The 567,583-nt window shown below is 46.4% G+C and overlaps 7 protein-coding genes, 1 long non-coding RNA gene and 1 pseudogene across 34 annotated transcripts; 6 read left to right on the top strand and 3 right to left on the bottom strand.

Moving 5' to 3' along the window:
* The first annotated feature begins 49,468 nt into the window (after nucleotides 1-49,468).
* MYH9 (myosin heavy chain 9) lies at nucleotides 49,469-137,627 on the top strand. Its single transcript, XM_016222709.2, has 41 exons — nucleotides 49,469-49,574; nucleotides 79,281-79,632; nucleotides 83,884-84,040; nucleotides 97,870-97,897; nucleotides 98,643-98,736; nucleotides 102,727-102,819; nucleotides 103,333-103,396; nucleotides 103,947-104,045; nucleotides 104,429-104,572; nucleotides 105,399-105,494; nucleotides 106,301-106,419; nucleotides 107,844-107,996; nucleotides 108,919-109,092; nucleotides 110,434-110,607; nucleotides 112,496-112,610; nucleotides 114,905-115,098; nucleotides 115,453-115,574; nucleotides 116,313-116,382; nucleotides 118,185-118,345; nucleotides 119,186-119,294; nucleotides 120,356-120,487; nucleotides 120,911-121,117; nucleotides 121,636-121,773; nucleotides 122,787-122,910; nucleotides 123,883-124,054; nucleotides 124,865-125,077; nucleotides 125,485-125,629; nucleotides 126,924-127,130; nucleotides 127,361-127,465; nucleotides 127,739-127,891; nucleotides 129,008-129,256; nucleotides 130,336-130,548; nucleotides 130,665-130,877; nucleotides 131,195-131,356; nucleotides 132,419-132,547; nucleotides 133,459-133,547; nucleotides 133,636-133,759; nucleotides 133,993-134,201; nucleotides 134,800-134,908; nucleotides 135,015-135,187; nucleotides 136,095-137,627. The coding sequence occupies exons 2-41, from the start codon at nucleotides 79,300-79,302 to the stop codon at nucleotides 136,210-136,212; spliced, it is 5,883 nt and encodes a 1,960-aa protein (XP_016078195.1). The 5' UTR covers nucleotides 49,469-49,574; nucleotides 79,281-79,299; the 3' UTR covers nucleotides 136,213-137,627.
* A 5,227-nt stretch (nucleotides 137,628-142,854) lies between these two features.
* Nucleotides 142,855-152,057, top strand: APOL2 (apolipoprotein L2). 2 transcript variants are annotated; one of them, XM_087813983.1, is made up of 4 exons: nucleotides 147,543-147,722; nucleotides 147,915-148,026; nucleotides 149,929-150,049; nucleotides 151,199-152,057. In XM_087813983.1, exons 2-4 carry the CDS (start codon nucleotides 147,993-147,995, stop codon nucleotides 152,055-152,057), a joined length of 1,014 nt encoding a protein of 337 aa, XP_087670109.1. In that variant the 5' UTR covers nucleotides 147,543-147,722; nucleotides 147,915-147,992. The 2 variants fall into 2 exon arrangements, 1 of the variants encoding a protein (XP_087670109.1); XR_015714009.1 differs by lacking the exons at nucleotides 147,543-147,722; nucleotides 149,929-150,049; nucleotides 151,199-152,057 and adding an exon at nucleotides 142,855-143,071 and having other exon boundaries at nucleotides 147,915-148,017.
* Nucleotides 152,058-193,396: 41,339 nt separating this feature from the next.
* Nucleotides 193,397-193,636, top strand: LOC107545136 (cytochrome c oxidase subunit 7B2, mitochondrial-like; annotated as a pseudogene).
* Nucleotides 193,637-201,712: 8,076 nt separating this feature from the next.
* On the top strand, nucleotides 201,713-451,073 carry RBFOX2 (RNA binding fox-1 homolog 2). 26 transcript variants are annotated; one of them, XM_087814898.1, is made up of 15 exons: nucleotides 201,792-201,995; nucleotides 283,373-283,423; nucleotides 397,811-397,957; nucleotides 411,768-411,914; nucleotides 414,557-414,610; nucleotides 423,909-424,001; nucleotides 426,702-426,762; nucleotides 429,742-429,795; nucleotides 429,916-430,010; nucleotides 430,899-431,041; nucleotides 434,764-434,803; nucleotides 439,629-439,660; nucleotides 443,516-443,604; nucleotides 443,950-444,022; nucleotides 445,697-451,073. In XM_087814898.1, the coding sequence occupies exons 1-15, from the start codon at nucleotides 201,807-201,809 to the stop codon at nucleotides 445,749-445,751; spliced, it is 1,323 nt and encodes a 440-aa protein (XP_087671024.1). In that variant the 5' UTR covers nucleotides 201,792-201,806; the 3' UTR covers nucleotides 445,752-451,073. The 26 variants fall into 26 exon arrangements, with proteins under 26 accessions (XP_087671035.1, XP_087671026.1, XP_087671027.1 ...); XM_087814891.1 differs by having other exon boundaries at nucleotides 397,733-397,957; nucleotides 411,771-411,914; nucleotides 429,916-430,008; nucleotides 430,909-431,041; XM_087814889.1 differs by having other exon boundaries at nucleotides 397,733-397,957; nucleotides 411,771-411,914.
* A 3,636-nt stretch (nucleotides 451,074-454,709) lies between these two features.
* Nucleotides 454,710-455,464, bottom strand: APOL5 (apolipoprotein L5). Its single transcript, XM_016222854.2, is given in 5 exon segments — nucleotides 454,710-454,837; nucleotides 454,840-454,993; nucleotides 454,996-455,153; nucleotides 455,156-455,284; nucleotides 455,287-455,464. Coding segments are annotated over 5 exon segments (747 nt in total).
* A 990-nt stretch (nucleotides 455,465-456,454) lies between these two features.
* Nucleotides 456,455-472,755, top strand: LOC107544920 (uncharacterized). Its single transcript, XR_001603961.2, has 4 exons — nucleotides 456,455-456,846; nucleotides 461,417-461,563; nucleotides 464,170-464,303; nucleotides 472,683-472,755. It is a non-coding gene; the product is annotated as an uncharacterized LOC107544920 (long non-coding RNA).
* On the bottom strand, nucleotides 466,092-472,697 carry APOL6 (apolipoprotein L6). Its single transcript, XM_087815020.1, has 5 exons — nucleotides 472,613-472,697; nucleotides 470,318-470,435; nucleotides 467,332-468,166; nucleotides 466,372-466,535; nucleotides 466,092-466,131 (listed from the first exon to the last, which is right to left on the bottom strand). Exons 1-5 carry the CDS (start codon nucleotides 472,674-472,676, stop codon nucleotides 466,092-466,094), a joined length of 1,221 nt encoding a protein of 406 aa, XP_087671146.1. The 5' UTR covers nucleotides 472,677-472,697.
* A 28,398-nt stretch (nucleotides 472,756-501,153) lies between the features above and the next one.
* On the top strand, nucleotides 501,154-510,391 carry MB (myoglobin). The gene is made up of 3 exons (XM_016223452.2): nucleotides 501,154-501,248; nucleotides 506,211-506,433; nucleotides 510,245-510,391. Exons 1-3 carry the CDS (start codon nucleotides 501,154-501,156, stop codon nucleotides 510,389-510,391), a joined length of 465 nt encoding a protein of 154 aa, XP_016078938.1.
* Nucleotides 510,392-547,774: 37,383 nt separating this feature from the next.
* Nucleotides 547,775-557,934, bottom strand: RASD2 (RASD family member 2). Its single transcript, XM_016223463.2, has 3 exons — nucleotides 557,917-557,934; nucleotides 551,877-552,156; nucleotides 547,775-548,458 (listed from the first exon to the last, which is right to left on the bottom strand). The coding sequence occupies exons 2-3, from the start codon at nucleotides 552,145-552,147 to the stop codon at nucleotides 547,929-547,931; spliced, it is 801 nt and encodes a 266-aa protein (XP_016078949.1). The 5' UTR covers nucleotides 552,148-552,156; nucleotides 557,917-557,934; the 3' UTR covers nucleotides 547,775-547,928.
* Between the last annotated feature and the right edge of the window lie 9,649 nt (nucleotides 557,935-567,583).

Raw genomic sequence — 567,583 nt, 5'->3', positions numbered from 1 at the left:
CCCATAGCCACCCTCTAGTCTATCCCAGTCCGGGGTGGAGGGTGGGGGGTGTCACTCAGCTAGGGTCATACCCTTAACCTTCACCCCATTCTCCAATATTTAGGTATTTTTTCAGTTAATACTTTTCTCCATTATAAATGAAGTTGGAATGACCATATGTGGACATAGAGCTTATTTTTTTCTTTTGAATTTTATAGATTGGGATCTCCAGGGCAAAGGGAGCATTTTATTTTCCCTGAGAGCCTGGGAGGAGTGACCCCAAGTGTGAAATTGGAGCTGGGTTCCCTGCAAGCACCTACACCTCCCACTTGCTGGTTTACTTTGGGTGAGGGGAGGCTGGAGGCTGAGCAGCAGGAATGTCATCAGACCTGCCCCACCTCCAGCCTTAGAAAGTTCCAGGCCCCAAATATGTGTGTTTCTGAGACCCTGCGTCCAAAGCAACCCTTCATATAAGAATCTGCTTATGGTTATGGGTTTGGGGTGGGACCTGGGAGTGTGCATTCTCAAAGCCCTAGTGATTCCAATGCAGGGGATCCTGAATTACGCTTTGGGAAATGCAGCTCCCAAGACCAAAGCCCTTTCCAAGCCCATCCTATTACACCTCTTCCTTGCGTATCCTTCCACGCCCCTACCCTACCCATGGGGCCAGGAATCTGCAAGAGAGATGGGCAAATGAATGAATGAAGTGTGTAACTTTACCAAGGAGTTGTTTTGTGTCAGGCCCTGTTACAAAGGCCCCTCTCTTCTCACCAAGGCGGCCTGGCTGGGCCCCAGCCACTGTGTGCCCTCCCTCCCCGTGAAACAGGCATATTTGTTTTTCCCATATCATTTCCTGTATTAGTCATTCCATCTCACAGGGTCCCTATGACACTGAGATAAGGGAGGGAGGCTACCAAGCCTGGGAGAGGAGAGAAAAATGGAAGTCCAGAGAGGGCAGAAGTCTTGCTGGCGGTCAACCAGCAAACGAGGAAAGAATCCAGAGGTGGCTCTGGGTTCCCACTACCAGCCTTGGGGTTGCTCTTGATTGAGGCTGGCAGGGAGGTTGAGGGGGAGAGATTATTTCTGAACGAGGGGAGGGGCCAGGAGCTAGTTCCCCATGGCTCCCATCTCCCTGCCAGGTCCCTGGACCTGGAAAAGGGCCTCCTTTCCATGCCTGCTCTTGCTCTCCCAGCTGAGCACCCCACGCAGCCCAGGAATGACTCTCCAGTGGCCAGAGATGGGGGCTGGCTGTCCATGGACCTAGTGTTTACTTAGCACTTGGCCCTGACCATTGAGCCACAGCCAGGCCAATGCCAGGGCTGCAGCTCTCAGACCAGAAGAGCAGAGTTTCCTCCTTGGCCAAGGGTCTGCCCGGCCAGGCCCAGGCCCTTCCTGTCCTGGCACTGGCCTCATGGGCTCCAGGAACAGGCAGAGAGGCCTGCTTCCCTGGACAGCGGCCCAAGAGGAGGAGAGCTGGGTCTACTCAGGCCTGGGAAGCCCGGCAAGATGAGGCTGTTTGTGCACATGAGGCCTGGGTGGGTGTGCTTGGCCTCCAATGTGTCCCCTCCAGAGGCCGCAGTTCCCAGAACTCTGCTCTCCCCACGTCATGAACCTCAGGGCAGGAAGGCCTCAGAGACCAGCTCCCGCTGCTGGGTTTACAGAGGAAATCGGGCCAGGGAGGGGAGGGGAGGGGGAGGGGACAATGAGCCTGCAGCCAGCTAGGGAGTGGCTAAGTCAGGAGGTGGCTCTTCAGAAACCCCCTTGTCCACCTCCAGCTGTCCATCAACCAGACTGGTGCCAAGTGTCCACACATTTGTCTCCTGAGCCAGGCACAGAGCCCTAGGGGGTGAGGCTGGCTTCTTCTTTAGAACAGGAATGACCCAGGAGTCTGTGTCAAAGTGAACTGAACTCCTAGCCCCAGGCTTGTGTCCTTCGGACGCTCCTGTCCCTCACCCCACCCCTACCCCCACTGCGCCGTGAATCTGATTTTTCTAGAGTAAGAGAGAGAGTGACATGTTAGATACCCAGACCCTCTGGGCTGGAGAGCATTGTCTCCTCTTAAGGAAACTCACTAAAAAGCTCGGGGGCAATGGCACAGCCCAGGTAAGGGTCCTCAGAGACTAGGAACTCGATCTAAGGTCACCAACCATCCTACTTTGCCTGAGACTTAAGAGGGTTTCTGGAATGCTAAAAGTGGGACAAGTCCTTTTTTTTTTTTTTTTTTTTAATATGTCTTTATTGATTTCAGAGAGAGAAAGGGAGAGGGAGGGGGAGAGAAACATCAATGATGAGAGTCATTGGTCATCTACCTCCTGCACGCCCCTTACTGGGGATCGAGCCTGAAACCCAGGCATGTGCCCTGACCCAGAATCGAAGCACAACCGCCTGGATCCTAGGTTGATGCTCAACTGCTGAGCCACAGTGGCTGGGCAAAAATGGAACAAGTCTCGACTCTGTCACTCATTGTCTAACTGTGGGTAAGTAGCTTCACATCTCCATGTCTCAGAGGTTTCCCAGGAAAATAGGGTTAATATCTATCTTATGTCCCCCAGGTTATCCTGAAGCTCTTAGGAGACGGTGAACAGAACGTTAGAACGTGGTACCTCCTAGCAGATGTCACTGAGGTTTATTTTCTATTAGTGGTGGACGTCCTAGTGAAAGACCTTTATCTCCTTTGGTCCCTCCTACTGCCTGAAATTCATTAATTCACCAACACTATCAGCACCTACTATGTGCCAGGCACTGGATACGCACCAGCAGAGAAGGAAGAGCCTTCATTGAACTCAGGGTGTGTGCATGCGTAGTCAGAGCAGAGAGTAAGATGAATTTGTTCAACAACATTTTCATGAGCAGCTACTATGTGCCAACCACTGTCTTGCGCATTGTACAGATATGAACTCATTGGACCCTCGGTGAGGTAGGGGTTATTTTATTTCCATTTTGCAGATGAAGACATTGAGGTTCGGAAAGGTTAAATAATCATTTGAGAAGTCAGGGAGAGAACACTACGTGGTATCTTTTTGAAATATGAGTTATATGTCTGAGTGTATACAGGGAAGGGCTTTCTAGGAGGGAGCGGCAGGTGCAAAGGTTGCGAAGGAACGTGGAACAGCATGATGCCTCCAGGGAACTGCAGATTCACGGAGGTGAGTGAACTGAGCTGAGAGTTCCTGGAAGCAACGGGGAGGCTGTGAAGAGCTTTAAGGAGTAGGGCGGAGGTTGAAGGAAGGCAGGTGGACAGGTGAGGGTTTTGAAAGGATCTCAGAAGAGCTTGGAGGGAGAAGCCTGGAGGCCAGGTGACCCACGGCGGACCGGTCCCTTGCTGACCACTTCCTCTTAGGTTTAAAGTCTCGTCTCACCAGGAGGGGTTTGGTAAACTGAGCACTGCCGAGGGACCCGCGGCTGACGTTCGCCAGGCCCTGCCCGACCCGGGGTGACGGAGACGCCCCAGGGCCAGTGAGAAAAAGGGCCCGAGAAACGCGCGCCGTCAGGCTCAGCCCCTGCAGGGCGCGGCCAGGGGGAGAAGTTCCGGGGACTCGGGGCAGAAGGGGGCGACCCTGCCCTGGCGGAGGAGCCCCGCCGGGTTTCCGCGGGCCCCGGGGCGGGGCCGGCGGGGCGGGAGGCCCCGGGCACTCGGCCCCACCCCTGCCCGCGGCGCCGGCCCTTATAAGGTGCGCGCCGCGGCCCCGCGCCCGCCGGGGCGGCTGGCGTCACCTGAGTCCGCCCATCCCCGCGCCCGCCCGCGGGGGGCACCCTTCCAAGGCCGCGCCCCGCGCCTGCCTGCGGGCGAGCGCCGCCCCGCCCCGCCCCGCCCCGCCGCGCCCCGCCCCGCCCCGCCCCGCCGTCCCTGAGGCTGCCCCGGACGCGGGGTGTGGGCTGCCGTCGGGGCGCCCGACCTTGACCGCGCCCGGGCTCGGCGGGGTCGCGTATCCGCGCCCCCTCCCATCCCCGCGGCCCGCCCGCCGGGGGCACCTTCCAAGGCCGCGCCCCGCGCCTGCCTGCGGGCGAGCGCCGCCCCGCCCCGCCCCGCCGCGCCCCGCCCCGCCCCGCCCCGCCGTCCCTGAGGCTGCCCCCGACGCGGGGTGTGGGCTGCCGTCGGGGCGCCCGACCTTGACCGCGCCCGGGCTCGGCCGGGTCCCGCGTATCCGCGCCGCCTCCCATCCCGCGGCTCGGGAGTCTTGGACCTGGGGCTCCAGAGGGGGTCGTTGGCCCTGAAAATGAGGGTGTGGGGAGCCCTGGGATACCCGAAAGCCAGGGGTGGGGGCGGAAAATCAGCCTCCCTCCAGGATGTCCCAGCCCACCCGGCGCCTGCAGAATGCCTGGCATTGAACCCAATTTTTAAAATGTTAATCGCCTATGCCAGCCTGCCGAGGTATGGTTTAGTGAGAGCCAACCCTCGAGCCAGGCCGCCTGGGTTGCTTACTGGCTTTGTGAACTCTGGGCAAGTTCGGGTGTGTTTCCGAGCCTGTGTCCTCATCTGTAAAATGGGGATGCTGATGGCTCATTCCTCAGGGTTATGGTGAGCGTCTTGCTACCTGGTTAGCATTTTTCAGAAATTTTTGGTGGAGTTGTTTGCAAGGCCTTGATAGATGGCTCACCCTTAAGGGTTTCATCCTAAGGGTCAGAGGGTCAGAGGTGAGACCCAGCCCCCAGTGTGTGACTCTGAATTCAGCTTTGGTCCCTGGTCTTGTTTGCCAGTGTTGGTGGTTTACATGCAGTTTTGAACAACAGTGAGGTATTTATTTTCACGTTCCGGTAAATCCTGCTTAAGGTCAAGGAGACCGGCTGTGCTAGAACATCTCTAACACCTCCCTAGCAGTATCCCTTTTTGGCAAAGGAAAGACAGGCCTCAGACAGGAGCGAGGTAAATTCAATAATACGACTCGCTTTTGATGACTTAGAGTCTCCATGGAGAGTTTAGAATTACTATTTATGGCACTTGGCCCTCCATATATGGTCATGACATAGCATTTATTTAATGTTTTTAGTATGAAAATGTTCGGACACACAAGGGCATGGAAGATAATAGTACAATGATCCTTCGTGTATCCATCTAATGTTCACTTTTAAAAGATATAAATGTGTTAAAATGTGAGCTGGTTTTTTTAAGAGAAGAATAAAAGTACAGGGAGGGTGAGGGTCTACCTGGGCGGAGGGGCTGCACTGGCCTGGCCCCCTGCCCGGGGCGGGAGGAGGGGAGACCTGAGCGGCCATCCGCCCCCGGGCCTGGCCTGGCCTTAGCTGCGACATGCACATTCCTCCCGTGCCTCACCAGAAAGAGGTCTCGGGTTCGATTCCTGGTCAAGGGCACATGCCTGGGTTGCAGGTTTCATCCGGCTGGGGTGCGCGAGGAGGCAACCAATTGATACGTCTCTCACATAGATGATTCTCTTTCCGGCCACCCCCCTTAAAAATCAATGGAAAAATACATCCTGGGGGGGGGGAATTAACGAAAAAAGAAAAAAGATGGTGCTCAGCAGTGGTGCGCAGAACACAGGCATGGTCCTTGCCTTCTCCCCTGGGGTTTACTGGCCAGTGTGGGGGTTAAATAACTAAGTGTAAAATAATTTTTAAAAGCATAGGTTATAACTGACCAAGAGAGTTTTTGCCTTTCGCCTGGAAGACCCCGCTCCACCCTGCCCTGCAGTCCTTAGGCTCACGGCTCTCATCCTCTGAGATCCCAGTCCCCTGTCATTAGCTCCGCAGGGTCCCCTTGCATCTGTCTTTTATTGAGGCTATTATCACACTGGGGGCTTGATTTACATGCCTGTCTCTCACACTGGACCATGAATTCCTCAAGGAGAGTGGCCGGTTATTCTAGTGTCCCCAGAAGCTTGTGGGGTGCAAGGCGCCTAGTAGGTGCACAGCAATTGTTGGATTATTATTAAAGCAGCAAGCTTCCGAAACTGCCTGGCCCCCCAAAAAGCATTTCAACCTTCAGTCAATCATTTATTCACTCATTTTAAATGAACGATTTCATTCAGCTCCCCTGATAGGAACCAGCTAATTCACAGCCGGTGAGTGCTGTGCTGTGGCAGATCCCGGGGCTGCCAACAGTGAAGGGGTCCTCCAGCCTGACCCCTGGGGGATGATTGTCGTTTGAATGGGACCTCCTTGGGTGAAGGCAGGATTGGCACTGGGCTGAGAGAAAGGGGGATTTGAAGGGAGCAGAGGCGGGCCTGTGTGCAGCGCTGAGGTGGGGCCCCAGCTGGGTGTGGCCGGAACCTGCGGTTGCTGTGGGGGCCAGGGGCTGAGCCGGGCAGGTTGGGGCCCTTCGGGAAGGGTCTTGTAGGCCAGCTCACTTCCCCCACTGCTACACAAAGGGCGAGGTGCGTAATCTAAGGCAGTGGCTCCTCAAGGCTTTTTGACTGTGACTAGGCGTGAGATCTACGTTACATCACAGCCAGCACAACACACAAAATTGAAACAAGAGTTTCATGAGACAGTTTACTCTTACTACCCAAGACGCACGCTGATATTTTCTCTTCTATTTCATCATCATCATTATTAAATTCTGAGTATGAATTTCAAGATCCATCAGTGGGTTGTGAACTGCAATTTGAAAAACATTGATCCAAGAGTCATTCTAGCCCCAAGGCTCTGAGCCTGAGCTGCCCTGCCCTCTCCTGTGTGTGTGTGTGTGTGTGTGTGTGTGTGTGTGTGTGTGTGTGTGTGTGTGTGTTGGGGTGTTGGGGAGCCCTCCGACCCCACCCCAAGATAGGAGGAGCCCCTCTCTTCCTCCTCTCCCCAAGCCTGAGCACCTGGAGGAGTGACATGGAGCATGAAGCCTGTGGGAACTTGTTTTCTCCGTGGAACTTGTTGCTTCCCCGGGGCCTCAGGATTAGGGTGCTGGCTTCTAGTCCTTTCTTTCTGGAGACACTGGATATGGCCTGAAATCCGACAGAGGGGCCCTCCCCCTCCCAGAGTCTTCTGGCTCCTTGGGCCCTCCCTGCACACTTTGCCTTCTCAGTTCTCTTTCCTTTTGCTTCTGTGTGTTTCCTTTCCAGTTTCCCCACAGCTGGTTGGGGCAAAGTCTGAGACCCTATATGTGCAATCAGGGAATCTTAGAGCTGGGAGGGATTTGGGCTTCTTCCCAGGGGAGGCAGCATGAGTCCTGGTTAAGATCTGGGGTACAAGCCCCCTGCTGACCTGCTGGTGACCTTGAGGGGTTCAAGCCCCAGCCCCTGCTGGCCTGCTGGATGGCCTTGGGGATAGTTTATCTAACTTCTCTGTGACTCAGAGCCCTCATCTGTGGATTGAAGATGGTTGTCCCCACTTTGGATATTAAATGAAGGAACATAGGTAGTTCTTAGCGCTGTGGCTGGCACACAGCAGGCGCTCGCTCACAATGTGCTGCGTGGGCATATTGATGGAGTGTTACACCATGTGATGCAAGCACCCTGGAGCAGAGAGAAGCCTGAGCCGTGCTGAGTGCTTCACCTGCCCTGTCCCCATGTGCCTTGGAGGGACCCTGAGAGAAACACACTGACTGCCTCCTTTCAGACACTGAGGCTCAGAGAGCGCAGGGACTGGCCCAGGTCCAACAGCAAGAAGGGAGGGACTCTAACCCTTGCCTCGCTGGCCACAGGGGTCTTGACCCTCCCTCCAGTTCCCCAACTGATTTGACACTATTCCCACCAGATGGCCCCCAGTCCCTGTGTCTTAGTCAGTGCAGCCACTATAACAGAACTCCACAGCCTGGGCGGCTTAGACAACAGACAGTCAGTCCTCACAGTGCCGGAGGCTGGACGTCCCGGGTCAGGGCGTCAGTGTGGCCAGGTGCTTAGGGAAGGTCCTCTTCCAGGCACAGATGGCTGTCCCCTCACTGTGCCCTCCCTGGGAGGGAGAGAGAGAAGGCTTAGCTCTCTCCCTCTCCTTCGAAGGACTGTAATCCATCATGGAGTACCCCTCCCAAAGGGCGCCCACCAAATACCATCCCACCTGAGCCTCAACATAAGGATTTGAGGGACACAGACATTCAGTTCACAGCACCCTCTTTTCTTAAGTCCCCGACTAAAGCTATTTTCCCAAAGTTGAGCAGCTCTGATTGTTGGCCGGCTCCTCCTTCTAGAGAGACTATAATATTGATTGGGGTTCTTTGGTTCCAAGCCATGGAAACTGACTCTGAATAACTGAGCAGAATTCAAGTGGAGGTGGATGTGTTTATGGGAACCCCACCTGCAGAGATGCTGGAATACAGGAAAAGCCAGGTGGCTGGACCTCTCGGCTCACTTTTTTTTTTTTTTAATATATCTTTATTGATTTTAGAGAGAGGAAAGGAGAGGGAGAGAGAGACAGAAACATCAATGATGCGAGAGTCATTGATCGGCTGCAGCCCACAACCCGGGCATGTGCCCTGGCCGGGTATCGAACCCCTGTCACCTAGATCCCAGGTTGACGCTCAACCGCTGAGCCACACCCGGCTGGGCCCGGCTCACTTCTTCCCCCGTGGTCTCCGTGCCGTGGGCTGTTTGGTGATCCTGAAAGAGGTGACTTTAAGGTTAGGAGGCTCTGAGTTCTGTCTCAGGAGGCCCACGGGCCTGGGTTCCACTTAGCTCCACCACTTCCTCTCCCGATGCTGCGCTTGTGGACCACCTCTACAGGATGTGGCCATCAGACGCTCTCCCTGTGAGTGCAGGTTCTGTGAGACAGAGTGGGGTTGCCTGGCTTGAGTCACAGACCTGCCCCTGGATAGGAGGGACAGGACCTTATGATTGGCCGTCAGGCTATAACCAAATGGAATGGGGGGTGGGGTGGGGGGTGCAGGTGGGGAGTGGGGGGTAGATCACCAAAGGAAGGGACTGCTGGGATCAGAGCTAGGAGTTAAGAGATGCTGGGGAAGCAAATCAGAAGCTCCACCCTCGAATTTTACCCATTGGCCCTAGTCCTGGCCTCGCTGAAAACAAGTTTCTCTTTCCCTGCTCTCCCTCTCCTTTCCTTCCTCTTTTCCTCCCTCCCTCAAACATTTATTGAGTGCTTGCTCTGTTTCAGGCACGCTGCTAGACCCTGGGAATAAAACGATGAGTCGAACCCAGGGCCAGCCCCGAGGAGCTTATCTAATCCATATCAGGATACACACGGGCGGCTGTTCAGCCACGGCCAGGCCGCGGCCAGCGTCGCCAGGCAGTCCCGGCCGCTTGCCCTGGGAGCCTGCGCTCAGCCCAAGATCCTGCTCTGCACAGAGCTGCAGGCAGCCAGTCTCATCAGCTGGAGTTGGTCCAATATGTGGAAACTCTTCGCTGGGCCTAGCCAAAAAATCCCTCTTTCCCATAACAATTCTTCTGACATGAACAAATAGAATTCGTCTGTGCTTACCCCCCAAGGTCAGGTCTTCACCGCAGGGAAATGGCCTTGGTGCCTTCAACTCCTAAACCTGGTTGTCTGTTGAGTCAGCCTTGTGGTTAGGTGTCTGAGCATAGTTCCTTCAGACAGAAAGACTGTACCCAAGTCCTATCCCTCCCACTGCATCTTTCTGAGCCTTGGGTTCTGAATGAATTTTCTATGTCTCCTGTAGCAAATTACCATATGCTGAGTGGCTTAAAATAAGACAAATTTATTATCTTACAATTCTGGAGGTCAGAAGTCCAAAATGACTTGCAGGTCTAAAATCAAGGTGTCACCAGGGTTGTGCTCTTTCTGGAGGTTCCAGGCGAGAATCTGTTTCCTTCCCTTTTCTGGCTTCTAGAACCTGCCCATACTCCTTGGCCCATGGCCCCACCCTCCCCCTTCGAAGCACATCACTCCAACTTCTGCTGCCTTCGTCACATCTCCTCTCTGACTGCTATGGCCTGAATGTTTGTGTCTCCCCAAATTAGTATGTTGAAATCCTAAACCCCAAAATGATGGTAGGAGGAGGTGGGGCCTTTGGGAGGTGCTTAAGTCTGAGGGTAGAGCCCTCATGTTTGAGATTAGTGACCTTATAAAAGAGTCTCCCGAGAGATCCCTGGCCCCTTCTACCTTGTGAGGACAGTGAGAAGGTGTCAGCTATGAACCAGGAAGAGGACCCTTACCAGAAAGAAACCATGGTTGCTTTTATCACAATAATGGCACCTTGATCTTGGATTTAGCCTCCAGAACTGTGAGAAATAAATTTGTCTTTTATAAGCCACCCTGTTACTCGGGCCTTTCTGATTACATCAGGACCACCTGGATAATTCATGATAACTTCCCCACCTCAAGACTCTAATCAAAATCATATCTGCAAAGTCCTTTTTGCCCTATAAAGTAACATCCATAGGTTCCAGGGGTTGAAGCAGGGATATCTTTTGGGGCCGTTATTCTGTCTGCTGCAGATTCTTTACCTATAAATTAGGGGCGCTAATAACCTACTTCACAGCTTGTGGGGAAGATGATAGGAGACAATTCGTGTGAAGCCCTGAGCGAGTGCCTGGCATACACAGAAGCATTCGCCACTGTGCATTTAGGGGGAGACTCCTGCATCCACGGGAGCAGTTACTGGGGGGAGCTCAGAGCCCTGGCCTCCAGGCCCTGAATGCCACCTCTCCTCCTCCTTCTGGGCACCATCTGTCCAACCCTGGGGATGGGGGTGCAAAATCGAATCACTGCAAAATGTCAGGTTTGTACTTAGTGTCTTTCTAGGCTCTACCCCCCCCCAAACACACCAGATTGCCCAGCTTTTATAGAACCCCATGATCTGTGCATAGGAGAGGTCCCAGCACAAGCAGCACCAGGAACACCCGGGAACTTGTTGGAGCGCATAGTCAGTCAGGCCCCTCACCAGGCAACTAAAGCAGACACTCCGGGGCGGGAGCTTACGGCTTTCGGGAGCCCTCCAGGGGATTCTAACGCTCCCTCAAGTTTGAGGACCCATGGATGGAGCGACTTCGCAAGCCCCCCTCCTGTAAGGTAGGCACAGTAGTAGTTCCACCCCCATGGCACAGGTGAGGTCGTAAAGCTCAGGGAGGTGAGTGGCTCCTGTAAGGCAGTGCAGGTAGGAGGGGGGAGAGCCCAGGCTGGAAACTGAGCAAAGTTGGTGCTCTTCCCACATGGTGGTGTAGCTCCTCCCTTGGGCACTTGCCTTCACAGTGCCACCTGGACACAGGGCCCAGGGCCCAGGCCATCCACAGGAAGCTCCACCCAGCCACTCCCAGGGCAGAGCCCTGCCCAGGGACATCTCCCTCCTCATTTTGGACAGGACTCTGCATTCAGCTCCATTCTCAGGGTCTGATAACTAATTTACACTCAAGTGTAAGTGGCTGATAATGACTTGAAGGGTTACCTGTTCCTGAAGGGGGTGTTTGTGGTATAACTAGGCAGGAAGAGTTCATGGTGGGGTTTCAGGCACTTGTCAGGAATGTCCAGCGGAAACACTTGTATGTTTTGATGAAAAGGCTATGGTCCTCCGAGTACAGGCAGAATTGTCTCATGGATACAGCACAGGGCACTGCTATGCCTGGACGGCACTGCTAGGGACCTTGGGCAAGCCGCTTCACTTCCCTCAGCCTTCATTCGCTTACCTGTAAAAGGGTGTGATTTCTACATTAGGTTCCATGGGGAGGATTACATGAGAGAGCCTTTATCTGGTAGCCCTCTCCTCCCGAATCGCCCTGAAAGCTACTGTGTGCTGAGCCCAACCAGTGCACAATAACCCCAGGTTACAAAGTAGGTAGGTCCCTTCCTGGGACAGCGCCTTGTGCCACTTATCTGCACCACCTGCCAGAGGGACTGCTCAGGGTCAGAGTGCCTGGCTATCCCTGCTTCTGGAAGCCGTCCCTGATGCCAGCCTGAGCTCCAGCCACGTGGGAGGCAGAGGGTGGGGGACTATGTAAAGAGCCCTGGGCTGGGAGCCAGGGGCCTGGGGTCTGGTCCTGGCTTTGCCACTGGTTCACTCTGTGACCTGGACAATTCCCTGTCCTTCTCTGAGCCTGAAGCCTCACCTGAAAAATGAGAGTGAGACGAAAAGATGTATAAGGGCCTTTCTACATGGGCTTGGTACCCATTCCTGGACCCCTTAGCCCTGCCACCCTGAATACGGTAAGGAAGCATGTCCTGCTGGACTTGTCCCCATAGCCTTCCCTGAGACTCGCTCTTTTCTCCCTGCATGACTGAGTTCCGCCAGGGAAGGCCCTGGCGGGCTCCGTGTTTTGTCTGCAGCCTTGCACTTAGCACTGAACTCTCCACATCACTGTGCTCAATAAGGAGCCATTGATTAATTCCCAAAGACCCTGGCTTTGCTCAGGAAAGCACTTTTCTTCCACGGTACCACCTCCTCCAGGAAGCCTTCCCAGATGCTTCCTCCCTGCAGGCACATATACAGAATTACTCCCCCACTCACCCCACACTTCTCCTCTTGCTCTGGTAATTCCTCCATTCAGATCTGTCGGGAGGTTTTCGATGTTCCTAGAACACTGCCTGGCACACTCAATAAATGGGGGTTGAATTCACTTGAATTACGTGGTTAGGGGAGAGCAGGGAAGAGAGAGGGAGAGCTGAGTGAGAGAGAAAGGGCATCAGAGCCTTTGCGGAGATGGGGCCACAACTAGAAGGGGGTCTTCCCCAGGAAGTCCTGCAGGTGGCAAACAGCTGGTGGGGCGTGTGTGTGTGTGTGTGTGTGTGTGTGTGTGTGTGTGTGTGTGTGTGTGTGAGGGGGGGGACTGTGTGACTGTGACTCATCCCACTCCTGCAGGCTGGGGGATGCTGCAGACAGGATGAGACAGGAGTAGAAGGCTAAAGGAATTTTGATAAGGATAACACAAGCCCTGGAGTATTTCTAGAATGCAGGAGGTTAAGGGTGTGGGGAGCTGGGTCAGAGCAAAACTGCCTGATTGTGTTACTTATTTATTTTTTTGCCTGGATAAAACATTCACGTGGTACAAAACTCAAAAGGTGCAAAGAGGGCACCGTGAAAAGTCTTCCACCCTCCGGTTGCTGTCACCAGGCCCGTCCCCAGGAGCAGCCCTGTTTCTAGCTGCTTCTGCATACACCCTTCCTGGCCTCTTCCCTCCCCTTTAATTCAGGGAAGCACGTTATCCACACTTTCTTCACTTTGCTGTTTCCCTTCCATGTTAGCAGCACCTCAAGAGCTTTCTCGTGTCTTTTTCTTTGGCTGCATTTAGGTTGCCAGATGGAAATCCAGAACTCCCAGTTAAATTTGAATTATTTGAACCTCAGAAAAAGAACAAATAACTTTTTAGTATAAGTTTGTCCCATGCAATATTTGGGACATACTTATACTAAAAAAACGATTCATTACTTATCTGAAATTCAAATTTAACTGGGCACCTCGTATTTTTCTTGTTAAATCTGACCCCCTTGCTGAAGTACACGGGCCTCTTTATAATTGTTTGGAGGCTTCAGGAGTTGGGCACATGGACCTGAGCGGTGGGCATCCACTCCCTAGCCTCATGCCGAATTGGACCTGCGGGCTCCAGGGTTTGGGCCCAGTGCTGGACTTCCATCTCCTGGCCCCAGCTGCTGAGATGAGAAATGCAAGGCTCTTAGGGTCGTTCGCTCCACCTCCCTGTTTGAGGCCCAGAGACAGGAATGGCTCGCTCAAGATCACACAGCAAGTCAGGAGCCAGGGCAGAGCTGGGACTTAGGCCTTGGTCTCCTGTCTCCCAGCCAGTTTGTTTTTCCCATGTTGCTCAGTTTGAAATACTCATGGGGGTCAACAGGACTATTCTAAGCTTGAGATTTTGGAAAATGCGCACACACTCAGGCAGCTAGAAGTAATGGGCTCCAAGTTCTGTGGGGAGAGGCGGACCCCCAGAACAGCAGGGAGCCCTGCTCCCCAGCGCAGGGGTGGGGGGAATTCAATGCTGGGTCTGACCTCCACAAGACCCAGCTAATGGGAACAATAATAATAATAATAATAATGTATTAATAATAGTAATAGCAGCTACCACTGTGCTTATACTGTGCTGGTCTTTAGGCAACTTGTCCCTTTGGTGCTCACAAGGGCCCTCACGGTGAGTGTGATCAGGCCCATTGCTCGCAGGTGGCCATGGAGGCGCAGAGAAGGTGAATGTCTCATCATTTGCCAGGAGTCCCCCAGCCATGGGTGGCAGTGCTAGGATTTTAACCAGGTTCATTTCACTCCAAGGCCCAAGCCTTGGGATTATGAACACATGCCAATATATTTGTGCCATGTTTCAAGTAAGAAAGCTGAGTACTTGTGAGAAGCCATCCACCTGAGACCACTTTAGTTTTACAACGGCCCAAAGCAGGAACAAAATTCCAGTCTCTGTGGCCCACAGGATGAAGGCCAAGCCTCACTGGCCCATCACCTGACCTTGGATGATCCTGGTGACCCTGCCCCAGCCCATTTCCCAGCAGCTCATGGCCTCCTGTTCTGGCCATCTCCCCAACAGGCCACCCCCTTTCCTTCCTCCACACATCTACACTTTGGGTCAAGTTGAAAAACTCTGGTAGAATAACTAGGTTCAAATATTGAATTAGTCAGTTACTTGCTGTGTGGCCTTGGGCAAGTCACTTCACCTCTCTGAGTCTCCCTTTCCTCGGCCATAAAGAAAGGTATGTTTAAGTTTCAGCCTAGCACCTGCCCTCCATGTTGTAGACTGATTAACATGGGCTGTTGGAGGAAGGAAGGAAGGAAGGAAGGAAGGAAGGAAGGAAGGAAGGAAGGAAGGAAGGAAGGAAGGAAGGAAGGAATCTATTGTGCCTCTACCATGTGCCAGGCTCTGACAGATGCTGGGGACTGGTGAACAGGCAGGCACAGTGCTGCTTTTGTGGTTGGTTATGGCAGGAGGTGAAGTGCCTGGGGCTTTGTAACTGTCACAGGGCAGGAATTCTGTGTCCATGGCCTTCAGCCAGGAATGAAGGTGGGGAATTACCCTAATCTAACATGAAAGAAAGGAGCCTTGCTCTGGGTCACTCAGCTTTCAGTGCTTGGAGTCTGAATTTGAACCCGGGGTCTGTTTTTATAGCCACCCTGGTTCTCTCTCCGGTCCCTAGCACTTAGCAGTTGTAGGAAGCCTGTGAAAGAGAGATTGGGGACCCTAAGATAAGGACAGGTGACAGGACAGGCCTTCATAGGCCCTCAGCCACACAGCCAGGCCCAGCCCAGCAGCCCTAGGCAGAGCCTCACCCTCAGGTGTGCCCTTCGCAGGAGCACCTGGCTGGGCCTTTTTCCCATCACCTTCTGCAGGATGAATGACTGAGCGAATGCACCCCAGTCTGTCCAGTTCAGCCCGAGAGAGCTCTCCTCCCCACCAGTGTTCCTCAAACATCCCAGTGCCTAATTGTAAAAGGAGCTGGTGGGGAATTCGAAGGGGTGGGGAGTGGGAAGGTGGGTCAGGGAACTGAACCAGAGGCCTACTCAATAGCTCCTTTAGGTCTTCATTGTTTTCTTAAGAGACCTTGTGAATTTTGCATTCCACTGCCCAGCAGATCTGTGTTTGTTTTAATATAACACATTCCCTCTCCTCCTGCCATAAAGGTTTGGAATAAACCTGACTGCAGAGAGCAGACCTTTTCTAGCTGTGGCTTCTCTCAAACCCCAGCACAGCCCGTTTCCCCACAGACCAGAGGTGAGGGTCCCTAGGACAAGAGAGGGCTCACACGGCCCTCTCTTCCCTCCACACAACTAGTCTTTCCTTCCTCTCTTCTCAGATCTTACCCCCATCATATCACCGAAGTCTTTTGAAACTCGGCTGCCACCATGTCACTTGTCTTTCTGTATTACAACCATCTGTTTCTGTGGCCGCCTCGCCACTTGACAGTGGATTCTCTCCATGGCAGGGTCGCAGGTTACCTCACTCAGGCCTAGCCCAGGTAGGTGAGCCAAGCTCAGAAAAATGAATGAATGAATGAATGAATGAATGAATGAATGAATGAATGAATGAATAAATGGGGAGGGGTGCTGGAGCTGGTGGGGGCTGTGGTAGGCAGGATAATGACCTCCCAACATGCTCACTTCCTAATCCCCGAAACCTGTGGATACCTTACCTTATATGGCAAAAGGAAGTGTGATTAAGTTAAGGATCTGGGATGAGAGTCCAGCCTGCCCTTCCTGACAGCCCGCCTTGCAGATTTCAGACTCACCCAGCCAGCCCCCACTCTTGCATAAGCAATTTTCTATAATCAGTCAACCAATCAATCACTCGGTAACATATCCTCCTGGTTCTGGGTCTCTGGTGGAAGCCTCAATGGTACAGGAGCCCAGGGAAATTGGCCTCCAGGTCTGTATTTGGGAGACCACGCAGACTAGGGTGGTGGAAGGCAGAGGAGAGCCAGCTCAGGAATAATCTGGAAGGTCTGTTGCCTCCCTGTTGGGGCCTAGTTCTCCAGGGAGGCTGGTCCACTGACCTTGGCTGTGGGTGGGGTGGAGGTGGAGTGTAGGCCCCACTGGCAGCTGAGCAAACACAGGAGTGGGGGAAGGGAGATTGGGAACTGGAGGGAGGAGGGGGGACGGGGTAAGGCCTGCAGCACTGAACTCAGGGTGAGGGCTCTGGAAAAGCCCTGCCAAGCTGTGCCTAAGCCTGCTCATCAGTCCAGCTGTGGGCTGGACCCTGGGGACACAGCAGGAGAGAAGGCACAGCCCCTGCCCTCATGGGGCACACCATTCCCTCCCCAGGTTGCCTGGGAAATGCAGGGCATGGCACATAATAAATAATTACTGAACGAATTATCTGAGACTAGGCCCAATAGGGGCCCTGGGATGAGGCATTTGACAAGGTCTGGGAGAGAGAAGGGGATGGCTTTGGAGACTCTGGAGTAGGGAGCTGAGATAAGAAGGGGCCTGGGCTGGAAGAGGGGGTGCCTGGAGGGGGAGGACCAGCCTCCCAGGGCCCTCTCTTTGGGAGCCAGCCTACTGTGTGGGAGGGAATGTTCTCTTCCTGCCTCCCCTCCACCGGTCCATCCCAGGATGACTTTCCTTTTAAAGGGCAGGCCCCTCTCCCCTCACAGGGTAATCAGAGCCAGCCAGCACCTCTGCCCCAAGCCCCAGACCTCCATTCCTCTCAGACCTCTCCTGGCCTGTGGTTTTAGCAAACAATTTGGATCCTTCTGGAGCTGGGAGAGGAGGCCTGGCCCCTTCCTTAGTGGTGGTGAGAATGCTCTGCATTCCGGAGTCAGGAGGCTCCGGGCCATTCTTCTTGCTCAGCACAGGGCAGCCCCAGAGGAGCAAAATTAAGTCTGAATTCAGACACCCTGCCCGGGCTCCTTGCTCCTTCGACTGCCAGTGCCCACCCGGTGTGCTGGCGAAGAGCCCCTTGTGTCTTCATGGGGCCACCTGGGGGCTGGCAGGTTGAGGCCTCACCTCTGCAGTTCCTGAGGTAGGAGGCCCCAGGGAGCCCTAGAATGTTAGAGAGTGAGTGAGTTCTGGGACTTCCCACCCTGGAGGCTGGGCTCCTATCTTCAGAACTGCCCAGAGGAGGGCCCTGCCTGCTTCCTGAGGGTCTCCCCATTATGCCCAGCCTAGCCTGGCACTGAGGAGTTTCTCCATAGGAGTTTGTTGAGTGGGTTATTGAGGGCAGGACAGGGGAGTGAGATGGGGGTTGTCAGAGAAGGCCTGTGTGAGGGGTTACCCCTGGGCTTCTGCCTCAGCTTATGTAAAGTGGATAGTGAACTTGGTGAGTGTACCCTGGGGGCCAGGTGTTGCTCCCAACCCTACAGTGGTACTGGATCACATACCCATATCGCAGATGGGACAGTTGATGCCAGAGAGGGGATGTAACTTACCCAAGGGTGCCCAACAGATAAGTACAGGGGCCAGTAGTGGGACTTCCGACCACCTTCCCCCATTTCAGCACTAGGGGCTGCCTCGGGGGAGGGAGCAGGAAAGGTGAAGTCCTGGAAAGGGGCGTGAACAAGGTGGGCTTGAGGAAAACAGGGTCTTTGTGGGCATGGGGTGGGGAACAGGAAGACACAAGGCTGGACAGGTCCACAGGCCCCAGGTCAGGAGGGGCCTAGGAGGCCCCAGGGACGAGCTTCCCCTTTCAAGTCCCGTCCATTGGGCTTCTAGGCAGGTGTCCTTTGGAGAACCGGCTCCCTAGTAGTAGATACATTGACCAACCACAGGATAGCCGACCCCTAAACCCCCCTGGGGTAAGGTTTTAGAATGACCCACATCAGGCCCGCTCCAGGATGGCTCCATGGCCCCTGACGGGGGATGGGGCAGGTGGAGAGGCAGGATGCTGGGTCAGGGAGTCCCGCCTCAGACCCTGAACCCCTCTCTGCAAACGCATCACCCAAACTCTCCAGTTCTCAGCTAACACCCCTGTGCAGTCGGAGGGTGGCTGGGGCCGGGTCACCATAACTGTTTCCCAGCACTTGCCAGAGCTGGAGCGTTACTTCAGCGCCTCATCCCAGAGATTCCCTGGCCGCCCATCGTGCGGGTGGCTCCTGGGGAAATGGTGCGACGCGCTCTGCCATCTCGGTGGCTCTTTACAACCCGCACAGCGCACTCAGGCCCAACGCGGGAGCCTCACAAACCCGGAGGCCCGCGGGCTTATCACACCAGTTTCGCGATGAAGGAACCGAGGCGCTGAGTAAAGAAGTCCCTTGCTCGCGACCCCTCAGTCACAGGAGAGCAGCCAAGAGCTCCAGCCGTGGTCTTTTGACTCCCTGCTCAGTGCTCTTTTTACCTCTCCACAGAGTGCATTTGCAACCCTCCAGCGCCATTTCTCTTTCTGTCTGACCCCTGAATCCTGAGCAGAATCGTGATGGTAATAATGGCAACAGCTGCTTTTACTGAGTTCATCAGGCACCTGCTTAATGCTTTACAAACAGTATCTTAGTCCTCATGACAATTCTATTTATGAAATAGTGAATAGGGTTGATCCCGTTTTACAGATGAGAAAAACAGAGGCTCACTTGCTCTAGGATGCACACTGAGCAAACAGCAGAGCTGGACTTTGAGCCCAAACCAGCCTTCCCACGCCAGGGTCCGAATCAGCAGCCAAGAGGCCGTTCCTCTCATCCCCCTCGCCCTCTCTCCCCCTGTCTCCTCTCTGCATTTGGGAATGTCACCTCCTCCTCTCAACAGATTAGAAAGTCCTCTGGAGTTGAGGTCCCCTTCTTCATCCTCTGAGCAGCCCTCCAGAGCGTTCGGCATTTTGCTCTGCACGTCGTAAGGTCTCCACAAACTTGTTAAATGAATGAAAGAACTTTTCTTCTACAGCATCTTGGGGTTTTGAAAGGATTGCAATGAGGCCGAAGAGTGTGGGCCGTGAGGTCAGACAGACCTGGATGTGAAGTTCAGCTCCACCACTTAATGGTGGGGTGACCTTCCCTCTTTGCAGGATGTGGGGAGCAGAAAAGTGGTCCCTCAAAGATGGTCCTGCCCTCATCCCTGGAACCTGTGAATAATCCCTGGGTTATATGGCAAAGAGGGTTTAAAGTTGCAGATGGAATTAAGGTTGCATTTTCGTTGACCTTAAAATAGGGAGATTAGCCCTGGCTGGGTGGCTCGGTTGGTTGGAGCGTTGTCCCAATGCCCCCGCACCGGGGTTGTGGTTTCAATACCGGGTCGGGGTGCTTGCAGGAGTCAGCCAGTGGATGCGTAACGGGTGGAGCAGCAAATCAGTGTTTCTCTTTCTCTCTCCCTTCCTCTCTCCCCTTTCCTCTCTCTCTCTCTAGAAGCCAATAAAATATTTTAAATGGGGAGATTAGCACGGTGACTGTAGTTAACAACACTGTATTATATATTTGAAAGTTTCTAAGAGAGTAGAGCTTAAAAGTTCTCATCTCAAGGAAAAACATGTAGCTGTGAGATGGTAAATGTTAACTAGACTTACGGTGGGCATCATTCTGCAATATACGCATACATCAAATCATATGTTATACACCTGAAACTAATAAAATGCTACACGTCAATTACATCTCAAGAAAAAAAATAGGGAGATTATCCTGGGTTACCTGGCTGGGCCCGATGTAATCACAAGGATCCTTAAGTGGGGAGAAGGGAGGCGGGAGAAAAGTCAGAAGGAGACGTGACCGTGGAAGAATGCTCAGAGAGGGACAACGCTGCCACCGGCATTGAAGGTGGAGGAAGGGCCCTGAGCCAGTGAATGTGGACGCCGCCAGCCGCTGGAAAGGACACAGACATGGACTGTCCCCAGAGCTTCCCCACGCAGCCCCGCTTGCACCTTAGCTTAAAACCAGGCAAGCCCGTGTTGGACGTCAGACCTCCAGAACCGTAAGATAATGAACCTGTGTGGTTCAAGCCAAGTTTACGGTCATTTGTTACCGCGGCCAAAAGGTTTCCTTTCCTGTCTCTGGCTCCTTTAATCCCCTCCTCTCTCTAGGTAGCACCACAGTAAGCAGGGCGTTTACACCCGCTTCAGACCTGAAGAAACAGGCGGGGGGAGGTGGGGTGCCTTGGCCACGGTCGTGCACAGAGCAAGGTGGAAATGGAACTGGAACCCAGACCTCTGACTGACCCCTGGACGCTGTCCAACATGCCAGCCACACTGCCCGTCTTAATGCTCGCCCAGTAAACGTTCACATATATTACGAGTCAAAAAAATATTAAGAGCCCTGGAAATGTGTGGGGGTGGTTATCCCCCTGGATGGCCCAGAGGCCCCCCCGCCTCCGCCTCCGCAGAGACCTCTCTGGCCTCCTCCGCTTCAGTTCTTGCCACCCCCTCCTCCAGCTCCTTGCCCTTACATGTCCTTCTGTCTTCTGGGAAAGAGACTCTGGCTTTTGACAGCCCACCCTTCAGACCTGGTCCAGGGCCAACACCCAGGAGGAGCTCAGTGAAAGTGGGGTTCTCTGCCTCTGCTCACGTGACCACCACCAGCCCCTCACTCTCTGAGCCCCTCAAATGTGAGACTCTATCCTGAGCCCCAGGGAGCCTGCGTATCCTGCCTGAGTGACCAGCGGTGGGAGGAAGGCCGCATCCCCAGGGCCAGCTGACGGGGTCAGAGGGGAGCCTGCACTTCCTGCTGGGCCCCGGGGGAGCCTGGTCTCTCAGAGAGGCCACCGGGTCCCTGTGCTTGAGCTCCAGAGGGGGGAGGCCAGGGAACGGGGGAGGGAGGAGGGAGGGAGAGGAGTGGGAGAGAGGACGGGGGAGAGAGGAAGGGGGCAGGGAGCAGAGGGAGGACAGGGCAAGGGGAAGGAGTCAGAGGGACAGAGACAAGAAGGAAACGAAAGGCAGAGGACAGAACCAGAGCCGGAGGTAGTGAGAACAGAGAGGATCATGTCCAGAAGGAGTGGCTCGGTTGGTTGGGCTTCATCCTGTGTACCAAAAGGTTGCGGGTTCGATTCCAGTCGGGGTGCACACCTGGGTTGCAGGTTTGATCCCCTGTTGGGGCAGGGTGTTTCTCTCTCTCTCTCACCAGCCCCTAAGCATGCCCTTGGGTAAGAATTTAAAAAAAAAAAAAAATGCAAGAGGGAAAAAAAATTAAAAAAAAAAAAGAATCAGATGCATAGAGGAAGAGGCAAGGGTCAGAGAAACAAGAGGGAACTCAAGTTCGAACAGAGGCAAAATGCTAAGAGAGTGCAAGAAAAAGAGAGAGAGAGAGGCATTGACGGGCAGAAACAGAGACAGGCTGGCAGGTGAGGAGGCCCAGAGAAAACACCTGAGCTTCCCGGACCTTGCAGATTTTCTTTTCGGTTTTCTATGTGTCTGTGCTGTGAGGCCTGCAGGCCTGGGGTCAGCACCACGTCAAATTGACTAGAAATTATTACCATCATGGCCACTGGTTGGTGTCAGCCTGGCCAATAGAGCCTGGAGGAAGCTGGCTGTGCCCAGGGGGAGGGTGGACACTTCCCCGAAGCCATAGGGACAGGTCCCCTAGGGCCTTGACTTGCGACAGACTCTTGAAAAAACCCCTCCTTGCTTTCCCCTAATCAATCCAGAAATTCTTTTTTTCCTTTTTTCCTTTTTTCCTTTTTTCTTTCTTTCTTTTTCTTTCTTTCTTTCTTTCTTTCTTTCTTTCTTTCTTTATTTATTTATTTTTAAAATATATCTTTATTGATCTCAGAGAGAGGAAAGGAGAGGGAGAGAGGGAGACAGAAACATCAATGATGAGAGAGTCATTGATCGAGCCCGCAACCCGGGCATGTGCCCTGACTGGGAATCGAACCCCGATCGCCTGGATCCTAGGTCAACGCTCAACCGCTGAGCCACGCCCAGTCGGGCCAATCCAGAATTCTTAAGGGTTTCAATTTATGCCTCTGGAACAGGGAAATTTCTCAAGGAGGCATGAGAGACTTTAAACCAACCATTCAGGCTTTGTTGTGGAAAGAGCCTGGGCTTTGACAGTAGGCCAACCCAATTCAAATCTAGACTCGAATGAATATCTACTTGCTGGGTGACCTCAGGCAGATGACCTCTCCTCTCTGAGCTTTGTGTCTCCCAGATGTGACTGAGCTCCCTGAAATAGCTTTGCTCTCATCCCTGCACTCTCCTGGAAGGAGCTCTCAGAGGTTTGAGGCCAGAAGTGACGACATCAGACTTGGGTTGCAGATGAGGGTGTGGGGCACACCGAACCCATTTTCTAACAAGAGCGATGAATGGCGGAGGGGTAGGTGCCCAGCACCTGAGGTGGCCACCTTAAGGTGGTTCTTCTCCCCTTGAGCTGTCCCATAGTGTGGCTTGGGGTTGCTTCCTGCTGTTAACCTCCACGCTTGACTCTCGGTTTCACTTACTGGTTCTATAATGATCTTAATATTATTTAATGATCTATAATGATCTTAATATTATTTAATCCAGTGGTTCTCAAAGTGTGGCCCCTGGACCTGCAGTTAGAAACTTGTTAGCAATACTGGGAACTTGTTAGAAATACAAATTCTTGGGCCAATCTGAGATCTACTGAATCAGAAACTGTGGGGTGGAGCACAGCTATCTGTGTTTAATAAGCTCTCCAGGGATTCTGATGCTCACTCAAGTTTAAGAACTACTGTTCTAGTAAGTTCCCTTTTTAGTTTAAAGACAGTATGGTTTCCACTGTTTGCATCTGATCCCTTAGCCAAACTGCTACCTCTATAACTCTGGGGAGTTACTAGGACAACCTATTTGAAAGTTCCTGAACCCCCCCTCCCCCCCCCCCCCAGTGCTTGGTGCAGTGTCATGAACGTCCTTTCTTCCAGCCACCTCTTTTACAACATTGCATTTTGACTCAAAAGGTATTTTTTGGTTTGGTTTGGTTTTGTTACCTACTATGTGCCTGGCATAAGAGAAAGGTCTTTAAAAATGCTTCAGATCTTGCTGGGGTGTCACAACGCACTCTAGGTGCTGAAAAACAACAGGAGAGTATAAAATGAAATGCTGAGTGGGGACAGTGCTGTAGTAGGAAAAGCCACTGGGGGTGTTCAAATGAGTGTGTAAATCAGGACTTTCTCTTTTGCAAGTGACAGAAACCAGATTCAGCTGGCTTAAAGAAACAATGGAATTTATTGACTCACATCAGCAGAATGTCCAGAGGTGGATGTCTAGGTTCAGGCATAGCTGGATCCAGGTGCTCAAGTGAGTAGCATCATAAAGGCTTTGTCTTTATCATAACTCATCTCTGTTTTCCTACAATTGGCCCCACTTCAAAGTGGGTCCTCTCTGCACAGTGGCACAAATGGCCCCTAGAGCTGTAGTATTATATTCCATCAGTTTAGCAAACTCAGAAAAAGTCCAGCATTAATGCTGATGCACCAGTTCAGGCCACATGCTCATCTCTGAACCTATTGCTGATGGCCAGATGAATGGAGATTTCTGATTGGCTGAATCCAGGGCGACATGTGAACCCTGGAGCCAGAGGGTGGAGTCATCCCACAGGAAAGAAAAAGACCAATAGTGGGAGGGAGGTGGCTCTTCCCATGAAAACTGGGTTGTGTTACCTGAGGGAGTAGAATGGGATTCTGGGAAGGCAAAAAGCAGCATGTGCCTACTCCAAAGAAGACTGGCCAGCTGGTACACAGGGACAAGGGCATTTTAGGGGAAAAGAAGGATGTATTAGTCAGCTACTGCTGCGTAACAAATTACCACAAACTCAGAGACTTAAACAAATATTCTGATCTCACCATCTTTGTGGGTCAGGAATATGCATGTGGCTTAGTTCAATCCTCTGCTCAGGGTCTCACAAGGTGAAAAACTGTTGGCTGGGGTTGCAGTCTCATCTGAGGCTTGACTGTGGAAGCATCCACTTCCAAGCTCACACAGTTGTGGGCAGAATTCAGTTCCTTGCTGTTGTCAGTGAGTGGGCTCTCAGTTCCTTGCCACATGGGCTCCCGAGCATGGCTGCCTGCCTCATCAACACCAGCAAGGGAGACCGAGCCTCCTCACAAGAATGTCACAATTTCTGTAATGGAGTCACATACACGTAATCATATATATTCCCATCACCTTTGCCACATTTGGTTGGTTAGAGGCAAATTGTGGCCCTTCCCCACACTCAAGGAGAGGGGAATACACAAGGGTGTCCACACCAGGAGGTGGGATCATGGGGTCGCCCTAGAGTTCAGCCACCATAGCCAGGCTGAGCAGTGACCTGGAGTTGAGATTCAAGTTGGATGAGCTGAGGATACCCAGGGGTAGGTACACAGGCTTCGAAAGGAGGCTGTTCCCCAATTAGGCCATAAGCTCTTGAGGGTAAGAAATCTCTTCTTTTTAAAATCAAACCTTCTGAATATCTTTTTAAATATATATATTTATTGATTTCAGAGAGAGGAAGGGAGAGGGACAGAGAGAGAGAGAGAGAGAGAGAGAAACATCTACAATGAAGAGTCATCATTGATCAGCTGCCTCCTGCACGCCTCTGGCTGGGGATCGAGCCCGCAACCTGGGCATGTGCCCTGACTGGGAATTGAACCTCGATCTCCAGGATCCTAGGTCCATGCTCAACCGCTGAGCTACGCCGGCTGGGCCTGAATATCTTTTTTCATCCTTGCCCAAGGAAAAAAGACTATCCTCTCTTTTAGAAAGAGAGGAAAGGAGAGAGAGCGACACTGATGTGAGAGGGAAACATTGATCAGCTGCCCCTGGTACTCGCCCTGACTGCGGATGAGCCCTTGATGTAGGCATGCGCCCTGACTGGGAATCAAACCCGCCACCTTTCAGTGCCCGGGATGATGCTCTCACCAGCTGAGCCACCGGCCAGGGCAAACGCTCATCTTCTTCCTTGTGATTTTCCTCAGTGCCCAGCCCGGCTCCCAGCACATAGGAAGCCCTTAGTATACACACTTTGTTGGATTGAATTGTTGAACTAGATAACATATCCCAACTCTCATTCATTCATTCCCTCGTTCATTAGTCAACCATTCACTGAGCCCCTCCCGCGCGTCAGGCCCTGTGCAGGTTCTGGGACACAGTGGAATGAGGGCAGGGCTTTGCTCTCATTGGAATGACAGCTTACAGCTGAACAGTGCAACTGTTGATGGTTTGTGGTTTATGAAGCCCTTTCACGTGTCCTGTCCCGTGATCCTGGTATGTGGATGCTGTTGAAGAGAAAGAAGTTCAGAAGGGTAAAGACTCTTGTGCAAGGCCACTCTACAGTGGGCAGCTGCACTCCCTCCCCAGTGCTCTCTCCGACCTCTCCGAGGACCGCACTGCGCGGTGTGCGTTAGGCTCTAACCTCAGGACGCTGCCTGGGGCTCCTTCGTCTGGCTCAGAGTTTGGGAGGTTCCCTGCAGTGGCCCCCGTGGGGCTTGGGTGTCCTCACTAGAGAAGTCGCTTGAGGCTGTGGGAGCTGGGGAAAGGGCCTGATGTGTGTCTCCACCACAGGCCTGATAAGAAAGTGACCACAGTCCTTTTTGGGTCACTCTCTTGGTCAAAGAGGAACCTGGTCCTCAGTGAAAAGGAAAGATATGGAAAGAACTGCCACCGAGTGACTTGGTCAGCACAGAGGATAGAGACAGAAAAACATCGCCTCAGGGTCCTACCTCCTGGTGTCATGGCTCCTGAGGCCCCCTCTCCAGTTTTGCCTTCCAATTTATCCCTCTTTTCAAAATCGACTTGTTGCTCAAGGTTTGTGCCCCGCCCTACCCCTCCAGGAAGGTTCCCTCCGCCGCAGGGCTCTCACTGACCCCCCTGGGGCCACAGCTGTTATTTGCTCTGCATTTGCCGATTCTAACTGGGTTGGAAGCAGAAGCAGATTCTTAGACAAGGATCTGATAATAAGTCGTTTATTTGGATTGTGTTCCCAGGCAACTTAGGTAAGGGGCTGGGTGAGTGAGACAGGGAGGAAAGGCAAGGGATAAAGCATGTGCTAGCAGGCCAGTTTCACTGCTTAAATGCACTATCGCCATGAAACAATCCTTTACAGCCAACCCCTGCTTCTCATTCGTAACCCCTGGCAACCTCTATGTTCCATCTGTATAAAGAAGTTCATTCACAGGTATTATATAAATGGAACCATGCAGCATGTATCCTCTTGAAATTGCCTTTTTTTCACTCAGAATAATTTTCTTGAGGTTTAACCAAGTTGTGTGTATCCATAATTCATTTCTTTTTATTGCTGAGTAGTATTCCATGGTATGGAAATAGCACAGTTTAACCATTCATCCAAGGAAGGACAGTTAGCCAGGTTTTGGCTATTGTGAATAAAGCTGCTATGAACATTCATGTACAAGCTTCTGCATTGTGGCAGGTGGAATAATAACCCCAAAGGTGTCTCTGTCCTAAAATCCCTGGAACCTGTCACTGTGTTGCCTTACATAGCAAAAGGGACTTTGCAGATGTGATTAAGTTAAGGACCTTAAAGTTTTAGCTGGGCACCAAGCTGTCCAACTAAAGACTACATTTCCCAGACTCCCTTGCAGCTACACAAGGCCAGGTGACTGACTGTGAGTGAAAATGTGTGCCTGCTGAGTGGTTACCTGTATTAGTTTTCTATTAATGAATAACAAATTTCCCCAAAACTTAGTAGCTTAAAACAATAGACATTTGTTGGCTCACAGGGTTCTAGTGGGTCAGGAATTTAGTAACGGCTTAGCTGAGTGGTTCTGACTCAGCATCTCTTACGAAGCTGAGAAAAGCGAGGTTCGACACAGCTGGTAGGTAAGGGGCAGCTTGTGGTATTTTTCCCTTATCAGAGCCTCATCGCCCTGCTCAGTGTCTGTGTCACCCACAGGCCCACAGGTGGAGGGTGGAGCTTGCTCTGGTTCGTCCCTGTGTCCTCTGTGCTCCTGGAGGAGTTTGTTGACTGAATGAATGAGGATATGTGGGTACCTAAGTGATAAGATGACCCCACAGGAACCAGAAAAGGAAGGTCACAGGACGAGGAAGCCAATATTTCCCGCCTGAGGAAGGCCAGGCTGCCTGCCCCTTACCATACTCCTGGTCCTCATTGCTGCCAGGCCTGTGAGAAAGCCTTTCAAAGCCAGTGTTCACTGAGTGCTTACTACATGCTGGCTGATGAGGTGGGCACCGTTACTGTCCCCATTTTACAGCTGAGAAAACTGAGACCTCTAGCAGAAAAGCATCTCCTAGACCCTTGACAGTCAGTGGTTCTGTGCAAGGCTCACTCGGAGTCTTGGTCTGAATAGTTCAGACATATGTGGCTTCTGTTTTAGCCCCAATTTTAATAATTATAGTAATAATAATAACAACATGTGAGGAAAGTCCCTTTGGTCCAACCACCCAGCAGCAGCTGTTTTGTTCCCCTTCGCTATTCAAGTCTGTCTGTGGGGATTCTGCCTGGTGGCTCCTGCCAGTCTCCCCTGATCTACGCAGAGCCTGGGTTTCCTAGATGAGCACAGACGCCAGTCTCCCAGTGGCTTTTCTTTGGCTCTGTGGGAACATCCCCTCCCCTCCATTCTCTCCAGCTGCGTCTGGGAATCCCTCAGGAATTTCCTCTTGGCCAGCAGCTCTCCGACCGTTCAGGGGAACAGCTCTTCCTGTTTGCTCTCTCCTGCTGCGGCTGCCTTCCCGGGAGTCAAGGGTGAGCTCGGGAAGGGGCTGGCTCGTCCCTCGGCAGCATGAATTGAGGCACCTAGTACTTGGTGGCACTGAGCACAATGCGAAGGACTCTGATGTACCACGGACTCAGTCCAGCGGGGAAGACAGACATCAAGTTAACGATGACAGCAGTGAGATACTACTTCACACTCACCACAAATTAGAAAGGTCAGTACTCTCAAGTGTTGGTGACACTGTGGGGAGATGGGAGGCCCCGAGCACTGCTGTGGCCCTGCAACTTGGCACAGCCATTCTGGAAAGCGAGCAGGTGGGATATGGCAACGTTAACTCTGGGCACGCCTTGTGACCCAGCAATCCCACTGCGGGGTAATCACCCCAGAGAATCTCTCATAAAAATCCCCGAGAGGCCTTGGGCGGGGATGTTCATGGCACCGTGGCTGGTGGCCAAACGTAGCAGGTCCGTGCTCGGGAAGTTGGAGCAGCAGCAAGAAACAAATGAGATGCACATGCAGCAACGAGGACAGGTAGATCTCAACATGGTAAACAGAGCAAGACTTCGTCTTTGAAAAGGAAAACACATGTAAGAAATCCTTAAAAGAAAATTGACAAGATTCATGCACGTCTGGGAGGTGAACGGGAGTGGGTACCAAGGGAGAAGAAAAACATAAAATAAATAAGAAAGGGACCTTGCATAAACTACCAAAGATGGATTGCTACGTAATGAAAGTATGTCAGCTCAACTTATGTAGCTGGAAGTTCTTAGAAGCTGAATAAAAATATACAGCTACACTCACAAACAAATGACTAAGCCTAGTGGAGGTAATCTGAGGGTCATACCCCAGGCTGCTCTGCTCTGTGTTCATAATACTCCCTTCTGGCCTTGGCCCAGTGGCCTCAAATCAACCTTTTATGTTTGGGCTCTCCTTTACCTTCTGGTGATTTCTTTCCTAGAAATCTCCCCAACCCCATGCCGATAGGCCCAGGCTTAGCTGAATCACAGGTGAACACTGCTTACGTCTCAAGAGGAGACTCCAGCTGCACCTACATCACTGACCCTTCCATTGCTCCATTTGTAATCATTTATTGAGCACCTGCCTCTTACTTTCAGGCACTGGGAGCATAAAGAGGAATGACAATGGTAAAACCCTTCTGTTCTGTGTACTCAATTCTATGCTTGACTTATATCAACCCACTTAAGTCCACTTAAACTCACAGAGACTTGCGACATTGGCTAGTTGATCATGGGGACCCTAGAAAAAAAAGTGGATAGGAAGTCTACTAAATTCTTACTTGATCTGCTAAGTGGAAGAATTCTAGGGCAAGTAAACAGAGACTAATCTGAGTTACCAAAACAGAGTCACCACCCACAGTCCATTCCCAGACTTGAACTGGTTTATAGACCCAGACACCTTGAATGAAGGGGAGGCTGGTTGCCCTGGAGAAGAGACCCGGCTCCACTGCCAAAAAGTTATCTGCTTAATCTTTCTCCCAGCTTTCCCCAAAGGGACTTCCAGCCATTTACCAGGGGACTGCATTATGGAAAGGGAAGTGATTGGACATTCATGGCCTGAACTAACACTAATTCCAGGAGATCGAAAACTGCGACTATGGTCCACCAGTCAGAGTATGGGCTAATGGAGGTCGGGTGATCAATGGAGTTTTAGCTCAGGTCTGTCTCACACCTGGCTAAGTGGAGTCCCTGAAACCATCCTGTGGTTTTATTTCCCCAGTTCCAGAATATATGATTGGAGAAACATACACAGCAACTGGCAGATGCTGTTATTATGATGATCTGCATTTTACAGAGAGAGATATTGAAGCATAAGAGATCCATTAACTTACCCAAGGTCACACAGCTGGGAAGCCAAGAGTCAGACCTTGGCAGTTTCGCTCCAAAGTCCATGGTCCTCCACCATCACACGATTCTGTCCTCAAGAGCTTGCAGTTACTAGGGGAGGGAAGCTGGTGCCCAGCAATCTCAATGCATTGTCGAATTGCAGTGATGGGGATGAACGCGGAGTGTGGGAATCTGGGGGGCCTGGTGGGGTGAGCAATGGGTTGCCGGCAGAGAGGGTGTCTAAACACAGTGGAGTGGATGAGCCTAAGGTGGGCGGCCTGGCCAAAGGTGCCGCGGGTGGGCAGAGGGGCCCAACAGAGAAGGGCAGAGGCAGAACAGTGAGTGGGGAGGGCGCGACATGGGTGGCTCTGGCTGTGTGAGGTGGGGTGTGATTGGTCACGGACTCCGAGACCCGAAGGTGCCAGGGTGCCCAGAGGGCTCCGTGGGTGGAGTCCTGGTCCTGCCTCCAGGGCCCAGCCCAGCCCAAGAAGCTTTTTCTTACCATTGCAGTTTGTGACATTCCAGAGAATCCCCAACATGTGGTTTCTGTCCACAAGTCCTTGCAGTGCACTTTCATGTCAGAGTAAACACTGTTTTGGTTTTATTTTTGCTCCCTCTTTATTTATCGCCCTGGGCATCTTCCTGGCCCCCATCTGAGGCCCTGAAAGGAAGGCAAAGGCTCTTCCGCAAACCTTGGAGGGTGGGTGGCCTTTTGTTAAAGGCCCTCATCCTGGTCACATGGACTGAAGCAGTAGTCCTTGGAGGCAACATTTCTCTGGCCTTTTAGAAACCAGCAAGAGCTTCGGAAGTGAGGGAACACCCTGCCCGGCCTCTGGCCATGGTTTCATGGAAGACGAGAGGGATGGGTGTGTGTGTGTGTGTGTGTGTGTGTGTGTGTTGGGGAGGGGCAGACCCTTGTACTTCTGTTCTTTCTCTCTCTCTTTTTTTTTAACCCTCACCCGAGGATATTTTTTCCATTGCTTTTCAGAGAGAGTGGAAGAGGGAGAGAGAGAGAGAGAAACATCGATGTGAGAGAGACACATCAATTGGCTGCCTCCAGCACTCACCCGACCAAGGGTTGGGGATGAGCTTGCAACCGAGGCCGAATCAAACCCAGGACCCTTCAGTCGGACAGCCGATGCTCTAACCACTGAGAAAACCGGCCAGGGCCTGTTTTTTTCTCTTAATCCACACTTCACCTGTAAGATAGGCAGTTTACCCATTTTTTGGATGAGGGAAATCTGGCAAAGAGAGGTGAATGAACTGGCCCAAAGTGGCACAGCAGCACTTGAAGTGGCTGGGTTCGAGCTCCCCACCGGCTGGCTGTGACACTTATCTTTCCGCTAGCCCTCCCATGGCTTGAAGCATGGACAGTCCAGTGTCTTTAGGTCAGTAGGACTTAGGGAAAGAGGCTGAGAACCCAGAGAAGAAAGAATTACTATTTTCCTTCCCATCCAGTCTCACTCTGAAGTAACCAGTAAGAAAATAATAGCTAAGTTTATTATTGAGTGATTACTTTGATCTGAGCATTTCATTGGCATGAAGTCACTCAAACCCCACTGCAACCGTGTTGACTTAGGTGTTATTACTATCCTCCTCGAATAAGTGAAGACACAGGTACAGGATGACGCTGTCAGGACCGGCTCCCTGTCCCTTAGCTCTGCCTTCCCCCATTCGGGGCTTATTTTCAGGTAGGCTCTCCCTATATGATAGCAGAGACAGCCAGCTGCTCCAGGCTGGCATCAAACCAATTAGCAGCCTCACTGGAAAGAGAGTTTCTTTCTCTACATAGTTCCAGCAAATGTCCTGGGGCTGCCTCCCACCTGCCAGACTTGGTTTCAAGAACTGCTCCCAACATATCCTAGGATGAGGTCTGAGTCATGTGCCCACTCCAGACTTGGGAAGTGAGTCAGCCCCACTTGACCATGGGGACTGAGGATTGAGGACTGGTGGGTCCCCAAAGGAGAAGTGAGGTGCTGTTATTAGAAGTCGCAGCAGGCAGAAACTACAGGTGACAACTGTAGGTGTTAAGAGCCCTGGCTAGAAAGCCTAGCTTCTGGTCCAAGTCTGTCATTCACTCCCTGTGTGGCCTTAAGAAAGTCACTGTCCCTTTCTGAGCATCAGTCTCCTCATTGGTAAAAGGGGATTTGACTTTGTATGTCCCCAACCTGGCTACTGCTGGCATCTTCTGGTGAGCTTCTAAAAATACAGATTCCCTGCCCCCATTCTAGATTGTTCTGATTCAGTAGGTCTGGGGTACAACCAAGGACTCTGCATTTTTCTTTCTTTTCTGTTATTATTTTAAATTAAATTAAAGTTTTCAAATTTATTTTTTATTGAATTTATTGGAGTTACATTGGTTGATAAAATTATGTAGGTTTAAGATGTACAATTCTTTAATACATCACCTGTACATTGTGTATTTGCCACCCCATTTTAATTTTTATTTATTGATTTGAGAGAGAGAGAAACATCTATTTGTTGTTTCACTTATTTATGCATTTATTGGTTGATTCTTGTATGTGCCCTGACCGGAGATCAAACCCACAACCTTGGTGTATGGAGACGATGCTCTAACCAACTAAGCTATCCCACCAGGGCCAAGGACTCTGCATTTTTTACAACAACCTCAGGGGATCCCAATGTGTTTTTGCTTCTAAAATTCACTGGATGAGATGAATCCTGAGCTCCTTCCACTCTAATGTCCTCTGATCGTAGAGTCAGTGAATGTTGGCTGGAAGCCTGAGGAGAAAGATTCTGGCAGACGCAGCAATGCTCACCAAATGTGCCATCCACGCCCCAGCACTGTCCTGCACCCTTTCACTTGGGTGAGCCCGTGATTAGTTCTGGCCAGTGAGATGTGTGAAAGTGACATGTGTCACTTCCAGGATGAGGCAGTTAAAAGTCTATGTCCCAAACGTCAGTCTCTCTTGCCTGCCTTGATCATTTGTGAAGCAGAACCTGATCTTCCAGGTCACTGCCACATGCAGCAAAGGTCTGACAGTAACCAGGAGAGAAAGTGGACTTGGGTCTTGATGTTCTTCCTTCCCTCCTTCTCCAGCTAAATGGGACCCTCCAGTGCAGGGTGGTTGGGGGCAGTTCAGACTGTGCCCCCAGGGGAGGCAGCCTAGGACAGTGGGACAAGTCGGTATGGATTGGCTGGCTGGCTGGCTCAGGGCTAGATGATACCCATGTAAGGCCCTGGGGTGCAGGAGAGCTACTGCTCCTAAATGAGGTATTCATCCTTGATGGGGGTTGAGGGCAAGTGGGGGGGGGACTGAGTCACTCAGAGTCCTGGGTACCTCTGATGCTGAGGGAAATCCATCCCAAGGATTTCTAAACTGAGGTCATATCCTTTCATAGAACATGACTTCAGAGTGGCTTGGAGAATGTTTACCAATGAACGGTCACTCCTTTCAGAGGCTGGGAGTTGGAAATTTTCCCCATGGATCTTAGAAGAAAATACTACTTTGCCTTCCTAAGGTAGATTCTGGCACGTGCGGACACCGAGTTCCGCTTTGCGCTTGGGCTCCTTGCCCTGACAAGCCCTCTACCCATGAGATTAAATATTAGTTTTAAATTTTCATTCACTATGCTTTTCATTTTTATTTGCTATATTTACATAATTTGTTTCCCTTTTAAATTTAATTTTTTTTAAAGTGTTCCCATAATACAAGTCGAAAGATACAGAAGGAACTACAGTGAGAAGCCAGATTTGCTCTGCCCTGCCTCATTCTCCAAGCCCCTCAGTTCCGGAAACAGAATCCATGGAAATTTAAAGAAAAACTTGCTGGTAATAACAGGTACCATTTATTAAAATTTGTTGTGTGCTGGATGTATAGTAGGTAATTTCAACACACCATCTTCCAGGGGGCCTATAAAGGTAGTATATTACAGGAGAGGAAGCTGACCCCTCCCCTCGACAGGTGAAATAATTGTCCAAGGTCACACAGAGAATAAAAGGCAGGGCCAGGGCTAACATCATGCTTTTTCCTGCTCCCTGGCTGCCTCACAGTGTCACTAATCAACATTGATGTAATGTTTTTCTGTTTATAAACTGTGTCACAAGACATTTAAGGCTCATGACGCCCGTGCGAGGCATGCAGGGAAAATGTTATCATTGTGTCCAGAAGACAGATGATGAAACTGAGGTCCCCGGACTTCCCTTGGTTCTAGCCACCAAACATGACTTGGCCGTGTGCCAAGTTCCTTATAAACCTGACTTTGTTAACAACAGCCCATGGGATTTTTTACTATAGAGTTAAAGCAAGTGAGAGTCAGAGAGGTAAAGGTGACTTGTCTAAGTTACATATCTCAAGTAACTGGGAAAACCAGGATTTGAACCCTGGCCTATCTAACCTCAAAGCGATGCTCTTTTAATTATCGAGCACTCTGGTTTGCAGAGATAAACATCCCTTGTTTTCCATTTGACTGGGCCCATCAATCCACATAAGAGCAAGGAGGCTAGTGGTGTGATTACTCCCACTTTTCAGGTGAGGAAACTGAGGCTTAGAACGTTGACATGAATCACCCAAAGTCGGCTTCTGATTCCCTGGGTCTTTCCCCATCACACTCAGCAGCCAGACCTTGGACCTGCTCCTTCTGATGAAGCTGTGTCCTATCGTGCCAGCTGGGCCAGGCCTGCAGGTAGTGATTTCACCAGGCTATGTGAGCACCTGGCAGGAATGACCCGGGGGGAGGGGCGGGGTCAAGGTCAGCCCGGAGGTCAGGCAAATGAGGTCGAGCAGCCCTTCAAGCCTCGGGTTTGGAGATCCAGCGCCGTCAGTCTCGGCTTCGCTCTTGGGCCCGTCCCCGTTTCTCCAGCTCCCGACGCTTGCCCGGTTCTTTGTGCCCAGGGCAGAGGCTTTACGGATCTCTGGGCTCAGCCTCGGTGGGAACCGGGGTGACTCGCTGCAGCTCCGCGAGCGTCGCCCCGCGCAGGGAGCCGGGAATTAAGTTAATTTGCATTAATGGACCCCATTGGCTCCTGCGACAGAAGTGGGCGGGCTCAATAAAATCTACCTGCCGGCGGGTGGGGCGCCCGGGACCTGGAGGTAGGAGGCGGGGAAGGGCCTCTGGCGGGCGGGGTGAGGGGGCCGGGCCTCCTGTTGCGGGGCCGAGGCGTGAGCGGTCCGCACGCCAGTCACATCCCCCGGCTGCGCGGCCTCGCTGCGAGTGTGCATCTGCTGAGCAAGCCCCACAACACGGTAACGTTGCTTACTTCTGTGGGAGGGCACATTTTCTGGGGGGCCGGGGTGTTGGGGAGGGCAGCGGGGGGGAGGGGGGGGGGAGATTTTCATCACAGAACCTTCTGTGCCCAAACTGTGAACCTTGGGAGCCTATTAAAACATAAATTTAAAATACATATTATTTTAAATTTTGTTTAATTTTGAATTTTACATATATTTTTTAAATGAATAGGTTCCCATGATGTATGTATATATATGTGTGTTCCACATATGTGTGTAGATAGATATAGATATAGATAGATGATATAGATCTTCTTGGGACACTATCAGATACTTATAAATGTCAAACTTAGCCTGGCATTCAGAGCCCTCTGCAATCTGCCCTAGTCTTCCTCCCAGCTGCCTATCAACCGGAACCCAAAGCTACAGCCCCGCAGGTTGGTCTCCGCACCCAACCCACCTTTCTAGCCCTGTGATTTTGCCCTTAGTTTGCCCTTGCCTTTCCCTCCACAAGGATGCTCCCTCTACTTACAGCTTTATTTTTGAAGTTCCACCCCGCCTTCAGATCACTCGGAGGCCTTCTCCCTGACCCGTCAGAACTGATTTTGGACTCCTCTGTGCTTCCAGGCCACTTGGTTTGCACTTGGCTGAGTGTGCTCGTCGAAATGTCCACCAGCACGGCCCTTCACATCCCCACTGGTTCATTAGCCCAGCTCCACAGCCTTGGCCCAGTGTCATTTATTGATTCAACATTTACTGAATGCCTTACTCTATGCCAGGCACTGTTCTAGGCACTGGGGATAGAGCAGGGAACCAACCCCATAAGTTTCTGGATTCCTGGAGTTTACATTTTAATAAAGACATAAAGAGTATTGGCTAAACCAGCACAGTGTATACTTTGTGAAGTGGAGACAAACTCATAAAGAAAACTAAAGCAGGGCAAAGGGGCTACCCTAGAGAGGATGGGTCTTTAGGATAGTAGCAGCTGAACTAACCAGATGTTGGTTCTTATTTGGATTAGGGTTTGAGGGATGATTGTGGGGAGGTGACATTTTGGGAGTGATCTGCCTGCGGTAAGGAGGGCACCATGTAATACGTGGAGTGCTCCAGCTTGAGGGAAAGGGAATGACCATGTGTGCAGCTGGTGCCCAGCAAGTGGACACTGAATTAAGTTGAACAGTGGAGAGGGGGAGAGAGGAGATGGTTACTAGTCAGGAGAAAGTGAGGACAGCTTCTTATATTCTCCAGGACTGGTGACCTGGCCTCTACCCAGGTGACTGAGCTGTAACCAGTAGCGCAACCTTTGGAAGCCACACCCAACAAGTCAGGCTTCTCTAGGGAGAACATAATTTCAGAGAAGAGAATCTGATTCTGGGTTCAGTCCTGGTTTGAGCCCTTGTCTGTGTGATCTTAGGAGCCATTTCTTCTCCCTGAGCCTCAGTTTCTACCACATCAACAAGCAATGCTCCGAACGCCATCTCGGTGCCCTACAATTCAGCTCATTTCTGACTATCTGCAGGTAGTGTCAGATCCCACAGGTTAAGGTCTTAGTACTACAAGACTGACCCTCCCACCGCTTCAGACTTCAGTCAAAACTCCAGGGCAGCACCTGTGCTTCCGACACACCAGCTATAGATCGGAGGTTCCACCCCCCCCTCCTCAGGTTTGGTTGATTTGCTAGAGCAGCTCACAGAATTCAGGAAACCCATTTATTTATTAGGTTACTAGTTTATTATAGAATGCCCTAACTCAGAAACAGATGGAAGAGATGCATAGGGCAAGGCATGGGGAAAGGGGCATAGCTTCCATGCCCTCTCTGAGAAGCCACTTCTCTAAATCTCCTTGTGCTTGTTTCCCAACACAGAAGCTCTCTGAACCCCATCCTTTTGGGTTTTTATGAAAGTTGTGTGTTTTTTTTTTTTACAAAGGCACAATTGATTAAACCATTGGCCATTAGTGATTGATTCAACCGGCAGCTTCTCCCCTCCCCAGCAGTCAGGGAGTGGGACTGAAAGTGCCCACCCTCTAATCACCTGGGTGGCTCCACTGGCAACCAGTCCCCATCCTTAGGAAGGGGGTCCAAAAGTGGCCTCATTAACATAGCCGAAGACTCCTTTGTTGTTCTCATCACTTAGGAAATTCCAAAGGTTTTGGGAACTGTGATCCAGGAAGCTCAAATATATATGAGAAATATGTTTTGGTTATGTAAATGACAAAATATATATTTCTTATAAATCACAATATCACAACACTCTGGGGGGGTATTGATAATAGGGAGGGTATGCATGGGGGGGGCAGGGGATAAATGGGAAATCTCTGCAACTTCCCCTCAATTTTTCCATGAACTTAATGCTGCTCTGAAAGTCTTAGTGTTTTTTTTTAGTTTTTTTTTTTAAAGCAGTATGAGTTGCTAAGAAGGGGGCCCTAGAGCCAGCTGTCTTGGGCTTGAAGCTGGCTCTGTGATACTGGGCAAGTCACTAACCTCTCTGGGCTTCAGTGGCCTCACTTGCAACATAGGAATCTAAAGAGACCTACTTCATAGGCCCTTGTGAGGATGGCAGTTGAGGATATATGGAAATGTTCTCAGAAACTGCCTGGCACTGCTTGAGTGCTGGATAAATGTCAGCTGCTCCTGTCCTACAGGCCATGGGAAACCACTGATGGGGAGACTGAGCAGAGGGGGAGTTTCCAGACCCTCTGGAAACCACCTCAAAGCTAGACATTGGCATTTGCATAAGGGCTGCCTCTGTCCCCTGCACTCATGCTTCCAACAGCTTGACACCTGTGCCCTCAGTTTACAAGGAGCCATCCAGCTGAGCCTCCACCTCCGGCTTGTTGGCACCCTCTTATCCTGCCCAACAGCACTTTGCAGTTTTGTCACTATTTCCTTTGGTTAAATGACTTCTAGGTGGAGGGGCTTCTCTTGGGCAAGAGCAGGGCTTCCTCAGTCACTCCACTTGCCAGAGTCTTTGCCCCTGGTGTCTGAAGCCTTAGCATTGCTCTTATCTCCAAAACCCTGCAAGTCACTATCTCCACATTGGCCAAGATAACCGGGTACACATGTAGGCCTCTTGCATTTGTAATTCACTTTCTCACACATTTTATCAGATGAGCCTATCAAACCAATCTTCTACAGAAACACAGAGGCCCAGAATGGTTAAGTGACTACCTGAGATCACACAGCCAGGAAGTGACAGAATTGGGACCCCAATTCAGCCCTCTTTCTATGTAACAGTTAAACACCATAACATCCATGCGTGTGGCACCTACCTTGTGGCAGGCACTGGGCCAGGTTTTCACCTTCATAATCTCAATTCAGTCTCACCAGTGCATCTCCAACTTTACTGTGCATATGAATCCCCTGAGCATGATGTTAAGAGATAAACTCTGATTCTGCAGGTCAAGGGTGGGGCCTGAGATCCCGCTTTTCTACCAAGCTCCCAGGGGATGCTGCTGCTGCTGGGCTGAATGGACTAGTTTGAATGCCCAGGATCCTCTCACTGCCTGTAAGGTAGGAATCATCACCCTCGTTTGTTCAGGTGAGTAAATAGAGGCTCCAGGGATTTAAGAGACTGCTTCGGACCACCGGCTAGTAGGTGGTGGAGTTGAGATTCAAGTTCAGATGTCTGGTGGCAGAGCCAGGGTGCTTGCCTTTATATCCCAGCTGCTTTGCACTAGGGGTCCAAGTTGCATTTGCTCCAAATTGCTGTAATCCTGCAATGTCACCCTGACTCCATCACCACCCAGCTGGGCTGGGCTGGGCTGCTAAGATGGCTTCCCCATCTTGGAACAAATTTCACACCACATGGCCTGACCTCCCAGCAAAGGATACATTATGACCATAAAGTCCTTTGATACACAGAAGTAATATGAGGCCAAATGTTAAAAATGCACCCTTGAAAGGAGAGGCTGAGAGACACTCCCACACCAAGTTAAACATGCCAAGCGGGTGCTGTGCTGGGCAAGGTCCCTGTCACAGGGTGGGTGAGGGGCCTCCCGTGGGCTGGCAGTTGTCACCTTCAAATACCTGTTTCCACGGAACTGGGAAAGGCAAAGTACATTCCACTTTTTTTTTTTAATATATCTTTATTGATTTCAGAGAGAGGACGGGAGAGAGATAGAAACATCAGTGATGAGTCATTGATCGGCTGTCTCCTGCACGCCCCACACTGGGGATCGAGCCCGCAACCCGGGCATGTGCTCTGACCCGGAATCAAACCTCGATCTCCTGGATCCTAGGTAAATGCTCAACCGCTGAGTCACGCCGGCTGGGCTATAACAGCTTTCTTAATGTGTAATTCATATACCATAAAATTCACCCTTTTAAAGTATACAACTCAGTGGTTTTTATTATAGTCAGAGAGTTGTGTAACCATCACCACTATCTAATTCCAGAATATTTTCATCTTCCCCCACAGAAGCCCCATACCCATTAGCAATCTCTCCCCATTCCCTCCTTTCCTCAGCCCCTGGCAACACTGGTCTACCTTCTGTCTCCATAGATTCGCCTATTCTAGACATCTCATGTCAATGGAATCATGTAACATGTGGCCTTTTGTGACCAGCTTCTTTCATTTAGCGTAATGTTTTCAAGGTTCATCCATGCGGCAACATGCATTGGAACTTCATTCCTTTTTACGTATCTCCCATTTATGGGTATGCCACTTTTTTAAATTCATTCATCAGTTTATGGACATCTTAGCTGTCTCCATTGGAGGGGGCATTATGAATAATGCTGCTGCGAACATTTACGTAAATTCACATGCAAGTTTTTGCGGACACATGTTTTCATTTCTCTTGGGTAAATACCTAGAGGTGGGGTTGCTGGATCAGATGGTCACCATGTTTGGTACTTTGAGGAACTGCCACACTGGTTTCCAAAGCAGCTTCCCCTTTCACAATCCCACCAGCAATATATGAGGATTACAATTTCTCCACTGTTTGTATGCATTCATTCCCTTTGTAAGCTTTTCAGTGGAAACCGAGACTTCCACCTGAGCAATGCAAAGTACAATAAATATGCAGTGGCTTTGGTATACCGAAGCAAGCCTGCCCTTGGAAACGAGCAGGCCTGGCCTTGAGCTGTGTGTTTTTGTTAGTCACTCAGACTCTCTGAGCTGTTTTTCTCTCTTGAGACCTGAAGTGGGAACTAACAGTAGAGATCAGAGGCTAGTGGACCTTGAAAAGCTTTGGACAATCTTGGCCTTTTTTTTTTTTTAACTGTTTACTATACCTGATCCTAAATTCACTTGTCCTAAGAGGGGCCCACCTGTGGTGAAAAGCAGCATACTGGGAAATAAATAGGTCTCTAGATTTAAATCCAGCTCTGTCTCTTACTGCCTATGAGGCCTTGGGCTTGTAAGTATTACCTTTCTGAGTTTCCAATTCTTCTTCTGTGAAAAGGAGACTAGACATCACATCGCAGGGGTATTGTCAGGATTAAATATTTTGTGCTAAGCATGCAATAGACAGTAGGCATTACTATTAACACCCAGAAAGACCCATTCATTCTACCAATATTGACCTAGTTCCTATTCAGTGTCAGTTCCTGTGATACTAAAATGATTAAGATCCTTCACTTCTGTGGCTCAAAGGCTGGGGGAGCAGCCTTGTAAACAAATAATTGTGTCTCAGTGGATGAGTGCTATAAAGAAGTGTGTTAAAGTTCTCTGTGGTTGAAGAGGAAAGGGTGTGGCAAGTAGAAGGGAATGGGCACAGATAGATCTAGGTGGGCCCCTAGGCAAGTGGGAGAGGCCCCTTTTCTGCAAGGTGGACAGCAAAGTCATGGACTCAGCCACCCTCATCCAGGACTCAGAAAAGGCCTGTCTGCATGAGGCTAGAACTAGGGCAGACCTTTGGCTCATAAACCAGATAAGATAAAAACTGAACACCCTCCCTGAGCATACACTCAAACCTGTGGTGGCCATAAGGCCCTGTGGATGCCATGGAGAATGGGTTTATGAGGGAAAAAGAGACATGTAACATAAATGGGATTGGGGAAGGAGGCAGAATGGTGCAGAGGAAAGGGCTCTGAGTTATGACTCTGCCATTTAATAGCTTGTGACCTCTGGCAAGTCACAGCCACTTACCCTAGCCTCCACTTACTCATCTGCAAAATGGGGAAAAACATACTCCTCACACAGCAAATGTCAGGGTGAAGTGAGATGGCATGCAGATGCTGTTGCAAAGCTAAATGCTGCATAGCTGCAGGAAGATGGGCAATTGTCGCCTGATGAATGGATGAATAAAATGTGGTATATCCATACAACGGAATGTCCTTCAGCAACGGAAATGGGTGAAGTACATGCTACGGCAGAGATGGACCTCGAAATCTCTTGCTAAGAAGCCAGACACGACACAAAAGACCACCTATTACATAATTCCATTAATATGAAATGTCCGGAATAGGCAAATCTATAGAGACAAACAGTAGATCCGTGGTTGCCAGGTGGAGGAGGTTGGGAGGGAACGGGGAGTGACTGCCAATGGATATGGTTCCTCTGGAGTGATAAAAATGTTCTAGGATTAGATCGCAGTGATGGAAGCACAAATCTGTGAATATACTGAAAACCACTGACTTGTCTACTTTCAGTGGGTGACATGTATGATATGTCAATTATATTTCTTTATTGATCTCAGAGAGAGGGAAGGAGAGGGAGAGAGGGAGATAGAAACATCAATGATGAGTCATTGATCGAGCCTGCAACCCGGGCATGTGCCCTGACCGGGAATCGAACCTTGCTCGCCTGGATCCCAGGTCGAAGCTCAACCGCTGAGCCACGCCCGGCTGGGCCTGTAAATTATATTTCGATAAAGTTCTTTAAAAAAACACCCCAGAAAGCCTGGCCAGTGTGGTTCAGTGGTTGAACATCAACCCATGCACCAGGAGGTCCCAGGTTCCATTCCCAGTCAGGGCACATGCCGGGGTTGATACATCAGTGCTTCTCTCTCTGTCTCTGTCTCTCTTCCTCTCCCTCTAAAATCAATAAGAACATAAGAAGAAGACAAAAGAAAACCAGAAACATAGCTATTTATTCTCTAGGACCTGCCTTTGGTAAGACACCGTGGGGCAAGCACAATGAATGATGGTGTTATCTAGCTCGGGCATAGTACTTTATTAGCTTATTTACTTGTTTACTCACTCTGCAAACCTTTAACCAGGCCAGGTCCTGGGGATACAAGCACAAACAAAGCAGTGATCTGTCCAGAGGCAGGCCAGCAGAGGCAGGCCAGCAGAGGCAGGCCAGCAGACGGCGGGCGTGGGGGTGCTATGGAGCGCGGAAGGCACATGCCCCGTGGGAGACCCGAGAGGCCTCCTGAAGGCCCTGCCACACTCCAAGACTCAGGGGCAGGAGGAAGTGCGGATGTCTGAGTGACGGCGGCGAGGCGACCAGGGTGGGCCCTAGACAGAAAATGTAAATCAGGCCCAGAGCCATTGCACCAGATTCATGAGTAATGAATAGTGTTTGTTGACTGATGCTAAGAGAGGGGCCCTGAGTGCCATTCCAGGGAAGGAGAAGACATGGTCCTCCAGCTCAGTAATCATTTGCTGAATGAATGACAAATTTATAAAATAGGGCTGCTCAGGACCCAGCCCTGAGATACTGATTTAATGAAATCTCCCCAGGGATTCTAATGCACACAGAGTGGAAATTCCTCAGCAGGACACTTCCTGATTAAGCCCAGGGTTTGTGACACTTTAAGATGATGGGAACCACCTGGGGTGCTTGTTAACACACAGATTTGGATTCATTGGGCCTGAGCTGGGTCCTGAGACCCTGCATTTCTAACGAGCTCCCAGGTGAGGCTGAGGCTGCACTCTCTGCAGCATGCCCTTGCCCCTCCGCACCCCTCCTGTCTCCTTGACACTTCCCACGGGGCACCCAGCTGCTCAGAGCCCTGCACAGTCTGTGTCTTCTCTCTGCTGGGCCCCACACCCCACTTTCCTGCCTGAATGAGCTCCTCCTCCACCTTCACCTAGATGCCCCCTTCTCCCTCTACAGCATCCCCAGCACTTATGTCTTTGCAGCACTTACCAGCTGTCCTGTCTGGTGATGTCCTATGTCCTGGGTGGACATTATCAGAGCAGAGACTGCAGATTGCCACTGGATACCAGTACCGGCACAGGGTCTGGCAACTAATGGGCCCTCAGGAAGTATTTGAGGAATAAAAAAAATAAAGTCTTCTAGAGGAGATAAGATAGGAAGATGCAGAATCACCATCATGATAGCAAACACTTTTGCTATCTCTGTTCTTGGAGCTTCATGTACACTGAGCCATTTCGTTTGCACAACAATCCAGTTTTGCAAGGACCATTATCCCATTTTACAAAGGAGGACACTGAGGCACAGGCAGGTTCAATGAGAGGCAGAGCCTGGATTCTGACCAGGTAGCACAAGACAGATGCCACAGTGCTGTCAGAGCCATGCAAACGTGCTGTAGGTCAGGCGGTGAGAAGTCACTTTCTGTGGGGGATTGGGTCTTGAAAGATGGGCAGGGGTCCAGGGGGCAGAATCCTCAGAGAAGATCTGAAAGCAGTGGTGCGACTGGCCAGTTGGTGGACTGGTAGGTTCAGAGTGCACTTAGGTCCCTGCACTCAGTGTATGGCTCAGAGGATGAGGGCGAGACAGGGCTTCCCAGGAGGTTGGAGGCACTTGCTTGGGGCCCAGGATACCAGGCTAGGAGTTTGGGATTCACACATAAAGATCTAGAAATATTCTTGGGCAGGAGAACAGCAGGATGTACTCTAGGGTCTTTCGGGGCCAGGGCTGAGTCCTGAGACAGTGCTGAGGAATAGGTTTTGGTTTTTGCGCAGGCAGCCTATCTGGGTTCAAATCCCAGCCTCACCATCTATTAGCCAAACAACGTGGATCGAGTTACTTAACATTCTGTGCTTCCGTTTTCTCCTCTGTAAAATGAGGAGGAAACAGTGACGGTAACAACAGGCTTGTTGAAGGTAATGGAGCGATACTAATCCGAATGCCATTTGGAACCCGAGAGATCAAGGACGGGCTTGAGGAAATTACTTACTCCTCTGAGCCTCAGTTTCCTCATCTGTGAAATGGGGGATAATAATAGTACCCACATCAAAGGATGGAGATGAGGATATAATGAGGCAGCGCGTGCTCTGGGTGCTTCGCACCGGGCCTGGCACGTAACAAGAGCTCAGCCTCCCTCCTCTCACCACCACCTCACCAGCCTTCCTTTCCTGCGCTGAGCCCATGCTCACAGCCGGGCTTCAGGACCATCAATCCGAGGCAGGAAATATGGGTGGAAGTGGGAAGAGACGAGGTTGGGGGGGTGTTTGGGAAGCTAAAGTGGGAAGAGACGAGGTTGGGGGGTGTTTGGGAAGCTAAGGTCGTGGCCTAGAGTGAGGGTAGGGAGGGCAAGTGCCAGAACTGGGTGAGAGGCCCTGGAGAAGGGCAGAAGGGCTGGGTGAGGTGGTGGGAGGAGTGAAGGGAATGGGACCAGGAAAGAGGAAGGACTAGAGAGGCCTCTGGGCTTGAGTCTGGTTGGCATGGAGAGGCCAGAAACACGAGCAGAGCGGCAAGTCAGGCGCGCAGACAGGTTTGGCAAGAACTGGATGGTGGGAGCTCATTACTAGACACCGAACAATAGGGAGACACACTAAGAATCTTCAGTAATAGAGCTAGAGGTGACTAGGTGTTTTTCTTCATGCTTTTAATTTTGTAACTTAAAAAAATAAATATGCATTATTTTATATCTACATTTTAATTTGTAGCCTGTGTTTTCATATTTAAATTTGATTTATCTAAATATATAATATATTTATGAGTCTAAATTTAAGAGATATAAGGGTTGAGTTTTTTTCAGTGAAAATTGCTCCTCTTCTGCTATTTCCCAGCCACCCATTCTTATAAAAACAGCCAATGTTACTCACTTCTTGTATAGCCTTCCAAAGATATTCTATGTCTAGTCTAGGATGTATTATTTTAGCATAAAAAAATAAAACAGACTGAAGGTCACATGCAACAAAAGAAAAAACAGGCAAATTGGACTTCATGAAAATTAAAAACTTTTGCACATCAGGATATAGAATCGATAGAGTAAAAATGCAACCACCGAATGGGAGAAATATGATTGTGGGGTGGGGGCTGGGAGAGGGCATAGAGGGGAAAATGGTGATGGGGAAAAAAGAATGGGAGAAATGCTTGCCAGTCATATATCTGATAAGAGATTAATATCCAGAGTATACAGAGAGCTCCTAAAGTTCAATAACAAAAAGCAAAAACCAAAACCAAACAACTCAATTCAAAAAATGGGCAAAGGACTTGCATAATTTCTCCGAAGAAGATAGACAAATGGCCAATATGCATGTGAAAAGATGCTCAACATCACTAGTCATTAGGGAAATGCAAATCAAAGCCACAGTGAGAAACCCCTTCCTACCAGTTAGGATGGCTACTATCAAAAACAGGACAAAACCAAAGCCCGGAACACAAGCGTTGGTGGGGCTGTGGAGAAACTGGAACCCTGTGCACTGCTAGTGGGAAGGTAAAATGGTGCAGCTGCTGTGGAAAACAATATGGCAGTTCCTCAAAAAAGTAAAAATAGAATTACTGTGTGATCCAGCAATTCCACCTGTTGGTATACATCCAAAAGAACTGAAAGCAGCCCTGGCCCGTGTGGCTCAGTGGTAGAGCCTCGACCTTTGGCTCCTGAGCATTGAAAGGTCACAAGTTTGATTCCAGGTCAAGGGCACATACCTGGCTTGCAGGTTATATCCTGCTCCCCCCTCGCCCTGTTGGGGAGGCACCCCAACCAATCGATGTCACTCTCTCTCTCTCTCCCCCTCCCTCCTTTCCACTCTCTCTAAAAAATCAATGGAAAAAATATCCTCGGGTAAGGATTAACAACAAAAAAGAATTGAAAGCAGAATCTCAAAGAGATATTTGTACACCCATGCTCATAGTGGTATGACTCACAGTAGCTCAAATATAAAATCAACATGAGTGTCCATCATGGATGAGTGGTTAAGCAAAATGTGCTGTATCATACAATGAAATATTATTCAGCATTAAAAAAAGAAAGAAATTCTGACATATGCTACAACATGCATGAATCTTGAGACCAATATGCTAAGTGAAATAAGCCGGTCAGAAAAAGACACTGTATGATTTCACTTATGAGGAACCTGGAGTGGTCAAATGCATAGAGACTGAAAGCAGACCCGCGGTTTTCCAGAGGCTGGGGCGGGGCGGGCTTGGGGAAGTAGAAAGTTCGTGTTCAGTGGGTATAGGGTTTCAGTTTTGCAAGATGAAAAGAGTTTTGGAGATGAGTGTATTTAATGTGACTGAACTGCAAACTTAAAAATGGTTAAAGATGGTAAATTTTATATGTGTGCCTTTCCACAATTAAAAAAAATACTGAATGTCAGGATGAGGCTGGGGTTGGAAACATGGATTTGGAAGTCGCTCACATGGATAATAATAGTTGAAAGCAGGGGAGTAGATTGGAGCCCAAGAAGAGGGTAGAGACTGAAGGGGGGAGAAAAGCAGAGAGCTGAGAAGCGGGGCACCGTGGTGTAGTCGTAGCACCTGGGCTCTGAAGTTCCACACACGTGGCTGACTCTGGCTCTGCCACTTAGTAGATGCATGAATTTGGCAAATCACTTAACTTCCCTGAACTTCAGCTTCCTCATCTGTAAAACGGAGGATAATATTCGTATCTAACCTCACAGGGTGATTGTGAGGGTTAAATGGGATCATGCTTAAACAAAGCACTTAGCGCCTTGCCTGCCACCTGGTAAAACACTCAAAAATGTGTGCCTCTGGTAAGGTGATATTTAACAACAGATATAACGCGTGGACCAACCAATGAGAAGAAACACCGCCTTGAATAAACCTGTGCATTCCAGGTGGACATCCACCCTGGCCACGGGCTGGCGAGCGATCCTGGAGGGGAGAACGGGATGGTGACCAGACCCCTGGGAGTTTTGAGAGAGCCTGTGTTGGGGGAGGGAATGTCAAGCAGTTTCAAATGCTGTCTAGGAAGGCAAGGCCTGAGTGGGGCATTCAACCTGCTGACCTCTAAGGAGCAGTGTCTGGAGAGTTAGGGCCGAAGGCGAGTGAGAACAAGGGGAGGTCCCCGAGGGCCTGATGCGGACTTCTCACTCCCTGGAGAAATCAGGCTATGGGAGGCAGGGAGAATGTGGAATGTATCCACCAGGAGAGCCCCATACCCGGTAGTTTCACTGCCTTAAAAATCCTCTGTGCCCTACCTCTTCCCCCATCCCTCCCCTCAACCCCTGGCAACCACTGATTTTTTTACTGTCTCCATGGCTTTGCCTTTTCCAGAATGTCATACAGTTGGAAACATACAGTATATAGCATTTTCAGACTGGCTTCTTTCACTTAGTAATACACAGTTAAGGTTCCCCTATGTCTTCATGGCTTGATAGCTCATTTCCCTTTCGCACTGAATAATATGCCATTGTCTGGATCGCCCACAGTTTATTTAACCATTCACCTACTGAAGGACATCTTGGTTGCTTCCAAGTTTTGGCAATTATGAATAAAGCTGCTATAAACATCCTTGTGCAGGTTTTGTGTGGACATAAGTTTTCAACTCCTTTGGGTAATTACCAAAAAGCCCAATTGCTGGATCATATGGTTAAGAATATGTATAGTTTTGTAAGAAACTACTAAACTGTCTTCCTTAGTGGCTGTACCATTTGGCACCCCCATTAGTGTTCCTGTTGCTCCACATCCTTGCCAGCATTTGATGTTGTCAGTGTTCTGGATTTTGACCATTCTAAGAGGTGTCTTGTTATTATTATTTTTTTAAATATAGTTTATTGATTTCAGAGAGAGGAAGGGAGAGGAAGAGATAGAAACATCAATGATGAGAGTCATCGATCGGCTGCCTCCTGCACGCCCCCGACTGGGGATCGAGCCCGCAACCCGGGCATGTGCCCTGACTGGGACTCAAACCGCAATCTCCTGGATCCTAGGTTGATGCTTAACTGCTAAGCCACCCCAGCCAGACTTACATGTGTTTTAAAATAAAGTTCAACTTAATAATCTTCTCTTATGGTATATCCTTTTTGGTTATGTTTAAGAAATTTTTGTCTACTTTAAGGTCATGAAAAGAATCTGCTACATTTTCTTCTAGAAGTTTTGTTATTTGCTTTCCACACTTATGTCTCTGATCCATCCTAAACTATTTCTGTCAAAGGTGTGAGGGTGGGGGTCAAGATTCATGTTTCCACATGTGCATCTATCCCTAACCCTAACCCTAACCATTGATCTCGTACCATTTATTAAAAAGACCATCTTTTCCTTATTCATGGTGGCAACTTTGTAATAAATCAGGTGACCATGTATATGTGGATCTTTCAATTTTATTTTAAATATGTGTGTATAGCCCTAGCCAGTTTGGCTCAGTGGTTAGAGTGTCAGCTCGAGGACTGAAGGGTCCTGGGTTTGATACAAAGAATTTCCAAAAGGATAGAGTAATGAGAAAGTTGCCCTCTTAGATACAAAATGTATTACAAAGCTACCTTCATTAAAGTATTGTGGAACTGGCACAGGAACACACAGAAAGATCAGTAGATACAATTCAGAAGCAGATCCAAGCCCATGAGTTTGACAGGTGATGAAGGTGGTACCTGAAATCCGTGGAGAAAATGGTGTGTGGACAACTGGCTGTTCCAAAAATTATATTAGGTTTCTTCCTCCAAAATCAACATAAATCCCGGATAGATTAAAAGATAAGTGTAAAAATACTTTTAAAAATTAAAAAAAAAAAAATTCTTGTGGTGGGCAGTAACAACAAAAAAGTTGCTCTTTGCCTAAAAAAAAAAAAACAAAAACAAAAAATCCAAGAAAACGTTTTGTAACAAATACCTAAAGGGGAAGTTTGCGAGGTAACATGTGCAGATAAAGAAAGGATTGGAAGGTCATTCCGGGCAGTGGGAACCCGTCTGGGCAAAGGTCCGGAGGCTGAAAGGAGGCAGGCGTGCCCAGTCTATAGAGCGGGTCAGCACTGGAACTCAGGGCGCCCACACCGACGCGGGGCTGAGTCCTGTCCGCCCCCCAGGCCATCATAATTATGTAAAATAGCACTTTTTCCATATATGGTACTTAATATCTGTTCTTTTGGTGGGATGACATGAGACCGGGAAAACAGCTCGCAGGGCGGGGACCTTCCCAGCCTGTTCCCGCCCAGCCTCGCCCCCGCCCAGGCAACTCACCAACCTCCCGGCTCGCAAGCGAGAGCCTCCTCCTCCTCCAGATTGGACGCTCTCCGTGTCAATCCTCCCCTTGGAACCTGGCTGTCCGCTGAACCCGCCCCCTAGTAGGCGGAGCTCCCGCCTAGAAAGCGTGGGGGAAGGTGGAGAGAGGGTAGAGGTTGGAGCGGAGAAAGCCCCGCCCCTCTGGGCCCAGAGGCTCCGCCCCACACATTCCCATAGGCCAATGTGTCCGTCCATCAAGACCGGGAGCGGGCTGGAGTGGGTGAGACCGTCAGGAGGGCGGGATCGCTCCCCCAGGCTCCGCCTCGGAGCGGGTGCCGGGCGGGGAATGGGCTAGCGGCTGAGAGGGGGGCCGGCTGAGAGGACGGGGCGGGGCGGGAGAGCGGCGGGGAACGGAGCTCGCTGGGTGCCGTGAGGCGCGCAGATCACCGCGGTTCCTGGGCAGGGCACGGAAGCAGAGCCAGGCTGACCTGCTGCAGCTCCCGCCTCGCGCGCTCGCCCCACCCCGCCGTCGCCCGAGCGCTCGAGAAAGCCTTCTCGGGAGAAGCAGCGCCTGTTCCCCGGGGCAGATCCAGGTTCAGGTGAGGAGTCCCACCAGTCGGTCCCGCCCCGGGCAGGCGGGCGCGGACGGCGGTGACGGGACGCGCGGCTCCTGCGGCGAGCGGGCCGACGCGTGGGGCTCGGCCCCGGCGCGGCCGCCGGGCGCGAACGCCGCGGGGCTCGGCGGGTGCACCGCATCCCTCCCTGAGGGGCAGCGGGACCCCTGCGCGGATGCTCCGGGAAGGCGCCGCTGGAAGCGCGGCCTCGGGGAGCGGAGGAAGGCTTCGTGGCCACCGCTCCCCGGAAACCCTTCATCTCCCCCCACCCCCACCCCCGCCTGGCTCCCTCGCGGGCTGGGCACCGGGGAGCCTCGACCTCCCCCCGCTGCCCGGCGCGGGCCCCGCCCTCGCCTCGCCTCGCCTCGCCTCGCCCAGTGCCCAAGTTGGGCAAACTTTTTAACCCCTTCCGGGGAGCCGCCGCTGTCCCTGGGACCCAAACGGGTGAGGACGCGGCGGTGGGCTCGCGGCTGCGGTCCTTCGGAAGTCTCTCAGGCCTTTTGGAAACGGCGGTAACGGGCAGGCGGGGACCGTTGGGCAGCTGTCAGGGCGTCCTCCTGAGTCAGAATCGGACGGGCCGCCGCAGACCTTGCGCTCGGCTCGGTTTCCGTCCGCTGCGCCCGACTTCCTCATTCGCCGGCGGCGCGCGGGCGGGCGGAGGAGGGGGCGGAGAGGTGCGGCGGGCGCCCGCGGCCGGGCGGGACGCGGCCCCGCTGCCTCCAGCCTCAGCCTTCGGCTTCTGACTTCTGTCCCGGGGCAGCAGGCCCGCGAACGCCCGCAGCCATCTGTGCCTCGCAGGCGTGCACCTGATTCCGCTGCACCTGGGGCCGCCCCACCCGGGCTGGGGGCGGAGGGACGGGGTCCTGTGCCTTCAGGGCTGGCCGGGGCTATTGCATCGTTCCTGTTTGGGCCAGATCCCTGGTTCTCTACCCCCTCCAGCCCCCACGTCCCTGTGCAAGGGTCCTCACCCCATCCTGTCCTGGGGCCACGCCCAGAGCAGGACTGCACCCCTCTCCCGCCCCTCGAAACGGAGTACCCTCCAGGACAAGGTTGCCGGCTGTCTTGAGGCGGCGGCAGGGCGAGCGCCAGGGCTACTGTCTGCGGCCCCACCCAGCCCCCACCCAGCCGCGTTGGGAGAAAGGTTCCTGCGAGGTCCCAGGCCCAGCCGCTTCTGGGTTCACTGCACTCTTTTCTGGGTTTGACCGGATTTCAAAGTAACTGTTGAGTAACTGGAAGGGGAAGAAAGCCTGAGCTCCTTCCTGCAGCACTGTGGCCATGTCTGACTCCACCGTTTGAGCCCCTCCCTGTAACTCACCTGGTGGATTATTCCCTTTTTGGTAAGGAGAGAGGTTGCTTTAAGGCTTATTGAGACAATCACTCCGGTAATATTAGTTAGTTTATATACTAGGCTGCTGGGGGTGGGGGGGAGGTACACAGATGTGTAATTGAGCAAATATTTAACTGGCTTCTCTGTGCCAGGTGGTGGGGGATGTGAGGTTGAGTAACTGGCCCCTGCCCTTGGGCACTTAGGGGAGAGCGGAGACAAATCTGTAGATGACTCTAATGTGAGGCAAAGATGACAGAAGACCCCAGAAAGGTACTGTGAGTCATGGGGATTGGGAGAAGGGAGCCAGCCCATCCTGTGGAGACCCGTAGGCATCTGCCTTGGAGGAGTTCACAGTCCTCAAGGGGAAATAGTGGCCCAGTGACTGAAATACAAAGGCAGCCTCTGATGAGTGCCCCAAGCATACCATAGACAAAGGACTCGAGGAATTCCAAGAGGGGCCACTTCTGTCTAAGGCCAAGAGGGAAGCTGCCTTGAGGAAGGAGCACGTTGCAGGTTTGCAAACTGAGGGCAAGCACTGGGTGTTGGAGAGTGAGGACTCATTTAGTGGGTAATTGAGGGGTAATTAAAAGCGTCAAGAGATTGCTCAGTGTAATTTGAGAGCCGCTGTGCCCCCCAGATGGCTGCGGGGTGACACCAAAGAGCTCTACTCTTCACACTCAGCAAGTCCTGGCAGTGTCTGTGGGCAGATCCAGGTGCTGGCAGATCCAGGTTCCCAGATTGGCACGCTCTGCTTGGGGAAGGGCAGCCTGAGCGGTGCATTCTGAGGGGCTGCTTGTCTGAAGGGCATATGAGGGAAGAGGAAAGAGGGGGTCAGGGCCCTGGCATTCAGTTTTTTATTTTTATTTATTTTATTTTAATCCTCACCCGAGGATATTTTTTCCATTGCTTTATAGAGAGTGGAAGAGGGGAGAGAGAGAGAGAGATAGAAACATACATGCGAGAGAGACACATTGATTGGTTGCCTCCTGCTCTTGTGCTGCCTGGGGCCAGGGATTGAGCTTGCAATTGAGGTATGTGCCCTTGGCCAGAATCAAACCCGGGACCCTTCAGTCCGAGGGTCAGTGCTCTAACCACTGAGCCAAACTGGCTAGGGCCTGTTTTTTATTTTTAAACTTTTTAACCTAAGGGGTTGGAGATGGGACAACTTTCCTCTTGCAGGATGAAGGATGCATGCTAATCACAGCCTGCCTTTCGCCTGTTCTTGCTCCAGAAAAAACAAAACAAGGATCTGTTAGCTTTTTAAAAGGAGAAAAGCACACTTGAAAAATGCAGCATTGTTGTGTAGCGTGGTAGGGTATTGCTAGAAACCAGGCTAGCTGTGCTTTCTTCACTTCCTCTTGTAGCTAATCCTTCAGTAAAGTACTTAGGACAGCCCTTACCAGCTTGACATCTTTATTTCAAAAGGAGAGGAGGGGTTGACTGTTGTTTTCCTCAGAGGCGAGCCCTACCCTTCTCTTGGGGGAGAAAGAGAAGCCCAAAGCAAAGGAAAAAAAAAATCCAAGCCCTAACAGCTTCCTCTCAAGCATCATGTTCCAGAAATATTTAGAATAACAAAATCTGTGTGTCGTCTTAATTAAACAAACGTCCTAATTTGCTGAGCATAAAAGAGCATCTCTGCCTCAGGGGCAGGAAGTGCATTTTCTCTTTGTGCAGCCCAGAGAATCACTGCCTCTCGGCCTTAACCCTTGGTGCGCTGAGCTCCTGCACTCAGGTCCTCTGGTGACTAGTGAATGGAGCCCTGGCTGCCCCCTGGGAAGTGTTGCTCCTGTGACTTACAGAATCCTATTCTTAGAGCTGGGAATGGTGGGGTCTTGAGCTTTGGAACAAGGCTCCAATCCTGACCCTGCTACTTACTTAGCTTTATGACCTTAGGCAAGTCACATAACCCATTGTGGGAATCATGGCAGCTACCCTGCAGGGCCAGATGTGAGAACTAAAAGAAATAAGGTATGTGAAGGGCCTATGTAAGGTACGTAAAGTGGCTTTGTAAGTTTTTAAGACAGTATATAAATATTCAGTCTTAGTTCCCTGGGTTGTCAGGGGAGGAAACAGACGAGGAGGGTTAGATGGTTTTCCTGGCTCCTGGCTCAGTGCCCTTTCTACTGCTAAAAAGGTGTGCTTGTGCATGTGCATGTGTGTGTGCAGCACTTGTGGATCTGAAGCCTAAGTGGTAAAAACACAAGTGGTTCTGGGGCCCATCTGCTGATGCTTTTGGATGCGCCTGGTGATGAGCTCGTGCTGAGCAGCCTCATTTCAGAGCCCTGGCCTGGGCAGAGGGTGCACAAACTAACTGCACTGTTAGTTCTAAAATATGGTTTCCTATGATCTAGCACATAGCCAAGGAAAGAGCATGGAAAGAGCCTTGAGTGTTTAGAGACCTGGCTTCTAGCTCTAGCTGGGGGAACATTTGATTTTTGTGGAAAGCACCATTACTGCCTACAAAGACATCACACAGTTTATGAGCCCACTAATTATGCACGAGAGGGCTGGGGAAACTGACAAATTCAGTCATTTTAATTTCTCTAAGATACCCCAGTTTCTCAGGTACTCTCCTGCCCTATTGATAGGAGTATGAGTTGTAACAGTTTTTCTTTTTGAAGGTAGCTTGGCGGCAGTATCTGTCAAAGCATAACCCTTCTGTCTGAATTCTAGGAATGCATCCCACAGATAAACTCAAATGTGCAAGAGGAAATGTCTGAGGATATTGTTTGCAGCATTGTCATAGACAAAGACAGGAAACAAGCTCACTGTCCATCAGAAGGGTCGCATAAATCGTGGCTGAGCTGTGCAGTGGCAATCCTCACAGCCCTTTAAAAAATGAGGCCAATCTATAGGTACTGATAGGGCATGCTCTCAGGGTATGCTGTAGGTGGAAAAAAGTAGATGTAAGGTAGTATAGATGGTGGTCCCTTTGTGTGAAACATGCTTTGTCACCTTGGCTCTGGGCCTAGAAAGATACTGAGACTCTGGTAATAGTGGTTGCCTATTGAAAGGGCTCAGGACGCAGAAATGCGGGGTGAGCATTACTTTTTAAATGCCTTTTTATATGTATTGCCCTTAAATCATCAAAAACTTAAATTTTCTTATTTTTATTATCCATAAAAATAAGGGGGTCTGCTGGCCAATCTCGTAGGTCTCAGCTTTAAAATGCATCGCTCTAGATTCCAAGTTTCATATTGAGTGCATGCCTACTGTGTGCAAAGGAGGAAGAAAGGGTTTAAAACTGGACTGACTTACTCTTGTGGTTGGAACATTTTTGGGTACTGTTTTCTTCCCCATGATGTCATATTATCGCCCGAGTAACCCCTTAAACAAATGTCTACTCTGATCCACTCCCTCATATTCTGGAAAATGGTAGATGATTGCCTTTTCTTTGCTGTATGAGAAAAGGAGCCCCGCAGTATGTGTCTGGAAAGTATTCCAGGATAACCTCTTGCCAGGTTTCCCACAATTCCCCTGCCTCCAAATCACCCGGGTCCTTTCCTGGGGAGTCTACCCTGACCAGAAGTCTACACCAGGCTTTTATTCTCTTGGGTCCTCTACACTTGGGGTCATTGCAACCACTAGTGTTCCCCTTCGCATTCCACCCCCAGTTATCCCTCAGACATCTGGCCTGTGGTTCTTATGTATTAGCAGTGGAAAAGCCCAAAGTTCCTGAGAAAATGTGATTAGAAGAGTGTTTTGAATTGGAGAGCCCCCATTCCCTTCTCCAGGAAGCCCATCTTAGTCTTGCATGGTGTGGGTACTGGAGAAGCTGCCAGCTCTGCTCACTGCTGAGTTGGCTCTTTTCTGTGGCAAAGGCAGTAGAAGACCCCTTCATGGTCTCTGCCAGGCCTGTGTCCCTGCCAGGCAGCCTCTGGCCTCCTGGAGGAATGGCATGAGTCACACACATGAGTATACAGAATGAGCCCAGGTCTAAAACGGTCCTGCCACCACATGGGCTTGAAGACTGGATGCTGGCCTGCACCCCCCACCCCCCCGCCCCACCTGCCCCTAGTGTTCTGATGGTACCAAATATTTGGGAAGCAGGAGGGGAGCTGCCCTCCGTGTCTGATGCATGCCTCTTTAAAAAGTAACTTAGGCTGGCTGCTCTGTTGCAATTTCTCAGGCCCCCATTCTGCTGACTAGTTTCTCAGGCCCGAGGTGATTCAGCACCCAGAATGAGACACAACATCCGAGCCCCTGGGCAGGTGGGCCCAGAAAGGACTTTTGGCTGGCCTTTGGCTGAGGGCAGGGCCTTCTTGGGAGCTTCTCCCCAGCCCGACCGTCCATCGGTAGCTACCTTCTTCAGCCCGTTGGCTACTCCACGAGGAACCGTCCTGCTGAGGCTGGAGGGAACCTTGCAAGGCCTTCCGGAAGTTGCCACTGAAGGGTGTGGCTTCCTGCCTGGGCAGGTTGGGCAGGGCCCGTGGAGAAATTGAAGGTGGAGCTGATCTCCCCCCCCCCCCCCCCCGCCCCCGCCCCCGCCCTCAAGTCATCGCCTTGGTGCCTCTCAGAGGTCCTTGTCCTTAGGGTCCTACAGTGCTATCCAGAGGAACAAGGGGCCTCTGAGGGAGGTCCCTCTCTCACACTCACTTCAATGGACATTTATATTTTGGGAACTTGTCTTAGGTTTCTTTTCCCTTCGTTTTAACTCTAATTCTAAATGATGCCCTGCTTAAAAGAAAAATCAGCTTAACAATAAAATCTCCCTAGTGAATTTACTGAGAATCAGAATGCCTGAGCTGGAAGGATCTTTAATCTTTCTCCCCCATTAGAGGAGTGGTTTGCCCAAGCTCACCTGTGAGTTGGTAGAAGAAAGCTTTGGCCCCTGGTTTCACTCCCCCCCAGTGCCCTTCTTTCAAAGTCATGCGTCCTCATTTAAAAGTGTCTTTGAACTGTTATCATCCGTTCTGTGCACAGTTTAGCCAAGCAACACATACTTAGCTCCTTTAATCTCTCCTCAAGAGTCTATTCTTCCACACCCTTAATCTTTTCCCTTTTGGAGGTGGGCACTAGAGTTCACAAATGGGGTAGGAGGTGTTTCTCTGAACTTCTTCCAGTGGGATGGCCATTTAGGCTGAAAGTTCCCACAGCTCAAAAATCAATATTTCACATGGGGAAGTGCCAGGCAGCAGGGTGGGCCCTTCTGAGAGCCACACTGGCTTCCCGTGGCCAGCCCTCATTCCTAGTCACTTAATGTCTTGCATGATCGATTTGTTGTGTTTTCAACATGAAACCCACAGTCAAGGGAACAAAAGCAAGGGCTTTGGGGTCGGGCGGGAGTGGGACTGGACCCCGCCTTTTCCCGTTACCCACGATCCTCAGTTTCCTCATGTGTGACATGGAGACCCCTGGCTTTTTAGCCTTGTTGTAACTCACGTAAAAATACGTGTATAGTGGTGCAGTTCCTCTCCTTCCTTCTTTTTCTTATGTTATCACCAACATCATCAGGTGGTAGAAAATAGATGTTCAGGTTTTAAAGATTTCAAATATGTCCAACCAGCCTGTCCCTTGGTAACAAGGTGTGATGACTAAGATGACTGAGGAACCTGCCAGATTTCCTGGGCTAGATGCTGAGGTTTCAAGGCCTGCTACCTTTGCGTTCTTACCACACAATACAATCCAAGTTGTTACGTCTGCGCTGGTCATGAGCTGGCTTAAGCATTTTAAAAAGCTTATAACAAAGCAGTAGAGGTACCTTTATTTAGAGTTGTCTGTGTTCAAAAGCCGCCGCATTTCCTGTGTTTTGCATTAAGTCACTGGGCTGGAGAAGGCAGCTTCCTGTCTGATAAACATAAAGACGAGGCATTTAGAACAGTTTGGGTGACTTAATCTAACTGGGCTGGAAGGGGAAGAAGGTCTTAGAACCCACTGGACTGTGAGGACCTGGAGGTCAGCGGCGGGCTCTTTTTTGCTCTCTGGATCCCAGGTTCTCGCCCAGTGCTTGGCTTAGAGTCAGCCTGTAGTCCTTGTTGCAGGAGTGGAGTTTAGGTCTCACTGGTACCTTTGCCTGTAAGCCTGGGGACATGGAGGCCCAGGCAGCCAAAGCTTTAGAATGCCATTTGGTTAGCGATCTTTCCATTTTACAAAATGAGGATGGAAGGGACTTGTGTGAAAATCTCTGGGGTGAGAAAGGTGGTGGCATGGAGCCATTTTAAAGTTTTTGTGTATTTCTTGTTGAAGAGCCAACTATTGGGTATTGAGGGTGTTGACCTCAAATTTTTTTTGTCAAGTCAATAACAGAAGCTCCTTGGGCTCCTGCTGCATGGCCTGCTCTGTGCCAGGCTTGCTGTGGCTGCAGTGGGGGTGGAGGGCAGGGAGCCCCTCCTTGACCTCAGGAGCCTTTCCCTCTAGTAGTGGGTAGGGACACTGGGAGAGACATTTGCCACCATGAGGCAGGCCCGTGCTACACTGAGTGGCTGGGATTTCTGAGCCTCTTGAGGGAGCTTCCTGGACGAGAATTGCCTGGAAGGAGGAGGGAAGGTGGGGATGGTGGGCAGGGAAAGAAGAGGCTCTGGTGGAAGGGCACTGGCCTGGGAGTCAGGATGTCTGGGTTGAAGTCCTCCCAGCTCTACTAATAATAGTAATAGTAATAATAATAGTTAAATTTTATTGAGCACTGTGCTAGTGCTTTCACATGAATTATCTCATTTCTTACCTCATTCTCATGAGGTAGGGAATTATCCCCATTTTATAGATGAAAAGACTGAGCAGGGATTCAGACACAGGCGCTCTGTCTCCAGACCCCAGTGTGACCTTGTAGGTGCCCTTCACTCCTGAGCTTGATAGTGAGGGGATGGACTGGTCCCTGGGGCCTCCTCCCTCACCAGTGACTGAGAATTAACGAAAGGAGCAGAGCTTTGGGCTGTGGCAGAATGGGGCCTCCCGTTTTATAGTGCAAGTTGGCTACTCAGAGCGAGGTTGCCAGTTCAATAGTGTTGCCTTGGCTACGGACTTCACCTTTAACCTCAGCTGGTCATTTTTCAAATGTGTGTGGCTGGTCCTAAGGGAGGGCAGGTGAAAAGACTGCAGCCGGGCAGTGTAAATCCTGGCTGCTGTGCCTGCCTGCTGGTGGCAGGGCCCTGGCTGGTCTTCACCGGGGAGCCAGCCAGCCAGCCAGCCAGCCAGCGGCCCTGCCACCATCTTGACCAGTGGGCTCTTCTTGACCTCAGCCCACTTGCATCCTACAAACTGGCATTCCTTTCTGTCTTCATTCATTCATCTGTCCATCATCATTCAGTACCCACTCTTCAGAGCTTCTTTATGTGCTAGGCTCTGGGCTGGGTGCTTAGAACATGGAGGTGAAGGAAGCAGTTTCCAGGAGCTGATGGTGTGCTGCCAGCTACAGAGTCCGAGAAGGCTTCCTGGAGGAGGCAGCATCTGAGCTGATTGTAAGATGGGGACTTGGCACAGTACATCCAGGGAGCAGAGCTGGGACCTTGTTCAGTTGCTCAGAATCTGGCCGTGCTTTGTTCAAAGGTGATTTAGGTTGCCAAGGCCCTCTGAGTCACTGGGGCTGGAAAAAGATTTCTTCCCCTTAGGAGCTCCAGGCCCAGCCCCAGCCCCAGCTCTAGTCTTTTACAGAGCCCAAATGGCCCATTAAGTCCTCCTTCCCAGGGTCATTTCCTGGGAAATGTGGGAGTGCAGGATTCCACTCCCAGGTCTTTAACCCCTGAGTGGCTGCTGGGAATTGCCTGTGCCCTCTGGGTGTGTGGTCAGCATGCTGTTCCCAGCTGAAGGACCTGGGATGAGATTTTTCATGGAGTGTTGAGAGAGACATAATTGTTACTAGAATCAGTTCCCTTTTTAGAGTTGTGTATAGCACATACAATAATAACAAAGCTGGCAAGAAGATTTGCCCCTCACCCCACCCACAGTTCGCATCCTTCTGGGCTTCCTGTCCATATTGCCACAATTATTAGTTTAATGGCTATGTTATGATCCATGGAGGGCAAGGACCATTATTTACATTGCCAGAAAGTTCCATAGGTTTTATTAATTCTTTTGGAAATTTACTCATTCAGCAAATAAATAGATCCTGAGCATTTGTTCTAGGGCAGAAACTGCTAGATGTTTAGGATGTAGATCAATGAGATATCACAGGCCCTGTCCTCAAGGGGTTCACCCTCTAGACCCAGGGAAAAATCACTTCACTCTGCTGTTGTGGGTTGTGATAGAGGTGAGCCCAGGAGAAAGTGGCAGCTTGGATGCCCAATTTGAGTTGATGGAAAACAGATAAAACCACTTTGTCATTTGTGGTGAGAAAACTTAGGAACGTGGACCTAGGAAATCTTTCTAGGCTCAGTGGAGGAAGATCTCCAATCATCTGTTCCTCACCAAGTGGTTCCTGTTCAGGCCTTGGCCAGAAAATACCCTGGGAGGAAGTGAGGGCATAGAGGCTCCCAGGGCTCTTGTCAACAGGGAGGCTGGGGAAATAGCCCCTGGCCCTACTGGGAGGGACCCCTGAGTGACCATGGGTAGGAGGCAGCTGAGGGTGGGGGCAGTAGGAGGTGGGATGGGGTGGTCTCCAAAGTGTCCAAAAGTTACTGGCAGGCCAGTTAGGCTGTGCTGTGGCTCCTGCCTCCTGGATTGTAGCAAGAAGTTGCAACAGTTTAGTTTTGTTGTAAAGGAAGTTTCAGAATCCTAGTGGCTGCTTTTGAACAGAGAGATAGATGTTAACAATATTAAGGGAGTTATTTGGGGGTGGGCTGGGCAGCACATGAGGGGAGAAGATGGTTGGTCAGGGGTCTAGAAACTGGAATGTAATGTCTTTGCCCTGGAATTTTCTTTCCTTCCAGATACATGGCTTCCTTGCTGGTATCCTTTCCCTTTTCCAGCCCCCAGTGTCCCTGTTTCCCAGCTCCTGGCTCTAGGGAGCCTGACCTGAATTCCACTGTCTTCCTGGAGAGCAGGAGAGGAGTCACTTGTTCGGAAAGGAACCAAAGGCTTATTGTCGCCCAGCCACCCACCTAGAGAATGAGAGGGTGGGGGGTGGCCCTAGACATGGTCACTGGGACACTTCCACAGTCTTGTTTGTATTTCAAGTTTTGCCAACCTCTGATTTCCCTTTCCAGCCTGCAGTGGGGATTTGGCTCAGTACCAGCTGCCCGGGTTTGTGGTTTGACTAGTAGAGCTCTGTCATGGTCCTCCATGCCCCCCATTCAGAACACACCCAAAAAACCCCAAACAAACCCTACATCTTAACCTAACTTTATTTTTTACGTATTGACTTAAAATTAGTAATAAGATGAAACATAGGCTGGGGATTTCAGCCCTTCATAGATGTTTCCTGATGGTTGAGGTGAGGTCCATTGTATATCGTTTTTATTTATTCCCTATCATCTTGTTTATACTATTATTTGGTGATGATTATAGGCTAGAGATTATCTTTGAGTTTATACTGTTTTTAATTATTGACCAGCTATACTATTGGAGGAGGAGAAGTGGGCACAAGGAATAGAGAATTAGATGCTGCAGGGTGTGGGAAGGGAGTGGGTGACTTCAGAAGCAGCAGCTGGGTTTAAGTCCCATTTTTACTCAGTTTATTAGCTGATCAAATACTCATCAGTGCTGGCAATTGCTGATGGATTTAATCAACCAAAGTCTCTGCTGTTTACATTCTGTCAGTCAGACAAGCTCACCATGGCCTGTCAGACTGGTAGGTGCTACAGAGGAGACAGGTGAGGGCGTTGTACAAAGTACCACAGGCCGGGCGACTTAAACACAGAAACTTATTCTCACAGTCTGGAGGCCAGAAGTCCACGATCAAGGTGCTGGCAGAGTTGGCTTCCTCTGAGTCCTCTCTCCTTGGCTTGCGGATGGCTGCGCCCATGCTGCCTCTTTGCATGGTCTTCCCTTTGTGCATGAGCATCCTGCTGTCCCCCAGGTGTCCAGATTTCCTCCTCTTGTAAGGACAGTAGTTGGATTGGATTGGGGCCCACCCTAATGGCTCATTTTAACTTAATTACCTCTTTAAAAACCCTATCTCCAAATACAATCATATTCTGAGATTCTGGGGTTAAGGCCTCAACATAAAGTTTTTGGGTGTTGGGGAGGAACACAATTTACACCACAACAGGGGAGAAAGGGTGTGTGTGTGTGTGTGTGTGTGTGTGTGTGTGTCAGTAAAGGCCTCTCTAATTCAAGCACACTACTAAGTAGCTCATAACCCCTTGCTAGTTTGTTAGAGTAGCCTAGCGGTTGTGTCAGGTGTGAGGGATGAGCCCTCCAGGACTTGGTCTACTTTACCAGTTTATTTAACTGCTTTGAGCTCCAGTTTTCTCACCTGTAAAATATGGTCAATAAAAACCATATCTTGGTGTCCTCTGGGAAGCTAAAGTATGGAAAGCACTAAGCCTTTCATCAGCTCAGTTCATGGTGGGCCCCCAGTAAATGTCAGCCCCCATACGCTCTCCTCTGCCCCCCACCTGCTCCTGGCTCACCAGCACCTTTTCTTCTGTCCCTGTTTCATCCTTTCTGCTCCTGAATTCCACTTCTGATCAGGGTGCTTTAGTCACTGGGCCTGCAGAATGGACCCTGACTGGTGCTGCCCCAGCTGTTCCCAGCTCACAGGTGGCTCTGCCTTCCTCACAGGGGTGATGGCATCACCACCCAGTCCTTGTGAACCACGTGTTCTTGGAGGTGGCTCCTCCCTTCCGAGGAGCCGTAAACACTGTTTTTACATGAGCAAAGAGTGACACTTGGAGAAAACTGGTGCAGGACTGTAAACATAAAATACCAGTTGCTGGCCAAAGTGTGGGATGGCTGCCAGGGAAAGAGCTTCCCTTGCTGTGTCAATGCTCACCATGCAGGTGACGTCTTCCACTTCCCTGTGCTGGTCTCGCTTCCCTCATTAGAGGTGTTGCCACTGGGGCCCTGTGCATGCCTGGCCTGTGGGAGGCACTTACTATACGCTTGAGAAATGGGTGCATATATTCATACGTGAGTCTGGGTCAAACCGACCCTGGTTCAGTATCAGTGCTGTCCCTCAGCTCTGTGTGACTGAGTAGAAGGCTGTATTTCTTTGGGTTCTGAGGCTTAACCACCATGATGTGTATGTGTCTAGTATTTATGTAAGTAGGCGGCGCCTCTGCAGTCAGACCCTCTGTCTGCATTCTGGGTCTCCCATTTGCCAGCTCTCTGACCTCAGGTGAGTCACGCATCCTTTCTGTCCTGTTTTCTTTGTCTGTGGAGTGAGGAAAATGAGAATTTTGTTGGAGGGTTTTTGGTACTCAGTTAAGTTTAGCTTTATTGTTTATATCTATTTTTTTAAAAATCTATTTTGTTCTATTTCTATCACTATGAAGTTTGAAGTCAAACTCAGGTTATTGCAGTGAGTATCCCAGTGCCATGAGTGTGGCAGTGTGAATGTTCCCATTTTATAGCTGGGAAAAATTGAGGCTCGAAGAACCTAAGTGCCTAGCCCCAGTTCACAAGTTAGAGATCTCAGATCCTCTCCTCGCTCCTCTAATTTTCAGGCCAATTATTTTCAATAACTGTCTCATCCCACTTCACCCATCATATGGGTAATGTTTGTGAACCTGGGGTTTGCAGACTGCTTGCTTTTGTACACAACATTGAAGCAGTGGTTGTTGGGAGCCAGTGCCTCACTGCTTATGGTATCAGGTGTAAAACACAGCCCTCCCTGTTCCATCCTACACAAGTCAGTGGTTAGCATTGTGGGGGTGGGTGGCCAGATGTGTGAGATCTATCAGCCTGGCTCCTGCAGCCGACTTGGGCTGTCTCCCCTCAGGCTCCTAGCCCACCAGCATGCCCTTCTCAGCCTGCCTTCTGCCCAGAGCCAGGCCTGCCGCCCACCAACTGGTTCCTGCATTTGCCAGGGTGAGGAGGAGGTGGCTGTGTTGCTCCAAGTGCTCATGAAAAATGCCTCATTATAGGATTAATTACCCGCTGCTGAGCACTGTGGAATTCACAGGGCTCCATCAGCGCTGTGACTTCTCACCTCCAATTGTCTCTGCTCCTTCCTCCAAACCTACCTGAGTTCTGCCCACTTCTGGCCAGCACGTTAAACCTCATGTCAGAGTAAAGAATAGACAGTGGCCTCCAAGGCTGCGGCTGAAGGTCTGGCAGTGGCCCTCCCTGCCCCTTACTAGCTGACTGCCCTGGAGTTTTGGTATTCTCAAAGCGGGGACACTCGGGACACTGGGCCAGGGACACTTCCAAGTTGTAAAGCCCCTGTGGCAGACCTTCATAGTGACACATCTTGGGCCACCAGCGTATTAGAGGCTGAAAAAGGATGGCCTTCTTTTCCTGTGAGTAAAACAAGTCCCTGCTTTAATTATCCTTAGGTTGAAATAGTGGGCTCCCCCTCCCCCCACCCCCTTTTGGCTTTCAGACAAGAATCTGAAGAATGTGGTACTCGGTGGTGGACCTGAGCAGGGCTGGGGCCGGATTCAAGCTCTTCCGGGCCTTTTATCAGGCAGCCTTTAGTGCTCCTGGACCCGAGACATTCCAAATTGGTCATGGGCAGGACTCCCTGATGATTATGGGCTCATTACATTCCTGCCTTTTCCTGGCTCGGTGGCTCAGTTGGTTAGAGCTTCGTTCCGATATGCCAAGGATGCGGGTTCGATATCTGGTCAGGGCACATACAAGAATTAACCAATGAATGCATAAATGAATGGAATAGCGAATCCATGTTTGTTTTTTCTCTCTCTTCCTCCCTTCTTCTCTCTCTCTAAAAATCAATTAAAAAATCCTTGCTCTTCAGTGGGATCCGCAGGGGACAGCTGGGAGGGGTGGGGAGATAAACACTCCCCACCCCGACACTCTTTATCTTAGTGAACTCAGGTTAAAAAGAGTTTGCAGGGGAAACATGGTTGCTGAGGGGCTTGGTATCAGCCAGGAGGACCACTACTACTGCTTTGGTTTGGTTGACAGGGAAAACTGTGGGTCCCCTTACCCCTTAGGTTCCTTCCCCTTCCTGATCTGAGGCTGCCCGCTGTTTACCCATCCTAGCTTGTCCTCCATGCGGGTCCTCCTTGCAGGACCTCCTTGCTGGATGCTGTTTGCTGCCTCCCTGCATTTGCTCTGAGACTGTGGGCCAGGTACACTGGCACAAAGACCCTAGAGCCTGATGAGACCTCTAGGGCATAGACTCCAACAGTCAGTCCCCCTGTGCCCTGGAGTAAGTCATTTAAGCATTCTGGGCTTTAGTTTCCTCAGCTGCAAAACAGGATACAAATAGAACCTACCACACGGGGCTGTTGTGTGGGTTAGTGTGTGGGTTAGTGAGATCTTGGGTGAAAAGCACCTGGGACTAAGTATTAGTGGTTTTCAGCACAGTCCTGTGATGAGGGCTTTGTGATTCCCATTTTCCAGATGAAGAAAGGGAGGTTCAGAACATTTAAATAATATACCCAGATTCCCTCAGCCAGTGAGTGGAGCCCACAGCACTCACATCCAGGTCTGCCTGACTTGTGTCACATTCTGCCCTGACCTCGCACCCTCGGGGGCGTGTGTGCACGGCTGTGTGTGCTCATGCCTGTGTGTGTGCATATATCTTGCGGGGTAGGGAGGGTTCTGCCCCCCCAGGACAGGATGGCGTGGCCTGAATCCGGAAGCTCTCTAGGGCAGGGGCTGCTGCTGCTTCCTTCTCTCACCTGCAGCTTCAGCCGTGGCCCCTTTGGAACCAGACTATGGCTCTGGCAAAGGAGTGATTCTTGGCGGGTGGTAAAATAAGCAGCGGCCAGGTTCCTGGTGAAGGATGTGTGAGGTCATCCCTGTGGCCAGGCACCCTGTTCAAGGACAGTGGGGTCGCCGGTTTTTCAGATCAGGGTGCTCCAACCGCCTGCTCTAGGAAACTGCAATTGAATTTTTTATAAAGTGTGAAGTAAGTGGGTTTTACTTTCACTCAGTGGCGTGTATGGGGGTCATTTTCCCCAGGGAGGCTGATGGCTCTGGAATGCTGCTGGTCCACCCCGGCTTCTCTGGAGGAGAGCTCGTTCGCCTGTTCAGTTTTGGATTTCTTGTTCCCGCAATCCTGGGTAATTCAGAGCTGCCCTGGGGAAGTGACCTCTTCTTCCCACGCAAAGTCATTATTGGGTTGTCCTGACTGCAGCTTTGCTCTCAGACCTCTTTTGTGAGATTCTGCTTAACCCTCTGGAGGGTAACGAAGGAAGAGAATCTTCTCGTCTTTGTTCACGTTGCCTTGGTGGAGAGGAGGCAACTCCAATGCTCCTTTGCCTTTGAGCTTGTAACCAGGAGCTCCTACAAGTCCTTAGGCTGAACTTGAGGGTCTCTGTGAGCCCCTTAAGGGGTCACAGCCTTCAAAGGAGCCCTCGGAGGCTGAAAGTGTTAAGAACCGCTGATCCAGAGAGATGGGAACTTTGGGTTTCCTGTTTATAGAGCAAGTGTGTGTGTGTGTGTGTGTGTGTGTGTGTGTGTGTGTGTGTGTGTGTGTGTGTAAACAGATAGGCAGGCTATTATTGGGTACAAGGGTTTGTTCATTATGGAGTTAAGTTATGCTGCCCAAAGCAGATAAAAATGGGGAGCACCTTCCACAATCTCATCTCTGTACAGTAGCTTTCTTCTCCCACCTGATTTTTTTAAAATTGAATTTATTGGGGTGACATTGGTTAGTAAAATTATACAGGTTTCAGGTGTACAATTCTATAACACACCATCTGTACATTGCATTATTTTGTGTTCACCACCCCAGGTCAAGTGTCCTTCCATCTCCATTTGTCTCCCCTTTACCCTCTTCTTCCTCCCCCACCCCCTTCCCTCTGGCAGTCACCATACTTGTCTGTGTCCATGAGTCTTTCTGTTTTTCTTTGCTTAATCCCTTCACCCTTCACACCCAGCCCCCCATCTGATCTTTCTTGCATTAAACTTTAATACATCACTTCTGGGTGTCTCTGCAGCAGGGGCTGGGGCTGGTGCTTTGAGTGGTGATGTTTTGACTGGAGATGTGACCTGTTGCTATTCTGGATGCTAAGGAAACTGGGCCCTTTCTTTCTGTCCTTGTGACCTTCCACCTGGACTCCAGGTGCTCAAGGATGTTTCCTCAGCCATATCCGGGCAGGTGGCTTCACACCCGCCCCCACCTCTGAGTCTCTTTCTTAAGGGGGAGGGTGGGGAGCAGGGAAAGAGGGCTGTGCGGAGGATACCTGCCATGGCTTTTTTGAAGTGGTCGTGATCAAATTTTGGGAGCAGTGGGAGAGGAATGTGTTCCCTACAGAGCCTGGCTTTGGCTTCGGCTTTGAGCTTCTGCTTGGCCTTAACTCCCTGTGTGATCCTGGGGGAGTCGCTGGACCAGTCTGAGCCTCATCTCCCCAGTGCTGGTTGAGTCAGATTGATGTTTTTCAGTCTGTCAGTTGAGACTCATTGGTGAGTCGTGAAATTTAGTGGGTGGCAACCAGCATTTTTAGAAATTAAATAAAATAGATTCAAATGGAAAATATCAGAGTGCATAGGATATATTTGTGAATTTTATTTTGTTTGACATGTTTGTGTGTATTTGTGACGAAAAGTTCTTACTTTTTTTTTTTTTTTTTTTTTTTACTGTGGTTTGAGATGAAGAAAACATTGGTACCCCCAGGATGAGATTCTCTGGGGAGGGTCTCTTTCAGCCCCAACTTTGTGTGGTTCCCACCTACTGGTCTGATCTGAGCTAGGTCTCCTTCTCCCACTCCAGCTGAGCCTGTAAATGGAGCCCCTTGCAAATCACAGTCTTTAAAGTTCTTTACAAAATTCTGGGAAATGAGCTACATTCCTGGGGTGGAATAAATCATGTTGAGTTAGGCTAGGCAGGATGTGACTTCAAACCCCTGAAGTGGGCTGTGTGAGGGCAGCGCCTGTGACTGACTCATTATGAGCTCAGTGGCGACACAGACTTCTTGAGAGAAGAGGCAAGGATTGTGGGGGAGGGGAGCTGGCAGGCCAGGGCGCCACCAAGTACCACTCCTCCGTTAGCTCATTTTGATCCTCACAATAGTTCTGTGAGTTGAGCAGCGCTCTGACCCTGTTGCAGAGACGATGTTGGTGCTCTGTACTGCTCTGTGGGGTGGCTGGTAGCACCTCCGTTTTACAAATGGAGAAACTGAGGCCTGGGGGCCACGTCAGCCCGACAGAGTTTGTTCTCTTAGTTAAGTGATGGGTCTGGAATTCCACAGCCAGCCCGGCTGCCTGTTGAGTCCCGTTCTTTCTCAGATGCCTGCTGTAAAGGTTATGAATAAGTTTATCACCAGGTGGAAAGTTTCTCTCCTCTCTGATGAAGCTCATTATCGGAGTGACTTGAATGACCCACTTGCTCAATTCAGGAAGATTGTTCTTGACCCCTGACCAGTCTCTTGCCTCTCAGAAACAAAGTAAAGATCAATGAACATCAGATTGAGCTGGAAGCGTGCTGAGAAGACTAGGACAGTGATGTCCTGAATGGTCACGGGGAGCCTTGGCACATCCCAGCCCTTTGCTGCCTTGTCTGCTAAAGGGGAGACGAGCAACACGAGAATCACTTGTTTTTGAAAAATAAGGTGTGGAGTTATTTGGCTTAACATTAGGCACTTTAAGAGTGGGTGGCAGAGAGTCTGTGAAGTTTGGTCCTTTTGGGAGACTCCATGGCTTCAGTTCATCAGGCATTCAGCCCCTACATGTTGGGCAGGGAAGACCCAGTGGGACTGGCACCCATCATGGCCTTAGAGCTCTCAGCCCATCCTAGGGTTAGGATGGCTATTGGTGCAAGGGGCAACACTATTCTCTCTCTCTTTTTTAAGTATTATTTAAACGTCACTCAGAAGAGCAGGCCGCTCAGGGCCTGGTAGGTTCTGGTCTGAGTAGTTTTCGGAAATTGTCTTTAGTTTCTGACGTTGCGTTGGGTTTCTCAGCCGTTATGGTGTGGGTGCAGGAAGCCAGCACTTTCCCATTGCAAAATTCTTCGCAGTGTGGTTATTTTTCTCATTGAGTTTCAGCAAACCAGTCGCATGCGTGAGGATAGAAAAACCATGCTATCAGCAGAACCAGAGGGAAGGAATAATTTTGCTGCAGAACCTGAAAGGTTCACGTTGCCCTGGTGCACATGTGGGAAGCTCGGGAGGTGCTGTCTGCCGGACAGCAGGCTCCGTGTGTTCAGTGAACATTCATTCCCAAGAGGCAGGCAGCCAAACAGTTGTCATCCTTGTCAAACGGGGGGCCAGTCTAAGGGCAGAATCTGTGCTGCTCAGGAGGGGACATCGCTCCCTCTTTGCAGTTTCTCCTGGACTGCTGAGTGCAAGTTCATTACCAGGTAGGTGAGGCAGAGGTGTGACCTCACTACCCAAATATTGAGCCACTTTAAAAGTAGAGTCAGGGGTCCAGTGCAGATGACTTCCCTGCAGATTCACAGATCAGCGGCGGCCTGGCCTGTTCCCATTGAGTGATACCTGCTTAACCTGTTGCTAATGTACCTGCCTGCCCTCTCCTCTCCTTGGACATTAGACACGTGGGGTGAGGAGGGGTTACCTTTGGCATGGTGATCTCTTGGACAGCCAGGTTCCCAGATGACACAATGTAAGTGCAAACCCAGCACTTGGAGCAGTTCACTTTGCTTCAGCAAGCACTGAGTGAGGGGCCCTTTCTATGCAGTGCCCGAGGCTCAGTCAGCACCTGAGTTAGGAGCTGGGAACAGTCCCTTTCTTCAAGGAGTCCTAGGGATGATGCTAAGACAGGCAGAAAAGCTGTGGCTCTGGTATAAGGCAGATTGTACTGTAGACTGCCTGGGGGGGGGGGGGTACAATACAGAGATGAATGATATACTAGGGTGTTAGGAAAGGCTGCTCCAGGCTATCTGGGAGCAGAGACATCCTCTGGGAGCCATGACTACAATGGAGGTGTCTGCAGGTGACAAGAGAGGTTGGGCTGGAAAGATAGTTGGGATTTGAAGGCCATGGTGGTCTTTCTCTCCAGGTAGGAAGGGCTGTCATTCTGAATGGGGCTGCCTTCAAGCCCTGCTTGCTTTGTGCCCTGACAGATTAGTTGATTGATTCATTGATTAAGAAAGTTTCTGTGTCCAAAGCCATGTATCTGTGGCCCTGAGGACAGGAGTAATATCTTAGTGGAGGCGTCTCAGTGGGTACTTTGGTCTGCATGACACATGATGCCTGAGATCAGTGGCAGGAGAGTTCCTGAGATACTGGGGCCCTTCTCACTGAGGAGGAAATACCTCTGGTGGGACAGTGACCCCTGGAGTCTCCCTGAGCCAGGCTGCTTGGAGTAGTCGATCAGAGGGTGAAATCTGTGCCTCATTTGTCCCTTTCTTGTGGCATTTGATCACTTTCTCCCCAGCCTCCTCATAGAACTCTCTCCCCTACTCTCTTAGATTAGAAGCCCCTCCTGGCTCGTCCATGGTACTTTCCAACTGCTGACCTTGCCCCCTTAAATTGAGGTAAGGGAGGGTGATCTTTTTAAAATACAAATCTGATGATGTCACCCTCCCAACCTCCCACCTCCTGTGGTGGCCTCTCCTTGTCCCTAGAATAAAATCTGCATTCCTCCACATGGCTGATTAGATCCTGGGTAAGCTGCCCTGCTTATCCCCTCCAGCCTCATCTCTAGCTACTCCCTGCTTCCCAATCCTTATTCCTTACACACAGAGGGGGAGGGGAATCTATGCACCAAATTCCCGTGTCATTTCAACTGCAGGCCTCGCCTTCTTCACTCAGGCAAACATGAACATTTCTCAGTGTTCCCTTGGACTCTCAGGACTTCTGGGAAGTCCCTCCATGGACCTCTGAGGAGGGAAGGGCAAAGGGGATGGGTTTGGGGGCTCTGGTGCTAAATTCCTCTCTGCCCCCTCTCTGGTCTGGTTTTCTTATCTGCTAAGCATCAGCACAGGCTGAGGTTGGAATACTGCTAAGGGAAACAAGTCCCAGCTTCTTCTGTAAGCAAACAACATTCCTGAGGTTGGGAGGGAGGGGGCCCTCCATAGCCCTCCCAGGCCTCAGCAGCCTCTGGCCTCAGGGCAGCTGGGAGGGTCCTCCCGCCTTTATAGCTTGGGGAGAATGAGCACCTTAGGGTGGGGGGCTGCTCTAATGTTGGCCCTGGGTGGAGAGTGGCTGACCCCTTCCCTGTAGATAACTTCTAATAGCTGTGCGTACGTCTTTTACCCTGTTTGAGCCTGATAGCATCATCTGAGTGCTGCACAGGGTCGCACAGCTGGTCAGTGCCAAGGCAGACTCAAATCCAGCTCTTCTGCCACTGGCCTCATGCACATCCCACCAGACCTGCGTTTCCTACAGAATATTCCTGGGCGCTAAGCCCGACAAAGTGAAGCGGGCCCCCTTACCGCAGGCCTCTCAGAACCTGTGGTATGTATTATGACGGGGAGGCCCGCGGGGTGGCAGTGTGCTCTACCTTCCTGGGCCATGAGACCCCCTTTCCTCATGCAAAATCACTGTGTTTGGGAATCACCATACTGTGCCATGTCATTCTCTGGACTGATGTCACCTGGAGAGTCACCAAACTTCTAGAAGCTTTTCATAGCCCCCAAGTGTCATTCTAGGAAGGACTGAGAGTAATTAAGTCAGGAGGACAAGAGAGAGGAGTTGGGAGGGGGTTTCTTATTAAGTGTTGGATTCTTTGCTGGGAACTTGAATTTTACAACCACTTTGATGGCAGGCATTTTTTTCTCATTCTAGAGCTAGTTGATTGAGGTGTTAACAGCTTTGAGATCATAGGAATTGTGAGCATGAGAATCAGACCCAAGTATGTCTGACTCCAAATTCAACTCCATTCCATCCTCTTACAGTACGTTATAAACATCTGTCTTGGGATTTGAAGAATCGGTGCCTCATAGGGTAGTGGTTTTTCCAAGTTCTGTCACTCTCTTTTGAGTTGGCACCAAAGATTGGTGTCTGTAGCTCTTGCTTGGTATTTGCAGACCTAGTGCTCCAGGAAAGGCAGGATGGGCAGCCTGAGGCCTTTCCATGGGCCCCAAGGAGGGCAGAGGCCCTCTCCACTAGCCCATGACAGCTGAGGCTCTATCTGGTATGTCTGGTAGTAGATAGTAGGGGCCTCTACATGGTTAGTCAGGGGATGCTAGAAGTTTCCAGAAAACAGATTTTTTTTTCAACCTGATGAAAAGTTTCTTGGGGACCAATAAATTACTTTTACTCCCCTTTCTCTTTGTGGATTGAAAGCTCCAATGTGCTTTTTTTCCCTTCTCGTTTTGGGGATATAAAAATTAGTCCTTAAAAAAAAAAATTAGTCCATAAGTGGATTGGGTTTTGTTTTTTTTGTTTTTCTAATTCTTACCCGAGGATATTTTTTCCATTGCTTTTCAGAGACAGTGGAAGGGAGATAGAGAAAGAGAAACATCGATGTGAGAGAGACACATTGATTGGTTGCCTCCTGCACACACCCCGACTGCAACCGAGGTATGTGCCCTTGGCTAGAATCGAACGGGGACCCTTGAGTCCGTGGGCCGACCCTCTTAACTACTGAGCCAAACAGGCCAGGGCAGTGGCTTGGGTTTTGTAACAGTAGGTGGCTGTGACCTGTGCATGCTTTCACCTTGGGTCTCCTTGTTCACGTCAGCTCTCCAACTCTCCGTCCCTCTGTACAGCTCAAGGGTATTTTCTAGCTTCTTAGAAACCTCACCACTCCTTCATTTTTGCCTTGTTTCTCACGCATTCATTCGGGACACTTTAACTGAGTCTTGCTCTGGGTCAGATATTATGCTAGACATTTGAAATAAAAATGAGACCCTGTTCCTGTCCTCCGATAAAACTTCAAATAATGACAATTAAGCTATTTGGTTACAGCAGTGTGGAGCACAGAGGGGAGGGACACGAAGAGGAGGGAAGTATTTTTGCAGCAATCTGGGAGGGCCTTAAAGAGGAGGGAGCGTGTGAGCTGGGGTTTGAGAGAGGGTTCCTGGTACAGGGCGCACCAGCCTCTTCCAAGGCCTGGCGGCACGAGCGGAGAGGGATGTGAGCAGGGGTCGATCAAGCGACAGAGAAGAGGGCAGAGGGAGGGGAAGGGCTGGGAGCAACGGAGGAGATTAATGGGCAGCGTCACAAAGGGCCTTCTCACCGGGCAAGGATGGTTAGATTTTGTTCTGGAGATGAGATGAAAAGCCATTCAACTGTTTTGAACTGGTGGTGATATCAGTAAAATAGGAAGTAGCAGGAATAGAAATGGAGCTATCAAGTCATCCTGAAGGCAGCGAGGGGAACGGATTTGAAGGGTGTGGAAACCTCAAGGGGAGGGCAGTAAGGAGGCAGCTGTGCAGCTTAGAAAGAAGGGGACACAGGCCTGGGCCGCAGCTGGGCCCCAGCGATGGGGTTGGCACAGCCCTTCTAATCCACCAGGGAGATGTTTACAGTGACTGTCTTGGTTGACTAGATGACCAGTCTTAGAGATAACCAGAAGAGAGTGTAGGTTTGGGGAGAGGAGGGTAGGGGATAGTTCAGATGTGATGGTGCTTGTGGGTCCTTCAGGGTGGAGACATCCGTCTGGTCGGTGCTTGAGATCTTGGAGGCAAGTTCCGGGTCGGAAACACTCATCTGGGTATCATCCCTGGGATTAACCCTGTTTTGCTGATACTATTAAAAAATAGCATTTGATGGCATTCCCAGGATGCTGGGGTGAGCCGGCAGAGCATGGGAGCCACACGCAGTGTGGCTGCTGCCTGCCGTCTTCCATGAATCACCTGACCTCTGGGAGCTGGTGAACTTTGCTTATGAGTCACTGACTGAGCTGCTGTGTTGGAGGCTCTGGAGACTCAGGCCCTGCCTCGGGAGGTACATCCGCCGCCTTTGCTGATTCTTTTTTAAAAAACTGGGCACTTAGGAGTCTTTAAAGTATAGTTCAGTAGTGGCTTCTGGGCAGATCCCTTAAAACACAGTGTATTACAAGGGGCAGTCACTCCTTGGTGATGGTGTCATCCATAATGGTCATTGTTTGGGCCCTGGGAATCATTTTGCTCTGAGGACTTCTCTGTTTTAAAAAGATTAGGCTTGTGTACTTCACAGTTGGGAGAGTCTTTTCTAACCTGAAGTCTGGCTTCTGTTTAACATTTCCTCATACTAACCTTTAAATCAGTGGTTCTCAACCGGGGGTGATTTTGCCCCCCCTTCCCCAGAGCCCACCTTTGGCAATGTCTGGAGACATTTTGGGTTGTTACATCCAGGGCCGGGTGCTAGTGTCTACTAGTGAGTACAAGCCAGAAATACTGCTAGATATCTTACAATTCACAGGACAGTCCTTCACAACAAAAACTTATTTGGCCCCAAATGTTCATAGTGTTGAGAAACCCTGCCTTATCTGATCACATCATTTTATGGTTCATGAAAAACTGCACCCTCTCCTCTCTTGGCCTGGAATCCTTATCTACCATTCCCCCACCGCCATCAATGTTCCATCCATCTTTCAGGACCCAGCTTAAATGTCATCTCCATGAAACTACCTCGAGCTTCCAAGTTTTCCTACAGCAAGCTGCTCATTCCTGTATTCCTGCAGATTCTTGTGTTAGAGCTGGTTGTTGACATGGTCTCTCCTCTGCAGTGAATGTTCCACAAAGACAAGTGTCCTGTCTCATTGTTACCTACATTTAATGTTGAATTAAATAGCCTTGTGAGGTAGAGGTGGCACAAAATATCTGCATTTACAGTTGAGCCAGAGAGGTGGCACATGCCCAGGGTCACAAGCAAGTACTTCTTAATCCATATGACATCTGTCTATTGAGCGCCCGCCATACTTGGTGTTGGGTGCAGCAGTTAACAGGGCAGAAAACCAAGGAGCTTGCTCTGTCCACTCTGAACTCTGTAATAAAGTCCCAGATTGGCACCTCAGCGGTATGTGTCATCTAGTACATTATAAACTCCTTGGATCCTTTATACCTTTGTCACAGTATTTTTGCACATAGATCCTCAGTATGATTTGGTTGATTGAATAAGGAAATCCAATGGGTTTGCAGTAGCTGTTTTCACAGAACCTTCCTTAATAGTTCGTTGAACTCAAAAGCAATGGCTGCAAGTAGAAAGAGAAGGGGCATGTTCACCTGTGCGCCCTGGGATGAGGGTAGGATGAAAAACAGTCAGGGCTTACTCGCGTACATCGATGGTTAAGCTGGAACAGGGCTCCAGTGTCTGGGTTGAAGCCGCCTGGGGCCTCTGGACTGGAACCTTGGCTCAGAGAACTTAAATGGCTTGTTCAAGGCTATGCCCCACATCCTCTTACTTTCTGCGTAGTGATTTGAGGTGGAAGTGTCCCTGGTACAATCCAGCACAAGGAGAATATGGGGTTTGCAGCTTTAAATTGGTAAATTAATGTCTGTTTTACTGATTTGAGTAACCAGGGGCTCTCTGTTTAAGTGAAAACTGAGCAGAGCATTAGGTCTGAGTTTGAACCTGGGTTTTGGGATCTGTCTGAGCCTCATTTCCCTCACCTGTAAAATGAATGTGATGATATATAACTTATGAAATGATTGCAAGGCTTGACTGAGAAAACAGCTTAGTTGCAGGCCCTCCGTACTTGGTATCTTTAAGATGAGTTGGGCTGACTTAAAAGCTGCAAGCCTAGAACTTGGCCCATGGAAAGCTTTACATAATCTTCGTTGTCTAGGAATGGAAACGCTCAGTCTTTGGACCAGTGATTTGTCCTAGCAGAATAAATTCTGTCTTTAAGGGGCTAGTGGTTTCTTTTCCAGACAAGCACACAAATAAGTACAAGGAGAACCAGAGGGAGGGAGAGGGAGGGGATTCTTTGGGAAAATAGGAAGGAGTAAAAGGTCCAAGTATATGTTGGGGGGGAAAGGGAGAAGGCAAATAATCGAGGAATTACATTTTGGGTTGAAAGCAGAGGTTTTTGGTTAACCTATTTACTTTCAGTTTCATCATTTCCTGAGCGTCCTAATTTAGCCTCTGGTTGTGTCCTCTCGATTATAGCCTAAAAAGGCAACTACTTGGGTTTCTTGGAGTTGGAATGGCACCCACAGGAAGCCGCATGGGAAGGGCTGGAAGGGCCTGCCTCATCAGCCTGATCTGGTCTCCAATGGGAGAGAGCTGCCTTCTTTCTCTTTAACTCTTTGCTGGCTGGCCCAGCCCCCTGATTCCCAGGGCTTCCGGAGCGCCCCTAATATGAGCTACCAAGCTCTTTCCTGCAAACAGTTTTCCAAGTGCTGGTGTGGTTGCTGCCACATGAATACCCTGCTCAAGTGGCTGTGCACACCAGTCAATCCCTTTGGCAAACATTTTGATAACACATCTCAGGGCCATAAAAGTGTCCTGATTATTTTGGTCCAGTAACTCCACTTCTGGCAATTTCTCTCATAGATAAGAAGAAAAAACCTAGTTAGTGAGTTTTTAAAGAAATCACTTTGGAATATTATGTAGCCATTAAAAGTGGCCAATAACCAGGCGTTTGGAGTTAGGAGTCCTGGGTTTGAGTTTTTGCTCTCCCAGCTCTGTGACTGAGTGGAGGTACTTCCCTCGCAGAGCCTCTGCATCATCACATGTAAAGTGAAGTGTTTGGATAAAAATGGTCAACAAGCAAACTATGGCCCTCTGGGGAAATAGTCATAAAAAGTAGGAAAATACAAAATATGAAACTCCACTCTTTGCCTAAGGTAGCTAAAAATCAAGTGTTTCTATGAACTGGGACTAGAAGGGACCATTGAAAAAGGGAAAACTGATTTGGGGGAGGAGAAGGTCAGGAGTTTAGGGGGATATTTTTCTTTTATTTTGAAGACCTTTGTATTGCGTTCAGTTTTTTTTAAGTTTCAAAGGAGCGATTTAGCAGGGTCCCAGGACGGGATCGGGAAAGTGGCCTCATGTTGGCTGCTGCACTGAGTAGATTGCCTCCTTAGTACCCTTTCTCTAATGCCCCTCATTTCATTTCCAACATCTCTTGACAGTGGCAGCTTACTCCACCTGCATCCGTAGAGGTGAGCCCTAACTTGTCTGCACCCCTGGCTTCACCATGGGCACACACAGCTCAGCAGCTGCTGGAGCCTGGGAGCCTCTTTGCCTTGCACAGGTGAAGCTCAGCTTCAGCCCTGTGGTGTCCAAATCCTTGAATGTGGATGTTCCTGGCCGGGCTGGGTGGGAGCTTTAATAGCAACCCCACTGCATCATGACCTCTGTGGTTCTCCCCATCAGTCCAGCCCGTGTATTGATCTTGGCACTGCTGCTCTCCCGCGTCATTCCAGCAGAATTGCTGAAACCAGATAGCTCTGTCCTTGGTCTGGCTCAGCACGGCCCAGCCACATTTAATGAAAAGTTCTTCCCGGAGAGAGGCACTGAGGCAAGTGGGCACTCCTAAAGCCCACCGTCCTTGGTGCCTTGGCACCATAGCCCTCTGTCGGTCCAGTTCTGAGGGAACGCTGTGTGTCCCTTTCTGTTACAGGAAGTATGGCTTGGCCCCCAGGTCTCTTGCTAGGTGTTAGAGGTAGACAACACTGGCCTGTAATTGCCCCTTATCTCCTTCCGAGGCCTGAAGGTAGGGCAGTGGGTTGGGTGGATCATCTCCCCCCCCCCCCCCCCCCCCCATTTGCTATGCATTGTTTGTGGCTCTGTAGCACTGACCCACCAATGACGGGACTGGGCAGTCTACCTGATTTCCAGGGTGGGCCCAGAGCCTGCAGCCTGAAGGGAGCCCAGGTGCTGCTGTGATGCCAGGCCTTCAGGCCAGGGGAGTGAGAATATTGAGTTTTAACGCACTCTGCTTTTTGACAGGTCACATGGTCCACACCAGGAAGGCTCATTCTCAGCCTCCCTGCCTGCTTGCTCAGTAAATATTTGTTGAATGCTGTGGAATGCCTGCCTCTGCACTCCCCATGTCCCACTCAACTTATCAACAGTTTCGGCCTAACTTTTTTTGTGAGACCCCTGGCACAAATGTGCTGGGAAGAGCCCAGGCCTGGGGGTGAGGCAGATCTGGGTTAGGATCCTATGTCATGACTGGGCTGGGAGACTGGGCAAATGACTTGCTGTCTCTGAGGCTCATTTATAAATTGGGGATAATAAAAGCTCTTTTCCAGGGTGATTGATGGTTAAGTGAGGTTAGGAATAAACAGAACTTGATGTTGGCAGTATCTACACTCTGAATGACCATCCCTTTCCCTCCTTCTCTTGGAGGGATCTTGTAAAGGGCGTGGGATATCCTCAGTGTTTTCACTGGGTTGCGTCAGTGGAACTTTCAACCAGCAGCAGATTTAGGATTTGGGAAGACAGGGTTCAGGTGAATCCCTTTTTGTATATTGATGGGAGATTATTCTTGTCGTTTATGGGTTTGAAGTTTGCAAAAAGATTGAGAACCCAGCCCGTCTAGGCGTGGCTCAGCAGTTGAGCATTGACCTAAGATCCAGTCAATCGGGGTTTGATCCCCAGTCAGGGCACATGCCCAGGTTGTGGGCTCGAACCCTAGTCGGGAGCATGCAGGAGGCAGCTCGTCAATGACTCTCTCATCATTGATGTTTCTATCTCTCTCTCCCCCTCTCCTTTCTTCTCTCTGAAATCAATAAAGATATATTTAAAAAAAAAAAAAGATTGAGAACCCAGCAGCCTTTGAGGTCCTGTGCTCTGCGATCATTGCAAGGTCTTGATTGCCATGGGGAGACTGGTTTTGGGAGCCAGGGTACTGAGACTTTGGAGAAGCTGACTGACCAGTGGTCAGATAAACAGCAGACAGGCAGAGGACAACTGGTATTTACGCTGGCAGAGGGAAGTCTTCGATTGCTTGAATGGACTGGCCAGTGTGGGAACAAGGACAACTGGAAGTAAGCTGGCGGTGCTCTGGGTGCTGCCACCTCCTTAGACCCCAGTCCCACACAAAAGACTAGAGCTGACCAGGTGGTTTCTAGCTGTCCTGTTCATACCTTGTTTGCTGCTACCTAACTTTGGGCCCTGCCTTCTCTTGGGGGGTGGTCCTTGCAGGTGGATGGTGCCCTTGGTCCCCTGAAAGGGGCTGCCAGGGTTTATTTGTGCTGGGAATGTAAACCAAGTCATCGGCTGGGGGAGCTGGAGAGGCTGCCAGGCTCTGCTCCTTGGACTTGCCTTCCCTCATGTGGGGGGAGCGAGCAGATTTCCTGGAAAACAGCCTCTCGTGGAGTGAGTCCAGGGGAGCCCCTTCTCCTTGATCTGGAAACCATTTAATGAGCCCAGATAAGAAGGCCTCGGCAGCCAGACTTTTCCTTTTATTTTCTCCCTCCCAAGCCTCCAGCTTCCTTGGCATACAAGTCCCTTTTGGTATCTGGAAGCATGAAAGCCTGTGTGACTCTGGGTTTGGATCTGGGTCCTGGCTTCCTGCGCCTGGGCTGGGGGCCTTGATCTCGCAAGGGAAAAACCTGCCTATGCTGTGAGCCAGGGAGTGAGCTTCTGGGCTATTTCTCCAGTGGCATGGGCAGGCTCTTAGTCTAGGGTTTCTGTGTCCTGCTTTTGGTTCACTCAGAGCAGCTGTCCTCTGAGCTGATCCGAGCCTGAGCCTTTGAATAGGACTCAGTTCTATGGATACACTGTGAAAAGGCAGCAGGACCAGGAGTCTGGAGTTCTTCCTGGGCAACTCTGCACAAGCCCCTTACCTCTGGGAGCTTCTATTTCCTCATCTGTAAAATGGGATAACACATACCTTACCCCTCTTACAGGGTTGTTATGACAAGGATCTTTCCAGATGGTGAAATGTGTGTGAAAGCATTTTATGAACAATAAAACCACACAGGTGTGAGGGATTATTATTTCATCACCTTTGTTTTGCAAATAAGTTTAGGAAAAAAGCAAATGCACATGTGCTTGCATTCTCCTGGCCTGTAATTGTGAGGGCTGCCTTTGCACGTCCGTGCCCCAGAAAGGGCAGCACTCTCGTTCTATGAGGTTCCTAGAGCCTGACTTCTCTCTTCTTGCCTTATTTCTTTGGGCTGTATTATCAAGATGGAATTAAAGTCTATTGGCAACATGTTGGTGTTTTCTTTTGGTTGACTTTGTGAAATAAGAAAAAGTTTTTTAAACTGGAAGCTCCCACCAGGTGTGATTGTAGCCATTTTTTGGCTGTTTAGGAACCTGTCTTTGTTGGAAGTTCTCTTAAATCGTGTGGTCACTTTTGTGCCTTTGCAGGCGTGACAGTGCCTATAATTGCATCTATCTTTGAGACCCTTAATGCTCATCACTGGGTATAATAGTTGTTTAGAGGTAGTTTAATTGTGTATTGATCCTGGGATATACCTTACCATTAGTTTCCTACAGCATCCCTGATACCAACTTGTTTTCTCAGTGATGTATATCTTTCTCCTAAAAGTAGAAGCAAGAAGAGTCTGGCAGATTGTGCAGCCTGGTTATGTAGACTTTTACTGCACTAGACTGCTCTGTAGTTGGCACTTCTGGTATGCCTGATGTAGTCAGTGTGTCTAATGTTTGTCCTTTCTCCCTCAGGTCCTGGCTGTGAGTCACCATGGCGCAGCAAGCGGCTGATAAGTATCTCTATGTGGATAAGAACTTCATCAATAACCCCTTGGCCCAGGCCGACTGGGCTGCCAAGAAGCTGGTCTGGGTGCCGTCTGACAAGAGTGGCTTTGAGCCTGCCAGCCTCAAGGAAGAGGTGGGCGATGAGGCCGTGGTGGAGCTGGTGGAGAACGGGAAGAAGGTGAAGGTGAACAAGGATGACATCCAGAAGATGAACCCACCCAAGTTCTCCAAGGTGGAGGACATGGCGGAGCTCACGTGCCTCAACGAAGCCTCGGTGTTGCACAACCTCAAGGAGCGCTACTACTCAGGGCTCATCTATGTAAGTGGGCCCGGGCTCTGAGGCGGGGGGGCTCTACATCTGTCCCCCCCTCAGGTCCTGGGAGAGAAGAGGGCTTGTAAGAATGCTGGGGCGACAGCCTTGAACTGTAGCGTCTGAGCATCCTAATGGAGTGCTCTCACAGCATGACTTTGGTCTCCTCTCTATATAGCTAAAACCACAACAGGAAGCCTGTTTCAGGTCAGGTGTAGGCAGAGCATGACATGCGTGAGGTATGCTCACGTACTGGCCTTGGTCCTCAGTCTTGCTGGAGATAGGAAGGGCCAGGCCAGTGTGATCAGTTCCTCATCAAGGACGGGACTGCCGTGTTCTGCTTTCCCACCTTGCTCCTCCTGCGCCACTTGTTCCCCTCCTCCCTTGCCCCTCACATCTGTCAGTATGGCCTCCTTCCCTGAGGAGTGTGCTTTGAGCAGAGCAAGCTACCAAGAGGAAGGCTTGGAGTCCTAGTTCATCCAACACTTTAGGCTGGCTCCATGCCAGGCTTAGAGTGCAGAAAACTGCATGTACAAAGGCCCAAAGCATGCAAAAGATAGGGGCAGTCTTTTGTCTTTTTTATCTTTTCTAGTTAGCAGGGCTACGGTTGCAGAAAGACAGCTCATCACTGCTGTAGAAAATGTGAAGAGATGGGCATTTACCCATTCCCTTGGCAAGAGGCTCCAAGCTCTTATGGCCCTAGGGTCACAAAGTTCTTTCTAATATCCATCCCAGTTTCCTCTGTTCAGTTTAAAGATATTTCCTTCTGGTTTTGTCCTCAGTAGAGAAGAAATATTTGGTTCTTATTCCTAAAATAGCTCTTTATTTAATTATGCTGTTATATTCACCTTGGCCTTCTTGGTCTTGGAGCTGGATAAAACAGTTTTCAACATTTTTTTGAATTGGAGGAAGAAAACATTTCAATCATTACAAGCCTCTCATTTTATAGATGGGAAGACTAAGTCTCAGCCCCAGGGGTTTGCCCATGATCACGTATGTCACAAAAGGAGGCGCTGAGCTCGTCCTGTTACAGGGAGGGTGAAAGGCTCCCAAAGAGCCAGCCATTTTCTTTTCTATACAATTTCAGGGTGACTTCAGCACACGTTTCCCCAGTGCACTACCCTAACCCCACTGGACTGATACTTCTGGGTACCCTGCAATGTGCTGGGCCATTTTGTATTGCCCAGAAGTCCTGACCGGGCTAGACTGTGCCAGGACTGTATTACCTTGCCAATTGGTCTGTTGTAATGAGGTCCTCGTTTCCTGCTCTTCATGAGCTTGATTAGTCAGGGGCCTATCAGTAAGGAGATACACAGAACTGTCTGCTTGCAAAAGTCCTCTATATAGACCAGCTTAGCCCAACCTTCTAATATGGCAGGTGGGAAGAATTAAGGCCCAGAGAGGGCAAGGGGCTTATGCAGAGTCACATAGGGAGGTGTTGGCAGGCCTGAGATTGGAACTTCGGTTTCCTGACTCTCCACCCACTTATCTGTTTCTTGGTGAGAATATTGTTTGGACCAAATTAAAAGCCCCTGTCCTTGAAATTCAGAACTAGTGACCTACAAAAACAAAGGCACTTTAAGGAAACATCACCTGTCTCCCTCTGCTCAGTCTTTTACTGGTGTCACTGTTCAACTTGGGTCCTGTTAGAGATTTGCTGAGTGTGAAACAAGCCGGAGCCTGCAGTTGCCTATGTCAGCCGACTGCACATAGTCCGTCCCTGCCACAGATGGGGGGTATTAGTTATTAAAGTGCATTCAGTGTAGTTGCTTCGTCTTTCCTCTGAAGTGTGGGTTTACTCAGTAGGCGGGCATGGTGGTTAGGACCTGAGCTTTTTCTCTAGAACTCTTTGGCTGGAGGCACAAATGCCCAATTTTGTTTCTATGCTGTCACCTCCTGTGTGCAGTCCTCTTGCCTCAGACCAGCCTCCTCCTAAGTGTCGTCACCAGAAGGGAAATTGATTGTCTTTGCAGTTGCCCTAATGAAGACCCCAGCAGGTGCAGAGCTGTGGCAAGATCAAAGCCACTTGGCAGGGCTGCCTGGGTAGGGGGTGGTCCCCCCTCCCCCCATTCACAGTCCACCTCTCTGCATACGACATTCCAAATTTCGATACCGGGAGCCTTTGTGTGCAGCATGTTTGCCTGGCCTTGTGGGCGGTGTGGCTAATTCTGCACCACAGCTGCTCTGTCTGTTTCTTCAGGGGGTGAGGCACTGGGATAGGGGGCGGTCAGGCACAAAGAGCCTCTGTGGCCCGTGAATGGAGCAGCTTCCTGGCGTGGCCCATGTGGGAGCAAAGCCACTTGCTCAATGTCTGCGCCTCCATGAGCATCCAGAGAGAGTGGCTCGCAGTCAAACCTCCTTCCTCCCACCTGAGCTATTGCACTCACTCCCCAGGGCTCAGCGTGATCAAATCCACTGACTTGATGGGATTATCCCAGAGAACTTTGAGGCCCTATAGAAGTCTCGAAGGACCATCTGCCCACCCAGCTGTCAGAAAGACTTGTCCTAGTAACCCCCAGCCCCTTCTGCTATCACCACCAGCTGTTCCTAAACATCTGGCTCCATGGCACGCCCTAAATGTGTGGCCATGTGTCCTTCACTTTTCATCAGGCTGGTTTCCTAGAGTGTGGGTTTTCTCAAACCCTGGGAACAAAGCTCAATTGTTTCTGAGCTCCTGGGATGACCTCGCTGCTCCCTGGCCTTCTATCTCATACCCACCCGCCAGTCACAGGGAAAATAGTAGTCCTGGCTGCCCTCCTGTCTTCCTGTAATACCCAAGCCTCAGGTTGCCAACACCACATTCAGACATCTTTGCTTCAGCACTTTCCTGGTCCCTTGTGAAAAGAGTAGTTGGAGGGAAAACAAGTGACTGATTATCCCAGGAAAAAAGGAAATTGAGGGCTCTGTGTACCCTCCTCCAAACAGAAGAGGCAGGCAGACCCGCATGTTCATGTCCAAACTCAGCTGCTCTTTTGCATGCAGACCAGTGTATGGTTGGTGGGTCCCTCTGGAGTTCTGCTTTCAGCCTAACTTCTGCTTGGAACATCCAAGTGCCGTAGCCCCTGGCCAACGCTAGGTAGAGACTCTGTCCTCTGACTGGTTCCTGGGTAGACCCTGCCTGGGTTCAGCCACAAGATCCATCATCAGTTTTGGCAGATTAGAGAGGGCAGGGGTGCAAGGGGCTGGGTTGACCCATAGTGCAGCCCCTCAGATGTTGGCTGCTGTTGGATCAAGGAGCTAAACCATGGACAGTGAGTGAGGGTGGAGGCCACTTCTAACGAGAACAACCGAAAGATGTGAGGAGCTCAGAGAACTGGCCTCCATGATCAGTTCTGGAGGTCTGAACTGGAGAGTATGAGACTGGGTCTGCTCTGAGTTCTGTTAACTGCCTAGGGCTGCAGGTGTGTGTGAATCATGGCACCTGGGCGTCACTTCACCTGCCTTCTTCCATCCCCCTTTTAAGGATTGAGATGTGGAGGGAGAGAGAGGTTAAGAAACTTGCCCTTGTTGGGATTTGAATTCAGGACACTTGACTCCAGGGTCTGATTTTAACATGGTCAAGTCAGACTTGGAGTAGTGAGTGTATTTTTGGGTGCCTCTCATTAAGGGTATTGACTAATTGGATTTCCCTTAACAAAAGACTTGAGTCTTGGAGAAGGCTCACAGGGGACATGAAAGTGGTCTGAGTTTTTGAGAGATTTTCATGTGAATGTCTCTAGAAGATTTCAGGGAGTATCTGTCAGTGATCTCCTAGCCCACAAAAGATATAATTGGTTGAGGAACACAGTGAGTTCTCCCCAGTGCTAGGCAAGCTTAGACTTGAATATCTCAGAGTCCTTCAGGGTAGAATAATTTGTGTTTCTATACAGTTTGCTTGCTGCAGCTGAATCCTTTTCTCTTTGTGCATCTTGCGATGACAGACACATCTCTTTTTGTCCTTGGAAGTGAGTTTTGTAACTGGACTTTTGCTCTCCACGGTCCCTGCCATGTATCTCGCCCGATGCACATGATCATCGACGTGCAAAGCCTGCAGCCGTCATCCCATTGAGGGAGGAACCTCACCGAAAGGGCAGAGATGGTGCTGGTGCCCCCACATGTGCAGCAGGGCTGCTGAGCATGGCCCAGAGAGCAAGGCGCTCTAAGGAGCACCTTCAAGTCAGGCTGACGTGGGGCCTCAGAGGCAGATCTTTGCCACAATGTTTGCACGCCGCTGAGAATGAGACTTCCTAACCCATTCCTATTTGCTGCTCTTTTCTTTAGACCTATTCAGGCCTGTTCTGTGTGGTCATCAATCCTTATAAGAACCTGCCCATCTACTCTGAAGAGATTGTGGAAATGTATAAAGGCAAGAAGAGGCATGAGATGCCCCCTCACATCTATGCCATCACAGACTCCGCCTACAGGAGCATGATGCAAGGTGAGTGCCCTGCCTCCCCAGTGGCCGTTTCTACCTGCAGCCTTGTTGACCAGCCTTTGCAGGAGCTCACTCACTAGTCACAGTGATCTAGTAGCTGGATCAGTGGCTGATGAACTGGTGATGGGGCTGTGCATTGTCGAGGTCTGAAAACCAGCGTGTGAGAGTCAAGACCAATGGCTGTCGAAGGACATGTTTATCTTTTGATAGAAAGTTCTAGAAGTTTTAGTTATTTTCCCAGTTTCTCATTCTTGTCATAAGCTCCTACATCAGTCCTTCACTTCTGTACCCCTTCTTCTACTGGTTACTTCCTTTCTTCCTTGTTTCACCTCTTTCTTGCATCCCCACAGTCTGTAAATATGCTGAGTTTTTCCCATTTAAGAACACAGACACAGAGTCTCTCCTGAATTCTCTAACTTGTATCTGCTCTCTCTGTCCCATCACAGCGGAGTTGGTTTTATTTTCAGTCCTCACCCGAGGCTATATATATATTTTAGATATTTTTATTGATTTTTAGAGAGAGGAAGGGAGAAAGAGAGAGAGAGAGAGAGAGAGAGAGAGAAACATTGATGTGAGAGAGAAACATTAATCGGTTGCCTCCCATTTGTGCCCTGACTGGAGATCAAACCTGCAACCTGGGTATGTGCCCTGACCGGGAACTAAACCCACAACCTTTTGGTGCATGGGAAAACACTCCAACCAACTGAGCCACCTGGCCAGGGCCACAGCAGTTTTTTAGAGGAAGTATCTGTGCATGTCTGGCCCTACCACTTCTCAGAGACTGTCCCACAAAGGTCATCTTTACTTCTGTGTTGAAAAACCCATTGTACTCATGAATTCTTATTTTACTTACCCTCTGCCCAGCATTGGACAATCTTGACCACCCCCTTTCGAAAGCCCTTCCTTCCTGTGACCCTCTCTCTAGTTCCCCTTATCTTTGCCCTCCCCATCTGCGTAGTTTTTTTTTTTTTTAAATGTATCTTTATTGATTTCAGAGAGAGGAAGGGACAGGGAGAGAGAGAGCTAGAAATATCAATGATGAGAGAGTCATTGATCGGCTGCCTCCTGCACGCCCTCGCCTGGGGATGAAGCCCACAACCCGGGAACGTGCCCCTACCAGGAATCAAACCCCGATTGCCTGGATCCTAGGTCGATGCTCAACCACTGAGCCACACCCGCCCAGGCTCCATCTGTGTAGTTATTTCCTGTTACTCCCCCTTCCCCACACATTGATGCTCCTCAAGGTCTTGTCCGCTCACTTCGCATATTCCTTTAGATGATGGCCCCATTCACTCAAGTAGCTTCTCCATCACTTCCTGGCTGAGGACTGGCCCTGTCATCTGATCCCACTTGCTCCCAGCTGCCATTTTTCTATTCAGTCTTAAACCTGGCTCATCTTACACTCTCCTCTCTCTTTCTCACTTCTTTTCCAAGTCATTCAGCACTTTCTATAGACTATCTCTTGTCATGTTTTGACCTCCTACCCCCTCTTATCCACGTGGCCATGGCTTTAATTCAGGCCCCCCTCAAATCATTTGTCTGCATGCTTTGCTATGGACTCTTAACTTTCACTCTAATAGGGCCCTCTCTTTGTGTTTCCAACAGAGGTCATCTTTCTAGAATGCAAATCTGATCAAATCTTAACTCAAAGTCTTGAAAAGGCTCCTCGTTGCCCCCAGGATAACACTCAAACCCTCTAGCAGGACACAGTGCCCTCTGTGATTGGCCTTCTGCCCATCTTTTCAGCTTCCCAGCTACATGGAACTCCTTTTTCAAATCACCATATCTGTTCCCTCTGCCTGCAATACTTGGCAAGTCCCTGTTCTTTTGTTAAAGACACGACTGAAGCGTTATTACCCTTCAGGGAGGCTATCTGGGCTAGATTTGCATAAGGGCCCTGGTTATACTTTATTTGAATTAGATGTTTACATATTTGTTTTTCTCTCCTAGACATAGACAGGTCTCACCTTGCCTTTCTATTCTCAGAGCTTAGCCAGGTACCTGGCATATGGTTGCATTTATTGTAATTTGGAGTCAAGCCCAACTTTCAGGCAGGACTGTATTTACTGTAATTTGGAGTCAAGCCCAGTTTTTAGGCAGGGCTATATTCTCATATTTATATATATGTTTTCTCATATCTCATATTGATAGTGGTTTTTCATGTCCTATTACATGTGCATTCTTTATTTCTTTAAACTTTGTAATCAGTTCAGGCAGTGATAGTCATGATTTTGTTATGTTAACCACATTGTCTCTGGTTTAGTGGTTTAAAAGGCAGCATGTCTGTCTGTCTGTCTGTACTATACACACACTGCTGTAGAGACGGTGTTTCGTTGCCAAGCTGGGTGAGTTATGGATGAGGTACAAGTTTGGCCTGCCCTTTGGCTTAAGTGCACGTCTATCAAAATTCCTTAAGGATTCCAGCCCTTTAGTTTTAAGGTAATATGTCTGTTTCAAAGTGCTAACTAAAGCAGTCTGGTGGAAGAACATTCTATGAGATTCCAGAAGAGCCTTCATCCTGTCTCTAGAGGTTATGAGTCAGTTTTTTCCTGGCTCCTTTAATTGGCCAAGTACAAGAATTGCATCCTGGACCCTTCTTGAGCTCTGCCCTACTGAGTCAGGAGTGCTCCGGCACTTGGATGCTGGACTTGAACCGTGTCCTGTCAAGCAGGCTGTATTCATTTTCAGACAGACTCTTATGACAAGAATAATGTAACTGTGCAAAGCGTGGCACCAGGAGTTGGCATTCTTGGAACTGGACTTCCTGACAACCTGTGGGATTCCTTCCCAAATTCATGGTTTATTTGTTCAATGACAGCAACAAAATTGAGGGACAAAAGTCAGCTCTACAGGTTGGAGATAATTCTAAAAAAAAAAAAGACTGTGCAGAGAGCTGGAGCTTTCCTTTCTTGGCCATAATGGAATGGCCTTGATAGGAACCTAGGAGCTGCCCCAAATTATAAGGGCAGGTGGGTGTGTGTTTTTTTCTTGTGGAGACCAGGGATGGGAAATTCATTTGTGGGCACGGGGAGCTAAGGTCTCAATGCCTCTTTTTAACGGTGTGTACCGGTGCTGGGTTCACATACTCTCTAACCTCATTCTGAGAGGTTTTCACTCACCTTCAGATTAAGTTTGGACTTGCTGTAGTTCTTTTTTTTTTTTTTTTAATACATGTATTTTAAAGATTTTATTTTATTTTTTCAGAGAGAGTAGAAGGGAGAGAGAGAAACATTGATGTGAGAGAGACACATCAAGTGGTTGCTTCTCGCTCGAGCCCTCACCAGGGCCAAGCCTGCAACCAAGGTACGTGCCCTTGGCCAGAATTGAACCTGGGACCCTTTGGTCTGCGGGCTGACACTCCAGCCACTGAGCCGAACTGGCCAGGGCCTTGCTGTATTTCTTAAGCTCCCATGTTGACCGAGTGAGGACATTTCCAACTTCCTCTTGTACACAGTTGACCTGCAAAGCAATTAGCAATAGGCCTCTTGTCCTTGGGGCAAGGAGGAACTTAATTAACAGAAGTTGCCCCTGTTATGACAAGATGGTTCATTAGTAAAGAAACTTCCTGAGAGTAGCCTTTGGTTCTCACCCCAAGTTGGGTGTCAGCAGGGAGCCTCAGGGTCAGCAGGCTATTAGAATGAGCTCCTCTCTTTTGGAGAGCATGTCTTAGCACATGCTGCCCCCTTGGCTTTAGAGGGAACAGGTTTGTTCTCTGCCACTCACATCTTAAAAGGCACGTCGAGGCAGTTCCCTTTCTGTTTTTTCTTTAAACAAGAAGTAGAAAAGATTTACATTCTGCTGGATATGGCTTATGGCATACTAGTATTTATTCTGGCAAGTAGGGTAGTTCGTGGCTTTGTCTGGGGACTCTTATGAGATGAGCTGTTTGACCCTTCCAAGGGACTTCCCTCTGTCTTTCATCTCTTAAATGCTCTGGTTAGTCTGTACGCCCTGATTCGTGCCTGTTGTCCTGGAGTTAGTATTAATATAGTGCCCCCTTTCACTTTCAGAAGCATTCCCAGTTTAGGTGATAAGTTATATGGTTCCTCTACCTAAGTCAGTGTTTCTCACATTTGGCACATGGGGTCAGATAATTCTCTTTTGGGGCTGGGATACCTGTCCTGCATTGTAGGCTGGTTAGCATCATCTTGGCCTCTACCCACTATGTGCCAGTACTACTCTCTCTCTCTAGTTGTGACAACCAAAAATGTTCCCAGACATTGCTACCAAATGTTCTCTGGGGGGCAAAATTGCCCCCTTTGGAGAACCATTGGACTAAGCATTGCAGATTGGTTTTACTCTGTCAACTCCTATCAATGAGTACTGGCTTGCCCGGCCCCGAGTTGGCAGGGACCTGAGATTCAATGCCAGAGAATGCTGGGATAGATTATTGCTGTCTGCCATGGGCACAGGATGGGGCATGGCAGCATATGGTGTCCACATTAGGCCATAGAGATAAGAGATAGAAAGTACTAGAATATCAACAGGTTTAATACCTTATCCTGGCCCTAGAGGCCCTGGCAGTCTAAGTGGAGAGGTGAGCCATGTTTGTACACATGACTGTAGCTCTATAACAAGGCAAGTTGCTACCTACACCTGGTGCCAACACAACTGCAGCAGGTGTCTCGGGAGTTCAGAGGAAGGTGTGGGCGTTGAGGCCTGGGGTGGCCGGAAAGGCACCGTGGTGGTCGGATCCTGCGGAGAGGCTGGCAGGTGTGTGCCAATGAGTGGTTATAGTGCAGCCCAGACGTGCCTGGCGGAGCTTTGTTTGTTGTTTTAATCCTCAGCTTTGAGTTTAATTAAAGTTGTGGTGACATAGTTCGTTAACCTTCCCAACCTTGGCTTTCACGTTTGGTTCATTTGTTGTCGAGGCTGTGGATGGGCCTTCCTGTCTTAGGGATTGAACCAATCCTCAGGACTCTAAAGTGTGGACTGCCTGAGCCTGGGAGGATGAGAGCGGAAACTCCGTGTAGCTGTGCCCCCTGCTAGGCAGCCTTCAGCCCTAGGGGGGAACAGGAACCTGTCCGGGGCATGTACAAGGGACTGCCTGGGGAATTCTGCAGGAGCAGCGCCTGGTCTGTAAAAGGTGTGCCTGGGTTGGGAAGTGGTGCTCCTGGCTTTCTTTGGGGCCAGGCCTTCTGCGTCTCCGTCTGCGGATAAAGAGTATGTATGTTCTTACTGAACTGGCTAGTTAAAGAATTTGACTTGAGCCTAGTTATCTCCCCAGTAAGAGTAGGAAAAACACCTTCTTCTATGTTAATTAGTTAGAATGTAGCTCACCTCCAGTGACTTTATGGTATTTTAATGAGCTCCCAGCATTTCTGGGGAGAGTGGCAGCAGGGTCTGCTTTCATTCCAGGCCTAAACTAATCCAAGAGCTATTTATTTAACCCTTTGCTCTGCTTCTCAGCGGAAGCTGCACCAGAAGTGGTTGGTCACCAAGCAGTTGCTCAAAGTGCCCGGTGAGTGTCCACATTCCTCTCAGCAGTTGCCTAACCTTTTGGGGTAAACAATGAAGGGTAGAATTTTAGTGGTATCTTTATATCTGAGCATGACCCTTCTAATTCACAGGAAAAGGGACAGGCCCAGAAATGTTAACTGACTTGTCCAGAGGCCCAAAGGTAGTCAGCTCCAGAAACCGGGGTCTCTTGACTCTGTCCTGTTGCCCACCCCCAAGGACACGATTGCCTTTCATTTCTCTGGCTGGTGTTTGGAGGAATTCTCTCTGGCCCTCCTTCCCCTCTCTCTGCATTCTTTCTGCCCTGGTGGTAGTTGCTCCTGAGGAGTTGTCTGCTTTCCAAGGAAAAGCACCGTTGGTGAGAGGCTGGGCAATGCTTCGAAGGTACAGTAAAGCATGACTTTGAGCCTACTCAATGAGGAAGCCACAGATGTGATGATTCCACTTAAGCAGGAATGTGCCGACCAGGGGCTTGGCCCTGCCAGCCCTGCAAGCCAGTGGCACACAAAGGCCTGCTGTCTGCAGGGAGGTCTGAGCCGGGCCGTTCGCCTGCGTGTGCTGTGGAGGCAGCATTGGTTTACCCAATGCTGTGCTGTGGATGCAGCATTGGTGTGCTCTATGCCCGCACATGGTTCCCTGTGTTAGCTGAGCACCTACTGTGTGCTAGTCATGGTTCTGCCTGGAGGAGGTCAAGGTCCAGTCCAGAGAGGCAAGTAAATAAACTTCATGAGAGTGAGAGTCTAGCACAGACGGGGCGCCCCACTTAGCTTTGAGGGTGCTGGGGTAGCGAGGGGCTTTGATAATGACAGAGCCTTCTGTGGTAGGTCACCAAAAAGGATCTGCTGGGCCTTAGTGTTAGGGAGCAGCTTGCCTTGTGAACAGGAAGTGTGGTGTGGAGAAGAGCATGTGGGGCTTGGACTGGGTTTGAGTCAGAATCTGACTTTGTCACTTCCCGATTGTGTCACTCTGACTGGGTCTTATTTTCTCATCTACCTCTTGGTGTAAATAAAATGGCAAGGTTATTGTAGAAATTAAAGAAGGCTTCAGGCCTGCAGTAAGTACCCCTTAGAGGGTAGCAAGAGGAGTCTGGCAATGCAGTTTTTGGACTGAACTGTCCCTTCCTACAAGTCCCACGTGTTCCTTCAGTCCACGCTCCTGCTGCTTAATGAAGGTGATAGCCAGATGCTTCCTCCTGGCAGGCGTTTTACTCTCCTCAAAGAGTTCAGGCTCTGGGTAGCAGCACGCACAGGAAGTGGCTTGTCAAGCTACCTTCCCTGCAGTGACCGCATGACACACAGGCGGCGCCGGCAGACAGGACCTCCAACTTGTCTGATCTAGTCCGTGGGCCCAGAGTGGGCCTTTGGGTTGATGTGGCCTCTGTGGGAGAGTGTGGTGGGGCTTTTGGAGAATGTCATGTGTGCTCTAGAGATGGTTCTTCAGCATCAATGGAGTGATGTACTGGTGGGGACCGAGAGGGGTTCTGTGACAAGCCTCCCTGGGCCTACCCCCAAGTACTTAGCCTGGATCCGGAGGCACTTTCCTGGGGCCACCCTAGGAGGCAGCTTGTCATGCCCCCCAGAAGGAAAACCCAGACCCTGGAATGAGGCTGCTTAATTATAACATGGTCATGCCTGTCAGTCTCATTTCTATAAGATGTTCTTTTTAGAAGAGGGATCTGTGGTTAATGGGTCCTTTTCAGCAATTCATCTTTGGGCTTGCATTTTTGTTTTGTTTTTAATCCAAGCCAACAGGCCCACTGTGCTTTGCTCTGTGCAACTGAAGTGGGAGAAGAAAGAAGGGCCCTCTTGGAACCTGAAACTTTGGGGGTGGTTGAAAACTTGGCTCAATGTCTCTGTTACTGCTCCCCCAAAACAAACAACAAAAACTCACCTGCAAAGTCTCTGATGGCTAAGCCGCTTTGGGCTTTCAGGCCTCCTGGATGCTGCATAGTGAACACTGCTTACCAGCCCGTTTTTCCTGTTCTCTCAAGTGCTGCCTCCGAGACTCCAGGAGGGCCGTGTTGCACAATGTTAGGGCTGAACAGTGATGCATTTGGAGAAGAGGGTTGCTTTCCTTCCCTGCCTGATTTCTGGAATTAAGCTATCAGATGAGAAAAAGAATTCCCTAAAACTAAAGAGAGAGAAGAGAGCTGAAAGTTGCAGGGATAAGAGTAAGGATTCTGTAAGTGGCTTCTGTAAAATTCCTGTAGTCTTGACCAAGGCGTTGGCCCAGTGTCCACCTTTGTAATAAACTCTGAGGACCCGCGGTGTTCTTTTGGCAAACAAACAGTGCTGATTGGGGCTCAGGATGTCTTTCCAACTGGGCTTCGTGACTCTTGATGAAGATACTGTTTCTCCAACATGAACTGGCCCACAAGTACAATAGGGCAGAGGTCTAAACTGAAAGCCAAGGAAGGAAGCCATGCTCTGGGAGCACATTCTGGTCTTTCATTTCATCTGACTGCCCTTTCTCCAAGGCGACCAGAGCCCCTGGTTTCTTCAGGAAGCATCTTCATGTGCCCTATTGTTCATCTCCTAGTGTTCAAGTTCCTGGCATTCTCCAGCAAGTTCTACCCAACTCATCAAGAGGGTGTTTCGCAAAGCCCTTTGTTCTCTTTGCAGGGCTGTTTATGCTCCAGTGTTGCGTCAAGTTTGTCCTGAGCTTTGCCTGGCAGTGTGTGTCTCGTTCCCTGTTCGTGGCAGTGTTGTCCTTCTCTCCTGTCCTCCTTTTTCTCCCACACTGAGAACCCAGCCCTCTGCATACCTGTGACCCGTAGCTTAGTCCTCTCTGCACAGGACTCAGACAGGGTCTCTTCTGCCTGTCTTTCCTTTTCCCTGAGGGGAGTGTTGTTGAAGAGCGGAGCAGAACTGACGTAAGGTGTCAGTGACCTCCCAGTGTCCTGGTGGCGTTTGCTGTGGGCCATCAGCACTCACATGTGGCTTTCGAATTTCCCTCCACCCTGATGAACGTATAGGAGCTGCCTCAGCAGCCACCCCACAGAACGTTCTCGCCCCTGGCCCCGCCCATGGGAAAGGTAGATAAACAACCAGCAGTGGTTTCTGGCAGGTTTGCCTGTGCACTGGGAGCTCACCTATAAGAGCTGCTGGATGCGTTTTGACCTAGAGAAGGCTTGTTTGGGGCCCTGCCCTCTGACGTAATGAAAGCTAAGAGCAGTCCCTTGGGCTTCTTTCTAATTATCATGGGTGCCTGGTGGGGAGGGCTGCCTGTTCTTTGCTTCCTATAACTGGGGACTGGGGCCTCCTCAGCAGGGTTCACACCACAGCCCCACCTGGGGAGCGTGTGGGCGGGGGCACTGGGCCAAGTCCAGCTGGCTTCTGGCTTGGGTTGCTGCTGACCAAGCGTCAGTCTGGTGGGGGCCTACCTTTATGCCTTGGAGAGAACATTGTCGGGGACCATGTTGTGTGCTTGGAAGCTACGAGCAGGGCCTGCCTTCTCACTGGCTGCCTGCTAGAGGCTCCACAACACAGGCCTCTGAGGCCTGCTGCCTACCTGCAGCCTCAGCTAACATGAAGCATCATTTTGCACCTGCTTTTTCTCACCTCTCTGCTTCCCAAGTGCTTGTAACCCAAGCTCATGAATTGGGCTGGCTTTGGAGACAGTAGCAGACAGCTTGCAAGGCCCCGTGTGACACTGTGAGTGGGCAGCACTGAGGCAGGACTGCTGGTGCGCAGTGCCCTGCCCTGTAGGAACTCTCTCGGGAAGCACTAGGCATCCAGAGACCTGGGTTCTTAGCCCAGCTTGTGTGACTTTGGTCAAGTCATTGGGTATCTTGGGACTCGGTGTCCTGACCTCTAGATACAGGTGGTAGAACCAGGTGCCCTCTAGGGCCTTCCCAGTCTCCAGGCTCTGAGCTCAAACCCACAGGTCTCTACATGCTTTATACTGGTTTTGCCCCAAGTGTACTTGCACTTTGGCCCATTGAGACCCTGATGCTGTTCGCAAGAGGCTCTCAGGGGAAGGAACACTGGAGCCCAGGAGTTTGCCTTGGGCAGCATGAGACGTCTCATCCCAGGTGACGTGGAGCAGGGTTCAAACAATGAGTGACCCAGGCATCTGCTCTGCAGTTTTCATGAAAGACAGATCCCTTGGTGGTAGAGGGTTGCAGGCCCACTTGTCATGGATTATCCCATTGGTCTCACCCTATGCAGGCCCATCGCCCAACCTGAAACTGCCCTTTGTGTCATTTTTCCTTGTTCTCAAGAAACCTGGTTGACCTGAAGATGGGTCTTGGGGATAGGGTGCTCTTCCAGGTGTACCCCTGAGAGAGCAGCTCTGGCCGAACCTCAGGAGGCATTATCTTAGTGAGCGTTCCAATGAGTCGGCCCCGGGCCCCGGGCCCCGGCTGTTGGTGAACCAGGCTGTTCTCTTCCTTCTGTACTTCCTGTCGGGGCTGATGTCACTGCTGTGTGAGCCCCATGGCCTTTTATGGACAAGTATCGGCAGCTCCTCTCACAGAGGAAGTGAGCGATAAGGCCCCTAGCATATGTCTGAACCTGGTGTGAAATACCTGTGGTCAGATGTCCCCTCCGCCCACCTGAACAGGGGACTTCTAAGCTGCCTGGAAACTTACCCATTTGGATATGTGCTTCAGCTCCAAAAGGCCTTGGGGCAGTTGGGGTTTAAAATAAAATCAGGAGAGGAAATGGCCTCATCACGAATGTATATCTTAAAACCTTTCCTGTTGTTCTGAGGAAGGTACACAGTGGAGGCCTGGGAGGCACAGAGGGCTCAGGTGGTTAAGGACAGTGCTTCTGAGCACTTGTGCTGTGCTGCACCCACTCCATTCAGTCCTCAGAGCGTCCTGCCAGTGAGGCCCCTGCCCTCTGATTCCCCAAGAGGTCTGGGGCAGGCATCACGACGGGGGAGTGCAGAGTGAGGATTGGAACCAGGGCTCTGGAGCACACGGCTGATGGCTTTCTCCTTGATGTCACTGCCCCAGACATGCGGAGCAGTGGTTGTTAAAGTGTGCTCTGAGGAACCCTGTTTTCACCTCCCAGGCAGCTCTGGATTTTATTACCTGTTCTTCATATTGAGGATTTGGGAAGATTTTATCTGAGGAAAGACCGCTGTTTTTTTAAAAGCATGGAAAACCACTGCAGAGAGTCATAGTTGTGTCTCTACCCCACCCTCACCGAGGTAGGGCTCAGCAAGAGGGATTCAGGCTCTGAAGTCAGGTTAAGGGTCTTCATCCCAGCAGGGAGTCTGTTTTCCAGAAGAGGGTTGTCTCTCAGTGCATCCCCCTGGTCTGGGCCACAGGGTTCCCGTCTGTTTGTCTGTCTCTTTTGGTGTGGAGGAAGGAAGGGCGTTTTCAAATAAGCCATTAGTCCATATCGGCCCAAATAAGGACTTGAGCCAAAGCAACTGAGTGGGCTGGACTCTGGGATGTCCCCATCCCATGAGATGACCCTGTGGGAAGGGCTTATAGAGTGTTAAGGTGGGTCCTCACTGGAATGCACCAGGGGTCTGGCAGAGTAAACTGAGTAGGTGGAGAGCCCGCTGGTTGCTAAGAATTCTAACCATTCCACTGCCCAGAAGAGATGCTTCTGAGCTCAGAACAAAACAGAAGCAGTGCTGGGAGAGGAGGCTTATGCAAAACAGGGACAAAGCCTGCCTTATCTACCTCCTGAGGTTGTTGTAAGGCCACAAGATAACAGAGCCAAAACTACTGTAAGAATTGAAAAGACCTTTTGGGATGTTAGGGGCCAGGATGTCATTCATTGTGGGCAGGTGGACCAAGTGGTAGAGACAAGAGTTAAGGAAATGAGATAGGCCTCCTGTCAGTTTTCCTCTGCCTAAGCATTTGCCTAAATGAATGCCCTTGGCAAAGTGAATTAAGACTTCTTTAAAGTGAAAAAGGAAAGTTTCAGAGTCTTTCCTTTTAGGCTGCGTTGATGATGCTAACTTGGCTTCAGGAATTGGAGGTGAAAGGTCAGAGGAGAGGAAGAGCTGTGGTGGGGTGCGTGGTGTAGAGTTAGAAGTTGAGTGTGTGCAGGAATCTGTGTGCATGTGCCTCTGTGTGTGTGCATCTCTTATACATGTACTTGTGTGTGCACATGTGATTGCATATGCATATGTGTCCATGTGCAGCTTGTCCACATGCCTGTGTGTGCATGTGTGTCTGTGTGTGCATGTGCGCCTATGTATGCACCGACATGTGGGGGGGCTCTGCTTCCTGTTGTTCAGCAACTCAGCATCTGACTCCTCACACAATTAGAGGAATTTCAGCCATCCCAGGGACCTGGCCTAGACAGTTCTGGGAAAACGTTTTTTTCTGGAAGGGATGGGAATGTTTCCTTTTATGGTAGTGTCAGCTGCTACCGTCTCACGACTTGCCAGCATGTGCAGGTACAGTCTTGCCCGCTTGTGAGCGGTGACTAAACATGCCTGCAGCTGGGGCTGGCCCAGGAAGATGTGGTGAGGGAGCTGGGGCCCCAGATCACAACTGTGTTTGTCCCAGATTCTTCTCAGTCTCCACACTGTTCTTATGGGCAGGCAGTGGAAACTGCGTGTCTTCCCCAACCTTTAGCTCCCAGCCTCCTTCCCTCTGCCTTCCTGCCTGTCTTATGGAGATTGCCTCAGCCCTGGCTGCGGCCTTGAAGGACTCTGTTTTGTGGGAAAGTTCAGATGGGGGCAGCAAGGTTGCCCCTGTGGAGTCTGCTCTGAGCGGCTCCATAGTGCAGAGCAGGATGGGGTGGGGCAGCTGAGTTCTTTCCGTAACCCCCACCCTGTTATTTTCTGGTGGGGGTGGAGGTAGGCTGAAGAGGTGGGTGGGCAACTGCTGTTTGTGTTGGGTATGAGGTTAAGTTTTCCTCCTTTCTGTCCTGACTGCCTCTTTCCCTCCTGAGTGACCCACAGACCAGAGAAGAGATGGTAGAAAGAGCCCAGGCGTGTGTGCTGTAAGATCAGGTACACTGGAGGCTCACCTTGCCAAGAGCAGGAGACCTCGCTGTGTCTGCAAATCTGTCTCCTGAGGCCATGCACACAGGAAGCTATGAGTCACCTTCGCAAGGCCACATGCTGCCGGCCCCTGGCCGGCCCACGAGGGGCCAGTGAGTGTGTCCTTCTAGATGGCTGTCGGCTTCTGTCCAGCACCTGTGCTAACAACTATAAGTACTCCCACTGCCCTGACAATGCCACTACCCCCCACATCAGGGCAGCTTCCTGAGGGGGAAGTAAACAGGCAGCAGACCTTTGTGGAGTGCATCCTATTTATAGGGTGCTGCATGAGCCCGTTTCATGTGTTGTTTCTGTTCATCAAACTAATTCTCCTAGGGATTTGGGAGCATATTTACTTTATGGATAAGGAAACAGACTGGAGTTAAATACCTCTCCACAGCTCAAATATTAGTAACTAGCCTGGTCCTGGATTCAGGCAGATTGACTTCAAGTGGGTTGGGGGTGTTCCGTGGTGCGGAGTGAAGAGGGAGAAAAATGAGCTTGTGTTTTCAGCCACTGCTTAAAACTGGACACCCAGCACTGGCACAGGTCAACCGGAGGTCTTAAAGCATTTCCGTCAAACTTAGCTTCAAAATGTGGGTGTTACTGCTTCTCCTGCACCCAAGGGGAGTGAGTTGTTTAGATCCTTAATTGCCGAGAGGCTCACAGAGCTGGAGAGAGTTGCTGAAAGTTCCTGACAGCCAGGCCTGGAAACTGGTCAGAAGCTGTGATTCTGATGAGCTTCTGTTTTTTCCGAGCTGTCTCTAAGCTAACATCATTGAGCATTTACCATGTGACAGACACCACACTGGTGCTTTTGTGCATGTTATTTACATGTATACCATTATCACCATCTCAGGAGGAGGCCAGGGCTCTGAGAGGCTGTGCATGTGACCAGGGCAGCATCTTGCCCCAAGCCTGTCCCATTGCAAAGCCAGCCTTGTCAGTACCACACCCCTCACCCAGCCTCTTAACCGATGCTCCTTACCTAAATGGGGACAATATTTAAAACACCTGCCACAGGCCTGATTTCTGACAGCCTAAACTCTCGGTTATAAACACAGGGAATGCCCCCCCCCCCAGCACTCAGAAAAGTAGACTTCTGGGGAGCTTTTCATATTTTGCCTTTCTCAGAAGTGAGAGAGACAGAACTATTTCTGGTGTCACAGGGGCAGGGAGGGCAGTGAGCGTGGGCAGTTGGAGCCCCTGGAGGACGAGTGGCTGCCCAGTGGTGCTGCCACCTAGGAATATCCCTCCTCTGAGTGAGGCATGGGTGAGCACATACCAGCTGGTGTGGAGGGCCCCCTGTAAGGGCAGCATTCGAGGCTCTCTTTCCTGGGAGTGGGCAGCTCTTCAGAAGCCAGAGGGGGAGGCTTTCACATCAGGCAGAAGTTAACCCAATGTCTTCTTTGTTTCAGACCGAGAGGACCAGTCCATTTTGTGCACGTAAGTGTTTCTGTCAGGGTGGCAGGGCCATGTGTCATCTGATCTGCCCTTACGCTTAAGGACTCCTACCAAAACCTGGGCTGATGAGTTCTATTCCCAACTTAAACCCTGCCTCTTCCCCAAGGGACTGGCTGCTCAGTGGTCCCACAGCATGGATGAGCTTTATTTCTTGGGCAAAGATCTAGCCTCCTTCCTCATAGGAGCTGATGATCAGTGGGGTGGGTTTATAGCAGAGAGGAAAAGCAAGAGTCTTCTCAGCAGAGCAGGCTGGCAACTGTTGGCCCCTCTGGCACACATTCCTTCTGGCTCTGAGCAGTGGCTTCCTTTACCTGGATTGAAGTGGACACTGCACATCTCACCCTCATCCTCTGAACTTGACAAGCAGATAATTAAGCCCTGCTGCTGAGGGAGTTAGTGGTACAGAATATTCCTTCAGGTGCAGTTTTGAAGGAACATGTATGAGTGCCTTTGACCCCTGAGTCAACAGCTGCCTCAGACTGATTCCAAAGACATTTGGATGCAAAGGCTGCCAAGTGACCAGGGCAGGCAGTGGGCCATGGGAAATGGCCTGAGTGAGGATTCCAGAACAAGCATTATTTTGCATGTCCCCCTTTTTGCCACTAGGTGCTGGGTCCCTCAGCAGCTCCCAGCAGAATGGTAGGCAGTAGAGCATGCAGTGGGGAAGGGACAGACTTCAAGGATTTGGCCACCTCCCCCCTGAGAACTTCCTTGACTCTCTTGGCAGGGGTGAGTCTGGAGCCGGCAAGACAGAGAACACCAAGAAAGTCATTCAGTATCTGGCTCACGTGGCCTCCTCACATAAGAGCAAGAAGGACCAGGTGAGTGGGGCCTTCCTCTCCGTGAGGAAGATCATTTAATGCTTCCTGGCTTGGATTAAAATGAAAGCGTTTGGGGAACGAAGCAGAGGCTGCTCCCGCTTTCATCAAAGCTGCAGCGTGTCTATCTTGGGAGTGGGCCCATTGGTAGCCAGCTTATTTCTCCCCTGGCCTCCTAACTTTCTGCGTTGCTATGGAAACTGGAACCCACCAGTGGTTGACAGCTAATTGCTGTGTGGCCTCCACCTCTGAGGTTGGAAGAGAGATTCCAAAACTTGGTTCTCAAGCTGATGGAGACTTGCAGGATCTCGGGCACACCTGCATTTGACTCCCTGCTTCTTCTCGCTGCTGTTGAAATGCCTCTGGGTGGACAGCCCCCCAGCGGAGAGAGAAAGGGCAATCGGAAAGTCTTCTTACTTCCTTTTTTTCCCTCTCCCTCTTGGTGGATTATGGTCGAACTCAACAGTGTCCTCGCTAGGTGAGCTGCACGTTTACTGCACGTTCTGCACCAGGAATGCGTGTTCTGATCATCGTGTGCCCTTGAATTATGTATTTTTTCCTAAGCAGCTTTTCACTTCACACTGTTGTCACTTTCTGCAGCTAGAACTATTCTCATAGGCTCGGTTCACTGACTGTCTGAGGAGGGGTGGGTGCTGGGTGTGACACATGGTGGCCTCCTGTGCACTCTGAAATGACAGCCTCCAGAATGCTTATGGGCCTCATCACCTAGCTGCTCTCAGAAGTTCCAGTCTTGCCCGAATTCCCGCAGGCACGATAGCTCTAACACCCTGTGCAGAGCCCTGACCGAGGCACAGTGGGACGGGAATCTGCCCCCCTGGATCCCCACGTGCTCAGTGTTTCAGACCAGATGGTGATGGCTGGGCCCTCACCTGCCACCTCTGTGCTGGTCAGAAGCAGTACTTGGAAGACCCACATTGGACTTGCCCAAGTTGGGGGGATCAGTCTCAGCATGCCTGTGTGGTGCTCTCTCTTCCTCTCAAGCACACACTCTTAAACTTCCCTGTCAAATCTAAGTGTCCATGGTGTCCCCTCAAGCTGCGGGGGAACTGCGCCGCCTGCGTGGCCCCCCCTTACAGGGGTGCTGTGTGCAGCACATATAAGTAAGTAGGGGTGTGTGTCTCTTTGCATGCAGACTTGGGTGTGTCCTGCAGAATGTCCTAATGAGTACAGTCTTCTGGAATGGAACCAAAAGTAACTTTTCATGTGCCAAGCTTCCCAAGACATTCTGAATCTTTTTCCATGGGGCGTCAGGAGTTATATTTAGAAACTAATAAAGTTTCTTTTGCTCCCTCTCTTCACCCCCCATTTTCCATTCTTTTTAGGAGGCCTATTTTTAAAACAGGGCTGTGAGGTTAGGAGTTCTCTAGCTGTGGTTTTCCATCTTCGAATTTGCTGTAAAATCCATTTCCCAACTATTTATTGAATGCCTAGTATGCTCCTGGGTCTCTGGAGGGTGACCTTGGAGTCCCTGTTAATGAGCAGGAATGTAGACCCGTTTGCATTCTTCTGGGACTCCAGCTGCAGAGGGGCAGGCAGGCCCCCAGCCCTGAGATAGGATGGCATGTGGAGGAGGGTGTGATAAGTGGGAGCAAACTTGTCACGTCTTCTTTCTCAGGCTTCAGTGTGTGATAGGCACCCTGTCCCTGACTCCAGGTCCAGCCACAGTGATTGAGTAGGTTGCCTCTGGTTTTGCTCACTGCTCATGCCCTCAGTTGTAAAGGCCATTGACCAGTTTGGTTGATTTCCTTGCCTGAAGCTGTATACTCTGATTTTCCATACAGCTGGGCCATGAGACTCTTGAACTTGGTTTACCGCTCTTGTGCTCTGAGGCCTGTCGTGGCATGCTCTGGCAGAGCTCTCTCCCCCTTGCAGTGAGTGACTCAGTTGCTCATCCCAAGACCACCCACCAGTATGTCCCAAACCTCACCTTGCTGTGGGAAGGCTGGGCTTTGGCAGGGCTGCAGGTTGGCAAAGTAGAGCTTGAGCGAAGGGACTTCCACAAAGGTCTGAACAGTGACCTTTGTCCCCCATTCCTCTTCTTCCCTCTGTTTTTTGTGCACTAGTTGTAGCCCACTGCCAGAAACACCACCCAGTAAAGCCCTTCAGACACCAGATGGGGAATTTCAAACCCAATGAGCATACGCTGCCTCCAGTACCTCTTAATTTCATTGAAAAAATAAGTCTCCTCTGTGCTCAATTAGGTATCCATAAAGAAAAACCCCTCGGTTAGCCATCACCACTGTCAGCAGGGAGCTGGCTTCTAGAATCTCAAATGGTTGCTCCCAAGCTTGGTCTGGCAGTCCTGCGTTCCATGGCAATGGCCTATGACAGAGGCCTTAGGTTTACCTCTAAGCTGAGGCAGGGGCAGGCTCCAGTTGGGGCCACAGTTCCATCTGTCTGTGGGAATGGTGGTAGCTCGGCCAGCCTGGCCGCCTGGCCCCCTGGCCCCCTGGCCTGTTTTGAGATGAGCATTTTAATGGGTAGGGGAGCAGCACTCATCCAATCCTGGCCCTGTGGGCTGCCTCGCTGACTTTCCAGGCCTGCCCAAGCCCCAGGAGGGGCAATCCAGTGCGTTGTGACCACTGGTGCCAGACACACACGGAGAGCCTTCTCTATGGGTGTTTGACCTCTGCCCTTTGACCTGGCTGCTCCAACCCACCTTCACTTCCCTGTATGGTCTGAGAATAGAAGACTCCCCCAGGCCTGGTAGGAGAGGTGGGTCTGCTGGGCCCCTTCCAGTCTCTGGTGGGCTTCTTACATCTTCAGTGCTCTGCATACAGGTCTTGTCTGTGGCAGGTGTGCCTGGAAAGCTGTAGTTTACGACTCTCCAAGGAGCTCCTGCTACTACCAGGCTTCCTTTTCATCATTCACAGGCAGCCTTTATTCCTATAAAATCCTGGCTTGGCTCCAGCCCTGCTAATAAATACAGAACCCCTGCCCAGCCCTTGCAAGATCTTCTTTCCCCCTAGAGGGTACCCAGGTATTAAGGTGAAGGAGATCTGTATTTTCCCAGCCAGTGTCAGTTATTATCTGGCCTGCTGGGAGGACAGTGGCTGCTTCCAATGTTGATCTGACCTGACAGGTAGAGTCCCGAAGGGCAGGATAATGGCAGTGACTGCCAGTTGTTGGTAGAAGACTCGGATTCCAATACCTGCTTTGCTAGTTGATAGCTGCATAACCTCAGACAGATCATTCTCCTTCCCTCAGCCTTGATTTTCTCTTCTGCGAAATGGGACTACTCTGTTTTTCCTACCCTGGGTATCATGAGAATCCAAGGATAAGAAGGCATAAGGGCGATTTTTGTCAACCACAAAGCATCATGAAACCATAATTAGAGTTCACTGGTGTTGATAAACAGTTTAGAACCCTTCTCAGTTCCATACTCATATACCTAATGTGCTGGGAGCAGGTTTGGGGGGGTGGTAGGACAGAGGACCTGCAAGGAAATGAAATGTTTATTAAGACATGGATGAGATGAGCTTGTGTCTTTCGTAGATCTGGCCTATGAAGTGGAAAAAAATGTGGCATGTTGGGTGGAGATTTAGGCAAGGAGGGCAGAGGGAAGCCAGGGTACCTGGAATGGAGCCTGTCCCAGAGAAAGAACAGTGCTCCGCATCTCCTTTTGGTTCGTATGCTGCCCTCCAACGCATCTTCCGGGGTTGATCTGGGTCCTTGTTTGTACCAGGTTCCTGGACCTGAGGGAGCTGCCACTTTCCCTTTCTAGGGCCACTGGTCAGTCAGTCAGAGAACTAAGTTCAAACCACTCAAGGTCTCCAGAGCTCTGGTGGGAAGGTTGCTCTTGAGTGACACGGAGACCAGGCCAAGGCTGGCATGGAGGGCCACCGGAAGCCTCCCTTCCAGCATGTTAGGCGTGTATACATGGCTCTGCCACCATCTCCTCTGCCTGGCAGAGCAGGTTTGGCAGCCCAAGCCTCTGCCTGGCCTTCACTGCACCTCTGGGTTCCTTTCCAGGGCGAGCTGGAACGGCAGCTGCTGCAGGCCAACCCCATCCTGGAGGCCTTTGGGAACGCCAAGACAGTGAAGAATGACAACTCCTCACGATTTGTGAGTAGTGGCCGGCCTCGTCCCAGCTTGCGGGGCAGGGGCTCCTACTCAGCTTTGGCACATGTCACCTCCCAATTGGGTGCTCTCTCTTTAAAAGTGAGCAACGTTCAGACTTGGTGCTTCTGGGCTGGCTACATGGAGTAGGCTGGGTCATACTCCAGTTGGTGTGCACCTGCTTAAGTAGCTTCTTCAACCTAGGTGGCAAAAAGCCAGCTAGGGAAGGGGAAATCACTGCTGGTCCCCCTGATTGTCCCATGGTAGCCAGTTAGGACTCAGCGCCAGGTCAGGCAGCTAGGACACTTTTTCCCCTGTGCGGAGGAACTTGGGCACCACTGGACCTCCTCTTGGTTCCAAGCTTGAAGCAGTGTGGCATTTCTGAGGCCCGAGTGCATGTGCAATGTGGGTGCAGGGCCCCTGGCTGCTGTACACATTGGCTTTCTCCCTCTGGGCTTTACCAGCTGGAGGTAGGGACCAGAGGATGGGGCCTCTAATTTCTTCATTGTCTTTCCTTAGGGCAAATTCATTCGCATCAACTTTGATGTCAATGGCTACATCGTGGGAGCCAATATTGAGACTTGTATCCTTGTGGTTAATTGTAGCAAGAGTGCCACGTCTAGAGGGGGGGAAGTTACCTTGATGGAGAAGAAGCTGCTACCTGATTCCAGCAGTTTCCCTTTTGTGGGCCTATTGTGACACCTCATCTGTGGCATCAGAGTACCAGGAGCAGTTCATTGAGAACCCAGCTCCCAGCTAGGCTTTTCTTATTGGCAGTATAAGGCTCAGCCTAGAATGGGACGGGACTATGGAAGATCACCCAGTGCTGAGGGGTGGAGTTGGGGGTGAATGCTAATTTATTTCTCTCCTACACCAGCATTACAATCTTTGCTGGTGGGAGTCTCTGATCTCCATTGGCTCTCGAGAAGGGGGCCCTTGAAATAGACAAGGCTCCCAGGTGTGAGCGCTGCTCTTTGGACAGGCTAGAGAGCCAAGAGAGTTTGCTTGTATTTTATTCGGCCATTTTGTGCCATTCTTTGCACCTGGTGAAGTTCAGTGGCTTTTGATGGGAATAGAGGAAAGGGGAGGGTTGCCTTCCTTCCAGCTTGCACAATTCCTCAATGTTTGCAAAGATCTTTTGGAGAAATCTCGTGCTATTCGTCAAGCCAAGGACGAGAGGACCTTCCACATCTTCTACTATCTCCTGTCTGGGGCTGGAGAGCACCTGAAGAGTGAGTGGTGGGCCCACTGCCTGACATGGGGGCTCCTGCTGCGGTCAGACCACACACTTCAGTTGGGAATGAAAACTCTGGCCTTAGGTTGGGGACGAGATGCCAGATGAGTTCTGTTTTCCGGGCCATCCTGAGGACTTGGCCTCTGTTTCTGACCACACCAGAGAAAAACCAGGGCCAGTCGCAGGTGCAGCTGTGAATCATGGGCCTCATGGGCTCCATGCATGTCAGTCTCATGCTGAGGAAAGTTAGCATCCTGGCTATTCTGCAGTTGCTGGGGTCTCTCGGGGCTTTGGGGTGTTTCCCAGTCTGATGTTTCAACGTTGACTAGAACCCCTGGTGTCAGCACCTCACTGACTGCCCTTGCCCTCCATCCCTTACAGCTGACCTCCTGTTGGAGCCATACAACAAATACCGCTTCCTGTCCAATGGGCATGTCACCATTCCTGGTCAGCAGGACAAGGACCTGTTCCAGGAGACCATGGAGGCCATGAGGATTATGAGCATCCCAGAGGAGGAGCAAGTTGGTAAGGGCTGGTCCCCTTTGGGGTGAGGAAGGGAAGGCCAGAGGCTGGTTCACGTTCTTATGGGCATCAGAGCAGCTGATGGGCCTGGAGAGGGCTTCCTGCTGGCTCTGACTCTTTGGGAGCCCTGTAGAGGCCAGAAGGAAGGCCTTGAGTGTGTGGGAGATGGTACCTTGAGTTTGAGTTTCAGGGTTATTTGTTCCCTGTGATACCACAGGCATTTATGCAGAGGGGAACCAAGTACAGGTGCTCAGCTGCCCAGGGTCTGGGTCCACCGCTGCAGTCCTTTTCATTTGCTGAAAGTAGACTATTCCTACCTTGTCTCAGCAGAGTGTGGAAGGGGCTGGGGCTGGGAGCTTTACATTGGTGAGGCTTAGAATGAATAGCGGTATGGAACCTGCCTGCGTCTTCTCATTTCCCTAGAGGGGGGGTGAAGAGGCTTTGAGGCTTTATTTTAGAAAGTTGTGGAGAGTGCACCCATTCCCTAGCAATAAGATTGGAACCACCTTTGCTCAGCCACAGATAATATGTAATTGGATGGGCCTGACTATGTTCCAATAAAACTTTATTTATAAAAACACAGTGGCTCCTGGGCTAGAGGCTTATTCTTGGTCCAGATTTCAAAGTGTTGGGAAGATTAACACCCCGTAACTAAGTACAGGGTTGCTCAAGTTGAGGTCTGGCAGAGGCCCTGAAGACAGAGCCACACTGGCAGGGAGGCAGTGAGCCCTCCAGGGTGCTGAGCCCTCCATGTGGACTAGACCACAGCTTACTAGGGGCTTATTCCACCCCCTGCTGGATTCTAAGCTGCCTTTGATTGCAACCCAAGGTTTGCTGCGGGTCATCTCGGGGGTTCTTCAGCTTGGCAACATCGCCTTCAAGAAGGAGCGTAACACTGACCAGGCATCCATGCCCGACAACACAGGTAACACTGTTGTCCTCCCACTGAAATATGGGGAGGTGCCTGGGCATGGATCAGCTCAGGAGAAAACCTTGTAGGAATTCCACACCCCACTCTTTTTAATTTTATGTATGTTATTGGCTGGCTTTCACTGTACTTTTTGTGAAACACACCTGAGCATGGCCCTTCTTCATAGAGCCAGCATCAGAGTGAGGTAGAAAGCCTGTATCACATGAACCAGGGTTTCTGTCATTCATCCCTGAGACCAAACCAGGTGTCTCAGTAAGACAGTGATTTCTGCTGCTGCTCCAGGCACGCTTTACCCATGCATGCATTAGACCTCGAAACACTGGTTACGTATCTGCCTCAGCAACTTCTATTCCTTTGGGTCACTGCATGTGACCCCATTTAAGTTTTCAACCTTAATGTGTCCTTCTTAGGGGCATTTGAAAAATTGTACGTGTGGGTGCTGGATTAAAAGATATTTCTGTGGGCCATGTGCTATTTGGTCCCCTCACCAGGTCCTGGTGGGCTGCCTCCTCTCAGCCCTGTTTGTGGGTAGGACCCGCTTGCACACTTGGCAGATGAGGCCGAGAGTGTGCAGAGGAACCGAGGCTGGGCCCCGGTTGGGACGCCTTCCTCTCTGCCATGCCCGCTGGGTGGAAGGGGAGAGCTGGTGCCTGCCCTGCTGAGGAAGGCTCCAGAGTCAGTAGTGATAGCTCAGTTAGCACCACAGCATTCTTCTTCGCTACTAGGGGAAGCAGAGAAACTGGTTCTCTTGGGTTTAATTAAAACTTTTTACTCTTCCCCTCCTCTTTGAAAAATATTAGCTGCCCAAAAAGTGTCCCACCTCTTGGGTATCAATGTGACTGATTTCACCAGAGGAATCCTCACCCCTCGAATCAAGGTGGGACGGGATTACGTCCAGAAGGCACAGACAAAGGAACAGGTATGCATGCCCGCTGGGGGCGAGGTTGGGCTGCCTCCTTAATGGGGCCCTGGCAGTGGCCAATTGGAGGGCTGCTGTGAGCCATCGGCACTGCCGCGTGGGTTCCCTCATTCAGTCCTCAAACCAGCTCTGAGAGCAGGGTGGTGTTCACTTCATTAAAAACATGAGGAAGCTGACCCTGAGAAGTTCATAACATGCCCAAGGCCACTGGCCCAGAAAGGGCCATCCTTAGGTAGGGCCCTTTAGATTGCGTTGTGCCTCTTTGCATCAAGCTGATGTTTAGACTGATTGGTCAGTGAAGACATAGGCCTGTCCTCTTCTGGTCTAAAGCGAGAACTTGATGTTTCTGGTGCTAGGGGAGCGGAGGCATCCACCATCCCTGAGGCCCATGCCAGTGGCTGTTTCTCTACCACCTGCTGTCTGCTGCCTGTGGTGAGAGACGAGCAGGAGCCTTTTCCTCAGCTGCATCTCACAAATGTGTCCACCTTTCCCGGGAGCTGAGGTCCCTCCCAGTCAGGACCACTTTTTTCCTCTGTTGGCGTTTCTAGTTTCTGTAGTGGCAATAGGCGTTTTTAAGGTGCTATTCTCATCTCTCAAAAATATTTTGAAGTTCAAGTTGATTAGTCCTTTTGCCCAAGGGTGCCACCCTCTGTTCCTCACACTGGTGGCCAGCAGCCTGCGGGAGATTCTGTGCAGAGCCATCCCACCAGAGCCAAGAACATTGTTTTCCAGACAGCATGCATAATTATTACCAACTGTTCATTTCCCTAATAGTTAGGACCTTTACTTTTTCATTACGAGAGTGATACACAAATGCTGAAGATTCGGGAAATACAGAAAAGTCTAGAGAAGGAAAAAAATTGCCCTAGTCCTGCCCACTGACAGTTATTGGCAGCTTTTTATTTCCTTCAAGGCCTTTTCGTTCTTTTTATTTTAAACTTAGTTGTCACCTTGGCTTTTGATTACAGAACTTTTTGAACATTTGCAGATAGAGAGGATACTGTAACGAGCCCCAGGTGCCCATCACACAGGCAGCTTCAAGAGTGACTAACTCACAGCCAGTCTTGGCTCATCATTAATCTTTCATGCCCCCACCCGCGACCGCATTATTTGAAGCAAATCTCAGATGTCTTGTCATTTCTTCTGTAGATACTTCTGTATATCCCCATTTATTGTAAAAAGGTCTTTGCAAATATGACTTTCTAAGTCTGCCATGTCCGAATTGTTGGATAGTTAGGTTGTTTCAACTTTTCGTCACTGTAAATAACATTGCAGTGAACATATTTGTGCAAGAAGCTTTCCCCTCATATTTAGGTCTGTTTCTCTCGGAGAGGGCCCTGCAGGTGAAATTACTGGGGCAAAGGGTACAGGTTTAAAGGCTCCTTGTATCTGACACTCTGTCCCCTGCATGTTCTTCCCCACAGGCTGACTTTGCCATCGAGGCTTTGGCCAAGGCCACCTACGAGCGCATGTTCCGCTGGCTGGTGCTGCGCATCAACAAGGCCCTGGACAAGACCAAGCGGCAGGGCGCCTCGTTCATCGGGATCCTGGACATTGCTGGCTTCGAGATCTTTGATGTGAGCATCTCCCTCTTGCCCTTATGTCCTTGCTGCCTCCTTAGCCTCTTGGCTCCTTCTCCTTGTCTGTGAATCTTCTTTCTGGTGGTTCCACAGCAACCTGAGTTGGCCATCTCCTTCCTTGCATGGAGACAAGAGCTAGCAGTTCAGTGTATTTTAAGCTGAAACAGGTGTGCCTGTTGCTAACCAGAAGTGCGGGAGAGAATGGTGTTCTGGGGGTCATCGTGGCAGGCCTTTCTGTGGATTTATTCTTCCAGCAAATAATTATTGAGTGTTCAGACAAGACATTGCTTCTGCCCATAAAGACTTTGAGCTGTCATAGGAAAAACCTGATAATTGTGGTAAATCAGAGGGTCTTAACCTGGGGGTCCGTGGTAGATTCCAGAGGAACCATGAACTTGGGGGGTAAACATTGCCTCTTTATTTTTCACTGGCCTCTTATAGAAATGACACTTTTTTTCTCACTGTGAATTGAGCACAGTGCACAAACCACAGCTGCACTAGCAGTAGGTTTCATATGTTGCAGTTGTCACTGAGATGTTGTAATATCTTTTATGTTCATCTCTACTTCAAAATTTTAGAAGTTACTAAGCCCATGGCTAGTGCTTGTTGAAGAAGCACAAGGTATTACTATGTCGCAGTATTTTGATAATTATATTTTAACATAACTTTTTTCTTTTTGTAATTTATCTATTTTATGCATTGTAAAACATTCTTAGAAGGGCTTTACCAGGCTGATGGAGAGTTCCATGGGCTTCAGAAAGTGCAGAAGCCCTGCTGCCCATGTGATAAGGGAACGCCCCTAATCCTTTAGGCTCCAGCAGGGGGCAGCAGGGCCTCCCTGAGTCGCTGTCCCACTCCTTCCCAAGGGGCTCTGGGCTCATGGTGGGCAGCTCCCTGACGTTGCTCTCCCTCCTTACAGCTGAACTCCTTCGAGCAGCTCTGCATCAACTACACCAACGAGAAGCTGCAGCAGCTCTTCAACCACACCATGTTCATCCTGGAGCAGGAGGAGTACCAGCGCGAGGGCATCGAGTGGAACTTCATCGACTTTGGGCTTGACCTGCAGCCCTGCATTGACCTCATTGAGAAGCCAGTAAGAGCCAACCCTGCTCAGATCTCACACCTGGCCTGGCCCTGTTCGTTCCCTCTGGGGACCCTGTTCTCACCTCCCACTCTATGTTGGTTGGGGTGTTTAGTTCCTCTACTGCCAGTGCCACCTGGAGGAATAAGCTCTGGGACTTGGATCTGGTGCCTGGGAGCCTCAGGCAGCTGCTGACCAGGTGGGGATGTGGCTGGTGCCTGGGTTTCCTGTCTTTAGTCCCAGAAGACCACCCAGCATCTACTTGAGGGGTGGGCTCAACAAGCCTTTCTTTGTCCTAAAGAAATAGGCATGCTTTTATGTAGCAGGTGCCTAGCCCCAGATGCTTTCACTGTAGTGCGGGACTGTGTGGACCCAGGGTGCCGAATGCTGTTTCCAGTGCACGTGTTGAAGTTCTGTCTGTCCTCTCTTAGGGCTAACGTGGCACCTGGCTTCTGCCCCACAATGACTGTTGGTGGATGTGGTAGCTAGAAAGCCCTTCCCCTTTGTTGTCAGTTTCTGTTGAAAGCTCTTGCCTGGTGCAGTCTGGGTTAGGTTTGAGCGCTGTGCTCTTTTGGAGCCCAGGCTATTCCTGTTTGTGGGTTGTCTTGATTAGAGTTAAACACACTGAACTCACGTTTTCCCCGAATCCTGAGCTGCTTGAGAATGTGTACACCCCAGAGTGACACTGAAATGTTAAGTGATCAGAAGGCCTAGGAAGAAGTTTGTGCATTTTGAGAGTATTAGCCAAAGGTGGGGTTTGAGACTCTGTAATCCTAACCTGAAAGTTTACTTTTGTGATGAGTTTGTGGTAATCAGTTTTTTCCAGTGAACAAGAACCTGGCTTAGTCCTGCCACCCAGTCTCTACAGTGTCTGTACCTGCTTTCTGTATGGAAAGCTCTGGGGCTCTGCCACACTTTCTCTTCCTCAAGGGGTTTGTCCTAAACATCATGTCTCACCACATAATTGTGCAGACACAAAGTGTGTGGGGTGATGTTGCAGAGTGACTCCAAGGGCACCAGTTGAGGGCAAACTCTGGGCACCTAGATTAGGGGGTCTGCACAGTCCATCAAGCCCACCAGGTGATTTTCAGAGCTGTAACGTGATGGATCATTGGATTAAGGTGTGTTGGCCACAGCCTAGACCTCTGAAGTTTCTCTTCAAACTAGAATTCTTAAATTGAGTAATACTCCTTATTTCTTTACCCCTATGGGAGAAGTGCTGCCCACCTTCTGGTGAGATTCTGGGGGTTCTGATAACTCCCAGGAACCCCCAGGCTTTGGCCTCTTGTTTGGGCAGGGTTGGGGTGGGGTTCCCAGGTCACATTCACCTGTGTGATGCTATGCTTCCTCCAGGCAGGTCCCCCTGGCATCCTCGCCCTGCTGGATGAGGAGTGCTGGTTCCCCAAAGCCACTGACAAGAGCTTCGTGGAGAAGGTGGTACAGGAGCAGGGCACCCACCCCAAGTTCCAGAAGCCCAAGCAGCTGAAGGACAAAGCTGATTTCTGCATCATCCACTATGCTGGCAAGGTGAGCAGAGCGCACATAGGAAGGGGGTGGCTGGATCTCCTCAGGAGAGGTGGGAATGATTCTAAGACCATGAGCTGGGCAGCCCCCGGCAGGGGACAGGGCCACAGTGTTCTTGTCCAGTGACTCATCGATAAGGTGCCTGGTGGCAGTAATCAACACTCACACAGCTGCGCACCTCGCAAAGAAAGCCCGTCACATGTTACATTTCGTAGGAGCTTTCAGCACTCCTGGAAGCTACTCAGGTATAATGTTATTTGTATTATCACTAGGTGAATTTTCCCAGTGCAGAAATGAGATCTGTGCCAAAGGCATAGGCTCTGGAGTTTGAATTAGAACTCTGCCATTGTGACTTTTGGCTGTTTAACCTCTCTGAGCCTTGATTGCCTCATCTGGAAAATGGGGGTGACCATCACCTTACAGGGTTACATTATTAAGTGAGCTTGTGAAGCCCAGCGCTGGGCACAGGTCAGTACTCTAGGGCAGGGCCTCTCAACCTCTGCACTACCAGCATCATGGGCTGGACCAGTCGTTATTGTTGGGGACTGTCTTGTGTTTTGTAGGATGTTTAGCAGCATCCCTGGCTTCTTCCCACCAGAGGTCAGTAGTACCCTCCCTAACCAGAAATGTCCCCAGACCTTGCCAAATAGTTATTATGGTGGAGGTGGGGGTGTGGCCCAGTCGCCCTGGTAGAGAGCCTCCACTGGCAGAGATAGTTTGGTTATTGCCAAAGCGACCCAGTGAGGAGAGCCGGGAGCTTTCCTGTTACTACTCCTGAGCCACATGTGTCCTCGCCCGCTGCTCCTACATGTGGCCCTGCACTGCCCAGCCTCTCCAACTTCGCTCCTTGGATTCCAAAGGCTGCCGAAGCAACTCTTGATTTTAAACTACCCATTAAAAAAACAAGAAAACTGTTTCTATAGTCACCTAAGGCAGTGCCCCCTGAATGTGCACCTTTCCTTACCCCTCTGTTAGAAATACACATGCACAGAGGCTTCACAGGAGGCTTTTATTGCAGTGTTGTTTATAATGCAAAAAAATGGCATACCTGAAGCCCAGGTTGAGGCGGGGCGGGGCTGGACAATGACAAATCTGGCTGTGCACATCCACACCTGGGCACCTGGGCACCTGGGCTGCGCTGCGGCAGCTAAAAGGACCAGGAGGCTGGCTGTGTCCAGGTAGCCAAGACACTGGCTCTGGGGCTTGTCATCTCCCAGGATGTAACTGTGCTCCTAGGAAAAAAAAGCAACATCGTGCATGTTGACAGGAGTGCACATGAGGACCACTGGGCAGAGCACAGCAGTCACCTCTGGCCCTGGTGTGGGCTAGATAGAGAGGCCAGGGTGGCCTGTTGCTCCATTCATATTGTTCTGGGGTCTTTGCAATGAAGATACAATATGTACAGTTTTAAGGACATATTTCAGAAAAGATAAGAATAATACATACTCATTACAGAAAACTTGGATATCCTGAAAAGACAAAAAGTAAAAATTATTTGTCCTATTACTAAAAAGAAATATTATAACATTTTGGCATATGCCTTTCTAGGATATTTCTTTATTGTTGTATTACCTAAAAATAGAATAATGAAAACCAACCCAGAATATTCTATTGTGTAGCTGAAGCACAGTTTTCTTAGTCTGGTTTGCTGGGTACTTGTGTTGTTTTAAATTATTTGCTGTCTGCATAACACCGCAGAGAAAATCTTGTTGCTACTCCATTGCCCTTGTCATTCATCATTTCCTTAGAGATAGAAACACCAGGTCAGGAGTGTTCGTGTAAACATTTAAAAAGTTAAAACTTTTCCACATGGGGTCCGCTTGTCCTCCCAGAGGCTGTGAGTTCTCATGTCCCCAGAGCAGCCTGTGATTTGGGACTCTGGCTCTTGCAGGTGGATTACAAAGCTGATGAGTGGCTGATGAAGAACATGGACCCCCTGAACGACAACATCGCCACACTTCTGCACCAGTCCTCCGACAAGTTCGTCTCAGAGCTGTGGAAGGATGGTATGCCCTTTGCCCTCCACTCCTGTCCCCCTGTGGCTGCAGCTGGGCTCTCCCAATCTTTGTAGTGGCTGAGCCACAAAACAAGCAGCACATCTCCACCTGACACAGGCTGCGGGGTGGGGTGGGGTTCAGGTTCATGTGCCATAGCTGCCACAACAGTGTCTCCTCAAACTGAAGGGGTGAGGCTGCCCTTGAGTGCCCTTGAGTGCCCTTGAGCTTACTGCATAGCCATTTCCTCTAGGGCTTTGCTGTCCACAGACAAGCCACAGCACTTTCCACATGTGGGAAGTCACAGGTGGCTCAAAGCCTGGCCACGCAGGTTCCTATCCCATGGCTCACTGTGCTGCCGCCTCTCCTGGGTAGACTGGTGGCTTTGGAGTTGTGCTTTCTCACGGTTTCTATCGGTTTCCTCTCCCTTCTGCCTGGGTTTTGCTTTAACCTCTCTGTTGCAGAGATGCAGAGCACCCAGAGAGCCTATTTCTATCAACGCTTTCCCATTCTCCACCTAGAACCAGGTGACTGGCCACCCAGAGTGGCGTCCCTTGTGTGTGGTGCATCCAGGGCTGTGCGGCAAATGCTTCTGCTGAATCGTCCCACTGTTGGCTCTTCTTGCTTGACTGCCCCCACCCTGGTCTGACCGGGCTTGTGGGAAGGCTCCTCCCCATCGGACCCATCCCAAGCCTCTGGTAGAAAACCAGCCAAATCAGGAGACTTCACGTTGTAGATCTTAAAGGAAAACAAGTTGTTTAAAAACCCACATGCTCTTCAGATTTCCACTTGGTGAAGGTGGCGTCCTACTGCTTGAATGGCTGCTGGTGTCTCAGCATGAGCGTCAGGTGTGATGCTGCCGTGTGCATGTGCCTCTGAGATCAAGTGGCATTTGTGTGTTCATTCACTAAGCACGCCACAAGCACGGGCTCCTTGCTGGGTGGGCTTCCTGGGGGCAGGACGGGCCTACATGAAATGACCAGTTATTATGGGGCATATTTGATCTTCCTCTGGGCAAGCCAAGTGGCCTTGACAAGCCTGCCACTCCCAGGAAACTTCTGGTCGCCAGTAAAATGAGCCCTGGGTGCAGAAGGTCAAACATGCCTCCTGTTTTAATTGGTTCATCTGGTCCATCCTCACTCCGGGTTTCTGTCTTGAGTTTCTGTCCTTTTTGCTGTCTTCAGATAAATAGTTGAGATCTAGCCGTAAAGGAATATGAAACAGACTGTCACAGAATTCTTAACTTTTGCATCTAGCAACAGAAGGCTTCAGATTTAATATTGGCTCTTGCTTAACTGACCTCAAGTCGCTGGGTTCGTTTGTTGTTTTGTTTATGCCTTGGAGGAAGCAGTTCATTTTATTGCGCTGGGCATGAGTCACGGTGACAAGGGCAACTTCTTGGAGTCTTGGTTCAAATGATAAAGACCTGTGAGCTGGGAGACAAAGCAGGTTGTAGAGCGTGAGGAATCCTAGCTCTGGAGTAGTCACTGTTGGTAGTGGCTCTGTGGAGCACTCCACTTCTGACACCACCCATGCTGCTCCAGGTCCCTGGTGTAGAGAGCAGTGCCTAGGTGGATCCCAGATGGGGAATCATCAGAGTTCTGTAGACAATGGCAGAGTAGCTCTAGTGCTCCCACCTTCTGACTCCTAGCCCCATGCTCTAGGTAAAGGGCAGTGGGAATTCAGGATACTGATTTTTTTTTTCCTCCAACTATAGGATTCTGTAAGACAGGTTTGTTGTTTTTTTTTAAAATATATCTTTATTGATTTCAGAGAGAGGAAAGGAGAGGGAGAGAGAGAGATAGAAGCATCAATGATGAGAGTCATTGATCGAGCCCGCAACCCGGGCATGTGCCCTGACCGGAAATCGAACCCCGATGGCCTAGATCCTAGGTCGACGCTCAACTGCTGAGCCACGCCCGGCTGGGCTCTAAGACAGGTTTTAACACTGCCTCAGAGCCAGGCTGGCAAAACAGCTAGTCTCTAGGCTCACTGTTCCAAAATACATTGTTAGCTTTATTGTGTCTCTGTGGGAATAGGAGCTTCTGAAGTGGGCTGAAGATAGGTAATGTGAACGTAGCTTATGGACTGCTTCCCAGGGGAGACCAGCCCTGGTGGCTGTGCAGTCTTTCCCCTTTTCCTGCTTCCTGCTCAGAAGGTCAAGTATGTTGGAGATGACTATGGACTCTAAGCAGAAAGGGTCCTGCTGCTCTGTAGTCTCACGTCTTTCTCTGTCCAGATGTCTGTCTCTTTACCGCCCTACTGGGACCACTGGGTGTTCACGTGCTTTTGCATGGTCTCTGCAGTGGACCGCATCATTGGCCTGGACCAGGTAGCTGGCATGTCGGAGACGGCGCTGCCCGGGGCCTTCAAGACGAGGAAGGGCATGTTCCGCACCGTGGGACAGCTCTACAAGGAGCAGCTGGCCAAGCTGATGGCCACACTGAGAAATACCAACCCCAACTTCGTCCGCTGCATCATCCCCAACCATGAGAAGAAGGTGTGGCCACTCAGCAGGGTGTGGGCAGGGCACTTGAGGGTGTCCCACTCTGTCTGTCTCCCCAGCAGCAATGGTTCCTTCCCCACAGCACACAGAGCGCCCTCAGTGGTCTGTCCATCTGCAGACTGACTCGAGGCTCCCCAGGAGGCAGGCTACATTTGTGGCATGCGTTTCCGCTTGGTTACGCTGTCTCATAGCCTCTCCAGGACTTGCATCATGTAACTTAGCATCAAAGGCTGTGGGCTGCTGTGACTCCTGAGGCTTTTGCCCTGTTGAGTCCAGAGGGGCCCAGCCCACCTCTCTCCATGAATTCCTGGGCACAGAAGCAAGACCACACGCATGTGTTTTCTTTAGGCTGGCAAACTGGATCCCCATCTGGTGCTGGACCAGCTGCGCTGCAACGGGGTTCTTGAGGGCATTCGGATCTGCCGCCAGGGCTTCCCCAACCGGGTGGTCTTTCAGGAGTTCCGGCAGAGGTGAGCCGGGGCCTGCAGCCGCCTCTCCCGCAGGGACCACCAGCAAGGAAGCATTTTCCTCAGCCACCCAGAGCTGAGGTCTGGCCAGCTCCTCACACCTTCTCTACTCCACCCCCTACATGAAAAAGGATTTCCCTCCTTTTATTACTGAAATGAACGGAATCTTGTTGGCTTTCATGCCTAGTGACTGCGGGGCCTGGCACTGTTTGCTCCAGTTAGAGGAGCTGTGAAATGTACCAAGATCAGCCAGAGACTTGAGTATTAAAGGAACTTTAGGAAATGGAAGTCCTAGAACACTGCAGCTTCTTGTCATGTGTGCACTGTCCTGTTTGCCTAATGATTGTGTTTAGTGCCGGTTGCTATCACGACACAGTCCTCTATTTCTTGGACCATCCTATTTATTAGCAGTGCCCGGCATCATCTCAGGAAGACATGAGTGGCCGTCTGGGGTTACAGACGCGGATACTGTAATTAGCAGTTATAATCCCAACCTAAAGCTTCAGTGAGTTAAATAGTTCAACGTGAGTTTCCATTCACTTTCCAGAAAATTCAGAGCCTGCCTTGTACCATTCAGCCTAAGAAAAAGGCGGGGGGGGAGGGGGTTGCCAAGTGTATTCTTGACATGAAAGGGATTCTGCATCTGCTACACTGTTGGCATGGTCCTCTCTCACGTACATTTCAGGCCACATGGCTTTGAAGCAAGGGAGGAATTGACCCAGCTTCTTTTTTCTGCCTTAGATATGAAATCCTGACACCAAACTCCATCCCTAAGGGCTTCATGGATGGGAAGCAGGCGTGTGTGCTTATGGTGAGTTGAGCTTCCTGGGGTTGGAAGGACCTTTGGCTGGTGCATGCCCACATGACCAGTGCCTGTCTGACTGGATGGGTGCCCAATGGGTCAGGTGGCGCCCATGCTCTATTGCTGTCCAATGCTCCAGGTCTGATTCTGCCAGGTTCCCTGAGCGGCAGCCCCCTTGGCCCTTGGATAGTCAGGGATGGCGCATGGGGCCAGGGTGGTGTGGAGACTAGAGCTGTGGCATGGCAGGGCTTTGACGTTAGACGGTCCCTTCCTTTTGGGACACATGCTTGTGCTTTCTTACTCACGTCTCCAATATTCATGCCCAGTGTGGTCAGGAAGGCAGCTCACAGCCAGGGCAGTGGGGCTGGAGCACTGAGACTGGCCCAGAATTCCTAGATGCCATGCTTTTGGACCTTTCCTCTCTCTTCCTCCACTCCTACAGCAGAGCTGGATGGGCAGTGGGTACTCTGAACTCTGCTGAATGAGTGAAGGCTTTGTGGTGACTGAGTGGCCAAGCTGGGGCTGTATCCCGTGGGTAATTTTTTCTGCTTTGCCAGTGTCCTGTTTCTGATGTGTCCAGGGTTCTCAGCCACTCCCTTTGCTTTTCTTTGCTTTTCTTTGCTTTGCATTCTTTCCAAAGAGTCTGAAGGGAGGGCTGGTGGGAGGAAAGAGAAAAGGGAAGGAAAACTCAGCTCCTACTATGTGCAAAGCACTACAATAAGTGATAGGGAGATTGATGCCAGGAAAACGGGGGGAAGACCCAGCTCTCTGCTCTCTGATGCTTACCAGCTGATGGGAAAGAAGGTACGAAGGATGGGGGTGCCTCCAACTGTTGTCTGGGCCACCCTTCCTCAAGAAGACTTGGTTGATTGCTGGTCAGGTAAGGGATGTCCCTCCTTAAGACACAGGCAGTTCCCCTTCCCACCCTGCTCTACAGGGAAGATGGAACCTGTCTCCTGAGGCTCATTGTGCAGGGAGGGGAGATGCCCATGTTGGGCCCACCTCTCCTGATCTTGCCTTCTCCCAGGGCCTCATCCAGGACTGCCAGGGCCATGAGGGTCTCTAGATCCACTTATCCCATTCAAAGCTCTGCCTTTTTGGAGCTCTAAATCCCTCTCTCCCAAGCAGACAGACCCTTGCCAGTAGGCTTCAGAGAGAGCCTCGTTACGGTACTAAAACTGCTCAGTAATAAGGACAGCTGAATGTATTAAGCATTCACTACATGCTTGAGCCTGTGCTCAGCGCTTTCTGCATTCTCTTATTTAATTCCCACAGTTTTGCTGTGAAGAGGGTATGATTATTTGCTCTGTTCATTAACTTTTTTTTTTTTAATTAAAGCATTCCTATTTTATAGCTTAGGGAACATAGGCTCATAGAGGTTAAGGCCCAGGATCACCCAATATTTGAACCTGGGCCTGGCCTCTTCTGAAGTGTGTGCTACTCTTACTGACCATGACGATGGCACTTGGTTGGAGGGTAGCAGCCTGGGCATTTGAAGAGCGAGACTGCAGTATGCAGAAGCAGGAGGGTGGAGGAAGAGAGGACCTTCAAGTTCCCTTTAATGCTGAGGTTCTGTGCTTCTCCTCAAATCTGACTTGTCACCCTGCCCTATCCCGGAACCTACCTGCCCCTCTTCCCAGCGTCCCCCTGGGCCCCAGGAGACAGAGTTAGGCTGCACAACAGAGAAGCAGGAGCTCCAGGACTGACCCTGTCTTGTTCCCCCCAACCTCCACCCCCGGGCAGGTTCTCAGCATTCATTGTTCCAGGGTTCTGGGTGGCATGCAGTAAATAGCATGATCTCCCCTGTCTAGATCAAAGCCTTGGAGCTCGACAGCAACCTGTACCGCATCGGCCAGAGCAAGGTCTTCTTCCGGGCCGGCGTGTTGGCCCACCTGGAGGAGGAGAGGGACCTGAAGATCACCGATGTCATCATTGGGTTCCAGGCCTGCTGCAGGGGCTACCTGGCCAGAAAGTGAGTTCTAGAGATACCGGTCTCCACCTAGCCTGTCCCACACTCAAGACCCTTCAAGCTCTCCTGGTGCAGAAGGGCGCTTTAGGAAGCTGTTGCCTTGGGACCCCTAATGCCAGTCAGGTGTCTGCCTAAGGGAGGCCCGTGTGGCTCTTCCTGATCCCCTGCTTTCTGGATTTCCACCTGATGTTTAAAGTGACAGGTTTAGGTGGTGACTGTGCTTGGATTTGCCTGCTCTGAAGGCCTTCCGCTCACTGGTATTTCTTTCTGTGTCCCTTGTGTGGGGATGACACCCAGAGCCTGGTTGCCCCCAGAGTACCCTGAGTTCCAAGGGGAGGAGGCTGCCCTTGAGTCCCAAGCAGCTTCTTTAGGAGTCAGGGACTCACTTGCTGCGGGACATTGGTCTCCTGAGCCCGTGTCTATGTTCAGGGACATACACTACAGCCCAAGCTCTGAGTGCTGGGAGCCAGAGCCTTGTTTATCCAGAAGCCCTGCTAGTGGGTGTCTTGAGGGTGGGAAGCTGAAGTCAGTAGATCGGCTGAATGACCAGCCATCACACTTGACTTGGATCTATAGTTAGTGCACAAGGCTCTTTCACCTCATGAACTCACTTACCCCTTAGTGAAAAAGAGTGGTCCTGTGACCTAGGCCCTTGCCACCCTCTGCAAGGTCACCCATAGGACTCAACCCCAAAGCCAGCCTATTTCCCTATACTTCTGTCTTGAGGTGCCCCGGGCAGGGGTCATCCCTCCAGAAAAGCTACCTGGAGCAAGGTCAGGGCTGACAGATTAGAGTTCTGTTGTCCCCCTGCCCTGAGGTGCTGACCGTGTCCCTCACTCACAGGGCCTTTGCCAAGCGGCAGCAGCAGCTGACAGCCATGAAGGTCCTACAGAGGAACTGCGCTGCCTACCTCAAGCTGAGGAACTGGCAGTGGTGGCGGCTTTTCACCAAGGTAGGTCCTGGAAGGGCCATCCCTTACTGCAGCCCAGCTCATGCCTTGCCAGCTTCCCTTGTGGACAGGGGACAAGCAGACCTTACGTTGGCCTCCATGCAGGGCTCATGTCCCTGGGAGGGGTGCTTTCCCTGTGCCTCCCCTGTGTCTGGCAACATGACTCCGGGCTGTCCTGCCCATGGGGTCTAGGGGCAAGTGAACTGTGGCATGTGTCTGGTATGGATGGCCATGGCCTGCTGATAGGCTAGGATAGAGTGGCTCAAACAGCAGCTTCCAAGATGTAAAGGCCCACCTGCCACGGCCACATGTGTCTTGGGTGCTGCCCTCCTGGGAAGCCATGGACAGAATCTTTGTACACAGCTAGGCGGGTCCTCCTAGCCTATAAAAAATCCCTCTTAAAAAAATAAGTTGTTCATTCTGCTTTTATTTATAATAACTAATTTGTAGTAATTGTGAAAAGTTAAGCTAACAAAATGCATAAAGAAGAAAATAAAAATTCATTCATAATCCCTTCAATGCCAAGCCAATGTCAACGTTGAATAGATGTTTCAGTATTTATTCCTGCTTTTTTTTTTTTACTCCCTGAAGTCTCTGCTCTGTAAACCATGTACATTCTTACATAGCAGAGCTCTGGCTTGTATAAAGTTTTGTGTTTTACATTTTTTATTTAAAATTCCTTCATGAGCATCATTTTGTTTTTTTTATCTGCATCCGTTTTAAAAAGTCAGCACATGGTTCCCTAGAGACATTCATAATTTATCTGGCTACTTTTCCAGTGATGGGTCTTGATCTAATTCCTAATTTTTTATTACTCTAAATAATGCTGTCGTGAAATCTTCTTGCATACAGAGGGACGGTTTCCCCAAATGTAATTAGCAGGTGAGAAGCCTGTGGCACACAGCACCAAATTAATTTCCAGAAGGCTCGCTCTCAAATCCCATAGCATGCCTAGTTACCCCTCACCCTCAGGAGCTTGCGTTTCCACAGGTGAGGGGAAAGCCTCGTGGCTGTTGTCCAGGACAGCCGCCTTCAGCTGAGCGTGTCCTCACCTTCTCTCCCAGGTCAAGCCGCTGCTGCAGGTGAGCCGCCAGGAAGAGGAGATGATGGCCAAGGAGGAGGAGCTGGTGAAGGTCCGAGAGAAGCAGCTGGCTGCAGAGAACAGGCTCACGGAGATGGAGACCCTCCAGTCCCAGGTGAGTGCCTGTGGACTCTGCCCACAGCGCAGCTGATCCCGGCGTTGCCACCTGCTGGCCACCTGCAGGCGAGGCAAGAGATGCTTCACTAGAGAAATGGTTAATCTCTCTGTAGACTTCATTCAGGGTTATGTGATGTAGGGAGGCCGCCCGATGGGATGGAAAGCTGAGTGTCAGGTTGATGCCCAGCTCCAGCACGTAACCTCTCTGAGCCTGTTTCCTAGAGAGATTGTATACTATGGCATAGTGGTAAAGGGTAAGAGGACATGATATTTAGAAAGTGCCTGGAGCTTAGCACTCCCAAGAGGGACACTGCTCTTGTCAGCATGGTTCTCCCTTTGGAAGCCGGACCTAGAGAACATGTTTCCTTGGGTGGCTTGAGGAGGTTGCAAGGAACTTGCATTTTGCACATGTTGTTTGCAGCTCATGGCAGAGAAGTTGCAGCTGCAGGAGCAGCTCCAGGCGGAAACAGAACTGTGTGCTGAAGCCGAGGAGCTCCGGGCCCGCCTGACTGCCAAGAAGCAGGAGCTGGAGGAGATTTGCCATGACCTTGAGGCCAGGGTGGAGGAAGAGGAGGAGCGCTGCCAGCACCTGCAGGCAGAGAAGAAGAAAATGCAGCAAAACATCCAGGTAGCCCAGCTTTGCCCCTCTGGAGAAAGGGGTGGGCTGGACACCAGACATGGGGAGGAGGGGACAGGGTGCCGTGAGGAGCAGTGACACAGGAACTGGAAAGGACACAGAAACGGAAGTGCCATGGAAGGCCAGCTCCTCCCCCTTCTGTCCACTTGGGGCAATCTTTGAGGGGCTTTCTCTTTGAGGAAGCTGTTTCTCAAGCCTGTGCCTCAGCTCTCCACGTGCACTGTCCAGCGGAGCATCAAAGTCAGTTTCATGTCCCTCCCTTGGTCTTGCTCTGGCCAGTCTGAGGAGGAGGGGGTGATCTGCTCTGCTCACTGCCCACGTCATTACTGGTGGGAAACTTGCTAAAGGAAGCTCCTTGGAACAAGCCACCACATGATTGGACCAGGGTTCTTGTCCCTATAACCCAGTTTTAAACATGGGACCCCACATGTGGGGGTTGGGCCACGTCTTGGCCATACCACTGGGCTTGTGTGGCCTGCGCTCCTCACAGTCCCTCTGCTTTGTGATAGGAACTGGAGGAGCAGCTGGAGGAGGAGGAGAGTGCCCGCCAGAAGCTGCAGCTGGAGAAGGTGACCACTGAGGCCAAGCTGAAGAAGCTGGAGGAAGACCAGATCATCTTGGAAGATCAGAACTGCAAGCTGGCCAAGGTGAGGCCCTCGGCGCGCAGAGATGTGGGCTGTGGAGAGTGAGCCAGGACCCAGGCTCTTGGCTGTGCCTTCTCACCTCTGTGTCTGCAGCACTGCGGCTTCTGCTCAGGAGCAGATTCTCCTTCCTGGGTGTCCCTCCTGGTGTCCCATGGCCTCTGGGAGCCAGGGTCACCTTTGAAGGGATGTTTCTCTTAAGTGAGTGGGGCCCAAGGGAAAGGTTTGACATTTCTTCTCAGTAAAGCTCTTCGTAAGCTCTTGAGAACCAAGACTTGGCAGAGCTGAACCATCTGTGTGGCGCTGCATGTTTGTCACCAGTGGGGTTTGGGCACCTCAGTTCCTTGGTATTGAGGTGTGGGTGCTTCTCCTTCGGCTTTCTCCAAGGTGGTGGCTGTGTCTTCTGAGAACCAAGTTGGGTCCCTGTCAGCTAAGTGAGCAGATAGAAACTGGAAAGTGTGTTAGAGGAGAAGGAAGGACACAGTCAGAACCCCGAGGGCTGGGGGCTGAGATGGTGGGATGCCTGCCTGGGAGCTCTGTGATGCAGGTAGTGAGGTGCTCATACTGAGTGACGGTGTGTATTTATTATGGTGGCTCTGTTGTTGTGGGGAGACCTACTGAATTAAGACTCCAGTGGTGGCCACACAATGCAGACAAGGAAGGGAGCAGCCTAGGGTACTTCGGGGGCGTGAGGAGGTGGGAGGTCATAGCCCACCCAGTGGATAAGCACGGGGCCACCAACACTAGCTGCCACCTGGAAACCTTTCTTACCTGAGCCCAAAGGGATAGTCTTGGATGCCCACATTTGTAGATCCAGGAAGCTTATCCAGCTCTTTAAAGGGAGTCAGTGGCTTTAAAAATGACCCCTTTGATCTAGGAAGTCCTAATGAATCAAGTATTTAAGTCTCCTTATTCCTCCACTCAGTCCTCAATTTCTGGACGATTCATACCTTGGAGAGAGCTAAATGTCTGTGGTCAACTAATGCTAAGCTCTGATCCCCCCTCCACACACCCTCCAGGAGAAGAAGCTGTTGGAAGACAGAATAGCCGAGTTCACCACCAACCTCACGGAAGAGGAGGAGAAGTCGAAGAGCCTCGCCAAGCTCAAGAACAAACACGAGGCCATGATCACTGACCTGGAGGGTAAGAGGGTGATGGGCGGGAGCTGCCTGACTCGGGAGCCTGAAGCATTCACTGCTCAGGGCCAATCTGGGCACCACTGCCAGGAGCCGGAGCGCCAGGCTAGTGTCACGCTCACTCTGCATGGGCGAGGCTCACGGTCCGCAGCAACCAGCACTGCCCTGAAAACCTAGGGTTCAACATCCAGTCCCTATGGGACTCTGGGCCACCAGGCACCGGCTCTGTGTGATTGGGAGGGAGCTTCCTCTAAGCGAAGAGCGTTCAGAGTAAAGCCCTGGCGTTTCTCTGTTGTGCACCATGGACAGTGGGTTTCACAAGCTTTCGAGAATCCCTAAGATGTTCTAGGTTGACCCCCCTGCCCCCCAGCTCTGCTGCTTACTAGCTGTGTCATCTTGTGTCTGTTCATCTCCATGAGCTTTAGTTTTACTTTTACCTCTGAGAGGACACAGTGAAAGCGCATTTGTGAGGACTAAACTACCTAATGCTTGTGGACATGCTGCATGTACAGTAAAATGCTAGACCGATATTGCAACGTCATTGCTTGTCTTGGGGCAGGTGACAGATCATGTCTTCATCTCCCGGTGCTCTGGGTTCTGTGGTGAGGAGAATGGGGTAGATGTGCAGGCCTGTGGCTGTCTGTGGACCCCTTGCCCCTGCCCCTTGAGAGGAGTGGACATAGGTGATGGGGAAATCTGGAACCCAGAGTTCATGCCAGAACCTATTGTACCCTCTGCGGGACCAGTGGCATCCCGGTGGGTCCAGGGCAGTGGGTGGGATTGGGCAGACACAGGACCTGGCAGCTCATGGTGATGTTCTTTTCCTTCATCCAGAAGTTGGTATCTGTGTATTGTGACCCTTTAACCTTCATATATATTTTATAATATGCAGTGTTTATGTAAGAATTAAGAACAAAGACAGCAAAGCCTATGGGCACTAAGGGCTCTCTGATAGCTTCTCCCTGTCCTTCCTTCTCAGAGCGCCTCCGAAGAGAGGAGAAGCAGCGTCAGGAGCTGGAGAAGACCCGCCGGAAGCTGGAGGGAGACTCCACGGACCTCAATGACCAGATCGCTGAGCTCCAGGCTCAGATTGCCGAGCTCAAGATGCAGCTGGCCAAGAAAGAGGAGGAGGTCCAGGCTGCCCTGGCCAGGTGAGAGCCAGAGCATTAGCCCGCAGCCACGTAGCCAGAGCTGGCACTTCCCTCCGGCTTCCTGCTGTGGTTCTTGTTGCATCAGTGAGCTGTGAGCATTCGCTGTTGTCTTGGAAACCATTTCACAGCAAAACATTTCCCGTCATTTGTTTGTTTGTAATCCCAAAAAAGTCACCCACAGTATCATTTAACCACTATAGTCCTTTCATTTCTTTAACTTTTAAACATTTATTAGCTACAGGCATGCTTTTTTTTTTTTTTTTTTTAACTAGACCATTTTTTTAGAGCAGTTTTAGGTTCACAGCAAAGTTGAGCCCCAGCATGGGGAATTTTGATAACCCTTCTTCCCCTACACACACAGCCTCCTCCGGTACCAGCACCCTGCACTAAAGTGGTATACATTTGTTACAATTGATGAACCTACATACATCATCACCCAAAGTCTGTGATGCATTTGTATTTTTATTTTGTTGCAGTCTTCATGGACTATAGTGTTTTATTTCCTTTTTATTTTTTTATAGAACATTTGAACTTTTTATGTTTAAAGCACTGAATTTTAATTTGGAAAATGAAATGATTTCTGTATGAGGTTTTCCAATTCTCGTATGAGGTTTTCCAATTTTCAAAGTGGTTTTGCCCTTAACTCTTAGATATGGTGTGCCTCAGATGTTACTTTTGCTGAGTGAAGCTTCTAAGGGCCATGCCTCGGACTGCCAGACATGGCTTTGGCTGACTCTCTCAAAACCTTTTCTGCAAACTCTGCTCCCTGAAAGCGAAATGGCCTCATCTTGATGTCGGTTTCTTTGGCAGAGTGGAGGAGGAAGCCACCCAGAAAAACATGGCCCTAAAGAAGATCCGTGAGCTGGAATCTCAGATCTCTGAACTTCAGGAAGACCTGGAGTCTGAGCGTGCTTCTCGGAATAAAGCTGAGAAGCAGAAACGGGACCTTGGGGAAGAGCTAGAGGCTCTAAAAACAGAGTTGGAGGACACCCTGGATTCTACGGCTGCCCAGCAGGAGCTCAGGTGTGCCATGGGGCAGCCTAGCCAAGTCAGACAGGGGAAAGGAGGCCGTGGCCTGACAGGGGTGGGTCCCAGGCCTCTGAATACACACAGTGGCCTTATTGTCATATGCCACAGAGTGTGGAAGCTGAAGGTTCCTCAGTATCTTCCCTCTACCAAAAAGACCTATTTGAGAACCTGGCTTGCAGTTTGGGTGAGACAGGATGGGCTTTAAGGCTGGAAAGGTATGCAAGCCTCTGCAGTGTCTGAGCCTATAGAGGATGGACAGCTGAGGAAGCCCCCTCAGCAGAAAAGCTGCCTGAGGTGGCCAGTGCACCTCGCTGGTCTCTGCAGCCAGGGAAGAGCCCCGGGGGCAGCGTCGCCCATCGCTCCAGGTCCCTGGGCTCCATCCTGAGGGTATTTCTCTCCAGGTCCAAACGTGAACAGGAAGTGAATATCCTGAAGAAGACCCTCGAGGATGAGGCCAAGACTCACGAGGCCCAGATCCAGGAGATGAGGCAGAAGCACTCACAGGCTGTGGAGGAGCTGGCTGAGCAGCTGGAGCAGACAAAGCGGGTGCGTGGGCTTCCCCCAGGGACTTGGTCCATGACTTCATGTGGGGGGGGGTCTTGCTCCTTTCAGGGGCGGGCCCTCCTGGAGACTAGCTATCACTCTGGGCCATTCCTGTAGAACAGAGCAGCTCCAGAGCCAGACTGCCTGGGTCAGGGTTCAGCTCCAGCCCTAGGTGGCTGTGTGACTTGGGCAGATAGTTACCTCTGTGCCTCAGTTTCCCCATCTGGAAAGGAGGCTCATGATAGGTCTGTCTAATATCTTTATGTGAGTTGGAGTTGATGACATGTAAAGCACTTAATAAGGGCTCAGGAAGTTGTTCAAATACAGTTATCGTTATTTTATTCAACAACTTGCCAGACCAGAAAGCTTCAAGGAATTGGAGCGACCCTGAAACTGAGTTTCACAGGGCCTTGGGGTCCCTTTTCTGAAACCTGGGTCCTCTCTAGAACACCCCCAACAGGTGGTCAGCTGGAGTCGTCTTGGGAAAGCCCTGGGGATATTAATCCCAGCTGGTTTCTCTGCCAGGCCTCTGATGGCCTGGCAGTTCCTTCACAGGACAAATCCTGCCTCTTGTGGCTCCCAGCTCCCAGCCACTCTCAGTGGCAGCTTGAGAGGTCAAAGGCTCTTCTGTGTGGCAACCTATAAAATATTTTAGAAACAAGCCCTGTCCACCTGTCTCCCTTCAACTTCCACCCGGTTCTTTCTTTGTCCTTTAGCTGTTTACCCAGCATTCCTTTGCACTCACGGTTTACCCTTGAACTTGCCCTTGACCCTGTGGCCAGCTTGGTGCAGACTAGAATGGGATTGTCGTATTAATTCCATAAACTCCACTTTATTTTTTTGGAAGAACATTACATCATTACTTTGAACATCACATTTGAAAGAGGCTTTACTGGATGTCTGACTGTGAACGATTATAATTTCCTTCATCCTGTAATATCATTACTGAAGTCATCATATGAGCAGTGACAACGTCTTACCCTTGAATGTTCCCTCTACCTGTGAGGGAGGCTGGGCAGGGGTTGTTTTAGAGGTGGGAAGCTGAGGCTCTCAGACAGGGACACGTGCTGGGTGTCGCGTGCTGGTTGAGTGATGAGCACTGATCAGGTGTGAGCCTTCCACGTCCAGCGCTCTGGCGAGCAGGCCACCTCCCAGACTTACCCAACATCATTTTTGCTGCAGAGGCAGCGGTTTCTGGATCTGAATCCTGCAGTTCTTCCAATGACACTAGAAAGACCAGCCTCATGACAGGGTGTGATGATGCCTCTTTTCACACCTTTGCTTCCTTCCCTACCAGGTAAAAGCCAACCTTGAGAAGGCCAAGCAGACCCTGGAGAATGAGCGAGGTGAGCTGGCCAACGAGGTGAAGGCCCTGCTGCAGGGCAAAGGGGACTCAGAGCACAAGCGGAAGAAAGTGGAGGCCCAGCTCCAGGAGCTGCAGGTGAAGTTCAACGAGGGAGAGCGAGTGCGCACGGAGCTGGCCGACAAGGTCACCAAGCTGCAGGTGAGGCCTCCGCTGGGACCCAGGCCTGGGCAGTGGTCCCTTTAGCAGCTCCTCGATCATGGCCCAGTTCTCCAGGGCTCCTGTTCCTTTTCTTGCTTCAAACTGGGTCCTCAGCGAGGTTTCTGGGTTCAGTCTGTGATTCAGGTTCAGCTTAGTCTAAAAGCACCGAGATGGGGTCAGAGCAGTTATGGTCGAGCTCATGAGCCTTTGTCCTTCCTGTCCCTGTGTAGGTCGAGCTGGACAATGTGACAGGTCTTCTCACCCAGTCTGACAGCAAGTCCAGCAAGCTCACCAAGGACTTCTCCACTCTGGAGTCCCAGCTGCAGGACACACAGGTAAGGGTGGCAGCAGATATCTGCAGCTGGACTTTTCCTGGGAGGATGCGGTGCCCATGTGGCATCGCCTGCCACACCTCTGGGACTTCCGTCCCAGAGCTCCTCTGATTACCTGTCCTCCCCTGTGTCCACGGAGACCCTGGGTCCTCCCCACCAGGCCTTTACCAGCTGTCCCCTGAATCAGAGGGTGGGTTCTCCCTCCAAGGGTGTGGGGACTGCGAGCCTCTGATGCGGTGCCTTCTGGGCCCTGGGCCCCTCTTGTCCTTGGAGTAGGAGCTGCTGCAGGAGGAGAACCGGCAGAAGCTGAGCCTGAGCACCAAGCTGAAGCAGGTGGAAGACGAGAAGAACTCCCTCAAGGAGCAGCTGGAGGAGGAGGAGGAGGCCAAGAGGAACCTGGAAAAGCAGATTTCCACCCTCCACGCCCAGGTTCGGGCCTAGCTTCCTGACAGGACACCCAGAGGGCCCCGTGGTGCAGGGAAATGGGCTGGACTCTGCAGACTGGGGAGGCACAGCCCTGTGTGCTGGGTCCACGCAGGCCTGCCTGAGCTGGGTGCCCTTCCTCAGGGAGCTCCTGTCCTCTCCAGCCCAGGGCTCTTAGCCTGGGGTCCCCAGGTAGAATTAGGGGATCTGTGAACTTTGTGGGAAGAGACTGAACATCTTTATTTTCACCAGCCTCTAGCTGACATCTAGCATTTCCTTATGAATGTAGACAACAGGCCATAGCAGCCCCAGTGCCTGTGGCCTTGTTCACTAGAAACCCCCAGTCATGTGTCCAGGCCACGGTGGGGCTTTGGGGACTTCATGTGCTCCTTGCAGGTCAGGAGGCTGCTATTTGATATGCTAAAAAAGAAGCACATGTGTCACTGAACCAGTTTTTAAAATATCTGACAACCGCATTTTCCTATAATGGCATTCTTGATAACTCCATATATTTTATGAATACCAAAATGTTATGATGAGGAGTCCACAGTCTGCTCTAGAGTATCAAAGCATTCACGGCCAAAAACAGACCAAGAGCCCTGATCTAGATCCCGTCTTGGGACTTAAATGCGCCAGGCCAGAAGATCTGTCCTAAACCCAGGATGAGCTCACAGTCCGCTCCATGGTCTGGGTAGAAGTAGCCAGCACATGGGCGTGATGGCAGCTTTATGTCCAGGAGGAGCCTGCAGGACAGGTACCTGGAGTCCTCCTGCCTCCAGCAGCCCAATTCCCCAGAGGGCACCGGCCCTGCTGTATGGGGCAAGGTGACTGGAGGAGGCTCCCCTCCGGGCCTCCGTCTTTGTAAACAAATGAGAAGCCTGGAAGAGGTCACATGGAGAGGACCTCCTGAGCTGACCTGCGCTAGGCTTCATGTACTAGGCAGACACCCTCTGCAGAAAGTCCGTTTCTCTTGCCCCAGTGGAAGAGGGAAGTCTCCATAACTGGGCTGGCTCCCTGGCCTCTGCTAATGAGGTAGCAGGCCAGCTCCCAGCTGTCTCAGGCACGTGTGTTACCTGAACAGGTGCCGTCTTGCGTGTTTCCTTACACTTTGCTCCTGCCCAGGTGACCGACATGAAGAAGAAGATGGAGGATGGCGTGGGTTGCCTGGAGACTGCCGAGGAAGCCAAGAGGAAACTCCAGAAGGACCTGGAGGGACTGAGCCAGCGCTACGAGGAGAAGGTGGCCGCCTACGACAAGCTAGAGAAGACCAAGACGCGGCTACAGCAGGAGCTGGACGACCTGCTCGTGGACCTGGACCACCAGCGGCAGAGTGTCTCCAACCTGGAGAAGAAGCAGAAGAAGTTTGACCAGGTGTGTGCCGTCAGTGTCCTCCTCATTTCCTCTCTTCTGCAAATGCCATGGCCTCAGGCCAAGGCTGCTGACAGCCAGCGAATCCTGATTTCCTGTCACTACCAGCAGGCGCTCAGAGGTCCTGCTGGGTTTCCCCCTTGTTGAGGGGCCTGGCAAGAAAGTGCTTGGAACCGGGCATCTTCATAGGATAGGTTTAGAGTGACTTTTCTGCTTTCTGGTTTCTTGTGTTTCACATTTTCTATAATGAACCAATTTTTCTTCAGAATTTTTATTCAGGTGATCATACCCCTTCCTCATTCCAAACAACCTGAGGGAGTGTTCAGAGGTGCAGACAGTGGGTTGAGATAGAAAAATGGAATGAATCGGGGCTCAGCTCCCTGGGCTTGGGCCACCCGCTGCATTGTCGTGTGGCTGAAGGCGTACTGGGCTCAACCATGCTGCTTCCTGTCTGCCGTCTAGCTGCTTTCACACTGTCAGAACAGTCAGGTAGTGCCTACGTAGACACAGCCTGCAAAGTCTAACGTGTTTGCTCTCTGGTCCTTTAAGAAATAGGTCCATGGGATAAATGAGGGATTGGGGCAAAGGGAATGGGAATGTGGGAAAAGAAGGCCTAGCGAGGGTAGGTAGGCCCACACAGAGAGTGGACACGGGGATTTAAACTCATCCTTAGATGAGGCCACAGCAGCCGGAGTCACACTCTTCAAGGTAAACGCCAAGCAGCGGTGGAGGAAAACCAGAGCCTTTCCAGGTTCTGAGCTGTAGCATGTCCTGTGGGTTCTCACGGAAGGGGCACTGTGGGACAAAGTCGTAGTAAGTGATGAAAGTGACAGACTTGAAGCATGGTGGCAGAGGCGATCTCTACCCTCATCCGGTTACAAGGACACACTGGATGGTGCATGTCACCCTGGGAGCCAGATGAGTTCCCCAAGCAGCAGCTGGTGCTCGCTTTCTTGGTGCTCCTCCCCTCAGAGCCAGCATCGGCCTTTCCTGCCTCAGGCGTGTTTAGCCTGCCTGGGGTCAGCAGGTTCAGGGCTCTAAGTGCTGTTGCTCGAGTCTCATGGCGCCCATGTCTTTCCCAGCTCCTGGCTGAGGAGAAAACCGTCTCTGCCAAGTATGCGGAGGAGCGCGACCGGGCTGAGGCGGAGGCCCGTGAGAAGGAGACCAAGGCGCTTTCGCTGGCCCGGGCCCTGGAGGAGGCCATGGAGCAGAAGGCTGAGCTGGAACGGCTCAACAAGCAGTTCCGCACCGAGATGGAGGACCTCATGAGCTCCAAGGACGACGTAGGCAAGAGCGTGAGTACATGGAGCCGAGGGGGCAGCACAGAGGGGGAGGGGGCGTGGATGCTGGTCCAGGGCCCTCGGGGACCTCTTGGCCCTCTGCTCCTGACTGGGGTTCCCTCTGGTGGCAGGTCCACGAGCTGGAGAAGTCTAAGCGGGCCCTGGAGCAGCAGGTGGAGGAGATGAAGACCCAGCTTGAGGAGCTGGAGGATGAGCTTCAGGCCACTGAAGATGCCAAGCTGCGGCTGGAGGTGAACCTGCAGGCCATGAAGGCCCAGTTCGAGCGGGACCTGCAGGGCCGGGACGAGCAGAGCGAGGAGAAGAAGAAGCAGCTGGTCAGACAGGTGCGCATGGCTCTCCTGCTCCCCTGGACAGGCCGTCTCCGCCTCGGCAGGGGGCAGGGACCCCCAGGTTTCCAGCAGGCTCTCTCACTCCTTTCTCTACCTGGATGGTGGAAGGCTCCCTAGGCATTTCTTCCAGTCCCCTGTCCCGGGGAAGTACGGGGGATCAGTGACAATATCAGGATTTTTCTGTTCAGTAATTTTCATTGGCCCTGGAGTCCCCATGGATCCCACAGAATTGAGCCAAACCCACCTGGGCTCAGAGCTGGGGTAGGGTCTGTGTGTGGTTCTGGGCTGCAAGCTGTTTGCATCTCCCTCAGGTGCGGGAGATGGAGGCAGAGCTGGAAGACGAGAGGAAGCAGCGCTCACTGGCAGTGGCCGCTCGGAAGAAGCTGGAGATGGACCTGAAGGACCTAGAGGCCCACATCGACTCTGCCAACAAGAACCGCGATGAAGCCATCAAACAGCTGCGGAAGCTGCAGGTGAGGTCAGGCCGGACCAAACCAGATCTGGACGCACATGGTGGCGCTGGGCTCAGTGAGGGGCTGGGACTCTAGACAGGTGTCCAGTGAACACTGGGAATTGCCACCTTCCCCTATCCAAGGAAGGTCTGATGTTCTTAGCCTGTCTCATAGATGGAGACTCAGGCCCAGAGGCTGAGTGTGAAAATGTAGTCCAAACGCAAACTTGCAATGGAGTTAGGGAACATAGTCACTTAGTGGCACATTTTCAGAATAAACCTGATATGACCCACGTGTGACCCAGTGCAGCCTAACGGACAAGGATGGGAAGTGGTGCTGAAGGTTGAGGGAGCAGCCGGAGCAGGGACACACATTTGGGAAATTTTCCCCTGACCTTTAATTAAAGAGTAACAAATTGAAAAAGCTCTGAGATGCCACATCCTACCTAGCAAACCTTCTGCAACAAGAATAAATTTCAACATCCGTGGCAGGTGAAGTCAAAGGGCACAGATGCCCTGCTGGCTGGCAGCATCCTCCCAGTACCACGTGGCTGAACCCAACAAGAGTCTTCTTACCCTTTGACATGGGAAGGCCAAATTTGGAATTTCCTGCAAAAAAAAAAAAAAAAAAGCTACTTGACAAAGATCTTTAGAATTAAAACATTTCGCAGGAGAATGGCATAGGAAATGTGCTCCTGAGTGTGTGTGGTTGGGATAACCTGGCAGAGCAGCGGGTGTGTGGGGGCGTGGTGCCTGTGCACTGGGTTCGAGCCAACAGGGAGTTGTACAAAGTAAAACACTACGCCACGTGGGCTAATGTGTACACGGCGACTAACACTGCCCAGAGTAGCTTTGTAGATCCTAATGGTCAGAAAGTGTAAAATGCTGTAGGGTAGAGACACTTGGTCCTTAGTTACTGTTTTGTCCTTGTAGTTATGCTGGTTAATTGTGCTATGAAGGTGAAAAGTAGCCAAAAGCACCAGTTGGTGTTTGTCCCTGGGAGCAGGTGGATGGTGGGGCAGGTGGGACATGCGTGGCCCCTGGGGTTGCAGTAATGGTACCAAGCTTCTCCTCCTGCCCCCAGGCCCAGATGAAGGACTATATGCGGGAGCTGGATGACACGCGCGCCTCCCGCGAGGAGATCCTGGCACAGGCCAAGGAGAACGAGAAGAAGCTGAAGAGCATGGAGGCCGAGATGATTCAGCTGCAGGAGGTGGTCCGGGGCCATGGGGGCACTCAGGATCTCTGTGCTCTGGCCAGTAGGGGGCAGCACAGGGCCTCCACTGGGCCAGCTTTGGGCAGGGCTGAAACAAGCTAGGGGAACTGCACGAATGAGGTGGGGGTGGTTCTTGCTGAAAGAATTCCCTGCAGGGCTTCAGTAAGCAGCAAGTCTCCCTGGTGTGAAATGAGACTTCGTGTAATCTCCACTCCTGCTGTGAATTGCCTCCTGAGCAGGAGAGGTCCCTCCCAGATCTGTGTGCTGAGTGTCCCCTAATCTGTGACACGTGAGGCACATATGGAAACATTCCCCAGGATCTAGGCCATCTTTTAGGTGTGGGGTTAGGGCTACTGAGTTCTGCTTCTCACTGGGCCAGACACCCAGGCATGTCCTCACCTACTGTGGCCTAAGTGACTGTGCTCTCCTGCCTGGGTGTGGGTGGCATCCTTTCCTCCATGGCCACACTTGGGGCCACGGCCCCTTACACTGGGGATGAAGCCCTTCTCCTCTACCTGGCTTTCAGAGACCTCACGCCCAGGTCCTAACTAATTTCTAGCTTATCCCTCCTAATATCTCGTCTACCTGGGAGAGAGGGACCAGCACAACCCATTAGGCCAGGACAATTTCTTAATCATCTCTACATCCCTGGCACTAGGCCTGGCCTGGCCCCAAGCTCTTAGATGTGGGGGCTTTGTCAACATGTGGTGCCTCAGAGGGAGGAATCAGTCCTGTAAGCCAGAGGGGCTCATGAGAAAGGACTTCATGGAGGAGGCAGGCCCAGGAAGGGGTTTGAGGAAGGGCCAGGGGCCTGGGGAGGACAGGGTTCCAGAGGACCAGGAATGGAAGAAGTGGCCTTTCAGGGCCGTGGGCGCCCCAGTGGGTCACACTCTGGGTTCTCATGGCAGGAACTGGCAGCTGCCGAGCGTGCCAAGCGTCAGGCCCAGCAGGAGCGGGACGAGCTGGCAGACGAGATTGCCAACAGCAGCGGCAAAGGGTGAGTGAGCCACTAAGTAAAGGTGGGTGCTGAGGGGGACCCCAGCTCTGGGACTGGCCCCCTCTCACTCCTCCTTGGCTTCCCGCAGAGCCCTGGCGTTGGAGGAGAAGCGGCGCCTGGAGGCTCGCATTGCCCAGCTGGAGGAGGAGCTGGAAGAAGAGCAGGGCAACACAGAGCTGGTGAACGACCGGCTCAAGAAGGCCAACCTGCAGGTGGGCAGGCTGGCATCCTGGGCACTCCCTCGGCACCATGCTTGGGGCTGCAGGTCCTGAGAGCGACCTTGGGAAAGCCAGCAGCTTCCTGGTCACTTAGGGGAGGATGTCCTGGCCCCTGTTAAGTTTTGGGGACCTGGTATTATGAGGGGCTCTGCAGGATTCTGCTGTCCCACCTCTGTCCCCAGCAGGTCCCCAGCCTTCCCCAAGGTCACCAGCCCCTCTTTCCACAGATCGACCAGATCAACACTGACCTGAACCTCGAGCGCAGCCACGCGCAGAAGAACGAGAATGCCAGGCAGCAGATGGAGCGCCAGAACAAGGAGCTCAAGGTCAAGCTGCAGGAGATGGAGGGCACTGTCAAGTCCAAGTACAAGGCCTCCATCACTGCCCTGGAGGCCAAGATCGCGCAGCTGGAGGAGCAGCTGGACAATGAGACTAAGTAGGCATCCCTCTCCTGTTGCCTGGGACAGTCTTCTATCCCATCTGTGATCCTGTCCCTGAGTCCAGTCAGGAACCAGCTCGCTGTCCCCCAGTCCCAGAGTCTGTTTTCCCTCAGCACCCAATGGGCTCTTCTGCTCTCCTCAGTTTCACTGGGGTCCTGTAGAGTCTGAGTAGGAGCCCATGGCCCACCTCTCAAGTTGGGGGTTTTGGTGACCTGTCTCTGAGGCTGCAGCAGAGAAGATAGGGGTCATAACCATCTGGGCAGACAGTCTGGGCTCAGCATGACAGAATTGTGGGGAGCTAATGAGGGTCACACTGGGCCCCCAATCTCCATTTTCCCTTTTCCTAGGGCCATATATGCTCTGAGATGTGTCTCTTCCCTTCTCTGAGCCCCCATTTCCCCATCTGTGAAATGGAGCCAATTAAAGTGCCTCCCAGAAGAGACAAAGCTCATAGTGGGTGTTCATTAACGAGGGGCAAGGCTTCCCTTTCGGGGGAATAGCAGTGAGGCCCTGGGAATGGATGGTCCAGCTAGGGGTTTGTGGGCCAGCCTCTCTGAAGGAGGTGTCCCCTGAGCTGCTTTGTCTGCCCGGCAGGGAGCGCCAGGCGGCCTGCAAGCAGGTGCGTCGGGCAGAGAAGAAGCTGAAGGACGTGTTGCTGCAGGTGGATGATGAGCGCAGGAATGCCGAGCAGTTCAAGGACCAGGTGTGTTTGCAGGCAGAGCAGCGGTGCCCCCAGGCCAGCCAGGTGCCAGGCAGGCCACCCTCTCCCAGAGCGACTAACCAGGGCCACTGGCCACACATCCCCACAGGCTGACAAGGCGTCCACCCGCCTGAAGCAGCTCAAGCGGCAGCTGGAGGAGGCCGAGGAGGAGGCCCAGCGGGCCAACGCCTCCCGTCGGAAACTGCAGCGCGAGCTGGAGGATGCCACCGAGACCGCCGACGCCATGAACCGGGAGGTCAGCTCGCTCAAGAACAAGCTCAGGTGAGCCCTGCCTCTGCCTGGCCCCTTCCCAGTTATTTCTCCTTCGCAAGTAAGTTGGCTCTAGACACCAGTGAGCAGAGCGCCGGAGGACGGGAAAGTGCAGTCAGGGCCCGGGGCCCCTGGAAGTTCTTGCCTCCCAGGCTCTAGCCCAGCCTGCGAATAAACTGTCAGCTCAAGGGCACCTGCTCTTTCCTAGCTGGAAGGTCTGCTCAGGTGGCTGCTCCCCCCCCCGATGGGAACAGTCCCATGCTGAGCATTTGGAACTGGAAGGCACAGGGCAGCCTGGCAGGTCCCGGCCCCTCCTAGGTGCCTAGTGAGCTTGCTGAGCAGCTGCTGTCCTCTGACCACGCCTGCAGGACAGAGGGCCTCTTGCATTTCTCAAGGAAGGGTTAACATTCAAGAGTACAGTGGCTGAGGCACAGGGTCTTCCCCCCAGATTCTCGTTTCTTACCTTCTTTTTGGGACAGTCCTCTTTTAAAGCATGAAATCAACAACAGCAGGCATTCTCTCAGTATTTAACGCTAATTTTCTGACGTGTGATGGGAGGAAGGTGCCGGGCTTCGTACGCTGTGTAAACAGTCCTCCCTGTATCTCAGTTTCCCCTGCTTTCTACTGTTTGAGCAAAGGGTGGGATTTTGCAGAAGGCGACTCCATCTATTCTTGTGCTTTCCCCCTTTTCATCAGTCCTGATTTCCTTGTGGGTTTTGCTAGTGTTTCTGGTTAAAGCAGAAGCTTCGATCGCCTGGTCTCTTGGAGCCTGTCTGTCCTGTGTGGAGGCTGTGACTCCAGAGGCCCTGCATTGCTTCTCCTACGGGATGTTAGGCGCCCATATGCCCTCTAGAGGTCGCTGTGGAACGTGTGAGCTGTGCTTGGGCCACCCTGCCTGACCCTCTGCATCTGCCCGCAGGCGTGGGGACCTGCCATTTGTTGTGCCCCGCCGAATGGCTCGCAAAGGCACTGGCGAGTGCTCTGATGACGAGGTGGATGGCAAGGCCGACGGGGCAGAGGCCAAAGCTGCCGAATAACCTCTCTGCTTCCTGCGCCAGAAGGACAGACAGACCGATTGACCAATGGATGACTCCGCCTCCCCTTCCTCACCTGGGCAGCACTCCCTTCACCTCCTTGGGACTGCTGTGACCGTGACCCCCACCCCTCCCGCCAGGCCAGGGGGCCTTGGGCCTGCACCTCCCCCTAACCCCCAGGCCTTGCGTCGGCCCTTCGGCTTGTCTGCTGCTCCCCTCCCATCCTTCAGAATCTAATACCAAAGAGTCAGGGTCCTGGGCCCCTTGTTGGGGACTGAGTGACCTGCAAGATCTTTGGCCTCCTCTTGCCAAAAGGGCAAGGTGGTGAGGCCCGAGTGGCAGCAGCTGGGGATGGGCTAGACTTTTCTACGTGTCTATTTTTCTTCAGACTAAGGCTTTTTGATAGCCCAACACCCCAGGAGAATTGTCACCTTCCCCCCTCTGCCACCAGCTCTTCCCCCACCTACTTCTTTGCTGTTGGCAATCACACGCGGTGACCTCACACCTTCTGCCCCATCACCCTCCCCCCCTTGGGCTCTGGGTCGTCCCGCAGAGCAGACCCCAGGGCTACCACCTCTGTGCAGGGCACAGAATGCTGGGGGTGGGGAGGAAGGAGTTCCTCCCCACTCCCACTGGGCAGCGCCACTGTCCCTTCCTGATTCTAGAAGGTCTCAAGTGCAATGATGACCCCTTTCCCTTTGCGGAGGGCAGCCTGCCCCGCCACAGTAAGGCCCTTGGGCGGAGCAGACAGGGCCTTGGGGCCAAGCTGGAAAGGCCAGCAGTGGCCTCTCCCGACACTCTTGGGGACCAAATGTATTTAATGGTTAAGGGACTTGTCCCAACTCTGACAAGAGCATCAGACGGGGCCCATGACCCTCCCACATGACCTTGTACCTGCTCCAGGACTGGGGCTCGTGGTGGTTTATCTGAACCGTTGACTCAGTATAGTCGAAAACCGCCATCTGCACAGATGTTTTGGAAAAGAGAAAAATGAAAGGTTTTCTTTTCCCCCCGTAATAAATGGTAAAGTCCCCAGTTTTGATCACTGCCTTTCCTTTGGAACCATGTTTAGAAGAGAGTAGCGTGTCCTACACTGGTCTACACTGGTTGCTGAATTTACCTGTATTCCTAACTGTTTTGTATATGCTGCATTTAGACTTACTTATGGCAAAGAAGGCATTTTTTTATAAAAGGAAACAAACTCAACAAATCATGAAGCTGTGTTAAAGCTACGTCTGCCTCCAGAGCTCTGAATTCAGGCCCCAGTTGCTGTCACAAAGGAGTGAATGGACCTCGCACCCCAACCCTTTTTTATAGAATAAAAGTGCCTTAGCATGTGCTGCAGCTGTCACCACTACAGGAAGCTGGTTTACAGGTGTTCCCACTGAGCGTCACAATAAAGAATCCATGTGCTATGAGCATGTGTCTTGGTGTCTGTGGGCCTGGGAGGGGGCCTGGGAGGGGCTGTGCTTTGTCTGTGCAGCAGGCACCTGCTTTGTGCATCCTGGAAGCTTCCAGGAGTGCAGCGTGGTGGACACAGGCCTGGATGGGGCAGCATCGTGCAGAAAAGGTGAGAGAAAGGCAGCTGGGTCAGGCTCAAGGGAGCTGAGAGCGTCTCCTGTGAGCCTTAGTTCATTAGTTATTGAGCACCTACTGTGTGCTTGACACTGAGCTGGCACAAGGTAGAGACACCAGGCGCAGGCCTGAGTTCCATGGGCTTCCTTAGTCACCAGACTGCACAGTCTGCCCTAAGGAGGGTTGTCCCAAGGGCAGTAGAGGCAGGAATGGGGGACTTGGTGAGCCTGCCTGTAGGAATGGGAGCAGGAGGCTCTTCATAGGACTGTCAAAGCTTGATTCATTCATTTTTGAACCAGGCCCCTTGCTTACCAGGAGCATAAGGGCAATGGAGGAAGACGGATGTTCCTGCACTTGCAATAGGAGGGGAGGGAAGACAGGTTTTCCGCAGAGAAGGGAGATGGCACCCACTTGACCTCAGGTGTGGACTTAAGCAGCAAGCCCTGGGCCACTGTTGGGCCAGCTCGGTGGCTAAGGAGAGCCACGTGCCTCTGGGCAGGACATTTTCCAGGCCTCGGATCACTGACCCATCCAGCCTCAGCGGGCGCACTTTCTCCCCTGGGGAGGGAGCAGGAGGAGACACCATGAGAGGGAGGTAGGGCCAGGCCCTGGAGGGCTTGGGGGGCTGCTCCTTCCTTTCAGTAACATTGGGATTCCCGAGCTGCAAAATTAATCCACATTCGTTGTCACATCAGATGCTCTGGGTTGGATTTCAGCTTCACCACCTCATTGCAACCTGGAACCAGGGGTGTGGAAGTTTCCCTTCTTTTTTATTTATTTTATTTTAGAGAGAGGAAGGGAGAGAGCGAGAGAGAAACATCGATTTGTTCCACTAATTCATGCTCTCATTGGTCGATTCTTACATGTGCCCTGACCGGGCATCAGACCAGCAACGTATCGGGGACGCTCTGACCAACTGAGCTACCTGGCCAGGGCTGAGGCGTGGAAATTTTCTGACACACCTGGAGCCAACAGGGACTTAGGGAAGAAAGTACCCTGTTAGCATACTTGGGGGTTTTAAGGATTCTTTTCCTGTGGGCAAACGGCATGGTCCAGAAAACAACGAGGCAGGCACCAGCGCCCGCCTCCTCCCTTTGGGGCAAGTCATTGCACCCCATCTGAACCTTAGTTTTCTGTTTGGAAATGTGTCATAAATGTTTTCATCACAGGGCCGTTGTAAGAGTTGAGATAATGTGTGAAAATGCTTCGCAACATGCAAAGGACTCAGGTGCTGTTATTTTTCCCCCATAAAGATTGAGCTTCTTTAGGATTTATTCAAAATTTTTTTAAACCATGATACGAAACAGCAAAACTTACCATCTGAACCATTTTCAAGGGTACAGTTTCGCGGCATTAAGCTCATTCACCACCATCCATCTGCAGAATATTTTTGTTTTGTAAAAGTAGAAATCCGCCCCCACTGAACACTAACTCTCCGTGTCCCCTCCCCTCCCAGCCCCTGGCACCTTTCCGCCAATGAATTTGACTACTCCAGGCACCTCTAACGAACCGCACAGCGTTTGTCTTCTTTGATGGCTTATTAGACTTAAGCACATTGTCCTCAAGGTTCGTCCGCGCTGTAGCATGTGTCGGAATTGCCTTCGTAGTGTGAGTAATATTCCCTTGTGTGGATCCACCCACAGCGTTCTTGCCCGGTCGTCCACTGATGGCCGCGTGGGTAGCTCCCACCTTTAAGCTGCTGTGAGTGATGCTGCTTTGAACATGCGTGTCCAGGTGTCTCGTTGAGACCCTGCTCTCAGTTGTGGAAGGTGTATACCCAGAAGTGTGCTTGCTGGATTGTTGGATTGTAATGTAATTCTATGTTTAATTTTTTTAGGAACTGCCATACTGATTTATTCAGTGACTAGATGCTGTTTCTTCTTAAATCCTCCCTGGAAGATATATTTTTTTCCCATTGATTTTTAAGAGAGAGTGGAAGGAAGGGAGGGTAGGGGGGAGAGAGAGAGAAACACGGATGTGAGGGAGATACATTGATTGGCTGCCTCCTGCAGGCACCCTGACCGCGACCGGGGAGCGAACCTGCAACCCAAGCACATGCCCTTGACCGGGAATCGAACCTGTGACCCTTAGGTCTGCAGGCCGGCACTCTAACCATTGAGCCACGCTGGCTAGGGCTGGATGCTATTATTATTTTTTAAAGTTTTATTTTTATTCCACTTATGATTCTTCTTATTTTTTTTTAATCCTCAGCTGAGGACATCTTTTCCATTGCTTTTCAAAGAGAGTGAAAGGGAGAGACAGAAATCAATGTGAGAGACACACATCGATTGATTGCCTCCCACGTGCCCCTGGACCGGGGCCAGGGATCGGGGATTGAGCCTGCAACCAAGGTATGTGCCCTTGGCTGGAATCGAACCCGGAACCCAACAGTCTGTGGGCCGACGCTCTAACCACAGCCCAACAGCTAGGGCATGGATGCTATTTTTTTTTTTTTAATTTATGTTTTGTTACTGATTTTAGAGAGGAGGGAGAGGGAGAAACATAGATGTGAAAGAGACACATCTATACGCACAGAGGGAGGGAGAAACCACCCGGCTGCCTCCTGTACTCAGCCCGACAAGGGAACGGACCCACACCCTGGCCGTGAATCGAACCCACGGCCTTTCGGTGCACGGGATGGTGCTCCAACCAACTGAGCCACAGCAGCCAGGGCAGGCTGCTCTTATCTTTAAGGCCCGCCAGGAGCAGAGGGCTTGGTGGCGCTCCCTACGCGTGCTCGGGGGGCGGAGGCGGAGGCGTCGCCTGGTGTGGCTTTCACAGCCCCCCACTCCCCGCCACTCCTCACCCCTCCCGGTTGGGATCTGTGGGCCCGAGGCTGCTTCCTCCTGTCCTCGGTACTGGGCAGAGTGCCTTTCCACGTAACAACCCTTAATCTAGATAAATTACTCAATCGCCTGTTTTAAATTGGACCCAAAGGTTGTTAACCCTGAGAATGCGCCCAGTTCTCTTCGACGTTACACGGGCACTGAAACTGAACGCAGTGTTTGTTTTGATTTCACCATGAAAATACTAACATCGTGGGGTTGAGTTTTGTCACTTTTATACTTAGTCCGAACCTTCCTGAGTCGACAGTTGTTACTCACCCGGGGCCCAATTTCAGGACATGAGGAAAGACGCGGAGGATTGTCCCCTGCTCGGTGCTGGCAGCCTGGCGACGAGGGGCTCAGACCAGTGGCCGCTTCCCGTGAGGTCGGCTGGCGCCGTTGGCGTGGAGTGCAGGCCCCTGTGCTCTGCAGCCCGAGGGGCCCGTCTCTGAGCCAGGGCACTCTGATGCCTGCACAGGACCCTTGGTTACATGCTCGGTTTGAAGCTCCCTGCCCACTCCCATTGTCCCTGTAAAAAACAGGACGACAGGGACATAGGGTCCCTGTTCTACACACAAAACTCATAATGTCCAGCGTGTCTGAGCCGAGCATAGCTCCCCATGTGCTGGAGAGCCTGGGGGGGTGTGGTGAGGGTGCTGGCTGTGTGCCTCTGGCTGGTGACTCCTCCAGGTGATGCTGGTGGCACATGCCAGACACCTTTCTAAGTGATTTTGGGTCACATTTCCACTGAACTGGGATTTTCCTCGCACTGGGACATCCATGTTCGTTGAGGCCAGGGATGTCCGTCTGGGGTCCATTCTGCACGCTCATCAGAGGATCCTTATGACCACTGGGCCAAGGCTCATGCCGGTATCGAGTTAGTTCTGCATCTCACAGTGGCGGTGTTTGGATGTCAAGCTGAAGTCATGCAAGTGAAATCAGGAAGAAGGGAGGTGACAGGAAAAACATGACGAGAAATAACTTTAAACAAGTCTAAGGTGAAATGTGACACTTGCTTGGAGTCTTGGCTCCTCCCTCGAGTTGCCTGGAGAAAGCAGGGCCTCTCTCCTCGCCTTGGCTTCCTCTTCTGGGAATCAGGCCTTTGCAGGGTGACTGTAAGCCCAAGCTCTCTGTGTGGCCTTTATGCAATATTATCCATCACTCTGCTGTCCCTCCCTGAAAAGCTGGGGGGGGGTGTGGCCACGGTGCCCCATGGGCATTTGCCAGGATGAACAGGCCCAGATGGAGGCGTCCATTTCCAGCCCCTCCTGCCTGGGGGAAGCCAAAAAGCCCAACCGCTGCTGGGATTACAGGCTGTGGGACATTTTCCTCCCAGTTTCTTTATCTGTAACATCGAGTTAATAATTCCCAGAGCTGATGTGAGGATGAAATACAAAGGCAAAGAGGTGCCGGCACGGTGCCTGACACCCACTCTGCCCTTTGTCCATGGTGGCTGCTCTGCTCAAATGCCTGGCGGTGCTTTTGGAGGTGTTTTTTCTGTTTTCAGACTTTCCAGTGTCACCATGACACTGGGCTTCCTATAAAAAGGTCTGTCGTCAAGAGGAAGGGAGCCAGGAGGGACAGCAGCAGGGTTCTCTGTGCCAAGTCGACAACCTCTGTGTCCACACAAATGGCATTGACCACCATGGATGGGCCTCCTCAGGCAGGTCACTGTGATCTGAAGGCACTGTCCCTGCCACCAGGGACAAGTCTGGAGAGAGACCTGATCACAAGAGATCAGGGGAGACGTGAACACGGTGGCCTAGCGGTGGGCTCCCTGGTGCCATGGGAGCAGAGCCAGCAGGGGACAGTAGACTGTGGGGGAAGATGCTGGAGGGCTTCTCAAAGGAGGTGATACCTGATTTGGGCTTTGAAGGATGAGCATGATTTTTCCAGGTGGTAGAAGCAGGTGCTCCTGGCAGAAGGACGTACGTAAGCATCCGCAGCCTTCAATAGCAGCAGGTACGCAATGAACACAAGTGCGCAAGGAGCCTTGGTATGTTCAGGGACTGTGCTAGTTGCTGGTGGCAGAAAGGTGTACAAGGCAGGCATTTGGGGAATTGTGGGAGAGCATGAGAGAGGAGGAGTCTGGCAACAAGCCCGTGGGGCGGAGGGCTTTGTAATTTGCTCAGGATCCCTCAGTCCATCAGTGGCAGGTCTTCCTCCTAGAAGCTGGAGGCAGGATGGGTTGAGCCCAGGAGGACCTGGGATGTCAGATCCAGGGTTGCTCCGCTCAGCGGCCAGCAGGCAGGGTGGGGCTAGCCTGGGGCGCCGGTTGTGTAATGTGTTTGATCATGCGCTTCTCTGAACTTCGACAGGCTCTTTCACTTTTGTTTCCCCGGCACCTCTGAGCACAGAAGCGTCTGGTTTTATGCAGACACAGCTGCCGAGTGGATCTGCGCAGCTAAGGATAACTGGATCTTGTTCCAAACCAGCCGGAGGGAGATTCTTGGTAAGCTGGGGTGAGTAGGAGCCCCCCACCCATCTTCTCATCCTCAGAGCTCTTTCTTTTTTAAAATATATCTTTATTGATTTCAGAGAGAGGAAAGGAGAGGGGGAGAGAGAGATAGAAACATCAGTGATGGGAAAGTCATTGATCGGCTGCAGCCCGCAGCCCCGGCATGTGCCCTGACCTAGAATTGAACCCTGATCACCTGGATCCTAGGTCGACGCTCAACCGCTGAGCCACGCCTGGCTGGGCCTCACAGCTCTTTCTAAGACAAGGATTAGTGTCACTAGTTTACAGATGAGGGAAAACTGAAGCTCAGGGGTCTAGGTAATGGGCCCAAGGGCACACGGAAACAGAGGCAGAGGCAGGATTGGAACCCAGGTCTGTCTGATGCCTTCCTCCCTCATCCTGCGGCCTAAACAGTGGAGGGGGAACTGCTCAGATGGGTTCTCAAGCCCTGCTCCCAGTGCAGCTCAGTCCTGGGCTACCCGAGGCATGAGCCAGTGACCCCAGAGGAAGGTGGATGTTGGGCCATTCGGAGGAAGCAGGGGAGGTGGAGGAGGGCAGGTGACCCCGAGCCTGTGGTCCCTGTGGCCGGCGCCCTGAGGCTGCCCCCGGGGCTGCTGCCGAGGCTGATGGGGGCACAGGATTTCTTTTGAGATTTCAAAAATCGAGAGGTTGTTTCACCCACACGGTCAGCTTAGTGCCAGGCCCTGTGGGGAAGCTGAAGCCCTGAGTGGGCAGTGACTTGTCCCGGGTGCCAAGATGGAAGATGGAGGCCGAGAGGGACAGTGGTTGGGCTCTCCCCGCTCCTGGCTGGCCCTCGGTTCAGGGCCGGGGCTGACGGGAGGAGGAAGAGGTGGTCCTGTGTGTCCAGGATCGAAAGGAAGGCCCAGACGTAGGGAGTGCGACGGGCGTGGTGCATGACCCCAGCTGTCACCTTCAGAAACCAGCTGTGGACGTGGGTACAGCAGGCGTCTGAGCTTAGACCTAGGCGTCTACACAGGCAGAGCCTAGGCGTCTGTCTACACAGGCAGAGCCACACCTGGAAACGGCGCCATCATTCAAGCTGCGCTCCCTCCTTAAACACCCGCATCAGAAGGGGCTGCCTCCGCGATGCCCTCCAAGAGCTGGTGACGCGGGGCAGCCGCTGCCCGGAAGGGATTTGCTCGCACGTCCCGCCCATTTGTAAGAGTTTGGCTTCAGCCCTTGGTGCTGAGCTGCGTGCCTGGTGCCCGGTGCCTGGTGCCCGGTGCCTGGTGCCCGGTGCCCGGTGCCCGGTGCGGAGCGGCCGCCTCTGGTCCACAGGCCGACGGCCCCCCGGCGGCCCCCGGCCTCTCGCGCTCGGGCCCGTTATGGCAGCGCCTGCGGTTTTCCATTTTTACGAGATCCAATCAATCACACTTTTCCTTTATGGCTTCTGGGATTTGTGTCTTGATTAGCAATGTTTCCACAACAACATTAGTTTTAACATTTCTTTCCAGCACATTTATGGTTTTTTCTTTCTGACTTACACTTCGATTCCTTTAGGATTGATTGATTGATTTTGTAGAAGCTTTCGTGCCTTCTTCCTCTCCTCCTCCTCTTCTGCGTCTTCATCTTCCATGTCTTCCTTCTGCACGGCAAATGGGCACCTACAGCAGCCACAAAGGGACACAGCTGTCCCTGAGCCTTCAAAGGAGCCTCCCATCGATGCTGTGAGAAAAGCGCCCGGCGGCAGTGAGCGGAGTGGGAGGGGCAGGAGGGAGCTGGGCCCGGCCCGCGGGGGGCGGGGGGCTCCGGCAGGTCCTGCTCAGGGCCCAGCATCTGTATCAGATTATAACGGGAACCCATATTTTTCACATTCTTCTCTTCCTCTCTGTCATCATATTAAGAAATTATGGCTGCAGGAAGGAGACGGGGAAATCAATGGAACTCTGAAACCTGACAGAACTGTCAAAAGTCCATTAACTCAGTGGGCGTAATTTGTGTGAAATCTGAGTCATAGTTTTATTTGTTTTCTGCCAGAAAGAGCTTTTCACCAAGATCAACAAGAAATGCAAATGGAATGACTCCGTTTCCAGTGAAACGGTTGTCCTGTGTCCTCACCATTGTCGGACATACCCCAGGATTTAGCCAGCGGCGCGGGGAGGGTGGAGGGTGCCCGGGGATAGGAGGGGCAGCGGAGAATAGATACAGATACAAATGATACACAGTTCAAAAATTATTGGAAGAACATGAGTCATTACTTGCAAAGCCTTAGAGCACTCTGGGGCAGAGCAAACACCACACAGGTCAGCCACCTTATCATTAGCAATTATTATACCAAGTCCTTTGTTCTGGTTTCAGGCGGGTCTCAGGAGGGGTAGTTGATAAATGCTGGTTTACCTTCTTAAAATAACCCCTAATCACAATCAACATTTGCTTACTTCCTTTGTCTCCCAAGGCAAGATAGTCACAGACAGAACTGAGAGAAATTCTCTCTCTGGGAAGATCTGTTTAGATCATGATAGTTCATCAAATAGAATTGATCCAGAGTGTTTATTTACTCTTATTGACCTGAGAGGGGGAGAGAGAAACATCAGTCGCTCCACACTGTTGGGCATGGCTGACTCCTGTTTGTGCCACACGTACATGCCTTATCTTATCCAACCCGCAACCTTGGCAAACTGGGCGAGGCTCTAGCCAGCTGAGCTACCTGGCAGGGCCAGAGCATTTGCTCACAGTGAAGGCCATAAGACCTGACTGCCTTCCATGTACCTGCCCTTCCCATTTGGGGAAAATCTGGCCTCAACTCAGACCCCATGATTACAGCACTCCCCCACCCCCAATGGTCAACAAGCGGCTTCAACACAGAGACTTCCGAGGGACGCGCCTTCCTAGCGCTCGGAGACCACACTGTCACCCACGCATCCTTCAAATTGGTTTATGATCAAAAGGGAGACTGTGGATGAAAAAAACCGGTGTTCTACAGAATGTAACCTCACAGTGTTATCTGATCATAAAATCCTAACCGGGCGGTTCCCGGTGGGTGGTCACAGCCCAGGCATATAACTTTTAGTAAAAGGTTTATGTTTGCCGTCAGCAAGCCCTGTCCTTTGTTTCTGTGCGTCATGGTTAACACACCTTTGAAATAACCTCCCTCAAGAGAGCACAGTCTTGTTAACATTCCTGCGATGCACTCCCCACCTGCTTGCTCCCAGTTTCCTGCAACCTTCCTTACACGGCCTCCTTCAGTTCCGATGCACGGGAGAAACTGAGAAACGTATTCCCCAGCGCATATGAGGTCTTGCTCAGTTTGACTCAAATAAACTCCTCTAGAAATTATCAAAACAAAATGTATTATTGCCTTGAAATGAAGGGGATTCTGGCCCAGGCTACAACATTCATGAAGCTTGACGACATTATTCTAAGATAAGCCAGTCTCCAAAGGATGAAGACTGTGTGATTCACTTCTAGGAGGCACTCAGATCCGGAGACACAGAAAATAGAACTGCAGTTTCCAGGGCCTGGGAAGAGGGGGTGGGGAGTTTCTGTTTCGTGGGTACAGAGTTTCTGTTCTGCAAGATGAAAAGAGTTCTGGAGGCTGGTTGCACAACAACATGAATGTATTTAACAGTGAAGAACTGTACACTTAAAAATGGTTAAGTGTAAATTTTATGTTGTGCAAATTTTTTAGTATAATGAAAATTTTTTTTAAATGAAAGACATGTTTCTTTAAAAAAATTACTGAACACTGGAAGATGGAAGAGTTGGACAGCTCATATACTGTGAGTATAAATGTAAATTGGTGCAATTTGCTTGCATACAGTGTAGCTCGAGGTATGAAGGAATTTTTATATGTAGATTCCTTCTGACCCAATCATTCTACTTCCAGAAATATCTGAGGGAAACAATCTCAAATGCGGGTAAAGTTCTATGCAAGAAGAGTGTTTCTGCACTCTTCGTAAAGAATTAGAAACAAGCTAAGGTCCAATGGTTGGGAGAGGACAGCAGAGAGGACCTGGCACTGTCAGGAGGGCTGGGCAGCCCCAGCAGGGCTGCAGGGATGGGGCCAGGACCCCGGGCCCTTAGGGGAAGAGGGTCTTACAGAAGCAAGAAGGGCACAGGCTTTGGGAAACTACAGCCCCAGGAATTTCTCAAGACAGACTTGGGCATAGGGTTCAAGACATCCTTTTCGAACAAGAAGAGTCATTTACAAGTAAACAAATACACATTAATAAACATTATTTTTTTATATTACAGAGAGTAGAGCATAGTCCTCACAAACATGGGATTTGGATCGGAATGACTTGGGTTTGGGTCCTGGCCACAGTACTATTGTGGAAACTTGGGCTGGCCTGAGTTTTGGTGAAAACCTCGACTGGGTGATGGTTTCCTCCACTGTCAAAGGGGAGCCACAACAGCGCTCATGACGTGAAATGTGCACGCGTGCTGATGAGGGACCAGGCAAGGACCCTACCGTAGACACAATCAATATTAGCTCCAGCAAGTAGTACACACAAATGCTCCCATCCTCAAGTAATTTCCAGAGCATTCCTCACCATCTTCTCTTCTGTGTGTGGTTTTATTGCCTCTTTGGTTCTGTTGCTCCTCAGCTGTCTGTCTCCTTGTCTGATGGTCTCCTCCTTGTGCCCCAACAGGACAACAGGACTGTCACTTGGCTGGGAGTGGGCTGGAGTGAGGTGAGCAACTTCTCTTAAGTAGCAGCCAGCAGAGCCCAGCAGCCAGAGAAACACATTGGATTGAGTCCATCTTTGGACTGATGGCATTTGTGACCGTCCCAGAGGGAAGCGCCAGAGACCCGGCCCCTCGCTGCTCCCTGGTGCCACAGCTGGCTCATATTCGACCCCATAATTTGTTTTCTCTCTCCTAAGGGTGAAGCAACACCTCCTTCCAGCCAGGCACAGGCTGGTGAGCTGAAGGGGAAACTCTGAGATCCCACTGCTGACACCATGACCTCAGGAGCCGACGGGATGGCCCCAGGTAGTCACCTTCCTCCTCTGGCCGGTTCCTACTTATGACCTAGAATTGAGGGTGCTGCCTCCAGACTGGGTTAAACTACACAGGAATCAAGAACCTCCAAGGGAATTAATGTGTCCTCAAGCCCCCAAGAGGAGCCAAGGGGAGTCTCCTCAACCCAGAGTCTATGGGGGGACCTCCTTCATGGTTCTCTCCTCAGGGTGCTCACTGCACTCCTTCCACTGCCATGCATGCAGTGGCTCCAAAGAGGCCAGGACAGCCCGCGGAGGTGGGCACTGCTTGTCCCCTGTACCCAGAAACTGCTAGTTCCAGGTGGAAACCTTCCCCCTCCATTGCACCTCCAGCCCCACAGATGAGTTAGGGCCCTGACCTGTGCTCCCAGTTACAAACACCGGCCTACCGGGTGGACTGTCTCAGGCAGGAACTTCTGTTGGTCTCAAAGGCCACTACAGAGGCTGGCTTTGTTATTTCCCCACCACATCCAAGAAATACACAGATTTGGTACTCGGGGTTCCATGGAAGCCCTGGCTTCCTTTTTCCCTCAATGAATGAAGCCAGAAAAAGAAAAACAACCCTCCACCCACACAGATCTACAGCGCATTGCCAGGCAACCAAATCGCCCTTCCAGGAGAGGAAAACACTTGTTCATGTTGCAGAATCAGGGAGGAGAGGACAGATCAGAGGCCAGCTGCTCCTGAGCAGGCTCTGGGGTCCTTGAGGGAGGGCTGGAGCTGGTGGATTTCTGAGGATAAACAAGATGATCTCTTGTTTAAGAAATGGGCCAGCTTGGGGTCAGAGGTGCCAACGGGGAGCTGTGGCCCCTGAGACCAGCCTGGAGGGGACAGAGGTGATCCTGAGTGATCACAGAGTTAGAGCTGAGGGTTCAACTCCCCACCCACCTGAAGACACCTCCTCCGTTGCCCATCTTGGGGCATCTGTGAGAAGCAGGAGGAGTCCTCTTTGTTGGGTAGTTTTCCTCAATCAATGGTGTGTGGTCTGAAACATTATTTTTAAACAAAATAAGCCATAGGTAAACTACAGGGTAGAATGCAGAAATCACATGAATTTTTGAAACATATGGAGGCTTCAAACTAATGTAAGGAAATGTCTGAGGGTTGGCCTTGGATTCAACCTTGAGCTTTCTGCTTGTTGGCTTTGGACCTTCCCTTGTCCTGAGTTTCGCTTCCTTTTTCTGAGAAATAAGAACAATTCCCAGCGAGTGTATATAGCAGGAAACACATTAATGTCATGTCTCTGCACACACAAAACACACACTAGTCCAAGTGCCTTATCTGCAATTCCATGGTCTCTAAATTCCTGAGAGTCACATATTATTTTTAAAGATTTTTTTTTAATTTTAAAAATAACATTGAGCCCGGCCGGGCGTGGCTCAGTGGTTGAACGTTGACCTAGGATCCAGGAGATCAGGGTTCGACTCCCGGTCAGGACATGCCCGGGTTGCGGGCTGCAGCCAATCAATGACTCTCATCATTGATGTTTCTACCTCTCTCTCTTCATCTCCTTTCCTCTCTCTGAAATCAATAAAGATATATATTTTAAAAATAAAAAATAAAAAAAAATTAAAATAACATTGATTTTTAGGGAGAGAAGGGGAGGGGAGAAATCTGGTATCTCTCCTTCTGCTCATACTCATAAGGACACCAGTCATATTGGATTAGGATCCCACACTTATGACCTCACTTAATCACAAAATTCCATCATGTGGGGGTTCAGGGCTTCAACATGTGAATTTTGGGCGACACAGTCTAGTCCATAACATCAGGTGACTGCATCAAATGTACCCCAGGTGACATCTGCTCAGGAAGAGGAGCACCTGCCCACGTATTTATACTCAACACATTTATGTTCTGCCACAATTTCTTCTTTTACTTTTTTCTTTCCGTCTAGATGGCAAAGACTTTGAGGATGTCATTGAGTATATAATGGACCCATTGAGCACAGAGAAACTGCAACTCCTGCTGAGTGATGCAGCCTGGGAGAGATTTGTGATGGCGGCCAATGTGTCCCGGTAACCTCCAGGGGATGCCTGTATTGTCACCCAAATGTCCCCCTGATCTAGTTTCCTCTGGCAGGCACACCTCCTCCAGGCAGGATCCTGTGGTTGGGGTTGAATATGTTCCTTCTCAACAGTCCATGAGGAATATTCCCTTCATATCATTCATTGATAGACAATAGCCTCAGGTTGAGAAGAGATGAAACCTGCAGGGGGAAGGCGACATGAACTTGGGCAGGTTACGTGACCACTGTCCCACAAGGCGACCCTTCAGTGTTTCTCTCCCACACCAATGTCTCTTTCTCTCCCTTCCTCTCCCTACGCATGGCCTCGGGTGATGATTTAAAAAAAAAAAAAGTGTGAGCCTCGCTCAACTGACTTAGCAGGATTCTTGCTAAGACAGGAAGATACAGGCTGTCAAGGACAGAACATAGAAGGCCAAGATCAAGGCCTAGTCGAGAAGAGGGCTCGGAGGAGCCTCATGTCAATTTGGCAGTGACTCAGTGTACAGAGGTTAACTGGGGCTCGACTGCACGCTGTCCGCACAGCTGACCTGTAGCCTGCAGCCCCCCCGGAGGGCCAACGAGTGCCTTTTGCTGCTAGTTCCTTCATAGGCCAGAACTGATACCATCACACATCACCTTGTCAGACTGTTCCCTGGCCAAATATTTGCCAGGCAAACAATGACACTCCTATCAATCAGCACATTCTAGGATCCCAGAGATCATTTCCCAAGGGCAAAGGGCAGACCTCTTCGTGGTCAGGTGAAGTCTTCACCACACTCTAAGATTCTCTGAATGAAGGTTTTCCTGCTCCAACCCCACTTTTCCTTGTTCGTCCCTGGAGTTCCCACTCTACAAACACTTTGAGGGCGAGGGGGTCGACCTCCCTTGAGTGAGAAGCCATCTCTATCAAACACTTACCGGTTAAGAGCATCCTAAGAGGACTTTTCCACGTTTATTCCCCGATTGAGTAAGTCCTATGGAGCAGCTACAAGGTACAACATGTGGGTTTAACGTTGAAAGAAAAATTCCTTACATTTGTCAAATTCTTTTCCATATGATTTATAGTCAAAGCTCTGTGATTATGCAGAATGGATCTTACGGAGCCCATATTACAGATAAGCAAGCTGCCTTTGTTAATCGCCTGACCTTATGATTCCAGGGATGAGGCAGATGCACTATATGAAGACTTGAGTGAGCTGAAAACTCTCATGGCCGCGGAGACCGAAGACATGCCCTCGAAAGAAGAGCTGCACAGGAAGAGGTTTATGGATGAGTTTCCTCTGGTGAAACAGGAGCTTGAGGAGCACATAAGAGAGCTCCATGCGCTTGCAGAGGAGGTTGACAAGGTACACAGGGACTGTACCATCTCCAAAGTGGTGGCCAATTCGACCGGTGTTGTGTCTGGCATTCTGACCATCGTTGGCCTGGCTCTGGCACCTGTGACAGCAGGGGCTAGTCTGGCGCTTCTTGGAACTGGGATAGGACTTGGGGTAGCAGCCTCTGTGACCAGTGTGTCCTCCAGCATCGTGGAACACTCAAAGAATGTGTCCGCAAAAGCCAAAGCCAGTCGGCTAGTGTCAGCTGCCATCAAGGAGGAGGAGGTAGTTTTGAAGGTTCTACGTAGCAGTGCACCCAAAATTGCTTCTGTAGCAGAAAAGTGCATCAGATCCCTGATAAACCTTGTAAAGCATGGCCGCGCCTTCAAGCTGGTCAAGTCCAACCCTTCCTTAGCAGCACAGGCCACACGCTTCATGACCACCGGGGTGACCTCGGTCCGAAGCAGCAGGCGGGTGCAGAAAGCTTTTGGAGGCACCGCTCTGGCGATGACCAAAGGAGCCAGGATCTTTGGTGCAGCCACTGCAGCTGTGTTTCTTCTGATAGATGCGATCGAACTTGCAAAGGAGTCAAAGCACTTGCTTGAGGGGCCAAAGACACAGTCGGCGGAAGAGTTGAGGCAGCAGGCCCAGGAGCTGGAGGCAAAGCTGCAGAAACTCATCTCCATTCACGAAATGCTATGAGAGGGCCCGACTGATCCCCAGGCAGTGCAGGTAACAGTGGCGTATGTGGGACAAAGGCGTGGAGGGACCCGTTAGGAGGGAAAAGAGGCTGAGATAAAATTGATGGAACTGGGCGTTAAGGAGTCTGGTGTTTCTATAGCTGAGCACAGCAAGAGAGGGGTTCATGCGGATGGCAGGAATCTTGAAAAAGGGGAGAGAGGGGGCAAGAGGGGAGGGCTTGGGGAGAAACTTCATTTTGGACTAAGAAAGACATTGGGGTCATGAATAAAGAGAGATGTGGAGGAATAAGCCCCAAGAAGGCCAGAACTCCTGAAGAGCTGACAACGGGAGAAAGCGGGAGTCTGAGTTGTTGCCATATGGAAGTAACGGTGGCTCCTCTCCTGGCCCCCCCATGGTTTGCTGTCCCAGCAGAAAGGGAGTCTTTCGCTGGTCGTGGTCTCCAGCCCTGCCTTCCAGGTCCTCCTCACCACTGTCTTCCAGCAGGTTTGTCTTAGATCAGCAGTGACCTCTTTTTTTTAAAAAACATTCTATTATTTTATTTTTCAATTACAGTTGCAAGTCGCCTTTGTCTTCTAGCAGGTTTATCTTAGGTAGTGACTTCTTTTTATAAAAACGTTCTATCTTTGTATTTTTAAATTTCTCAATCACAGTTGGCATACAAAATTACATTAGTTTTAGGTATATAATATAGTGATTGGAATGATCAACTGATAAGCCCAGTAGCCACGCGGCACCATTCACAGTTATTACAATATCGACTGTGGGCAGTGGCTTCTTGACCGTGGTGGTGGTGATGTTGGCGGTGGCGGTGATAGCAGCAGAGTGGGTGGAACATTTGACAAGTTGCTGGTGCTCCTTGGGGCCAGGGTGCTCCCAGAGACCAATGAAATGCCAGTGAAACTCCAAATGCTGCCTTGAACTAGTGGTTGATTTGAAAAAAGTAAAGTGAAACCAGATGTGCACAGATCTACCAGAGTGGGGCCACGAGACACAGCCTCTCCATCCGGTTGGAGGGGTGGAGGTGCTGGACAAGGTGATATTTTAGATCTGTCTGTTTTCCCCCATCTTGTGTTCTAGAGACTTTGGTTCAATAAACATGGGCTGTGGACTGATACACTGAGCCTTTGTTGTGTGGATTAGTGGCCTCATCTGGGCTCTGGGTGTCCGCTTCCCTTCCCCATGAGCCTGTCCTCCAGGATCCCAGGAAGCAAATCTTCCATTGCTCCTCCTGCTCGCTCGCTCACTGGGCTCCCACTCCCCCCCCGCCCCAGTCTTGTCCCTGAGACGTGGTGCCCTGTAAGCTCCACTGGGACACCAGAGGGGAAGCTTGTGCACATCTGGCTTGGGCTGAGCACAGGTGTGTTCCTCCCCCAGCAGCTGGGACCCCAGATCGACTGTGGCACACGAGGCTGATTAAGATCAGAAGGGCTTGTTTGCAGGTGTGCGAGAGGGTCACGGATAAATTGAGGGACAGAGAGAGACGGCCAGACAGCAAACGTCCTCTCCCAAGCTGCCCTCACATTTCACCTCCTTCAAGAGCTTCCAGAATGGTCTGTGTCTCCCCTCGTGGCACTGCCCCTGCCCCCAGCCCATTCTCCACGCTGAGCCAGAACAGCCCTTAGGAATACAGATCTTACCAAGCGCCTGCTCCCAGCTTTTCAGTGGCTTCCCTTTCCCCTGCACAAAAGCTGGAAACCTCCACCCGGCCTGAAGGAACCTGTTGTAGCCTGGGGTCCCCCGAGCACAGAGCTGGAGGCCAGGCTCCCTGAGGGTTTATTTGGGAAGTGATGTCCCACAGCGGGACTGAGGGACACCGCCCCACCTGGAGCACTCATGGCCTTTGCCTCCCGCGGCCCACAGCGAGGACCAGGCCCAGCCTGGCAAGGAAATGCCGGCTCTCCTCCGTATGAGCAGGTGAGCCAACCGTGGGAAGCAGCACGGAGGAGGTTCCTTTCCCAGCCACTCAGGTCGGCACGACCTTGACCCGCGTGAGTTTAGTGGGGCAAACTAGAAACGCACAGAGGCTTTCTCACCAAGGCCGACGTGTGTGACAGGCCCTCTGAAGAGCACAAGGGCCGTGTGAGCAGCTTGCCGGGCGAGGTACCAATTCCCACGAGGAACAGGGAGAGTTTGTTCGCTGTTTGGAAATGCTTTGACCAGTGGGTATCTCTTCTTCTGGATCCCCCATCACTACCTCCCAGCCCAACATTAAGGAGAGAGATCTTATATTGGGGGGCTTGGCTTAGTTTGAGAAGTCATGGGAGGCTTCCCTGAAGAAGGGGCACTTGAGCCCACATTTGAAGGTTGCCCAAAGGTTGAGGAGGATGGGTCAGAAAGGACGCTGATGGAACTGCAGTGTGGCCACCCAGGCTTCCCCGCCAGGGCCCATGCTGAGTTCTCCAGCAAGGACAGTGGTCGGAAATCTGGGGCATTGGGGCACTAGACTTTGCCAGCAGGCTCTGCAGGGACGGGAGGTGGCACTGTCGGCACAGATATCACTGCTGTTGGATCTGTGCACCTGCAGCTCGGGACCTTGAGGACAATGCCACAGAGCTGCCACTTTTGACGTCAGCAGTAACAGGAGACCCAGGAGCCAGAGCAGGGAGGGGCCGATGGCTGCATCAGGAAAGGGCAGGGTGAGAGCACTGGGCACATTCCCCGGGGGCTCCTGAAACTTAGAAGAATCCAATAGGTCTGGGAAACCAGCAGAGCAGGAGGGATGGAGCCAGAGAAATACTGCTGTGTGAGGCTGCTTGGCCCGGCAGCTGGGGGGCCAGGGAAGCGGGCCACATCCACCTTCACCATCCATATTGAGAGCGGGGCCTCCCACCTCCTCTGCTTGCCTGCAGAACACAGTGGGCCAGATGAGTTTGGGTCAGGTCCAGATGAGAAAGGTGCAGAGGGCTCCCCCAGCCTCGGCCCTGCACACTGACTTAGGACGGCACTCCATTCGGGCCCCTCTGTGTCCTCCTGGACCCCCTCTGCCTCCTGCCACCCTCCTATTGTCTACCCTATCCCTCTGGGCTGGGCAGTGGCTCACAAAAGCATATGCTAGTCACTAGGGCTGTTGGTGACGTGTTCCTGGTTTTCCCCCTTCTAGACACGTGGTAGGATTATATTCCTGTCCTTCTGGTTGGGTGGGAATGTGTAACCAGAGCTCTGACCACTGACTTTTGAATGGAAATAATATATGTCAAACCTAAGCCATAGCATTTAATGTTGATATAAGACCTTTTTCCTCTGCCAACAACATTCCAGAGACTGGCTGCTCCATTGTCCTGGGTCCGGGAGAGAGGACTACAGGAGCAGACTGCAGGTAACCTTTGTTGCTGTAAACCACTGAGATTTGGTGGGTGTTTGTTACTGCAGCAAATCCTAGACTATCCCGACTGATACAAGCAAAACCCCTAGAAACCACGGTACTATTTGTAGAGCACCGTGTGAAAGGTGCATATCTTTAATTTCTCATATAAGCTAGAACAATTGTTAATAATAATAAACATCACTTATTGATTGCTTGCATCATACTATGTTCTTTGGCAAATGTTTTCTCGTTAATCCCCACCACAGCCCTGTGTGTTTGGTATTACTGACCTGTGTAGTATAATTAGTCTCATCGACGGAGATGAAGGGACAGAGGCTAAGGGACACTAAAGATCAAGCCCATAGCTAGTAAGTGGTAGAATTGAGATTCAAATACAGGGTCCTCTGAGCCCCAAATCCTCACTCTTTCCACCACTAAGCTGCTGTTATACATAAAGATAGAAACATCAATGTGAGAGAGAAACACCAATCGGTCGCTTCCTGTGTGCGCCTCAACCAGGGATCAAACTTGGAGCCTTTTGATGTATGGGACGAAGCTCCAACCAACTGAGCCACCCGGCCAGGGCCCTCGTGTGGCCCTTTCATAGACACGCCTTCTCCCCTCCTGCCTCCACCCCTCCTTAGCCCATGGCATGACTCATCTATCTTCATTTCTATAAACTTGTTCCGTCAAGGATGTGTTATGCATGGAATGAGGCGGTAGGAAACTTTTGCAATTGTCTTTTTACACTCGGCATAATTCTCAGGAGCGTTCGTTCATTTTCGTTGCTGAGCAGTACCCCACGGTGTGGATGGGCCACAGTATGCTAAGCATGCCCCTGTGGGCAGCCTCACTCATTTTTTCATCACCAGCACCTCGTAGACAGATGCTTGCATGCAAAGTAAGTCCTGAAGAGCAGCATTAGTTGCGATGAGGAGTGTGGGCTCTGGAGCTTCAGAGCTTCTATCCATGGGCGTATGAGCAAGCTGCTTCACCTCTGTCTGCCTCAGTTTTCTCATTTGTAAAATGGGGATATGGCTGTATGAAAATGAAATGAGTCAATACCTGTTATGTGCTTAGCTCAAAGCCCAGCTGATGGTAAAAACTCAATTAAAAATTAACGGTATAGTAATTAATAATGAATATCAACTGAACTGAATTGAAAATTCAAATTTGAAAATAAGAAAATTCAAGTTTGTGTTCCAAAGCATTTGAGACCTTGCTTCCCATCACATCATCAGGGTAGCTCAAACAAACTCTTATAAAAATTCTCGAAAAAAGAAAATTCAAACTTGCCAACTGTTGAAATGGGGGCGGAGCACACTGCAAAAGGAGTCCTCTTTCTTCCTGGAGCCCTCACACAGGTTCAAGCTTCCCTGGCCCTGAGACACGGTTATTTGAAAATAACCAAGTGGAACCCATGGGTGATGCTGTCCTTTCGGACAGTCCACAGCCCGTCTCTGGGACAAAGGGAAACCGATTCACTCAGGCCAGACTTATTGAGCTCCTACTGCTTGGGTGCCAGGCACAACCGGGTGCCAGGGATGCAGCAGGGAACAAAACAGACAACCCCTGTCCCCACGGCAGCTAATACGGTAAAAGAGGAAGCCCTTCTCTCTGTCACCCGAGTGGGAGGCATGAAGGTGACTGACACAGAAAGAGGGAGCGGAGCCGGGCAGTGGGCACCCTGGAGAGGGCGGGCGCACCCTCTGCTTTAGCCTGACAGACGTGGGATTGGGTGCCGTCTCCCTGCGCCTGATAAACCATCTGGTCTTCTCCCTGCCCCAGCCCCACATACTTCTTGAGTCCCCCTGCTTTTCGAGCGACACGGGGACACACTGCAGCCACAAAGGGTTACTGGGGCCAGGCTGCGAGCGGCTCCTCCTGGAAGTGATGACCTGCAGGAGCCGGCTTTGCTCTTTTCACCCTCCTGGGGTCCGCCTGTGCTAAGCCGGGTGACTGGGGGGGAGGCGCAGTCCGGCTGCAAAGCCACGTTTCCTCCGAGAGCCGCTAACTGGCCCATGACCTTGGCCTCATTAGCTTGGTGCTCTCCACCTGAGCTGCCTGGATTGGGGCCAGCCAGGGAAATTAGCTCAGGCCCACAGGCCCCTGGGAGAGGTAGCAGGCAAAAATAGACCAGAAGGAGCCGAAGACTCCTTGAGCAAGAGGGCCGTGGAGGTCATCGGCTCCAGGGCTGTTCCGGCTCCACAGATGGAGGCTGAGCCAGGGAGGGGAAGGGGCCTGGCCAAGGTCATGCTGCAATTCATGCAGAGCTGAGATAAGCATGAGCGCCATTGGATTCCCAAAGTCATGTTCTTCCCATCTGTGCCTTCCATCAATCTGTGGTCATGGAGGGATGGAACCAACCAACAGACAATAAGAATTACAGGTAATGGAGCAATTCATTGTAGGCCATTTGTTGTTTCTGTTTTTAAAAAAGCATATAAAGAAGTTTTTTTAAAAATGACCTGTAATAGAAAACTGCTGTAAGTTATTTAAATAGATAAAAAACCAGTACATTAAGAGATAGTGTCAGTGGGTAAAAATGGAAACTATGGAACTCCATTGCCTGCGTCTAAATCCCAGCTCCACTACTTGCTGTGTGTCTTTAAACAAATTACTTAGTCTCTCTGTGCCTTATTTTCCTCACCTATAAAATGGGGATAACATCGGAGCCTGCTGCACAGTGGTGGGTGAGGTGCAGCTCATCCATAAAAAGCACTGTGACCTAGGGCACCACAGGACTGCACTGACTCGGTAATAGCAGGGAATGTCAACTGCACAGAAAAAGTAAAAAGCAAAGCAAAAGCCTACCTGCTCCACTGGGCCCTTTCCCATGAGGGAATCTGTGTTGACAGCTCCGGGTGGATCCTTACAGAAGATCACCCATGCAGACACCAGCACGTGTGTGTTGAGCAATATCCTTACAATATATCACTGAAGCATCCTACTTTGCACAGGTTCCTTAGCTTGTCTCATAATAACATTTTGGGCATTTTTTTTTTTTTTTTTTTAAAGAATAGTTTATTGATTTTTAGAGAGAGAAGAAGGGAAAGGGAGAGAGAGAAACATGGATGTGAGAGTACAACCTCAATCGGCTGCCTCTTGCACACCTCCTACTGGGGATGGAGTCCACAGTCTGGGCACGTGCCCTTGACTGGGAATTGAACTGGCAGCCTTTGGTGCACTGGATGAAGCCCAACCAACTGAGCCACACTGGCCAGGGTGCTGGGCATCTTTTTTAATCAGCTGTGTTCAAATGTACCCCTTTCTTTTTAATGGCTATGTGGTATTCCATCCTATGGCTGGGCCATAATGTACTTAACCAGACCCCCAGAGCAGATGGTCGAGCACGCAGGAGTGCTTCCGTGTGGCGGGAATGGATGGAGTCGCAGAAAATCAGGCCACAGACACAGGTGGTGGGAAAATTGTCATGGGCTTCTTTAGCAGCTTCCTGCAAATGACAAATTTCATTAACATATTGAGCACCATCTGTTTGCCTCATTACCTCAACAGTCCTCATTGGTCAACATTTTGCCACATTTGCTTTGTCACTCTTTATTATTAATTTTATTATTACCATTAATATTTTTGCTGAACCATTTAAGAGTAAATCACAGGCATTTTGACCCTTTACCCCTTAATGCTTCTATGTGTGTCTTCTAGGAAGATGGACATTCTCCTGGATAACTCCAGTACTATTATCCAAGAGTGTACATTATGTAGTAATGTTAGAAGGTTGCTTGATTTAGTAAATTAAACTATAAGACACCCAGTTAAATGTGGCTTCCAGAAAAACAACAAATAAATTATTGGTGTAAATATGTCCCAAATATTACATGGGCTATATTATATTAAGAAATTATGTGTTGCTTATCTGAAATCCACATTTTACTGGGCGTCCTGTATTTTATCTGGCAACCCTATATTATTACCTAATGCACAGTCCATATTTGAGTTTTGCTGTTTGACCCACATAATGACATTTAAGCACCTTTCCTCCAACCCAGCGTTGTGTTCAGTTGTGGTGTTGCTCCCAAGCCGGCCTTTGGTCCCTGGCACTGACCATTTGCTGTTGCTGCCCCACAGACTCCTATTTCTAGAATTACGCAGACCCAGCCACAGCTGCCTGAGATTGTGCCTGGGCAGGACGGCCGGAGAGCCACCGCAGTGACCGTGCCAGCGGGGCAGTGAGAAGGGCCATCTTCCAAGGCACCATTCGAGGGACAGCAAGAAACTGTCCCTTCAAAGTGGGTAAACACCCCTCTGGACCCACTCAGGAGCCGATTCCAGCTCATTGTCAGAGAACAGAGCATCCCCCTGGAGTCTGCGTGGGTTTTCAGTCCTTACCGGAGGACACGTCTTTGTTGATTTTAGGGAGAGAGGGAGAGAGAGGAACGCCGATTGGTTGCTCCCTGTATGCGCCCCGAGCGGGCATAGAACCCACAACCTTTTTGGTGTACGGGACAATGCTGCAACCAACTGAGCCACCCGGCCAGGGCAGGATTTCTTTTTTTTTTTTTTTATGTTCTCAGCTCAGATTTGCAGCAGAGCAGACATCAAGGTTAGCAGGGGTGTGCTTCTCCCACAGATAATTCTGCGTCAGTTGTGTGTCGCCGCGTAACATACCACCCGAAGCTGAGTGGCTTAAAGCGACAAAGATTTATATGCTCTCATGATGTTGTGGGTAGGAGCTGAGCAGAGCTCAGCGGCACTCAGCTGGAGATCGGGCTGGGCTGGGCTGGAAGGTCCCAGAAGGTCCCAGAAGGTCTCTCAACATTGATGCTGGCAGTGGCTGGGGTGTCTCGCCTCTTCCCCACGTGGCCCCCCTCCCTCCGCACGTGGTGCCCTTTCCTCCAGGGCTCTCTCTCCATTCTTCATGTGTCCTCGCTCTTCATCAGGGCAGCCGGGTTCCAAGAGGGAAAACCAAAAATCGCCAGGCCCTCTGAGGGCCAGGCCTGCAACTCACAAAGCAACACTCCTGCTGCATTTGACCGGTCAGATCAAGTCCCACGGCCAGACCCAGACTTGGCCGCTGCTTTTGACGGGAGGAGCAGCATGCACCTGCGGGGGGGGCAAGCTGTTGGTGGGCGCGTTTGGAGACCTCACCAGACCTCCCCTCCCAGACATCTCAGGAAGCGAAAGGCAAGGAAGGGAACCGGAGTACAGACCCAAGTTGTCATGAGAGGCTTTTGCTCCCTTGACACATGGAACCTGGGTGTTCACTGGGCCTTTCTCCTTAAAGTCGCTTTGATCTTCAGCTTAAACCTGAGCACATGATACCTGCACGTTCATTGAGAACCTGTGAAGACACAGGAAACTGATAAGGTGTTGTCTCTGGGGAGGGAAACTGAGGGCTTGGTGAGCAGATTTATTAATACTTTATATACTTTTGAATTCTGTAACATGGACTTTTTAATTGTTTTTTTTTTTTTAATTTATTGATTGATTTTAGAGGGGTGAAGAGAGAGAGAGAGATTGATTGATTGATTTGCTGTTCCACTTATTTATGCATTCATTCTCTGATTCTTATATGTGCCCTGACCAGGGATCAAACCCGCAACCTTGGCTTATCGGGACGACACTCTAACCAGCTGAGCTACCTGGCCAGAGCCAAAGCATGGACTTTTATTACTTGGTCAAAAATATGTAGTTTAGAATTGACCTAACCAAGGTCACTCAGTACAAGGAGGCAGAGAAGGGACTCATACCCAGATCTGCAACCCTGAGCCTGAGCTCATTCCCAGTGTCACAAGAGGTCACATAAATCCACTGTTTTAACCTAAATCCATTCACTTGGGCACTGCTGGGACATGAAAGAGTAGCTTAAATCCAAGGGAAGACACAGATGGCTGCACCTGCAACACAGAAATGACAGTCTCAGGGGCCTGCTGGGATTTGAGCTGCTTTCAAAAGGAGCAAAATCTCCAAGTTTGGAGCATGGTGACATACCCCAGAGAGAGCCCTGAGCTAGTGGGATGAACTCGGTCCCTGGGGCGAAAGGATCTGGGTCCCTGTAAACTACAGCTGTGACCTTGAAGAGGTCACCCAGCCTCTCTGAGCCTTGATTCCTTCATCGGGGAAATGGGGAAGATAATATTCCCTATGCTATGGGTCCACCGTGAGTCTAGCAAACTCCCAACGGTGAGGTGTCAGATCCCAGTAAGCCCCTGGGGTCTGCTGAGGGACGTGGCAGGTGGCTGGCTCTCTCTGTGCCCCCGTGGAACACATTAGTGAGCTCAGCTCTTTCTGGGGACTCTTGTATTTGTGGTAGAGTGTGTGGCCTAGGACAGTCTTTCCCCCTTCCTAGTCTGTAAAGTGCATGGGCGGGGGAGGGTGCTCTTGGGTCCCTCCCCACCCTAGGGTTCCAGGATTCAGGGCCCTTCTCTGCTGAGTATTCACATGTGAGCGACTCCTCAGTGCCCCAGCATGATCCTCGCCAGCGTGCTCAGTGAGAGGAGGGGTGGCCGGAGCAGGGCCCCAGGGAGGGCGCCACGCTGGGCAGGGGCGTCTGGCATATCCATCTCTGCCTCAGCCCCTGGCCTGCTCCCCACTTCCCAGTGGAAACTGTGCAGTCTGTCTGCCTCCCCTGCATCTGTTTCAGGAATGTTGGTAACTGGACGTTCTTAACATTGAACCTGGCTCCACCAACACCCGCAAGCAGAAAAATTCCAGGCCAGAGCGATTTGCCAATGGGCAGGAAGCAGCCTTCTGGGCAGAGTGGGTGGCAGTTTGGGCCCAGAGATAGGTTCACAGTCTCTCCAACACGTGGGGCCCTGACCCCCTCCCCCTCCCTCTGGGCCAGCCCTACCTTCCCCCTCCCAAACCTTCTCTTGGGCTCCCAGCCACTAGGGGGAGGGCGCTTGTTGGCTTAGCCCTTCCCTGCCCCCCCTCCGCATCTCGGCCCTCCTCTCTGCACCGCCGCCTCCCCAGGCCTCAGTCCAGCTTTCCTCCCCAGCTCCAGCTTTCTGCTCTGAGCAGTGACGACAATGGTCTCCACTGGTCCGTACCCAGCTGTCCTGTCTGGTCCCTATGGTGCCGCTTCTCCTCTCAACAGCCCTGCAAGGTGAGCGTCACCACAGTTCCCTTTTCACAACGGGGGAACCGAGACCTAAAGAAGTAGTCAAATCACTTGTCTGGGGTCACAGCTAGGAGGCTGCCCAGCCGTGAGTCCAGTCCTGGCCAACAGCAGAAGTCTCCTGAAGCGGGGCCCTAGCTCCCTGAGCCCCACAGGCCCCTGGGAGCCCCTGCTTCACGCATGTGGCCAGATTAGAGGCGTGAGACACACGTGCAGCTCCCTCGTCAACGGCAAAGTCCTTGAGAATGAGGGCCAGGCGTTACTCATCTCCTCCCTAGGGCCCAGCAAGCGCTGGACACTGAAGGGACCTTCCAGTGTAGTCAGAAGGGACATGGGACAGGGAAACTTCTTGGCACCCTAGGGGCTGGCTCAGGAAGCGATGCCCCCCCCCCCCCCCCGGCCGTGGACAGCCAACCTTTACCGGGTCCTTGCCCCACAGCCCAGAGGGGAAACAGGGTGCCCTCTGGGGCTGGCTTTCTGGCTCCAGGGGACTGGGCTGCAGGTCACTATTTGTGTTTCCAGCAAAATCTTTGTGAAACACATAAGCCTCCTGCGGTGTGCTCAGAGCTGTCAAGGTGGGCCCTTGCCTTCCTTCCCCCGCACCGCTCCCTCCTCCCCCCAGCCCCCCCGAACCCGCCAGGTAATTAGAAAAAGATGTAGAGCATCTTAAAAACGTCTGATGAAGTGCAGTGGAAGTCACTCCTGCGTCATGGAAAATACTAGCTCTCCAAAGGCCGCCTGTTTCCTGCTCCACCCGCCGGCCCGCCCCAGCCCGGGCTCCGTCCCTGACTGTGGTGCGCAGGGAGGCGGGCAGCTGGTGGGCCCTGGGCATTCCACTGAAATTCTCCCCAGTGGAGCCCTAACCAAAAATACAGCTGGTCTGTTTCCAGAAGGCACACAGTGGGCATATTAATAGAAACGTCATGTTTGTGACTGCAGAGAGCCCGTTAGCGAATCGTGCCTAAGCCCTGACTGCTGCTTGGAATCTCCACTCAGCACCTTGTGCTCCAGTTATTTGCGCCTGGAGTCAGGTAGCTCCAGTGTTCAAGGGGCTGCTCTGCCATTTCCTGGCCGTGTAACCTTGAGCAAGTCACTTAACCTCTCTGAGCATCAGACTGCTCATCTGTAAAATGTCAGGAGCAGCAATTCCTTCCAGTCCTTTCTCTAAGTATTGCCATCAGGACCAAGTGAAGTCAACCAGCCACCCTGATGGTGACCCCAAGGCCTTTAAATCCATTGCCTCTGATTTGGAAAACTCCCAGAAAACCTTCCACTATCCACAGCCTTCCCCTTCTGCACATGTTTTGGGCTGTGGTTCCTCCCACAAATTGATTCTGTATGCTTTCTGTCCTGAGATGCCTCAACATTACTAGTCCACCAATGCCGCTCAGCTTTCCAGCTCTATTTGGATCTATTGATTTTAAGTATTTCTTTTCTGTCGTGGCTGGGGATTGAGGATGAAAGTATTAGTGAAAGCATGTGCTCAGTCTAGCATCTTGATTCGACTCCCAAGAAAGATAATTTTAAAAAGTGTTGCTGAGTAGTATAAAATTAACTCCCCCCACCACTGCCCAGCCTTGACATTTTAAGAGCCCACAGTATGGATTTGGATATCAGGCTCATGTTTCCTTTTAATGTGACATGCTGACAAGATGTGTTGAGGCAGGTTTTCCTCCAACAATGGCTCTGCCATCTGCACCCTTTATGTAACCTAACAACCCTCCCATTGAGTGGACCCATGTCTTCCCCCCTGAGCTGGGGCAGACCCTTGTGACTACCTCATGGCAGAATTCACTGTGTAACTTCTGAGGCTAGATTGTTAAAATGCTGTGTTCTGCCACTTTGCTCTCTTAGGACACTGACTCTTGAAACCCAGCCACCATGCTAGGAGGAAGCCCAAATTAACCCAAAGAAGAAACACCTGGAGAGGCCACGTGCAGCCCAGCTGACAGGCATGTGAGTGAAGACAGATGATTGCAGGCCTCACCTGCCAAGTCACCCCAAGGCTTTGAGTCTTCCCAGCTGAGACCCCAAACATTATGGGACAGAGACAATCTGTCCCTGCTGTGCCCTGTCCAAATTCCTGACCCATAGAATCCATAAACACAAACACTTTTAAAATATATATATATATATATATATATATATATATATATATATATATATCTTTATTGATTTCAGAGAGAGGAAAGGAGAGAGGGAGAGAGAGAAACAGCAATGATGAGAGTGTCGTTGATCGGCTGCCTCCTGCACGCCCCTGACTGGGGATCGAGCCCGCAGCCCGGGCACGTGGCCGGACCCGGAATCGAACCCCGATCTCCTGGATCCTAGGCTGACGCTCAACCACTGAGCCACACCGGCCGGGCACAATTAAGCACTTCCTAATTCTGAGATAAAGCAACCTAAAATCGTAACTGGAACTTGAGCTACAGAGGCTCAGCTTCATGAAGACCATCCTCACATTGCCCTCCCTGCCGGGAATGCCCTTTACTTTCTTCTTTACCTGGATAATTCTCCCTCATTCTTTAAGAATCAGCTCCAGCTCCAGCTCCAGCTCCAGCAAGTCTTCCTTGACCAGTCCAGCCCATGGGGATCGAATCCCCCTTTGGACTCTGCTGACCATCTTTCTAGTTTTCTAGAGAGAGGTAACATGGAATGGGGATGATGGAAATAGATGTGGAAATCTAGTGTGGGCATCGGAAACATCTGGGAATGTTCACCGCAATGGTGTTTGTGGTCATACACAACCAGAGCAACCTGAACGTCCATCAGGAGAAGAGGGATTAAATAAATTAAGGTACCTCTAAACGATGGAACAGTATGGAGATATTTAAAAAGATTGAGGAGCCCAGCCAGTGTGGCTCAGTGGTTGAGCGTTGTCCCCATGCATTGAGAGGTCGCAGGTTCAATTCCTGGTCAGGGCACATGTCCGGGCCGTGGGCTCGATCCCCAGTAGGAGGCGTGCAGGAGGCAGCTGATCCATGTTTCTCTCTTATCTATGTTTCTATCTCTCTCTCCTACTCCCTTCCTCTCTCTCTAAAATCAATAAAAACATATTTTAAAAAATATATAAGAATAAGGAGACTGTGTACTTATAAGGAAGGACCAGCAGAGTCAGCAGACATATGTCAATATGTCCTCAATATGTTGTTGTGAAAACAAAGCAGGTTACAGAATGCTGTATTGTTATAAAACAAAGAGATTTCTGTGTATACATACAGGTGTTTTTATTTTATCTCTGTATATTTATGTCTCATTCCAGCTTAGTTTTAGTTCTGTCTACAATCTATCTATCATCTGTCTGTCTATCTGGAAGGTTACTGTAGTGGACACTGATTGTTTCTACCTGTCCAGAGATGCTCATTCTGTCTTCTCCTGGAAATAGTAGCCAGGTCTCCTTTGGGGAACTGTTTCTTCCCACATCTGTCCCTGTGGTTTGGTAAGACTCTGTTCCTCCCACCACCCCCAGGGCTGGAGCAAGGGGCTCAGACATGGCCAATCGGAGCACCAACTTTCTCAGCCACAGTGACGGGTTTGGACAACTGCGCCCCTCCAATCACAAGTCAGGCCTTGAGTGGGCATCACAAAGAAGGCTCCTCTCCCGGGAGCTCTGACTCTCAGTGATTGAGGAGAAATGATTGGAGCTGCCTCTCCCAACAGCAGTGCCCTGGTGAGCCTGCAGGTCAGCTTCTGGGTTGTCAGAACTGAGCAAACTCACGTCCTTCCAATGAGTTCCATCATTGCTCACATTCCCCAGGGCTGGTATCTGTGCGTGAAACCAAAATGCCCTGATAGATAGAGAGACTCTCAATATTCTAACAGTGGTTACCTCTGAGGAGTGAGAGTTGCAAGACCTTCAAGTTATCTCTCTATATTATTTATAATTTTTTATTAACATATTCTACTTTTATAACGTAAAAAGATATTGGACTGCAGATGTCTTTTTTGGCTTCTACCCATCCTTTCATTACCCACCTTCCTAACTTCCTTTAAATAGGTCTCTTTGGTTATAAGTGATGTAAAGCACACCAAGGGGGGCTATATGTATATGTATTTTAACAGCTTTATTGAGATATATTTCACATACCATAAAATTTTCCCTTTAAAAGTATACACTTCAGTGGGTTTCCATATAGTCACGGAGCTGTGCAACCATCACCACTAGCTAACTCCAAAACATTTCATCACCCCAAAGGAGCCCTGTACACAATAGCACTCTCTCCCCATTTCCCTCTCCCCCAGCCCCTGGCAACCTCCAATCTGTTTTTTGTTCCTGTGGATTTGCCTACTCTGGCTGTTTCATAGAAATAGAATTATATAATATGTAATCCTTTGTGACTGGCTTCTTTCACTTAGCGTAATGTTTTTAAGGTTCTAATGGCTGATTAATAGATGAGTGAATGAGTTTAGAATGAGTGTCACTGAGCTGGCAGGTGGCAGAGCAGAACTTGAATCTGTCTTGCACCCTAGATTCAGTGCTCTGTCCACTGCTGTGCCCCAGGAGTGTCCAGAATCACCTGACAGCCCACCTGGCTGGGATGGTTTGTGTGCAACTTCTGATTGGTTCAATTCATCCATCAAATCAGGGCAATGGGCCGCTCCCCGGTGATGCAGCCATCAAGGCCAGAGAGGAGCAACATATACCAGCCTCCCTCACTGAAGACCATCAAGATTCACTGGAATTTAAACTTGTCTAAAGGTAACTAAAGGCCACCCTGCCCTTACTTCTCACTGTGACTCTGCTTTAAGACCAAAGCTTTTTCCGTAAATCACACCAAATGTTTCTGGGATGGGAATCTAAATTCTGAGGAGGGATCCACCAAGAAGATCAGAAAACATGGAATCCGCTGGAAAGCAATTTCTGGTTAAAAAAAATCACGGCTCATTAAATATCAAAATACCTTTAGCTCTCAACAGGAGGACTCTTGTGCGGCACAGGCCCTTCATGGAGATGCGATCACATGGCCACGTTGAACTTCCTCTGAGTAAACAAGGCCTTTGGCCAGATTTATCAAAAACTAAACCAAACTAAAAGGAAACAATGAAAACCCACGATGCACAGTTAAATTTGAATTTCCAATAAACAACACATAACTCTTCAGTATTACTATGTCTGATGCAGTACTTAGGACATATTATTTAATTGCTTATTCGCTTAATTATTTAATGTGTCTTAAATATTGCATTGGATATATTAGTACTAAAATTATTTGTTGTTTATCTGAAAATGAAAGCTAACTGGGCATCCTGTATTTTATCTGGCAACCCTATCATGAAGAGAAAAGAGGTGTGTGGCTGTTCTGATAGCTCAAGGGCCAATGATGTCCTTGGTAGAGGCCCTCTTTGTCAGGCTTCTGCCTTGTTCATTCGAAGAAAGATTGCCAGTAGGTCCCCAGAAACTAGCACCTGGCCCAGAGAGGGAAACCGTAAATATTTATCAGGCTGCACATCCTACTGGGGGCCAGGCCCTGTGCCCGAGGGAGATCAGAGTCTACTGGGGGTGGAGTCAAGGGCTGTGACAGGGGAGAGCGTGGGTGAGGGGGCCCATGCTACCTGGAGTCTGGGTGGAGGGGTCAGGAAAGGTTTCTAGAGTTAGATGAGACCTGACATGAGTGGAATGGAAGCAGAGGTTCCCTTAAGCAGCGGCAGGGAGGCCCGAGAAAGCTTGTGAACTGCATGTAGTGGGGCTGGAAGGAGCCAGCAGGCCCGGGGAAGGTGGGGAAGGGATGTCCCTGTCGGAGGTGGGCGCAGCAGAGGAGAGGAACACAGGTTCACGGGAGCTGGTTCAGAGGAGGGTGAAGTAATAGAGATAGGGGTGCGGGGTTATTGCTTCATGTGCCCCTCATTCCCAGAGTAACCCTTGAGATTTCTGTGCACACATCCTTATGGTTTACCAAGGAGGGGAGGTAAATGCCCAGTGCGATAGCGGCTGCCACCTCGTGGTGATGTTTATAAAGACACCCTCGGGGGGAACCGCCTCGGCCCACCCGCGTCAGTTCTGTTCCAGCCGCGGTGGTGGTGATTAGATATCGTTTACCGAGCTCCTACAACGTGTAGCATACATCACTTCACTGAATTCTGGCAATAATCCTTCAAGGTAGGTATTTTTGTCCCCATTTTGCAGATGACAAAGCCAAGCCAAAGAGAAGTCGAGAAACTTGCTCAAGGTCACACAGCTAGGAAGACAAGGATCCAACATTTGAACCCAGGTCTTTCTGGCCACAAAGCTCATGTATTTGCCACTGCACAATGGTGCCAAATCTATTAATATGCTGCCTTGCACTTAAAATGATATAAGTATATAATAATATATACAAACAGGATAATATGGTTTGTGACAGGCACGGTCTCTCTTTCTCCCACTGGCCCGATGGTGAAGCAGCGTCCACGTCGTAGGCCGCCCATGGAGAAGCCCACATGGCAAGGAGCTGAGGCCCTCGGTCCAACTGAATCCTAACACTGAATGAGCTTGATAGTGGATCCTGTCCCAGTTGGATTTTGGGGTAACTGTGGTCTCCCGCCTGTCACCTTGACTGAGACCCTGAGCTGGAGGGCCCAGCTAAGCTGCACCCAGCTTCCTGACGCACAGAAACTGTGGTGTCTGCTGTTTTAGAGTACTTTGTTAGGCAGCAAGAGAGAGCTAGTACACTGTTCTTGGCATGTCTTCCTCCCAAATCTCATTAGTCAAATTAGGTGGCGTTTATGAAGGTACTGGGAAATGTTGGGCATGACAGAGGGACAAAGAGTGACGTTAGAAGAGGCGGTGCCATCTCATGATTTAGAGCCCAGACTTCGGAGCCAGACTGCTTGGGCTTGTTTCCAGGCTCTGCCACTTCCCAGCTGTGTGACTTTGGGCAGGCTGCTGTCTCTCTGTGCTTCAGATTCCTCTAGACCAGGGGTGGGGAACGTCTGGCAAAATCATTTGGTCTGACCCTGCCAAGGCAACCGCAAGCAGGACTCGAAATTCAATAAATCTAGGAGCTTTTTTCATGGCAATGATAATTTCCTATGGCCCTCAAATGATGTTATAAATACCCAAATGGCCCTTGGCAGAAAAAAGGTCCCCCACCCCTGCTCTATAACATGGAAATAATAAGCACCTTCCTTAGAGGATCAGGTATCAGAGAAGAGAATAAATATCAACTCTCGCCCAGCTGGTGTTGCTCAGCGGTTGAGCATCAGCCCAGGAACCCAGAGGTCACTGGTTGGATTCCCAGTCAGGGCCCGGGCCCGGATTGCTGGCTCGATCCCCAGCAGGGGGCGTGCAGGAGGCAGCTGATCAATGATGTTTCTCTCTCACCGATGTTTCTCTCTCTCTCTCTCCCCCTCTCCCTTTTTCTCTCTCTAAAAAAATCAATAAAAACATATTTAAAAAACTTTTCTAAGCCCGGCAGGGCGTGGCTCAGCAGTTGAGCATCGACCTAGGATAAAGGCGATCGGGGTTCGATTCCCTGTCAGGGCACATACCCAGGTTGCGGGCTCAATCAATGACCCTCTCATCATTGATGTTTCTCTCTCTCTCTCTCTCCCCCTCTCTCCTTTCCTCTCTCTGAAATCAATAAAGATATATTTTAAAAAAGAAACAAAAAAAACTTTTTTAAAATATCAGCTCTGGTGAGAATCCCAGTGACCTTCCCCTCTTTCCCACATCTTCCCCAGAATCCAAAACACAAGGAAAGAAGCGCCCCGGAGCAATCTCATTAGCTAAACTCGAGGAGCCCGTGCCAGGCGCGGCCCCAGGCGCTGTCTGGCAAGCTCCGCCCTTCTGCGCCACCCCGTGAGAAAGGCACTGAGGTCCCATCCGGGGTCACCGCAGCAGGAGGGGACGTGGGTATGGCCGGAAAGATGGCTATGGACAGAGAGAAAGGACTTGGAGGCCGGGGGGCTGCAGGAGCATGCGAACCCAGTAGGGGGGCGGTTCTGACTGCACCCCACCCTGGTGTCGCAGGGAGGGGTGCCTGGGAGCTCTCTGCCTCCGGCCACCCAGGGCAGGAGCTGAAGGGGACCAGGGGGCGTCTAGCAGGTGGGTATATGGGTGCTCCCTGTAAAACTGATTCCATTTTGCTGCTTGTTTGAAAATTTTCATAATAAGATGTTGGAAAATTATTAGCCAAGGGGGAGATAGAGCGAGAATAAAAGCATGATGGGACAGGAATGAGAGAGAACAAAAAAGGGGGGGATGAAAAGGATCAGGGTCCGAGGGAGAGCGTGGAGACTGTCCACGGACTCAGGAGTTTCAGACGATTTAGAGCAACTAAGTCACTTGGATGTCACATAGGTGGCCCTTCCTGCTTTCCAGACGAGGAAACCTCTGTCGGCTCAAGGTCACCCAGCCAGGACAGTGGCACCGCTCCCGTCACAGCACCCAGCTGCCTCGTGTTTTGGATACAAAGCAGCCGAGGGCTTTCCCCGCGGCGTGGGCCTGGCGCAGGACGTCCCCCGAGTCTCTGACTGGGCCAGAGGGGGAGCCGAGGCAGGCCGTGGGAGCTGTGGGGGGCCCCACGGGAGGAGGGGTGCTCAAAAAGCCTAAGAGGGCCGCGGGCCACAGGGACGGGCCTGCCCTGTTCTGAACAGCCTGGTGTGTGAAAACCCCGCCCCGTGTCCCTTGCAGAAGTATTTTATTAGAAAGCCTCTCCAGAAGTGTGGAAGTCCGCTTTTGTCGCCGTGTCATATTTCAGCCCACATTTCACTCTCTCAGAATCCCCCTCCCCACCAAGGGGCCCCCTGCGATGAAAAGGAACCAGTGTGACGAAACAGCCGCAGCACCAGGGCCCCGGACACCCCGGGCTTCCCATTAGCTGGTGACATGGGACGCGGCACTTGGGTTCCCCGCCCCTCAGTTTTCTCACCTGTGAAATGGTGAGTTACCTCCCCAGGCCCTGGGAAACGAGCTCAGATAAGATACACACCAGGCTTAATGCAGCATCTTGCCTGTAGAACACACAGTGCGTGGTAAGTAATGCTGCTGTTTTTGTTGTGGTTGGGTGTGATTTTATTTATTCAGTCTTAAAGACTCATCCACTTAGCAGCTTTCACAAGAGGCAAGTAGCATCCCCTCCAAACCGCCGCTTCCTTCTCTGCAAAGTAAGGTGAGTAAGTCCTGCTCCAAAGCTCGTGGAAACTTGGGACAAAAATGCAAATTGCCTGGCTCGTGGCCAGAACCCCAGGCCCCCCACGCCCAGGGCGGACGTCACCACCGAGTCTGGGGGCTGCCTCCTGTCAACGCGTGAGTGAAGCTGAGGGTGCAGGTGAATTTTATTTTCTGTCCTTGGCAGGTACTCAATGAACCTGAATTCCCATGACCCTCTCTACCACCTTTCCTTCCCAAATAACTACCCCCCAGGTGCTGACCTGCAACTTGGAAGAGGCTGTGCTCAGATTGCAGGGCCCATGAATTATACAGTGCTCCAGAGACATGTTGCTACTGTGTCCCCTGCCATCTAGAAACCCTTGGGTTTCCCAGAAAGGGCTTCTGGTGAGAGAAAGGCCCCCCGGGGGGGGGGGGATTGAGGTTCCAGGAGCTCTGAGACCCCACATCCAAAATCAGCAGCTGAAATTTCTTCTTCAGAGCTGTATTCCTTGGCTTTTACATATTTTGAAAATGAAAACACACCAGGAAGAATAACTCCATTAGCTATTTCGGTGATTTATTATATTATTAGGAACCAAGAGATGGCTTTGAAAGTCCTGAGTACACCAAGGATTGGGGAAAACTATGAGGAATGAAATTAGTTCTGAAAATAAAATTTGACTATAGATTTCTAGAACAGTGCTGAGCTTGAAGGTAGGCAGAACTGAGTTCAAATTCAAGCCAAACAACAATTAGCTGTGTGACTTTGGCCAAGTCCCTTAACCCCTTTGAGCCCAAATTTTCTTCTATGTAAAACTGGGATAATGATATTCATTATTTTTTTATTATTATTAAGGCTCTCTAAAATCCACTCTCAAATGAGAGAATGGACAGAAAAGTGCTTCCTAATAAATTTCCCACTAGAGAGTTATGAGAGAAATCCAACTCCAATTAGCTAATGCTGTATAAAGGAACTTATTGGCTCATGTAATAAAAAACCAGAGATGAAGTACCTTCAGGCATAGCTGGATCCAGGAGATGGAACCATACTTTTCTGGCTGTCTCACCATCTCTCATCTTTCTAAGCTGACCTAATTTTCTACTGCGTATAGTTTCTTCCAAGTGGCCAGGGAAGATGGCCACCAACTGCAATAAATAAATTTCCTCCTAGTTTAACAACTCCAAGGCAAAAGAGAGGCCCCTTCCCAATCCCCCCCATACTTCATCATATCAATCCCAGGGAAAATTCTATTTATTTATTTTTATATCTTTATTGATTTCAGAGAGGAAAGGAGAGGGAGAGAGAGATAGAAACATCAATGATGAGAGAGTCATTGATCGGCTGCCTCCTGCACGTCCCTGACTGGGGATCAAGCCCACAACCCGGGCATGTGCCCTGACCAGGAATCGAACCCCGATCGCCTGGATCCTAGGTCGATGCTCAACCGCTGAGCCACGCCGGCTGGGCCAGGCGGGAAAATTCTAAATGGCCCTCTTTTGATCATGGGTCCTATGGACTGATCACTGTTGTTGGGAAACCATCCAATCTGAGTTACTGACCTACCTCCTAACTAGAGGTGGGTAGGTGGATGGACTTTATGATTGACAGCCCCAGGAGACCTACATGTCTGGGGGAGGGGCGGGGCAGGGGTAAAGTTCTGGACCATCAAAAACCAGAGCCGCCAGGCGGGGTCTCTGTTTGCAGGAGGCCCAAGTTGCCTCATGAGAGAGACAATGTCAAATGAGCTGGGGCTGCCATATGGAGGAATAAAAAATGCTCCCTCTGGCCCAGCCGGAGTGGCTCAGTTGGTAGAGCGTCATCATGTGCACCAAGAGGTTGCTGGTTCGGTTCTGGGTCAGGGCACATACCTGGGTTTCAGGTATGATCCCTGGTTGGGGGCGTATGGAAGGCAACCTATTGTGTCTCTCTCACATCCATGTTTCTCTCCCTCCCTCCTTCCCTCCCTTCTTCTCTAAAAATCAATGGAAAAAATATCCTTGGGTGATGATTTAAGCAATCTGCGATGCTTACCCTATGCGGACTGCATTTTCAACACCTTGCAGCTGTTGAGAAACTGCCGGCCTCACGAGCCCCATTCTCCCCACCGCAGGCCACTGGCTTCCCAGCCTTCCGGCCGCTAAGACTCCGGCAGGTGTCCCCCATCCACAATCAGACTCGCCCGGGGACACTTGGAAAAGGAAGGGAGAGCTTGGAGGAAGAGGCTCTGTCCGTGAGGGTGGCTGCTGCGCTCAGTTTAGGGTGAAACTCGTACAGAAATGTCCTAGTGGAGCAGCAGGAGCGGTGGCCTTTTCTCATCCAGCTGTTCCTGTGGCCACCTCGGGGCACTGGTCCTGGAAGCTTAGCCTCGAGCCAAGCCCGCCAGTGCCTCAACCGATTCCGTGAGTTCATATCCTTCCAATAAGCTCCTTTTCTGCTTAATCAGCCAGAGTGTGTTTCTGTTACTTGCAACGAAAAGCTCTGATTAGTAAGATATTCTAATCCTCCGGGGCAGGTACTGGATGCGAGAGGTCCCCTGGAGGGGCAGAGCTCCCCACTTGCCTGGGAAGACCCAGGGGGGACCGGAAAGGCAGGGGAACTTAAGGCAGACCAGAGCAATGCTGCCAAATTGCCTGCTAGCCCAGCGCCAGCCCCGGGACCTTACAGCAAGTTCCTAGAGAGAGGGTGGCTGACAGGAAGACAGAATGCAGTCAGATGAAAACGCACTAGGAGTGGATGACACCGGTGACCTAGCATTATTTATTTATGCATTTGTTTTTATTGAGGCAAATTCCCATAACATAAATTTACATTTTAAAATGTACAGTTCAGTGGCATTTAGTACATTCACAGTGCTGTGCAACCATCATCTCTATCTAGTTCCAAAACATTTCACCACCCCTCAAAGGACACCCCATTCCCATGAAGCAGCTACTTCCCATTTCCCCCATAGCCCTCGTCCCTAGCAACCATTAGTAAGCTTTCTTTGTCTTTAGATTTACCTATTCTGGTTATTTCATATAAATGGAACCATATAATATGTGACATTTTGCGTCTGGCTTCTATCACTTAGCATAATGTTTTTGGGGTTCATCCATGTTGTAGCATGTATCAATATTTCATTTTTTATGGCTGAATAATATTGCCTTGTGTGGATATACCACATTTATCAGTTGATGAACATTTGAATTGTCTGCACCTTTTGGCTATTGTAAACAGTGCTGCTGGCCCAGAAAAGCAGGGTAGGACTGGTGGAGTCTAGAGGGGGAGCATCAGTGACCCGGCCCTGAGGCAGTGACACTAGCAACATCTTCAGCCTGGAGCAGAGATACTGACAGAATCTGGGAGCTTCCTAGTGAATCCTGAGCTGATCAAAGGACACGAGACAAACGCCAGGAGGAAGGAGAAAGGGTCTCTTGTGGTAGCTGAGGAGCAAATGTGAAATTCTCTGGGAAATTTGAAGGAGAACTGGTGGGCCTGAGGGGGAATTTCAGTAGTTTTGATAGAGATTGGGATAGCATAGTCATTAAAGTACTGCTCTGGAGGCAAACAGGGCAGGTCTTGAATCCTGACTCTCACTCCCCAGCCATGGAACAATGGGGCAATTCTTTTATCTTCCCAGGTCTCCGTTCCTCTTTTGTAAAGGGGCTAATAACCATCCGTCCACCCCAAGGTTGCTGTTAGGTAATGGAAGTGAGGTTCAGTAAGGAACACCTGATCATCTCTTACAATCAGATAATACATTCATTATTATGGTGTGGCTAGTTATTGTATCTGTTTTCTGTTGCACCTGAAGTAGGTGTAGGGTGCTAACAGGGTATAATAGATGTGTCTCTGCTTAGCCCATGAACTTGGGAGTGCAAAAATATCTTCATTTTTTGATATCTGAACTAGATTTCTTTATTGAGTCTCCATTCCCTTCGATGATGGTAACTTATCAGTCCATTTGGGATTTGCCAACTCTCCCCAGGGTGGCAGCTAGTCACCGAAGACAACTCCCATTGAACGGAATCCTAGGCAGTGATGTCATCGCCCCCCTCACAGGCATCTGTCTGGTCTTTGGTCATTGTATCAGTCAAGGTTCAGCTGGAGAAACAGAACCAGCGGGATATATTAGGAGATTTATTGCAAGGAACTGGTTTATGCAGTTGTGGGAGTTGGAAGGCAAGTTCGACATCTTCGGGCAGGTTGTCAAGGGAGGCGGAACCTGGTCTGCAGGCGGAATGTCCTCTTCAGCAGGCTCTCAGTTCTGCTCCCAAAGCCTTGGAATGGATTGAATCCAACACACCCAGATGATCTAATAGGGTAATCTCTCTGAGTGAAACGGATTACACAGACCAATCATGGCTACAAATACCTTCACAGCAGCACCTAACGTTTGATTGAGTAACCGGGGACTCGAGCCTACCCAAAGTGACACATAAAACTGACCATCACAGTCATCAACCCCAATCTCTGTGGTCCTCCCCCGCCAGCCCCCTGGGCTGTCTCAGGCCAGTGGGCCTCCTCACAACTGGCACAGGGCCGCAGGAAGGAGCCTGGCCTGTGGGGCCCGGCGGCCTGGGTTTGAATCCTGCTCTGCCATTTGCAGCTGTGGGCCAGTGGGCGAATTACTTCACCTCCCTAAGCCAGACTATGAAGTGGGGTAATAATAGTATCTGCCTCCTGTGGTGGTTGTGAGGATTGAGTGGGCAAAAAAACATATAAAAAGGGCTTAGAACAGCGACTGACACAAATATTCTCTCCTCCTGCTCCCGCCCCATGCTGGGTGCAGGAAGGCTGAAGTCTTGCAGCGTCCTTCCGACAGCTGCTCTCAGATCTCCAACCTTAGGAGGGGTCTGTGTCACCAGGCGAGTGCAGAGGGGTCTGTGTCACCGGGCAAGTGCAGAGGGGTCTGTGTCACCAGGGGAGTCCAGAGGGGTCTGTGTCACCAGGCGAGTGCAGAGGGGTCTGTGTCACCGGGCGAGTGCAGAAGGGTCTGTGTCACCGGGCGAGTGCAGAGGGGTCTGTGTTGCGAAGCGAGTGCGGAGGGGTCTGTGTCACAGGGCAGGTCCAGAGGGGTCTGTGTCACTGGGCGAGTCCACAGGGTTCTGTGTCAGGAGGTGAGTCCACAGGGGTCTGTGTCACCGGGCGAGTCCACAGGGGTCTGTGTCGCAAGGCGAGTCCAGAGGGGTCTGTGTCACCGGGCGAGTCCAGAGGGGTCTGTGTCACCAGGGGAGTCCAGAGGGGTCTGTGTCACCGGGCGAGTCCAGAGGGGTCTGTGTCGCAGGGCGAGTCCAGAGGGGTCTGTGTCACCGGGCGAGTCCAGAGGGGTCTGTGTCACAGGGCGAGTCCAGGGGCCGGGAGAAAACACAGTTAAGCGCCTGGACAGCCCTCCCCAAACGGGTCCTGGCGGTGCGTGTGCGCCCCCCAGAGGAAACGCGGGGAGATGATGGGAAATCATCGCTTAGGACCTGGGCATTTGGCCGTGCAACAGAGGGTAACACGAAGGGAAGGGGGTTTCTTCTCCTTCTCACTTCCAAAGATGCCTTTGAAGGCGCTTCCTGGGCCAGCACGCGCTCCAACAGAGGTGGAGCGAGGCCCCGCAGGTCTTCCCGCGGAGAGGCGCCAGCAACGGACTCGCCTCCAGGGGGCGCGACTGAGCTTCGCTGCCGCTGCGGGCGGCGCGGGGACTGGGGCGGGAGCCCGCGGGAAGCCGGAGAGGAGCGGGGCGCTGCCTGTGACGCCGCGGGTGGGGAGCTCGAGAGTTCGTGTGCAGGGCTTCACCGTGGCTCTGACGTCATTTGCCCTGCCAGCCTGGGGACAGCAGTCCTGGGACCCTATCTGTGTTCCCAGAGGGCTGAGTTCCTTGGAGCCAGGCAGGCTTGTGATACTTCTACCCCCCCACCCCCCAGCCCCCGAATACGCGCCTCTAGATGTGGTGGTGCCTGTCTCGCTTTTCCCCGACGTCCCCGAGGGCGTGCCAATGGCCCCTGCAGACCACTCGGAGATGCTGACTGGAAGGCAGGCCTTGGGAGTGGGCAGGGTCCCATGGTTGAAGGACCTGCTGCTGAATTCCCCGGGGGTCCCCCGGCTTGGCCTCTCTGTTAATGAAACTTATGTTCAGGTGACTGACGCTGGCCAGAGCAGGCTGCAGGGAAAGGAGAGGATTAGGTTAAAAAGTGACCCATCGTGGGGCTTTGTTAAAATGCTCCCCTCCATTCTTCACTAACTCTCCAGCCAGGGTTTCTGCACCCAGCCGGTGCCCTGGGTTCCAGCCCAGCCTGGGAGGTCAGGAGGCAGTTCCCTGTCCTGACCCTCCAGGCCTCTCAATGCGTTCATCAGGACCTCAGGCAAATCCGTCCCCACAGGCCCCCTCCGCTGCTTGAAGAGCAGCAGGTTGGGGTCAGGGAAGAAGCTTGAGTTTTGAAAACAAGCAGACCTGAGACCAGGGCTGGAATCTTATTTCCGCTCATAACACCATGACCTCGGTTAGGTCATAAGTTCTATGCACCTCAGTTTTCTCATCTATAAGATGGGCATCATCGTACCTATCTCTTAGGATTAAAGAAGATCTATATGAAATGCCTAGTATAGAACCTGACATGTAGCATGCAGCCAATAAATATTTGTTGCATAAGTGAATAATTTATTCATATATAAATATATACTTAATTTAGAATATATATTTATTTATGTATAAATTAAGTAATCAATTAATATTGTAGATAAGTAGACTCTCAACATCATAGACCCAAAGAACTAGGAGCACCTCAGAGATCATGGCCCAACCCCTTCGTAACATGTTTAGGGTCTTCCCAGATCCATTTATCTTAGCAGAGTAGTTAAGATGTGGACTATAGGGCCAAACCACTTGTCTCAAACTCTTGCTGAGACACTAACTAGCTGTGTGATCTTGGGCAAGTTACTTAATCTCTCTTTGCCTGTTTCCCCACCTGTAAAATAGACAATGGCATCTGCTTCACTGGTTGCTGAAAAGATTAATGAAAGAATACTTGAAAAGCCCTGTCCAGTGTGGCTCGGTTGGTTGGAGCATCTTCCCGTAAACCAAAAGGTCTCGGGTTTGATTTCCAGTTGGGGCACATACCCAGGTTGCCAGTTCAATCCCCCGTCAGGGTCAGTGTGCATCTGGGAGGCCACCAATTGATATTTCTCTCTCACATCGATGTTCCTCTCTCTCCCTCCCTCTCTCTCTAAAATCAATAAAAATATATCCTTGGGTGAGGAAGGAAGGCTGGCTGCCTGAAAAACATTTAGGGCAGTTTATAGTAAGGGCTCAGAGACTGTTCAGGGATTGTGTCAGACACAGATGATCTCATCCAGAGATTAGTGGTTTCCAAGTTTTTTGTTGTTTTTCCCCAAACAAAAACTTACGTAGATGTCAAATCATGCATTCATCCATTTGTTTAGCAAATAAATATTGAGTGTCTACTCTGGGCAGGCGTCATCTAGGTGTTGGGGATACAAAATTCAAGCATCTCTGCTATCGAAGAGCATACATGCTACTGAAGGGAAGAATATAATATACAAAAAAACCCCCCACCAAAATAAATTCATAACAGGTGGTGATAAAGACTAAACAGAGGAGTAAGGCTGAATAAGGGGTTTACGGAGAGATGTGGGAAGGAAACTTGTCTATGGGAAGGCCTCTCTGATAAGGAGACATTGGAGCAGAGATTTGAAGCAAGTAGAAAAGTGAGCCATTTGGATACCTGGGGGAAGAGCAATCCAGACAGAGGGAAGAGCCAGTGCGATGGCCCTGAGGTAGGAGTGTGCTTAGCAGGGTCAGTGGTCAGCATGGAGGCCACCTGACTGGGGACGAATGGTCAAGGTGGGGGTGGAACAGGAACTCAGAGAGGTAGCCGAGGATGGTGGGAGGTGGTTGGATTATGGAAATATTTTTAATGTGTTTCTGATAGAATTTGCTGCTGGATTTAAGGGTTCCAAGGTATTTGGCCTAAGCAACTGGAGGAATGGAGTTGTTTATTAAGATGGGGAAGACTGGAAGGAGCAGGTTTTGGTTGGGGAAGTCAGGGGTCTGTTTGGGGACACATTAAACTTGATGTGCACTAGAAAGGTGAGCTAAGAGTAAGAGGAATGTAGGTGAAATGCTTGCTGTGGTAGGAGCCATGGGTGGGGCCAGGGTGGGCCAAGAGCCAACAGTCTTGACTTTTCTACTCCTGGAATGTTCCTTGCGAAAGTCCTATCCTCTCCCCTTGCCATTTCCATTCTCTCCTCGTCACTCCTCACTCCCTCACTGGGACGCCTGTCTGCAACCAGGTTCCGCTCTAGTCTGGCTTGCACACTGCTTTTCGAAGGGTCTTTCTAGAACAAAATCTCTGCTCTTGTTCAAATCTGCGACAGACTTCTTGCTTGCAGCAAAGATTCTCAAACCTTTTGGTCACAGGACTTCTTTGAAATCTTAAAAGTTATCAAGAACCCCAAGAACTTTTCTTTATATGGGTTATATCTATCAACATTTATCTGGTTAAAAATTGGAAGTAAGAATGTTTTAAATGTCTATTTATTAATTAAAAAATAAAAATAGGTCCTGGCCGGGCAGCTCAGTTGGTTAGAGCATCATCCCGATATACCAAGGTTGTGGTTTCGATCACCCATCAGGGAACATATAAAAAAACAACCAGTGGCTGTGGCTGGGGTGGCTCAGTGGATAGAGTGCCGGCCGGGCACCGAAGGGTCTCGGGTTTGATTCCAGATCAGGGGCACGTACCTCAGTCCCCTGTCAGGGTGTGTTTGGGAAGCAACCAATGTTTCTCTCTCTCTCTCCCTTCCACTCTCTCTGAAAAGCAATGGAAAAAATATCCTCCTTTATTTTTTATTAAAAAATAAAAATAAAAAACTGCACGTGCCTAGTGGGGAAGCATAAAATGACTGCCTACCTGTACTTACTCAGCATTGCTTTTGCATTGTTGCACATGTCAACAGAGTTTTTAAAAAGCAAATACATAATGTGATAATGCTTCTGCCCTCCTGGACTCCTTGAAAGAGTTTGGGGACCACACTTTGAGAAATGCTGTCGTACAGGGTGAGGTCCAAACTTCTTGGTGTGGCCCAGGCAGCTGTCTGTGACCTGCCCTTGCCAGCCTCCGCACCCCATCTGTCACACCATTCCATCCCTACTGAAGTTCATGCTTTAGCTGGAAAGAGTGGGCTCACCCTGTGGGGAGACCTGGCTCTAGAACCCAAATCAAGCTGCCTAGCTGCTCACTGTTCTCCAGGAGCAGGAGAACATCTTTCCTGCTTCAAACCTCTGGGCCTTTGCTTGAGCTGTTCGCTCTGAACGTATTTTTGACCTTGAGGACTCCCTGGAACTCACTTTTCTTTCTGGTGAGCTCCTATTCACTCTTCAAAGTCTAGCTCAAATATCACCTCCTCTATGAAGCCTTCCAGTCTCTACCCACAGGACTTCGTACAAACTTCATCTATAGAACTTAATGTATTGTAGAGGGTCACAGGGCCTAATCAACAACTCAGAATCCCCAAGCTGAAACTGGACTTGGTTTGTTAAATCGTTTGGTTTTAAAACTTGCCCTGAATGGACGCTAGGCTATTTATAGTCTTTTTTTTTTTAGCCTACTTACTGTTTCACTGCAGCAATATAAATGTGTTTCATTCCCATGTGTTGCTGCAGGCCCTGTGGGTGTGCTATGAGAATAATGGTATGTGTCCCGTATTATCTTTCTACAATCGGATAAATTCTGAAATCCAAGACCCACTTGACCCTCAAGGATTGTGGACCTGTATTCCGTTCCCTTGAATATGTCCATCTCTTCTGCTTAACGGATATCCGTGAGGATGGGCACCACGTCCCAAACACATCTGCATTCCCAGATTCCAGCAGAGCAGCTGGAATTTCAGAAGCAGATTGGATCTCAGAATTTTAGGGTAGTATTCAGCTTATAGTGACAGATTAAATATATGTGTCTAATTTTGCTCCTCCCTGAAACCGCAAAAACTTCTGGAAGAGGGCTTTTTGAAAAACATAATAAACCCACAATGTTGAGAAAACAGGATGGGAAACCACAGCCACAGGAGGAGAATGACGGGGTAGCTCAGTGGGCGGGCCTGGGAAAGCTGCGTCCGAGGCAGCCAGGGAAGGGCTGAGCACACGCGGGATTTACAGCCCGCGCGGCCAGGACAAAGAGCTCACAGCCCGGGCCTCGGGGAGTGAAGGGCGCAGGGGGTGCTAAGCTAGAACCATGGCCGAGCTGTTAGGAAGCAACAGGCCCTAGATCCCCTCTCCCACTCCGCACTCCCCACTCGCCCTTGCAACTGATCCTCCCCGAGCAGGGAGAAGTCTGGAAGGTTCTCCGAGAGGGTGACGCGGAGCTTCTCTGGGTGGGGGATGCCAAGCACAGCTGAGGACGTGGGCATTGCACAGGAGACGGGCATAAAGGAACCATATGTGTTTTAATGCCGAATGTGGGAGCACCGCCCCTCCACTCCTCCTACCCCACCCCGCAGCCCGGTTCCTGGAGCTCTGGCAACCAAACCCTGCCTTCCAGGGAGGGGCTTAGAAGACGTCTGGCTTCAAGGAAAGATTTAAAAACACTGACAGCCTGGGCTTCCCAAGTAGGCCCCCAGACAACCCTATTTGGAAGCTCCAAGCGGACAGCCCCCCAGGCTCTAAAAGCTTCCAGTTAGCTTTTTAGTTTTTCGTTGTCCGTAGAGCCAAGGAACACCTCATATCTGAGGAAAACCTTGACCGTAGAAGAGAGACCAAAACAAACAGGGTAAAAGCAACCTGGAGGACACAGATACCACGCAGGAAGCTTTTAAAAACGCATTGTCTTCAGAGAGATAAGAAAAGAGCAGTGCATGTCTAAACTGAAACGAAAACAGAATACCACTAGAAAACATTCGAAGATTTAGAAATGAAAGATATGATAGTTGAAATAAAAATAATCAGTCAAAAAGTTGGAAGATCCTGTTGAGGAAACATCTTAATCACAAAAAGACACTCAGCTGGCGTGGCTCAGTGGTTGAGCATCGACCTATGAACCAGGAGATCGAGGTTCGATTCCCGGTCAGGGCGCATGCCGGGGTTTCTGGGGTTTCAGGGCTCGATCCCCAGTGAGGGGTGTGCAGGAGGCAACTGATCAATGACTCTCTCATCATTGATGTTTTTTTCTCTCTCTCTCTCTCCTTCCTTTCTCTGAAATCAATAAAAACATTTTTTTAAAAATCACAAAAAGACAAAGCAATTTAAAGTAGGAAAAAAGAATAAATGGGAGCCCAGATCAGGAGCTCAAACATCAGAATAATAGGGGCTCCAGAAGAAAACAGAGAAAAGGGAGGGGAGGCTATCACTGATGGGAAACTCAAGAGGTTCTGCAGAACACACTGAAAGGGCCAAGTGCCAGCGTGATGGATAAAAATAGACCCAAATCAAGGCACCTTACTGAAATATTAGAACACTGAGGAAAAGAAGGAAGATCCTACAATATTCCAGAAAGAGAAAAAAAATCGGAACAGCTTCAGACTTCTCATAGCAACACCGCGGGCCAGAAGATGTCCCAGTGCATTTAAAAGTCAATGAAAATAATCTTGAATCTAGAATTCTACTCTCAGTGAAGGTATCAGATGGCTATGAAGGTTTGACAAAAACATTTTTAGACATCCAAGATCCCAAAATACTTTCCTGCGCAGCCTCCCTCAGCCAGCCACTGGAGGACAAGTTCCACCTAAACAAAGAGGGTAAATCACTAAACCGGAGAGAGTGACAGTCGTGCCCCAGACTCAGGGTAACCAGTTCCAACGGTTCAGAGGGCGACCTGGGACTTGGCATAGAGACAGACAGACATGTTTTTGGCATTATCGCCAGCACCCTGGCTCTAGGAAGAGAGTGCCCAGATAAGTGGAGCTCTGATTCTTCCCTAGATCTGACTCACCTTGACCAGGTGCCCATGGAGCTCCTGCTCTCCCCAGGATGCCCTGCATTTGTTTCAGCTCTTGATGTGTTCAGCTTTGACCCACTCCCAAGACCTAGAGATGGGTCATGCGCTGGAAGGCAAAACGGAAAACAAGCAAAGACAATACAGAATAGCCTTCTCCCCATGAAGGTATTTCTGCCCCCCTTTCAGATGCCCTGATAATGCCACTGACTTCCAGGGAAGCAGCTCTTGTAAACAGACTAGGAGCCCCCAGTCTGTCCAGTTCATTTTCTACTGGGAGAGAAAAATCTATTAAGAGCAATATTGCCCCTTTCTTACAATGGTTTGAGCGTGTTTCTTGCTTATTCAAAACTAACCAATATATCATTTATGTATACACACGTATGTATTTGCAGATGGTAAACTGCAAAAAGGTGCAAAGGAAAACTTAACTCAGAAATCAGAATAGGGCTTATGTTTGTGAGAAGAGTGCTGCTTTGGAGGGGCTCACAGTGCAATTTTAAAGCTACCAGAAATATTCTTTTTTCTTAACTAATTTTTAAAAATGGTAACACATAATGATAGATTCTTATATATTTAGGATTTACAATAAAACATTTAAATTTAGGATAAATGAGGGCATGTTAAATGGCAACTCAGAGATATATTTGATCTGTTGGTTTATTTCTCAATTAGGCCAACTCGTACACAAGCTGTTCAACAATAAAGATAAATTTTTTAAAAAAGCAAGCTGCCCCCACCCCCACCCCCGGCTTACCCCCCCATCACCTGCTTCCCTGCCTCAGGCCCTTCAGCTCCCCCTACCCTGCTCTGCTCTTTCTTTTTTCATAGTATAGTATTTATTAGCTTCTTATATCCTCAGAATAGTGGATCTCAAAATTTTTTATTTCAAGACCCCTTTCGTGCTTTTAAATATTGTTGAAGACTTCAAAAAAACTCTTATGTGGGTTGTCTCTATTGATGTTTACCATATTTGAAATTAAAACTGGGAAATTGTCAAAACACAAGAATCACAAACACACATTCTCTAAGCTATCATGTCATGTAGCCCCCGGAAAACTCCAGTGTATACTCACGAGAGGGGGAGCGCGAAAAAGGTAAATAACAGTATTGTTGCAAACACATTTTTAACCCTCTGAAAGGGCCTTGGGGGGCCCCAGGAGTACCCGGGATTCTGCTTTGAGATCCGCTGTTTGGAACAATGCCCAACACACGGTGCCCACTGCTCAACAAATACGGACTGCGATAGAAACCCCCTGCCAGCTGCCATTGGTGGCGCAAAGGCGGGGAGGAACCCGCTGCCTCCCTTTGGCTCACGGCTCCCAGCCGCCCTCTGCGCCTCCCAGGACCCCTCATGGCAGCCGTCCTGGTGTTAGCCCGAGGAGAGTCCCTGGCCGGCCGCGCTGTGAACCGGCCTGCAGGGCTTCGGGACACATTTGGGTGTTTGTCACAAAGATTGGGCACGGCCTTAGACATGGTGCGAGATGAGGACCTGTGGCTCCCTTCTGAGCAGAGCCGAAGAAAGCAGTGAGGAGAGAAGACTCGGCCCGAGGATCAGGTGACCCTGGGCGGGTCACTTTCCAAGTCCTTTCTTCCTCTGCTAGTTGGGGCTGTGGGACTGCAGGCTGAGTGCTTCTAGTGCTAATGTTGGTGCAGCATTTCTGGATTCTGAGCAATTAGTCATAAGAGGTTTGTCTGATTAGCGTGTGAGCCCAGCTGAGCCACCTGTGGAAATTGGCCTGCTTTGGAGCCACTTGATCTTCTGCCCAGACAACCCCAGGGCCATGGGAGTCATTTGGGATAGTGGAGCAATAAAGAAAACAAACTGGAATGCCACTGCGTGACGTGACGAAGGAAACCGAGTCCACCCTACATGTCACTGGGGATCCAATTCTGGCTACGCCAAATGATGACAACAGTCTAAGGCCTAGGTGGACTTCGAAGAGAAGAGGTGATCTAATTAATTCCATAGCGTTTGTTTCATTTATTCAACAAGTGCCTGTTGAGCAAGTGTAATTTGTGGTTTCTTGTGTGAGATACTGAGAATACCCTTAGGAACAAAATGAGATCGCTACCCTTGAGGGCTGATTTAGCTTTTCCAAACAATTAACTGTTAGCATGTAAACATCTGAAGATTTCACACAGAAATCCAAATTTCCAGCGTGACATGAAAATTAGTTTGCCATCGGCGTCCCGTTGCCTTGGCCGCCCGGGCCGGTGGGCGTTGGGTTTGCCGCCCTGGACGGCCGCTGGAGGGGAGGCAGGTAACGAGGCCCAGCGGTCGGTCCCGGGCGTGGCTGGGCTGCTGGCAGCTGGGGTGCACGCTGGGGGCCGGAGGACGGCGGCATGGGGAAGGTGTCACCCAGCGAGGTTCATGTGCCCAGGGGCCTGGAAGGGGTTCTTCACTTAGCGTTTCTGACACACCTACTGTGTGCTCTGTGCCTTCCTGAAGGCTGGAGAGGGGGCGGTGAGGGGAAGAGACAGAGACAGAGACAGACAGAGGTAGAGATAGAGATAGAGATAGATAGATATAGAGATAGAGAGACAGAGACAGAGACAGAGATAGAGATAGATAGAGAGACAGGCAGGTAGATAGAGAGTCCAGCCCCCACGGAGCTCCTGGTGCCGGAGGGAGGCAGAGAGCTGACGGAGTCCCAGGGCCACGCGGCCTGGATGTGCTGCGATGGGGTCCTGGAGGAGCAGTTCATTTCACCGCGGTTGGGGGGGGGGATTCCAGATTCCAAGCAGCGCTGAGAGAGAATAAGCTGCAATGGTGAGGGAGTGAGGAGGGGCTGTGGCGGAAATCAAGCCCGGAGCCCACCCCCCTCCTACTGACTCCTCCAAGCGCAGGACCCCAGGGTGGCCGGCCTCCCCGGAGCGCCCCGGGGCAGCGTCCTTACTAGGGCCCTCTAGGCTCGCCTCAGGCCAGTGCTCCCTGAGGCCCCTCCCGTAGGCTGCTCTCTCTGGGGGATGCTCTTTCCCCACATCTTTCCGGGGCTGGCGTCTTCTTGTCGTTCAGCGCTTAGCTCGAAAGTGACCCTCGCCGAGCCCTGGCCGGTTTGGCCCGGTGGTTAGAGAGTCGGCCCGTGGACTGGAGGGCCCCAGATTCGATTCCGACCAAGGGCACGAACCTCGGATGCAGGCTCAGCCCAGGCCTTGGTTGGGGTGCGTGCAGAGACAACCAATCCATGTGCCTCTCTCACATCCATGTTTCTCTCTCTCTCTCTCTCTCTCTCTCCCTTCTCTTTCTGAAAAGCAATGGAAAAAATATCCTCTTGTGAGGATTAAAAATAAATAAAAGTGACCCTCTCAGAGAAGAAGCCTTTCCTGGTCTCCCAATGAAAAATAGCACCCCCAACCAAACAAAAACAACAAACAAAAAAGAAAGAAAACCAAAACAATGAAAAAAACAGAAGTCGCCACCGGCTGCTCCTCAAACCCACCACGGCCTCCTGACCCCGAGCAGCACTTGCCACTATCAGGCGCTCGTTCCCCTCCTCACCCGGCAGCAAGCTCCGTGAGTGCCCACCTCAATCCTGCTTCTTAGGAGTCGCCCTGCATTTGTTGAATGTGAGTGAGCTGTGGATGAGGCATGACAATGCGTACAAGGGGACAGTTACAAATCCTAAATTACAGGCTGGGAAGAAAGAGGCACCAAGATGTCTACGGCAGCGACCGGCTAACACCAGCTGAGATGGCCCAAAGTCAAGGTGGTTTGACCGGAAGCCAGAAGCCTCCCCACAAGTGCTAGGGGGGCCGGCACTGGATGGCCAGAGTCGGTGCCTGGAGAAGACTCCTCTCGGGGCCTCAGTTTGCTCATCCAAGAGATGGGGATGATAGTGATACCAACCTCACATGGTTAGTTGGAGAATTAAAGTGAGATTCAGTATAAGAAGGTGCTTAGTATATAAATGTTAGCTATTTTATTTACTTTTCTTTTTTAAAGCCAGAGGTCATTCATTCATTCATTCATTCATTCATTTTTATCCCTATGATTCCAGGAATTACCAGGGAACGGGTCCCAGGGGCTCAAAGTCCTTTCCGTTGGTTCTCACAAAGTGTGCTTCTCTGGGTTAAGCAAGCTTGCGCCTCAGTTGAACCCAAGTGCCTTTCTCTTTGGCTTTCTTCTTTTTCCGACCCTTGTCCTCCATACATTTCAGGGAGCTATCTCAGCTCTTAGGGTTCTTAAATATGCCCCATGTATACATCTCATCTCTTGGCAAGAATCTTGCCCTTAAATTGTTTGTTTAGTACAACGTCAACGGTGTGCTGGGCAACCTTGGGGACTCTTCCCAGTTTGCCATGGGAATATTTGGAGGACGTTCCTTTTGAATAGGGCCCATTCCCTTGATGTTGACAACATCGCCTGTCTTGTAGGTTTGCGTGTATGTGGCCAAAGGAGCAACTTCATGTTTTCTAAAAGGCCTAGAGAGCACATAGCAGTGCCTCTGCTCCTGCCATTTGTGTTGGTCATTTAGGCAGATTACTAAGAGATGCCAGTTTCAGCCGGAAGGAAGGTGTTAGTGATTGTTTAAGATGAATTTTGCACCCACACTGTCTGTTCTGTGCTGTGGGCCTGAGTAGGCAGAAGAAAGGTTGCTGGAGGGTGAGGAGGGCCCAGGAAGCAGGTCTTTGACAGGAGAGGCTTCATCCCGTTGTAGTTGGGTTTCTTCAAAACAGACCCTGGCCTGGCTGGCGTGGCTCAGCAGTTGAGCATGGACCTAGGATCCAGGAGATCGCAGTTCAATTCCCGGTCAGGGCACATGCCCAAGTTTCGGGGTCGATCCCCAGCAGGGGGCATGCAGGAGGCAGCCGATCAATGACTCTCTCATCATTGATGTTTCTCTCTCTTTCTCCCTCTCCCTTCCTCTCTCTGAAATCAATAAAGATATATTTTAAAAAAAACAAACAAAATAAAACAGACCCTGACCCAGGGATTTGAGCGCAGTGTTTTATTTGGGTTGTGATCCCAGGAAGCATAGTGGGGGAGGAAGAAAAGAAAAGAAATGGTACATTTATGAGCCAGTTACCATTGTGGGCAACTGGGGCTCACTCCCATTGGGGGTCCTCTGAGAGACTGTGTAGAAATATCTCAAAGCTGTTCTACTGAGAGGTGAGGAAGGTGGGGGATTTATACAGCAACTTCTGGCCCTCCTTGGTCAAGGGATGCCCCTGGGGGTGTTCCTGAAACCCTTGGCTCTATGGTCAAGCATGCTTCTGCAGCCAAAGAAAGTCCTCTGGCCGGTGTCCAAGTTAGGAAACAGGTGACATGTGTGGAATGTGTGGGAATTGTCTGCAGAATGCATGAATGACTTCCACAATAGGCCAAGGGGATTTTCATGTGGCAACAGCAGCACCTGCTACTTCTGGGTACAGATGGGGAAACGTGAATCCCGTGTTTTTATTTTCCCCTTGGGAGAAGGACTGTAGTAGATTGTATTATTACATCCGTTGCCTCTCCCTTCAGGAGGATTAAACATCTCCACCCCATTGAGGGCAGGCTTGGACATGTAACTTGTTTTGGCCCATGGAATAAGAGGAGTATACAGGTGTGTCTCTTCCATTATGTGGTCCATCACCCTCCCTCTTTTCCTTCTGCCACAAACCGGCCCAGACATACCTCAGAGATAATGCAGGTTCGTTGCAGACCAATGCAATAAAGTGAATTTCACAATAAAGCAAGTCATACAAATTTTTTGGTTTCCCAGTATATATAAAGTTATGTTTACGCTATACTGAAGTCTACTAAGTGTACAAAAGCATTATGTCTAAAAAATGTACATATCTTAATTTAAAATGCTTTTTTGCTAAAAGAAAATCTAACCATCATCTGAGCCTTCAACGAGTCAACTTTTTTTGCTGGTAGGGGGTGTTGCCTCCATGTTGATGGCTGCTGACTGATCAGGGTGGTATTTGCTAAAGGCTGGGTTGGCTTAAAACGAGACAGCCATGAAGTTTGCTGCATTGATAGACCCTTCCTTTCTTGAACAACTACTCTGTAGTATGCAATGCTATTTGATAGCATTTTACCCAAAGCAGAACTTCTTTCAGAACTGAGTCAATCCTATCAAAACCTGCCACTGCTTTCTCAACTAAGTTTATGTAATATTTTAAATCCTTTGTTGCTATTTCAACAACTTTCACAGATCTTTACTAGCAGTAGATTTTATCTCAAGAAACCACTTTCTGCCTTGCCAGTGTGGCTCAGTGGTTGAGCATCAACCCATGAACCAGGAGGTCACTAGTTTGATTCCAGTCAGGGCACATGCCGGGGTTTCAGGCTCGATCCCCAGTAGGGGGCATGCAGGAGGCAGCCGATTAATGACTCTCTCATCACTGATGTTTCTATTTCTCTCTCCCTTGTCCTTCCTCTCTCTGAAATCAATAAAAACATATTTAAAAACAGAAAGAAACAACTTTATTTGCTCATCCATAAGAAACTTCTTATCCATTAAAGTTTTATAAGATTGCAGCAATTCAGTCACATCTCCAGGCTCCACTTATAATTCTAGTTCTTTTGCTATTTTCACCTTTGATGTTACTTCCATCACTGAAGTCCTGAAGCCCTCAAAGTCATCCATAAGGGCTTCTTCCAAATTGTTAATGTTGATATTTTGACTTCTTTTCATGAATCACAAATGTTCTTAATGGTATCTACATGGTGAATCCTTTCCAGAGTTTTTCAATTCACTTTGCCCAGATCCAACTATGGCAGCTTTAGCCTTATGAAATGACTTTCTTTAATATTAAGACTTGGAAGTTGAAATTACTCCTTGATCCATGGACAGTAGAATGAATGCTGTGTCAGCAAACATGAGAACGACATCAATCTTGTACATCTCCCTCAGAGCTCTTGGATGACCAGGTGCATTGTCCATGAGCAGTAATACTTTGAAAGGAATGTTTTTTCCTGAGCCATAGGTCTCAACAGTGGGCTTAATATATTTAGTAAACCATGAGCTGTTATCCAGACTTTGTTGTTCCATTTATAGAGCACAGGCAGAGCAGCTTTTAGTTCTTAAGGGCTCTAGGGTTTTCAGAATGGTAAATGAACATTGGCTTCAACTTAAAGTCACCAGCTGTATTAGCTTCTGAAAAGAGAGTCAGCCTGTCTTCTGAAAATGAAGCCAGACATTGACTTCTCCTCTCTAGCTGTGAAAGTTCTAGATGGCATCTTCTTCCAATATAAGGCTACTTCACCTAATTAAAAAACTGTTGTTTAGTGCAGCCACCTTCATTAATTATCTTAGCCAGGTCTTCTGGAGAACCCGATGCACCTTTTACATCAGCACTCGCTGCTTCTTCACCTTGCACTTTTATGGTATGGAGGCGGCTTCTTTTCTTGAGCCTTTGTTAGCTTCAAACTTTTCTTTTGCAGTTTCCCTTAGCCTTCATAGATTTTAAGAGTTAAGGCCTTGCCCGGCCGGGCGTGGCTCAGCGGTTAAGCATCGACCTAGGATCCAAGCGATCAGGGTTCGATTCCCGGTCAGGGCACATGCCCGGGTTGTGGGCTGCAGCCAATCAATGACTCTCTCATCATTGATGTTTCTAGCTCTCTCTCTCCCTCGCCTTTCCTCTCTCTGAAATCAATAAAGATATATTAAAAAAAAAAGAGTTAAGGCCTTGCTGTGGATTAGGCTTTGGCTTAAGAGAATAGTGTGGCTAATGGATCTGCTATCCAGACCACTAAAGCTTTCTCCATATCGGCAATAAGGCTTGTTTTGCTTTCTTATCATTTGTGTGTTCACTGGATTAGCACTTTTAATTTCCTTTAAGAACTTTTCCTTTGCATTCACAACTTGGCTGTTTGGCTCAAGAGGCCTAGCTTTTGGTTTTCAACGTACCTTCTTGGTTTTCAACATACCTCCCTCATTAAACTTAATTAGTTCTAGCTTTTGATTTAAAGTTTGAGATGTGCGATTCTTCCTTTCACTTGAATGCTTAGAGACCATGTCGGGTTATTAATTGGCCTAATCTCAATATTATTGTGTCTCATGGAATATGGAGGCCAGAGTGAGAGAGAGAGGGACAGGGGAATGAATGGCTCGTCATCAGAGCAGTCAGAATATACACAACATTTATGAATTAAGTTCACTGTCATATGGGCTTGGTTCATGTGCTCCAAAACAATTACAGTAGTAATATCAGAGATCACTGATCACAGATCACCATAACACATATAATAATAATGAGAAAGTTTGAAATGTTGTGAGAATTACCAAAATGTGACACGAAGACACAAAGCGAGCAAATGCTGTTGGAAAAATGGCACCTTAGATTTGCTTGGTGCAGGGTTGGCACAAACCTTCAATTTGTAAAAAAATATAGCATCTGTGAAGCACAATAAAGCGAAGCGCAATAAAATGAGGTATGCATGTAGCGACCAAGTTATAAACCAGCCCATCTGCCTGGGTCCCAGAGTGAAGGCGACATATACCAACCCACACTGGATACGTAAACAAGAAGTCTTTGTGGCTGATAGCCACTGAGAATTTGCAGGTGTTTGCTTTTGCCACATACCTTAGCTCATGGTTAGAACAGGCGATTTATCTGATTGGTGGTTTGGGAAGAAGAACTGGATGTGAGTTGGCTTCGTTCCTTTCTCACTCTTTCTCCACCTCTGCTTGACTCTGAGAGGGGCATTTCTAGAGAGCTCTCTGCCATGTAGTACCAAGCTTGTCTGTGTTGGGGGCAATCGGCAGTTTTCTAGCTAGGCTAGCGCCTTGGCAGTTGAGTTGGTCAATTCAAGAGTGGAGCCTCATAGCCTATCCAATTGGTTTCACACTCAACCTAGTGTTTATCAGTAATAAATCAAACATTTTGATTTCCTCTCTCTGTCTCTCTTTTTTTGTTTTTTTAACCCTCACCCGGGGATAGTTTTTCCCTTGCTTTTCAGAGAGAGTGAAAGGTGGAGAGAGAGAAAGAGAGAAACATTGATGCAAGAGAGACACATCAGTTGGCTGCCTCCCACTCACAAGCCAACTGGGGCTGGGCATTGAGCCCCCAACCGAGGTACCTGCCCTTGGCCAGAACTGAACCCAGGACCCTTCAGTCCACCAGCCGACACTCTAACCACTGAGCCAAACCAGCTAGGGCTCTTTGTCTCTTTTTTTAGAAAAATGTTTTTATTGATTTCAGAGAAAAGAAGGGAGAGGGAGAGAGCTAGAAACATGAATGATGAGAGTCATTGATCAGCTGCCTCCTGCACGCCCCCTACTGAGGATCTAGCCTGCAACCCGGGCATGTGCCCTGACGTAACTGAACGGTGACCTACTGGTTCATAGGTCAACCCTCAACCTTTGAGCCACTCCAGCCAGGCTCCCTGTTTCTTGTGTCTGTCTTTAAATCGGTTCCTGACTTGATAGGAAAGAAAAGTGGTATTTATTGAGCTCCTTCAAACCCCACAAGTCTTTTTGCATGATTACAAGTCTTAGGGATAAAAAGGCTTTTTCCAACTTATTAGCTTCCACCTGCCTCTCATTGTGGCATTTTCTGTGCTCAGCTTCATTTTGTGTGTTACTATCAATAATAAACAGGAATTGTAATCTTACTTTTGTATGCTGTGAGCATGTAAAAAGCAAAATTACTGAGGGCTCTGGCTGATAAGCCCTGTTTTACGTCACAGAAGTGGGCATGGGTAAAGGTAAATGCTTCTGGAAAATCATTTCCACCTTGCCTTTGCACTTGTCCCTACTTTCTTTCTCTTCTCTCTCTTTTTAAAAATTTTTATCTCTACCTCCTTTGCTCCTCCCCATAAAACCTAAAATAGTAAATATCCTCCCCTCCCCTCCCCTTCTCTCCTCTTCTCTCCCTTTCTCTCTGACATGTGAGGACACAGTGAGGAGGCAGTAGTCTCAAGCCAGGAACAGGGCTCTCATCAGCACCTAGTTCTTGGCCTTTCCAGCCTCTAGAACTGTCTCTTTACAAGGAAATAGATCAGCAACTGCAATCAACTGCAATTTCATAACACCTTCATGATGCTCCCCTCGGCTAGAAATATACTAAGAAGCCTCAAGATTCAAAGCATTCAGCAAATTAGGGCAAGGCAGAGCTACAGAAGCTCCCAGATTTTCATGACAAATATGGTAATGCTGTACTAGCCAGTAGAACCACTTTCTGTGTTGTTCATGGATATTTACAACCAAACAGACTGGAATCGAATGAAACTGTCCCCTTTTGGCAGAGTCACCCAAAAAGAATGGAATGATGAATAACCATCACAATTGCTATAATGCAGAATTATTTCAAAATCAATTTGTCATTTAAGCAATTTGCTGCTCATTTAAATATAGCATAATTAAACATTAAGATACATTGGAAATCTTTAAAAAGTTATTGAAAGTAGGTATTTAATATCTGGAAACAAGGCTGTAACAGTGAGTATAGATTAGAGGGGATTATGAATAACAAATATTTGAAAGTAGAATTAAAAAAAAAAGTAAATGTCCTGGGTTTAACCAGAGTTGATGGGTTAATGGATTTTCATACAGTCAGTCATTACTTATTAAGCATCTCGATATGCCAGGTATTGTGCCAGGCTGGCTGGAAGAAGGGATTTGGGGTATCATTCCTGCTTTCCCCCTATCCCTCTCCTTCAGCGTCAGGCTTTGAATATTGTCCAAAGGTAATCCTTAGTATTTTCTTGGAATTGCTATCATTCTATACACCTTCGATTTTACTCAAATTGAATTTTAATTAAATGGTCAAGCTTCTGGTTCCCAATCTCTGATCTTTTGTGCATTGATTATGAGGGGGAACAATATTTAGGTATTTTATCAGTCAGAATAAGTAATATAAACTGCGGTAACGACATTCCCCGCCCCCCCCCCCAAACCTCAGTGACTTAACACAATGAAGTTTCATTTCCTGATCACATCATAGTCTGTCCAGAGGAGGGGCGGCTTTTCATGCAGCTTCTACTACAGCTCTCCAATGGATGACTTGGGCATCCTGGCTCCCTTCCTCTTGTGATGTTACTGTCTTTAGCTCATGGTCTCCATAGCTGCTTTGGGGTGGCAGGGGTGGTGCGGAGGGGTGGAGGGTGGTGAGAGAGCTGGAAGATTGGCAGGGACATTTTGGGAGCCAGGCCTGTAAGTGATCTCTATCACTTTTACCTACATCCCATTGCTAGAATGTTGTCACACATCCCCATTCTGACTGCCAAGGAGGCTGAGAACTGTCCCCCTGTATTTGCAGGAGGAGGAAATGGTACAGAGATAATCTTTGCCACAGAATATTAATTTATGTTCTGTCTTCCCCCTCTCCCAGGTGTCTTCCACTCTCCCACTCTCCCTTCCTTTCAGGATTAAAGCTGTTACAGTGGAAATATAGGGAGAAGAGTGGGCTTGAGCTTTTGAATGACCAAGTAGACTTTGAAACATATGGCTTGAGAGGAAAGTCTCTGTGTTTCAAAACCCTGGTTTTTTAACTACCAAGGGCTCAACCCTGCATGACTCTGGTCACCATATCCATGCCCTACAAAATTTAGAGATTTTTGCCAAAATCAGTATCAGTTAGGACCAGTCTTGCCCCCTCCCCCCAGATGAGGCAAATGTGGCAAGTGGCAAGAGGTGGAGAGAGAGAGAGAGAGAGAGAATGAGAGAGAGAGAGAGAGAGAGAGAGAGAGATAATGAGAGAGAGAAAGCAAGAGCTGGAGCCTCATGGGGGCTCTCATGGGGCCTCTGGCAGACCCCTGTCCCCTGCCTCCTTCTAGATGGAGACTTTGGGGGAGAGGGAGAAACAGTTGCAGGAAGGTATGGTATCTGGAAAGAGGAGATCTGTGCTCACCTCCCACTGGAGGTCCTGGCAGGGGGGACATTTACAGTGTTCCCCTCCAGCAAGGGTTTGAGGAGTAGGGAGGCCTCTTTAGTGTATCTGCATAGCAGGGGTCGGAGACTGCCTCTCAGAGATTCATAAGGCCCTTGAGTAGTGTGGGAGCAGCCAGAGTTTTCCCAGGCCCTTGACAGAGTTGTGAAGTCCATAAGACAGAGTCTTTCCTGGAGGGGCCCTGGGCAAGCTGTACTATGCATGAATCAATGACTTAGGAGCAGACTGGACAGCTTAGTGGAGGCCAATTGGGATCGATACGACAACCAGACTGGCACCCAGAGGAAGACACCTGAGCAGGTGCTGGCTGGGATAATGAAGACCCAATGCCATGATACAACAAAGGTCCAGGAGCTTAGGCCCCAGATGAATGCAGGATCAGGGTAGTTAAATTGCTTCAGAGAACAAGAAATTTAACTTGTTTTGTTCCCTCTTTCTTAGGAGACTTGTACCCACCCAAACTAAAACACCCTAAAAAGTCCACAGAGCATGGTGAAGCATGGAAGAGGCAGTGGACTTGGAGTGGGGGATAGGAGTTCCTTTGTTAGTAACCATTCTGTGTGACCTTGAGTCTGTCGTTTCACCTCTCCAGGGCTCAGTTTTCTAATATGTAAAATGAGATGTAACACTGCCTACCTCAAGGATGTGCTGTGGGGAATAAGTGCAAAAAAAGCACCTAGTTCAGGGCCTGGTTCATATTAGGGGCTCCGTGAACATCTGAACCTCGCTGGCCAGCAGGCTTCCCTCGCTGGCTTCCCTCTGCAGTCATTTCCAACTTCAAAACACAGTAATTCTTTGCAGAAAAGATGAATACATGAGCTTATGTATGCCAAGACCCTGAAAATAAAATAAAATAATTAAAATAAAATGCCTCCCCCACTCTGTAAGGAAACAATAAAAACCTAGGAGGAGGCACAAAACAGACAATGAAAACTCGACTTGAGAGCAGGGTGGGGTAGGGGATAGGGTGAGGGCGGTAACTGCACTAAATGAAACACAACAACTCAATACCCTGCTATCATCCTTCATCAAACGACAGAAATAGAAACCAGACAAACACATTATGTGAAGGGCAAAAGGCTTGGCAAGGTTCTGGCCCATAGGAAAAAGCCAGGTTCAATAATGCCATGAGCAGAGGGAGGTAGGGGAGTGTGGTCAAGCCAATAGCGGGTCTGTGCGGAGAGGCTGGCTTCATAGCACTAATGAGGCTTAAACATCACGTGGGCCCCGTTTGCTGAACTCAGTTTCTCATTAGGCTTTGTATCGGCTCCTGGATCGGCCAGCCGCGTGGCAGGAACTGCGACCACTTTCTCTGGCTCATGAATTATCAGGGGTATCCTCTGCCTTTCTTTTTGGGAAAAGAAAGCTTTGGAGTAGAAAATGCTGTCTTCTGTTTATATCTACTCTTCTCTCTCTCTCACTAGAGGGATGATAAATTTGGGCGAAGGGCCCTCGCCCTGAGCACTCTGCCTTCTTTGTTTAGAGGAGTGCATGGTGAAGAGAGCATGCTAAGCTCATCTGCTCCGCTCTGGGTCTTTATCTGTTGGTCCAGGGGGGGTGTGAGGTCTCAGGCTGCGTTTTTGAATATTTTTAGGGTTGTTGGAATTACCACATATTTTGTGTCAAGCTCTGTGCTCGGTTCTAGGGACACAAAAATCAAGTAAGGGATTAAGAAAGCGTTCATGTTCTGAAAGAGCTTATAAAATACGGAGATTTCACCTGTGCCCTGTTGTTGCGCATCAACCCATGAACGAGGAGATCACGGTTCTGTTCCAGGTCAGGACACGTGCCTGGGTTGCCGGCTCCACCCCCAGTAGGGGGTGTGCAGGAGGCAGCTGATCAATGATTCTCATTATTGATGTTTCTATTTCTCTCTTCCCCTTCCTATCTCTGAAATCAATAAAAAATGTATAAAATATATTAAAAAATAAAACTAAAAAGACTGGTTAAAAACACACAGAGATTTACACCACCAGGTTGTCTGATGGCTGTCAGGTAACCAGAGTACTGGGTTAACAATACATGGTGTATGAATAGATCTTTCATAAGATCTGTTATCTCCTATGACCCCACAATAACCCTGTGGCTAGGTGCTCAGACACCCACTTACCTCTCTGCCTCAATTTGAGGACCACAGCTGGTCCTAACTCCATTCCTGATCCTTTGACCCCAAGGCCAGTGCTGTATCTTTTCTCCTGGTGAACAGTGCTGGTGCTGAACTCCTCCCAAGCGCTTGCAGGCACACAAGAATTAGCTCACTGTTCAGTAGAAACCATATCCTGGGAAACTCTTCTTCATTTTTAAAGACCCAGATCAAACATAACATTCTCAGTGAAGCCTGTCCTGTCTTCCCCAGGCAGGGGGAGTGACGTCTTCCTATATGCTCCTATAGCTTTTGGCACATATAATAATCTTATTAATAAGGATAATAAGAGTGATAACAGTAGTAAAAAGGTCTATGTTACCATATTGAGTGTGTCTATGAGCCAGGTGTTATGCTAAGTGCTCTACATGCATTATTTAATGCTCAAGAGAACCCTAGGGGGAGATACTATTATTGTCCTCAGTTTACAGATTTTATCAGCTAAGAGTTCAGTTTGGCTGCATGTAGAAACCTGTCCATGGTGACTTAACCAAATGGAACTTATTTTGCTCAAACAACAATAAATTTGAGGTAGAGGCGCTAAGGCTGGTATGGTGGCTGCATAATAGCATTCTTAGTGTGTAGCTTTTGTTACTGTGGAGACAAGATAGATGCTGTTTTTCCAATCTGCATTCTAGGCAGGAGGAAGGGTGAAGATCAAAGGGCAATGGATGAAGGGCAAAGACTCTTTTCTTTTTGTGGTTTTGTCTTATGATTGGGAAGTGATGCTATCCCCTACCTACATCTCGCTAGCCAGAACCGTGTTCTGTGGCCACCCTTAGCTGTCAGGGAGCCTGAGAATTCTTTTTCCCCCTCTCTCTTTAAAGCTATGTAGAGTTCTGCCCTGAACAAAATTGTGGGTCTGCTGGTAAGGACTAAGAGGACAGTAGATATTGGGTTGGGAATTACCAGTGTTTGCCACACAAGTGAAGCACTGGGCCTTCGAGATGCTAAGGATTTTGTCCAAGGTCAAATATAAGGCCAAGTCAGACTCAAACCCATGTCTGTGTGACACCAGAGTCCCCGTTCTTGACCACTGTGAGCGATGACCTCACCAGGATGCACTGTAATTGTCTTTTTATTTGTTCATCCTTTCTTCCCCAGGCTGAGAACTCCTTAGTATCAGGAATTAATTTCATTCTTCTTGGTATCCCAGACTCTTGCTCATAGTTGGTCGAATAGATAAATGATACATGTTAGAACTTCAGTAGTTTCTGCAGCTGAAATTCTTTCTAGGAAAATATTCTTTAATTGTCTTCTTCCCCTGTAATATTTTATAACCATCTGTTCTCACAGAGGTAACTGCAGATGCACATGAAAGAAATGGTCCTAATCTTTGTGCCGCCACGGGCACAATTTGGCTTCTTCAACTATTTATAGGCTTCTCTTCTGTCCCCTTTCCCCCAAATGCTTAACGTTTGTTTACAGGCTAAGATCCAATTTCTCTTTGTTCTGCCTGGTTAGTCAAACATTTCTATACCTCACTGCTCTATTTCTTAGGGAAATACTTGAATAAACAATAATTTGAGTCACAACCAGACCTGATCCCAAATCTCATTTCTTGCTGGGTCATGGAGCAGTTCAGGAAGGACCTAGCATCATTTAGATTCCAGTATTTTGGCAAAGCAGGTAGAGAGAGGAGAAGAATTCTTCAGATATCAGTTTATTTAAGTAAATTTTTCAGACAATCAACCACTGATGTCCCTAGGTTAAAAAAAAAAAGTCGTTGTTCCACAGGCCACCAGAAAAATCTGATTTCTCTTCAAAGTCATAATGCTTGTGCTCAGTTGCCCAGGATTAAGCCCCATCTGCTATGGGGTACTCCCAACTGGAGAGCCCTGATTGAGACTGTCTAATTCAGCTCAAGAACAAGCTTGCAGGCACTTGGACTTCCAACTTGATGGCCCAAGTAGCAGTATTAGATAATAAATATTGACTTAATCACTTATGAAGCAGTTACTATATGTTAGGCGCTAAGTGCTTTACTTTATTTCATTTAATTTTTGAAACAACACTGTGACCATTATTATTTTACAAGCAAGGAATGTAAGGCTTAGTGAAAATAAAAGACTTGCCCAACATAGTGGCTGCATCAAAGGGTGACTTGGGGAACTTTGTCTGCCCATCTTAATCAGTAGTGGCCCCACCCAAGCTACCTTATGTAATTAAAAAAATCCAATAGTAGTGATGATATTCTTTGATCTTAACAATGAACATTTTTCTCTCTCATTTAAAATGTGAATAAAATGATAATGGTAAAAATAATAATAGCTAACATTTATTGACTGTGTATCATAGGCCAATCTGTTCAAAGTTCTTAATATGTGATGACTCATTGAATCCTCACAATAGTCCTTTCAGGAAGGTACTATTATTATCCTAATTTTCAGATGAAGAAACTGAGGCATAGAAAGGCTAAGTAAATTCACAAGGCATCATGACTTGTAAGTGGCAGAGCTAAAATTTGGCTATTTTCATTGATCTATGACACAGCCCAAGTAAAAAATATGCGCTTGTTATGAAAATTAGCCTTCAAGACAAGTCCTTCAGTCTTCCCTTCTAATCAGTCTGCAGGCCCTAAACTCCTTCTGTATAGAAATTCTTAAGTGATCACTGGTATGACATCACATGGGCAATAGGTGCTAAGGCCTGGATTCAAACCTGGGTTGGTCTGACTCCAAAGCAAGGATCTTTATCATTGTACTGTTCCAGCGCTAGCCAGATTAAATCCAAGTCCCAAGGTCAAATCACAGACCCATCTGAAAATAATTGTATAAATCATCTAACTCAGGGTTTCTTAACCTTAGCACTATTGATATTTTTGGCTGGACAACTGTTGTGAGGACTGTCCTGTTCACCACAGGATGGTGAACAACATACCTGGCCTCTACCCACTAGATGCCAGCCAGCAGCACCTCCTGTTGTAACAACAAAAAATGTCTCCAGATGTCCTGGGGGAGTGGGGAAGGGGCAAAATTGCCCCTGGTTGCAAACCACTGATCTAAACCATCTCCTCACTTTACAAATGATGGATCATGCGCCCAAAGAGAGATGAAGTAACTTGTTTAAGTAAAATCCAGTCCGTTCATGCAACATCATTGTATCCCTGCAACACATAGGCCACAATAGGGAACCCAGAGAAAATAGATGCCCTCTTGGTCCTTACAGTCTCTTAGGAGAAAGAAGGTATTGCACAAATATCTCTAATTGCACAAACTTGATAAGAAATAAAGTGTTACACAGGCAGCAAGGTATAGAAAAAGAGAATATGATCTGGTCCCCTGAGATCAGGTTCTGACACTTTTTAGCATCAGTGTGAAGTGGTTCCTGGTATATGCTCTGTCTATACCATCAGCTTCAAAACGGGTCTGTGAACGCACTGTGCAAACTAGAAAGGACACCAGCTAGTAAGATGATCAGGGATGTGATAATAATTATGATGACGATTAGAGTAAAAGCTTTCAGCATTGGGGAGAGCCATGAAGTGATTGCTTTCCTAGACCTTCCGTCTGGAGACGGATCCCCGTTCTTCGGCGGGAGAGGGAGCAGGCAAAGCGCCCTTCCCTCGCCTGGAACTAACCCAGCCCTTGGGCCTCTCAAGCTCCGCCCACCCCAGGCTGTGGCCCCGCCCTTAAGGGAAGCAGACTCCGCCCCCTCTGCGCTGGCTGGAATTCCAGCCTCGCAGTTCCTCCAGGACCATCCCTCGCCGGTGCCGAAGATTCCCGAACTTTCCCGACCTCTTCCCGGCCTCCCTCGGACACCCGGAGAGGAGGAGGCGGAGATTGCCGAGGGGCGTTGGCCCCGCCCCCTCCGCAGGCTCCGTCGCCACCACCGCCCCGCCCTCTCCGCCCCACCCCCGCCACAGCCTCCCGCGCGGGCTGGAGTCCCAGATCCCGGTCCCTCCCTCCTCCTTTCTCTCTCCCCGCCTTCCCGGTGCTGCCACAGTGGCGGGTCGGAGGATCCCGGCCAGTCAGCTCGTTCCTGCCTCGAGCCACTCCTCCCCCAAATAAACACCCCTCCCCACACCTCGGGAGCCCGGACCGCCCCCTTCCTCCCTCGGCCCGGCGTGTTGTGAGGGACAGTGTGAGGCAGCGGGCGCGGGCCGGCGGGCGAGCTCCGTGAGCGCGAGAGGCGGGGCGCGCGGCGGGCCAGGCCAGGCCGGAGGTCGCGTGTGCGCGTCAGGGCGCGAGCGAGTGTCGGTCGCGACTCGCCAGCCGCGCGGAGCCGAGGACCCGGCGAGCGCCGAGCGCCAGTGGCCGAGGGGCGCTGGGCCCGCGCGCGCGCGCACGCACGCACGCACGCGGGGGCGGGGGCAGGCGCGCGCCCGCCTGTCGCGACTGTCGGGGGCCGAGGCCCAGGGGGAGGTGGCCTGTCGCGGGTCGCCCGGCTCCCGAAGGCGAGGGGGGCGCGGGCGGATGGCGGAAGGCGCCCAGCCGCAGCAGCCGCTTCAGCTCGGGCCCGGCGCCGCTGCCCGGGGGATGAAGCGGGAGTCGGAGCTGGAGCTGCCGGTGCCCGGAGGGGGAGGAGACGGAGCCGAGCCCGGCCTCAGCAAGCGGCCGCGCACCGAGGAGGCGGCGGCCGACGACGACGGCGGCGGGATGCAGGTGACGGCGCGGGACGGGCGCCCCGTTACGGCGGGGGTGCGGCGCGGGGCCGGGAGGGCGGCCCGGGCTTGGCGCGGGGAGGACTCCAGGGATCCTGGTTTGGAAGTGGGAGGGGCCGGTCGGGGCCTGGTTGAAAGGTAGGGCGAGCTCCGGCTTGGAGGCGAAGGGGACAGGAGGACCCTGGTGTGTCCACGAGGGTCCTGATTCCTGAGGGGACACGGCACGTCCATAGTTTCTTTTGGGGGAATCGAACATGGTTGAGATGGATTCCATTTCTTCAGACCTCTCCTCAGTTCCTTGGTGTGGAGTGGAAGCCAGGAGATCCTGGGTCTGCTGCCCAGAGAGCCACTGGACTGAGTCGAGGACGAGGGGACAGTGGCGGGAACCATCCCATGAAGGCTACCTTTTGGGCAGTCCTTGACACACTGGGATGGGGAAGGGAGTGGCATATAAAGGAGTGGACTGGAAAGCGAGAAAACTCCTCGAGAGCCTCAAGGGGATGTGGCTTCGATTGTGGGTTAAATCACAAGGAGCGTGAGAAGTACGAGGACTTTGGCAGTGTTGTGGGGACAGCGTGGTGCTCAGTCACATTAACTTTGTGGCGCTTGCTAATGGGTCTGAAGAGAGACCTGGACATGTCCCTCCTGTACTTTTCCAGTTGCATCTTATGTAGCTAGGGTATTGACTAGCTCTTTAGTGTTCTGGGATATAAAAGAAAATGTGCAGGGCTGTTAGAAGGCTGGATTCTGAGTTGTGGACTCAGGATAAGCTGGTTGAATTGGGTAGGGAATGGGAAATGTAGTGATGTCAGTTGACCGTAATTTGTGGAAGAACATGAAACCTTCATAGGTTTTAGGATTTGGTGTCTGTTCAGAAATTACTTGCTCTGAAGTGGTGGGGGGCTTACATCCCAGCAATTGTTTAGACATCTGCCTAATTCTCTTAGAATCAGAATGTTAGAAGGGACCAGAGACATCTTTTCCAGGGGTTCTTAACCAGGATAGACTTGGAAGATTCTTATGCAAAATAGTTTACGTGCACTTTTTGGTGGGAGAGAGTCAATAGTTATTATTTTTTTGGAGTGGATTCAAGACCCCAAATGTTTAACCACCTCATTTTATAGATGGAGGAATCAAAAGTCCAGAGAAGACTGGTGACTTGCCTAAGGCCACCCAGTTAGCTGGTAGTAAAAGTAGAACTGAAAGCCTAGTTTTCTATCCTATTCCTGTGCTCTCTCCATTACACCACTCTTAGAAATCTCTGCAGTGCCAAAAACTTCCTGTGCTCTGCTCCTGCTTTTCAAGGCTCTGCCTGACTTCCTGTGTTAAAGATGGAGCTGTATATAAGCCTGGCATGTTTGCTGTGTGCTTCTGGGTCTCCTTTGCAGACGCCACTCTGTTACTTCTGTCTATTTGGGTAAAGTGATCCTCTTGGTGTTTATTTTTAAATTCTTTTGTTTGCCTGCTTTTGTTCTCCATTAGAACTCTTTTAGGCAGAGGGATCGTGAGAAGTAAAAGCTCCGGGCCATGGAAAAAATATGGAGGAATATGGGGAGACTTTAGGTGAGGGGTTTAATATTGGATGGTAAGGAGGGAAGACTGGATTTAGTGCTGGTGTGATTTGCTTGGTGTGTGCATCTGTATGTCTATATTCATTTATTGTTTTTGTCAATCATAGTTAACAGTGAGACTCCTCCCTTTCCTCCTGGGGCCCATTATTTGCTGGTTGCCTTCAAATGGGCTAAGGACAGTAGCATTTGGAAGTGAGGAGTGTATAGGGACTTTGGGGTATAAAGAGGAAGGAGTGGATTAGGTCCTTTGGGTACAAATGGGCAACTTAGAACTATCCCACAGAGAATCTTTTTTTCATTCTTTGTATTTGTGGATGTTTATTTTTCACTGTATGCATCTTCATTGTTGTAGTTCTAACACACCATGCTACACAGGTATTCATATCATCATTGATTTAGTCCCCTGTCTTCAACTAGCTGTATGGTTTTGGGAAATCCCTCGTTTTGAGGCCTCTGTTTCGTTAGTTGTAAAATAAAGTGTTTATACAGGATGATTTCTAAGTTACCTTCTAAAAAATATGTCAAGTTCCCTTATCTTAATGTACTTGGTGCTTACAATTCAGGTGGGGAGACAACATGGGTGAAAAGTTTAAAAAAGTGTATATGTAAATGACATTTTTTTTGTAAGTTCAGTGGAACTGGAGTGGAGATACCACAGGATAGGTGTATGTCAAAAGGCATTGCATAACTTAGAGCCAAAGTATGCAGAGGATTTGTGCCACTGGGTCCTGAAGATGGACATTCCCGCTGAAGTGGCCAAGGAAAGCTTTATGGGAAGGTTGCAATTTGTCTCCTTTATGTCTTTATTTATTTTAAATATGTTTTTGTTCATTTTAGAGAGAAAGAGGAAGGAAGAGGGAGAGAGAGAGAAACATCAATGTGAGGGAAACATTGATTGGCTGTCTCCTTCACACACACCACCAGAGATCGAGCCTGCAGTCTGGGCATGTGTCCTGACTGGGAATAGAACCCATGACCTTTTGGTGCACAGGATAATGCTCTACCAACTGAGCCATGCAGGCCAGGGCACTCTCTTGTCTCCTTTTTATTGATATTTACTTATGCATCACATAGTCCCTTCGTTGTGGTGTTATTTCCTTAGTGAGACTGTAAGCTTCTAGAAGATGGGAATGATATTTTCTTTGTATTTATTATTAATACCTAACACTTTTGGGTACATAGCAAGTGCTCAGTGCCTGTAGGGTTGAAGTTGAAATTCACTTTTTAAAAACAAATAATTAAGGGATAGAAAAAAATGGAATTCAGGGGTGAGAGTACCTTCATGAAACTCCCCAATATTTTGATTGTCAAAAGATTCATCCTTTTTTACAGAAGAAAGTTATTTACTGGGGTTAATTTCTCAAGGTTGCTTATGAAATGGAGCTGCACCTCTAAGCTGCAGATTCTAAAGCTGAACCCTGTTGAGTTACAGCCACTAAGCTTTTGGAGTAAATTATTACTTCCAAAGTGGACCATAGAGAACATGAGAGTATTGGTGTTACTTACATTGTAATCCTTAGGCTCACAAGGGCAGAGAGAAAGGGTTGGTCCTTTCAAGGGCAGGATCCAGAAGGTGTATGTGGATGGAAGAGGAGTCAGCACAACCCTGGAAATAGTATAGCAACAGAACCCTGAACCATGGAGCCAGGACGGAAGAGACAGTTTTCAACTTGAAAACTGGGATATGATTTGAGAAATGAAGTTACTTGTTAAAGGGAGTATACTTGACAATATTGTACTCTAACCTGGTGGAAGGTTAACTGTATAGATTTCAGAGGTTCATTTCACTTTACACAAGTTTTGATATGTATGAAGATTGGGCTTTCTAGAACATACTGGTGAATGAATTCTTCCGGTTATCTGTTCCGGTGAATAAAAACAACTTAACAAAAATTCAGTTTTTGTGCAACTTTCCAGGAACTTAGCTGCTTTATAAGGCAAGGTGCACCTTAACTATTACTTATAGCTTTCAGCAAAATTCTTTATAGCAGTGAAATGTTGGCATGTAGTTACTATATGGCTTAATAACTGCTTCTGACCATAGACTCATAAGTCCAGTTTAGCTAAATGGGGTGAGCAGTTCATATTAGTTGTTGATTCTAGTAGTAGGAAGACTTTCACCTGGTCTCAGGGAAGGGGTTCCAGGTAGCCTATAATTGCTATGTGTATGCTGTATTTCTTGAAATAGTTTATCTTCCCATTTGCTTGTTTCTGATTTTCTTTTCTCCTAGGTGGATGTCTCTTGGGGCCCTCATTTGGGTATTTGGTGCTGAAACTAAACATGGTGCTACCATTTGAGTAGAGTATAAAAGTAATGTGCTTTCCTGCCCTAGCCGGGTAGCTCATTTAGTTGGTGCATCGTTCAGTACACCGAAAGGTTGCAGGTTTGATTCCTGGTCAGCGCACATACCCAGGTTGTGGGTTTGATCCCTGGTTGGGGTGTGTACAGGAGGCAACTGATCAATGTTTCTCTCTCCCTTCCTTTCTCTCTAAAATCAATAAAGGACATATCCTTGGGTGAGTGTTAAAAAAAAAGTAATATGCTTTCCTTCCAATTAATAATCATGAACAATTTCACTAAAATTGTTGAATTTTTTCACCTCTACCTGTCTTAGTCTGCTCGGGCTGCTGTAACAAAATACTGTAGATATGATGGCTGAAAAAACAAATTTATTTCTCACAGTTATGGAGGCTGGAAGTCCAAGATCAGGGTGCTGGCAGACTCATTGTGTGGTGAGGGTTGTCTTCCTGGCTTATAGTCAGCTGCCTTGTTGCTGTGTGCTCACATGGCCTTTCCTTGGTGTGAGTTCCTGGAGAGAGAGAGAGATATATCTCCTCCTCTTCTTACAAGGGCACTAATCCCATCATGAGGGTCCTATCCTTATAATCTAATCTAAATCTAACTATCTCCCAGAGTCCCTATACCATCACATTATGGGCTAGGGCTTCAACATAGTAATTTTGGGGCAACACAGACTTTCAGCCCATAACACTACCAGAGTGGTATTGCAGATGCAGAAACTGAGGCACAGTCGCATCAACATTACTAATTTTTTAAAAACCTCACAAAGGACTGCGAATGTAAAACTGGGACTGTCTTTGAGAAGAAATTCAGGTCTGAATTCAAAGTAGAATTGTTCTTCAGGGTGACTCAAGAAATTAGCCTGAGTTGAATTTGTTTCCCAACTCTCTCTCCCATTTTCTAGCCACCTTGTCATTTTTCCCCCCCTAACACACTGACATATGAACACAGCAGAAGCTAACTAGAGATTTAGCTTTCATTTTGATATAAAGCAGACTGGTGCGGACAGGCCTGAAGATTACAGGACTGTGGAAAAAGAAATTCACTATACTACTTAATGTAAACAAGAATGTTGCACTAGTGAATTACTAGTTTGATATCTTTTAGGCTGTCAGTTTGATGTCAGGCTTTAATTGTAGAAGTAAGACAGTCATTTTAGTGAGTGGATTTGTTTGAATTTTTGTTGATATATTTGTAAAGCATAGTAATATTATTTTGGGGCAGATGTGCACTTCCTTCAGAGACAAGAGGGAAGAGCATTAGAGATGATGGGAAGGAAATGGAAGTAATTGGAGCATGGGCAAACAGATGGAGTGAGGGATGACGGCTGCATTTGGTGTTTTATGCGGCCCCTAGGAGTATTGGGTTTCTTATTCTTCTCCCCTGCAGCCCCAGTACAAGCAGGCAGCTTACATGGTTAAGGTTTCATTATCTAATCCATCACAGATCAGCTTGAATAAACCTATTGGCTGGCGCTGATCTAGTTAGGAGGGTAATGCAGAAAGCTACTTGACTAGGATTGGGACAAATCGGATCAGAAAGGCCAAGTGAATCCTGGACATCTTTCTGTAATTTGGGTGGGGAAAATAGTTTGGGAAATAACGAGAGAGGGGGCGGAGGGGGGAGGGAGGACACAAAAGTGAGCTATTGGCCACACATTTGTCCAAATGTCTTAGAGACTGAGGAAAGTGCATGGAGGATTTGATACATTTTTTGGAGTAGAGTCAAGTTGCTCTGATTATTTGAGTCCGAACATTTTTTGGTCACTAATGCTCAGGAATGACCTTTTTTAGTAGCATTCGGAGATTCCAGTTGTGATTACTCAGTTATGACTTCTCTGAGTGATCCCTTAATCCAAGGTGATATGATGTGGGTTCCCTCTCAGTTTTTAAAGGGGAGATATTGTTATTACTGTTATTATCACCAACCTTAATATATAATTACATTTGTTATCCATGTATACTTGAAGTTTGGTATAGTGAAAGAAGCACTATTTCAAATTTCTCATATTTGGGTTTGTATTCCGACTCCTCCACTTGCCAACTGAATGACCTTTGGCGAGATATTTAACATCTGTACTCCTGTTTATACATCTGTGAACTGGGATAACTAATACATACTCTAACGAGCTGCTATTATGAGTAACTGAGATTATTTAAAGTGCCTGTCATAGAATCCAGCAGTGAATGTTTATTTCTTGCCTCCCTTCTAACCTGCTGTACAGCACTCTGAGTTCCTGCTTACTGCTATATCAGCCTGGAGTGGTTCATGCACTTTCGATTAAGTGCCAGAGTTGGGAACTACTAGAGATGAGCAGTGCGTTAAACTGGGAAACCTCATTTGCAGGTAGTCAGGGTGGAGGAGGAAAATGGATCTGGCCATGTGGTCTCTCTAGTTAGAGGAGGAGACACTAAGTAAGGACTGAAAGGACTTCTGAAATATCACAGTATCTGCATCAGGCATGTGGACGTTTCATGGAAACTGTGGGATCTCTACTGGGAGTGTGGGTGACGGTTGTACACTGGCTGTTTTGGTGGTACATGTATATGTTTCAAATTTTATAAGGTTTGTTGGTTAAACACGTTGCACCACGTAGATGGTACTTTTTGTCCTCATTTTGGTTTGTGGAAATGGAGCTGAGATGCCTTTGTCTCTTGAGGTATTATTCCAGGCTCTTTAAGCCCACCCTCTAGACCGTTAACAGATTCATCCGTCTGAAAGAGCTTGAAATCATGTGATAGGTTGTCTTTGACTTCAGGATAATGTCTATTCTCTTGTTTGGCCTACCAGGTCCTCCTGTCTTGATTTCTGCCTGACCTTCTATCCTCATCTCTGTCTAGCCTCATCTCTTTGTAGTTTCCTGAGCACGCTGCCACCCCTGATAATTCATACCTCTTGTTTCTGTTCCTTCAACCTGCAATTCCTGCCTCATATCTCTTCATTTGTAAGGCTTAATCTTCAAGAATAAGTTGGGATATTGATTCCTCCTGGATGCCTTTTGTATTGCCTCCCATCCCTCCCACATTCCTGCTGGTTTCCAAAACATAGTAATGTCCATAGCTCTGTGTTAGGACTTTTAGATTAGCATTTGCTCAAATGTCTGCCCTTCTACCCCTACACAGACTGTGAGGTCAAGGGATCCTTTAGGGTTCATAGGATTTAGCACTGTGCCTGGGGCTATGATGCTTGTTGAACTGAACTTTTGCTTTTCAGTTGGGGCCTGCAGATGTCTTTACTTGTTTCTCCAGATTTTCCCTGGGGGTCTGGCCCTTGTTCTGCTTTCCAGCTCAAGTGAGGACTGGGTGTTGTGGGATTTGTGAATGGTACCTGATCTTTTCATTGATTTTGGGTTAAAGGTGAGGGGGAGGTCTTTGAAAACAGAAGCTGGGGTAGAATTTAACTGCTGAATGTGCTGGGTGGTCATGGCAACCAGATGTTTAGTTTCCTGTGCTCAGATATTAATTGCGTGCATGTGTGTATGTCTAAAAAGTGCCTTTGTGATGGTGTGATTAAGGAAAATAGAGGACTCACACGAGGAAGGGGCAATTAGAGCTAAACTGTTCCAGTTCATTGGAGCAGTCTGTTGATCTGCCTTCTACAGTGCTGCTGAGAGATTCTGGAGTGTTGCAGTTGGCTATCTTACCACTATTTGGGACTAAGCCCATTTGATCAACTATGGACCTTAACCTTTCCCTTATCAATCAGTGAATTTCATAAGCTGTTACAGCTTGTTTTTATGGATGCAGAAAAAATACCAAGCTGAGACACCTGACAAAAATACAAGCTATTTTTCAGATTACTCATTGGTTATGTTTGAAAATGAGGACGCTTGATACAGTTCTTTTAAATCTCACCTTTGGACATAGATTCATAAAATAATTTTACAGAAATTGTCTTTCATTGGTCGTTGTTCTCCCTGCATCCTTCCCTTTAAGCCTCTGATTTGTGCTCCTGTATAGTTCTTGCCTGTTCTCCAGCCTCAAGACTTCCCTTGCTAATTTAGTTGAGGCTTCTTTAAAAGCAAAGGGGTATACTCTGTAGTGCCTCTGGCTTTTTGGATTTTGAATGAATAAAGCTGGTTCTGAGAAGGGAAAGAGAAGGGCAGGGGGAGGGAGAAGCCTGCAATATCACTTCCTTCTGACGTGTCCTGCACATACATGCGTGGCATCTAGAAATTTCAGCTGAGGATTCAAGGCACAGGACACATGATAAATACCACTTATGAAGTAGATGACAATTTTGAATTGCCAAATGATAATGGTTGAGTAAGTGCTTAAAAACCTATTTTCCCAAGGGTAGGAAAGGAGCCTTTGAAGTTTAGATTTCCACATGGGTGTGTTCAACCATAATACTCGTTTTTTTTAGGGACCTAAGTCCCTAGATAATACCCTGGTATATGGGATTTTTCCCATGTAAAGTCTGGTTCCTTGGTTTCTCCTTTCCTGAGGAAAAGAGATTTTGCAGAGTATTGGATATTTTATTCCAGGCATGTGGTTTTTGAGGAGGCATACTGTTTATTTTTCTTTTTGGCCACATCGATTTTGTCAGATCCTAATTGTGACTATCACAAGCAAAGCATGACTTATCGGGAGGGAGGGGTAGAGGGTAGCTGTGGGAGTCTCTCAGCTCTGGGGCTTCGGGTGGGGCAGAAGCTACACATTAGCAGAATTAAAGGAACTGTGGACATTATCTGGGGGTGTTGTGGAGTCTGAATGTGAGCTCCAGCTACTGCTTGGGTTGGAATGCTTTTGGGAAAGAGGCTCATGGGGAGTTCTTCCAAATGCTTTATTTGAGCAGCTTTTTCCTCTGCAAATTGGAGCTGTTTGGAGGAGGGGGCATTAATTGCTGACAGCCAGATGATTTCCAAAGCAGACCTATGTGAATTTCATTTAGGGATCTATTTCAGGGGTGTGTGGCTTGTTCTGAGTCAAGAGGACTTTGGTTCCATTTTCCTGGAAGTTGGTGGGCTTCTATGAGCCTGCTCTGTTTATCTTGGACTGTTAGGCAAGTAGAAAAGCAGCTGCATAGTTAGCCCTTGTTGCATGGAGCTTAGTTTCATAGGTCATCCTGTCTTGGGGATTTTTATACAGTCACAGTCACGGCCTTAAATTTTCTTTTTCTTTTTTTCCCCCTGTGCAGTTTAGTGCTCCACAAAAATTCTGAGGAGAGGAGGTAATAATTTTGGGTAGAAAGCAGGAATTGTTTGGCTCCTTCCTCTACTTTCTTCCTCAACTCCCCTACCCTGCCACCTCCAGTCCTTTGCAAAAAGAATCTGCAAATGAGGTTGCTTATCCTCTCATCAGACTGGCTTGTCCCCTAATCAGTCTGAATATGTATGTGGCTTTGACAGCTTTCACCTGCTGTTTCTTGGTTTCTAGGGGATGGGGTAGTAGGACTGTGTAATTTCAAAACAAGAACTGGCAAAATTGGAAGATGTTTTGTGGTGGCTCCCAGTACCCACAAAGCTTAACTCATTGGTTTGCACCTCATACAAACTTCCAGGAACACTGTCACTGTCAGTGGCTGGCACAGTGGGTTTGAGGACTTTGTTTGAACTTCAGGAAGTCTGCACAATGGCTGCCTCTCACAGTGGGAGCTTTGGCAAAGCTTACAGGGAGGTGGTAGTACTTGCTTTGAAAGTCTGTGGTTTTATGCTGGACATCTCTGTGAGAGAGTCAGAGGCAGACTTGCTTAAAGGATGGAGAATAGTGTTATACAGCTGTCACATATGTGGTCCATTACATAAATGTCTGTGTTTGCTATCCTCATGTACAAATTTTATTGCATGGTTTGTATGTTGTAGTCATAGTTTGACTCATGACTTTAAATAAGCTGATTTGGCTAATTTTGATATCATCCTAGACTTTGAAGTGATGCTTCATATTTAGAAGGTCTGTGTTGAGCTTAGAGGTTAATATTTTTGTTGGCTACCTTCTCCCCATACCCAGCTGCTACTCATTATGCATTATAAACACATCCTTTGTCCCCCTACTTTCTGTTCTAGGTCTTTAGCTGCTTGTTGTTTTACTAGATAGATCTTTTTGCAGCAACATTTTGGCTTTGAACTGGCTGTGTTTTACAGTGTTGGAGATCAGTTGGTTATTGTTGGCATGTTACGAAGCCTTCAGAAAGGTGCTTATTAGGGACCATTAGTGATTCTTGTCAGCTGTATAAAAATGCTGTGATTAACAGATACCCATGTGTCTGTGTGTATGTGCAGTTTTACTTTACGCTTACCTTGTATTTCTCTCTCTATGAGTAGTTTGGAGTGTTACCCTGTAGATTTTGCTTTTTAATTCTGGGAAGCCTGTTTCAAGAATCCTTTATATTTGATTTTCTTGGGAGTGGTGTAGGGATTATTTATCCTTTCAGGATTTTTGCTTTACCATGAATTGTTTTCTGCTGTGTTAGTTTTAGGCAAATAGTAAATACTTGTTTGGTTTACGAGTATCTTAAAGTTTGAAGAAACCTAAAAAATTTGACTGGTCCAGCATCCTGTTTTAAGCAAGGAAATTGTCTAATTCAGGGTATCCCAACCTGTTTTCATTAATTATTTGAGAAATAATAGTTATCATTTTGGGGGGAAAAAAAGTCAAGCAAAATTTTCTTAACTATTGCATTTTACTTGTCATAAGCAGATGCTGTGACTCTAAATTCCTGAAAAGGTATTTATGAAGAGTCTCCCTCTCATCACTGTTTCTTATCTGCCTGGTGCCCATTCACAGAACGAGTACCATTGTTGTTTCTTCCGTTACTTCTCCTTTCTTATTACACAAATAGTAGCATACTTACCACATTCTCTTCCACTTTGTTTTTTTAATTTACTATATCAGAGGTTAATTTTCCTTTTTAATGTGACTAGGTCAGTTAATGTTCACATTATAGTTTCACATTATAGTTTCTGTTCGTTGGTGTTATGCTTAGAAAAGTTTTTTCCATCGGCAAGAATGGGCTTGCAGAAAGACCTGAGTTGGAGTCCCAGCTTTACCACGTCATAGCTGTGTGATCTTGGTTAAGGTACTTGGTTAAGTAACTAAGCCTCAGGTTCTTACCTTGTAAAATGAGTTGTAGGATTAGTGTAAGGATGAAGAGATAAGGTATGTAATGTGCTTAGCTCCAGGCCTGACACATAGTGTACAGGGTGGGGCAAAAGTAGGTTTACTGAGGTTTGTATGGGAAATAATACAATAATTAACAAATAATAATAGAAGAATAAACTTTTTCATGTACTTAAAACTGTAAGCCTACATTTGTCGCACCCGTATAATAGCCGTTTTATTATTATTACCCAATGCTATATATTTGTACCCTTGTGCTTTTTGAATTCCTTAAAGGCAGGAACAGTTTCTTAATTTTTATATCCTTGGCTCCTCCTTCAGTGCCAGGGATATATTATAATAAGAACCAAGTAAATATTGAAAAAAGACATCAGCGTCTTAATAATTTTTGTTGCTTTTCCTGTAATCACCATCTCTGGATTTGAAGCATGGTGAATAAAATTGCACATACCACTCAGTTATTAAATTTATATTATACTTTGCAGTTTATAAAAGCCTTTGATGCAGGTCTTATTTATTCCCTACAACAGGGGATAAATTCCTGAAAGACAGGTGATTCTTCAGATAGTGAACGTAGAACTTTATAAGCCTCATGACTAGGAAGAGGCAATGCTGATGCTTCTGCCCTAATCCTGTGGCTTTCCTCTGGGCCTCAGGCCCCTCAGACTGAATAGTATGATTGCTGAGGAGTGGAGTGAATATGTACTTTCTTGTCTTCGCATGCTATGTGTTTAATATTGAAAACATTTTACCCATTATCTGAAAGCTGACTTGTGTAGAACTTGAAGTGAACATTGAACCCCAGTTTCTTCAATAATTTGGATCTAGCCAGCATTTTGGATTGGGATTTTGCTAAAATTTATTGTATACTTGCATGTGCCAAGCATTGTATTAGGAACTTTATGTGTTTGTTTCAGTTTTCTGTAGTTCATATTCACAGGAATTTAAATGGGATAATTGTATGTATTGTGGTTTGTTGTTGTTGTGTACTTGTTCTTTTGCCTCAAAGTTATTTCATCTCTGATTTGAGCAAATTGTAGATCAACAGGAGATAAGTCAGTGGTTGATAATGGTGGGTAGTATGAAATTGTAAGAGCTGAAGGGACCAGTTCCATGCTTCACTCCGGAAAAGTAGATGATGAACTCATTTTAATGGACAAGTTATCTCAGGCTTGGAGTGAGTATGTGAGAGCAAACAATATGCTCAAACTTTTGGCTTTAGGGCTAAATAGAATCTTTCATTTCTTAGGTTTTTTTACTATTCTGGTGCGATTTCTCTGAGAGTTTCGTGTATGGAGTTTTTCCCCGTTATTTTTACAGCCTATAATATGTTCACATGGTTGTGATTCATAATATGCAAAAGACTGAAGAGTAAAGTCTGCTTTCTGCCCACTACCTAGTCTCTCTCCTTGCAGGTGATCAGTATGGTTAATTATCTGGGTATCCTTCCAGAGATAGTACCTGCATAACATTTTCTATTCTTTGCTTTGGTTTTCTATGTATTTGGAGATCAGTTTTATGTCGGTTTAGATTTTTTTCTCTATTTGCTAGGTTTCTGGGATTGGGATTATTCTGTTTTGGTCTACTGAAATAACTAGGTCTAAATGTCTCTGGTAAGGATGACTATGTTCAATACAGGGTCTCACAAAGTTTGAGTCTCACAAAGTTTGATCTCTGTGGGTTTTTTTTTGTTTTTTTAAACAATCGTGGAATCACCCAATGGGAGATCTAATTTGCATTTCCATTCTTTCACTTGAATACCTTACAAATCCCTGACTGGTGATTCCTTTTAAAGATAGGCTTTAAAATATAGTAACACTATTTTGAAGGTAGGAGCAAAATATAGGCTTCCTCAGCTCTCTACCTTCCCCAGTCAGCTGCTCCTCGGCCTTTTTGCCCTAGTGGGTCCCATTTTGGGGCAGATACCTTGTTTGTCACTGAGTTAGTAATGACACCCAGTCATTGCACATAGAGCCTAACTGCAGATTTTATTCAGTATGTGATTTTATTCAGTATGACATCCTTCATACCAGATATATCCAAAATGCCAAGGTTTATCCTGATTGAATATCAGTACTGTCAGGAGGCTGTTCAGTGAACCAGGTTTTGTGTTGAGTTGTGAGAAAGAAAGGTTTAGGTCCTAATAGATGTTTGCATCTTGGCAGCCATAATTGACGTTGGTTTTCCTTAGCCCCTGTGTTTGTGGAAAGTCCCAGGATTGAGTGAGTGCTTTTCATCCCTGGGATATGCCCACCCTGCCACTGAGACTTGATGGGAAAGAAGTAGATATGGTACAACAAACGGAATATTTTTCTTTTGCTTACTGAACATAGTGGATTCTGAATTAGACACAGAATTAAGAGTTTCAAGCTTAGGCTTTTCTCTGGCTCTATTATCCTTTACAGACGTCCACAATTAAAGATAGGAAGTAAAATTGTGCTTTTCAGAGTTGGCTTCTGCAGTGGACCTTTGTCTCCACAAGAATATTACAGAGGAGGTAGCATTCCAACTGTTTGGAGAATGACTGTCAGTGAGGCTATGTCTTGCACTCTGGATGAATGCTGACCTCTATTGTATGGTACTGTTAATCTCACCCACCATGCAATCTTTATGGTCCCAAGGCCTCACTGGAGTGAATTAGGTCTAGTTGATCTTTATGGCCCCAAGCAGTGAATGGAAGCAGGCAGGGCACCAGATGCTGTGTTGTTTCCCCTATTGCTTCTTCCTTCACACCCAGTATAAGGTTTCCAGGCATTTGTGCAACCTGATAGCAGAAAGCGCCTGTCTTAGCAGTTGAGAGATGGGTTGGCAGGTGGCTCAAATTACTCCATCTTCCTGATAAGAGCCACTGATCCAGGCTGCCGGCTGCTGGGGGTGGGAGCTGTACTGCCAGCGCCCTACCCAGCAGGAATGGTGGTGTGGGTCTTGGTGTTTCAGGACTGCAAGAATGTACCCAAGGCAGTTTGAGAGGTCTGGCCAGCATCACTAGTAAGCAGCACAGTTTGAGGAGCAGACCTTATCTTACAGGAGATGGGTCTTAGAAAATGGTAGCACACAGGAGTAGAAGCATCAACATTGCAAACATGAAGTGCAAACTCAAGGAATAGAAATAGAATTCTCTTAACCTAAAAACCAGTTGAAGAATTTATGTCAGGTAGTGCTAGGTGCAGTGATGACTAAGACTTGAACTTGCAATAGGAAGTGGATATGTACACAGATAATTTTAATACAGTGTGGTAATTGCTCTGATAGAGGTAAACACAAAGCGTAAGTCAAAGCCTAGTGTTTTGGTAACATGCCCTTTGTGTACAACTTCATCATAGTAGTTATCACATTGTACTAAAATATTGGGTGAAGAGGACCCATTCTGGTACGAGACTGCCTAGATTAAAATTCTTTTATCTATACTTACGTAATTCTGACCTTTGGGCAAGTTACCTCCTCTGTGCTTCATTTTTTAAAAAAAATATATCTTTTTTGATTTCATAGAGGAAGGGAGAGAGAGAGAGAGAAACATCAATGATGAAAGTCATTGATTGGCTGCCTCCTGCACACCCCCCAACTGGGGATCGATCCCACACCCTGCATGTGCTTTGACTGGGAATTGAACCGAGGTCTCCTGGATCCTAGGTCGATGTTCAACCGCTGAGCCACGCCCGGCTGGGCTGTGCTTCACTTTTTTATCTGTAAAATGGGAATAATAATAGTTTCTACCTCACAAGATTGTTGTATTAAATGCGTTAATATAATAAATATGATGTGCCTGGAAGAGTGCTTGGTCCCTGATAACACTATGTAAGTATTATCTGTTGTTAGGATAGTTGTTATAGCACCAAGGAGGGGCACCAGAGACCATGGCAAACACATGCTGACCAAGGGCTGTGCAGAGTTCAGTATTTATTGTAGTCACAGAGAGATTTTTAATATTAATTATGTCAGGCACTATACAGAAGCAAATCAATTAAATGTTAACCAACTATGTGATTATTTACGATACATAAGAGTCAGTCTTTTTGAAAGTCATGTAAAAAGATATTGATTTGACAAACTTTGGTATCCCATGGCATTTGAGAGAAGGACCCTTGCTCCTCCTTTGGGAGTTACATTAAAGGCCCTTGAGTTTTCTGAAAAAAGGCTATGTACTTTACTTTAAGGTAGGACAGTACTTATTAGTTCAGACAGGTATGAATCTCCTGATTTTTTAAAATCTCTAGGAGAAACCACTTCAGATCAGAATCACTTCATCCATCTGCCCTCTCTAAAAGGGAAAAAGTGCTAATATTTAAATTAGTTTCATTGTTCTTTATATTAAAAGTAAACCTCTCATTGTGCAAAAGCCCTTACTCTTTTGCTCGGTCATTCATTCTTTTAACAACATTTGAATGCTTAGGACATGTTAGATCCCAGGTTACAGAGTTAGAATATTTTTATGGAACCTGTGAGATTTATGGGCTGGTTTCTGGAACATCTATACATTAGAATAAAAATTTGATCACACAATGTATTGGTAAGGGTGTAGGTAAAGAAGTAGGTACTCATATTGCTGGCAGGGTAAAAAGTCCCATAACCTCCATGAAAAGAGCGTTACTTAACAGTATCTGTTAAAATGTAATAGGCATATATTCTTTGACTCAGCAGTTCCATCTTTAGGATTTTATCCTACAGATACTCTTGCATCTGTGTGTAATGTGATATATATTACAGCATTATTTGAAATAGCAAAAAATTGAAGAACCAAAATGCTGCTTGACAGGAAATCTGTGAACTAAAATGTTACATTCATAAAATGGAATACCATGCCACCATTAAAAAGAATTATCTCTAGCCCGGCCAGCTTGGCTCAGCCATTGAGCATTGACCTATGATCCAGGAGATTGAGGCTCGATTCCTGGTCAGGGCACATGTCCGGGTTGCGGGCTTGATCCCCAGTAGAGGGCATGCAGGAGGCAGCCGATCAATGACTCTCATCATTGATGTTTCTCTCTCTCTCTTTCCCTCTCCCTTCCTCTCTCTGAAATCAATAAAAACATTAAAAAAAAAAGAATTAGCTCTATATGAGTGGACATAGAAGATTCTAAAATACATCAAGTGTGAAAAGTCAAGATGCAGATAAGTGTATAGTTTGCTACTGTTTGTGTAATGAAAAAAAGTGTATATTGATATGCACATAGACTCTCTGCCAGGAAATGCAAGACTGTAAAAGCGGTTGGCTCTGGGTAGAAGTACTGAGTGACAGGAATAGGGGTATAGGTGAAGACTTAATTTTCATGGTATACCTTTTGTGCTTTTGATTTTTATATTACATGCACATAGTGTTTTAAAAATAATTTAAAAAAATTCCATAGGAATAAATACAGGAGCTCTGTGCTTATCGTTATTGAACTTGCTAATTTTCATGGAATAATGAATAAAGTTATGTGCTGGAGCAAAAGTGTGCCAATTCTTTATACCACAAAGACAAAATGGTGCTAGTGGTGGCATAGGTTATTTTAATTTTGTCTGTCACATTGTTTATTGGTGTGTAGGGTGTTTACAGTGCCTGTATGATATTATTAACTATGTTTTACTATTAACCGTCTTATTCACTAAGGGAAAAAGCCTCTAATTATAATGAAAATGCTGATACAAAGGCTGGATAAATGTAGAGGTGATTATAAGTGGAAACAGTGTTGAGTATGAATGATTCAACCACATAGACAATTATGAAGGTTCAAGTGCAAATCATAGTGAGTTGAGAAGAAACAAAACAAGTCAGAACCAATTCCACAAGCTTCTGTGGTTTTCTTAAGACATGTTCTTTCACTAGATGTGCACCCACGGGCAACTTGCTTTTTTTCACATTGGAATTTATGAACTAATGGACTTAGGAGCTGTCTTTCATTCCAGACCTAACCTGATGGCAAATGAGAGGAGTACCTGAGAGGAGTGAGGGCAGTATTTCTATGGGAGCATAATAATAGAAGGGTTCTTACCAAGCTGGGGTAGGATGGGCACAGGGAGAACATTCTGCAGGAGCCGTTGCTGAGTATTGAGTGAGTGAGTAGGGGTAAGGCAGGCAAAGGAGAGTGAGGGGCAGGCTGTTCCAGGAGGAAGAAGTAGTCTGTACAGGGACAGGCATGGGAGGAATTGCAGGTGGGTCAGTAGGCCTGGAATGGAGCCATGAGGGCAGGGGATTTCCCAGTGTCTTTGGTAGGTAGTTCATCCAGTGACTGCCATCTCCTTGCAGTCATGTACCATTCTTCTCAAGCTGACTGGATGATGGTGATTCGTTATCCTACCACTCAAGGAGCATAGCCTTGTAGTGGTAGGTGGAGTAGTAACACTGCCTTTGTTTATCCAAAGAAAAGAGAGAGGAAGAGAAAACAAGGAAAACCTGTATTTGGTTACATTGCATATATGTAGTTGTGCAGCCTTCTAGCAGAACTACTTTTTTCCCCCAGCTGTCTCTTGCCCCCTCTTTGGAATCACAGTTTGAATGCTGCATGGAAATAACTTGAACCTTATGTTCTATTTCACTGTATTCATGTGAAGTCCTTTCTACCACGCAGACAGACATTTTGTTCTTCATAGCAGGAATGCTGTAACAGCAATGTTTTGTCCATCAGAGGCTTTCACAAACTTTCTGAACGTTTAAGTGCTTGATCTCCAGTCTCCCAGGGTAGGTGGCAGGGAGGCGAGTGACACTTCTTCACCTGTGTTGTATATTAGCACATTCTGGTTGTTCACGCCTCTTATGGACAAAGTTTCTCCTTTGCAGCCGAAATGTTCTGTGCTTTAAATCGCCTCAAAGGTAAATTATTTTGGAAAGCTTGAACAAACCTGGTCAGATGCTTCTGAGTTACGAGAGAGGGATTGAAATACATTTTGTCAGCTAAAAATAATTTTCCTCACAAGTTACCAAAAATGGCTGACTACAAATGCTTTTAAGATACTTGTCTGAGCTCCCATAAGCTGAAGGTCAAGAAAAAAAGTTTAGAACACTTTGAGAAACGATTGGCTCTATTTTGCCAAAGTTTTGCCAAGCATCTCATTCCATAATTGCTTCACGAGACAAAAGCTGGGGGGAGCGTTATGCCTTAGATTCGGTAGGAGCCTAGAGATACTTTAAGTAGAACATATGTAGATGCTGCCTATTTCTGTGACAGTAAACTTGTATCTGGGAGGCGTTAGTGTTAGGTGAACATGCGACATTTAATTCTGAGATATTGTACCATTGCCTATGCTCATTAATTAAGGCCCTTATTTCCTGTTGCAGAGCAATTTTTACTGTCACGGAATATTTATTAGTCTTGACAGAGAGACAAGTGACCAGTCTTCATGTGGAATTGCCAGCATGTAGAATTGCCACTGATACTGTGTCATCCTGTTAAGGCACCTCTGCATTTCATTGAATTGTGGATTTAAGAATCACTCAGTTACAGGAAGCACTTTTTATTTGCAGTATAGTCAGTTTGATTGGAGTTTATATTTTATACTAATTCTGAAACCTCCCTGTGCTTTAGTATTACCCAGAGGGTTCATTTGTGGTAGCAGTTTGTACCATTGTTCCATGGTGGTTGCCTTGAGAAACTGCAGAGGCATGTGGACTTTCCTTAAGGTTGCTTAGTATTGTAGAATAACATTTTTGAATCAGGATAAAATTTAGAGCGTTTTTCCCCTCATAAAAATCACTCTTTAAAATATAACCAATATAAAGCCATGATGTTTTTACCTTCACGAATATAAGACATATTTATTGAGCACCTAATGTGTATGAGGTAATGAGAAGCAAAGTTGATGGGGCCCATGTCAGAGGCCTTCAGGAGGACCTCTGTCTTCCTTCCATTAGGGAGGGGAATGGTAGCCTGTAGGCAGGGGTGGTATTGACACTTTGAGGAGAGTTTAGAAGTAGGGGCTGTTCCAGTGTAATAAAGATTCATCAAAAAGAAGAATAAAAGGATTGCTAAATCTTGTTAAGTGCCAGCTTGGATTGAGGTAGTCCTGGAGGTTTTCTGGCTTTATCAAAGGGTAATCAGAGGCCCATAAGTGTGCCTAGGTGCACTGTCCCCTGGGCTGAGCATTGGTAAATTGGGACTAACAGGACCAGGTGGAAGAAGGGGGTGGAAGAAGCCAGAGGACAGGCTTTTGTGATATGAGTTTGAGATTTTGATGGTTAGAAGAGTTTGGATTGTGATGATTCCTGAAGAGTAGCTATTTAATGGATGATTGTGGTGGAGATAAAGCCCCTGGAAATCAGTGAGTTGAAGAGCTTGGAGGCTTTGGAAGGGTCACCAACTGGAGTGTTGAAATAATTGAGGACTAAGTATTGAAATCATTGGGTAAGTTGGGAGAAAGTCATAGTGGTTGAGAAAGTGGAGAGGCTGATGTGTAAGCATTACCAAATGATTCTCAATTGGGGGAGGTTTTGTCCCCCAAGGGACATTTGGCAATGTTTGGAGACATTTTTGATTCCCATAACTGTAGAGGTGCTGCTGGCCTCTATTGCGGAGAGGCTAGGCCTGCTGCTTTAACATTCTAAAATGCGTAGGGCAGCTCCCTACAATGAAGAGTTATCAGCCCAAAATGTCAGTAGTGCCGAGGATGAGAAACCCTGCATTAACTTTCTTTTCTTTTCCCCCCTGCATTAATTTTAAAAGAGCAGTTGTTGGGAAAGGCAATAGGATGATTGTTTCTCTCCCCTTCCACTCTGCTCTCCAGAACTCTGCACATCCATTTAGTCTTCATTTAGTGATCATTATGGAGGTCCATTTATGTGCCAGGCATTAGTAATATAAAGATTCGTTAGCCATTATCTTCTTGAAGTTTATGTTTAAATTATGTTAATAATAAACTACATGGAAATATATTCTTAGAGATACAAAACCAAAAGCTCAAACACATAAAGCCAATGGCCACTTTGACACCTCCATTCTCTGTTCTTCCCCAGCGGTCCCCAGAGCCACCAGTTTGGTATGTGTAGCTGAACAGTAGAAAGGTGCTGCCTCTACATCTAGTTTCTTTCCCTCTCTTTTATACTATGCTGAGGTTTAATTTAGAAAGTTTGTCCTAAGGTGCTAGTTTATTAAAACAGGGACGAGGTCTCCTGGCTGGCATGGCTTAGTGGTTGAGCACTGACCTATGATCCAGGAGGTCACGGTTCGATTCCCAAGTCAGGGCACATGCCCGGGTTGCAGGCTCGATTCCCAGTGGGGGTTGTGCAGGAGGCAGCTGATCAATGACTCCCATCATTGTTTCTCTCTTTCTCCCTCTTCCTTCCTCTCTCTGAAATCAATAAAGATATATTAAAAAAAACAAAAACCAGGGACCAGGTTTGGTTTCTCTTTTTGACTTCCTCGTATAATACGTGTTATACAGATGTCACCCAATACATGTTTGCGGAATAATGAATGAAATGAATTGATAGGAAAGCAGCAATGGGAGCAAAAGAATGCCAACTCCTAGTGATGGCCTTCAGGCTTTGTTTGGAAGGCTGTGAGGCATGTTTATGGAAAAGTGAGAGTTAATATTAGGATGTAGAAGTATTGAAAGAGTGAAGAAAAATTAAAGCTGTAGAAGTGTAGAAAGGGGACCAAGGGATCCAGTTGATGATCTGGCAGACAGGTGAAGAAGGGGCTGAGAAGGAACAGAGATCTTCATCATATAGGGCTCAAAGAGTTCAAGGAGAGCTAGTAGAGGATGAGTCTTGAAGGTTATTGCAGGTTAGCAGTGGGGAAGAACTTACTAATTTAGCAGTTTTAGAGCTGGAAGAGTCCTGAAGATCCTTTTGAAGTGTTAGTGTGATAGAAACCTTAGTAGTTTCTGTTACATCCTGGAGACATTCTATACGTGCATGTATGTGTAGATGTATACACCTTTATCCCCAAAGGCTCCTTACTGTTTTTCACTGAACATGCTGTTTCAGTCTGTGCAGGTCAACCTCATTCTTTTGACATGACAACATATTATTCATAGTAAGGTTTTTAAAAAAAATTATGATTTGTTTACACAATTCCTATTGCTAGACATTTTGATTGTTTCTAGTCTTTTGCTACTATAAGCATGCTGCTTGTATGCTCTCATGTACAGAGGTAAGTATACAAGGGTATGTACGTTTAAACTTTTGATAGGTATTGCCAAGCAGCCTCCAAAATTGTGCAGTACTATGAACAGCGAGGTGGTGTGACTTTTCCCTGCCATCTTGGCCACCTGTGTTACCATACTTTGATTTTCAGCAGCCTGATAAGTGAAAAATGTTATCTTGATCTTTTGTATTTCTGTACTATAAGGAGATCTTTTTTTGTGTAAAAGTAATTTGTATTTTTTTGTCATGAACTCAGGTTTGAAAGAATTGTTTTTTTCTGATTAGTAAGAACTTATATAAGTAAATTAGCTTTTGTCATTCATGTTGCAAAATTTCCCGTTCAGTTATTTCTCTTTTGAATTTGTTTAGTGTGTGTAAGTGTATATGTGTTCATGTGTGTTTTGGGACCAGACAAAAACATTTTAATGTAATGAAATATATAAGGTATTTATTTTAAACTTTTGGATCTTTTTTCTCAGAAAGATCTTCTCAACTTAGACTTAACTTTCTGCACTTTCTTTTAGTACTTTAATGGGGAAACCTGGATTTCAGTTTTGGTTTCATCATTTATTTTGTGACAATGGACAAATTATGTAATCTCTGAGAGCCTCAGTTTCTTAAACTGGAGGGATTAGATCAGATGATTTAACATTGTAAAGAGCTTGCAGTTCTAAAATTTTTGTGTTTGCTTTTGAGTGGGATTTACTTTCGTGTAGTGTGGCGATGTGGTGTTGGAGGCAGGTAAGGGGAAAGCTGTAAAGAGGCAGGCTGGTGGATGTGGAAGGAAGACAGGAAGAAGCACCAAGGGTAATGGAGAGAAAAACCAGGACTGTGAGCAGAAAGCAACAAACAAAAATCCAGAGAGAACAGAGGAAAACAAAAGAAAGCCAGACACAGGGAAGGTAGATAAACCGAGTTGGGTGCATTTTTTTCATATTACAGGAGGCAGGAAACATTTTGGGTATCTTTGTTCACCCTCCTTCCCTCCCTTTTTTCCTGTCTTCCTTCTATCCCTCCTTGCTTTCCTTCCTTCATTTCTTTTTCTTAGAATAAAGTTAAGTGTAATACATAGATTGTGAATTAGCACAAATTATAAAGTGTAAAAGTTAAAAGTGTAAAGTTTAAAGTCTTACTCATGCTGCATATATATGGTACTTAAAGCCAAGTGCTTTGAACTCTTTGGATACAAGTGTGGTTAGAATTGTAATTATATTGATTTATTGTCTAGCCATCCCTTCCAGCTATAAAATTTTGTTTAAATATAGTGCAGGTGTTTTAGCGTTGTTATAAGAACTATAACATTTACATTTCCTGTTTTTAGATTAAATGTGTAAAATTAACAATGCATTCCTGTATGTTTTGTATTTCATGTCTAAGACAGAATTTCTCCCCATACATTACGCCTTTAGAAATTCGGTTTCTGTCTTTGGATACCTTCTTTCTTCTGTGAAACCCTGAGCTGAGATGTTGAACTTCCCTGTTTCTTTGCCTGCTAAGTATGGATAGTAGTACCTGTCCAACAATATATAGTTAACCAAACTTTTAAAAACCAGTTTCTGCTTTTAAAAATCAGATCCTAATTGTGATTCTTTTTTGTTGTTGCCTTAGTTGGGGGGAAAAGAACATAAAAAAATCCTGTGGTTTTTATCATATACACATTTGAGTTGAATACACTTTGACCTTTTAGCTAATGATAATTTCCTCTCACAAACCCCCTTTTACCTTTGTAGCCTCACAGACCCTCCTTGAGCTGGCTTGGACATTCTTATCTGTTGGTTTCCTGAAGTTGCCCTTGAAAACACATGACAACTTATTAAAATCATTGCTGGTTTTCATGGCAGTGGCTGTCACTGTGGGCTAATTGGAAAGGAAGTTATTGTGGTTATCAGAAATACATAGTGAAGGAGAAGGGATGAAAGTGTAAGTGGCAGTGGCTGCTTAGCCTTGCTCACTATCTGTTGTGGGGAGATGTGGAGGCCTTAGATGGTATCCTCTCCTGAAATTTGATCAAAAGCTTTCTTTTTCAGTGCTGGGGATGGCTTCTTCTGGAAAGAATCACCTTTGTTGCTTCCCTCATTTTGTGCATTTTAGATCTGGTCTTATCTTACCCCTGCACTCATTTTATATAAAGTAAAACATGAAGAGGTGGTGTTTGAGGCTCTGCTCTGTGTGAGGTGTGGGTAGGAAGGGTAAGAGCCACAGGATGTTCTGTAAAGGCTTAAAAAAAAAGTTTTTATTGATTTTTAGAGAGAGAGAAGAAGGGAGAGGGATAGAGAGACAGAAACATCAATGATAGGGAAACATCTTGTATCGGCTGCTTCCTGCATGCCCCCTACTGGGGACTGAGCATGTAACCTTGGGCATGTGCCCTGACCTGGAATCGAACTGTGACCTCTTGGTTCCTGGGTCTACATTCAACTTCTGAGCCACACTGATTTATTTGGGTTATGATATATAAACTGAGCCAGAATTAAATAACAATTCAAGTTGGTGGTATAAAATATGGTAAAGGATCATCTACCCTGCTGATTTGTTGACGAGAAAGACTATTACAAAATTGTACCACAATTGTTTTTGTAGATTTGCTGTATGCTTGGAAAGGTGAAACATAACTGAGGGGGAAAAAAGGGGATTCAGAATGTAAGCTACAGCAACTGAAAAATTTTTTATGACTTTATATTCTTTTTAACAAAGTTGACATTATTTTAATCTTAAACTTGGGGGGCCAAGGGAAACTTTCCTCTGGCCCTGGAAGCTGACTCAGACTTTCCTCTATACTCTCTCCTCACCTTAGTTCCTTCCAGGATCTCCAGCAGGCTGGCTTAGGAAATTAGTTGGAAGAGGTCCGATACATGAAGTAATAGAGTAAATACTTAAATTTTTTGTGTGTGGAAGAAATAACTAAAGTTCTGCAGTGAAAGAGAAGGGAATGTATAGGGATATTTTGAATCTTTGTATCTTACTTTAGGAACAGTGTTACTCATATCAGCTGGGCACCTGGGAGGGTTGAAGGGGCTTTTCATTGGCTTAGAAAATCTCTCTAGACCTCTTCTGAAGACAGCAGTTCTTCTGTTTTCAAGGATGGGTTGACTGATGAATTTGAAGGATATGGGCTATACTTCTACCATGTGAGTGTCTAAAATGACAGAAGAATCCAAGACTGCCCACCCAGGAGTGTGTGGTGCTCAAAGCCATTTGAGCTGTAGGCACAGGGGTTTGAAGGGTGGCTGTCTGGGTGGACTGGGACCAGGTAGAAAAGAATACCAGCATTTTTAGATTACCCATATCTTAGATTACCAGAACCCATTGCTACTAGTTTGTGCCAGATGCCAATAAATCCCTGAGAAGTTCTTGTTTAGGACAGGTAGGTACCTGTTGTCACATTGCTCATTTTAGTATGCTCTCTGAACCAGGGGTTAGCCACCTTTTTCTTCAGGACCTCAAGGACTGGTATGTGAAGGTCTGCATCCTTTTGGCTAGTGGGAAAGTGCATTAGAAATCTAGAGGCTGAGGGCTTTCTAGTTGTGCAGAGAAACACTCTCTGGCACTTCTTTTCCTTAATCAGCAGTGTTTATAACATCATCATGTGAGGAATGAGAGTGGAACCCCTCTTTCCCTGTGGCTGTTCTGGATTTCAGCAGTCTCATATTTCCTGGTGAGTTTTTCAAAAAGAGTTTTATTCAAGTCATAGATGTCTTGCCTTCACAACTACTTTTAAAGAGTCCTTTTACTTACCCTGGTGGATTCTTATTGCTCTGTGTTGTGAGAGACACTGTGGGAGTGGTATCCCCCGTTGGATAATGGTCTCAGCAGGGCTTTAGTGGTGAATCACTTGTTGTAACCTTCATTAGGAGAAGAGTCTTAAGTAAGAAGGGAGAAGAAACTTTCTGTTTGGGAGAGAAAATAAAAACCAGCTTTTCTGAGGCCAGAATGAGACCATGTGTAATAAATGATGAATTCACTCTCTTTCCTTCTTCCCTCCCAGTTGCAGTTGATCTCACAGCAGCTGTTTCCAGCTGTCCTCTGGATTTTACCCAGGCCCCTTGGGATGGCTGCAGTGACTCACACAACTGGGCTCTTTTCCATTTTGGTCTGAATCTAGCTTCTCAAGAAGCAGGAGCGGGAGGAGGAAGAGGGTCCTGGTGGTGCTGGAGTGGCTATCTTGTTGAGGCCCCCGTCTGCTGAGGGCTCCGGGCTTGATTTGTCCTCTTGTAAAGCAGTGATCCTGGAAGTTAACATTGCTGGGGGGTAGGCAGATGTGTTAGTGGAAGAGGTGTTTTTGGAGAAAGCAAATGTTCTTTTGCTTTTTTCCCCTCATTTCCTTCCAAACCTTCCATTTCAGAACAAACTGCTTCTTTCCTTTTGAAATGGGTGTAGAGTTGTGTGTGAAATGGGTAGGTAAGTGAATGCTGAGGGAAATGTCAGTTAAAAGTGGGGATAATGTTCTTTGTACTCACTCTGATTCTTGGTGTTGATGTTTTGTAGGTAGAATTCGTTGTTGTTGTTGTGTGTATGTGTGTGTATGTCCCCAGTTTTTCAAAGTGGTCTCTCTTCCTAACATTAAGCACTTCCCTTTCCCTCCCTCTTTCCTCCATGAGGGCCACTTCTTCCCAGCTTGGGAACCTAAACAAATGAGATATCTCAGTAAAGAAAATATAAAGGATCTTTTAGGTATTAAAAAAATTCTTCAATTTTACCACTTTGGGCTCTACACTCAAGTTTCTAAAAGGGTAACACACCGCAGAAGAAATCCTCTAGACCTGCTCTAATACAGTAGCCATTAGCAACATGTGTTGTCCAGGACCTGAAATATGGCTGGTACAAACTGAGATGTTCTAAAGTGTAAAATACACACTAAATTTCAAAGACTTAGGACAGAAACAGATTTCATTGAGATTTATAAAATATAGGCTATGTTTTTGTATTGGTATGTTGAAATGCTAATATTTTGGATATGTTAGATTCAATGAAGTGTATTATTAAAATTAATCTCATTCATTTCTTTTTATCCTTTTTTGTGGCTACTAGAAAAATTTTAAATTACATAAATGGCTCATATTCCTGGCTCTTGTTATATTTCTGTTAGATATTGCTGCTCTAAACAGAAGTGAAAGTTACTGAAGTACTGGTGTGCTGCTCTCTGGTAGTATCTGTTTCCAGAACCGTAAGGGACCTTTGGATAGTTTGGAATTCACAACCCAGTGTACTACAACACACCCTGTATATTTATTGCTGCGTAACAAATTACCCCTGTACTTAACTTTACTGATTTAAAACAACAAACATTTATTATCTCACACTTTCTGTGGGGCAGAAATTTGGAAGCACCTTAGCAGTGTGGTTCTGGCTCAGGATCTCTCCTCTCTCATAAGGTTTCAGTCAAGCTCTTGGCTATGGCTGCACTGGGGCTGGAGCATTCACTTCAAATATGGCTCATTTCATGGCTGTTGGCATGTTGTCAGTGCTCACTGATTGTTGGCAAGAGGCCTTCCTTCCCTCATGGACCTCTCCTTAGGCTCCTTGAATGTCTTCCTTAATGATAAAGTGAAGAGGAAGTTGTAGTGCCTCTTATGATCTAGCCTCTGAAGTATAGTCATTTCTACTGTATTATATTGGTCAGAGGCAAGTCTAGCTCCCTCCAAGGGAGAATGCAGTGTTGGTGTATTGGGATGATGCTCTAACCAGCTGAGCTACCTGGCCTCTTTGGTTTCTATTCCACAAGTAGGGAAATGGAGATGACTTCATTTACAGGTGAGGCTGAGCGAAGGTGTTGTGAGGGATATAGAGGTGTATTGGACAGAGACATAGATGGTGCTCTCAGGTAGCCATAAGTGTAGTATGGGAGCTAAGGTTCTATTTGAATAACTGTGTAAAGCACACTGCTGAGTTTCCAAAGGTGGATTCATCCTTGCCTTCTTGTGTAGCTGTTTTGTTTTTGACTCAGCTTCAGAATTCTGCAGTTTAGCTTTAGGCAATAGCCAAGACCTATAGGATAAATGGCCCAGTAGACATAATTAATGAGGGTCAGTTTTTGTCTGCTCTGGGTCAAAATGGAGCTTTAGTACAAGGAAACTAGGTATACTAGGTAAACTAGGGGAAAGTGGCTGGATTAAGATGCAGTTCAAGACTCAGGAGAGCAGGTATTCATTTCAAACCACTTGACTTCATTTTTTTAAAAACATGTTTTTATTGATTTCAGAGAGAGGGAAGGAGAGGGGGAGAGAGAGAAACATCAAGGAGGAGAGAGTCATTGATCGGCTGCCTCCTGCACACCCTCTGCTAGGGATTGGGCCTGCAACCTGGGCATGTGCCCTGACTGGGAATTGAACCACAATCTCCTGGATCATAAGTTGATGCTCAACTGCTGAGCAATTCGGGCTGGGCTGACTTCTTTTTTTCTCTCCCTGGTGTCTTGGTATGATTTACTCAGATATTTCCTGAGGAATTTAACATTATCTCCTCCATTTTAGAAGTCTGAAAACTTAGCTGAATGGCTTGTTAGAAAGTTGATTGCCTTGGAAAGAGAATTAAAAGTCTGTTGAGTCTTTTAAATCCTTGTTACTGTTATTATAATCTTGGTACAGTATGTCCTTACTTAACGTTGTCGATAGGTTCTGTGACTTTAAGAGAAATGATGTCTAATGAAACCAGTTTTACCACAGGCTAATTGATGTAAACAAGAGTTAAGTTCCTACTGCATGCTATCAGCATTATAAGGAAACAACACTGAACGAGAAGACATCCTGGGACCTGCTTCACTTGAGTATAGTTTTGAATTGTTGCTTTTTGTGTGTGTGTGGTTATCTCTCGTCTCTCTAGCGAGACTTAATTTTCTTAAGGACCATGCCTTTTATTTCTTTATGTTCTCCCCAATAATGACTATATTTTGAGTTGTATATTCAAGAGGATGTGTACTTAGATATTTTGTCAATGTTTACGGTGTGGTGAGTCAGGCACAGAGCACAGCGGTTAAAAGTTTGGGGTTTAGAGCCCTGTTGTCTCTGCTGCTTAATAAGTTTATAACCTTGAGCAAATTTCTTAATTTCTCTGAGGCTTAGTTCCTTCATCTATAAAATATTAATAATAGTTTTCATCTCACAGAGTTGTGAAAACTAATGAGATGTTACAAGTAAAGCTCTTCACACAGGAGCAGTTACTTAGATTTGTAAAAAGTTGTTTAGCTTTTTATTAGAGGCATTGAAATTCTTGAATCATGAACCTCTCAATATTTATTTGACATTATTTTATGGTTGATCAAGCATTGTTATTGGAGGTACCAACCGAAAGCTCAAATGTGGTGTCTGATCTTGTCAGCCCAAATGGGTCCGTATTAAAACTGACTTCATCCAGAGAGTTTTCTTGTATGCTGTGACAAAATAGATATTCTAGGGCTAGGCCATGGTTTCTTACTTGCAGAGCCTGAGGGCACCCCCTGTCTCCAGTGATAGAGGCCATCATTGGTTTTTATACATAGTAGGTCACGTGGGATTTAAATTACCCTGTTTTGGTCTTCAGCTTAGACTTTGACTCCTCCAGAAGCTCACTTAAACCTGGCTAATGCTGTCTCTTATCAAAAGGCCCAAGTCCTTCTGTACCCCTCCAATTTTCTATTAAGGAATTGTTGGAACTCTCTCTCTCTCTCTTTTTTAATTTAAAGAAACCTAGCAACAGCCAAACAGATCATTGCATTTAACTCTGTACTCTGGTCAGCATCCAGAATGTAAGCAGCTATGGCCATCTGTATATTCCTGTGACCTGACCTGATGTTTTTTCTCTCCTGCCTTGATCTTCCAGTGGTTCCTTCCCTCATAGACTATCCCCCTTTCCCTCTTGCCTAGTAAACAAACTTCTTTATTGTCAGCCTTTTAACTGCACGTTATTTCTACCCCTTTCTCTTAACTAAGTTGGGTTTCTTTCTGAGGATATCACGTTCTCCTCCTAGTGGGTGTTATTTGTTCACCTACATTAGGGAGGTCAGTATCATGACCTCTCTCCTTTTTCTTTTCTTTTTTTTTCTTTTTTTAAATATATCTTTATTGACTTCAGAGAGAGGAAAGGAGAGGGAGAGAGAGAGATAGGAACATCAGTGATGAGGGAGTCATTGATCTAGCCCGCAGCCCGGGCATGTGCCCTGACTGGGAATTGAACCCCGATCGCCTGGATCCCAGGTCGATGCTCAACTGCTGAGCCGCGCCCAGCCGGGCACTCTCTCCTTTTTCTAATACTCCTATCCAATATTCTACCCTTGGACAAAATTCTCTGCTCTTTTTAAAAAAATTCATTGATTTATAGAGAGAGGAGAAGGGAGGGAGAGAGAAACATCGATTTCTTGTTTCACCTATCCATGCATTCAATTCAGTGGTTGACACCTGTATGTACCTCTACTGGAGATCGAACCCGTAACCTTGGCACATCAGGACAACACTCCAACCAACTGAACTACCCAGCCAGGGCCAATTCCTTGCTCTTTTAAAGCTTTTGTAATCTGCCTCATCTACCATTTTCCCTTACTCAGTGCTGTCATTTATTGATTGCTTTGCCTTTCTTCCTCATTAAAAACAACAACAAACGTTTCCACTTGGATCATGGATTTTCTTTCTACCTTAAGTATTGTCATCGTTGTAGGAGACTCTGCTGTCTACATAGATGACTAATTCAGCACCTTAGCTGTTCCCATCTCTCAGTTCTTTAGTTAATCTGCTTCCCTGACTCTAGTCACACTTTCACCCTTTGTTCTAAGGACATACCCTGGCTCTTGGGAGTCTGGAACTGCTTCTTTTCTGAAAACTTGAAGACTAGCATCTTGTTTTCTCATTAAGACTTCCAGTTCTCTCATTCATTTTCTCCCACTATCTCTTTTCTCCAGTGTTATCGAGAAACCCACTGCAGTGGCTCTCTTACGCTCTCTCCGTTTTTGTTGATTCCTGTCTTTGCTTTCTTCCCTGTCTTGTTTAGACTTCATGGTTCTTGGCTTAAACAGCTCTTTGGCCAGTATCTTCTATTTCTTTTTATTTTGTTTTAGCTACCTAGCAAAACCCCAGGCCTAGATCAGTACAACTAACTGTCTGCCTTCTTGGTTTCCAGTCTTTCCTGGATCCTTGACTCTTGCCTTGGTGAGTTGCCACAATGGCTGGTCAGACATTCCTCATTGCCCTACATTCACTTACCCTTCACTTTCAGCAAGAAATCTTGCCTCTTAATTTATAGATGGAATAGGAGCCATCAGATTGGAACTCTTTTAACTTCCTGCCACCAGACCTATAATCTTTATCTGTTACAGTGAAAGATGTATCTTTTTTCTTTTCTGTGGTGAATACTACTTGTATCTCTTTCCTAGATTTTTATTCATTCATTCATTCATTCATTCATTCATTCATTCATTCATTCATTCATTCAAATTATATAGATTTCAGGTGTATGATTCTATAACATATCATCAGTTTATTGTTCACCATCCCAAGTCAAGTCTCCTTCCATCACCATTTTTTCATCCTATAACCTCTTCTACCTCCCCCCACTCCCCTTCCCCTCTGGTAATCACCACGAGGTTGTCTGTGTCTATTAATTCCCCACCCTTAATTCCTTCACCTTTTTCACCTAGTCCCATAACCCCCTTCTCCTCTGACAGCTGTCCGTCTGTTCTCTATCTATGAGTCTGTTTCTATTTTGTTTGTTTATTTTGTTCATTAGATTCCATATATAAGTGAAATCATGTGGATTAAATTTCTCTGACTGGCTTATTTCACTTAGCATAATGTTCTCCAGGTTCATCCATGCTGTCACAGGATAAGATTTCCTTCTTTTTTTTTTTTTTTTTTACTGCCAAGTAGTATTCCATTGTGTAAATGTACCACAGCTTCTTTATCCATTCATCTGCTGGTGAACACTTGGGCTACTTCCAAATCTTGGCTATTGTAAATAATGTTGCAATGAACACAGGGGTGCATATATTCTTTGAATTAGTGTCTCGAGGCTCTTTGGATATTTTCTGAGAACTGGAGTCACTGGGTCATAGGGCAGTCCTATTTTTAATTATTTGAGGTAACTCCATACTGCTTACCACAGTGGCTGCACCAATCTGTATTCCCACCAACAGTGCACAAGGGTTCCCTTTTCTCCATATCCTCACCAACACTTGTTGTTTGTTGATTTATTGATGATAGCCATTCTGAAGGTATGAGGTAGTATCTCATTGTGGTTTTAATTTGTATTTCTCTGATGATTAGTGATGTTGAGCGTCTTTTCATATGCCTATTGGCCATCTGCCTGTCCTCTTTGGAAAAGTGTCTATTCAGGTCCTTTGCCCATTTTTAAATTGGATTGTTCATTTTTTTGGTGTTGAGTTTTTTTAAGGTTCTTTATAAATTTTGGATATTAACCCCTTATCCAGATGTATCATTGGTGAATATGTTCTCCTGTTCAGTGGGTTGTCTTTTCATTTTGTTGATGGTTTTCTTTGCTGTGCAAAAACTTTTTAGTTTGAAGTAGTCCCATTTGTTTATTTTATATACTTTTTAATTTTTAAAAATTATTCTTTATTTTTAAAATAGGTTTTTATTGATTTTAGGAAGGAAGGGAGAGTTAGAGAAAGAGGTAGAAACACTGATGAGAAAGAAACATTGATAGGCTGCCTTCTTCCTACCCAGTACCGTTGGGGAATGAGCCTACAACCTGGGCATGTGCCCGGAACAGGACTTGAACCATTGACCTCTTGGTGCATGGGCTCAACCACTGAGACACACCAGCTGGGCTGTTTATTTTTTCTTGTGTTTCCCTTGCCCGAGGAGATATATCAGAAAAAATATTGCTATAAGGAATATCTGAGATTTTATTGCCCATATTTCCTTGTAGAATTTTTATAATTTTGAGTCTAACATTTAAGTCTTCAGTCCATTTTGAGTTTATTCTTGTATATGGTGTAAGAAGGTGGTCTAGTTTCGTTTTCTTTTTTTTCATGTATATGTCCAGTTTTCCTAGCACCATTTATTGAATAGACTATCTTTACTCCATTTCTTGCCACCTTTGTCAAATATTAATTGACCATAAAGGTGTAGGTTTATTTCTGGGCTCTCTATGCTGTTCCATGATCTACACGTATGTTTTAATGCCAGTACCGTGCTGTGGTTTGGTGTTTTTTTTTACATATGTCTTTACTGATTTTAGAGAGAGGAAGGAAGAGGGAGAGAGAGAAAAATCAATGATGAGAGAGTCATTGATCGGCTGCCTCCTGCACACCCTCAACTTGGGATCGAGCCCGCAGCCCGGGCATGTGCCCTGACCAGGAATTGAACTGTGATCTGCTGGATCCTAGGTCGATGCTCAACCGCTGAGTCACACCTGGCTGGGCAGTACCATGCTGTTTTGATTACTATGGCCTTGTAGTATAGTTTAACATCAGGTAGCATGATTCCTCTAGCTTTGTTATCCCTTTTCAAGATTGCTATAGCTATTTGGGGTCTTCTGTGGTTCCATATAAATTTTTGGAATTTTTGTTCCAGTTCTGTGAAATATGTCATTGGTATCTTGATAGGAATTATTTTGAATCTATTGATTGCTTTGGGTAGTATGGACATTTTAACAATGTTAATACTTCCTCTCAATGAACATGGTATATGCCTCCAGTTATTTGTATTTTTTTCAGTTTCTTTCTTTAGTATCTCTTGAATAGGTTTTTAAATCTGCCTCTCTCTATCCTTTATCAACTTTATGCGCACTTACTGCATTGAAAGTGAGCTCTGGCACAGTCCTTCGTCCGCCAGCTCCTTTTCATTCATCTCCGTTCTACAAGCCAACTTTTTGAAATAATTGTCTGTACCCTTTGAACCCATTGCAAGTCTGGTTCTTCCTCAACTACAGTACTGAAACTCTTTTCCCCAGTAGCACCAGTAAACCCTTGGTGGATAAATCTAATGAATATCCTTTTCTGTCTTCTATAACCTTAAAAAACTTGTCTTTCCCTGGCTTCTCTGGCACCATCCTTTAAAAAATTTTTCCTCTTTCTGCCAGTACCCTTTCTTAGTCCCTTTTCTTAATGACTTAAAAGTTGATGTTATTCAGGATTCTGCTCTAGGTCCTTTTCTCTCTTTATTTTTTAATTTATTTTTATTTACTTATTTTTTAATCATTTTTTCTCTCTCTTTATTATACATGCTCTTCTCGGGCAAGGTCATCCATAGCTAAGGCCTTATTTATCATCTGTATGCCAAACTGCTGTCTCTAGCCTAGATCTCTTTCCTGCACTTCAGATATCTGTGTCCAGCTGTTCAGTGTGCATCTCCCTTTGGTTTTGCCACTCCCATTCCCCATTACTGCGTTGCAGTGATCTTTGTTAGAGTGATCCTTCTGAAACAGCTCTCATCATATTGTTGCCCTTTAGTCCCATTAAAAAAGATTGATGATCCCGCTCCTACCTTTTCTCCCAAATCCTGGACCCACTCATACACAGACCATGCAGCTGTACCTGAAGTTACCTCTATAATATTTCTCCTCCCACCTTTTGCTGCTCTGCCCCTCATATTTGTGATTTCGGTTTTGGGTTTGTTTTCTTTGGAAACGTTTGTGGAGCATCTAAGATGGGGTTAGGAACTCTCCTAACTGCTGTCATACATGTTGTACTTATCCCTTTCTAGCACTTAACTTTGCTGAATTATAAGTATCTATTTACTTTGATCTTCAAAACTATAAGTTCCTAGAGGGGAGGGACTATGCTTTGATCTTTTTTCTTTTAAAATTCCCGTTATCTAGCACAGTGCCTGATACATGTATAGTAGGCCAATATTTATTGGGTGTGTAATGGTTGGATAGGTTATAGGACTTTAGAACTGAAACAGCATTATCTATACAGAATAGAGAACCCACATTTTCCTGGTGAGTGATTACAGAGTGGCATTTGGTTCTTTTGTTAGAGAGAATCATTTGAAACAAAGTAGTATTCAAAGACCAAAACCTCCTTTTAACGTATTACCCTTGATTTCAATGTTTAGACCAATGTTTCTGGCTGCCCATTAGTATCATCTGGGGAGCTTAAAAAATCCCATTGCCCAACCTGACCAAATAAGAGAATAACTTTTATTCTTATTCTGGGAAGCCATCCATTTCCAGCTTGTTAAAATTGATCAACAGTAGCCTGATTGCTCTTTGACAAAAGAAATGGCAGGTAAGAGTTTATGTTATCTAATTTCTAGAAGCATCAGTCATTAAGGATTTGGAAATTAGGAGCCCTTTTCTCTCTGTGACCCTTGGGAACATGCCTTATGAACCCTGGGATCATGATCTGTAATAGAGAATGTGAGCAGAAGGTTTCTGTCTGGTGTAGTCACTGTCTCTTCTAATAGTGTGTCTGGTTTGAGTCACTGCTGTTGTATCACAAGCCTCTTCATGATGGGTGGACAGATTAATTTCCTATGAGCCAACTTTATGTAAATAAGAAAATTTGGTGTTTTCACCAGAAGGAGCAGGTTGTTATTTAATTAGTTTTTTTAAAAAAGCTATTTTTTCTTTACTTTTAGGGCTGAAACATCCCTTTCAACCATTTGAATTTTGGGGAAGTTGTTTGTTGCTTTTGGTAATTTTAAGAAATTAGGTTAATTTTTAAAACGGTTTTTAAAAGTATGAGCTCATTCTTGAGTGTACTTATTTGTGGTAGTAATTGCTTGATGAAATCTGTTTTCTGCTACTCAATTAGTATAATATTTAGGATCTGTTTATTGCATAGAGATCGTCTCTTCGTAGCCTTAGGAGGTTTTCAGGAGCACCTTAAATTTGTTCTCTTGCCTTGATTTTTGTACCAGCACAATTTGAGTACTGTAGTCTTCAGAAGTTAATACATTCTTGGTGTTGTGTTTACAGTTACATTTCACAAATACAAGACTGAAGGAATTACTTGCATCAGTAAGTATCATAGATTTGAGATATTTAAATGCTGAATGATTACAAATATTTTAGTCTTGTCATTAAAAGAAACAAAAGTGGAAGATAAAACACCAAACCTAGTATAGACACACAAGAAAACAGGTTGGACTGTTTACCTTTCTTTTTTTTTGGGTCATTTATGTAGCAGCTTTTTAAAAATCTTTATAAGATACCCACGTTTCCACCAAACTAAGAGTTTATGATGACTGATAAATGTTCAGGATAGATGTAGATCTGTTTTCAGAATTGCCTATGTCTAAAAATCATGTGAACTTAGCTTAAGCAATTGGTGAATAGTTCATAAATTGGTCATGATTGCTTGTTTAAAGGTAATGCATGCTGGTAACTTTCTTCAGCTTTGGAAGTAGGACACTGGGGGTTGGGAAGATGTCGGTATACTTTTAGCAGTTCTGGCTGATACTCTTCTTTTGCCTCCCTCATTATCTTGTTTGCTTTGGCTTTAAAGTCTAATGCAGACCTTCTTAAAGAGGGTGGGCATAAATAAAATATGCATGTTCTTTTTCCTTTGCTAATGACAGTATGAAAACATTGTCTGCTTTCAAGTTTGATCTTTTATGGTGAATTGGCTCTCAGACTTACTCTAGGTGTGGGTTTGTCATTTCTCCCATCTCCCACCTTTAGAGTAGGCACAGTTGGTTTTCCATTCAACAGTGAGCTGGTATTGCTTTTCAGCTGAGGGAGCTCAGCCTGCAAACCATGGATCTCAGCTTGTGCTTGACAGAACTTTGTTAAGTGAATCGGGGAGTCTGAATTATTCATTCTTCTTCCTCATCCTGCTGTTCATATCAAATTTCTGCCGTGTCTTTGGGGCATTGTGCCAGTCTTCAGTGTAATTGATTTCCTTGCTTAGCGAGGTACGTGTGTATGTCTGTCTGTGTCTGTCAGCTTGTGTGCCCATGAGCTGTGCCCCTGTTTAAGCATCCCTCATTGCCTAGGATAAGAATATTTATTAAGTACCTTTTGGCCATAGCACAATAGTTCAGCTTCAAACCACTGAAAATGTAGTGGACTTGCTGCTTTTATAATGTAAAGGAGGAGAGGTTGGATTGGTCTTTCTTTGTCCAGGGTACATAATTTTCTTTCCAGGTAACAAGAATTTACGACCTGAGAAGTTAGGAAGAAGACTCTCCTGTGGCATGCCTGGAATGCTGGAGGAGACCATTCTTTTCTCTTTTTGTTCTCTAATCATGTTGTGTCTTCTTCATTAAGAATCTTCTTTAAGAAGATTTCATTTTAGAGCCCTGGGCTGCTAGAAGTCGAAGGACTTGAGGTGATCCAGTCCAGAGGTTGCAAACTGTAGGCCTATGGTCTGGCCCTTACAAAGTGGGTTTTGTTTGGCTAACACAGTATTTTAAAGACATTTGGATTTAACATTTAAACACTGGGAGAACTCACATGAATCCAGCGTTTTGGTTTCTCTTGGAAACACTGGGCCTGCATTCCTGCATGGTACACTCTGGGAGCTGAATAGTGGCTGTTCCCTTTAGGAGTGGCCTGTTTGCTCTAGTACTACACAGTCTCTACCTGCACACTTAATTTAAAAAAAAAAAAAAAAATCTTTATTGATTTTAGAGAGAGGAGGGGAGGGGGGAGAGAGAGTTAGAAACATCAATGATGAGAGTTGTCATTAATTGGCTGCCTCTTGCACACCCCCGACTGGGGATTGAGCCTGCAACCCTGGGCATGTGCCCTGACCAGGAATCGAACTGCAATCTCCTGGTTCATAGGTCGATGCTCAGCCACTGAGCCACGCCCAGCTGGGCCACACTTCATTTTTGATGTGACTTCTGGTGACATTGCAACCCTATTCTAATCCATTCTACTTATTTTACAGAAAAGAGGAAGGGATTTGACCAGAATCTTGTAGACAGTGGGAAACCTTAGGTGAGGATTCATGTCTTTTCACTATTAGTTAATTATGATGATGATTCTTTGTTTTTACTTCTACCTTTTTTCTTACCTTTGTTTTTTAATTGATTAAAAATATTCATTGCATGTATACTAAGAGTAAATACTGGGAGTGTAGGGAGGAATATGTTAAAGGCTCCTGTTCTTGATTTGGGCTTGAGGGACCGAATGAGTCTGCTTTTGGGAATAGTCACCACCCACTGTTACTGTGTCATGTCATGTTGTTGCATTTTCTTCATTTTACCTAACCATTATCTGGAATTATTTTGTCTCGTTGTTTACTACCTGGCTTCCCAAGTAGAATGTAAGCATTGTGAGACCAGAGACTATGTCTTATTCAGTGTTGTGTCTCCAGTGCCTAGAACAATGCCTGTCACTTAATAGATTCTCAGTATTTGTTGAATGGATGGCTAATGGAGGCATTTGAATTGGACTTTGAAGGACGAGTAGGAGTTTTTCATATAGAAAGATATTGGTTGGAGCAGTCATGGAGGCATGAAAATACATGGCATATTCTTGTGCTTATTTGGGGTTGGTCACAAAAAGCTATTTTTGATACAGAAAGACCATCTGGATCTGAAGGACTCTGAGTCCTTGGTAAAAAAAAAAAAATCAGAAACTAAATATGTTTCTGAGTTAGAAAACTCCAGCATAGAAAACTATACTGGAAAAAATTCCCCCTCTGAAGTCTTTTAGAAGGCTGTTGCCATTCATTATCATTAATTTTTTAGACAGCTTCCCCGACCTATTTACCAAAGTGTTATTAAATGACAGATGTGAAGCAAGGGTGTGGTTATAATGTGCCTTTAGTCTAGCAACACTTGTGCCTTGGTGCAGAGCAGCATATTTTGCAAGTCCAGAACAAATGGCAGTAGTTATTTTTAGAGTATATAATGGACCTAGCAGTGAATTCCTGAGGGTGTAGGGCAAAGGTTCTCAGTGTTAGCTAGTTGTGCATTAGCATCACCAGGGAGTTTTTTTGTTTAAATTTACCTTTATTGTTGAAAGTATTATAGATGCCCTCTTGGAGTTTTAAAAAATTTCATTCCTTGGCTATACCCCACACAGACCACAATTAAATCATGAACTCTGGGGGTAGTACCCAGGAATCAGTATTCTTAAAAAACATGCCCGGGTGATTCCAGTGTGCAGCCAAGGTTAAGAACTGTTGGCTTAGGGCAGTACAGACAAGGGAAGGAAGGTAGGTTATTGTAAGTTGAGGTGTAAGGAGTCATCCTAAAGACATTAAGAAGGAATTTAAAAGAATTATTAAAATAGCATCTGGTAGAAGAGGAGGAGTATTTTAGGAAATCAGTCTAGAATTGTATGATTTAGAGCAGTTGGAACATAGGGGTTGGAAATCTTATAGATGGTGTCAGAAATAAAAGGAATGTACCTAGTTGATGAGGGAGAGAGCCTGAATTCCATACGGTCTGCTTTACACATCAATTACTATCCATAGACTCTAGCTTTCTAGTCACATGTGATGAAAAAACACTGTACTTGAAGTGAAACATCATGGGTCATAGTGCTAGATTTCCTGCTGATTAGCTGTGTTCATTTAGTTCAGTTTACCAACCATTTACCAAGTGCTGAACACAGTACTGGACCCTGGGGATGAATTATATACAAGTCTTGCCATTTAGGATCTAACATTCTAAGGAATTCTTTCTGTAACCTTAGTTAGGCAGCTCTTAACTTCTTTGGGCCTTTCTCCATGCGTTAAATAAATGTGGGGATATGATGAGGTTGTTTTCAGCTTTGGCATTCTTATTACAATGATCCCAAGTAAAATCTAGTAAAAATCAGCACCTCTCCAAAGTAATTATTATAGTTTTCTTCAGTGGAAAAAAAAAAATTCAAGAAAAAGTATGGCCAAAAGGGTTTAAATGGAAACAATGCCAGGACCATACCAAACCCTTTCCCATCTTATCTTTCTATCAGGTTCTGTTTGCTTTTGACATGTAGAGATTTTGACATGTAGAGTTGGTAAAGAAGATTCCAGAGTAGATCTCCCTTGGGGAGGAAGTAGCCAGTGGATTAGAGCAAGAGAAGAGTCTGGGAAAAGCCTCACTGTTAGAGTTGCAGGCAGTTAGGAAATGCTGCTGCCAAAGTTTGTTTTTGAGATCTTGCATTGTTCCCAGCACCATGTTGAGGAGCTGTTGACTCCATTCATTATCCAGATGAAGTTTACTATAACTGGGAACAAATTGCTTATCTTGCCAGCGGCTTTCAAGATAAACTTAGGACAGCTGGGGAGATGTGTCTTGCTCAGAATTCTTGGATATTGCAATACATTTATTGTTTTCTTTGGCAGGCTTTGGGGAGAGGGGAGAATGCAGAGGGTAAAGGGAAGTCAGTGGGCAAAAAAGCTTCCCCCCAAAAAAAGGAGCCCTGAAAAGATGTTTGTGTTGGGACGTGGAGATGGGTGGTAAGGCTGTAAAAGTTTTGTAGACTGTTCTTTTGTTGCTGTTTTGCTTTTGGGGACATAACACTAATAATTATGGTTAGTTTTTTTAAAAATGATACTCTTAGCTTTATCTTTTGTTTTGAACTTATTAGGGACTATTAAAGGGCGATATTCTTGTGTAAATGTTGCAGTGAACATGTTGTTCCAGTGTAGAGACTATACCTTGATTTCAGTTCTGATATGCTGGACCTTCAGACCTCAGATTACTGTCCAACCATTTTCTTTGCCTCTGAGCACTTCTCTTTTATCCAGCAGTTTTTGTATTCACCCAGTGAACCTTAATTCAACACCTGTATGCCCAACTGTATGCCAGCCGTTAAGGATGTATGGAGGGAGGTGGATTGTGAGACAGGCCCTGTTCTCAATACTCTCTCAGTATAGTTGGGAGACTGATTAGTACCAAGCAGGTGTGGTAAATGCCACGGGAGAGGCGAGTAAATGTGGAGATGGGGGACAAGGTACCTGATCTAGCTGGGGCAGGGTAGATGTAAGGGAAATGGAGCTGGGGAGGTAACAGGAGCTACATTTCTGTGTGTTTTAAACAGAAGAAAAAATAGGGAGACACTGGGTTAATGGGTAGAACATGGGGTGGGGAGTTAGGACCCTTCTTTTTTGGTGTTTTGTGTTGAAAGTACAGCAGCTTTCTTTGCTTCCCACTCCTGGCAGCAGATTTTCTGTTCCTCTGGAATTCTGTGGGCTGGAAAAGAATGGAAAGGAATTGGCCTACCTGCATGGGGGGAGAGGGAGGCATTAGGGATGTGGGTGTTTAAAAGCTCTTGGCATGACTGGCTCTCAGTACAGATGGTTATTTGCATTACCATTATTGTAGCTGTTATGCCTGCAATCCCTTTGGTGTGCCTTTCTACAGGGATAATTGTGGGGTCCTAACTAACTCTTCCTGCTGCCAGATAAAATAGATGCTGATGTGTTGTGCATTACTGAGTATACAAGGAATTCTGTGTGAGCTGCCTTCTTACTGCTGCCTTAAGCTTTTGGGGGCCTCTGTAGTAAGGGAAAAATGTTTTGTTTTGTTTTTGTATTGAAATTCACATTGGCAAAAACATAAAAATGAGTATACTAGATCTTACTGAGGGATTGACCCCTAAATGGAGCTAAAATTAACTTTGGTGACTGCTTGGATTTTGAAAGTGTTAAACAAGATTTCAATATCCAGGAAACAGATGATTTTTCTGGGAATCCAAGAAACTAGTATTCTGGGTAAAACTCTAAGGTGGGTGAAATAGAAGCAGGATGGGCTTTATAGCCGACCTGCCACTTATTTGTTTGACCTTGTCCAATTGTTTTAACTTTTCTCAAGCCTCAGTTTTGTCACTAGTAAATCAAAGTTAATAACTACCATAGAATGGTTGTAATGATCAGATGTTAATTTTCTACTAAAAGCCGTTGACAGGCTTCTTTCTTAGTATGTGTGTCTCAGCAAGATGGAATCACTAGCTCTTTCTCCCCCACTTTGCTTTTTTTTTTTTTTTTTAAGATATGTCTATTGATTTTAGAGAGAGGATGGAAGAGGAAGAGAGAAAGACAGAAACAACAACGATGAGAGAGTCATTGATAGGCGTCCTCCTGCACACACCCTTACTGGGGATAGAGCCCACAATCCCAGGCATGTGCCCTGACTGGGAATCGAACCACAATCTCCTGGATCCTAGGTTGATGCTCAACCACTAAGCCATGCCTGCCGGGCCCCCTCTTTGCTTTTATACATGTTTTTTTTGGTATTGATTTTTACCTGCCCGCTCAGAAAATTCTCCACCAAACAAAATACACAAACCTGGTATTTTTAGGCTTACGTTCTCTTGTTCTTTGGATCTGAGCTAAATGGTGATCCCTTTTCAAGGAAGCCTTTCCTCACCCTGGTTCCACCACAGTCTAGAAGGTGTCCTTACTAGATGTTCCATAATAATCTTTTTATTTATCTGTCTAGAAGTTTTTGGTGGACAGTGACTGTCATGTCTGCTATTGTATTATCAGTGTGTAGCCTGGATCTTCCTCCTTCATTTAAATGATGTATGGTGCCTGGCTGGCATGACTTAGAGGTTGAGTATTGACCTGTGATCCAGGAGATTACGGTTCGATTAGCGGTCAGGGCACATGCCTAGGTTGCAGGCTTGATCCCCAGTGGAGGGTGTGTAGGAGGCAGATAGTCAATGACTCTCTCATCATTGATGTTTCACTCTCTCTCCCTTTCCTGTCCTCTCTCTGAAATCGACAAAGACATTTAAAAATAAATAAATAAATTAATAATGTATGGTGTGTGATTGGAACCAACCTAATTGCAAAACTCAGGACAATCCCTCTTGTTTTATAACCAGAAGAAAACCACTGAATTTGCACATAATTGATGGTAAAGTCCACTTCCTCTGGGGGTAAATTTGGCTTTCAGAGTCATTGGAGCAGGGAGCCTAGTAAACCTGATTCTCGGTGCTGTGGTAGAGATTCATTTTGCTTTCTTTCATACACAGGAGTTACTTTTTTGCTTGGAGTAGTAAACGGGTATGACTTCTGGCAGTAATGCAGTCTAGAATTGGGCCAAATAGTTGTAATCCCATCATATCCACTACTTTTTAGAAAAGGCCCCTTTAAAACAAAACACAGAATACCTCTGGGTGTGATGAAAACCTCAGGAGAAGTGTAGTTTTTAGACTTCTCAAATATACTTGTATATTCCTCCGTCCTCTTGTTTTCTTAAGGGTAGTTCAAACCTTAGAGGGTGTGTGTGTGTGAGAGATGGGGACCTCTTACTTACATGACCTAAGCACGTTCCATTGTAGCCATTGGTCTATTTGTCCTGTATGTCTCAGAGCCCGATCTTCCACCTTCTAATGGACTATCCTGACTTTGTTGTAGAGTAAGGGCCAAATTCCCTGTGAAGTAAAGGCAAACTGTAGCACCTACAACTTTTTACAGGTTACACGTCTGTGTGACTCTGTTAGACTGAATTCCTGAGGGCAGGGGCGTTCTGATTCACTTTACATCCTTGTGATCAGTCCAGATGTTGGCATATCCTTAAATAAATGATTGTCTCTTTGTTGAATGAGGCGGCAAGGTGTTGTAGAAGATTGAAAGTTTTAGAGTTTGACAGACCTCAGTTTGATGGGTTCTGCACTTGGTAACTAGAGGACCTTTAGCTTGGTCAGAGTTTTAACCTTCTTCTTCTTTAATATGTTTTTATTGATGTTAGAGAGAGGAAGGGAGAGGGAGAGAGAGAACATCAATTGGCGCCTCCTGCATGCTCCCCACAAGGGATCAAGCCTGCAATTCCAGCATGTGCCCTGTCCGGGAATTGAACCCAGCTACCTCTTGGTGCACTGGACCACACTCAACCAACTGAGCCACACTGGCCAGGGCCTAACCTTCTGAGCCTTAAGGATAAAAGATACTGTGCTCTGCATAATTTCTGGCAGTAGATGGCTATTATTTCCCCCCCAGTAATTTATTTTGAAATAATTTTACAAGTTGAGTAAGGTTCGCAGAACAACTAAAAACATAAAACCCCTTAAAAATCTTATATACTCCTCATTCACATTCCCCAGTTGTTAATATTTTATTGCATTTTCTCCATACCCACTCTGTGTGTGTGTGTGTGTGTGTGTATACACATACATACCATTTATGATTATTTCTTTTCTGAACTTTTTTGAGAGCAAACACTCCAGTGTGTATTCCCCCAAATAGGGCTTTCCTATATAACCAGTATACAACTCTCCAAGTCAAGAACAGGAAATCAGTATTGGTACAACATTACCATCCATCCGCAGACCCCATTGACATTTTACCAGTTGTCCCTGTGATGTCTCTTTTTCCTTTTTTTGGTCCAGAATCCTCTCTAGGAATATGTGTTAACGTTTAGTTGCATGTCTGCTCAGACTCCTTCAGTCTGTAACAGTTCCTCAGTCTTTGCCTTTCTTCGTGTCCTTGACATTTTTGATCTGCTGAGGTCTGTGTCTGTCCCTCACCAGCTCTGCCTGACATCCATTGGCATCTTCTTCCTGAACCAGCCACTTCTGCGATAGTTGCCGCCTGGTGATTCTCTGTTCCTATTAGTCTGTCTATATTTGTTAGACTCTATTTATGCCATTGACTCTATGCCATTCTCCTATAAGGAAGAGTTTTTCCTTCTCATTTGTTTGTTCATGACAATAGTCTTGTCTTGACAGGAGTATCACAGAGATGTTGCTGCTCTCTTCTCAATACGTATTAGACGTGAAGGCAAGTGATTTCTGTCTCCCCCACTATTAGTGATGATAACCTTTATCACCTGCTTTATTTGGTGTTTGCCAGATTTCTGCACATTAAATTCACCATTTTCCTTTTATAATTATTATTATCTTGTGGAAAGATATTCTGAGGTGATACCTCTAGTCTGTTCCTCACGAGCTCTGCCTGACATCCATTGGCATCTTCCTGAACCTGCCACTTCTGCAATAGTTGCCGCGTGGTGATTGTTTCTGTTAGTCTGTCTATATTTGTTAGTTGCCATTTTCCTATAAGGAAGAGTTTTTCCTTCTCATTTATTTATTTCTGTCAGTGGGGTCTCATGAATTCTTGTTTTATTCCGTGGTTTGGAATTCATTTCTATAATTATTCTGATCCTCAAGCTGTCCCCAATGTGGCCAGGGGGACCTGCTTTATTCTGGCTTCTTTGTACTGTTGACCTTCCCTCTCATTCATGGGATGTTTCTTCGTTTCTTGACTTTCTAGCACAGATTTTCTAAGCTTCCCTTGTTCTTTTCCTGCCCTAGCCCTGGAATCAGCCATTTCTAAGGAGACCTGGTTCTTTTAAATGGAGGATAGTAACTAGAAACCAAAACCTGGGTGCTAGACATGCACATTGCTATTGGGGTATCATTGCCTCTAGGCTATGTCAGGAGACAGAAGATATATGTAAGTATATATGTATACACAGCACACACACACACATATGCATAGATACACCATACATGTACACTTGTAACTTTCTGTATTTCTGTATGTATATAAGTGTGTACAAATATGTGCATGATGTTTGCATGTGTATAGGTTAGATATTTTATATTATGAAACCTGAGTTTATGCCATTGGCTCTTTTTTTTTTCTAAATATATCTTTATTGATATCAAAGAGAGGAAGGGAGAGGGAGAGAGGAAGATAGAAACATCAATGATGGGAGAGTCATCATTGATCGGCTGCCTCCTGCACGCCCCCTACTGGGGATTGAGCCCACAACCCGGCATGTGCCCTGATGGGGAATCGAATCACGATCTCCTGGATCCTAGATCGATGCTCAACTGCTGAGCTACATCCGGCTGGGCCATTGACTCCATCTTAAATCCAGCCAGTCTCTTTCCATTTTTGTAAACATATTCTCAACTAGGGAGAGACTTGGCTCCTCTTATTGTCAGTATATTTAATTATTTCATTTTAAGTATTTGCTTAATGTAACCAATTTCCCAACCACAGTGTCTCTCTCCTCTACCTCTGTACCCCACTCTTCATGGCCTGGAATCAGCCAATGGGCCCTCTGGCCCGTTCTTCCATAGGGCCTCCCAACCTCCCCACAGTTCCCCATCTTCCTCATAGTCCTCAGCTCCCCTGCCACTTTGTGTGCTTGGCCTCTGGGCCTGCTGGCCTGTGCCTCCTTACAATTCCTCAACTCCTAACCCTGTATTCTTAGCTATTGTGCTGACCTCCTCTATGATGGAAGGGGAAGGAGGCTGTTATTGTCATCATCATCATTATTATTAAATTTATCTTTATTGTTGAAAGTATTACAAATGTCCCCCGTTTCCCCCATTGATCCCCTCCACCTGTCCTCCCCCCAGGCCTTCCCCACACTGCTGCCTGTTGTCATGGGTTATGTGTATATGCATGTAAGTTCTTAGGTTTTTACCTCCCCCTATGCCCCTACCCCCCGCCTTCCCTCTGAGTTTCATCAGTCTGTTCCATGAGGCCATTATTATTTGAGGAAGGTTATATATTTTTTGTTTGTTTATTGAAGTATAATTTACATGCAGTAAAATTTGTTCTTTTAAAGGTATACATTTTTATGAATTTTGGCAAATGTAAGTCATGTAACCACTGCTGCAATGATGATATAGAATACTTTTATTACCATAGAAAGTTCCCTTGGGAACTTTTTTCCTAGTCTGCCCTTCTGCCAGTCCCTAGCTGCTGGCTATCACTGATCTGATTTCTGTTCCTATGGTTTTGCCTTTTCTAAAATGTCATATAAATAGAATCATATACTCTGTAGCTTTTTTAAGTCTGGCTTCTTTCACTTTGTGTTCTTTTGAGCCTCATCTTTGCTATTTTATGCATTAATAATTTGTTCCTTTTTATTGTTGAGTAGTTATTTAGTTATGCCTGTACCACAATTTAATTTTCCATTCACCAGTTGATGGATACTTGGGTTGTTTCCAGCTTTTGACAATTACAAATAAGGCTGCAATAAATATTTGTGTTTTGTGTTGTCATAAGTCTTTGTTTCTCTTGGGTAAATACTCAGGGGTGGGATTGCTAGGTCATATCTTATACATATATTTAACTTTATAAGAAACTGCCAAACTGTCTTCCAAAGTGACTTAGAATTTTTGCATTCCCATCAGCAATGAGTGTATGAGGGTTACAGTTCCATATCCTTTTACTATCTGGTATTGTCGGGGTTTTTTTCCTTCTTTTTAAAAATTGAGTCATTCCAATAGGTATGTAGTAGTATCTCTTTGTGGTTTTAATTGCTCTTTTCCTAAATCCTAATGATGTTGAGCAGCTTTTTATTTGCATATTTGCCATCCATTTCTCTTTAATGGTGGGTCTGTTAAATCTTTTCCTCTTTTTAAAAATTGGATTGTTCATGTTCTTAATGAGTTCTGTATATATTCCTTTTACCAGTCCACTATCAGATATGTGCTTGCAGGTATTTTCTTCCATTCCGTTTTAAATTATAAACATAGCTTCTTTAGTATATAAAAATGCTGGATTGGATTTTCTGGGGCTTTCCATATAGCCTTTATGCTGTGAATACAGCCTTTATGCTATGACTACCCAAGAGAAATATTTGTAAGAGGGTGAATCTCAGCTTGAGGGGAGGTGGTGATCTTGGAGGATCAGGTGGAGTTGCCTCTTTGCTTTGACTGAAGGGTATTGTTGAGAAAAGGAAGGAAGGACTGAGGGAAAAATAAGAGGAGTGGTGATGGTAGCCATCCTTTGGTGAGAGAATTCAGTATAGCCAATTCTGGGGTAGGAGGATGGCTGCTAGAGCTGTCCAAAATAGAAAGATAAGGTGCTGGGGGCAAGGGTGGGGAAGGGAGTGGGTTTAACATGGTGTGTGTTGAAAGTGTTGAACCTAGATGAAGTCAAACAGGGAGCTTCATTTGGTATGTAAGAGAGGAGATATGATTTACTGAGGATTACGTGGGTCACAAAATGGCAGAGCTGGGGCTTAAATTAAGATCTTTTAGAACAGTTGTAAAGAAGGGTCTTAGCAGCATATGGGGGGGAGGGAAAGGCAAATTCTAAGTGGAGTGATACATGTTTCTGTTATTCTTTATATCCTTTAGGCAATTCATAAATATTCTTGTATCTGTTCATTATGTAGTAAAACAAAACAGCAAAGCTGGAATGACAGCAGAATTGGTGATAGAACTGGTAAGAGTTTAACTGTAAATCAAATTGGAATATATTTTGGGTTAAACAGAAAATACTAGAAATCAGAGGGAATGCATTTTGGCACAAAGAAGAATGTTTGGCTTTTCCTGACTTAGAAAAGGAAAGGATACTAAAGATAGTAAGAGATCATAGGTCTGGCTTTTGATAATTATCATTAGCCATGAAAATACTAATTTCTAAGGTGAGGATTTACTGGAATCGGAATTGCCTTTGATTAAAAGAGAATGATGAAAGGAAATATCTGGAAAAACCTTATAGCAATAGTTATTATTTTATTGGATTCTTAGTCTCATTTAGGCACTGTGCTAGGCGTCTTGCCATTGTTTTCCTAATTGTTCCATAACCCTGCAAAGTATTTGGTGATAGTACGTTTCTATTTTAGAAATGCAGAAATTGAGATTCAGGAAAATTAAATGATATAGCCACCAATAAATGCAATAAAAAATTAAGAAAAATAAATGATTTGGCCAAAGTCATATAACTGGTAAGTGATTAAGCTGCGATTCGTCCCTATGACTGTGTAGTGTCAAAAGGTTGTTCTCTTTAATTGTACTGAGAATAAATAATTGCAATGTCTGTCATTAGTAGGCTGCTTGGTATTGGTTCACTAACTGTTCACTATAAGATAGGTACAGAAATTGATTGTTAGTGTTTAGAGACTTTTATAACAATATGATAGAGTAATTTTGAGTGTTGAATCTAATAATAAAGTTTATATTATGTATGCCTTTTAAAAATTTATTTTTTCCAGAAATTCATTTTACTGCATTTTATAGAAGTATCATTCTATGATGGATTGGAAATTTAAAAAGGAGAGGGTTGCTACAGTTAGTGTGAGAAGCCCTGCGCTGACCATGCTGCCTCTCTGCTGTGGAGCTACTGGCAGTAATATGCAGTTTACTCCAGCCCTCCAGCAGACTCTGAGTTTTGAATGGCAGGGGAGACCGAGTCAGAAAGCCAAAGAGGTGATCGGGAGAGGTGAGGGTCTAGGGGAAGACACTTTAGGAAAAGTCTCTAAACTGCCCTCAAGTGGTAGCAGCAAGGGTGAGTCCCAGTTCCCTCCTAAGAGAGGAGGGAGGAACACCCTTCCTCCTTGGGTCAAATGTAGTGTTTGGATTGTGGTGGCCTTTCTGTAGATTCCTAGCCTGCTTTTATTACACTCTGCGGCAATGCTGGTGTTGAGAGAACAAGTACAAGAAAAGGAATTTATGGAAGCAAAGTTACCTGAAGTTGGAATTCAGAAAGTCCCAAAATGCCTCTCCTCACAACTGCACACAGGAATATTTACCTCGAAGGGTTTTCCCTTTAAGGAAAAGGCTGCAGTTCTTTGGCAGGGCCGAAAGTTTTGATTGGCCCCTCTACTGTTGTTTGCCACGATGATTCCTGACCAGTCCAGTTTTGTTCAGAGCTGGTTTGAGAGTCAGCTGAGCTGCCAAGTTCAATGTACCTAATCTGAAATGTGTTCATGTTTAGGGAGAGTGCCCAGTCCTTCAGTACGCCTCCTACAGTTCAGCTCTCCACATTCCAAAGGGAATGTGACCCTGCTGTTCCTGGAACCCCATGTCATAGATTCTTACTTCTCTCTCATGGTTTGAAGTCTTGCCAGTTTAGGGAGAGGAGTTTAACTTACTGAAGGGAAGATGTTTTTAGGGAGCGTACCCAGAATGGGGTACCCAATGCAGTGGCCCAGGAAGAGGAGCCCACTCAGCCTTCAGGTTACCTAGGGTAGGAGATTGAGAAAAGAGGTGTCAGTTTTATAGGATTATTATTTTTTCTACTTCCAGGTATGAAATGGAAAACAGGCCCTTTAAGAACTAGACCCTTGTTTGACCATTTTACTTAGGGGAAACATTGATCACAGACCTGTGATAAAGGCAGGTGTTTCGAGGTATGTACTTCTAGCCCCAAACCCTACTAGTGGTTTACAGTAATGCCTGGCATTCTGGTTGTGGCTGAGGGCAAGGCTGCACACTAAAGACAGTTCTAATCCAGTTTGAATCAGCAAATCTCTTACTTGCTTAACTGGTCTTTTTCTTTTTTATAAAGACGTTTTAAAAAAATTATTGATTTTTAGAGAGAAACATTGATTTTTGTTGTTCCACTTATATGCATTCATTGGTCTATTCTTGTTAAACTGAGCACAAATGACAGAGTTATATTTCAGTAGTTTATTTGTGAATTTAATTCTCTAGGTCTTTGTGCTGTGCTTCTCTGATTATGTGGCTGGGCCTGGTACTTAAACATTTTACCCTCGCCTTGGCTATGATATTCCTAAGCAATATGAAGACAGAAAACGTGGCGGCGTAGAGAAGCCACATACCAGCTGCCAGGCTCTGCCCGTTCTTCCCCGCCCTATACCTAACTCCTTTCTGTATGGTCTTGGGGGCAATAAGAAAATTGCCTTAAAATGGTGATTCTTAGGTGAAGTTGGAGGCTGGTTGTGTATGTACTCCTGTTAGGTGTGTGGAAATTGAGGGGGTGGTGGTGCTGGAAATAATCGTAGAGAATCTGTTTGACCCCCACATTCTATGCCTGAAAAACAGATTCAGAAAGATGAAATAGTTTATTCCTAGCCACATGGCTAATTAAGGACCATATTCTCTAGGTTTCTGGAGTCTTAGTTCTAAGCATTTACCGTGCTACCAGAGAAGTTCTGTTTTCTTTATAGAAAGCATCAGTAAAAATTTATTTTCTGCAGAAACGATTATTGGCAATTTAACTGAGGAATGTGAGTGGAAAATATTTTTTCCTGTTGAATGCTAGGAGAACTATTCCAGAGTGTCTCTTTATCTACTTTTTGTATGATTTAGAAGACATAAGAAAGTGAACAAAATTTCATGAAGAATATGCTTCATTTAGATGCTTAAAGAACAAAGTAGGCCACTTCAGATTTCTAAAAATAACATTTAAAGCATCCCCAAACTATGTGAAAGGGATTTTAGTTGCACGAATGCTGTAATTTTCTAGGGGTTTCTGGGCCTGGGTGCTAGCTTTCTGAATGCTTCATGTTCTTAATGTGACTCTTGTGTATGGTGACCCTAGAATAGGAGATGGAGAAATGTGCTCTGAAGGGTGATTTAGGGGGAAGGGATGAGAAGGTTGCAAGCCAGAAAAGCTCAGCCTGGAAAGCTCAGCCTAGTGCTTTTAGAGAGTTTTTTATGTCCCCCCTAAAAGGAAAGGCCCGCTTGGAGCCTGGTGCTAACTGATTCCAGATGGGCCTGCTACACTACAAAGGTTTTCAGTGTGTTTGGGATGGGGCTGACCGAGGGCCCCGAGCACTTCCTGCACAGCTCTGCGATTGTACTCACCTAATCAGAAACAGCCCTCACTGCTGCAGCTCCAGGCAGCCATCTCCGGCTCTTCTCTTCGGGCCTCGCTCTGTGACTGCCCAGTTTACCTCCCCATTTTAGTCTCCTTTCCTCTCTCATCTCTTCTGTTGTTTTCAGGGAACATTAAAGAATAAATATGAATGTGAAAAATATATATATTATATATATTTCCCTATTCCTTGTTGGGGTGGGAGCCAAGAGGAGGGGGAGGAATGGCTAAATTAAAGGCAGATGCTGAAAGGCTTTTTTTCCTGAACCTGGCAGATGTTTGCTGGAAGTCGGTATTGGGAACATGAGAATGTGAAGCCAACTTGGAAAACCAAGCCATTTTTAATTTTTTTATTTTTCAATCCTGGCACCCTTTCCAAAGGCTTCAGAATGTTGCATGGGAATGGTTTGTTTACATTATACACTGAGTCTCACTGGTCCTTTCTGGCTTTGTGTCAAAGCGCAAATTTGACAGTGACTTTAAACCCAGTAGAGGCAGAAGGGTATTTTGCAGTCAGATTCCATGTAGCACTGTTGCCAAGGGAGCATACCTTCTGTTCTCTGATGTAGGCTTGAACTTGGCCCACTTCTCTACTGCACAACATCCCAGGCGCTCCGCTAAGGTTACAAGAGGATTTTGTGGTAAGGCTAGGCTGCAGGGACTGAGTCGTTCTTATGGGCCTTCCAGACTCTACCAGGGGTATACTTTGTGTATAAACTTGATTTTCTGTTTGGTCCAGATGCCTGTGAAGCTGAGGGTATGCTTGGTATTCAAATCTCAGTCCTCTCGAGCTAGCTGATGACCGCAGAAACTCTGCATTCCCGGGCTCCCCTGGGTCTGTGCAGTTTCATTCTCATCCATTTGAGTATTCATGTTGTTGCATAAATGTGATCTTTTTAGGATAGACTGTAAAAATATACTACGTAGTCAAAGTTCTCAATAGCATTTGTTTGCTTCCCTGACCTGTCTCCTTTTGGTGTCCCTTTTATCCTAATGATCACGTTTCTTGAGTCAAATGTGGAATTTGTTATTTGATGAGAAACTTTTGTGCTGTTCTTAGGTAATGAGATTGTCCGGGAAATATATATTGGAAATGGAAATATTTGAATTTCTGGGATATTTTAATGTTAGTAGGAATAATGGGTCAGAGTATTTGAGATTGAGATTTCTTAAGACAGGTCAGATGGTCCCCCTTTTTATGAGTGATTATAGCAATGTAGCATTGAAGCTAATGCAGAATTACCTGATATTTTTAATCATCAGCTGCTTATGATAATGTTCTCAATTTACCAGTAGGATCTTCTTTCTTACATTAATTAATTAATTAATTATTGAATTTATTTGGGTGACATTGGTTAATAAAATTACATAGGTTTCAGGGGTACAGTTTTATAACACAGCATCTGTATTGTGTGTCCACCACCCTAAGTCAAGCCTCTCCATCACCATTTATCCCCACTTTACCCTCTCTTATCTCTCCCCCACCTTTATTTTTTAAGATTCCCCTTTAGGTGTGAAGAGAAGGCAGCTAAAGTGTGTGTATGTGTATGATTGTTTGCTTGTTTGATTTTTTTCAGTGGCTATTATTTGCCAAGTTTCAGACTCATATTATCTCACTTAATATGAGGTGGCCTTACTTTCATTTGCACATGAGGAAACTGTACTTGCCCAGTGCCACACAGCTAGTAAGTGTCAGAGAGATAGGTTCAACCTGTTATGTTCTGGATCCAAAGGTGATATATGTTCTTCTACATCGTGGGTTATAAGTCCTAAATTCCTCTCAGGAGAAATTCTTTTCTAAGGGAAATGTAGTGCCTAAAAGTTTACTTACAGGTCATTTAAAGCTGCTTCTTATTATTTTATTTATCGATTTGAGGGGGGGAGAGAGAGAGAGAGAAACATCCATTTCTTGTTCCACTTTATTTGTGCATTCATTGGTTGATTCTTGTATGTGCCCTGACTGGGGATAGAACCCGCAACCTTGGTGAACTGGGATGATGCTCCAACTAACTGAGTCACATGGCAAGGGCTGCAAAAGCTGCTTTTTTAATTGAAATTTTTATTGGGGTAATTGTAGATTCACATACAGTTGCACAAAAGCTGCTTTTGAAATGGCAGGAAGGCAGAGGTTCTGATTTAGAGGCAGACCAACACCTTTACTCTTCTTCTAAGGCAGTGTGGAAGGAGGTTGTATGTGGGGTTCTTGAGACCTTGCTTAACCTTAGCAGCTCTCTGCTGTCTTTGGGATGTGCACTTATCAAATACTGTTAAGTGCCATACCATGAGAGACACCCAGTTGCAATTCCTAGTTCAAGCAGGCCCTACCATGGAATCTTGATTTGCTAGAGCAGAGACAACACTCAGAATATAGGGTTCATTTGGGGGTGGAGACAGTAGCAGACCTTGGGAAAAATGAGTTGGAATTGGTAGGGGCGGATCAACCAGACATCTTTGGTTATGATCACTCTGAAGATTCCTTTCATTGTTTTCCCATTAGCTTAGATGTCACCTTCCTAAGGAGGCCTTTATTTTTAACCTAAAGTATATTTATTTCCACTTTCTTTCTTTATCGTGACTTGTAAGTAAATATTTGCTTACTTACCTGGAGTAATGTCTTCTCTCCAGTTTGACTGAACTTCATTAGGGCAGGTACTGTGTTTTTTTCACACTGTGTACATGGTGCCTAGACCTTGGGACCATAGTAGGTATACATGATCATGAAAGTTTGTTGAATGAATGAATACCATGGGAAATTATGGTTCCTGTTGAAGAGCTTAATTCTTAACTGGTCTTGCCTTTGCCTATTATTTTGGATCAGGGTACTGACTTTGAAAATTTTCCTGATTAAAGAGTTTTACTTTCATAGGCTTCTTTTCTTTTTTCCTTATAACAAGGTAGTAAACTACCCTAGTTTGAGGTCATCCCTTAAGCTCTGCTAACGGATTCTTGCTTCATTTCAGAAAACGTGCTTAAGGCCTAGAAGGCCAGGCTATGAAGCATCTGGTCCACCTTCACCTCTAAAAATAGCAGACTGGTTCTTTCTCCTCCTGTTCTACATGTTTGGAAGAGTGGCACAGTTCTATTTTGAGGCTTGTTACAAAATAGGAGAATGAAGAAAACTCAGTGACTGGTTTAAAATTCTCTGCTCATGTAAATTGGTTTAATGCATATTCTTTCATTTAACCCCTTTCAACTTCTCATCCTAGAATTGACCTTCCCTAAATCAATCTTTTATAAAAGGGTTATATATATATTTGATCCTTAACTCACTAAGACTTTCTTAAGCTTTTTTTTAGGTAACCTTTCTCCCCAGGACCAGGAAGAACAGATAATATGGGCAAGATAATTGGAAAACATGGAAAAAATGTAGGGTTGTGTGGGTGTGTGAGAGTGTGTGTGTGTGTACAGAAATATTTTTTCTTTTCTGGGAAAAATTGCATAATTTTTAGATTCAGCTATTTCTTTTAGGTTGTTGGGCTATAATACTGAATTTGTAGTTGTTATCTTATTATAAATCTATGATATACTTTTATGAAAGTTGATAAATGGTTTTAAGATGTGCGTATTAAAGAAGCAGTAGCAGTAATAAAAGTAATGCCTTTGTCCTACTGTTCCTTATTGAAGTAAAAATTTGCTTGGAGAGCTGAGGATGTGGAGGATTATTTATGATTTTTGAGCTCTGATATAAAAATCTTCAGTGAGTTTTGCCTAAACACTAGACACAACTAATATTTGTCATACTTTCAGGTAAGGTTAATATTTGCTTAAGTCAGGGATCACCTCTTACATATCCCCTTCATCTTTTGTAGCACCTAACACAGTCTGGCCTTTAAGAGACACTTAATGAATTTCATTTAGTGTGATCTTGCTCAAATCACAGATTGTTTGAGTTGGCTTATCTACTCGGTAGAAGAAAACTTCCATATGTACATTCTGTATACGTATACATGCCGTGCCTGGGAATTGTAAAAATAGTGCATTTTCAATGATACTTTATTGGAGTTTCCAGAAGAAAACATGTGAGAATATCTTCATGATAAGCCTTTACTTGAACTAGGACATAAATACTGACTCTAAAGGAAAAAATGATAGACCAGCTACATTAAAGTTAGTAATATCTGTTCATTAAAAGACACCATTAAGAAAGTAAAAAAGGCAAGAAACAGAATAGATGATATTGGCGATATAGGTATTTGGCTGGTATCCAGAATATGTACATAACTCCTACAAATCATTATATAAAAGAAGTCCTATAAATCAACCTTTGAACAACCCAGTGAAAAAATAGACAAAAGAGCCCGGCCGGGCGTGGCTCAGCAGTTGAGCGTCGACTTAGGATCCAGGCGATCGGGGTTCGATTCCTGGTCAGGGCACATGCCCGGGTTGCGGGCTGCAGCCGATCAATGACTCATCATTGATATTTCTCTCTCTCTCTCTCCCCCTCCTTTCCTCTCTCTGAAATCAATAAAGATATATTTAAAAAAAAAATAGACAAAAGATTTAATAGGTATTTCACAAAAGATGAGATCCAAATGCCCACAAAGTGATCAACATTATTAATCATCAGGGTAAAGCAAATAACCGCAGTGAGATACTGCTACACTAACTCTAGAATGACTAAAATGAAAAAGGCAGACATTAGCAAATGTTGGTGAGATTGTTCAGCATCAGAAACCCTCAATGCACTGCTAGTGGGAATGTAAATTTGTACAACTTTTGGGAAACTGGCAGTTGATAGTAACTCCCAAAGCTGAACATCAGGGTACACTATAACCAGCAATTCCACTCCTGGGTATACCCAACAGAATGTGCACATATGTGCACCAAAAGACAAGTACAAGAATGTATGTAGCAGCTTTTTTAGTAATTGCCCCAAGCTGGAAATAACAGAATGCCTTTCAACGTTACTGAAATGTTTTTAAATTAACTGATATTTTTATAAAATAGAATATTTTATTTTATGGTAATGTCAATGAATGAATTATTGCTATACTAAACAAATGTATCAGTTTCACAAATACAATCTGGAGTGAGTAAAGCCAGTACAAAAAGTACATAATGTGTGCTCCATGTATAAGTTCCCAGCAGGCAGAGCAAGTCTGTGGTGGTCAAGCCATTGCTGTGGCTTGGTAGGAGTGACTTTGCAGAGGCATGAGATGGGCTTCTGGAGTTCCATTTCTTTTTTAACCTAGTTACTGGTTACGTGGGTGAGTCACTTTGTGGAAATTCATTGAATTGTACACTTATGATTTTTGCCCATTTCTGTATATATAGTCACTTCATTGAAAAGTTTACTTAAGAATTTGATTCTACTTTTGTCCTGTGATTGCTGCAGTTTATACATGAGCTAATCCGTTGCCTGTCAAAGCTGGTGGGATGTGGGTATGCGTGCACTTTGTGTTTATATATTAGGGTTGTTGTGTGGCCTGTCAAAGCTGATGGGATGTGGGTATGTGTGCACTTTGTGTTTATATATTAGGGTTGTTGTGTGGGCATGAAGGTGCTTTTATTAATATAAATTTGCTTTTCAAGTATTCAGCACACTGAGTTTCAAACAGCTGTGGGAAAGGAGGCTGGTGAGTAAACTCCACTGATCCTTACTCTATTCTCTGAATAGAGTAAGGAGACTTCCATTCTGTCTCACAGGGCAGCACACTTGGATTTTGCTCTACAGACTGAATATCGTCTTAACTAAAGGATTCTCAGCCACTGAAACTTTATTCTCAGAAGAATACACCTCATTTTGACCTTTATTCTTCTTTTAAAATTGAGATATAATTGATATGTAACAGTGTATTAGTTTCAGGGATGATGATTCTATATATGTGTATTGTGAAATGGTCACCTTAATATGTCTGGGTAACATCCATCACTTCACATAGTTATGGATTTTTTCTTGTGATGAGAGCTTTTAAGATCTACTTTCTTAGTAACTTTCAAATTTACAATACAGTATTAACTGTAGTCACCATGCTGTGTATTACATCTCCATCTCTTATTTATTTTATAACTGGAAGTTTGTATTTCTTTACCCTCTCACCCATTTCTTCCACTCTCTCCCTCTGGCAACCACAGTCTGTTCTCTGTGTAAGTTTATTATTTATTTTTTTAGATTCTACATATAAGTGAGATCTTAATGGTATTGTCTTTCTCTGTCTGACTTACTCATTTAGCATAATGCCTGCAAGGTCCATCCATATTGTCGTAAATGGCAGGATTTTCTTCCTTTTTATGACTGAATAATATTCTATTGTGTATATATATACACACACATACACATATACATACACACACACACCATATTTCTTTTTTCTAGTCATCTGTTGATGGACACTTAGGTTGTTTCTACATCTTGGCTGTTGTCAAAATGCTGCAGTGAACATGGGGGTCTGCATGTTCCTTTTCTATTTAGTGCTTTTGTTTCCTTTGGATAAAGACCAGGAAGTAGAATTGCTGGATTATATGGTAGTTCTGTATTTAGTTTTTAAAGGAACCGCCATACTCTTTTTCGTAGTGGTTTTACCAGTTTACATTCCCACCAGTAGTGCACTAGGGTTCCTTTTTCTCTATATCCTGGCTAACACTTGTTTTTTCTTGTCTTTTTGAGAATAGCCTTTCTAACAGGTGTGAGGTGATAACTCATTGTGGTTTTGATTTGCATTTCCTTCATGATTGGTGATTTTTGAACATTTTTTCATGCACCTGTTGACTATCTGTATGTCTTCTTTGGAAAAATGCCTATTCAGATCCTCTGCCTATTTTATAGTCAGGTTGTTGTTTTTCTGTTGAGTTGTTACATATTTTGGATAGCTATCTCTTATCTGATATGTGATTTGCAAGTATTTTCTTCCATTCCGTAGGTTGCCTTTCCATATTGTTGATGATCTCTTTTGCTGTGCAGAAGCTTTTTATTGACATTTATTCTTATCATGGAAACTATAAAGAGAAGAAATCTCCACATGGTATTAATATTTTTTCCCCTTACTCTATGGAAATGTAACTCACAGTAAGTAAGGCATTTTAGGAAAACTTAACCTGGTTGAGGTAAAAAGTCTAAAAGATGTCTTGCCTTCTCTCAGCTGGTCATACCTCTCAATTCTCAACCTGGCCTTAGTGAAATACTTGGAAGCTGTCTTAAGTTTGCCATGTTGCCTGATGAGCACACCTCTGTAAATTTTCATTCTCTCTCTGAAGTCCCTGACTTGCCTCATTTACTTTAGTGAACTCCTGGAGCTCGTTCTGCATGACACTTCTAGAGTTAACCCTGTTGTATACTTCACTGCACCAATACACACCCCTGCTATATCACTTATTACATACAAGTGTGATTGTCCTCCAGGGCTACCTTTTGAGGCTATCAGATGGCATGTGGTAGGTTTTCAGTCAATACTGAAGGAAAGGATGAATGATGGGCATATTTTCTGAAAGACAATAGTTATTATTTAAAGAATAAAAGCCAGTTATAATATTTGACATCAGTAGATATATGTTTAAAATCTTTTTTTGAAAAAAAGTGATGCTTTGCATTAATTTTTAGTAAAACGGGGGTGTAATTTTACAGCAGGGTGTATGTCGTGGTAGTAGAAGAGAGTGATGCTAACTGGTTCATATAGGTATCCGACACGTGACCTTGGCCTCTTTAGCATTGCCCTCTAATCAGCTGATTTAATTTTAGTGGAATCCCTGGAGAAATACTTTGAAATGCTCTGGTTCTGTATGCAGAATTTAGAAATCATAAATCTAATGTATAGATCCTGACTGCATTAGGGTTTATAGATTAAAACCAGCAGATGAGACTCTGTAGGCATTAGGACATTATGACCGGGCCATTGTAGGCATTATGACAGCATTTATTTTGTTCATCTCAAATATTATAAATTCCAGAATATGTTATCTGAAGTTTTGTCATTTCACTTCAGCATGTAATTTCTTTCTCAAGTCAGTTGTAATTTAAAAAGATCTGAGTAGAATCATTGCCGTTTGTTCAGAAGTTTAGACTAATAGGATTAGAATAATTAATACATATTGAGTGCTGCTTAGGGTTTAATACTTGTTAGTAATATGTAAAAAGTATGACTTTGACCTTGATGTCAGGCAACCTGTATTTTATTGATGACATAGAAACCATAGATACAAAATGAATTCTAAATCATTCTTTCTAGCTCCAACAGTCTGTAAACAGGAGGCCAGTAAGAAAAAGCACAGAATTTGGCATCCAAGCAGATCTGGGTTAGAATCGTAGCTTTTAAAATATTAAATGAGTTATGTAACCTTGGTCACATTGACATCTCTGGAACTCGTTTCTTCTTTTGTAAAGTGAGGTAAGAATATATACAACTTGAGGTTTTTGGTTTTATTTTTGAGAAACCCATATAAAACCCATACGACAACCCATATAAAACCCCTGGCCCATGATAAATGAATCTAATGCACATTTGAATGAAAGGAATGGATAAATATAACTTTATTTGCAGCAGTTCACTTAGTCCAGACTACTGTTGATAGATTTCATAATGATAGCTAACAGAAATCAAACTCAGTAATAAAACTGCTTCAGCTTTCCCATTGTAGAATAAGGGGACTGGTCTTCTGTTAGTTTTTAAGTATTAGGAAGGTCTTTCAGAAGAGTGCTCATCTTGATTAGCCTGTGGAGCTATCTGACCAGTGGTGTACCCAGGAAAGGTTTCACACAAGAAATGGCTTGTTAGGAGTCCACAGGGGTGAGATAAAAAGAACATATCTCAGAGATGGGCTAATCAGACTGAGTCCCTTCCTCCCCTCTTTACTCCTAGAATGTTTCATCCATTTATTAGCAAATGCTGCATCCTTTGCTGTTTTCCACAGCACTTGTGAAGCTTATTCTGGATGCCTGTGTGTTAACTAGTGGGACATTTTGCCTTTGCTAAATGTTTCAGATTGTTTAAGTTCTGTTTGGGGTAAATGACTATTTTTTTTATTGTACTAAGTCATTTTCCTTTCATGTCTATATTTTTCACTGGGGAGTTGGTGTCCTGGAGTTGAGTCTTTGCCCTGCAAACCAAAAATACAGTTTTCCCGGGTGTGTCTTATTTTAATCCACTCCCTTTCATACAAGGCTCTGACCTCCTTGGAGCCTTTCCTACTTGGTTACAATTGATGCTTTGTCCTTTAGAATCATATAGGACATAGCCACTGGGTTGATTCAGTGTTCAGCTGTCACATATGGTTCTGAGAAAAAATTCCTTCCCTAGAATGGGAAGTGGGCAGCTGAGCTGGAAAATGAAGCCCTGGTTCATATTCAGTCATCATTTAGGGAGAGTGAGTAGCAATGTCAAGTTAGAGTTAGGGCTAAGCAAAGAGAAAATAGGGCCAGATCCAAAATTGACTACTAGTCAAAATTTGGCTGGTATGTGAGGTGACTATAGCTGGGTTTACTAGAAGTAGATACCTTTTAAGAAATTGTCTATGGTTCAAGAAGTTGTGCATGTTTTATGGTATATCTATGCTTATAAAAGGATACTTTTCTAGAAATTCATGTTCTTCCTTTGAGAATTATTAATTTCTGTTAATATACATAGGAACTTTAATGATGTCAGTTTCCTCTATTCAGTCCCTTTGGCACAGGGACTTAAACTACATTAGTTTGTCAGAAATTCTTATGCCACCTATGAATGGGAGCTGCTTTTCAGGTGAGGGATGTGAGAAGCTGCTCCAATTACATAGCAGGTCATCCCCTGGGATGGAAAGTTGGACCCTGGATTTGTGGTTCGAGGCTTCGCGTATTTGGTCACTGAAGTATGCTTTCTTTCTCCCTCACTTCCTCCCCCTTTCCTCCTCCTCTTTCCCTCTGGTGGAAGAAATAATACCAAGCAAGCAGCAAGAGAATCTGGTCTTTTAAGAGGTTAGAGACGATTGTGCCTTTAGGCATGGAGTCCCAATCCTTGGCTTGGGATGGAGGGAAGCAGCAGAAGACTGATGCTCAGCACACACAGTGTTTTTGACTGCTGCTTACTTTTATTTTTGCCCTCTTTTCCCCTCTCTCTTGTTGGGAGGAAGGTGAGAATTTCGTGTGTGCCAGCCCTCTGTGGGGAGCAGTCCAGCTCTTCTAACACTCAGCAGATATTGCCACTTGCTTTTAGGTTGGGGGCCTGAGAGAAGGAGATGAAGCCGCCGCTTTGGGGTGGGATTGAGAGGAGGGTGGAACGCAAGGAGGAGGTCGTTTCTCTGTTGTTTTCTTAGTCATAGGGCTCTGAATCCCAGGTAGCTAAATTTAGCTCAGGTTCCTGTTGAAAGCATCGTTTTTTTGGGGGCGGGAGGTGGTGGGGAAACGGAAAACCTTTTTGTGTATCCTGCTCTATGAAGCCAATAGGGAAGCAGGAGGAGGTGAGGTTGCCATGGAGATGGTAGCTGTGTGCAAGGGGAGAGCAGCAGGGTTTAGAATTCCAGGAAGGAAGGGAGAGTGATGTCATCAGATTCCATGGACCAGCCCAGGAACCCCTGTGAGGTTGGTGGGGAGTTGGGTGTGTGTGGGGGGTGGTGGAGTGGGAGTTTGTGCAGGGGAATTTGTGGCTTCAGTAAGGTGTGGAGAGTCCAGTTCAAGCAGAGAGGTTGGTTGTGTGGAATTGTGCTGATCTGCATTAATGCCTGCTTTTTAAAAAATCTGTTAATCATTCTGAATTTGCAGAATGCTTTCTTTGTTGAAAAAGGACGTATTCATTTAACAAAGGAACTAATCTTGATGTAGAATATAATATCTTTTTATAGTTATACTCCCTGTAGTATTTGTGTGTGCCTTTATCCCTTGAATGTGAGGGTATTTGTGCACACATTTCGGATATATAGTTGCCTTTGTGTGATGCCTTTTACTGTGCTGCATGCAGTTAAATGCTTCATTAATGCCTTATTATCGTATTTATTTTTCTATGGATGGATGTGTGTAAGTGAAATACACTTTTTATTAGACAATTCTGAAAGAAAATCAAAGCATTTCCTTTTGCGGCAGAAAGGAAAGCTGCATGCTTCAAGACAGTCGTTCTGAACAGATAGATGCGTGTGTGTTTGTACTGATCGTGAAGGGCAGATGTAGTTCTTTTAGAATGACCAAGAGGCTAAATTTCTTTTTAAACAAATATTACAGTTCTGTGCACCCAAATGAGCACTGCCCTTCAAAATAGTCACTTTGGCTCTAGTGATGCAGCCATTGCGCAAAAACATAAAGACTTCTCATTGGAATCAGCTTCAGAGATGAGTGATGAGGAAAACATTTTCAATACCCAGCACTGAATTTTTTAATTAAAAAATACCTAACTTGATCAGACAGCAGGTTTTTTTGAACAGGCTTTTCCTAATTTTGGGTTGTCAAAAATCAAATCTATGCTCAAATGATGAGCTTTTATCCCAGTTAAAGATATTTAAAGTCATAGGTTTTGGTTCTGAAGGCATTTTCACTTTTAGATCAAGAACTCTTAGATTATTTAGTTTAGCAGTGGCAATGTTCTGAATGATGGCGGCATCTGAGGAATAAGAACATAACCTTCCCAGGGCGACATCTTCTGAGGTGACCCATTTGGATGTGTTTGTTCAAGTGTGTCTGTTAAAATCAGTGGCATTGCTATTGGGTAATGTGGGAAGCAGCATTATGTAGTGTGTGCGGGAGTATAGACTCCTTGGAGTCAGATTGGCTCAAGTCTGAACCCCTGTCCTGCTACTCCCTGACTGACCTTGGACAAGTAGCTGTCCTTTGCGCCTTGATTTCCTCATGTGTAAAATAGAATGATAGTGCTGTAAGCACCAGCCGTATAGTGTAGTGGGGAGGGGTACGCGAGCTGATGTGGGAAGCACTTGGACATTTGGTATGTCCTCAGTCACTGCTTGCTTTTATTATTGTCATTAATAATTATACAGTTCTTTGAATTACAGAATTATGAGGTAGAAGGTCCCAGACACCACTGAATGTCCTGGAAGGAGAGACTCAAGAATTTATTGTTTTTAAGTGATTCCTGGATGATTTTGATGATCAGCCAGGTTTGGGAAACACTGAGTATAATCTATTTTTAGTATGGCCCAAGTACTGGGAGCTTGATCCGCTCCTGGGAGCTTGTTAGAAATGCAGAATCTCAGCTGTTACCCCAAACCCACTGAATCAGAATCTGCATTTTAAACAAGATACCCTACAATGACCTCTATGCATGTTAAAATGTGAGAAACACTGCTTTTATTCTAGTAGGAGAGACTGGGCAATGACTACAGGGTTAAAGTGAGTTATCTCAAATTGTTCCCATGGTGGAAGAGAAACAGTCTGGCTAAGCCAGTGCATAGATGAGCATGTACTTACCTCTCTGGTGCTTAACCTAGGCCTAAATGCTTCTCTGGACTAAGTCACTGTGCACTGTGGAATGGAAAGAGCAGTTAAGATTGTGGCTCTGGCTTCACTGTTTACTAGCTATTTGGCCTTGGTTCAGTCATTTCACCTCTCTGAGTCTCATTCTCCTCACCGGACAATGGAACTAATACCTAGACTGTGAAATAATGTGTATAAAGTATATAGCACATTGTGGTCCCTGCATATGTTAGTGCCTTTCCCCTCCCCTTCCCTTCAACCTTTCAGTGATAATCTTAGTGGTTCTCTCCCTCAGAAATGACTGCCCGTGGAGACCCAATGCCATCCTGTCTGTGTAGGCCCCTTGCCTCTTGCCCTTCTCCCAGCTGTCTTGAGCATCTAATTGTACTGCAGAGAACTGTATGTGTAGTTTTCTTTGCCATCTTTTTCTGCAAAGTGCCTTTTACTTACTGGAGACTATTATCCAGGAAGGCTGGAAGAAGAACATAGGAGTTGAATAGTTGAGCTGGTGCAGGAATTAAGGTGTGATGAGATCTGATGGAGGCGGCTGTGTTATAAATTCTTAATAGTTGACCATATGTTTAAGACAATTAAGTTTGTTTTTTTAAAAAAACTGGTATTAGAAAAAAAAGAGAACCATAAATTCAGATAGTTTTATTTGAATTCTTTTAGACAGTCCCAAGCAAGAATTAGCATAACATATCGGAAAATCATTGAGTTAAGTAATTAGCATTTTTTTTTTTCTGTCTAGGGAATTAATACAATAAAAACAAGTTCAGGGACTTGCTGTGGAGACATCAGAAGTAGGTGGCAGAGAGTTTAGGTTAGTGGATTGGCAGTTGTAGCCAGTAGGGTATTGGAAGTAATGGCAGGAGTAGGAAATAGAAAGGTCTCTTTTCACTAAATCATGCAGATCTTAGGGGACTGAGGGATAAGACAGGATTGTAAACTCTAAGCATGTAATAATAATTGTTATAATAGCTTTCTTCTTTAGGTACGCACTTAGGTGCTTTGTATACATACATCATGCCTAATCTTACTTAACATCCCTGCAAGGTATAGGCATAATTCCATGTTTTACAGATCAGAAAGGTTGAGTACTTGCCCTAAGTCACTTTGCTAATAAGCACCAGAGTTGTTTTGACGTCACGTTGAATATCAGTGTGAGTGATGAGACTGTTTAAATTGAAACAGCTATAATATATGCCAGTTAAAATTTATTTTGTCTATATTGACCTTTTTGGTGAAAGTGTTAAAGTAAGACTGATAACTCAGTGTGTTAGTTTATCTCAGAGGGATTTTTTTGAACATTGCAGAATTATCTTTTTGGAATGTATATTTCCTTTATATTCTGAGGGTAGTAAAGAAGTATTTTTCTTTATTTTTTATTCATTTTTATTTTTTAAAGCAAATCCTCCCATTTTCATTTCTTTTTTGAAAAAAATATCTTTATTGATTTCAGAGAGAGGAAGGGAGAGGGAGAGAGAGATAGAAACATCAATGATGAGAGAGTCCTCATTGATCAGCTGCTTCCTGCAAGCCCTCCCCTGGGGACTGAGCCCGCAACCCAGACATGTGCTCTGACTGGGAATCGAACCTTGATCTCTTGGATCCCAGGTTGATGCTCAGCTGCTGAGCCATGCCTGGCCAGGCGAAGTATTTCTTTTTAAATGCCAAAGCTTGTGAAGTTCAGTGAAACAGCGGTTTGAATTGAATATCACAACATAAAATGAACTTGGTGGTTATCAGTTGGCATATTTAGTCAGAATAAGTTTACATAATCATGTCAGTTCTTCTATTCAGATCTAAATGCAGATAATTGTCAATGATGACACAAAGTGAATTTTATATTCTTTGATAGCTTCTAAGTTATAGTTGGAAGAACTCTAGACTTGTGGTGAGACTTGGGTTCCACGACCTTTTTGTTATTTGCTGTCTATGAGGCCTTGTACATGTCGCTTAACCTCAGTAAGTCTGACCCTGAGTTTCTCTATCAATCAAAAAGGAATAATGTTAGCAGAATTGTTATGAATAAGAGGATGTGTTTGACACCCGGTTCTGGTCCTCACTGGCTCTGTAACTATGAGAAAGACATTTAAAACCTTGTGCTGCTTTGGTTTTCTTATCTGTAAGGGGTGTGTGTGTGTGTGTGTGTGTGTGTGTGTGTGTGTTTGTGTATGGGGCAAGGTGAGGAGAATGCAGGTAAAGGAGCTGGATTAGAATTAGATGACCTATGTGGTGCCCTCAGAATCTGTGACCCTATAATTGTTGGGCCTGCCTGTGTTTTGTATATAGTGAAGTGTTTTGTATGACTAAGACATTGTTTCTGGTTATCATTGTTCTTCAGTAGTGCCACCCCATTAGGAACAGGCACTGTGCAGGTCACTTAGCCTGCATTACCTCACTCAGTCCTTGGAACAACCCAAGGAGGTAGGTGGGGTTCTCATTTAGAAGGTGAAGAATTTGAGGCTTAGAGATGAAGTACCGTTCCATGATTGTGGAGCTAATAAGTGGCAAGGACATAACTCAGGTCAGTGCAATACCAATGACTGTACTTTCCCCTCTGTACCTCACTGTGCATGGAATTATTCGTGACATGTCAGAACTAGGAAGTTTTTGTGGGCTTAGTATGCAACGGACAGATTTGCTTTTTAGGCTCATTATATGCTAATAAGGAAATGCAACACAATTTTTTTTGAGACTATGATATATTTAGTGTCATTGAGGGAAATATATACAAAGATGTATAAGATGTAGTTTGGGAATTTATGACCTCTTTGGAAATAGGAGGCATAGGCATGTACATAATACATTTAGAAATTAGTCTGTGGTGGAATAAACTCAAGTACTCAGTAAATGCTATAGTAGTTTTAAGAAGGGAGTAATTGCTGTGGGCTAGAGGAGTGTTTTGCAAGCTCTTTTGACCCATGTTAAGAGATCCACTTTATGTAACAACCTAGTATATAGTTAAATATTTGTCTGTATATATGCGACTAAAACACATTTCTTGAAATAATGCTTTTACTAAATGTGAGGTACTTGATTTTTAGAAAAAATTTTATTGTAGTCTAGTACAGTGATTCTTAAAGTGGACCCCTCAAGGTACATAAGACCCATTTAGGGGGTCTTCAAGGTCAAAACTTTTTTATAATAACACTAAGATGTTATTTTCCTTTCCCACTGTGTTGGCATTTGCACTGATGTTTTAGGAGCAGTGATGGGTAAAACTGCTGACACCCTAGCATGAATCAAGTCACACTGCTGCACCAAGTCGTACTAGTAGTCATGTTCACCGCCATGCACTTGCAGTAAAAAAAGAAAAAAGGGCCATTTTCACTTAAAATGTTGTTGATGAAGTAGTAAAAATGATTAGTATTATTAAATCTTTACTCTGATTACTCATCTTTTTAATATTCTGTGTCACAAAATAGGTAATATACATAAGGCATTTCTGCATACTGAATAGGATGGTTATCTCAAGGGAAAACACTTGCGATTATTTGTTTCCAGCTGAGCTAGCCACTCTTCTCAGGGAACACTGTTTTTTTCCTTGAAAAACAAACTTTGAGACTATGGTTATTCAGTCTTGGGTATTTTGCAGACATTTTATTAAAAATGAAGGATGTGAACCTCTCACTTCAAGGAAAACAATGACAATATTTGTTCCCAATGGTAAAATTTGAGCTCTCAAGCAAAATTAGAATTTTGCAAAACTTGTGTTCTGGGCAGTGGGCTTGACAGCTCCAATAAGAAAAGACTTTTCTGATGAGATAGATGGTGATTTATGTCATTTCCTCCCCTCTATTATATAATGAAATGTGTCAAGATTTAGAAGATCTTAATAACTTAGTGAGCCAGTATTTTATAAATGAACAATGTATAATGTAACATAATCATGATAGGTAAAAATTCCTTCAAAATGCAAGACAGACCAATAGATTTAACATAACAGGGTATATGGAAAATTTATTGCTGTGGTTTCAGATGCCACATTGCAACTATTAAGAAACTGCCAGTTTTCAAGTTTTGGTACAATATTAAGGAATATTATCCATAGACACTTGAAAAGACTATTAAAATACTCTTTCCTTTTCTAAATACATGTCTGTGGAAAGCCAAATTTTCTTCATTTATTTCAACCAAAATATCACAGCAGATTGAATGTAGAAGCTGATAGGAGAATCTAGCCATCTTTTATTAAGTTGGATATGAAAGGTATTTGTAAAAATATCAGACAGTAAAACTATTTTTTACTGAATTTGGTTTTTGTTTTATAAAATATAGTTAATTTTCATCAAGTATTTTTTATGTTAGCAAATACTTTAAAATATTTTTAAAAATTACTCAGTTTTAGTTTCTAATAGGCAAATATCAATACTTATAACCCACATAAAAGTTTTAGGGAATCTTTAATAATTTTTAATTTGTAAAGGGATTCTAAGACCAAAAAGTTTGAGAGCTACTACTATAACTTTTTTTTTTTTTTTTAATATATCATTATTGGTTTCAGAGAGAGGAAGAGAGAGGGAGAGATAGAAACATCATCAATGAGAGAGTCATTGATCAGCTGCCTCCTGCATGCCCCCTGCTGGGGATCGAGCCCGAAGCCCAGGCATATGCCCTGACCAGGAATGGAACTGTGATCTCCTGGATCCTAGGTCGATGCTCAACCTCTGAGCCACGCCCGACCGGGCTGCTCTAATTTTTTTTTAATAATAGTTGAGACCTCTTAAATAAGTCATGAGTGGGTTTTGACCCATAGTTTGAAAAAAATACTGAGCTTTAGTCTCTCTTATAGACTATGAGTTTCTTTAAGAGAAGAACTAATACCTATTTGCCTGTTTCTACCATCGTACCAGGCACATGGGAAGTCCATCAGTAAATGTTTGTTGGAGACATAAATAAGTGGGATGAAAAGGGAATGACCAGGCGAGACCCAATTTTACAATGTTTGCAACTTGGTCATATAAGTAATGGAGGGCCATTTGAATGGGAGTGATGTGAGTGGTGTTTTACAGAATTACCCCTGGCCTTGGTAAGGAAATTGTGAAGAGGTGGATAGATGCTGCTAGACCAGCTAAGAAATTATATTATAGCAGTGTAGGCTCACTGGGGTGACACAGGCCTGGGTTATGTGAAGGCCTTTGCCATTGATAATGAAAGACATGTATCTTGAGGATCAGTTACAAAAACATAAACATAATAATATCCATACTACGTAACATTTATTGTGTACATACGATATCCTGAAAGCTGCTAAGAGCTTTGTTTGTTTTACCTCATTTACTCTTCACGGCATCCTTGAGGAGGTACTGTTATTGTCTCCATGTTTTTGATAGTTAAATAAAAATAATACATGTTCAGTGTTGAAAAACTAGGAAATACAGAGAGGGAAGATAAAAAAAATGTGTATCACTCATATACCCAAACTCAATGTCAGGACATACAATCACTAAACATTTTGGGATACATTCTTCTAGCCTTAAAAAACAAAACAGTATGTATATATGCCATATATGTCTGAATATAAAGGCTTTATGCTGTGTTTTTTCCATTGAAAGGATGGGCCAGCCTAAATGTAGAAACTTTTAGGGATGTTTATGAAATGGACAAATGTCTTTAAAATATTGATTTTATTTATTTATGTATGCATATTCAAAACCACATACAAAATGATATAACTTAGAAATATGTGTGTGTTTTTTTATGATTTTGGAAGAACTGCATCTCTTCTGTATTATTGTTTAGAACCACTTTGAATCTTCATTTTTCCAGGATATATACTAAGATACAGCACTTTTCTTGAATATGTATCTACTGCAGTCACTGATGATTTTATTTCGTGCTATAAGTACTAATTCAGATAGTATCAAGAAGGTTTAGTTTTCTTCATTTACGCCATAGTGTATATGCCGCATTGCTTTTCAAAATTTTTTTTTATCAAGATGAAACTTATGTAGCATAAAAATCAGACTTTTTTAAGTGAACAGTTTGGTTGTATTTAGTATATTTAGTGTTGTGCAGCCACCACCCCTATCTAATTCCAAACATTTCATCACCCCCAAAAGAACCGCTCATACCCATTAAGCAGTCACCCTCCATTTCCCCTTTCCTCCAGCCCCTGACAACCACCAGTTTGCTTTCTGTCTCTGTGAACTTACCTGTTCTGAATATATCACTTAAAGGGAATCATACAATGTGTGACCTTTTACATCTGGCTTCTTTCACTCAGCGTAATGTTTTCAAGGTTTATCTGTTGTAGAATATACCAGTACATTGTTGTTTGTTTGTTTATTTATTTTTTAAATATATCTTTATTGATTTGAGAGAGAGGAAAGGAGAGAGAGAGAGAGAGAGAGAGAGAAAGAAACATCAATGATGAGAGAGTCATTGATCGGCTGCCTCCTGCGTGCTCCCGACTGGAGATCGAGCCCTGACCAGGAATCGAACCACGATCACCTGGATCCTAGGCTGACGCTCAACCTCTGAGCCACGCCCGGCTGGGCATTGTTTTTTTATAGCTGAATAATATTTCTTTGTATGTATATACCACAGTTGATCAGTTTATTTGTTGATAGATATTTGTGTTGTTTGCATCTTTTGACTGTTGTGTCTAGTGCTGCTACGAACATGTGTGTACAAGTATTTGTTTGAGTACTTGTTTTTATTTGGGGGATATACCTAGGAGTAGAATTATGGGGCCATATGGTAGTTTGATATTTAACTTTGAGGAGCTACCGAACTGTTTTTTGTAGCAGCTCCATCATTTTATATTCCCACCAGCAATGTACAAGGGTTTGTCAATTTATTTTTAATGAGGAGCACAGTAAGATGGGGAAAGTAAAGAGAAAGTAATGTGTGGCCTTTGAGTTTATTAGAGCTTTGTAGCTCAGCTTTTGCCTGATGGACTTATTAAATATTTAGCATCACTTCAGCACTAAGAATGAACTTTAGCTCAGGGAAATGTATCTAATCTATTTTAAGTGGTGAACAGACTAAGAAGTGGAGATCAGAGAAATGAAAGAACGGACATATAAATAGACTGTCAAATTCCTTGAGGGCAAAGGCCCTATTCGCCTTTGTGTCCTCCTCATTTAATAAAATGCTTGGCTTGTCATAGGTTGTGTTGGGGCTCCCCAAGACTCCCTGAGGTCCAGTGATTCAGTAGGATTTATAGAACTCAGCATATAGTCATCTCATGGCAATGATTTATAATAGTATACAGACATAACACAAAATCAGGAGGAGAAAATGTGTGTAGGGTGAAGTCCAGAAGAAAGCAGGGTCAAGCTGCCGAGGCTGCTCTCCTAGTGGAGTCTCAGAGGTTGTGCTTCCTTCCTTCAGCAGCAAGTTGTGACAGTTGTTGTCTACCAGAGAAGTCATTAGAGAGAGCGCTGAAATTTTTTGTTGTTGGGGGTGGGTAGGAAGGGTTGTTCACAGAGCCACCCTCTAACTGGCACACACCAAAATTCCAGACTCCCAGTAGGAAAGTAGGTGTTCAGCACAGATGATAATGTTTGCACAGTTTAGGCACAGTGAAGCTGCTCTCAACAGTTCTGGGAATAGAACCATCCCGAAATCTAAGTTTCCAGGCACCCGCCACTTTCTAAAGATGGCAGTCAGGCCTGCTTTGTTCATTCTTTCCCTGTACATAGGTGTTGAATTCCTTAAAAAGTATCCTGGGTTTTGTGAAGAAAAATAAATGCCATAGCAGAGAATCAGCAGGGACTTCAGTGTCAGACAGTCCTGAATTTGTGTTGTTGTAGGCAAATTGCATAGGTTTATGAGCCTCAGTTTTCTTACTATAGAGAGATATGTCACGAGAGTTTTAGTGAGAATGCAAAGTGATAATGTATAGAAAACACTAAGCATAATATATGTCCTGTATATAGTAAGTGGCTCTTAATATTTTGTTTCAGCTCACCTGTGTCAGTCTGGGTTGAATCAGGAGAGAGGCTACAAGTAATTTGGACCCAGAATGTAACATAAAGAATTATTTACTACAACAGAAGATTGAAGTAATGAGGGACTGGCTTGTAAGAAGTAAAGAGAGCTCTAAAGAGGAGCAAATGTAATATAGAAGATATAGTATAATATAATCTAATAATGTGATTGATATATGATAAAATACCAATAATATAATTAGCATGTAATTATTCATTGCCCCAGGGTTGAGATAAAGCACCCAAAAGAGAGGTAGCTCCACTGTTTCCTATCCTCTGCACTAGGGGCTGAAATCTAGACCTTGTTGGAGAGGGCATGGCTATGGCTCTCTGAGTAGCAGAGAAGTGAGTCCCTGAGATACCAGACCTGAAGAACTTGTTGGAAATCTGCCTTTTTAAAATTGCCAGAAATCTACCCTACTGGGGAAAGCTGTTCATAGGGATTACTGTAGTCTTACCAGAGGCACTCTGCTGTATAACAGCCCAAACAGGGTTACTAGGGGAAAGTGGCTCCGGGGTGCTGCTGGCTGCTATGCATTGCAGGAGCCGGGAAGGAGGAAACTGCTGAGAAAGCTCACTGAGACCAGGAAGCAAAACCTCTTTCTACTAAAATGTTTTTCCTGTGCTCTAATGAGGAAGCTTGACATCATGGCTGGCAAAGGAAAAATATTTAAAGGGCCCAGATTCATTTTCACAGAGCAAGCAGGCAAAAAGGGTGAATTCGGAGCTGAGTCAATTCATTGATAACCAGCATATGGATAGAATGGATATTTAATTCTAGATAATCAGAAACCAGGAAGAAGATGGCAAACAGAGATCTAAGGAACTTCAAATATAAGTAAGAAACGTGCAGAAAAGAAAAAATGAAGTTGGACCCTTACACCATATACAAAATCAACTCAATGGATCAAAAGTCAAAACATCAAAGCTAAAAGTATAAAATTCTTAGAAGAAAACATAGGGGTAAAACATGACTTTGAATTTGGCAATAGATTCTTGGATATGACACCAAAAGCACACATAACAAAAGAAAAAATAGATAAATTGAACTTTCTGAAAATTACAGACTTTGTGGACGAAAGGACATTACCAACAGAGTGAAAAGGTAGCCCATGTATGGGATAACATATTTACAAATCATTACAAATTATATATCTGATAAGGGATTAATATTCAAAATATAAAAAGGACTTCTACAGCTCAACAACAGCAAACAGCCCATTTAAAAAATGGTGTAGGACTTGAAGAGACATTTCTTCAGAGAAGATATACAAATGGCCGATAAACACATGACATCAACAATCATAGGGGAAATGCAAATCAAAACCACAATGAGAAAACACTTCACACCCATTAGAATGCCTGTGGTAAAAAAAACCAAACAGAAAACAAAATAACAAATGTTATTTGGGGAGGCTGTAGGAATACTGGAACTCTTGTGCGTTGCGGGTGGGAATGTAAAACGGGCAGCTGCTGTGGAAAAGGGTGTGGAGACTCTTCAAAGTATTAAACCTGGGTTACCAGTAATCCAGTAATTCTGCTTCTAGGTATATACCTCAAAGAGTTGAAAGCAGGGATTCCGATAGGTATTTCTACACCCATATTCATTGCAGTATAATTCACAGGAACCAAAAGGTGGAAACAACTCAAGTGTCCATGAACAGATGAATGGATAAAAAATGCAGTGCCTATATACAATGGAATATTATTATTCAGCCTTAAAAAGAAGGAAATTCTGACTCATGCTAAATGTGGATGAACCATGAAGCATGGTAAATAAACTAAGCCAGTATTTCAAAAGGACAAGTATTGTATGATTGCACTTATATGGGGTTTTTAGAGTAGTCAAATTCATAGAGACAGAAAGTAGAATGGTGGTTGCCAGGGCCTAGGGGGAGGGTATATTGGGGGGTTAAATGGGTGTGGAGTTCCAGTTGGAGAAAGTTCTAGAGATGGATGGTGTTGATGTTTGCCCAATAATGTGAATGTACTTAATGCTACAGAACTGTACACTTAAAGGAGATTGATATGGTAACTTTTATGCTATTTATATGTAATCACAATTTTTTTTAAAAAAAGGAAATTGCTGAAGAATATTTATAGTATGATCTCAAACCTTAGTATTTGAAGGGTTATATTGAAGGAGAGATTTATTATTTATATACTTCAAAATATAATTTTGTTATCATGATTGAATTTTAATTTAAAATATAAGAACAGAATGGATTTGTAAAGGAAATTTAAAGAACTGAGAATGCTAGCCAATAGGAATTGATCCAGCAGGATGGACTGCTTAGCTGTTTGAAGCATATATGTCACAAAGGGCAAAGTTGCTTTGATCGCCTTAGAGGCATTCATTCTCTTGTTGAATGCTGGAATCGGTTTCCAACATCACTAATTTTTATCTAGTTTTGAACATCTTCAGTGAAGCTGGATGGCCAATTGGCACACATTCCTAAAGAACTGACTTTAGGATAAGCTAAGAACAGTTGAAGTTCAGTTATTTGGAAATCAGTTAACTTTTTGAAAATGAGTCCCGTAGATGGCTTCAGTTTATCTCTCAAGTAATTTGCAACTGATAAACATAGGGGTGGGGAAGGAATTCTTATGGAGCTTCTCCTGTATGTTAAATACTGTGCCAGATAAACTTCACCTGAATTCTCATTTAATCCTCACTTTAAGCTTCATGAGGTAGAGATTATCTGTTACACAGTTGAGAAAATTGAGGGTCAGAGAGATTAAGTAATTTGACCAGAGTCACATAGTTAGAAGTGACAGTCAGTATTTGAATCTACATCTCTTTGGCTCCCATTTGAATCTACATCACTTTGGCTCCCAAAGTCCATGCTTTCTCTATAGCATCATGAAAGGAGCTGGCTGTATCTGCAATTAGCAGAGCCTGAAGCATGAATAGTTTGCATGATTTGAGAGTCCAGAGTTCTAAGTTCTTGGTCCTTTCTAATGTCTGTTTAGATGACTGTGGACAGAACACTTCTTTCAGTCTTAGTTTCCTCACCTATAAAGAAAAGGGGTTCGATTGGTTATCTCTTAGAAATCTGTGACTGTTACTGAAAAGGAGAATTTTAGTATGTTCCAAAGATGGGCTTTGAAGACCCGATAAATTCCTGTGTCAGATGTGAAAAATGCTTACATTAGGGCATTTTTAACTTAAGGGAGAAAAGAGAAACAGGGTATTTGGGATGGGGTGGTGTCTCAAAGAACTATCATCATTTGTCTTGATGGGTAAGTAGAATGAATTATGTTTTATTTTTTTGGAGCATGAAAGCTCAGCTTACCAGTTACCAAGTGGACCTTATATTGAGACTATGTTTTTAGGTACCACCAGATTCATATCCCTTAGAAGCTTTTATCTTTATTGAACCCTACATGGATTGGAAGCAGTGATGCCCTGGTCTGTTAGCAATCATCTTCCTGAGCTGAAGGTACTTGTTGCTGGGATTGGTTTTTGTGTGGAATAGCATAAGGAATTTAGGTACGTCTTCAGTTCCTGTTGTGTTCCCTTCCCTGTCCCAATTCAAAAATAGGTTTACTACTTGGAATCCAGTAACTTTGGCTGCAAAACAGGGTAGTGAAATATCCTGGAAAATGTGATTTGCTTTTTTTCCCAGCCAGTATGGTCTAAAGCAATCTTTCCTTCCATTGTTAAAAAATGTGTGTAAGGTAATGTGAAATTCAGTTTCAGTCAGGTTTAAGTCAGTGAAAAATCTGGGCTTGTACCACTGCCCAAATGTTGTTTATAAAGGACAGCTTTATTTCTTACTTTCCTTTGCTTCCTTTTACCTTCTTCCCCCTAAAGTGCATGGTGGCAAGAATTTATTTTGTTTCATTTTACAGTGTTTTTCTTCCCCTTCCATTTTGTGAAATGGTTTTGATTTTGTTAGACACCAAAGACAACAGGGTAGGTTTTTAAATTTTTTTAAATCACCTGGAGTAACTTCGTTGTGTGTGTCCAGTTTTCTGTACCCTCCTCTTAGTGATAGAAGCCAGTAAGACATATTCTTGTAACCAAACGAAGCAGGGCTTTTTAATTTTAATTTTATTTTTTGTTGATCCTTACCCGAGGATATTTTTTCCATTGATTTTTAGAGAGCATGGAAGGGGGAGGGGAGAGAGATAGAAAGAAACATTGGTCTGAGAGAGACACGTCAATTGGTTGCCTCCAACCAGTGAGCCCCTTCCAGGGCTGAGAATTGAACCTGCAACCCAGTTACGTGCCCTTGACCGGGAAGTGAACCCGAGACCCTTCAGTGCACCAACCACATTGGCCAGGACTAAGCAGGGCTTTTTTGATCTTCAGTGTTGTTAAGTCCTCTTAGCACTTTTAACTAGTTTTTAAAAATTCTTAAGGAAACAGCAATTTTGTTTTCCTGTCAGGCACAGTATTGGGCCAAGTATATTGGCTAATTATTTAGAAAGGATATTGATGATTTTCAGAATGCATTTAGAAAAGTGGCTTTGGAAATGGTCTTTTCAGTATGCATCATCCATCACAGTATTGGAAATCTTGTCCTCCAATAAGAAGTTAGAGGTTATTGCACTCCCCCCCCCCGCCTTTTTAAAAAGATCTGGTGTTTTCTGGAGTCCTGTAGTATTTTTTTTTTAGACTTTAGTTATGGCATAATTACCTTGTAATTATTATGACTTTGAGCTCCTCAAGGGCAAGTATACCAGCCCAGTGCTTGTAGTAAAACAATTGTTCAATGAAGAATTCTTCTGCTTAAATGGATTTTTCAAACACAGGTGCATATGGAAACTTCTAAGGAGCCAGTGAAGAATACAATGGCAGGTGATGCTTTCCTTCACTTCTCTGTCTGCACTGTACATGCACAGTCCATCGCAGTTGCCATATTGGACAGTTACTTAAGGATCCTTCCGTTACTCTTTCACATGCTCACTAACAAAGCTTCTAAACTGGTTTAATTGCTGTCCTCTGTAGTCAGCAAGGATTCTTGTGGTTGGTATTTTTATTTCTTATATATTTTATTTATTTATTTATTTAGAATCCTCACTTGAGTATGTTTTTAGTGATTTTTAGAGAGAAAGGGAGAGAGCAAGAAACATTGATGTGAGAGAGAAACATCAATTGGTTGTCTCCTGTACATGCCCCAACTGGGGATCGAACCTGCAACCTAGATATGTGCCCAGACTAGGAATTGAACCCACAGTCTTTTGGTGTGTGAGATGATGCTTCAACAAACTGAGCCACTGGACCAGGGCCATTTTGTTTTTGAGCAGTCTCTGTGCCTAGGTAGAGTCAGTTTCTAACTCAGTCTTACTAGCGAGTAGCTCTTAGAGTTTAACACCTCTGATTTCTATCCCATCTGTTTCATTAGCTTGTCTTGTGATTCCATTTCTGCTTTAAATGTCAGTTATTATTTTTATACTGATTAAAAACCCAGATCTACATGTCTTCAGGTAATCATGATCATCCCTACATGGACCAGGGGAATTTTTTTTTTACTAGTTGTCATGAAGCAGCAGAAGTACTGGGTATAGAGTTAAGACCTAAGTTTGAAGGCAGCTCAGCCACTATCATTAACTATTTTTCCTTGAGTAAATCACTTTAATCTTCCTGAAATTTAGTTTTGTCATCTGTAAAATGAGTATAAGACCTGTTTTCTGCATTGTGAGGATTATATAAGATGATGTGAAGGTGTTTTTATAAATTTTAAAACATGAAACACTGGTAGTAGTGACTTTTTGGGTTCTTTTTAGTATTCTAAGTAATACATGAATTTCACATTTTGTAAAATTCAAACAATTCAGATAAAGTATGCCCTCTCATCCTTCCAATCTTACTCTTTTCCCTAGACGTAACCACTGTTAGAAGTAATAGGTTTGTTATATATTTATTCGTCTGTATCTTTGTGCACTTATTCTTTAAAAAAATTTTTTTAAAAACATTTTTATTGATTTCAAAGAGAGGAAGGGAGAGGGAGAGAGAGAGAGAAACATCAATGATGAGCCGTTGATCGGCTGCCTCCTGCAGCTCCCTGCTGGGGATTGAGTCCACAACCTGGGCATGTGCCCTGACCTGGAATCGAACCACAATCTCCTGGATCCTACCTAGATCAGTGCTTAACCGCTGAGCCGCGCCGGCCAGCCGGGCTATTTACTTCTTTATATGCATGTTGAAATGCCTCTTTTTGTATTGTAATTAAAAAAATAACACTGGTTTGCTATCATTTAACATGACTTCGGTAATTCATAGAGATTTTACCTTTTTAAAAACTTATACAGAGGATATTGAAATAATACAATAGTTAATGATACTGTTTTCCTGTTATTAATGGAGACTTGTAGTTCTTTCTAGTTTTTCATGATTACAAACTATTGATCATTTTTGCACATGCTTCTTTGATCCACATGTGCAAGTGATTCTCTAGATCAAAGATGTGAAATTTACAAGAAGATAACGTGCATTTGATATTTTAATAATTATTGTCAAATTGCTTTCCAGAACAGTGGTCCTAATATACTTAAATTCCTAGTATTAGGTGTGAAGATATCTATTTATTTTTCGTACTAATTTGTGATATTATTTTCACCAGTCTCATGAGTAAAAATATCTCAAATCTAAAAGCATGTTCATAGACAGCATTGTTTGTGAGTGCAAACAAAAAGAACTGGGAACAATTTAAATATATAGTGACATGCCCATAAATTAGAATACTAAACAGTAGTCAGAATTAGTGAAATTAATCTGATAGTATTGAGTAAAAAAAGGAAATTACTAAAGAATACATACAATAGGATCCTTTTTTAATAAGCTTCAAAAACATGCAAAGTTAGTGTATTTTGAAGGGAAAGATATATGCATGGAAATGTTAAAAAGGGAAGCAAGCTTTTGTCATTAAGCATAGGCCACTTGCAGAGGGTCAGGGAATTTCTGAGGGCCAGAGAATTCCAAATAGCCTATTTGAGAGATGGAGACATGGAAGAGTACTGCTTTGCTAAGGCAAGTGGAGGAATAAATAATTTCCTCTGGCACATCTCTGTGCTGTTATGTCTGTCTTTGCTATTCAAGTTTTTGACAATAATGGCTTGTAGGCATGTGACTTTTTTCCTTATAAAACGTTTTCTGAATCGTTGAACCCAAGAATGTCGTTTAAACATGGATATTTTCTGGGAGTGACGAATCTCTGTTAATTATGTCGTTGGATGTTTTCGATTACTTTCTTAATCATACAATTCCTTTTTCGGACAACCTTGAACTATTCATGGGAAAAGAATGCTGCGCGATGGTTATTAGAGAAGAGAACTTGATAAAATGGAAAGAGTGGGGGCTTTGGAGTCCAACAGACCTGGGTTGAAAGTTTGACTTTCCCACTTACTGGCTATACTTTATCATCTCCTCTTTGCAACTTTCTCTTCCTCCTCTCCATCCAGTTGCTCAGTATCTAGTGTTATCATCTTTATCATCATCGTTAAAATCTGTAGGGAATGGTGTTGAAATACATTTTTGGAATTCAGAACAAACAAGGCACTTGTGGATTTCAGAAGGAGCCCTGTTCTTTGGTTACAGTTTAAGCTATCTATGTCTCCCCTGTAAAACTTTGTGTGAAAATAGTCAACATTACCGGTAATTATCATTTTAAAATAATAGGTGTATTGACATATAATTCACAGACCATAAATCTCACCCTTTTAAAGTATTTTTAGTGTTTTGGTGGATTTTAGTATATAATCATAGCGTTGTGCATCCATCACCACTAATTCCAGAATATTTTCATCACCAAAAATAAACCTAGTACCCATTAGCAGTCACTCCCCATTCCTCTCCTTTAGCTTCTAGAACGACTAGACTAATTTACTTTCTTTCTCCATGGATTTGCCCATTCTGGATATTTCATATAAATGGAATTATATAATTTGTAGCCTTTTTTCTCTAGGTTTTTTTAAACTTAGCATTGGTCTTTTCAAGATTCACCCATGTTGTATCAGTACTGCATCCCTTTTTATTGCTGAATAATACTCAATTATGGATATGTACCGCATTGTCCATTTATCAGTTGGTGGACATTTGGATTGTTTTTACTTTTTGGCTATTGTGAAATAATGCTGCTGTGAACATTTGTGTACAAGATTTTGGGTGAACATGTTTTCACTTTTTTGGTTATACCTGGGTGTGGAATTGCTGGGTCAGATGGTAACTCTGTTTTAACATTTTGAGGGGCTATCAAACTGTTTCCAAAGTGTCTGTATCATTTTACATTTCTACCAGCAAATATGAAATTTCAGTTTCTCCATATCCTTTTCAATACTTGTTATATTCGCCAACTTTTTTATTATTATAGCCATCCTAGTGAGTGTGAAATGTTATCTCACTGTGGTTTTGATTTGCATTTCCCTAATGACTAATGCTGTTGAGCATCTTTTCATGTGCTTGCCGTTTGTGTATCTTCTTTGGAGAACTTCCTGTTCAAACCCTTTGCTCATTTTAAAATTTGGGCTTTTTGTTGTTGAGTTGTAAGAGTTCTTTATACGATATTCTGAATACCGGTCCTTTCTCAGACATATGATTTACAAATATTTTCTCTCATTCTGTGGGCTTTCTTTTCACTTGGTGGTGTCTTCCCCCCCCACCCAACTTTATCCGGTTATAATTGATGTATAACATCGTGTAAGTTTAAGGTGTACAATGTGTTGATTTGATACATAATATTTGATATATAATTGCAAAATGATTATCATCACAGCCTTAGCTAACACCTGCATTATGCCATATAATTAACATTTTTTTTTTTTCTGAGAACATTTAAGATCTCCTTTCTTAGCAACTTTCAAGTATATAATATAGTATTATTAACTATAATCACTATGCTGAACATTAGATCCTCAGAACTGGTAGTGTGTCCTTTGAAGAACAAAAGTTTTTAAATTTTGATAAAGTCCAATTTATCTATTTTTTTTCCTTTGTTACTTCTGTTTTTGGTGTCATATTGAAGAAACTATTATCTAGTCACAGGACGTGGAGATTTACTCCTGTGTTTCTCCTAAGAGTTCTGTGGTTTAGTCTGTGATGTATTTTGAGTTAATTTTGTGTACGTTGTGAGGAGTTCCAACTTCTTTTGTATGTGGATACCCAGCTGTCCTAGCACCATTCGTTGAAAAGGCTCCTTTGTCCCCCATTAATTTTTGGCACCCTTTCACAGATCAAGTTTCATAACTGTAAAGGTTTATTTTGAGACTTTTCAGTAGTGTGTCATTGGTCTCTATTTTTGTCCTTATGCCAGTATTGCACTACCTTGATTACTGAACTTTGTAGTAAACTTTGAAATCAGGAAGTATGAGTCCTTTGAACTTTGCTCTTCTTTCTCAAGATTGTTTTGGCACCTGTGCTTCTTAAGGCAGTTATCTTTGCCATGTTTTCTTTGGAGAGACTTAATTTATAAATGTCCAAATACTTAGGAATAAAAAAAGGAGAACCGGATTGTCTATGATTGAATCAGTGACTGAATGTCTAAAAAATTCTGGTCATCGAACTACATTTATTTATTTACACGTTCTTTTGGGTGTTCACCATGTGTTAGACACTGTTAGATTGCAGGAAAACTGTGAACAAGACATGGGGTCTCTGCATGTGAGCTTAAGTTGAATCCTGGCTTTCATGTTTCTGAAAGAAGTGTGAACTTTAGATTATAAAAGCTATGGATATTATCAAAGCAGATGTACCATTAGTAGAAAGTTTACACTCTTGTCATATATGAAAGCCCTATTAATGAAAATTCTTGTTATTCTGCTGGTAGGAATGAAAGTACAAATGGATATAAAAGGATGAGGGTCTTTTCATGTAGCTGTAGTGAGCACTTTGAAGAAGAAATTGCAAAAGCATCGTATGTTCTTATTTACACCTTTGTGTGCATATGTATCTCCTCCCATTTAAAAGTTCTCTTGAAGGCAAGACTTGTTTTTTTCATCTTTCTTACTCTCAGTCGCCTAACAGTATTTTGAAAATACTAGGTATTCAATATATGGTGACTGAATGGTTGAATGGGTCAGGTAAGCCATAAATGATATTGTATGGCCTTATACTAAATTAGGGTTTGTATAGCTTTTATTAGTTATCATTCTTGCTCTCAAAGATCTAGATTTAACAATTAATGTGAATATGAGACACTGAATGTGATACACCTTTACAAAAATAAGAGTTATTGAGTCATAAGTAAATTGTGTAAGTAACCTAAACAAATTTTAGCATGTATACATGTTAGGAGTTACTTGAGTCCGTAAGCTGATATAAGGTGGTAGGGGAAGTCTGGAACAGAGGTAGAATTTCTTCTAGGTTTAAAAGAACTGAAGGAAAGCAGATTGGTAGAGGGAGGGGCTAAAACTTCAGGTCAAGAGGTAGTTCTCAGTAGGGGTAGTACTGTCCCCTTTCCAACCAGGGGGCTTTTGGAAATTTGTGGATGTTTTGGTTGTCCTGGTGTTCAGGACTGCTACTGGCTTTTAGTGGTTAGGGGTCAGGGATGCTAAAGTTCCACAGTGTGAGGTTAGGGATGGTTTGGCCCCAAATCCCACTACCTCCCTGGTTGGTATATACTGGGAAGGAAATAGATTTAGCTGTACAGGGAGGAAAATAGTGTTTATGATAGTGTTTGTAAGAAGATACTGGTTTTCTTGTGCGTTTGATTTTGTTTATTTGCAATTGTGAAGGCTAAACTGGGAAATGTTTGTAGTTGGGTAGAGTGGAATATAGCAACAGAACACTTTAGGATCTGGTGCAGGAATTTATACTTGATTAATTTGGATGATTTTTGATTATTCTTAACATTTTCTTTCATCTTATAGTTTTCTTTTATTTCTTTTAGAACGAGCCTCTGACCCCAGGTTATCATGGATTCCCAGCACGGGACAGCCAGGTTGGTATTTGTTATTTATAACTCAGATGGGGGTGGGGTGGGGGGGGGTGGTGTGTGTGTGTGTGTGTGTGTGTGTGTGTGTGTGTGTGTGTCTAAGGATGCTATGATAGCGAGCATGTCCTGAAATTATTTATTTTGGAGAGTGATATGGTTAATTTCAGCAATGAATTTATACTTAGAGATATAAATAAAATATACAGGGGGGGAGCAAAAAGGTTTACAGTCGTGAATATGTGAAATAGTTTATGTTATTTGTTAATTATTGTACTATTTTCCATATGAACAACTGTAAGCCTACTTTTGCCCCACCCTTTATTTCTTAATCCTAAAAGCATGTAATCGCCTTATTGAAATTGTGGATTTTATAGGGGGAAAAAATCACTCAAATGCAATCACAGTTGCTTTTGTTTTTCTTCTCCAGGCTAATAATTCTAAATCAGGTTTCCTTGATGCCTCATAATTCTAAATACTGGACTTGTCTCTTTATTCTCTGTCACTTAGCCCCTGCTTGCACAAATTTTTTGAACCCTGCAATAATCTGTAACAAGAAAATTCCATTCTCCTCCCTGGGGGATTCAGCCTTATGGTTTTAATCAGGGAAGGCTTGTTTGAGAGAGGGAAGTTTCTGCTGTCTTTCTTTGTTAGATAGGGAGGATGACTGGAAAAAGCCAAGGCCCTATTGTGGGTTAGAGCAGAACTGCATCCTATGAGACATCCTCTGTATGGTTTAGGTGAGTGTATAAAATGCCTTCCCTGTCTTTTGCTATTTGAAGCTTTAAGCAGATGAGGCCAGAGCAGAGTTAGGGTGGAAGAACAGGTAAGGCTACTTCAAAGAGATGATGTGGTTTAAGACACCTAGTGTCTGAAATTTACCTCCTTGCTGTTTGGGGATATTGACATTCTTTTTTTAAAAAAAAATCTTATTTATTGATTGGTTTGAGAGAGAGGAAAGAGGCAGGGGAGAGAGAGAGAAAAAAAAAGAAAGAAAGAGAAACATTGATTTGTTGTTTTACTTACTTATGCATTCATTGGGTGATTCTTGTATGTGCCCTGACTGAGGATTGAATCCACAACCTTGGTGTATCAGGATGATGCTCTAACCAACTGAGCTACCTGGCCAGGGCAGGATATTGACATTCTTCAGGAGATTTGAAAGGGCAGCTCCTAGAAATATCTTTGAATGCTTATCTACCATTCCTTGTAGGGTTGTCAAAAAAAAAAAAAAAAAAAAAAAGGTGCCACCGTTCCGTTACTAGGCTTGTCCAAGGAATAGGTGTCATCAGAGCGTCAATCCAAAGTTGACATTGTTCCCCTTCCAGGAATTAGTTGAATCTCATCAAAGCCCCTGAAGCTGATTTTAACAACTAGGATGGCCCCATAATCAATAGTCACCTCTTTGCGGGGGGGCCTCCAGATTTGAGACTATTTGCCCAGTTCTTGTACTCTTGGTGCTGAGTTGACATCAGAATGGCCCTAAGTAGGATACAGAGAACAAGGAAGAGAAAACAGGTTTTTCATACTGTGTACATTTCCCTGTGCGATCATTACCCTTGGAATTTAAGATTGTCTCTGTGGAAGTTTTTGGTGAAAGATACGGTCATTTACCCCAAATCTGAAGAGAACATAGAGGGTTTTTTTTTTTTTCCTTTCTTTTTGGTTTGGGTTTGCCCTAGATCTTCTGTAAGCTGTAAAATATATACCCTTGATAGTACGAGCACATCAAAATATATGCCCTTTGATGTATTTCGTGTGCATGCATCAGAAAAATATTGTTGCCTGGAAATCTGGCCCTCAAGATTCTGATTGAATAGATCTAAGATTGGGCTTTGTCATTCAGATATTTAGCAATTCCTATAGGTGAGTCTGTTGTGCAGTCAGGTTTGTGGGCTGCTTTCAAGGAGTGATCTTTTCTGTTTCTGTACTTTTCACCTGTGACTCTTAAAGTATAAGGGATCACTCCTTAATCTAATCATGTGTACTAAAACAAGTATTTAATTATTTATGTTGCTTATAGGCTGATTTTGCATATAGGCTGATTTTAAATATAGAAAGATAAAACAAATTGAAGTGTAAAGTATGGGAATAGACTTGCTGAGTTTAAAAGAATCTGACAGGGTTCTGTATAATGCTCTGTTCTTGCTGTGGGCATTACTAATCAATAAGGAGGCAAGCAAAAGACATTAAGAGGAGTTTGTTAAAGCATAAAAAGTAGAGTCTTTGCCTGGAACTACTTATTTTTCCTTTCTTTTGCAGCAGGGACCCAGCTCTGTAACCTGTAACTCACTCTACCTCTACTGTAGGCCCGTGTAGACCCTTTGCCGTGCTTTAAAGCTGCTTCATTTGCTTTGAGGCACATTCTGATGGCGACAGGTTTATTTTAGTTCATTTTCCTGGGTGTTATTTTGTTCTCTGGCTGAATCCTTGAATTTGAGATCTTAGAGTAGTATGAATAGGCAAATATTGAATAGCTGCTTGTTTTATTTGATGACCACAGAATCCAAACGAGTACTGCTAATTAATGCGCCTAACCTTCCTAACTCTCACTTTGTGCTCTGAGATTCAGGAGTCATTTATCAGTGTGAAACATAGGCCATTGAGCAGCCTAAGCTGGGCAGAGACCAAATTTCTGATCTTTACATCTCTCCCCAGCGTGGTTTGGCTCAGCAAATCCAGGAGCTGGGAAGTGGGGTGAAGGTGAATTTTAATTGTGTGTTATTATTTGCAGTTTTAAAGTCTTTTACTTCCTTTCTAAATAGATAGGAGCCATCCCCAGGCAGGAGTTTTATAAGCATCTACTAGTGATTTTAAAGATATAAAAATTGCAGTTTTTTGATTGGTGCAGAGCATTTTCATCAACATTGTCTCATCTCATCCTCATAACCACCTTTTGAAGTAGATAAAACAAATATTCCCTTTGGAAAGATGAGGAAACTGAGGCACAGAGAGATTAAAATGATTTACCCAAGGTAACAATGCAAGTTAGTAGCTGAGTAAGAACTAAAATTTGTCTTCTGTTGAGGGCCTTTTCCTCTACACTGGGGTTTGTCGATTCATCCAAGGAGAAATAGTTACGTGCATGTGTGTCTGCTCACTCAGTAGTACTTTATTTACCATTTGGGGGCTTCATAGACCCTTTGAAGCTCAACTATAGATCTCTAGGAGTCCATGACCGTTGGTTAAAGATTATTACAACCAAGTTCCCTAGCAGGAAGTGGGCGGACATTTCACTGTTTTAATGACCCTTTTCATCTGTTATAAAGTCCTGGCAACACACTTGAATTAAAAACCTGTGAAGGAAAGGAGGGGAAAGAAGTACCTGCGATGTTGCAGAGGTTTTGCTTTTTTATGCATGGTCACCTTAGTCTTCTTTCCCAATCAGTTAACAGGCTTAATGGGATGGCAGTCCATTGCTTTTATACAGCACTTCAAGTACTTTACTGTGCTTGCTAATGTGTTCTCTTTATGAAAATGGAGGAGACAAACATTGTTTCAGACTTACAGGGGTGAAAATCAGCTCAGAAGGCTGATTGTTTTATCTGAGGCTCTGCAGAATTTTCTGTTGATGATATGGTGCAGTGGTTTAAATTCCTAGTTGACTGTTTCTTTGTGATTGATGTGTGTGTGCATGTGTGTACATGAGTTCTCAAGTGTTTACTAAGGCTGGAATATTTTGTGGGTTTGTAATATGTTTTAAATGAAAGAGTATTTGTGTGCATTAGCTCCAGAGATTTTATATAGGAGGGTCTATATAGGAGGAGCAGCAATCTGACTAGGCTTAGTTCTGCATAGCAAGCTTACTGTTATTTGCTAACATTGTTTGTTTATTTGTGATGGCTTTTAGGGAGCTCCTGGAACATACAGTGGGAATCCTAAGGTCAGCCCCTTGTCACCTTTTGGTGCTACAACTTTATGTCTGATATAATTAGGGTGACCTTAACATTTATTATTCAAGTTGGGGCACTTTTGAGAGTGGAAAGGCATGCTAATGTTGAGATAGTCCTAGGCAAACCTGGATGAATGGGATGTATGGTCACTCTAGCTATAAAGAAAGAAATATAGTGAACTCTGAAGTAAAGTAATTGGATTTAGGATTATGACACAGTGCCTAACACTGTGGGAATGCAACATTGCTATTCACATTTGGGGTGAGAGGTGATAGCACAGACTCTTGGTTGGGTTCAGGTGTTGAGTCAGCTATATGGAAACGGGAATATTAGTAAATTATAAAAACAAATGTTTGTAAAGTGCTTTATAGTTTATAATGTGTGCTTCCATGTATGTTTTGATCTTTACAATAGCTCTTTCCAGGTAGGTTGGGCTTTCTTACCCAGATTTTATAGATAAGAAAACCAAAGCAGAGATTTTTAATTGAATTTCCCAGTGTCACATAGATAGTAGTTTTCTTTCTTATTTGTCAGAATAGCTTATGGTTCACAATTTATCTTTTTTGTATTTTAAATATAAAGAAATAATGTCATGGTAATTAAGCCCTTTATCTGATTTTTTAAATGCTAAGTCAGTGGCTCCTTAAAATTTTTTCCCTTCAATTTTCTAAAGTTCTGTTGAAAAGCCACAGTATGGGCATATTCAGATGATTCACGGAAACAAAGTGGGAATAGGGAATATCAAAGGAGATGTTTAAGTTTACAGATGTGACTTAAACAATTAGAGATTTAAATTCAGAGTGGCAGCCTTTTAATTTAGAGGATAAATTTAAATGACAGGGAATATTTTTTTTTCCAAAGTATTTTCCTCTCAAGAATTTTTTATTTCCTTTTTTATAACCAGTTCTCTACTTTATCCCTGGAATGGACTTTATTTTAGTCTGATTTTTTGTAAATGAACTTCTGGGGATTTTAGTTATTTTGATTGGGAGCCATAGACAATGGCAAATGCATTTTCTTTCATACTCATTTGGTTTGGTGGCAAAGAAATGATGGATACTTTTCTTCCCTTGGGGAGAGTTAGAATGGAAGACATAGTGAGGATGTTCAAGTTTTTTCTTCCAATCTGGAAAAAAAAAAAGACGGCAACGACTAGTAAGCAATAGCTTTTACATTGTGATCCATTGTGTGCACGCAGGCACACACACACACACACACACACACACACACACACACACATCTGTGTGAATATAACTTAGAATTAGTCTTACCAAGTAATACTTTTTTTTAAAAAATATATCTTCTTGTTTTTGTTTTTTTAATTGACTTCAGAGAGAGGAAGGGAGGGAGAGAGAGAGACAGAGAGAGAGGGAGAGAGAACATCAGTGATGAGAGAATCATCATTGATCAGCTGCGTCCTGCACGCCCCCTGCTGGGGATCGAGCCCACAACCCGGGCATGTGCCCTGACTGGGAATTGAACATCGATCTCCTGGATCCTAGGTCGATGCTCAGCTGCTGAGCCACATGTGGCTGGGCGGCAATACTTATTCTTACTATGTTCTAAGCACTGTGATATTTTCCATTCTGTTTTATTCCATTAAAAAAATTGTTGATGTGACCAACAATTGATTGACCAAAGTTGATTTCCTTCCCGGACCCACTAATAAATTGCAGTGTGTAGTTTTGCAAACAAAATTCTCATAATTGTTGTCCTTAAAATTGTACCCGTGAAGAAACCTCGTGCCCTTGTCCTGTTCCTCATCCCCTCACCCCAGCTCTAGGAACCATTAATCTTTCTGTCTCTGGATTTGCTTATTCTAGATACTTCATATAACTGGAATCATACAATAGCTGGTCTTTTGTGACTGGCTTCTTTCACTTGACATAGCGTTTTCAAGGTTCATCATGTAGTAGCATGAGTCAGTACTTCATTCCTTTTCTGTGGGCAGAATATTACCCCATCATATGGGTTGGTATAGGAGCACTCTAGGGGAGCCGACTGCCTACCTCTGTAATTCCTGCTCCTGCAGCTCTTACAATTGGCTTCAGCCTCATAGGCCATTCTTTTCATTCTTGAACTCATCAAGCTTGATCCCAGCTGTAGGCCTGTGGAATCACTGTCTCCTCCACCTTCAGATCTGCAGTGTCCTTTGCCCAGATCCTTACCTCCTCCTCATCCAGGTCACAGATACAAAGTTTACCCCTGAGAGAAGCTTCTCTGACTGCACTAGTCTAAAGTTGTCTACATACATTACTAACTCTTCAGCCTCATTTTCCTCAAATTTCTAATCATTATCTGAAATTACCTAGTGCGGGTACTTTATTGTCTGTCTCTCCCACTAAAATAGAAGTCTGTGCAAGCTGTGACTTTGCTTAGAGCAGAGCCTGGCATTTAGAAAAAGATCAATCAATATTTGTTGAATGAATAAATTGAGTAGTGTCCTCAATTTAATGCTAAGCCTTTAAAGGTTTTAAGGAAGGAAGTGACATGATCTATTTTACATTAAAAAAGCAAAGCATTCTGGTTGCTGTGAAGAATGAATTTTAGGAAGGCCCCCCCACCAAATGCAACCTTAAACTGTCTAGGCAGTACATTTATCATTTTCTGTGTTTAATATTGATTCCAGCTAGAACTTATTTGTTGAGTGAGAAATTTTATTTTACCCCGCTGTCCCAGGTGGAGACTGGATTAAAATGACTGGTTTAGAAGCAAAATGTTTCATGCCCCTTTTGTACTTCACATTCTATAATAATTTTCTTACTGGTTCCCTATTTAACTAAAAACACTTTTGCTTTGCTTTTCAATTACAGAAAGTATGAACCCACTTTCTTTTCTTTCTACTTAGTTGTCTGGAACCCCACTTTCAATCTTTATGCAAAGGTGTATTCAAATAATTGCTTCTCTTCAGTATCTGACATCAATGGGTTGAGGTTCTTCTGAGGTGTTGCCTTGTGCCCTCTAGTGGATGAAGGGCTGGTAAATGTATCGAGTGTTCTCGAACGCTTTTCTCAAACCATGAAATCAGCTCAGGCTTACGATTGCCTTCTGCAGATAGTTTATAAGCTTTTCCCTCCTGGGAAAGACCATTTTATTTCTTCTGCTGCTTGCTGCTGTGTATTTAAATAACAAGCTTATTTTGCTATTTCTTGATTTATCAACTTTAGACACTACTCTACCCTTTTGCTTCCTGCTGTTGAAGATGAGAAATTAAGGTTTACGGAAACACTCTCCTTTCAAATAAGGCCTCCCCTTTTTCTTTTTGTTAAATTAGGGTTCATTATTGATTTATGATTGCATGATAATTATTATGACTATGTAAATATTTTTTATAGTTGAACCATAAAATATTATGATTACATTCCCTTATATACTTTTTTGTTTCTCCCAGAGTTACTAAATAGATACATAAATATATAGGAATAAATATATATTTAGTAATTACTTTTTTAAATGGCACTATATGAATTCCATACCATAAAGTTCACTCATTGTAAGTATATTTATTCAGTGATTTTATTAAATTTAGAGTTGTGCCACCATTACTACAGTCCAGTTTTCGAACATTTCCATTATCGCCCCCCCCCCCCCCCCCCCAAATTCTTGAATTCTTTTATAGTCAATCTCCAACTCCAGCCCTTAGGCAATCACTGATCTGCTTTCTGACTCCATAAAATTGTCTTTTCTGGACATTTCATGTAAATGGAATCGTATGATATGTATGTAGTCTTGTGTGTGACTTCTTTCATTTAGCATAATGTTTTTCAAGTTTGTCCATGTTGTTGTAAGTATCACTACATCATTACTTTTTATTGCTGAATGGTATTCCCTTATATAGATGTACCACATTTTATTAATCCATTTACCAGATGATGGATATTCAGACTGTTTTCAGTTTGGCTATTATGAATAATGCTGTTATGAACATTTGCATACAGTCTTATGTGGATATATGTTTTAATTTCTCTTGAGTAGATTTCTAGGAGTGGAATTGCTGGGGTTTATGGTAAGCTCATGCTGCACTTTTAAAGAACTTGCCAACTATTTTCCAAAGTTTCTTGGTATTAGTGACCTTTTTTATTGTAGTGAGTGTGTAGTGCTGTCTCATTGTGGCTTTAATTTTTTTTAATCCTCACCCGAGGATATGTTTTTACTGATTTTAGAGAGAGAGGAAGAGAGAAACATCAATCGGTTCCCTCCTTTACACTCCTGACCGGGGATTGAACCCACAACCTAGGTATATGCTGTGACTGGGAATTGAACCCACAGCCTTTTGGTGTACTGGACAACGCTCCAACCAACCTGAGCCACCTGGCCAGGGTTCAGCGTGGGTTAAATTTTGTTTTTCCCTAATAATTAACAATTTGGAGTACCTTGCATGTGCTTATTATTAGCCATTTATATTTCTTTGTTGAGACGCCTGTTCAAGTCTTTTTATTTGGTTTGTCGTCTTATTATTGAGTTGTAAGAGTTTTTTAGATGCAGGTTCTTTGTCAGGTTTACAATTTGTAAATATTTTTTCTGTTGTCAGATTTTGCAAGACAAGTTTTTCCTCCTTGCCCCAATAAAACAAAACTATGTGCTAAGTTTGGATAAACTCTGCATAACTATCATATGAAAGAGAATGTGAAAACAGGCATTGACTGTCTCTGTTCAGGCCTAGTGATTGCTCCAAGGAAGACTGACAGGTTTATAGTGGCTTTGTCTTTGGCTGACACAGCCTTCTCCAGATACTTAGTGACAGGCATGTTTGGGCAAGAAAGCTCTTCATGTAGTTAAGACACCACTGTATGCTGCTTTCTGCATGTCCTAAGGGATGTGGTATGGTAGAGGATCAGCCATGTTCATTGGCTTATTTTTTCCACTTAAGACACTGTAGCTTCTATGTAAGCCATTTCATGGAAATTTCTCAATCCCCCCCTCCCCCCCCCCGCCTTTGGGTTTAAGTGTCCGCTCTGCCCTTGCAGGCTGTATAATCCTGGGCAAGTTTTCCTTCTCTATGCCGCAGTCCCTTCATCTGTAAAACAGGAGTAGTATCTACTCTGAAAAGTTGTCGTAGGATTGGAGATAACATATGGAAATTTGCAGGCATGGAATGGGGTCAGATAAATCATTCTTCTCATTTATTGTACAGAAAAGAGGCCTTCGGGAAGCTTCGTGGGGGATGATTGGCTCTTACAGTCTGTCTGTCTGCCTAATCTTCTCTTTTTGGTTCTTAGTTATTCACCTTGTGAAACGAGTTATATCTGTAGGGCTGAAATTTCCAGCTCAGGAACATAGCTTTGCCATATTTTCAAGAAAAATATGTCTGTGTGAGGGAAATGAAATATGTGTAAGTTTATTTACCTAACTCTTTACAGGTCCTGGCAGTGTCAGCAGAAAAAGAGAGTACTTTTTGAGGCCTTTATGACTTGAGCAGAATCAGGTCCAAACTCAGCCAGACATTTTCAGGTGTCTCCAAACTTGTCTGGCTCATTGTTACCCTGTTCGTATATTTCTTCTGCTCTGTGTGTCTCCTCACAGTCCTTCAAATATCTGTCTTGGATATTTATTTCTTCCTACTGCCTTTTGCTTGAAATATTTCTCCATTTCCCAGCAGAATTCTAAGCATCCCTGGCTACAAACTTAACCTCCTTTATGAGCTGTTTCCTAATTGGCTCTAATTATTTGAACTCATTTAACATGTTGTCTGTAGTATGAACATTCCCATAGGGTTCAGAGCAAGTGAGTTTGGGACATACTGTTAAGACCATGAGCAAATCATTTAATTTCTTGAAGACTCAGTTTTCTCATCTGTGAAAGTGAGGATAATGGTACTATTGTAAGGCAGTTATAAGGATTAAATTTTTAAAAAGTTCCTAGGTCTGCAGTGACTTACAGGTCGATGCTGTGATGCCACACTAACCTCTGCCTTTAGCTTTCCATGTAATCTAGAAGGTCTCTTCTCATCACTGGGCCTGAGTTCCTTTTTCTGTAAGAGCTCTCTTGGGTCTAATGGGTTTGATTTTGTGGTTCTTGGGAGTGTCCCACTTCGTTGTGGAAACGAAAGGAGCCTTTATCACTTACCCTCTTACCTCTGAACCTCGCAGGACTGCTGCGGGTCTGTGGACAGAGCGCCTTGGGCCAGAAGCATGGAAGCGTGTTTGGCTTTGCTTCTCATCTCTCCGGCACTTGATTCCTCCGTCACACCCTCTCTTACACCACAGTTTGAGTGCTTTCCCTCTTTTTGCTCAGTTTGGGGTTGCTGTGATTTTTAGGCTGTCAGAGTAATTTGTATTCGACTCTTGAAACAATTTTGCTTAAGTATTTTGTACATGGATGGATCATAACTTCACTGCTTGGCTTTCTAGTAGATTGACCTAATGCTTTGTATACAGGCAACTGATTTATATTATAATGAGAGGTTTTACAGTGGCCATCAAAAAGAATTATCTGACTAAAGTTTGTTAATCACTGGGACTATTTACAAAGGAAAATTATAGAATTTCCTTTATTAGCAATTTTCAAAGTTAGGAACTTTATCTGTCTACAATTGCTTAGGCAGCAAAGTAGTTAGTAGGCTATATTCTTGCTGTAGTGGTTAGTACCAGCAAACAACAGATGGTCTTCCCACAACCAACCCTGACTACCATTTTGTGAGCTACTTTTAAGAAGCTTGATATGTCTCCTCAACCCTTTGTTCTTCAGCAGACAGCCATCTAAATCGTTCAACATGAATCTAAGTCATTCAACAGGTGATTTAGAATGAAACTAGGTAGGTAAGTAAAAGATAAGGCAAAAGGTCTCATAGTTAGCAGACAATATAGTTATGTGTTTTAATTATAGATTAAATATTTTATTAGTAGCATTAGCTGTATGCCATTATACTGAGCTGATTTAGGGTTGAGTTAGAGAGACAAAGGAATACAACAGATGACTTAAGGTCTTTGTTAGAAAATTTGGTGCCACCAGAAAATAATTTCAGCAAGTTCTATGTAATCATGCATTTATTTATTTATTTATTTAAAATATATCTTTATTGATTTCAGGGAGAGGGGGAGAGAGAGATAGAAACATCAGTGATGGGAGAGTCATTGACCGGCTGCCTCCTGCACACCCCCACTGGGGATCGAGCCCGAAACCCAGGCATGTGCCCTGACTGGGAATCAAACTGCCATCTCCTGGATCCTAGGTCATGCTCAACTGCTGAGCCACGCCTGGCCGGGCTGTAATCATGCATTTAAACAAAGGCACAGCTCTGATCTCACTGGGGTCTCATTACTCTGCTTAGCTTTTATCTGCTGAAAACTCTAGGCTTTCCATGATCTGGCCCCAGACTTTTTCCTTCTGTGTCATAAAAGGTATTCTGTGTTCTAGACACACTCTGGGGCAGGGCAGTATAGCTTTGAAATCAAATAATGGGTTTTAATTCTAATTTCTTTACTTATGATATTTTCCACGTTTAATACAGTCTGTCCTTTGAATCCCACTTTAAGTGCTACTTTCTCCATAAAGCCTTGCCTGGTGCACTTATTTGGGAATAGACTTATAATGTCCACTGAACTCCCAAGCACATGCTTTTGTCTCTGCGGCGACACTTTGTGCATGTTAGCTTATGGTGAGCAGGTGGGATGACCCGTGCAGTTCTCTGAGAACAAGGACCCTGCCATACTTCTTCATATTCTTTTATACTCTGCACAAAGCAAATGCCCAGTAAGAATTTGGTAAAGGGATAAATTTAAAAGTAAACTTATCTTCAGCCTTCTTGAATTGGAGAGCCTACTCTGTTGGGATTTTTTTCCTATGGACAAAGGAAATAAACTTTGTTCAGACTTTTGCTAGGTTTTTATTACCTTTGCTTTTCTAGAGTGGTATGAAAAATTAATACTTAAGCTACATATCTGATCTTCATTCAGCAAGAGAGGACCTCTTACAAGTTTAATGGGTTGGTCAAGTGGATATTAAATGTAAATCTGTCATTTTATGGAGCCATAGAAGGCTCTTAAAACACTCAATAAATATCCTTATTGAATTAGCAGGATATTTCAACGGGCCTGCCTGTGTATCTCCCACTATTAGGCTCTTTCATTGTTCCTCTAGGGCGCCATTAGCCTATGCTTTCACAGGCTTTGTGGTGCCATGTGGACCACAGAGTCATGTTGGCTGAAGATGCTTCTAGCTTCTTAGTTCTGTTATTTCGTTACAGGTACAGGGAACTCGTACATTAATTCGAGCAGGTGTGTCTTAATTTCAGAGTAACAAGTAGGGGGTCCCCATGAAAAGAGTGCTAACATGAACTAAACACTGATTATGTGCCAGGCCTTGTATAAAGCATTTAGTTAGTAGTAGTTTATTTCATCCCATTTGCAGGTGAGGAAACCAAGCTCAAGGAGATTTAAGCTATTGCCCTAGGCTATATAGCTATTAATTGGGAAGCTGGGTTTTAAATCTAAATGTGTTAGATTTCAAAGTTTACTGTTATTTTTAAAATAATTTTTAAGATTTTCAGTTACAGTTGACATACCATATTATATTAGTTTCAGGTATACAATGTAGTGATTAGACATTTATATAATTTATGAAGTCACCGTCCCAGTAAGTGTAGGACCCATCTGACACCATGCATAGTTATAGTACTACTCCCTGTCATCCCTGTGCCATGCTTTCCCCACCCCGTGACTGCAGTTGTAACTGACAGTTTGTGTCTTAATCTCTTTCCATTTTTGCCCATCCTCCTCACTCCTGTCCTGTCTGGCAACCATCAAGATTTCAAAGTTTATGATATTTCTACTTTGTACATGTCTTTTACTTACTTATTTTTAATTGCATACTTATTTTTTTTACATTTTACTTGTATGTTTGATTTTTCTTTGGTTAGCAACAAATATTTCCCTATTTTCTCCCCTCTCCAGCACTTTACTGAGGTGATAATTCTGTATTATATTTCTATAATCCTGTGTAACAGTTTCATATTCATTCTCATTTGATCTTACTGAGACCCCAGTGTGGTCTGTGTGCAGGGGGTCAGAGTTCTAATCTCCATTGGTAGATGAGGACATTAAGCTTTGCAGTTTTGTGAGAAATTTGTCAAAGGTGCTAATAAGTGGCATAGAGCTTAGCTTTTGAGGAGTTACACTGTCAAACTAAATTTTCAAACAGCAAATTCTCTTTTTCAAACAAATTATATAGACACAATATATAAAAAATATAGGTGGGGTGGTCCTAGTAGAAAAGTTATGGAAGACCTGAGCCCCGCCCTCTGGACTTCCCTTTGCCTGTGAAGCTGCCCAGCTGACTGAACACAGTTTAAAAACCACTGGGGAATGCTCAGAGAACTTTGGTATCAGACAGGTCCAGACTCAATTTCTAGTTTGGGCCTGATATTTAACCTCTTATGTCTTAGGCTTGGTTCCTCATTTATAAAATGGGAATGCTTTTATAGGATTGCTGATAAATAGCAACTGAAAACCATGTGAAAACCTAGCACAGTGCCCTCTGCATTTCTGGAGCAGAGATCAGGTTGTCAGGCAGTATAGGTCATCCACTCACCCTGTGCAGGACTCCTGCTAAATTTGTAGGGAGCTCACTGCTGAGACTGGGCCTCTATAGAACTTATAACCCAGTACTTTGACTTGATGACCGAAGGTTCACACCTCACATTTATTAATAATTTAGAACAGGAATGGGCAAAGATTTTCTGCAAAGGATCAGAGAGAAATATTTTAGGCTTTTTGGGCCATACAGTCTCTGGTGCAGCTACTCAGCTCTGCTGATGTAGCAGGTAAGCAGCCATAGATAATATGTAAAGGAATGAGGATTGCTTTGTGTTCTAATAAAACTTTATTTGTGGACATTGGAGTTTGAATTTCATAAAAATTTTACATATCATGAAATATTATGTTTCTTTTGATCCCCCCCCCCCATTAAAAAATGTAAAACCCATCTTAGCTTATGGTATGTACATTGTACGTGGATAGTATAAAAAGAAGCCACGGGCTGGATTTGGCCCATGGACCATAGTCTGACTACTTCTGATTTAGACATTGCTTGATAACCAGTGTAGTTTTTGACCCTGTGAAGATTAACTTAATTAAAAAATGATTGCTATTAAGGAAGTATTGATACAGGAAAGGCTTAATTTCCACAATAGAAAAAGGTAACATTTTTTTTCTCCCTCTCTCAAGAATAGTTACATGTTCATTAGTTTCTTTACCCTCTATGAAGTGGTTAAAATGAAGTTATCCTTGTCTTGGTAATGACTAAATGAAAACGGTCTCTAAATAAAGACTGTGTAGTATAGTGGAAAGAACATGAGTCATGCAGGAGTCAGGAAACGGCTTTGTTACCGAGTCTGTGACTTTGTGTATGCCACTTTACTTCCTTGGGTTCTTCAGTTTCCCCATATCAATGAGGAAGTTGGAGATGATAATAGTAGAGGTCTTTGCGAGACAATTTTCTCAGTCTACTTTTAGTTGTCCGGAATGGTGCTATGAAACAGTTTTCATTTATAGAAAGTGTAAATGCTTCACCAGTTAGTATCTTCTTTTTTTTTTTAATGCCAGCAGGGTTTCACATTGGAGATTGTTTCTAAAGGGAATTCTTCCCACTGTGCTAAATGGTAGCCATTTCTGAAGTGAAGCGCAGTTGCGATTTAAATTCCTCATGCAGTACCTTTACAATAAATGCTGTTTACTTCTTGTTCTGCCATCCTGACTCAGTTAAACTGTTTGGAGATAAGCTGCAGGAGCAAAGAGAAGGGGACTGGGGAAACTGGCAGAAGAAAAGGTCTATCCCTGCTGTGTATGGGCTTAGGAAAATTTCGTCACTGGAAACCTTTCCTCAAGTCTGAGTCACACTCAAGGACTCTTGGCTCTCCTGGGAGGGGAGAAGAGGGAGGGGGAGAAGAGGGAGGGAGCAGTGGAGCAAGTGGCTATGTCTGTTTTCATCAGCAGAGGGCACCCAGAGCAAAGCAAGTGCTCTGACACTGGGGACTGCTCTGCTCTCAAAACACGGACTCACCGTGGGGCTGTCTCTTGCATTTTGTTCTGTGTCTACTTTCTCAGATACTTTGTCCCATGCTGAAGTCTGATATGCTAAATATGTCCTAATAATTGTTTTTTGCTTCCAACGTAAGTGGAAAGCCAATCCCCTCAATGTCTTGGAGTGAATTACCCCATATTGTGAAGTCTGGGATTTTAGGTGAATGAGCAACATTAGGCTCTAATTTAATTCAGTATCCACTAAGCAAATATTCCTGAAATATTATTGTTCTGAAAGAGCACTTAATTAATATCTGCATAGCATATTATACGAAGACGTCTCTTATTACCTACAGCAGTGATCCTCAAAAGTGTTTTCCAGACCAGCAGCATCAGCATCACCTTGGAACTTATGCATATTCATATTCATATGCTCCTCCCCACAGACCTGCTGAATCAGAAACCAGCCATCTCATTCAGCAGGCTCTCCGGGTGATTCTGATGCATGATCAAGTGGAGAACCACTGCCAGAGAGCAGGACACTGAGACTTGCTGAAGACCATGTGCCAGGCATTCCACTAGGATGTTCACCTTCATCTGTGTTTTCCAGATGAGAACACCAAGCCTAAAAGGGTTCCGTAACTGCTGAAGTCATACATATAATAGGTGCTGGAGTAGAGATTTGAATCCTGGTCTTTTTGACTCCAGAGCCATGCTATAGTGTCTGCTAAGAAAATGATAAGAAACATTGTATTATTTAAATTCATTTTTTAAACGTCCATAAACTCTTTTTCTTAAAAGCAATATACATTCATAAAAAAACTTAGAAAATACAGCAGACCAAAGAATAAAATAAAAATTTCTTTAACATGTTTAACTTTGTCCTTTTATTGTTTGTTGGTCTAATCTTGTTTCTATGCAGCTGTATTTGCATATATGCACATTTTAAAATTTCTTACAAAATGTCATCACACTGTACATACTTCTGTAATGTGCGCCCAGCTCTTTCCTATTCCACCATAAACATATTTTTATGCCATTAACTATTTCTATAGTATCACTTTTATGGTTGCTTAGTATTCTATTCTAAGATTCTGTCATAACTCTTTCTAAAGTCTGTCTTGTTTTGATTCCATGGTAGGCGTTTAGGAGGAATAGGGTGTTGAGTGCTGTGCTGCTCTGCGTAAACAGTTTACCCACAGTGGCTTTAAGTATTCTGATTAAAGTGATACATGCAGGTTATGGCTGAGGAGGGAACATGGAGCTGGAGAGACAGTACTAAGCCTAATGTTTGAGGTTAAAGTGAATCTAGAAGCGAAAATAATTGAAGTAAAAATTCCAAACGTATTAGGAATGGACTAGGGGTGTGTGAGAGAGATAGGTTAAAGCAAATAGTCAGAAGAATGATTATAAACAATTTGGTGGTGCCACCGGCTTGCTTTTATTGCTGCCTTTTTAACATAGAGGCTGATCTGCTGGGTGACAGTATGAAAAGACTGGGCATAAGGCTTCTATAAATAATGGTTATTATTTACTGAGTACCTTCTGTGTGCCAGGCATCACAGTAATCATTGCATAGATTTTCCCACTTAATTTGTATACTAACTACGTGCTTTAGGTGCATTAGGTAGTGTTTTCCCCATCTCATGAAAGTGGAAAACGAGAGCGAGACTTTAACTTGGTCAAGTGCTTTGATTGGAGCCCAGATTTGTTGAAACTACCAAACCTGTGCTTTTTTTCCTTTTCTGTTTTTTAAATATATCTTTATTGATTTCAGAGAGAGGAATGGAGAGAGAGAGAAAAACATCAATGATGAGAGATTCATTGATAGGCTGCCTCCTGCATTCCCCCTACTGGGGATTGAGCCCGCAACCTGGGCATGTGCCCTGACCGGGAATCGAACCTCGATCTCCTGGATCATAGGTTAATGCTCAACTACTGAGCCATGCTGGTTGGTCCCAAACCTGTGCTTTTATAATATCATTTATCTTCATTCCTTTTTCATTGTGTAGCAGGTCAGTAGCTTCTGCTGGGGAGGATGGTTTTGGGGTGATTTTACTATCTCTTCAGGGACAGAGGGAAACTATATGTAAAAGGAGGGACACTAAAGTCAAGATAGAGCAGGGGTAGACTTTAAGACCCAAGCAGTGCTACCGTCCAGCCCAGTTATCTTGGGAAAATCGTAAGCCTGAGCTGGAGACTGCGGTGGAGCAGGGGATGGAAATAGCAAAATGAGTAGTTGCTAGGAAGGAACGAGGGCAGGCCTTTAGAAACAAGGGATGGCCAAAAGAGTCAGACCTCTCTCATTAAATTTCCCTTTCTAGAGGAGGTTGTCATTCCTTTGAGGCATTCTTTAACAGCTTTATTGAGATATAAGTTGATACTATACAGTTTACCCATTTAAAGTATACAGTTCACTTATTTAAAGTGTAAGTTCATTGGCTTTTAGTATGTTCAGTTGTTATGTTCACAGTTGTTCAACTGTCACCACAACCAATTTTAGAACATTTTGATCACTCCAAAAACAAACCACGTACCCCTTAGTCATCATTTTCCAATTCCACTACCCTTCCTGTACCCCAATCCCTAAGCAACCAGTAATCTACTTTTTGTCTTTACAGATTTACCTTTTCTGGATATTTCATATAAATGGACTCAATGTAATATGTGGTCCTTTATGTCTGGCTTCTTTCATTGAGTGTAATGTTCTCAAGTTTCCTCCATGTTGTAGCATGCATCAGTACTACTTTCTTTTTTATTGCCAAATCATATTCCATTTTATGGACACATCACATCTTATTTAGGTTTTTATTTTAGTTTGACAAAGGTAAGGGGTATGAATGGCACAATAGATAAGACTTCTTCTTAACTTAAAATGGACAAGAATGGGCAACTTCTGTGAAAAATAAACCTATCAGACTCTCTTGAAGAATTGTAACTAAAGGCAAAGATAGGTAAATAGGACTCTTGGCATCTGCTGCTTATGAGGCGTTTGTAGCATAGCGGCAGCTCTTCTGACCTGAACACGTGCAGCCTTCAGGGAGCTTATTGTGTAAATCTTGTGTTGGCCAGTGCCACTGCCCCCTACAATACCCCATGTGGAACCAGAGAGGCCTTTGCTGATCTAATCTGGGTACATTTCCCTTGGTTACTGCAGCTCTGGGTCCCCAGAGAGTTCTCTCTAAAGAGCTGCCAGTTTGTTGAGTGCTGGCAGTTGCAAGATTGTTTCTGACTATATGATTTGTTCAGTGGAGATTACACCCACCTTTCAGGTCCTGACCTGTTGGCCAGAAATAGCTACTGTCATTCCCGTATTTTTGGAATGAATGCTTACTCTAAGGCCCCAGCATGTCCTTCTCAGTGTAGTGTTAGGAAGGCTCCTTTAGCAAGCAAATGATGTGCCCGGTCCTTTACTGTTGTCCCATTGCTTTCTGGTGCTTTCTTACCTGGTTTACTGTCCAAGGAAGAGAGAATCCTGACCTTCATAAAATGAATGGTCTAGGCCAGGACTGTAAGTCCCAAAACCTTTTAGTTTGTATTCCAGAAATGTTGTGGCTGGCTTTCTGCCTGAACGTTCATCTAGGTTGGAGAGTGAATTATAATTACTCATCTTAATACCCTTACTCTTCCGTGGAATATCTGCCCTAACATTGAAACAAGAACAGGGTAGGGAACATCAACTTGGCCCTCAGGTCCTAAATCATTGAATGTCAGAGCTGGATTTCATCACATTGCCCTTGTTCTGCAGGTGGGGAACTGAGTCCCAGGGAGGTTAGGTGACTTTCCCAAGGCTCTCGTCCTATATTCTTAGAACTCTTGGTAGTGGCAGAGCTGGGTCTGTGATATAGAGCCTGCATTCTCAGTTCAGTGCTTTCCCACAGTGTTTTGCTGTTACCTGACAGTTGTGTGCTCTCATGACCAAGGACTGGCCTAACCCTGCTCCACTCCATCAACAGTGCAGGCCTTAAGGTGTGTGTGTGAGTTCACCAGGTTGGAATTGTGGTGATGAAAATTTTAAGAGAGCGAGAGCACTGATACGAGTTTGGGTGCCACTAACTAGTAGAACCCAGCCCTTCTGGTCTTCCCCAGTGCACGGTTTCCGGGGAGTATGTGTGTTTTTTATTACACTATTGTCAATTCCTTGAGAGCTCCACATCTATTTGCTAAAAAATGTATGTGCTGCTGCACTAAGCCAGTGAGCAGTAATCGTGTAGTGCCTGCCTGAGAATGTTTGGTCATGGTTGCCAACTCCATGCTTGGTATCATTTTTGCCCAGTATAATGTGAAGAGAAAAGACCAAAATCCTCCCACTGTACATATTCCCACTCTCCCCTCGAATCACACTTAGTGTATAGAGCTGCAGATGGGCCTTGCTTTCCAGCACTCCCCTGCCCCATGACCTTAGTAGATCTATGAACATGACCCAGACTGCTGGGACTAGACTTACAAACAACCCTCCCACATGGAACACATACACCGAGTAGTGGTTCCCTACTGAGACCCCCACCCCCTCTGTATATGACTTCCTCCTCGTGACTGCCTTTCTGTGGTGCCTGCCCTCTGCATGAGCTGCTCTGCAGGGAGAGGTTGTGTCCTTTACTCTTCCCTGGCACCTAGCATATTGCTCAAAAGAGAGTCATTAAATAATCTTTACCAGTCTTCTGCTAATGGGATGGCTAAGGTGCAGGAATGCTAATGCAGTTGTCAGCTGACAGTATTATTTCTTTATAGGAGTTGTTTTATAGTCCTCAGTAATAATGTATAGTGACAGCTCCCATTTATTGAACGCTTAGTATGCATCAAGCAGTAGGTTAAATACACACACACACACACACACACACACACCCTCAGTTCCTCATTATTATTAACAACTCTCCATATAAGGTAGACGGTAGCAGCCGTATTTGACAGACGAAGGAACTGAGCTTTGGAGAGGCTTGAGTCAGAGCTAGGAAGTGGTGGAACAGGTATTTAAAACCTAGGCCTGTCTGACACTGAAGCCTGTGTGTTTAATGACCACGTGGAACCTGCTTGAATAGTTAATTTGCTGAACATTCCTGTGAAAGAGAGCTGAGTCACTTATGTTCCCTGAGATTTATAAATGAGACATCAGTGTTAGCAAGGGCATTAGTAGCATAGTTTGGATTAAATCTGGCATTGGGATTACAGAGCAGAAACAAAGGGGAGATGTAGGAGCCTCTGCCACTTCCTGAAGCCTGTTTGCCTTGTTCTGCCCAGTGTTGAGGAACCTTTGCTTTTTGAGTCCACCGTGGTTTCAGGTCATTCCTGGTCTGCATAATCCTGAGAGATGGGTCTGCTCAGCAATTTCGGACTGTTTGGTTCCTGAAGCCACACTAAGGTGGACTCAAGTTGGTCCCGGCACTGACTTGGTTTCTTTTTTTTAAAAAATTGTTTTCCTTTAATCCTCACCCAAGGATATTTTTTCCCATTGCTTTTTAGAGAGAGTGGAAGGGAGGGAGGAATTGAGGGTGGGGGGGAGAAACCTGTAACCAAGGTACATGCCATTGACTGGGAATCGAACCTGTGACCCTTTGGGCATGCAGGCTGATGCTCTAACCACTGAGCCACACCGGCCAGGGCTTACTTGGTTTCTTAAAGGTCGCCCTGGTTTAGTCATTCAGTAGGAGGCGTTCTCTTCAGTTTGACTTTAGCTCTCCTCTAGACCCTGTGTTTCAGTTACTGGGACTTTCGAATCGAGTTGTGTTCCAAAGTAAGGACAAAGGGATTGCAGTTTTGGGGGCTCTTCAGTGATCAGTCTGTGGAGTCCCTGAAGTGCATTAGAGATGAGGGGCTGCCTCTCTCACTCTCAGTTCAGAACTGAAATATTTTGTATATACCCTTGAAGTGGGAGAGAGAAACTTCCAAGGAGAGGGAGAATTGTTGGGAATAATAAGATTTTGATATGGGCCTTTCCTGCATTCTCCACTGGGGGAAAGAATGTAGCCAGGATTGAAGGGCATTGCCTCAGCCAATTCAGTTAAGTGGCCCCAGCCTGGATTAATAACTTGGGCAGACTTCCCAATGGATTTGGCAAGGTATTGGGTTTCTCTCTCCCCAAACCCTCTCTTCTCTCTGCTTTGCACATGTGTGCTAACATAATTACAGAGAAGTTGCATCTTGCAATAAGATACCCTTTTTTAAAAGGAGGGGGCTTCTCTTAGAAAGGATGGAGAGAAATTCAGAGGAGGGGATGTGATTGTGCTGCCTTGTCATGTTTTGGAAATGGCAGGGTTTGAAAAACATGGTAGAGTAGAAGCGAGCACGCTGGTTCCTCTGTAACAGCAAGGGGCTTAGGAGGGATGATGCCCGTGTTGATTTCAAGCACCTAGAGCACGAGAGGGTTGAGTACTAATTTTGTGCTAGAGAAATATTAAACTGTCCTTTTGCATTTGTTCATCCGGATTGTATTACTAAGAATCTGGTCATTACAGAACAAGGGCTCTCTTGTTTGTGAAGGTCAGAGGTTATAGTATTACGAGTTTGGTGGTCAAGTGTTCAGAAATATTTTACAGATTTAGTTGAAAACCGAGCAGATGCTCCCGCTGTTGTGTACCCCTGGGATCGGGTGACATTCTTCTCCCTTTTCTTCCCCCCTTCCCCCTTTTGGGAACCAACCAATCACACTGAAGAATGGATTTCCGTGCCTCCCTGGCCTCCTCCCATAAGGAGTCTGCCCAACCGCAGCTCTGCAGTTTTTGGAGCCTTGGCTGAGGCTGAGCGTTTAACTCTTGGGTGTCTGAATCACAGGGAGCTGCTGACATTGCAGCTGGTTTGTTCTGTTGTTCACATTGACTCTCTGAGCCCATGTAATACTAAGCTAAGCTTGCTGTGTCCCCAAGGGAATGTCACAAACCAGGCAAGGTGCAATGCACTGAGCTTGAAGAAACTGATTTTAAGCCCTAATTCTGCCACCAAGCAGCAGTGTAACCTTGGGAAAGACACTTTCCATCCTTGGACTTGATTTAATTCCCTTTCTGCTAAGTTAGCAGGAAAGGAAAGGGAGAGAATGAATGTTTATAATCGCGCTGGATGTGGCAGCCACCCGTGTTCTCTGTGTGGCGAGCCTGGGGCTTGGGGAGAGCATTTAACCTGTATTGAACCCCTGTTTTGAAACAGTTTGCTTTTTACAGTTTGTCCTCCGCAGGCAAATGCTGTTCAACCAATTTTGTAGACGAAAAGAGGGAAGGCTAGAGAGGCTGTCCAACTTCCCCTAGGTAAATTCCTAGGGAGGCCCATCTGGCTCTAATGCCCACTCTTTCATTCCACTGGGCTGCCTAGAAAAGCCCTGAAGTCGGTCCAGAATTTTCATTATAACACTGAAAGCTTTAACTCCTTCACCGTTTTCCCATCCTGCCTTGTATATAGAAAGACCAAAAGCTACTATCTCCCCTTTCACAGCCCTGTTACTAGAGCAGGTGAGTGATGTAAACATCCCTGCCATCTCCTGAAAGCAGCAGCAGCAGCAGCAGAAGACAGCACAGCCACCAGTGTTCTCTTTCCTCCATAGCAAAGTTCCCTTCCTGGGTACCAGCATCTCTCACTTCCTCAGCAGCCCCCTTTCTCACACAGCCTCAGGGACTTCCTCCTCTTTGCCTTGTGTTTATGGTTGTCAGGTAAGTATCTCTGGTTTAAGGGAGAATTTTGAGGAGATTTAAAAAAAAACATCCTTTACTCAAAGCTTTTCAGTGACACAGATACTGCAATATTGGGTTTACCCTTACCCGAGTCTCTATAGTAGCTATCTCCCATTAGATGCCTGCCCCCTCCTCACCTCTAAGAGCTTAGTTTTCACTAAGGTCCTTATAAATTACCCTACAATCTGGTTTAATAAGGACATCTTACCCATGGAACACTTTGTGTTTCTCTTCCTGCAGTTTTTAACTTAAAAAGTATATATTTTTATTGATTTTTAGAGAGGAAGGGAGAGGGAGAGAGAGGGAGAGACATTGATGTGAGAGCACAATATTTATTGCAGCTACTGCCTCTCCTGCATGCCGCACTTCAGGGATTGAGCCCACAACCACATGACTGGGGGTCCAACTGGCAACTTTTTGGTGCACAGGACAACCCCCAGCCACCTGAGCCACACCAGCCAGGGCATGCAGATTCAGAGAAAATAGCTTTCCTCGGGTGGGTCTTACTGATATTCTCTTGCTACCAATTTAAAATAAATTATGCTAGTAGCCCTAAAATGTCTGATTTTCCAAGGATTCATTTTCTGCTGTTTATTGTGGGCTAAGAAAAGTGACAATAAGCAAATCTATTAACAATTGTAATTTATTGAGCCAGCCACTTACCTAGGTGCTTTAAGTACATTATTTCTTATTTTCATAATAACCCTGCATTTATAGATGAAGAACAGATTTATTTGAAAACAAGGGTTAAGAGAGATCAAAGTACTTGCTCAAAGTCTCAGTTAGAGAGTGGTGATTTGGCAGTTTGATTCCTGGTCTGTCTTACTTCCAAACCTAAGTTCTTTCTTCAGTACTTTACATGCTGATCTGGAAAATGATCTTGAGAGGTCATTTAATCATTCACACCCGTGCCTCAACTCTGATCACCCCAGAAAAAACCATACGTCTTCTTTGAAAAAGGGAGCATCGTCCTGTACACCCAAAGGTAGTGGGTTTGATTCCAGGTCAGGGCACCATACATGGTCTCTAGTCCAGGAGCTTATGGGAAGCAACCAATTGATGTTTCTTTCTCACACTTCTCTCTCAGAGGTCTCTCTCTCCCCCTCTCCCTCCCCCCCCTCCCCCTCCCTCTCCCGTCCCCTCCCCTCTCCCTCCAATTGATTTTTTTCTCACACCTCTCCCTCCCTCTCCCTTCTCCCTCCCTCTCCCCTCCTTCCCCTCCCCTTCCCTCTTCCTCTCCTTCCCCCTCTCCCCCTCTCCCTCCCTCTCCCCTCTCCCTCCCCTCCCCTCTCCCCTCTCCCTCCCCTCTGCCTCCTCCTCCCCTCCCTCCCCATTCCCCTTCCCTCCCCTTCTCCCTCTCCCCTCCCCTCCTCCTCCCTCTCCTCCTCCTCCCCCCTCCCTCTTCCTCTTTCCAATTAATGTTTTTTTCTCACACCTATCCCTCTCTCTCTCTCTTTCTTTCTCTCTCTCCCCCGTTCCCCAATTGTTGTTTCTTTCTCACACCTCTCTCTCCCCAATTGATGTTTTTTTCTCACACCTCTCTCTACCTCCCCTTCGCGTGCTAGTGTGCTCTCTGGCTCCGGCTCCCTCCCTCCCTCTCTCTAAATCAATTTTTTAGAAAAAGGGAAATAACATTTTATAAACTTCACAGTTGAAAAACTTTTAAAGAAGTATTTTCTGGTGCTTGCTAACATTTATTTAATTTATTGGCAGTGACATTGGTTAATAAAATTATATAGGTTTCAGGTGTATAATTCTACCATAAGTCATCCGTACATTGTATTGTGTGTTTACCACCCCAAGTCAAGGTGATTGCTAGCTTTCACAGTCAGGGCAATGCACCAGTGTTTAATTTGATTTATTTTTACTGAAACTTAAAGCCATCCATCCCTTCTTGTTACAAGTGAAAATGTAAGTAACTATATCAGGTACTGGAGGGTTAGGAATTTCACTGTGGATTAGGGTGGGCAGGAAGAGGTTGGCCTTAGAGGATGAATAAGTAATTTATAGGGAGAAAAGCAGGCAGAGTTTTCTTGTGGTAAGGAAGTGTTGCAGTTTGCCCTGCATTTTGTATATCCTGTGCCCATCATCTCTTAGATCGCCTGAGAAAGATGACGAGAATCCAGTGAAAGGCAGGTTGGCATTACTTAATGGCCCTGTGCTTCTCCCTCTCAGGAACTGCTTGTGATTCAATTCTACTGCAGTTGTATTGGGCTTTCCCAGTTGTGTGCAATGAGAGATTCACATTAGAGAAGTATAATTGCTACACTGTCTTTGCCATCCGGACCAGCCGAACAGATATTTCAACAATGTCTACTGTGTGCCTGCCATATGCCAGCTGCTTGGCATGACACCGATGCTGTTGAGACTGATAAGACCTGGTCGTTGCCGTTTAGGAGCTCATAATAGAGTTTGCAGCCTCATTCAGGATATGAGACCCACAAACATGCAGTTAATATCAAAAGGCAGTATATGCTTAGGATTGTAAAAGACAGACAAAACAGGTGAGCCAGGGTCAGCAAATTACTGGGCTTCAGAGATGAAGGGGTTAGGGTTCTCCAGAGCAGCAAAGACAGGGTTTATTTACAGTTTCATCCAGAGTATGGAGTGGGCCAGGGCTGGGATGAGATGGGCTCTGGGTCATGCTGCTTCTAGTGAAAGGGAACAGTGAAAATGGTTCACCAAGTTAGAGTAAGATGCCCTTACAGGATTGCTGATGGTGTCATATCCAGAAACCGGGCTGGAGTGGGGGAGATAGATTCCATTAATTAGCATTTTAACAGGGCATGTAAAGATGCCAGCAGCTAATGTAAAACAACAGCTAACCTTCTGAGGGGATCACAGCTTTTAAGAAAAATTTAATAAATCTCATATTTATCTTTTGGTTCCCTGGTTAGCTCTTTTTAAAAAAATATATCTTTATTGATTTCAGAGAGAGGAAGGGAGAAGGAGAGAGAGAAACATCAATGATAAGAGAGTCATCATTGATACACTGCGTCCTGCATGCCCCAGACTGGGGATCGAGCCTGCAACCCGGGCATGTGCCCTGACTGGGAATCGAACTGTGATCTCCTAGATCCTAGGTTGATGCTCAACTGCTGAGCCACGCCCGGTTGGGCCCCTGGTTAGCTTTTGAGTATGGTATTCTCCACATTAGAAACCCCTGGACATTTATTCTTGTTGGGTTTAAAGATGGAAAGCTTTAAGCTAAAGCATGCACAGATAAAGACATCAGTAGCCCCATTTGCCATATGCATGGCTCACGCGAGTGGCAGTACTGTTAATGATTGCTGAATGTTTATGAGGTTCCCTCCCCAGAAGCTCACCACATGAAGAGCAGCTCTCTTCTCCTCTTTCCTGAAACTTACCTAAAAGCCAGTGGGAGAAGGCTTAGGGAAAGGAGATTCTTTCCTTCTTCCTTCCCCCCACTCCATAGTAGCTTAACTTAAGTACCCTGTGCAGATAAAGATAAATGTGAGCAACTTTAGGATGAGAAGAACATTAGAGACCTGAGAAGTCAGGGGAGGTCATATCAGGATTAAAGTGGAAACTATGTTACAACCTAAGCAAGGAGCAACTGATAGGTCTATAAATAGGATTTTATCTCCTCATAGAAAATTTTTGGCATGGTTGTAGCTTCCCATGTGGGGGACTATTATATTTACTAAAAATAAACTTTGTTTCTGAAATGATTAAGTCCCACAGAACTCATTTATGTTAGTAAAAGTGTAGTTATAGCCTGAAAATAAGTGTCTAGAGTTTGTTATGCGCTAACGTTTGGGAGAACTTTGACATTGAAGCCATCGGTTAGATCTGGGGTGGAATGGTCTAGTCCACTTTAGCATGGATTAGATAGATTTTTTTCCCTGCTAGTTCAGAAGACCCTCAGCCCCTAGTCATACATTTAGATTCATAAATAGGCATTATAAGTGTGTCATTTAGGAAAGGCAGAGTCCTAATTCTCCAGAAATCTTACTGCTTACTTAAAGCTGCTTTAATATGGCCATTCAGAGCAGAGGAGTATATAAATCAGCTATACCTTTGGTATCCCTTCTGGGGAACAAGAACTTTCAAGTGTCTGTTTCTCACACTCCCTTTATCCTTATTGTAGCCCTTTAAATTGTGTGACAGTCTGCCTGTCAGCTAATCTCTGACACTCCTCGGATACTTATTTTCTTTCTACAGGTATATTTGAAATTAGTAAAAAGCATCTATTAATTTTAATATGCTGTCAGAAGATGATGAAAAGCAGAAATTTGACAAATAGTAAAATTGCTTAATGCATGTTTCTCAAAGTTATTTTACTGTGGAATGCTTTTCAAAATATAATGCATTGAACGGCACGGTGCAGTATGACTCATGCACAAATGTGGGTATGGATTAAAGTCGTCACCAGAAATGGTTTTAGAGATGAGTTAATGGCTTCAAGAAGTGAATTCATTTGCTTCAGACTTCAAAGCATGTTTTAGAGAAGTTAAGTCATTTTTAAGTGCAAAAAATGAAAGCGATTAAGCCATTTTTGTTTTAAATTACTGCCTATGCCTTAGTGCACTGGTTAAAAATTGTCTTCCTGCATCACAGGACCTCACATACTATTTTCATTTCTCAAAATGGCATCCAACTTTTAAACGATAGAAATTATATACATGTGTTTAGTATTTTTATTTTGAATGAATAAAATGTAGAAGAGAAATACTGTACTGCTAGCGTCAATTTAAAATTCATTGGACTACATATTAACAGCTTGTGAAATGCTGAACAGTTTGTATTTTTCAGATGCATCATATTCACTAATTGCTTTAAACCTTTTACTACTCTTGTTCCTACAGCCTCTTAACTCCCATCTTTTCTTCGGTGCTTTAAAGAGGAAGCTGAAGTTACTGGTGTAGTATTTTCTGTATAAAGTTGGTATAAGAGGTTTGACAAGTTCACAGCATTCTTTGGGCCCCAAGCCCAAGTTTCTTTTTTAATTCAGTGGTACTGTGCTAATGTTGTTCTGAAGCTTTTTAAAATAACTTGAAGACACGTAGGAGGGTGTTTCATGTTAGTATTTCAAGATAATCCTCATCCCTCCCCCAAAGTGTTCCATTCTATGGATGCAGTAAGTCCTTTTGAAATACTGTATAACTATATAATGTATGTGTTCTTAATAGTATAATAGACACTTTTAATGATGTGACAGTCGTCAACATCAGTTGCTGCTCAGACTGGAAAAGACTGGTGTCTCAGGAGCCTCTGTTGGTTTTGCATTACTGTGTTGCCTTGTTTTGACACATGTCTACTTTTTGCTGTCTTCCCGGGGTCTTAGATTTCTTTCTCTTGGTCTCTCGTTTCTGATGTGGCCACCTCTAATAGAATACAGTGGTGCCTCAGTTTTCCAACATCTCCATTGGCGAGCATTTCGGGTTAGGAACGCCGTAAACCCGGAAGCAAATGCGTCGGTTTTCGAACCCGCCTCGGAAGTCGAACATGCCCCACGGCTTCTGCTGAGGGCAGGATCCTGAGGCCCAGCTGTCGGCTGCAGATCCCTCGGTTTCCGAACGTTCCAGAGCTCGAACAGTCTTCTGGAACGGATCACATTAAAAAACCGAGGTACCGCTGTATCCCCTTTCTTCTGACCCTGTTTCCTTCTGCTTCTTAGCTCCCTTTCCTAATTTGCTTTAATATTTGGTGGGCAAGCAGCCAGACAACCAGGACAGAAACACTTCTAAAATAAAAATAAATAAATTTAGAAGAAAGCCTGGCGGAGCTTTTCTGCTGATGAAAGTGCATGAACATTTTGATATTCTGACTACTTAAAGGGCCTTTTGTGTCGTTATTGCCATGTTCTACAGTCAAGATAGTTGTGTCAGTGAAAATGTGTCACACCTGCCCTGTCCATTGTAATAGCCACAAGCCCCATGTGGTACTTGAGCACCTGAAATGTGGCTAATGTGACTGAGGAACTGAAATTTTAATATTAAGGCTGAGGAACTGACAATTGAATACTAGTTTTTAATTTAAATGAAATGAAATTCAAATAGCTACATGTAACTAGTGGCCACTCTGTTGGACACATGGTTGTAGGCTCTAGGTAATTAACTTTTGTACAGCAAGCTTGATAATAGTGGAGCTTGGATTGGGATGCTGTTATTTTATTGTGCTGAGCAAATTTATAGTATTGGGAGGGAGACAATTTGGAATGTTTATGCTCAAATTAGCTTAAGCAAATGATTAGATTGGAACTGCTTTTTTATATTAATATTACGATTATTTCAGACTAGCATTCTAAAGCCATTGGTGCCAGCATGTAGTTATGGTTTTGTAGCTAGGGTAAAACTTTTGTCCTTTTGGTAACTAGGGAAAAATTAGTAGCACTCTAACTTTATTTATAGGACTTAGTTAGACAGTTGCCTGAGTGCCAGAAACTCCTACAAATAACTTTGACCTTCCCTCACCAAAGTCGAGGGATAAAATGTTCCATAGTAGATCTTAGTTGTATGCGATATACACGGGATATTACTTTCTAGTGGAGAACTCTACAACAAATAAGAAAACAAATTAATTATGGATTTTTGTAACTGCTAGGACGAAAATAAACAGAGCACAGTAATAGAGGATATAGACTTGTGGGGAAGGATCTACAACTAGTAGAGTCGTCTGGAGAGTTTTATTTGAGGAGGTGTTATTTAAGCTGAGGTCTGAAAGATAAGCAGGAGCCAGACTTGCAAAGAATGAAGGCAGGATGAGGGATTTCAGGAAGAGGGAAAAAAGGGTTACAGGGGTGCCAGGGAGAGGAATGGATTTGCTCTAGATTAGTAATTGACACAAGATCAGTGTATTTACAGCATAGTGATTGAAAGAGAGATGATAATATGCATTGAGGGCCGGAAAGGCAGGCACTTAGCAGATCATAAAGGACCTTACAGGCCATTATAAGGACTTTGGATAGAAAAAAAATTAAGTGCAATGTGAAGCTGTAGAATCAGAGAAGTGATATGATCTGGTTTTCGTTTTAAGAAGTCCCTCTGGCCACTGTCATGAATGTTTTGAAGAGAAGCAACAGTGGGAGTGGAGGAACTATTGTGATGTCCAGGAAAGAGTGATGGTAGCTTGAGTTAAGTTGGTGGCATTGGACATATCGAGAAGTCAGACACACAGGAGTTACTAATGGGTTTGATATGGGGGTGATCGAAAAGGGAAGAGTCTCTGGCTTTCATAATTGCAAAGTAATACCACCTGCTGAGGTGGGGCACTCCAGGAGTAAACCAGATTTCAAGGGTGGTGGCGGCGGCGATTTAAGGGCCCAGTTTTGCGAACGTATGTTTGACTTGCCTCTGAGACAGCTATGTAGTCATATTGGAGCATAAGAAGAGATCTAGGCTAGGGATATAACTGGTAATCATGAGCCTGCTGATGACATTTGGAGCAGTGGGAATGCATGAGACAACTGAAAAAGAGACGAGTATGAGCCCCCAGGAATACTTCCTTTTTAGAGGTCTATTGAGGGAGAAGCCAGAAAAAGATACTGAGAAGTAGTCGGTGATGCAGGAAATAAACCAGGGTTGTAGTATCTCAGAAGCTAGAAGAAGAGAATGTTTAAGAAGGTTGCCAACTTCGTCAAGTCCTGCTGTGAGGTCAGATAAGCTGAGGACAGCAAAATGTCCATTGGGTTAAGTAACGTGGAAGTGGTTGACATTGACCAGTTACTTAATAGAGTGGAGAGCTTGGAAACTCTGTTTTGAGTAGATTGAAGAAGAAATGAGAGGTGAAGTGGAGACAGCTTTTTAAAGAAGTTTTACTGTGAAGTGGTGAGTGGAAAATGGTAGGTAGCTAGGAGGAGGAGAGGGGTTGAAGGAGAATTTTTTTTTAAAAACTGTGGTTCATTTAGTCACTGACCTATTACTGGACATTTGTATTTTTTCTTTTACAGATTGCTACAGTGTACTATTTTCTACTCCAGTGGGGATTTTCTAAGATAGGCTCCTTGGAGGTAGAATTGCTGAGCTGTAGGCTATGCACATTTCAAAACTGACTAGATATTCCCAATCTGACTTTCAGAGTGGATACCAATGTCTACTTTCCCCATCAGTATATGAGAGCAGAGGGGAGGTTTTCTGAAGATGCATGCACATTTATTTGCTAGTATGACAGTAATGATTAGAGAGGGAGACGATGGATGATTTAACAGTAGTAGCACAGTCCTCACACAGGCTCGGCAGGATGGGGTGTGAGCACAAGTGGTGAATTGGGCCTTTGCTGCTAGGGATGCACCCTTCATTCTAACAGATGGAAGGGGGAAGAGGTGCTTGCATTTCTAGGCATGGTTGTAGATTTGGTGGACAGAAGAGACTGAATGCTCCTCTTTTAAAATAAAATGTTTTTATTTGTTGGGTAGAGCAACAGCTGAGAGTTGGGTGGTAGGGAGAGAATGAAATAGGTTTGAGGAATAGATAAGAAATAGTAATTGTGGTGAACCCGAAGGCTTACAAGGGCAGCTTTGGTAGGATTGTCTGGCATTCATTGACAAGTGCCAAATTGAGGTTTGTGTCATGAATATATAATGAAGTCAGTCAGCTTGGTTATGTGATTTATCTCTGGCAACATTCAGCTGATTGTGCCCAGGCACAGAGAATGCAGATAACTGTATTTAACCAGGACGGGAGTTTTGACAGGTGGTAGTGATGGAGAGGACAAGTGATTGTGGGTATTCAGAAGGGAGGGATTGTAATTATGTACCATGGAGTGAGTGGAAGACAGGATTGGAGGGGATAGATAAAGGAAAATGTGGTTGGGGGTAGGGGACTTCATGAAGCCAAAAACTGTAGTGGAGGGGATGCCAGAGTAAGTTAGAAATATGGGAGGTTATGACTGAAACATACTAAGGAAAAGCAGACCACTTAAGGTAATACATTTTCCTCTTTTAAGGATGGTCACTCTGAGTTCCCTAAAAATGGGGGTAAGAGTTCTAACAAATCATTTATTTGCCTGTAGATGTACTCTTTTTTCCACGTATGCATCTAGAACTCACTTTAGACATCATAGAGGGCAATATCGACAAGAGTTTCTGGAATCATTCTCTGAATGACATCAGTCATGGAAGCAGTACTGGACCAGAGCCCCAGCCTTTGGAAAGTCACGTACTGTGTGTGTACATGGAGCCTCAAACCTCTCCTCCATTACTGGTTGTGTGCAGTCTTGGTAATGGGCAGAGGCAGACTGCAGGGTTCTATCCAAGGTAAAATTTCCAATGATTTTTACAGTCTTGATTTGATTTTTATCAGTGAATAAGTGTGTTGTAATTGAAATAATCTTGGAGTCTTACAAAGTTGTGTTCAGCTTTTGGCTCCTCTACTCATTTGCTGTGAGACCATGGGCAAATTATTTGACCATTTTAAGGCCCAATTTCCTTTTATGTGTGAAAAAGATAACATAGAACTTACAGAGATACTGTGAAGATGCAATGAGATGACACATGCAGAGTTTCAGTACATGTGTTTGAGTAAACAGTAGCTGGTGTTGTTATATTGAAATCAGCAAGCAGGGTGCTCAGTTAACTTCTGGAGTGGTTCAGATCCCCTAACTGGAAAGTGGCAACCACCTCTACCCCTTTCCTCCCTGAGTGTCTGCTGCTGTGTGAGGACAGTGCTCTCTCTTCACCAGCTTCTCAGACTTCAGTGTGCATGTGAATCACCTGGGGCCTTTGTTACTGGGTTGATTTTGATTCTGTAAGTTTAGGATGGGGCCTGAGATTGTTCATATCTAAGAATCCCCCAGTTGCGTAGCAAGATTCTAATAGAGAACTGCCCTCTGGGAATTTTCCTATTTTAAGCTGAGAGGAAACAAGGCTAAAAGAGCCCCATCCTTTCAACTTTTTTTCAAAAGTCAAATTCAGTTGCACCTCAGATGACCCATTTCTGTAGCTTAGTATTTGTGGTAAGTCTCTATTGTCTCCACTCGTCCTGAAGGGAAAGGATGATCAGTTATCTACAGAGGGTTGCTCTTGAAAAACCTTTTCAGATTTCTTTTGAAAAATTTTCAGCACCTGACTTCTCAGGAATATTTTGAGAAATTGTGTTGGCTTCCCTCACCAGCCTTTTACACCCACAGAAAAACTTGCATAAAACACCACAGTCTCTTAAATTATTAGACTTTGAGGCAGGGAGTCTCAAATGTGGCTCCAAAGACTTGGAAGCAACCCAAGTGTCCATGAGTAGATGAATGGATAAAGCAGCTGTGGTACATTTACACAATGGAATACTACTCGGCCATAAAAAAGAGGGGACTTTTACCCTTTGCAACAGCATGGATGGGCCTGGAGAACATTATGCTAAGTGAAATAAGCCAGTCAGAGAAAGACAAGTACCATACGATTTCACTCATGTGGAATCTAATGAACAAACTGAACTAACAAGCAAAATAGAGACAAGCTCATAGAGAGCAGACTGACAGCTGGGGAGGGTGGCTACAGGGGTGGCCACAAAAGAGAAAGAACTCATTGACATCGACAACAGTGTGGTGATTGCAGGGACAGGGGGAGGTAGAATAGGGTATAGGGGGGATAAATGGTGATAGGAAAAACATAAATAAAATTCTTTAAAATGTGGCTCTGAACCCTTTCTGCCTACCATGCTCTTCACATTACAAAACCCAGCATTTTCAGAAGCAGGAATTCAGGATACAATATAGGGTTAGAATAACTGGCAGCACCCTTATTGCTGACCCAGATAATCTGATTTTTCTTTCTCAGAAGTAAGTATGCCAAACTTCCTCTGTGGGTGCTCCATAGAAGAATTCCTTTTCTGATGCTCAAATTCACACATTCCCCCCCCCTCCCCCCCGGAACTAATGAAAAGGCTGATAAGCTTCCAAGTACAGTCACACAGTCTGATAAAATGCTCTGATAGAATTAGTTTGTGTGCATCTTAATCCTGTGTATAAGACTGATGCTTCTCTGGGTGTCTTCCTACCATGGAACTATTAGACCTTGTGTCTCTTAATCTGAGTCCTGCATAGCTGTAAAGCATAGGTTTCCTTATTTGACTTTGATGATTTGAGACAATTTTTTTTTCTCTTACCTCTTTGTTTCCTTTCATTCTTCCTTTTTTTTTTTTTTTAAAGGTAGGGAAATGTGGACATGCAGGAGCATGAATAAAGAGATTCATTTCACTTGCCTGTGGGTTTTTGGGTTTTTTTGTGTGTGCATGAAGAAACCACACTGAAGCATTTAGTTTTTGACCAGACTATTCGCCCAGTTCTTAAAATTATGACCAGAAAAGGAAGAGATGCATTTAGAGTAGGGATTTATGAACTCTTCCTGTGGTTCCAAGGACGTTTATAATGGTTGTGCTCATGGGACTTCTGGAGGTCGTTGTCAGAGTTTTTGTGACATATTTTAGTTTTTCATTTCGAGGCTCCCTTTTCTCTATGTATTTTCTCCTACTTTATTGCAGGGAAGCAGGAATATCTTTATCTTATCCTAAACTTTATTAAAAGATCAGAGTAAAATTTTACATACTGTGAAATTTTATTGTATATGTTTTTGATACTTGCTTAAGAATGAATATTATCAATTTTGTGTCTCCAAAGTACTTGAAAGGCCTATAATCTCTTAGTGTGATTAAAAAAATATATATATCTTTATTGACTTCAGAGAGAGGAAGGGAGAGAGGGAGAGGGAGAGAGAGAGAAACATCATTGATGAGAGAGTTATTGATTGGCTGCCTCCCACATGCCCCCGACTGGGGATCGAGCCTGCAACCCGGACATGTGCCCTGACTGGGAATCGAACCGCAATCTCCTGGATCCTAGGTCGATGCTCAACTGCTGAACCATGCCTGGCCGGGCTCTTAGTGTGATTTTAATACAGTTATTTAGGATGTATGTAGGGAGGTCTGGTGACATAAGATTCAGGGTATGGGCCAGGAGACTAGAGAGGAAAGTTGCATATAAACATTGATTATGGATATATAAAACACTCTAAGTAACAGTTTATAAAAAGTCAAGATTTGTTTTTCCATTTTAAAAAAAGGCTGTCTCATACGTTCTTTTGTACTGGAAATGAGGTAATCTTGCCTTCAGAGGAAGCTGAGAGGTTCTGCATAAAGAAAGGAAAGGTTTGGGTGAGGCTGAGAATACTTGCCCCACCTCTCCAACTTTAAATGAACTGGGAGCTGAAGGTGGAAGGAGAGAAACGTCACATCTTAGTGTAGAAGAAAAGGAAGAGTGACTTCTACCCTAAGAGAAAAAGAAACTTCGCCTAGCAGGCAGCTCAGACCAGAGAGTGAACGTACCACCTGCCCAGAGCCTACCTTGACTGTGAGACCTCAGAGAATTTATAAGCAGGAGAGAGCTGTTTCAGCATGTCCAAGGGAAATGGAACCCTGAGGCAGCTGGAAGGTGGCAGGGCTCTTGTTTTAGTTTAATGAGTTAAAGGCATGAAATACTCCTCAAAACACAGGGCCCTTTGAGAACATATTGTGCACCTACTGTGTGCATGACACTGTGCTAAAGACTGTATGGCCAAAAATCAATGAAATCTACCTTGAAAGATGTGGATAAAGGAGACAAGATTGGTAGACAAAGGAATACCTGTAGTAGAAACTGGCAGAGGTGGTGACTGTCTTGTTACAGGACCAGGCTCCCAGAGGAGGGAGAGATCAGTTACAGCTGGGCTGGACTTTGGATTTGAACATGGAGAAATGAGTAGGTAAATAAGGAACGAATATGGGCTTTGGCATATTAAGAAGTCAACTACTTTCTGAATAAAAACCACTAGAACAGCCCTGGCCGCTTTAACTCAGTGGTTAGAGCATCGGCCCATGGACTGAAGGGTCCTGAGTTCGATTTTGGCCAAGAGCACATACCTCGGTTGCAGGCTTGATCCCTGGCTCTGGTAAGGGCGAGAGTGGGAGGCAACCAATTGGTGTCTCTCTCACATCCATGTTTTTTTTTCTCTCTTCCCCTCTCCCTCTCACTCTCTCTAAAAAGCAATGGAAAAAATATCCTCTAGTGAGGATTAATCCCCTCCCCCAAAACCCCACTAGATCAGATGATTTGACATTCAGCATTGAACATAATGGATAAATATATGTCGGGCATATAGGAGGCACTTAATAAATGTTTAAACTGAACTGAATTAGAAATTGGGGTCACCAGGAACATGGCAGGTAGTTTACACAGTTATATCCTTCGATCTAGTTGCAGCTTCAAAAGGAGTATTGTACCCAGTTTTTGGTTGAGGGAACAGAGGCTCAGGCAGGTTAAATAACTTTCCCTAGGCCGAGATAATAGTGATTGGAGATCCAGATTGCAAACCCAGGCTTTGTCTCCCGCTCTGTCGCTGTCCCTCGTAAAGAATCTGCAACATGGTAGGGGTTCAAAACCCACTGGACTCTGAAGCCCTTATCCTTTCTCCTTTCAGAAGGGAGACTTGATCTGAACCAGGAAGGTAGTAATAAAATGACGAAAACTTATCTCAGTTTATAAATAATTTTTTCTGTGTTTTAAAATCTTCGAAGACTCAGAATTATTTGTGGTGAAACTTTATAAAGTGACACAGGCCAACGTTTTGGGGAGGGGATGTAGGCTCTGAGCAGGTTCTGTGTTCGTGCTTGGCTTCTGCAAGGGGCTCCAGAAGAATTGGGGCAGAGAGGAAGCTTGGCTCACTCCCCTTGATATTGGAGGTCAGAGTTTTTTGATTGCTTCATTTATGTTTAAAGAACCCATCTTAAACTAGTTTATCTCTAGCACTAGAAACTGGTGCTGGTGGTTTATTACTACCCCACCCATCCCTGCCTTTTGCAATAATCTCTGTGAGTGATGATTGTATTTCTAGAAGTAGAATGACAGAGAGAGAGATTCCCTGAAGGCAAATACAGAGAGTGTGCTGTACACTCCAGTTCAGACACACGGGGCTGGGAACTCCCAGAGAGAGAGAGAGAGAGGGAGAGGGAGAGAGAGGGTGAGAGGGAGGAGAGAGAACAACAGAACAGTCAGCTGGAGAGGAGGGAGGAGGGGGGAGGAGCTGGTCGTTTTTTAAACTCAAGTGATTTTGGGGGGGAGTTTTTCCCCACCTGAACCCTAGTCCCCCATTCTGGCACCTCCTTTCCTACTGAAAGTGCCTTTTTGCAGTCCAGGATCAACTGACCGCTGAGCTTGAGCAGCCCAGTCTGACATGATGTACCTCTGGGTGAGTACTGAGTGCTGTGGGTGAGGGTTTGCACTTGCTCATATAAGGAGTGGAAAGCTGCGAGATTCTGCTCTTGCACAAATGCCTTCCTCACAAAGCACAGGCTGCCACGTCCCCTTCTGTTCCCAGGTGTTAGGTTTTTAAAGCCTAGCAGTGATTGTGACATTGGTTGTTTTTTTAAAAAATGTTGTTTATCTAGTTAGACTTAGGCGTAAGGGTGAGCTCCGGTGCAGTGCCATCCTCTGGGCTTGCTGGTAGGTTCAGAGAAGGCGGATTGGGCAGGTGAAATGAGCCGGTCCCTTGAGCAGCTGCAGTCTTCTTGGTTGGTCAGGATCCACCTGTGTTTTTTGGGGGGCACTGACTTTGATAATCAAACCATCTCTTTAGATATTGAAAGCCAGTAGGTGGCATGATGCTTAATAAGGAATAAACTTTTATAAGATTTTGTCTAATCATTTTTATTGTCCTTCACAATAGTCTTTTGAAGTAGGTCACTTGTTATTAAATTTTTATGAGGGAAGTAATTAAGTCACAGAGTGACTTTGCTCATAGTTAGAAACCAAGCCGAGAGCAGCTCGAATAATAAATAATAACCAGACATTTTAAAACATTTATATTTTCCAAGAACTTAACACCTTATGTTATTTTAATTTATTGTTAACCATGGCATTGTAATTTGGGAAGGAGGGAAACATACTGGGATTGGAGAGGTTTTTCAGTTTTGGAATGTGATAATTTTTAGGAGAATAACAGGGAAAATCATATGGGGGAAAATAAAGCCTGCTTTTAGTTGTGAAAACAAGAGCATCTATAGTTTCTTGCAAAGATGGCGGTATCCTGTCTTGAGCAGACAGCTGTTGTGTGTTGCTAAGGGAGCCTCATAGATGTGATGCCTTTGGCTACTGGCCAGCTTTTGAAAGTTTCACCTTGCCCTTTGCCCTTCAGCCTAGATGTCTGGAATTGCAGAAACCTACTTGGCTCAGACAGGCTAAATTTATAAATATCAGAAGGCAGAATTTTAAGTAGGTTTATGGAGATTGTGTTTGGTCACAGAGGGTGTGTGTGGGGGGGTGTATGTTGGGAGGGGTTTTTCTTGCTTCTCCCTTCGTATTTGAATATGACCTTGAAATGTAATTTCCTCCCCTCTGGATTATTTTTGTAGTATTTGTAAGCAGTCAAAGAACTTTTCTGGCACACTTATGTGCTTGAAGTACTTTTCATCTCCCTGTGAACTAGTCACCTGTGTCTAGGGTCTTTGCAGCCTTGTCGGTGGGTCTGGTCAGCTATCTGTTGACCAAAGGATGGGGTATCTGTATTTGGATTTGTTTGGAAGAGGAGCTATGAAAGGAAGCAAGTTGAATTAATTTCATTTCCACTCATTTATGTTTGATGAAAGCAGACAGTGACAGTCTCCTCAGTTGTTTCCTTTGTGCATATATTACAGTTATTTGTAAATTTGTTTCAATCCCCTTCACTTATTAGCCCTAGAACAGAGCTTCCCAGCCAAAGTACCACATGTTGGATTGATATACATGAATGCCAAGGTAACCAACTATTCCTCTCAGCCCTTGGAGCAGCCAGGTAGGGCCTAGGATTTCCCTGGTCACTTGGACCATGTGTACTCTAGTTTGTTTGCCACTTTGTGCCATATAAGTATTACACCCAAGACAACTGAACACTTGGGTAGCACTGTCTAGAGTAGAGGTGGGGAACCTTTTTTCTGCCAAGGGCCATTTGGGTATTTATAACATCATTCTCAGGCCATACAAAATTATCATCTTAAAAATTAGCTATAAAAATAGCTCCTAGATTTATTGAATTCCAAAGTCCCTCCTGCAGTTGCCTTGGCAGGGCCAGACCAAATGATTTCTTGGTCTAGACGTTCCCCACCCTGGTCTGGAGGGTAAAAAGTGTGTAGCTCTGTCTCTTTGTTATCTGCATTGTCTAGCCCAGTGCCCCACACATTTGTTGAGTTCAATGAAATTGTCCAGGAGGAGCCCTAGCTGCGTAACACCCAGATACAGAGGCGGAAATTGAGGTGCTCAAGCGTTAAGTGTCAGGCACTGAGGAATTGCTGTGAGGAAACTTACCGCATGAGGAATAGGAAATGAGAGTTTGTCTAGGCCAGCACCCAGCCATGTGACATTGTGCAGCCATGTAACTGGCCTGAGTCTCAGTTTCTACATCCATAAGCTAATAGAACCTCTTCTAATTCTAAAATTCTGTGAAGTGAATTTTGTGTAGCAGTACATATGCCAGAAAAACGCTCAGTTGTACAAGGATGTTTGGGTCTTGGAAAACATGAGCAAGAAACATGTATCAGCTCCATCGCCTGCTTGTTTTGGTCCCGGCAGTGAGTTCAAGGTACTGTTTCTGAGTATGCTAGAAAAATTTATGAACTATGAGTGTGGACATTTTTAGAACCTGTAGAGCTGAAGAGTAGAAGTTATAGCTCATCCAGGCATTTTAGTTTGTGTAGTTAGGTGCAGCTTATTAATTTGCTCCTGTGTCTAGAACTCTTAAGATAGAATGCCATCCTGTGCTTTGTATATGTCTCTTTGCCAGATCTCCCCACGTTGCTGTCGAGTCACCTTTTTAGTGAATGTGGACAGCATGGTATGGTGGAAAGAATTTGACTTTTAGAGACTTTCCTAGGTGCAAACCCCACCTCTATCATTTCTAGTTGTATGGCTGTGAACAAATTGCTTAACATCTCTGAACCTGTTTCTTCATTTATCATATAGGGAAAATAATGCCTGTCATGCAGGATTATATACTGTGAGGATATGAGATAATCTGTGAAACACGCTTAACAGAGTGGATGGCACATAGATACTCAGTGCAGGCCAGCATTTTGCTTTGAATGTTTGCATGGACAAACCACTCACTACCCAAGGCATTTTACTCTCTAGTGTAAGGATGTCTTTGAATTCCTGTGAGGAGGACTTTGATAAATGCAAACTAGTTTTATGTGAAACATGTCTCCCTTTAATCAGTATTTTAAGTACTTTCAACTAGTGAACCCTCATTAAAATTGCCTCCTGATGGAGCACATCCCTATTGTTTTTTCTAAACTTTTTGGAGGGGTGCAGTACTGTGAAGTATTCATTAATTACATCATTTATTCTCTCCTCTTCATTGTCCAAAACAAGGAGGGGCGGAGGGGAGGGAAACACACAGGACTCCTGTACTGAGAGAACTTGTTTGATGGTTATATAATTTATACTCAGCAAACAAAGTTAAAGACCACTTATTTAAATTCCCAGGAGACACAATATGTTCTTATGTCTGAGCTGATCTTAGCTAGACTGGTACCAGGTTCTCTTTACTTATATTCTATATGGATGAACTTCTGGATCTCATTTTGTATTGTTATTTTATCATAGTTTAATCCTGTCTTCTTAATAATCAGTTCAGCCAACATTTGAATGCCTATAATGGGTGGAAGACTGTGCTACCAGCTGTTACACATGCAAAGATGATTTAAGATATCTCATGTCTTCAGAGAATTTATAACAGTGATAGAGTGTTTGTACAAAGATAATAATGATTTTTGCATGATGCTATTCAATTAAGAAAGTGCTTTTATATGTTATCATGTTTCATCCTCACAGCAGTGCTAAGGGCTGAGCATCATTCTCTCTCTATTGTACAAATGAAGGGACCGAGAGAGAGTGTGACAGTAAATGGCAGAGCTGGAAACTCAACATTATCTTTTTTTTTTTATTTTTAAACTCTGATTCTTCTTTCTTTCCACATTGTCCTTTTTGGGGAGAAGCTAATGTTTTTGTTTTGTTAACTTTAAATCATTTATTGAGTGATAGCGTCCTATATCTTACTTAGTCCTCAGCACACCTGGGAGTGGGAGTTAGCTGTTATCTTCATTTTACAGATGAGAAAGCAGAATCTTCAGTAACTTGCTACAGTCACACAATCTAGAATTGGAAGAGGTAGATTTGAACCTGGGCCCGTCTGGCCTCAGAACTTATTACATCACACTTTCTTTGTTCAATAGTATCGGGTTTATCATTGCTACCATTCAGCATGATACAGGCAGAGTAGAGAAATGAAAATAAGGTAACCTGAGTTCTGTTTCCATGTCCATTAATTACTTCAGACAAGTTACTAAACTGTATATACCTTGATTTGTAAAAAGGATATGATAGTTCTTGCGAGGACATTAATGGAGTAATCTCAGAAAAATGTTTATCAGCCATTTTAGAAATAAAGTGGTAACTGATGACTTTATCATAAAACATAGAAATGCATCGTGAGTCAGAAGACATAGTTTTGGTCTTGGTGGTGCCATTTGTCAGTGTATGACCTTTTTAGCATTAATTTTTTAATCTTGATAATGGGACTATTAATACCTAACAGATTATTGAGATAATCTCTGTTAAAGGTTTTTGGAAGCATTTTGTACTAAGCAAAATAGAAGGTAATGCTAATAACAACAGCTATTATTCAGGTTACAGTTGGGCTGATCTTTTAATTAATACTCAATTTTTGATCACTATTTTGCCCTTCTAATTGTTATGCATAGTTAACGAACTAGACTTACTAGTAAATTGAGTTATCACAAAATGTAGGAACAGTTTAGTTCAGATAACATTGGAGGCCAGATACAGTATCTAGTCACAGTATCTAGATACTTGGCAGTAAAAAGCCATTAAAAGATTTTAAGTAAGATTGCAGTAGGCTGAAGTGCAATTTATAATTAGATTTATTTTTTAAAAGTTATCTACACAGACTAGAGGGGAGTAAGTATGCAGAGAGAAGTTAGGTAATTGTTGTGTAATAGTCTAAAGTGACAAAGAATGATAATGACAACATGTGCTAGAGAGAACTAGAACTGTGTGACAGATACTCATAAGGTTAAGTGACAGGATATTGGCATGATTTGGAAGAGGAGAAATATTTAGGAAGTATAATTGATAAGATACTGCCATGATTTGGAGGAGGACCAGGGTTGTGGGGTTTGTTTGTTTGTTTTTTGTAAGAAGAAAGATGAAGGGGATCATGAGTTTGATTTTTGGATTTAGTATTTTTGGGTAACTTTGAGATGTTCAAGGGGAAATACTGCTTAGATATTGTCTACCTAGGTCTGGAAATATAAGGAAAGATAAAGGCTTAAGCTATAAATTTGCGAGAAAAATGCAGGCAGTAGTAGTTGAAACTGTGGGCAGGGGTACGGCCATGGCTTAAGAGGGGAATGGCCTGTAGGGAGAAAATGTGGAGCAAAAGGAGAAGTTAATGCCTGATGGGGAGATGAACCCTCCAAGGAGGCCGGGAACAAGGTTCTGGAGAACCTGCTCTTCAGGAGGGAAGCCAGGGCACTGGGAGATTAGGATAGAAGAGTGGCAGGGAGAGAGAACGGAAATAGGGATTTAGCAGCGTGGAGGCCTTTGATGACCTTTGCAAAGGTTGTTTCTGTGGACTATTGAGGGCAGAAGCTTGAGAGTAGTAGAGTCAGTGGAGGAGTTCATGGGGAGGCAAGGAAATGGAGATTGAATTAGTGGGTATAGACAGTTGTTGGAAAAGTTTGACTCTGAAGGAATGTAGAGGGTAGCTAGAAGAGTATGAGGAGTAGAAAAGGCTTATTTGTTTTATTTTAAATAAGGGGGACTTGATCATCTTTAAAAGCTAATTGAATAAATTTATTTGAGAAGGAGGAGTAGACTATATAAGAGAAGGGATAATTGCTCTTATACTTTGCGAAAATAGGATTGACTTTAGGAGTAAGGAAGAACTCTTCCATTTAACAGGAGGCAAAGCAGATAGAGGACAGATGATCTAACAGCCTCTAGGAGTTCAGAAAGTCTTGGACAAGCAGAGTGGATGAGGTGTAGAAAAGTGCATTGATTTTCCAACAAGGAATAGATGGTGAAAAAGTATATATATTTGGGAACCATATATAATTCCATGTGGCTTGTATGTGTGGGAGGAATGGAATAATAATAGATAAAAATTTTAAATTCAGAGGCCAGATTATTGGAATAGTTTAAGGTATTCGTTTATTCCAATAAGGAGCCACTGATAGATTTTAAACAGGATCAGGTATGATCAGATTTATATATTAGGAAGATAACAAGAGGCTTCTATTATTATTGCAGAATTTATATTTATACTTTGGGTGAAACTGGTTTGATGCATATTTTATTTTTATATTTTGCCTTATTTTATTTTTTAAAAAATATATCTTTGTTGATTTCAGAGAGAGGAAGGAAGAGGGAGAGATAGAAACATCAATGATGGGAGAGTCATCATTGATTGGCTGCCCCCTGCACGCCCCCTGCTGGAGATTGAGCCCACAACCCCGGGCATGTGCCCTGACTGGGAATCGAACTGGGATCTTCTGGATCCTAGGTCGACACTCAACCGCTGAACCATGCCTAGACTGGTGGTTTGATACATATTTTAAAAGCTCAAAAAACTGTAAGGGGCTAAACAAATCATTATATTAATATGAGTCTCAAGCAGTTAACACATTTATTGATGACTACTGTGTGCCAGTCACTTCCTAAGGGGTTCAGAAAGAGCATGAATAAGACTAAGTTCTTTCCCATAGTTTGTATTTTTTAACTGAGAAAAGAAAACGGTAAACATTTAAGCAAACAAGATAATTTCAGAAACTACTACTAGTAAGTGCTATAGAGAAGACAAGGTAATGTAAACCTGAATGGTTCATAGGCTGAAAAAGGCCTGAATGATAGGGAAGGAAAGCGTTATAAGCAGGATGAACAGATGCAGTCTTCAGATGAGAATGCACTTGGGGCTTTTAGAAAGAGGGATGACTTGGTTCGAGTGCAGAGAACAAAAGAATGTAGGAAGGTAAGAAAGATGAGATTTACTCCCCCAGCTACCTCCCCCCCCCCTCCGTAGCAGCTTGAGTTTTGTTCTGGTTAAAATGGGAAGATATTGGGAGATTTCAGCAGGATAGTGATTTTCTTTAGGAAAAGTGATAAGGGGAGTTCAGGAAGCTCTTGCTGTATCTAAGCTACAGGTGGTGGCTTAGATTCTGGAGGGCAGTTTGATGAGACTGAAGAGGCCTTGCATTGTGTGGTGAGATAAAAGAGGGATATGGGTTATTCAGCTTTTGGCTTGAGGAATTAGAGCGGAGGGACCATTTCTTTACAACAGAACGAGAGTACACAAAAACAATGTTTATGGTTTGGGTTTGCTAAAGTTTGAAATGACTATTAGATAGCCAGGTGGAGAAGTTCAGTGGCAGTTTGATATGAGTCAAGTTCAGAAGACAGATGTGAGCTGGGGGTGTAATGATGAAGTTGAGATTCATCAGTACATATTTAAAGCCTTGGGACAATATGTGACTAGAGAGTAGGGCTGAGGCAGTTCAGCAGAAGTCTGAAGGATACTTAGAATTCCATAGGGTAGGAGGGAAACAAGGCAAGTGTGAGATATCACAGACTCTGGAGAAGATTGTGCTTGTTGGGTTGGCAAAATTGAAGACCAAGTAATTGAAGACCATTGGCCTTGGTAGGATGTTGGTCATTGGTGAAACCTTGGTAAAAGTTGTTTCACTTGGAACAATGGGGATAAATAGCCAATTGGAATGGCTTGAGTTGTTAACTGGTCAGTGAGGATGAATCAGTGAGTATTGTTTAGTTGTGGAGTAGAGCAGTGAATTGGGGTAGTAACTGGATGGGTATGTGGGTTCAGGGGAGGATTTTAGGTGATATTAAGGCATGCTTTATGTCAATAGGAAAGATCCAGCAGAGGGGAAGAAATTGAGGATGCTGAAAAGGAGGCTAATTGGAGAAGTAAAATATGTCATATCCAGCACAGAAGAGGGATGGCCTTACGTGGGCCAGAGCACGTTTTTCTTTTTAATGGGCAGAAGGGCACAGTGGTTAGAGCCGGGTCGGCTAGTGGCATTGGTTTCAGGCAGGAGAGTGAGTCCTCTGATTGTCTGCTTTCTTTATAACATAAGATGAATGTAGCTAAAACTGGATGTGTAGGAAGTAGTGTTACAGATTTGAGGAGAGGACAAAGGTGTGAAATAGTAATCTCAAAAAATGCGAGTGAACTCACTAGAGAGATGTAGTAGGCTTAAGACCTGTGGTCACGCCCTACCGGGCGTGGCTCAGCAGTTGAGCGTCAACCTAGGAGCCAGGAGATCAGGGTTGAATTCCCGGTCAGGGCAGATGCCCAGTTGCGGGCTCGATGAATGACTCTCTCATCATTGATGTTTCTATCTCTCTCTCTTTCTCCTTTCCTCTCTCTGAAATCAATAAAGATATATTAAAAACAAAGAAACCACACAGCTACTTAAAAAAAAAAGACCTGTGGTCATAAACTTGATGTGAGTGGTGGCAAGTCAGCTGCATGATTTTTGTCCAGAAATCTTCATTTAGATGCAAGACAGGCATAAGTAGATAGTTGGATTTAACCAGGAGTTGAGATTTTATCAGATAAGTTAGACTAAGAGAAAAAGGGACAAGAGAAATGAGATTTTTGAAAAGGACCTCATGTAGTATTGAACCCTAGAATCTGAGCTGGCTTAGGAGGGAAGTAAGAACATGAGTAGTAGTAGTAGAAGGAGGAGGAGTGAAAAAGTGGCAGGGTCAACGTGTAGATTAGAGGACCAAGGGGGCTGGAGAAATGCTGGCGTGGGGAAACTGCTAGAGGAAGCCAGCTTGGTGGTGTGAGAGTAGAATGTATTCATGTATCTTTATTGGTGATGACAGTGCTAGGATATGAAGCTAGGTGGGTGGCTTAGGTGAAATGGAAAAAATATTTAATTGGTGCTAAAGACATTAAAACAACAGCAACTAGGAAGCCAAAGTATTGGATGAATCACCTGTGTGGGTGTTGAAATCATCAAGAATGATAAGACCGATAGAGGGGATGAAAACAGGGAACCCTGTCCAGGTTGGGTGGAGGGAAGAGAAGTGGTTTGAAAGTAGTGTTAGAGAGCAGGGGGGATGCTTGTAAGGTCCAACATAAATGCTGATGGGAGCCAGGATGCGTGCCCCTGCTGAGGTATGTGGGGGTAGGAGTAAACCTTACACGGTGGAAGAAGCAGTATTCTCGGGCCTGCCAGGCTTTCTTTAGAGCAAAAGGGTGAAGGGAACATCACAGAAAAGAGTAAGTGTACGGAAGAGTTTGCGAGGGAAGCTCATGGCTTCTATGGCTCAGGAGGGCACAGAAGAGCAGATGGGATCAGATAAGTGGATGTACAGAGTTGTATGGAGTGAGCCATCTGGAAGGGGTGGACTTTTGATAATGATTGAGGTGAATGAGGCTATAAGCCAGGATGGATTTGTTCAGAAATTCCTTGGAAAAACTGGGTAATTAAACCTTTAAACCAGAGCAGTAGTTTTCAAACTTCCATATTGTTTCAGAATGCACAGAATGCCGAGTCCCACCTCCAGAGTTTTAGATTCGTTAGATCTGGGTGGACCTCGGTATTTACATTTCTAATAAATGCCCAAGTGATGCTGATGCTGCTGGTCCAGAGACCACACTTCAAAAACCATTGTTCCAAAATAAAAATAAAATAAAAATAAAAAAAATTAAAAAACCATTGTTCCAGAGAAACTAGTTGCGGCTAGGTTAGCAGCTATTGTGAACTGCAGCTCAAGATGATGTGTGGCCTGGGTGATGGGCAGAGGTTTCCTCAGGACAGCTGTGCCAGGCATCTTTCCGGCTTTGGCAGTTTAAGGAGGAAGTGAGCATATGATCATTTCTTTTGTGAGATACCAGTTTCTAAGTGGTTCAGTTTGATTAGCATCAAGCATTAATTGAATATTTATTTTATGCAGCGCGATGAGGATACCAAGAGTTGTAAAGTTTTTTTTCTTTTTCTTCAAGAATAATGGAGTAAAAGAACATAGAAGTTAAATAGATAAATAACAATACATTGTAGCAAAGACTACCTGCCAGTCAGTAGGTAGTAATGGGCAGTTGTCAACAGGAGTTCAGAAAAATGGGCAATCACTGAAGATGGGATTGATTTGGGAAGGTTTCTTGAAGGAGGTATAAGTTAAGCTAGATTCTGGCAGGACTAAACAGACAAGCCAGATGGAGAACTGGCATAAGCAGAGAGGTATGGTGTCAAGAATGAACATGAAACTTGACTACTCAAGAATCTCATTGCTTTCATCCTGGCCCAAGCCACCATTATTATCTCTTGCCTATATCATTATAATAATTTTCTAACTAGCCTCCCTGCTTCTGTTCTTCTGCAACCCCTAACTGAAGCCTGTCCTCAACCCAGCAGCCAGAGTGTTTCTTTTAAATGTCACATTATGTTGCTCCTCCATTCAAAACTCTCCAGGGGCTTCTAATGGTAAAAATCAAACACCCTTCCCTTGGCCTTTCAGGCCCTGCGTGACTTGCTCCCATAGCTAAGCTCTTGAGCTCATGCTCTTCTGCACTCCCTGCCATTCTTTGAACACATCAAACAGTCCCTTGCCTAGGGCCTTAGCACTGGCCTGCCTTCCCGGTCTTCCTCCATACTGCAGCATGACTCCCTTGTTTACATGAATTCTCTATTCAAATGTCACGTTCTCATGAGCCCCCTATGTAAGTGGTAATCTCTACCTCTTTATGCAACACTTTCCATCCCCTTCTCTCCAGTTTTATTTTTCTCCATAGCACCCATCACCATCTGACTTGCTGTGTATTTGTTTAATGTCTCCTCCAACTAGAATGTAAGCCCCATGAAGGCACTGGTGTATCTTCTGTGCCTAGAGAGGTGCTTGGCACATAGTGGGCACTGATTGGACATTTGTGGAGTGAAAAGAAGGGAGGAAGGAAACTTTAGGGAAAAGTGAAAAGGCCATTCTCACTGGAAGAGAGGAATGGAAGCAGTGGTTTGATGGATAAACTAGAAGATGTTGAATGTTAGATCATTATTTTTGTAGTAAATAGGAATTATTTAAAAATATTCAGTAAACCAGTATTTAACTTTCTTGAAATAGTGCTTTGTAATTAGATTCTGTGGGTAGGATGGTTTGGGAAGGGACTAGAAGCAGCAAAAGCAGTTACTATTGTAGTTGTTCAGGTATGAGGTAAAAAGGCCTTGGGATCAGGGTATGGAAGTGAATAAAATTTTCAAGTAGAGTTGAAGCCTTGTATATGAATGCTAAAAGATGATAAGCTTCCAGTTGCATAAGAAAGCTGCCTTGTTTTGATATGTATGTTTTAATACTGTTTTAATATGGCATTTAACCTTTAACAAGTATAATTTGTCATGTTTCAAACCAGAAAATGGAATTTTGTTGTTTTAAAATTTATAAATTAGGGAATAAATTTGTAACCAATTTAGCAAGTATTCATTTTTGTAGATTTTAAATTGTACGTTTGGGAGGGTTAGAAAATCAGTATGATCAAAGTATACATACTGCTAAAGGGAGGGGGATACAGGGACTACCTCTCCCAACACACTTGGTGTCCTCATGTGCTGCACAAAGTAGCTGTTTCATAAATGTTTGCTGATACTTAAACTGAATCACTTAGAAACCGCTCTCTCTCCGAAGAAATGATCACACACGCACTTCTTCCTTAAGTGCCAAAGTCAGAGATGCCTGACACAGTTGTCCTGAGGAAACCTCTGCCCATCACCTCCGGTCCTGTAGTTTCTTTTTGCTACGATAAAGTAGATATTAGGAGTTACCTTTCCCTCTTCTTGGCTCTGGAAATATGTGCTGCTTTTAAAACTCGTATCTGGTTTTAAGCAGTACCTTCTTGTTCTCAGTTAGCCTTGTCCTCTGAACGTCAACTTGCTGCTGCTCCTCACAAATGCTTTTTCAGCACTGTTTGCTGTTATGAAATGAGATAACTTACAGTACTCCTAATAAAAGGCCAGCATAGAATAGGCACTCCACAAATATTGTTTGAAAAGTTAATTAAATATTCTGAATATAATGAACTGTCTATGTAGCAAAGTGTCCAACTAAAATAGTGGATTTTGCTTCCACTTAACTCACATCTGTAGGTTCGGAACTATCTTTTTTGTGTAGTAACTCATGGTGTTTTAGAGCTTGTTTGAATCTAGACCATTAAATTAGAGGTAAAATAAGTGAAAGCCTACGTTTATTCTTTAAAATAACTGTCAAGTTATTTTTTCTGAGTGTGAGATGAGCCCTTTAATCACTGGCCAGATTGCCATATCCATGAAAATCAGAAATCGATTATAGCTTCGTTGTGTATTACATTATATGCTGATTACAGCTCTGTTTGTGGCTCAGTGATAACAAGTCCCAAGGTCTTTAGGCTCTGTCTCTCATCTGTAAGATGGGCACGATGTTACTTCACAGTCACTGTTGAATGTTAGTCCTCAAATAGGCTGATGTCTAAATAAAAACATTCTTAATGATTGATTTATTCTGTTTATTGTACTTATAGTTGCCAGTTAGATATAAAGTAATATAATGTTTTTTTGCCAAGATTAGTTTCAAAGTCTCACTAGACATTACAGCTTAAAAGCAGTTGGCAGTGTGGTGGGACACGTGTTTAGGGGGTGACATTCGCTAGCGTGTGTGCTCCCCTTTGCTCTGTTCATTACTTGGGGTGATTTTTATTATCCTCCTGTTTTCTTGTTTAATTTTATTAAATTAAATTCATCAAATTTAAGTTTCCTGTACTTATTGAAAGTCACAGTCATATTTTAACATGTTGCTTAGTACTATGTTGCTCTAGTACTAGATGTTTGCAGATTTTATCCAATCCAGAGAAATTTTCAAGATTGTTAAAAACAATTGGGATCGGAAAGGAGAAGGAACAGAGATTCCCAGGGGCCTCCTATGTATGAGGCATACTGGGTCAGGTCCTTTCACAACTATTATTTTATTATGTTGTTATGAAATAATTTTACAGTTTGGAAACAAGAGTCAAACCCAGTAGTCTGGCTTCAGCCAGTACTCCTACCCAGTATGCTATAATACTTTCTGCCAGCCTGTGTAGACAGCCTCTGGGATGGCCCCCAGTGATTCCCTCTTGTATGTATGCTCTTGTGCAATCCCTTGCCTCCGAGTGTAGGCTGGACCTAGTGACTCACTTTGCGGTAACAGAATATTGCAAAGGTGATGGGATATTATTTCCAAGATTTGCTTACAAAGAGACTGTGGCTTTCATCTTGGGTGCTTGCTCTCTATAGTTCGCTCTATAGATATTGGTACCAGAAGTGGGCTGATTCTATAGCAGAAATCTAAAATGTGGGAGTAACTTTGGAACTGGGCAGTGGACTTTGAGGAGAATGTTAGTCAAAAGAGTACCCTGAACATGTTGTTTGTAAAGTCTGGAACTTTGAGGAGAGTGCCATGAGGGCATAAAGGACAGGAAACTGGAAGAAAGGGCAGAAAGTTTAGCAACACTATTGTTTGTAGTTATGGAAAGCAGAAAATGTGCTTAATGAGCTGGGAGAGCTAGCTATGTAAATTTCCAAGCAAAACATTGAAGGTGCCCCTGGTTTCTTCTTGCTGCTTACAGTAAAGTGTGAGAGGAGAGAAAAGAATTGAGGAGAGGACTGTTAAACAAAAACACAGCCAGGAATTGATTTTGAAAATTCTCAGCCTTTCTGCATGGCAAATGATGGCAAAATTAAGACATGGGTTCTTAGTAAAGATCATTTCAAGAGTACTGCCAGGAGAATGGTAGTCTAAAGATGAATCTGAGGGTGTGGCTGTAAAACCTTTTGTTAAGACAGAAAAGTCAAAGGTAGTAGTGCCTTAAGAGTCACACAAAAGGCCTTTTAAACATGAGAGCATAAGGTAGAGAAGGGTAATACTTCATGTTTTTGTTCCCTCCCTCCCTGCCTCTCTCCCTTCTTTCCTTCCCTTTTTCTTTCTCTCTTTTTTAAAAACAATATATCTTTATTGATTTCAGAGAGAGGAAGGGAAAAGACGAGAGAGAGAGTTGAAACGTCAATGATGAGAGAGTCATTGATCAGCTGCCTCCTGCATGCCCCCCACTGGGGATCGAGCCCACAGCCCGGGCATGTGCTCTGACCAGGAATTGAACCATGATCTCCTGGATCATAGGTCGATGCTCAACTGCTGAGCCACGCCCTCCCTGCTCTCCTCCCCTCCCCCCTTTCTCTTTCATTATATGAGTCCATGCTTATGGTTGGGAGGGTAGACGTTACCTTTCTAGTTTTGTATTTGTTCCTGCAAGTTCATTTCCTACCTGTATGAGGGATTATCTTATTAATTTTCAATCTTATAATTGAAGCTTTTCTTGCAAAATGAAGGCATTCACTGTACTAATGTCAACCATACTGAGGAAAGTAGACACAAGCTATCCTTCAATCATTTTTTCCCAAGTGTAGATTCTTACTCTATCACTGTTTGCCCCTCCTTTATCCTTGTACAAGATCACCTCAGGTATTTTTTTTTTTAAACGGGTTTTTGAATCTATTAACAGTTGAGAAAACTCTGAGCTGAGAAGAAAACATTAGCAGTTTTTCTTAGGACGAAAAGGATCATCAAATCTCTTTGAAATCCAATTTCTCTTTGAAATCCAGTCTCTTTGAAATCAAGAGTGTGCTCTTGATTTCTCTTCCTTTCCATCTGTGAAAATACATTGAAATTCAACCTATTCTTCCTCATAGCACAAACTAAGGCAAGTTTTTTGCTGAATAGTACTCATGCCAGTCCCAAACTTGTTCTAGAGTTGTCAGTTACACCATGGCCGGGAGTTCTAGGTTCTGTGTCAGTGCTCGTGCTGCTTTGACCCTTTGTTGTGCTTTTGTCCTGTCGCAGCTCTCTCCCTGTGTGGATCTGAACCTTCCAAATAAGTGCTGTTTCACTGAAAGATACTGTCCAAATTTTTGTTCCCTATTTTCCTTGTTTTGAAAGCATATATACCTCAAAAGACAACTTTCTTTGAATGTGATTTAATTGCTTATGAACTGTCAGACATACGCATTTTGTAAATCTTGATTCCAGATTCCAAATATATCTCTAATAGGTTCTAGCTTCTTACACTTCTGGGCCTCCTTGCACTTACATAGTCTAAATGCAGTATTTAAAGTTTTTTTTAAAAACTTTTGACAGTACATAATTTTGTTGAAGGGAGGATGGATGTCTTCTTTGCTCCATAGTTACATAATTATTTTTAGATTTATAAACATTTTGGAATGAGCAATTCAAAGAATTTTTATTTTCATTTTTATATTATCTGTTTCCTTCCATTATCTTTGTATATATACCTAATTTCAACACTTGGCCACTTATGAACTGTAAATTTTGTCATACTCTCTGAAAGGACACTGTCTGTCACATGGCCTTTTAGTGAAAGTGGATGGTCCCAGTTCTTGTTGCAAAATACAGGATGAAGACTAGGTGGAGGTGAGCAAAGTGTGTGTGGGGGAGAGTGGGAGACATCTGTAATAGTGTTAACAATAAAAAACACTGCATGAAGAAATTCTTTCTGTTGAACTGAGTGAAACAACCATAGTAGTTTCTTAGAAATGTATTGTTCAATATTGATTCTTGACTTTGGTCAAGATTATATCCTAAGTTAGAATATAATCATCTAAAGAAGCCTCAAAATTTCACTTACATATCAAATATCACCATCATCAGTGGTGATGGACAACGGAGGCCTGACTTGGGGTGGTGAACACACAATGCAGTATACGGACAGTGTGTGATAGAGTTGTGCACCTGAAACCTGTATAATTTTGTTAACCCAATAAATTCAACAAAAAGAATTTAAATAAATAAATTTTAAAAAATAAATAAAAATGTAAAAGATAATGAATAAAATTATCCAAAGATAAAAAAGAAAATTTCACCATCATCATTAGAGTTTAGAGTGCTGCTATCATGTTTGCTCACCTTTTGATTCATCTAATTTTAGAGTGGGGAAACATTTTCCTGTGTTAGTTTTTCTTTTCTTTGTCATTATGGGTGGGAAGCGAAAAACTGAATTCTTAACTATATTCAGTGAAAACCAAGCAGACTATAAAGACGGTGTCTCCAGTCTCCTTTAATGCCTCCTTGAAAGTGACGCAGTACTTTCTACTGAGCAGTAAGAAAACTGAGGGATGACGTGTCAGTGATGGTTTATTTCACTTTTGTATCACTTTTCTAAATGAGCACGCCGTTTATTTTATTATTTTAGTCATTTTAAAAACATGGTTAGGAATAATTTATGAGCAAAGGTTGGTGAAAAATCACTCTCAAACCTGTGGGAAGACCTACAGTTTCCCCCTTTGCAGATAATGACATCTTTCTGTTGCTTGGACCAGAAAAAACTTGGCGTTATCTGGGGTTCTTCTTCTTCTCTCCAGTCTCATGAATCAGCAAGTCCTTTAGGTTCTGCCTTTCAAAAATAACCAAAGCTGACTCCTTTTCACTAGCTCTGCTCCTTCCATCCTGAGTCAGTACACCACCCTCTCTTGCCTGGATTATTTTAATGGTCTCCTTCCTGGTCTCCCTGCTTCCACCTTCGACTCCAAATAATTGATTCTGAACACAGCATCAGACGTGATCCTTTCTCAAAATAGAAATCTGATCATGCTCAAAAACCCACTAGTGGATTTCACTCAGGAAAAGCTGGAGTCCGTACAATGCTGAGGTCGAGCTGGCTCCCACATATCTCTTTGGCTTCCATCTCCTGTTCTTCCCTTTTCTCACCCTCCTCCAGCCACACCAGCCTTCCTGCTGTTCCTCAAACTTGCCAGGTCCTTTGGACTTGTCTCCTCCACTTTTAATGCCCTTCTCCAGATAGCCTCAGGTCCGCCTTCATCGGAGTCACATTTTTGTTCAAATGTTACCTTTCAGTTCTTTTTTAGTGATTCTGTTTTAAATTCTCCATAGCCCTTACCATCTTCCAGTATATTATAAAAACATCTTTTTTTTTTTTTTTACTACTTGTCTCCCTCTAGAGATTTTGTCTGGTTTTGTTTATTGCTGGTTCCCAGTGTCTGGAACAGTGAATAATGCTCAGCAAGTATTTGTCAGATGGGTGCTACATTCCAGAGGTTTTCTACTTGCTATTTTTCTTAACAAGGGACTACTTAGGAATTAACTTTAGGAATCAGTATGTGGAACTCTGTGTTTGTCACCAGTTATTCTCTCACGAGGGACCACTTGTCCCTATGTGCGTGGTGGTTTATAGTGTAGGCGCAGTATAATGCTGCTGGTGCAGGCCTTGGCATGTCTGGATGACGCTCTAGCCAACTGAGCTGCCCGGCTGGGGCCATGCAGAATTGAGTTCTGACTGCTCATTATTTGATTGAAAGTTTATTGAGCGTCTACTATTTGTAGGTATCTCGTAGGAGAGTTTTGCCTTTAGGAGGGCTCCCTGGGTTTTTGCTGAAACTAAACCTAGCCGGTGGCCCCATTTTCATTCTCTGACAGGAAGAAAGGAGCAGGAAAGGGGATGAGGGCTCGTACTTTAGTTTTAGTATGGATGGACCTGGAGGATATTATGCTAAGTGAAATAAGCCAGGCAGCAAAAGACAAATATCACATGATTTCGCTTATACGTGGAATCTAAAGAACTTAATAAACTGATGAACAGAATAGATTCAATGACATGGAAGCATAGATGAGACTGATGAATGTCAGAGGGATGGAGGAGGACGGGTGGGTGGAGGGGGAGAGAGTAACCAAAGAATTTATGTGCATATATACACAACCCAAGGACATGGACAATGGTGGGGAGAGGGACTGGGGAGGGGGAAGGAACGGGGTGGAACGGGTCATTGGGGAGAAAAAGGGACATCTGTAATATTTTAAACAATAATAAAACTTAAAAAAATAAAATAAAATAAATAAATAAATAAAAATAAAATAAAATCTACTATTCTTTTACCATGTCTTCAGGTTACAAAAATAAAATTACACATCATGGTTAAAGCAAAACAAAACAAAACAAAAAAACTTGTCCTTTTGAGTACTTTGCACTGCTTGTGGTCTTAGTCTGGGGACTGCTGTAACAGATGACCACATACCAGGTAGCCTGAACAGCAGAGATTTCTCTGTCACAGCTCGGATGCTGAGAATCCCGTGACCAAGGCGCCTGCGAGGTAGGTTTCCTGCGGAGGCCTCTCCTCTTGGCTTATAGGCTGCCCCACCTCCCGGTTTGCTCTCGTGTCCTCTTGTGTGTGTGTGTGGGGGGGGGAGTAAGGGCGAGAAGGCACTGGTACAGGTGCGGGCAAGTTCTCTGATGTCCCTTCTTATGAGGACACTAATCCTGTCGGATTGGGGACTCCCGTATAACCTCATGTAACCATAAGAACTTCTCTAGAGGCCCTGTTGCCCAACGCTGCCACACAGGTGGTGAGGGCTTCACCATGTGAATCCGCAGGTGGGAGGGACACAAACATTCAGACCCGTAATACTTGTCTTTTTAACTCATCAAAAATTTGAGTATTTACTGTGTACTAATCACCTTTATAGACTTGCCACTCTAGCTGTGTCAGCTCAAAGAAATTACTCAACCTCAGTGGACTGCACTTTCTTTATCAGTGGAACAAAGGTGTCAGACCAGCAGTAGCTGTAACTCAGTCTCATTCAATCCATGGTAGTTTCATCTTCATTTTCCTCTCATCTCTCTCTTTCCTAGTATATTTAGGGTGGTTTGTGTCAGGTTTCCCCTCAGTTTTCACCCTTTGTTTCTTTGTTTTACCTTTAGTTTCTTCGTATTTTTGTCTCATGCTCTGTCCTCTCTCCACCTATCCTTTCCCTAAATTGGATATATTTTCTAAGAACTTATAAATTTACTATATTTATTAACTCTTTAAAAGTTTAGCCAGTAGATAGAATATTTTATTTTCTTTCTGTTAGGTATCCTGCAAACCTTTTAAACTAAATATACTGTAAATTAAATTGCTTTTTAGTCACTTTAGAACATACTTGGTTTGTATCCCTATAGTCTACTGCCCTTTGCTAGGCAAGTTTCCTCACAGCGTTCTCTCTTAGAACTTACCCTGAGGCAGCTAGGGATCTCGGTTTTCTTGTATACTTTTCCTAAAGCATCTGATCCGTTATGGGAGATCAGTAAGTATGAAGATGGTGATGACAGTGATCTATGTTTTACTCTTGAGGGAAGGAAAGACCTTGTTTGTGCTTTCCCTTCTAATTCCTCCCTTTCGATCTGTGACATTTGAAAGTAGTTGTTCTGAAGTCTCTGGCTTTTCTCCTTCTGTGAATATCAGCAACAAACTATGAAGTCAGTTTCACAGGATGTAAAAAAAGTGGGCAACATGGGTGTGAGACTGAGTTGGTGTTAATATTTCCATGACTGATAGAGAAAGTTTGCCAGAAACAGTGTCACTAAGACTACTGAAGGAACTAGATCATGAGTGGGGAGAGATCTTTCCCTAGTTTTAACAGAAATCCTTAGTTGGATGAGCACAGTATTAAGAAACAAACCATTTAGAAACAAATTCTGCAGAAATTAAAGCTGTTTCTTCTAAAATTTCAAATCTGTTATTCCTACAACATGGTAATAGGTATTGTAGTGATGATGGTAACAATTATAAGGATGCTGGTTAGCAGCTACTGATTTTTGAATGCCCACCATTTGCCAGGCTTTATACTAAACATTTTAAGATCATTAACACATTGAATTCTAACAGCAGCCCTATGATAAGTGGTCATGGACTGGCCACTTTAGTTTCTCCTATAAGCTCTTTAAAGTCAGGGATGAATTCTCTGTGTTCCAGCACTTGGTGCAGTGCTGAACACATGCCAGGTAGTAGATGTTGAACTGGTTTGAACTCTCGCTTACTGTCTTGTTTATAGTCATCAGGCTTGCAGGTACAATTCTCTACTTTAAATTAGAGTTTAGTTTGCCCTTATGTTAAGCAGCTACTTTCCCACTAGTCAGCACAGTCTTTAAATAATGTGATGCCTCATTACCCATTTGCCAGGGGTTAAACATTGCCCTTATTAGACTGGCTAGTCTCTTCTCCTGGTCTTTTTGTTCTGGTGCATGGTAGCACTCTAGTTTTTCTTGGGACCTGAGCCAAACACTGATCCCCAGTTCAGTTAACAAAGGATTTTCTCAACCATGTATTGCTAGTGCCTTTTAAAGATTTATTGGATCCTGATCCCCATTTTCTTGCTCTGCATTTGATAGTATTCCTTCCTGTGTGCCTAGGAAAAGCGAGACTGCCTTGTCTTCTCACACTGAAGCCCTTGAACAAGAACAGCTCAGATTTAGGCTAGTTTGCTATGTCCTTAAGACTTGATCATTTGGACTTTGCCCTCTTTCTGTAGGCGATACAACTTTTCCCTTTTTCTACCTTGGCAAGTCTTTTTTTCATTTAATAATTCCTTGCTTTCAGGCCTCCACCATTTCCCTATATTTTCATTGTTGCATACTAAAGTTACACTCAGTCTGAAGCTCCTCTTAACTATTGTTTAGAACTCCTTTTCTTCTGTACTGGATCTTTACAGCCTCCTACTTTAAAAAATAAATTCCCTTCTCTTACCTTCACATTTCTTTTGTTTCCCTCTCTGAGCCATACAATACACATTACTTAGGGAAACCCAGTTATATTTCCGAGCGTGGGTCTTGGAAACATGTTTGTGCACTGTCCAAGTTCAGCTTTCCTTCATCAGTCTCTCCCTAGGTAATAAACACAAATGAAAATAGTGACCTTGTAGAATAGCTTGCAAGGGAGGTAGCAAGATACCAACTCCCCCAGGATGCTGTTGCGTTTGGAAGCCACTGGCGTGAAGCAGTAAGCACGAAGGGTGATGCTGTAAAGCGGAAGCTTCAAAACCAGGGAGCTAAATGGAAGCAGGAAGAGCAAGGGGGGAGGGGGGAGAATTGTGCTGGCTCTGATGTGGGAAACATTTAAAAATAATAATCATAGATGCCCAGCTGGGTGTGGCTCAGCAGTTGAGCGTCGACCTAGGATCCAGGAAATCAGGGTTCGATTCCCAGTCAGGGCACATGCCCGGGTTGCGGGCTCGATCCCCAGTCGGGGGTGTGCGGGAGTCGGCTGGTCAATGACTCTCACATCATTGATGTTTCTATCTCTCTCTCCCTCTCCTTTCCTCTCTCTGAAATCAATAAAGATATATTAAAAAAAAAAATAATAATAATAGAGGCAATCCGGAATACATTGAAAGCCCCAGTTAGTTGTTTTCTTTAAATTTCGTATTCTCTGTAGCCATGGCTCATTGCATTGGTAAGTAGACTAAATCATGTTTTTAAAATACATCTCTGAGTAAAAGGTCAAAAGAGAATAGCTCATTAAACTATTTGTTGCTTCCAAACAAATCCTAAAAGTTCAAATAACTGGAAGTCAGTGCCTAAAACATAACCTACTATTTTCAGAGGAAACTGAGACCTGCTTTTATCAACCATTTATCCAGAAAAGCATATGTTCTGTATAACTCCAGCCACGTCTCCTACATGTATGCGTATATTCTGCATTATAGTTGATGTTCATAATGTCACCCAGATACTTTCAGTATAGTTCTGTATTATTTTATTGATTCTCACATATGACAGTTCTCAGTTAGCTGGAAACTCCTGTTGTTTTTAATTTGATTTTATTGTTTCTCTTGTGACACAGAAGTTGCTGAAAAGCCCTTTTTCTATTACCCTTATCATTTTGTATATAGGTTACTATCTTGAACCTTTTGAGTGGACTGTGCCACAAAAGTCCATGTTTACATTATGTTTAGACCCATGATCTCGGTCAAGAATGAGAAGGAGGTATAAATCAGAATCTCAGGGCTGGGGGGAGAGAGACTGTACAGTTTAGACAAGAATATTTAAACTTCTAAGTCATAATGGACATTTCAGAAAGTAAGACTCTCTGTGGTATTCTGAGCTGATGGAAGGTTCAGAAGATAAAAGTGAGTAAATATTATAGAACAAGGGATTTTTAAAAGGTTAAGAAACATCAGTTTAGAGTCTCTAATTTTCCTGAGTGACTAAAAAAATTTCCACTTTAGTAAGCCTGCAGTAGACGTGTATCATTAGAGCTTGTTCAGACTAAAAGATGGGGTTGACTCAAGGAAAATTCAGGCATGACCAAAAAGGGGCAATAGATTCTTGACCCCAGATTTTCCCTTGAGGATTTAAAACCAGATTGGCTTAAACAACTGTTTGACAAAAAACAAAAAACCCCCACACAAAATAAACAAAGACCTTTCTTAGTGGACCAGGCCCTTAGTAAGACAGCTGGAATGTTAGAACTGGAGTGTTTTCTTGTCAGTTGGTTCCTGACTTGAAAGAATTACAGTGAGTCTAGGATTTGGGTCTCTGGCCTAGACCTTGGAAGAGAGGGGGGTTGGGGTTTTTGTGAAAGAAGATGAGGGTTAGAAATTAAAATAAAGGCCATTTTATCAAAAGAAAACATTCAAAAGAGGTAGGATTAGGACATGAGCTTGGGAGAAATACCTAAATTAGAAATAATAGTTGTTCACCAAGGAAACATAGAAGTGTTTGAATAGAATAGCTCCTTAAAGAAGGCATTAACTTTGTTAATTTTCAGGCCTATCGGTTCAATCTTTATTTTGGGTCTTGAACCTCATTGAACATCTAATGAAAGCTCTGAACCAGGTCCCCAGAACAATGTACATATTTACAACATTTTGCACACAGTTTTGAGAGGATCATGGTCCCTGTGAAGCCCAACGATATTAAGAATGTATTAACTTTTCTGTCATCGGCTATTACCCAGACTTAGCCAGATTATGGTGAACTTGATGCCACTGGAAATATTTGGGTGTTATGAGATGATTCGGTTTGTTTGGCATGTGCATAAAGAATGGATTACATTCAAGGTACAGATGTATGTGTGCATTAGATATGTACTCTTGTGCCAGACAGTAATAGTATTTGTATTTTAAGGAACTTAATTTTTTTCGTGTCTCTTTACTTAGTACTTAAAAAAAGAAATTGAACATGAGTTCTCTTCCTGTAAGTGGCCAGAGGTGGCTCCTGAAAATGGTTGGCTGTGCACTTGACCCAGAGAGCCCCACAAAATCATGCAAATCAAGAGGTTTAGATTTTTGTGTTCACTTGAAGAACGCTCACGAAACTTCCCAGGCCATCAAGGGTATGCATGTTTGAAAAGCCACGGAATGTCTGAAGGATGTCACTTTACAGAAGCTGTGTGTGCCATCGTGTGGTTACAGTGGTGGAGTTGGTTGGTAGGTGTGTCCAGGCCAAACAGTGGGGCTGGACGCAGGGTCGGTGGTGGCCCAGAAAGAGTGGTGAATTTTTGCTGCACATGCTTAACAATGCAGAGAGTAGTGCTGAACATAAGGGTTTAGATGTAGATTCTCTGGTTATTGAGCACATGCAGGTGTGGCGCAGAACTTATGGAGCTCATGGGCAGGTTAACCCACACAGGAGCTCTCCCTGCCACACTGAGATAGATGATCCAACTGAGAAAGAGCAGATTGTTCCTAAAACAGAAAAAGAGGTGGCACAGAAGAAAAAGATATCCCAGAAGAAACTAAAGAAACAAAAACTTATGGCCCAGGAGTAAATTCAGCATAAAATTAATGCTGATAAAAGTAAAAGCAGAGTGTTGGTTGTCTTTATTAGTAAATATATTTCAAGTATCCTTACAATATGGTTCAAATGAGTTTTCTTCTGATTAGAATTAAAAACATAGATTTGTCTGGGTTTTTTTTGTTTTGTTTTTTGTTTTGTTTTTTAAAATATATCTTTATTGATTTCAGAAAGAGGAAAGGAGAGGGAGAGAGAGAGATAGAAACATCAATGGTGAGAGAGTCATTGATCGAGCCCACAACCCGGGCATGTGCCCTTACCGGGAATCGAACCCTGATCGCCTGGATCCTAGGTCGATGCTCAACCGCTGAGCCACGCCTGGCCAGGCTAGGTTTGTCTGTTTTTTAAAAAAACCCTGCACATAATTGATACAGCTGAGATATAAGGTATGCTATTTAATGGGCTGGACAGAAGGTCCTGGAAAATTGGCTGCAATCCAGGTGCTGTCATTCACTGTGACTCTGAACAAGTCATTTATCCTGTTGTACAAAAGGATACATCATAAAAAGATAATGTTAGCAAGCTAAAATTGTAGGATACTGAAAAGCAACAAACACAGAATTCCTCCAAATCACCTAACTTCCACACTAAAACCACAGGGAGTGTAGAACTACAAGATGGGGAATCAAGATCACAGAGGCAAATGTGAAATTGGATGTTTCTGGATACAGCAGTTTGTAGACAGGTGGAAATAGCAGGCTGGATCCAGGCGATATATTTGGAGTGAGGCCTGTATGTTGAGGAAAACTAGAGCCAGAGTGGGCTTACTCACTGGGGCTGAATAAATACCGAAGGGTCAGGAGATACTGAAGATCCATGGGTGTGAGTCTAGAATCCAAGGATACTAGTCAAACATACATTTTGATGCTAAGACAAATAGCCTAGGCAGTATTTTAGGGATTAGATTCTTGGGTAAGATGCCTGAGCACTAGGGATTCAAGGCCCCTCTAGTAAACAAGGTTTAGATACCATTTCTTCCCCCCTTCCTCCCTTCCTTCCTTTTTCTTTTATTCAGTAAATAACACTGTGTAAATCTACTGTGGGCCAAGTGCTGTTGTAGGTGCTGGGAGTACACAGTGGACTTGATTTGGTTGCTGAATCAGCCCATTGCATCTTCACAAACCACTTCTGTTTTGGGGGAAGGGAGGAATGGATTCCTCAGTTGTCAGCCTGAGGCTTGGTGGAATGTGAGACAGCCTGGCTAGAATGGAAGGAAGGAGATAACAGACAAAAGTATTTCTTCCTGCCCTCACTAATGTTTTAGAACTTAGGGATTGGCTTTCCTAGGTTCTTTTGATTTTGGTGGTAAATAATATATTTTTGGTACAGTTTCATATGAAACATTATTTTGATGATCACTTTTTCAGGAATCTTACTCATGTTATTTTAGCTTTAAATGATGACTCCAAAATATCTGTGATAGATGCATTCCCATTGTTGTTTTCAGAGGGAAGTAACAAGTACTATAGTATTAACCTAGACTATCTAGGAAGATTCTGTACACACTGGTATATATTGGTCCTTAATTGATTTGAATCAGAACTTCTGTCTTAATCAGTCTTCCCTTCCTTCCTCCCTTCTTCCTTTCTTCCTTCCATTCAGTTTTCTTTTAAATGTTTTTTTAAATTGATTTTAGAGCGGGAGGGAGGGAGAGAGAGAGAGAGAGATTGGTTGCATCCTGAATGCTCTCGGACTGGGAATCGAACATGTGACCTTCCCTTTCCCGGAATGACGCTCCAACCAACCGAGCCACACCGGCCAGGGCTCCATTCAGTGTTAATATTTTATATAGGGCCCTAGCCAGTTTTGCTCAGTGGCTAGAGCGTTGGCCCACAGACGGAAGGGTGCCAGGTTCGATTTCCGCCAAGGGCATATACCTCTCCCTGGCCTTGGTTGGGGGGCTTCCAGGAGGCAACCAATCGATGTTTCTCTCTCTCCCCCTCCTCCCTCTCTCCCGCCCCCCCCCCCCCCTTCACTCTCTCTGAAAAGCAATGGAAAAAATATCCTTGGGTGAGGATTAAAAAATATATTTTTATGTAGGTAATATAAAAACTAGTTTTTAAAAAAGTGTCATATATACAATGTTGACTATTCCATTGGTAAAATAATTATCTAAAAACATGTGTCTTTTTTTTTTTTTCTTAATATGTTTTTATTGATTTTAGAGAAAGAAGAAGAGAGGGATAGATAGAAACATCGATCGGCTGCCTCTTGCGCGCCCCCTACTGAGACTGAACCCACAACCCGGGCATGTGCCCTGAACCAGGAATCTAACCAGTGATCTCTTGGTTCATGGCTCGATGCTCAACCACTTAGCCACACCGGCTGGGCAGTGTTTGTGTCTTTTGCTTGATGTTTATATTTTGTTTTTGGCTAAGGTGATTGAAGGGAACTTACTCTGGAGGTAATACAAAAAATTTTTAACTCTGAAACTGATGATCAAATGGAAGGTTTGAGTCATTTTTTTATTATAAAATAATTTCAAAGAATGCTAACTTTTAAGAAAGCTAATCAGACATATTAACAGAGGAAATATTTCTTAAGTTCTTATAGCCCTTACCAATGCAACAACATTTAGTTAATATATTTAAGAAACATGAATAATAAATAAAAGGCTATGAGGAGGTGTTTGCATACTGATTTTGCCTTAAAATGTGGGCAACTATGTGTCTGGTGAACGGAAAGAATACATGGTAAAGTCCATAAAATGCTTCAGCAATTTTACAAGAAGAAGCATATATGATTGCAAACATTAGGCATAATCATTATGTAGTGTTTTGGGTGACATCAAAATATAAAGCTGCTGGCAGATGTATTCAGATTTTCTGGATTTCAGTGCTAACTAGGTGTTTTTTTTAATCTTTCTTTTGAGATAATTGTAGATACACTGCACATATTTGATGGGGTTTTGACATAGGTAAATATCTGTGTCACAATGAAGATAATGAATATTATCCATCACTCCCAAGTTTTTCCTTTATATCTTGCCACATTTGCTTTACTATTTTCTTACTTTTCTATAATTTTTCTGAACTTTTTGAGTAAATTAAAAATATATGTAATAGTTTACAATGTGATAAAAGTGCAGTAAGGATACAGCAAAAATGGAAAAAGTATGTATGTATGTATGTGTGTGTGTGTGTATCACATCCCTTTAGTTCGAAATATAGTACTTCTATATTTTCTAAAAACAGGGGCAGTCTCTTACATAACCACAGTACCGTTATAAAAACTAGGGCATTTAATGTAGATACCATTATCTCATATGCAGCCCACATTCCAGTTTGCCATTTGACCCAACAATGTTTTTTATGGCAACAGATAGGCTTTCCTTTTCATGAAACTTTTTCTTTCAGATAATTGAGATTTGCATACAGTTGTAAGAAATAGTACAGAGAGATCCCATGAGCCCCCTTTAACAATTTTCCCCCTGTGGTAACATCTTGCAAAACTATAGTACAATATCACAACCAGGAAACTGACAGTGATGCTGTTAACACGCAGAACACTTTAACACCACAAGGGTTCCTTTGTTTCCCACTGAGAGCCACAGGCACTACTTGCCTGCCCCTCCTTCTCTTTAACTCATCACAACCACTACTCTCTTCTCCATTTCTGTAAATTTTTCATTTCAAGATGCTATATAAATGGAATCATATAGCATATAACCTTTTGGAATTTTATTTTTTAATGTGGCATAATTCTTTGGAGATTCCTCCTGATTCTTGCAAGTATCTTTTTATTGCTTAGTAGTATTCTATGTTTTGGATGTACCATAGTTTGTTTAAACATTCACACATTGAAAGACATCTGGGTTGTTTCCAGTTTTTGCCTATCATGAATAAAGTTGCTATAAACATTTTTGTATAGATTTTTGTGTGAACATTTCTCTGGGATACATGCCCAGGACTGCAACTGCTGGATCCTATGGTAACTGCATATTTACTTTCCTAGCAAACGGCCAAACTTTTCTAGAGTTGGCTGTACCATTTTACAGGCCCACCAGCAATGTATGAGTTACTCAGTTTTTCTGCCTCCTCGACAGCATTTGATTTTGTTTGTGTATGCAAGCCATTCTGGTATGTAGTGGTCTCTCATAGCTTTAATTTGCATTGCATTTCCCTAGTGGCTAATGATGTTAATTGAACATCTTTATGTGTGCTTATTTACTTACAGTCCTCTTTGGTGGCATGTCTTTGTCAATGTTCTAATCGAATTGTTTGTTTCTTTACTGTAGATTTTTAGAACTCTTGGTATTCTAGATACCAGTCCTTTGTCAGACATGTAGTTTGCAAATATTTTCTCCCACTCTGTAGCTTGTCTTTTTCTTGTCAGGGTCTTTTACAGAGCAAAGTTTTAAATTTTGATTAAGTCCAATTTCTCAGTTCTACCTTTTATGAACTGTGCTTTTGTGTCAAGTTTAAGAGCTCTTTGTGTAGCCTTAGGTCGTAAAGATTTTCTTCTGTGTTTTATCTGAAAGTTTTATAGTTTTGTTGGGAGGAACATATTGGCTCCCTACTTCCTTTCTAATATTATTTGGGCAGTGGTATTGAGGTGCTTGGTTATAGCCTGCTGAGGATAGACATCTAGGCTCTCCACTTGGCCCCTGTTGACCTGGGTGGGAGTGAGGTAGGATTTGGCTGGATAAGAGTAGTCTAAAATTTTCCATCCTGGCAGGGTACTGCTTTCCTTGTCCTTTGGTTGCAGAGAGTAGGCTTTTGTTGGGACCTTTATTGTCTGCGACTGTTGGCATTTCCAGGTTCTTTAGCTCCAAGTCTAGGCTATATAAGACAAAAAGAAAACCTAGGGAACTCACCACTATGTCCTGAGGTCCGATCCAGTTTGCTTTCTTCTCTCCACCTTTAAGAGCCTTATATTTGTTTAATATGTAAAATGTTGAGAGTTTTAAATTGTGCTTAGTGGGAGGAATACAGATAAGTATATGCCTTCCTTCTTCCTGGAAGCAGAAGTCACTAGTTTTGCTTTATGTTAATTGACAGTATTTCTGGCAAAGAGAAATGTGTGTAAATTAATGTATTAATATAAGTGTTCCAAGAGAAAGAAATGGTGTTTAATGTAAACATTAATTTATACATATAAATGTGAGTTGGAAAGTTAATTTTTTTTAATGTGTTAACTGTTTCCTGGGAGTCTGAAAGCATTTTTATTCTCTAAGAAGAAAGTTAATTTATTAATATGAATGTTCCAAGAGAAATAAATGGTACGTGTGCTGTCTTACAAATTGCTTTTCTGTGTTAAATGTCTTTCGGAATTAGAATTCTAAGAACCATAGGTCTCTAAAAGTTCTCAGGAAATAAACAGTTCATAATTATGCCATTTGAATAGAATCATCATGGTATCTTTTTTGGTATACCTCCAAAAGTTACTTTGTTTGCCTTTGATTGATGGCAAGTTTTTAAAACTTACCCTGAAACTAGATTTTTGAGAAAATTTCTTCAAAATATACTGCGTTTCTGGCCATGATTAAAATGTAACTATCAACCTGCAACATTATGGTTCCAGCTGGGTCTCTTTCTCTTCTAATTTATCCCCCGTGCATGTCCCCCTTGGACACGCTGGCTGCGGGTGGTTAGCCATTGTTTGGCATGTTGTTGCCTATTGCGTCAGGAGTTTTCATTTGTTTCCTAATTTGCTGTCATTCATGTCATGGTTGCCTTTTTTAAGCTGAAGGACTACACGTTGGAAAGTTAATAAAATCTCGCAGTTCTTTATCTGAAACCCTCGGGGCCAGATATCTATTGTAATGTGGAATCTTGGAGTTTTGAAAGGAACTGAAGGACATGTGCTCTGTATTAATCACACACTTCACATATTCGCAGCTAAATGTTTTTGAATATTCACACCAGTTTTGGTGTTTAGGTCACATTTTATCACCAAATGAGTTCTTCCTCCTTCACCACTACCACACACCAAATTTGAGTTTGGGGATGAAGAAGAAAGAAAGAGTTTGCCAAGCTTTTTTGGATTTTAGAATTACACAGAAGGAATTTTGGACCTGTGGAAATAGGGCAGTCAGCAAACTGGGTTGGAGGAAGAGCCCCTGTTCCCCTGTGGTTGGCCCTGAACACCACCCCCTCCCCGTGTAACTACTGAGATGGTACTCACTCTGGGCCTGGACTTGCCAGCTGTGATTGTTTCTAGGTTGAAAACAAAAGCTGCTATTGGTTTAATCCTGTTATATGGGGTTGATCTTAAAAATCGTTGGATTCGTATTAGGATTTTGAGTTTAATCCTGTAAGGATCAGACTAACTTTGATCTTACTTATCCTAAATCCATCTTTAATCTTGTTAATTATGCCAGACCAATTTCCCAAGGGCTAGGGTGTGTTTGGGGGGGAGGGGGTGGTAAATATTCATATAGTTGTTTTTCCAAAGATATCTTTCTCTCTGAAAGAGAGCATCGTTTTCTCACAAAGAGCCAGAGGGCCACACACTTCTCCAGAGCAGCGCTGGCCTCGCAGGGAGGTCATCAGCTGTGTGTTTGACACCTGAGGTTAAAGAAGGTCTTGGCGGCGCCCCTGAGAGGGAACCTGGCCTTCATCTTGGATTCTCTGAGAAGGCGGATGGTGCCCTTATGAAAGAGGGGTTTTGAGTTTAGAGGCTTTTGGTAAAAAATAATAATAATAAAATTAGTTTGAATTATTTATAATTGACACACCATTCTCTTATAGTGGAACAGACTATCAGTTCTTAACTCTTGACCTTCACGTTGAAATTGTGCTGTTTGCCTTCAGGGAAGAAAATACACATTTGGTGGTGGATCTTTTTGCTCCCATTTTGTGGAATAGAACTGATTTGGACCTTGTACTGTTTCTTTCTTATTTTTAAAGGATAATTGTCAGTGACTGTCCTCTCCCAGCAATCAAAATAATATCCATCCTTATTTCTACTTTTAGGTGTGTGAACTTTCGTAAGTGAATCAAAAGTTTTGCTGATTGATTCAGAAACCAGTAATACTATACCAAATTATCTCTCTTGAGGGCCCATGTAATTACTGTTCTCTCACTAGTTATTGGGTGGTTGTTGCTATTGTTTTTTTTGAACTAATAATTAGAATACTAATTTAGATTCCTTAAACTGCTAGAATGTGATGGTTTTATGTCATGGGGGGAAAAACTCTGGTAGACTTCTGTATTAATTTTTCTATGATTATTTCACTTATGACAAATACTCTAGGATTCCTAAGTATAAAAGGCATAGTAAACCATTGTATTATGAATTAAAATAAAAGTGGTTTTAGAACTATTGATATTTTATATTCAGCTATCCTTTATTTTTTCCAAATGAAATGGATACAGAGTCTTTTTATGCGTGAAAGTTGAAAGTTTATTTTGCATATTTATTTAAAAGCAAATTAAGGGAATTTCTTTGCAGAAAATCAGAGATGTCTGTATTATTGGCAGTACTGTAATGCTGATATTGTGATTGTGAGAACCAGGAAGAAGTTCTTACCAGAATCTAATTCGATAAATGGGAAAATTTGGGGTTAGAGAACTCACTTTAGGTGGTGGAGTGAGCGTGCCTGCGCGTGCTTTGCCAGAAGTGAGAGGCAGCTTTGATTTCTAATCCTCTTTGGGGGAAGCTCCGTATCAGGGCTGCACAGAAACATTCAGTGAAGCAGCTTCTTTATCATAAAGAGAATTTTAATTAAAAAATGTTCTTGCATCGTGAGCAGAGTAAGCGACAGCCGGCTACACTGGGCATTTATCTCCTTCAAACCACATTACCAGTAATTGCTGCATTAAATCAAAGTCAGAAGAGATTACAGGTCTGAATTGAGCAAGGGGCTGGTGCCAACCCAAGGATTCCCACACCGCTGCATTGCTGCTGTCAGAGAGCCGTGTCCCTATTCCCAGTAGGGATGAGAGTCAGGTGGTGCCTGACAGTTCATCTGTAAGGCACAGCATGGTGAACACAATTCAAGAAGAGAGGCAGTTACCCGTTCAAGACCCTTTGGCCTTTCCCTTTCGTTAGCTTTTTATTTGGAACACAAGGGAACAGTTTCTCATTGTACATGTTACCTGCTTTGCACTTTGGGATAAAAATCACTTGTACTTTCTCTACTCCTTTACATATTAATATTCCCTTCTTGGTCAAGAGTGGTCTTCTCACTTGATTGAGTTATTTGTTCAACAGAAATGTCTTGCCCTAACACTGGGTAAGTGTAGGAGTTTCCTCTTCCTTTCCCCTCCACTACTGCCTTTCCTCTTTCTAACACAATTACAGAGCTCTTTATATGCTGTTTGCTTCCTGTTGAGCCCACTTACTTCTCAGATACAGTGCTGGCTTCATACATCAGATAACCCGGTATTTTCTTTAAATTCTCTTAAATTATTGGTAATGACAATGATGACAACAATGATGCAATGACAGCATCAGCTATAATTTAATATTCACTGTATGGCAGGCCTATTCATATCTTGACTGATTGAATCATCAGTCAGTCTTGTGAGGTAGGTATTAATATCTTCTTTTTTCAGGTGAAGGAGCTGAGGCAGAGATATGTTAAATAACTTTTCCAAAGTTACACAGCTAGGAAGTAATGGACCTGTGGTTTGAATCCAAGTGGTCTGGCTTCAGAACCCTGAACTCTTAACCACACACAGTATTGCTTATGTGCAACAATTAGGCGTTCTGCTAGGTGTTACCCCTAGCAGAGGAATGAGAGGCTATATAATCCCTGCCTCCCTGGAGTGGGAGAGTCGGGAATTACTGTATTACAAGGTGGAAGGCTATGTGCAAGCGCTGAGGGGGTGTGTAGCCAAGATCCAACCTAGACTATGCAGAAGTAATTTTCAGAAAACCTACCTTTTTACTTCTGCTCGAATCTCAGACCTAATTTGCCACCATACCCATAATTCTCCCTTTTTATTTTCTCTGTAATGTCTGAGGACATACTAGTGACTTCCCCCCATCTCCTTTTACCAGGTCACTCTCCTCCCCAGACTCATTGTGGTAAGCGTGGCTGGAATTCATTTGTTTTAATCTTTTAACAGCTCTTTTGAAGTATAATTGGTATACAATAAATTGCACATATGTAAAGTTTATAATTTGGTTAAGTTTTGGCATATGTATACAGCCACAAAATTGCCACTGAAGCCAAGATAATATATTAATCATCTCCAAAAGTTTTCTTGTGTTCCTTTCAATTGCCCTCCTACCCCACACGTCTCCATGAAACCACTTACCTGCTTTCTGTCACTATAGATTAGTTTTCATTTTCCAGTATTTTATAAAAAATTGCATCATATAGTAAATGCTCTTTTTTTGCCCAGCTTTTTTCACGCAGCATAGTTTAGATCATCAATGTTATTGCATATACTGATGGTTTGTTCATTTTTATTACTAAGTAATACTCAGTTGTGGGTATACCGTAATTTATTAATCATTTACCTGTTGATGGACATTTGGGTTGTTTTCAATTTTAGGCTCTGACAAATGAAGCCGATATGACAAGTCTTATACAACTTATATACAAGTCTTTATATGGATATGTTTTCATTTCTCTTGCATAAATACTTAGAAGTGGAATGGATGGATCATATGGTCAGTGTATATTTAACTTTTCAAGAAGTTGCTAAATTGTTTCCACATTAATTGTACCATTTTACATTCCCACCAGCAGTATCTGAGACTTTGCATTTCTCTATAGCCTTGTCAACACTTGGGATTGTCAGTCTTTTTAATTTTAGTCATTCTAGTAGGTAGGGAGTGATATCATTGTGGCTTTACTGGCCAAATGAATGATGATATTGAGCATCTTTTGAAGTGTTTATTTACCATCCTTATATCTTCTTTGGTCAAGTGTCCAAATCTTTTGTCCATTTTTTTGAAAATTGGGTTACTTGTTTTTTTATGGTTGAGCTTGGAATGTTCTACATATTCTGGGTACAAGTCCTTTATCAGATACATGCTTTGCAAATATTTTCTCTCAGTTGTGGCTTGTCTTTTTATTCTCATAATGTCTTTTGTAGAGCAGAAGTTTTTAATGAAGTCCATTTTACTAATTGGTTCTTTTACTATTGTGTTTTTGGGGACATATCTTAGAAACGTTTGCCTAATGCAAGGTCACAAAGGTTTACTCCTGGAAGTTTTATAGTTTCATGTTTTACATTTTTAGGTCTGTCATCCATCTTGAGTTAAATGTTGTATATATATAAGGTATGGATAAAGGTTTATTTTTAATTTTTAAAAAATATACCTTTATTGATTTCAGAGAGGGGAAAGGAGAGGGAGAGAGAGATAGAAACATCAATGATGAGAGAGTTATTGATCAGCTGCCTCCTGCACACCCCTGACTGGGGATCGAGCCAGCAACCCAGGCATGTGCCCTGACCAGGAATCGAACCCCGATCTCCTGGATCCTAGGACGACCCTCAACAGCTGAGCCACGCCTGGCCGGGCTAAAGGTTTATTTTTATTGCATATGGATATCCAGTTGTTCTGATACCATTTGTTGAAAAGACGATTCTTTTTCCACTGAATTCCCTTTGCACCTGTGGCTCTATTTGCACACTTTTTATTCTGTTCTACTGATCTGTTTTTCTATCTTGACACAAATACCACACTGTCTTATAGGGATACAAATGTTATAGGATCTAGCCTAGTGGACTTCAGAAAAGTGATAGTAGATTTTATAAACTTCAGGCACAGTTTTTTATTTCAGTACATACCTAGAGAAAAGATAGTTATAGTCTTTAAAAACCTATTTTTGAATAGTGGAACAAAGTGGAGAAATATACTGTGTTCATGGGCTGAAAGACTAGATATTTCTTAGGATGCTAATTCTTTCCAAACTGGTCTTTAGGTTCCGTGTAATCAAAATCCAAGCAAGACTTTTGTAGAAATTAACAAGCTGATTCTAAAATTCATATGGAAATGCCAAGGACCTAGATTAGCCCAAACAACTTTGAAAAAGAAAATTGGAGGCCTAATACAGCCTGATTTCAAGCAACAGTAATTAAGATTGTATGGTATTGGTGTCAAAGTGAGATATACCTCTTAATGTTATGCAGTGAGTTTGTGTCAGTTAGATTTTGCTGTATAACAAACCTCCCCAAAACTTAATGGCTTAAAACAGTGTTAATCATTTATCTGCCCACAGTTCTGTGGGTCAGGAATTTGGGAGGTTCTTCTAGTCTGGGTTGGCTGGGCCTGGGTGGTCTGAGATGACCTCACTTTCATGTCTGGCAGCTGCCAGACTGATTGGTGTGGGGGAGGGGAGGAGCTCAACTGAAATCGTTAATCTTCATTCCACTTGGTTTCTTATCCATCCTCATGGTTCTTCACACAGTGGTCTCAGGGGTTCAGAGAGTAGTAGGGGAGGGCAAGCCCCAGTGAACAAGTACCTGTCAGGCCTCTGCTTACATCACGTTTGCTAATGTTTCAAAGGCCAATGTAAGTCATAAGGCCAAAGTCACATTCAAGGGGTGGAGGGAAAATTCCACCTCTTGTTGGAGGGTTTGTGAAATATTGTGACCCCTTTTGTAATCTACCTCAGAGATATTTTGAGTAAGTTGAGATCAAAGTTTCTGTGGTGGGTAAAAGGCTCTATTATATAAGATAATATGTGTGGAATCATTTGTAGACATATTTTCCTAACAGTATTACAATATTTACAGTTATTTGCTGCTTTAAAAGCTACATCTTTACCCTTACCCTTTATGTGCTGTCTTTCTGGACTTAAAGTGAATGTTTTCCTATTATTTATGGGTACATTTTACTTCTTAGTAGTACTTACTTAGAATGGAAGAGTAATGAGAGACAGTTCATTAGTAACAAAAGTGCTAATTTCTGGCCTTATAGTTTGCATGTTGTGTCTCGCACTTTAATTAGAATAATGTATTTCAGCCAGAGCATAGCTTACCCATACTTCCCTTGTACTATGTGTCATACAAAGGAGTATTGATGTAGTTAGCTGTTCTCTGGTAGGTATAATTCAAGCATTTCCATTGGTGTAGAAAATTCAATTCTCACAGTACCTTAGAACCAGTAGGACTCTCATGAGTATTTTTGAAGCAATCATGGAGAGCTTCGTGGAGCATCATTAGCATTTAAGGTAGGCTTCAGAGGGTTCCATTTTAAGATTTGGACATTTTCATCTGGATAAGAAAACAATATGATCAAAGAAAGGGACAAAGAGAAAAAACAAAATAAGATAAAAATCTACCTTCTTAATAGGGGCAACAGTAGGGTATCTATAATTATTTTCATACTTTATTGCCACTTGGAAGACAAAGAAGTATCCCCAGGTAGAAAGTTTTGTTAAAATTTATATGTAGGCATCATGTCTATTTTCATTCTCATCATGAATTTATCATTTTTGCTGCCATCCTTTTACTGATGTTATTAAAACGGCTGTCTTTCAAAACTTATCTTGATTGCTTATTTGCTAAATTCAGTCATCTTTTCTAAATTCTTATGCCTTTTAACCTTTCTGTATTTCTACTTGACATTGTTATATACTCATCTCTGATATCAATTTATGAAATACTTCCCTAGTGTAAAGAACGTAGGATTGAAGAAAAGTAACAGATGTCCTCTGTGCCCTGGCTTTTGTGAATAGTACTCGATCCTGCCTAATCTGTTTATCCTCTGTTGCTATTTCTGCCTTCCAGAAGTGAGTATTCCTTCAGGCTCTACTTTCAGCCCTTTGCCTTGTCTCTACAGTGCTCCCCTCCCCTCCCCTCCCCTCTTTTGTCTTTTACTTTTTTTCTTTCTTATGCTTCTTCTCTATTTGTCTTTTCTTTTTTGAAGTACGTGGGTGATGTTCAATAAATGTGCAATGATAAGTATGGAGAAAACCTCACCCACATTCTGGCCTTGGCTTTTCCTCCTGTACTCTTATTGGATCTTCATTTCTAACCCTCGCCTCTCTCTGCAGTGGCCACCTACATTTCCTATTGGGGGCCTGCTATAACTTCAAACCTGTTCCCCTCTACACTCCTCCTGCAGCCACCAGAACCATTTTCACAAACTGTTATTTCTGTAGCACTCTCAAACAGCCTTTAGAGACGAGGTATGAAATGCATAGCTTACTGTCCTAGGCCCGCCACGGTTCTGACCTGCTTTTCTTGCCGTTGGCCGCTGTTCACCCACAGTCCAGTAGACGGGCCCCACTGACCCCTAAGTAAGCCTTGCAGATGTCTGAGGGCACATTTTGCTACATGTGTATCTTTACTTCCCACACCCCCTCCATCCTCGTCTAACTTTTACATCATCCCAGGATGCAGCAGCCTTTGGAACCTCTAAGACTATTGCAACTAAAGCCAATCTCATACCTTAGACCAGCAGCCTTAGAAAGCTTGGCGGAAGCATTCTACCCCTACCCTAGTCCTAACTAGTATCTTTGGACACTTGGTAGGATTGTGGCGTAGGCAGAGGGAAGGGAAGGGAGAGAAGACAAGAATGAGAGAGTAGAAGAGAGAAGACTCTCACATATTTTTTGGTTATCCAGTACTTGGTAAGTTTTGAGGTCCCTAGGCTTGTGGTTGGTGCAGATTTTGCTGCAGTGTCACCAACCACGTCCTTTGGCACAGGACTGATGCAGCAAATTGTCTACTTTATCCCTAGCAACACTTAACACCTCATAAATTCAAGATCGTTTCTAGATCTCACTCTTAAGCATCACTAGGTCTGTTTCTCTCCAGTATCATTACATTCTATTTAACAGACATGTTCTAGGTATGCCAAGTGTTGAAACGTATGGTCCGCATGCCTCTGCTAATAAGATGTATAGCAGTATATGTGAAAGGCCATTTTCTGGTTTCATGTTTGTAACTGATCAGTACACAAAAACTTTGATACTATAAAAAAGCATGTAAACATTGCAGAGTGTGTACTTTTTCAAATGGTGTCAATTGGCATTGTCAGCAGATAACTCTGAGCTTATTGTGGAGATGTCTTTTTATTTCTGGAATTTTTGAGTGAATATGATAGTATTTAAGCTTTTAAGGAAATGCCCAATCTGTTTTGAGGGAGGGAATTGGTAGTAATTTCTGAATTGAAAATGTTATAGGAAGAGATGGGTAAAAAGACAAGAAGTGCAGGAAGTTATAATTCAAATATTGAATTATTTTGCCATTTTTCTAAAGGGCTAATTGTTTGAATAGACCTGGGTATAGTTTGGGCAGAATCTAGGTAAGGCATGATTAAGATTGTTTATTGTCTATATCCTTCAGTCTTAAAGCAGAAGTGACAATATAAATTAGAGACTGAAAGAGCATTACTAAATTTTATAGTACTTGTACTCAAAGTAAAATTTGTTTTGATTCCCTTAAACTTACAAAAAGATAAATTTAGGAGTGATAATGCTTATTTAAATATTAGAACAACTGGGAAGTTTATCTCTGAACTAATAAATGAAAAACAACTACCCCCCCACCTCTCCCCCTAGAGGTTTTATTGGTTTTATCTTATGCCTACAATATATGTGTATGTGTGTATACTATATATGGCATTATATGCTATATATGGCATACATTGATATGTGTGTGAACCAATAAGTTATATGTGTGTATAAATAAATACATGTATAATATAGAAGACATATAAAAGCTTATAAATGACATACATAATTTATTGATTGACATACAGAGACATATGTGCATTTACAAATATGGAATGACACTCTGCAATATAATTTTTTCACTTAATAATGTATCAGTCACATCTTCTCTCCTTGTATGTTTAGATCTATCCTCAAGAAGAATTTAAAGCTCCAGAAATTGACTAGGCCCTCAATAACTTATTTGGGGACCACTTTCGGGTTTAAATTACGTCAGTTATTCTAGAATTTGAATTACAATCTGTCATCTTAAGTACAATGCCATCTGGAAAGTCTGTCTTCTGTAATTAATTCACCACATATTGAATTGAATTAACTAATAAAGTTTAAGTTTGTCAGCCATAGTTCAGGATCACAGCCCTCTTTGGCTTATAAGAAGTATCCTCACTTCCCCGTCTTCATATCAAGAATGTCAGTGAGATTTAACATGCTAGTATACAAGTCTCTATGTGGCCAGGACTGCTGGTGTAATGGCATAGTGTACAGGGAGGAGGAGGATTGGAGAATTATTTGACTTGGTTGGGATAGGAAATTTAGTATAAAGTTGTATTACAGAAACACTCCTTTTGTTATTTGTAACATTGTAATAGCTATATAAGGGACAGAATGTGTGTGTGATAGGCCCTTAAGGTGTGGTAAATCAGATAAAAAATGTCATGAGGCTCAGATAATCCCTGTTGGGAATTGACAAGGCAGGGTCTCATAGTTTTAGTGGTGAGAAAGTGGTGCTATGGAAGTGTTCATTAAGAGCAGCTTTTAAAAATGTTACTCCCTGTATGGGGCTGCTTACAATGTTAGATTTTGTGCCATTGCATTGTTTTGCCTTTGGTTTTATCTGCGTACTTACCTCTGTCTCTCATGAACTGTGAAGTGCTTGACAACAGGACTGCATCCATTCATTTCTCCATGCTTAGCACCGTACCTTGTGTGTAGTAGCTGCCCAGCGAATGCTTTTTAAGTTATACTGACTGCACTGATTTATTGTTGTCTCTCCTGTGTAATACACATGGATTCCGCCAGCAATCTGAAGGTAATCTAGTGCGCTGTGTTGATCCTACTAATCTCTTAGAACCAATTTAAGGTAAATGTTTAACTAAGAGAACTACCTTAGGTGTACTAAGGCAGTTTAACTCTTAAAAATTTTTTTTCTGATCAATCCTAAAATAAATTGCAATGACTATAAGAGGAGAAAAATTGCACTGGTTAGGGGTAGCGCTGTCGTACATTAATTCTCACAAATGCCTCCCCGTTACATTTAATCCTTGTGGTTTAATCTTACCAAACATGTTATAATATCACTAACTCTCCAAGATTAGGGAGATTGTAACCCTGAAACTAATTTAGAATTATTTATCATTTTGAATTTTTGAATGATTGCCCCAACTAGAGGATTTCTTAGCAATAGTTGTAAATAGTGTGTCTCTTACTAAGCGTTTATTTTTGCTCACTCTGTGTCCTGTTTTCTAAAAATTTTTTGTAGCATTTCTCTGGTTTTTAGATGAGCCATTTAGGCTCTGAAAGCCAACTCTTCAACCTTCCCTGCTTTGTCAGACTGACTTAACACCTGTCCATGTTTGTTAGTGCTTTTAATATCTGTTATAGAAATATGTGCTCACATGTGTGTTTGCATATAATGGTAGGGTGGGTATAGCAGCTTCCTAAAACAGGAAAAGCAACTGGCCTTTCTGAAAAGACCTTTCCACCCCCACCTTTTTGCAGGCAGCCAGAGTTAATCCTTACATGTTTGATTGGAACAGCTGAGAGAGTCTCTTGCATATCTGAAGGTCTCCAGTGGACTCATATTGCCTCAGAGTTGGTGCCACCTTCCTCTTTTCTAGTGCTGATCCTGCCAGCTGTCCTAGCCCCTGTTGAAGCAGAGGGAAGGAGGTGTAAATGATACACAAACATACAGTATCATGAAAGGGATCCCTTTACTGCATGTAGCAGTGTGACTTCTTTTTTCTTCCATTCCTTTTCACGACACAGGGGTTTTATACTGTTAATCCTAACACCTGTCCCTGCTGGAGACATTGAGAAGGGGGGTTGTGTGTGTGTGTGTGCGTGCGCGTGCGCAAGGTCCTGCCCAAGAAGGAACAGAGAAATAATACCAGTCCCGTCCGCCTTTCCGTGTCCTGGATTGGAAGTGTTCCCTCTGACGCACTTAAAGCCTGGAGCATATATATCATTTTGGATCCTGGATACCTTGTGCTTCCTACTGTTTTTGTGCACTACTTTAAGGAGCCGGTGTTCCCTTCCTTGGCTGTCATTCTCAGCCTCAAGTTTCTGGTGGAGTTGTCAGTAAAACCAACAGTAACAGCGAATCTCTAGTGTAGTTTTCTGCCTATAACTAGTAACTCAGTTGGAGCTTTTTGCTTTTTCCTGAACATTTCTTCTGTGTAGTGTTGAATCTTACTGGGGTGGAAGCCTAGGCCAAACCAAGCTCCAGCTTCATCATCAGAGCCAGCATACCTATCTGCGTAGACTGGAAGTCAGCCAAGGATTTTTTGGTGCTACCCAGTTCCTTTGGACAGGACAGCCAGTTCACACAAGGCAAAGGCTTAGGCACTTTTTTGTACTATCTCTATCTGAAGATTCCCCCCCATTGCTATGTATGGTGTATATTGTATGGATTATCAATATCCTGTTGTCCAGGTAAGCTAAGGGTTCTAACTTGTTTTCTAGATACTATTTGATCGATGTGAAGGTTTTGTGGTGGAATGAAATGCTTATAAACTTTCTGTCTTTTGACCTGGTATTCTTCAGAGTGTAGATTTCCCCGAAGTTTTTTTGCTAATTTGCTGTAAGAGGGAGATTAAGTTTTACATAGTATTGAAGGCTTGGCAGGGTGGTTGCTTTCAACTCTAGAGTTCTGAAACTTGAGAGAGATTTTTGTGTGAATGTCTCCATGGGTGTGCGCACCCACGTGTGTGTTTTAAACAAAATGGGCTTGGCATTATAAATAACGTAAAGCCACTATATTATATTAAACTTCAGGCTTTGTTTTGAGTAGATGAGAAGCATAGGTGGCAATTTCCAAATGTTGCTCTATTTTTGTTGTTGCTGTATTTTTAAGAAAGGTAATATACAGCAGAGGACATGTTCCACACTTAACATTTTAGACTATTTTATAATGGGATTAGTGGCATCTTAGTTATTAACTTGTTGAAATCTAGAATCAGAAAATTTTAGGCCATTATGTAGCATACTCTTGGATATCCTGGGTTCTGAGTCAAGTTATAGTGTTAACCACCTCCGTGTTCATGCTCAAATAGCTTCTTTTTCCTTGACCTCATTTTCTTTGTATATAAAATGAAGGGGTTGGACCAGATGATCTTTCATTTGTTATGGATTCTTTGAAATATTAATTGTGCTGAAAACCCAGAACTGGAAAATAAAAATAGTTAATACAATTAATTCTGAATTATAGATACTTCTTGGTTTCTCAGTTTTAGTTTATTTGTGTTTTCATGGCAGCTAATTATTTTTTTTCTTTGGACATTTCTCTGATAATTAGTTCTTAAGTTTTAGGTTGGACAGAAATACACAGGGTTAAAGATAGTGACTAACCAGTACATTTTATTAGGTATTTAGCCAAAAGGCTAAACCAAGCTTTTTTTTTTGTTTGGTTTTGTTTCGTTAATCCTCACCAGAGGATGTTTTTTTCATTGATTTTTTAGAGAGAGTGGAAGGTAGGTAGGTAGGGAGGGAGAGAAAGAGGGAGAGAAAATCATCGATGTGAGAGAGACACATCCATTTGTTGCTTCTGCACAGCCGGCACTAACTGAACCACTGAGCCACACCAGCCAGGGCAAAACCAAACTGTTTTTAATTGGACCTGTTGGGGAACCTCTTCAGAGTAAATTCACTGTTCTTCATTTAAGCCAAGCTACCAGTACTGAGGTTACCTGGGAGGGGAGGTGGTTATGTCTCTAGCTAGATTCTGACACACTGGTCTATACTGTATGTTTTATGTTAACTACATACAGTTTCCATTTACGGAGTTATTCAAATTAAGAGTATATTATATTTACGATAATAAGGTTTTGGTATATTTGTGGGTCTCATTTATCTATGAACTATTTCTCTGCTGGCATTAAACAATAGATCAGTCTATATGACAGCCTAAGGCTAGAAATGTCATGAGACTAGATCAGAAGCAAAGCTTCTTACAAGTAAATATTGATGTGTTTTTGAAGAGAAACATCTGTGAGCAGTAAATTTCTGAGACCCATCTAGCAAAGCAAGGGACTTGTAATAACTGTAATATAAGCAAAATTGTCTGAGGAAAAGAACTGAAAATGTAAATGTATTTTCAAAGACGATTGAAGAAACTGGAAATATATTTAAAATAATTTTAATATGTCAATGATTTTTTTGAGGTAGAAAAATGTCTCCCCCTCCAAATAAAAGTTGTGGAGTGGATTAAAAGTTTCTTTTAGAAATTATGACCTGTTTGATGAAGTGTTTTACAATGAAATTGTACTCATTTATGATAAAGTGAATTTGCCACCTGAAGTCTTCTTGGTCATTAAGATTTCGTACTGGGAAATGCAGTGGTTATTGTTTGAAACAACACTTTTCCTGGCTCTGCTCCATTTGGTAGGTTTATTCTATCTGAAATGAAGGTAGCTTAGAAAGGCAGGTAATGGAGTATTAAAATTTAAGAGTATACCCTCCATTCCACCACATCAGGGAAATTAATGGGATTGAAAAAACAATTTTAAGTTGAAGGAGCCAAAACTACTTTATAATCTTATTTGTTAATACTGTTAAAGTAACAGTTTTCTTTCAATACCTTTGTAAATGAGTGGTAGATGGCTCTTTGCTACCCAAACACTTAACTATGGTTATAAAATTTCCTTTTTTAGCTTTTGGTTATATTCTTACACCTAAGTCAAGCTCCTCATTGCATAATAGTTGTGATTCTGTACCAGTGTATTATACAATTGAAAATTATTGAGGACATGATTACATAGTATTTTTTAAGACTTGAAAAGCATTTTACATAGCTAGTAACAGCAGTTTGAAGGCAATGATATGTGAAAAACTGAAGATGCTTCACCCCTGGAACGAGGCTGTAAGTGATTCTTTTAAGGCTAGTAGGAGGTAGTGTGATAAATTTAAGATAAGTGTATGTTTATAGATTAAACAGTACATTAGATGTGTACTGTATATAAGAAAGGTTAAAATGGAATCATTTGGGGGTCTGGAACTAATTAATTCAGTTTACATTATTCTAATAAGACAAAATGATTCGGTTTTCGAACAAATTGCTTCTCGAACAGCCTTCCCGAACGAACGAATTAAGAACTGAGGTTCCACAGAACTGCTTTTCGTTTATCCAAATCAACATCAGTGTTTCTACCTCTTCCATTGCCTGTAATTGTTGTTTCCTGAGCACTTTCACACCCTCAGCAACATCAGCACCTTGATGGCCTCTTTATGTTTTAAAATTGTGCTAATTGTCCATTTCACCAGCAACAAAAGGGAAAAAAAATACACAAGTATTGACAGCATGATTTCCTGAGATGTTAGCAATGCGAGGTTTATCCCTAAACTGACTCACTGACTAGACTAGCATTTTCTCCTTTGTTTGTGGCCAGAGAGACACTTTTTGTCATGTTGATGTATCAGCATGAAAAGGTTGTCAGGTTGAGAACTGAAGTTCTGTTAGAAAATAGAGACTTTTTTTTTTCTGTGAACAACTTGGTCAGGAACTGAATTGTTCGAGATGGGAGACGTTCGAGAACCGAGGTTTGACTGTATTTTATTTTGTTTTATATTTGTTTCAGGTGTGCAGCGTAGTGGTTAGACAATCATGTACTTTACAAAGTGTTCCCCCCCAATATTTCAAGTACCCACCTGCCACCATATATAGTTATTACAATATTATTGGAAAAGTAATTTTTCAATGAAAGGTTTTGCGCCTATTTTTAAAGTTAAGCACAGCTGACCGTGAACAAAGTGGATTTGAACTGTGCCAGTCTACTTATATGCGAATTTTTTTTTTTTTCTTTCAATAAATACAGTTATCCCTTTGTATCTGTGGGTTTCTCATCTGAGGATTCAATCAACCCCCGATGGAAAACCGTATTTTCGCATTCAAATTGCGGAGTCCCACCTCAGATCACAAATACTGTTTTGTCTCCAAGGTTGGTTGAGTTCTCAGATGTGAAGGGCAGGGGGCCCATTGTAGTCAAGTTACACTGAGATTTGGCAGGTGGGGTTGGGGAGGGGGGTTGGTCCATCCCCCTAACCTCAGTGTTGCTCAAGGGTTAACTCTTTCTCGAATTGCTAGTGTTGAGATAATGAAACAAAGTGAGTCTCCTCAACATAAGGCAATATAATATTTTAGGTACTTGACCTTTTTTATTGCTCTTATTGTTAATAAGATCATGCAAGTGTGCAGTTGAAATTGGTTATTTTATTAGTTAGAATTTTTGCAGAACCAAACCTGGGCTAAATCAGTTTAAAATACAGGCAGAGTAAGTAGATAGGGGCTTGCTAGATATGACTTAAAGGGCAATGAAATATAGGATCCCTCCCCAGAAAAAAAATCTATTTGAGAAATTGTTCCTGAAATTATTCTTTTGTGTTAAACATTGACTGCCTCTGACTGGATGGTTAAAATATAATTTGTCGGGATGGCTACTGTCAAGCAGAACATGTGTTGGCAAAGAGGTGGAGAAACTGGAACCTTGTGCACTGTTGATGGGAATATAAAATGGTGCAGCTGCTGTGGAAAACGGTATGGAGGTCCCTCCAAAAATTAAAAATAGAATTACTATATGACCCAGCAATTTTACTCCTGGGTATATGACCAAGAGAATTGAAAGCAGGGTCTTGAAGAGATACTCGCAAACCCATGTTCATACCAGCACTATTCACAGTAGCCGGGAGGTAGATGCAGCCACCCAAGTGGCCATCAGAAGGTGAATGGGTAACCAAACTATGGTATCTACACACAGGGGAATATTACTCCGCCTTTAAAAGGAAGGAAATTCTGAAATAAGCTGCAACATGGAAGAACCTTGAGGATATTATGCTAAGTGACATAAGCCAGCCACAAAAGGACAAATATAGAATGATTCCACTTAGACGAAGTACCTAGAATAGTCAAAATCATAAAGACAGAAAGTGGTTTCCAAGGATTCTGGGCACAAGGAAAATGAAGAGTTATTGTTTAATGGGTATAGAGTTTCAGTTTTAAAAATGACTTCTAGAGATGGATGGTGGTGATGGTACCACATTAGAACTATGTATAATAACCATTGAACTGTATACTTGAAAATGGCTAAGATAGTAAATTTTATGGCATCTGTATGTTACTACAATTTTAAAAAATGGGTGGGGGAGAGTTAGGGGTTTGCCTGTTGTCACAGTTTTTCCTGAGGCAGTTTTATTTAACCTCTCACCCGTTGAACACATTTGCACTGAATATCATTTTGAGGTAAATGGGGCAGTTGGAGGAGGAAATAAGAGTCTTATATTACTGGGAGTGTAGCTAAGTGTCCTGATTGATGTTGAGGGCAGCCAAGTACAACTTAAGGATGCTAGGCACCTAGAAGATGAGAGACAGGAAGATACCTGCCTAAAAGGCACATTTGCCTAGCCTGTGCTCTGGTCTGCAGAATTCCCTAGAGTGAGTTAGCCCAGAGGCTCTCTACTTCTTTGTGGGAAGATGGCCTTGATGTAGAGGGACTTATGATTCTTTAATTTCTCATTTTGACAATGTTTTTTGAGTACCTATTGTGTGCCAGTCACAGGATTAAGTGGTGAAGAAGACAGCGGAATCTCCAGTAATTTAGTAAGAGAGAGACATAGCATATTTTAATATTGGAGAAACAGCACCTCTATTTGCACAAGTTAGTTGAGCATTATTATTTTTTTTATTGATTGATTTTGGAAAGAGAGGAAGGGGGTGGAGAGAGAGAGAAACAGCCATTTGTTGTTCCACTTAGTTATACATTCATTAGTTGCTTCTTGTATGTGTCCTTATCAGAGATCGCACCCACAACCTTAGTGTATCAGGGTGGCCCTCTAACCAACTGAGCTTCCCGGCTACTCGGCCAGGGCGTTATTTTTTGATAATCTGGTTATTGATAAATTTGTTTACATCCCATCCCTTTTTAGTCTTTGCCTAAGAACCCTTCCCTTAATCTCTCATAGAATGCAGAGACTGTATACCTAAATTTAATTGAGTATGTGACTCCAGTTGTCTAGAGTTTGGGATATTTTAAAGATATCCAAATCTAGATAATAATTTATAAAGTGATGTTTTAGTGTATGTTATTTGTGGTCTTGTTCTAAAGATTTAATTTTGGGGGACTAGAAATAAATATGAAGGTTAGTTGGTTTTATAAGCATATAAAGTCTAAAGCAGTTGATTTCAAATTCTGCTCTCACCTTATTTTCTAGAATGGCTTCTATATCAGTGAACCCTGCCTGAACTAGAGAAAAGAAGCTAGGAAATAATAGATTCAGCTATAATTTGACTGCATTTATATTAAAGGGAATGTTGGGGCAAAGGATATTAAAGTATTATTGTGTTAAAGATGCTTCTGAGAAGGCATTTAATATCTATTAGGTGTAAATTGTTATTTACACTTAGTTAGAGTTACTGTGTGGGGGCGTGCTGTGAAGAGCTTTTATATTAACAAGTTTTTATTATTGCAGGAAATGCCGTCCCTTTAATGTTGCCTTTCACTTGGGTGTCAAAGGCAGCCTGGGAAAGGATGAGCAAAACCTGCCTTCTAGTCAGGGACTCTGGGATCTGCTTTTATGGCGTTGCTGTTACGGGGGTGGAAGGGAAGGGAGTTGAGTCACATCTGTGTAAAATTGTAAAGAGCAAGAGCACCTAAAGTTGTGAGTTTTTTAATCAGTGTTATTTTGTCTAGAATCTAAGCTATTATAATAAAGTTGAAATTAAGCCTTTTTCCCCTCTCTTTGTATGGCTTCCTCTAAGCTTCCATTTCTAAGGCAGTGAAATAAGTTTATGAAGTTGAAGCTATTTCCAAGTACTCTTCTGTAAGAAAAGAATGATTTTACAATATTTTGATAACCTCATAGATACTCTTTATTCTTAGGTATCTATGTATGGATAAATAAATGGCTAGTGATAGAAGTCAAGGCATTACTGTTTGATTTCTACAAACATTTATTCATCTACTATGAATTCAGGCAGGGACTTAGGAACTGGGGATACGAAGCACACAGTTCCTCTCCTCAGATTGCTCACAATCTAGTCATAGTTACACAGAAACACTAACCCCAGCTATGAACCGTGGGGTCGGCGCTGAGGCACAGGGATACAGGCTGCCTAACCCAGATATGGGAGCAGGTAGGGTCAGGAAAGGCTTTCTGAGCTAGGGGATCCCTGAAGTGAGCCTGGAAAGATGAACTAACCAGATAGAAGGCCATATTAGAAGAGTGAGAACAGAAAACAGCAAGGAACTGTTGAGGAACTGACTGCATGTTGTTCAGTGTGGCAGGGGCAGAGGAGAGCGAGAGGTGGGGAGTGACTGACTAGAATGCAGAGGGCAGATTATGTGTTAGGTGTCTATTTAAGAGTTAGGATTTCCCCCCCTTTCAGGCTGTGGGAATAGTTGAGGATTTTAATCAGGAAGTGGCATGATGAGATGTGCATTTAGAAAGATTGCTTTGGCAGTAGAGAGAAACTTAGATGGGAATGGTAGACTGGAGGCAGAGAGAGTTTCCTCATCTCTAAGACGGAGATTAAAGAATCTCGCCATGAGGGTGAAGTGAGCTAATAACATAAGGAGTTGCCTGATGGGAAGCCACCACAGAGGAAACTCCCATGAAACGGTAGCTATTTTACTGGCCGTGAAATTTAACCATTCACCAAGAAAACTAACATGGTACAATGGGTACTAGAGTCTAAGCTTCACACAGAGAGGAATTTTTATCTCCTTTGTCTATTACTGGTTTCCCCCTGTGCCTAGAATAGTGCCCAGCACATAGTTGGCTCTCAAACATTTGTTAAATGAATTAATGATTCAAGTTTGAAAATTTAGTTTCGGACTTTTAAATTAGAGAAATTTGTATGATATCTAAATGGAGTTGACCATTATTTGGCAGTTGGCTTTTTTGTTGTTGTTAATCCTCACCTGAGGATATTTTTTCCATTGATTTTTAGGGAGAGTGGAAGGGAGGGAGGGAGAAAAAAAAGGGGGGGGGTGAGAGAGACAGATCGATTGGTTGCCTCCTGCAGGAGCCCCGACCGGGACTGGGGATTGAACCTGCCACTCTTTGGAGTGTGGGCTGATGCTCTAACCACTGAACAACACTGGCCAGGGCAGCAGTTGCATTTTTTGATGTGGAGTTCAGGAGAGATATCTGGACTCGACATAGAAATGTGGGGGTCATCAGGGTAAATGGGTAGTAATTGAAGCAATGGGATGGGGTACATCACCTAGAGCAGGCGTGTTCAGCAGTGTTGAACTTTTTTGAGGTTTGCACCCTTTGGAGACTCAGGTAAGTCCTATAGATCCTCTCTGCACAGAAGTATACATAAGAAAACAAATTTCCACAGGGGTGCCTGTGTGAGGAGCTGTACACCTGAGGTTAAGAATCTGTGGTATGCAGTTAAATAGAGGTCTGAGGGCACCTCAAGCAATAGCAACATTTAGACTCTTAGAGGGTAGACAGGAAGAAGAGGAAGAAGGGGAAGCGAGTGAACATGGAAAGAGGAAAATCAAGAAAGACTGGTATCATTTGAAGCTGAGAATGAGAATTTCCCAAAGGCGAGAGTGCCAAATGCCACAGATAAGTCAAAGAAGATATAAAAATAGCCATTGAATTTGACTATCCGAGGTCTTTGGTGACTTCAGTAAGATAAATTTCCATTGACTGGTATGGGGGAAAGGAAGCTAGAGTTCTGGGGATTCCATGAAACATTGAGGAAGTAATGAAGAAATTGAGCCAACTAGGAGACATTCTTTTATTTAACAAATGTTTATTGAGTACCTATCAGGCACTGTGCTGGAAGCTGGGGGTTGAGCCGTGAAGGTGGACGTGGTCTCCTTCCTTAGCTGCCGTTCTTATTGTATGTGTGCTGCCCCACCTCCCCAACCCCATACCCTCACCCAGAAAATGCCCTGAAACGAGTTTCTCCTCAGTGCTCTACTGGGCACATTAAGCTACCAGGGGACTGGGGTTGTTCTGCTGGATCAGAGTCAGGCTGTTCAACGGCTCTTCTCTCTCTTGGGCACCAGGGAGCAAATTATCCTCTTTAATGCCAGCCTTTAAAGTCAGGGACACACTTCAAAATACCCTTGCATTTGTCCAGTGCTCACAATGATCCTGTTATTCAGTGAGTTTATAAAAATCATTTTAAGATTTAATTTTACTTTAGCTCATATAACTCTTGTGCTAATGACTTGTATAAGCTTATTATTTGCAGGATTAAATGTTGGTCCTAACTGTAGAAAAGAGGCATTAAAACCAGGCCTAAGGAAACCTTTCTCCTAGTCCTAATCCTAGACTTTTTGTATGCAGGGATCTCTCATTTGCCTTTTTATTTAAAAAAAACAAAACAAAACAAAAAGCAAACACAGTTCTCTTCTTGGGGCCTTGTTGTCTTTTTATGTGTGGCCTGCTTCAAGATAGCTGTGGCTTTAATAAGGATAGTGTGTGTGGTGGAGAGTCGGGGAGTCTCCGTACTTGGTGCTCAGGTTTTTTGCCCCTTGCACTATAATGGACCAGTGAATTTAGAGAATGGTATACAGTGATTCTTGGTTTTATTTCTTATATTAGAACTGAAAATGTAAATAATCCCATAAATGTGATTTAGATTTTTCCAAAAGTACACTGGGTTGCCCCTGTTTTCAGTGAAACTTGCCTACCTATTTTCTGCTTACTCACTTTGCCTTTTAAAAATTTTGAATGCATTTTATCTCCTAATAGCTTTTCAGTTGCAAATTTAGAGAATACAATATGTTCTGTCTTCCAGATCATTTCTAAAAGTGTTAAATAAGAACAAGCCTAGTACTGATTATTCCATTTCTCATCATGTTTTTTCCTAATGTTTAAAGATGCCATGCTTTCGTACATATTTCTTCACATATTATGGGTTATAGCAAAAGTATACAGATGTCTGTAAAATGCTCAGAATAGTGCCTGAGGTATTGTAGGTACTCAGTAAATAGCTGTGATTGTGCCAGTTTCTCCAGGGTCTACAGATTGTTTGCTAGTTCCTGTGTTCTTTTCAGAATTGTTTAAGTATTTATTAATGTGAGTGGGAGTGTGATAATATTATATTGGTAATGTACCAACCAGCATTATTATACAGTAAATTTTTGAAAAGCGTGGTTATGCATTTTGCCAAACAATTCTTATAGAGACAGCAAAAACTATGTATTCTCAGTGGGATTCGTGACTTTTAATTTTGATTTCTTTATGTGTTTATTTTTAAAATAGGAAGCTTAATTTTGGAATTAATCTCTTTGCCCTTTGGGTGATCTAGTAGAGATTATAACATAATAAATATAGCATAACTAAAATATATAATAAAATCCTTTAGGATCTTATTAGAATACTAAAAAAATTAGAAAATCTATTCTATGAGACAAATGATAAACATCATAAACTCATCAAATATTCACAGAGATTATTCTATTTGAATAATATAAAGTAGGGAGATTATAAAATTTATATTAAGAGTCTAAAACTTTTCCAAGATCATTTACTTGTAAAGGGCCCAATTAGGACTTAGACCAGGACCTCTGGACTGAATCACATCTTTGAAGCTTTTTTCCATTATTTCCTTTTACTAAGAGAACTAAAGAAACTCTTATATTCAGTAAACATTCTCCCGAGCCTTGTATATCTGTAGCGCTCTGTAGTGACAGGTACTGTGTGCAGTGATGGTGCAGATGCCCAGTGTATATGTAACAAGGGTTGTGTTTTCAGTAGAAGGTGAAATACAGAAGCCTGGGGCACAACGGGTGAATGCCCAGGCTGCCAGAATTTTCAGTGAAGCTGGGAGCCTCAAGGAGTAATGTTTGTAGACAGCTTTTATGGAATCCCCAAGTTTTTTACAGTAGAAAAAATAAGCACTTTCGTTACCTTCCTCCTCTCTTTTTAGTCCTTCGCAGTCATTGGACTGGTTTGGTTCAGGAGGGTTCTTGCATGTTCCCATTCCTTGAAAACCCTTCCAGTCAGTGGCCATTCAACAAAGCTTTTCATGTGTTTCATTAAATCCACTACACCTATAAACTGTGCAGCAGTGGAAATGCTTTTTAAAAATAATTTTTGTTTCATTTCTTATTTATTAGCATATATTCATGGGCGAAATATTTTAAATCTGTATTAACTGTTGTAAGCTACAAATGCTTCCAGTGCTATAGAGTTAATGCCACCATCGCAGCTATCCACTCCTTAAAATATGCCTGCACATGGCGCCTGCTCCTCCTTCTCTCTCCCCCCCTTCCCTCCTCCACACACACACACACACACACACACACACACACACGCACACGCACGCGCGCGCGCAAAGCACACACCAAACTGCCATTCTCCAGCAGGCCGGGTTCTGGAGTTGGGAGATGTCAGCCTGCTGGGAGGGGCTGGGAGGAGGAGGAAGAGGTGGGGCTCCACTCTGATTAATTGCCTTAGGCATTCAGGGGTGGGGCTTCCTTCAGCCATCTGCCTGAGATATGGGAGGGAGCTGGAGAAGGGAGGAGGGGGAGAGACTGCCAGAGAGGAAGAGAAAAGAAAGGAAGAAACACTAGAAAGAAAAAGGAAGAGGGGTAGGGTAAAGGGAGATCAGCTGCTTACCCTTAACTGGCTAGACTGGGGGGGAGGGGGGAGCCAGCTGTGGAAGGTGTGCCCCGTGGACTGCCCTGAAGTGTTCATCGTTACTCCGTTTGGTTTATGGAGAAAAAGAAAATGGTAACTCAGGTAAGGTTTGTGTTTCCTCGGTGTGTTTCTGTTCCCGTTCCTGGGATCTAAATAAAGATATGGGGGTGGGGTATAGCCATTAGAGTTTCAATTATTATTGTCTTCTTAGAAAAGACCAGATTTATTGTTATCAGCTGAAAAGTCTGTGTTGAGAGAGAGTGAGAGAGAGAGAGGTATCCGTATCCTTTCCTCCCCCACCCCCTCCTTAGCAGATTCCTGTTTCCTGTACTGTGCAGCTGTAGCTCAGGAAAAACCCTGTGGGGATTTGTCTACCTCTTTGTCTTGGTTCTGAGAAGAGGGAGGGAGAGAGAGACTGCAGAGGTAGGAAGAGATTCTCATAGACTGCCAAAAAGAGGGGAGAGGGATTGGCTTCCTTTTAAGATTTGCAGAAGAATTTGTGTTACAGGGAAATCTGATTCCACATTCACTCCGGTTCCTCAGAATTGGCTATGGAATTGCAGTTTTCCTACCTTCGCTCTAAATGGCTTATTAAAAATGAAGACTAGGAAAATGTTTCCTTTTCCTGGCTTTGTTACTGGCAAAGAAAGTAGGAACCATAGGAGTATGCAGGTGCTGCAGACGCAGGTAGAGCCCTCCCTGACAGGAGAACTGATCTGAATGTATAAATGATGATCATGGGGGCATTAAAAGGCATTTGAAGGAGAAGGAGTGGGAAATGGGAGGTCTCTCTCCCTCCCTCCCTCTCTCTCTCTCTTTCTAGCTGTCTTTGGTTATGCCAGGCAATATCTAATCTGCATTTTAGCAAGTCATTCCTGACAAATGGAAAGGTGAATATTCTTCCATGGTTCCCCCTGGCAGTGAGTGCTATTTTTCTTGTTGGCACCCTTCTGTGTGTTCCTTTACCCCTTGTCTTTTATATTTAGGGTGAGAGGGAATGATGGATGAGGCTGTGATTTATCAATGAGAAATCATTTGCGCTATAGAATGTTCGTGTCCTTTAGTCTCAGACTTAGGGTCATTTTCACTCCAGGCTTTTATGTTCTGTAGGGAAATTTCATCACTGGACGGTGCTTTCCTTTTAAGGAGGTTGCCCTTTTTTTGTATTCTCTCTTCTCTGCCTCTCGAAGTCACCACCGGAGGGCGAGAGAGTTGGCTAGCCATTGGGACAGAGGCATCCGTTTAGGAGCTGGAACCCCTGTTCCGTTAAATGTTATATAATGCCCTGCAGTGCTCTTTGGAAGGAGGGTAAGCATTAGGCAGATTTTCCCAACTCGATCTAGAGGAAAGGGAACTTTCAAAGAATATCTCTTTCCAAAGTAATTCTTCACTAGATCTGAGTTTGGAGATTATCAAGAACCCCCTCCCTCTTTTGGAAAATGGAGAAATCCTTAAAATATTTTCTCTACATCTTATCCCTTCGTCAGTCTAATTAACTCTTTTGAAATATTGCTTTACTTTTTAAAAATTTCCATAAGAGAGAATCTATTTCTGTATTCTCTTTGTTGCTTGAGAGATGATACTTTTTAACCTTGGAGCCCTCATTCAATTTTCATTAACTGGCAATATTAGAGGGTATCAGCTCTGTTCTTTCTCAGCTATTACTGGAGGCTTTTCAACTACTTGACTTTTCATTATATATATATTTAAATCAGTGGAAGAGTTATTTAAACTAGGACTTTTTATACCTCTTGGAATATGTCCTTTTAGTTTCTAGAGGAGCTGGTTAAGCATGTGTAAGCACAAGTGGGAGTGCACATGCATATGCACACTTAATGTTGTGGTCTTGCTAATTGGTATTTAAGGAAACTATAATTTTAGGAATGAAGCAGAAGAGATAAGTAGAAATGGGAAAGAGGGATAGTGAAGAAGTCTAATAAATAAATTAAAATCATTATGATTTTTCTCATAATGTGCTGAATGCTGTAGGAAGCAAGTAACTTGTTTTTGCCCCTCCGGAATTTATACAATGGGAAAGAGAATATCAAATTAGTCAGTTTTCACTATTCCAGCATACTTGTTTTGGTGTACACTTTCTGTGTTAATGTAATGTACATAGTTGTTGGTAATCTAGGAAAAAAAATCAAAGGAGATAACCAGATGAGCCAAATGTTTACCTGTCCTATGGGTGTTTGGGGGAGAGGGGTGTTTTTTGTATTTGGGGGGATTTTTTGTTTTTGTTTGTTTGTCAAGCCAGACATCTAATTTAAATATATGATAATGACCTGTCACATAAGTGTCTGAGTAAAAAGTGTCTGCACTGTTTAGGGTTTGGTTTTCAAAGTTAGATGGTTTATTATTGTATTTAGTGTCTTGATTAGTATATTAAGAAAGGTACTTAGATGGGATTTCACCACTTGGCACCTAGGCCTTGCCTCTCGGATCTTAACATTTCTGTATCCTCTAGCTTCCATCACTTATGAGGTGGAAGAAGGGAAAAGGGCTCTCAGTGGATGACATTTCCATCATATAATATTAGATCTGTGTCAGTAGTTGCACAGCATGTGTGCTTTATTATTATATATGCTCTAGTTTTATAAGGCCTCTTTTTGGTTTAATAAGCAAACTGCTTTGTGATTTACAATAAGTAATCAGTGCTTTGCTTTAAAAAAGCAAGTAAGGCCCTGGCCGAGTGGCTCAGTTGGTTGGAGCATCTTCCTGAACACCAAAAAAGGTTGCGGGTTCAATCCCCAATTAGGGCGAGTATGGGAGGCAACTAAAAAAAAACAAAACAAATAGGAATTTAATCACAAAATTTTAATATGGCAGACATGCACATGCAGTCTTTCTTTTTTTTATAACTTTAGGTTTTTCTCTACTTTTTAAAAAATATGTCTTTATTAATTTCAGAGGGAGGAAGGGAGAGGGAGAGAGAAAGAGATAGAAACATCAGTGATGAGAGAGTCATTGATTGGCTGCCTCCTGCACACCCCCAACTGCCCGCCCCCCAAACATGTGCCCTGACCAGAATCAAACCTCCATCTCTTGGGTCATAGGTCGATGCTCAACTGCTAAGCCACACCTGCCGGGCAGGTTTTTCTCTTGTTCATGTATATGTTGTAGGAGTATTTCACTGTATCTCCTCACATCTATACAAATAACTGTGGAATTGAAGGAAAAGAGGAAAAATCATTCTTGTAATATGTGTGAAATTAGAAAAATTGCAAACGACTCCAACTCCAATTAATTAAAAAAATGTTTAGCTAGACTCAGACTCAGTTATACTATTTGTTGCTGAAAGGTAAAATATACTTGGCAGAAAGGAAAAGATTTCACAGTATGGATGTGAAAGAAAATTTTTGTACTCCACTATGGCATAGGACTGCCAGTTTCTGTGGAACACAAAGCCCTCCCTTTCTTGGACAGCTCAGTGCTTTGCTGGCATTTTCTTCAAAATCTGTTTTCCATCAGGACCAAGAGGAGGGAAGGTGTTAAGACTAAGGGAGGTTGGAAAGGGGGTGACTGTTCCTTTAAATAGTGCAGTGAGTGAGCCCATGTGGCAGCAGGCCTCTCTTGAGTGTATTCTTTTGTAATGAATCACCAGTTCCATTGTCTGCTATCTCCCCTTTGTAGCTGGAAGGCTGGAGTCTTTCACCTGAGCTGCTGCCAGTTAGCTATTCTCTTCCAGGGTGGTTGGGAGAAGAGGAGAGGGAGGGTATTTTATGGTTTAATTAGATAAGAGGAGGGTGTTTTATGGTTTAATTTGACAGATAAGAGAGCAGGTATGTTTTGCTTTGTTTCGTTTTTCCTATCCTTTCTGGGTTTTTTGTTGTTGTTTTAAATGAATCGGAGTAAGGAATCTATTTTATGGTTTTGCTAAACATATCCTATTTTCTGTGCATTTTGAAAGTCCTCAGTGATTATTTAGTCTCCATTTTGTGGCATTGCTTTAAAGTGATTCCCTTCGGTTGCCTGCCAGTTCCACCCAAACCTCATCCCACCCTTCATCCACAGAGCTTCAGGCCACGCTGTTTGTTTTGGCTCACTTTCCACTTTCTATGGGCTGCACAGGACTCTGGGAAGTTGGGGGGTAGGCGGAGATTGTGGGTTGGAGACTAATTTATGTTCCTTTACAATGAATCAAAAAAAGCCTCACTTTTTCCAGAGATTTGGTTTCTTTCTGAATTCTTCTACACTACTCTGTATCTTCAGTTATAACCATTTCCTTGCCAAGACCAAGATTGGCTTTTGAAAAATATGGCTATTCTAAAAATTATTTAGCTTTCCTGAAAAGAACACCTAGAATTCCATAAGTATGAATAAATTTGATTCATTAAATGGTTTTTCTTCCCATTCACTTATCCCCACCCCAAGCATACATCCTTTGTGTCCTTCCCTTTATTTTTTCCTTTATCTTTCTCCTTAGTTTTGCAGTTGAGACTAGGTTGGCTTAGCCTTGGACCATCTGCTGTTCAAGTTTGTATTGCTACAGAGTACATCTCCAAGTTGAAAGGTGAATATCACTCCTCATCCCTCTCGGTGGTTCTTGGACATCTATATGTGACATTGAGACAGATCATCACTAGGAACCAGTCACAGTGATGACAGCCCCTGTGCCCACCTGCGTCCTTTTGATGGACTGTTCCTCTGGAATCTGACTGTGTTGGTCCCTTCTGGAATCATAATTCCTTGTTCTTCTCTTTTTTCCAGTATTCCCAAACCACTGTCAAATCTTAAACATTTCTTCACAATACTTCATATATTAAATCCAGCAAACACAGATGGAATGTTTCCCTGCAGTAAATGGTTTGCTGTTTTGAATGTAGTGACTCTACCATTGGGCTCCAGGCTCACTGCTCTAAGCAGTTCAAAATGCTGCAGTCTGCTGTCATGCTGTATTGTTTCCGTTCCAGATGCTTAAATGTCCCTCTCTTACTATTGGGATGATTGAATTCAGGACACCTTGGTGTCAAATAATTCATTAGAGGTCATTGCCAAAGTGAACCATTTAAATTGCAGGTCTGATTTTGTCACTTCTGTGCTTTAAAATCTTCCAGTTGTTTCCCTTCCCGCTCAGAGTAAAATCCTGTGTCCCTACTCCAGTCTCTTAAGGCCCTGCATGGTAAGGAACCTGGCCTCTCCACAGCCTCAGGTCGTGCTGCGCTTCTCTCCCACAACAGCGACACTGCCTCCTTGCCGTTCTGTTAGTGCGCCTGCATCCTCCTGGGGCCTTTCTGTTTTCTCTTAGCTGGAAACGCTCTTCCCCCAGATCCCCACGTGGCTTCTCAAAGGAGGGCTCTTTATTGACCTTCCTATCTCAACTTGAATTCTCCCGTCATTCCCTGTCCACTACCCTGAGTCACTGATTTTAGTGCCTATCGTTACTTATTATGTTTGGTTGTTATCTTTGCCCCTTCCCCACAAAAAGGGTCAAGGACCTTGTCAGCAGTCTGTTATATTCCTGGTGTCTAGAACTGTGCCTGGAATGTAGTCATAATAATAGCTAACAAGCTAACCCTTATATACAGTTATCAGGTACTGTTCTGAGCACTTTACCTACATTAACTCATCGAATCCTCCAACACCTCTGCAATTATCCCCATAGTACAGAAGAGGAAACTGAGGCATGTAATGGTTAGTCACTTGCCCAAGTTTTTATACCTAAGGAGAGAGTTTATGGGGATTCATATCCACAGACTGGTTTGGGAGTCTACTCTTTTTTGGGGGGAGGGATGTTGTTAGGGTTAGGTTTGGGGAATCCATACTCTTAACCACTGTAATCCATACTCTAATGCCTCCTGTAGATATTACATATTCAGTACATATTCATTGAATATATAAATGAATTTAGTTGAGACTGGTTACTTCTGGAATTTCCATCTTACTTATTCGAGGATGGAATACTTGCAATAACAGGGAATTCACTATTGAATAAAAGTTCATTATTATAATATTACATAATAGGTAACATTACAGAGTACATATTATGCATTAGCACTATTTGTCAATGCCTTATATATTTTGTCATTTATTCCTTTCAGCAGCCTTATAGTATTAATGTCCATATTGCAGAAATTAGGAAACAGGTGTACAGAGAGGTTAAGTAGCTTGCCTAAGGTGGCAATGCCAGGATTTAACCCAAGGAGTTTGGCTCCACCTTCCCTATTCTTAACCACCAGGAATAATGACTGTTATGGAAATAACTTAATTTTGCATATCTGCTTTGTACCTATTTTACACACAGGTCACATTTATATACATAACAGTTATTATATTTATATCATATATCATTTGTCAATCACCTTTTGAGGTTAGTGGTATTTTTCCTATTTTTTCCCATTCATTAGACTTTTGAAATTCAAGAGGTCTTGCAAGCAACCTGATAACTCTGGATACAGAGAGATAAATTTCAAACTTTAGATCTATTTAATCCCAAATTTGCACACACTTCCATTATACTACCTGTCTCATAAATAGTTCTATTTTTGGTCATTAAAAAGTAGAAAATTTTCCATATTGTTAGCTAAAATCTGTTTCCATTATTGTCTTCATACTCTTCCTAGTTCTATCATCCCTTGGTCACATAGTGTAGTTTAATTTCTCTTCTTCATAAAAACCAAATATTTGAAGATACTGGCTAGTGGTTCCCTTCAATACTCTGTTCTCTTGACTAATTCTACCTGCGTCCTTGAATTATTCTACATAGATCGGAAAGCATGGTTCCAGAGCCTTTACTATCCTGGATTAATCGTGTCAATTTATACGAATGACTTATCGTTTATGTCTAATTACTAAGTAAAATATCAATATGAGTATTATTAAGCATTGTATCTTTGTTAGAAATGGTTTGATTCCCGGTCAGGGCACATGCCCGGGTTGTGGGCTAGCCGGTCAGTGACTCTCTCATCATTGATGTTTCTATCTCTCTCTCTCCCTCTCCTTCTCCCTTCCTCTCTCTGAAATCAATAAGATAATAATAATAATAATTTATAATTTCAAAAATAAGGATATTATCCTTCACTCTTAGGGGAATATTGTTTTTCTACTCCATTTAAAGCATGCTGTTGGCTGATTGGTGTGAATCTACCTGTCTTTCAACCTCTAGGTCTTGCTCAGATCCCTCAAAGGTTTCTAACACTGAAATCTTTATTTTAAAACTTATTTTGTAGAAATACTGTTTTGATGCCAATTAGACCGACAAATGACATAATTGAGAATCAGCAAAAGTAAATTTGATCACTTCCCTTGAGATCTTAAAATTGTATCAAAAAAGTGTTGAAAAACCAGAATTGAACCCAGGACCCTTCAGTCCACGGGCTGACACTCTAACCATTGAGCCAAACTGACTAGGGCAAAAAGAAATGATTTTTTTTTATTATAACTTGAAGTCATGTAACTGGAGATGTTTAATTCATTCAGAACTACAGGATAAAGTTCTGCAACCAAAATGTAGTATTTCATATATAAAGGAATATTTAAGCAGAACATATGCTAATGTAAGTCAATAATTTTATGAAATTATAAAGAATACTTTTATATCCACAAATTATATATAATTTTGTTCTTTTAACTAATATTGATTATGAGATCCCTTGTAAGAAGTTTGGAGGAGGCAAACTGACACTTAAGTAACGAGAGTGAAATTGTGAAAGATTTAACTTGGAGATGACAGTCACAAATGTTTTCTGTCAATGTCTAGATAGTCAATATTTTTCGACTGTGGGGCCGTGCTGTCCAACTCTTCTGTTGGCCTGAAAGAAGTCGGATGATGCATAAATGAATGGAGGTGGCTATGTTTCAATACAACTTTACTTATGGACACTGAAATTTGAATTTCATATATTTTCCAAATATTCTTTAACTATTTAAAAATATAAAACCATGCTTAGCTTTCAGGTTGTACAAAAATAGGTGGTGGACCAGCTTTGGACCAAAGCCATAGTTTGCCAACCTCTCCCTTAGAGGGATGCAGGTACTCCATACTTTTTTAGTATAGGGAAAGTTTTCCCACATAGCTTGATGATAGGAACACAGTTTTGACAGTTTATCTTGGATCCTGTGGGACCTTGGATCAGTGTGAAACCCCTGACCTGCTCTTTCATTCCCCACCCCTACCCCCCGAAAATAGGGGGATTCTTCCCTTTTCCCCACTTTCTACGTCTACCCACCTCCAAATCTGAACCATTTACAATTCACCAAATATGCCATATTTCATAACTTCCTGCTTTTCATATATATATATATTTGATTTCATGATTATTACTTTGGGCCAGAATACCTCTTTCTCCCACATGATTAATTCTTTGCATTAAAGGTTTAGTTAAATGCATGTTGATGCATTGACAGGGTCCTCTTTTGAAATGCAAAACAGGAGAGTCAATTCGAGTAATCACACATTCTAAGTGCTTATTACTCAAATCAGTTAATACTTAAAATATAATGTTATTTTGGAAATGGACACTTTATTTGGAAGAAGGATTTTGAAGTAAACAGCTATTTGGAGGAACACACAGATCTCTTGCAGATGTTCCTGTGCAAGGCTGTGTTTGTCCAGAAGGTAGCGTGTGTGTAAGTGGCATAGGAGTTCTAGTCTCCTGGGAAGTCAGGAAAGGGGGAAAAAGAGGATCACCCCAATAAGTAGTGTGTATAGGGCAAAGAGAAATGGAAAAGTGACAATGAAATTTTAGGGTTTGACAAACCATAGTAACTAGCGTATCAAGGCAGTATATCAAATACAGCTATCTCCATGTCTCCTTTTCCTTCCACTCAAGATGACCTAGAGTTAGATTCTTTGCATACTAACTTTGAAAAGCTGTCAGCAAGCACATGTATTAGACCATAGTCATTCCATGTCATTTTCAAGGCTCCATGTTCATTGTGTTTTTAGTCTTTTTTTCCTCCCTCTGTTTATTTTCTTTGGGATAGTTTCTCTTGTGGTGTTATCAAGTGTACTAATCTTTCCTTCTGCAATATCTCATCTGCCATTAATCCAATTCAATGTGGGTTTTTAAAAAAAATCTTAGACATTATAGTTTTCACCTCAGGATTTTTGATATGGATCTTTTTTCTGTTTCTCAGATCATATTTTTCTCTTTTACATACCATTTTTCTTGCACATATGGAACACAGATGTTTTAATGTCCTGTCTGCTAATTCTAGCATCTATATTATTAGTTCTGGATCAGTTGCAACTGATTGATTCCCCCCCCCCTACTATTATGGGTTGCATTTTTCTGCTTTTTTATAATCCTGGTAGTTTTTGATTGGATGCCAAACATGAATATTACCTTGTAAGATGCTAGGTATTTTTAAATTTTTATAAATATTCTTGAGCTGATTTTTATAGAAATAATTTGATCCTTTCAGTTCTCGTTTTCAAGCTTTATGATATGACCAGAGCTCTGTTTGATCTCTGGTTAATTTTTCTCCATGCAAGTTGAGACAAGATTCTTAGCACCCTAACTGGTGCTCCTTACATTTACCACTCTCATTGAGAACAGGCTTTATTCCTGACACTGGGTGAGCTCCTAGCACTATTCCCTTCAACTCTGTCAGGTGGTCGTTTCTCTAGCCTCAGGTAGTTCCTCGGGTACATGTGGTGATCGTTACTTAACTGAGATCTTCAGAGTTGTCTCTGTGCAGCTTCCTCTTCTGCAGTACTCTTCCCTGTGAACTCGAGCTGTCTTGGCTTCTCTAGACTCCTAGCTTGATCTTCTCAACTCATGGAGACCACCAGGCTCTGCCTCGCTTCCCTCTCTCTGTGTCACAGCCTGGAAACTTTCTCCAGGCAGTTAGCTGGGGCAGTTACAAAGCTCACCTTGGTTGTTTCCTGTCTCAGGGATCACTGTCGTTTTTTATCTACTGTGCAATGCCTTGAGTGCTGTTTCATGTATTTTTTTCTGATTTTTAGTTGTTTGAGATGGTCCTTGCTACTCCATCTTGATTGGAGGTAGCAGTAAGACCACTTATTTTTAAATGAAAATTAAGTGGTATCTCATTTAATATATTCCTAATTTATTAATGAAAAGTCAGTTGAACAGTAATTTCAAGGAGTAGAATGCATAAGATGCATAAATAATTAAAATACAAGATGAAATATGGTAACTTACATTAATATGTCAGTAATTCATTCTGAGGAAAGAATTAGTTTGGGAAGTTTGGCTGAGGTGGAAAGGGTGAGAGGAAAGGCTATGGCATGTATTGTTGTGTGTGAGTTATACAAGACATTATCTGAATCTAGAACCAAATTACTGAGTATTGAATGAGAGTCAGTGGCAGAATAGTTTCAGAGAGTGTGTAGGACTGATCAGACTAAAGGTAAAAACAATTAACAAATATGTGTGCACACGATCACAGGGAAAATAGTGTTCGTGTTTTTGTAGTGAAGCATGGTTTGTGGTCTGCTGTAGAGAAGGAGAAAGATTCTTTTCTCTTGTGGATCACGTATCGTTGCAATTCTAGCAGATAAGGAAAGAGAAACGCCAAAGCACTGTTAGTTCACTTAAACTGTGTGGAAGATGGGCGGGGGGGGGCACTTGGGACTGTAAAGATGATGATCATTCAGAAATACTGAAGAATGTAGATGGCACTGTTTAGAGCTTTTGGGAAGACTTCAGTTAAAATGGTTGCCAGGCTGCCCTGGCCAACTCGGCTCAGTGGTTAGAGTGTCGGCCCGTGGACTGAAGGGTCCCGGGTTTGATGCTGGCCAAGGGCGCGTACCTCGGTTGCAGGCTCATCCCCAGCGAAGGAGGCAACCAGTCCATGTGTTTCTCTCACATCAATGTTTCTCTCTCTCTCCCCCCCTTTTCTCTCCTTCTCCCTCCCTCCCCTCTCCCCCTCTCTTCTCCCTCCCTTCCACTCTTTCTGAAAAGCAGTAGAAAAAATATCCTCAGGTGAGGATTAAAAAATAAATTAATTAATTAAATAAAATGGTTGCCAGACTGTCATTTCCTAGCATAGCAACTGTGACCAAAAGTTCATCCAAGTATATGTGTTACACTTTTCTCCCTTGAGGAACCAGGAGACATTTTTGAGAGCCTAGGAATGTGTGGGTTCTGTTTGGTTTCATGTCGCTTAGCCTTGTTTTATATAAAGCCTTTAGTAAGAAGAACGTGGTTCCCTACCCCCTTTGTTTGTATTGTTGTGACTGTTTATATGAGAAAGAAGAGGAAGACCTTTAAGGTCTTATATTGTGGACTATATATACACTCTTGCTCTTTTTTCTTCACAGTATTGATGATGATTATCTCTACCACTTTTTTTTTTTAAGCCAGAAGCAAAGGATTTTGTATATAGGATTGCAGTGAGTTCTTACAGGTAACCCATTAGGTAGTTCTTACAGGTAACCCATTAGGTAGCCGTCCTTCTCATTTTACAGATGAAAAAAATAAGGCATCAAGAGGTTTAGTGACTTGTCCAGAGTCACCCACCTTTATCTTATTCCCTAGTTTATGCTATTTACCTCTTTTGGGGGGGGGGGGGGGTGTAGTAACCATTACATTAAGTATAATATGAAGAATACAGGCCATAATATTTAACTTTTTTATATATAAGAAAAATCTCTGTAACTCACCTGTGGCCAAAACCTTAAGAAATGTCTACTAATTTTCTTGGACCCTTAGGTTCCTCTGGGATAACTGTAGAATTGATCAATTTGTTTATTCTATACACAACTTTAGTTTCCTGAAATTTTATCTCAGCACAGAGGTTTTACAGTTCGATGGTTTAGTATTTCATATGGGAACATTTGTGCAGGGTAAGAGGGAAATCCAAGTATTGCCTGTTTAGAGTAGCTCTTAGCCACTTTTGGCAGGGGAACAGATAAACAACTTAATGGCACTTTGCTTATTGACTCTTTCCATTACAGAACAAAATACTCAGTTTCACATGGTAGCATACATGTTTCTTCTTCTACTGTCTGCTGCTCCTTTGGTAAGGCCTCATCACAGGATCATAGATTCTTAGAGCTAGGGTAGTCTTTATTTTACAAATCAGGATCCAGATCCAGGGAGAAAGCGAAGTTGTTCAAGGTCATATGGTGAGGTAATGGCAGAATTGGAGCTAGAACTGATTTTTCCATAGTCTGTGTCTGGTGTTACTTCTACCTTCAGAACTTCCGCCTAGGAAGTTCAGGCTTTTAACAAAAGATGTTTAATTTAGAGAGGCTAAAATATCAAGTCTATATGCTGCTCATTCCTGAAAGGGAAAAATCTTCAAATGAATAGAAATCGTGTATCTTGGGGTATTCTTTGTTGGAAAATAATTTTTGAATGAAGCTAGTCTAGTTGGTGTGATAATAATAATAATGAAGGTCTAGGTGCGAAAGATGTTACATGAGAAGAAGAAATAGGTGCCCCTTTCGATTTTTTTTATTTTATTTTTTTGAGTATGCTTAAAGATAATTTTTTGTCTTTGTTTTTGAGAATTTGACTTGGCATGGAAAGATAGGAAATGTGGAAAGAAATCCGGGAATGCTTCGTTACTAAGCAACCATTATAGACAGCTTTGGTTGGTGCTTTAGGAGCTGATTTTAGATCCCCATTCTTAGTCTTTCTGCGTGCCACCTTTCTCAAGTTGAATGTCCTCCCTTACTCTGAGACAGGTTTTCCTCCTCCGTTGTGACAGCTGCTTTATGATATAGCTTCTTGATAACCTCTCTTAGCATCGGAGTCTCATTTCTTCTCTAGGTTTATTTGTCTCATTGTGATAAAGGATTCATACTGCAGTCACGGATTTATATTTCATTGCCGTTCCTGACTGAAGGGTCAGAGCTCAGGGCAGGCCTTATTGATCTACGTGTTAGAGATCAGTGGGGTAACGGGAAATGTTTTCCTCCCTTTAGGCTGCCCTCTGATCTTCACACAGTTGCATTCATGAAGAAGGCGGGATGTGTGAAGAGTTAGGCATCCTGATTGGTAAATACTTGATTTTTGTTTTGCTTTATTTTCTGAGAGTGGTTAGGCCCTTGAATTGAAAATCTTTTGTGTTTGTCAGGACTTAGAATAATGTTTAACACCTAGTGCTGGATGTACTTGTGGATGGTACTTGGACTATGCCTTACTGTACACTTTTAGTTCTGTTACTTGCCTGGTTTGCTTTGCTTCCTGTAATGAAATGTATCTGATTTATTAAAGTGTTAATAAGTATAAGGGCTGTCTTAAGAATTGTAGGAAACACTTCATTTTCCCTTAAGCTTCTCTAATTTGCTTGTAATAAATCTTAGTGTGGTTAAAGGGTTATTTTAAAGAAACATAGACGTTTATAAACTTACATATTTTCTCAAAATTAAAAAGGAACCTGGAATTCTGGAGCTGACCTAAGGTTGAAATGTTTTATAGAAAATCATGACTTCTGGTCAAGACAGTAGATACTTTCACTCTTCTCTCATGAGAAACCCACTGAAATAACTAACAATATAGAAGTACAAAAAGAAATAAATAGCAAAAAGAAGAGGGTGAAGGGCAATATTACTAATAAACAGGAGGGTTAAATAAATTTTTGGAAAAGTTAAAGCAAGTGGGAACCAATTGGTGGATGAAATGGAGCAGCTAAAGCCTAGCATTTCAAGGAGGCTGCTAGTGGTGTGAGTGGTGTGGGAACCAGTCTGCCCAGCAAGCACCCCAAAGAGATTCTGGGTTCAGAGCAGGCGTGAAACAGGGATTCCGTGAGCATTATATAGAGGATAACTCAACTCCTTGGCAGCGCCGCAGCCTTTCCCACCCCTTCCCAACAAGTAACCAGGATTTACTGCCCCCTTTCTCCAGCAGTGAGAAGGAAGAACAAAAACCCTGGATTGTTCAATTTGAAAGAAGTTGATCGGAATGTTTGGGGATACTTAATTCTTTCTGTATTGGATATTGACACCTCTTCCTGTAGTCTGATATTTAGGGGATACGGAAGGGGGGTCATTCCACGCTCCCCTAGCAGCGCTTGCCAATTGCCATGCTTTTTCTTATCTCATACTGAGTTCCCAGTTAAAACTTTAATTCCAGGGAGAGACCTAATCAGAAAATATTTACTTCTACAAAAGTGGAGGAACCCACACCAGCTAACCCAGTGCTTATACCTGGGTCACCAGTACATGAGGATCATCAGTCTTATGAGAGGAACTTTCAGTCAACATGAAAGAAACCAGAAGAAAAAGAAAACTTGACCCTAGAGGAAAGAGATAATCCAGGAAACAGAGGAGAATTTAAAGCATTCCAGCAAATATAGTCAGACTCAAGAAGATAATACATTCATAAAACCAGTCCTGGGTGTAATGAAAAGGGAAGAATTTGGGAATGTGCAATGAGAAGGTTAGAGATTAAGAATGTGATTGTAAAAAAAACATGCCATAGAAGGATAGAAAATCAAGTTGAAGATATCTCCCAAAATGTAGAGCTTCAAGACATGAAGATGGAAAATATAAGAGGTAAGACACAGATGATTTCCTTAATCCACATTCCCTAGAAAACAGCCTGAGACGAAATCTCACCTCCTGATACTTTATGAGGGAGCGCAATCTCAGGAAAGCGGGGTGAGGAAAGGGGAGTGAAGACAAGGAAGAAAGGCTGGCCAGAGCTCCGTAACCGCGTTGCTGGTCACCTGGCTTCAGGAGATGCCTTCAGAGAGATTGTGCACAATTACTGCTCCTTGGTCTTTGTACTAATTTTGGTTATAACCTTCAAAAATAACAAATGTCTGTAGTTGCTTACATACTTCACTGGGTTATATGTATTTCTCTTTTTCCTTGAACAAACACTTACTGAGTGCTTTTAAGGCAGCCCCTGGGATACAAAGATGAATTCAAGCGTCGGTCCTCGCTCAGAAGTGTGGCGGGCTCAGTCTCTGGCCCTAGTCAGGTGTGTGCTGGAGGCAACCAATTGATGTGTTTCTTTCTCTCTTTTTCCCTCCCTCCCACTCTCTAAAAAATCAATGGAAAAAATATTCTCAGGTGAAGATTAACAAAAATAAAAAAAGATGAATTAGACCTGGACAGTTGCCATTCCTCAAAGAGTTCATGTTCTATAGAGGCAGCAGCTGTGTAAGTAACTAATTGTGATAGAATAGAAGTGCTATAATAAAGTTAGGTATTAGCTTCAAAGGTGGGTAAGAGGAGAGAATTATTTTTTCCTATTTGGGTGCATCAGAGAAACCTCAGGGAGCAGTAGATGGTCAAACCAAACATTAAAGAGTATGTACAAGTTAGCCAGATGGGTAGAAAGGAGAAAGGCTTTCTAAGCAGAAAGAAGAGCAGGTGCAAGGAAACTGGAAGGTGAAACTGCACAAGGTGTCTTCCAGGATTTGCTATACATAAGAGTACCACCTGGGCCAAATCACTCTCACCTCTCAGCTGGGTTATTCTTATAGCCACCTAACTGATCTACCTGCCTTTGCTGAGTATCCATTAAAACCTAAAGCTGACCACTGCTGTTCCCTGCTCAAACTCATTGGAGAATGGCAGCCCAAATCCCTGCAGTGGCTTAAGCTTTACAAGATTCTACCCAGCGTGGCTCTTTCCCCACTGCCACCTTTCTCCATCCCCTGCTCTGCCACTCTGTTCCTTGCTTATTCCAACTCCATCGCACGGGCCTCCTTGTTCCTAGTTCCTACAGTAAGCTGAGCATGTTTCCACCTCTGAGCCTTCCTGTTTGTGTTCCCTTTGTCAGGAATGTTCTCCCAGGTACACACTTGGCTTGGTCCCTGAATTTCTTTAGGCGTCTGCTCAGATGTTACCTGCCCCGACCACCCTGTGTCAATAGTGGTCCTCCATGCCTCCAACCCCATGCTATGTATCTTCTCGTTTTATTTTTCTCCACCGCGTGCCATCTGTTTCTTGTTTTGACTGCCTGCTTATTTGTCTCTCCCTACTAGAATGCAAACTCCAGAAGGACAGAAACTTTGTCTTTTTAATCACCATTGTTTCCGCAGAACCTAGAACAAAGTGTCTAACACAGGCTAGGTATTCAGTAAATATTTGATGGCAGGAATTAAAGGTGAACAGCTGAGGTCAGCAAGGGGCAGGACTTCTACACACAGGTGTTTGGATTGAGACTAGGCACTGAGGAACCTAGGATTTTAAGAAGAGAATTAGCAGCATCTGATTTAGATTGTATTTTAGAAATATTCTAGCAGCTGCTTGGAAAATTGATTACGTTGAGGTTAAGTTAGAGGAAAGGAGAACTATTAAAAGAAAGATTCTTTTGGGTGAGAGTTAATAAGAGAGTTATTTTTTTCACTTCACAGTACATAATGTGAACTCTCACATGTAGCCTTTCAATTAATATTCATATTTAGTAGAACTGAAATAACTCATTTTCTATGGTAAATATTTATGAATGATTATATTGTGGTAAACTTTCTGCAGAGTTCCTAAAACTTGAGAGAAAGAAAGGTTTCTATCTCTTTTACAGATTTTTTACTTCAGAAGCAGATGTTCAACTACCTGGTTAATTCAATTTAGCAAGCATTTTCTAAAGATTAACTACTATGTGTGCATCATTTGGTGAGGAATTAAGATTCAGACCCTGATCCACTTAGGGGCTTTACTTCTGAAATCACCATCATATAACTGTAGTTCAGACAAAATGCAGTTATGTTCTGGGATGGGTGGGTATAGGGGAAAATTTTGTCTGTTACTATATGTATATCATCTGAATCACTCATCCAGTGCAAAAATCTATGAAGAATAATTAGATATTTTATGATTCAGGAGGCACTACAAAATCTTGCTAATGTTTCATTCTGAAACTGAGTTATGGCTATGTTCAAGGATATTCCAGTTTAACTTTCAACATATAGAAAATGCAAACTTAATTGTTCATGAAGATGACATAAAGAATAAATTAAGTTGTAGTGAAAAGTTTGGACGAGAAAAAGAATAATCATTTGTGCATTGTATAAATCAACAATTACATTGAATAGAATAGGCTACCAATCATTAATTGTGTGTAGAACCTTCCGTTTCCAAGGAAGCAGGTAGCTGACCTAGAGTATCTCTTGTCTTTTGTTGCTGGTAGAAGACATGACTCATGGGCGTTTGAGGTTCTAAATACTGCTTTCAGGAGATATGGAAGAAAGAGCTTTTAAGAGGTTGGGGATATTAAAATGAATACAGGGTTCGTCATTTTTAACCTAATAGACTATTGGTTTGAATGACTTTGTTCTGAAATATTTATGTGTTTAAATATTCATTGCTTTGAGATGGCAAAACTCAGGGGAGAGGTTGAGCTGGCTTTTCTCTGAGTAATTTGAAAGAGGTAGGTGTGTATGTGTGTTGAAGACATCATTTGTTGGCAAGTTTGTAGGATTGTTGGCCAAGCCTAGACCTGTCCTTAGACTTGCATGTACCAGATCCTGTTGTTATTTTTATTCTAAGTATATTGTATTTCCTGATTCATTTTTATTTGTTGTCTTGAGCAAGAGCTCAAGATTGCACTTAGTTCCCTCCTGTACTTCATCTCCCCTTCGTGTGGCTGTCACAAACTCCTACTTTGGGTCCTAGTTTTTCAGTTCTCCCCACACTAAAAGAAGGACCTATTATTAGGTTTGCATGTCACCTGTGGGTTCCATATAAGAAGGCAGTCCTCTACTTTCAGGTAATTTACATCTATCGCTACTGTTACCTTCTTCTTATAACCTATTCCTTTCCTAATCTTCACCCTTCTAGAAGTGTAGGTGCCTCATGGCATTTTCTGGAGGCACCTCCCACCACCGTAATTCTCTCCCATTCTGCCCAGCCAAAGGCCTTAAAGCAGTCTTTCTCAATCATAATATGTAGGGAATGGATCTTGATTTAAAAATTATATATATTCCCAGAGTGGTTGTTAGGCACGAGAAAATCTGGTAATCCCTGTACTCAAGGAACTAGGTAAAAGATGAGTTTGTGGGTGTGGACGGCTGAATGTAGTGGAAGTGGGTCCACATGCATGGGGTTAGGGGTTAGTGATCTTACTGTTTAGACTACAGCAGGAATAGATGTGTCCCTGGACTCCTTTCTTGGAATCAGTACTTTCCCTTCAAGTTTATATTTCAGTTGGTTGGATTTTTATTACTATAATCATTATCATATAATCATTAAATCTATTTTTGTGAAATTCCTTGAGATCCCAGCCATCAACTAAGTTACAGACAACCAAATGAAGAATGAACTGTTGGAATTCAACTTGTACATAAAAATTGGAGACTACAGGAAACTTCATGTAGAGGTTTTTCCTCCCAGTTTCTAATTTACCCTCAGATTGCCCAACATCTTACGGTTCTGAGTATAATTTATGTTCACTGTGAGAGAGGAAACATTGATCTGACTTACTTTTGTCATTACTCGATTTAAATACGTCGGTAAATTGAGAGTCTGGAATGAATTTCACTTTATGTCTAGTAAGTGTACCTTGTTTTCTTTGTACATATTTATTCCCATTTTATTTCTCTGGGTTTTCTCTCTTCTACATAGTTTTTAAAATTTATTTTTAATTGATTCTAGGTTATCTTAAATCCAGTTTTCTTACCTCTCTGCAATAACAGTTATATAGTGCTTTTTTTCCCTTTGATCGCAGATATGGGCAGAAATCACTGCTGTTAGTGCTAGAGCTGAGAAGAATGAGAGGCCTTTCCTTAGGTGCTGTCAGTGTAGAGCATTTGTAAACTTTTATACAAAGACAGGTAGAGTTGAAATCTGAGCCTACCTAAGCAAATCCCAGGGGAGAAAAGTGATATCATCATTAAAATGTTTAAAGGTAAAAATATTTCCTTTTTATATCTACAGCATTGGGAATATGATTAGTGACATTAGTGGTGGTGAACTGGTGAGAAGGCTCTCTACCTAAATAACAAAGTGATTCTTTTTTATGCTAGTGCGAATAAAATTAATGCTGATCTATTTCTGTTGGTGATCCATTCTGATCATAGATGTAATGGGAAGTGGGAAACTTTTAGGACTTGGAGCAAGTTCATTGGGAGCAGCACAATAGCTGACTAGATATGTGGGATGCAGGATTACCAACCTGAAAATACTTGAATGAAGTTGAAAAATAAATGGGAAGATATGAACAAACAAAAATACTCTTCTCTCCTCAGTATTACATAGACTTTAATTATTATAGAAAAATGAAGGCAGTTACATTTTGGGCCATTCTTTCTATGTTCTGTAACACTTTATGCTTAGCTTTATTTGCATCACAAATAACATTGATGTAATTATTAGTTTACGTGCCTTTCTCACCTTTTAAACTTGGCCCTCCAGAAGCAAAGTCTTATTTTTGTGTCTCCCTAAATGTCAGTAAATAATTGATTAAGTAATAATTGATTAAGTAATACTCAGAATAATTAAGTAGGATCAGAGGCTATGCTTAAGAAACAATAACAAAGCAGACCATTTACCCCAAGCAGTACATAGAGCAAAATATCATAAAGGGTAAGGAGAGGTTTCAAGTAAGTCTAGTTGACTGAAAAAAATGGCTAACTCAATTAGCAGAAATAAGAAGGCAGTAAATTTACTTTTTAGATATACAGAGTTTATAATAGTGGGACACTTAGGGTGGAAAGATCCAGTCTGAGTTGGGAATGTGCACCTGGAAGAATTGGAAGCAAGCAAAGAAACCTAATTAATTAGAATGGCTGGTACCATATTAATGAGTTTCACTTGCTCTCATTTAATCCTCACAACAATCTTCTGAAGTAAACAATCCTGTTTGCAGACAGAGAAACCGGCTGGAAAGGGTTAAGTAAGTGGTTTATCCATGTCTGATAAGAGGTGTAGTTTGGATTCAAACTTAGGCCTGTCTGTCAGACTCATGCTCTTCTTTTTACTTTCGCTCCCATGAAAGCTTGGGAGAAAGGACCTGGTTAGACCTAAAAACTCCTGAGAAGCCACCCACGAGAGTTGAAGTTCTGAGGTGGCTGTGGGTGAGGAATAGACTGATAAAGGGGCTGAGACTTGGTCCTTGGGTTATACATTTTTTCTGTTAGATAGTAACAAATGTACTGCAATAGTATATTTGAATTTAGAGTTAAAACATTTAGCATATTTCACATTGTACACCAAAAGACCATATACGATAATGTATCACCTCTGTTAGTTACTGCATGTGATTTAAAGGAAAAACACATTTGTGGCTGCCTTTGTGTTAGAACAGCGGGGTTGAGTCGTCCTATCAGAGACTGTGGCCTGCAAACTTAAGATACTACTTACTCTCTGGTCCTTTACAGAAGTGCTGACCCCTGCTTTCTGCCATACTTCTTTTCTAGGCCTGGCTCCATGGAGAACGATGGAGTCGATCCTATATGGCCAGCTAAGTTTTTCGTTCTACATGACTATTCTTGATAGAGGATGTAGCTTGGGGAAGGACAGTGATCCCTGCCATGGCAATCTAGCTGCGTTTGGGAAAGCACCGTCTGGGGGGAATATTGAGTTGTCTCGATTCACTGTGACATACAATTAGAGTTAGGGGTTGTGTATGACATGACTGGGGGGAAATTGGTTAAAGACCCCACTGGAGAAGCCACATGGAGTAGTGACTAGGAACACCGGCTTTAGAATTGGCTTGGATTTGAGTCTGCTTGTGCCAGTTACTAGCTGAGTGGTCTTTGATAAGATACTTAACCTTTTAAAATGTCAGTTTCCTTGCCTGTAAAAGAAAAAGAATGGGATATGTACTTGATAGGGTTCGAGAATTGAATGAATTTGTGTATATAAAGTGCTTAGTGTATTGCTAGATACATAATGAGCATTCATTGCATGTAAGCTGCTGATGCAGGTGAGAGCGTCTGGCGTTCAGGATGTATTTAGCAGGGACTGGTGAACCTCTGTGTCACCAATTCAGTACTCACACCTACTGCTCTAAACTGTACTGAAGTTTTGCATACTTGCAGCAACCTCCCCAATGTGACCGTTCACTCATTTCTAACTTTTGTTATGTGGTCTCAGTGCCTACCACAGTTGTGGACCCATGGTAGATGTTCAGTGAATCATTCATTTTCTCAGATGAGAGACACAAGCTGCTTTAGCCTGTGGTATTAAAAACAAAACATTTTCACACAAATACAGAGGTAAATTTTTGCCTAGAAATAATCATGTGAACTGTTATCATAGTTTGCTGAGAGCTACAGTACTTCTCTTCTGGACTTATAACTCTGGAATATGACCTGGAAATTGAATAGAAATCAGCAACCATTTAACATTTTTAATAATAATAATATATACTTGGGAAATTTTTCAGACATTGCAGAATGTATGAGATAAAATATGAAATCACTATCCCAATTTTATTCCCTTAGTATGTAAGTATAATGGTGGTTTTTGTTTAACAAAAATAAAAAACATTTCTGTAAATCTAACATTTCTGTAATCTACCAAGAATTGCTTCCTGACCTTCCTCCTTTTCTCTCTTGCATTTCTTTGAAATACATGGTGCTGAGGCTGCAGGTAGATCCTGCAGAGTGTTTTTACCTTCCCCTTCCCTTGTCCCCCACTGCTAGTCGAGGTGTTTTTTCAGTTGGCTGAGCTGGCTTTGTCAAGACTGCCCCTGTGGGAGGGTGACTACCCGCACCAGCGCGCTGGAGTGCCGGCCCAGCAGGGCTCGAGGACAGAGAGGAGAGGGCGAGGAGCCCAGGCAGAGCATTCGAAGTCCCCTTCGCCATGTTAGTCAGAGCTGGGGAAGAGTGTCTTTTAGCCTTCGCAGATTACTTAGGGGCCCCTCCCTGTGCCCTATAAGATTTATTTCTGCCTGGAGCTAGAGTGTAGATCTGTGGAGACCTTCGGTGCTCTCACTCCCTTTCATTCACCAGTCCGCCTGAATTTGAATGCTCTCTTTCGTACCTGCCTTCAGGCAGGAAATCCTGCGAGGGCTTCTGAAGCATCCTGCGTGATGTGGGTGGGTGGGTGGGTAGGCAGATCCATAGAGATACAGCACCGAATAATTTGAAGGAGAGGAAGAGAATTATTTTGTTTTCCTAAGAACTAAACAATGGGAAGATTTTTCTGTAAAGCAAACCTTAGTACCATGTAGAAATGATTCTCGGGCACTGGGGACTGCAGAATTTTGATGCTGTATAACTTTAAAATGAAAGACTAGTGAATCTTTATCTCTAGGGAATGTCACTATCATTTTCTTAAGGACGGTACAATAATTCAGTGCTTCAGCATATTGGCTTCCTCTTATTGATTACATTTTTCTTTTCATTCTCTTTTATATTAAAAATACTTTGTAGACTTTATTACAAAAGTAATATATGCTTATTATTAGGAGTACAAGGGAACTTGAGGATTTCGGATAGATATGTTTACTATTTTGATTGTGGTGATGACTTCATGTGTGTGCATATGAAGTATGTACATATATGTCAAACTGACTAAATTGTAACTATAAATAGATACAGTTTATTACACCTCAATAAAATTTTCTAATTTTTTTATTTATGACTAAAAATTCGACTTATTTTGCTGTTAATATGCATTTCTATTTGTTAGTGAGATTGTGCATGTTTATCAGCCATTTGTATTTCATCTTCTGTGAATAATTCCATTTGCCTCTTTTTCTGTTGTGTTTCTTATCAATTTATGTAACTTACTCTTGCATTATGATGGTAGGACCCATTGTCTTTCCCACCCGTTGAACGCCCTCCGTGTCTTTACTTTGACTTTGCCGCCCCTTTCTGTCCCTTCCTGTTGTCCTCCCTGCAGCGCTCCCTCTTCTGTTCTTCCTGACTCATAGCCAAATCTGTCCTTTTTTTTCCTTTCTGGTTTTTAGGTTTCCTGTTTCACTTTAAAATTCTCCAGACTCCAGTTATACTCCCAAGATTTTTTTGTATTTTTACAGTTTTAGTTGTTATATTAGACTTTATTCCTCTGGAACATTTTTGGTATGGACTATAAGCTGAGGGGCTCATTTTATTTTCTTTCTGGTAGGTACCCAACTTTTACAAATACTGTGTGATAAACCATTCCTCCACCCCACCCCCAACTGAATTGAAATGCCACCTTTATCTTCTATTAAGTTTCCATATAAACTCGACTCTTTTTTAGGATTATCATTGTTCCATTCATCCCTTTGTAAATCTTACTGTTTAGTCCCAGTAGTTTCGTGGCAAGCTTTAATACACGATAGAGTATGTCCCACTTCATAGTTTGTCTTTCCAAACTTTCCTAGTGGGTTTTCATATACACATTGGAAAAGTATTTAGTCCTGTTTCCTTTCCCAGACACATTTGCTTCTGATTGGAAATGACATTAGGCATACATTTATTTTGAGAAGGATTAACATTATTAAGTTTTCCTCCAGAAACAAAATGTATCTTTCTATTTATTTGTATCTTGTTTTATATTATATAGTGTATGTTTTCTATTATAATATAAATTTTGTTACTCTTTTGAGTTACTGGTTACTGCTAGTTTTAAAACAGTTATGTATAAATCTGATGTATATATTTAAATATGTCTTTATTGATTTCAGAGAGAAGAAGGGAGAGGGAGATAGAGAGAGACAGAAAAATCAATGATGAGAGAGTCATTGATTGGCTGCCTCCTGCACGCCCCCTTCTGGGGATCAAGCCTGCAACCTGAGCATGTGCCCTGACCAGCTCTCCTGGATCATAGGTCGATGCTCAACCACTGGGCCACACTAGCCAGGTTAAATCTGATATTTTTAATATTAGGTCTACTAGTCTGTAGTTAGTTCTTTTGACTTTTCTAAGTACATAGCCATATTTGCAAGGATAACTTGTCTCTTTTTCTTATTTGTATCTCCATTTCATTTTTTATTGACTTATTGTATGCATTAGTATTAATAGTGATGGGTGTAATTATCTTCTGATTTTTAAAAGTAATGACAAGTATTTCACAATTTAGCAGATGGTTGCTGATGGCTTTTATTGTCTACTTTTTTTGTTATAATTAACATATTTACCAAGAGTTCAGTTTAATGAATTTTAATAATTTGATACCACCATCCATAATAAAATACATAACATTTCCATCATTCTAGAATGTTCTGCCATACCAAATTTCCATCAACTACTGCCACCCCCCAAAAAACTACTTTCTCATTCCTGTTACCACAGATTAGTTTTTTCTGTTCTTGCTATTCTTACCCTTCGCATGAATGGAATTACACAGTATGTATTTTTTGTGTCTGCTTTCTTTCACTAAGTGCAGTGTTAAGATTCATCCACGTTGTCATTTAGTTTATGCCTCCCTTCTTTTTGCTCTGTAGCATTCCATTTTATGAACAGACCACAATTAGTTTATCTGTTTTCCTGTTGACTTCAGCAGTCAGTCTCAGATTGGAGCTTCCACAGACAGTCTTGTGCAAGTGTTTTGTACACATATGCTTTTACTCCTTTGGGGTATATATAGGCAGTATTTTTAATTTAAAAAAATTTTTTATTCTTGATATTTTATTTTATTTTTTAAATTTATCTTTATTGTTGAAAGTATTACAGATGTCCGCCCGCCGCCGCCCCCCCCCCCCCATTGATTCCCTGGTAGTATTTTAACTTTATAAAAAAGTAAAACTGCAAAACAGTCCTATAAAGTGGATACGCCATTTTACACTTTTATAAGCAATGTATGAAAGTTCTTATCCTTGTCAACATTTGGTGTTTTCTGTGTTTTAGCCATTCTAGTGTAAAATGGTATCTCATTTGATTTTAATTTCATGTCCCTGATACATGTGGTTGTTGAGCCTTCCATCCATGTATTTTCTCCCCATTGGTATATCTTTTTGTGGGAAGTTGTTTGTTATAGTCATTAGCCCATTTTTAAAAAAATGCTTTTCCTTCATTATAATTTGTAACAGTTCTTACAGACTCTGGATACCTGTTCTTTGTCAGATGTGTGTGTTGTGGATACTGTCTCTCAGTCTCTGTCTTGTCTTTTTATTATCTTAATGGTGTCTTTCAAAGAGCAGGTTTTTAATTATTATGAAGTCCAGTTTATCAACCTTTTCTTTAATAGTTCTTATTGTTGGTGTCCCAAGAATTCTTTGTTTATTATGAAGTTGTGAAGATTTTCCTTTCTCTTCCCCTAAAAGGTTTATAGTTTTAGCTCTTACATTTCGGTCTGTTAACTTTTGCATGTATGGGATGAGAGTTGAGGTTTATTTTATTTCCATTGGGTATTGAATTTTTCATTTTTCAAGAAAGGTTTTCTTTCCCCCATGGAGTTGATTTGATGCCTTAATACTAACTGTACATGCATGTGTCTGTCTCTGGTTTCTTTTCTTTCTCATTCACCTATTTGTCTGTCTTTAAGCCAGTACCACACTGTTTTGATTACCGTAGCTTTATAAGTCTGAAATCAGGTAGTATAAGTCCTTCAGTTTTTGTTATTTTTTCAAAATTGTTTTCACTCTTCTAGGTCCTTTGTATTTCCGTATAAATTTTAATAATAGCTTGTCAATTTCTGTAAAAATACACACTGAGTTTATGGTTGGATCTGTGGAGTTTTGGGTGCATGATCATCTTAAGAATATCAAGCTTCCCAATTCATGATCACATATTTCTCATTTATAATAGCCTTTGTAGTTTTTTTCTGTTTTATTGTATGCAGAATAGCTGATTGTAGTAATGATGGTTGACTCTTTAAAAATAGTGTGAGATCTTTCTGTAGCTTTCTTTGAATGCGTTTTGTTTGAGAGAGTATGCGTTTTAATGGCCGTCAAGTAAGTGTTATATTTTACCTGAGCAGTGAGGGAGTATTCAGAGAATTTGATATACTTACCTTAAAAATAATTATGTAATGAGAACGTAAAGTCACTTTTTCTCCTTATTTTCTCTCTCCCACTGTTTCTTATAGGGTAACCAGGAGCCAACAACAACTCCTGACGCAATGGTTCAGCCTTTTACTACCATCCCGTTTCCACCTCCTCCACAGAACGGAATTCCCACAGAATACGGAGTGCCACACACTCAGGACTATGCCGGCCAGACCAGTGAACACAACCTGACACTCTACGGAAGTACGCAGGCCCACGGGGAGCAGAGTAGCAACTCACCCAGCGCACAAAATGGATCTCTGACGGTATGTGAATTCTCAGGTGGAAAATGGAAGGGTGCGTGTCATCTGTGAAATCTCACCTTGATCGGCCTACCAGAAACCCTTTGAGTTAACTCAGCATTTACATTACACTACATTGCATTATGTCCTTTCGGTTCTACTCCAAGCATTGTAATTAGAAGATGAGGCTTTAACCTTCATACTCACAGCCCTGCCCCTGCCCAGGAGCTTGTAGACTAGAGGTGGAGCAGACAGTTTAACAAGGTAAGTGTGCTGGTGAGACTAAACTTAGGGGGATGCTGCTGTTTTTATCTAGTTGCTCAAGCAAAACCTGTGAGTCATTCTTTATTTCTTTTTTTCCTTCATCTCTACATCTTACCCATTAGCAAGTCCTGGCAACCGTAACCTGAAAATATTTTCTTACTTCAACCTCTTCTCTGTCTTAACACTACAGCTGGATAGTGTTACATGACTAAGAGCTCAGCTCTTCTGCCAGATTTCCTGGGTTTGGGTCCTAATGTGGCCCCCACTTAGCAGTATGACCTTGGGCCAGTTATTTAATCTCTTTCTGCCTTGGTTTGCTCATCTGTAAAATGAAGACAGTAGTTCTTACATCAAGTGGCTGTTAGGTGATTTTAAAGAGTCTAGTTCGTGTAAGGTGTTTATCATCGTCGTCACTACTCTAATTCAGACCTCAGCCCCTATTTCCTGTGTTGCTGCCACCATTCTCCACATAGCAGCCAAGATAGGTTTAAAAAAAACCAATGCAAATAACACTATTGTTCTGCTTATGTTCCCCAACATGCTCAGAATAAAATCCAAACTCTCTACTTGCTTTACTAATCCCTGGCCCCAGTCTCTTTGACCTTACTTCTTACTACTAACTTGCTAAAAGTAAAGGAAATGTCTTAAATTAGCAGTAGGTATGTATCACATATATATTATTCTACAGGAAATCATACAGTCTTTGGGATTGTGTGATATATTTCCCAAAGGTAAAAATTTTCTATGCTCTATATAGAAATATCTAGCTAGAGTTTTTATATTCTTTTGCCTTTCCTCTATCAGATTATCCAGCCGTTAATACATATGATAAGATTCACATGTGTGTGTTTTCTGTAATTTGCCTTGACTTAAACTTTGGAATGGATTTAATTTATTTGCCTGGACTTAAGCTATTCTATGGTATGCAGCCACTAATGTTTCTGCTTAGTGATTTTCACTCTCATTTTTTACTTTTAAGCCTGGCTAGAAGTTACCTCTGTGTCTCCATAGCTTAGTGGTCAGCCAGTCATCTGGGCAGAGGTTGTGCTTAAGCATCTGGAGCTTATAAAACTTTCACCATCTGTTTGTGGGTTGTGAAGCACATTAAGAGTTCAGCCAATTCTCAAGTTTGCCTTGGATTTTTCTTTCTCTTCGACCTTCTTGTATCTCCCCTTCATCTGTGTAGATTCATAGTCAGTGAGGAAAGGGAGAAGAGTGTATCCAGCTCTTCTGTAATTGTCTCATTTCCAGGGGCTCCCCTTTAGATTTCTGGCTGGCCCACCACTCACCCCAATTAGACCACAACCTCAAGCAAGAAAAACTGTATTTCCCGTTAGGTTTCTACTCAATTTCCCACTTTTAGCCTACAAAGCTGTATGTTTTCTACTGTCTCCCTCCTCCAGATGCCCCAGGCTGAGTCTACTGGTTTTCATGGCTCCAGCCCTGTGCTGATCAAACCAAGTTCTCCCCAGCATTGCTGAGGGATTGGAGGTGGGGCTAGTGGGTTGGAATAGCCCCAGGCAGTAAGTTTGTAGACTCCTGCTGGCCTTACTCTAAGCTCTAGCAGTTCTTCAAGAAATTTCTCTGTTTATTATTTGCCTTTGATTGATTTCCAGAACCCTGCCATGACAGTGGGACAGTTTTGTCCAGTATTCTTACTGTTGTCCTCTTTTGAGGAGAGGATTCCCTGACCTGCTCATGCCATCATAGCCAGAAGCCCTTTCCCTGAGTCATTGTGTAAGAGTTGACAGGTCTCACTGCACCTCCTGGCCATTGCCCATTTCTCTACCTTTTTCCTCAGTGCCACCGTTTCCCATTGTTCCAGGCTTCCAGATGGTAGGTTTCTGACAGTTTGAAAGGCGAGCTCTGTTCCTTAATATAAGTCTATACAGTTAAGACAACAATTTGCTATACAGTTTGGTATTTATTGGCCAATTTGAATTCCTAAAGAAATATTGAAATAATATTAGGAATCCACATGACACTTTAATGTTTAGATGCTGAATTTATTGGTGCTGAGGAGAAAATGGAAAGTCCCCTTCAAGTTGTGTCTACAAACAGAGATAGCACAGGTTTTATAATTTGGGAGGTTGCTAACAATAAAATAATAAATTATTAGGGAGCTCTGTTGAAGATACTTGTTATATTTTTAAGTGTTCATTTTAAACATGAGTATGGATTTGCTGCTCTTAAGCCATTTGCCTTTGGGAGTTGTATATGTGTGTGTTCTTGGAGGATGTGTGTATATAGAGATTGAGCAGTAGAGTAGTGAGTGTATCATAAAATCTAGATTTGACAACATTATAGATTATTCTGTTAAACTTTTACTATCTAATCATATGTTTCTTAAAATGGGTCTGGTGATTGCTCTGGCCAATTAAATTCAAAAGGTAGACAGGAGCCCTAGCCGGTTTGGCTCAGTGGCTAGAGAGTTGGCCTGCGGATTGAAGGGTCTCCAGCTCCATCCCTGGCCTGGGTCAGGGTGTGTGCAAGAGGCAGCCAATCAATGTGTGAGAATTGATGTGTGTCTCTCACATTGATGCCCCTCTATCTTTCTGTCTCCCCTTCCTTTCCACTCTGCCTGAAGAGCAATGCGGGGGAAAGGTAGATAGGAAGCATTGTTATTTATAAATAAATGATACCTTAAGTTTGCATAACACTTTTTAGTTTAAAATTTGTTTCCACAAACAGTATTTTATTGTGGTTCATAAAATAGCCCTTTGTGGTTCGTTAAGGTATTTACAGTTCAGAATTCAAAGTCCATACCTTCCTCTCCAACACTCTGCTCCCCATCTCCGGTTCCACAGCAGAAGACAGTGTAGCTGTGCATCGGTCCTCTTAGCAGGCACTTGCCTCTGTTCCCACTCAGCCCATGTCAGCTCTGCTGGAAGCCTTGCTTGACGTGCCGAGTGAAGCCAGATTGGTGAATCCTTCATTGAGGCTCAAGTGTCCAGTTTTTGTGGTACTTATAAGGTGTGATTATTCTGTACTTTTGTCTCCCTAATTAAACTGTAAGCCTTTAAAGAAAAATTTATTTCTGTTCATCTTTGCATTCACTGACTTATCACAGTGCCTGGCCCTTAATAGTTACTCAGTAAATTTTTGGGGGGGAATGAAAGAAGATACAGGTGTGCCAGGGGAGATCAGAGGAGAGAGAATCAAGGCCTTCTTGGTGGAGATCGTGTTGATCTGGGCCTTGTATTGAAAGTGACTAGAATTTGAGCATGCACAGGTGGTGGTGAGAAGAATGGAAAAGTCATTTCTCAACGTAGAGTTGGAGGGATGGGAAAAATCAAGATGTCTTTGAATGAAAGCGTGGGTTTCCATTTGGCTAAAGCTTTGGGTGTTGGTACATACTAATGGGAAATAAGCCAGGAGAAGGGTCCCTGAGTACAGATTGGGAAGAGTATTTGAATACCTGACTGAGAAATGACTTTATTGAAGGTTTTGAGCAGGGAAATGGAAGTGAGCAGAATTGTACTTCCAAAAGATGAATCTGTTGTATATACAAGATGAGTGGAGAAGCCATGAGACTGGTAGGAAAGAGTCTTAGGCTTGGAATTGATAATGAGGTTCTGGACTAGGGGGTTGCAGTGGTTATGTTGAGGAGGGATGAATTAAAGAAGTTATGAAGGTAGACTATACAGGATTTGACAGCTGATTGGATGAGTAAAGTAAGGTTGGCGTCAAAGATTGTGTGATCCTTATGCAATAACTATCTTGAATAAATCACTGTACCTCCCAAGTTTCCATTTCCTATCAAATTAAGTTAATAATGACAGTATTGTAGTGGGAATAAATTATAAATGCTTTGTGAAAATTACTTGTTTAAATAGTTCTTTAAGATAATTGCTTTTAACCATCTTTTTAAATCATTTGTCCTGATCAAAGTCACTTACAAGTGCTTTTTGTTATTGCAAGCTGCTGCTGTGTTTTAATACTAACCTTGTTCATGTTGGTTAGCCCCATCTTATTGATGGGGAGAACAGAAGAAGGGACTTCTCATACAAAAATGAGAAATAAGCAGTGAAACCTGGAATTTTGTCTCTGAAATATATTTTAGAAATTGATTTTAACATTGTACTCTTAAGATGAGAGCTTGTTTTGATAGTCAGTTGGTCTCATACTGAGCATTTGCAAAGGAGAGCAGTCAGGGGCTCCCACCTGGGTCTGCAAAGGCTTGGTGACCCCTGAGCCTGCCTGCAGAGAAGAAAGGGTGGCAGTTCCCATGCGTTTAGATGTCTTTCCAAGTGCAGCAGGCACGAAGAAGCAGAGTATTTGAAGTGAACAGGCTTTGGTGAATAATCTTCGGATATGAGGTTTATATTTGTATACATACTCTGCCTACTTAGTAGATTATACATTTCTTGAGGGCAGGAACCATTGTCGTCTTCTTATTGCTCCCATTGATATGTAATGGATGTTCATTCTTGGCCTTTCGAGTTCACCTCTAAATAGAGGGGGCTCAGACCCCATATTGTCCTCCATCCTCCGTTTCTTCCCCACACCCTTTCTTTGGAATTACCCACTGACTCCCTTGTGGATGTAGACCCACTAAAACATAGCCAAGAAGTTATACCCTTTGCCAGTGGGCCCATTTGCCCAAATGAGGACTTCTGGAACATAATGGAAAAAATGGGGCCCAAATCTTCCTATCACATTATGTATCGTTGGGCCATATTACCTTCAGCCTGCAACAGAGGGATTGTCATTAGCACGTTTTCCTTCAGGCTAGAGTTAGAGGCCTGGGATGACAAGGGAATTCATTCAACCACCACCTGCTTTTCCAGGAGAGACCCTCATTTCCCCCCAAAGTAATAAAAGGTAGAGAATGTTGAGCGCACACAAACTGTCTAGACTTGTTATCAATTTTCCCTTAAAAATAATTACTTGTACCCTATAGCTCTGGAGTTTTGGTGCCTATAAGCAGCTTGGCAGTTTCAAAGCTGGATCCGTGAGGAAACTATAGCCTGATCTGAAAATGCAAGAGTTGCTACAGAAAAACACACTCAGAGCCAGGCATGGATATTTTTGAATAGAGAAACTTGCCCTTTGGTTCATGTGAGACTCAAAACACCCTTTCAACACATTGTTAATATTGTTAACTTCATGATTATTGCTTCTTCTCCTTTGCTTGCCTTCGCTTCTATACTCCCCCTCACCAAAAGAAACTAAAACTGAAAAGTACTAGGAAGGATAGTACTGGGCCCCACCGACCCTTATCCCTCCTCCATGTTGGGGCAAGGATGCCGCAGCACTGATGATTGACTTGGGAGCATGGTTTTTCTTACCCTGTCTGCAAGAGGTGTACATTTTCCATAAGTATTTTTAATACTGTCCTTTGAAGTCAGTAAACTCTGATTAGAATCACTGAATTTTAAAACTAAAATGAATTTTAGAAATTATCTTTTGCCTTCCTTGTGCTCATAACAGAGCTAGAACTCAGGAATTGCTGTCAGTCAAGGTTTTTTCCCCTTCCCCATGCAAATTATAAAAAACCAAAGGCCTCTGTAGGTTTTATCTTCTTAGCTTCCATTTACTCTTCAACTTTAAACCTAAGAACTCCAGCTAGAACATAATGATTTCGTTCATTCTAAAATTAAAATGTGTATTAAAATATTAAAGAATCATTCAGGTAAGTATAAAGTTTTTTAAATTTGAGGTGATCTTCTATCTATGTTTCATAGTTTTTATCTAATTCTCACTCCTGATTTAAAAAAATGAGTGACTGGCTATGACATTTGTTTAACAGCGTGATACTGGTTTTCGTTTCACTGTATGATAGGGATAATCAGTATGTACTACATATACAAATGATGCCTTTTGTCATTCCTTTTTATAGCACTATGGCCCACAGAAAAAAGTAGAACTAGACGTTTTCTTTAGAAAATTGAATTACTAGTTTATTGAAAACACTGTTAGCTTACATTTAAATGCCCAGACTGGACTAGATTCTCGGAATTTGGCTGTCATAGCAGTATTCAGATACACAGAAGAAATGCTTAGGCATTTCTCTTTAAAATAACTATGTCTAAGAGTAATCTCCCTCAATAGGGAATTGCTATTGAGTAATTTACATAGATGTAAATTCAATTTTCTGTACCCCCAAAAATTGTTTGATGGTAGCATTAGATTAAAAAATATATATTCACAGCTGTTTTTATTAGTATGTTATTTTAGCACTGTGAAATACCCTTATTTTTAGTAAATAAGCATATGGGCCAAGATTTTACTTTTAAAATAATATTCTATCATGTTAGGACATTTTTTTGTTGTTGTTTTTGTTAATCCTCACCTGAGGATATTTTTTTAGAGAGAGTGGAAGGGTGGGAGGGAGAGGAAGGGAGAGAGAGACTCATCATTTGGTTGCCTCTTGCCCAGCCCTAACTGGGGCCGGGGATCGAACCTGCAGCTGAAGTACTGCCCATGACTGGGAATCCAACCCAAGACCCTTTGGTGTGCGGGCTGACACTCTAACCATTGAGTAACATCTGCCAGGGTGACATTTTTACTTTTTAAGAAGGAGCTCATATGGTCTAATTTCACCAAGTTTTTAACCATCACATACTCCATTATAAATATTTATAAAACTGCTTTAAATGCTAAAAACTGTAGTTGATGAATCAGTATGGATTGTAGTTCCTTATATTTTTTAAGACACTGTAAAGTAACAAGGAAAAGTACCCCAATCCACTTTCTAAAATATTATCAGGAAAAACTTAATTAGTGGGGGAAAGCTGTTTTTTAAAAAATGTTTTTGTTAAATAATACGTGGTTAGGGAACCTGAGTGCTGAAAATCAGATTGAGTTGGATTTAGACCTCAGCTATTTCCATTTGCTAAATGTGAGAATTATTATAACTCTTATATTAGAGAATTATAACTTTAATGCTCATTTTCCTTACCTGTAAAAATGGTGATAATAGTTCCTACCTCATAGGGTTGTTTTTAGGATTAAATAAGAAAATGAATAGTAAATAGTATATGTATAATGCCTAGCACATAGTAGGTGTTCAATAAATATTAGTTATGACACTATCAGTATATAGTTATTTAATTTCAAAGAAAGTGTTATAGGCAGCTCTTAATGTATAAAATGATACAAATTAAGAGGCAATCGAATTATATCCCTTTTCTCTTTGGCCATTTTCTTTCCTTGCACTCTTGGGAGCTAGTGCCTGAAGAGCCATTCTGATAACAGTAACATTTTTCCAAGTGAATTTTATACCCTGCTATACAAATATAAATGAATGAATGAATGAACTATGTAATGCATGTTTGGGGAGAAAGGTGAGTTTTCCCTCTTCATAATTCATAAGAACCCTGTTAACTTTATTTAGTCTGGTATTTTCCAAATTTACTTGACCATGAAACTCATTTTCTGCAAAACACCAATTAGCATCCTACAGAACTGACATTCTACCCTTTAGAAAATACTGCTCTGTGATTTTTGAAGCTTACACCCCCCCCCCACACACACACCCTTTACATGCACTTAAAGCTTTTTAAAAAAATCTTTTTTTTAATCCTCACCCAAAGATATGTTTTTATTGACTTTTAGAGAGAGAAAGGGGGAGAGAGTGGGCGGGGGGGGGGGGGGAGAGAAACATTGATGTGAGAGAGAAACATCAGTCGGTTGCCTCCTGTTGCCCAGAACAAACCCACAACTTGTTAGTGTCCAGAACAACACGCCAACCATCTGAGCCACATGGCCAGGGCTAAAGCTTTTTTGAGCAGTGAGCTTTCCACTAATTTTTCTTGGGTATAAGATGCAGCACAGTTTTACTTTCTGCAAATTTTAATTCTTCTGCATTGAAATGGTGTGATTTAGAAAAACTAATGAAATTTCACTTTCGTGCAACTTTTAAACTATTAAAGAACAAAATTCAACTAAGAAAATTATACAGATCTTATTGACTTTATCTAGTAATTCATGAATTGGGTAGTATCCAATTGAGCAGATAGAAAGCAGCTCTGAAGAGCTGTGCAAAGCAAGAGGTTTGTTTATAGGCCGCAGGGAGCAGGACCGAGGAAGTTATGCTGGGTGTTTGCTGATTGGCTAAGGCAGGCTCCTCCCTTATACGGAGCAAAGGGAAATCTTGGGGCTGGGTCAGGGAGCTTGTGCTGAGCAGGCTAGTGCTAGTTGGGTGCCCTAGGCCTGCCTTTTCTGGGAGAGCAAGCATAGAAATTCAGATAGGTTTTGGCTTGTCGATGTGGGGCTTAGCATGAGCGACTTCATTTTGGGCCCAATTTGGTTCCTTTAACATAACCAATGTGAATCTTCCTAAATGAAAGTTGCCTAATTTCAAAGCTATATGAATTATATGGCAATTCACATGGCAGCTCTACTCTTAGCAGTTAACAGATACATTTTCTATTCTTTGGTAAGTTTAGTTTTGAAATTTGCAGTTTTCAGAACCATATGTGACTGACTTTGTAACACTGTGAAAATATCTAATTCATCCTATGAGGAGGATTCATTTAAACCTTGACTGAAGACCAACTTCCATCCAAAAGAAATTGAATTCAGCTAGCGATCTACAGTCTCTTATCCACAATTCTAAAACCCAAAAGTCCTGAAAAACAAATTATTTTTGTAAGTTTACAGCAAAACTTACAACCTATATATAACCTTTGTCCTATTTATGTGAACATGCATACGTTTTGCTAATGAGCTATCACTGCCTCAAGTCTTACAGAGGGTTTTACATTATAGATTATATACCATTATTTCTGGCCAAACTTAAAAATTCTGAATTCTGATACACATTTGGCCCTAAAGTTTTTAGGTTGAGTATCCCAGAAAATAGAGTCAAAAGGCAGAGAGATGGAAAATACAAGAGAGAAGTAAGAAAATTAGAGGACCCATCCAGAATATCCAATATCTAATAATACAAGTTCCAGAAAGAGAGAAAGACAAAATATATAGGGTGGGAGTCATCAGCAAAGTAATTCAAGAAAACTTCCCTGGACTGAAGGACATTAATTTCCAATTTATGAGACCATTGAATTCCCAGAAAAATAGATCAAAGGGAAATAAGCCCACATTAAGGCATATCAGTGTGGAATTTTAGAGCACTGGACATATTTGGGTAGTCTACACACCAGAGAGAATGGGGGGAAGTCACACACAAGAAGACAGGCATCATGGTGCCTTCGGACTTCTCAACAACACCACTGGGAGCTGGACAACAGATGAAAGTTGCCTTCAAAATTCTAAAGGAATTTTTTTAACCTAGATTTCTATACCCAGTCCAACTCATTAAAATGGGTTGGCTTAATAGATGATTCAGACATGAGTCAGATTCTCAAGAAATTGACTGTGTTAAATTGAATTCCCTCTTCTTCCCTTTCACCTTACAGAGATGAAAAGAAGAAATGACAACATCCCAGGAAACAGAAAAATTAAATATTGAAGAAAATAGATAATCATAAATCAAAATATTATTCCTGAATTAAGAGATTCCTTTATATCTCAGATTGTGCATGAAGTTTTATGAAAGAGACTTGGAAAGTGATACTTCACCTTGTATTGCCCAGAGTTCTCTTTCAGTCCATAACAGAACATTGATTCACAATATATAAATAATTAAAATATTTTATGTTTCATAGAAGAGTCAGAAAAATTCATCCATTTCCCAGTTATAAGGATTTTAAAAGTTTGAGTTTATCAAAACAAAACATTTTTAGTCTCATTTCTAGAATGAGGTTTTGCGACTTAAAAATCTGATGTGCTGCTCAGTGTAAAAGCCTGGGCTCCTCTGCAGTGTTGACAGATAGCTGGACCTCACTGGGCGGCCGCGGTGTTTGAAGAGTGGATGTACAGACGTGAGTCATCGGATTGCGTCCAGCCTTGCTGCTGCCAGTCCTACTGTAAACTCTCAGTGCACAGACTGCCGCCTCTTCTGTTTCATCCCCTGCCCAGTGAATAAATTAGGTCAGAAAATGACCACAGAAGGAAAAAACAGAACCTTCGGAGGCTGTTTATACAGTCAGTAAAGTTGCTCAGTGGCTAACAACAGAAAATAAAGCAAACCAATGCTGTATTGACAGATTTCTCAGAACAGTTTAACTGTCCGCTTCTCACAAAGATAGAGCCTAAAAACCTTTTCCTTTTCTCTGTGATTTATCTATTTCAATAATTAGTCTGTAGTAAGATAAAATTTAAGTTGAGAACGTCAGATGGGAAATACGATCTCATTTAATTACATTGAATGTATATTTTTCATTCCTGTGCCCACTCAGCACTGAAATCTACTCTGCAGCCCTTTTGAGTACCAGTTTAGTAGTTCTCTGGCATTTTTCCTTCTTAAATGCCAGTGTGCCTGGCTGGTTTTCTTTCCTCTAACTTTTCTTCTCCTTTATGGCCTGACCTCAAGGTGTAGAATACATGTCACCTTTTGCAAAGTTTTTCTTGTCCCTTACCCCTATGCTTGTCTCTACCCAGGAGAAGCCCTCCTCCTTCAGGTGTGTCCTGAGACAGAGAAGGGGTCCACCATATTCACCCTTCCAGTGAGAGGAGGAGAGAGCATGGTGCAGCACAGAAAGGAGGCAGACTAGCACTTGAAACTGGGCTGCCTAGTTTTAATTTTTATTCTACCGCTTAATATGTGACCTTGGGCAACTAACTTAACCTCTCTGTGCCAGTTCCTGCCTCTGTCAATTGGAGATAATAATAGTACCTTCCTCATAGATTATTGTGAGAATTTTAAAAAATAATACATTAAAGTACAATATAATATAGTGGCTAAGTACATGTACTCGAGCCAGACTGCCTGTGTTCCAGTGCCTGCTCTGTTACTTAGGCAATTTTTTCTATTCCTCAGACGATTCATCTGAAAAGCAGGGTAAGAAATAGTACCTACTGGAATAGAGTCTGAGGGTGCTTCTGGAGTTTTGATGCTTGATCTAATTTGATGGTTACCTGGGTGTATTTTCTTTGTGAAAATTCATTTTAGCTATTTGCTTCTGATTTGTGCATTTGTATCTACAGTGTATGTTCCACTTCAATTGAAAATTTATATTAAATCAGAAAGCTTGAGAATTTTGAAAATGATAGCTCACTTATTCCACTTGCCAATCTTTCTAGAATTGCCCTGGTTGGGTAGCTCAATTGGTTGGAGCATTGTCTGGTGCACCAAAAAGATTGCAGGTTCAATTCTAGGTCAGGGCAGATACCTAGGCTGCAGGTTCAGTCCTGGGTCGGGGCATTTATAGGAGGCAATCAATCGATGTTTCGCTCTCACATTGAGCTCTCTCTCTCCCTCTCTCTCTCTCTCTCTCTCTCTCTCTCTCTCTCTCCCTCTCTCTCCCTCTCTCTCCCTCTCTCTCCCTCTCTCTCCCGCTCCCTCCCTTCCTCCCTCCCTCCCTCCCTCCCTTCCTCCCTCCCTCCCTCCTTCCCTCTCCACCCCCCACCCCCCTTCCTCTCTCTCAAAATATCACTAAAAAACAATAAAAACCATATCCCTGGGTGAGGATTTAAAAAAATTATTTCATACTTCTAAAAAATGTAGGTGTTAGGTTCCAGTGCAGCTGCAAGCAAAAAGGGTTGTCACTCGAGCTTTCTGCCTGTCTGATTGCGGTAGGCAAGGCTGAGTCGGAAAATACAAAAAAAGTAGGTGTTCACTACAGCGCCGGAAAATTAACCAGCCTGGCTTCTGACCTTTCTTAAATTCTGTCTCAGGGCTGTAAAAAACTCAGAAGCAACAAATAAGTAGCTTGGGCAATATTCTTTGAAGTAGTCATTAGTTTCCATTTATCCTGTCATCTCACATACAGTATTACGATTACAGGGACTACACACGGGGAGGGGGGGACGTAGGTTTACAGTTGTGAGCTCGCAGAAGAGTTTATTCTTGTATTATTATTTATTAATTACTGCATTTTTCATATGAACAACTATAAACCTACGTCTGCCCACCCGTATATAAATTATATATAAAACTGGTTTGGAGCTGGGATCAGTCTTTTTACTTTTTTGGAGTGATACTCTGATATCCTGCAGACCTGAGCTGGTGCTTTTAAAGTTTGATTCAATAAACTTTTATGTGATCCAGCTGTGAGATATAAGAGGCAGGGTTGAAGGTTCTTGATAAGCATTCGTTGTAATTGATGCTCATGCTTTTTGCTTTGGTATCCATGATGCTGTTTTAGTAACTTAGTGAGTTTCTTCTTTGGATGGAATTTGTTTTGTTTAGTCTGCATTGTGTCCAGATTGATGATTGAAAACCTCACACTTTCGCAGAACATTGCTTCATGGCTCTTCCCTTTTCTGCTATTTTTATATCACATGAATCATTGCACATTTAAGCCATCTGCAAGGCCTGAATGGAATGAGATAAAAGCTGCCATCACTCAGATTGACACTTGAAAAGCTAGTATTCATTTGGAGTTTATTCCTGATTATCCTTTGTATTTTACAGTCTCAAACTTCATTTCATGACGGTTGCTAACATTTCTAGAAAAGTGTCTCTGATTCACAGTTTCTTTTAGTTGAGCATTGGGTCAAAGGGAGGGGATTTGTTCTGTGTCACCCAGCAGAACTGGTGAGGGACTCGGTTCTAACCTATTGAGAGAGTAAGAACAGTGGCTCCCACTCCTGTTGAAAGTGTGTTGGTTTTAACTAGCTCAGCTTGCCGTCTGGCCTGGCACGCGCCTCCTGGTGAAGAGTGAGACCGACACTTCTGGGATTGCCAGGCAAATGCTGCAAGATTGTGTCACAGCCGTTAGATATTTGTCAAAAGTGTTTCTTGACGTTTTTGAGGATTGATTGGGGGAAAAAATTAGATGAACACAAGCCTGGGATGCTTCAGAGATTCATGATTAAAAATGCCCCTCACACTCACACACTACACAGATCTTTCATTTCTGTGTGTGGTGGATTAGTCAGACTCCCTTAAAGCCTTTCCAGACATTTTCTCAGCGCAGCTTTGCTCTGGGCTGCGAAAGGTGGGCGCCTGCCAGAGTTAGCTGGAAGCGGGATTAGGGAGGAAAGCGCAGGCTGCTTTCAGAGGAAGATGCTTCTTCAGTTTCTAAGTTAAGTGACCATTGTCACCAGGTGTCTCCTCTGCATAAATTATACTTGGTAAACCTACTAGTTGTAAACTCGGGAACTAATAGAAGAAATGAAATATTTTAAAATTTTCTTATTTCCTGAAATGATAGACCAAAAATGCAGCAATCTTCAGAGCTAATACAACAGACTCTTCATTGTCAAATATGAACATCTTAAAAATAGAAAGCTCTACTAAGAATCTAAGAGTAACAGCACTGTTTTTGTATCTTCCGTTACCCTGACACATCTCCATGTGATCTTGGGCAAGTAACTCAGCGTTTCTGTTTCTTCCATTTTAGTAATATACTCTAGATATTAAAAAACCTGACTTTTATTTGTAAATTATAGTGTTCTGAACATAGATAATAACTTTGTTTTGTTTTTTTCTCATAGGACAACTAATTTTTGCTTAAAGACATACTGTTTGAGAATGATTGGAGTGTGGGAGGACTGTATTTTACAAATTTTTGTGAAGTAATTATATTTATTTTTTACTCACTGTTATTTCTTTGCTTAGCAGACAGAAGGGGGAGCACAGACAGACGGCCAGCAGTCACAGACACAAAGTAGTGAAAATTCAGAGAGTAAATCTACCCCTAAACGGCTGCATGTCTCTAATATTCCTTTCCGCTTCCGGGACCCCGACCTCCGGCAGATGTTTGGGGTAAGTCTCTGAATTCCATTTTTGGGTTTACAATTAAAATATAATTTAATCCACCAGGTGTAATTGGTCATCAGTACTTTAGGATAAAACTACAGATAGATTGAGAAAGATGCTGGTGTAAATATTTATTTTCATCAGAAACTTTTCCTGTCACCTGTCTAGTGCACATCAGCTTTGCAAATTCTCACGTAAATAAGGTGACCATTTGCTTGGGACATGAGACTTTCAGTGCTAAAATCAGGGCAAGAAAGGAATCCGTACCTTTCAGAGTGTTACAAATTAAATAAAGTAATATCTTATTACCTGTGTTTTGTTTTTACTTCCTTGCTTATAATTCAGCAGTATTAAGACTAATATCTAAAATCAGGTATGGGGTTTAGTTTGCTACTCTGATGTGTTCTTCCAGCTGCTTAATTCTTCCCAAACTCAGTCATGAAAACAAAGTGTAATAGCAAAGATTTCAGTTATTGGGTAGTGAATACTGCTGAGCATCTTAGTATTTTTCTGGGTTTATATTGTGTTGTTGCCTGTTTTAATTTGAGCAAGCTCTTAACTTGATCTAGGACTAAGAGGTAATTGGGTTTTTAAAAATTTTATTAGTATCACAGCCTGGTGCTTTGTCAGAAAAGCAATTCCCCTTCCTGAAGTCTTAGATACTTCATGGTGACAAGACAGTGTTCTGTCACTTATAGCTGATTACCTGGATGTGTACTGCGCACTGAAGGCAAGACCAGGGTTGAGATTTAGCGATGTTCTTGAAGAACTTGAAGAGAGCTTTTACACAGAAGATGGTAGCCAGCTGGTCTCTTTCTCTACAGAAAAGAGCACAACAGAAGATACAAAGGGCAGCATAAAGAATTTAGGTTACATTTGAGAAGAAACTTCCTGGGAGTATGAGTTATTAGGTTCTCTGCTGAATTGTCAGAGATAATATGGAATCTTACTCTCTGGGGCTCTGTGAAAATGGAATGCATTCTCTTGTCAGAAGCGTGTTCATTGGGGATCTGCCTAGGCCACTTAGCAGTGATTTCTCGAAATGTATTATACCCTTCCCACAAGGCACTGAGTGCACAAAAATTCAATTTCTTTGCAAGGGGTACCTGGTTGCTCTGTCTCCTTCCACATGGTTAGTACCCATTACATAGAATGACAGTTGCTTTGGTAAAGAGCAGGGACTTCATGCTCCATTTTATCAGCTCTGTGAACTTGACAAATAGCTTCTTTCAGCCTCATTTTTTTAACCACAAAAGGAAAGCAGTCCTTACTTTAGAAGGATGCTAGAAGGATGCAGTAGAAAACTTAAAAGAAAACAAACTCTAAAACACCCTACAAATCTTAGTTTTATAGGATAGGTATAAGAAAAAAATAAAATGCCCTTCTATCTAAAATAAGACATTTTTCTCTTTCCTTGATTTTTTCTATAATAAACGGGAAGCAAGCCCAGAAGTCCTATTCTAGAAAACTTGGGCTCTTAATACATGTTTTTTATAAAGATAGTAATGTTTTAGCCTAATGAGAAAGCATGATTTCTGTTTGCTCTTTTTATTTTTTAGTTTTTGCACATTTCCCAAAGTCTAGTTTGAAACCCAAGTAAAATAGATAATTGGATATATGAGTTTAGTACTCAGAGAGAAGTGTGAGCTAAAAAGATATCACCTGCACATCTCCTCAGTGCAGTTTATACAAGGATTAAGTAAGACAGGTAGTTTGTCACTGTATACACATCCTCTCCAAACAATTACTGTGTTGTGTATGACCCCCTTGTCAGCTCTTAGCTGCTTAACAATAGAGCTATTTAGCCTTTGTGGTTTTAGCTTCGTTTGATTTTCCAAATGTTAAAATATTTAACTAATTACAAAATAGTTACTATTTAAAATATTCTTGATCACATTCATTGTAGAAAGATTAAAGTGGCAAATAAATGGGATCATACATAGTGTCCATGAATGTTTAAGTATAATGGAAATTAGCATGTAACTTATAGAAATTTATTGACTTGGAAAGTCGTTCATAGTATATTAAGCTAAATAAATAAATAAATAAATAAATAAATAAATAAATAAATAAATAAGAGTACTATGTGGGAATAGTTCTTTAACAGTACGTGCCTAAGGAATAGCCGGAAAGGCTGTGCACCACACCTGAGCGGGTGGGACTGCGGGTGATACTCATTTCCTGCTTCCCCTTTCCTTTTCATCTATATTTTCTAATTTTATAGTGAACATGATTTACTTTCATAAATTAAAGAAAAAAAGAAAGGGAAGCAAAACAGCCTTCAAGTCTTTCTACTTAGGATTTACTTCCAAAAACTGAGAGGTGGAAAATCAGAGATACAGTGGGGAGCATCCCTAGCTCTTGCCCATGCGGAGACACATGTGGTAGGGAAACCGAATGTGTCCTGTAGACAGCTCCCACCACAGGGGTGATGCCTGAGTGAGTGAATTGAGAAAGGAGCAGAAACAGAGGGGTTAGCAGCTCAGGGACATGGAAAACTCGGAAACTGGTATTCAGACCTACAGACAAATAGAAACATGGACAATAGATAGTATGGGGGGCGGAGGGTTTGTTTCTTTTTTAGAGGAAAGTAAAGTATGTGGATAAAAGCTGACCATAAACAAATGTTTTTATTTTTGTTTCTGCAGCAGTTTGGCAAAATCCTAGATGTAGAAATAATCTTTAATGAACGCGGCTCTAAGGTAAGCTCCATTTCAGCATTAAGTCAGCTTTGTTTCTTTTTGGTTTTGTTTTATTTTAAACAGTAAGTAATCAGAAGACTTACACTGTTCTTCAAGCCTGCAAAAAGTATCCCCAGCTATCTAGCTTGGATTAGATTATCTTTAAAAATAAGCTGCCACATGGCCAAACTGTATCTAGATACTTAAATTGGGAGAGTGATGGGATGGAAGCAAGAGAAGTTGGAGGGGAGAGTGTGGCAGTCAGGAAAATAGGACATGGGAGACACCAGTCCTTCATCAGATGCCAGTTTGCCCTAAGCTTCGCACGTTAAAGTAAAAGAGAGAAGACCGATGAAAGTGAAGTTCTGTGAAAATTCTGTTCTGAAGTCTCAGAACAATTCAGCTTTTAAAAATCAAACTATGAAATGACATACTTAGAACCAATTTAATATTTCAGTTATTCAGTTGGCTTGCTCTCTTCCCAATGAATTAGACAAGGCTTAGGTACAGGGAGCTCAGTGACTCAGGGCTTCTCTGGGAACTGAGTTCCTCCTTTAAGGGAAACCCATGTAGGCCAGCTGCAGAATGTAGTCACTTTGATCCAAATACAGTGAGTGACTTTTTTTTGCATAAAAATGAAAGAATTAAGAGCGTACAAATTGATGTATATTCTCTTCTAAATGTGTTCACTATAAGAACTGAGATTTTTAATTAAAATTTATTTTCCTTTAATAATTTACTGTTAAATTCCCAATCTGTATGATTCAGAATTTTTATACACTAAAATAAGCAGCGGTGTTTTTAGGAATGAGTAAATGGTAAAGTCCTACAGTGGCATTATTGGAGAAGGTTTGATTAATTGAATTTTGGAAAGTTTTACTTGAAAGTTTTCCTCCTCCTCAACAAATTAAATTAAATACACCCCACAGACACAGTCACCTGTGGCCAGGCTTACAAATATTTACCTTGCTATGTTCAGTTTACTGGCATTTTTAGGTAAGACTGGTTTTTTTAATTAATTTTCATTTGGTCAGCTCTACTGAACTTTGAAAATAGCCCTTGGCCATGATTAAATCTCTAAGAATATTATTTGAGAAAACTCATTTATTTGCTTTATTTAACTTAGTATTTATTTCTCTCTAATTTCTTATTCCAAATTCCCCACACTTTGGGAATTAATACCACATATCTACAGAATGATCTATACCTGCTGCCCCATCTGTACCGGTACAAGTGTATGTTCTGATGCTCCTGATCGCTGTTCCCTTTCTTTATAGACTGTATCAGCACTAAACGTGTTTAATACTGACTGTAATAATTTTTAATATTAAAGAGGTATTTATACTCTAAGCTTCCAGTTTTCAGTTAAAACAAAAAAGATTACTATGCCTATACCGAGCTTTCTCCAGCACTTACTTGGTAAGTATTTTTAAGGTGAAATCAATTCAAACTGTAACCAGTAAAACTATTTATGTTTGTAATTTCCTCACAATGGATTTCTATTTCTTTGTCATACAGTTTACTTTTATTTTTTGTGACCTTTTTAGATACAAGGTGAAAAAATGACAATGGTTTAGAGATGAGAAGCACATGAATATAAAATAAATATGTGGAGATTATTGGCTACACTGTTTATCTAAAGTAGCAGTTTAAGTGTTTTTGTTTTTTAAGTGTGTGCACTTGAAATATCCTTAACAAGATTCTAACAACCGAAAGCCCAATATAATTTCATCAGACATTGAGGACTTTCTCCTTACCAAGAAAATAAGTTGATTGAATTCTTTGAAGCAAAGGAAATTGATCTTTCTTAAAGCTTCTTTCATTGACTTCAAGGATTTTTAAATTTACCCAATTCAATTGCTTATCCCCTGTAATTTTGATTTTTAAATGACACAAACCTTCCTCTTCTCTTTGGGGAATCTAAAAGCATATGCCTCTCCTCTCAGCTCTATGCTGTGTCTTCACTGCCCCTTTTTCTTTGGGCTTCTGAAGAGTAGACAGACTATTACTAATTGGTAAATGTTTTCAAACAAAGCACAGAATTCGGGATTGTCTTGAGCCCGCCTTCAAGGACAGATACAAAACCTGTCTTCCTCCTTGCCCTTCTTAACTGTTGTTATCTACAGTTCTTTGCTGGAACGGGTCCCTCTGGAACTGTTTTGAGGCTCGTTAATAGAGGTTTCTCTTGGAGTCAAACCTAGGTACCTCTTCAAGAATCCACCTAAGATAAATTAACCAGTACTTTTCTTTTTGTAAATTAAGGTTAGTTTCTCATTTCTAATATGTTTTAGGTTGACTATAAAATTACGTCTTAAACCCGAGAAAAGGAAACTTATGTGGTCCAATTGTTTAGTTAAGAGTTGTTCAGTCTTTTAAGAGTGTTTTCTGTACAGAAATTAGCTTCACTGAATTTTTTTTGAAGCAGTAATGGAAAAACTAGTCACAAATTAATTCTGAGACAAGTAATACTTACATGTAAAGCAGTATTTAACCAAATGGCTCCAAAACAAAAAGCAGCTCTTTACCATGTCTTATTTTTCATAATGAGGCTTTCAGCCAGGGGCTTAGAATATACCCACTTAAAACCCTAAGTGGACACTGATGCTGCCGTGCCCATCCCTCCCCGCCGGCCTCTATTCTCTTTGCAGCTTGCCAGCAGAGTAGGATTTCTGTGCTCCAGGAAGTAATTGTTCCTTTGTTGCTAACTATTTTCCTTTTTCCTTCTTTGACCTTCATAGTCTGGATTTGGTTTACCTAGATTATGGGATGAATATATATTGTTTACATGCATACACGTGCACACTATACATGTCGTTTTTAAAAATCTTTTTACTCCCTACTCTTTTGTATAAATATAAAGTCAGCTGTGTTTAATTTTCTGTGATTAACTGAAACAAAGACAGACTGTCCTTTTGAAAATGTTCAGTTAGGATATTTGATGAAAAATGGTACCTCTGCCAAAAAATTAACTAATGTACTCAAACAGAATCTAGAAAAGGATTATACAGACATGTAGCTTTATCGATTCTCCAAATGCCATCATTCATGACAAAGTATTAATGTAAACAAGAAGATATAGGTAGAGTAGCCGCATGTCCTGGTTTATCTAGGATAGTCCCAGTTTATACCTGTTGTCTTAGCATAATTATTATTAATGTCCCTTTTTTCCTTTATATGCCAGTTTGGACAGTAAATTATATTGTCGCTCTTCTTATAGATCCTTTGAATAACAACTTTTAAAAAGCACCCTTTTAAAAATGATTATAAAAGGAAAACATGCTTAATGAGAAGTAGAAAAAAAGCATACATAGCTCATTAAAGAGAATATTCACTAATATTCTCATGTATGTCCTTCCAGTCTTTTTTCTCACATAGAATCTTAAACAGAACTCTAAATATGGGTCGCCTAGTTCAACCCCAGTGCTCTTGACCTTGCATTCTCTGCTGGATACTTTTAGAGCCTGTGAATTTGTTGCTTTTCAATGTTTATCCCATCATTGAAATTCAGATTTCCCACCATCCTGTTCATTATCACCCAGCCCCTTAACAATTTGTGATAGTTATAAAGCTTATTAAATAAAGAATTAAGCATAATCTAACATTTGTAGTTTCCATAAAGTTTTTTCAACATACTTTTGGTATAGTCGTCTCTTGAACAGACATGTATGTATTATAAATACTGGATGTATAGAAGCCCTTTACTTCTTCAGACAGTGCCAATTATTAAGTTGATGAAAGGACTACACAGTGGAGCACAGCAGCAGTTACTGAGATTTCCAGGAAATTTTTAGTTGATGTGTTGTTGCTTCTCTCAGGTGGATTTCTGGAATGATGGAGATCCGTCTGGGTTTGGGTTAGGCTTAAGTTTAGGCTGGAGTTAGGGAAGATAAAACCTCTATTTCCATTCCTCATGCACAGGTAATTTGCTTGAATTTCTTGCCGATTTCCCTGGCTTTCGATTTCATGAAAGGGGGAATTGTTTCTTTCAAAAAATGGTCAAAAGACTGTCTTTGAAATTGCACTGTTAGCTTTTGTGATTTTCGGTAAAATTTGACAGGTAATGCTGAGGTGAAGTGTTTTTCATTGTATTTAAAACTGAATTAACTGTATGTGTATTTCCAGAGGGCTTAGTTTATTTTCTTTTGTTACCATTTTGTGGGTTTTAGTTTTATTTTTCTTTTATTTATTTTTTAATTTCTGTGTTCTGGCCATACCCAGGAGAACCGTCTGCTTTTGATTTCTCCCTAAAAAGTTACATGGTAAATTTTCTTTCTCATTCTTCTGAGATGGAAAAATTCAAAGATTATACAAATAAAAAATACTTTTACAATGCTCATCCTATTGCTTGTTATTTATTGCAGTCTGAGGCCAGACTAAAAAGGTGACAGTTACTCGGCTCCTGTATGCCCTTGATGATATCAAGGCAGGTGATAAAATTTTTGTTGTGCTTGGAAGAAGCTTTAACCACAGCTGATAAACACATTATTCCTCAGTTTCCAAAAGACAGCTAAGATAGCTGGTAATCACTAATGTGACACTGGAGTGTTCAAATTGTTCCCATAGGAGGACTTGGGGAACTGAGAACCTTAGGTAAGAGTATAAAGCATGTGGACCTGCATTGTCCAGTACAGTGGCCGAGTTGAGCCCTTGAAATGTGGCAAGTCTGCATTGAGATGTGCTTTAAGTGTAAAATGCGCACCAATTTCAAACTAATAGCATGTTTATATCGATGCCAGTTTGAAATAATATGTTGTATATATTGGGTTAAATAAAATACATTATTGAAATTAATTCACCTAGTGAATTAATGTGGCTAGTAGGACTTTTTAAATTATCTAAGTGAATCTTGTTATATTTCTGTCTGATTGTGCTGGTGTTGACAAACATAACATCATTTTTTAAATTAAAAGTTTACTTTTTATCTGTTTTTCATCTTCATACATACCTGGTATATTTACTCTCATTAAGAGTTTAAGATTAAATCTTAGTTTGACTTTGAAGCTATTTAGACTGGTTGTTATGTTTCCCTTTCTGATACATTGAATGCTCATTTTGAAGCTCTTCTAAGGAAAATGTATTAGGTTTAGACATAATTTCATTAATTTTTTTCACTTAATGTGAGTTAGATTTCTAAGAATAAAGGCACATTTAAACATAATTTCATGTAAGCATACTTTCCTATTAGTAACTTTTTAAGCCTGGATAATCTGTGAATATCCTTAGCTCAATTCCTGGCACATTTTAAAAAATGTTACATTTTATTAAAGAACATTGTACATTAAAACAAATTTTCAGGCTTTATTTGAATTAATGTTCTTAAAACCATATTGTAAATGTGATAGGTAAGCAAGCATTAAGTTGAGTTGATGGAAAATCACCTGTTTGAAGTTTCAACACAAAAGTATTTTAAGGACCAGTACTTTAAGAATGCTGGCTATGCTTCTCGCCTTTAATTCTGTGAGGTGTATTAATTTCCTATTGCTTCTGAGCAACTTACCACAAATTTGGTGGCTTAATACCACACAAATTTATTTTCTTATAGTTCTGGAGGACAGAAGTCCAAAATGGGTCTTACTAGATTAAAATCAAAGTATTGGAGGGCTGCATTCCTTCCAGTAATTTTTTGGAATGATAACTTCCTTGCCTTTTCCAGCTTCTGGAGGTGGCCCACGTGCCTTAGTTTATAGTCCCTTTCCAAATATATTAAGCCAGCCATGGCTGGTCCAGTCTTTCTCAGGCTGCTCCATCTGACTCTGACTCTCCTGTTTCCCTCTTTCATATATAGGCACTCTTGTGATTACATTGGGCTCACCTAGATAATCCAGGATAATCTCCCAATCTCATGATCATTAATTTAACATCTGCAAAATCCCTTTTGCCATGTAAAGTAACATATTCACAGGTTCCAGAGATTAGGATGGGGTGGGGGGCATTATTCTGCCTGCCACAAGGTCTATTTATCTTCATAGGAGAGAAAATCCTCTTACCTCTGTTTCAGATCAGGGCTCCCAAAGTATCAGCAAGGCCTTCCTCCTCTTACCCTAGAAATGCCTGTGAAGCTGGCTTAATTTTCTTGTCTTCGGTATCTCGATTAGCATTTCCTTTGACGTACAAGCACCTTTCTTTTTAAAACTTTTGAAAGTGAAACTTTGTTTCAGAATATTAAAGTCATTATTGACAGAAATCTTACGAAAGCTGGCTTCAGTGTTAACCTTGGCCCTTGCTGACTGTACAGTGTCAGTGCTTGTGACACCCTGCATCCTGCTGGACATGCAGTTACCAGGTGTGCAGGGTGTCCTACCCACACATCCAGAAAGGAGGGTCATAGATTACATTTAACAATTAGATTTGAGAGAAAAAATGAAAACGATTTGGGGACTAATGTAGTTTAGTAAATAGAATACTGAACTTAGATTTCAAAGCTGAATTTCTAATCTCCTCACCATTAGCTGTAGGAAGAAGCTGCCTGGAAGGAAGAAGGCCTTGTTGATGCTTTGAGCCTGAGTACTTAACCTCACTTTTACTCAGTTGCTTTACCTTCTCAGTGAAACCAACAGGTTTATCTTTTCTACCCCATGGTTGTATTTAAACATGTATGCCTGGCCAGGCGTGGCTCAGCTGTTGAGCATCGACCTAGGATCCAGGAGATCGAGGTTCGATTCCCGGTCAGGGCACATGCCCCGGTTGTGGGCTCGATACTCAGTCGGGGGCGTGCAGGAGGCAGCCGATCAATGACTCTCTCATCATTGATATTTCTGTCTCTCTCTCTCTCGCACTCTCCCTTCCTCTCTCTGAAATCAGTAAAGATATATTTTAAAAATAAATAACTAAAAGACAAACATGTATATATGTATGTAGGTAGGTATAGTCATAATGCTCAAATTTTAAGCCTTGCTTTAGTCTGCACATAATCTGTTTTATAAAAGTGGTGTAAAAACTCATCACTATCTGTGATATCTTAAAAGATTTAACTTTTTCTAAGATTCTCCAGAGTTGGAGAACTGGTTTCCTGTCTTCAGCAGATCTAGTGTAGACAACAAATGGTATAATTAATTAGTAACTTGCCCTTGTATACCTGTACATGCTGACATCAAAATTTGATTTTCGCCCAGCCGGGTGTGGCTCAGCGGTTGAGCATCGGCCTAGGATCCAGGCAATCGGGGTTCGTTTCCCGGTCAGGGAACATGCCCGGGTTGTGGGCTGCAGCCATTCAATGACTCTCTCATCATTGATGTTTCTATCTCTCTCTCCCCCTCTCCTTTCTTCTCTCTGAAATCAATAAAGATATATTTTTAAAAAAATAAAATAAAATTTGATTTTCAAAATGTGTTCCTATTGATAGTTTTAACACATTTACATTTTTAAGGGAAGTATTAACTAAACTTACCCATAATATTCTATCCCAAGGAACATATATTTAAAGTTTTCTATCAGCTTAGCATTGCACATTCTAGGGTATTTGTGGTAATATACAAATTGAAGATAGAGATGGTCCATTGGAATCCTCCATGGTTCACTGCCCAGCTATATAATCGTGTAAAATACTGAGTAATATATCCTTCAAAATGATGGAGTTGCTTCCATAGAATTTTATTGAACACTGTACACTGTTTACCATCTCAGAACATGTTTTGTGTATGTGTAGGATTCATGGTATGAAGCTGTAAAGCAGAACTTGAGTAACATAAAGGGTTCCAGGTTATCCTACAATGGACGTTCAAAAAATGCTAGAGGCCCTGGCCAGTGTGGCTCAGTTGCTTGGGCATCAACCCGTGCACCGGAGGATTGCAGGCTCCATTCCTGGTCAGGGCACATGCCCAGGTTTTGGGCTCGATCCCCAGTCGGGGGTGTGCAAGAAGCAGCTGATCGATGTTTCTCTCTCAAAATCAATTTTTAAAAATCTTTTTAAAAAATACTAGAGGAACAATGAAGCTATTGAAAAAAATGAGGCCTTTCCCAGAAAATTCTAAGAATTTACCACTCTACAGATGTAGATAGAGTGAGAAAATTTTATAGTCGCAGAGTGGAAAGCTAAGGACAGCGACCTAAAATGAATCTGGTGTGATGCTTTATGCAATGGTTGTATGAGAGTAGAGCAAACCCTGCAGATGGTGAAATTAACGGTATGATTGTAACCCATACCTCATACGGTCTTTCCAGATACCGTGGGAACAGTGAAGTGGCTTAGCTCTGGGCTCCTGCTTTGTCCACTTAGTGAATTAAAGCTTTGTGGGCTGTTTTTGTTTTGCAGTATCTACAATGCACAAATGAATTAATCCTAACTCAAGGTAGCAACTATATTGCTGCTTTCTTTCTTTTCCTATTGAGTAGCATGCAACTGGTATCACTAACGTAGATTTCATTCCCATTGCCTTTTTGGCTGCTCCTTTTTTCTCTATATGTGGACAATTGCTAATACATTTAGTAGCAGACACAGGTGTCAGCAGATGTACAACTTAGGCAAATTTGGATAAATAATTTTCTGAAATTTAGCTGAACATGGGGGTGGGCAGAAGTAGGCTTATAGTTGTTCGTATGGAAGATAATAATAAATAAATAATACAAGAATAAATTGTCTCGTGTACTTACAAATGCAAACCTACTTTTGCTCACGTCTATATTTTTACTCTGTGTGCCAGTCAGGTCGTTTAGAATTGCCACTGAAGAAAGGTCATAGTTGACCACTGCTTAGTGATAGTTTCATTTGCTTAGACAAACACCCAATATCCACAGAATTATACTTCAAGATTGTGTCTTAAATTATCCTATTTCCAAAAGAATTAATGGTGGAATAAGCAAAAGGCAAAGTGTGGGGGCTCAAATGATTAGGCCTCCTAAAAACCTCATTATATAATGATTATACTTAAATGTCATGTTTCATGTGGAAGTTACTAGGGAATCATCAACTTAAGTAAGTATTCTTTAGTCTTACATAAAGGGACACGTATGTTAGCAGCATGAATTGAGAGAGAAAGGTAGGACATTTAAAAAAAATACTCATTCTTGGTTGAGTAATTTGACCCGAGTAACTCTATACCTTAATTTTGGTCTGGCCTCACATGCTTTATGTTTTATTTTATTATTGTTATTGTTAATTATATTATTATTATTACTACCACTACAGTTATTTATTCTCTTATTGGATTTAATTTCCCTTTACAAAATGTGCATGGTCCAAAAATGTGACTTCAGGAGCATATTGCTGAGTTGTTGCTGATGTCAGTTTCATACTGTGATATTTTTTTTCTCTATTTACCAAGAGATCAGTATTTCAATATAACGATGTGCATGTTTTCCCCCCTTCTCCCGCTGCATGCAGGGATTCGGGTTCGTAACTTTCGAGAATAGTGCTGATGCAGACAGGGCCAGGGAGAAATTACACGGCACCGTGGTAGAGGGCCGTAAAATCGAGGTGCATGTCTTCAATAATTCAATTTCTGGTTTATATTTTTGTTTCTCTTTTTTGTATTGCCTCACTTATTTCACATTTGGAGCCCTGTCTTGTTTGTGTGTATGCGTGCACACATGTATGTGTGTTTGTGTCTCTGTGTCCTTCACCTTCTTGCACTAAAATGTATAAAAGTAACACTTCAATCCTCCTCCCCCACCTTTTTTTGTTGTTTGGGGGTTTTAATTTTGTTTTACTTGTGTGTGTGTGTGTGTGTGTGTGTGTATATTTTTCATTTACTTTTTTCCTTCAAAGTGTTCATCCTTCTGCTCTCTTGATTTTTTTCCTTTGCTTCAGTTTGCAAGACTCCAAATTCCTGTGATCAGGCCAAAATAAAACTAACTTTAAAAATGTCTATCTCTATCCAGTTTGTAACATTGTGTCCTGTAATAAATCACGGGGCCAGCCAATGCCCTCCCTCTCTCTCAGGAGGCCAGTTCGCCTCCATGTATGTGGTAAGAAATAGAGAAGATCATAGAGGTTGGGGGGAGGGAAATCCAAAACTCATTAGATATATTTAATGTCAAGAATTTCAGCAGTTAATGGGTAAAATACTCAAACCGAGGGTTTGATGGTTGCCTGGTGAATGTGCTATCATGATTGAGTCAGCCACCTGGCGTTCACAAGCGCTTCTTTCTTAATAAGGCAATGAAGGTTAACTGGCTCCTTTCCCCTTTCCCAATTTTGAAAAGTATGAAATATAAAAGCCACCATTTTGAGTAAGATGTCTGCATATTTTGCTTTTTTCCCCCCTCCCTTTCCAATGGTTTAGCATTTAGGGCCCTTCACTTGACTCACTCTTTCCATGGTAACTATACACAATGCTGGCGATGGTGCCCGTTGGCGGTAAGTGAAACCAAAGCACTAGAGAAGAAGCTTTATAAAATGTAATTACAAAACAATTAAGTAAGAAAGAAAAGGTCCATCTGCCATCTCACATTAACACGACAAAATGTGATTTGACTTGTTGCTCCCCTTCCTCTCCCTCCCCCCTTTATTTTCGATGCTGTTGAGCAATGCCGCCTGGACTTTGGATGTACATTGTTTTGTAGCAGTCTGAGCTGCTTGATACTGACGTCATGGTGATTCCCCCCTTGCACATCTTACTCAGAGTTACTGAACTCCAGTTTGGCTGGTTTTATTAATGCACTTCCTGCCCCTACTTCCTCCCCCACTTTTCCTCTTTCCCAAACCTCTGTTTAGAGCTGTGACTGTTCTTTCTTTGCCCTTCCTGCCCGTGACACCCTCCCTGACTTTCCCTTTTCCCCTTTCTCGGTCTCTTGACCCAAGTTCTGTTCCTGCCGTCCCCCCTCTTCCTTTCCCCCCCTTTCTGCTCTGTGCAGCCCTTGGTCTCGTGCTGACTGGTGGGCTCTGATTGGTTCTGGCCATTTTTCTTTTAAGTGCTTGGGTGCATTCTGCCCCTGCAGCTGGTGGGAGCTCTGGCCTCATTTCATCCCTGTCGTGGGAGTCCCGCTCCTCTCTCCCTTCGCCCCCAAAGTGATTGTTTCTCCTTTCTTTACTTGTGTGTGTGTGTTTAACAGCATGCTCTCAGTCTCATCATTGTTGTATCCCATTCTTTCTTTTTAAATGTGAAATGTTTGTATTTTTTGCTGGGTTAAACTAGAGTAAATGGAGTTTCAAGTTCTTTTCCTCACAGAAATATTACCACTATACAAATCCTAAAAGACATATGAAAGCATTTTTTTAGTTCCAATTCTAAAATTGGTCTTTTTATAACACAATTTTATCACTATACAAATTTAGCATGTAAATCCCCAGAGGCCAAATAAGACATATTTATATTTTGTATATTTGATGATTTTTTTCAAAACGGACCTGTTTTATGACCTGACAACACAGTGTAGAAGCAAGTGCTGCGGTCAGGCTGCGCCTCCTTGGAGCTGTGAGCTGGCTCTGCCCGGGCTCCGGAGCTGCTCGCCTCCTCCTTCGCCAGCACCATCCTTTACGCCCTGACCCTGGCACCGAGAACGCTTTGAATTCTGCCGTTCTGTGACGACGGTGGAGAGGGCCATCAGACAGGAAACAGGCTTTATTTTTTTCAGTTATTTTAAGTGCCTAATTTAAAGGCCTTCTGAAAACTTGATTCATAAATGACTAGACCACATGGTGTAGAAAATTCACAGTGGTTCTGAAGACTGTGAACATGGAAATCTAAGTTCCTATATTTGTTTACTAACTTCAAACAGTAAAATCTTGTACAAACATACTCAAAATGCTGAACATTAGAATAGGTTAAATTCACAGGTTTATTTTCTTATCCTCCTGTAAATCTATTTCCTCTATTTTATTGAACTTCCGAGTTCATGTTTCTAATTTACTATTTTCCCGTATTTTTCTTAATATAGAGACTTCTTTGATTAAGAGATCTCTGAAGAACTTGCAAATGTATTTTTTCTTTGGAGTACTGGGTGGTAAAGTGGCCCTAGTTTTCCATTTGGAGACTAAGAAACTGCATTTTACTCTTGTTAGCCTCATTTAATAAACACTTTAGTTAAAATACTTATATTAATATTTTATATTGCTATATTATTTAAATCAATGCTCTTTAAAATTTACATTTTAAACTGAGTACTATGTTATTGGATGAGCAACATCATGTTTCTTAATGTGGTCTACTTTTCCCCTGCCCCTTTCTATTTTTAGGTGAATAATGCTACAGCACGTGTAATGACCAATAAGAAGATGGTCACACCATATGCAAATGGTAAGAGATTACAAGTCATCTTCAGAATGGTATCATTTATTCTTGTGTAAATATAGGAGCTTTTCATAAACATCAAAGAATCTCTCTTGATTTCAGTCTCAAAACAGTTTCATTTACATGGAAGTATTTTCTTTACCTAGGAGGGTATTTTTTTTTTAGAAATTAACCTTTTTCTTAGAATTAAGCTAATTTTTTAGTTTTTAAGGTGTTATGGTCTCAGTAAAGTTCATCTGATACACAGTGTGAACGTGTCATTTGAGGTTACCTGTTAAGTTAGGTCCCACTAGAGTACTCTTATTTTTAGCTGCTGTAGTTCTTTGTAATACATTATTAGGCTGGTCCATAATACCCCTGGATGCCCACCAACTGTTACTTTTACTGCTAATTCCTATTCATCTGAGCATGAGTAGAGTAGAATAATTCTTGACCCCTTGCTGTCCTTTTTTTCTAGAGGTAACAGCCATGGGGGGGGGGGGGGGGGTTCTGTTTTCTATTCCATGACTACATGTCATGTAGTGAGTTTATACATCTTTTTCACTGAGAAGAAAATTTTCTGTGACTCTTTGGTCTAACAGAAACAGAACTTTTACATCAGTTGTCAAATTTAATCTAGATTCATATTCTCTAGATGAAATGGAATATCATTTTAATCTTCTGTACAAAAGTGGTTTGCAAATTGTGTTCTACAGGACCATCTTGGCTGGGGAAGGAAACTGGATGGATTGGGTCCTGAGGCTTCCAGCTCTACTTTGATCTGAGCAACTCATTCTCTGTTGTATATTTTAGAGTTCTGCAACTCTTATCTAGAATAAAAGGGGGAGTTTCTCCCTTTTTAGTGCTTTGTGAAAGTTTGGACCTAACTGCTAGAGTGACAGTATGTGCTGGTAATGTCTTAAATCAAATAGGAGTATATTAGTATTGAATGTATATTTAACTAGCTTTTCAAACAGATGGTACAGGTCAGCATAATTGCATTTTCCCTACTTATTTTATCAGCGGCTTATCACGTGGTTCCACTGCCTCCCACTGTACCTCGTTTTCTTCTTTTCACTGCTCTCACAAAAGTGAAAGTGTCTGCAATTCTGATAAAAATGCAGTGCAGACAAAAAAGGAGAAGCAAAGTATGTTAGATTTCCTTTAGCTCCCGGGAGAGTGGTGGAACTCAGGTCACAGATTCTGCTTCTAGGTTTGACTCACTTTACTCTGACTGTGAGCCAGTTTCCTAATCTGCCTGATCTGTTTTCATCTCTAAATTTGCAGTCACAGAATTCTAGCATCAGGAAGCTCTTTATAAGTCATCAGAATTCAACCTTTTTAGCTTCTTATTATTTAGGAAATTAAACCCAGAGAAATATAGTACATACTCATTGTCCCACAGGTGATACTTATCTTGGGTTTTGTGAAGATCAAAATTACATAAATGTCTGTGAAAATACATTGTAAATTGTACAAAACTGAACATATTCAACATTATTGACAGCATACCATTGTATACCATTATTATAATGCGCATCCATTGTATGCATTTAAAGGAAGTGCTTAAGTAATAGTGCCATTGATAGGAAAGAGAAGGGTCATTTTTTAATATTGTTCTAAATCAGTATTCAGGCCTAATGGAGCCACACTGTAGAAATCTGCCTCTGCAGTGTTAAAGGTTGTGACCAGAGTGTGCTGGGTGCCCTTCCGGCAAATTTGCAGATTTTATTTATGGTGGTTGGAATTACTTGATCTGTCTGACATTACAGGGCATTTGCGTTCTTACAACTCCAGTAGGCTTTAAACCCAGATTTGGGCCAATATTTACGTAGAATAATGAACGGGCATGTCTGTGAACAATAAAATAATGAATGGGGATTGGATTGATTCAGAATGAATGGGTTTTCTCTTGAATAATGTAGCCATTTAAATCTGGTAATTGACCTCTTCTTTCCATTCATAATTTTACGGAGTTGCAGTGGCACAGTGTTAGGCCCTTGAGCTAACTAATATAGAAGAAGTAAACCAAAGAGCCGGTCTTTTATATTGCCGTCAGAAACATAATAGGGCATGTTTGCTTATTTATGTGTAAAATTCAATAAATATTGATTGATTAAAGTTTTTGTATGTAATTCTAATCTGTAACAGTAGGCATTTTATTTAACACTTGCCATGTTCCTGTAAATATAAAGAGGGAATGAAGAAATACAATTGATACCAAGCCTAATGTTTGCAAATACTTAAAATTTTAAAATGCTTAAGCTAAGGTTCATCGGCAGTCTAGTATCCTTTAAAAGTCTGATTAACTTAAATGTATTCATTACAAATTAAAATCTCAGAAGACATGTATGGAAGTTGGTAGTGTAGCTTGAATTTTATTACTGTGTGTTTTTCCTTGTTGGCTTGGTTAACCGCAGTGAAGCCCCAATGGTAAATGCTGATGAAAAGAAATTTCCGTTTCCCTGGAACCCATCAGCGTGGTATAAGGGAACGGGGAGTTCCGAGATCCAGGCCAGACTTGAATTCAGTCAGAGGGCACCTTCATAAAGCACCCAGGCACTGAGCAGTGTTAGGGTGGCACATGAGAGTGCGTCACAGCGTGATTCAGAGTGACGTATACTAGACTCTGCCTTTTTTCCTTTTCCTGGACAAAAGAACAGGTCATTAGGCAGTTCTGTGGGAGACACTGTACCAGACCCCAAGATGTGCTTACTTTCCTTTTCCCTTCCCATTCCCTTTCCCTTGTCCCCCCCTCCCCGTTTTTCCTTTCCCTTCATCCCTCCCCCTCCCCCAACCCCTCCCCTTCACTGTGCTAGTCCTGCTTAAAGATAATCGGGTCTGGAAGCGTCATTGCCCTCTCTCATATAAACCCCAAGTGGCATTCTGAGGAAGGGATGGGACTAGACAGAAATAACCCCCGGTCTGAGGCCAGCTTGTGCATCACTCCGTTGGCCGTATTCCTCCTGCCGTCGCAAATGCTCACTGTCTTCTCTTCCATTTCAGGTTGGAAATTAAGCCCCGTGGTTGGAGCTGTATATGGCCCCGAGTTATATGCAGGTAGTATTTAAGTTGGTTTTTCCATGTGTGCTATTTAACTGTAACAACATCTGTTGTTTTGCAATTCACTATTCCTTTGTAATCTTTTTGCATTTTTAAAATTTTTTTAAATGCAAGCAGCATCCAGCTTTCAAGCAGATGTGTCCCTGGGCAATGAAGCGGCAGTGCCCCTGTCAGGAAGAGGGGGCATTAACACTTACATTCCTTTAATCAGTAAGTAGCCTATGTTGGCCTGGCATGGATTTTGACTGTTGTGAGTAAGCAGTGATGTGCTACAAGTCTTTTTCCCCGAAGTATAATGCATAACTGAAAAGGAGGCATTCTCAGGGAGATAATGCTGTCAAGTCAGCATTGGCCCTCTGGTAGAGTAGCACTTAAAAGCACCGTCAAGACTGTCGATTTTCCTCAGCTCTGTTCTATCTCAAAGTTACTTTGACCTGAGCCATTTTGCTCCAGCAAGAGGTAGAATTAGTCCGGTGGACGTGGAATTGGTGTCTGCATGCCTTCTGGAGCAGAGCACCCTTAAAACAGACCCTTAGACAGCGTCTGCCTCCTTACAGGGTACAAGGCAGCAAGGGACAGAAAGTTTCCCTCTCACCTTACATTTCTGGATTAAAATCCTTTAGATAAAGGAATAAAGTTGACTAATGGGATGAAATGCCGGAAGACTATTGTGTTCCTTGGAGTTTTGCACCCTGTAAAAACACAAAAGAATGTTCCTATGATGAATGATTTCGATATGCACATAATAATGTTGGAAACAAGGTTAATAATTGGCCAGTTAAAGAGTTTATATCAGTCCATTTAAACTGCCCACAGAAATGAAGTGTCATCTCTCACCATGGCGGGAGTTCTCTGAGCTTTTGACTGCTGCTCACGGGCTAGCATTGCGATGCCAGAACTGGGAGGGAGCAGAGAACTCGCTGAGATTGTGATGAACGAGGTGTGCCGCTGCGAGCTTTTGCATATTGGTTCACTTTCCCTTTCTTTTTCAGAAAAGATGTGCTACATACTTTTTAATCTTTCCTGTAATTGGTTCAAAGTAAGTTGTGACTGTACACCTACTGTTGAATCAAAGTTGACATTTCTGTCATATTTTGGGTCTCCCTTTAGTTCCTGGATTCCCTTACCCAACTGCAGCCACCACGGCGGCCGCTTTCAGAGGAGCCCATCTGAGGGGCAGGGGGCGGACGGTTTATGGTGCAGTCCGAGCGGTACCTCCAACAGCCATTCCCGCCTATCCAGGGTAAGTATTAGATTCCAGAATAAGCAGTCGGACAAGAAAATACCGTGGCCCTCTTATAACTTCTGGGACGTTGCCGTGCCACATAGTAGAGATTCTATGAATATTTGCAAATTAATGGAGTAGATGGCAAGAACCAAAATATACCATCATCAGAATATAACAGATATCAATTCATTATGTAAATCTTCATTTTGGCCACCTTAAGCCCTCAAGGTAGTGGCTTAAGACAGTAGCCAGAACCGTCTTGTGTTTACTAGCAATGTGTTGGCATGGAGTTCACTCAGCATCACACGAATGTGGATTAACACTACTGCAGAGAACCAAAATAGGAGCTCAAGATTGTAGTCCGAGCCTGCATCTGCTGTGCTCACCCCCATCACCACCCTGGGCTGGGGCTGGGGCTGAGGCTGAGGCTCTCACATGTGCCCTCCCTCTTGCTTTCACTGCCTGGGTGGTGAGCAGCAGAGCTAGTTACCCACAATGGATTTGCTTTCTTTGTAGGAAACAGATAAAAAGAGGTTAATTCAAAGATGAACCAAGTCCAATTGAATCAAGGGAGAAAGGGAGAAGTAGGAAGAATTAAACTGCGGTTGGCTTCTGAGTGGTGGTAAAACAACTAACGTAGCTGAGCATCCTTCACCCTTGGACTTCCGCGTGGAGGGTGCCTCATGCAGTGGAATGATTCCATAGCAACAAACCAATCCTTTGTTACTGAGTGGGGGGAAGGAGTGAAGGTGGCAGCTTTTGTTTTTAGTTGTTTCTCAGGGTCAGCCTAAAATGTATATTTTTCCAGTGGACTTTTTATAAGGGAGTTGTATCAAGTACTTTCCTTCCTCAGAGATGTGATACTTGCGTTCTTTACCTTTTCTCTGCCTGTGACAGGTGTGTGTTTTTTCCCATATTCCTACGGAGGAATAAATGTAGAGGCAGAGGAGCCTGTTCATTACCACTTAGTTAAAATCTGAGGGAAAGAGCCTGATTTGTAGGTCCTTTTCTGACAGCACTGGCTTTCAGGTGTGCCAATTCAGCATGCATTAATTGACTCAGCGGGCATGCCGTTAGGGGTCCTCCACTCCACAGCATTAAAGCATTTTTATTAGACAAGATAAGCAAGCAGGTTGAAGTGGGCAGGCTCCAGAAGCTACTGGAAGGGAACTGCCTTAAAATCAGCTTCTGCTCACAGTGCACAGATGTTCAGCTCCCATGCATCCCGTCATCTCCATCTTCTGCCGTTACTTTAATTTTATCCTCTCGCCTCTCACTTGACCTTTGACCTTCAGCCTCTGACATCTCCTTTTAAAGAAGTAAATAAAGATGCAGTATTGTTTCATCAAGAAATAATCAAGTAAAACATAAAAACAAACCTTTCGGAAGTTCTGCACACTAGGAAAATTGTTCATGAAGCGTTTTCCATCTCAGTCCAAGAGATTTGGCCGTTACAGTTGCGGAGAGATGCCACTCAGCAGGAACTTGGGGCTCCTTTGTTTGCACTACTCCCAAGTTACTTTACAAAGGGCTCAGTTCACTCCTACTCAGCCTAGGCCATTTCAGTATATTGGCCAAACCTGAGAGCACACCCTCTCCCAGGTGTGTCAGGTATATTTGCTCAAAGATATTTTATCTTTATGTCTAATTACATCAATTTCCATGCATTACATTGAACACTAATCTCCCATGTTTTCTTTTTTATTAACTAAACCACCTTATTTACATGGAAGATGGCAAGGAATAAGTCCAGTATTTTATGGGGAATGGCCTAAAATTGCTTCTCAGCTTAGTAAACTAATTTCATCATTAATCATTGTGTTCTAGCTTCCTTGTGGTATTTGATACAGGGAATATTGAAATTCTTCTAGAATTTAGATGAATATTCCCAATAAGTGATGCAAAATTAGTGTAAAATTTATTCATGTTTTTAAGGTCACCACTTTTCTCTATAGAAGAAATATTTTTCAGTCTTTTTCCTGTATCCCCATACTGAAATAGTTGGTTAACTAATCACCACTTGGCATCTATGCTTTGCATTTTAGTAGACATCTCATTATGAACAAGTCTCCATTTTAGAAAAGTGCAGTTGAGAGGCAGATTACTTTCTGATACCATTCTTTAACTGCAATCAGAGACTCTGAAAATGAATAGGACTTAGCTAAATGAACATCACAGATGAGTTTAATTTGCCTGTTGTGTAAGACAAAGCCACAGCATATGTGGGGCATTGCAGAGTGTGACCCTGCTGTCTTATAAACACAACAAAAGTCACTGGAAGTAGAATTCAGAAACTTTCCTGCTACATATAAAAGTGATTTCATGTTCAAGTTGAAAATGTGATGTGATGATTTTACTTGCTAACTTGTTTACTGTAACAGAGAAGGTAGTGGTGAAATTTTCCAGTTTGTTTAGTTGAATAAACAATAAACATCTGATTTAAAATAGACAAATCTTGATTTAACATTTATGAAGAAGAAAGTCTTATCTTTTAGCTCTACCACTGTTCTGTGTCTCTTAGTTCCAAAGTAATGTTTTGGGGAAATTATATGCACAAATGCCAAAATACCTCAAAAGGTTTGAAATCTGTATTTTAATTTTAATAGTTTAGTCTTGCTTAGGATTAAAACAAAAAGATTCATGTACTTTGATTGATTCATACAAATTAATGTTCTAAACAGGAAAATAAACCCTTCTGCTCCTAATCAGCAACCTTTTCAGTTTTATTCTTTTAAATAAAACAGGTCATGCCCAGAACTCTAGTTAACAATTGTATTTTTCAGAATTCCATGAATATTCTTAGGATCAAAAAAGAACCCTTAAAATCTTCCCGTTACTCCTTCCCACTCTGGATTATATTGTTACTATCTGGGATCCCCACTGCACCTTTCAATTCTTGGACCTTGGACCAATCACCTTAACCTTTATAAGCTCATTATCTCTGCTTGTGAAAGCAATGCATTGTGGGTATTTTTGGTTGTGTTTTTTTTTAATTACATTTCTCTATTTACTTTGGTCAGAATTGATTGACTTGTTTTTCTGAGGTGTTGCATTGGTTCTTAAAATGCTGAATAATAATACTTTGCATGCTTGTGTGATCAGCCAAATCTTATCGCATGTCTAATGTGCAGGGTAAAAAGCAGGTGATGTATGGATATCAGAAAAAATTTACATGTTACTACGAAAATAAAACAAAATACTAAACATAATTTTGGAATATACTTTTGCCTAGGTCTTGCCTTAATGGAATTCTTTGTGTTCAGTTTTTTCATGTTAAACCCCTCTCTTCACACCAGCCCCCACACCCCTACCCACCCACCGACCCACCCACACATACACACACACCTTTTGCCCCTCTTTAAAGAAAAACTTCCTCCTAGGGCAAGCTTGTTTTACAAATACTCCAGGTATGAAGAGTTGATGTTTCCAGCAGATTTTCAGCAGCTATGTTAGGCCCTCTGGGCATACTCTATTGTTTTCATCTTACTTTAATTGCCAGACATCCAGGTGGGTCATTCCAGGTTCGCATTCCTTTCCTTCCTCGAGTGTCCTGGACTTGAGTAACTTGTGTGCGCTTTCCCATCTCCTCACTGACTGGCCATGGCCCGAGCCCAGGTCGTGTATTCATACATCACCTGCCCGTGTAGAGCGCATGTGCATGCTGCCGTCCTCAATAACCGGAATGTGTTTCTGTTCTTTTGTTTTTTTGTTTTTGTTTTTGTGTGGATTTTCTGCAGTGTGGTTTACCAGGACGGATTTTACGGTGCTGACCTCTATGTAAGTACACACACTGGGGCCTTCTCGACCCCACCCCCTGACAAGCCAGCCTTTTTTTTTCTGTTTCTTTGGTTTGATTTGGTTTTTTAAAATATAATTTATTTAGTTTTTGTTTTCTTTTTCCTTGTGGATATATATATATTTATATATTTAAGAATGCAAGCATGCTTCTCTGCCACTGCGCTTGCCCCTGGGTGCAAAAACTAAGCCTTTGGGTTTCCATCATTGCCAGAGTCAGTCTACTGGACATATTCTTTTCCCTTCCCTATACCCACAGTTGGTCTATGGATCACTAACATATTTGCAAGATTATCAGCAGGTTTAAAGTCTTTTATTACTGTCGTATCATGTGCATACATAAATGACTGGACAGCTTAGCCTTAAACCAACTCTTTCCCTTTTCTGCTTTTCTTCTCATTTCACATCCCTCTTTAGATCATTAGAGCTTTGATTTAGGCAGATGGCAGTAAGCTTTCTGAATTGGTGTTTTCCTGTTTTCCATACTTTGAGAGAGCACTATCATGTGAAAGTGAAAGAAGGGGTGGATGCCAGTGGAGAGTGGGTAGGAATGAGAAGAAACCAAATACTCAGTTGCCTAAGGCCTTTCTTTATCAAAAGGTTCACAACTGGAGGGTCTCTTTCCTTAAGAGCCATCAAGAGGGAAATGGGCAGAATTAGCTACCCAGACTTCTCTTACACACATTGGACTATCATACATGATGTGTTGATTCTACCAGCCATGTTAACATGCAATCCATTACTTAGACTGTCTAGCTATAGCTGGAATTCTGTGATTGGTTTGTCACATTTTATTTAAAATATGGACAAAGTGATCTAACTGACAAAGAGTCAAAGTTTGTGATTTTTGATGTCTTTTGTTGGGACCTCCCCAAATGACCTTTTTCTGAATGCAAGCTTGGTCTAACCATCAAATCACTAAGGAACAGTTGTGTGAGATAAATTTGTCATCATGAAATTATTTCTTGGCCTAGGTTACAATTGTTTGGAAATGCTTTCTCCACCTTTACCCCCCAAAATCAATAAGGGTATCTTTTTAGTGAACTAATTTTCACAATCAGCCAAAGATTCTCTGGCAATCTAAAAATGTTTGAGCACTTTCAGAATGTACTTGAAGGGTCTGTGTAGCAGAAAGCAGAGATAGTATAAGATGATCCTATGAGGTGCTGTAAGCAACTGTACACACCTGTCCCATGTAGAGTAGACCTTCACAGTACCCTTTAATTTGACAAGTGCTTCAAGGAACCTTAGCCATGATTCGGCCCCAACCCTCTCACTTCATAGATACGTTTCTCAGAGAGATTGTGACTCACCCCGGATTACATGAGTTATTTTTATAACCAAACACAACTAATCCATATTTCATTACCTCTTAGTATTTAGTCAAAATTCACATCTTTCCTCAGATGATTTTCAAGAGGTATTGAAAGGTGTGTTCTTTTCTGTGCTCACAGTGAAACTTGAGGATTAGGGAAATATATCCTAGTTTTACACCAAGTTACACTTTTCTAAATGTGCACATTTACATGTGATCTTAGCATGTACATTCTGTCATGTACATTAGTATCCATATTCTCATGAAACTCATCTTTATGTTATTAAAGTTGTTTTCTTGAAATCTATTAGAGCATACTTTTTCTATGAATTATTTCTTAAATCAAGTTTTTTTCCTCTTGAATATGTTCCATATTTGGGGATTTTTTAAAAGTATGACCTAATTCCACCTGAAGTCAACCAACCAAAAATATTTGTTGACAGTTCTCTCCCTTCCTTAGTTCACAATATATGATTTCATTAAGAGAGAGATGATGTTTCTGCACTTGTTGAGAAAAAAAAACCTTGAATTTTTTATCTTCTTGCTGGATTACCTTATCAAGCTAAACAGAAGTAATTCAGTGACCTTACTAAGTGTTTTTGACCCATGACCCCTTGTTGATGAAAAGACTTAATAGTAATGTTATCATTTTTCAGTTCCTATCTTAGTGCGGTTACTTGGAGGAAAAAGTTGGTCACTAGAGCTGAAATAGTATCCGAGTCTACTAATGAAAATAAGAATACATTATGAGCTAAATGTTGAGTGAGGCCTAATATAACTCCACTTTTAAAACTTTATGCTCCCTATTTCATCTGTGAGGGAGTAAAGGGTGTGTCTTAAAAACACACACAGGAAAGCGCTGTTGTTTTACCTTGAGTCCGTTCCGCTTCTCTCTGTGCCTTCCATCTGTGGAAATCTGTCGTGTGCTTAGCTCTCGTTTCCTCAGAGGGTAGGTTAGGAATGGAAAGAGTGGACGGTTCATCTGGTGTAGAACAGCGGGCACTGAACTTGAGAGGGGACACGGGGGAACAGAGTGTAAGGTGCTGGTTTAGTTTTGTTATGTTAATTTAGACTATTAATTGTGGCGGTTTTACAGTCTCTTCTCCCTGATCTGCTCTTAGGCCGAAAGCCCTGGTAGCCATCCCCTCCTCCCTGTTGCTTTTATGGCACGCTCTTCTCTGGAGAGCTGATCGAGCGATTGTGCCCGCAGTTTGTAAAGGGACCCCTGCTCCCCCGCTAAGACTTGGGAGATAGATTCTGTCCACCTGCCCCCTTTTATTTGGCCAGTAGAAAAGGCATGGGTCCACCCTAATTCACTTTTAAGTGGGTACCAAACTGTTGCTAATTGTCAGCCCATGAAAAGCATGCTTGCATCCAGAGGAAAGAAAAGGCTGGTGGGCCCCTTGGCGGGCTTTTTGTATGATCGTTTTCCTTCCACAGCTGTGTTTTGAACTGCTCTTCCTGTGTTCTGTTATAGAATAGTCTTACAGGAACCAATCATTAGCGCTAAAATACCTCAGGTAGGCGTGCCAGTGTGACCTGCCGATCAATCAGATTGTGGATTGCAGTGAAAAAAATTGAATTATACTAACCATTCCAGCTCCACGTTAGAGATGGGAACAGAGGCTTTTTTGGACAATCAAGACTTGTGAGCGTGTGATCTAAGCCCTGCTACCTCAGCAGTGCACACAGTAAAGTTCATACATGATGGCACTAGCTCCAAAATTTAGTGCTCCTGTCCCATTGCCACATATCCGCATCGGGCGTGTTAATGCACTATCCCATCACTGCCACCTCTTTTAGTCTGTAAATCACATTGAACAGTGGTGTTTAAACCAGCTTTTCTATTTGGAGATCTTAGCAGGTGGGGACATTTTCTTACCACTGTGAAAGAAATGAGGAAAGGGAGGAAGTAGAATCTGTCCAAAGAGGGCTCCTGAATCCCAGATTGGGCCCTGTAGTGGAATTGTAGTAGTAATTGGACTATACTGCTACATTACGTTGAAGTTGCCTTAAAAATATAGACATATTGGGACTCTAAAATTGAAACATGTATTTTCCTTCTGCTTTTCCTTTCACCTTAAAACAAGATCCATTTGGATTCTAATGCACTGTTAGAAGGCTTGCTGCTGATGGCTGGATACTAGGATAGTGTTTCACAATTCAATTAGTTCATTTATGTAGCTACCCAGCGAGAGTTTGGAAATGAACGACTTTGGGGAGATGTGGAATAATAGAGTGTTTGAAAGGTTAAATTCATTAAAGATGATCTCTTATCTCTCTTAGAAGTGAGAGATAACAAGTTGATTATAACAATTATAAATTTTTGTACTCAGGTCTGTTACTCACTTTCAGTCAAAGGCGCCATGTTGCCACATAAGAACTCTGTCTCCTCAAGAGCCCCTCATGCGAAAGCAATCTAGAGTAGCTAGAGCAGCGGTTCCCAGCTGAAGTGGGGAGGAGGCAAATGGAGGAGGGGGTTAGAGTCATGTAGGGACAAATAAGAGTCACAGAGGCGCACAGCATTCGAGCCCAGCCAGCTGGAGCAGCGCTCTCTGCTGCAGTGATTTTCAGCAACGCACCTGCCATTCCTCCCACACACATAGGGAATGAGCTCTCCCAGCCCTGTACATATAGGGAATGAGCTTTCATTTTGTCTGCTGGTCTTGAAATACACACCCTTCTCCTCAGTGTCACATAATGTCATTGTCTTCAGGTAGAATGAAGGTGTCTTGACATCACATGCTCACCAAAGTCCTGTTTTAATGTAAACCTAAAACAAAATATAATGAAATTAAAGGCTAGGTTAAAATCAAGATGGGGAAAATCTGCCAGTGTGAGATTGAGCTAATAGAATGGCAGATAAAGGTCAGATACAGGAGGGACGATATGTAGAACCCTGCATTTTGTTCTGGTTTAAAGCACAGCTGCAGAACTGTGCAGAAAACCATGTGGTCAGCGTGGCAACGTTATAAAGTTAATTAGATCGAGAGCAGTAGAAAATCCCTAGGAGGTGACTTTGAGCCATGGAAAACTGAGACTTTAACAACAACAAAAGGATTTTCTTTTGAAAACGCTGGAATTTGAAGGCAGAGGTATGTTATAGCTATGTGTAATGATACAGTGCTTAAACGGGAAATATTTTAGAGCACTGTGGGTAGATGTATGGGTGTTGACAGAGGGCAAGCATACACGTGAGTGCTGCAGGTCAGGACCGAGTCACATTGTTAGGGTCAGGGAGATTGAATAGGGGAGCCATGTAGCATTAGGCTGCCCCCCATTGGGAGCACTAGGAATCATTCAGAATGAATTGCAAAGGAATAAGAAAGTAGTTATTTTTAAAGGGAAATGTGTGTATTTGGATAGGGCTTAGCCATGCCAAATTTATCCAGCAATCAGGGTTCAAAAGCTGTCCGTGTGTGCCCTCCTACATTAGGATGTGCTGTGGCCATGCTAATCCCCATTTTTTGTTTTATTTCAAATCACACACAGATAGAATCTGCAAACTGCTTCAGATCAAACAGGTCTGATTGTGTGTAAATACATATGTCCTTTTTAATTTTTATTATTAATGGTTGCTTCAGTTTTGCATCAGTGCATGGTTAAAAGCAATACACATCAGCTATTTCATGACTTCATATCTCCAAATGAATTATTTCTCCTCTTTTTTTTGTTTGTTTGTTTGTGCAGTCAGCTGAAGAAATGTTAACATCTCACTCTAAATCTCTCAGTGGAGTCTCTGTTCCCTTCTCTGATATAACAGATGGGTTACTGCTTGTTATAATTATTAACATTGTGGTGTGGGCCAGGGCTAGGGTGGGCAAGATTTCCTATTTCTTTGGGCTGGGGAGGGGCCAGTCGTTAGGGTATGGAATGTTAACTCAAGTGGTGACTGACTGTTTCCGTAATACCAGGTCGTTGTGGCTGCACGCTCTAGTAATTGAGGCTGTGTACTTCACCGAGCTTGTGGTAGAGCCTAGGGCAAACCGCTGTCCCAAGAGAATGCTGGGATAGATAGAGTTAGCCAATCCGAGTCTGAACGTGGTGATTTTGCTGGTTGTTTTAGCTCCAGATGTTGGCATGCTTAGTTCTTAATGTGATTAATAAATGTGGCGCCATATCCCCTCCCCACGCCTGAACCCTGTCTCTCCTACCCACTTCCCCACCCTTGTTCTTTTTGAAAAACTTAAGAGACAGTAATGAAAACCTTGGTGTTTCAAACTGCACTTTGTTCTCATGTTCTAGAAAAGACTTCAAATTTGCTAGTAGAAGGGAAACTGAGAGGTTTCTCAGCCTGGAATCTTTACTCGCTCCTAATTTAAAATCGAAATAAATATATCTGAATTTTCTTTGTCCTGCTTTATATTATGCGATGTATTTTGTTCAATAACCAATTTTAAGGAGCAGAAATACTTTGGAGTAAGACTACCTCTAAGACAAGTAAATCCATGATATACAATTTAATTTTTCTAATTTTGGGGTAGTCATTGATGAATTACCAGATTCGTTTATTAGGATATTACCTGCCCGTCCTAAACATAGACCCCCTTTAAAAGACCCCTCAGTAACACCATTATCATAGAGTAATTAGAGGAGTAGTCATAGTAGTTATATTTTAAAAAGCACACATTAATGTAGTTTTTCTTAATATTGATATTCTTCTTGAGCCTTTTCTTGTCAGTAAAATATTTGCAGCCCTGCCCTGTTTTCCTAAATTTGAATAGCAGAGGACCCCATCAAATTCAAGCTCCAAGGTCGGATTCACTTATTCAGAGAAGGAAACTACTGCAGACAGATTCTGTCCGTCTCCTGGCTTGGAGGGAAACTTCTTCCCCACAGTCTGATCCCTTTGGATTGACAGTAACTTAGCCCCAACACACTGAGGTTCTAATGGCTTCTGGCGGCTGAGGAAAGGGAGGGGAAGTGGTTCTTTTGGGAACCCCATTCAGAAGCTCTTTTTTCCAGAAATAGTGAGATGCAGCTCGAAGCTGTACTGATATGATGTACTTCCCAAAATCTCCATCTTAGCAACACGAACAGTACTGTGAGCCCTATGGCGTAGAACTTTAGTTTTTAAATGTTCTACTCAAGTAAACAAATATTGGGCTTTAACTGCTTTTATTACCTTGACTTTTTCAATTTTTAAAGATTATTTGGGTGTTTGAGGGCATACTAGAGACAAACGGCATAATGCTTGCTTACCACATCCTGGTTTACAGAGAAGTTCTAACAAAGGTGACCCTGCTCCAGACTTCACAGTAGCAAACGTTAATTCTGAACTAATGGAGCCATCTCTAGTTACAATGAAAACTGAGCCTTTAAGGTCCATTTAAAGCCCAACATTCCAACAGTATTTATTAGCTTGTTGTTTTAACAAATGCTTTTACTACTTCATTTCCTTTTTAGAAGTTTAAAAAAGAAATAAAGAGAAACTTCAGTTAGTTTATAAGTGGCATAATGGGTATGTGTAGAGGTTGCCGCCAGAATGTACAGCTTTGCCCACATTGGTCCGGCCTGCCCGCTCCCACAGAACCGACTAGGGCGAAAGGAGACATGCAGATCGAGAACAGCCCCTGCGGCGCTTCCCACCATGTCCCATTCATGGCCATGTCATTTCCAGTGCTTGCTAATATTAATTAGAATTTTCTTATTTATATGAATATCTGTAGAACTTGTAGTTGAGAAATAAATGTTTACTTTTTTCTAAGACATTCCCTTGAAGAACAAAGAAGGAATAACACGTAACCACTGAAAGCCAATCAGAGGTTTTAAAAATGCACATTTGAAGCTACTTCTGATGACTTCAAGCAGATAAATTTAAAGAGCAAGAGTAAATGTTCCTCCACAGCGCAGTTTCTCCAGTTAGAGAAAGCATACATTATATTAAAAGGAAGCACAAAGCTTTAGGAGCCCCTAAGAAATTGCAGATATTTCCAAAATAAGATTTGGACAGAAATGAAAGCAGCAAGCTAGAAGCTCCCACTTCAGCTGGCCAAGGAGGCCAACTTGAAAATATTTGTTACCTATCCTAAGAAACAGTGCAGAAGGAAATTTGAAATTCCTTGTGTAGATTTTGCAAAACTTGAACATTTGAGGGAATAGGAAGTAGAAAGCACAGGGCAGAAAGCTTCTGATGTCTGTGAGAAATGGACATGCTAACCTACAGAAATGAAATGTGCTGTCATCCACTCCTGAAATGGTGTCAAAATGGGCCAGTTGAGCATGGTTCTGTTTAATAGGGAAAGGCAATAATAAAAATTCATACCTGACTTACATTTAGATAAAATACATGAATACTGGAAGGGTAAAGAAGCAGCCAAGGTAGAGTTTGCCCCTTGGTAATAGCCTGCCTCCTGTGCAGTTGTGTGGTTACCTTTGCACTCCTTTCTGGAGTGCATGTGGTTCACCCGACAGTGAAAACCTTCACAGTATTTGGTTCATGGAAACTGAGGTGAAATAGTGGGACGTGAGCATTTGAAAGTCCTTAGGACGGAAAGGATATTTGAGCCATTGAAAGAAAAGCTCCCAGCCTGCTGTCCCATCAGGATTTGAGACCAGCATTGTTAGGAAAGGGGAATAAATGCAGTTAATGCTTGGGGTAGGGGATTCTTAATCTCTATTTGAATCCAGCCAAGAGGGTCAGCCATGTGTAGTCTGACTTGCCAGAATCTGAAAAACAGGTTGGAGTCAGCAAACTTTTCTGTAAAGGGCCAAGTGGTAAATATTTCCAGTTTTGTAGGCCATACAGCCTCTTTCACAACTACTTTCAGAACAGGTGGCAAGTGACATTGGCTCACAGGCTGAAGTCTGCCAACTCTTAATCTACCCTAGTTTTTCCTTTTAAATACTGCCTGACTATCTTAGCCTCCTGGCAAACATGCTAGGCTGATGAAGCATAGCTCTATATGGGGCCTTTGTTATATACTGTAGTGTCTTAGCAATAAATCAGTCTGAGTATGCATCAGGGAATCTGAAGTTAATACCCATAAACTTAATGTTTTCATTCTATAATTAATATTTCCTGTCAGAGTTCTCCCAACTTCCTATAAATATTTTCCCTGCGGAAAGTTCCAGCAGAGGCTGAAATGAGACAGATCAAAACTCATATCTTTATTTCTTAAATTTGAGAACAGGTACTACCAGGATGGGTTATTTTATTACCATCACAAATTGGAGCACAAATCTCTGCGCTGGAGGGAGCTGCTCTTGCTCTAGAGGAGTAACATGTGGACTGATGCAGTTTGAAACACCCTCTTCCCATGTGTGTGTCTGTGTTTGTGTCTCCCAGCGTCTGTCCGTCTGCGTGTGGGTGGGTGTGTGTTCACCTGTGCTTCCCGGGGGAGAGGTAGCTGTAAAGTCAGTTCTCTTCTCTCCTGTAGGGCGGATATGCAGCCTACAGATATGCACAGCCTGCTACTGCAACCGCAGCCACGGCTGCTGCAGCCGCCGCCGCCGCTTACAGCGACGGGTATGTACGCCCCGCCGCGTGTCGCCGCCTCCCCGCACCGGAGCTGCACCTGGTACCTGGGTCTGCCTGCAGACCTGGCCTCCTCACGGCCTCTGTCATACCAAAAGCAGGTGGCACTGGCTCCTTTTTCCCCAGCCCCCCTCTTTGTTGTCTCTGACTCCCTTCTTTTCCATTTTAAAGAGAGTTCTGCATTTAGGAGTAGAAATCTGAAGGTCTTTTCCATTCTGCTAGTTCCCTAATAACGTTCCAAGACCAAGCCACTCACAAGTCCTTAGCACTGTAAACCCTTTCATCGGGGGATTGCTGTCTTTCCTTTCTCTCCCTGATTGTCTTTCTTCTTTCCAGTTATGGCAGGGTGTACACAGCTGACCCCTACCATGCCCTTGCCCCTGCCGCTAGCTATGGAGTTGGCGCTGTGGTAAGTATATGTACAATTTGTTTTTAAACATTCTACTCCTACTAACTTTTCACCTACAGGCTACAAAAGATCTAGAGATGTAGTAAATTTATTCCCTCTTCCATTGCTAAGGTATTAAAACCACACAGGGACTATCTGGAAATTTCACATCACCTTCTTTCCCTGGGCATTATAGTATGAGCCATGTGGCCTGGTTAAGGGCAGTGGGAAGAAATGAACGGTGACAGTCTGCCCTGAGTAATGGCACTGTTTGGGAGAGAAAGAAGGGAACAGGTTGATGTTTTACATTGGCTCGAATGTGGGATACATACCTGTGGTACAGTTTTATTGATAGGTGTTAGCAAAGACCGGGCATGAGACTCTTCAGTTTTCACAGTAAGCTTTTCAAAAAACTTAATTTGTATGAGTTTCAAATGCAGATGCCAAAGGCTGTCCCTGCTACTCTTAAACCTTCTGGTAGATAGTACTAGAAATCACCAGGCGAATGAACGCTTTACAAAGATACGTTATTAGTAACATCTGTCGTGCAATATGGTATTTTCACAGAAGTATAGAGCTCTTCTATAATGATCCCTCCTAACTGAACTCAGATCCTCACCCCAGCATTTTTGTGTTGGCCTGGACACCTCCAGGTCCAATGATAGGGTCTCACAGGCTCCAGCCAAGGAGGCCTTTCCACAATGATGCCTGCTAATGCCAGAAACTCTGCAATCTGAGATGCCGCTGGGCAGCTGCCTGGGAGCATGCACAAAGGTGTCTGAGAGGGAGGGAGATGATGGGCCAGATTTAAGGCTTAAGGACAATGAGAGAGCCCATCATTGTCACACACTGAGTTTTTACTGATGAGGATTTGTGGGAGGAAATAATAGGGTCCTGGGGTGGGAGGTGTCGGAGGTGGTGTGTGTTTAGAATTGAGGTAGAGACATACAATATAAAGAAGGTGGTGAAGTTCCTAAGGTTTTATTTAGTGCCAACATGATATAAGTCCTCTACTAAAAGAATAGGCCAAAGAGAGCTATGTTCCTAGGGATATTTTATTTGAAAAAAAGAAACCATTAGATAAACATGAAGCAGGAGTAAAGCCCAGTTAAAACTCCAGTTATATATACGTGTAAATTTGGATATGTCAAGGAACAACTTTGGTGTGTTTTATCGATTATAGAGGAAATAGGCTCTATTAGTTGAAAGACTGACTCAGGTTTAAACCCAACACTATCTCAAACATGGGATATGAGAGAGCAGTCAGAAGTAACATGTTTTCCACTGACAGGTAAAGTGTAAGAAGGTCATGATTATAATGATGTAATCAAGGTAAACCAAGACCCATGCTTTTAAATTCAAACTATTTACAGACCTAGTTTTGAACTGTATTGACTTTCCCTTCCATGGTAGTTCATGTTTACAAAATGAACCAATGGTTCACAAAATGAACCATTAGCATGCCCTCTTTCTGAGAAGGTCAGGTTGGCTGTAAATGTTCTGGGCGCTGGTTTGAGCATCTTGGAGGCAGAGTGGGTTTCCTGACTTCACTGCACACCCGGGCAGCATCTAACCAGCTGCTTTGAAGTGTCCAAGGAAGCTGTTTTCCCAGATTCCTTCTCAGGACATTTTCCTTCATTTTTAATGCTTCTCTCATCAATCTTTTAATTATTTTTATGTCTTTAATTACTGCAGGCGAGTTTATACCGAGGTGGCTACAGCCGATTTGCCCCCTACTGAAGTGACGTGAGACCCCTGCAAATGGGACAGCCCCCAGTTCATGAGGCCTGGCTATTGCAATATTTACTAGTAGAGGAACTCTATAGCAAGATGAAGAGGAAAAACAAACAAAACAAAACAAAAAACACAAAAAAAGAGAGAATACTTTTTTATACCTCACTATGTTCTTTGAATATGTATTTTCCTTTAAATTTCTGCCTTTAATTCTTTTGTTCCAAAGATTGTGCATTTTTTTCTTTTTTTTTTTCTTCTTTTTTTTTTAACTGTGGTAAAAAAAAAAAAATGCATTTCCATGTCTGTATGTCCGTGCTTAGCTTATTCTGTCAGTCACGGAAGAGGCAGTTAATGAGAGAGGAGAGACATTAGGAGCTGAGAAATACGTCTGATCAGAAATCAGCAGACAGAATTACCAAAGTGTATCTGGTGCTGAACGCTGGGTGACAAGCAGGAGCGGAAGAGACCTTTCTGCAGCAGATACCCTTCTAGTCCTCTGAGTGTCTGGTCTTTGGCAGGCAGTTCTGATTGGCTGTGGCTGGAATCCACATGCTGATAGATGATAGGAATTTGTGCTTGCAGAACAGGAGAATTTAAGACACTTTCCTTTCCTCTTCCCTACTGTCTTCTCCATTCTTTTTACAATCATCTTATATGCACAGCCTGAGACAGTTGGCATAGTTTTTGGAATTATGGTATTAATATTTCCAAACATGCTCTCAGATTGTGGATAATAAACACCTCATTAGGAAACCAATCTCAGAATGAACTCTGGAGAATGAAAAAGATTCTTTTCTTTCTTGCCATCCTGGCATTCCTGCTGGGCTGCTTCCCTTTTAATTGAACCACAGCTTAGCTCATCTATCATTTGTTAACACCCTGCCCCCATGTCCTCAAGATTCAAGAATTTAGGGCCCAGGGACAGAAGAATAAATAAAGAGCTAGTGGCCATATTTCTTACTGGAAGGGCTAGAGGGTGAAATACTGATTGTCAAGAGCCCGTACTGAGGGCGAAGAGAGGAGAAGGGGTTTTCGATGGTGTCTGCAAGCACTCTGACCTCCTGATCTTCATCAGAAAAGCAGTACAGAGCAGAAGAGAGAGTAAAGGCTCTTGGCAAGAGACGGAGCACCGAGTCCTGGGTCAGCTGTCCCTGGAAGGTTTGGTGATTAGGGCATGTCAGGGCAGCAAAGGCACTTTGTACTAGCTCCAAAGCCATAGGAATTCTCATCCAGAGCCTTTATGAGTCACTTCTCTCCAGTCTTGAGCCCCATGGTCATTCCACCCAGCTTCTCATTACCCTCCAAAGACCCCAGCTGAGCGCCTGGGCCACTTGGTTTACATCCACACTACAGGACGGAAAACGAAGCCCGAGGCTGCCCTCCTCCCATATGGAAGGAGGGCTGAGGTGGCCAGGAGGAGTTACAGGGCGGCTGTGGCAGTGAGTCACTGCTGTTGCTGCCTGGCTTCAACTTTATATATATATTGTTAGGTAAGGGAGAAAGTGTTTCTCTTCGAGCTGTTAGCTTTTAATGGTAAAGGCAAGGGTCCTGCAGCATTTCCAACATGAAGGCATTGAAAATGGAAAAGCATGGCCTGTCTGGCTCTCTGGTCTACTCACATTGGTACTAGGGTGACCTTTCACCCAAGGGATAGCTGATACAGGGAGGAATTCAGAGACATGGAGCTTCTGGCTTGTTATGGGTTTGGTTTGGGTTTTTTTACTCCTGCCTCCACACATGTTCTTGTCCCTGAATTAAAATGACTGACGTATGACAGCATCAAGCATTCTTTGTAAGCAGAGCCTTTATCTGGGAGGACCTGGCCTGTCGGGTGTAACACATATCTCTCCCCCTTCGGAATTCTCTCTCCTAGCAGCTGGGAGAGGGGCTGACCCTGAAAGTCGGGGACATCAAGGAAGCTAGAGGCCTCGATGCAATTCTTGTTGATTCTGGGGAGGACTGTAGAATAGAGGACATCAAACTGCCCCGTCCACTGGCCGCTTTTTAAGGGTTCCCCTCCCCAAGCCAAAGTTTGGTTTGTTGCTGTTAAGACAATTTTTGTTGTATGTATATAAATATTTTAGTTAGAGGTGGGGGGATGGGAAGTTCTAGGGAATGGGGGCAGGGAGGATTGTTTTTTCTTTCTTTTTTGCTTTTGTTTTGAGGGAGAGCTTTTACTGACTAAAGAAACAGAAATTTTGTGTCATGTTCAGAGCGGGGCCATTCTCACGAAATGGCAAGACACTCCTCATGGAGACAGGGCCACATTCTGAACGGCTGTGTCCGCAGCAGGGAGGAGAGGAGGGCAACAAATTTGAGAGTCTCCTCCTTCTTGTCTCCTCTCCTCCAGAAAGAAGTAAGGGTGACAGGAAAGGTAGAGAAGGCAGCTTCCACACCCTTTTAAAGAGGTGGAAGCTCCGTTTGTTTCAGCTTAGCTGGCTCTGGCTGAGGACCCCAAGGGCAAGCTCCGTGTTCTGGGTGGACTTCTGCCACCCTCCCCTGGGGGTCACGCTGCTTCCTCCAGCTCCCTTTCCTGAGCAGGACAAGTTCGAGTTCTGTTTTTCACTAAAGGCCTTTGGTTTTCTGTGTCTGCACTGAGAAGTAGGGCTCTTGAAACACCTGGATTTGATGGGGTTGACCTTCCCACCCACTTTTGAACTTTGAGGCTCCATCAGAGGCAGGTTCCTCAAGGCATCAGTGCTTGTGGGTTCCTGACTTGATCCCCCACTGGATAAGCCACAGTCAGAAAAGAGTTTGACATCTTGCAAGTTTGTTAGAGGGTGCTGGTTGATAATTCCCAAAACTTACTGATGCTGAGTCACAGAACAGGAATGATCTCATCACTTCACTGTAGCTCATGACTCGAACTTCCTATACAAGCATCTTACTTTTAGATGCCGGCCTCCTTTAGCTAAAGGAGACCTCTAGCAGAAATCTATCTGAATATGCCTCTTTCAGCCCAGAGAGCTGTCCTTAGGTCTTTTCCAGAATCCCTTGCATTACATAGTTCAGCTCCTATGGACCCGGATCAGTCCTGGTGATTCGTTGCTTTTAAGGCGCTCAGGTTTTACAAAACCTATCGTCACCACCATCCTCCAACAGTCACAGTGAGAATTGAGCCACTTTTATTTTTCCTTGAAAAAGAAGGGGACTGGGGCTCAACTCAGTTTAAGGGGAGCTAGTGGAGACCTATTTCATAGAAATAAATGATAGCAGCTTTTCCTCAAAAGCGACTCCTCAGGGGCTGAACTGCTCTTAGTTTAGGTTCTACTTTCCTAGAGATTAGCAGATAAGTTGGTGAGTCGCCATCACCCTATGACTAGTCACATAGCTTCCAGATAGGAGGGAGGTGGGAACTCGGGATGGAAGCAACTCCAGGATCTGCGAGAAGGGCGTGATGGTCCCTTCACGCTGGTGGGAGAACGAGGCCAAGCGAGGGCCGGTCTGGAGGGTACTGGACACGTAGGAAGGGAGGGGACACCACCCTCCCCTCTCACCAAGGCCAGCCGGCTGCTTCTCTACTGCTTGCAGCCCTCTAGCACAGTAACATTTGCAGAATTGCAGATTTCCCCCCAGGTAATAGGAGGAAAGGGACTTTGGGGGGTGGGGAAGGGGTCGTGGTGTTTTAAACGCATAAGTTACCTGTTTGCACTGTTTTAAGATAGGAAAAAAATAGTGGGCAAGGTGAACATCAGACGTAAATTTGTGTGTTTTTATTTTGTCATGCTCTTGAAAATGTTTGACCATTTGTAGTGTACACCAGTGAAACTTGATTCTCTGTTGCAGAAAACACTATTTTTTTTGAAATGTTACTGTCCAAAAGCCTCTTCCCTCCTCCCTTTCGCCTTTCCTCTGTACTTCATACTTGCTTTACTGATCAACCAGGCAATAGCCATCCGAGAGCGAGAGCATGAAGCAGGCCCTCCCAGGTCGGCTCTGGGTGTCCTAGGCCAGCACTTGCCCGTGGTTAGGAGTGCGGCGGAGTCCCTGGCACCTGTCTTAAAGTGAGACTCGCAGCCCACGCTGCAGCAGGTTCTTGAATGCCTGCATCCCGCGAGGAGCCGAGGGGGTCCTGGAGTGTCGCAGCTGGCTGTGGTAGCTGAGTTCTCACCCACGTTACCGGCACTGTAGCCAGCTCCAGTTTACTCAGGAAATCGGCCGATCACTTCAGCCATGGTAGTGCTGGTTGGCAGGATTGGTAACTGGGAACCGCTCGTCAGCCAGCACTCAGCCTTGCCTTTAAGGAGACTGCCAGCGCGGACTCGGGCCTCTGGCGTCACGTGCGTGCCGGCGCCGCGAGGGCTCGGTTCACGCTGGCAGGCAGAAAGGGAACATTGGTTCTCTTTTCTCTCCCCACCCCCATCCCTGTTACTGACACCAGATTCCCAGGGGGGGTCCACTAGTTTTTGAATTTTTAAAAAACGTTTCTTTGGTTTGGTTTTCCCGGGGACTAAGTGCTTTAAGCAGTGTCTGTACCCACCAAGACTCCGAGCTTGGTCATTTCCTGTACCTTTCTGTTCACAGTATTCTTGTGTGTGTGCTTGTTTGGCAGCTCGTTCTGGCTGTATTATATATCGAGTGATGAACTGATCCTCTTTTTCCCTAAGGGATATGAATTGTTTTTCTTGTGTTATAATTCTGCTTGTGAAAGCTGGAGCAAACCTGGGGCTGACACACGTAAGCTAGGGCTGCAGAGCGCTGAGAGCTGGGGGGGTCGTCGCTGTCCCAACGGGCTGACCTCCCTAGCCTCTGAGCTCTTCAGTCCACATCTTTGCAAGGCTGAAAACGCCACAGAACCTCTTCTCCTCCCCCACCCCCGTGGCAGGGACTCAACCATCCCCACATGCAACATGCGTTTCTCCGGCCCCTCCCATTGCCATGGCAAAACAGGTACCTTCGGGGCAGGGGGACATCACGTGGGATGCTTGTATAATTGACCACCTCGCCTTCTCTCCCACCCCCTCCCCAGATCACTTCCTAGGACACCCGAGCTGCTTGCCCAGGGTCCTGTTTCCCTGCGACTCCAGAGAAGCACCCCAGGGCTTTGTGACAGTCTCTGATTCCCTCCCCTTCTCGTTAAGAATCATATTGTATAGTAGCTTTCAGACCATACAGTATTCATTGGGTTACTCCTATTATTATCAAGTAGCTGGAATTGTGAAGGTCGGAGTAGTTAGATCTTTAGCTTTTATTCCTTATTTTTTTGTATTACTATCCATGTGTATAAATTATTGATCATGTTGCTGGCTTTTATAAACTCTACGCGAAGGGGGAGCACCGCCTCTGCCTTTGCCAATGGTAATGAAGCACTGTTTTTAAATAAAAGAGAGAAACACCATCCTCTGGCCTGTGCGTGTTGATCCATAATCCCTGTTGCCTCCTGGAGGCTCAAAGTTACAACTTGGATTTAGCTTTTTTTCTTTTTTTAAATATATCTTTATTGATTGCAGAGAGAGGAAAGGGGAGGGGGAGAGAGAGAAACATCAGTGATGAGTCATTGATCGAGCTCGCAACCCGGGCATGTGCCCTGACCAGGAATCGAACCCCCATCGCCTACGATCCTAGGTCGACGCTCAACCGCTGAGCCACGCCCGGCCGGGCTGGATTTGGCTTCTTCGGGTGAAATAGGCGGCGGCAAACTGCAGCGCTTCCTGACTCTAAGCCCTCTAAGGAGTGGGGAGCCGGGAGGTCGGTGAGGCCTCCCCTTGGCTGCCTTCCCTCGTGAGCTCCGGTCCTTGCAGAAGCCGCCCTTGTGCTCCTGCCGGCTCCTTTCAGCTTCACTGCCTCACCCTCCATCTTCTCCGACTCCTGGCTGCTGCCCTCACCATGACCTCCCTGGGCCCAGTCCACCCGCGGGACCTTCCTGAAGCCTTAGGCACCTTCCTGCCTCCCACCTGTGCCGCCAGGGCCACCAGGCTCCTGAGCCTTCCCCTCACCTGCAGGAAACGCCCCTCCAGGGGTCCCGCCTGGCGCTTTTCTTGCTTACCTGGGCTTTCTCACCTTCCCTCCGGCCAGTAGTCCGCAAGTCTCTGACCTCCATAGGTCTCCAGCTCGACCTCTCCCAGATCACCCGGTTGCTTCCTATTTCACCGGGAACGCAGAGGCCGTCCCGGGGGCTCCTGGGGTGAACTTTTTGCTGCCAGGTCTGCACACCTTCTTGAGCTCACACCCATTCTTCCCCTTTTCCTGCTCTGGAAGAGGGGCTCGCGTTCTGCGTCCCGTCCTTTCCCTCCTTCTCGGGGACGTGCTTTGTTGCCCTCTCCTGAATGGTTAACCTTTTCCCTCTAGTCCCTGCGGCATTTAAACATGCTTAAGTCTTTTAAACCCATAAGAACAATTTTTCAAGATCCCAAGTCCTCTCCACACAGACTTCTGGAGTAAGTTTCTGCCCGCTGCGTCCGCTTACTCTTCACCCTGCTGCCGGCGGGCTTCTCCCTCCAGGACCGTAGCAGCCCCTTCTGGGTGCACTTGCCTCCTGGCGTCCAGTGCTGCCCGGTCCGAGACCTTCCACTTGCCTGTCGGACTGTGGCAGGCCAGGGGCAGTGAGTTCCTCCACTGCTGCCACCCAGGACGAGCTGGCACATCTGGCCTTGGCTCCTTAACGCCTCTACCTCTGTTGTTTCCTGGCAGCAGCAGCACCCCGCCCACATCTGGTCTCTAAACAGACTGTTTCAGCATAAATTGCAGGGTGATGGGCTTCTGTGCAGAGCTCCAGGCGCTGCCCCTTCCCTGAGGCCTGAGGCGATGTGCTCCCTGCTGGTTTATTTTCCTTGTACTTCTAGTGGAAGCACCTGGAGGTCAGGAACTTTGTTCTGTTCACTGCTGTATCTCTGGTGCCTGGCACATGGAAGCATTCAGTAAACATTTGTTGAATTACTTTTTTCAATTTTTTAAAATGATGTTTCCATATCTGCCTCCATATTGACCCCTGGTACTCGTAGCGGACACTTCAGAGCACTGGTGAGGCCCCTCCACGTACATCCGTTCGGTGCCGGGCCGCCGCTCCTCCGTCCCCCAGCTCCTGTGCATCTCACTGGGTTCGCCCCTGCCGGGCCCTGCTGCTCCTTCCGGGCCTTTTCAGGGGGTGTTCGCGGCAAGCGTCCTAGAGGAGTGAGGCGTCCCTCGGACAGAGATCAAGCTGCCTACCACCTGCCGCGGAAGGTGCGTCCGGTGCCCTCCACTGCGCTGTAGGCCTGCTGCGTGCGCGGCGCATCCCGTCCTGCCGCCTGCCCCAAGGGAAGCTCCCCTGCGCTGAGCTCCTGCTGCCGCTGTGCGTGAGCGATGAAGTCCTTTGTCTCCGCCGTCCTGTGTCTTCTGCCCGAATCCGTGAAACAGCAACAGTAACATGAGCCCTACGGGTCAGGCACACTCAGGCTGCTGACAGAAAGGCCTGACCTCGGCTTCCAGTGCCTTCCTCCAGTCAGTCCCCCCTCTGCCCTCCACCCCGATTCTCCCAGAATAAATGCGCCTTGAGAAATTCCCATTGTCCTGCGTCCAAAATCCAAATTCCTTAAGATGGCGCTGAAGGCCTCACGCTGGTCTCAGGCCACCCCATCCACCTGCCCTGTCACCAGAGCCTGTCCCCCCGAAGAAGCCGTGCCCCCGCACCCCTTGCCTTTGCTCCTCTACCGCCCCCCCAAAGTGGAGTTGTCCTCGACCTTCAGGGCTCAGCTCAGGTGTCGCCTCGACCTGCTGCCCTCTGCTGCTCCGCACCACACGCCACCATAGCACCTGCCCTGCTGGGTCGGGGCCTCTGGCCCAGCCCGAAAGCATCCAAAGTCAACTCGTTTTCAGCACATAGTATGCTCTTCATACATTTTACACTGTTGGCTTGAACCCTTTCCACACAAAATTGTTCCTGTTTCAACGGCTTTAACTGAGGCAGGCTTTTCTCTGACCCAAGCTCAGCCCAGACCTGCAGCGTCTGTTAATCACACAAACCGGTTGGTGACACGCAGCCACACACTGGCACCGCTGGGAAATGACCTGGAGCCGCTGGCTTCTCTGTTAGGGAAGCGTACCTGTCTTTTCCCCTCTCGGCTGAGCTTCCAGAGGTCACAGGACCAGATTAATCATGCCCAGCTTTCTAACGCCTCCTTGGGGCACCTGCCAGAGTTCCTGAAGATGCCACAGAAAGAGAGCCTGGGACACACGGCCACAGCTGTGACAGGCACGGGCTGTGCTGGGAACGAAACCACACTCCCCGGAGGTGTCATATAAAACTCAGGATCAGAAAGTCAGCTCCATGCAGGTGCTTGGACTACACCCTCACTCCATGCTCCCTGGCTGCTGCTACGGCAGCCAAGGACCAGCTTTTTGGTTCGAAGAGAAGCCTGGATGTGAGGGGAACCACACAGGCTTCTGTTTCTGGGCCGTGGCACGCTGTGTGCTCCTGGTCGCGTCTCTGCCTGTCTTCCCCACAGCGTCCCACCCGCAGGGACAATCAGGAGTCAGCGCTTCCACATCGGGAGGGGCCCCCGCAGAACGTCTGACCTACCTGAACTAATGACAATGAATTTGTGAGTCTCACAGTCTTCTGTGTCCCTTGCCAGGGTCTTGGGCAATGGCCTTGCGACCCAGTCCCATCCCACCCTCTCTGTAGAATTAAGGAGGAATTTTGAAATTCTGCTTCATTTTCTGGTAGTCATTTTCATTTTTTACAAATAGATAGTTAATGGCTCTGAATGAGAGTCTAGAAATACAAACTAGTTTTCAAATAAAGGTTCTTTCTCAACTCATGTGAAATGTCACCTTTATCAGGAAATGCCAGACTCGGGTCATTCAACACAGATGTATGGTGCACCTGCTGTGTGCCCAGCACCGCTCGGTGCCCAGAGGGGGTGCTCGGCAGGAAGACAGCCAGCCAGCACCTAGCAAACATGTGATCTCAAAAATGTGCTCAGCACAGGGTGCTGGAAACAACAGGAGGGACCTAATTTAAGTGAGGGGTGTGGGAAAGGCGACTGTGATTATGTCATCTATCTGCGGCCACCTCTGTCCTCGCCCCCTTCCAGGCGCCTCCAGTTCTGCCGGTGCTGCTGACACTTTGCACGAGTAAGAAGCCAGCCCCAGCTGCGCTCATCATCTGGGCACCGTGGGTCTCTGCACCCCTGTGGCCCTCCAGAGGGGCCCACGGCTTGTGGCCACAAAGTTCCTGACCATCGCAATGCAGCCAGGGTTGGCTTGGGCGGCCTGGTGGGCACGAAGCTGCCTGGTGCTCCGGGGGATTTCAATACACCTCCTAACGCGAATCCCTGCCGTTTAACTTCAGAAATATCTGTCCCTCCACCAGTCCCCTGCTCCAGTGTCACTGGACGAGCCACCAGTCTGCTGGCTCTGTCTCTCGCTGCCGAATTGCTCCTGTTTTCTAAGACACTTGTCAAAATGTTGGTGACAGCAACTGCTACCCCCAGGCCCTGCCAGCCACTGAGAGTATCAGGCTCCCCCCTGTTGTCACAGGTGCCAGGGCCACACCCAGGATGGTCATGACGGCGGACACAGCACCTGAGGAGCTGGCTACCAGGCTGGTCTTGGTGAGCATCCTGTGGTTGTGTCAACTTGGTCTGCGATGCTGTTAAGTTCTCTGATCATCTTTCCCGTCTTAAAGCTCCACAAGGGAAACTCTAAGAGAAACGTTCTTTCCTCCTGTGACAGATTCCCAGGTGGCCTGGACCCCTCCTCGAGTCGCGGCACCTCGCACCAGGATGCAGTGGGGCACAGTGGCTTCATGCCTGGGGACAGACTGCGTCACACAGGTATCTTTCCAGCTCTGGGACAGGCTCCCCAGGGAGGCGAGAGGCTCTTAGGTCGTCTGAGTTCTCGAACACACTCAGGGAGCAGGGCCCTGGGGGTCACGGTACAACTGGGGAGCAGCATGACAGAGGGTCGCCCTTGGGCCTGTCCCCCTTGTGTTTTCAGCAGGACGGTTGATGCTGTCCCTCTGCACATCCAGACTGGCTGTGACACTGATGTGATAAATCAAACACAACTTAAAGCACCACCGACTTTTGTCACCAAATTTTTGCTTAAAAAAAATACATATGTGTGCCCCCCACACACCCCCTTCCCTCTGAGACCCCTCAGTCTGTTCCATGCTTCTCTGTCTCTGGGTCTCTTTTGTTCGTCAGCTTATTTTGTTCATTAGATTCCACATATAAGTGAGAGCATGTGATACTTGCCTTCCTCTGACTGGCTTATTTCACTGAGCATAGGGTGCGGGGTGGAGGGGTCAGTGGGGGGAAAGGGGGGACATCTGTAATACTTTCAACAATAAAGATAAATATATACATATATGCACACACATATGTAATTCATACATCTGTACAGACATCAGTTCTGTCCTGGGAAATAGAGAACTAAGAGCCTGCAGAGGCCCTGGCCGGTTTGGCTCGGTGGTTAGAGCGCTGGCCCGCGGACTGACGGGTCCCAGGTTCGATTCTGGCCGAGGACACGTACCTCGGTTGCAGGGTCAATCCCAGGTCCCAGTCAAGACGACCAATCGAATCGATGTTTCTCTCTCTCTCTTTCTCTCTTTCTCTCTTCTCTCTCTCTCTCCCACGTTCTCTGAAAAGCAATGGAAAAAATATCCTCGGGTGAGGATTACAAAATAAAAATAAATAAATAGCCTATAGAGGGTTTGTCTCAGTTTCCTTCTTTTCTGTTTAAAGGGGATCTACCTGAAAATTGTGGTTGCTTCTGGGGAGGGGAGCCGGGGAGCTGGGGACAAAGCTTAACGGGACACACACTTTTCACTGTTTGCCCTCTTGCTCCTTTTAAGTTTTGTAACGTGCATGTATTAGAATTATTCAAACAATGGTAAAGTAATCTAAAGAAAAAGGTGGGAGGCCCTCCAGTGAGACACCCGAGTATCTTCTCTCCCACAGGGAGAGTGTCATTCACTCTGACGCGTGTGTATTTTGGAAACTGAAAGTAGATTTCTGACAGATGGGTGGTGGTGCCTAGAAGCAGCGGGCTCCACCCTCTTCATGTGTTAACAGGCCAGGAGGAGAAGCGCCTTGTCAAGGATGCGCCTTCCCAGCGGACGGATGCTGTGCAGGATGCTGCAGTCAGCTTCCTGCCACACGCAGGAGTCTGACCTGTGTGACCCTCAGGTTCGTTCCTGTCTCCCTTCGAACTGAGCACCTACCATGGTCGGGGAGTAGGTTTAGGATACTGGAGAGCGTGTCTTTGGGAAAGAGGCAGGGCTCACAGGAAGTCTTTGCTGAGACCAAGCAGCCCCAAGGCCCCAAAGGAACAGGTGACAATGGCTTTAGAGCCCTCTGCTCCCTGGGCAAGGCCATCAGCAGCCTCAGGTAGACCAGCCAACTCTCCCCTCCCCAGGGAAGCAGGAGGGGCCATCTGACTTCCTTCCCCATCAAGTCACTCTTAAAAAAAGGCCTAATCAGAGTTTTCTTTGGGGTGTCTCCGCACACGTAGGAGTTCAGCCCCCCTCCAACCTAAATCTTAAAGAGCTGTGGGATGCTAGACCTGGAAGGCTCACCGAGATCTTCTGGTACATGGATAGCAAAGAGGTGCAAAGTCCCTAGCCCTTGTTGGTAAAAAGGTGTCTAGGCCACTTTGAGAAGAATTGTGAGGCTGCCTGCGGGCTCTTTGAGAAAGAATACTACAGCTGACCCCTGAGGCTTCCCAGCGCTGATGATAACAGGCAGGCTGCCACTTTCACCGGCAGTGAGTCCATCCCTCTTCCACAGGAGAAGGCTGGCCCCAAGCCGGGTGATTTCCAATCCTAGGTCACAGTCCAGGTAGTGATGGAATTAGGGAGAGAACTGTGGGCCCTGAGAAGGAAGAGACCTACTAAGACAGGCCCCTGGTGGCTAACTGGGCTCAAATTAAACAAACACACAGGCACACACACAGAGCCTAGCAGCCGTTTCTACTCAGGGGCCTCCTGCAAAGTGCACTTCAGGGAGAAGCCGCACTGAACTGCCCCCCCCCCCCCCGTTTCTGCCATCGCACCAGCCCTTGAGGATGAGCTCCTGCCACCCTATTTCAACCAGTAGGACCGAGGCCTTCCCCATCCAACGGAGCTGCACAGCTCTGACCAATTAGAGAGGCTCTATGCTGACCAATCAGGACAGTCACCTGGCCCTTTTGGACCAATCACACTGCAAGGATTTGGAGTCCTTATTTGCATGAGAACAGGCCGTCAGGGACCAGAGGTGGGGACTCCTGTTTGTGTAAACCAGCTCCCCAGGGCCGGGGGGTGATTCCGGCTGAGCTGCAACACGGATGTCAGCACAGAGCAGAGCCACGCAGAGCCGAGAAGGGCTGTCCAGCCAGAGAGGGGCCTGGCCCAGGGCCGCCTTGCAGCTATGCACTTGAGTTGTTTTGCACCAAGCGGAGTTTCCTTCTCGCCACACCCCAAATTGGGGATTCCTGTTGGTGTTGAATTGGTGCCAGCGCCCATCGGTTGACAGAACCTAGGACTGCAGCCTCCCAGAAGCCTCTGCTCGGCCTCACCACTGAGAAAGGAAACCCCGCCTGTCTGCCTTCAGCAGAGGAGGGAAGACACGTTCGCAGGCACATGGGAAGCGACCCCATTTAGTCCAAGTGGGTTCATCAGCCAGCAGCAAATGGGAAGGACAATGTTTTGAGTTATCTCGGGATTGAGTGGAGCTGTGGGGAGGAATCTAAAGAGTGGAAGAGTGCACCTCATTTTACAGAAACTTCTAGATACTTTAGCAAGAGTGAGTACAGCCTGTGTCAGGCAGCAGAACCTATGCTCTATCGGGGATGCAGCCCGGCTCTATCGGGGAGTCTCGGTGGCCAGGCAAAGGCTGTGGAAAGGCAGATCCCAGGAGTGTGGTTCTCAAGGCGAGGCCTAGACAGTCTCGTGCCTGGGGCAAGGCTGGAGAAGGGCTGGGGAAGGAGTGTTCCTGGACTGGGGCAAATGGAGCAAATCCTGCTCCAAGACGCCAACACCCGATAGGCCTGGTGTCTGGGCACCTATTAGTGTGCTTATTAAAGGTCTTAAATTTCCTTTGCTAAGACGGATTTTATGAAGAGGGGGGAGAGGTGGGGGGGGAACCGAAGTCTGCTTCGTCTGATGCCACGTCTAGTTCCTGTCCGTGTGATGATGTGAGGTGCTCAGAACGCTTTCTGTGAGCTCTTGGGGCAAAGATAAATGAATCAAGTTACCAGTTTCTCTTCTCTTGGCAATTATCCAATAGCCACAGAAAAATGACACAAGCACCATCTATTAGAAACGAGGAAAAATGGGTAAACTAGGCTAAAAGGATGCAAAACAAAGGGACTGAGTGAGGCTTTGGGAGGGAAAGGGGAAAGGATGCTGACAACTGCGGGTTTCAGAAAGAGGCAATGCCACAGGTTTCAGGAAAAAGCCCCTCTTCAAGGGACTTGCAAAGTGCAAAACTAAAATCCCTTTTTAAAATAGTAAGAACAAGGTATGCAAGTTGGCACTAATCTGGACTGGGTCGCAAAAGCAGTGAAAACAGGACTACATGAGGAACACAGTGGGAACAGCCATACTGGTAGGGTGCAGTTTGTCCCTGAGACGGACAGAAAAGACTGCATTGCGAACAGTCTGAAAGCTGACCAGGTCCTTTGCCCGGGGACAAGTAAAGACTGAAAACAGCCCTAGATCCGAAAGAACAGTTCCGCCAGCCCTGGCTTCTCCCTTATTTAAATCTCCTACAAATAGCTGGTCCATGCAAAAAAGCAGCCAGCACAAGGTCTACACAAAAAATATTAACAACAGAAAACAACCAACCCAATTGAAAAAAATGGGCAAAGGACTTAAATAGGCATTTCTCTAAAGGGGATATACAAATGGCCAATAAGCACATGAAAAGATGGTCAGCGTCACTGATTTAGGGCAATAGAAATCAAAACCACAAGGAGATACTACCTCATGCCCGTTAGGATGACTATTATCAAAAACCAACAACCAACCAACCAAAAAACAAGTGTTGGCAAGATGGTGGGGAAATTGAAACCCTTGTGCGCTGCTTGTGGGAATATAAAATGGTGCAGCCACCGCCAACGCTATCGCAGTTACTAAAAAAAATCAAAGATAGCATTTCCGTATGATCCAGCAATTTCACTTCTGGGTGTACACCCAAAAGAATTGAAAGTAGGGTCTAGAAGGGACATGTGTACGCCCGTGATCACAGCAGCACCTTCACAGCAGCTGAAAGGCAGGAGCCACCCAGGCGTCCCTGGCGGACGGGCGGCTGAGCAAGATGTGGGGTGTGCGTGCGGTGGGATAGCGGTCAGCCTCAGGGAGGAATGCAGTTCTGATAATGCGACAACAGGGGGAACTTTGAAGGCATTATGCCAGCTTTAAATAGAAGATTAAAGAAGGCAATTTAGGTGTTACAAACAAACTTCATAGCGCTTCATGAAGTGCATTTCGGAGAAACGCAAAATGAGGTGGAAGCCAGGCAGCCTTTATGGGGTAAAAAAAATGAGAAACAAGGAAGAGGCAAACAGGAACGATCTGACTGGCTGGGGCCACACAGTTGACCAGGTTTGGGGTGAGGAGGCCCAGAGGTGGCCTGAGGTTTTGGGATCAGCTGGCGAGATGCGGTGCGTTTCTGGTCAAGCAGGACACTTGCAGGAACACGAAAGTTACCCGAGTTTTGCTGTTGCAGCATCTGGGCAGGAGCAGCTCCATCCTGGCCCTAGAAAGTTAAACCAGCCACAAAAGACAAGTAGTGTCTGATTCCATTTCTGTGAGGAATGTAGAAAAGCCAAGTTCAGGGAGACAGAAAGGGGAAGAGTGGAAACAGCCATAATTGTAGGAGCTGAGGGCCTGGGGAGCGAGCGTTTAATCGTGCAGAGTTCAGTTCGGGAAGATAGAAGGTTCTGGAGACGGGCGGTGGTGATGGTTGCCCAACAGTATGGATGTGCGTAATGCCACTGAACTGGACACTTAGAAATGGTTATAATGGTCAATTTTATGTTATATATATTTTACCACAAGAAAAAAATCACCAAAAAAAAGTGACACCAACAAGAAAAACAAATGGCAGGTGAAGAACACACCTGGAAAGTGTTGCCAAAAAGCCAATGAAAATTGCAAACACTTGTTTGGCAATTAACTTTTTTAAAGTCAGGGAAACCATTTCCTTGACAACGCAAGACCGTAAAACAGCTGCGAAGGCCCCAGGGAGGCGCAGCAGGACAACGGGGACATGAGTGACAGCTGGGGCGCCTGGGAAGAAGAGCCGGGGAAATAAAGCCTTCGCACAATGAATGCTTATGGGAAGGCACACAAGGGACAAGTCACCCTATTTAAAAAAAAAAAAAAAAAAGGCACCAAAGACAGAGATGAAGAAAGTGGGCAAAATGACCTGGAAACAATGCTAAGAAAGTTCGGCCAGAACATCTGGGATAGAGGCTCCACCCTATGCCGACTGGCTCCCCAAAGAAGAAAACAGAAAATGTGTACAGGACAAATACTGGGGCGGCGCCTGGGAAGCTGTAAGGATAGCCGTCTTCAGAGGACCTGCGAGTGCGTGTGACAGTTGTCATTTTCATGTCCCTGCATATTTCTGTGGCATGCTATCAGTTCTTAGGCGCATAGAAGAGATATTTTGATTCATAATATCTTGGGTTTACTTTTTAGAATTTATCTAGAAACCGATAACGCTTCTATCTTTTTGACTTTTTACTCAAAACCGACCAACTATGTTGCAGACACTGCGGCTGGACAAGAGGAAGCAGGCGAGTCCCCGCCAGCCCACCGCCGGTGCCGGTCGCCTGCAGCCACTGAGCGGGCCGCCGGTTGCTTCCTTAAGGACCTCACGGCCATTCCCTCCCGCTTGCTCCCAAGCGCCTTGCAGGGTGAGTGCACATATGTCCCCGCATCTTCCAGCCAAGAGAAGCGCAGCGCAGCCGGGCGGGGTCTCCCCGTGCGCGGGAGTGCAGGCCGGGACCCTCTCTTTAGCTGGCTCGCTTTTGGCTGCTACGCTGGGTCCCCGCAGCGCAAAGACGCCTCTTCCTAACTTTGGAATTTCAGGCCGGGCTCCCGAGGGTCCGGCCACCGCCGACCACTGTCTGCTGTGCCTGGTAGACGGAGGACAAAGGGCTTGATAAATAAGGGACCGCTCAGCACCAGGTGGGGGGGCACAGACACACTCTGGCTTTCTCAGCACAAGGGGGTGTTGACCACAAAAGGTAAAGGCCAGCACCTTTTATGGTAAACGCCTCAGAGGAAAGAGTGTATTTACTTTGGGACAGAAGCACCGCCGCCCCCACCCCATCCTAAGCCCCTGTGAGAGAAAGCTCACCCCCACTTTCGGGCTGCCCTGTGCTGCTGGTCTCAGCCCACTGAAGATGCTGCGGCAGAATCTTCCAAACCCCTGCGTGCTTCTCGGCCTGGTTCCTGTCCGCATCCCCCTCGCGGTAACGTCGGGCGCTGACCGAACAGCGGCCTTTTGGTTTTCTTTTGGTTGAATGTTAGATTTTAGGTCCAAAGGAGTGTGACTTACAGGTGACAACAGCTTGCATTTCGTCACACATTCAAGGGCCACTTGAAGCTCGTGGTTGGTGAGGGTGGACCGGGACAAGCTGGAGTGACACAGGAAGGCCCCTTGAGACCTCCCACAGCTAGTGAGGTGCTAATGGAACTGGGAAAGTGAGGTTTCTCAACCCCAGTTGGGGTCCATCCCCCTTCCCCAGCCACTCTGGGGTTCTGCTTGGTGACTGAGATCCCTGCTTTGCTTCTAGTATGGGAGGGCAGGTCATGAGCAGGCCTGTGGACCACCTGAGGTCACAGACCTCAGCATGGGCGGGACAAGTTCACTGGCCACTCTGGAAGGTCCAACACTCTGGAAAAGCCTCCGACGGTGCTGGCTGCGGCGTCGGGGCCTCTGAGAGCTGATCGCTCCACTTGCATTGGCGTTTGCGTCTCTTCCTCATCTTAGAAAGTAGAGATTACGTGGGAGAGTGGACGGCTTTCTCCAACTCCTGGCCTCGCTGGCCACGCCGGAGGGGTCTGCGCCCCCTCAGGGGCACACCTGAAGCACCCCACTCCACCCGGAGGGAGGGACAGTCGTGGGGTGGGGTCGCCCCGAGTAGCTTGGAGAGTCAGTGGGCTTCCTTCGGCGAGCAGTGAAGGTTTAACTGGTGGAGCTCTAATGAGGTGAGGGCATGTGTGCGCCAGGACCCCGGGTGCAGCAGGGGATGGCGCGTCAGAGGAGACGGTGACCCCGAGGGCAGCTGGGGCTGGAGGCGGGGCAGGGAGGGAGCCAGGAGAGCTGCTGAGGCTGAGTCAGGAGGGGAAGGGGCCAGACAGCAGGGGAGGGTCAGACAGAGGGGGAGGGTCAGACAGAGGGGGAGGGTCAGACAGAGGGGGAGGGTCAGACAGGGGAGGGTCAGACAGAGGGGGAGGGTCAGACAGAGGGAGGGTCAGACAGAGGGGGAGGGTCAGACAGAGGGAGGGTCAGACAGAGGGGGAGGGTCAGACAGAGGGGGAGGGTCAGACAGAGGGGGAGGGGCCAGTCAGAGAGGGAGGGTCAGACAGAGGGGGAGGGTCAGACAGAAGGAGGGTCAGACAGAGGGGGAGGGTCAGACAGAGGGGGAGGGGCCAGACAGAGGGGGAGGGTCAGCTAGAGGGGGAGGGTCAGACAGAGGGGGAGGGGCCAGACAGAGGGGGAGGGTCAGCTAGAGGGGGAGGGTCAGACAGGGGAGGGTCAGACAGAGGGGGAGGGTCAGACAGAGGGGGAGGGTCAGCTAGAGGGGGAGGGTCAGACAGGGGAGGGTCAGACAGAGGGGGAGGGTCAGACAGAGGGAGGGTCAGACAGAGGGGGAGGGTCAGACAGAGGGAGGGTCAGACAGGGGGGGAGGGTCAGACAGAGGGAGGGTCAGACAGAGGGGGAGGGTCAGACAGAGGGGGAGGGTCAGGCAGAGGGAGGGGCCAGTCAGAGAGGGAGGGTCAGACAGAAAGGGAGGGTCAGACAGAAGGAGGGTCAGACAGAGGGGGAGGGTCAGACAGAGGGGGAGGGTCAGACAGAGGGGGAGGGGCCAGTCAGAGAGGGAGGGTCAGACAGAAAGGGAGGGTCAGACGGAGGGGGGGGCCAGACAGCAGGGGAGGGTCAGACGGGGGGCCGGCCAGGCAGGTAGGGGGAGGTAGTGCAAGAGCCTCTGGCCTCGTGGAAGACCGTCTGAGACTGAGGGAAGAGGGAAGAATGAGCCTCTCCCACCTCCCTTGGTATTGGCGCAAACACTTTATGAAGGGTTGGAATTTTTGTGAAGGGTGTTTTCTCCCAGACGCCCGTCTCTGTGAGGGGCACTACCCTCCCGCCCACAGGGAGCAGTGGGTTTCGTTCAGGTCACACTGACTTCATGGCTGAAGAAACCAAAGCTCAGAAACGGGCCCAGGCAAATGAATGTCAGAGGTGAGTCTCAAGTCTCCATTCTCTAATTCATTCTTTTTTTCTAAATTCCAGACAAACCAAACTCCAAGCTTGATGACTGTCTATGTTACGCCACGTATTATTTTGGATGATGTTTATTCTGAACTCTAAGGATGCTCATACACAAGAGAACAATATAAAATGTGGAGATAGCTGTTTACTTACAGGTATGGAAAAATTAAAACAAAGGATTGAGAGCAACAAAAGCTGAAAACACGGTGGCCCAGGGGTGGGATTAGAGTGTTTAACGCCCTAGACCGCAAGACTGGCAGGTGTCGCCCACAATGTTGATAGGGTTGCTCTTTCCCCTCCACCTGTAAATTCTCTCTCAAATGTCCTATAATTGTTTCACTAATGTACTGTGGAGGGCAGAGGGGAAGACTCCTTTTCTCCATGAGGTCATTTTTTATTTTAGGTACTCTGTTTTAAGAAAAAAATTCTAATAGTCACCCAACAAACTTTTGGCATACAGATGCTCATTTTACCACCATGTATAATAAGAAACTGGAAATGACCTAAGTTCCATATAGTTCCCATCAACCTGCGGAGGCGAGAGCACGTGACCCAGTCCTGACCTGTCAGAGCGGGTCTGTAGGGTTTGCCAGGTGGGAAGGGGGCACATCTTGAGACATGCAGAGGCCAGGTGACATTTTTATCGTCTGGCTCCTGACACACCTGAAGCCCACCCACTTGTACCCCTAAAGTTTTTAAGTACGTGAGACAATAAATCCCTCTTTCTGTATAGGCCAAGTTTGAGTTGGTTTTGATAAAGTGATGACTAATATATGTCTAATTAAAAGATTGTACGTACAGTCAAGAGAACATTTTACAACCTAAAAGCAATGTTTATTAGATCCAAGTGGAACGCAGAGCGGTAGAAAACATTACCGAGTGAAAACAGCATCAGGAAAAGTAAATAGATCTGCAGGGGAATGAGGGCATTGAGAATGAAAAAAAATCTGCTAATACAGCCCGAGGGAGGGCTCCCAGCAGGCAGACTGATGACAGCTACGCAAAGCCAGTATCTTAACGCCCATCCCAAGAAAAGCACAGGAAGAAAGTTGTACACCCAAACACCAACAGTTGTCACCTTGGCTGGCGCATTATTTCTCCCCCCTATTTTTTACTTTCAGGAATTTTAAAAAATTGTATTTAACGTCAATGCACACTACTTTCAAGAGAGCAGCTAAAACATAAAAAAACCAAAAAACAAAACAAAAAAACCCCACATACACAAAAACATGTTTAAGATAGGTGGACTGGGCAGGCAGGGCAGTTCCTAGGAGTTCTGATGTCCTAAACTCAGTTCCAGCTCCTGGGTCTTGGGGATGACAGGGCCTCTCTCCTAATGGAATCTGGTTGAGCCGGTTCCAGTGACATCCTTTTGTGTGCAAACAAAGGGGAATCTTATCCACCCATTGCTGCCCAGGGCGGGGAGAAGGAGAGCAGAGAAAAAACTGAAGGTGAGTTGACGAAGGAACCACACAGCACACCCTTGTTAACAATTATGTAAACGGAGCCGCTTTGCAGTGGAGCTGGAGCTGCCATCCCAGAGGAACTGCCTTGCGCACAGTATGCCTCAAACCTTTGGAGTGTTAAAATGACCTTCGGACTGGGCCTAAGCAATCTTGAACCCAAAAAACTGTTTACAAAGACAAGAAAGCAGTTATTGTGACTAATGGAATGATGTCTACGGGACTGAACATGAAAAACGTCATTTAGAATTAGCCTCACTGTGTTACGTTATCTGCACCAGTAGAAATGCCTTCCTTCTATTGAGTAATTGTTCCCCTTCCCTGTCTCATCAATACCCCTGGCCTTGGTCTCCTAACCAGAATATTATTTGGGCTTCTGCCTGGATTAGTGATTCCTGAATAGCTGTCCTTATTGGTCTCAAATGAACAATTGTTTCCCTCTCACTTCGGAGGGCCTTTTTATTTTCTGGGTGACACCTTTCACACCAGGGACCCTATTGTTTTATCATCAACACTTAATCTGGAGCCCAGAATGAAACAAGAATGTGGGCTGACTGGGAGAGTGAGTGGGGGCTGAGGAAGCAAGTGACTGAGTTAGCACCCCCCCCCCCCAGGGAAGGAATGAGCAACAATGAAGACACAGGGGAGCGATGGAAGAGAGGGGGCAGATTGACCTTCAGGACACTCACTGGCTGACAGCGCCCTCGGGACCCAGCTGGCCCTCCCAGGTGGTAGGTCTCCAGGCATTTTCTCTGCCAACCTTGCCCGCCCCATGCTGTCCCCTTTGATTCCACTCAGAGGCCCCTGGGCTGAGCCTACCTTCGCCTCACCTGTCACCAGGGGTCCTGCTTCCCCCCGCCTGGCTGGGGGCTGAGGCAGTGTCACCTTGGCTTCCTCTGAAGATGAGCTCCCAAGGCTTCTTTCCTGCAAGAGTTTCAGTAAAGAAACAAAAACACCAATGACAGGAGAGCTGTGGGGCAGGGCAGAGTGGGGCCCAGCTCTGAAGTCGGGCTCCTGGCTTGGTCCTCCCGCCCCCACCCCCACCCAGCTGGGAGGGCCCCGCAGTGACGTGAGCTCCCGTGTGAGTCCGCTCGGGCCACCTAACAGAATACTGGGCCTTCAACACCAGGAATGTGTTTTCTCATAGCTGCGGAGACTCCACGGCCTGGATCAAGGTGTCGGCCAGTTTGGTTCTGGTCAGGGCTCCCCTCCTGGTGTGCCGATGGCCACCTCTGGCCGTGTCCTCACATGGCCTCTCTGGGCCGGTGCAGGCAGAGAGAGATCCCTCTTGTGTTTCCTCCTCTTATAAGGACACCAGTCCCTTAGGATTATGTCCCCACCCCTACAACCTCATAAAACCCCAATCACCTCCCCAAAGCGTCATCTCCAAACACTCACACTGGAGCTTCAACGTATGAATATTAGGGAGCAACATTTCCATCCCCAACGCTCTCTGTGGCTCAGCGCCCTCTTCTGTACAACTGGAAGACCCTCTCCCCAGCCCAGGGACCCCGCAGGTCATCAGGGAGAAAGAGAAGGCATGGCCAGGCCTGTCCAGGACTGGCACCATCACCCCCAAGAGCCCCTCGTCCTCAGGAACAGCCAGGCAAATGTCACACGGGCTGGCTTCCTTCACACCCTCCGGTAACCTGGGTGCCCACAAGCCTGGATTCTGTCTCCCCCCCACCTCCAGCCCACCCCGAGGGAAGGCACAGCCCACCTCCTGCTGCAGGCTCTCGTAGAGCAGGGTGAGCTCTTCCAGCGCTCTCTCCAGCTCCTCAGCCGCGGCCCTTAGGTCTTGTGCCAACTCTGTCCTGGCTCCGTCCTTCAGTTCCTTCCAGTCCTTCAGGAGGCTGTGCACGTCCATGCTGAGGAAGACGCCCCCGGTCACACCGCCCAGCCAGCGAGCTTTTCTCCCCAGCGCGAGCGGCGTACCTCCAAAGGCCTTTTGCACTTGTTCGATCTGATTGGCCGGGAGCTGGCCGGTGGCCACAAACCGCTTGGCGGCCTTGGCCAGGCTCGGGTGGGCTCTGGCTATCTTCAGGGCACTGCTGTTCTTCTTGATGGCCGTGATGGCTCTTCTGCAGTCATAGATGGTCTTTCCAGCACTTACCAAATGGGATATGTCCTTTGCAGGGTCTTCGACCTTGTGACTGACGGTAGACAATTCCCTGCTGGCCTGAGCTTGAACTGTTTTATTGTGAAAGTGTTTCAGAAGGTTGGTCAAGAGGCTGGCGGCCCCAGCTACTGTCCCCAACCCTTGGCCGGCGGCGGAGAGCAGCAGGCTTCCTCCCGCTGTTGCCGGGGCGAGGAGTAAGCCCAGGACGCTCGCCATTCCGGAGACGACGGCCACGGAGCTGGTCACCACGCTGGTCTGGATGAAATTTTTGTGGGTTTTGTCGATGTCGTCAGCAAAGGCACGGTACTCTCTGATGATTGCTTCTTGTCGCTCTTTAAAAGCGGGAAACTCTTTTTTAAAAAGCACTATTTGTTCGGCGGACAGATATCCGTCTAGCTGCTGCACATCTTCACCCAGGGGAGTGTCAGCGTCGCCCCTGTGGACGAGGGAAATAAAGACTTGGCCTCAGTGTCCCAGCTGGGAAAGCCACGCTCTTAGGCCGGGCGCTGTCCCATGTTCCGGCCACCCCGCCTTGGAGTCCTGCCTGCGTCTCCCTGACACCTCCTTTCCCGCCGACCCGGCCGTGAAAAGTCCCAGGGCTCTGGGGGCTGCGGTGCCAGGGAGGGAAGCAACATGCAAGAGGGGCATCTGGAGGGGCACGTGGGAGAAACGTAGCCTTGGCCAAAGGGGGGGGCAGAGGGGAGAGTAACCCTGACGGATGTTTGTGGCCGTGTTCAGAGAGAATGTGGAACTGTCACCGACAAGAGGCCCTGGGGAAACGCTAAGGCCCTCGTGAAGCCCGGGGCTAGTGGAGGGGGAGGCCGGGTGCTGGGCGGGAGGCTGAAAGTTCTGTAGAGGCCGAGGCGGGCCCGAGGGAGCAGGCGCCCTGCTGTGTGGCGCGACCTCCACTGTGATGACCTTGAGCCTGGCCACCGTGGTGTGTCTTTGCTTCTGTGAGGAGCAGCACACCAAGAGGGCGAAGACAAACGACCAGTAACGTTCTGGCCGTTCTCCTTGGCACTGGGTCAAGCAGGTGGGATTGGTCCTTCCTGGGAGAGGTCAGGGACAGTGGGCCCAGGGCCTGCTCCCCGAATATCTCATAGTGTGAAGGGTTAAGGGGTCTTGGCCATGGAGTGTGTCCCCCATGGGAGAGCAGTGACGGGAAGAGGAAAGCCGACCCCTGTGGGCACTTTCCTCGTGCCAAGTGTCACTGTGCATTTCCGTCAGGGCGAGGTCAGGAGGCCTGGAGACGACACAGATTCCCTGGCGCCAAGGGGAGGGTCCGAGGAAAGGCTGCACACGGGCAGAGAGTACACCCTCTTTGGCAGCCCGGAAGCCACCTGTCGCCCAGTGTGCGTTTTGATACATTCAAGAAGGAAGGGGACACCGGAAACAGGCTAAAGTGATGGGGTGCGGGCGGGCAGACGGGTGTCTGAGCTGGGGGAGCCCTGGAGAGGAGCTGAGCTGCGCCTTTACTCTTTGATGGAGACAGTGGAAGCCCAGGGAGGAAAGGAGGCTCGCCCAAAGGACACGGGGGCCGAGGGGGAGCTTTGAATGGGGCGCAGAGCTTCAGTTGTTCATCTCGCCCATCAGTTACGTCGGATTCCTCCTGAGGCGTATGTGCATGTGCCCTTCCATTGTCCTTTCTCTCCACACACGCACATGCACACCACGCACACACTCTTTCTCAGTGGGAAAGGATGGGAAATGTGCTACCAGGGAAACCCTTTAGTGTTAATGAATTTAAGCCCCGTTGTCAGTTAGTTGGCAGCTGCGTGTCGGGCTGCCAGGGGCTGCGGTGGGACGGGGTGGGGTGAAGGCGAGGAGGAAGGCCCTGCTGAGGAACCCCAAACCTTACAGGTGCCACCAGCCAGCCACCCTGACCCCTGTCTTTCCCAGGTTTGTAGGGACAAAAAGAAAGAACAAACTGCTATGTGTTGCAGCTGGCGACACCACCACTTTGCATTCATTCTAAAGTCTTGACTTTAACGCGATCGACAAGCTAAGGCAAGCGTGGCTGCTTGTGCTTTTTTAAAAATTAAGCCCAATCCTCAAATGTGGACATTTTGGGCACAGTACATCCTGTATGAGACAGCAGTGCCCACTGACACAGTGTCACATTGCAACCTGGTTCCACGAGGACAGCACACGGTGCACCGAGTTCACTTGGCCAACGTCTGTTGATCGCCCCTATTGTGCTGGGGGCCGGGGATGCTACGTCTGCGGACCCACAGGTAACTGGGCGTAAATTCTGAATGCAGAAACACTGCACGGCTTTCCTGACGACGGGTGAGCCCAAAAGACTGAGTTCCTGCTTCCGAGGCCTCACAAAGCTGAGGCCCCTAGAGCGGGACAGTTTATACCCTTAGCGTCCCGTTACTCAATGTCATGTACCTAATTAGATCTTGACTTGCTCTCCAAAATATTTAGTGTACCCTGTGGAATATTTTTTTCTCTAGGAGAATATACCTCCTGAGTGGGAGGACAGGGCCCCCGTCTGGCTGGCACCTTTGGAACACATCCATTGCATATCATGAGGATGCCTGCCACTTGTCCCTGTCCCCGGGGACAAAACTCGCTGGGTTACCTTTGCAAACCAGCTCCAGCCTTGAGTTCTTGCTCTGCCTGGTTGTCCGGCAGCTTCACCTCCGTGCTCATCTCGCCCATGGGAAAGTTAGGGGTGTCCTCTGGGGTCAAATGACTTTCTGGTTGGAAACATGGAAAACAAGGTGAGTGCAGGTGCCACAAAACCTTATGAAATTCAAGTGGGAGGGATTTTACAAATGTGGAACCAAAATAATAGTGAAACACTTATACTAAATATTGGCAAACTATTCTTACATTTTATATTGCAGTACAGTTTATATATAAGTACATAAATTGAAGTCCAGCTCCATAAATCAATAAATGTTGAGATATATATACACATATATATATATATATATGTATATATATCCCCCCATGTAATCATCACCCAGACCAAGATATAGAACAGAAGATTTCCCGTAACTATTCCCTGTCAATACCCACCCCAGAGGTTACCACTATTCTGATTTCTGTAACCATTGATTAGTTTTCCTGTTCTTGAACTTCATATAATTGTTGCAGGTATCAGTAGTTTTTAAAAGATGATTGCTGTATAGCATTTCATTATATAAACACACTACAATTTGCTTATCTATTCTATCAATTGATCTGTTTGTTTCAAATCAATAGTCAGCCATTGACTATTATGAATGAATTGATTGTAAATCATTAAAAGCTCATCTTTACAAGACAAGGCAACAACTTATAAGGCCCCTTTATACAAATTATATTCCCAAGGACATAATAATATTATGAGAACTGCAGAAGGCCCTGTCTGAGCATGCAGGTGGAGTCTGAAATCCCTCCCAGAATCTACTTGCCAAGTGATGAGACCTGGGGACCAGGGGTGGGGGGAGGTGCTGTGTGTCTCTGGAGAGAGGAGCACTTCGATCGATCAATTGATTGATTGCACGAAGTTGTCATCCACTTGTAGATATGTGTATTCACAGAGGTACATCCACTTGTGGGTGGGCTTTTTCTGATAAGCCCTAAGGCACCGTCTGGGCTGGCAGTGGCCCTGGTTTAATTTATAGGTTAAAATGATCACTTGGGCTGGCAAATAGACTCTAGGTGTAAGAGAGGAAACAGGTTGACCCATTAGGAAGCTATTGCAGCGATCAGAGCAAGAGGAGACAGCTGTTTGAACCAGGTTGGTAGAAATGATAAGAGTGATGGATTTGAAGGGATCCACAGGATTTTTCCATGGATGTGGGATGGGAGAGAGCAGAGTCAAGGATGACCTCAGGGTGAGTCAGGTTTGGGGCCTGAAGGACTGTTGCAGCGAAGATCCCATCTGCTGAGGTGGTGGAAGGTTTCCTGGGCAGGGAATAGGGTTCTGTCTGGGGTGGGCTGAGTCTGAGATACCCAATTAGATATCCAAGTGACGCTGAGTAGACAGTGGATAGATGGGCCTTGTTCTGGCTGGGAGATTAAATGGGGGAGCTGTCAGTGTAGAAAGTAGTTAAAGCCACAAAATTGTGCGTGAACCCTAGAGAGAGAGTCATAGAAGCCAAGCACGGCCCAAGGTTGAGCCCTGGAGGACTCCAGCAGCTAAGCCAGGGAGGAGAGGAGAGGCCAGCTGGGGAAGGACAGGAGACCTAAGAACGGAATTTTGGAATCCAGTGAACTTGATGGAGTGCAATAGCCTGAATATTATGATTTATAGTTTGATTGTATAACTAGTTGTGCTTGTTTCATAGTATGATGTATATTGTGGCAAGTTTGTCCTTTCCAGGCCCTTTGTGTTCCCTTTGAATTCAGCAGACCGGTTTTGGTTGGACCCAAACCCACAGGGCGATAAGAACAGTCATAAATCTAGAGGCACAGAGCAGCCAGAGACAAGTGCTGACCGCAAGACTCAGATGCGGTTTTGTCTGGGCATCGACAGAACGGTCAAAGCAATAGCTGGCGTCTGCGGCCTCTGGGGCTGCAGGTGGCTGCATTCCGTTCCAGCCTCAACTTACCCCACTCCCCTCTGTAACCCTGTCCCTCCCGCCGCGCGGTGAGACAGGGTTTGGATGCTCGTGTGCTCCCTGTCTCCGTGGTGGCCGGCCTTCTCAACAGATGCCTTATATGATTCAACCCCGCCTCCGCTGAGCTGGACACAGCGACCGGCAGCCTGAACCCAACCGGGGCTTCCCGGGAACAAACTGTTGGTGTGTGACTGCCGAGTTTTTGCGTGTCCTTGTATTTTTATGTGTTCTGGGCCATTCTCCTTTCCATCTTCTCTTACAAAGACACCGCTGGATTCTGCTTTACCCTCCAGTGAAAACGGCTGGGGTGGGGGAAAGCTTACCCGGGTAGATTTGAGATGTCTGTATTGTTGCCACGTTTGAAATGGTATTTTGGCTCTTTCCCATCTTCAGGGTGACAGGGTGTCTGGCTGAGATGTCTTACCTGCGCCAGGAGAAAGATGACCTTCAAATTAGGAGAGAGACAGCGCGGTAAAGTGGATCAAAGCCTCCTCGGTCACTTACCAGTTCCCTGATTTCAAGGAAATTCACTCGCCGCCCTGTTTCCCTTTCCTTACCTGTGAAGGCGAGAGTAAAATGCTTATCTCATTAAGTGTTGTGGGACAGTAGTTTCTGCATTTTTCATAAAACAAGCAGGATAAAAATGCTCTATTAAAAGGAAAAGACTCTTTGATTGGGTCAGAAAGCAAAGTCCAACTACATGCACTTCTTAAAAGAGACGCATCTGAAACAGAGGGACTTGGAAAGTTAAACCTGCAGGATGAGCCATGTGTGGCAGGCCAGGGAGGTGGCTGTGTCCATGAAAGGGTAGCACAAACGTGTCCTTGCGATGGAACTGTCCTGTATCTTCACTGTGATGCTGACCACCCAAAGCTGCATGTGTGAGAAAGTTGCGTAGAACTAAATGCCCCCACACACACACACACACACACACACACAGGAGTGCGAGGGAAGCTGGTGAAATCTGAATAAGTGGTTTGTATCCATGTCAACTTCTTGGTTGTGATATATTAGAGTTTTGTAAACTGTTACTGGTGGGGAAATTGGGTAAAGGGAGATACATGGGATCTTTCTGCATGTGAATCTACAATTATCTCAAAATTAAAACTTGAAAACATAGCATACACCTATCAGAATGGCCAAAATCCGGAACACCGACAACATCAAATGCTGAGGAAGATGTGGAGCAACAGGAATGCTCCTTCACTGATGACGGGAATGCAAAATGGCACAGCTTCTTTGGAAGATAGTTTATCACTTTCTTACAAAATTAAACATACTCTTACCATATGATCCAGCAATTGGGCTTCTTCGTATTTTACCCAAAAGGAGTTGAAAACTTATGTCCACACAAAAACCTGCATAGGGATGTTTATAGCAGCTTTATTCATAATTGCCAAAACTTGGAAACAACCAAGATGTCCTTCAGTAGGTGAATGGTTAAATAAACTGGGACATCCAGACAATGGAATATTGTTCAGTGCGAAAGGAAATGAGCTACCAAGCCATGAAAAGACAAGGAGGAAACGGAAATCCATATTACTAAGTGAAAGAAGCCAGTCTGCAAAGGCTGCATTCTTTATGATTCCAACTATATGACATTCTGGAAAAGGCACAATTTTGAAAGTAAAAAGATCAGTGGTTGTTAGGGGCTGGGAGAAGGGAGGGATGAAGAGATGGAGCACAGAGGATTTGGGGGGCATTGAAACTATTCTATGTGATGCCCTAATGGTGGATTCATGTCCTTAGACATTCCTCCAAACCACGGAATGTACACCAAGAGTGAACCTTAATACAAACTATGGACTTTGGGTGATGATGGGTCAGTGTAGGCTCAGTAGGGCATGTTGATAATGGGGGAGGCTGTGCATGTGGGGGGGGGGGCGTATATGGGAAACCTCTGTACCTTCCCCTCAATTTTGCTCTGAATCTAAAACTGCTCTAAAAAAAAAAAGTCTAATTTTAAAAAAATAGCCACTGCATGCAGATACAAAAAAGAAGCATTGCAACATTACTCATGGTTTTCAAAAAGTCTAAAGGCTGCCCAGCATTCTTGTAAAGTGGGTTGGTTAAATAAGCTATGGCGTATCTAGTAATGAAATAATACGCAGCCATGAAACCAAATGAGGCAAATCTACACGAGCAGGTGCGGAAGGATCCCCCACATGCATCGGTAAATGAGAAGGCAGGGTACACACAATGTACAGATGCTTCCTTTTGTATACAAAAAAGATACCTGTGTTTGTATAGACAAAAGGCTAGTTGATACTGTTAAGGGTCAGAGATGAAAGAAACACTTGCTTTTCACTGTATACCCTTTTATACTTTTTGTATCAATGAGTTTTCCCATGTGCCTGTCTGTGATACCAACAAATTTTTTTTAAATAATTAAAAAATATATATGTTTTCATTGATTTTTAGAGAGAGGGGAAGGGAGAGGGAGAGAGAGAGAAACATCGATGAGAGAGAAACATTGGTCGGCTGCCTCCTGCGTGCCCCCTACTGGGGATCAAGTCCGAAACCCGGGCATGTGCCCTGACCGGGAATCAAACCAGTGACCTCTTGGTTCATGGGTCAATGCTCAACCGCTGAGCCACACTGGCCAGGCAAATTTTTAAAGGCTGTTCCCTGTAGTGGGTTGAATAATGTGCCCCCAAACTTTATGTCCAGCTGAAACCTCAGAACGTGGCCTTATTTGGAAATAGGTCTTTGAAAATCTATGCCCCCTCCCGCCCTCATGACCTTCCTCCTTCCCCTTCTCCGGTTCCTGTGTGACTTCTAAAATTCTTAGAAAACGAATCCTCCCCTACATATCTTGAAGTTAGAAAAATCCATATAACCCCTTTTTTCCTTATTATTTAAATGAATGCAGATTTATGATAGAAAATTTAGAAACAAAGAATAAAATTCATCTGCACTCTCACTACACAGAAATAAACACCGTCAGCATTTTATTTTAAAAAACAAAAAAGTTAAACTCATGAGGTTCCTGTGGTTTTGCGTGAATTTTTGTCCCTTAACTTTATATTCTAGTGGTTCCTCATATTACTAAATAGTTTCAAACAGGGTATTTAAAGGTTGTGTAACGTTTCATTCTATGGATGTGTTGTTTCGTATTTAATTACTCCCCAGCTGTTGAATCTTTGGGTTGTTTTCAGTTTCAGTTTCAGTTTTATAAATAATGCTTGGTTATTTCTTTGGGATAGTCTTTCGGGTAGAATTAATACATCAAAGATTAAAAAAAAAAAAAAAAAGGTTTTCTCCTCTCTGGTTTATAAAGTGGGGTGTGGAGGGTTTGGCTCCAGGGTGCCCATGGCCTATATATCAGCCAGACATGCATCTGCCTACTTTAGACACCTTTAATCCTCTCTGACAATGTGAACGAGATGCTAATATTATTCCCATTTTACAGATGAGGAAACCGAGGCACAGGGAGGCCAATGTCATGCAGTTGATGGTTGGGAGAGCCCAGTGTGATTCCAGCTGGGACAACAGCTAGTACGAGCCTAGAGCAGTGGATCTCAGTCAGGGGTGAGCTTTCTCCCCAGGGGATACTGGTAATGTCTGTAGATATTGGTGGTAGGGGGGTTGGGGGGTGCTGCTGGCATCTAGTGGGTAGAGGCCAGCGATGCTGCTAAACAACCTCCAATGCACAGAATGGGCCACGACAGAGAAGGATCCCGCCCAAAACGGCAGTGGGGCTGAGACTTAGAAACTGCCCTGGGGTCCCCCTCTCCACCAGCACCTGTGGCGCCTCCCCAGTTGTCGTGTTAGTCCTACCAGATGAAGGGCAGAGGTGAAGGCGGGGAGCTCTTCGGTCGGAACATGTTCCCTCCCCACTGACCTTGGCAGATTGAGGGGAGACAACAGAGTTGATGGCTGGATTAGCGGTGTTATTTCATTTGGACGGCTCATATTTCTGACGGGCTTTGTGGGCCTGCTGGGGGACCCTTTAGTCCCCTGCGTTCCTCAACTGTTCGTCTCCGCAGACCGACCCCCCCCACATGCACTCTAAGTAAGAAAATGTGGGTTACTCTGAAAACACAGCTTGGGGACAGCCCCCTTAATCTTTATCACCAGCCGCCCTCCCCCCCTTCCCACAACCACCCCAAAAAAACCTACAATCCAGGAGACACTGGGGTTGGCTTTGCACTCTCCACAACTCGCCCAGCCTCTTTCTTCTACAAAGATGACACCCCTAAGCCTCTCCCGTAGGGACTTCCAGGGAAACACCTGTGGCCTGGAAGTGTCCATATTCTGGGGGCCAGGCCCTCTCCCTTTAGGGCCCTGGGTCCCGGGCCCATGGAGGGGAAGGCGTGGTTGGTCACGTCACACTCTTAATCAGATTTTCATTTGAATTTCAAATGGCCCGTGAGGGAGAGATTCCTGTCCTGATTTATCAGTAAAGAATGTGGACTTCAGTCCTGGCCGGGTAGCTCAGTTGGTTAGAGCATCGACCCCACACACCAAGGTTGCAGGTTCAATCTCCGGTCAGGGCACATACAAGAATCAACCAGTGAACGTATTAATAAGTGGAACAACAAATCATAGTTTTTCTCTCTCTCTTCTGTCTCTGTCTCTTTCCCTCTCCCTCTAAAAATCCACTAAAAAAAAAAATTTTTGAATTTCAGACCCTCCCCGGGCTCACAGTTAGTAACCGGCAGGGCAGGGACTCGAATCCTGGCAGCCTGACCTCCGCTCCTGTTCCCAGCCGCCCCGCGGGCCCGAGCTGCCCCCTGCCTGTGCCCACCTGCTCTCCCTGCACCCCCGGCTCCTGCCCTCACCTGCCCGGGGCCTCCAAGTCGGCGGGCGCTGCGAGCCGCTGGCTGCGAGGACGAGGACGGAGGGGAGAGCGGGTCCGAGCGCGGCCGGCCGCCCGCCGTCTCTCCCGGCGGGGCTGCCAGCTGCCTCCTCCTAAAGCCCACGCCCCTTCCAGGAACCCCGGGGTAGCCCAGAAGCGAGAAGCCGCTTTTGTTTTCACTTTCTTTCTTGCCTCTTTCTCTGGTAGATGTGAGGGGAGGGGGCCGTGGGGTCAGTGGAGGCTGGGTGGCGGCTGGGTGGTCCTGCAAGGACTCTGGAGTGAGCCACCCGCCCAGCGGTATCGCCTGAGCCGTGGCCTCCGCTCCCCATCTGTGAAATGGCCTTAAAACAGCCCCCGGGCCCGGAGCTATGGCGAGGAGCCCCCAGCGAGCTACTCAGCGCCCCCCGTGGAATGAGCACCCAACATCGCCGTCAGGGGCAGCTGTGATGACTGTTGTCACATCTCTGTCCCACCCTCTGAGGGGAATGACATTAAAACTCTAACACCTTTTATCGGGATGTGAAATGCAAAATTCTCCGAAAACGGAAACTTTTTTCCTAATTCATTGGGTGGTAAAACTTGACCTGAATTGGTACAAGTTTATAGTTTTGATGAATCCCACTTACTCTGAATATTCATTGCGTCACTGTAGAAATATTAACCGTGTTTGAGTGAGGAGGGCTGCTGAGATGTTACACAACGCACAGTATCTGTACCTTTTCAAAAAAACTCCAAATTGGAAACTCTGAAACACACCTGGCCCCCATGTTTTGAGATATAGGACTATGGTCCTGACTCGCCCATTTTGCAGATAAGGAAACTGAGACTTCAAGAGGGTTGGTGGCTTGCCCGTGGTCCCGCAGCTGAGCAAAGGCAGAGCCAGTTCTGCACTCCACTTGTAGGAATGAGCTCATGGTGGGGTCTGGCTGAGGTTTGTATCTCTGTGTGTGTGTGCAAGCTGGGACCGGGCCCTGTGGTCTGCTCAGATTTATTTGCCCAAAAGCTCCCCCATCCTCTCCTTCGCCCTACCTGAGGCCACACCAGGGTTGCTGCTTTGCAGAAGGTGTCGCCCAGTCAGTCAGTCTTGGCTCTACAGGGGGCGGGGGCTAACTGATGTCCCCTGGGTGCTGTGAGCAGGAATGGGAGGCTGATGGGCCCATTGAGCTGGGACCCGTAGGGGACTTTACAGCCCTGGCGTCTGGCCTCCTGAACTTGGGCCCACTCTGAACAGAGGCTGTCCTGGAGGTGGAGCTGGCCGGCAGCCAGACCAGCTGGGCCTCCCTGCTGTTTGTCCTCAGTCCTTGGGGCCTCCGGGACCAGGCCAGCCCCTGGACCAGGGGTGGTGTTTCCCACAGCAGCTCTTATGAAACCAAAGCCCCAGGAGAGGCCAAGGGAGCAAAAAGACCTGCCACATTTGGGGAATGCTGCGCATGTGCAAGACAGAAAACAGATGAGCCCCCCGTAGCCCGGGAGAGCCAGAGGATGGGGCTGCGTCGTTGCTTAAACTCCCCAAGCTTTCTCAGGGCCCCGACCTGCTGAAAGAAACAAACTTACCTTAAAGTACCTCATTCTTTTTCTGTTTAAAACCCACTCTGTCAGGTAGAGTCAGTCACTTGGGAGTGAATGTTTAGGCAAATTCAGATTCAAATTTTCTATCTGGGCCTTTTCTCTTTCCTTAAAAGTTTGCTGTGCCCCTAGATGGCATCTGGGCATTGGTGCCTGCGTTGGCCCTCTGGGGTCTCACTGGCTGGCAGAGGCCTCCTTTGTCCCACCCTCCCACTTGGTTTCAGCCACAACTGCACCCCAGCTCCCTGCGATCCCCAACCCTCAGCCCTCGCCCTCAGCCTTCTCCTGTGCCTTGCCCAGGCCCGGAGGAGCTCCTGTGGGCGGAGGGACTGGACAGGGCAGAGGGGGAGGTGGTGCCCCGCCCGCTCTCTCCCTGAGCAGCCGCACGGCCCCCTGCTCTGCCCACGTCCTCGCTGTGCCTAGCTGCCTTTTTCACCAAGGGCAGTTTTTGTACCATCTCTGCCACAGTTGGGCCGTGATGGGGAGGAGCTGCAGGCGACACCAGCCTCTGACTTTCTGTTCTTGTCCCTCCATCGGCCTGTTTCCCTCCCCATCCTGGAAGACTTGTCCCCACGCCCCGGTCTGGTGGAGACTTCATAGGTCATTTCTGCCCCTCCCTTACCCCAACGACTTGTCCTTTGTTCTTAATCCTTTGTCAGAGAAGAAAGGGGTCTGTTGGGGGGAACAATTTCCAAAAAAGGGAACTATATGCCAGGAGGTATTTCAAAAATATCCCTGTTTCACTTGTCAGAAATTTAGAGAATGTCTATTGTTAATAAACAAGGAACGTTTTCACTTTCATAACCTAAGTGAGTGTGATAGGGGCACCAGTCAGGCTAACCACGCTGATGGCTGGAAGTCAGACCCTCCTGTGGGGGCCTCTCCCCACCCTGGGGCCTGAGGACAGTCATCGCTGCTGGACAATCTACTGGCTGACCATCATGTCACAATGGAAAACTGTAAACCCCCAGCCCATTCTTTTGCCATTGTGTCTGTAAATGCTGACTCTGACTAATATTAGCTTGTAGATAAACAGCATGCTTGTATAAGAATCTTAGGAATGAACTTCAGAAGATACAGACTTAGACCTTTAGTCATCCCAGCTCTAGGAGAAGTGCTGACTTTCAACCGTAAAACTAGGACAAGGAAGCTGGGACCATCCCTTGACCAGTTTCAGGATTCTTATTGGAAAGGACTGTGCTGGCTGCTCAGAGAGAACCTTCAACCCCTCCCCTTGATCTCTTTGTTCTGCTTCTCCTCTCCCTCCTTATAAAAGCCTCTGCCTGAGCTGAGACATAGAGACGGCTTTGTGACAGGAGGCGCCCATCGCCTCAGGCGGCTGGCATTTGAATAAACTTCTTTCCTTTTTACCAGCACCTGCCTCATGAGTTTGGGTTTCATGGCGGCAGGCAGCCGACCTTGGATTCTGGTTACGATCAGACACCTTGGCTGCCTGGGGTTGCAATTTTCGTTCTTTGAACACAAATGGTAGGGATAGAGTTGGGCTAATTTAAATTTAAGAATTTTTGAAAGGCCTTGGTCAGCTCCAGCCTCAGAGGTATAGCTGACTGACCGGCCCTGGGAGAGAATAGGAAGCCTGGTGGGAGCTCAGGGGGTGACTCACCAGGCTGCTTCCATCGGATGACTTGTTATCCCTGAGCTTGGGTTCTTGTCTCCTGATGAAAAGAAGTTAGCCCAGGAACATTGATCCAAGCAAAGGCAGAGCTGTTGAGGCTCTGCAGAGGGTGAGAACACTGATATAGGGTCCCAGGAAGTTTCTGGGATTAACCAATCAGGGAGTCGGGTAGCAGACTTTTTCCTTTTTTGGAACACTGATGTCTGGGTATACATCAGTGAAGCAAAGCATTCTGGGATTGTGCAGTATTTATTATGGGATGCAGGAAGGGACTTTCCCAACCGAGTATTTCGTTTGTGGTATTGTGGCTTTAGATCTGAAAAACCTACAAGAAGTCAGGTTGGTTCCTGGAACATTGTTTTATAGCTATTGATAACTGCCATAGTTCTGGTGGGCTTGACTCGAGGGAGCAAGTTTTGGGAACATTTTATTCTACCTGTTTCAGACTCAGCCATATGTCCCGTCTTGTCCACTCCAGTTTCACATTCCTGGGAGAGAATCTGATTGCCCTAGCTGAGGTCACATGCCCAGCCCTGTGTTTGGGAGTGTGTCCTAGTCCATTCAGATTGCTATAACAAAATACCAAAGACTGCATGGCTTATAAATAACAGGCCTTTATTTTTCACAGTTCTGGAGGCTGGAAGTCTAAGCCCAAGGTGTCAGCATGGTCAGGTTCTGGTGAGGACTCTCTTCTTTGCAGACTTCTTGCTGTGTCCTCACATGGCGAAAGGGGCCAGGTTCCTAGAAGCACTAATTCCATTCAGGAGGTTCCACCCTCATGACCTGATCACCTCCCGAAGGCCCATCTCCTAAAGCCATCACACCGGTGCAGGATCCAACATGTGAATTTTGGGGACACAAACACTTAGGTCATAGCAGAGTGGTGGGCATGAAGGTGAGGCTTGTTGGTTAGTCCACCCACCAGGACCACATGGGGTGGAGGAGAGGCAGTTACCCAAAGGAAAGGGGTGCTGTTCCCAGAAAAGGCCAAGAGGGGAAGTTGGGAGAGTTGGGAGACAAAAACAAAGGCGTTCACTGCATTCTATCCTTTGCCCAACACACACACACACACACACACACACCCCCACACACACTCCCACACATCACACATACACACTCACATACACTACACACCACACACATACAACACCACACACCATACACACACACTACACACACACACCCATACACACACCACACACATACACACGCATACACTACACACGCACACCACACACATACACTACACACACACCACACACATATTCACACATACGCTACACACATAACACACACTCACACATACAACACACCACACACACATATAACACACACATAACACACACATCACACATACAACACACACACACACACATACCCTTCTTTTCAGATACAGAATTTTAAAATGCCTCCTTACAAGACGTGATAACTCGGATAAAGCTCTGAGGCGACTCTCACGCCCGGTGCTTGGCAGTGGGTCCCCAGGGGAGCCGCCGGCTATGGCTCCAGGGCCTCTGGCCTCTCACCCACCCCATCCCACCCTCGCTGACACTCCCGTCTATGGCCTAAGTGGTAAAATGAACCGCCACGAACAGACAGCAAAGGGAATGAAGAGGAAGGGAAGGAAAAGGTATTCCACGAGACAGCAAGCAAAAAGTTACACTCTTTTCTAAAACTGGTATTACTATTATTACCAGTTTGAAAAAATGTTAGTAATAAGAGTCGTGGTAATCACTACAGCTATAATTTACTGAGCGCTTGCCACGTGCTGGGCACTGCTCCAAGGGCATTACAAGAGTCAGCTCAAGGTCATGGTGGGTATTTGTGACTTTCCTCCGTGATCACCAGGTCCCGCCTTCCCGAGGCAGTGGTGGGAGCCTTGGAGCAGCCCCCAGTGGGGCAAGCAGGCACGGCACCCCCGCACCAGGGCATATTGGCAAGGCCACATCCCTCTGAGGATACAGCCGGCCACTTGGCCAACAACATGATTCTCTTTCCACCTATTTCCTTCGTGGCCCAGGAGCTCAAAAAGGGCAGCTCGCACTGGGTCAATATGATAAATTTTATGTTATATGCATCTTACCACAATTTTTTTTTAAAAAGTCCAGCTCAAAGTAAAATGGTGCAGCTACTCTAGGAAACAGCCTGGCAGTTCCTCAGAAAGTTCAAAATGCCATCAGTGGATCGATGGGTCAATAAATCATGGCATATTCTTTTTGGCTGTAAAAAGGAATTAAGTACCGGTACATGACACCAGGGGAAGAACCTCGAAGGCTTTATGCTCAGTGACGGAAACCAGACAGGTCAGGTCACAGTGTATGACTCCATTTACAAGAAATGTCTAGAAAGGGGAATTCACGGCGGCAGAGAGCAAATCCATGGCTGCCCAGGGCTGGGGGGAGAAGGGATAGAAAGTGACTCTTTAAGGGGCCCGGGGTTTCTTTTTAGAGCGATGAACACATTTGGAACTAGATAGAGGTGTTGGCTACACAACATTAGTCATGTACTACACAGCTAATTTTATGCTCTGATTTAGTAATAATAGTCGGGGTATTCGCTATAGCTATAATCTGCTGAGCGCTTGCCACGTGCTGGGCACTGTTCCAAGAGTACCCAGGTTTAAAAAGTCAGGGCAATTGATTTGGGTCCAAAAAGGTTAGGAATTACTAAATAAATGCATCTTTTTGCTGTGTCAAAAAAAAAAAAAAAAGGTTAAACATAGAGTTAGTTACTCTAGAACTCAGCAATTCCACTCCTGGGTGTATGCCCAAGAGAAACGAAAACATGTCCTCACAAAAACAGGTACATGAATGTGCACAGTAGCATTGTTCCTAAGAGCCAAAAAGTAGAAACAACCCAAATGTCCATCAACGGGTGAATGGATAAACTTGTTAAAATGGAATATTGTTTTGCAATAAAATTATTTTGCAATAAAAAAGAATGAAGCACGGATACATGCTACGCCAAGGATGAACCTTGAGAATATTTTGCTGAGTGAAAGGAGCCAGTCCCAAAGGGCCACACACTGTATGAGGCCGTTTGTATGAGGCATCCAAATAGGCAAATATATTGAAACAGAAAGTAGGTTGGTGGTTGCCGGGGTGGAGGGGAGGGCAAGGGTGTGGGGTTTCTTTGAGGCTGATTTGGAAATATTGTGGAACATACTATAAACCACTGACGTGCACATTTGTGGGAGAATTATGTGGTGTTGAATTATATCTCAGTAAGGCTGTGTGGTTTTTAAAGGCCAGCTCACACTTTCAGTTTCCAATTTGACAACTACTGGGTGAACTGGTGGATGTATTTCTCCTTTCAGTATTCAGCTAAACCTTCCAGATGAGTAGAGCCCCAAGGCATGTTATGGGAAGCAAAATATGGAGGCTGGTGGTGTAATTTTAAGAGACAGCTCCCCCGCCCCACCCGTTGGTCTCTGGCCTCATGGATTTGGTTATTGGAAGCATCCTGCCCACCCCTGCTGGGGTCACCAGGTCTCAGCTCCCCTGGCGAAGCAGAGAGAGCGCTGCCCTGTCACCCTATGACACCTCACACCCAGAAGGTTGGTTGTTATTTAAAAAAAAAAATACAGAGAATAACAAGTGTTGGCAAGGAGGTGGAGGAATTGGAACCCTGTGCACTGTTGATGGAAATGTCAAATGGTGCAGCTGCTGTGGAAAAACGGTATGGAGGTTCCTCAAAATATAAAAAATTGAATTATCACACCCAAGAGAACTGAAAGCAGGATCTCAGAGAGATCTGCACACCCGTGTCCGTATCAGCGTTGTTCACAGTAGCCAGGAGGTGGGAGCCACCCGAGCACCCCCGGAGAAACGAAATGCTGCAGGCACACACCTTGGAATGTTCTTCAACCGTACGAGAAGGAGATTCTGGCAGTGCTACCACATGGTGAACCTCGGGAACATCATGCGACGTGAAAGAGGCCAGACACAACAGGACAAGTCCTGTAGGGTTCTGCTTGTGTGCAGCCCCCGGGGGAGTCAGGTTCACAGACACAGAAGCAGAAACGAGCTGCCAGGGGCCGGCGGAGGGAGGAACGGGGAGCTGGCGTTGGATGGGGACAGTCTGAGTCTTGCAGGATGACAAAATTCTGGAGGGGGCGATGTTTGCACAGCAGCGTAACGCGCTTACCGCCCCTGATCTGCACGCTAAAGCATGGTAAAGGTGATGCGTTGGCTGTGTATCTGCCACAGGGTGTGCTGCTCTTTGCTTTCTGAGGCCCCTTGGCAGGCGAGGCCCGAGCTGCGCGCAGGCGGGACTCCCCTCCCAGAGCTGGGGGAGGCCGGGACCTCGCCTGGAACACAGCCAAGCTGCCCACTCGCTTCTCCCACCCCGAGGGGGCAGCCCAGCCAGGCCAGCTGCGCCCGTGGGAGTGGGAGTGGGAGTGGGACCCATTAGGCCACGGCGACAATAACCCAGCCATGCTTCCGATGTGCACCGGCCCCCAAAGGCCCTGCCGCTCTGGCAGCCCCATGGCAGAACCCGGCCCAGGCAGTGCCAGCAGGAGGCATGGAGAAGCGCCAGGAGGGACACTCTGACCCTGATATTCTTGGATTCCCGGAATCTCAGTTAGGGATGGAGCGCGCCGCCCAGGGAGCGCCGTGTGCCAACTGTAGCAAAAGTCCCATCCCTGCGCCGCAGCTTCGCCAGGAGGCTGCCCGGGAACCCGGACCTGGAATCCTGCGGTGGGAACGGGGCGGGAGGGGGGCACCGAGCTGGGCCCCTGGACCCTGGTTCCAGGCCCCTGCTTGTTGTCCTCATAACCACCCCACAGCATGTCACCCGCCTCCAGGTTCTCAAGGGACTGAACGAATTTTTCTTCACATGGGAAAGACTGTCATCGACTCTTGTCCTTTTTATACACAGAGGACTTGCCTTTTGTGGGGGAGTTGAGAGGCTCTTGAGGGGATGTTCCCCTTCCTTCTCCTACCCTGTAGTGAAAATAAAGATTTTTTGTGATTGTGGGACTGGAGGGATGGGACCTGCCAAGTGATCCCACAGGCTGAGGGCTCAGTCCTGCAAGACTCCCCCAGCTGCAGACACAAGCCTCAAGTCCAGCTGTCGCCTGTGTTTGACCTGCACGCTGTAGATTGGGAGTTTCTGTGACTTCCTCCTTGGGTTCCATCGATTTGCTAGAGCAGCTCACAGAACTCAGAGAAGCACTTTACTCCTAGGTGACCGGTTTATTATAAAGGATGTGACTCGGGAACAGCCGGGTGGAGGAGATGCACAGGGCAGGGGGTGGGGAGGGCCCAGAGCTCCCGTGCCCTCTCGGGGGCACCAGGCTCCCCGCCCCTCCATGGGTTCACCAACGGGAAGCGCTCTGAACCCTGTCCTTTTGGGGTTTATGGAGATTCATACACAGGCCTGGCTGATTAAATCACTCACCCTTAGGGACTGAGCTCGCATCTCCAGCCCCTCTCCCCTCGCTGGAGGTCAGAGAGGGACTGAAAGTTCCAGCCCCTCATCACAAGGCTGGTTCCCCTGGCAACCAGCCCCATCCTCAGGTGATGCAGGAAATTCCAAAAGACACCTTATTAACTCAACACAAGACCCCTCTATTGCTCTCCTCCCTCAGGGAATTCCAAGGCTTTAAGAGCCCTGTGCCAGGAATGGGATCGCAGACTAACTATATATTTCTTACCCTAAATCACAGTATCACGGAATGTTTCATGTGTGGTCTCATTTCATCCACAGGGTCCTTCTAAAAGGCAGGGAGCACAGCTCAACGTAGAGCTGCCAAGACCACGGCTCGTGGGTTCGAGTACCTTCCCCGGTGCCGTGCCTGACCACCGCTAAGTGCTGGGGTTGCTGAGAACCGCGGTCTGCTGGCTCCCAGCTCTCCTTCCACCAGGGCACATTCCAGAGGCCCTCAGGCTCTTCCACGGATAAATAAGTTTGCAAACCCGCTCCTCCTGGTAGCCTGGCCAGGCATGGGGGGGCAGGGCTGGAAAGGGAGGCGAAGGGCGTGTGAGGGGTGAATTCTGTTAGCATTTTCTTGGCCTGCAAGGGATAAACCCAACTTGAACTAGCGTTGGCTAAAACAGAGATTGGTTTGAAGGCTATATCCAGCTTGGCTGTTTTTATTCTGCAGGTCATGGCCCTTTATCCTGCTATGAAATCAACTTAGTGGGTCTCCATGTTTAGTAAGAGAAAATAACAAGGAACAGAACAGAAAGTGCCAGAGGGTGTCATACACAATACCGGTATGTATTGTCCCATGAAAACTACATACATAGAGTCGCAACACGTATGGGTGTGCGTGCACGGGTCTGTGTTCTGGACTGCAGTGTGCAATGGGCCATGGATAGAATGAGAGCTCCTGATCTAGCTCAGAGAACCAAAGGGAAATCCACAGGTGGCAGGAGCTCCGGGAACTTCAGATCCTGGGATTAGGGACCCCCTCGTAGCTCATAGGTCACAGGTCTCTCTCGCTCTCACTCTTTCCTTCCCCCCAAACCCTGTGCTTTTCTTTCCAGCCTCATTCAGTCGCAGCGTAGGTAGGCCTTTTCCATAAGAGAGCACAGGGCCTCGGGCCTAACCCCACTCATGTCTGCCTGTGTCCTGGACTGTCGCTGTAAGAGTGTTTCCAGATTCAGTGAGAAGATTCCTCTGGAAGGTATCTCTGGGCTGACCTGTGTCCCTGTCCCACTGGTTCCTCATGGCCAAGGGACTGTGGTTCTCAGATTCCCTAGCCTGGGTCACATTCCCTCCCCTGTGGCAAAAGCAGTGACCTGTTTCTGGAAGTCCTCACCGGAACCAGGAGGTTGGAGGGGGGGAAGAAAGCAGGCCCAAGTAAAGAGGGTGCTATCTGGACAAGTCAGCCAACAACTGTCCTCTACAGAGGGCCAGGTGTCAAAGAGCTGGCTGCTGCTCGTTTGGCCCAGGGATCATCTGGGTAGCATTTTGCAAAGTGGCTTCTTTCCCAGGCAGCTGATCCTCCAGGGCTGGGGGGATCTGGGTGCCCTACAGGTCTGCAGAACCCCGGTGAGCCTGCCCACTCTGCTCCAAAGGAAGAATCCATCTCAGGATGTCCGCTAAGCTCTCTGGCCGTGGGATCTGGGGAAATCCCAAATTTGGGGCATCTCTCCGTGTTGCTCACAGAGAGCTGGTCCCCCTGGGATCAGAACTTGCCCTCTTGCTTAGCTGGGGATGGTGTCGACTCAGCCAGAGGCTTGTTTATGTATCCAAGGAACTGTTGGCTGGCTCCAGGAAGGGTTTCGGTGGTAGCCAAGGATCAAAGTCCGGAGGCCACCTGAGCCTCGCCAGGGGCCCTGGGCCCAGCTGTGCCTCCTTCCTGCAGTGGGTGTGGGGATGCTGCTCCCCCGACATAGGTGGGCAGTCGGACTCCAGCAGGCTCGTCGGGGTCCCTGGTCACCTTATCACCACCCAGAGTGTCTTCTGGAGGGAGGACTACCAGGTTTGGAAAGAGTGTGGAAGGTGGTGGGCTCCCCCGAAGCCACCAGATCCCTGTCCACACCGGAAAACAAGGGAACCCACTGGGTGAGCTGGTTCTGATTCTGTAATCCCTGGAACCTAACATTCTGTGACTCTGAGGCTCCAGGGACTGAGAACCCTGGATGATTTCGCTCCTTGACTGTTGCTTTGGATCGAGTCTTATCCTCTCCCCAGCCCCAGGGCTCCGTTTTTCACATCATGGCGCACGGAAGAAGGCCGCCCACCCAGCGTTTATTTGATCTCCCCGGATGGAGAGAGGTTGTGCTTTTACGGGGAACGTAGCTTTAGGGGAGACAGGACTCCTGTGGTGGCCGCGAGCGCTCCCATTTTTATACCCTTCACCAGGTGACACCTGTGCCTTTGTCTTCTTTTCTCCTTGGCAATTAGCTCCCAGCTCCACAGTGACCTAAATCCCACAGCTCACCGGCACGTGGTTCCCATGTAGTGAGGCGGAGAAAACGTTAGGCCCCAGAGCTCAGAGGGGCCGGAGGGGCCTGGCGGCTGGACTGGCCCCCTCTCCGCCAACAGAGCAGGCAGGCAGCACACTGGGCTCTGTCCTTGGGAGAGGCCTATTTTGAGGCTGGAAGACAAATTCATGGCACCTCGGGATGGAGGAGTGTGGAGCTGGGGAGAGGTCAGAGGGGACAGAGGAAGGGACTGCTAGGTGCGGGACTGTGACAAAGCAGAGGAAATGGGGCTCTTTGGCCATTGCTGCCAGCTGTGACCTTGTCAGCAAGGGTGAGGCCTCCAGCTCTTTCTGTCTGCGCGCCTGGATTCTCCGATGTGGCCGTGAGGCATGCTGGCCAGGGAGGCCCAAGGAAGAGGCGAGCCTGGGCTGCTGGACGCCCCACAGCACTTAGCATTGCAGGTTCTAGGTTCTCGTTCTAGATTCTGCAATTCCATGGGAAAGAAGGCAAGCGTTGGGCTCGACAGAGAACAACCCACACTCGCGCCCCACGCTGCGCTGTGTGGAGCGCAGGGTTGCTGGCTATGCATCGGGCAGGTTTGCAGAGGCCCAGAAGCCTTCAGGAGAGAGGGAGCGGGCCCCTCGCTCCCCTGTCTCAACCGGCACTGTGAGCCTTTTGCTCACGAGGGGGCAAGGCCCCCCTGCCCCCGCCAGCAGCCTGACCCCGATCCGGCCTGCTGCCCTGCGCTCAGACTGCCACGTGGAGGCGGCCACGCGTTAGAAGAAGGGGTCAAACCATGTGGCCTGTGGCCGTTCCCTAGCTGAGGACCTGTCGGGAGCAAGGGAGCATCCCCGGAAGGAGCCTCACACGCGGATGTCTTTCCACGATGCCAGGTTTCTTAGGGGAGACTCCCCAATAAGCCGAGAGTCACGCTGGTTACACACAGAGAAGGGAGCTGATGCGATAGAAGCCAGCGGAGCGAGGTCCATCCCGGAGTCCCAGACACGGGCCGTGCCCGCGGGTAGAGAGGCTGGCGTCGGTCCCGAGCCAGGTGGCCGCAGTGGCAGCAGGCGGCCAGGGGCTGGAAGTCCGGCAGGGCTCGGAGCATGATCCTGGTACAGCCCAGCTCGAGAGATGGATGGTCGGAGCTCTGAGCTCTTACAGCCCAGCAGGGGCGGAGGTCCCACTCGCACCCATGTCCCGGTGGAGTCCTTATCCGAGTGTTCAGACTTGTGATTGGGGCATTCTGGGCTCCTCCCAGGGTGCTCCCGTTGCGCTGCATTCCCTCGGTCCTGAGCTAGCACTTGACATAACCGTCCTGGCTGACGGTGGCTCCATGGTGAATTGTCAAAGGGACGCAGAAAGTCAGAGTGCCCTCTCTCTATACAGGACCTGAGCTGTGATCTGCACAGAAAAGCAAAGCCCTGGGGCTAAACGGTACTAATGAGAAGAGAGAATCTTCTGGCAAGGAAGAGCTCAGGCGAACGGTCCTATTAATTTGATTGTAGTAGGCATTTGACTTTATTTGTAGCTTGAGCCTGCGGTCAGTGGCCCCACAGATCAGGCACAGTGACAACAGCCATCTCTCCTCATCTTACCATGGGCCCTGTGAGGAGGGCTTTAGGTGCTTAGGTTAATTCTTTTTATAACTCCAGGAGGTCGGTGAGCTCTGTCCCTGTTGTACCAGTGAGAATGCTGAGACTTGGAGAAGTAAATGCCACGCCCAAGGCCACATCCATCCACGGGTAGAGCTGGGACCAGAGCCCCACGGCTGGGCCTCAAGGTCGGAACCCGAATCACTGTGCCCTGCAGCCGCTGAGACCCGAGGACTTGCAGTGCGACTCATCAGTTTAAACCCTATGCAGTGCTCTCTGGATCTCTCCAAAGAGCACAGGATTCCTCTCCTTGAAAGAAGGAGACCCCAAGGTCAGGGGGAACCTCGTCCCTCTCTGGTCTCCATTGTTTCCAGGGCTGCCTCTGGCCTCAGCGGAGAAGGAGATGGGAGTGTGACCCCCAGAGCAGGGGTGACGTGGACTCTGAGAGAGGGGGGAGCCGTGTGGACTCGGAGAGCAGGAGCAGCGCGGGCTGGGACGGAGCTGCTACCCAGCGTCGGGAGAGCAAGCTGTCCCTTGGCTGCCCTGTGGGGTCCCAAGCAAATCCCTTCTCCTCTGGGCCTGCGTTTCTCCATCTGTAATGGGTTGACTGGTGACCCCAAAATGCTGCATCCAAGTCCTCACCCTGGCACCAATGAATGTGACCTTATTTGGAAATAGGGTCTTTGCCGATGTAATTAAGGATCTCGAGATGAGATCATCCTGGATTTAGGGTGGGTCTTAAATCCAATGACAGTGCCCTTAAAAGAGACAGAAGAGGAGACACAGAGGGGGAGGCCATGTGAGGACAGAGGGAGACCCAGGAGCAGTGCAGCCATAAACCAAGGCTGTGTTCCCCCAAGGCACTGCCGCTGAGCCAACAATAGCATGGGACCCTAGACCCTCCAAGAAGAGGCGCTAAGTGTTTCATATCCTCAAGCTGTGCACTTTACAGTTTACAAAGCATTTCTCCATCCATTATCTACCTGGTCCCGGGATCTAGGCATTTCCTTATTCAACAAACATTTACCAGGCACTCCTGCTCAGGGTGGCTGGAGGACTGAACGAGCCTCTGCACGTGAAGGACTCGGGGCCAGGCCAGCAGCGCCTGCTCGCGGCGTGGTGCCGAGCGGGTTGGCCCAGCTCTTATCAGCGTGATCTCGGCCTCGTACCAGGCAGTGGACATACAAGACGGATATGGGACCCGCTTTCGTGCGCCTCACAGTGGATCAGGGAGAAGGACCTTACTCACCAAGTGTCACCGTCTAACTATTTCAACTAAGATGTGTAAACAAAGGTGGTTTCTTTTATAAAATGTGGTTTCTTTATTAGCTATAACTGAGACCATCAGCTCACCCATGTGCTGAGAGCTTACTCTGTGCCAGGCATAGTTTGAAGTATTTTGCCCAGTTTAAATCTCACAACACCCTGTGAGGCAGGTACTGTTATGACTGCCATTTGACAGATGAAGAAACTGGGGCACAGAGAGGTTAAGTAACTTGCCTTAAGTCACACAGCTAGCAAACAGTGTAGCCAGAATTCAAACCCAGTAGTCTGGCTCCAGCATCCACTATACTACATTGCCTGTTGTTGATAAGCACCCTCCTGCTGTGTGTGTGTGTGTGTGTGTGTGTGTGCGCACGCGCGTGCTCAGGGGTGGGGTGGGGGCTTAGATGAGCCAGTTCACAGGATCTCAGTCTTTCCTAGTAAGTACTCAGTATCTCAGCGAGCCCCCCACCCCCTCGCCGGGTTCCTAACTTCACCACACTTTCTCCCCCCTACATGGTGCCTGGGTGGGTGTATGGGACAAGTGGGGAGGCGAAGGATGGGACTTTGTATTGAGCCTACTGAGTAATGCATAATTAAAAAATTTTTTTAAATGTTTTTATTGATTTCATTGAGAGGAAGGGAGAGGGAGAGTTAGAAATATCAATGATGAGAGAGTCATTGATCGGCTGCCTCCTGCACCTCCCCCCACCCCGGGGGCCGAACCCAAAACCTGGGCATGTCGCCCTGCCCAGGAATTGAACTATGACCTCCTGGTTCATGGGTCGACGCTTCACCACTGAGCCATGCCGGCCGGGCAATAATGCATAATTTAAAAGCTTACAACCATTATCCACTTTACAGTTACAGTTGTGAATATTGCCTCATGGAGAGTCTACCAACTGGTCTTACTGGTGAAGAAACCCGTGAAGGAAGGGCCGGCAAGGTGGAGAGGAGGCCACTCCGGTCAAGAGAGGCTGCTCTCACCCGCCCCTCCTGCTGCCAAGGTCAGAAACCTGGAGGAGCTGCGCCACAGCCCAGAGCGGAGGTCCGGGGACAGCCCAGAGCACGCGCCCCCACTCTGAGCCCCCCAGTCCGAAACAGGAGGCCGGAGGTCCTCAGAGAAACACACCCTGTTGCCACAGGAGCCCGAGCAACTGTTGGCCTTTGGCTCCTCAGTGCTGGGCCACTGTGACTAATTTTAACTGACCCTGCTGACCCATCCCAGATGGCTGGGAACCCCCTCCCCTGGCCCCACCCCAAGCCACAGCCGCAGCCACTCCTCAGGGCCTGCTGAAGAGCTGCCAAAATTCCTAAGTTCAAAGTCATTCCTTATCTGCATTCCAAACTCACCCACCACCAATCTGCTTCACGGAACTTCTGACCGGCTGAGCTGATCTTCTCGGGGGTTTTCCAGAATATTCTATACACGTTCTTGCTTCCGTAACTCTCTGATCCAATCTTTCCAGGTCCTGCTCCAACGCCCACACTTTGAGAACGCTTTTCTAACCATCACAGACCCCACCGCCCGGTGCCATCGCCCTCCCCCAGCCCCTTTCAACTGCCCCTCTCCCCACCTGCCAGGCGGTTCAGTGATCGGCTCACCTACAGGGTAGGGCGCTGGGTGGCGGGTGCGATCCGGGAGCTTTAACAGATACTGAGCGCCCACTGTGTGCTCTGTGGGATGCTGAGACGTTATTTGTATGAATGTTTGTTCCCGGCTCATCTTTCTCATCTGTGCGCGAGACCATAAAACATTCACATTTATTTTATTCACATTTATTTCTCTCTTGTTTGCCTGCTGGGTACAGAGGGATCCAAGGTCTTTGAAGTCCTTGAGGGAGGGGACTGGGTCCCTGGATCACTTTGTGGAGCAGAGTCCGGTCCCCAGCTTGCTTTGGATTATGAGGTAACTGAGAACCAAACCTAGGAAGCCACCGTTAAGATCTAATGAACCCCCGAGATTTGGGGGGTTGTCTTCACAGCAGCTAGTGCTCTAACTCACACACTGGCACGTCTGCTTGCGCTTCAGCCCTCACCCACGCCTGGAACAGAGGAGTCCTTCGTATTTGCCCGCACTTCCCGCACGGCTCCCTCTCCTCCACCCTCCAAATCAGGCCTGACCTGTCCCGCTCCCTGAGCTCCTCAGGGCTCCGGCTGTCCTTGGAGGTTCCTGTCTCCGTCTCCTCCCCCTCCCCAATTCCTAAGGCCAGGGTCCTTCTCTGCTTCGCGACGCCCTCTCCTAGGTGCCCTCTGCTGCCTCCTCGGCACTAGCTCAGTCTCGGGCCCTGCGCGGATGGGGTAAACTGAGGCTTCTCCTAATTGCCAGGTAAATCCAGGGTGTTCTGTGCCAGAGCTCAGAGTGCGGGCCGGTCCCCTCTGGGTAGGAGGAGGTCAGCAGATTCATTCCCAAGGATCCACCCCAAGTCCCGCGAACGGGAGGACGGAGTACCTCCTGCCGACAAGCGGGTTTGGAGAAACTGCTCTGTGCTGCGGTGATTTTAGACAGATGAGAGGACACCCACCGCGTCTGGCTGTGGGTCCCTGCTTCATGTTGTGTCTCTGCTCCCACTGTTCCCTCCCAGGCAGCAGAGCGGGCGTCCTTCCCCCGAGGGGCTTTCGGACCTGAGGCGGGGGAGGGCCTGGGGAAGGGGTGGAGGTGGAGGGACAGGAGGGGTACATGGCTGTCCAAGTTGGGAGACAGGCTGCAAGGAGGGGCAAGGGGCCCGCCGGGTGGGCGCTGCCAGCCCTGCCCCCGGGAGTGAGGGCTCCTCTCTGCGCCCTGCCCACCAGAGGCAGGCACGCCCTGTGCCATCTCCAGGCCCACACAGCTGCCCGGCGAAGGCAGGGCCGTGGCCTCCCTCCTCACAGGACAGCGGAGGAGGGGCCCTCTGCGGTGGCAGGAGTCCTGTGGCTACTAGAGCTGGGCTGTGGGTGACGTAGAGGCTGGAGAACCACGGCCACCTCCCTGATGCCACCTTGCCAGGGGTGCAAGTCTCGGGGACGCACGCGTATCCCCACGCCTGCTGGACAGATGTCCGGCAAACACTCCAGGTGCTACTGTCCCAAGAGAGACCTGTCCCCTCCCGCTTTAGTAAATGGCGCCATCATCTGCTGGATCACTCACTGCCCCTCCCCAGCCTCCCCAGCAGAGCCTGTCCCCCTTCCTCTCTGTCCCTCGGCCCTGCCCCCACCCCAGACGCAGTGCCACAGCAGGCTCTAAGAGGTCTCCCTTCCCCAAATGGAACAAGACATCAGGGCCGAGGCTGCCTCTGAGAGGTGGTGGGGGCGGGGGGCGGCCCGGAAGGGACATGTGGGCACTTTTTGGGGTGCTGATAATGCGTCTATCCTGATAGGGGGTTGGGGTTATGCAGGTGTATGAATTCATCAAAATGCAACAAATGCAGCTTCAGACATGCATTGGATTGGATGGAAATTTGACATCAAAAGAAAAAAATGCAAATATTGAACTCTCCTTAAGGGCAGGCAGGCTGAGGTATTTAGGGGAAGTGGTGGGACAGGACGGTCGTCTGCAAGTTACTTTGAAATGCCACAAAGATAAGAAAGGCGGATGGCCACGGAGGGGTGGGTAGGTATGTGGTAAAACTGGTAAAATGTCAGTGGTAGCGCTTCGGTGGTGGGCATACGGTGTTCACTCCGAAGCCTTCCCCTTTGCTGCATGTGTGAACATTTGTGTGATAAAGTGTTGGGGAGGCCTGCCCCCCATTACCTGATCCCCATCCGCACTAGTGGGGGCTCTGACAGCAGAGCAGGCCGAGCCCTCCCCTGCCTGAAACCCGCAGTCCTTCCGACCGCGACCACTTTGGGCCTGTGTTTATTTCCCTGGCCACATCTTCCGTCACTCCCTCCCTCATTTTTTCCACCACAGAAACACCAAAATATTTGTTTTTCTTTTTACAACTTCTGGGCAGAAATTTCTACTTTACATTCAATTTACCTCCTTCCCTTCTTCCCAATTTATAAAACTCCCTTCTATCTCAGTTTTAATTTCTTATTTTGAATTTATTTATTTTTATTGAGGTAACATTGGTTAACAGCATTATATAAGTTTCAGGTGCACACCACTGTGGTTTCATATCTGTATGCACTCTAGTGTCCTCACCACCGAAAGTCTGGTTTCCATGCTTCACCACATAGCTGACCCCTTTACCCATCTCACTCTCCCCCCACCCTCTTCCCCTCTGGTAACCACCAGTCTGTCGTCTGTATCTGTGAGTCCGATTGGTTTTGTTTAGAACTCTCAATTTTTATCTGGGGATTATGGCTGAATGATAATAAAGGCTGCCTTTCCCAGCCTTCCTTGGAGAGAGGTGTGGCCATGTGATGTGCAGTGAGAAGTATTGATGACCACTTCTTGAAAGTGTCCCTGAAGATAGGGGGCGCAGTCTTCTTCACCCTTTTTGCTTTCCTGCTGGTTGGGATGATGACGTGATGGCTGGAGCTCAAGCAGCCAGCTGGGATCAAGAGGTGAAGGCCATGTGTGTAACATGGCCGAGCACTAAAGTGGACGGAGGCCAGGTCCCCGACACTGTTGTCTACCATACCAGCCCTGCACCACTGCCTCTCCTGCTGAAACCATGTTATTTTGGAATTTCCATCACCCACAACCAAACCTGGTCCTAACACACCAACCTCCACGTCCTTAAATGTTTTGGTCCTTGTGCTTGGAATATCCTTTCCTCACATTGCTCCTAATAAACCCTTATGGACCCTTCAAATTCCCATTCAGGCACCATCTTCTCTGTTATACGTTCCTTGGTGGAATGAGTCATTTCTTCCTTTGTGATTGCTTTGTACCTTGTATCACTGTGAGCAGTTATGGAGCACTTACTGTGTGCTAGGCATCATGCTGAGTCTTGTACATGTACCCCCTGTTTTAATCCTCAAGACGATCTTTGAGACAGGTAATTATTTTCAAAGCTGTCATTTTTACAGATAAAAAGACAAAAGCCCTGGAAAGTTATGATAGTTTCCCTGGATCATAAAAATAAAACACAGTGAGTCAAACACCTAATCCAAGCATCTGGTTCCAAAGCCTTTAACCCTACACTTAAGTGCCTCTGGTACTGTCCTTGTCTCAGAGCACTGTCAGCCTCTGTGTACACATCCCTCCCTCCCGTCACCCCTGAAGCTCGGGGACTGTGTGGTGCCCCCCGGGTCTCCCCAAGGCCCTGCACAGAGCCTGGCAGCAGGCGAGCTTGAGTGCTTGTGGAACAGAACTGTCACTTTTAAGTCCCTCACCCTTGTTCTGGCACGGGAGACTTTCCCAGGAGGTCTCACCTTCCACAGCACCCTGTCCCCATGTGTCCCCCGCATCCGTTGGGCTTTGGCACACACAGTTTGTCACCCGCACTTAGGGGACCCTGCAGAATGCTCCTCCGTACCTTTGGGTCCAACCGATCGTCACCTCTGCCAGCAGGTCTTCTCCATGTAGATGTCACCGCAAATCTCTGTTGCATTCCCAATCCCTTTGGGGTGTTCCCTCCACTGGACTTTGAGTCGATCGGGGGCAAGGACCATGGCTTATTCATCTTTTAGGAACTTGTTAAGCCGTTCCAGGTCGGTGCTGCGAATATGCAGATGGAAAGACCATCCTGGTCGGCTGGGAGGCTGGGCCCGTGTGGAAGGGCTGAGCCCGAGGCAGAGGCTTTTCCCATTGCTGCCACGAGAGGGCAGCCGGGCCTCCCAATTGCTAGCCTTCCAGCTGTCTTTGCCTTCACCCCCACGGAGCCAAGACCTTGGAGGACTCAGTTCAGTAAAATAAACATTCAGAGAGCTTACTGACCTGGCCCTTTGCTACGTGCTGTTAGAAAGGTGAGAAGGGAAAGAGGAAGGATCCAAAAGTTAGACCACTTCCTATCTGTGAAGCACAAACTCTGCCTGGGCTCAAATGTCATGCTTGGCAATTCCTAACTGTGTGACCTTGGGCAAGTCACTTAACCTCTCTGTGCCCCAGTCTCCTCGTGTGTTCAGTGGGCTTATAAAAATGTCTATTGAAAAGGGCTGCTGGGAGAGGCAGGGCCTTGGGGTGCAGAAAGTGCAGTGGATGTCTGTGGCGTTTACATTTCTGCTTCTGAGAAGCTCACAGGGTAGCAACGGGGAGCTGTGCTGTATCCCAAAGCAGAGAGAGACGAGAGGGCTGCACCTGTGTTGGAGCCTGGAGGGGGAGAGGACACACCTGCTGGGAGGGGGTAGAGCAGGGGAGGATTCCCAGGAGAGCTGTTTCTGTGAGGTGGGCCGGGAAGGGAGAGGGTGCTGTGGCGGTGGGGCTGGGCTCCATCCAGGTGACAGGTGTGAGGTGGGGCTGGAGGAGCCATCCGGAGGCTGGGAGGAAAGCGGAGGGGAAAGAAGGCAATGTCCCCAGGCTACACCTGTTGCCTGGAATATTGGGATCCTGTGTCCCGGCCAGCCCCCTCCAGTAAGCCCCTCTGGGCCTCCAGGGAGAGGAGGAGCCTTGCGGTGGAGCTGTATTTTTAGTTCCCTGGGCCTCTCCCCAGCTGCTATAAGACACCTCTCCCCACCCCCAGCCCTGCCGCCTGGCTGGAGGCTCCAGGAGGACAGCTGGGGAGAAGGGGAGACGTGGTTGGTACGGTGGCTGCCAGGGGCTGGGAGGAGTGGGTGGTGGGCCTGAGTGGGGTCTGGGGCAAGTTAGGGGGTCCCACTGCCCCACTGAGGACCTCAGGCTGGTTCTGCAGGCTCCGGGCCCAGCCCCGCTCTGAGTCTGGCTGGCACTGGTTCAGGGGACAGACCCTTCCAGGAAGGGGCAGGCCGAGCTGGGCGGGAGGAGGCATCGTCCAGGCTGGCCTCCAGGGGGCGGCTCCGCGAGGAGGAGGGCCAGCGGCCAAGGTTGAGGGGACCCCTGGCTTTGAAGAGCCAGAGTGTTCTCCTTTCCATCCTTGGTCTCCCTGGTGGCATCTTAAAGTGTACCCCGCCCCCCATTCCTGCAGGGAGTTGCTGGATGCCCAAGGGGTAGCAATTCCCAGGTCACCTGGGCTGGATTTGTGTCCCTTGAAAGGGGCCTGATGCACAGCCACCTGGGGACTCAAACCTGTGTGGTAGGTGCTGGAAGCCCCTTGCTAGGGAGTTCTCTCTGTGTATGTTTGTGATGAGACACTGAAGCACAGAGCCGATCTTCCCCCACCAGGCAGGCTCCCGGCTTACTCTGCCAGGGGAGGTGCTCAGTTAGACACCTGGGGGTGTTTGGTTTGTACAAGGAGTCTTGGGTGAACCTGCAGTTTCCCTCGTGAGAGAGACCTGTCTGGTCCTCTAAACCCCCAAGGAGCCAGCAGAGCCAGGACAAGGGAGTAAGTGTGACAAGAAGGCGTATTTTGGTTCAATATAAAGAAGCCTCTTTAAAGCTTTAGGTAGTGACCTCACTGCTCCTGGGAGTAGTCAAGCAGATGCTCAACAATGATCTTTAGGAAGAATTGCTGCATTTAGTGGGAACTTGAACAAGACACCATTGAAGGTGGCCTCTGTTAGCTTCAGGATACTCTGGCCCTATGATTCTAGACTTCTCTATCTCTACCTTTCTATGATTCTGGAACCTAGAACCCAAGTTTCCAGAGTGGTGAAAGCTGAAGACTTGAGCACTCTAGAATTCTAATTCTGGGGTCTCAAGACTCCAGAATTTGCAGACTTGAGGATGATTCTACAAGTCTCAGATTTTCACATTCAAAAGAGTCTGAGTAGGTGGGATCCAGTTTTGCCCCACTGGGTGTCAAACTAACCCACCTGTGTGTGTGTGTGTGTGAATGTGTGACACAAGTGTGCAAGGCTGCAGAAAGTTGTGCACGCAAAGGCAGCATGGCTTTCCTATTTCATGCGCCTCCAGCTTCCCTCTCTGGCCACTCGAAGGCGGCCACGGGGATAATTATAGCCCCCAAACAGAGCTGGGACTCCAGGTAGCCATAGCAACCGTTAGGCAACGCCTGCTCTGTTGTAGAGATGTGTAAGTACAAACAGATGTTGGCTCCTTCCTATTAGCTTAAATGGTAAAACTTAAAAGGTTCAAAGACTTCAGAGCCACAGGTTTCCACGAGCGTGCCAGTTAATGCGGGTGCCTGCCAAGGGGTGACAGCTTCATATTAAACACTTTAGCGTTGGTAATAAGTTGATGAGATTTTAAATACTCAGGCTGTCCCCAGACAACTCGGGCGCTGGAGATGGGAGAAAAGCTGTAGATTCGAGTTTGGTTTTCAGCTCTGCCGCTTGCCAACCTTCAAGTCTTTGCTTCCTTACAGGCAGGTGGGATAATAGCCAGCCAGGCAAGTGAGCAGAAGTAGGGCTGAGGCTGCTGGGGGCCTGAGCAGGGGTCTGAGCAGACCTCACAGTCGCCTTTCCTTTCAATCCTGGGCCTGGAGCAGAGTGGGCCCTCAGTTCCAGGCTGTTGAATGAATGAACAAAGGAATGAATGAATGAAAACAAATGAATGAATCACGGCCCCTGAAAAATCCTGATAGCATTTTTAGCTACTGATTTTGCTGCTGCATCTTCCACCGTTGAAGCTGGATGAGCTCCTGGTGGTCCCCCTGCTCTGCCTCCTGGGTGAGGACTCGTGGTTGACTTCTGAGCACATTGTCAGGGGCAGGCCCTTGACCCTTTGGGTTGATAGGGAGCAGCTGACTCAATAAACAAATGGGGCTCATTGAAAGGATACACAGGGGGTTGTGTAGCAAGCGGCAGCCCAAGGCAGTCCTCAGATGGCCGCTGGGCGCGGCTTTAAGCAGGTCATCGTAAGGGTTAGATGCAATCCTGCCCACGCAGGCCCTTCGTAGCTGTAAAATCCCGTGCACGTGGAGTGCGGGCCTCGGCCACGGCGCTAGACTAACTGCTGAAGCGCATTCCTCCTCCGCGTCTCCCCAAGGAGACTGGGAGTTTCTTGAACACAGAGATAGGTCTCATTTGGTTTTGTTGTCCTCTGGACGTAGCACAGTTTCAGGCACACAGTAGGTGCTCTCTAGCTGTGTGCTGGATGAACGACGGACGGCTGGGCGACGGACAAATGAACGGATGGGCCAGCGGGTGGGTGAATTTAAGGGCCAGTCATCTTCACTCACCCTGTGCAAGGCCATCCTCTTGTTATCCAGCGAGCACTTATTTAATTTGAACCCGGTACAAGACCTGTGTGAGGCCCAAGAGATACTCAGATGAATGAAACAGGCCCTGGCCACTTGACCGTCAAAGTTAGGGATTCAGGGGCCCCACTGTCTGGGTTTGAATTCCAGCTCTTCCGTCCCCTAGCTGGGCGACGGTGGCGAGCTTCCCTAACTTCCTCTCGGTTAAATGGGGACAATGCCAGTGTGTCAGGATGGGTTACCAGGCGTGAGGTGCTTGGAACAGGGTCTGGCACCCAGCACAGTGCTGAGGGGAGAGTCGGTCGAATGGAAACAAAGAAATACGATGCAGTGAGGGGCAATACGACAGGACCCCCGATAGATAAGTGGAAGCAGAAAGCAATGAACGGTGCCTTGAGGGGTACGCCAAGCAAAGCTCTTCAGAGGGCAATATTTGAGCAAGGTCACGGAGCCGGTTTTCTGGGTGGAATGAGAGAGATTCAGACTCCAAAAGGCTATGGATTTGTCTGGGTTTGCCAGCTATAAGCATAAAACCATCTCGGGTCCTCCCACCACTTCGGGCTGGGCGAGGGGCGTTCTGACAAAGCGGGACGAGCGTGGACCAGGAGAGCGATGAGCCCTGCCAGTCCCCCCGGCTGACGGCAGGAGGGTTGGGTTTCAGGCTGCTGGCATCGGCCTCGGTGGTGCCCTTTCTCTTGGCCTTTGAAAGTCCAGACAGTGGCTCAACCTTCTCCCCACTCTTTCCACACACACAGCCACCCCCACCTCTGAGTGGCCTGAGTTGTCCTACCTCCCCACAATGGCACCTGCCCCAAAATAGCTTCCATGTGAGGGCGAGAGAAAGGAAGAGATTAGACCCCTGCATGGGGGCGGGGGTTGAGGGGAGCAAGCTGTCAAGTGATCTGTGTCAAGCACCGGGAAGGTATAAAACCCGTTCGGGGCCGGCCAGCCTCAAATCCCAGCTGTCAGGGCCAGGACACCCAGTCGACCTACACCTGCTCTTCCTGTCCTCTCCAGACTTCGCCATGGCGCTCAGCGACGGGGAATGGCAGCTGGTGCTGAATGCCTGGGGGAAGGTGGAGGCTGACATCCCGGGCCACGGGCAGGCCGTCCTCATCAGGTAAAAAGAAGAGATCCCACCGTCCTATCACCTACTTGCCAAAGACCAAGGCTGCCTGGCAGCTGGGTGGGATGTGTGCCCCTGGGTTGACCAGTTGGCTGTGCTAGTTGAGTTTGCTGACTGAGCCCCCATTTGGTTTTCTTTTGCTTCTAAGTCAGGGGTGGGGGTCAGAGAAGGGCAGGGAATCCATCCCATGCCCACGGCAGCAGTTGGGAGCAGCCCGATGGTCAAACCCTGAATGCCTGGAGCCCACCAAGAGGACTTCTAGGCAGCCAGAGTTAGCAAGGGCCACGAGGGACCTTATCCAGCTGCCTCGCTCACTGGGTGAGGGCAGCAAGGGCTGAGAGGGGACAGCGCCCCCCAGAGTCACCCATCCACTGAAGCCTGTGCAGTGTCTAGGCTAAGACCTGGCCCTCAAGATGAGACAGGTAGCTCTAGACCCGCCTCGCCCCTAAGCGGCCCTGGGACCCGTGGGAAGGTCCACAACCTCTCCGAGCCTCGATTTCTTTTCCTGCACAATGAGGGAGATCCCCAAATCTGCATTCCAGAGGAGAAGTGAGAATTAAATAAGATGATGCGTGTGAGGGGCCCGGCACCGGTCCTGGCATATAGTGAACTCTAGATGTTAATGACTGTTGTAGATGAAGCCCAGCCTAGGGACCTTTGCGGTATTGTCATCAGAAAGCAGAGGACAGAGGCCCATCAGTGGCTTTTGACTTCGAGCATGTCTTGAATCTGAGAGCTCAGACAGGTGTGGTCTCCAAACACATCTTGCCTTCTACAGCAAGGGGTCCCCAAGTAAACCCGAGAAAAGTTCCAAGTTTCCTACATTGGGATGGCTTGTGGCTTGTAAATGGAATCTCATTTTCCCGTTGCCCTCCACCCCAAATGGTGATCGACGCTCCTCTTCTCCGAGCCTCGTCTCTCGTGCTCGGGGACAGCGCAGGTCAGGTGCCCGATGTGGCCTAAGTCAGCATTTCCGTGCTCGGGAGGGGCTGCGGGGTTGCCAGGAGTGAGTGCGTTGTCCTTCGCACTTTAATTCACAGATGAATTTCTCCTTCGCTCTGAGCCAGAGCAGGTTTTCCTCTCCACTCAGATGCCTTTTCGGTCTCCCCTGGGCTTCGCCCATCTCCAGATCCCATGTCCGGGGACAATGGTCGGTCCTGGAAGCTCTGTTATCTGAAGTTCGAGCCCTTCGTGGCCCACACTAGGACACTTGAGGAAGGACAGTCAAGGACGTTCTCTGTTGACTCTAACTGGTATCTCAGGGCATTTTCTTATATCTTTCTCCTCTTGGCTCTGTCATCTGACTGCTGGGGCTACAACGGGTCCTGTTTGATTGGATAAAAGGTTTCCCCCCAAGTTGACATAAATTCCTCAAGCACCAATTTGCTGTGTGACCTTGAACAAGTTACTGTTCTTCTCTGGGTCCTAATTCCTATTGGTTGAGTGAAGGCGTTTTCTGCCATGTCTCTGAGGTCCTTCTCGCCCTCCTGCCCTGGCATCCTCCGAGTCCTTGGTCCCTGCTATTGGAGAGGGGGCAGGGGAGTCGGGGTGGGAGACTAGTTAGCAGAGCGGAGTCTTTCCAAGGAGCTCTGAGGGCTGCCAGCCCCAAGGCAGTGACTGGATGTCTTGAAGGAGACTCGGGTATTGTGTCATCAGGAGAAACATTTTCTCCCTTCCCAGGGTGGATCAGAGCCGTGCCATGGGCCAGGTGCCAGGGACAAGACGTGATGCCTAAGGCTCGTGGCTCCTTAAGATGCCCTATCACATCTTAGGCTGTGGGACACGCAGAGGCCACGACAACTGGTTCTTCCTTCTCAGGGTTGGGGGCGGGGAGGAGAGGATGCTCACTCCCAGGCCTGCCAGTGCCCCTGGGTGACCTGGCCTCTTGGTTCTGCCCCAGGTAATGGACCTGGAAGGTCATTTCTCCCACGCCTCTGATTACAAAAGAGGCGATTCGGTTCAGCTGAGCCTGTGAATAAACCGCTGAGGGCTCACCGCAAGCTCACGATCGTAAACTTCAGGACGTGAAAGCTGGAGGGGCAGTTGGAGAACCCAGTTCCAGGAGTGGGGCTTCAGGAGCGAGGGGGCTGCTGAGTGGGCCCCGGGCCCCTGCCTTTCCTTCTCTTGCCCCAAGTTTTCTTGCTTTAGTTTTGCATTTGAACGAAGGATGTCGAGGTCATGAACAATTTGAAAATCACTGCCTTGGCCAGTAATTCTCATAGCGCAGAGGGGAAGCCTGGCCCGGGGTCAGCCAGCCAGTGGCAGCTCCAGCAGAGCCCAGCAGAGCCCAGGCTGCCGGCCCCTACCAGGCACGCTGGGCGCGGAGGCGCGGGGAGGGGGAGGGAGGCGACGGTGGCCATAGGGCGAGAAAGCGGGCAGCAAATATTTGAACAGTGCACACCGACTGCCAGGCCCTGTGTTAAGTAATTCGCACGTATTAACTCATTTAAGCCTCGCAACAACTTTATGAGGTTAGAATGATTATTAACACCACATTTAACAGAGAGGTTAAGTAACTTTCCCGAAGCCACACAGCTGGAATTCAAACCCAGGCAGCCTGGATCCAGCGCTTCGGCTCTCACTGCTGTGCTGTGTTGCCCCACGACCCCGGCACATTAGAGATGAGTGCCCATCCCCACTCTGGTTCTTTGGTCCTGGAGCAGAGAAGAATTCCGCAGGTCCGACAGTCCTCAGTCTTTGGTTTCGGTGTCTGAATGGTGTCCTTCAGCAGACAGCCGGGAAGCGGCCTCCTTTCTCTCTGACCTGCCTGCAGCCCTGTGATAAGCCGGGCAGGCCAATGATGGAATTGGAAATGGAAACACAAGGCGAGGGAAACGCCCCCACCCATTTCCGCAGGGTGAGGTGCTCTGTGAGCCACCTTGGGGCTTGCTGCTGTCAGGCAAGTCTGGGTATGGCCCCCTGCGGCTGCCCGGGGGCTCTCAGCTGCAGGCACTGAGAGCAGCGGGCACTCATCAGACAAACTCTCCGGTATTATATGAAATAGGTCTGGGCTCCTTCTGCCGCTGACTGGTGCTCAGAGTAGAGGGTGAGACGGGGGTCAAGCCTAAGAATTTGAAGGCTGAGAAATCAGCTAGACCGACCCTTTTGGTTTACAGGCAGGTGAAACAAGACTCAGAGAGGTTGCGTGGCTTCTTGAATGTCACACAGCACATTGGAGTCAGAGCTGGGGCCCAAACTCAGCTTCTTTAATTCTCAGTCCCATGTTCTTTCTTCCAGGCATCTGGGGGGGGGGGGGGCACCCAAAATGCCTGAGATCCCTAGCCCCTTTGGGTCCCAGGTCCTTGGCCCCATTCTGTCCCAGTCTCCTTCCAGTGTCCCGACATCAGGCCCCCACCTTTGGGTGCTGGGTCTCACTTCTGTCAGATAGGAGTTCCAGGATCATTGTCACCAGATAATAATAGCCAGGAGCCATGGACCCTTGGGTGAAAGGTGCCAGAGATGAGCTGTCAGTGACACTCAAGGCTCGGCCCCGGGCCCCAGGATGAAGAGGTGACTTTGGGCACGTCTGGTCTGTGGTCAGCCCTGGGCCTGTGGAGAGCCGGGGATACGGCCTTTGGGAAAGGAAGTGCTCCCTGTCCGTGCTGTGTGGAGCATACTGTGTGTGTGTCTGCGAGTGTGTGCACGAGAGTGCAGGTGTGTGCTGCAAGATACACAAACCGGAGTGTGTCCACAGTCAGGTTTAAGGGTGTCGCAGAGCCAGGAAGGTACAAAAGAGGAAGCTTTCGAGGAACCGAAGCCGTTAGGCAGGAGGAGAGAAAGCTGGGGCAGGTGGGGTTACTCCTACACACATTTCAGGGTGCAGCCCAAGGGAGAAAGCATGAGTTATGGAGACCTCGTCCAGTATTGGGTTCGGGTCTGGGCTCTGTCACCAACTAGCCATGTGGCCCTGGGCTAGTCACTTACCACTGTGGTCTTCTGTTGGCCCATTGGTGAAATGGGGAAAATCACCCCAGGGCCAGATATGACTCCCTTTAACCAGCACCCGCCTTCTCATGGCAGGAGAGACAGGTCCAAGGCTGGAGGGGCCTGCTCAGGATTACAATAGAATCCCTCTGTGGCCAGCTCCCTGGGTCCTTGGCTGGAGCGAGGACCTGGTCTTTGGCAGGTAGCTCTCACCAGGGCCCCTCGCCATCTGTACTGCGAAGGGCATGGGAGGTGCAGGGAATCAGAGCTTGGGCTCAAAATAAGCAAGAGTTTTCTGAGCCTGAGAGCGGTTCTGGAGTGTAACAGCTCCCACAGGTAGTGAGCCTCCTGTAGCTGGAAGTATTTAAGCAGCGCAAGGATGAGCCCTGGGCAGGAAACTGCAGAGATGGTCCCCAGCACCGACTACATTTTGAGTCACTCGGACCTGATTTCAGTCTGGCTCTTGTGCACACCAGCCCTGTAATATTGAACTAGGCCTTCGCACCTCCTAGCTCCTGTTTCCTCGTCTTTTAAGTGGGGATCATGTGGCCCTAAGGGAAGTGCAGGTGCAGAGCCCAGCACAAGGCCTGCAGGTGGCAGGTGCTCAGCAAATCCAGTGTCCTTTGGCCCATCTCTGCTACACCCTTGATGCTCCTCTGACATCTACTCTCCAAACCACTTAGAGAAAGTTGGGGTGAGGCCAGGGTGCAAGGCGGCGATGTCTTTCCTCCCTGCCTCTCACAGTAGCAAGGAAGAGGGGAGATGGTAAGAATCGTAGTAGCAAGCATTCACGCAGCACTTGCTGCGTGGCACTCGGCACATCCGACCTCATATAATCCTCAGCACTCCTATAGACAGTGACCAGTTATCCCCACGTCGCAGGTGAGGAAGCTGAGGCACAGAGAGGTGGAGTGAGTTGCCAAGGTCACACAGCTGGGAAGCAGGGGAGCCTGGATTTGAACCCAAGCCTGGCCACCTCCAGAACCCACTGCGTGTTCCCTGGTCTGACTCCAGCCCTCCTTGTGCCCACAGTCTCTTTAAGGGTCACCCCGAGACCCTGGAGAAGTTCGACAAGTTCAAGAACCTGAAGACTGAGGACGAGATGAAGGCCTCCGAGGACCTGAAGAAGCATGGCACCACCGTGCTCACTGCCCTGGGGGGCATCCTCAAGAAGAAGGGACAGCATGAGGCCGAGCTGAAGCCCCTGGCCCAGTCGCACGCCACCAAGCACAAGATCCCTGTCAAGTACCTGGAGGTGGGAAGCGGGCCGGGGGCTGGTGGGAGGACAGAAGGAGAGGCCTCAAAGGGATGATATTTGGGTTCAAGTCCCAGCTCAGCCACCAACCTGCTGGGTGACCTATGTCCCTGCTCTCTGTGCTTCCGTGTCCTCATCTGTCAAGGGGGCTGTCACCCACTTTGCCTTCCTCCTGGGGTCATTGAGATTGTATATATTTCTCTCCCAAATCAGTATGTCGTCATGAAGGGGAGAGTAGATATTGGGTGCAAAACTTTAAAAAAAAAATTTTATTGATTTCAGAGAGAGGGAGAGGGAGAGAGAGAGAGAGATAGAAACATCAATGAGAGAGAGAGTTATTGATCGGCTGCCTCACGCACACCTCCTGCTGGGGATCGAGCCCGCAACCCGGGCATGTGCCCTGATCGGGAATCAAACCGTGATCTCCTGGATCATAGGCCGATGCTCAGCCCTGAGCCATGCTGGCCGGGCAGGTGCACAACTTGCATTCTCTCCACAGGTAGGTACTATTATTATGCTCACTTGACAGATGAAACGGAGGCACAGAGGGGTTAAATAGCTTGTGCGTGGTCACAGAGTTAGCAAATAGCAGAGCCAGGACTCAAATGAGGTCTGTATTCCTGCAGAACCCCAGCTTCTAACCTGTGCACTGAGCGTCTGAGACATGCAGGACTCACGTGGCAGGAGCTCAGCTACTGGGGCTCAGCTCTGGTGCGGGGGTGGCCAGCAGGCTGGCTTTATTGGTTCCAGCATATTTACAGATGAAGAGACAGAGCCTCAGGTGTCTTAGGGGAGGAGGGATGTGGTGGCAGGAGCACTAGGGAGCTCAGGGACAAAGGGTCATGTGGATAGGTGCATCCTCTGGGGTGAGAGCAGCAGGCAGGCGGGTGCAGCAATGACCATAAGGATAATGGTGATATGATTTGCCTGGGTCACTGCGTGGGATTCTCACAATTACACCAAAAGGTTAGGAATTGCATTCAGTTTCCTTTTTCTCTCACTCAAAAGGTCAGCGGTAGGGAGTCCAGAGCTGGTATGGACGCCCCAGGGATGTAGGCTCTTTCTGTTCTGCCATCCAAAGTTGACTCAGTCCAAGGCAGCTGCCAGAGCTCCAGCCATCTAGTCCCTGCTCCAAACAGGAAGCGGGAGGAAGAGAGGAAGGCTCCCTTCTAAGGAGTTTAAGGAGTCCCAGAAATCTCCTCCAACAATTTTGCATGCACCTCGTTGGCCGGAAGTTCTAAGACCACGCCTGTGGGCGCGGGAAGCTGGCTAGTGGAGTCTGTTGCCACTCCAGCACAATTCGCTTTCTGTTAGCAGGGAGGGAAGAGAGAATGAACATGGGCAGGCAATCAGCAGCCCCTGCCCCAGGCAGGGAACTTTTTCATCCCCATTTTAAAGATTTGGAAACTGAGGGCTCAGAGAGGTTAAGCAGCTTGCCCAAGGTTGGGCAGCTAAAAAGCCAGGAGGTACAGTTTGACCTGCGGTACTCTGGAACCCAAGCTCTTACTCCCCGTGACGCAATCCTCCCCATCAACAAGCAGCACCACCACCCCTCTTCAGCCTCACCCCCCGAACCCCTATGCCCCCCCCCAATCACACACAAACAACCCTGCTTGCCCAACCTACTCAGCATCACAGATGTGAGGAGTGGGTCCTGCCTTTGAGATCTGCACATACTGCGCCCTCTGACCCCCTCCCCCCGTCTCCTCCTGGCAAATCCCTGTTCCCTGTTCCTGCCCAAGGCTCAGCTCAGAAGCCACCTCCTCTGCACCAGGCAGCCAGCTGCTCCATCCCCAGCCCTCCCCCAGCAAAGGTTCTTGGTCCTCAGTCTGTTATGTCACCTGCCCGGCTGGGCTGTGATTTCTTTCTTTACCCAGCTGTCTTATGACTGGGCCTGCGCTCCTTAAGGGCAGGCCTGGGCCCTCTCCCATTGCTGACCCCAGTGGCACATGGAGAGCTCACCGGACAACTGGAATGACCGATCCCCTCTCTAGGGACGAGGCAACTGAGGCTGAGAGAAAAAACCATGTAGCCAGGTTGGAACCAGCTAGTGGGCTAGAACCCAGGACTGTGGAAACAAGTGTAATTCACTGCAAACAATGAAGACTGAGCCCCATGAATGCCCTTCCCCTCCTTCCGAGCCCTTCGTAAGAAATTGCTCCTTCCCACCTGGGTGCTGAGATGCTAAGGGCCACTGTCTTTTCTCCTTTGTCCGGCTGCCCCCTCCCACAATTTTCTAGATATTGGTGGCTCTGCCATAGACTCAGGAAAGGCTGAGTTGGGGGACCTGATGGGGTCATCAGAGCCCCCATTTTACAGGTGAAGTCACACGTGGTGGAGGGTCAGGGCAGAGCTGGGCCTGGAACGCAGGTCTCCCAAGTTCTCCAAGGGCAGGACTTGCTCCACTGCACCTGTAGCCACAGTTCATTTTGTTGCATTTATAACATTAAAGGTGAACTTGACATATGTCCTCAAATCAAGGCCCAAAGGTAGGTGTTTGTGGTTTTCGAGCCACACGGTGTTGACTGGGTGTTGATACTCGTGCTCCGTGAGGCCTCTCAGCACGCGGCCTCCCATTCCCTGCTTTCGGTCCCTTGCACCCTGGGCACCCTGGGGAAATGGGAAAACCCGACCGCGTGTAGTCACTGGCTGTCTCTGGCTCTGGTAGTCAGCCGTCCACAGTGCCCTGGGTGCAAACTCCAGCTCCGAGCTCAGTCTGGCCACTTCCCTGTCTGGGCCTCTGTCAACGACCCCGCCTGGTCTACTGACCAGCACTGTGGCTGGCATCAGGTCTTGATTAACCATTGAAAAAGCACAGGACCATTTTTGTTGTGTTAACCCTCACCAGGGGATATTTTTTCCATTGACTTTTAGAGAGAGTGAAGGAAGGAAGGGAGGGGAAAAGAGAGGGAGAGAGAGAGAGAAACATCGATGTGAGAGAGACACTGCGATTGGTTGTCTCCTGCATGTGCCCCAACCGGAGCCAGGGATCGAACCTGCAACCCAAGCATGTGCCGTTGGCCAGGAATCGAACCTGTGACCCTCTGGTGCACAGGCTGATGCTCTAACCACTGAGCAATACAGGGCAGGGCCAGCGCAGGAGCATTTTACATCCATGAGACCTTCCAGTCCCAAAGCAGCCCCGTGCTATAGCTTTTCCTGCTTCCATGTTCCTGGTGATGACACTGTGGACATGACAGCTGGTGATGGTGAAGCCAGCACAAGACGTTACGGTCCTAGGGGTGAGCTGCAGGCCTGGCCCGGTCCTCCCTGTCTCTCGCCTTCCCTCCCACTAATATTTCTGAGCTCCAATGTGTGCTTGGCACAGAAAATGTGATGCTCTACACCCTGCCCCACCCCCGGCTATTTAAAGCAATGACCTCACTAAGTACTTAATGCAAAAATTAAATACACGCAAATGGAAATGGATTTTTCTAGATTTCCTGACTGCAAAATGCTGGATAAAATCACGGACCGTGAGCATTTCCCTCCTCCCTTCACCCCCCCAGTTGGCAGTGCCCTGAGCTCTGGCCTGGCTGCGGCTGGGTCCTCGCCCTGAGCACTCGCTGAGGAGGGAAGTGGGTGAGCACCTTGCGTGCACGGCTTCACCTTTCCTCATCTGTACCAAGATGGGCCTCAGTTTCCCGACCCGTCCCTGTCTCGAGGGCCGTGGGGATTAGAGGAGTTTGTGGAGACCGCTCAGATGCGCCTAGTGTGTAGTAAGTGCTGGATAAATGGTCCAGGGAAAAAAGAGATGGGACTGGGTCTGATTCCCAGCCCAGTGACCTGCACCCTCTCGCCCTCCCTGCAGTTCATCTCCGAAGCCATCATCCAGGTTCTGCAGAGCAAGCTCGGAGGGGACTTCGGCGCTGACGCCCAGGGAGCCATGAAGAAGGCCCTGGAGCTGTTCCGGAACGACATTGCTGCCAAGTACAAGGAGCTGGGGTTCCAGGGCTAAGCCCCCGGCAGCCCCCACCCCCACCCACCTGGGCCTGGCCGCAGGGGAGCGTGGGGACCGAATCTCACGTAGTCGCATAGAGTTTCTGAGTGTCTGTTTTGTGTATGAGAGGTGGGCTGGGAGGGGGGTGGGCAAGGTGGCTTCACACACCTGGGGGTGGGTCCCTATGGGGGGTCATCGCCTTGGGAGCAGGGAGAAGCTGGCCCTTGGCTCACTGTGGCCTGCAGAGTTTGGGTCGTACTTAACTCTCCTCTCACCTAAATCCCAACCCAATTCCTTCCAACCTCCAAACTGACCCACACCGGCACCCTCGCCTTTAACCCCAAATCCAAGCAGTAAACTAAGCCCCAGCCACAATCATTCTCTGACCCATCACCACAGATTGTCCCTTTGCAATGAGAAGGAGGTCTGGGCAGGGTGGGACAGTCACACCCAGCCCGAGGGAGGCATGGGGTGCCTGGAGCAGAAGTGCGCCTTCTCAGCTAACGGAGTGTCTCACCTGGTTTTAATAAAAGACTCTGCTACACCACAGCCTCTGCCCCGAGTGTTTCACCCCCTAGAACAAGAGGAGGGGCTTCTAGGGCCAACCGGTGGGGAGGCAGACATTGGAACAGAGTGTGCGAGAGCCTTGTGGGGAGGCGAAGGGAGAGGAGGGGAGAGCGGGAGGGGAGACAGGTCGGGAACCGCTTTCCTTAGGCCACTACCCAGTGGCAGGGACAATGCTGGGCTCGGGGAATGGAGGGGAGAGCCTCGTCTGGTGGCGACAGTGGGCAGCTCAACAGACTTTTGTCACATGGAGTGGTCTGTGCCAGGAGCAGGGCCACAGAACCAGGGGAGATGGTCAGGTGGTCCTAACAACCTAAATAACACTAGCCAAGGACACTAACTAGTCAGTGGTAGAGCTCAAATGGTGGCTTGTGAGGCAGGGGGGACTCCAGCTGGGGAGACAGCTAGGCGGCCAGCCCGTGACAAGCGCTGACCTTCTGGCCACAGAGAAAGGACAGACACAGGGGAACAACTTACAAGCACAAGCCAAGAGACAGAATCCATATCGACAAAGGCCAAGTGCTTGGGCAGAACGTGTGAGTATGACTTCCAGGACCCAGAATAAAGCACTGGCATGTGACCAGGCTGGAGGAGGGGCTGTGGACAGGGGCCGTGGAAAATGGGCTGGTGGTCTGGGTCCCCCTGGGTGCCCAAGCCTGGAGGGCCTTGAATAGCACCTAAGACTCGAGGCACCAACTCTGGGAAGCCCCAAGTCCTTGGTCCCATAAATTTCCAGGGGCTCCCAGGACAAGTAACCTAGTGCCCCCTACCCTCAAGTGTCCATCGGGGGCTCAGGCTCGTGGAAGGAGCCCGACCTCGCTGCCCCAAGCCTCAGACCACACCAAGGCTCACGGCCGCTGAATGGGCAGAGTTCATCTGCCGAATGCAGACGTGTCTCAAGTCCTAACAGGTTATTTTCCAGGCCGTGCTGCAGCACCAGAGGACAGCATTAATGGGGCCACCTCCTTCTGTCTGTGCCTGGGCCAGGCTTTGGGAATAGGGTGATCTCTGAGGAGGTGAGGGAGAAGGGAGGAGAGGACAGGGGAGGGGTGCTTTTTGTTCCTGGAGCCTGGAAAAAAATCCCATGTGTTTATAGCAATTCAGTTGAATGCCCAAGCACTGGGTACTTCTGCACAGGACACGTGTGCAGGATTTAAAGTTGCAGAAGCTGGTCCCTGCCCTCAGACCATCATCAACCTGGTCAGGGAGACCACTCGCATTGATAATTGAATCTGTGGAGCAAGGTTAGGGCTGCAGAGAAGTACCAGCCATTTGCCATTCATTCGGCACTCATTCAGTGAATATTTGTGGACCACAGCAAGTTAAAAAAAAAAAAAAAAAAAAATCTCAGTTTATACCTTTGATGGGCACAAAATGCCACTTTTTTTTTTTTTTTTTTTTTTAGTAAGTCAACTGAATTTTTTTTGGAATCCTCTTTTGGCTGGGTGGCAGATACTTCATCTCAGTCTCTTTGAGGTTTCTTCCCAGTTCCAAATTTCCTAGGGGTTCCAAGGGCCTTCTGTGTGCCAAGGTGTGACACCTGAGGACAGTCAAGTGGCAACCTGGCTGTTGCTGTCCCGTCCCCAGTGTTGTCCTCAGGGATGCTGCCCCCCCCCTCGTCTTCAGTTACGTATTGTCCCATCAGGCATTTATGAAAGTCTGAGGCTGCCCAAGGCTACTTCTGCCTCAGGCCACTTCTCCTTAGGGGCTCCCCTGCCCCGGGGGGATGTGAGGCACAGGCCCCTCAGGCCTGTCTGAGCTTTCGCCGCCCTCTCCTGGGCTTGGCAGGGCTGCCCTGTGCAGTTGTATGGGCTGGAGTGCCCACACGGGGCTCGGCCAAGGGAGCCAGTTAGGGCCGGGTCCAGTTGCCAAGCTGCAGGGCCGGAGGGGGGGCGTTTTCCTGGCTACAAAGGGAGCTCTGAGCTGGCGATGGCCTCGAGCAGGGGGAAAAACGCTTTCTCTTGGAACCACCACTGATGGCGATCTCCCTGTTCCCTTTTCAACGCTCTACCTCCTGATCGTTCAGAAAATCATTTCCAGCCTGGCAAGCAGGGACGCCTCATGATTTTCTCCAAGTCTTTTGTAATTTACCTGTTTCTTTTGGGTCATCTCAGGGCTCGAGCTTTTGAATCTGCAAATCCAGGCAGGAGACCTGCTTTTCTTGCTTTCAGCAGTCACATCCTTTGCTGAGGCCCCCAAATGCCTGCTGTCTGAAAAGCAAAGAGCCAAGGAGGGAAGAAGATCCCAGCGGAAGATACAGGCTAATATGTTCAGAATATGATCCTGCTGTGGCTTTTATTCTGCATTGATTTTCCAAATATTTACTGAGCAAATGCTATGTGCCGGGCCCCAGAGCGGGCAGAGGGTCCCAGCCCTCATGCAGCTTCTGTGGTGTGGGCCTGGGGAGGAGCCAGCGCAGGCCTCAGGGCCTGAGGGCAGTGGGGGGCTTGATAAGGGGAGAAAGGGGCAGCAGGGGTCAGGCGCCAGGCTGCACTAGGAGAGGCTCTCAAAATGAACTCACCAATGGTGCCTGAGTGCATTTGTCAGACTGATACTCACTGGGACCTGAAGCATGCCGGGCACTGGGCTGGGCTCCAGGGGCCACGGCGAAGCCAACAGGCCTGCCCCTGCCTTCGGGGTGCCCACAAGGCAGAGGGCTCTGGGGTATGGAGAGGGTAAGGCAGGGTCCTGAGGGGCCAGGGGAGACAGGCCCAGTCACGGTGGACTGAAGTCACACAGATGGTAGACGTTAGCCAGGGTTCTCCAGAGAAGCAGGACCTGTAAGATTTATTTATATATAAATGTAACATATTTTATAAATATATGAAATGTTACATTTGAAGAGATAGTAATATATAATATATAAGAATATATCATATATGATTAATATATAATCTATAGTTTACATAGAGAGAGATATAAAATATATAAGAATATATACTATATATAATAATATCTATAAAATATCTCTTCAATGGTCGGTCACACGTCACTCTGTTACCTCCTGCATCTCCTATAAGACGTGTTTTAGTCTGGTTCATGCTGTCCTCCACAGTTCTCTCCTGTTTTCCCCTCTTTGCTATTTTGTATCCTGAGTAAGGATATCCCTTATTTTCTTGCTTGCTCAGTTATCCATTTTTAAAGATTGTAAAAACTTTTTATCCAGAGTTATTGTGGTATTAGGAGTGGAGTGTATTTCAGGATATCTCGTCTGTTGTACTTTCAAAAATGGAAATCTTTATCACAATTTATAATTATGAACTGGGGTGTGTTTTCCCCCCCTGCCTAGGTTTCATTTGCTTCTCCCGTGTTGGACAGGAAGGCAGGAGTCCCCTCTGCTTCGCTCCTCGTTGCAAATGATGAGCCCCCGGCCTGATGCTCAGTGTCGGCACCAGTGGCGCCTGTTCTGAACGTCTGGTTCCTGAACTGGAGCTGGGTGCGTGCGTGTGTGTGTGCGTGTGCGTGCGTGTGTGTGCGTGTGTGTGCGTGTGCGTGCGTGAGTGTGTGTGTGCGTGTGCGTGTGTGAGTGTGTGTGTGTGCGTGCGTGTGCGTGTGTGTGCGCACGCCCGTTGCCCTGTGTGGGGCGTCTCCGGGAAGATGCTGGGTGTGTGCATCTCTGTGAGACTGCGCGTGTGAACGTCCACCTCCTCCACTGCTGGGTCAGATCTTGGCTTTGAGTCCACTTGCCTGTTTACGTGCTTGCTCACTTATCCATTTTTAAAGATTGTAAACATTTTTACAATCTTTACTCCCGCTCTGAAACCCACAGGAGCCGTGCCCCCAGGACAGCCGACATGACCTGTCCAGGGACGGTAACCCCGGCCCTGTGACTGTGCCGGATGTGGCTTTCCAGGGGAAGCCAGGCGGAGAAGTCAGGGAGCGCAGGAAAGGCCTGGGGGCGCACAGGCAGGCCCGGTGAAGCGCGTGTGACGAGCCACTGGGCCCTTGGCTTGCAGTCTTTAGCCAGGCAGGGCTGGAGGTCTCCGGTGACAGAAAAAAATTTAAAAATTCTGGCGCAGGTTTCACAAAGTATACCGAAAACACACATGCGTTTGTCATTTTATCGATAATTTAAATGATATCTCACTTTATATTTCATTGTGCTTGCGCTCTCTCGCGCGCTCTCCCCATTCATTTAGTGTCACCAAACAAGTGAAAAGTTTATCTTTTTTAAAAAGCCACAAAGCCTTCACTCATTGACCCAATCAATTCTGTGGCCTTTTCGGACCACAGATCAGCCACGAATGTAAAAATTCTTCCCGTGCTGACATTTCTCACAGAAACAGAAACAAAATCATTGAACCCATGTTAACATATTTAGGAAAGCAGAGTCTTCACTGAAATTATCTCTACTCATCAAAGGACGCTGTTTCCTTACAGAAAACGAGCACCATGGCGGAGGCACGAGCTCCGCAGGCTGGGTCTGTGGCCTTTCCACACGGTGGTGAATGTAGCTTTCAACCAGCTCATCAAAAGCTTTCATACGAGCCCTGGCCGGCGTGCTCAGTGGTCAGAGCGTCGGCCCGCACACCGGAGGGTCGTAGGTTGGATTCCAGTCAAGGGCACGTACCTGGGTTGCAGGTTCATTCCCTGGCCCCAGTCAGGGCCCGTGTGTGGGAGGCAACCAACCAACACATCTCTCTCATATAAATGTTTCTTTCTCTCTCCCCCACTCCCCCGTCCCTTTCACTCTCTCTAAAAAATCAGTGGGTTTGAGTTCAAAAACGGAAACTGATTGCCTGGGGAGAAGTGAGCTCCCCATCACCAGACGCAACCAAGGATGGACTGCATGACCCCTGGCTGGGACCGTTCAACTTATTCAGCAACATTTATCAAATGCCTCTGTGGCAGGCACAGCTAGACATGGAGAAACAAAAGGATGGATGAGATAAAGCCTCCAGCTTTGGGCAATTTGCGATAAAGAGAGAGAGGGAGAGGGAGGGAGAGGAGTGTCTCCAGGGTGCAGGGGTAGGCAGAGAGGGGATCGGGGAATGTAGGGTCTTGAAGGCTGGGCAGGAGTCACCAGCCACACAGCTGTGATATCCTTTCAGGGCAGGCTGACGCTCCTTGGTCCAGCGACCTGCGTCCTGGAGTCAGTCCCGGCCTCCATTCTGCAGGCACACTGAGGCAGCGTGATGACATTCATTCGATGACATTCTCCAGGCAAGACCCACTAATCTGCCAGTTGAAGACAAGTGACCAAATCCCCCGCTAAGTGTCTACAGGCTGGGCTGGCCAGGATCCTAAGCTGTGGGTGATATTCCAAAGGCTACTGGGTTGGCCAGATCCAGGTCACTCATATCTCACCTCTCACCTTACGTGGGAGTGTCACTGGAGCAGAAGCGAACCATTCCAGGCGATCTGAGGTCACTGCCGCTCTATGGAAACTCTTGGTTTCTTTTACACGGCTGCTTTTCTAAAAGGAAAATTAGCTAGTCATGTACCTAGTACATTTAATTACTGTTCTGATTTCTATTGCTGCATAATAAACCGCTCCAAATGCAATGGTTTAAAACAACAGTTCAGTATTTCATTACTGCCTCTCATGATTCTCGAGGTTGATCGTGCTCAGCGAGGGGGCTCTGGCTCAGGGCCACCTACACGGCTATAGGTCTGCTTCTTTATAATTCACCTTCCCCTCAAGATCACAAAACGGCTGCCACAGCTCCCGTCATCACATCCTCACCCAACATGCAAAAGCAGGAAAAGGCAAGTCTCTGCTTCATGTCCTCTTTTGAAAGCAAGGAAGACCTTCCTAGAAGCCCCTCTCCCTCCACTCTGACAGATCCCCTCCCAGCCCCCATTTTCCAGGATTGGATCACATGTCCATGTCTATGCCAGTCACGGGCAAGACCACCACGATGGGTTGACAGCAATTGTAACTCACCTCTGGGGCTAGGGCTGGAGTTACCTTCCCTGAGCTCCACTGGGGGTGAACTCCCAGGCCAGCATGGACTCGAGGCAAGGAAGATGGGATGGAGGGGACCAGCAGTGTTGGCATGAGGACATGGGGACTCAGGGAGGGTGAGCTGTCACCTTGGGATAGAGTTGTGCTTGAATGTAAATCCAGAAGACGGTGTGACACAAGCCTTAGTCATCACCGACTCAGGCTCTCCAGCCCTGCCTCTTCCCAGGGGGTGAATTGGGGCAAGTTATTCCACTACCCTGTGCCTCAGTTTCCTCATCTGAGGAATAAAAATAAGAAGTTCTTCTTTACCCCGAAGGCCTTCCTGAGGATTGCATGGATTAGCACACATCAGGCTCCTGGACCGGGCCCGCCTTTCCTGCTGGCTCTCCTCGTCAGTCTTACACTGAGCGTGGGGAGCAGCCTCGCGGGGGCCCGCAGCAGGACAGGAGCTGGACTCCTTACCCCGGGTTTGTGTCTGTCCTCAGTGAAAGGGCCCGGGCCGCAGTTTCTCCCTAAGGAAGGGGGTAGAAAGGGCCTACCCTTTGCTGAGAGAGGATCCCAGACCTTGTGGGAAGAGCATGTGTGGGGCTGGGTCACCTCTGCCCTTGTCCCCAGAGGGTGGCCAGAGAGGGGGTGAAGCAGAGGAGGCAATGGGACAGTCACAGGAGACTTGGATGAGGGTCTGCAGATACCCGGGGGCACAGTGGGGACCTGCCTGGGGGCCTCCGTCCTGATGCCTTCTCACGGTGCCTCACGGCACAGGGCCTGAGGTCAGCGTCCGGGTGCCCTCGGGCGCCCCTTCGATCAGATCTGGTTTTCATTTGAGAAAACCGAGGCTCAGAGAAGGTGAACCTGGGCCAGGGCCCCAAGCCTGACCCCTCTTGCCAGCTCTGTTTTGGGGAAGCCACCTCTGTCTTTCTGTCCCCTCCATTTGTGTCCTCTCCCCTCACTACTTCTTTCTCTATTTTTCTTTCTCTCTGTCTCCTTGTACTGACTATGTCTCTCTTTCCATTGCTGTCCTCAACTCTGTCTCTCGGTTTCTATCTCTGTCCGTCTGTCTTGTTCTATCTCCGTCTGTGTCTCTGTTCCCTCACCCTGTCTCTGTCTCTCTATCTCTGTCACAGGTGACATCTCTATCTCTCCTTCTCTCCCCATCTCCAATTCCATAACGCTCTGGGACTCTGCAAACAGCTTAAAATAAAACATTTACAGCCATGCAAACGGAGATGAGAAAGGGTGGTAATCACGGGGTGCAGTGAGGCCAGGGGCTTAGCGTGGAGTCCAGCTCTGCCCCCACCTCAGATTTCACAGGCGAGGAGGCTGGCGAGGGAGCCAGTCCGGCCTGAGGCACAGGAGGGGTCAGGCTATATGACCTTCAGGCTCCTTGCACCTGTGGGCTTCTGGTTCCAAAACGGGTGGTGTGACTGCCCGCAGTCCCGGTAAAAATAGCCCGGGAGTCATGGCTGGCCTCCTGCAAGCCTGGCTGCCCAGCCCCTGGAGAAGCAGCCCAGCTCTCCCCCGTGCAGAGCCCGAACCTGCAGCCCAGAGCGGGAGAGTGACCTGCCCAAGGTCAAGAGCAGGTGGGCAGCAGAGCTGGAGCCAGAGCCCTGGCCGCTGCCTCCCGCTGGCACCCTCCACAGCACTGTGGACCTCCTTAGGGGCCCTGGGCTGGGCCAGGTCCCCGTTATAGAGAAACTTCGTCCCAGGCCTCACGTCTCTGGATCATAACAGCCCTATTTTCTTGACTATCTCCTGCACTCCACTGTGAGCTCCTTGGGGCCGGGGGCTGGTGGGATTGGGCTCTGCCCACAGAATGCACTGGTCAGACCTAATAATAACAATAGCAGCTCACACTGATCAAGCACTCGGTATGTGCCGGGCACTGTACACCTATTAACTCATTTAATCTTCACTGTAGCCCTGTAAGGCAGGGGCTATTATTTTCATACCCATTTTATAGATGAGGAGACTGAGGCTCAAAGAGATCAGCTGACCGTCACAAAGTCCCGGAGCACTCAGTTTGGTGGAGCCGGTATTCCAGCCCAGACTGTCAGGCTCTAAATGAATTAGTGGAAGAGGAAGTGTCATGTTTTGGTGCTTGAGTGTAGAAAGCAGCTGCTGCTATCATTTGAATTGGGTCACCAAGGGTCCCGGAGTCCCCCCTCCCCGCCCTGGCAGGCCGGGCCCACAACCTCACCTTCAGAACTGCGTTTTCGTGGGATCACGGTGCTGGGAGCCCGGACACACAGCCACACTTCCAGCCTGCCCCTTCGAAGCCGAGTGACCTTGGGGAAGTCCCCTTCCTTCTGAGGCTCAGTTTCCCCACCCATCAAAGGGGAAACCTCCCTGTGTGTCAGGGGTTCACTAGTCAGTGGCTCCTAAGGGGCTGCTGGGATGGACTGGACTGGGCTCCAAAGCTGAGAACAGCCTGAAAGAGCATATTCTAAAATGTGATTTTTTTGATCAAGCTATGGAAATCATTTTTTAAAATGCAAAGAGCATTGCAAGAAGGCCTGAAGTTCTTCTGTTCACCCAAAGCGGGCCTGCCAGTGAGGGGCGAGGGGCTGGCACAGAGGACGTGGGGCACAGCTGCGGGCCCTTGGATGCTGGCCACCCTGGCTTTGGTCATGATTATGTCCTGGGAGCTCCTGCCAGACAGGGACAGGTGTCGGGGAGGAGGAGGTGGCAGAGGGACAGCGGCTGAGTCATCCTACTAGGCCAGGGTCGGAGCAGGAGGGGAGAGGGCTGTTTCCAGGGGGAGAGGCAGGGAGGCAAAAGCCGGAGATAGAGTAGGCCAATGAGCCGGAAGGGCAGAGCCCAGGACTGCCCGCCTGAGGGGCTATTCAGCCACCCCTCCCCCACCTGCCCGCCCCCACCACCTGCCCCACCTGCCCCACCTGCCCCCACCTGCCCCCACCTGCCCCCACCTGCCCCCACCTGCTCCCATGCCCTGCCCTGCCCATTTCCCTTCCTCCCGGTGATCCTGGTACCTGGTGTCTGGACCCAGTGCCTCCCCCAGGGCCCTTGGCACCCGCACACTCGCCCACCTTCTCAGCCCTCCTCCCACCCTGTAAAAGCCCCTGGAGCTGTCAGGCAACTCCGGGTTCCAGGCCTATGAGGGTGACCTGGGGTGTCTGGAACCAGAAAGACATAATCCAAATCCGTCCCCCATTTCCCAGCTGGATGACTTTGGGCAAGCGATCTGACCACTCTGAGCTGCAGACCCCTCACCGATAAAATGGAAAGAACACCATCTAACTGCAAATGTGCCACACACTGCGAGATTCCATTTATAGAAATGTCCAGAAGAGGCAAGTCCACCGAGACAGAAAGTAAGTCAGTGGTCACCGAGGGCAGCAGGGCGCGGGGCTGGGAAGTGATCGCTAAGGGGTGCAGAGCTTCTTTTGGGGTGATGTGGACTGTGGTGATGGTTGCTCAACTCTGAGTGTACTGAAACCACTAAGCTGTGCACTTTAAACTGGTGACGTGCGGAGACTGTGAGGTCTATCTCCAGAAAAGCTGGTAATAAAAAGAAGGCGCCTGTGGGTGGCTGGCTGGCACATGTGGGCGCTTGAGGCTCACAGCGCCAACCTTGTTGGCTGCTTTGCTGCCTGGCAGTGTCCCGGGCATGGGCTGTGGTTTCCTGGCCAGAGCATGAGTCATTTTACAGAGGATGGGGCTGAGGTTGAGACAGTCTCACCCTGAAGGTCAGATGAGATGAACTTGGAAGGATAGGAGGGAGGGTCCACCCTCTCCCCTCAGAAGGAGGCTACCAGAGCCAGGGTGGCACCGGGTAAAGACCTGGGACTCAGCAGCCACTGCCAGAGTTTAACCCCCAGCTCTGCCACTCACTGGCTCTGTGGCCTCAAGGAAGTTACTGAACCTCTCTGGCTGCAGTCTCCTCTTGTGAAAAAATGAGGTGATGATATGCTCGGTCCTTACCTCACAGGGATTTGTTAAGATAAATGAGGTCATCTGGCCCGGCCGACATGGCTCAGCGGTTGAGCACCGACCTATGATCCGGGAGATCCCTGTTCGATTCCCGGTCAGGGCACATGCTCCGACTGCAGGCTCAGTCCCGGTAGGGAGCACGCAGGATGCAGCTGATCGATGACTTTCATCACTGATGTTTCTACCTCTCTCTCCCTCTCCCTTCCTCTCTCTGAAATCAATAAAGCCATATTTTAAAAAGGAAAAAATGAAGGCATCTGTGCAGAACGCTGGGAGCAGGGCTTAGCGCATCCCGACGGCTTGGGAAACAGTGGCTCCTTCTGTAGTTGGAGAAGTGGGAGGAGAGCTGAAAGAGGCCGGGACACTCCGAATCCACCCTGCCCCGCTCCCCAGGTGAATTATGCCCCTTTGCTGAGCACCAGGCTTGGCCCAGCTTGGCCTGCACTCCCCCCTCCTCCCACCTCCTCAGCAGCCCTGTGGCCTGAATGACATTACAGGCCTGGGGCATTCTCCTCTCTGGGTCCTCAGTTGTCCGTCAGCCCTATGAGGGGACTGGGCCGCAGAAGCCTAAGGCCTGAGTTTCTGATGGCCTCCGCCTGCTCCCCGGCGCCCACGCCCCGAGCGCCCACCCTTGGCCCTAGGACTGCCCACGCGTGTCCGAGGCCTTGTCTTCACTGCCCCGTCTGCCTTCTCATCACTCGGCGCAGGAGCCACCTTCCTGCTCTGTCTCGCTCTTAAGCCTGGTGGGGTGTAGGGTGGGCTCACTGAGCGTCTGCCCTGACTGAGGCCCCAACCCACTCACCCTGAGCTGGATGCATGACACTGGGAAAATCCTGGCCCTGGGACTCAGTTTACCCCACTGTAAAGTGAGTCTAATCATCCCTGTGTCTTCTTTTTCTCTTAGCGAGGACAGTGATGAACCTGGGCACCTATGGGCAGGCAGAAACCTTAAATGGCACTGAGTTGTTGAACCCTAAATCCAACACTTGAAGACCCTTACTTCACTCAGGCTGGACTTGCAGACCTCTGGAGTGATGGGGAGCTCGCTACCCACCCCCGAAACCATTCGATTTGCCTGACGACAATGATGGCATTTAACAGGTGTCACACAAAAGTCTCGACAATGAAGAGGGGCAAGGGGACACAGAGGCAAGCACCCTGTGCTTGAACCCTCAGCTTTGAACCCTGACAGTTTCCACCTCTTATTAGCTCGGTGTGGCCCCTGAGAGAGTCTTAACCTCAGTTCCTTCATCTGTAAATGGCAGTCACAAATTCACCTCGTATGGTCCTTGGAAAGACTCCAGGTAAACTGGGGACCCTGGAGCATGTAAGCATTCGTCTCACACCAGGCTGGCGCCACCCTAATTTTTTCAGATGACTTTTTCAGAGGTGCAGGGAGGTTGAGGAACCTGTTTGAGGCCACACAGTGAATGAGATGGGTAGAGCCTGACCTGAACCCGGGTGGCCTGTGCCCAGACCCCTTGGACCCCACACCTCTCCCAAGGGGTCAAGCTCTGTGCCACCCAGTTCCCTTCTTGCGTCAGGGTGCGCAGGAGTGCTCCGTGTTCCCAAGGAGCCCGCAGAACATTGTAGTCTCCTTTTCTTAGAGGGTGAGAGGGGCTGGTGGTTTTCCAATGTTATCTTTAGTTCTGCCCCCACCATATTGTTTCAGATCCAAAGAAGAGAGCTCCTGAGGTCCTCCGTGACCCAGCCAGCACCCTGGACTGTGTAACCTTAGCAGTCTGGCTAAGGAGTGCTGTGATGACAAGCTGACTAGAATCTGAGCTCTGACCCCACCCCACTCCCAAGAGACTTGGTTGCACTGGGAGTGACTTGACAGAAGCTGTCCTCTCTCTCCTGTCTCGTCCAGCTGGCATCCACAGGTAGGGGACAAGGCATCCTCCCAGCAGCTGGACAGGAGGCGCTGGCTCTGGGCCATAAGCTCTGGTTCTCATGGTCCGTTTGCCCCACTGGGATGTGGGATTTTGCAGAGTAAGAACCAGGTCCGGTTGGTTTGTGGGTCCTCAGCACCCCTCACATGGCAGGCACAGAGTAGGTGGCCGGTGATTGCTTATTGATTGAATGAAGGCAATATTATCAAGCTCCTTGAGGGCAAGGACAATTTGTCCCTAAGAATCATAGGATTTCCCTAGCCAAGGTTGTCCTGAAGAATTATGGGATTTCTTTAGCTAAGGCTGTCCCTAAGAATGATGGAATTTTTCCAGCCATGTTTGTCCCTAAAAATCATGGGATTTCTCCAGCCTCATTTGTCCCTAAGAATCATGAGCTATCTCTGTGGGAGGAGCTGTGGTTACTACTTCAGCCAAGAGAGTCCATCTCGCCCTGGCTAGTGTGGCTCAGTTGGTTGAGTGTCACCCTGTGCATCGAAAGGTCGGCGGTTCAATTCCCGACCAGGGCACATGCCCAGGTTGAGGGTTCATCCTCAGTAGGGGTGCGTGTGGGAGGCAACTGGTCCATGTTCCTCTCTCACATCTGTATTTGTCTCTCTTCCTCGCTCTCCCTTTCCCTTCTTCTCTCTCTAAAAATCAATAAAATTTTTTTTTTTAAAAAAAGGAGTCCATCTCTCTTCCCAGCCTGCCTTCTGCTGGCCTCAGGAATCCCACCATAGCCAGCTCCTACCAGCCACACCCTCCTCTTGGCCCTGGGTTATAGGCGCTCCTAGGCCAAACCTGGAGCAACAAGTCCTGCTGCTCTGGTCTTCCACGGCCTACCCATAAGTGGACCCGGAGTTCATGTGCCTGCATGGAGCTGGGCGGGAGACGGGCCTCCTGCAGTCCTGGCCTGGCCTCTGGCATGGGTGGGAGCCCGGGTAGGCCCCTCTCCCCTCTGGGCCTCGTTGTTTGCACCCTCCACAGAGGCCCCAGAGGCTGGACGGGCTCAGGGCAAGCCTTATTGTCCAGCCAGTCCCTCCGGCCACCTGGGCCTGCCCCTGACTGGCTGAGTGTGTCGTTCTCTGTCTGGGCCTCAGTTTCCTCATGAGAAAAAGGAGGCTGGTCATGCTGATCACTCTTAGCTCAGCCTCATCAGTTTGTCACAAGGATCCAGCTGGGTGGAGATTGCAGAAGTTCTGTTCATATCTCCCCCAGGACCTCTGCGGGTCCTCGAGGCTCCCAGGGGTAAGTGGCGTGCCTCCTACAGGCCACGAGGTGGCGCCAGCAGGTCACCCGTCTCCCTGAAGGCTGTTCTCAGGAAGAATTCCACCCTGGGGTTAAACCCTCAGGACAGGCCAGCTGGCAGGGGCAGAGTGTGCCAGCGTTAAAGACAGGTTTAGGGTCAGGCAAACTTGAACTGGGAGGGTTCACCCAAGGCCCTCCTCATAGTGAGCGTCCTGGGTCTCTCCTGGCAATTAACTCTCCGGGTGACCCTGCACATGTCATCTGACCTAAGACTTCAGGTTCTTTGACTGTGAAACAGGATAACAAGCCTCTCCCCGGGCATCATGGAGACCCAATGACACTGAACGTGTAAAGTGTCCACCCTGCCTCCTGACCCAGAGCGAGACGCAGTGAGCACTGTCACGAGTCATTACCACTTTACGTCTCCAAATCTCCCCCAGGAAGAAGCTTGGGCAGGATGCCCAGAGATCTGGGTCTGCCTTTGGCAAGTCCCTTCCCGTCTCTGGTCCTCTGTTGGCCTCAAACAACCTTGAGAGACTCTGAGCATCATGGGAAAATAAGGGCTTGGGAATCAGACAGACTTGGGTGTGAATCCCGCCCACTCCGCCTCTTCCCAACTATGTGACCTCAGGCCTCTCTGGGCCTCGATGGCAATTAACTAATTATTTGTGATTCTTTGTCCTGTCTGTCTTCTTGGCTCTGTTGTAATTTCCATTAGCGCCTGGATCATGTCTATTTAGTTTCCCTACATAAACTCAATACTCAGTTCAGTGTCTGGCACATAGTAAGTTCCTCAATAAACAAGAGTTGTTCTTACTATTATAATTGCAGTTGCTATATACATTCACCCAAGCTCTGTGTTCAGAGCTTTACCTGCGTTACCTCTAGCAATCCTCAGCCATTATCTCTATTTTACAGGTGAGGAAACAGGCCCAGAGAGGTTAGGTCCTTGCCCAAGATCACACAGCTGCAATGTGTCAGAAGCTGGGCTTTGAAACCAAGCTCTACACCCAGATTCGCATTGACAGATGTAGTGAGTTGAATAATGGCCCTCCAGAGCTATCCACATCCTAATCCCCAAAACACTTACTTGGCAAAGGGAACTTTGCAGATGTGATTAAGGTAAGGATCTTGAGATAGGAGCATTATCCTGGATTATCCGATGAGCCCAATGTAATTGCAAGGATCCTTCTGAGAGGGAGGCAGGAGGGTCAGAGTGGGAAGAAGCGGATGGGACAGAGGAAGCGGAGGGAGAAGAGGCCCTGTGACGTGGGGATGAAGACAGCATCCATTCTAGAAAAGGCCAGGAAAAGGACTCTCCCCTGGAGCGCCCGGAGAACCAGCCCTGCTGACACCTTCCACCCAGTGAGGTGGATTTTGGACTCCTCACCTCCAGAACTGCGAGGTAGTAAATGAGTGTTGTTTTAAGCCACCGAGTTTGCGGTGATTTGTTGCAGCAGCAATAGGAAACTAATACACAGGTGAAGGAGATAAAGTCCAAAAAGCAGCTGGCACAGCTGGAGCTCACTAAGTGCTCTTTCCCTCCCAGCCCTAACCCTCCTTCCTCTTCCAGATGTAAAAGAATGGCAGAGGGAAGGATTTCAAGGACCTTCCAGCTCAACCAGGCCATTTTGCACAAGCGGAGCCTGAGGCAGAGGTAGGGGACGATTTGCCCCCCCCACAGGGGTGAGGGGAGGAAGGGAGCTGTTTCCCAGGCAGGTCCTGGGGCTGCTTGCTCTGTTCTTCTGGACTCCAGCTCTGGCCTGCTCTGGGGAAATCGTCCAGTCCAAACCCATTTTCTAGGTGAGGAAATTGAGCTTGGAGTTGCCCAAGAGAATTGCAATCCCAGCCCCAAGCTCACCGGATGTGTGCTTGCCCCGAACCCCCAGAGTCCTCCTCTTTGCAAGGCCCTCCCCTCCCCCTGGGGAGCCGGCTCCTCTGTATTTATCACCAGCAGCAGGGCCAGCGGGGTCTGGGAAAGCCATTTCGGGAGGAATTAAAGAGCAGCTCCTTGGTGGCCTTCAGCCTGGGAAAGCATTAGGCCCTTCCTGTCCCCACCCCCGTGCTCCTCACAGTGGCCATGTCCCACCAGCTGTGAGAAGTTCCCTGGAGGCTGCGCCTGCCGGAGCTGGGACAAAAGAACCTTCTAGAAAGGAGGGACTTGATCTTTGACCCGGAGCTAGCGAGTGGCATTATCCTGGATTACCCTAAACCAAGCCTGGGGCCCTGGGCTTGTCTGGGGCACCGTGGACTCTCCCTACCCAGGGATGACCCTGGACCTGACTCTGGCACGTTCTGGTCTCGGTTTTGCTGCGGGACCCGAGCAGACCCCTCCCTGAGTGTCTGCTCTCTTCTCTGTAGACCAGGAGATGACAACCACGTCTCCTGGGGGCGCCCTGAGGAATAAGTGAGTGAGCCCTGTGCCTGGCACACGGGCAAACACCCCATTATTGCTTGCCCTCATCATGATCACATTACACTTATTGGGTAATCGCAGATAATACTATGGGGCGCTGTGTGCCAGGAACTATTAAAAAAATTCAACTCAGAAAAATCTAAAGATAATTGGCTTTATTAAATGACTTATAAATCAGACAGCATCTCACCTAGCAACTCAGAGAAACACAGGAGTTATACACAAGGGAAGGTTTTTATAGAAAAGAGGGTGGGGCAAGGAGGTCATTATCAAAAAAAAAAAAAAGAAGAAAGTTAATTGGAGGAAAGTAAGAGTTCAGGCGACAATGGCTTCTCATTGGTTGAGCTGCAGCGTTTTTCATTGGCTGGGCTTGTTGCTGGGCAAGAAGAAAATCTTCCTTCCTCCTGCAGGGGTAGTAAGTAGATACAGCTTCTTGTTGGGAATGCAGGGTGTGCCTCTTCCTGTTTTGGGTAATTGATGATGAGTGGTGGGCCTGAGAGCTTTCTCTGCAGGCTGTCCCAACTCCAATTTTAGTTGAGATTTCCTTATTAATTTTTACAGAACCCAACACAAAAGTCCCTGCCCTCGAAACTGACATTCTGATACTAGGGAAGACAACCAATAAACAAAATAAATATATTAAAGAGTGTGTTAGAAAGTAGTACGTGCTGGGGTGATAGGGCATGCTGGGGTGGGGAGCAAGGGGTGGGATTTAAATAGGTCGTGTAGGACCCGAGGGAGTGATCATGTGGTTCTCTGGGGGGAGGGTTGGGCCAGGCAAAGTGAGATGAGAGTTGCCAGAGAGATGGCGGGGTTAGAGCAGAGCCAAATACCACAGTGGCCACTGGGCGCGGACTTGAGTGAGGTGCGGAGCTATCCCAAGGTGTCCTGTCAGCTAAACCCTTGAAGCCCCACCCCCTCCATATGATGTTCCTAGAAATCTGTGATCTTCATAAGGTGTCAGCACTAAAAGTGACCTTGGAAGTGATTTGACTTCAATTACAGGTGAGGAAAGGAGGCTGGAGAGGGGAAGGGGCTTGTCCAAGGTCACTCAGTGCATCGGAGACTGTTAGCAATCAAGCCCAAGGCTCCTCCCTTCCAGAGCAGGTCCCCCCTGCTGCAGAGCTCTCAGTGAACAGGACGTTTTGTTTTTCCCAGCTAAATGCAAGGAGTCCCCGGGGATGCATTCTGATTTGCCTTTGCCAAGGCCTCTCCAGCTGAGGGTCCCTTCCAGGCTGTGGAGCTTCCACCGCATCTGGTAGAAGCTGTGCCCTCCTAAGCAGCCCTCCCGGCGCACTTGGCAGTGAGGAGCGTGAGTAGATGCGGTCAGGGCCCTGTGCTTGCCTGCCTGTCATCTCGCTCCACAGGGCTCCCATCCAAGCACAGACGCTGGGCTACAATAAGCAACTGCTCACTGCTGGGGTGGCCCGGTGGAAGCAAGAAGCTCCTGACCTCCTTCCTCCCCACCCTGTGGATACCATGTCAGTTCCGTAGCTGCCACCACCAGCTCCTCAGCTTCGGTTCAAGGGGAAGGAACACTCACCATCCACTCACTCTCCGGTCTTCCATCCACCTACGTCTCTATCTTCCTGCCCCCCAGTTCATTCATTCATCTTTTCACCCATCTACCCAGTTACCCCATCCATCCATCCATCATCCATCCTCCATCCATCCATCCATCCACCCATCATCCATCCATCCATCCATCATCCATCCATCCATCCATCCATCCATCCATCCATCCATCCATCCATCATCCATCCATCATCCATCCATCCCTCCATCCATCCATCATCCATCCATCCATCCATCCATCCATCATCCATCCATCCATCCATCCATCCATCCATCCATCCATCATCCATCCATCCATCATCCATCCATCATCCATCCATCCATCCATCCATCCATCCATCCATCCATCCATCCATCCATCCATCCAATCCACCTCTCTTACCAACTACCCCACACATCCATCCACTTGTCACCTTCCTCCCACCCATCCATTTATCTCCCTACCCCATTCCCACTGCTCTGCCAGCCCCCTTCTCAGCCCATCTATTCGTCCATCCAGTTGTTCATGCGACATTCATAGAGGTATGTCCTGAGCGCTCAGCATTGTAACGGCAGCATTTAGAGTAACAGCGACAACTTACTGAGCACTTGTGTTCTGCCAGGCACTCTGCCTGCATTCCCATTTATTACTCACAACAGCCCGTCCTCGCTTGACAAATGAGGGCACACGCTGGACAGCCCCAACTAGAAAATGGTCAGGCTGCTCCATTCTAACGGCGGCCTCGCCGGCAGATACTATCGCCGTTTTGCAAATGTGGGAACTGGGGCCACATGGTTTGTCTAAAGTCTCAGCACTAATGAGTGACAGCTTTTTCCTTCTGACCACCACTACCTGAGACCCCATGTCCAGGCCTGGCCGCCACCCCGGCGTGTGACTCTGTGTCATCAGGCTCAGGCCTCAGGGGTTTTCGCCTATAAACAGGGGGGTGTGGGAGAGGCTCCTGACCTGCCAGGATCCCTCCTGCTCTGCCTCGTTTGTCCCTCAACTGCTCCTCCTCATGAAGAGCCACGAGGACCCAAGAGAGGAGCTGGGCCGGGGGAGCTGAGTCCCTGGCCTTGGACATGGCTTGGCCCAGTGTGGACCCGCTCATGACTGCATTTCACTCGCTCGCTCACCACATATCCTTTGCTGAGTATGTACCACACAAGGACATGGCCCCGGGGACTTCGTTTCTTGCCTTGGCCTCAGGGCCAGTGGGCACACAGCCAGGGAAGTAGCCCCCCGAGAAGAGGAGAGCCCCATCTGCCACCAGCTTGTTGTGGGACTTTGACATTTCCCTCGGTTTTCTCATCTGTCCAATGGGTTAGTGATACCCACCTCAGACAATCACAAGTGGGGTAATAGGATGTGAACACACTCAGCATGCCCGCTCCTCTCCCTTTCTAGTGTGTGAATAACAGGGCTGGGCTTGAGCAGGGGTCCCCAAGATGGGCTGGCGGGTGGGCTTCAGGAGCAGGAGCCCCCTGAACTTGTGTGCAGTGTTTAGTGTGTGCACGTGCCGTCTTCTACCAACAGGATCTGTAGCTTTCATCAGACTCTCAACAGGTCCATGGAGTCGTTGCTATTGATAATAATGATGTATTGAGTGCTGACTCTGAACCAACAGTGCTGGTGTTTAATGTCGTATCTCACTGGCGTAGCTCAGGGACTCTGGAGCCTCATTGTCCGGGATCAAATCCTGGCTCCATTTCTTCCCAGCTGTGTGACCTTGGGCAAGTTACCTAACCACTCTGTGCCTCGATTCCCTCACATCTAAATCAGACGACAAAAATATTTGCTTCATGGGATTGCTTGGGGGAGTAAATATGGGCACAGACCATAAAACTATGCCTGTCACTAAGCAAGGGTTCAGTAAATAGTGTCTTAAAGTGGGTGAGGAAACGGAGGCTCAGAGATGTCAAGGATCTTGTTTGGGGTCCACTAGATGGGAGACAGCCCAGATGGTAACCCAGGGGGTCTGACACTGGAGCCCTTGCATGTAACAGACATGCTCAGTGCATGTTCTTGAAAGGACCCTGACCTCACCCAGGCCTGCCCTGATTCTGACACACAGGGCTCTAGATTTTATTGACAAGGGAGGGGGCTGGCCTGGCGGGTCTCCAAGGTTTCCTGCCATTTCTGACGGCGGAGACTTCCGTGGAGGAGCCGGGGGTGGGGGGAGAGCACGAGGGAGGGAGAGCGCGCACATGCCAGCATGAGCATGCACCCGAACACGTGCGCGTCCTCTGCTGCCACCCACGAAGTGCAGCTCCCAGGGCTCCCGCACAGCCTCCCAGGGGAGGCGCCCCCGCGGGCTTCACTCCCGGTGCCATGTGACACTGCCAGGTGGCAGGTGGCAGGTGCCGTGGGAGGGAGGAGATGAGCTCCCTGCTGACTGACAGCTTTCCCTCTGGGACAGGGAGCTCCCCAGGCTGCAGCCGTAGCCCCAGGTGGCTTTTAAGAGACTAGAGAACGGAGATCGCTTTGCTGGGCCACTTCCTGGCTGTAACCCGCTGGGCATGTTCCAGAAGCCAGCGAGAAGGCCCTGGGGCCGGAGAGCAGTGACGTCGTTGGGTGGGGGTTAATATGGGGGATGTGGATGGCGTCAGAGAAGAAAAGGCAGGAGGTGATATGGAAGCTGGTTAGGGATCCTGGGCTTGGGGAGCTGGGGAGGAGGCCCCCAGGCTCGGCCTTGCCTTGCTGGGCTGGGGAGAGGGAACATTCTTCGGGTTCATCCTCCCAGACCTCTGCCCCCACGAGCAGCAAGCCACTTGGACTTAGCAGATGAGCAGGAACACGCTCTTGACATTCTGGATTCAGCCTGAGAGACTTAACGCACTAAGAGGTCATCTGATCCGGCCCCATTTGCTTACATGATCCCGCATTGCAGATAAAGAAACTGAGGCTCAGAGGGGAGAAATGACTTCCTTTGGGACCCCCAGCCACATGTGTGCCTGAATCCTCAGGCACACTCTTCTGACTTTTGCAAACCATGGCCCACTTTCAAAATGATGTTTGTGAAAATTAGTCTCAGTGAAGACAGCTAAAAAGCATGGTTTGGGATGTTTTCCGCTGCCTGTAAGCCAGATAAAAGGTTCCGTTGCTGCCAGAATGCTTTTCTTGTGTATACTATAAGCATCCATCAATTTCAGAAATTACCCAGCCCCACTAACTAGAAATGACGGATGCTTTTTGAATTTGAGATGAAGAGGGCTTTTTTTTTGTGTTGTTGATGGTGGTTTACTCATTTCAGGCTCTTTTCCTACCCTGAGTGTAATATCCTGAATTACATGGAGGCAGGGCCTGTTTCATGTTCATCTCCACAGCCCTGGCAGCGTAGCTACAACACTAACACTTACTAAGAGGCGGCTCAGAAACCTACAGCTGTGTGGTCAGATTCACATGTAGGTGGATGGCCATAGAGTACATTTGTTTAAAAGATAAAATAATGAAAAAAATGAGCAACAGAACACAGGAATGAGTAAATCCGGGTCAAAAAGGGCATGAATTCAAGTTCCATGTAGCCAGGGCCCACCAGTTTGAGAGATGAGGAGCATTTTTAAGGAAGGATCACAAGGTGAGGAAAAAGCCAGAAGGTTGGTAAAAGAAATTACAAACCTGGGTTCCCCCCTCCAGAGCTAAGAGCCAGTCACGTCAGTGCTAGAAGGGACCTATATTAGTCAGTTTTCAGCAGGTTATGCTGCATAACAAGCAATCCCCTCCAAAAATCTCAGCTTCTTACAACAATAACTCACAGTTGTGAGTACACAAAACACAGTTTATTCTTGTATTATTATTTATTCATTACTGTATTATTTATTTGTATTGCAACTGTAAACCTACTTTTGCCCACCCAGTGCTTCTCAACTATGTTGCACGTTGGTGGCAGGGGCCCAGCTGCTGTGGCTCTGGCCCAGGATGTGATCAGGGTCAGGTCTGCTCCACATTCATCCCTTCCATGACCCAGGATGAACAGGCAGCTCTTATCTGGGATGTTATGTTCTCAGGGCAGGGTCAGGCATGCAAGAGGGATGAGGGAAACTCGTAAGGCCTCTACTGGGAACTATCACACTGTCACTTAGGCCCACATTTGGGGGAATAAGCCGAGTTGAGTGGCCAAGCTCAACACTAGTGGGCAGGGCTGGTGATAAATGTTTGCTAAAAAAAAAATATAATTTATTACTGGGATTTAGGGAACCTGGGGTCTAGTGGGTTTTAAACTGTTCTCAGAAGCACACACATACCCCTGCTTGGGGTACAAGTGAACAGAGCTCCAAACTTCCACATTAAGCAACAACACCTCCACTAACCTGTCAGGTTGTCACATACGTTTTTATTTGAAAGCTGCTTTAAAAATATAAGCGACTTTTTAAAAAATCACTTATCTAATACAAGTCCCCCGTATTACAGAGAGGGAGACTGAGACCTCCAAAGGAGACATGAATGAAGCTGACCAGTGAGTGGAAGATCCAGGACACACACCCAGCAAGAGAACTCTTCAAACAGTACCCAGGTCAATACAAATTCATATATTCATTCAACAAACACTTGCCACTCAAAAACTCGGGGCCAAACTTTGGCCATCATAGCATCCTTCATTCAGTCCATATTTTGACAACCTACTATGTGCCTAATTCATTCATTCATTCAATAAACCTTTTCTGAGGGCCTACTATACTTGAGACTACACTACAGGCACTGGGGATATAGCACTGAACAAAACCAATGGTATGACCCCATGGAATTTGCATTCTAGGGGAGACATAGATGATAAATAACAAATTACACATACACGAAGTGTGGTGAGTGCTATGAAGGAAAGAAGCAGAGGGAGCAGAGTGCCAGAGGGGTGGTCCTTTTGGACAGAGAAGCCAGGGAAAGCCTCTCTGAACAGTTGAGATTTAAGCAGAGACTGGGTGAAGGGAGAGATGAAGCCCCATGTGTTTGGGAAAAGAGGCAGTGGGCAAAGCAGGGACAAAGGCCCTGAGGTTTGTGCATAGCTGGGGGGTGGGAGGCACAGTGCAAGGCCTGAGTGGGAGTGTGGAGGGGCAGATGCAGAGAAATGGCATGAACCTCAGAGGCCCCAGGAAGGAGTTCAGGCGTTTTCCCAAGGAGGTGGGAGCCTTTGACGGTTTCCATCAGGGGAGAGGTTCGATCTGCTGTGTTGTTCAGGCACAGACGTGCGAAGAGGCAGGGAGACCTAAGAAGGGGCCTCTTGCCATTGTCTTTGGGGCTGCTAATGGCTCAGAGGGGGCTGGGGCCTGGTTTCAGTATGTGGCCAAGATAGTCCCACACTTGAGCCTGCTTCACAAAAGGTGTGGCCCTGGGAGAGAGCCAGGACAGGGGACATTTGTGCCCCCAGGGCAGCAGGCTGTGAGGTTGCAGCTAGGAGGGCTGGACCCTGCGAGCAGGACAGTGCCAGCTCCTGGAAGTGACAGATGACAGCACAGCTCCTTTCCCCTGCGGGCTGCCAAGGCCCCGTGCCCCTTAGCTGGAATTCAGCCCCGGGCGGCTGGCTGGGCTGTGGCTGCCTCCGGGTGCCCTCTCAGGGACACTGCCGGGGACAGCAGGGCCCCTGCCCTGTGGCTCTAACCACGCTCAGCCCCGCGGCCTCTGCCATCACATTCTTCCCCGACCTTTCCTCCTGCCACCAGTTTCCCTGCCCCCTTCCTCCCTTGAAAAAGTCACCGAGGCCCTTGGAGCAGCGGGTTCCTCTTCCTCGGTTCATATTTACCCGGTTCCCTCCTAACCTCGGCTGAGCAGCGCCTCCCCAGGAAGCCTTCCTGAGCTCCCCCTTATGTACTCCAGCAGCCTTTCCTAGGGTTGCAGGGTTCCTTGTCCCTCTGCTTATTTGGCTGGTGTCTGTCTGTCCATCCCGCCTGATTACGAGCTCTATCAGGGCTGCCTGTCGGGGTTGGGGGTCAGCCGGGCTCACCACTGTCCTCCCCACCCCAGGAAGTCCCAGCCGCATAGTCACTCAGCAAACACGAGTTTCCTGCCTCGGGGGTGGCAGGTCCCATCTCTCCCAAGGACTCGGACCCAACAGCCAGGAGCTCTCTTGGAATTGGGGTCCTGGGGAGATTTTTTTCAAAATACACATAACATAAAATGTATCATTTTAATTACTTTTAGGTGTACAGTTCAGTGGCATTAAGTACACTCATATCGTTGTATAACCATCACCACCATCCATCCCCAGAACTCCTTTCATTTCCCCAAATAAAAACTCTGCCCCCATTAAACACTAACTCCCCATTCCCCTCCCCTCCGGGCCCCTGGGAACCACCATTCTACTTTCTGTCTCTGTGAATTCGACTGCTCCAGGGTCCTCATATAAGTGAAATCATACAGCATTTGTTTTTTTGTGATGGCTTGTTTCACTCAGCACAATGTCCTCAAGGTCCATCTATGTTGTAGCATGTGTCAGTTTCCTTCCTTTTAAGGCTGAATAATACTCCACTGAGTGGATCTGCCAGCTGCCACATTGTGTGGACACACAAGCAGCCACAAAGGGGCCCACCTGGCAAGGACTGGGGCTTCCAGCCAATGGCTGGTGTAAGCTGTTGGCCTCAGGAGGGAGTTGCCTTGGGAGTGGACCCGCCTCGGCCCCAGTCCAGCCTCCAGGTGACTGCAACCCTGGCTGACACCCTGACTTCAACCTTGGGAGCAACCCTGAGCCTGACCCCCCAGCTCAGCTGCTCCAGGTTGCTGACCCGCCGAAACTGTGCGAGATAATAAATGTTGATTGTAATTTTGAGGAAATTTGTTACACAGCAGTGATAACTGATATAATCACCACCTTATCCTGCCAAATTTGGCTGCTGCTGGCCTCTGGCTGCTGCTCTAAGTCAGATCGATCTTCAAAGAATGAAGATCCACCCTCAGTGTGGCTTTGGGAAGGGATGTCATCCAATGTGGATTAGCAGGCAGGTCTCAGGGGAGTTTGGAGTTGACGATGACACTGTGCGGCTGACAGGGCCGTGCAAGACGAAGGCAGCGCAGTGAAAACGAAAGGAAATGGAAAGAACCCAGACTTGGGTGTGAAGACCTGGGCTGGAGTCCGGCCTCCGTGGCTTGTTGGCCACATGACCCTGACAGGGGACTCAGTCTCCTAGGCCTCAGGTTCACTGCTTGTCTAATAGACTTGGCTGACAGCACCGTTGGGAGGGTGACAGTCTGCTCCCCCGACAGCAGCTCAAAGGATCTTTTAAATTGCAAATCCGATGTCATCTGGTGCTTAACACCTATGTGGGCCTTGCAGCGCCTGGACAAAGGCACAGAGCCCAGCTGGACTGCACCCCCCGCTGCAAGTCCTGGCCTGGCTCAGCTCACTCCGCTGCCCTCATCTCGGTCCCCTCCTCCCCAGTTTTAACCACCCCACCTGTCCTTTGGTTTCTTGAAGGGGCCATGTTCTATCTGGCCATGGGACTTGTCGCCCATGTGGGATTTTTTACCTGGAATAGGCCTCCTTCCACCTGCGAACTTCATATCTTTTAGACTTCGACTTGAATGGGAAGGCTTCCCTGGTCCCTTAGGCCGCCCCTCGTGGCCCTGACTGTCACTTGTAATTACAGGTGTGTTTGTGTGATAAATGGGCACACGTTGCCTCCCTAGAAGTCAGGAAGCAGCCTGGGGCAGGGCCCCCACCTCATTCCAGGTCTTACGCACAGCCGGGCTCTTAGGAGCTTAAGTGCTTGCGTGGAAGGAAGGAACGAGCAGAGGGCACCTCTGTGCAAACAGCAGTTTCCATGCAGTCCCCACCCTCAAAGTCCTCGCTGACTTCAGGAGCTCCCTGGGAACTCAGGCTGAGTAAACCTTACAGGCAAATACTTCCAGATTTCTAGGGGTGCTTAACTCTGGCTGCCCATGGGCACTACCCGCGGAGTTTTCTAAAACTGCGACGCCTGAGTCCCCTCTCAGAGGTCCCAGTGTGCTTGGACAGCAGGATAATTAAGTCCCCAGTGTTCTGGCCAGTGGGGAGCCTGGGCCCTGGCGGAGCCCTTCCTAACCTGGACATGGGAGGCTGTCCCGCTGCCGAGGACTGTGGGGCAGTAGCAGTGAGAGGAAACGCAGGGGCCGTGCTGTGCTGGACGCTGTTGTAAGGCCTTCCCTTGATGAACACATACAATCCTCGGAAGAGTCGGACGAAGGGGAGGTGTTATTGCCGTTCCCATCCACAGCTGGGGACTGAAGCTCGGAGCTGCCAGGTGCTAACAGTTCTGAGCACCTGGGTGCAGTCAGGATTGTAGCCGCAGGGGGTCTGGCTCCAGTGTCCAGTGCTGGGCCACCTCGATATACTGCCACTGACCTTGGACAGGAACCCGCTGACTGTCCTAATCCTAATGACCGCTTTCCCATCTTCTGGGGCGCTGGCGAGGGCGAGCAGCTGCCCACCTGGCGTCTCCATCCCTTGCCCCAAGGATGTTCCCTGAGCCACCAGCAGGCATCACTGAGCAGAGACTGGATGGGTCTGGTGACCCATTCTGGGTTGGGCCTCTTAGACCCTGAAAGCCTCCCCCAGGGACAGAGCCCATTGTCAGCCAGGGACAGGTTGCTATGGAAACCACGGGACTCTACAGCCATGTCGCCACTGGCTTCAAGGAAGGCTCCGTTTGGGGCTCTGCTGGGTGGCAGCCAAGGGGGTTCTAGCTAATTGGGCCCCCTGTTTGGCCAGGATGTCAGGTTAACTCCCAGTGCACAGCAGCCACCTGTGCCAGCCCCGCACCACCCCCACCGTCCCCTCCTTTCCCTTCCTCCTCTCCCCTCCCCTCCCCCCGCTGCACATACATTGCGGCTGCTGCCACCAGCCCTCCTGTGGGAAGGTGCGTCGGTGGGGGAGGTCTGCGGGTGATTGACGTGTGGGGTTGAGTCTTTAATTAAAATGTGCACTGTGTGCCAGTCAGAAAAGAAAGTTCAACTCAAAGCCAGGGGCGTTATCCTGAGCATCCCTGCAAGAGCTCTTTCCTGTGGGGCTAGAGCGACCTTGTCTAACAGCTGGGCCAAAATCCTTCTGAGGCCTCACTGTCTGCTCCCGAGCCCTGAGACCGATCGTGTGAGGTCTGTGCGCAGGCCCAGCCACTGGACCCACACTGACAGCGCTGAGCTGACCCCTAGCGAGCATCAAACCCGTGGTTCTCAACACTGGCATCCATCAGAACCACCTGGGCAGCTATTTAAAAACAAGCATGTATGGGCCTCCCCCCGTCCGATTAAATAAAAATCCTTGAGAGGGGCACCTGGGCTAGGGTACTTGGTAAAGGTTCTGCCAGAGGGCAACCAGGGCCAAGAACAAGCCCAACCAACCACCTCTTCATACAGAGGGGGAAACTGAGGCTCCAACAGGAGGGAGAACTTGCCCCAGGCCTCCCAAGGCCAGCAAAATGCAACGCGGATCTTCTAACACCCACAGATTCAAAGGTGGGGGTGGGGGGAGGAGCTGCCTTGGAAAAGGGCGGTGGGTGGCCCTGGGGAGACCCAGAGCCCAAGGCAAAAGGAGCAGCTCTGAGAGAAGATGCATCATGTCTGTCCCAGCCAGGGGCTTGGGGTGCTGTGGGGAGGGGGTGGCAAACCTCAGCCTCACTCTACCATGTAAAGTGTGGCAGAGGGTAAGGCCTTTCTAGTAAAGGTGCAGTTGCCGGCCAGCAGCATCCGCGTCACCTGGGAGTGTGTCAGGAAGAGTCTCAGGGCCACTCCAGATCCATCGACTCAGACTCCGCATTTTAACAAGATCCTGTGATTCGTGTGCACGGTCAAATTTGGGGAGCCCTGTAGTGAGAGACCCTGGTGGGAACTGCACTTGAGATCCAGCTCCGTGGAGCCTTGGAAAGCTCCGCCATGTCTCCATCTGTTATAAGCAGACACCCAAACCTTCGAATGTCAAAGCTGGAAGGACCAGAGCCGGGGAGTGAGTTGACCAAGTGCCCACAGCAAAGGAGCAGCAGAGCTGCCAGAAACAGCGCGGCCTCAGTCAGTGTGGTCCCCTCGCTGCGCTGCCTCCCGCCGGGCCGGGCCTGGGGTGCTGCAGATACGACGAACACTCCAACACTCCGAGGGGCCTCCAAGTTCATCTGTTGTTGTGTCATTTTGTGCAAGAAGATTCATTGCTAGGAATCGAATCTCCCATCTGTAAAACTGGGGATTTGGTTCCAGTCCCATGTCTTCGTGATCTAAAAAAATAACAAATATATCAATACAAAGGTTGGTGCCAAGGAAGAGAAGTCATTTGAACAGGAGGGAGAAGAGTGACGTGTCTACCTTCCTCCTCCTCACTTGTTCCTGTCAGAGTTGTGAATGCCTGCGCCTGCCGCGCTGAGCATGTGTGTGTGCGTGCGCGTGCTTTGTGTATGAGGATATACCTGTACATGTGCATGTGTTGTGTGCAAGCGCTGACATGCAAGGGTGTGTCTTGCATGCATGCATGCATGCTGTGTGTGCATGCACGTGAGGGTGTACCTGTGCATGCACGTTGTGTGTGCATGTGTGTGCAAGCACTTCTATGCCTGTGTGTGCATGCATGACTAAAATTGCATGTGCTCCTGTGTGTGTGTGGTGGTGTACATATGTGTGCATGCATGAATGTGTGGTGGTGGTAGATGTGTGCATGTCTGTGCTCCACATGCATGAATGTGTGTTTATGTGTGAGTACAAGTGTCAGTGTGTGACAGCATGCGTGTGAACTTCTGTGTGCAAGCATGTGCTCATGTGCCTTGTGATATGCCTGTGTGCATGTGTGCTCATGTGTACGTGAGTGAATGCATATACCTATGTGTGCATGCATGCACCTGTACCTGTGTGTGCGTGCGTGTGTACATGTGTGTTAGGCAGTGTGGAGTGTTAGGTGATTTAAAGGCTACATCGGGAAGGGGAAAGGTTGGAAAACCCAAAAAGTCCTTGACATTCCAGGGTTTAGCATGCAGTTTGGGCTCACTGCAAGTCACCCAGAGACCCAGGGCTTGTTATAATTTACATTTTTGATGAGGCAAAAATGTCAGCATGGAACTGAACTAGTGAGTGAGCCTCCTTGCTCCCCTAGTGATAAGCACTGTTTCCTTCAGGAAAATGGCTTCAGAAGAATTCCAGTTCCTAGTGCTAATCATGGCAAGAAAGATGAGATGCCTGAAACATTACTCAGCAGCAGGGAGCGGATTGAAGAGTAGAGTCGCATTCGGCCCTGGCTTAGGTCTGCAGCTCCAAACGAGCTCACCATATGCTGCTCGCAGTGGGAGCCAGGCAAGGGACCCTCTGCTGCTGGCATGGAGCAGCTCAAGCGGGAGCGGCGGGCGGAGCCCACGCTAATAACCCCGAGTCCTCGCTTCAGAGCCACTAGGTGTCGGGACAGCAGCTTCACATGTCACTTACACTTTGCTGGAGACAGTGCTTCCCAACGGGGCATTGTTAAAGACCTGCGTCCGGTTTCCTGTGAACGGCAGGGTCCACAGTAAGTATAAGCATCAAAAAAACCCTGCGGCAGTTGGGCGAAGTCAAACTTATAAACACATGGAAATTATTAGCAATAATATTTGAATGCCTCACTTATTTTGCGAGCTGACGACACGGCAGGCGCTGAGCTAAGAGCTTTTATGTGAAATATAATTACATTTATATTAAGTAGCATAATGTAATTCCCCACCTCCAGGAAGTTCTTCCTGGTAAAATTCTGTGAATCCTTCAGGGGCAGCTAAAATTGTTATCTCCTCCGAGAAACCTTTCCCAGCCTTTCCCTGAATTAAGGCACCTGTCAGTCCCTCCGACCCCAAGATCCCCTGAGAACCTTATACATCTGTCCCAGCTCCCAGCACCGCAGGGTCTGTGTTTGTGGGGTGAATATTAAATGTCAAGTGGCTTCTTCCCTCCAGTTGTCTCCACAATTCCAGTCCCCACCCCTCTGGACTGCAGCCATCATCTCCGCTTCTTTCTCATTTTGTATAAAATTGATCCAGGCCTTTCTACTTCGGGTTTAATTTCTTGTAAAAACATTAGAGAGCTGAGAACACGCTCCCTCCATCCCAGCAGGCAGCACCCCAGGACTCCGCTGGCTCTGGAGGGAGGACACTGGCTCCCCTGGAGCTGGCTCAGTCGCAGGCCGTCGGGCTCTCCCCCTGGAGGTCAGCCTCCCTCTCCACCGAAGCCAAGCCTCCCCTGCAGCCCGCAGCCCAGCCCTTCCCACGTCCTCAGCAGTCATCCTGCCTTCTCTCCTGTCATCTTTTTTCTTTTCTGGATCTTTCTCAACAGCACTGCAGCGAGTTCAAACCTCTCCATCTTAAAAAATGGTGGTGATGCCCGGCCGGGCGTGGCTCAGCGGTTGAGCGTCGACCTAGGATCCAGGCGATCGGGGTTCGATTCCCGGTCAGGGCACATGCCCGGGTTGCGGGCTCAACCAATGACTCTCTCATCATTGATGTTTCTATCTCTCTCTCTCCCTTTCCTTTCCTCTCTCTGAAACCAATAAAGATATATTTTAAAAATAAAATTAAATTGAAAATGGTGGTGATACTAACGACCATCCTCCCTGAACCCCCAACACCCCTCCAGTTCTGCACCGTGTTTCTCATCTATATTACAGCCATGCTTATTACAAATTTAAAAGAAGAGATGAAGGTACCCTCCCTGTGTGCATGCCACACCCTCCCCTCGAGGTCTGAGGTCTGTCCTGCGCGGTCTGTCCTCCGGTTGGGCTTCTTCAGCCCTTCGTGGCAGCGTTTGGCCCTGGAGCCATCTCTTCCTTCCCCAGCTGTCCTGTTCCCCGGCCTTGGTGGCCCCACACCCAGCTTCCCATCCGCCTCTCTTCTCTTCCTCCTTCGTACTCTGCTGTCTTTCCCTAAACTGTGGGGCCCCCTTCTCCCTGCCTGGTCTGTCTGATTGGCATTCTCCCCATGGCTGACATGACCCTCGGGTCTGTCACTCAAGGCCGGACTCTCCCGAGCTTTAGACCCTCCCATCCAGTCTCCTGCCGGCCAATTGTGCTTGAAAGTCCAAAGGACACCAAACTCCCCACGATTCAAAGTCAACTTGTCTTCCCCTCCTGTTCCCCACCACACATGGCCTTCCTACCTGCACCCTCTCCTCCTGGAGCCCTCATTTTGGTGGCTGGCACCACTGACCACCCAGCTGCCCGAATGCCAATCCTGAGCTCCACCTTGGACCCTCCACCCAGTGCAACACCCCACGGCTAGGCTGTGATCCCAGGCTTTCATTTCTGCCCACTGGAATCACCCTCTCCTCGCCATCCACACACCATGTCTCAGAAGAGGCTCTTTCATGCCATCAGCTCCCACCTGGATAACAAAACCCCCCTCACTTGCTCTCCTCGCCCCTTTTATGCCCCTCCAACCCATTTCCTGCAGCCAGAATGGGCTTCCAAAAGGTGTAGCTGAGCATGCCTCTCTCTGCATTCACCCACCCACTCCTGATGTATTTATCAAAGACCGGCTGTGTGCCAGGCACTATGCTATGCTGGGAGGGCCTGTGCCTTAGTCCAGCGCAGTTCACATTCTTGTGGAAGAGCCACGCAATCAACAAACACATTGCAAAGAGTCAAGTCAGGTAAGATAAAGCAGGGGAAGCGGATGGAGAGTGATGGATCTGGAGAGTTTAGGGAGAGGGGTCAGGAGAAGCTTCTCTGAGTAGGAGACATTTGAGCAGAGATATAAATGAAGTCAGCAAGTGAGCCAGCAGGGTCTCTAGAGGAAGCACATTCCAGGCAGAGATAACTGCCCGTGCAAAGGCCCTGTGGCAGGGGGTAGTTAGGGTGTTCTGAGGAAAAGCAGGCCTTTGTTCTCTGTGCTCCAGCACACTGAGCTCTAGTCCCTTGCACATTCTGTTTGGAAACCTGCTCCCCCGTTCTCCTGGTTAGCTTTTGCTGAGCTGTAGATTCACTCCAACCTCATTTCCCTCAGAAAAAGGTCAGTCCAGAACCTCACCCAGGCTGGGCAAGGGGCCCTTCCTCTGAGCTTCCACAGCCCCTGTCACAGCATGTAAGAGACTACATTGCGATTGCCTGCGTATGGGCTGCTTGTTGGTTCTTTGTGGAGCAGGGGCTGCCTCTGATTGATTTCTGTGCCCTAAGACCTGGACAGAGAAGGCAGGTTGGTGAATGTTTTAAATGAGCATTGCTGCCTCCAAATTTAGTGGCATAAAACAGCAACTGTTTTATTCTGCTGTCAGATCCTGTGGTCAGGAATTCGGACAGCACAGCAGGAATGGCTTATCTCTTCTCCATTACGTCCAAAAGATCAGAACGACTGCAGCTGGAGCTACCTGGAGGCTCCCGCTGGCATGTGCCTGACATTTGGGCTGGGCTCAGCTAGGACTGTGCCCGGAGCACCCCACGGCCTCTCCACAAAGAGGGGGCTTCTCACAGCACAGCAGCTGGGTGCTGAGAGAGCGTCCTGGGAGCGAGAGAACGGTCCAGGAAGACCAGGCAGAGCTGCGTGGCCTTTTCTGAGCTGGCCTTAGGACTCACCGAGCATCGCGCCAGCACACTCTTTTGGTCCAAGCAGTCAGAAGCTCATCCAGATCAAGGGGAAGGGCACAGACAAACATCAAGGTGGGACAAAGCAGTGGGGGGCCATGTCTTAAAACCTTCAGGAACACATGACAAATGGCCAATGTTTGCACTCCAGATTACAAATGGCCGAGTGCTTTCGTGTACACCTTTCCTCTGGTCCTGAGATTCGGGGATGAAGACATGGAAGCGTAGAGAACTGATGTGTCCACAGTTGGCTCATAAAAGGCACACAGCCAGAGCTGGTGCTGCAGGGTGGGGCCACATCAGGTGTTGCCCACCCCAGGTGGGCCTGCAGGGACCTCACTGGTACAGAAATAATTATGGCTGGCACTTATTATATGGCCTCTGAAAAAATCTACAAAATTATCCCTGAGATTTCAGTGCCATCGTTAAACATCTACCATGACAGTCATTGCACTGAGCAATGACTGTCCGTATTACAGTACCATGGCACCAGGCAAGGAGACGTCCCAGCGTCTGTGAGCAATTCTGCCCCCACTACCAGACCCACCTCCCAAGAATGCAGGAAAGAGGGACTGAAATTAGCTAAGGGCCCATGGAGAGTGAAAAAGAGAATCTGCCCACCCTCCTCTCCCCCAGATTGCAGCTTTTTGTGCGCAGTAGACCTCGCTCGCCCCAGGGAAGAAGGGAGAGTCTTCCCTCTGAATGAAGGCTGAAATGGGCCGAGGGCTTCACTGAGGCTGTATTTGCCACCGGTAGTGCCCTGGGTATAGATGAGAAAAAGCACGGGACAGTCTGTCTTCATCGAGGAAAGGGGGACAATAAAGCCAGCGGCGGTCTAAAGGAGCAGTGGGAGGTCAGAGCTGCCCTCTGATCTGGTCTGCGGAGCTGAGCTGGTTTGAGTCAGGATGCATGTGGGTCCTGAGGCCGGGACCCACTGCCTGAGGCCACTGGGTGGAGACTGTCAGCTGGCCAGCCAGATCGGTCCTGCCCTTTCTCTACAGTAATGAGCCACCACAGGGCCCGTGGCCACCTAGCAGGGAGCTGCATCTCCCAGCCCTTCTCACAGATGGGGGAGGTCCCGTGACTGAGTCTTGCCAGGGGAAAGTGAGTGGAGGGGATGTGTCCAGGGCCCTGAAAACAGCAGCTATGCATCCTCTGCGCGCTTTTCCCTTACCCCTTCGCGGAACCCGCCTGTGGCAGTGGCTTCGACCTTGCCAATGGTGACAAGGTCCTAGAGGTGGAGCCTGAGTGACCAGGTGGAGCACAGCCACCCTCTGGCCTAGCATGCTTATCTCGAACTTTCCCATGAAAGAGAAATCAAGTTCTCCTTTTGCTATGAGTGGTAGGGCATCTCCCACCCTGTGAGTTACACCTGCCCCCGTCTCTGAACAACTTCCAACCTGCTGGCCTCTCCCTCCAGAGGGCAGCCCCTCAGCTGGCCCAGCGACAAAAGCTCTGGGGAGAAAACATGCTTTGCTATCAGACATGGATCCAAGCCCAGATCTGCCACTTGGCATGCAACCCTGGGCAAGTGGCTTTACCTCTCTGAGCCTCAGTTTCCCTCATATGTGAAAAGGGATGCATCATCCTTCCACATCGCTTTGCCATGAGGATCCAATGAGTGGATACAGGTAACAGACCCATCACAGTGCTTGGTGCACGGTAGGTCTTCAACACAGGTCAGCTCCCTTTCCCTTCCCCCTTTCCCTTCCCCCATTCCCAGCAGCCTTTGCCTCTGAGAACCGGCTGGCCTCTAGTCAGCCCCCGCCAAGCTGTGACGCAGGCTGAAGTTTTTCTTTTGAGTAAGTGACAGGTTCAGGGAGGCGGAACAGAACAAGCACTTAGAATTCACAGTGCAGAGTTCTCTGAAATCAGACGCCCAAGGCCTAGGGTCGGGAATTAAATTGGCTGTCCTGGGCTTGTCCGTGAGGGGGTTTTCCTACAGTCTTATTCCAACCCCCGTCCCAGGGCTAAGAAGAGATTTGTTGGGGAAACCTTCCTCCTCTAACAAAGCCCTTTGCTGGCTAACCCCACTCCAGGGTGTCTGTGGGATGTGGGGACTGGGGCTGGAGCAAGCGTGTTCTGTTTAGCAACGATCGGAATGTTATGGGTTATGTAATAGGAATATTAATTCTCTTGTAGACAGCACAGGGCTGCAAGGGGCTGTTCGGCTGTTATCTAGGTTGGCTGCCCTCCTCCCCACCTCTCATTTAGAGCCGAACCACCTGAATCCTGGGAGAAAACGTGACTTCCTTGCAGTCGCACATGGAGGAGGTGGGCCGGCTGGGCCTGATGCCTGTGGGAGGCTTGCTCCGGTGCACCCAGCTGCCTCCCTGTTCAGCCCTTCTCGGGGTGCAGCTCTGACCTGCGGTGCAGAGACTTGCAGTGCAGGGGGAGTGCTCATCGTCACATTACACGTTTACAAAAACCAGGTCTGGGAAAGCATCAGGGTGACTCGCCTTCCACGCTGACCTTCTCTGGCTGGTGTGGGCAAAGGATGGGAGGGGGCTGGGCTCCCAGGTGGGCAGAGAAAGGAGCTGGGCTCCCTCCAGGGTGGGCCGAGATTGGGAGCTCTCCCCTGCTCCCCCACATCCCAGGTTTGCCTGGTTTTGCCTCCACCACAGCCAGGCTCACTTTGCTTTGTGAATGTGAAGTAGGGGCTTCTTGCTCCAGAGCCTGAGCTCCTGGCACACAGGGGCCTGCCCTGTTTCTTTCTGAGCATGTAGGTGCAGGGCCCAGCCTGACCTCGATCTCCGGGGGCCTTGCACCTACACGCTCAGGGGCGTTTGCTGATTGATCGATAGCATAGACCTGTCTCCATCTCCCAGATGTAAATCCTTTCCTCACCCACGTGGAGACCAATGGCCTCTGGTTTGGACTCCCCAAACTGCCACTTCATCAGCTGTGCCATCTAGGACACAATACTGAAAACTGATAAACATGAGGAGGGTGCATCTCCTGGAGCTGAAGATCTGAGGACGGCCAGAGATGAGGTGTGAGAAGCAGGCAGCCGGTGCCTGGCTGACTCCCTTCTCTCCCCCCACCCAGGGAGAACCTTGGTCCCAGGTGGCATATTCGGGACAACACCTTCTCCCTCTACTTCCACCTGCCTCCCCACCCACGCCCTGTCTTGTTGTCCAGCAGGGCACACACTGCTTGTCCAGTGTTTATTAAGGACCATCCAGAAAGTTGTACGTCACATCAACCATGCACAGACCTGAGCAGTGTCCTGCCCTCAAGGGCTGACAGTCCCATGGCCAAAATTCAGAGCAGGGTGACTCCTTCTTGTGGAGTGTCTTGGCCACAGGGAGTGTTCAGCAGCATCCCTAACCTCCTCCCACCAGATGTCAGTAACACAACACACCCCACCAAGTTTCAATCAAAAGTGTTTCTAGACACTGCCAAATGTCCCCTGGGGGCAAAATTGATGCTCTATAGGAGCCACACAGAACTCAAACATGTGGTGACTCCGCTGGGCTGATGGTCCATAGTTCTCCTCCTGTCTCACCTGTCCACTCCTCTAGAGGGTCCCAGCCACTCAGCACACACACCCCTCCCCCACAGAGGGCCCAGGAGGGCCCGGGCTGAGAGGGGCTGGGGCTTTATTCCTCCCCCTCCCCCACATATTTAACCTTGAGGACTAACTCAGACTGACATGCAGAGCGAGGACCCTAGCAGGTGCCACTTGGGGAGGGAAAGGCCAGCCCTGGTTGCGAAGAGGCACACCTCCTCTTGGAAATACAGGAAATACACATGGTCAAGGGCACAGCTTAGAAATGAACCCACTTTAATTGAGAGTGTACACAGAGATCTGCATGAGACCAGGCCACACACCTGTCCTGGCCAAGGTACCAAGGTACTAGAGATTCAGGGAGGGCACAGAAGCAGGGTCAGGCCTGCTGCACTGAGCAGCAGGGCCAGGGCAGGAGTGTAGGATGTGCAGAGCTGAGGCTAGGGCTTGTGTGTTATGTGTTCACATGTGTGTACATTACATACGTGGGCATAATGTACACAGAATTTACAAGAGCCCTCAGAGGCAGCATGAGGAGAGGACGCACATCATGGTGTGTGCTGAATGCCCAGACCTAGCCCTGTGTCTACCACTCATAGACTTGCTGTGTGACCTGGGGCAAGTTACCTACCCTCTCTCTGGGCCTTGAAAAAGTCACTAGATGATTGCTAAGGTTCTTTGTGGCCCTAAACATAAATATTTTCGGGAGATTAAAATACAAAATGTATTTAAGAGCTGATGACAAGAGCATTTGGTCTAGAGGTTCAAATCCCACCAGGCCTGGTACCCAGTACAGCCCAATTCCAGGCACAAGAAAAAGACCCACTGGGAGCTTTTCTACCTGCTTCTCCCAGGCTCAGCCTTGGCTCCAGGCTGCTCCTCCAAGCCTCCTACCAGCTGCACGTGCAGAAGGCAGTGGGACAGCAGGTGTGGGCAGAGGGCTCTCGGGTGAAGGGTAAGAGGCCAGGACTGAGGGAGGTCCTAGCCTCAGAGTCATAAAGTGCATCATCACTCACCCTCTTTGTTTCCAGCACCCAGCAGGTGCTCAATAAATGCTCGAGGAACAAGCACAGTCGAGGATAGCCTAGTCCTAGGTGGAGCTCTGTCCTGAACTAGCTGGGGGGTAGGGGAGGGGGGGCTGGGGCAGAAGTGGCCGGGGCCTGCCCCGCCTGTGCGAGTGTAAACTGTAAAGCTCAGTGCGGAGGGCAGTGTCCAGCTGCAGACAGGCCACGGGAACCCCATGGGGAGCGGGAGAGGCAGTGGATGTGAACTGGGTGGAGGCCTGGCCAACGAGGGGTCACTAGGCTTTTACAGTACAAGGATTTCCATTCCTACGCTACACATGATGTGAGGACAGCTGTAACAACACAGTGCAACCAGCAGCCGGGAGGAACCTGGGAGGAGGCGGTCCTGGGGAGAGATGTGGTCCCAGAGGCGGGCATGGTCCAGATGTGGCTGCACCCCCTTCACACACACACACATGCCCCTGGCTTGGTGTCAGGGACAGTCAGGGGCCAATGCGGGGGGCAGGGGTAGAAACAGCTGAGTCAGAGGGCCAGAATTCCAAGATTGGGAGTGAAGAGGGGGTCTCCTAGCTGCCACCTAAACCAAGCTGGGTCTCATGCCAGGACAGGAGAGCTCTCTCCCATCTGGCTCTGGGTGCAGTTTTCATCCTGTTTCAGTTCCAGGAGCTCTGTCGGATGCAGGGGTCCTGGCCCCTCTGGCATCAGTGTTTCTTACAACCCGACGACAGGGAGGCTCTGACTTGGATCCCTGCATAAATCCAGATGTCTCCCAACCTTGTCTCCTGCTCTGCAGAGATCTAGTCCCACACTGAGGAGCTGGGACCATGGGGGAACTATGGAATTGGAGGGAAGTGATGAGAAGGCAAGAGAAGGTACAGAGGTTCAAGGCTGGGGTCCTCCAGTCTGGTGCCAAAGTTCTTCCAATAAGACTGCCATTGGGGTCTCAAGGTGGGGTGCGGGCATCTGGGGCCACCGCCCATAAGGCACTGCCCGAGCCCCACCCCAGCGTCCTTCCTGCTCACTGGATGGTGCATTTGTCCCGCTCCCGGGCCTGGCCCTCCCGAAGGACCTTGGCCTTGATGTACTTGAGGTCACTGTTGACGCTGGGGCGGCGCGCAAAGGGCGAGACCATGCCGTAGGCGTCCGTCTCCTTGACGCGACGCATGCAGAAGGGCCTGGGGTGGAAGGTGTCGCCGTACTGCACGGAGATCTTCCGGTGCAGGGCTGGGCTCATCTCGTGTGGCAGCTTGGCCATGCTGAAGAGCACATAGAACATCTCGTCCACGTTGGTGTTCTTCTTGGCCGACACCTCGAAGTAGGCGCAGTTCTCGTCGCCCGACACCAGCAGCTCGGCCTCAGTGGCAGGCACCTGGCGGCAGAGCTCGCCGTGGTCATTCTTGTTGCCACAGATGACCATGGGCAGCTCTGCCGCCTCCTTGGTCTTGTTCTTCAGGCAGGACTTGACCTCCAGGATCTGCTTCTGCAGGCGCTTGACCTCATCGAAGGACTCCCGGCTGTCCAGGCTGAACACCAGGATGAACACGTCCCCTGCGGGGAGAGAAACCCAGGCGGTGAGCTCAAGGGGGCTCCTGAAGGCCCCGCCCCCGCAAGGCCCCGCAGCTCAGCCACGGCACAACCCGCTGGGACATAGTTCATTCACCCTACATTTCCCTGCAGGGCTGGAGACGGGCCAAGTGGCCTATGAGCTTGTGGAGATGGTGTCAGGATAATAATAAATACAATTTCCAGAGGAGCGGGGTCCTGCCTGTCCTGTTCAGTGCACATCCCCGGCCTGGAGGCATACCTCACGCACAGCAGGAACTCGGAGCATGGCATCGGGTGGCCTGGGTGCACATCTCGCCTTCTCCACTTACCAGCCACGCAGCCTCCCCAAATCTCATTTCCCCATCTCCCCCATGTGGATGAAGCACTGCCTTGTGAGATGGCCTCGAGGGTCACAGGAGACAATGACTGCAGGGATGCTGGTCAGTAGTCTTCGGCATCAACAGTGACAATGAGAGCAAGCACGTTGGGGAGCCAGCATGGGCCACACAAGTCACGCCCACTGTTTCCCTGAGTCTTTACAAAACCTCTGTGAGATATGTCACCTTCACGGTACAGGTGAGCAAGCTGCAGCCCAGAAAGGGTGAGCAACGTGCCCAGATCACACAGCTCTGATGTGGCCAGGCCAAGATTGGGGCCCAAGTCTGTCCTCACCTAGCCAGTGCCCAGCACACAGTAGGTGCTCTCTGCCTCTTGAGTAAATCTTGAAAGAATAAGCGAATGCTGGCCTCCAAGGCCCACAGTATCCCTAGGTTAGCTCACTGCATCACTCGAGAACTTTGACTCTGAAACAGGGACCATGTGGAGACGGCAGGGGTGGCAGGGAGGGCTGGTGCCTTCGTCGCAGTTTCGAGATCTTCCTACCGTGATCACAATCTCACGCTCAAAGGACCTTCCTCACTCTGATAAGATGTCAAGATCCCTGTTTTACAGACGAGGAGATTGAGGCTCAGAGGCATCGGCAACTGGCCCAAGCTCTCGAGGGGAGAATCAAGTGATTCCAGGCCTGGAGCTGCTGCCTGCCCCGCCGGACCCCAGAGCATGCCCATCTGTCCCCGCAACAGCACATGCCATGTTCAGAACTGTGTTCCAGCCAGCGGTGTGCTCTGAACAGCGAGCTCTGGAGCGGAGGGGGACTTCACCTCCCGGTGCCCAGCACACAGTGGGTGTTCACAAAGCTGGCTGAACGGACGGGACAGGATGGGATGGAATGATTGGTGTGGGCTGTTTAGAAAAGCACGTGCCAGGCCGTACCAGCCTGGCAACCAATTCCACTTGGGGTGCCAAACCCAACCCATTAGGCTAACCCGGGGCCCCTGAGGATTCGGCAGCCTTGACACATTCAAATGCAAGACTGCGCCGATGCCAAGCTTCAGAGTCAGCCAGCCGGGCTGGCTGCTGGAAGGAGGGGTGGCGGCAGAATTAATGGTTTTCCTGCGTACCAGCACCAGGTTGGAAAATGAGGCACGGATTGCTGAGTGGAAAAGCAAGCAGCAGACAGATGTGCTCGGAATGGTATATGCACGTAAGAGAGACAGACAAGAATGCTCTCTGCTGCGGGGATGCAACTATGAATGTTAACGTGTTTGTGGGGGAGGGCCAGAAGACTCCACTCCGGATTGATGGGGTGGCCACCTCCGGGAGGGGGCTGGAACCTGGGGGTGGGGACATGAGTCAAGGGGGATTTTTAGGCTTGTCTATATGTTTAAAGAAGGGCGTTTGTATATTATTTGTGTAATTAAAAATTAATTTTGAAAACATGCACATGGTCCCTCTCTGCATCTCCCCCCTCCCTCCCTGTGACGTTAGCTTATTTACATGGGTGGGCACCCAGGCTCCTCCCCAAGAGCTGACATTCCTGCGATATTCATCGTATGCTGGAAGTGCCCCCCTACGCGCTTTCCTCCACTCGGCAATACCTGAAGGAAGCAAGGTCATGTCCAGCTGGCAAGACTGAGATTCAGACCTCTGGTCACCTGTCTAAGGCACCCCAATGATGGAGCCAGGACTCGAACCCAGGTCAACCCAGGGGTCCTCCAATCCATACACTGCCTCTCCGAAATATTGGGGGAGGGAGAGATCTGAGTGTGATCTGTGTCGGGTGGTCAGCAAGGACAGTCTGGAAGAGAAAGCTGTTTGCCCAGGGGACCCCAAGATGGGGCTTCACCAGGTGTGGGGGGAGGGGTGCCATGGCCTGGGTTTCTTGTGCAGAAGTATCTGGTTTGGGTGTTACTTCAGCGGTGCCTGGAGGGTGGGTGACTTGCTCATTCCTTCCCCTCTTCACTGCCCAGCAATGGGAGAGGCATGGCTTAGGACATGACTCTGCAGGGTCACTATAAATGCTGTTTTAATTTAAGACCAATATTTATTGAGCACTTGCAATCTGCTTACCTACCACTTTTCATACATTAACTCATTTAATTCTCACAATGACCTTTGGGATGGGTGCTAATGTGACACCAACACACAGATGAGAAAACTGAGACGCAAAGAGATCAAGTCTGTGCCCAGCACAAAACCAGGAAGCAGGGGAACCAGGATTTGGGTCCAGGCAGACTGGTTTTTAGGCCTTTCCTCTTAGTTTCCACACGAAACTGCTGGAGTCACATGAATGATGGCCCAGCCCCACACTGCCACCTCCCCCTTAATCCCCAACAATCTCTCCCTCCCTCCCACCACTCTCACAGGGCTGAGCGGCTACAGGATACCACAGTGGCAAAGCATGAGACAGACTTCCATTTATCAGCTGTGTTACCACTTGGATTAACTTAACCTCTCCGGGCCTCCGTTTCCCCACCTGTAAAATGGAGGCAAATATCCATCTCCTAGGTTAGTTGTGAGGATTAAATAAATGCCAAGCTCTAAGACTGGACCCAGGCACACAGCTCTTGGTAAGTGTTAGCTATCGCCATTACCATTACTGTAATTACTGCCGAGCTCCCGGCATGGGCAGAGCCCCTGCCTGCCCTCTGGCTGGCCCCTACCTGGATCCTGTTGTTACTGCTCTGAGAGGTGGCAAAGGACATGGGGTGTCAAGAGACCTGAGCCTAGCAGCCTGACCAGGGGCGCTGGAGCTCTGCTGAGTCGCCTCCCTCAGGAGGAAGGCAGCAGTCCCATATTCCCTGGAGAGGAACATCCCCAGGGCCCGTCTCTATCAGCTCCTGATCGAGAAGGCAGCACCAGGCGTCGTGAGTAACTGACCCAGAGTCGGACAGAATGGAATTTGGGCCCCGGCTCCAGCATTTGCTCGGGCCAGCAGCAACGCCTCTCTGACCCGCACAGCACACGGAGGCCTGCTGTGACCTTCATTTCAGATGATAGCTAGGCAAGTGCTTTGCAAACTGTAAAGTGCCAAGAACACACGCCCACATACGCGGCGCCCATGCCCGCCCCAGGCACCCACCTGTGAGGATGGAGAGCCTGCGCATGGCAGGGAAGGGGTGGTTGCCGGATGTGTCCAGGATGTCCAGCTGGTACATGTCACCTCGGATGTTGTAGACCTTCCGGTGGAAGTCCTCGATGGTGGGTGTGTACTGGTCCTCAAAGCGGCCGTTGAGGAAGCGAGAGACAATGGAGCTCTTGCCCACCCGAGAGGCGCCCAGCACCACCATGCGGTACGAGTTCTTGGCGGGCACGCTGAACGTGCAGTTCCCGCTGGACAAGGTCTTCATCATGGCTCGGGGCTGCAACAGAGAGAGGGGAGCAGGTGTCAGGAGGCCCCGGATGCAGCCCCGCAGCCCCCTGCTGAAGGCCTTGGCCTCCTCTGTGTGGCTCCTGACTAGGGCTCAGTTTTCTGTCTGTAAAATGGGAAATGCGGACTAGGGCCTCTCTAAGGGGCTTTGGAGTTCTGCCTGTTCATTCACTCACGCCCTCGTGTCTTTCCTCCTTCGTTCATCCGCTCACTCATATTCATCCCCTTATTTATTCTAGCACCAGACTGCTAGGGCTTGAATCCTCACTTTATCACTAACTCACTATTGTTCCTGGGCAAGCAGCCTACCTTCCCTGGGAGTCACTTTTCTCATCTATACAATGGACTCAACTCATAGGGCTGTCGTGAAGGGCTCAGCACACAGTGAGACCTCAGAGATGTTAACTCTTATTAAAATCCGTTCGCTCTCTGATCCATCTGTCCTTTCTGTCTCTGGCAGCCTAGAAGCCCATGATTCTGGGACAGGACATGGGGAAGGCACTGGAGAGCATTTGAGAGCACACAGTGCTGTGGCCTTTCAGCTCTCCCAGTGGAGGGGAAAAGCCATATCCAGACCACATCCTTCATGCCAGAGCATGGGGCTGCCAGGCAACTTTTGCCCCCCAAGCCCTGGGAGTTTGTCCACCTTAGGAGACCCAGAGACCTGGACTAAGTGATGTGGGTCGGAGAAATGATCCATGAACAACTTAAGTCCCTTATAACTCCGAGGGCTTATGGTTCTGGATATACCCAGAACTTTCTATGGGAGCCTCCTGGCCTTGTGGAAGAGGCTGCAATGAACCCAAGCTCTAGGCCCCAGGTGGTCCGGGACATAAGTAAACCTCCAGGGGCTCCATCAGGCCCACCCCAAAGGCCAGTCACAGCCCAGCCACCCTCCTTTCCTATCTCAACGTCCATCAGAATTCCCCCAGGACCCCTGAGCCCCTGTCACTCTAGTTAGTTTGAGCTCTGCTGAGCTCTGCTTCCACTCCTTAGCTCAGGCTAGTCCCTCCCCTGAAACAGCTCCTCCCCTTTATGTTTCAGGGTCTGGCTCAAATGCCACCTCCTGTCTAAAGGTTTCTCTGACCCCTACCCTCTCCAGCAGGAATCCCTCCCCTCTCTGGAGAACAGGAACCACAAATGGATACAGGCCTGCTGAAATATCAACACCCCCCCAGGCTGCCACACTGGAGGTACAGGCTGGGTGGGGAAATGGGGGCTCAGAGGAGTCTCAAAGAGCTGTATATGCCAGCTCCGACTGGCCCCCACCCTTGGATGTCCCAGGTCAGTAGCCTGCAATGCTCTCTCTCCAGCATCATACTGTTCTATCTGCCATGATACCAAGAGACCCGAGGTAGCGATAGCTCCTGTGTGCGAGTCTCCCGGCACACATTCTGTCCAGGGCATTCAGGCATCCAAATCTGCCCACCCACTCGACTGAGAGTTGCTGCGCAGTAAACCAGCTCTCAAAAATACCTTTTCAAAAAGCTCTTATTGGTAGCGTTTGTCAATTTCCATGGCGCACATCCTGCCACTGTGGCTGATTGCAAGCTACCAAGATGATGTCAATAAATGAATTGCAGAGAGACCCACACAATAAGCCTGCTCAGCACACCGCTGACCCCGTGCCTGGAGCCAGGGTAACACTCACCATTAACCAAGCCCCTGCCGCGTGCCGAGCACTGTGCTAAGTATAGAATAATAATAGCTGACATTTATTTTGCAGTTAATGTATGCCAGAATGTTCTAAGGGGTGAGAACATGTAATAACCTGCTCTATCCCTCAGTAATCCCAGAAGGCAGGTGGAGTTACCCCAATTTACAGATGAAGACACTGAAGCACAGAGAAATCTAGTAACTTGCTCATGGTTACTAGGCCTGTAACCAGCAGAGGAGGGACTGGACCGCAGGCAGTCTGCCCTGGGCTATGGAGTCTCCTCACCACCAACCTTTGAGGTTCATATTACCTTCCCCATTTCCCTAGTAAGGACCCTGGTGCTTTAAAGCTATGGGACTGGCCCATGAGTTACTAAAGGAGTCAGGACAGTGACTCCAAGCCTAAAATCCCCACATTACCCACACAATTCATGTCCGAAGCCATCTTTCAATTTATCCCACAGGATTTCAGTGTTGTGTACACAGCAGATGCTCAATAAGTGATCCATGAATGAATGGAGCAAATGGCTCTACCTCTGGAGCTCACTTAAAGCCTCCTCTGGGGCCTTCTCCCTCCACCCTACCCTACCTGGCTGGCCCAGGAGCTGTGATGAGGAGGGTCGCAGTGCCTTGGGCACACTCATAGGTGGACAGTGGGGAGCAGGGCATACAAAATCAACAGCAGTGAGTCCTTCTCAGTCTCCTTTGGGGCTGGGTGAGCTAGTCTGGGCCTTCAACAGAGATGGGGGGAAAGAGGCCCCACACCAGGACATCCCCTCCCCAAGTCCCTCTGCAGGGAAATTGACTCTGCTGGTGGTCACCTCTGTCTAGATGGAGAGGGGAGGAGGCCAGCAGCCCTCAGGAACAGTGTTTGTCTCTGTCACTGTGTGCCCCAGCCTCTACCCTTAGGGCTGTTAGTACAGACATACTAGTATCAGTGACCAAATGGGCTAAGGCACAGAAAGAGGAAGCAGAGAGTCAGAGAGAGGAGACAGGGAGTTAGAAAGAGCAGACAGGGAGTCAGAAAGAGAGGTAGGGAGTCAGAGAGAGGAGGCAGGGAGTCAGGGAGAGGAGGCAGGGAGTCAGAGAGAGGAGGCAGGGAGTCAGAGAGAGAGGCAGGGAGTCAGAGAGAGGAGGCAGGGAGTCAGAGAGAGAGGCAGGGAGTCAGAGAGAGAGGCAGGGAGTCAGAGAGAGAGGCAGGGAGTCAGAGAGAGAGGAAGGGAGTCAGGGAGAGAGGAACGGAGTCAGGGAGAGAAGGCAGGGAGTCAGGGAGAGAAGGCAGGGAGTCAGAGAGAGAGGCAGGGAGTCAGAGAGAGAGGCAGGGAGTCAGAGAGAGAGAGGAAGGGAGTCAGAGAGAGGAGACAGGGAGTCAGAGAGAGAAGGCAGGGAGTCAGGGAGAGAAGGCAGGGAGTCAGGGAGAGAGGCAGGGAGTCAGGGAGAGAAGGCAGGGAGTCAGAGAGAGAGGCAGGGAGTCAGGGAGAGAAGGCAGGGAGTCAGAGAGAGAGGCAGGGAGTCAGGGAGAGAAGGCAGGGAGTCAGAGAGAGAGGCAGGGAGTCAGAGAGAGAGAGGAAGGGAGTCAGAGAGAGGAGACAGGGAGTCAGAGAGAGAGGCAGGGAGTCAGGGAGAGAAGGCAGGGAGTCAGGGAGAGAGGCAGGGAGTCAGAGAGAGAAGGCAGGGAGTCAGAGAGAGAGGCAGGGAGTCAGGGAGAGAAGGCAGGGAGTCAGAGAGAGAGGCAGGGAGTCAGGGAGAGAAGGCAGGGAGTCAGGGAGAGAGGCAGGGAGTCAGGGAGAGAAGGCAGGGAGTCAGAGAGAGAGGCAGGGAGTCAGGGAGAGAAGGCAGGGAGTCAGGGAGAGAGGCAGGGAGTCAGGGAGAGAAGGCAGGGAGTCAGAGAGAGAGGCAGGGAGTCAGGGAGAGAAGGCAGGGAGTCAAAGAGAGGCAAACAAGGGAGAGGGGAATCTGCGACTTTCTTCTTTGAGAGAGGACTGTGAATCTTCACATGGCCTCAACCACATGGGGCTATGTGAGGCACCCAGACACCTGGATGCCAGGTGACACACCTTTGTGGGCTCTGCCTTCCACCCCCACATCTCTCTTCCCTTCTCCTCCCCCAGGGGAGCTGCTGTGGGCAGTGCTGTGGGCACAGCTTCTCTCCTCTGCTGCCTGCTCCTCTCTATCATCAGCCAGGCTGACAGGAGGGGTCAGGGGTCAGAGTTCAAATGGCCCTTTTAGAATTTAGAGTCCCACCCTGTTGGTTAATGGGGACCAATAGCAGCATAAGTACCTGAATGCAGGTTCTGTGACTAGGCAGGCCCCACCCCAGGACCATTCTAAGGGAGGCAGAAAGGCCCGAGGCAGAGATGGGTGGGGCCATCCTGGGAGAACAGTCACCACTGCCTGGCAGGCTCCATGCTGCACCTTATTCCAATGACTTCACAGCAGCCCCATGAAGAGGGGACCATCATCTGCCCATTGGACTGATAGGGACACTGGAGTCACTTGCCCTGGTTCACACAGACGATTGGCTGGGCCAGGATTAAAACCAGGCAGTTGGCTCCAAAGCCTGGGCTCTGACCCCTGTGAAGACCCACCCCCAGACCAAAACCAGAGCCTTTCAAAACAGTGTCTGACTCAGTGAAGCCTCAGCTAGAGTCAGGCAAGGGAAATGACCCCCGAGGCCTATTACATTCTCACTCCCCTTCTCTCCCTACAGGCAGCCGGGTACTGGTCCCCTGCCCAGGACTCTCCTCCAAACCCTGCTCAGCAGCTCCCAGCGAATGCCTCTGTGGACTCACCCCTTCTTCTTTGAGCCCCTCCCCCAGGGCCTATCTGGAAAATGGAGGGGTCAGGTGAGCAAAGACAGCAGGATGAGAGTGGGGACGTGTGCTCCTCCCTGTGAGTACCCCAGAGCGCCTGTCACTGCACTGTCCTCCCCCCCCCACACACACGCCAAGTCTCCTCGGTTAGGGCACATCCCAGCCTCTCTGGACACACGGATTCACTCGCATGCTGAGATGAGTCCTGGGGGCTCTGCAACACCAGCCTCACCACCCTTGGCGGCTCAGGATGGGAGAAAGCAGGCAGGCATCAACTGTCGGCAGACCAGCTCTGCCTTTCACCAGCTCAGCAACCTTGGGAAAACGGCCTGGCCTGCTGGGGTTGGTCATCTCTCAAAGGGACATGGTAGAAGCAAACCCAGAGCGTGGCCCTGGGAGTCCACTGAGAAGCCAAGAGGCTGACACAGCTCCTGGCACACAGCAAGCGGGTTCCTTGCTTTGTGGAGCTTCTAGGCAGTCAAGGGGCTTCTTGGAGCAGCTAGGTGGGGTGGCACTAGAGTGCAGGCAGAGGTCTTGGGGGACCCCATCTTGTCTCTCTGATGCCAGGGAAGCCTGAATCTCAGGCTCCTGAGCTGGCTGCCCTTCCCAGCCTGGCTTCCTACCTCCCATAAGGTCCTGGACAACATCCTTCATCATCCTCCCAGGGCTGGGGGCAAAGGGAAGAGAGGTCAGAGGGAGCCCCTCAGAGGTGTTTGGGGACCCTCTGGTCAGCTGAGTACAGGACACCCATCCTGGGAAGAGAATCACTCAGGAAACTCATTCCTTGCACCAAAATCCTTCCTCCTCAGAGGAGGTCCTGTCAGGGCTGGATTGGGGGAGCGGGGACACCAACTGGTGGCACCCCAGCCCCACCCTGCTTCCAGGTATGCAGGCAGCAGCTGGCTCAGGAAGAAGGGGCGGGAGTGTTTGGGGAAGATAAGCACCTCTTCCTCCCTGAGAATCAGTTTCCTCATACCAGAATGGGCTCTTAAATGGAAGCTCCTAGCTCCAATCAATAGGAGTAGAAGTTCAATAAGTTTTTCTTAGCAGGCGTAAGTAAAGGGCCTAGCACCCAGCCTGGCACACAGTAGGTGCTCCGCTAATTTCATTTTCTGTAGATCTGTAAGGTTGCCGTGTGGACCTGACACACTGTAGAGGCTCCATCAGTTTTGCTGTGCTAGTCCTGTAAAGCTTCACCTAGCCTTCCGACCACCCCCCAACCTTCTTTCCCTGGCTTCCACACTTCACCCCGCGCCCCAGTTCTGTCGGTGCCCCTCTCCTACCTGGGGATGGCGGGCCAGGCCTCTGGGTCGGCTCGGAGGGCTGCCTGGAAGCGTCTGGAGATGCGGGGAAGAGCCTGTCTCTCCCCCCGCCGCCGCGTCTTCCAGGGTCTGCGGCTCCTGGGTCACTGCGCCGGGCTCCTCCTCTGCGCCGCTCGGGGAGCCGGTCTGGGCGCAGCCGGGCAAGGGGACGCGGGGAGCTGGTGCCCCATGGGTGGGTTCCGAGGGCTCGGCGGGGCCCGGGCGCTGGGCGGGCTCCGGCTCGCCGCCGCCGGCCCTGCCCTGCCCCGACCCGGGGAACTCCTGTTGAGCCAGGTGCCCGGAGAGGCGGAGACGTCGGATCCCGGGGTCCCCGCCTGGGGCTCCGGGCAGAGGGGAGAGCGGTAGGGGCGACTTCGGGGCTTAAACAGAGTCCTTAGGGACTCCCGGAGGGTCCTCTGGCGGGGCCGAGAGCGCGTGCGAGGACGGGCGCGCTCGTCCCGGCCGCCGGGGCTACCTCCCCTGCCCACCCCAGAGGGGGTCGCTCGGGTTGGGGCGCTCCTCGGCGCGGCCGCGGCCTCCGCTTCTGCCCGCAGCTCCGCAGCTCTCCCCGCGCCGAGACCAGGCTCCTTTCTGAAACCCCGCGAGGCGAGGCGACGCCGGCCGCTGAAGGAGGAGCGAGGCGCTGCGCTCCGCGCGCGTGTGGGAGGGGGCCTTGAACGCCGCCCCAAGGCTTCGCAGCTCCGAGTTAGTCTGAGCCTTTCCTCCTCCCAGTGCGCCTCCTCCGGCCCCCGAGCCTGCGAACTTTCTGTCTGCGTGGCCCCGGCTCCTCCCCGCTTCCCTCTCCCGAAGGCGAACGCCCCACAGAGCAAGGTCGATGGTCCCTCGGAAAAGTGGTCGGAGCCCAGGCTCCCGGCGGCGGTTCCGGCGGCAGAAGCCCGGCACAGTCTGGGTGCCCCGCAGTCCCCGTGAGAGCCCCTACGCGGACCCGGCGCGCGGCGACCACCCGCTCCGCAGCCGCCCGCCGCCAGTCCCGCCGCCCCGCGCGGGCCTCCGCCTCCCCGAGCCGGCTCACCCGCCTTCGCCCGGCGCCCCGCCCCCGGCCCTGGGCTCGACCAATGGGCGGTGGTCCCGCTGCCTGGCCCCGCCCCGCCCGCCCCGCCCCCGCCCGCCGGGGCGCTGCGGTCTGGCGCTCCGCGTGCCCGGGCGCGTGGGGCCGGGACCGCTGGGGGTGGCCGGGGACGCGCTCCGTGACCGGAAGGCGGCACGGGCCCCGGAGGCTGACGTCTGCGCTCGCACTCACATGCACACGGCCTCGGCCTCAGGTGACTTGCGAGGGTCCCTCTGCCAGCTGGCCGGGGTCCCCAGCTGCTTGCGCTGGGTCGAGCTGCAGCCCGCTGGCCAGGGCTCCCGCGCCCTCCTCCATCGTGGAAACCACACGCCTTTAGCTGCCGCCTCCGACGTCTCGGGTCCGCGGGACCCTATGGGATGGCACATGGGTCGCGCACGTGCCGCCAGAAGGGGCCGTGGACTCGCCTTGGTCTAGGTCTGCTGGGAGTGCAGGTCTGGGCGAGCACTGTTAGAGGGAGCCCTGCCGGGACGTACCGGGCGCCCTGGGACAGCGCCTCTCTCACCTCCATTCTCCCCACCTTGGACTGTGGCAGACGTCAGTCATTCTCGTTGTGCCAAATCTAGACACCATTTATTAGTATTTTCTTTAAATCCAAGACCCAGGTTTTCTTTCTTAAACACGTTTTTTTAGAGAATCGTTATATCACTGCCTTAAATGAGAAACCAGTATCTATTGCCATAAATAGAAGGTAAGAGTAAAAATGAGCACAATGAAAACAAACCAAGGTTATTAAATTCAAGTTGGAAACTGGTCTGCCAAGGCTTGAGATGTGCCCTCTGTGAAAAAGGGGGATCGGCCAGGGTTGGAGAGGTGTTAAAGACCCGTTAGCATCCAATAGACTTCTCCATCGTGCTATCTGCAGGCTGAAAAGAGAATGTTCTCCCCCTGATGCAGTGAAGGGGCATAATACTGTGCCTGTCAACCCATATTTTGTATCAGCCAGGGAAATCCCTCATTTCCAGAACCCTAGAGTTGGAGGATGTCTGCCAACCCTCCTCCCACCAACGGATTTATCATCTCACCTCTTGATAAACAGTGGGGATCTGCGGGCAGCAAACTGAAGGACCAGCTCTGTTAAATGAGAGATTGGCATTCAAGCCTCCCTCTGTAACCTCTCAAATATTTGGCTCTGGGCCAGTCATGGAAATTCTCTGGGCCTTGGTTCTGTCATCTATAAAATGGGTATGATATGCTAGGTCCACCAAGTGACAAAAGTACTTACCTGGTCTTAGACTTTGATTATAAAAAGTGGCTTGCTCCTCTTGTCCCTGTGCAGTCTTGAGATTCTCCAGGGACGTTAACCAGAGAAGATGGGGCAGGTGGAGGGGGAAGGACTAGTTGGAGAGCATAGCACTTGCCCTTTTTGTGTTTATCTCCTAACTGGAGGAAGTGACATTTAGGCCTCAGAGGGGCTAAGATGCATGTTCCCAAGGTCACTCAGCCAGCAAGTGGCAGGATCCCAGCCCTGTGCTCTTTCCACATCCAGACTTTGCTTCTAGGAACTGGTTTCAGACCAGGAGGGTTGGTGCTCAGCTTGACGCAAAGAGGTTACAAACCTTGAGCTGGCAGTGAACTTGGCAGTGGGAGGCAGGCAGGGTGGCACGCTTCACCTGGAAGGCTGGGGTCAGGAGGACTCAGGCCACTGGGCCAATTCCCTCACCCCCACCTGGTAACGTGGCAGGTGGCCAGGTCTGAGCCCGCCCAGGAACCCATTACCTACTGCTTCAGCCGAGTTCTTCACCCTGAGTGGGTCACGCTCTACTTACCATATCCTCATATTGAGGGTGCTGTGTGTGGAGCTGCGGGGCCCTGGGAGACCCACCTTGCCCTTGTTGCTACCCCTTTCCCTCCCCACCCAGTGCAGAATGGCTTGGTCAATAAGCAGGTGCTCATAAGGGATCGATGCCCAAAGAAGCTTCACGTGGCAACAGCGCAACTCCCGTGTGTGCCCACTTCCCTATCCTCCCCCCGTTTGCCTCACCATCTCACAGGGACCATTGGTCATAACTGCCTCCTTCCTCACTGGGTTCCCTGTCACCCCCCTCTCCCATAACCCATGACCACTTCAATCGTTTTCTAAAAATATCACCTCCTGCTCAAGAATTTTCAATGGCTGCCCATTGCTTAAGATATAAATCTAAATTCCTTAGCTCAGTATAAAAGGCCTCCAACTGGGATCTGATTCTCACCATGTACCACCATCAGCCTGCACTTTAGCCAAATCAAACCCCTTCCGGGTCATTAAAGCAGCTGGGATCTCTCTCCTCCAGGTCTTTGTGTATGCTGATCCCTCTATCTAGGATACCTTTTTCTCTATCTTTACCCATTGAACTCCTACCCATCCTTCAAAGCGTAATGTCCACACCTCTACCCACAATGGTGTGAATCTCATCCTCCTCTGGGCTCCCTTGGCAACAAAACCTGAGTAACTGACCATCCCTTTAAACCTCAGTTTGTTCACCTGTAAAGTGGGTGTTATAATAGCAGCTCTCTTGTGGGTTGTTGGATTAAAATATACTGTAAAGTACCTCAAGCTGGGGGCTTTGCATACAGTGGCCTTCATCATGGTTACTTCCTTAATGGCCTGTGTTACATCCAGCCTCACGTTTAGGACACATGCCTGTCACCCCCATTAGCATGTGAGCTCCTTGGAGTGAGGACCAGCCTGATTCAGCTTTGTATTCCCACATCACTAAGGGCAGCATCTCGCACATGGTGAGTTTTTAATAAATGCTTATTGAATTCTGCTCAGCTGAACAGCCTCAGGGCAGAAGAAATGCACAAGTTCTCCTTGGAGACAAGAGGAAGGCAGGGGTGGGCAGGCACAGTGAGGCAGAATTTGATTTAGTTCTAACGACCCCACTTACAGAGGGGAAACTGAGACTTGGGGAGACTGTGCCAAGCCTGGCAGCTAATGGGAGGCTGAGCTGGGATCTGAGAGACATTTCTCCAAAGGGATATAAGGTGTTTGCCCAACCAATATCCCGTCACATCTCCAGCCACTTTTCTAGAACAGTGGTTCCTATTCCTGGCAGAACGTAAGAATCGCCTGGGGAGGTATTAAACAATTACAAAGCCCAGGATCCCACTCAGAGATGCTGATTTCATTTCTCTGAGATTTAATCTCCCTGATACCCACACTGTTTAAAGCTCCCCAAGTAATTCTAATGTGGAGTCAGAGTTGCTAAAACAGTGGTTCTCCAGGTGTGGTTCCTGAACCAGCAGCATCAGCAGCATCTAAGACTTGGTAGAAATATAGGCCTCACTCCAGACCCACTGAACTGGAAGCTCTGGGGTGGGGTTCCAGCCATCTGGGTTTTAACCAGCCCTCCCAGCAATTCCAATGCATGCCAAAGAACCACTGACCAGAAGATGAGAGTTGGCAAAATAGAGGTCATGTGGCCCAACCTTTTCATTTGTAGTATAGACAAAGAGATGGTTTGTGCCTTGACCAAGTTCAACACATGTTAATGGCTGGCTAGACCCAGAGCCCAGGTCCCAGCTCCTAGCACAGTGCTCCTTTCTGCTAAATGCACCATCCAGGGCTGCACACCCTTATCTGGGTTTCTGGCCTGGCAGGCCCATGCTTCAAAACATAATGCCTACGCCTCTACCAGCAACGAATCAGCCTTGAGCCTACGGCAGAGGTCAGTGGGTCACCAGCTGCACAAGCCCAGCTGGATCAAAGGTACAGGGTCAGGTGCCAGTCAGTGCAGAGAACAGCTAGCTGGAGGACACTGGCACCATGCCCTCCATTACAGGACCTTGCCAATATCCCTGGATGTAATAAGAAAAACATCCCTGGAGGCAGAGTAATAACGACAATATCCCCGGGGTTGGCGTAATAAGGACAGAGGGGTGCCCTTAAAGTAAACAGGCACACAGTTGAGCCAGCCACAACCTGCGCCCTTCCCTTCATCTGACCCCATCTGCCTCCTGCTGAGCTTAGAGATGGCACTTATCACACAGTAGGTGTGCAGTAAAAGTTCCATGAATGAAGAGTGGTCAGTTTCCTCTTCTTTGCAACAAGAATGGTGGGTCAGATCCTCTCTGAGGCCTCGCCTGATTCAACACTTCTAAGCTGGGTGAATCCCTCTGCAGGGGACTCAGGTGCCTTCTAGCCCACAGGTAGTTCTTATGCAGATGAGAAAAAGGGGCCTCTTCCAGGCAGAGGCAGCTCCTCTCTAAGGCTCACAGCTTTGGGGAGAGGTGGGAAGCCACAAGCTGAATTTCCTTAGCTGAGTGCCCTGGAGCAGCAAGCAACCTGCACAACCACACAGGGCAGCCCTTTGTGACCTCATCCAGTCCCTGAAGAATGTACCACAGTACAGTTTTGCAAGGAGCAGTGATGACCAGGAAGGTGTGATCATTATATCAGGGGCCAAGCTGAGGGTGTGACCAGAAAAGAAACAACCAAAATGGATCAAAGGCATTTCATCATAATGAGGATTCTTCATGCAGCCCCCACTCTTTGCAGGCACTGGGTTAGCCCCTGTGACTTCAAGAACCCATTTTAGCAAGGCTACAACATTATGTGGGGGTGGCACTATTAGCCTCATTTATAAATGAGGAAACTGAGGCTGGGGAGGAACCTATCTGGCTTAAAGACACCTGGCAGGGAAGTAACAGATCTTGCATTGAAACTAAGTTGTCTTGATGGCAATGGCTGCACATGGGTAGAAGGTACAACTCTCAGGTCAGCAGCAATATCAAAATTATCATGACCATAACCTCCCTGTGAGGTAAGCAGGTCAGGGGTTTTGTTCCCATTTTACAGGTGACAGGACTAAAGCTCAAAGATGTGTAGTGATTTGCCCAAAGTCCCTTGACTAGTAAGAGGCAGAGCCTGGACTGAAAAATATCTGGGTCTTTTTATGGCATCCTGTTGCTTTCTTAAGTGTTGACCTGAACATGCTATGACAGGCCCTCTCCTCTATTCATCTATTCATCCAACACCGTCGCCATCACCATCATCATCATCACCTGCATTACCACCATCATCATCATCTCTATCGTGACCACCATCATCTCCATCATCTACTCAGTCATCATTTCTGACATCATATCTATCATTAATATCATCATCGTCATCTCTCAAGCTCATGGCTTCTACTTCTCTCTAGAGGTTTATCAGACATCTTGGCCTTTGCCTCGTGTCGTCCAGATGGAAACACAAGGGCAACTCAACCGCCTTTAGCCTTGCCCTTTGGAGAAGACTTTACAGGTGTCTTCTCCATCATGGATCACATTTGGTTCTCCCACAGCCCCAGAAAATATGAGGAACAAAAGATTACATGGAGGAGAAGCTGATGCAGGAGAGGTTCAATGGCAATGGAAGAACAATAGGCCTTTTAGCCTAATATTTATCAACCGCTTCCCTACGCTGGGCCCAGGTTGCGGAGGCAGATTCTGTTCTAACATGCTGCACAACTCACTCATTTAACTTTCTCAACCACGCTCTGAAGAGTGTCTTCTTATCTCCATTTTCCAGACAAGGAGACTGAGGCTCATAGAAGTGAAGCACCTGGGCCACTCAACTCTAAATGGCGGAGATGGGATCCTGAGTCTGTCTGGGACCCTGAGGCCAGTTCTCTCTCTGCTGTAGGGATTCCACTACGACGCAGCATTCTGACCTCCCCTCTGGGGTTAACACCTGATTCTGCCCTGGAATCTGCCCTGGTTTAAGCAGAGGTTGTCAAAGGCCCTGGGAGTCTGCCCAACCCTCTGGATTTGGCGAGCCAGCGGAGCCACTGGCCTGGCACCTGTTTTTACAGAAAAGTGCCTGTGAGGCCTCAATTCAAGAGAGACTGAGGGAGGTCAGACTCACAGGCTCAACCAAACACCGTGAAACCCGGCGGCCTGGCCCAGGTTCCACCTCCGCCTCTGGCATTACGCCCCGTGAGCAACGGACAGAGGTGCCTTGACTCTCACTTATGCCGCCAGCAGGTTCTCCCCATCACCACTGTCCGTCGCCCTTTATCCTCACAAGCAGGTGTGGCAGAAAGGGCACAAGTTTGGCCACTAAACAATCTTGGGTTTAAATCCTGGCTCTGCCCCTCACCTTATCTTGGCCTTGAACAAGCTAGTTCCCTCTGAGCCTCAGTTACTTCATCTGTCAAATGGGCTGTTGAGGGGAGTCATTCATTCCATCACTCAGTTGTTCAACAAACGCTCAGAGAACACCGGGCTGGGAGCCTACTGTCTAGCAGAGAAGGCAGAGAGCCGGAGATCTGGGGAACGCACTGGCGTTAACCAGAGAAGGAGTGTTTCAGGCAGAGGCAAGAGGACATGCGAAGGCCTGGACGAGAAAGTGGTCCAGTATTGAAACACCCCCATATTCACTGGAAAGCAGGGGGAGGGAACGTAATGCAAGCGAGGCTCAAGAGAAAAGCAGGGGCCAGACATGCCCCGCAGCACGTGGCACACAGGAGGCACAATGTGAGCTGCCCTCCCCTGAGCCCGGAGCCGAACCCCAAGCCCCAGGTGCAGGCTGATCCTCGCTGAACGCGGGGAGTCTAGTTCCTCTCTTGGTCGGCACCTGGCACTTCTGCTAATGCCACATAATACAGTGGGCTCATTACCTCAAAGTGCTGAGCCGGGAAAGCAGGGGGTAGAGGTTTGCCAACTACCTTGGATCTGCCAGAAATAGAGTCCAATGTTCCAGATGCTAATGACTGTGGCCTTGGTGTGTTTCTCTTTCCTTTTAGTGTCTCCAGCGATGGGATGTTTGAAGAAGAGGAACACAGGCTAGCGGAAGAGGGGCAGAGACCGCCGTGCAGCTCCCCAGCTCCAGCCCTGGGCAGGTGAGCACTGAGCCTCGATTTACACAACAAACGCGCTTCCATAATGTTGTGCGTAAGTCAGATTTGTGTAAATCACATCCTAGCTCCCTTCTGGGTTCCACGATCCCTATCAACTTCCTGTGGAAGCTTGTCTGCCAGTAGGGCCACCGCGATTCCTCCCATGAAGAGGTGGAGGCTAGCCCTGGCCAGCGTGGCTCAGCGGTTAGAGCATCGGCCCTCTCACTGAAGGGTCGAGGGTTCGATTTCTGGTCAAGGGCATGTACCTGGGTTGCAGGTTCAATTCCTGCCCAGGTTGGGGCACCTGTGGGAGGCAACCATCAATGTATCTCTCTCACATCCATGTTTCTCTCTCTCTCTCTCCCCCTACCTTCCCTTCCACTCTCTCTGAAAAGCAATGGAAAAAATATCCTTGGGTGAAGATTAACAACAACATTGAAAACAAAGGTGGAGTTTATTTGCTCCCTGCTGGAGCCTGGGATACTGTGTGACTTGCTTTGACCAACAGAACATGGCAGAAGTAATGCTGTGCCTGCTCCAAACCTGGGCCTCAAGAGGCGTGGAAGCTTCTGCTCTCGCTGTCTCAGAATCCAGGCTGTTGTAGGAGAAGGAGAGGCCAGGTAGCCACATGGAAGGAGCTGACGTGCCCTCAGAACCTCCCAGCCACCAGCTGAACGGAGCCGCATGTGCTCAGCTGTGACTACGTGAAATAGGACCCCTGTCTGACCTGCCATAGGAGCATGAGAAACCGTAAAACCTCTGTTATTTTAAGCCACCCAGTTTGGAGATGGTTTGTTATATAACAAAAGGCAACAGAAATAGATCCGTCTGCTTTGTTTCTGTCTTATAACCCTCAATTTTAACCACAGTGTCTGCAAGGACGCACAGGCTCGTCCAATACCAAGAAGAACACTGGCTTGCCTGAGCCAGCAACAAGCACCCAGCGAGTCCTTCTTGGCCCACCAAACCACTTTCTGTTTCAGACCAAGGATGCCTCAGAAGAGCCGCTGGTGTCCCTTCTGCCTCTGTGATCCTTTTAACCTCACTCTCCCTGGGATCCAGGCTCAGTTTTAGAGCAAATGTACAAGGCCAATTGAGTTTCTGACTCTCTTCTAGAATATTCTTAGCATTGTGTCCTAAACAAGCCTTACAGATTTTTCAGAGGCTATGGAAGACACATGAACCAGCCGCCTTTCGTGTCATGAGGAACGTGCAGTATGCTTCGGAAGTCTTTCCTCTTGCTCTCGTGCAGGAGTGGGGGTGGGAGAGGCTCCTGCCGGCCACAGGAGGAGTGAGGGGACAACCCGGGAACTGGAGGCCCTGTGCCCTGCCCCCAGGAACTGCGTGCTCCTGCAACCCAGAACGTGGCCACTTCTCAGAGACGCCTCCAGCCAGGCCGAGGCTGGTGAACAAGCCAGCCCTGCTCCGCTCCTGTCTCCGGGAGGAGCTTCCACTGCAAACCGCTTCCCTGCCGGCTCGAACTCAAACCCCAGCCCGGCGTGGACCTGCATTGTGGAATGTCTCAATGGAGGAACAGATGAGCGAATGAACTTCATGAGTGAATGGTGGGGCGATTGAATAAATGAATGAAGGGCGGAGATCAAACGAATGCCACCAGAGCGGGTTTACCCACAAGGCTGGCAGGTCCTGTCCTGTTCCAGACACATTGCAGCCACAGCTTCTCCCCTTTGGTGGGCGATGGGGCCACCTCACTCCGTGTGGAGAAGCAAGCCTCCTAGACAGTCTCCCCTCATTCCAC

This window comes from Miniopterus natalensis, chromosome 2 (assembly GCF_054644295.1).
Source record: "Miniopterus natalensis isolate mMinNat1 chromosome 2, mMinNat1.hap1, whole genome shotgun sequence".
NCBI lineage: Eukaryota > Metazoa > Chordata > Mammalia > Chiroptera > Miniopteridae > Miniopterus > Miniopterus natalensis.
This window is presented reverse-complemented; position numbering and strand designations above follow the sequence as displayed.

Excerpts from the sequence above, each read along its gene's own strand:
- MB (XM_016223452.2), top strand. The coding sequence starts at position 501,154 with ATGGCGCTCAGCGACGGGGAATGGCAGCTGGTGCTGAATGCCTGGGGG. Across the intron at positions 501,249-506,210 it reads GGGCAGGCCGTCCTCATCAG|TCTCTTTAAGGGTCACCCCG; the intron begins GTAAAAAGAAGA and ends TTGTGCCCACAG. Across the intron at positions 506,434-510,244 it reads TCCCTGTCAAGTACCTGGAG|TTCATCTCCGAAGCCATCAT; the intron begins GTGGGAAGCGGG and ends CCCTCCCTGCAG.
- APOL2 (XM_087813983.1), top strand. The coding sequence starts at position 147,993 with ATGACCTCAGGAGCCGACGGGATGGCCCCAGGTA. Across the intron at positions 148,027-149,928 it reads CGACGGGATGGCCCCAGGTA|ATGGCAAAGACTTTGAGGAT; the intron begins GTCACCTTCCTC and ends CTTTCCGTCTAG. Across the intron at positions 150,050-151,198 it reads ATGGCGGCCAATGTGTCCCG|GGATGAGGCAGATGCACTAT; the intron begins GTAACCTCCAGG and ends TTATGATTCCAG.
- RASD2 (XM_016223463.2), bottom strand. The coding sequence starts at position 552,147 with ATGATGAAGACCTTGTCCAGCGGGAACTGCACGTTCAGCGTGCCCGCC. Across the intron at positions 548,459-551,876 it reads CAGGCTCTCCATCCTCACAG|GGGACGTGTTCATCCTGGTG; the intron begins GTGGGTGCCTGG and ends CTCTCCCCGCAG.
- MYH9 (XM_016222709.2), top strand. The coding sequence starts at position 79,300 with ATGGCGCAGCAAGCGGCTGATAAGTATCTCTATGTGGATAAGAACTTC. Across the intron at positions 107,997-108,918 it reads CTGGCTTCGAGATCTTTGAT|CTGAACTCCTTCGAGCAGCT; the intron begins GTGAGCATCTCC and ends CCCTCCTTACAG. Across the intron at positions 127,466-127,738 it reads CCCAGCTGCAGGACACACAG|GAGCTGCTGCAGGAGGAGAA; the intron begins GTAAGGGTGGCA and ends TCCTTGGAGTAG.
- APOL6 (XM_087815020.1), bottom strand. The coding sequence starts at position 472,676 with ATGGGAAAGAGCCAAAATACCATTTCAAACGTGGCAACAATACAGACA. Across the intron at positions 468,167-470,317 it reads GCTGGAGCTGGTTTGCAAAG|GGGCGACGCTGACACTCCCC; the intron begins GTAACCCAGCGA and ends CCTCGTCCACAG. Across the intron at positions 466,132-466,371 it reads GACAGCATGGGGCGGGCAAG|ATTAAGTGTTGATGATAAAA; the intron begins GTTGGCAGAGAA and ends TCTGGGCTCCAG.
- RBFOX2 (XM_087814888.1), top strand. The coding sequence starts at position 201,807 with ATGGCGGAAGGCGCCCAGCCGCAGCAGCCGCTTCAGCTCGGGCCCGGC. Across the intron at positions 434,804-439,628 it reads TTTACGGTGCTGACCTCTAT|ATAGAATCTGCAAACTGCTT; the intron begins GTAAGTACACAC and ends AATCACACACAG. Across the intron at positions 444,023-445,696 it reads GCTATGGAGTTGGCGCTGTG|GCGAGTTTATACCGAGGTGG; the intron begins GTAAGTATATGT and ends TAATTACTGCAG.